The 576,716-nt window shown below is 42.0% G+C and overlaps 9 protein-coding genes, 1 non-coding gene and 2 pseudogenes across 21 annotated transcripts in view; 4 read left to right on the top strand and 8 right to left on the bottom strand.

Annotated features, from left to right (window-relative positions):
* Positions 1-118,593, top strand: part of Taok1 (TAO kinase 1) — a 183,879-nt gene extending 65,286 nt beyond the window's left edge. For all 3 annotated transcript variants that reach the window (XM_045158532.1, XM_045158530.1, XM_045158531.1), the window contains 19 exons: positions 19,947-20,171; positions 31,091-31,162; positions 39,433-39,534; positions 42,927-42,972; positions 45,590-45,686; positions 47,241-47,354; positions 50,552-50,643; positions 55,082-55,175; positions 57,473-57,554; positions 60,904-61,071; positions 62,121-62,324; positions 64,863-64,997; positions 69,624-69,860; positions 75,280-75,408; positions 79,862-80,065; positions 84,369-84,608; positions 99,990-100,202; positions 101,329-101,511; positions 108,979-118,593. In XM_045158532.1, coding sequence (XP_045014467.1) covers positions 20,040-20,171; positions 31,091-31,162; positions 39,433-39,534; positions 42,927-42,972; positions 45,590-45,686; positions 47,241-47,354; positions 50,552-50,643; positions 55,082-55,175; positions 57,473-57,554; positions 60,904-61,071; positions 62,121-62,324; positions 64,863-64,997; positions 69,624-69,860; positions 75,280-75,408; positions 79,862-80,065; positions 84,369-84,608; positions 99,990-100,202; positions 101,329-101,511; positions 108,979-109,440 — 3,006 coding nt within the window. In that variant the 5' untranslated portion in view covers positions 19,947-20,039 and the 3' untranslated portion in view covers positions 109,441-118,593. The remainder of the gene's footprint in view (positions 1-19,946; positions 20,172-31,090; positions 31,163-39,432; positions 39,535-42,926; positions 42,973-45,589; positions 45,687-47,240; positions 47,355-50,551; positions 50,644-55,081; positions 55,176-57,472; positions 57,555-60,903; positions 61,072-62,120; positions 62,325-64,862; positions 64,998-69,623; positions 69,861-75,279; positions 75,409-79,861; positions 80,066-84,368; positions 84,609-99,989; positions 100,203-101,328; positions 101,512-108,978) is intronic.
* Positions 32,275-37,797, bottom strand: LOC105944718 (guanine nucleotide-binding protein-like 3). The gene is given in 4 exon segments (XM_012950974.2): positions 32,275-33,380; positions 33,383-33,783; positions 33,785-33,971; positions 37,788-37,797. Coding segments are annotated over 4 exon segments (1,581 nt in total). The 3' UTR covers positions 32,275-32,397.
* Positions 118,594-122,198: 3,605 nt separating the features above from the next.
* On the top strand, positions 122,199-132,039 carry LOC123463535 (annotated as a pseudogene).
* Positions 132,040-134,679: 2,640 nt separating this feature from the next.
* On the bottom strand, positions 134,680-141,042 carry Abhd15 (abhydrolase domain containing 15). The gene is made up of 2 exons (XM_004667892.2): positions 140,165-141,042; positions 134,680-135,462 (listed from the first exon to the last, which is right to left on the bottom strand). The coding sequence occupies exons 1-2, from the start codon at positions 141,040-141,042 to the stop codon at positions 134,937-134,939; spliced, it is 1,404 nt and encodes a 467-aa protein (XP_004667949.2). The 3' UTR covers positions 134,680-134,936.
* A 1,823-nt stretch (positions 141,043-142,865) lies between these two features.
* Positions 142,866-147,884, top strand: Tp53i13 (tumor protein p53 inducible protein 13). 2 transcript variants are annotated; one of them, XM_004667891.2, is made up of 7 exons: positions 142,866-142,993; positions 143,199-143,270; positions 143,465-143,506; positions 146,312-146,440; positions 146,563-146,760; positions 146,845-147,400; positions 147,471-147,884. In XM_004667891.2, the coding sequence occupies exons 1-7, from the start codon at positions 142,919-142,921 to the stop codon at positions 147,581-147,583; spliced, it is 1,185 nt and encodes a 394-aa protein (XP_004667948.2). In that variant the 5' UTR covers positions 142,866-142,918; the 3' UTR covers positions 147,584-147,884. The 2 variants fall into 2 exon arrangements, with proteins under 2 accessions (XP_004667948.2, XP_045015688.1); XM_045159753.1 differs by lacking the exon at positions 146,312-146,440.
* Positions 147,885-147,969: 85 nt separating this feature from the next.
* Git1 (GIT ArfGAP 1) lies at positions 147,970-165,976 on the bottom strand. 4 transcript variants are annotated; one of them, XM_045158736.1, is made up of 21 exons: positions 165,958-165,976; positions 158,717-158,850; positions 158,177-158,289; positions 157,968-158,073; positions 157,252-157,469; positions 157,073-157,167; positions 156,689-156,731; positions 153,163-153,189; positions 152,945-152,993; positions 152,510-152,582; positions 151,910-152,007; positions 151,390-151,501; positions 151,155-151,288; positions 150,864-151,016; positions 150,509-150,739; positions 150,368-150,421; positions 150,132-150,218; positions 149,970-150,043; positions 149,674-149,856; positions 149,497-149,560; positions 147,970-149,366 (listed from the first exon to the last, which is right to left on the bottom strand). In XM_045158736.1, the coding sequence occupies exons 1-21, from the start codon at positions 165,959-165,961 to the stop codon at positions 149,154-149,156; spliced, it is 2,265 nt and encodes a 754-aa protein (XP_045014671.1). In that variant the 5' UTR covers positions 165,962-165,976; the 3' UTR covers positions 147,970-149,153. The 4 variants fall into 4 exon arrangements, with proteins under 4 accessions (XP_045014671.1, XP_045014669.1, XP_045014672.1 ...); XM_045158734.1 differs by lacking the exon at positions 165,958-165,976 and adding an exon at positions 165,225-165,306; XM_045158737.1 differs by lacking the exon at positions 165,958-165,976 and adding an exon at positions 162,614-162,636.
* A 3,416-nt stretch (positions 165,977-169,392) lies between these two features.
* Positions 169,393-193,696, top strand: Ankrd13b (ankyrin repeat domain 13B). 4 transcript variants are annotated; one of them, XM_045158781.1, is made up of 16 exons: positions 169,393-169,548; positions 184,327-184,462; positions 184,572-184,696; positions 184,791-184,836; positions 185,764-185,907; positions 185,999-186,188; positions 186,266-186,332; positions 187,802-187,883; positions 188,657-188,721; positions 188,894-189,024; positions 189,119-189,276; positions 189,414-189,566; positions 189,681-189,844; positions 189,913-189,989; positions 190,386-190,847; positions 193,651-193,696. In XM_045158781.1, exons 1-16 carry the CDS (start codon positions 169,435-169,437, stop codon positions 193,679-193,681), a joined length of 2,145 nt encoding a protein of 714 aa, XP_045014716.1. In that variant the 5' UTR covers positions 169,393-169,434; the 3' UTR covers positions 193,682-193,696. The 4 variants fall into 4 exon arrangements, with proteins under 4 accessions (XP_045014716.1, XP_045014717.1, XP_045014718.1 ...); XM_045158782.1 differs by lacking the exon at positions 193,651-193,696 and having other exon boundaries at positions 190,386-191,810; XM_045158783.1 differs by lacking the exon at positions 193,651-193,696 and having other exon boundaries at positions 189,681-189,830; positions 190,386-190,734.
* On the bottom strand, positions 192,128-200,507 carry Coro6 (coronin 6). 3 transcript variants are annotated; one of them, XM_045158784.1, is made up of 12 exons: positions 200,444-200,507; positions 199,089-199,288; positions 196,623-196,745; positions 196,067-196,196; positions 195,788-195,969; positions 195,143-195,233; positions 194,265-194,365; positions 193,976-194,080; positions 193,738-193,883; positions 193,363-193,420; positions 193,022-193,255; positions 192,128-192,926 (listed from the first exon to the last, which is right to left on the bottom strand). In XM_045158784.1, exons 2-12 carry the CDS (start codon positions 199,284-199,286, stop codon positions 192,801-192,803), a joined length of 1,494 nt encoding a protein of 497 aa, XP_045014719.1. In that variant the 5' UTR covers positions 199,287-199,288; positions 200,444-200,507; the 3' UTR covers positions 192,128-192,800. The 3 variants fall into 3 exon arrangements, with proteins under 3 accessions (XP_045014719.1, XP_004667938.1, XP_004667940.1); XM_004667881.2 differs by lacking the exon at positions 194,265-194,365 and having other exon boundaries at positions 195,114-195,233; XM_004667883.2 differs by lacking the exon at positions 194,265-194,365 and having other exon boundaries at positions 192,128-192,923; positions 195,114-195,233.
* Positions 200,508-218,091: 17,584 nt separating this feature from the next.
* Positions 218,092-563,519, bottom strand: Ssh2 (slingshot protein phosphatase 2). The gene is made up of 15 exons (XM_004667880.3): positions 563,398-563,519; positions 413,030-413,073; positions 303,129-303,232; positions 298,624-298,688; positions 282,936-283,057; positions 276,155-276,223; positions 275,348-275,413; positions 268,354-268,548; positions 259,952-260,045; positions 259,692-259,820; positions 247,094-247,140; positions 241,825-241,971; positions 238,639-238,839; positions 227,416-228,247; positions 218,092-222,749 (listed from the first exon to the last, which is right to left on the bottom strand). Exons 1-15 carry the CDS (start codon positions 563,458-563,460, stop codon positions 220,686-220,688), a joined length of 4,242 nt encoding a protein of 1,413 aa, XP_004667937.1. The 5' UTR covers positions 563,461-563,519; the 3' UTR covers positions 218,092-220,685.
* Positions 425,669-425,938, bottom strand: LOC123463383 (TP53-regulated inhibitor of apoptosis 1-like). Its single transcript, XM_045158382.1, has one exon. The coding sequence runs from the start codon at positions 425,936-425,938 to the stop codon at positions 425,669-425,671; it is 270 nt and encodes an 89-aa protein (XP_045014317.1).
* Positions 465,983-466,145, bottom strand: LOC123463622. Its single transcript, XR_006639031.1, has one exon. It is a non-coding gene; the product is annotated as a U1 spliceosomal RNA (small nuclear RNA).
* On the bottom strand, positions 531,340-532,050 carry LOC101604699 (annotated as a pseudogene).
* Positions 563,520-576,716: the final 13,197 nt, after the last annotated feature.

Genomic DNA, 576,716 nt, shown 5'->3' with positions numbered 1-576,716 from the left:
TTTTTTAAACTGTAGAAAACAAAAAGAAAAAGCACTGTAGAGACCAGCCATGGGTGGCACACACCTTTAATTCTAGCACTTGGGATGTTGAGGAGGATCTCCATGAGTTCAAAGCCAGCCTGAGCTAGTGTGAATTCTAGGCCATCCTAGTCTAGAGTGAGACCTTGCATCCAAAACAAAACAAAAAAAGTGTTGGAATTGGAAAGATGGACATGGGAGCTTATAACCTCAATACTTGGTAAGTCAGGGCATCATGAATGTTAAGCATTTACCAGTTAAGCCACATACCCACATATCCAGCAAGTTATTTGTGTTTTCTGTCTATTTAAGTGTTAAAAGTTTTAGACTGACATATATATATTAGTTTAAACTATACATACACACACACACACACACACACACGAATATGGGTACACCAGGGCCTCTGGCTTGACATGGGTACCAGGGAAGCAAACCTAGTCCGGCTCACTTTGCAAGCAAGTGCCTTTAACTGCTGAGCCATTTCTCCAGCTCTGTAGAATGTACTATTTTTGTATTTGAATTATTCCTTGGTATATTTTCTATAGTATTTATGCATATATTAGTAGTTCATTTCTTTTTATTGCATAGTAGTAGTTCATTGCTTGCATATACTATAGTTTATCCATTCATCTGTTGATTGATAGATGAATTATTTTCAGTTTTGCTATTATGAAAACCATGGTGAATGTCTATGAACACATACCTTTATGTGAAGGTGTGTGTGTGCATGTGTATTTGTTTGTATGTGTGTTTAGTGTTGCATGTGGAGATTGTCTTCCTCAATCACTTTCAACCTTTTTTGAGACAGGATCTCTCAGTGAACATGGAACTCACTAATTAGCCTAGGCTGGGTAGCCAGCAAATCTCAGGGAGTCTCCTGTCTCTGCCTTCCAAGCATTGGGCTTACATGCATATACTCCATTGCACCTGTCTTTTATGTTGGTGCTAGGCATATGATCTCAGGTTTTCATGCTTCCATGACAAGCACTTTACCATGTTTTGTGGACATATTTATTATTATTTTTATTTTTTGTGGTAGGGTTTCACTTTAGCTCAGACTGACCTGGAATTCATTTGGTAGTCTCAGGGTGGCCTTGAACTCATGGCAGTCCTCCTACCTCTGCCTCCCAAGTGCTGGGATTGCACCACCATGCCTGGCTATTTTTTATTTTTGTTAATAACTTTAATGAAGTTTTTCAAGTCATTGTGATTTTTTTAGTTATTTTCTTCACCACTTTCTTCACTTGTATTTGTAATAAGCTTTTTTGTTTTTATTTTTCAAGGTAGGGTCTCGAGATAGGTTCTTGCTGTAGCCCAGGCTGACCTGGAATTTACTATGTAGTCTAAGACTGGCCCTCAACTCACAGCAGTCCTCCTACCTCTGCCTCCTGAGTGCTAAGATTAAAGGCGTGTGCCACCATGCCCGGCTATAACCCAGGCTGATCTGGAATTCACTATGTAGTCTCAGGATGGCCTCATACTCATGGTGATCTTCCTACCTCTGCCTTCTGTGTGCTATTGGGATTAAAGGTATGCGCCCCCACACCCCGCATGACATTCCTTAAGAAATATGTTTCACTTTTTTTTTTAATTTTAAATTTTTATTTTTTTAAATTTTTATTAACATTTTCCATGATTATAAAAAAAATCCCATGGTAATTCCCTCCCTCCCCTCAACACTTTCCCCTTTGAAATTCCATTCTCCATCATATTACCTCCCCATCACTTATCTTTTGTAGTGATTTGTAATATTATTTTTTTAAATTTATTTTTATTTTTATTTCTTTGTAAGCAGAGAGAGAGTGGGCATGTCAGGGCCTGTAGCCACTGCAAACAAACTCCAGATGCATGTGCCCCTTGTACATCTAGCCTATGTGGGTCCTGGGGAATTGAACCTGCGTCCTTTGGCTTCTCAGGCAAACGCCTTAACTGCTAAGCCATCTCTCCAGCCCGATTCGTAATATTCTTGTGAGAAACTGCTTTTTATTTTTGTAAAGTTTTAATTTAGGAGTAGGAGATTTAAAGATGATGGTGCAGATGATGTACTTGCTAAGTGGGTTTATAATCAGGTGAGAATGTTGACTGGTGAGAGGATGTTGCTGACATTGAAGTTATAGGTTTGAGGTAAGAGGTGTTTCTGCTGATTGCAGTTTATCCCTATGAGTGTCTTGAACTTGTTAATCTTACTTTAAAAAAAATATTTATGTGTGTGCATGCATATGGACATTTCAGGATCTCTATAATTATCATGACAAACACCAGACATGTGTCACTTTTGCATCTGGCTTTACATGGGCACAAGAGAATTGAACCCAGACTACAGGCAAGTGCCTTTAACTACTGAACCATCTTCCTAGCCCTGGTTGTACTTTTTTTTTTTTTTTAATCGAGGTAAGGTTTCACTGTAGCCCAGGCTGGCCTGGAATTCACTATGTAGTTTCAGGGTGGTTTGGAACTCATGACAGTCCTCTTACGTCTGCCTCCCAAGTGCTGGGATTAAAGGAGTGCACCACCATGCCTGGCCCTTAGTCTTACCTTATTTATTTGAGAGAGAGAAAATGGGCATGCCAGGGCTCCTAGGAAATGAACTCTAGATACTTGCGCCACCTTGTGCATCTGGCTTACATGGGTCCTGGGGAGTTGACTCTGTGACTGGTTTTGCAGGCAAACCCCTTAACCACTGAGCCATCTCTCCAGCCCCCTAGTCTTACACTTTGTTTTCTTTCTTTCTTTTTCTTCTTCTTTTTTTTTTTTTTTGGTTTTGCAAAGTAGGGTCTCACCCTAGACCAGGCTGACCTGGAATTTACTATGTAGTCTCAGGGTGACCTTGAACTCACTGCAGTCCTCCTACCTCTGCTTCCCAAGTGCTGGGATTGAAGGCTTGTGCCACCTCACCAGGCAATATTATTATTTTTTAAATATTCTATTTCTTTTATTTAAGAGACAGACTAGGCACACCAGGGCCTCTGACCCCTGCACATGAACTCTAGATGAATGCGCCACCTTGTGCATCTGGCTTACATGGGTAGTGGGGAGTTGAATATGGGTCCTCACTTAGTCTTCTCAGGCAAGCATCTTAACCATGAAACCATCTCCCCAGACCTTGTTTCTTTTTTCTTTCTTTCTTTTTTTTTTTTTTTTTTTTGAGGTACGGTCTCTTACTCTCACCCAGGCTGACCTGGAATTCACTATGTAATCTGAGGGTGGCCTCAAACTCACGGCGATCCTCTTACCTCACGCCCGGCTTCATCCTTGTTTCTTTTTTTCAAGGTAGCTTCTTGTTCTTTCTAGCCCAAGCTAACCTGGAATTCACTGTGTAGCCTCAGGGTGGCCTCAGATTCATAGCAAACCTCCTATCTGTTTTTCCCAAGTGTTGGGATTAAAGGTGTATATCACCATGCTCAACTGTGTAAATTTTATTTATTTGTAAGGGGAGAGAGAGGATAGGAGGGTATACCAGGGCTTTTAGCCACTGCAGACTCTAGATGCAGGTGTCACTCAATAACATCTCTTCCACATCTATTCTGCTTTTATTTTCTTTCTTCTTCTTCTTTTTTTTTTCTGAAGGTAGTGTCTTGCTCTAGCCAAGCTTGACCTGAAACTTAACTATATAGTCTCAGGCTGACCTTGAACTCACAGCAGGCCTCCTAGTTCTGCCTCCCTAGTGCTGGGGTTAAAAGTGTGCACCACCACATTTGGCTGTCCTGATTTCTTTACCACAGGTTATTTTTACAAGTTCTTCTGTTTAGTGGTTTGTTTTTTTTTTGGTTTTTTTTTTGGTTTTTCGGTTTTTCGAGGTAGGGTCTCACTCTGGTCCAGGCTGACCTGGAATTCACTCTCTCATCTCAGGGTGGCCTTGAACTCACGGCAATCCTCCTACCTCTGCCTCCCAAGTGCTGGGATTAAAGGCGTGCGCAACCACGCCCAGCCTGTTTAGTTTTTTAACATTATCTGTGATTGGCCCCTCCATATTTATTTTATCCTTATTTTATATTACTATCTACCACACTTCATATTATCCCCTCTGTGCCTGTATTCATGGTATCCTCTTAGTGTGCTTTTGATCTCATCTCTTACCATGTTCTTCATATCTGATCTGAGTCTTCTTCCATTGTTCCTGGTGCTCCAGTTTGTGCTGTCCTTGTTCCAAGGTCTTTTGGTTTATTTTTTAGTGCTCTAGTTTAGTACTTAATGAGATTTATTCCCTTTTTGTAACTATTTAATTGTCTTAGTTTTTACCAGAAAAATTATCTTACATACTTCCTTTTTAATGCCTACCATAAGTCTTACTAATTGTTGACTAAAAAAAAAATGTTGCCGGGTGTAGTGGCGCACACCTTTAATCCCAGCACTCGGGAGGCAGAGGTAGGAGGATTGCCGTGAGTTCAAGGCCACCCTGAGACTACAGAGTTAATTCCATGTCAGCCTGGATCAGAGTGAGACCCTACCTCAAAAAAAGAAAGAAAAAAAAGTGTTAAAACCGGTGTGGTGGCGCTTTAATCCCAGCACTCGGAGGCAGAGGTAGGATCACCATAAATTCAAGGCCACCTTGAGACTACATAGTGAATTCCAGGTTAGCCTGGGTGAAAGTGAGGCCCTACCTTAAAAAAACAAAACAATAAAACCAAAAAGTACAACAAAAGACCACACACACACACACACACACACACACATCAGATTTGTGTAAATGAGGATATGTCAAGGGTGGAGACTTTTGCTTTATGACCTTTTAAATTTTATTTATTTTCAAGCAAAGAGAGACATAAGAGTGAATGAATGCACCAAGGTCTCTAGCCACTGCAAACGGACTCCAGATGCGTGTGCCACTTTGTGCATCTAGCCCTGATGGGTGGGCACTGGGAAATCCAACTTGGCTTTAAGGCTTTGCAGACAAGCTCCTTCCTTAACCACTGAATCATCTCTTCAGCCCAGTGCTTTATGATCTTATAGAGGAAAAATTGTGATCCTTCTAGGAGCTGAACATAGAGAACTAATGCTTTTTCTTTTTCTAAATTTTTTTTTTTCCTTTTAAAAATTCTTTTTTGAGGGGCTGGAGAGATGGCTCAGCTGCTAAAACACTTGCCTGTAAAACTTAATGACAGGAGCTCAATTCTTCAGAGCCCATGTAAAACTAGATACACAGTGACACATGCATCTGGAGTTCCTTTGCAAGGGCTGTAGGCTGTGGTTTGCCCATTCTCTCTCTCTCTATATCTGCTTGCAACTAAATAAATAAATAAAAACTATCCTTAAAAATTTTTTTTTGAGTGGGGTATGGTGGCACAGCCTTTAATCCCAGCACTGGGGAGGCAGAGGTAGGAGGATTACCATGAGTTCAGGGGCACCCTGTGATTATATAGTGAATTCCAAGTCAGCCTGGACTAAAGTGAGACCCTACCTTGAAAAACAGAACAAAACAACAACAACAAAAAACCCATCATAGCCGGGGTGGTGCACGCCTTTAATCCCAGCACTCGGGAGACAGAGGTTAGGAGGATCACCACAAGTTCAAGGCCACCATGAGACTACATAGTTAATTCCAGGTCAGCCTGGGCCAGAGTGAGACCCTACCTTGGGGGAAAAAAAAAAAACAAACAAAAAACAAAAAAAACATCATTTGATCTCTAGAAATTATAGAACTTCCTCTGTTTTACTTTCAAGGACCACCTGAACTGCCTAACAAAGGTACTTGACCTCCCTGCTTCAGTCCTCCCTCTCTTGGGAAGATACTCTTAACTACTGTTAGAGGAAAGAGGACAATAACTGGTCAGTCTTTAACTGCTTCTAGCTGATTGGGGTTGTAGAAATATGGCAGTTAGGGCTGGAGAGATGGCTTAGTGGTTAAGGCATTTGCCTGGAAAGCCAAAGGATCCCAGTTCGACTCTCCAGGACCCACATAAGCCAGATACACAAGGGGGTACATGCATCTGGAGTTCGTTTGTAGTGGCTGGAGGCCCTGGCACACCCATTCTCCCCCCCCCCCTCTCTGTGTGTGTGTGTGTGTGTGTGTGTGTGTGTGTGTGTGTCTGTCTCTCTTTCTTTTTAGTTTTTGAGGTAGGGTTTAATTCTAGTCCAGGCTGACCTGGACTTTACTATATAGTCTCAAGGTGGCCTCAAACTCACAGTGATCCTCCTACCTCTGCCTCCTGAGTGTTGGGATTAAAGGTATGTGCCACCACACCTGTCTTCTTTCTGCCTCTTTCTCTCAAATAAATAAATAAAATGATTTTTTTTTAAAAGAAATATGGCAGTTAAAGAGTGACTCTTCCTATTGTAAAGAACCCTGAAAGTTTATTGATGAAGTACAGGAAGATAGTCCTGAAAGAAATGTTAGGAAGAAAGAATAAAAGCAAGGAATTAATGGGAAATAGGCACAGAGCAAAGTGGTAGCTCTTATGGTTTCCATTCTTGCAGACTTCTAGATCTTGGAGAGCATTCAAGGGACCCCAGGTGGATGGAGTTAGATTGTCTCAGTACCATCTGATCATGAGCTGACTGAGATCCTCTTCCATAGCTGTTTACGAATGGCACAGTCGTGTCTGACCTGGTCTGAATCTGTTCCTGTATGGCTTGTAAAGCAGATGAGGTATTAGCAAAGTTATCAGGAGTATATACACAACATATAACCTTGATAATAGCGCATATACCACAGTTTGTATAGTAGCCTTTCTCATCATTTGATGAGGGTCAAAGGTTGGGTGCTATTAGGGGCTGACTAGTGTACTTCTGGCCTTGGGACCTTTTTAATAGCAAATAATTTTTATGATTGGAGTATAATGATATCCTGGCACAAGTTAGAGGGATTCATCAATGTTCCAGTATAAGGAAGTCTTTTGACCTATGTAACCTTTGATCAGACTCTATCTATCTATCTATCTATCTATCTATCTATCTATCTATCTATCTTTTAGATTTGAAAATAATCATCCTGACATCTATGGGTTTCGCCCCTTACTGTAGAATTAGAATTATTAGAGGGGGGACAACATGCCTTAAGGCATGTTGTTTATTTCCCCTTTTAGGAAAGCTCTTGCTATGTTACTTAATAGGCCATTCATATTTTATATATATTAATTAATTAAATTAATTAATTAGAGAGAGTGAGAGAATTGGTGCACCAGGGTCTTAGCTACTGAAATTGAACTCCAGATGCTTGAGCCATCTAGTGTGCATGTGCAACTTTGCGCTTGCATCACCTTTGTGCATCTGGCTAATGTGGGATCTGGAGAGAGATTGAACATGGGTCCTTAGCCTACACAGGCAACTGCCTTAACCACTATGCCATCTCTGTAGCCCTCATATAATATTTGAGGCATCCTTCATCTTTGGTTATATATTTCCTCTCTGAGTGTTTAAGGCCAAGCAGGTACCTAAAATTTAATTGAGGATGTACTTTTGGAGGTCACTAATGGCTCTCCAAAGGAGACTCTAATGACCTGGCAGGAGCATCTTGGATTTATGAATTAGGGCTGTGCTGGCCAAGTAGTGTTCCCTTCTTTGGGGAGCCAGGAGGACTGATTTTTCCCTCAGTTGTGACTCTCCTGTTTCAGACTACGCACTAATTTTTTGGCTTCTGGGTCTTAACCTCTTTGATCCAGAAGACAGGTGGCTTACCAGAGGACCAGTGTAAAACACATTATTGGATTTTTTAAAGTTTTTTATTTTGTGTTTTTCGAGGTAGGTTTTTTGCTCTAACCCATGCTGACCTGGAATTCACTTGGTAGTCTCAGGGTGACCTTGAACTCATGGCAATCCTCCTATCTCTGTTTCCCAAATGCTGGGATTAAAGGCATGCACCACCATTCCTAGCTTACATTATTGGATTTTTTTTTTTAAGCTCTGATGATTCCAATTGGCTTTGGATTCTACATAGATTATTAATATACTTAGAAAGGAAGTTACACCAACCTTGAAGGGTGTACATATATAACATATTTGATTAATGAAACATACCCAGTTATTTATTTGAAAGCAGAGAGAAACACACATACCCACAGAGAGAAAGAGAGAGAATGGGCATATTAGGGCCCCTAGCCACTGCAGATGAAGTCCAGATGCATGCATCATGCTGTGCATCTGGCTTTATGTGGGTGCTGGGGAATAGAACCTGGGTCATTAGGGTTTGCCATCTTTTTATATGCTAATATTTTAAGTAACCATGGTAATGTTACCAAAGTATGAAGCTAACATTGATACATTATTATTATTATTATTATTATTTTGGTTTTTCAAGGTAGGGTCTCACTCTAGTCCAGGCTGACCTGGAATTCATTCTGTATTCTCAGAATAGCCTCAAATTCACGGCGATCCTCCTATCTCTGTCTCCCAAGTGCTGGGATTAAAGATGAGTACCACCATGCCCCACTTATTGATATATTATTAATCTCCCTACTTGATCCAGATTTTCTACCAATATCCTTTGTTTAGGATACTGTTTTGCATTTAGTAGATTAAGATTTGCAGTTCCATTTCTGTTATTAACTTTGACCTTAGCCAAACCACTCAACCATTTAGATTTTTGTCCATTATGTAAACATTGATTTAAGATAGGTATGGAGTAACTGACTAGAGGCTTTTTATTTAATACTGCCATGGATTTTTAAGATAGGTATGGAGTAACTGACTAACACTGATTTAAAACATTGATTTAAAAGATACCTGCAGGACTGGAGAGATGGCTCAGTGGTTAAGGTGCTTGCCTGCATAGTCTAAGGACCTAAGTTCAATTCCCCAGTACCAATATAAAGCCAGATGCACAAAGTGGTGCATGCGTCTGGAGTTGGTTTGCAGTGCTGGAGGCCCAGGCATACACATTCTCTCTGTCTCCTCTCTCTTTGCTTGCAAATAAATAAGAGAGTGTGTGTGTGTGTGTGTGTATTTTTTAAATAAAAGATACCTACAGGCTGGGAAGATGGCTTAAGAGACAGATAAAATGTCCTTTTCTGGGTCTCAGTTTGTATGTACCTGTTACATATACATAATGTCCTCCATTATTATTTAAAAAGAAATAGTTTCTAGGAGCTAATTAATAATATGCCAGATTCTTGTTGACAGGGGAAAAATAATTTTTTATCTTGTAAGTTTACTTTGGTATTAAAAGAAAGCTATATGTTGAAGTTTTGAGAACTCTTGGGAGACTTTTTATTTATTTATTAACTTTTTTATTGACAACTTCTTTAATTATAGACAATAAACCATGATAATTGCCTCACCTCACCCACCTTCCCCATCACAAATCCACCCTCCACCATATTCTCTCCCCCTCTCAATTAGTCTCTTTTTAATGTTTATTTTATTTTTTTCTTATTTTAGAGAGAGCAAGAGAGAAAGAAAGAGAGAGAATTGGCACTCCAGGGCTTCAGCCTCTGCAATGGAACTCCAGATGCTTGCGCCACCTAGTGGGCATGTGCGACATGTGCTTGCCTCCCCTTTGTGCGTCTGGCTTACGTGGGATCTGGAGAGTCAAACATGGATCCTTAGGCTTCGCAGGCAAGCGCCTTAACCGCTAAGCCATCTCTCCAGCCCTCTCCTTAATTTTTTAAATATTTTATTTTATTTTATTTTTACTTATTTATTGAAAGAGAGAGAGAGAGAGAGAATGGGCACACCAGGACTACCTGTCACTGCAAACAAACTTCAGAGGCACCCATCTGGCTTATGTGGGTTCTGGGGAGTAGAACCTGAGTCCTTAGGCTTTGCAGGCAATCGCCTTAACCACTAAGCCATCTCTCTAGCCCAGTCTTTCTCTAATTTTGATGTTACCATCTTTTCCTCCTTTTATGGGGATGTTGTGTAGGTAGCGCCAGGTAGAGATCACGGATATCCAGGCAATTTTGTGTCTGGAAGATTGCATTGTAAGCAGCTCTGCTCCTTTGAATCTGACATTCTTTCTGTCACCTGTTCCACAATGGACTCTGCTTGGAAGGTTGGAAGTTGTGCTAGAGATGTCTCAGTGCTAAACACTCCACTGTCACCTTTCTTTTCTTTCATTGGTGCTTGTTTGTTTGTTTGTTTGTTTGTTTGTTTGTTTTCAAGGTAGGGTTTCACTCTAGTCCAGGCTGACCTGGAATTTACTTTGTCTTCTCAGGGTGGTTTCGAACTCATGGTGATCCTCCTACCTCTGCCTCCCCAGTGCTGGGATTAAAGATGTGTGCCACCACACCTGGCATTTTGTTTGTTTGCTTGCTTGCTTGCTTGGTGTTTTTTGAAGTAGGGTCTCACTCTAGCTCAGGCTGACCTGGAATTCACTATGTAGTAGGCTATCCTCTTACCTCTGCCTCCCAAATGCTGGGATTAAAGACATGCGCCACCATGCCTGGCTACTGTCACTTTTGTTGTTGTTGCTTTTCTTTGCTCTGCTCTGCTCTGCTCTGCTCTGCTCTGCTCTGCTCTGCTCTGCTCTGCTCTGCTCTGCTCTGCTCTGCTCTGCTCTGCTCTGCTCTGCTCTGCTCTGCTCTGCTCTGCTCTGCTCTGCTCTTCTCTTCTCTTCTCTTCTCTTCTCTTCTCTTCTCTTCTCTTCTCTTCTCTTCTCTTTTCTTCTTTTCGAGGTAGGGTCTCACTGTAGCCCAGGCTGACCTGGAATTCACTGTGTAGTCTTAGGATAGCCTCGAACTCATGGCGATCATCTTACCTCTGCCTCCTGAGTGCTGGGATTAAAGGCGTGTGCCACCACACCCAACTCCACTGTTACTTTTGAGTCTTTCCAGTGATCACTGCCATCTGAAAAGAGAAACTTCTCTAACCAGAAGTGAGAGTAGCATTAATATATGGGTTCAAACATTAAGAAAAGTGCTTACAGGGCACTTTCGTATATATGCATTTAGCCAGCAGCAGCAGGTGTTACTCCCCTAAAGCTCATAACCTCCCACACATAGGCTTTATTTTTATTTTTTTGACATAGGGTTTCACTCTAATCCAGGCTGACCTGGAATTCACTATGTAGTCTCAGGGTGGCCTCAAACTCACAGTGATCCTCCTACCTCTGCCTCCCCAGTGCTGGGATTAAAAGCCTGGCTGCCTTTTTTTTTTTTTTTTTTTTTTTGGTGAGGAGTTGGTGTGCCAGGGCCTCCAGCCACTGCAGTCGAACTCCAGGTGTATGCGCCACCTTGTGCACATGTGCGACCTTACACACTTGCAGAACTTTATGTGTCTGGCTTATGTGGAACCTGGGGAGTTGAACATGGGTCCTTAGGTTTTGCATTAAGTTAAAGCAAGTGCTTTAACCGCTAAGCCATTTCTCCAGCCCACCATAGGCTTTTGAATAAGTTTTCAGTGCCAGGCCTGTATTCCCTCCTGTGGAACAGGCCTCCAGTCCAATTAGAGAGCTATTGGTTTTCCCCACAATAGACATGCCACTATTGTACCAGTTGGCACATTTGGTCTGGCTGGCCAGTCTTAGGGCTTGCAATGACCACTACTGATTATCACCACTGATGACTTCTCTTTCCCATAGGGTTGCATGCAGCATAGGTTGCTTTAGCTTTCCGTCAGATGGTATACAGGGAGGTTTTCAGCTCAGCTCCATCTTGATTTCTTAGTGACCTGCAGCCCAAGCATGTGGAGTCTTTAGCAATAGGGTCTTACCATCTATTTCTGGTGGGCAACCAAGAGCATTGGCAATGGCCTTTAATGTTTTGGCATCAGGGACCTCCCTGGCCAACAACTCACTAGAAGGTATCCCATCCCTGGCACTGAAATTTTTCTAGTAACAATCTATGGCTTCTAGATGTGCCATTATTCCAAGAAGTCATTATCCTTATGGCTTATTCATAACATCATCTTAAATTTTGATTAAACCTCCCACCCTTCCTTTACTCAATCCCTTCCCTTGACCTCACTTAGGCCTTTCCACCTGTAGTAATCTGTTCATATACTTACATGCACACAATACTCTCTCTTGAAGTGTTCCCCTCTTCTCTTCCTTTTTTAAAAAATATTTGTTTTCATTTTATTTATTTATTTATAAGCAGAGTGAGAGAGATAGACAGATAGACAGACAGACAAGGCACAGCAGGGCCTCCAGCTACTGCAAACGAACTGTAGACACATGTGCCACCTTGTGCATCTGGCTTTATGTGGGTAATGGGGAATTGAACCTGGGACCTTTGGCTTTGGAGGCAAATTCCTTAACTGGTAAGCCATCTCTCCAGCCCTCTTCCCTCCCTTTTATAGCCCCTTTCTAGCTTACTGACCTCTGCTATGATTTGTCCTCTTAACTCATACAAATCTAAACATTTGTGGCTAGGATCCACAAACGAGAGTGAACATACTGCATTTGGCTTTCTGGGCCTGGGTTACCTTACTTAGTATAATCCTTTCCATATCCACCCATTTTCCTGAAAGTTTCATAATTTCATCTTTCTTTACTACTGAATAGAACTCCTTTGTGTAAATGTCCCACATCTTCATTATCTACACATCAGTTGAGGGACATCGAGGCTGGTTCCATTTCCTAGCTATTATGAACAGAGTGACAATAAAGATAGATGAACAACTATCTCTAAGGTAGTGAGATGAGTCCTTAGGAAATATGCCTAGATATAGCTGGATCAAATGGCAAACCTATTTTTAGTTGTCTCAGGAACCTCCTCACTGATTACCATCATGGCTGTACCAGTTTACATTCCCACCAGTAGTGTAGAAGGGTTCCTCTTTTTCTGCATCCTGGCCAGTGTTTATTGTCATTTGCTTTATTGATAATAGCCATTCTGACAAGAGTGAAATGAATCTCATAGTAGTTTTAATTTCATTTTCCTGATGGCTAAAGATGTAGAACATGTTTATAGATGTTTATAGGCCACCTGTATCTCTTCTTTTGAGAACTCTCTATTTAGTTCCATAGCTCATTTTTGGTCTGTGGGTTTTTTTGATTTCTCATTATTTAGTTTTTGAGTTATTTGTATATCTTGGATATTAGTCCTCTGTCAGATATACAGCTGGCAAAGCTTCTCTTCCATTCTGTAGGTTGCCTCTTTGCTCTATTCACGTGTCCTTTGCTGTACAAAAGCGTTTTTATTTAATGAGTTCTCAGGCGGTGATTGGTGATTTTATTTCCTGAGCAATTGGGTTTATATTCGGAAAGTTATTGCCTATGCCAGTATGTTGAAGGGTTTCCCCTACTTTTTCTGTAGCAGTTTCAGAGTTTCAGGTCTGGTGCTAAGGTCTTTGATCCATTTGGACTTGATTCTTGCATGTGGAAATAAGGATCTATTTTCATCCTTCTACATATAGATATCTAGATTTTTATTTTGGTTTTTCAACCTGGAAAATTGAATCTGGATCCTTAGGCTTGCAAGCATGCGCCTTAACTGCTAAGTGATCTCTCCAGCCCAAAGTATCTGCTTTTGTTCTCGTACCATGTTGTTGCTATTACTGTGGGTCTGTAATATATCTTAAAAACAGTGAGGTTTTTTTTTTTTGAGCTAGGGTCTTGCTGTAGCTTAGGCTGACCTGGAATTCACTCTGTAATCTCAGTGTGTCCTCAAACTCAAGACAATCCTCCTACCTCTGCCTCCTAGTGCTGATATTAAAGGCATGTGCCACCATGCCTGGCTGAGCATTTAAAGTTTTTATTTATTAGAGACAGAGAGAGAGAATAGGTGCGCCAGAGCCTATGGCCACTGCAAACAAATTCCAGACTCATGTGCCACCTTGTGCATCTGGCTTATTTAGGACCTGGAGAATTGAATCTGGGTCTTTAGGCTTTGCAGGCAAGCGCCTTAAACTCTAAACCATCTCTCCAGTCCCCCCCCCCCTTTTTTTGAGGTAGGGTCTCACTTTAGCTCAGGCTGATCTGGAATTCACTTTGTAGTCTCAGGGTGGCCTTGAACTCACAGCGATCCTCCTACCTCTGCCTCCTGAATGCTGGGATTAAAAACACATGCTACCACGCCCAGCCTTCTAGCCCTTTTTAAAATTTTCTGTTTGAATCAAGTGATTGGCAAGGTGGCTCAGTGTATAAAGTGCTGGGCACACAAGCATGGAGAGCTGGAGAGCTGAGTATTTTTTTTTTAAGTTAATTAATTAATTTATTTTTTATTAGTTTTCTTTTCAGCAAATACAGGCAGTTTGGTACCATTGATTAGGCTCATCCATGACCTACCCCCTCCCAATGGCCCCTCCTTACTGATGTAAATGGGTCGTGCATTGTGGAGTTAGCCCACAGTTATTGGTACGATAAATGTCTCTGCATATCATGACCCAACATGTGACTCTGACATTCTTTCCGCCCCCTCTTCCGCAAAATTTCCTTGAGCCATGTTGGGTTCATTTTTGGTCTGCTTCAGTACTGAGGTGTTGGGGGCCTCTGAGGCTCTGGCTCTCTGATTTGGTAGGAGTTGATTTTTCTCTGTGTTGGTCTCCTTCCCCTTTGTGCTGGTATCCGGTTCATCAGGAAAACAGCACCCTTGCTTGTTTTGCCAATTTTCCTTAGTTTTAGTTGGGCCCCTTTTGAGGTATGATGGGGCAGCTCTCTCCTTAGGCCCTGCATCTATCTGAAAAAGAGAAGCAGATTGTCCAACGGAAAGTAAGTTAGCACCCGGAAAATTGAGATAACACTTTTTTGATAGAGAGTTTAATAGGGGTAGGCCCTCTTATACCCCATGATTGATGGTAGCTTGATATTGGAGAGTGGGCTTATGTTTGGATATGGTTCTGACTTGTTTTCCAGCTCCAGCTATGGGTCCCGTACAACTGAGGGAATTAGTTAGCCAAATCAAGAGCAGTTGGTTCCCCACCATGGCTGTGTGCCACTATTGCACTTGTGTGGGCATCACACCAGGTTATTTGTTGCTAAGTAGGTTAGACCATGAGTTGCTTGGACAGATAGATATTGGTCATTTCCCCCAGTCGCCCATGTAGCACCTTCTGGCGCTAGACACACCGACTGTCTGGGGACTGACTCTCTCCTGGCTTCCAGCCATGCCGTTCCATTTTATTTGTCAGCTGTGTATGGAGTCTTCAGCAATAGGGTCTTACCACTGACCTTTGGTGGGTTAAGTACTCTGACAGAAGTCTGTCATTCTTTTAGGAAACCTTGTAGGTTTCTCTGATCAAAAGCTCATTGTGGATGGTAGCTCCATGCTGGTAGTGGGAGTTACAGGTCAGTGCCCACTAAGAAAATGAGGAAAAAAATAACTTATATACAAGAGTTGGGGGGGGGAGGGGGAGAGGGAGGGAGGGAAGATGTAGAAGATTTAGGTTAGACTTGATCCTACCCTCTCCAGTGTCTTGTGGTTCAGGTGTTTCCTGTAAGGGTCTAGTGAAGGTCCAGCCATTTGGTCTGCCTTTTAGGAAGTAGAATTTTATGGTACCAATGCCGTTTGGGTCCAGACTAGACACTAGGATGGATGGGGAGGGAGGGGAGGGCATTGAAGGGGTGGGAAACACTAATTTTGTTTATTTATTTGAGAGCAACAGACAGAGGAAGAAAGGGGCAGAGAAAGAGAGGGAGACAGAGACAGAGAGAATGGGCACGCCAGGGCCTCCAGCCTCTGCAAATGAACTCCAGACACATGCGCCCCTTTGTGCATCTGGCTATCAAGGGTCCTGGGGAATCGAGCCTCGAACCGGGGTCCCTAGGCTTCACAGGCAAGCACGTAACTGCTAAGCCATCTCTCCAGCCCTTGTTTTGTTTTTTGAAATGAGAAGTCTCACTCTAACCTAGGCTGACCTACAACTCACTCTGTAGTCCTCGGCTAGCCGTAAACTCACATTGATCTTCCTACCTCTCTGTATCTGAGTGCTGGTAGTAAAGGCTTCTGCCACCACATCTGGCTGCATCTTTTTTTTTGTTGTTGTTGTTAATATTTATTTGAGAGAGCGAAAGAGAGACATAGAAAGAGGCACATAAAGAAAGAATGTGTGTATCTGGGCCTCTTGCCACTGGAAATGAACTCCAGCCATGTGCTACTTTCTGCATCTGGCTTTACTGGGGAACTGAACCTAGGTTCTTAGGCTTTGTGAGCAAGTGCCTTTAAGTGCTGAGCTATCTCTCCAGCCTCCTGTTTTCTTTTATATATATATACATATATATATATATTTATTGATAACTTCATACATGAACATAATGTAGTTTGATCACAATCCCAGTAATTCTTTTGTTTTTCCTTTACATACCCCTTTCTCTGAAGTCCTTTCCAACTAGGCCCTCTTTTTAAAAATTTTTTAATTTATCTTATATATTTTTATTTATTAGAGAGAGAATGGGAACTCTAGGGCCTTCAGCCACTGCAAATGAATAAACTTCAGATGCATGTGCCACATTGTGCATTTGGGTTACCTGGGTCCTGTGGAATTAAGCCTGGGTTTTTGGCTTTGCAGGCAAGTATCTTAACTGTTAAGCCATCTCTGTAGCCCCCTATTCTATTTTTTTTTTCCTTGTTTTTCAAGGTAGGGTCTCACTCTAGCCCAGGCTGGCCTGGAATTCATTCTGTAGTCTCAGGGTGGCCTTGAACTCATGGTGATCCTCGTACCTCTGCCTGCCAAGTGCTGGCATTAAAGGCTTGTGCCACCACGCACGGCCCCTCTTCTATTTTTTAAAAATATTTTTATTTATTTGCGAGGAGATAGAGAATGAGATGTGCATGTGTTTGGTCCCCAGAACTCCAAATACATGTGTTACTTTATGCATCTGGCATTATGTGGGTACTGGGTAATCAACCTCAGGCCAACAGGCTTTTTGTGCAAGCTCCTTTAACCACTAAGCTATCTACCAGACTATCTAACCTTCTTGTAGTTTGACCACTCTTTTAAAAAATTTCTTAAAATGTTTTATTTATTTATTGGGAGAGAGAATGGGCACGCCAGGGCCTCGAGCCACTGCCAGAGAACTACAGATGTATGTGCCCCCTTGTGCATCTGGCTTACGTGGGTACTGGGGCATTGAACCGAGGTCCTTTGGGTTTGCAGGCAAATGCCTTAAATGCTAAGCCATCTCTCCAGCCCCTGGACCACTTTTTTTTAAAAACCCTCTTTCATTATCCATGTAAAATGTTTAGGTGCTCAATTTTGTGCATGTCTTATATGGGTAATGACAGCCACTGTGAAGTCATGAACTAACTCAGTGGCCACTTCATGTACAGAAGCCAGCATTTCCAAAGCACTCTTCTCTATCCTCTGGCTCTTACATTCTTTGTGTTCCTTCTTTCTCAATATTTCCTGAGCCATGCAGCGTATAATACAGATGTCTCATTTAGCAGTAAGCACTCAACCCTCACTTATTCTTAAAAAATATATTTTATTTATATATTTGAAAAACAGAGAAAGAGGCAGATAGCGAGAGAGAGAAATTGGGCACACCAGGGCCTCTAGCCACCGCAAATGATCTCCAGTCGCATATGCTACCTTGTGTATCTGGCTTACATGGGTCCTGGGAATTGAACCTGGGTCCTTAGGCTTTGCAGGCAAGCACCTTAACTGCTACGCCATCTCTCCAGCCCAAGGTTCGTTTTTTAAAAAATATTTTTATTAATAGATTGATTTGAGAGAGAGAGACAGAAAGAGAGAATGGGCACACCAGGGCCTCTTGCCAATGCAGATAAATTCCAGATGCATATATCACTGTGTATCTGGTTTTAAATGGGCACTGGGGAATTGAACCCAAGTTGTTAGTCTCAAGGTAGCCTCAACTTATGGTGATCCTCCTACTTCTGCCTCCTAGAGCTGGGATTAAAAGATGTGTGCCACCATGCCCAGCTTTAGATAAAAAAAAAAAAAAATATATATATATATATATATATATAATTATTTTCCTTTATTTATTTATTTATTTAAGGGGGGGAAGAGGCAGACACACAGAGAGAGAGAAAGAATGGGCACACTAGGCCCTCCTCCAGCCACTGCAAATGAACTCCAGACTCGTGCACCCCCTTATGCATCTGGCTTGTGTGGGTCCTGGGGAATTTAACTGGGATCCTTTGGCTTGGCAGGCAAATGGCTTAACCGCTAAGCCATCCCTCCAGCCCTAGATTAAATACTTTTAACAACTACAAATAGGTCTGGGGAGTTGGCCCCTCAATTAAAAGTACTTGTTTGCAAGCCTGCAGGCTGGAGTTCAACTTTCCAGCATCTAAGCAAAGCCAGATGCAAAATAGCTCATACATCAGTGCAGCTACAGCAGTGGGGAGGTGGAGTTAGGAGAATGTGGAACCTCACAGACTAGCTAGACTGGCAAACGCAAAATGAAGTGGCAAAAATAACTTAGGAGACTGTCACAGGCAGAGTGTGGGGAGAGGACAAACACCCCCAGGTGGTTGTTCGCACACTTCCAAACATGTGCCATGGTGTGCACACGCCCATGCACCCACTCATCATACTGATATACATAAAAGTACAGTCTAATGGTCGTGTGGCTTTTGTGCATGTATATATGACACAATTTTTGTGTCCAGATGTGAATGCCCATGCATATGCTGCAGATTCCAAAGGGAACAATACCCTCCTCTGTCACTCTTTTGCCTTATTTCCTTGAGACAAGGAGTCTGAACTTTTTTTTTCTTTCTTTATATGAGAGTGACAGACAGAGAAAGATGCAGAGAGAGAGAGAGAAAAAATGGGCATGCCAGGGCCTCCAGCCACTGCCAATGAACTCCAGGTGCATGTGCCATCTTGTGTATCTGACTTATGTGGGACCTGGGGAATTGAGATTCAAACTGGGGTCCTTAGGCTTCACAGGCAAGTGCTTAACCACTAAGCCATCTCTCCAGCCCACCCAGCCTTATTTTTTTTTAATTTTTATTTTATTTATTTGAGAGAAAGAGGCAGACAGAAAGAGAGTGGATATGGACATGCCAGGGCTTCCTATCACTGCAAATAAATTCCAGACATATGCACCACTTTGTACATATGGCTTTACATGCATACTGGAAATTGAACCCAGGTCATCAGCTTTCAGGTATGGAAAGCAAACAAGATTTTTTTTTTCCTTTCTTTCTCCCCCCCCCCCCCCCCCCCAGAGGTAGTGTCTCACTCTAGCCCAGGCTGACCTGGAATTCACTATGTAGTCTCAGAGTAGCCTCAAACTCTCGGCAATCCTCCTACCTCTGCCTCCCTAGTGCTGGGATTAAAGGTGTGTGCCACCATGGCTGGCGCAAACGAGTACTTTTAACTGCTGAGCCATCTCACCAGTACATACACACACACACACACACACCATTTTTTTAATTTAAATTTTTAAATTTATTTAAGAGAGAGAAAGATTCAGATAATGAATGGGCATGCCAGGGCCTCTACCCAGTGCAAATGAGCTCCAGGCACATGTGCCACCTTGTGCATCTGGCTTTATGTAGGTACTGGAGAATTGAACTTGGGTCAGCTAGCTTTGTAGGCAAGTGCCTTAACCGCTAAGCCATCTCTCCAGCCCCTGATACGAGTTTTGTTTAAACTGGCTGAACAGTAAAGCCCCAAGGATCCTCTTGTCTCTGCCCTACCCTCAGCATTGGGGTTACAGGTGTTTGTGGTCACATCCAGCTTTTTACATGGTTTTAAGGGAGTAAACTGAGGTCCTCATACTTACACAGCAAGCACTCTTACTCCACTGACCCATCTCCCCTGTGTGCTGCCCCCTTCTTTTTTTACTTTATTTTTTTCCCCCAAGGTAGGGTCTTGCTCTAGCCCATGCTGATCTGGAATTCACTATGTAGTCTCAGGCTAGCCTCGAACTCACAGTGATCCTCCTATCACTGCCACCTTTCCTGGCTTTTTTTTTTTTTAAAGATAAGGTCTCACTATTACTCTGGTTAGCCTGGAGGACTCATGATCACACATGATCAGAAGTGTTGAGATTGCAGACTTGTACTAACTATACCTGGTTTATATGATATAAGTCACACTGTGTTTTCTAGATCTGATTTTGTAGATGATGTCTGTAATGATCATATTCTTGGCAATTTTTAACTTTGCTCACTATTTTTCCTATTTCCCTACAGTAGTTTATGCCAGTGTGGCTTCATTTATACAGATGAACCAAGCATTGGGATAGCAGTATAAAATTAGAATCAGACAGCTGATTGCCCAGCAGGATGCCATCAACTAATAGAGCGGGCAGTCTAAAGGACCCTGAAATTGCAGAGCTCTTCTTCAAAGAAGATCCAGAAAAGCTCTTCACAGACCTCAGAGAAATTGGCCATGGAAGCTTTGGAGCAGTATATTTTGTGAGTATTAAAAGCTTGATGTCAATGATGTCAGAGTGAAAAGTGATAAATAATTTGCTGAGTACTCCGATGTACTCTCAAACCATGTTGCTTACATCAGACATATCCCCATACACCATGCAAATAATCACTTCTACAGAAGAAACCTGCTAGTTCTTTGTTGTTTAACTTAATTCAGTTTCAACATTACCTGGAAATACTGTCTTGAGGGTTTAGCTCCATAACACTGCCTCCAACTAGATAACAGTGGAAAGCCACAGGCTTACTTCTGACCCACCAGCTATAGAACTAGGATCCTACAACCCTTTCCATGGGTTTGATTAATTTGCTAGAGAAGATTAGTGCATTAAGAGAAGCCTATTTATTAACAGGTTTTCTTTTTCTGTTTTAAATTTTATTGACAATTTTTTATGGGGGTGGAGAATTGGCACTCTAGTGCCTCTAGCCACTGCAATTGAATTCCAGATGTGTGTGCCACTGTTGCAGTCCGGTTCGCATTGCTGGTAGAAATCACCCAACCAAGAGTAGCTTCTGGGAAAAAGAGGTTTATTTGGCTTACAGGCTCGAGGGGAAGCTCCACGATGGCAGGGGAAAACGATGGCATGAGCAGAGGGTGGACATCACCCCCTGGCCAACAGAAGATGGACCACAGCAACAGGAGGGTATGCCAAACACTGGCATGGGGAAACTGGCTATAAAGCCCATAAGCCCGCCCCCAACAATACACTCCCTCCAGGAGGCATTAATTCCCAAATATCCATCAGCTGGGGAGCTAGCATTCAGAACACCTAAGTTTATGGGGGACACCTGAATCAAACCACCACAGCCACCTTATGCTATCATCACCTTGTTCAAATGTGTCACCTTGTGTGTCTGACTTACGTGGGTTCTTGGAGTCAAACCTGGGTCCTTGGGCTTTGCAGGCAAGCACATTAACTGCTATGCCATCTCTCCAGCCCAGCAATTTTTCTCTTTGAGGTAGGGTCTCACTCTAGCTGAAGCTGACCTGGAATTCATTATGTAGTCTCAGGCTGGCCTAGAACTCATAGCAATCCTCCTATCTTCTCTGCCTCCTGAGTGCTGGGATTAAAGGTGTGTGCCACCATACTCAGCTTATCTTGCTCTTTCTTTCTTTCTTTCTTTCTTTCTTTCTTTCTTTCTTTCTTTCTCTCTCTCTCTCTCTCTCTCTCTCTCTCTCTCTCTCTCTCTCTCTCTCTTTCTTTCTTTCTTTCTTTCTTTCTTTTTTTTGGTTTTTCAAGGCAGAGTCTCACTCTAGCCCAGGCTGACCTGGAAGTCACTATGGAGTCTCAGGCTGGCACGGGGATCCTCCTACCTCTGCCTTCCAAGTGCTGGGATTAAAGGCGTGCGCCACCACGCCTGGCTTTTATCTTGCTTTTTATTGGTTGTTGGTTATTCTGTAGGCACAGGAATGACTCTGTAAAGCTCTCCTTTTGAAAAGAAGTGCTCATCACTCTACATTAGTAAACAATTGATATTGCAAAAGTTTACTATCTTTTTTTTTTTTTTTTTTTTTTTTTTTGAGCTAGGGTTACACTGTAGCCCAGGCTGACCTGGAATTCACTATGTAGTCTTAGGCTGGCATTGAACTCACAGCTAATGATTCCTCTACCTCTGCCTGTCAAGTGCTAGGATTATAGGTATGCATGCTAAAGACCCTATTCCAATATTTCAAAATGCTTTTTTAAGGTCAACCAGTTGGTCTTTCTTTTTAAAACTTTTTTTAGAAAATATGTTTATTTATTTATTTGGCAGAGAAAGAGAGAGGGAGGGGGGAAGAGAGAGAGGAAAGAGAGAGAGAGGAAATGGGTATGCCAGGGTCTCCAGCCATTGCAAACAAACTCCAGACACATGCCCCCTTGTGCATCTAGCTAAAGTGGGTCCTGGGAAATTGAACCTGGGTCCTTTGGCTTTGCAGGCAAATGCCTTAACCACTAAGCCATTCCTCCAGCCCTAGTCTTTCTGTTTAATCTACCTACTTTGCATATGGCTCTTTTGTTTGTGCACATTAATGAGTCGTGTGCTTTTTCCTTCTTTTTTTGCCAGTTTACTCTGTACAACCTTATCCAACCTTGGAGGGCACATTTCAAGGCTCTTGGTAGATGCCTGAAACTATTAGACCTGTGTCTTTTCTATCTTAACTAAATACTTCTTAAAATTTTTTTGGTTTTTCATAGTAGGGTCTCACTGTAGCTCAGGCTGACCTGGAATTCTCAGGGTGGCCTCAAATTTACAGCAATCCTCCTACCTCTGCCTCCCAAGTGCTGAGATTAAAGGTGTGCATCACCATGCCTGAACACTTATTTACTGTGGCCATAACTTTTGCATTTTATTTTTTTTTAATTTTTTTTTTTTGTTGTTTATTTTTATTCTTCTATTTGAGAGCAACAGAGAGAGAAAGAGGCAGAGAGAGACAGAGAGAGAGAGAATGGGCATGCCAGGGCCTCCAGCCACTGCAAACGAACTCCAGATGCGTGTGCCCCCTTGTGCATCTGGCTAACATGGGTCCTGGGGAATCGAGCCTCAAACCGGGGTCCTTAGGCTTCACAGGCAAGCGCTTAACCGCTAGGCCATCTCTCCAGCCCAACTTTTGCATTTTAAAGTGGAACAGCAAAACTAGCATTAATTTCATTTTACTTTTTTATAATTTTTATGGATAGAAGATTTGTTTTGGGGCTGAGATAGCTTAGTCGTTAAGAGTGCTTTGTGCAAGTATGAGGGCCTAAATTGTCCTGAGAGACAGTACCAGTTTGATCCTCAGGACCCACATAAACTGCTGAGCATAGTCATGCATGTCTGTTATCCCAGTCCTATAGTGGGGCAGAGATGGGAGGATCACTGGAACTCAAAAAAACAAACAAACAAACAAAAAAAACAGCAAGCTCCAGGTGAGTAAGAGAATCCAACTCAAATAAGAACAGGGCACAAGAGCAATGGAAAAGGACCCCTGATGTTCCTCTCTGGCCACCACAAGCAAGCACACGCCACTGTAGGTGAGCTCTTACGGGGTGCCACATGTGCACATGCACATACATACACCACACATAGTCACAAGCCAAAAACAACAACAACAAAAAGATTTGTGGGCTGGAAGGATGGCTTAACAGTTAAGGCGTTTGCCTGCAAAGCCAAAGGTCCCAGGTTCAATTCCCTAGGACTCACATTAGCTAGATGCACAAGGGGGCCCATTCTCTCTCTTTCTCTCCTCCTCCCTCTTTCTCTGTCAAATAAATAACAATAAAACATTTAAAAAATTTTTGTTCTTACTGTAGATCTAGCCATGTCACCATATGGCTTTCAATTAACTTGAGAATTTTGATTATGTCATTTTTTTAAAGATTTTTATTTATTTATTTATTTGAGTGTGACAGAGAGAGAAAGAGGCAGATAGAGAGCAAGAGAGAGAATGGGCACACCAGGGCTTCCAGCCACTACAAACGAACTCCAGATGCGTGCGCCCCCTTGTGCATCAGGCTAACGTGGGTCCTGGGGAATCAAGCCTCGAACTGGGGTCTTTAGGCTTCACAGGCAAGCGCTTAACTGCTAAACCATCTCTCCAGCCCTCATTTTTTAAAAAATATATATTTTAGCCGGGTGTGATGGTGCACACCTTTAATCCCAGCACTCGGGAGGCAGAGGTAGGAGGATCGCTCTGAGTTCAAGGCCACCCTGAGACTCCATAGTGAATTCCAGGTCAACGTGGACTAGAGTGAGACACTACCTCGAAAAACAAAAAAAACAGTGTGTGTGTGTGTGTGTGTGTGTGTGTGTGTGTGTGTGTGTGTGTATACACACACACAATTTATTTGAGAGAGGGGGAGAGAGAATGGGCACGCCAGAGCCTCCAGCCACTGCAAACAAACTCCAGATGCATGCACCCCCTTGTGCATCTGGCTTCCGTGGTTCCTAGAGAGTCAAACCAGGATCCTTTGGCTTTGCAGTCAAATGCCTTAACTGCTAAGCCATCTCTTCAACCCCTTATGTCACATTTTTACTTAAAGGTTTTCCTTCCTTCTTCCTCCTCCCTTTCTCTTTCTTTTTTCTTCATCCTTCTTTCTTCCTCCTTCCTCCTTTTTCCTTCCTCCTCCTTTTCCTCCACCACTTCCTCCCTCCTTCCTTTTTGTTTTAAATTATTTTGTTGTTTATTTTTATTTATTTATTTGAGAGCGACAGAGAGAGAAAGAGGCAGATAACTAGTGAGAGAGAGAATGGGTGCACCAGGGCCTCCAGTCACTGCAAACAAGCTCCAGATGCATGCACTCCCTAATGCATCTGGCTTATGTGGGTACTGGAGAGTGGAGCCTTAAACCAGGGACCTTAGACTTCACAGGCAAGTGCTTAATCACTAAGCCATCTCTCTAGCCCCTTCCTTCTTTTTTTTTTTTTTTTTCCTTTTTTTTCTCCTCTTTTTCGTTTTTTTTTTTCAAGGTAGGGTCTTACTATAGTACAGGCTAACCTGGAACTCATGCTGTTCCAGACTGGTCTTGAACTCACAGCAATCCTCCTGCCTTTGCCTTTGGAGTGCTGGGATTAAAGGTACATGCCACCACACCTAGCTTGATATTCTCCACCCCCTTTCCACCTCTGTCACCTGCCAAGGTAAGGTCTCTCTCTAGCCTAGGATGACCTGGAATTCACTATGTAATTTCAGGCTACACTTGAACTCATGGAGATCTCCTTATCTTTGCCTCACAAGTGCTGTTTTGATTATTCTTTTTAAAAATTGATTTAGGACCCCTTAATTTCATATGAGTTGGAGAACTGGCTTTTACATTTCTGCACAGAATAAAATTTCATTAGATTGTCTCCGTTTTTTGTTGTTGTTGTTTTGTTGTTGTTTTCCGAAGTTGACCTGGATTTTACTATATAGTCTCAGGGTGGCCTCGAACTCACAGTTATCCTCCTACCTCTGCCTGCCAAGTGCTGGGATTAAAAGCATGCGCCACCACTCCCGGCTGTCTCTTCATTTTTATTGTTCAGGGTTTTTTGTTTGTTTGTTTACTTCTATTTCTTTATTTTAAAGTGACAGTCAGAGAAAGAGGCAGAGAGAGAGAGACAGAATGGGCACATTAGGGCCTCCAGCCACTACAAACGAACTCCAGATGCATGCACCACCTTGTGCATCTGGCTTATGTGGGTCCTGAGGAATCAAACCTAGGTCCTTTGGCTTTGCAGACTAACACCTTAACCACTAAGCCATCCCTCCAGCCCTGCAAGCAGTACCTTTAACTAACTGCTGAGCCATATCTCTAGCCCTATTTATTTATTTACTTATTTTTAATATTTATTGATGAGAGACAGGCACCAGGGCCTCTAGCCACTGCAACTGAACACCTGATACATGAATCACTTTGTACATCTGGCTCAATGTGGTATTGGGGAATGGAAATCAAGTCCTTAGGTTTTGCAGGCAAGCACCTTAACCACTGAACCATCTCTCCAGCTCCCTGTTTAGGGTCCCCCCTCCCCGAGATTTGGTCTCATTTTAGCCCAGGAATTCATTATGTAGTCTCAGGGTGGCCTTGAACTCACAGCAAACCTCCTACTTCTGCCTCCTGAGTGCTGGGATTAAAGGTATGTGTCACCACACCCAGTTAAATATATATTTTTTTTTATTAGTTTAGTTTTTTTTTTTTTGTTTTTTTTTTTTAAGGTAGGGTTTCACTCTAGCTCAGGCAGACCTGAAATTCACTGTGTAGTCTCAGGGTGACCTCGAACTCACGGCAATCCTTCTACCTCTGCTTCCCAAGTGCTGGGATCGCGCCACTATACCCGTCTTCAAATTTTTTTTTTTTTCTTGGTTTTTCGAGGTAGGGTCTCACTCTGGTCCAGGCTGACCTGGAATTAACTCTGTAGTTTCAGGGTGGCCTTGAACTCATGGTGATCCTCCTACCTCTGCCTCCCGAGTGCTGGGATTAAAGGCGTGCGCCACTACGCCTGGCATTCAAAATATTTTTTTTAATGTATAGCACATGTATACCCACACAAATATGAACACATATATGAGTACAGTAAAACAAAGTTCTTATAACATATCTCTGAATGTTTAATAATTAGCAGTAGAGATTATAATATATTAAAAGAAATGCTCTAACCTGGCTGTGGTGGCACATGCCTTTAATCCCAGCGCTTAGGAGGCAGAGGTAGAAGGATTGTTGTGAGTGCAAGGCCACCCTGAGACTACATAGTGAGTTCCAGGTCAGTCTAGGCTAGAGTGAGATCCTACCTTGAAAATCAAAAAAAAAAAAAAAAGCTCTAATCATACCAGTCAGCATGACTACCTTGTCAGGGAACTGGTGTCATAGTATGTATTTGAAACCAAATCAGAGAGTTGTATATATAGTAGGATCCTTTTCTGAAGATGCAAGGAAGATAAACATTATCATACTTTCTAGTACCTTAAATAGAACCAACGTGAAATCAGTAGATAGGGCTTGGATAAAGAAATAAAAACACCACAGAGAGCATTGGCTTAAGAAACAAGTAGCTTGCTAACAAATGTGACAGACCACATTTGACCTTTAACAGAGTCATTTGCTTTCTTTGTAAAAGTTGGGGAATTTTGTCAGCTATTGTTCAGTTTTAAAAATGGAATGTAGGGCTGGAGAAATGGCTTAGCAGTTAAGGTGTTTTCCTGCAAAGCCTAAGGGCTCATGTTCATCTCTCCAGATCCCACATAATCCAGATACACAGGTGGCACACATGCCTGGAGTTTCATTGCAGTGGCTGCACATCCTGGTGCACCAGTTCTCTCTCTTACTGATATTAAAAAATAATGGTGGGCTAGAGAGATTGCTTAGTGGTTAAGGCACTTGCCTGTGAAGCCAAGGACCCAGATTTGATTCTTCATGTCCCACATAAGCCAGATGCACATGGTGGCACATGATTCTGGAGTTCATTTGCAGTGTCTAGAGGCCCTAGTGTGCCTTTTCTCTTTCCTCATCTCTAATAAATTAATACAAATAAACTTTAAAGAAAACAATGGAATGTAATACTTACTTATTTCCTACTGTACAAGTATATTAATCTATGTTTGTTGCAGTCAGGTTCACATTATTGGCAGAAAATACCTGACCAAGAACAGCTTGTGGGGGGAAAAAAAAGGGATTTATTTTGGTTTATAGACTTGAGGGGAAGCTCCGTGATGGCAAGGGAAAAAATTGGCATGAGGAGAAGGTGGATCTGTCCAACATTAGGTGAACAACAGCAGTGGGATAGTGTGCCAAACATTGGCAAGGATCAGCTAGTTATAATACCCATAAGCCTGCTGCCAACAATACATTACCTCTAGGAAGCTTCAGTTGTCAAATTGCCACCAGCTGGGGACCTAGCATTCAGAACACACATGTTTATGGGGGACACCTGAATCAAACCACCACACTGTTTGTTTGTTTGTTTGTTTGTTTTTAGAGAGAAAGAATTGGTGTGCCAGGGCCTCTAGCCACTGTAATTGAACTCCAGATATGTGTGCCACCTTGCGCACTTGCATCAGTTTGTGCATCTGACTTAACTGCTAAGCTATCTCTTTAGCTCTTCTATGTTCTTGTATTTTTTATTTTTGTTCATTTTTATCTATTTATGTGAGAGCGACAGACAGAGAGAGAAAGAAGTAGATGAGAGAGAAAATAGGTGCGCTGGGTCCTCTAGCCACTGCAAACAAACTCCAGACATGTGCACCCCCGTATGCATCTGGCTAATGTGGGTCCTAAGGAATTGAGCCTCAAACCAGGTCCTTAGGCTTCATAGGCAAATGCTTAACCCGCTAAGCCATCTCTCCAGCCCCAGAGAGATAGAGAGAATTGGCACATTAGGACCTCAGCCACTGAAATCGAACTCCAGACACTTGTGCCACTTAGTGGGCATGTGCAGCCTTGCACTTTTGCCTCACCTTTGCACATCTGACTTACATGGAACCTGGAGAGTTGAATGTGGGTCCTTAGGCTTTGCAGGCAAGTGTCTTAACTTCTAAGCCATCTCTCCAGCCCTCTATATTCTTTTTTAAAAATATTATTTATTTATTTATTTGCAAGCAGAGAGAGCGAGAGCGAGCAAGAGAGAATGGATGTGCCAGGCCCTCTAGGCACTGTGCACTCCAGATGAGCTCCAGATGCATGCACCACCTTGTGTATCTGGCTTTACGTGGATATTGGGGAATTGAACCTGGGTCCTTTGGCTTTGCAGGCAATCGCCGTAACTGCTGAGGCATCTCTCCAGCCAATTATGTTCTATGTTTTTGTTTTTGTTTTTGAGGTAGTGTCTCACTCTAGTCCAGTCTAACCTGAAATTCACAATGTAATCTCAGGGTGGCCTTGAACTCACAGCGATCCTCCTGCCTCTGCCTCCCGAGTGCTGGGATTAAAGGCATGCACCACCATGCCCGGCTTATATTTTTATTTTTATTTAGTTATTTATTTTAAATTTTTTTTCTCAATTTTTATTAACATTTTCCATGATTATAAAAAGTATCCCATGGTAACACCTTCCCTCCCTCCCCCCCCTTATATTTTAATTTTGAGAGAGCAAGAGGGTGAGAATTGTTATGCCAGGGCCTTAGCCACTGCAAACGAACTCCAAATGCATGTGTCACTTTGTGCATCTGGTTTATTTGGGTTCTGGGGAGTTGAGCCTCTGTCTTTAGACCTTGCAGGCAAACTCCTTAACGGCTAAGCCATCTTCCACCCCTATTTATTTATATTTTGAGAAGATTCTCATGCTGTAGATTACAGCTGTAAGTCACCATGCTTCACTTCATTTGTGAATGCCATATCCATAATATAGTAGAAATAAATAAGACTCAAGAGATTCCTCAGTGGGAGGCAGAGACAGGAGAATTTCACAGATTAGTCTAGTGAAAGCTACCTATCGAGGTTGTCTGGGCTAGAAAAATGGCTCAGGAATAAACGTGCTTGCATGAAAAACCTAATGACCCAAGTTCATTTCCTCAGTACACATGTAAAACCAAGTCCACAAGGTGGCTCCTGCATCTCTAGTTGGTTTGCAGGAGCTGGAGGATCTTAGGATCCATTCTGTTTATCTCTCTTCTCTCTATCTCTGCTTTCAGATAAATAAATTAAAATGTTAAAAAAAAAAAAAAAAGACTGCTTCAAACAATGTGGAAGGCAAGGACCAATGACCAAAATTGTCTTCTGATCTCCTTATGTGTACCGAGGCATGTGCACACATCCACACTCTCTCATACACACCCCAAAGTGTTTAAGCAATTTATTCATCTCCATATCCTTTATGCTATCCCTTCTCCTTCCCCTATACTCTCCTCCCGTCCTCTTCCCACTCCTCTTCAGACATTCTCACTGTATTAGTCTGGCTGGCCTTGCTTGAACTTATTTTGTATTCCAGACTGGCATCAAACACACAGTGCTCTTGCCTTAGCTCTTAAGAGTAGAAATTAACAGATGTGTATTACTTCCACAGTTTGTGGCTTAAAAAGTTTTTGCCCTCTATTTTAAATAGTCTTTTTAAAAAGTTTTTGGGTTTTTTGTTTGTTTGTTTTTGTTTTTGGTTTTCAAGGTAGAGTCTCTGGCTCAGGCTGACCTGGAATTAATTATGTAGGCCCAAGGTGGCCTCGAACTCATGGCAGTCCTACCTTTGCCTCCCAAATGCTGGGATTAAAGGTGTGCACCACCACGCCTGGCTCATTGACATCTTTTGTACATACACACCAGTATACCATAATCATAATCTTCTCATGCCACTCTTTTTCGTCCTTCTCCTCTCCCCCTTTCACTGTACCCCTTCTTTCCAACTAGTCCCTGTTCTATTTTGATGTTATCATTTTTTATTTTAAATATACTTCCATCTAGAATATACAAATGACTCTTAGAACTCAATAATTAAGATGTCTAATTTAGTCTTTAATCCTGGCAGAGGTAGGAAGATCACTGTGAGTACCAGGGCAGCCTAGAACTAGAGTAAGTTGCAGGTCAGCCTGGGTTAGAACAAGATCCTACCTCAAAAAAACAAAAATAAGGGATGGAGAAATGGTTAAGGTGCTTGCCTGAAAAGCCTAAGGTCCCAGGTTCAATTCCCCAGTACCTATGAAAGCCAGATGCACATGGTAGCCCATGCATCTGGAGTTTATTTGCAGTGGCTAGAGGTCCTGGCATGCCCCTTCTCTCTCCCTCCCTCTCTCTCCTTTCTTTCTCTGTCTGTCTCAAATAAATTTTTTAAAAAGATAAAAAATACTTGAAGCCAGGCATGGTGGCGCATGCTTTTAATCCCAGCACACGGGAGGCAGAAGTAGGAGGATCAAGGAGAGTTCGAGGCCAGCCTGAGACTACATAGTGAGTTCCAGGTCAGCCAGAGCTAGAGTGAGACCCTACCTCCAACACCCCCCCCACAAAAAATTGAGATTTACAAATTCATGTTATAGGATACTTATAAACAGTAAAATGGTAACTGTAGCGAAAAAGATGAGCTTATCTGTTACCTCACAGGTACCTTTTATATGTCACAGGAGATGCTAAAACCTACTTATTTATAAGTCACTAATATAATATAATATTTGGTTGTTTGTGGGTAGTTGAGGTATAGTCTTGCTGTTGCCCAGGCTGGCCTGGAATTCACTATGTAGTCTTCAGGGTGGCCTTGAACTCACAGCAATCCTTCTATCTCTGCCTCCCGAGTACTGGGATTAAAGGCATGCACCACCATGCCTCTCACAATGCAGTTTTATTTACTGTACTTTTTGTTCGTCTTACATATTTGATATTTTGTATCCTTTAACTTACATCTTCCCTATTTCTTGTACCACTAAAGTAATTTTATAGTGTGTGTGTGTTTGTGCTTGTGTTTGCAAGCATCTATGTTTTCAAAGAAATGATTCCCCAGATTCATTTTATTGATTATTTATAGTGGTCTTTGTGTGTTTCTTCTTTTTAAAGGCACGAGATGTACGTACCAATGAAGTGGTGGCCATCAAGAAAATGTCTTATAGCGGAAAGCAGTCTACTGAGGTAGGTTAAAGTTTACAATCTTAAATGTGTCTTAGTGAATTTTTTTTTCACCGATAGTACCCATATAACTACTACCCAGAGTGATGAACAAAATGTTAGTGATATACTAAAGGTTGACCAACTGTGTTTTGCTTTTACATTTTTTTTCTTCTTTTTTTTTTTTTTTTTTTTTGTTTGTTTTTTCAAGGTAGGGTCTTACTGTAGCCCAGGCTGACCTGGAATTCACTATGTAGTCTCAGGATGGCCTCGAACTCACTGTGATCTTTCTATCTCTGCCTCCCAAGTGCTAGGATTAATGGTGTGTGCCTCCATGCCTGGCTTGCTTTTACTTTTTTTTTTTCAAGCTAGGGTCTCACTCTAGCCCAGGATGATCTGGAATTCACTATGTATTCTCAGGGTGGTCTTGAACTCACGGCGGTCCTCCTACCTCTGCCTCCCTAGTGTTGGGATTAAAGGTGTGTGCCCACCACACCTGACTTTTCCTTTACTTTTTAAAGCTGTGGTTCTGTGTTTATCTTGGAGGAAATATTGGATATAAGTATTTGACAGTAAATCATTTAAAATGATTAAGAAATTATTTTGTATTTTAAACTTTATTCAACAGATAGTGTGTAGTAATTTGGGAAAGTGAAACTGTGCTGTACTGTATTTTAATTTACTAATATTGTTTATTTATATTTATCCTAGTTAATTATGTTTATAAAATAATTTTTTTTTTTGAGGTGGGGTCTCATGCTAGTCCAGTCTAACCTGGAATTCACTGTTTAGTCTCAGGGTTGCCTCAAACTCACAGCAATCCACCTACTTTTGCCTCCTAAATTCTGGGATTAAAGGCATGAGTCACCTCGCCCAGCTTAAAATGTAATTTTGTAAATCTGGGGTTTCTACTAGTCTTTCAAAAACTGACAATTTGGGGCCAGAGAGATGGCCTAGTAGTTAAGGCTTTTGCCTGTGAAGCCTAACGACCCAGTTTCAATTTCCCCTGTACCTACATAAGCCAGATGCACATGGTGGTGCATGCATCTGGAGTTTGTTTGAAGTGGCTAGAGGCTGGTGTGCCCGTTCTCTCTCAAATAAATAAAATAATTTAAAAAACTAATAATTTTTTTTTCACAGTTTCTATTTTTTCTTTAATGTATACATCATGGTACATATACACAAGGTTTATAGTTTACGTCATTCAAACTGGTACATGATACCCAGAGAACACTTCCAGTCTCTTGAAATGTGAACTTTTAGAAGTCTGTGTTAAAGTCGTAAGCATCATCATCCAGTTTAGGCATTTGATCCAAGACTAAAGATACAGCACATGCTGCACCTGTTGTAGATTCCTCAGGCACTGGCTCCCTTGTCTCCTCTATAGGGACCATGTCTGAGATCTCTGCATCAACTTGTTCACCATCAGCACTTTGTTGGTCACTGATAATGTCATTGTCATCGTCACCCCCCTTTTGTTTGCATGTTCTCTGCCTTGGCAATTCTTCAGGTATATCCTTTTCCTCTATTATTCCATTTGTCATGCCAGAAGATTGGAAAGGGATGCTATTGGCTAAGTGAGGGCTCCTGATGACTTGTATGCTGCACAAATTATTCTTTTCTAGTTCTTCTAGATTAAGGCCCCTCTTCATGTTGGCCGTTACACTCTCATTAACATGTGAAGAAGGAGTCCAGGATGCAGGGGGGCGGCAATAGTAACCTAATGAGGCACCTGTCCATTCAGACCACAGCACTTTAGCAGCAGCTTCAACGTTAGGGCTTCCACCTTTCTGCTGCAGACCTCTTCTCTGAGCAAACTTAGTAAAAAATTCCAGAGAATTCTTATATTCTGGGACATTGTATTTTAGTACCACCTGTCGCTTATCAGCCTGGGACAGGATGGCACTAGCAGCCTCCACTGGCTTGAGTACTTCAATGCTGGCTGGGCTTCGCAGAGCAAGTGCAGCAGCAGAGTTCTGTGGTGAGATGATGATCCCTGGGCTATCAAGGACTGTGATCTGCTTGTCCAAGGGGACAACCTGCATGGTCCTTGTAAGTCCCATGGGTACACCAACACTACATATCCGCTCCTGTTTCAAGCTATTAATGATGCTGCTTTTCCCCACATTTGGGAAACCAATCACTCCAACTTGAATAGCTTTTCCACAGGTCTCCTGAAAACCTTCAAGGAGTTTCCAAAGGGCTTCTTTGCCAAAGCAGAATTTGCCTTTGAATGGTACAGTTTCTTCTTCCTTACCTTGGTCATCTTCCCTTTGTCTCTTAGATGTGTGGAGGCTTTAAACACCACTGCTGGCAATTCTTTATTCAAATAATTTAGCCAATTCTCCAAATTCTCTTTTGGTACCAGATCTGACTTATTCAATACAAGTACCAGCTTCTTAAGTCCACTCTGGACAATAGCCTCTTCTACCTGAGGACATCTGCAACCAAGAGGATCTCTGGCATCCAAAACCTCCAGCACAACATCTGAGGCCTCAATCACCTTTTTAAGCTCCTGACAATGTGTTTTCTTTGGATTCTGCTTGCTTAACTTGGCTTTCTTACTGCTGCGCTCTCCAACTTCTTCCTCAGGCTCCACATTAGACTGCTCATCCACAGGCTGAATTTCAAGTTTTCTTTTCTTTTTCTTTCTGCCTATCAAGTTTCTGCTGCTGTTTTAGTTCTTCAAGCTGCTGTTTCCTTAGCTCAGCTTCCCGAAGAAGAGCCTCTTTAAACGGAGAACTATTCGGAACTCCTGGGTCTTTCCTACACTTCTTGTGACCCCGTTTTTTAGCCTCTTTCCTCAGTTTTCGATGGTGCTCTCGAACTCGGCCTCTTCATGTCGACTGCGGACCCTCGGGTGGCAGAGCAGAGAGCAGCGCTTCCGTAGGAGCCACGTGCGAACTCAAAACTGATAATTTTTAAAATGTTTTATTTATTTTGAAATTGGAAGAAAGAGAAAAAGAGAGGGAGAGAGAGAGAATGGGAGTGCCAGGAACTTCAGCCTGTGGCGAACAAACTCCAGATGCATGTGCCCCCTTCCCCTTGTGTGACATTGCACACTTGTATCACTGTGAGTCTGGCTACGTAGGATCTGGAGATTTGAACAAGAGTTCATAGGCTCCCCTTTCAGCGCCTTAACCACTAAGCCATCTCTCCAGTTCCTGATAAGGTTTTAATTATGGTAAACCGCTTACAATATTTTTAAGTGTATGGTTCAGAAAATTAAGTACATTCACTTTGTTGCAACCATTACCACCATCTTCCAGAACTTTTCATCTTTCTACATGAAAGTAATATGCAATAATTTCCTATTCCAACACCCAGGTCATAGCAATTACACTATACTCTTTTGGTTTGCATGAATTTAACTACGTTAGGCTCTTTATCAGAGTGAAATTATTTAGTACTTGTTCACTTGTTACATAACATAATGCCCTCAAAGTTCATATACATTGGAGCATGTGTTAGAATTTTCTATCTAGGGCTGGAGTCATGGCTTAGCATTTAAGGTGCTGCCTGTGAAGTCTAAGGACCCAGGTTTGATTCTCCAGGACTCTTGTAAGCCAAGTGCACATGGTGGCGCATGCATCTGGAGTTTGTTTGCAGTGTTTAGAGGGCCTGGGGCGCCCATTGTCTTTATCTGCCTCCCCACCCCAATAAATAAATGAATACAAATAAAAATAAAGGGGCTGGAGAGATGCTTTAGCAGTTAAGGCGCTTGTCTTAGAGTAAGGTTCTACTCCCCAGAACTCACATAAGGTAGACACACAAGGTCACGCATGCACACAAGATGGCGTATGCTTCTAGAGTTCTATTGCAGTGGCTAGATGCCCTGGCATGCCAATTCTCTCTCTCTCTCTCTCTCTCTCTCAAATAAATAAATAAAATATAGAATTTTCTTTCTTTGTTTTTTTGTTTTGGTTTTTCAAGGTAGGATCTATCTCTAGGCCAGGCTTACCTAGAATTCATTATGCAGTCTCAGGGTGGCCTTGAACTCATAGTGATCCTCCTACTTGTCCCTCCCTAGTGCTGGGATTAAAGGCGAGTGTTACCACACTGAGCAGAACTTTCTTTTTTTTAAATTTAATTTAGTTTTTTATTTTTAAATTTTTATTTGTTTATTTGCAAGCAGAGATTGAGAGAGAGGTAGGAGAGACAATGGGCACTCTAGGGCCTCTAGCCACTGCAAATGAGCTCCAGATGCATGTGCCCTTTGTGCATCTATCTGGTTTATGTGGGTCCTGGAGAATCGAACCTAGGTCATTGGCTTCACAGGCAAACGCCTTAACTGCTAAGCCATTTCTCCAGACCCATTTTTTGTTTTTTTGAGGTAGGATCTCACTCTGGCAGGCGGACCTGGAATTCACTGTGTAGTCTCAGGATGTCCTCAAACACAGTGATCCTTCTACCTCTTACCTCTGCCTCCTGTGTGCTGGGATTAAAGGCGTGTGCCACCATGCTTGGCTCAGAATTTTACTGTTTTATTTTTAAAGATTTTATTTTTATTTATTTATTAGAGATAGAAGGGGAAAGAGAGTGAGAATGGCATGCCAGGGCCTCTAGCAACTGCAAACAAACTCCAGACACATATGCAACCATGTGCATCTGTCTTACTTGGGACCTGGAGAATCAAACCGAGGTCCTTAGGCTTCACAGGCATGTGCCTTAAACGCTCAGCCATCTCTCCAGCCCAGAATTTTACTTTTTTTAAGACTAAAAAATATTCCATTTTATGTATATGTATTGCATCTATCTTTTTTTTTTTTTGAGGTAGGGTCTTACTCTAGCCCAGGCTGACCTGGGATTTACTATGGAGTCTCAGGGTGGCTACCTCCTGCCTCTGCCTCCCAGTACTGGGATTAAAGCCGTGCATCTATCTTTTTGTTGTTGTGGTGGTGGTGGTTTGTTTTTTGTTTTTCAAGGTAGGCTTTCACTATAGGGCAGGTTGACCTGGAATTTACTATGTAGTCTCAGAGTGGCCTTGAATTCATGATCCTCCTATCTCTGCCTCCAGTGCTAGGATAAAAGGTGTGCACCACCATGTCTGGCTACATCTATCTTTACATATACTTATACTGTACATTTACTGTCAAACCATCTAAGTAATACAGAGAGTTATGTTTCTTTAACCTTTTGGCTGATGTCAGTAATACTATTAGGAGTGTGCAAATACTGCTTTGAGCCCTTGTTTTCAGTTCTTTTGGTTATAGGACCAGAGGTGGAATTGCTGAATTAGTTTAAAAGATTTTGCTTTCCTAGTTTGTTTGAATTGATATCCTATGGTAAATATTGGTTTTGAGACGATCACACTATAGGTATGATACTATTATGGTTATATCCTTATTCTCTCATTTTGATATCTAAAAACTGATATTTTGGGGAGGTTAATTTTATTCAGCATTGCATTAAGGACAAATTTTTAGGACTAGCTTTCACAGGGTAACATATTGATCATGCGTTATTTATTTATTTTGGTTTTCCGAGGTAGGGTCTCACTCTCTAGCTCAGGCTGACCTGGAATTCATTATGTAGTCTCAGGCTGACGTCAAACTCAGTGATCCTCATAGCTCTGCCTCCGTGTGTGGACATGTGCATATACAGGCAGGGGAACAATCTGAGGTGCCACTCTTCAGGAATACTATCTGTCTTCTTTTTAAAAAAAATTTTTCATTTATTTGAGAGTGATAGAGAAAGAGGCATAGAGAGAGAGAGAGACAGAGAGAGAATGGGCATGCCAGGGCTTCCAGCCACTGCAGACGAACTCCAGATGTGTGCGCCCCCTTGTGCATCTGGCTAACGTGGGTCCTGGGGAATTGAGTCTCTAACCGGGTTCCTTAGGCTTCATAGGCAAGCACTTAACCACTAAGCCATCTCTCCAGCCCCCATCTGTCTTCTTCAGGATCATTTATTGGCCTGGAACTTGCCAGTTAGGTAAGTCTGGCTACCCAGTGAGCCTCAAAGACCTCTCTAGCACTAGAGTTTCAAGCATGATCTTTCATGCCTGCTATTTTTTTTTTTGTATTAAATATTTTATTTATTTATAAGGAGAGAGAAAGAATGAGAATGGGCATGCCAGGTTCTCCTGCCACTGCAAATGAACTCCAGACACATGCAGCACTGTGCATCTGGGTTTAGATAGGTACTGGGAATCAAACCCAGGCTTTGTCAGGCTTTGCAAGCAAGTGTGTTAAACACAGAGCCATCTCTCCAGCCTTGCCTTGGCTTGCTCTTCTTTTTTCTTACTTAGAGAGAGAGAGAGAAAGAGATTGATTGATTGATTGATTGATTGAGAATGGGCCCTCAGCCACTGCAAAAACACTCCAGACACATGTGCCACCTTGTGCATTTGGCTTTATGTGGGTACTGGGCAACAAAAATCACCATCTATCAGTATTCACAAACAAGTGCCTTTAACTCCTGAGCTATCTGTCCAGCTCCTTCCTTCCCAGCCTGCCTACAATACCAGCTCCAGGGAGGCAGAGACAGGGGATCCACAGAGCAATCAGGCTAGCAAGATTAGCTGAATTGTTGAGCCTTGGGTTCAAGTGAGACCAGACCCTGCCACAGCGTATAAGATGTGGAGAACAAATGGAGCAGACATCTGACATAATCTCTGGCTTTCACATGCATATGCCTACATGTTTACCTGCATACATGTGCGTAAACATATACATACTTGTCTTCACACCATAAAGGTGTGAAGAAAAGAAAAGGGCTGGATAGATGACTCAATGGTTAAGGTGGTTGCCTGCAAAGCCTAAGGGCCAGGGTTTGATTCCCCAGTACTCATAAAAAGCCAGATGCATATGGTAGCGCATATGTTTGGAGTTTGTTAATAGTAGCTGAGGGCCCTGGCATGTCCATTCTCCTATCTGTCTCTTTCTCTCTCAAATAAATTTTATTTAAAATATATATGCATATGTATATAAGTATATATATATTTTTTTTTTCCTCAGGTAGGGTCTCACTCCAGCCCAGGCTGACCTGGAATTCACTATGTAGTCTCAGGGTAGCCTTGAACTCATAGCATTCCTCCTACCTCTCTGCCTCTTGAGTGCTGTGATTAAAGGTGTGGTGGCTTTATTTAAAATATTTATTTTTTTGACAGAGAGAAGCAGCAGCAGAGAGAGAAAATGTATGGGCATACCAGGGCTTCTAGTTACTGCAAAAAAAAACTCCAGATGCATGTGCCACCTTGTGCATCTGGCCTATATGGGTACTGGGGAATTGACCCTGCCTGGGTCCTTGGGCTTTGCAGGCAAGCTCCTTAGCCTTTAAACCATCTCTCCAGCCCTCAAATAAATTTTTTAAAAATTGAAAAAGGGCTAGGGAGATTGCTCAGTGGTTAAAGACACTTGCTTGCAAAGCACACCAGTCCTTGTTCAGTTCCCAGCACCTGAAGGGCTGGATACAAAAAGTGGCACTTGAATCTGGCATTTTTTTCCTGGCAGTTGTAAACGTGAACATTTTTTTTTCTGTTTTTTTTTTGTTTTGTTTTGTTTTTCTTTTATATTTTTTCTAAACGTGAACATTTTTACACAAATGAATAAATAATGGACTTTTGAAGAAAAATCACTGTATATAGTTGTCAACATAATTTATAGTATAAGACTTTCAGTAAGACTCACTGATCATATTTTTTTTTTGTTTTTGTTTTTGTTTTTCAAGGTAGGGTCTCACTCTGGCTCAGGCTGACCTGGAATTCACTATGTAGTCTCACGGTGGCCTCAAACTCACGGTGATCCTCCTACCTCTGCCTCCTGAGTGCTGGGATTAAAGGCGTGTGCTGCCACGCCCGGCTCATAAATTTTATAAAACTAAAATTTATCTTGTTTTAAATGAAAAAATTAAAAAAATGTTTATTTTTATTTATTTATTTGAGAGTGACAGAGAGAGAAAGAGGCAGATAGATAGAGGATGGGCTCACCAAGGCCTCCAACCACTGCAAACGAACTCCAGATGCATATGCCACCTTGTGCATCTGGCTTATGTGGGTCCTGGGGTTTCATGCCTCGAACGTAGGTACTTAGGCTTCACAGGCAAGCGCTTAACTCTAAGCCATCTCTTCAGCCCTAAAATGAAAAATATTTGTATCTTAAATTATTGTGTTATAAATTCCGAATGTAAGGTTTTTAAAACTTTTTATTTTGACATTCCATATAAAGATCATGAGCAAAGTTGTATGTTCTTGTTAGCCTTTCTTAGCAATTATAATTTCTTTCTTTTACAACTTTCAAGGTAAAACCAGCTGTTCATAATTCTTTTCTTTATTCCTTTCTTTCTCCTTACAGAAATGGCAGGATATTATTAAGGAAGTCAAATTTCTACAAAGAATAAAACATCCCAACAGTATAGAATATAAAGGCTGTTATTTACGTGAACACACAGCATGGGTTAGTATTTGCTCTCTCCTAGTTGTAACTTGTTTCTTTGTTTTTTGTTTTTAAACATAAAAACAGTAAACTATGATCCTAAATCCTCCCTCTACCCCTCCTTTCTCTCAAGTGCCCCTCCGCTTAATGTTGTAGCTTTAGTTGTTTTGGTTTAGCGTGACTTAACCTAGAATATATCCTACCTGCTATAGAAAGGTTTGCACAAACACCTGAAATGTTTGTTTTCCTGGAAGAGGATTATCAGTATTTCCTATAACTCTTAGATAATGACAGTAGAACTTTGCAATTCTATTGAAAATGTTCTCCAGAATTCTTATATGGTCTCAGTAGTACCATTTTAGTCTGTGAAAACGATACTGTTAATTGAAAATGAACATTAACACATTAAACTAGAAAGATCTTAGTTACATTTGGTGCACCCTGGTGAAATTTGAGATAATTATGATTTCTTGTCTGGGTAATACTCAAAATACAGAATTATGACATTATAAAAAATAGCAATGAGGTTTACAATTGTTATTGCAGTAGTGATTCTGTGCTGGTATGTGCAAGATAGGTGTATATATATATTTTTTTTTAATTTTTAAATTTTTATTAACATTTTCCATGATTATAAAAAAATATATCCCATGGTAATTCCCTCCCTCCCCCCTGACACTTTCCCCTTTGAAATTCCATTCTCCATCATATTACCTCCCCATCTCAATCATTGTACTTACATATATACAATATCAATCTATTAAGTACCCTCCTCCCTTCCTTTCTCTTCCCTTTATGTCTCCTTTTTAACTTACTGGGCTCTGCTACTAAGTATTTTCCTTCTCACGCAGAAGCCCAATCATCTGTAGCTAGGATCCACATATGAGAGAGAACATGTGGTGCTTGGCTTTTTGGGCCTGGGTTACCTCACTTAGTATAATCCTTGCCAGGTCCATCCATTTTTCTGCATATTTCATAACTTCATTTTTCTTTAGGTATATTTTTTTATTGACAATTTCCATATAATTATAGACAATAAACTATGGTAATTCTCTCCCCCCCAAGATAAGTGCATTTTTTAAAATTTAATTTTATTTATTTGCAAGCAAAGAGAGATAGAGAACAAGTATACCAGGGCCTGGAGCCACTGCACACAAACTCCAGATGCATGCACCCCCTTGAGCATCTGGTTTTACATGGGTACTGAGGAAGTGAACACAGGTTGTTAGGCTTTGCAGGAAAGTGCCTTAACCCCCAAGCCATCTCTCTAACCCCAATATAGGTATAGGTATGGTTTTGAGAGGAAAAGTTGGATTTATGATGATTCGTTTTTTTTTTTTTTAATTATTCATTTATTTGAGAGTGACAGACATAGAAAGAGGGATAGAGAGAGAATGGGCGCGCCAGGGCCTCCAGCCACTGCAAACGAACTCCAGATGCGTGCACCCCCTTGTGCATCTGGCTAACGTGGGTCCTGGGGAATGGAGCCTCGAACCGGGGTCCTTAGGCTTCACAGGCAAGTGCTTAACCACTAAGCCATCTCCCCAGCCCTCGTTTTGGTTTTTTGAGGTAAGGTCTTGCTCTAGCCCATGTTGACCTGGAATTCAGGCTGGCCTTGAACTCACGGTAATCCTCTTAACTTCTGCCTCCCCACAGAAATGATACTGTGTTTTTGCTTTAAAAGAAGAATTTAGAAGCCGGGCATGGTGGCGCACGCCTTTAATCCCAGCACTCGGGAGGCAGAGATAGGAGGATTGCCATGAGTTGCCACCCTGAGATGACAGAGTTAATTCCAGGTCAGCCTGGACCAGAGTGAGAACCTACCTCGAAAAAAAAAAAAAAAAAAAAGTATTTTGAAGCTTATTTATAGTCTAGGGTACTCAAGAGACTGATAGGAGATCTTTTGAGCACATAAATACCTCCAGTGAGACCTCTGTCTCAATAAGTCTATTTAAAACCTGGAGATTGGCTGGAGAGATGGTGTAGCAGTTAAGACGCTTGCTTGCAATTCCTAGGGACCCATGTTTGACTCTCCAGATCCCTCATAAGCCAAGAAATACAATGAGGCAAGCGTAAGCTTGCACATACCCACTAGGTGGCATAAGCCTCTGGAGCTTGATTTCAGTGGCTGATGCCCTGATGCTCCAGTTCTCTCTTATTCTCTCTGTGGGTGGAAAAAATTTTAAAATCCTGGATGTCAGTGGTACATATCTAGAGTTCTAGCTAACTTCTCAGACTGAAGCAGGAGGATTACTTGAGCCCATCAGAGCAGCCTGGGAAACATAGTAACCATTCTCAAAAATAAATAAATAAATAAACTGTGCATGGTGGTGCACTCTTTTATCCCAGCACTCAAAGGGAGACAGAGGTAGGAAGATCACCGTGAGTTTGAGGCCACCTTGAAACTACATAGTTAATTCCAGGTCAGCCTGAACCAGAGTGAGACCCTACCTGGCGGGGAGAGGAATAAATAAATAGATAAAAAGGGGAGTGGGGTAACCACTTACCTAAGGTTTTGTTTATTTGGTTTGTTGTTGTTGTTACTTCAATTTTTTTAACAGTCTCAGCCAGGCTGATCTTCAACTTAATATATATCCCTGAGGATAAACCTTGATCTCTTGATCCTCTACTTCCAAAGTGTTGGGATTTTAGATATTGGCCATCATGCCCTAGCATATATTTGTCCAAAGAGTACAACTGTCTACCTCTTAACTATTTTATTACTGTAGTTTAATAGTGTAGACTATATATTCCTTTTAAATTATACTTTAATATTGGCTTAGTGGTTAAGGCACTTTCCTGAAAAGCCTAAGGAACCAGATTATATTCCCCCAGGACCCACATAATCTAGATGCATAAAGTGGCACATATGTCTGCAATTCATTTGTAGCAGCTGAAGGCCCTGGCATGCCCATTTTCTTTCTTTCTCTATCTGCCTTTCTCTCCAATAAAGTAAATTTTAAAATTATACTTTAATATATCAATCATATATATAATTACAGATGCAATTACATATAAAAGTATATACAGGTTACAGAAAGGATTACATGCTGCCATTATTAAAAGACAAATGTATTGGTGTAAACATTTTTGTTTGGAGATGGAGTTTTACTGTGTTGCCCAGGCTGTCCTAGAACTTACAGTGTAGCTCAGGATGGCCTTGAACTTAAAATCCTCCTGACTCAGTATCCCTAGTGCTAGGATTATTGGCATGTGCCACCATGCCTGACTCATTGGCATAATTTTATAGTGCATTTAATAAATTGCTAAATATGTAACTTTATTTTGAAAAGTAGATGATGGCTAGAGTTTGTTTTACCTCAAACTGTCTTTATTTCTTAGGTGAGTCATTTCAAATAGAATGCATCTTTATCATGTATTTTAATGCTATTACAACTTTTCTTCCCATTTAGCTTGTAATGGAATATTGTTTGGGATCTGCTTCAGATTTACTAGAAGGTAGGCATCTTTGATTAATTTTTTATTTCATTTATTTCCAAGGGGGGAGAGAGAATGAGAATGGATGTGCCAGGGTTTCTAGTTGCTGCAAATAAACTCCAGGTGCATGTGCCACTTCATGCATCTAGCTTTATGTGGGTGCTGGGGAATTGAACTCTTGTCATTAGGCTTTGCAGGCAAGCACCTTGTCTACAGAGCCACCTCTTCAATTATGTATATTTGTCTTTTTGGAGGTAAGGTCTACTTTTAGGCCAGGCTGACATGCAATTCACTATGTAGTCTCAGGTTGCTCTCAGACTCACAGCTATCTTCTTACCTGTGTCTCCCTAGTACTGGGATTAAAGGTGTGTGCCACCATGGCTGGCACAGAGAGAGAAAGAATGAAAATGGGTGCATCAGGACCTGACACATGTGCCACTTTGTACACCTGGCTTTATATGGGTACTGGGCAATCAAACTTAGGTTTTTGGGGTTTATGGGCAAGTGCCATAATTGCTGAGCCGTCTCTTTGGCCCTAATTTTTTTTAAAATACTATGATAAAATGATAATCCAATTAGACATTATTTAAAGAATATTAATACTAGCTCTGGATTGATGGTTCTGTGGTTAATGTGCTTGTCTACAAAGCTTAACAACCCAGGTTTGATTCCCCAGTACCCACGGAAAGCCAGATGCATATAGTGGCCCATGCATCTGGAATTTGTTTGCAGTGATGATGTCCCTGGTGTGCCTATTCTTTCTCTCACTTCTCTTCTTGCACATAAATAAAATATTAAGATAAGAGTATTAAGCCAGACATAGTGGTGCATGCTTTAAATCCTAGCACTTGGGAGGCAGAATTAGGAGGATTGCTGTGAGTTCAAGGCCACCCAGAGACTACATAGTTAATTCCAGGTCAGCCTGGACCAGAGTGAGACCCTACCTCAAAAAAAAAAAATTGATACTATATAAACAAAACTTTTGAGAAAAGAGTAAAATTCTTAACCTTTTTTAGTTTCTCTGCATTTTAGATGCTATCCTTACCAAATAGACAAGTTTTTTCTTAAACGTGACTTTACAAGCATTTTTCTCGATTCTTTTGTCATTCAGTTTGATCTATTAAAGAAAAGTGAAACTAAAGGAATATTGTGTTATTTTGTTTTAAAATCAAGTAATTGTTTTATATTGTTATGAGGGAAAAATGGCTAAGAATTACACATCAACAACTGTCATAACTGTATATTAGGTGTAAAATTCAGTAGTCATCCTTTTTGGGTTTTGGTTTTTTCTTTGAGGCAAGATCTCACTCTAGCCCAGGCTGATACTGGAACTCACTCTGTAGGGTAGCTGGCCTGGAGCTCACAGCACTCCTCCTATATCAACATCACAGGAAATAAGTCATTGCTTGCCAAATGGTAGGTTTTTATTTTTATTTATTTATTTGAGAGCGACAGACAGAGAGAGAAAGAAGCAGAGAGAGTGCGCACGCGCGCGTGAGAGAGAGATTGGGCACTCCAGGGCCTCCAGCCACCTTGTACCTTGTGCCTCTGGCTTAAGTAGGTCCTGGAGAATTGAGCCTCGAACTGGGGTCCTTAGGCTTCATAGGCAAGCGCTTAACCACTAAGCCATCTCTCCAGCCCAGGTTTTTAAAAATGACTCACATTATCAGCTGTGGTTAAAGGCACTTGCTTGTAAGCCTAAACAATCTGAGTTCAATCCTCCCTAACACCCATGTAAAGCTGGACTTAAAAGTGATGCAGTGCTGGAGAGGTAGTTCAGTGGTCAAAGGCACTTGCTTGCAAAGACTGACAGCCCAGGAAGCCAGATACACTAAGAGGTGCATGTGTCTGGAGTTTGTTTGCAGTGACAGGAGGCCCTGCTGCACCCAAACTCACTCACTCTGTTTATGCTTTTTCTCTTTCTCGAATGAATGAATGGATGGATGGATGGATAAGTGGGTCGGTGGGTGGGTAGATGGATAGATAGATAGGAAGAGAGAAAGAAAGAGAGAGCGAAAAAACTGTGATGCATGGCCAGGCATGGTGTCACACACCTATTAATCCCATCATTCAGGAAGCTGAGGTAGGAGGATTGCTCTGAGTTTGAGACCACCCTGAGACTGCCTAGTGAATTACAGGTAAGCCTGAGCTCGAGAGAGAGGCCCTGCCTAAACAACAACAACAACAACAAAAAAGTGATGTACATGTATGTGTTTCCAACGTGCCTATGACAATGGGAGGCAGAACCAGGAGAATCCTGAAGCTCCTTAACTAGGCCACTATTTGATTTGCAGTGGTAAAAAAGGACACTTGTCTCAGAGAAGATTCAAAGATAGGATGGACTTCTGACCTCCATATGCACACTGTGGTACATGTGTGTCCATACACATAGATAAAAGAAAACCCAAATATCAAATGATTGCTTGATTTGTGTGTGTTGATAAGCCTGTCACTGCAGATGCAAGTACCATTTTTGTGTCTTGCTTTACACGGGTACTGGATGGGATTTGAACTCTGGCCAACAGACTTTGCAAGCAAGTACATTTAATTAATGAGCCATCTCCCCAGCCACCATATATACATGTATGTGTATGTATATATATGTAACAATTGCTTTAAAATACATTTCTTTTTTCAGTTCACAAAAAACCATTACAAGAAATGGAAATAGCAGCAATTACACATGGTGCTCTCCAGGGATTAGCCTACTTACATTCTCATACCATGATCCATAGGTAAGTGCCTTGAAAATCATCATACATTGACAAGCAAGCACTTTGTTTATCAACCCTACATTGTAATGATTTTGAGAGTTTTGTTGATTGTAGTCAAGTAGAATTGTGCAAATTCATCCTTTTTGATTATTCATTTATTAAAAATATAGTTTTTTATAATGACAAGTTGATCTATTCAGGATAATTTTTATCTTGTCTAAATATGCTATTATGCCTTCTAAAGTGTATATACGTCATAGTTTTTTTGGTAAGTTTTTTTTTTGCTTTGTTTTTTGAGGTAGGGTGTCACTCTAGCCCAGGCTGACCTGGAAGTCTTAGGCTGGCCTTGACCTCATTGCAATCCTCCTAACTCTGCCTCCCAAGTGCTGGGATTAAAGGTGTGAGCCACCATGCCTGGCTTCTGGTCACCTTAATATAAACTGTAAACTGCTTATTTTCAGTTAATACCGCATCTGGCTTTCTTTTTCTTTCTTTTTTTTTTTTATGAATTTACAAAAGGTTTTATAACCAAGCAGTATGAACATTTGGGTGTTTAGGTCTTAGCAACAGGCTACTAGATGTGTTCAGAAGGGATCCATTGGTCTTACAACTGAGACCACTGGTAGCACTGGATGTCCTGGAAGCTCTGTGTAATGGGCTATACTGTCCAAGAGTAGATCTCATTCATCTTGATGGTGATGAGTTGAGATAACCTGTATTTCAATTATAGTCCATCAGCTGTTCTGAGCATTTCATACCAACTGTTGGTTTCATAGCTTCAAGTCTTTGTGGAAGCTAAATTCTCTCTTTCAATCTTCTGTTGTTCCTTCTGTCAGTTGAGAGCACTATGGTAAAACTTAGGAGGATGACTAGTTGGTCTTCTGGAAATTGTACTTTTGTTTCCTGGTTTTTCAGCCTGTCTTGACAGTTCTTTCAAAAGTCCCTGATTTTCCCCATCAGTCTGTCTCACCTCTTCTCTTGTAAAAAGAGTAGTTTTTCCTAGGTACTACTGGAGGCTGCTGTGAGTTCATGAGTGCACTGGCTATGTCATGTCCAGAAGACAGTATTCCACAATGCTTTTCTCGATTTTCTGGCTCTTACATTCTTTTTGTCCTTTCTCCAAAGCTTCCCTGATTCTTGGAGGTGGTGATAATAGATGTCCCATTTAGGGCTGTACACCCAACAGTCAGTTATTCTCAGCACTTAGTCCAGTTACGAGTCTTTGTAGTAACCCTCTGCTGAGAGCAGCACTAAAATAGGGACATAAACATAAATATTTAGACAATGTTACTGGCACAACATGTCTGTTTAGGAAAACAGTAGTACTAGCTTCCTGCCTATGACCAATCCTCTTACAGCCTTTTGATTAGGTTTACAGTAGTAGGAATGAATATCTTCTTGTGGTACAGGCCTCTAATGCAGTCAGAAAGCAGTTGGTTACCCATATAGCAGTCATGGCACTATTATACCATTAATTATTTTTATTTCTTCTTGCCTATCTTCTTATTTGATTATCATTTTAAACAGAATTTAATAAAGGAATGTTAAGTAATTTTCTTTGTTCCTTAAACCCAGAGATATCAAAGCAGGAAATATCCTTCTGACAGAACCAGGCCAAGTGAAACTTGCTGACTTTGGATCTGCTTCCATGGCATCCCCTGCCAATTCTTTTGTGGGAACACCATATTGGTAAGAATAGTCTTGTACTGATACTCATTTTTGAAATAATGTGTAATTATATTTTTCCAGGCGTCTTTCCTGAAAACAGAATTTAATTTTGCATAGTTTTACTTGGGTGTTATACTTAGTTTGAAATTTTGCTCTTGCAACTCTTTTTATTTATATTTATTTATTTAGATAGGATCTCACTTTAGGCCAGGCTGACCTGGAACTCACACTGTAGTCCCAGGCTGGCCTTGAACTCACAGCAATTCTTCTACCTCAGTCTCCCAAATGCTGGGATTAAAGGTGTGTTCCACCATGTCCAGTGTTTCATCTCTTTATCCTTGTCACATTTGCTTTCTGTATGTGTTGACTGTGGGAGTGAAAAAACTCACTAACATTCCAGTAGAGGAGATAGACATATTAAGTGATAAATCGTATATTTTCTTTAAATGTTTTTAGTTTTTGAGATAAGATCTCTTGTTGCCATAGCTTGTCTGTACAGCTAAAAATCATCTTATTTAAACTCCTCCTGATTTGACTACTGTGTCTGCTCCTGAGTGAACAGTGAAAATTAATTTTGTGTCATTGTTCTTTAGACTAAGAGCACTTAGACTAGTAGTACTTAAGAGACTCGTTTAGGAAGATTTTTGTTTTGGTTTTTACATTTCATCATGAAAAATATGAAATGTTCCAAAACACAAATAAAAATGATACCACTTACCCAGCTCAACAGCCTTATTAATAACATGGTCAATCCTCCCCTATGTTCTCTTATTTTTTTTTTAATATCCCAAAAATTTTGAAGAAAATTCTAAACATCTACTTTGTGTGTGTGTGTGTGTGTGTGGTTTGCTTGCCTGTGTATATCTGTGTATGTCAGTGTGAATACACTCATGTTCACATGCATGTGGAGGCTAGAGGTTGATGTTAGGTGTCTGCATTTTTTGTTGTTTTTGTTGGTTTGTGTGTACACACACACCACAGTATATGTGTGGAGGTCAGAGGACAACCTCAGTGTATTAGCCCTCTCCTTCCAATAGCTAGCTCCAGGGCCTCTTGCATCCACTGCATTGTGCTATATGTATCTGGCTTTATATGGGCACTAGGAAATTGAACCAGGACCAGCAGGCTTTGTAATCAAGTACCTTTAACTACTGAGCCATTTCCCCTTGGCCCAGGGTCTTATTTTGCCACTGGGAAGGTCAAACTAGCTGGCCTTGGAAACTTTTGGGGATTTTTCTGTCTTCGCATTCTACTTTACATGGGTGCCAAGGATTACAACTCCTTTTTTTTAAAAAAATATTTTTTATTTATTTATTTGAGAGCAACAGACACAGAGAGAAAGACAGATAGAGGGAGAGAGAGGGAATGGGCGCGCCAGGGCTTCCAGCCTCTGCAAACGAACTCCAGATGCGTGCGCCCCCTTGTGCATCTGGCTAACGTGGGACCTGGGGAACCGAGCCTCGAACCGGGGTCCTTAGGCTTCACAGGCAAGCGCTTAACCGCTAAGCCATCTCTCCAGCCCTTTTTTTTTTTTTTTTTTTTTTTTTTTTTTTTTTTGGTTTTTCAAGGTAGGGTCTCACTCTGGCTCAGGCTGACCTGGAATTCACTATGTAGTCTCAGGGTGGCCTCGAACTCACAGCAAACCTCCTACCTCTGCCTCCCAAATGCTGGGATTAAAGGCGTGTGCCACCACGCCCAGCAAGGATTAAAATTCCTGTTACCAGGCTTGTGGAGGAAGTGCCTTTAACCATTGAGTCATCTCCTTGGCCTTACTTTCTACCTTATTTATTGAGATGATCTCTCACTGATCCCAGAGCTCACTGATATGTATCTGTCAGTGAAAGTGGTTTTTTTTTTTTTTTGACTTTTAAAAAATATTTTGTTATTTATTTATTTGAGATATAGATATAGAAATAGGCAGGTGCAGAGAGAGGATGGACATGCCAGGGTCTCTAACCACTGCAAATGAACTCCAGATGTATGCACCCCCTTGTGCATCTGGCTTATGTGGGTCCTGGGGAGTTGAACCTAGATCCTTTGGCTTTTCAGGCAAGTGCCTTAACCGCTAAGCCGTCTCTCCAGCCCACCAGTACGATTTTCTTTTTCTTTAATTTTTATTAACATTTTCCATGGTTATAAAAAAAAATCCCATGGTAATACCCTCCCCCCACACACACTTTCCCCTTTGACATAGTGTAAGTGTTTTTTGCGGTAGGGTCGCACTCCAGCCCAGGCTGACCTGGAATACAATCTATAGTCTCAGGGTGGTCTCGAACTCTTAGTGGATCCTTTTACCAATTCCTCCCAAGTGCTGGGATTAAAGTTATGTGGTATAACACCTGGCCACAACTATTAAACTTTTGATATGTAGCTATTAATCCAAAACCATACATGAAGATAGGAAATATTTTAAGTAAATTGAAAATTTTGAAGAATACTACTGTAGACCAGAAATTTCTTGTGTTGTACCCTAATTGTATCTGTATGCATATATGCACATATATGTGATATTCTTCCTCCCCTGTATAAAAATGAGTTCTCAGGTGTGGTGGCATATACCTTTAATCCCAGCACTTGGGAGGCAGAGGCAGAAGGATCACTGTGAGTTCGAGGGCACCCTGAGACTGCATAGTGAAAGAGTTCTCCAAGAGAATAACACTTAATGATTCCCCTCCTTAGATAGTATTGGTGAACAGTATATATTAATAATAAACTCTGGAAAGTCTTCCAGTAAAAACCACAAAAATTGGGGCTGGGGTGATGGCCCAGCAGTTAAAGATGCTTGCTTATAAAGACTGTCAGTCTGGCTTCACTTACCTAGCCACTCAAGGAAAGCCAGACAGGCATTTGTTTGCAGTGGCAAGTCTCTGGCATGCCCATATACAAACACATGCACACACACGTGCAAATAAATTTTAAATAATTAATTCCTATGTTTACATGTATTAGCCGGAATTCAAACCAGTATTGCTTTTTAAACATATTTATTTATTTATTTGCGAGGGTGAAAGGCAGTTAGAGAAAATGGATGCACTAGGGCCTTCAGCCACTGAAAACGAACACTAGACATATGTGCTACCTTGTGTATCTGGCTTATGTGGGTCCTGAGAAATTAAACTTGGGTTCTTTGGCTTTGCAGGCAAGTGCCTTAACCACTAAGCCATCTCTCCAGCCTTCAAACCAATGTTTCTAATTTTAGTTAACATTATTTATTTTAGGATGGCCCCAGAAGTGATTTTGGCCATGGATGAAGGGCAATATGATGGCAAAGTTGATGTGTGGTCTCTTGGAATAACATGTATTGAGCTAGGTAAGTATTGTTCTTTATTACTACGAAGTAAATTTCATTGTTTGCATAGAAACTGAATTTATTTATTTGTTTTGGTTTCTCAAGGTAGGGTCTCAGTCTAGTCCAGACTGACCTGGAATTCATTACACAGTCTCAGGGTGGCCTCAAACTCATGGTGATCTTCCTATCTCTGCCTCCTGAGTGCTGGGATTAAAGGTATTCACCACTATGCCCAGTAACTTATTAACTATAGGTAACAATAATTTAAAATTTAGAAAAGGGTCTTGTATTACAGGAAATGAAAAAATTGACTATATAATAAATGAAGAAAACTAATCAGTATTCAAACAGCCAGTAGACAATGAAAGTCAGCTAACAGAGCCAGAGTATTACTGTAAACCTATTTATTTATTTATTAAATTCTGTTTAAAATGATAACAATCAAATAAGAAGATAGGCATAAGATCTTGCCACATTCTGCTTTGTGTTTCCTGAATGCAAAAGCAAATTAACTCAAACTACTATGAACCTATTAGGTTATACTTCTATCTGAAATTAATATTTAAATGGAACACACATAGATAGCTCATAAAGCACAAGTTTTCTAATAATGTTTAAGAATCTACCTGGTGAAGCAGAGCATGATTGCACACACCTATCATCCTAGCAAATTTGAGGCCAGCTTAGTCTACATAGTGAGTGTCAGGCCAGTCAGGGTTATATAGTAAGACCCTGTGTGTCTCCCCCTAAAAAAATTCACCAGGTGATGCTTTATCATCCCTCACCCCTCCCAAGGTAGGGTCTCATTCTAGCCCAGGATGACCTGGCACTTGCTCTGTAGTCCCATGCTGGCCTTGAACTCACAATGATCTTTCTACCTCTGCCTCCTGAATGCTAGGATTAAAGACTTGTGCCATCATGCCCAGCTCCATAGAAGGTTTTGAAAGTATTTATGAACTACTTACCCACTACATAGGGTAATTACTTTTTTTTGAGTTAGGTATAGAAATCAGATGTGAGAGCTCAGGCTTGTAAATACTCTGTGGACTGAGGCAGAATGGTCACAAGTTTAATGCTAGCAACTAGAAAAAATTATGAAAAATGATGGGCATATAGCTGAGCCATCTCTAGTCCTAAAATATTTTTTATAAAATATTTTATTTATTTGTTTACAAGCAGAAAGAGAGAGAGAGAAGATAGGATGGACATATCAGAGCCTCCAGCCACTGCAAATAAACTCTAGATGCGTGAGCCCTTTGTGCATCTGGCTTTATGTGGGTACTGGGGAATTGAGCCTGGGTCCTTAGGCTTTGCAGGCAAGCACTTTAACCCATCTGAGCCATCTTTCCAACCCTTAAGAAGTATTTTCATTTATTGTGAGGGGAGTAAGAGTACGTGTGCTTAGGGCCTCTTGCCATTGCAAACAGAACTCCAGACACATGTGCTACTTTGTACATCTGGCTTTACATGTACTAGGGAATTGAACCTGGACCATCAGACTTTGCAAGCAAGCACCTTTTACCACTGAGCCATATTTCCATCCTCAATTTTAAATTTATAACTAATCTTCTTCCCCCATTATTTAGTCTTAAAACCACTAGGTGGGACAGCATAAGTATGTATTTATATCAGTTGAAGAACTGTGTTAACTTGAAGTGGGTTTGAGAATCAGATAAATATAGAAGAGTTCCTATAACATGCTGGTTTCACAAAATGAAAAGTAGATAAAGGCTGTTGTTGCAGGGAGAAGGTCCAGATATCTAGTGGGATGGTGATTAAAGCAATCATGCATAGAGGTGGCTTAGAGTTACTACAGCTCAAGGTGAGGGAGAAAGTGACAACAGTGTGAACTTCCCATTTTGTAGAGTTAATGTTTAAGAAGCAGCGCAGGGAGCCATGGAGTGAGTTTAGATCAGCTGGCCTAGAATAAGACCCTACTACCTCAGGGAAGGGAAAAAAAAAAGAATAAAACAGCTCACTATTTCTACATATAGCATTTTTGGAACATTTGAATGAAACTTGAATAAGATTTGGGGATTAGATGATCATATGAGCATTTAAATGACATGTGTTAGTAAATTAGTGTGTTTTGTTATGGGAAACTGAGGCTCACAGAACTGGCACTGAGTGCAGAATCAGGATGAAAGTTTCTTTTCATGCCAGCATGGGCCCAAGGTAATTTCTTCTCAGTTTATGGAAATACTATTATTGTTTCTAGGGAAATATTTGTTTAATTGTTAAGGGATGGTAGGGGTATCATATCAGCAATTTTTTAACAAGTAGATTTATTTTATATATTTTGCATGTGTGTGTGCATGTGAACATGTGTGCACATTTGTTTGAGAAGCCCAGAATACCAACTGCAGTGTGGTGTCTCATGTACTGTCCACCCTGTTTTGGCACAAGGTCTCTTACCAGCCTGGAAAGTAGGCTAGACTAGCTGGCCAATGAGCCTCAGGGATCCACCTTTTTCTGTCTCTCTAGCACTGGGAGTATAGTGTATGTCACCATAACTGTTTTTGGTTTTGTTTTTGTTTTTTATTTTATTTTATTTTTTTTTATTTTTATTTATTTATTTGACAGCGACAGACACAGAGAGAAAGACAGATAGAGGGAGAGAGAGAGAATGGGCGCGCCAGGGCTTCCAGCCTCCGCAAACGAACTCCAGACGCGTGCGCCCCCTTGTGCATCTGGCTAACGTGGGACCTGGGGAACCGAGCCTCGAACCGGGGTCCTTAGGCTTCACAGGCAAGCGCTTAACCGCTAAGCCATCTCTCCAGCCCTTGTTTTTGTTTTTTAACTCATGGGTTCTAGGGATTGAGCACAGGTCTTTGTGCTTACAAGTCTCAGGCGACCTTAGCTTCCCAATTGATGAGATTACAAGTATAAGCCACCATGTCCTGCTAGAATTTTTTTTTTTTTTTTTTGTGGTAGGATCTCACTGTAGCCCAAGCCAACCTGGAACTTTTTCTGTAGTCCTAGGCTGGCCTTGAACTCATGACAATCCTCCTACCTCTGCCTCCCAAGTCTGCAATTAAAGGCGTACCCCAGACTGGAGGGATGGCTTAGCAGTTAAGGAGTTTTGCCTGTAAAGCCAAAGGACCCAGGTTCAATTGCCCAGGACCCATGTTAGCCAGATGCACAAGGGGGTGCATGTGTCTGGAGTTTGTTTGCAGTGGCTCAAGGCCCTACCATGCCCATTCTCTCTCCCTCTTTCTCTGTCTAATAAATATATTTTTTAAAAAGGTATACCCCATAAATGTGTTTTAAAAATTTGATCAGGTGCCAGGCATGGTGGCTCATGCCTTCAATCCCAGCCCTCATAAATCAAAGCTAGGAATATCACCATGAGTTCATGGCCTGTCTGGGACTACAGAATAAGTTTCAGGTCAGCCTGGGCTAGAGTGAGACCCTACCTCAAAAAAAAAAACAAAACAAAAAGCTGGGTGTGGTGATGCACACCTTTAATCCCAGCACTCAGGAGGCAGAGGTAGGAGGATCTCTGTAAGTTCAAGGTCACCCTGAGACTACAGAGTGAATTCTAGGTCAGCCTGAGCTATAGTGAGACCCTACCACAAAGAAAAATAGATAAGATAGATAGATAGATAGATAGATAGATAGATAGATAGATAGATAGAGAGAGAGAGAGAGAGAGGCTGGAGAGATGGCTCAGCAGCTAAGGCATTTACCCACAAAGTCTAATGACTCAGGTTTGATTCCCCAGTACCCATGTAAAGTCAAATGCACAGTGCTGCATGCATCTGCATCTGGAGTTTGTTTTCTGTGGCTAGAGGCCCTGACATGCCCATTCTCTAGGTCTCTCTTCTCTCTGTTTCTGTATTTCTCTCTGCTTGAAAATAAACGAAATTTTTTTTTTCAATTTATTTATTTGAGAGTGACAGACACAGAGAGAAAGACAGATAGAGGGAGAGAGAGGGAATGGGCGCGCCAGGGCTTCCAGCCTCTGCAAACGAACTCCAGACGCATACGCCCCCCTGTGCATCTGGCTAACGTGGGACCTGGGGAACCGAGCCTCGAACCGGGGTCCTTAGGCTTCACAGGCAAGCGCTTAACCGCTAAGCCATCTCTCCAGCCCAAAAATAAATGAAATATTTTTAAAGATTTATTTATTTAATATTTATTATTATTTTTTATTTCATTATGTATTTATTTATTTGATAGTGACAGAGAAAGAGAGAGAGAGAGAATGGGTGGGTATACCAGGGCCTCCAGCCACTGCAAACGAACTCCAGATACATGTGCCACCTTGTACATCTGGCTTACATGGGTCCTGGGGAATCAATCCTCAAACCATGGTCCTTAGGCTTCATAAGCAAGTGCTTAACCGCTAAACCATCTCTCCAGCCCAATAAAGTATTTTTTTAAAAAAACACAAAAAGTTGATTAACAACAGTATTTTTATATAATCCACACATTTAACTGGAAGTTTCTTTTACAGCGGAAAGAAAGCCTCCTTTATTTAATATGAATGCAATGAGTGCCTTATATCACATAGCCCAAAATGAATCCCCTACACTGCAATCTAATGAATGGTGAGTATTGCTAAGTGATATTGCTTAATATTATGAAAATATAAATTGTAAACTTATCACAGTGATTTAATTTTATGTAGATAAATGTATTACCTAAAGATATATATATATCTTTGGTTTTTCAAGGTAGGGTCTCACTCTGGTCCAGGCTGACCTGGAATTAACTCTGTAGTCCCAGGGTGGCCTTGAACTCATGGCAATCCTCCTACCTCTGCCTCTCTAGTGCTGTGATTAAAGGCATGCACCACCACGCCCGGCCTGAAGATATTTTAATGTAGAGTAGGGGAATAGGCTTAGATTACCCTTTCTTATACTTTTATCCTTTATCATATCTATATTTTCATAGCATATATGTAACTCAATTCATAAGAATAGATATAAAATGATTAATTACAAATGCATAGATTCTTATCACCTATCTTTGAGGAATAGCTTATATTTTATGTGGTATGAGATATACGTAAAATGAAGTTGTAAGAAAAATTGCCAGGTAATTAAGAACTAGGAAGATTCTAATTATAATTATGATGCTATTGCTCTAATCTACCTTCCAGTGTAGTCCTTGATTTGATAAAACTAATTTTATTCATATAAAGAAGTTTATAGAAAAATGATCAATAATTATAGAAGACTAGGAATTTTTGTTTGTTTTTTGAGGTAGGGTGTCACTCTAGCCCAGGCTGACCTGGAATTCACTATGTAGTCTCAGAATGACCTCAAACTCATAGCGATCCTCCTGCCTCTGCCTCCTGAGTGCTGGGATTAAAGGTGTGCGCCACCAGCCCGGTCAAGACTAGGATTTTTATGAGTAGTAAAACATTGTCATATAAACCAGTGTATTAGTTATTTTATTCATTCCTGTGATAAAATATCCTGATTAAAGTCATTCACAGAAAGGAGGATTTGTTTTGGCTTGTAGTGTAAGGGTATAGTCTAAGTATCATGATGGGGAAGGTTTCCTGGTAGAAGCATGAGTTGGCTGATCACATTGTGCTAACAGTCAGGAAGCAACAGAGATGAATGTTGGTGCTCAGCTTTCTTTCTTTTTTTTCTTCAGTCTGGCTCATGGGATAGGTACCACTCATATTTACATAATATGGCTTTTCCTTCCTCAGTTAACCCTTTCTATGAACACCTTCATAACATACACGTAGGTGTGTTTCCTTCTAGATAAGCTGATAGGACTAGCTATTACAACTCTAACCTATCAGCGTGATGACCAAATACATCACTTTTTTTCTTTTCTTTTCTTTTCTTTTCTTTTCTTTTCTTTTCTTTTCTTTTCTTTTCTTTCTTTCTTTCTTTCTTTCTTTTTTTTTTTTTTTGCTTATTATTATTATTATTTTATTTGTTTGAGAGAGAGATGGAATGGGAACACTAGTGGCCTCCAGCCACTGCAAGTGAACTCCAAACACATGTACCCCTTCGTACATCTGTCGTATGTGGGTATGTTGGTCTGGGAGAATTGAACTGGGGTTCTTAGGTTTTGCAGACAAATAAGCCATCCAGCCTTTTTGCTTTTCAAAGTAGAGTCTTACTCTAGCCTAGGCTGACCTAGAATTTAGAATTTATTATGCAATCTCAAGGTGGCCTCCCTCAAACTCTCAGCCATCCTACCTCTCCCTCCCAAGTGCTGGGCTTAAATGTGTTTGCCACCATGCCCAGCTTAATGTTTTAAAGAATATATCTTAATTGGTTTTCTAGATTTCAAGGAAGTCTTACTCTTTTGTTCAGGGTCACTGAATACTCAGGTATAAGAAATGCTGTCTCCATGGGGCTGGAGAGATGGCTTAGCTGTTAAGGCACTTGCCTGCAAAGTCTACTGACTCAGGTTTGATTCCCCAGTGCCCATGTAAAACCAAGTACACAAAGTGGTACATGCATCTGGAGTGCCCTTGCAGAGGCTGAAGGCCCTGTCACAAACAAAGAAAAAGGAAAAAGAAATGCTGTCTCCAGAGAAGATAGGAGTGATGATGTTCTGACACGTGCTACATAGAAAACAATCCAAGGTTATAAATAGACTTGCTCCTTTTGCCTCAGTATAGATAGAAAAAGTTGTGATGTTTAAATATATGGAACACAGTTTTTCTTTTCTAGCATTTGAACCCAGGGCCTTGTGCATGTTAAATACACTCTCTGCAGTAGAACTATATCACATCCAGGGTTATTTACATGATCTCTGCATGGTTAGTTTTGGAAAATGGTAAAGATTTATGCTAGGTATGTGCCTTGATATGTGGATTTTTTAAAAAAGAGGAAATAGCAATATGTTCACTTGATACTTTCCTTTACAATAGGTCTGATTATTTTCGCAACTTTGTAGATTCTTGCCTCCAGAAAATCCCTCAAGATCGTCCTACATCAGAGGAACTTTTAAAGGTCAGTTCTGTAACTCTTATTTTTTTTAACTCTTGAGAAATTATTTTAAAAAATATATTATTCTTTGATTCTAAATCAGGATAATATTAGTTTGTGCTGTCAGTTAAAAAAAAAAAAGAGGGCTGGAGAGATGGCTTAGCGGTTAAAGTACATGGCTGCAAAGCCTAAGGACCCCAGTTTGATTCTCTAGGTCCCATGTTAACCAGATGCACAAGAGGGTGCATGCATCTGGAGTTCATTGCAGTGGCTAGAGGCCCTGGCACACCCATTCTCTCTTTCTCCCTCTCTCTGTCTCAAAATAATAACTAAAATCTAAGAAAAAGAAAGATTTTGGTGTTGGGAGTTAAGCACTGGGCCTCATCTTGTATGGTAAACAAAACAAGTGCTTTACTACTGAGCTACATGCCCAGATCCCTAATTTTTTTTTTTTTTTTTTTTTTTTTGCTGGGCATAGTGGTACATCACCTTAAATCCAAGCTCTCAGGAGGCAGATGTAGAAGGATCATTGTGAGTTCAAGGCCACCCTAAGACTGCAGAGTGAATTTAGTATGAGAGAAAAGAAACTTTAAAAAAATGAGTGTAGGTCTAAGGATATAGTTTAGTTGTAGAATATTTGCTGTATGAAGGAGGCCCTGGAGTCAACCCTCAGCATCCTCCACCTCAAATTTCTCTAAAATAAAATTTGTTTTAAGCGTGATGTTACACACCTACTTTGAAATTGAAGCTAGATGATCACTTGTTCTTAGTTTGAGTCCAGTATAACAAGATCTATCTCCAAACAACAAGCAAAACTTTCTTTTTATGGAACTACATTTTTCTCATTTAGCAATTAAAATATTTTTCGAATTATGTAACTTCTATTTAGCTTTCAACCATCTATTCTTTTATATATATGTATATTTTTATTTATTTGTGAGCAAGAGAAAAATTGGGTGCTAGGGCCTCCAGCCACTACAAAGGAACTCCAGACTCATGCACCCGCCCCCTTGTGCATCTGGCTTACGTTGGTCTTGGAGAATCAAACCAGGATCTTTTGGCTTTGCAAGCAGACGCCTTAATCTCTAAGCCATCTCTCCAGCCCACGATTCTATTCTTTTTTTTTTTAAATTTTTTATTTATTTGAGAGTGACAGACACAGAGAGAAAGACAGGGAGAGAGAGGGAATGGGCATGCCAGGGCTTCTAGCCTCTGCAAACGAACTCCAGACGCGTGTGCCCCCTTGTGCATCTGGCTAACATAGGACCTGGGGAACCGAGCCTTGAACCGGGGTCCTTAGGCTTCACAGGCAAGCGCTTAACCGCTAAGCCATCTCTTCAGCCCCCACGGTTCTATTCTTAAAGAATTACTTCATTTCAGTGTTGATCATCTAATTAATACCAGTAATTATCCTGTTGAATTTAATGCAGTTCCTAAAACCTCTTGAGTAGGCATAAGGAGAGTTTGATTCTAGCTGTTTATCTTAAGTTTAACTGTTTCTGTGTGTGTGTGTGTGTGTGTGTGTGTGTGTGTGTGTGTGTGTGTGTTGTTGTTGTTGTGTATTTGTGGAGGCACACATGTATGGGGGCCAGAGGGTGAAATCAGGTGTCTGCCTTGATTTTTTTCTTCTTCCTTGACCAGTTTTCTTTTTTCCACTTACTCTTCTTTTTAACATGTACAGATGCTTTGAGTTGATTTTTGACCTTGTTTGCTTTGTGTGTGTATGTGTGGTGTATGCATACGCATGTGGACAAATGCACATACCCTATAAACATGAGTTTAGATGCTAGAGGAAGACACCAGGTATTTGTCTCTATTACTTGTCTTGCTTATTTCCTTAAGACATACTTCCTGAAGCTGCTGTTTTTCTGTTAGATTGACTGACCAGGGAGATTCAGCCATTCTATCTCCTCCCATTCCCCTCTCCCCAGCACAGGGGTCATAGGCATGTGCAGTTATTGATTGGCTTTTTATTTGGATGTTGGGACTGAAAAACTCAGGTCCTTATGCTTGTGCAGCAAGTGCTCTTAACCATTGAGTCATGTTCCTATCCCTGATAACTTTGCTTTCTATTTATTTTGTTGAGGCATGGTCCCTCACTTAATCCCAGAGCATCTAGATTTAAGCTAATCTAGCTAGCTCGTTTGTCCTGGGGATTACCTATCTCTGTTTCCCTAACAACCTGAGTTCTATTCTGTAGTACCCACATGGAGCCAGATGCACAAGGTAGCACATGCATCTGGAGTTTGTTTGCAGTTACTGGAGGCCCTGGTGTACCCATTCTCTTTGTTTTGTCTCCCTTCTATCTCTCTGTCTGCTTGCAGATAAGTAAATAACCCTAATTTTTTAAAGGGGCTGGAGAGATGGCTCAGCAGTTACAGTGCTTGTCCACAAAGCCTAATGACTTGGATTTGATTCCTTAGTATCCACTAAAGCCAGATGCACAAAGTGGTACATGTGTCTGGAGTTGGTTTGCAGCTACTGTAGGCCTTGGCACGCCCATTCTCTCTGCTGTCTTTCTCCTCTTTCTGTTTGTAAATAAATTAAAAAATTATAAAATAAAAAGCAGCCAGGTGTGGTGGTGCATGCCTTTAATCCCAGTCCTCGGGAGGCAGAAGTAGGAGGATCACCATGAGTTTGAGGTCAGCCTGAGAATATAGAGTGAATTCCATGTCAGCTTGGGCTAGAGTAAGACCCTACCTTGAAAAAACAAAATAAATAAATTAATTAATTTTAAAAAGCAACATGCAATATCTAAATTTGTATTACTTAATTCACCATCTGTAGATGTATTTTGAAAAAAAACAATGCATGAAATCAGCATTATGGGGGGCTGTGCAAAAACCATTATTTTGGATGTAGGGTCTCATTCTAGCTGAGACTGACCTGAAATTCACTGTGTAGCCTCAGGTTGGCCTCCAACTCACAATGATTCTCCTACCTCTTTCTCTCTGGTGTGCACCACCTTTTTTTGTCATTGTTCTTTTTGTTTTTCAAGGTAGGGTTTCGCTCTAGCCCAGGCTGACCTGGAATTCTCTATGTAGTCTCAGGTGGCCTTTGAACTCACAATGATCCTCCTACCTCTGCTTCCAGAGTGCTGTGACTAAAGGCATGCGCCACCACACCCAGCCATGGAAACCTTTTTGAAGTGTCCAAGTTTATCTATACTCAGAGAATCTATGTGTAAAAAAGATTATTGTGTATCAGAAGTCATATTTAGATAGCAGTACATTGAGTGAAATATATATATATATATATATATATATATATATATATAATCGTTGACTGATAACTGTAGACTATGGGAAAAGTATACAACTGGACTAATTGAAAAAACATTTCATACCTGATTTCTACCGCATACCCACTCCAGCACATGTTTGTTCTTCGGGAGCGCCCTGAAACAGTGTTAATAGACCTTATTCAGAGGACAAAGGATGCGGTAAGAGAGCTGGACAATCTGCAGTATCGAAAAATGAAGAAACTCCTTTTCCAGGAGGCACATAATGGACCTGCAGTAGAAGCACAGGAAGAAGAAGAGGTAAATGACTCAGATATTGAGTTATCTTCATTGATTTCTTTCTTTGTGTAACTTGCCCTGACAAGAACTTACCATTTATATCACTGGTTTCAAGGTAGTATTTTCTTATCAGTAGTTTGTTAAGATTCTGTTTAAGAAAAAAAGACTTTAATTACATTTGATTATATACTCTATACCTAACCCCTTTGTTGTGCCCACTGGTATAGTAAAGGCTGTAAGAAATCTTTTATTTTATTTTATCTTATTTTATTTTTGGTTTTCTGAGGTAGGATATCACTCTAGCTCAGGCTGACTTGGAATTCACTATGTAGTCTCAGGGTAGCCTCAAACTATGAGTGATCCTCCTACCTATGCCTCCCAAGTGCTGAGATTAAAGGCATGCACCACCAAGCCTGGCAAGAAATTTTCCATTAAATAAACCTATTTGTAGCCTGGTGTGGTGGCATATGCCTTTAATCCCAGCACTCAGGAGGCAGAAGTAGGAGTTGGAGGCCACCCTGAAACTCCATAGTGAATTCCAGGTCAGCCTGGACTAGAGTGAAACCTTACCTCAAAAAGAAAGAAAGGAAAGGGAAGAGAAAGGGAGGGAGGAGGGTACTTAATAGGTTGATATTGTAAGTACAGTGATTGTGATGGGGAGGTAATATGATGAAGAATGGAGTTTCAAAGGGGAAAGTGTGGGGGGGGAGAGGGAATTACCATGGGATTTTTTTATAATCATGGAAAATGCTAATAAAAATTAAAAAAAAAAAAAAGGAAGGGAGGGAGAGAGGAAGGAGAGAGAAGAGACCTATTTGTGAGCTGGATGTGGTGGAGCACCGTTTAATCCTCAGCACTCAAAGGTAGGAGGATCATTGTGAGTTTGAGGCCAGCCTGAGACTACATCATGAATTCCAGGTCAGCTTGGGCAAAGTTAGACTCTACCTCAAAAAAAAAAAAGAGAGAAAAAGAAAAAGAAGAAAAACTTGTTTTTGTTAGGCTTTTCTTATATTTTGATCATGAATTTGGAATAGATACTGCAGTTTTCATTTAACAATCTTTTCCCTTAGGAACAAGATCATGGTGTTGGCCGGACAGGAACAGTGAATAGTGTTGGAAGTAATCAGTCTATTCCTAGTATGTCTATCAGCGCCAGCAGCCAAAGCAGTAGTGTTAACAGTCTTCCAGATGCCTCAGATGACAAGAGTGAACTAGACATGATGGAAGGAGACCATACAGTGATGTCTAACAGTTCTGTCATCCACTTAAAACCTGTGAGTATTTGGATTTCAGAGGGGAAAAAAAAAATCTCAACTTATATCAGTAATTTAATTCATCTTTGAAGAATGTGGACTAGGGAAGATGGCTCAACAGGCAAGGGTGCTTGCTGCACAAGCATGAGGGCCCAAGAAAGTTTGAGGCAGGTCTATTTTAAAAAAAAAAAATGGTTTTAATTTTAATTTATTTGTTTAGATGCAGAGAGAGAGAGTGAGAGAAAAAGCATGGATGCACCAGGGTCTCTAACTGCTATTAAACAGGTTCTTGATGCATGTACCACTTTGTGCATGTGGCTTTACATGGGTACTGGGGAATTTAACCCTATTTGTTAGGCTTTCCAGTCAAGTGCCTTAACTGCTGAGCCATCTCTCCAGCCCAGCCCAGTCCAACTTTTTGATTTACTAATATCTACATAAGAAGCTGGGCACATCTGGGCATGGTAATACATACCTTTAATCCCAGCACCCAGGAGGCAGAGATAAGAGGATCACAGAGTTCAAGGCCACCCTGAGACTACATAGTAAATTCCAAGTCAGCCTAGGTTAGAGTCAAACCCTACCTCAAAGTAAATAAATAAATAAAAATTTTAAAAGCTGTGTCTTCAACAGTTAAGGCACTTTGCCTGCAAAGCCCAGGAAACCAGGTTCAGTTCCCCAGAAAGCACAAAAGCCAGAGGCACATGGTGGCTCATGCATCTGGAATTCATTTGCAGTGGCTGTAGGCCCTGGTGCACCCATTCTTTTTCTTTCATAAATAAAAAAAAAAAAAATTTTTAAAGTAAACTACTTAAAAGGAAAAAATAGTTGGGCATGGCCAGGTATGATTGCATAAACATTTTATCCTAGCACTCAGGAGGCCATGGTGGTAGGATCACTATGAGTTCAAGGCCAGCTTGAGACTACATAATGAATTCCAGGTCAACCTGGGCTAGAGTGAAACCCTACCTCGCAAATTAAAGAAAAAACAGGTTACTTCTATAACTAATAGACTGCTTCTTGACTGACTTGCTGTTTGCTTATGAGATATCCACACTGGCCCAGAGCTCATAACTATCCTTTTGAACCTTCCCAGGTGTTGAAATTACAGGTGTGAGCCACCACACCCAGCTTTTCCTTTTCTTATGTTAATGAATACACACACACACACACACACACACACACATACACACAAACACACACACGGATAGACATAGGCTCTTTAATTTTTGCATCTTTTAAATTGTTTATTATGGACAAATGGCAAAAATAGTGTTTTACACCTAGTGTGGTAGTACATGCCTGTAGTCAAAACAAAAAATACAAAATAGTATTAAGATATTTTGCTTCTAAAGCTTAAGAACCTTTGGGCTGTAAAGATGGCTAAGTGGTGAATGACTTAGGCTTGCAAAGCCTGATTGCCTAGATTTGATACCCTGATACCCACATAAAGCCAGATATACGTGGTGTATGTGTCTGGAGTTCTTGTGTAGTGGCAGGAGGCCCTAGCATGTCCATATTCATTCATTCATTTTCTCTTTCTCTCTCTCTTTCTCCCCCCGCCACACACACGTTTATTAACCCAAGTAAATAAAAACTTTTAAAATATATTTATTTATTTATTTTTGGTTTTGAGGTAGGGTCTTGCTCTAGCCCAGGCTGACCTGGAATTCACTACATAGTCTTTAGGGTGGCCTCAAATTCTCGGTGCTCTTCCTACCTCTGCCTCCTGAGTTCTGGAATTAAAGGCATGTGCTGCCACACCTGGCTGTTTTTACATTTTTTTACTGTTTGTTTCTTTGTTTCTTTTTTTATTATTTTTTATCACCTATCAGCTGCTCCCCTGCCTCCCTGTCTCTATCTCCTCTTCTCTCTTCCTTTCACTGGCTCCCCTTCTGTCCTCCCTCTTCTGCTCCACTCTTCCTCCTGCTTCCCTTTTATTCCCTCTTCTCTCCTATCTCCTCTTGTCCTCTTCTGTCTCTACTATTCCTGTATCTCTCCTCCCCATCTCTCTTTTTTTTAATTAATTAATTTATTATTAAAATATTAAAATATTTATATTGTATTTATATTAAAATATTTATTATTAAAATATTAAAATATCCCATGGTAATTCCCTCCCTCCCCCCACTTTTCCCTTTGAAACTCCATTCTCCATCATATCCCCTCCCCCTTCCAATCAGTCTCTCTTTTATTTGGATGCCATCATCTTTTCCTCCTATTATAATGGTCTTGTGTAGGTAGTATCAGGCACTTTGAGGTCATGGACATCCAGGAGGAGCACATTATAAGGAGTCCCACCCTTCCTTTGGCTCTTACATTCTTTTCACCACCTCTTCCACAATGGACCCTGAGCCTTGGAAGGTGTGATAGAGATATTGCAGTGCTGAGCCCTCCTTTGTCACTTCTTCTCGTCACCATGGTGCATTTGTTTTTACTCTTTAATATTACGTGTCTTTGAGATTTATTGATCACATTGTCTTGATTCTTTAATTTCCTTGAAGGCTTAAACTATCCACCTTACATAATATTGTCTCCTTTTTTTTCTTGTTTGCTTAGGAGGAGGAAAATTATAGAGAAGAAGGTGATCCTAGAACAAGAGCATCAGACCCACAGTCTCCACCTCAAGTATCTCGTCACAAATCACACTATCGTAATCGAGAACACTTTGCAACTATACGGACAGCATCACTGGTACATATTTCCATGACCTAAAGAGTAGTGTGTGTGTGTGTATAATTATCATGATTATTATTTATTATTATAATCATTATTTTGGTTTTTCCAGGTAGGGTTTCACTCTATTTCAGGCTGACCTGGAATTCACTATGTATTCTCAGAGAGGCCTCGAACTCCTGAGTGCCGGGATTATAGGCATGCTCCACCACACCTGGCTAGAGTAGTATATTTTTTCAAGTGTTCACTGACTTATTTACTTGAGAGAGAGATTGACAGAGACAGAAAAGAGAGCAAGAAAATGATCCCAGCAGTGCTTTTTTGTGCATTTCTACATGTGGGTACTGAGGAATCTAACCCCAGTTGCCAGGCTTTCCAAGAAAGTGTCTTTTTAACCACTGAGCTATCTTCCCAGCCTGCGTAGTATATTTTTTTTCATGTTGAGTCTTGGCAGTACAGACTTAAATAAAATATTAATTTAAAAAAAATTTTTTTCCAGTTAGGGTCTTGCTGACCTGGAATTTGCTATATAGTCTCAGGCTGGCCTCCAACTCACAGCAGTCCTCCTGCCTCTGCCACCTGAGCGCTGGGACTAAAGACGTGTGCCACCATGCCTGGCTAACTTTTTCTTTTTTGCGGCGGGGAGGGGGTTAAGGTAAGGTCTCACTCTAGTGTTCAGGCTGACCTGGAATTCACTATGTAGTCTCAGGGTGGCCTCAAACTCACAGCGATCCTCCTTCCTCTGCCTCCCAAATACTGGGATTAAAGGCATGTGCCACCATGCCCAGCTGTTTTAGAAATGTATTTTGCAAAACATTTCAACATCTAAATGCCCTACTATGAGAAATCATTCTGAGCAATACTAAACTAATGTTATCTTCAACACATTTATACAAATATTTAAAAAATATTTGTTTATTGCTGGGCATGGTGGCATATGCCTTTAATCCCAGCACCAGGAAGCAGGAGGAAGCCCACTGTGAGTTGAGAGTTGAAAACAGCCTGGGACTAGAGTGAGTTCCAGCTCAGCCTGGGCTAAAGGGAGACCCTATCTTGCAGAAAATGAAAGAAAAAAAATAAAATAAAATAAAACATGAGGAACTGGGAAAATGGCTCAGTGGTTTATAGTATGCTGGCCCAGGTTCAGTTCCCCATTACCCATATAAAAAGTATGGAAGATGTCTGATTTATTAACTAAATAATAAGCCGAATTTGTAAATCTCTTACTATAGAATGAAACTATATGTTTAGTCAGCAACAGTACCCCACCATAAATCAGATTATTCTGCAACAAGTAAATAGCACTTTAGACAAAGCCAGTGGCAAAAAAAAAAAAAAAAAAAGTCTGTTTAATGTTTTAATGTCTCAGTGCTGTCAAGTAATCTTTCTTTCTGTTTTGTTTTATTTTGTTTTTTGAGGTAGAGTCTCACCGCAGTCCAGGCTGACCTGGAATTCACTATGTAGTCTCAGGGTGGCCTTGAACTCAGAGATACTACTATCTCTGCCTCCCGAGTGCTGGGATTAAAGGCATGCACCACCACGCCCAGCTCCAAGTAATTTTTCTATTCTAAATTTTGACTTCCTGACGTTAGTTAAAGATACTTGTAAGTTATGAATTCAATAAAAGACCAGAAAAAGATTCATATTCTTAAAGACAGTCATTTTGTTTAAGTAGAATATTTAGAAGGTTATGTAAATTTTGCTCAAATAAGTTTAACTGCTATAGTCATTATAACTACTTTATACCTTTACCCAATCAACGTTCTTCCTTGATTTTTCTTCTTATAATAAACTACATAGTTGGGCATGGTGGTGCATGCCTTTAATCACAGCGCTCGTGAGGGAGAAGTCGGAGGCAGTATTACCATGAGTTCGAGGCCATCCTGAGACTACATAGTGAATTCCACGTCAGCCTGGGCTAGAACAAGACACTGCCTGGAAAAACCAAAAAAAAATAAATAAATAAAAATAATTACATAGATCTTTCTTAAGTAGTTTGAAAATTTTGTATAATTACACACAGCTATTATCACCTAAAATAAGAGATGTCACTGGGTGTGGTGGTATACGTCTTTAATCCCAGCCCTTGGGAGGCAGAGGTAGGAGGATCATTGAGTTTACGGCCACCCTGAGACTACATAGTGAATTCCAGGTCAGCCTGGGCTAGAATGAAACCCTACTCAAAATAAATAGAGAGAGAGAGATGTCAGGTTTCTCATAAAGTTGTCATATTGTCTTTTTTGTTGTTGTTTTATTTTTTTCAGGGTAGGCTGACCTGGAACTCTCTGTAGGTCCAAGCTGGCCTTGCACTCACAGTGATCCTCCAACCTCAGTCTCCTGAGTGCTGGGATTGAAGGTGTATGCCATCATGCCTGGCCTTGTTTAGTTAAATTAAATTTAGTTACTTATTTATTTTAGGTTTTTCAAGGTAGGGTCTTGCTCTAGCCCACATTGTCTTACTGTGTAGTTTCAGGCTGGCCTGGTGATCCTCCTACCTCTGCCTCCCAAGTGCTGGGATTAAAGATGTGTGCCACCACTGCTGGCTTTATTTTATTTTTCAAAGAAAGGTCTCACTTGTAACCCATGCCTATCTGGAACTCGCTATGTATATATCCTCTTATCACAGTGCTGGGATTAAAGGCATGAACTACCAGCCTGGCATCTCAGAAATTTCTCTTTATGCTTTTTAGTCAGTTCCTCACTCCCATCACCATCATTTTCTGTTGTTTCAAGCTTGTTAACTTTGAATGTTTTGAGATCTCTTCTGCAGAGAATCACACAGAATATACTCTCATGTATCTGGCTAGTGTTTTTATTTTTAAATTTTATTTTTATTTACTTATTAGAGAGAAAAGAGGCAAATATAGAGAGAGAATGGGCACACTAGGGCCTTCAGCCACTGCAAACAAGCTTCAGACACATGTGCAACCTGTGCATCTGACTTATGTGGGTCCTGGGGAATCTCACCTGGGTTCTTTGGCTTCGCAGGCAAGTACCTTAACTGCTAAGCCATCTCTCCATACATTTAAAAATATATTTTCCAAAATTTCTTATTTGAGAGAGAAAATGGGCATGCTAGGGCCTCTAGCCACTGCAAATGAACTCCAGATGTGTGTGCCACCATGTACCTCTGGTTTACAAGGGCACTAGGGTATTGAACTTGGGTCCTTTGGCTTCATAGGCAAGCGCCTTAACCACTAAATCATCTTTGCAGCCCTGGCCAATGTTTTGACATTAGTTAGTGAAGTGCTCAGCGGAGTTCAGTCGTTTTCATTGCTGTAGTTTTCCAATGTATGTATACACTACAATTTTTTCAAATCTGTTCTATTGATGAACATTTGCTTTGTTCCCTTTGGGTATATTACTTAGAAATTATTTTAAACATTCATGACCATATCATTATGAGCATTATCTTTTATTTATTTTTGATAAACTATTAAGAGTAGCTTTGTTGAGTTATATGGTATATATTCATTTAGCTTCCAAGAAAACCCTTCTCAAGAATGGTTTAAATCAGCCAGGCATGGTGGCTTATGCTTGTTATCTATTTGGCTCATTTGCTTTTTTTTTCCCCCTTTGAAATAATGATGCGATATGTTGTCCAGCGTAGAACTCCTGGTCTTAAGAGATCTCCTCTCTCCTACTCCCAGGTAGTTGAGGCTATAGGCATGTTGCATATGGCTGTTTCTAGTTTTCCTTCTATTTCTTGATCTCTTTAGCATATACTTATGGCAATACATGACTGCCTGGATTACTGTTGTGCCCACCATCCAGTTTTATTTTCCTCAAGAGTAGTTTGTCTACTCTGGATCCTTTATATTCTTACAGAAATTTTAAGAGTTGGCTCCTCTATAGCTATTTAAAAACAAAACAAAAAAAAAAAGGCTGGAGGGATGGCATAGTGATTAAGGTGCCTGCAAAACCAAAGGCTCCCAGTTTGATTCCCCAGGACCCACGTAAGCCAAGTGCACAAGGGAGCACATGTCTGGAGTTCATATCCAGTGACTGGAGGCCCTGGCACGCCCATTCACTCTCTTTGCCTCTCTCACTCTCTCAAATAAATAGAAATACTTTTAAAAAAAATAGGCTGCAAATTTAATTGAAAACTGCTAATATTAGAATCTGTTGTGTTAGTTACATACATAGATCATAGTAGTATTCAAAATGCTTTATTATTATTGCCATTGTTAATTTAGATATTAGATACAGGGTATATTTGCTGTATAGCTCTTGCTTGCCTTGCCTACTACTCATTTTGTAGCCTAAGCTGGCCTTCAATTCTTTATACTCCTGTTCTGTCAGCCTCCAAACTGCTGGGATTACAGGTCTACAGCACCACACCCAGCTTTCTAAATGCTTGTGAAAGAAAAATGTTTTGATTTTTTTGGTTTGTTTGGTTTTTCAAGGTAGGGTCTCATTCTGCTCCAGGCTGACCTGGAATGAACTATGTAGTCTCAAGGTGGCCTCGAACTCACAGCAACCCTCCTACCCCTCTGCCTCCCTAGTGCTGGGATTGAAGGCGTATGCCACCATGCCTGGCTTGTTTTGCTTTTTTTTCTTCTCCTCCTCATCATTCATCATTCATCTTCTCTTCTTCCTTCCTCCTCTTATTTTTTTCTTCTTTACCATTGTTTGTATGTCCAGGTTACAAGGCAAATGCAAGAGCATGAACAAGACTCTGAGCTTAGAGAACAGATGTCTGGCTATAAGCGAATGAGGCGGCAACATCAAAAGCAATTGATGACTCTGGAAAATAAACTAAAGGCTGAGATGGATGAACACCGCCTCAGATTAGACAAAGATCTTGAAACTCAGCGTAACAATTTTGCTGCAGAAATGGAAAAACTTATCAAGAAACATCAAGCGGCTATGGAAAAAGAGGTAACTGTGCAATATTACTTATTTATTTTACATCTCAGAAATAACTCATAGCTTTTTTTTTTTTTCTTTTTTCCCCAAGGTAGGGTCTCACTCTGGCCTAGGCTGACCTAGAATTCACTGTGTAGTCTCAGGGTAGCCTCGAACTCATGACGATCTTCCTACCTCTGTCTCCCCAGTGCTGGTATTAAAGGCATGCACCACCATGCCCAGCATCATAGCTTTTTTGTTTGTTTTTCAAGGTAGGGTCTTGGCTCTAGTTTAGGATGACCTGAAATTCACTATGTAGTCCCAGGGTGGCCTTGAACACATGGCGATCCTCCTACCTCTGCCTTCCGAGTGCTGGGATTAAAGGACTTCATCTGGCAACTCATAGCCTTTTGATATCAGGTTATCTTTTTCCAGACATTAAGTAACTTAATTCAGGAATGAGAGAACTACTTACGTAACGTGGATAAGTCTTCCTGTAAGTGATGTTAAGTCAGTCACAAGCAAAGAAGGTTCTTGTGTGTTTTTGCTTTCACTGATTGTGTAAATGAGTGTGTGGATTTTGAGTGTGTGATAAACTGATGTGTATAAATTGATATGTTTTACTATCAAGTACTAGATCTGGGAACTAATATTAATTAATGGGGATCAATCCCTGATACTTGATAGTTTCACAATGAGCCATTTGTCTGTTCTAGGCTTTTGTTATGTTAAGGTTATCTAAGAATTAGTTTTTTGGAAATATTTTTTAATATTTACTTATTTGAGACAGAAAGAGGCAGAGAAAGGGGGAGAGAATGGGTGCACCAGGGCTTCTAGCCACTGCAATTAAATTCCAGATACATGCGCCCCCTTGTTTATCTGACTTATGTGGGAACTGGAGAATTAAACCTGGGTCTTTAAGCTTTGCAGGCAAACATCTAACTAAGTGATCTCTCCAGCCCTTATCTAAGAACTTTGATAAGTCCTTGGCTATACCACCCTGAATGCAGCTGAGGGTCCAATTTCGGAAGCTAGGCAGTGTTGGGCCTGGTTAGTACTTGGATGGGAGAACTTTGATAAATATAACAATAAATAATTTATGCCTCAAAAAGCCATTTGTGATTCTTTTCTCTGTTTTTTATAAACCTTATTTAAATTTATATAGCATTCTTATTTTCATTATTTTGAGATAGAGAGAAAGAGGCAGAGAGAGACACCGAATAGACGTGCCAGGGCCTTAGCTGCTTTAGATGAACTCCATACATGTGTGTCCCCTTGTGTTCAAGTGCAACATTGCACACTCGTGTCACTGCACCTGGCTACATACCTAGGACCTGGGGATTCGAACATGAGTTCTTAGGCTTCACAGGCAAGCACCTTAAGTCATCTCTCCAGCCCTGCATAGCATTTTTATATCAAATAATAGCTGAAGTTTAATAAAGAATAAGATTAAAACTTGACAGTTTCAGCCAGGCATGGTGGTGCACGCCTTTAATCCCAGCACTCAGGAGGGAGAGGTAGGAGGATCACCGTGAGTTTGAGGCCACCCTGAGAAGAATACAAAGTCTAGTCAGGTCAGCCTGGGGTAGAGTGAGACCCTACCTAAAAAAACAAAAAATAAAAATAAAATGAAATAAAACTTGACAGTTTCAGATTAACTCATTTGATTATTTACAAATAAGTATCATTACTATATGATGTAGGTATATCAGCTAGAAATAACCAGTGCATTATTATGTATTCTTTTATTTTGTTTTTTCTTTTTCTTTTTAGAGAGAGAGAATTGTTGCAGGTATTGCAGTTGCACTCCAGGCGCTTGCACCACCTCGTGGGCTTGTGAGACCTTGTGCTTGCCTCACTTGCTATAGCTGGCTTACATGGGTCCTGGGGAATCAAACCTGTTTCCTTTCATTTTGCAGGGAAGCATCTTAACCACTAAGCCATATCTCAAACCCTATTATGTATTCTTAAAACCTTTTCATATGTTTTTGTTGTTCCATCAGTTTCATTTTATTTTGCTAATGATGCTTATCAAGATTGTTGTAAACTCAGTAAATTCACATAGCATCATCAAAATGTGTCCAAGTAGTCTTGATTGAAACATTATTATAAACTACCCTGTTTTCTTCCCTGTCCCCTCACAAAGAAAATCTCAGTTTTGGTTTAGTTTGGTTTCTTGGAGTAAGGTCTTTCTTTAACCCAGGCTGACCTGGAATTCACTATGTAGTCTCAGGCTGGACTCGAACTCATGGTGATCCTTCTCCCTCTGCTTCCCAAAACTGGGATTAAAGGCATGTGCCACCATGCCCAGCAAAAAATTTCTTAGAATAGTAGGGAATTTGGTAATATAAGTTACATTGTAAGTCAATATTTGATTTTGAAATAATTTGATGAAACAGTATACAGATAATCAGAGTCCTGTTAGGTAACAAGAACCTATGAATATGAGCCTGGGAAGAAGTACATACAAACATGTTTAGGAAAATAATTCATTTTTATTTTATTTATTTGTGATTTTTTTTTTTTTTTGCTTTACTTTTTTTATTTGAAAGAGAGAGAGAAAGAAAGAAAGAAAATGGGCACACCAGGGCCTCTAGCCTCTGCAAATGAACTCCAGATACATTCACCATCTTCTACATCTGGCTTACATGGGTCCTGGGGAACCCAAATGTGGTTTCATGTGATGCTGTTGATCAAATCCAAAAGTGCCTTAACCACTAAGCCATCTACTCATTAAACAGGATTTGCAGTGTGATTAAAAATTTGTCTAAGGGCTGGAGAAATGGCTTAGCAGTTAAGGTGCTTGCCTGTGAAGCCTAAAAACCAATATATGACTCTCCAGGTCCCACCTAAGTCAGGTGACACATGTGCCCAAGGTCGCACATGTGTACAAGGGGATGCACAGGCCTGAATTCAATTACAGTGGCTGGAAGCCCTGGTGCACCAATTCTCTCTCTCGTTCTTATTCTCACATTAAAAACAATTGTCTAATTCAGGTTTGGTTACACATGTCTATAATCCCAACACTTGGGAGGCTAAGACAGGATTGTAAGTTGAAGAAGATCTGGGACTGTAGCTCAGTTGGTAGAGTGCTTGCCTAGAATGCACAAAGTTTTGGATTTGATCCCCAGCACCACATGAAACCAGGCATGGTGGCACAGGTGGTAATCCCAGCACTCCAAAGGTAGAGACAAGAAAATCAGAAGTTTAGTGCCATTCTCAACTACATGGCCAACTCAAAGCCAGCCTGAGCTACGTGAGAGCCTATCTCAAAATAAAATAACACTCTGGGCATGGTGGCTCATGCCTTTAATCCCAGCACTTGGGAGGCAGTGGTAGGAGGATTACCGTGAGTTCAAGGCCACCCTGAGACTACATATTGAATTCAGGTCAGCCTGGGCTAGAGTGAGACCCTACCTTGAACCCCTCCCCTACCAAAAAAAAAAAAAAAAAACAGAAAAGTTGAAGCAAACCCAGCTATGGCTACATAGCACATTCACAGCCTGGGTGCACAGCAAGGCTCCCTGTCAAAAAGGCCTAGAGATAATAGCTCAGTGGTAGAGAACTTCCCTCAAACATGCATGGCTCTAGATAAGATTCCCTAGCAGTGACCTTAAAAAAAACAAACAAGATAAAACAAAACAAAACACTGTGTGACCTAGAAAACATCAGGATTGCTGCCCAGCAAAATGTTTATGTTGAGTATTTCTAGGTGCTAAAGTCACAGAGATTTGTTTTTCTTCTGTATTTCTTAAATACTCTATTGTGATGAATTTATATTACATATGTAATCAAAAATACAGCCAGGAAGAGATGGCTTAGTAGTTGAGGCGCTTGCTTGTGAAGCCTAAAGACCCAGGTTCAATTCTCCAGTGTCCACACAAGCCAGATGCACAAGGTGGTGCATGCATCTGGAGTTCATTTGCAGTGGTTGGAAGTCTTGGTGTACCCATTCTCTCTCTCTCTCTCATCTATGTACCTCTTTCTCTCTCTCAAATAAATAAATAAGTACTTTAAAGCTTGTGGCTTTCCCAGTTATTCTGGCCATCTAAAAAAAATATATACAGCCATATTTGGTGGTTTATATCTCTAATCTTAGTATTAGAGAAGCTGAGGCAGGAAGATTAGGTCACAAGTTAGCCTGGGCTTCAGAATGAGCCGTGTGTGTATATGTGTGTGTGTAATATACCTGTGGTAATATATGAATTACAGGTCAGGATTTATTTAGTTTGAAGTTTAATGTAATGATTGTTTAATATATAATATAAATCAGCCTGGATAAAATGTTTTGGTTTAATTGTGCTTGAAGGTAAATGTACATTTGTTTTATTGAATTCTTATTAAATAAGAAAAGAAGGGATGGCTTAGCAGTTAAGGCACTTGCCTGCAAAGCCAAAGGACCCAGGTTCGATTCCCCAGGACCCACGTTAGCCAGATGCACAAGGCTGCGCACACATCTGCAGTTTGTTTGCAGTGGCTGGAGGCCCTGGCATGCCCATTCTCTCTCTTCCTCTTTCTCTGTCAAATAAATTTAAAAAAAAAATTTAATAAGAAGAGAAAAACATTTTGGTCCAGTAAAGAGTGACATTTTCAGGATGAATTTCATCTTACTGGTTCTCTGAAATTAAAATAATAGGGGGATTAATTTGGTTAGGTTTTTGTTGTTATTGTTCTTTCTTTTCTTTTTTTTTTTTTTTTTTTTCGAGGTAGGGTTTCACTAATACAGACTAACCTGGAAGTCACTATGTAGTTTTAAATTTGCCTTGAATTCCCAGTAATCCCCATACCTCTGCCTCCCCAGTGCTGAGATGAAAGGTACATGCCACCACATTCGGCTCTATTGTCCTTTTTTTAAAAAAAAAAAAATTTTTTTGTTTTGTTTTTTCAAGGTAGGGTTTCACTCTACCCCAGGCTTACCTGGAATTCACTATGTAGTTTCAGGTTGGCCTTGAACTCACAGTGATCCTCCTACCTCTGCCTCCCAAGCGTTGGGATTAAAGGCATGTGCCACCACACACAGCTTTGTTCTTTTACTTGATACTTCTATTGAGTTTTTTTTTCCTCAAAAGCTGATCCTAGTAGCTCACTCCTATAATCGCAGCACCCTACCTCTGGGGAAAAAGAAAAAAAAAGTATCCTCACTAGTAGGGAGAAAGGGAGGGAGGGAGGAAGAGAGAGAGAGGGAGGGAGAGAGAGAGAGAGGGAGGGAGGGAGGGAGGGAATGTGTGTGTGTGTGTGTTTGAGGTATGCTCTCACTCTAGCCCATGCTAACCTGGAATTCACTATGTAGTTGCAGGGTGGCCTCAAACTCACTGTGATCCTCTTACCTCTGCCTCCTGAGTGCTGGGATTAAAGGTGTGCACTACCATGCCTGGTTCTTACTGGTGGATCTTAAAGTACTACTTTGAGTCAGTCTACTTAACTAATTTGATTTATTTTAAATTTCATATAGGCTAAAGTGATGGCCAATGAGGAGAAAAAATTCCAGCAACATATTCAGGCCCAACAGAAGAAAGAACTGAATAGCTTTTTGGAGTCCCAGAAAAGAGAATATAAACTTCGAAAAGAGCAGCTTAAAGAGGTACTCCTTTTATAAAAATTTCATGTTAGTGTCTTGCATATTAATAATGGTTAGTGGTTCTCAACTTAAAGAATCATTGGGATAACTTTGTCTTTGGTTGGTTGTGGCTACAAAAATCTATATCCACTTGTGCTGAATATAATAATATAATACTTATATCCTTAAATAATTATATAATAATACAATAATACTGAGTTTCCTATTTGGGTAGGATTTAACTAGAACCATTTCCTTCAGCTACATGTGGTATTGCATACCTTAATCCCCAGCATTGCAGTGCTCAGGAGGATTTTGAGATGGGTCCAAATTGGATTACATAGCAATACCCCGACTCCAAACATAAATAAGCAGAGCTGAGCACGTGGTGCTTGCCTTTAATCCCAGCACTCCGAGGCAGAGGTAGGAGGATCATCATGAATTCCAGGCCACCCTGAGACTCCATAGTGAATTCCAGGTCAGCCTGGGCTAGAGTGAGACCCTACCTTGAAAAAACAACAATAACAACAAAAAAATTCTAATTTATGGACTTTTCATTTTTACATGTTCTCGGAACAAAATAAGCTTATAATAATAGATCCCATCCTTCTTTGTTCGTTTATTTTAAATATATTTTACTTACTTATTTATTTGAGAAAGAGAAAGAGGCAGAGATTAGGAGAGAATGGGCACGCCAGGGCCTCCTGCCACTGCAAATGAATTCCAGATGCATGTGCCCCTAGTGCATTTGCCTTACATAGGTCCTGGAGAATGGAACTGGGATCCTTTGGCTTTGCAGGCAAATGCTTTAACTGCTAAGCTGTCTCTCCAGTCCTCTTTTTCTTTTTCTTTTTTTTTCTTGTAAATAATATATTTTTTTATTGACAGCTTCCATAATTTTAAACAATATCCCATGGTAATTCCCTCCCTCCCCCACTTTCCCCTTTGAAACTCCACTCTCCATCATATACCCTCCCCCTCTCAATCAGTCAGTCTCTCTTTTATTTTGATGTCATCATCTTTTCCTCCTATTATGATGGTCTTGTGTAGGTAGTGTCAGGCACTGTGAGGTCATGGATATCCAGGCTATTTTGTGTCTGGGTGGAACAAGTTGCAAGGAGTCCTACCCTTCCTCTGGCTCTTACATTCTTTCTGCCACTTCTTCTACAATGGAACCTGAACTATGGAAAGTGTGATTGAAGTATTTCAGTGCTGAGCACTCCTCTGTCACTTCTTCTTAGCATCATGATGCCTTCTGAGTCATCCCAAGGTCACTTCCATCTGAAAAGAGAAAGTTCTCTAATGAAAAAGTGAAAGTAGCATTAATATATGGGTATGAACATTAAGAGAAGTGCTTGCTGGGCAGTTTGGTGAACATAGTATAAACTTTTAGCCAGACAGCAGCAGATGTTACACTCCTTGGGCTCATGACTACCCCTGTTACAGGTTTTTAGTATCAGGGGTGTATTCCCTCCCATGGAGCAGGCCTCTAGTCAAATTACAGGGCAATTGGTTTTCCCCACAACAGATGTGCCACTATTGTACCCATTGGCTCATTTGGCCTGGCTGGCCAAATATAAGGTTTGCAGTGTCCACTGTTAAGTATCTTCGCTGGTGATTTCTCTCTCTCCCATTAAACTGCATGCACTGTGGCTTTTCCCAGCTTTCTGTCAGCTGGTCTATATGGAGGAGGTTTTCAGCTCAGCTCCAGCAGGGTTTCTCAGTGGCCTTATAGCCCAAGTATGTGGAGTCTTCAACAATAGGGTCTTGCCATCCATCTGTTCCTGGTGGGAAACCAAGGGCCTCAGCAATGGCCTGTAATGTTTTGGGGGCATCAGGAACCTCTCTGGCCAACGACTCACTGGAAGATATCCCATCCCTGGCACTGAAAATTTTCTAGTAACAATTTGTGGCTCCTGTGTGTTTCATTGTCCAAAAAAGTAGATTTCCATATGACTTATTTATATCCTCTTTAGATCCCATTCTTTTTAATTTATTTTTTGTTATTTTTATTTATTTGAGAGTGACAAAGAAAGAAAGAGGCAGATAGAGAGAGGGAGAGAGAATGGGTGTGTCAGGGCCTCCAGCCATTGCAAACCTACTCCAGATGCATGTGCCCCCTTGTGCATCTGGCTAACGTGGGTCTTGGGGAATCGAGCCTGGAACCGGGGTCCTCAGGCCTCACAGGCAAGCACTTAACCGCTAAGCCATCCCTCTAGGCCCCCACTCTCGAATAACAAGAAAGAAATTTTGTAATCTCCGAATCCTTTTATACCTAGGAAAAATGTTGATGCTCTTTAAGTTAAAAATATTCCATTGTTGGGTTGAAGAGATGGCATAGCAGTTAAGGCACTTGCCTGCAAAGCCAGAGGACCCAGGCTCAATTCCCCAGGACCCACGTAGCCGAGATGCACAAAGTGGTACATGCATCTGGAGTTCATTTGCAGTGGCTGGAAGCCCTGGCACACTCATATTCATATTCTCTCCCTCCCTCTCTCTCTCTCTCTCTCTCTCTCTCTCTCTCTCTCTCTCTGTCAAATAAATAAAAAAATTACCTAAATAAAAAAACTGGGTGTAGTGGTGCATGCTTTTAATACCAGCACTTGGGGCACTTGGGAGGCACAGGTAGAAGGATTGCCGTGAGTTTGAGGCCACCCGGAGACTACATACTGAATTCCAGGTCAGCCTGGGCTGGAGTGAGACCCTACCTCGAAAAACCAAACTAAATAAATTAATAAAACAAATAAATTAAATTAAAAAAAAAAAATATATATATATATGTATGTATGTATGTATGTGTGCATGCACACACACACACACACACACACACACACACATATACAACACTGTTACAGCCAGGCATGGTGGTGCAAACCTTTAATCCCAGCACTTGGGAGGCAGAAGTAGGAGGATTGCCATGAGTCGAAGGCTACCCTGAGACTACATAGTGAATTCCAGGTCAGCCTGGGCTAAAGCAAGACCCTACTTCAAAAAACAAACACACACTTTCCCTCCCTCCCTCCCTCCCTCCCTCTCCCTCCCCCCCTCCCCCCCTCTCTCTCTCACACTGTTAGTTAGCATTCTAAGGTTTGTCCTACTGAATACATTGAGGTTTTTTGTTTGTTTGGTGTTTTTATTGTTGTTGTTTTTTGTTTCTCGAGGTAGGGATTCACTGTAGCCCAGGCTGACCTGGAATTCACTATGTAGTCTCAGGTTAGCCTTGAACTCACAGTAATCCTCCTACCTCTGCCTCCCCAGTGCTAGGATTAAAGGCGTTCACCACCATGCCTGGCTTCTGATGGTTTTAATGCTGAAATATACATAAAATAATTTCATATTGCTCATGGTTTTGTTGGTTTTCTGTTTATTTTCTAGTTTTTTACATTCAGTCCATCCATAATTTAAGCACTTAGCACTGAGAATTATGAAAACCAAAAATGAGGGTGATGCTTAACTATATCTTAGTCTTAATTTTAATTCACAGTATAAACAACTCTTACTAAAATATTTTAAAGATTTTTTTTTTGTTGTTGTTGTTTTTTGAGATAGGGCCTCACTCTAGCCCAGGCTAACCTGGAATTCACTCTGTATTTTCAGGGTGACCTCAGACTCATGGTGATCCTCCTACCTCTGCCTCTCAAATGCTGGGATTAAAGGTGCGTGCCACCATGCCTGGCTAAAAAAAAAAAAATTCCAAGGTAGGGTCTTGCTCTACCCAGGTTGACCTAGAATTCACTTTATAGTCTCAGGTTGTCCTAAAACTAACAGCAGTCTTCCTACTTCTGCCTCCTAAATGCTGGGATTAAAAGCGTGAACCACCATACCTGGCTAAGAAAAATGGTTTTTTATCATCTGGTCATTATGTGCTTTACTATTTTTAAATTTTATTTAACTTTATTTATTTATTTATTTGAGAAAGAGATAAAGAGGCAGAGAGAGGGAGAGAGAGAATGGGCGCACCAGCTCCTCCAGCCACTGCAAATGAATTCCAGATGCATGCACCCCCTTGTGCATCTATCTTTCGTGGGTCCTGAGGAATCAAACCGAGGCCCTTTGGCTTTGCAAGCAAATGCCATAACCACAAAGCCATCTCTCCAGCCCCAGCCCAGGCTGACCTGGAATTCACTATGTCTCAGGGTGGTCTTGAACTCATAGATATCCTCCTACTTCTGCCTCACTAGTGCTGGGATTAAAGCCGTGCACCACCACACCGGTGTGCTTTTTCTATATATACATATTTTTATTTACTTATTTGCAAGCAGAGACAAGAGAGACAGAGAATGGGTGTGCCAGGGTCTCCAGTTGCTATAAATGAACTTCAGATGCATGTGTCACTGTGTATTTGGCTTGACATGGGTACTGGGGAAACAAACCAGGGTTGTGAAGTTTTGCAGGCAAGCACTTTAACCACTGAGCCATCTCTCCAGCCCCACTATGTGCTTTTATGTACTTTGAACCTTGTTTTTTATGTTACCAGGAGTTAAATGAAAACCAGAGCACTCCTAAAAAAGAAAAGCAAGAGTGGCTTTCAAAACAGAAAGAGAATATACAGCATTTCCAGGCAGAAGAAGAAGCTAACCTCCTTAGACGTCAGAGACAATACCTAGAGCTTGAATGCCGTCGCTTCAAAAGAAGAATGTTACTTGGCCGTCATAACTTGGAGCAGGACCTTGTCAGAGAGGTGTGTTCAGATGATGTTAATAAAAATTCTTCTTCCTTCCCTTCAATACTTAGAACCAAATTTAACAATACAATTAAAAAAAATTTATTTTTGACACTGTCACTAGCCCAGGCTGACCTGCAACTCGTTAATATTGCTTAGTGCTATCTTTGAATTCCTATGATCCTCCTGCCTCAGCATCCCAAATAATAAGACAAAATTCTCTGTGATGAATTTTTATTTCTTTACTTATGTTATATTTTTGGTTTTTCAAGATAGGGTCTCACTCTAGCCGAGGCTGACCTTGAATTCACTATGTAGTCTCAGGGTGGCCTACAACTCATGGCAATGCTCCTACCTCTGCCTCCCGAGTGCTGGGATTAAAGGCGTGCACCACCATGCCCAGCTTAAATTTTATTTTTATTTGATACAGAGAGACAGGGGGGTGGGTGGTGAGGGTGTGCCAGAGCCTCTACTCACTGCAAACAAACTCCAGATGCATGTGCCACCTTGTGCAAGTGGCTTACCTAGAGAATTGAACCTGGGACCTTAGGCTTTGCAGCCTAGCGCCATAAAAGCTATCTCTCCAACCCATGGATTTTATTTTAAATATCTTATCTTTGGGCTGGAGAGATGGCTTATCAGTTAAGCGCTTGCCTGTGAAACCTAAGGACCCCGCTTTGAGGTTCGATTCCCCAGAACCCATGTTAGCCAGATGCACAAGGGGACGAATGTGTCTGGAATTCATTTGCAGTGGCTAGAAGCCCTGGTGTGCCCATTTTCTCTGTGACTCTCTCACTCTTGCTCTCAAATAAATATATAAAAATAAACAAAAAGGGCTGGAGCAGCCGGGCATGGTGGAGCACACCTTTAATCCCAGCACTCGAGAGGCAGAGGTAGGAGAATCATCGTGAATTCGAGGCCACCCTCAGACTACAGAGTTAATTCCAGGACAGCCTGAGCTACAGTGAAACCCTACCTCAAAACAACAACAAAAAAGGCTGGAGGGATGGCTTAGCGGTTAAGGTGTTTTGCCTGCAAAGCCAAAGAATCTTGGTTCAATTCTCCAGGGCCCACGTAAGGCAAATGCACAAGGTTGAACATGTTTCTGGGGTTTGTCTGCAGTGGCTGGAGGCCCTGGCATGCCCATTCTCTCTCTGCCTCTTTCTTGTTCTCTCTTTCAAATAAAAAAATAGAAATAAAGTTAAGAAAAATTCCTTTAAAAATAAACAAAAAAATTAAAATATCTTATTTTTATTTATTTATTTATTTATTTGAGAGGGAGAAAGAATGTGTGCACCAGGGCCTTCAGCCACTGCAAGCGAACTCCAGATGCATTTGCCACATTGTGCATCTGGCTTACATGGGCCCTGAGGAATCCAACCTGTGTACTTTGGAAGGTAGCCATGTTCAACACTATACCACCAACACTCCTTAAACCTGGGTGCTTTGGTTTTGTAGGCAAGTGCCTTAACTGCTAAGCCATCTCTCCAGCCCAATAAGGATTTTAAAAATTACATATACTAGTCACACCCTAATTTATTCTTTTCTACTGGTATTTACCTTACCCCAGATAGCCACAGGGCTTGCATTCTCCCTTATGTCTGGATAAATGATACTGCCCCTGAAATGCCTTCTCCCTTTAAATCAGGTGTGTCAAACCTATGGCTTACAGGCCTCATACATCCAACTCATTGCAGATAAAAACATCATATTGCAGTCCCTAAGGGGATTAACACCACCAGCCTTTGAAACACCAAGACCAAATGACTGAGAGAAAATACAGTTAAAAGAGGGGGGAAAAGAGTTCAAGCTGTTCGTGGTGGCGCATGCTCTTAATCCCAGTGTTCTGGAGACAGAGGTAGGAAGATCACAAGGCCAGTTTGGGATTACAGAGTGAGTTCCGGGTCAGCCTAGCCTAGAGTGAGGCCTTACCTCAAAACAACAACAACAAAAAATAGGAAAAGAAATAACTCCACAAATTTTATATACATACATACATACTTACATATTTACATACATACATAGCTGGGCATGGTGGTGCACATCTTTAATCCCGGAACTCAGGAAGCGGAGGTAGAAGGATTACCATGTGTTTGAGGCCACTGTGATATTACAGTGTGAATTCCATCCAGGTCAGCGTGAGTCAGAGTAAGATCCTATCTCAAAAAAAATACTTTAAAAAAATTTTTGTTTTAATATGCTAGGTATGGTGGCACACACCTTTAATCCCAGCACTCAGAAGGCAAAGGTAGGAGGATTGTTATGAGTTTAAGGCCAGCCTGAGATTACATAGTGGATTCTAGGTCAAAGTGAGATTTTACCTTGAAACAATAAAAAGAAGAAGGGCTGGAGAGATGGCTTAGCGTTTATGGCACTTCCCTGCAAAGCCAAAGGACCTAGGTTCGATTCCCCAGGACCCACGTAAGCCAGATACACAAGGGGGTACATATGTCTGGAGTTTGTTTGCAGTGACTAGAATGCCCTGACATGCCCATTTTCTCTCTCTCTCAAATAAATAAAAATGAAGCCTAAAAAAGAAAATGAAGTAGCCGGGCGTGGTGGCGCATGCCTTTAATCCCAGCACTCAGGAGGCAGAGGTAGGAGGATCGCCATGAGTTCGAGGGCCACCCTGAGACTACAGAATTAATTCCAGGTCAGCCTGGACCAGAGTGAGACCGTACCTCAAAAAAACCAAAAAGAAAAGAAAAAGAAAATGAAGTGCCTTTGATCTGCAGTGTGTGCCGTTTTAACTTTTTGGCCTCTAACTCAGGCTATCTTTCTAGCTCTGCCACCCAAATACTGGAGTTAAAGGCATGTGCTACCATGTCCAGCTCCACTTAACATACTTTTATAATTATGGCTTTTAAAAAATATTTTATTTCTTGCCGGGCGTGGTGGCACACGCCTTTAATCCCAGCACTCAGGAGGCAAAGGTAAGAGGATTGCCGTAAGTTCAAGGCCACCCTGAGACACCATAGTGAATTCCAGGTCAGCCTGGGCTAGAGTGAGACCCTACCTCAAAAAAAAAAAAAAAAAAAATTTATTTCTTGGCAAGCAGAGAGAGAAGAGCGACAGAGAGAATGGTCAGCCTGGGCTAATGTGAGACCCTACCTTTTTGGGTTTTTTTGTTTGTTGAGGTAGGGTCTCGCTCTAGCCCAAGCTGACCTGGAATTCACTATGTGGTCTCAGAGTCGCCTTGAACTCATGGCGATCCTCCTACATCTGTCTCTCCAGTGCTGGGATTAAAGGTGTACACACCACAACCATCTTCTTTTTGTTTTTTTCAAGGCAGGAGTCTCACTCTAGTTCAGGTTGATCTGTACCTCACTCTGTAGTCCCAGCTGGCCTCATACTTGCAGCGATCCTCCTACCTCTGCCTCACCAGTGCTGCAAATAAAGGCATGCATCACCATTCCCGGGTTTTAAAAATATTTTTATTTATTTTCAAGCAGAGAGAGGTAAGAGAAAAGAGAAACAAACAGAAAATGTGCACATCAGTGCTTCTAGCTGCTGCTTGAACTCCAAATGCATGTGCCACTTTGTACATCTGGCTTTATGTGGGTACTGGGGAATCAAACCCTTGTTATGCTTTGCAGGCAAGCACCTCAACTATTGAGCCACCTCTCCAGCCCCTCCTTTTGCTTTTTTTTTTTTTTTTTTCCTCACACCAATCTGGAATTCACTATATAGTCTCAGGGTGGCTCTAACTCATGGTGATCCTCCTACTTTCTTTTTTTGCTGGGATTAAAGGTGTGTGCCATTACACCTGACTCCAGGCTGTTCTCTTAACTTTTTTTCAAGTTCATTTTAATATATTTTATTAGACACACACACACACACACACACACACAGAATGGGTGTGCTAGTGTCTCTAGCCACTGCATACAAACTCCAGATGCATGCACTAACATGTGCATCTGGCTTATGTGGGACCTAGAGAATCAGACCTGGGTCCTTAGGCTTTGCAGGCAAGCACTTTAACTGCTGAGCCATCTCTCCAGCCCTGTTCTGATTTTTGATCTGGAAAAAAATTATAAGAGAATTAATATGAAACACTGGCATGTGCTAGATATCATCCTGATAATTTTTTGTTTATGAACTTACTGATTTCTCATTAAGTCCTTGAAATGGGACTGATGGTATAGGCCAGTGGAGAGTACTTTGCATGTACCAGAAGTGGGGATGATAAAACTCCAGTTATTGCTATGCAGCCATTATTGATTGAAAAAGAATAGTTTGTTATGTCCCTTCTTCACTATTATTTTTCTTATAGCTTTTTTCTTGATTTTGTAATAAATCATCACTTTGTCTTTTGCATTAGGAATTAAATAAAAGGCAGACTCAGAAGGACTTAGAGCATGCCATGCTACTTCGACAGCATGAATCCATGCAAGAACTGGAGTTCCGCCACCTCAACACAATTCAAAAGATGCGCTGTGAGTTGATCCGATTGCAGCATCAAACTGAGCTCACAAACCAGCTGGAATACAATAAGCGAAGGGAGCGAGAACTGAGGCGAAAACATGTCATGGAGGTTCGACAACAGCCTAAGAGTTTGAAGGTACCTTTAGTGTAAGCTTCTTGACAAGGGGGAAAACCATTAATGCTTTTTACTTGTTGCATGTTTGGTTGTTTCCTTTGTGAACTCCATATTGCTGAAATCTTTGCTTGTATGTTTCATATCAAAGTATTAAAAAATAGCCCCAGCCAGGTGTAGTGGTGCATGCCTTTAATCCCAGCACTTGGGAGGCAGAGCATCACCAAGAGTTCAAGACCACCCTGAGACTATATAGTCAGCCTGGGCTAGAGTGAGACCCTACCTCAGAACCCCCCACCCTCCCAAAAAAGAAAAAACCCCAAAGAATGGTCAAAGATTTTAACTGGGAAATAACTCAGAATCACTATTACTGTTGTACCCAGTATCTGATTTCTGCAGGTCAACCATTTGGCTTCTCTCTCTCTCTCCTCATTCTAATCAATACTATCTGGGACTCTTACTATAGATCTAATTTATACAAAATTTAAGAATGTAAAAAAGCTTCCTTCTTTTTCTTTGTCCCTTCAGCCACCTGATCTGTTCTTCTTTACCAGTTTTATAAAATTTAACAATTCCAAGAAAGTTTCAAATTGCATAACTTGTAATATCTTCAAATTTTCTATGTTGAGAAAGCTCATGTCACAAAATATTTACCACTAAAAAACTCTTTGCTACTGGAGATGGCATACCTGTAATCCAGTACTAAGAAAATGAAAGCATTTACAGAGTAGTTAGGTTAACTGCAAGTGCTTAGAAACTTGGAATTCATAAGGACTTTTCAGATTTGTTTTCCCAGATACATGTATATTTGACTAGGTTATCTCCCACCAGATGTGTTTTAAAACATGTCTATGAAATTAATTGTGGTTTTAAAACTTAGCCATATCCTGAGGTAAACCAAATTGAAACCTGTTAGTTTTGTCTGGTCATACCATAATCCTGATGCAACTTCATTTCCCTTGGGGTTGATTTAAGTCCTTTCTTTCTAGTAAATGTAAAGAGAAAATAATGTTTCACAATCTTACTTAGAATGCCTCCTTCTAATGACAAATGAGCTCAAGTTTTCCTCTAGTCAAAGAAGGGAAATAACCTTTTCCTCTCATTTTATGTTTATCTATTTTCTGGATTAATTTGAATGAAACACCAGGTTTTATTGTGGGTTTTTTGTTTGTTTGTTTGAAGCGGGGTCTTACTTTAGCCTGGGCTGACCTGAAACTCACTGTGTACTCCATACTGTCCTCAAACCCTCATGGTAATCCTCCTACCTCAGTGTTAGGATTGAAAGCATGTCATACCACATCTGGCTTGAATACTAGAATTTAAACACCAGTTACTTCAATTTTTTAAAATTTATTTGAGCAATGTGGGTGAGGGGGGTCATAACAGGGCCCCTTGCCACTGCAAATGTACTCCAGACACGTGCCATTTTGTGCATCTGGCTTTTTGTGGGTACTAGGAAACTGAATACAGGCCAGAAGACTTTGTAAGAAAGCACCTTTAAACACTGAGCCATCTCCCCAGGCCAAGGTGATAATTTTGTGTCAGGTTTATTTTATTTATTTGAGAGTGACAGAGAAAGAGCCAGAGAGAGAGAGAATAGGTACATCAGGGCCTCCAGCCGTTGCAAAGGAACTCCAGACACATGCACCACTTTGTGCATCTGGCTTAGGTGGTTCCCGGGAAATCTATCCTCGAGCTGGGGTCCTTAGGCTTCACAGGCAAAGCGCTTAACTAAGCCATCTCTCCAGATCCCTTATGTCACTTTATATGAATAGGAATAACTATAACTTACATTCATTTTATTTATCTTGAGTCACGCATTAAGGGTTGTACTTTATTCTTGGGATAAGCATTAATCTTAGTCTAGTGTGTGTTTCTTTGTTTGTGCGAGAATAAGAAGGGATGTGCCAGGACATCAAGCCACTGCAAAGAACTCCAGATGCAAGTGCCACCTTGTGCATCTGGCTTTATGTGGGTATTGGGGAATTGAACCTAGGACCTTTGACTTTGCAGGCAAGTGCCTTAACTGCTAAGCCATCTCTGTACCCCCCTAACTCTAGGTTTGTTTGTTTTTTTTAACGATTTTATTTATTTATTTGAGACAGAGAGAGAGAGATAGAAATAGACAGATAGAGAGAGAATGGGTATGCCAGGGCCTCTAGCCACTGCATACAAACTCCAGATGCGTGCCCCCCTCTTGTGCATCTGGCTTATGTGGGTACTGGGGAATCGAACCTGGGTCCATTGGCTTTCTAGGCAAGCACCTTAACTGCTAAGCCCCCCTTACTCTAGTTTTATTTACAGAATATTTGCTTGTTTCTGTAATCAAACCCACATAGAATGAGGCCTTTCATAGTTAAAACAGTATGTTATTATTCCTGTACAAATGGCACAAAATGTGAGTTTACTTTTTCTAGACCAATATAGCTGTTAATGCCTGTACAATGCCAACTCAATATGATAAAATACGTTTTTGCTTTGTTTCCATTTCTCATATGAGAGACAGAGAGGGAGAGAGAGAATTGGCATACCAGGGCCTTACCCACTGCAGACAAACTCCAGATGTATGTGCCACCTTATACATATATGCCAACTTGTGTGTGTGACTTACATAGATTCTCAGGAGTCAAACCCTGGGTCTTTACACTTCACAGTCAAGCACCTTTACTTTAGCTAACCTATCTCTCCTTTTTTTTTTTTTTTTTTTTTTTTGGTTTTTCAAAGTAGGGTCTCACTCTAGCCCAGGCTGACCTGGAATTCACTGTGTAGTCTCAGGATGGCCTCGAACTCACGGCGATCCCAAGTGCTGGGATTAAAGGCGTGCACCGCGACGCCTGGCTTGTTTCCTTTTTTTTCATACAGGTGGACCACCATGCCCAGCTCACTTTTTTATTTATATGAGAAAAAGAGGCAGAGAAAGAGAGAGAATGGGCATGCCAGTACCTCCAGCCACTGCAACAAGCTCCAGATGCATGCACCCGTTATGCATCTGTCTTATGTGAGTCCTGGAGAATCCAACCAGGATCCTTTGGCTTTGCAGGCAAATGCCTTAACCACTAAGCCATCCCTCCAGCACATTGTTGTCCCACCCTCCCATTGGCAAACAAGGAGGGAGAGGGAGAGAGACAGGTACACAAACACATAGAGGGTGGGAGACAGAAAGAGAGACAGAGAGTGATTATGGATGTACGAGGGCCTCTCACCACTGCAAACAAACTCCAGGTGCATGTGCCCAAGCTGGCAGGGTACGCAAGCAAGTACTTTTAACCACTAAGCCATTTCTTCCCCCCACCCCCACCCCTTTTTTGTTTTTGTTTTTATTTTGAGTCTTCCTATGGAGCCCAGCATAGTTTTGAACTCTTTTATTTTTATTTTTTTTTTTTTTGTTGTTTTGTTTTGTTTTGTTTTTCAAGGTAGGGTCTCACACTCTGGTCCAGGATGACCTGGAATTAACTATGTAGTCTCAGGGTGGCCTCGAACACACGGCGATCCTCCTACCTCTGCCTCCCTAGTGCTGGGATTAAAGGCGTGCGCCACTACGCCCAGCTAGCCTTAAACTCTTGATCTTCCTGAATCCGCATCTGAGGACCTGGGGTTACAGGCTTACACTAGCATGCCTTAATCTTATGATGTAGAAATTTTCCAGGAAGCTTTGTTTTTTTCTCTTTAGGCATTAGTAAGGAATGGCTATCATTTTAAGAAATAGAGACTGTTTTATTTATTTATATATTATTTTACAAAAAAAGGGAGGGAGGAGAGAGAGAAAGGGAGGGAGGGAGGGAGAGAGGGAGAGAATTGGCGTGCCAGGGCCTCTAGCCACTGCAAACGAACTCCAGATGAATGTGCCCGCCCCTGCCCAACCCCCCACCACACTGTTCATCTGGCTAACGTGGGTCTTTGGGGGATTGAACCTGGGCCCTTTGGCTTTCCAGGCAAACACCTTAACTACTAAGCCATCCCTCCAGCCCTGTTTTATATATATTTTTTTTTCATTGTTTTATTAACAACTTGCATGATTATAACAAATATTCCATGGTAATACCTTCCCTCCCCCCACGTTCCCTCAGAAACTCCATTCTCCATCATATCCCCTCTCCCTCTCAATCAGTCTACCTTTTTTTTTCCTTCCAAATAATTTTTATTATTATACAAAATATATCCCACAGTAATACCCTCCATTCCCCCACTTTCCCCTTTGATACCCCATTCTCTCCATCTCAATCAGTCTCTCTTTTACTTTGATGTCATGATCTTTTTCTCCTATTATGATGGTCTTGTGTAGATAGTGTCATGCACTGTGAGGTCATGGATATCCAGGCCATTTTGTGTCCGGGGAGAGCAGGTTGTAAGGAGTCCTACCCTTCCTTTGGCTGTTATATTCTTCTTGCCACCTCTTCCACATTAGACCCTGAGCCTTGGAAGGTGTGATAGAGATACTCAGTGCTGAGCACTCCTGTCACTTCTTTCCAGCACCATGATGCCTTCTGAGTCATCCCAAGGTCACTGCCATCTGAAAAGAGAAGATTCTCTACTAAAAGTGAGAGTAGCATTAATATATGGGTATGAACATTAAGAGAACTTCTTACTAGGCAGTTTGATAAGCATAGTATATACAGTTAGCCAGACAGCAGCAGATGTTACACATCTAGGGCTCATGACTACCCCTGTTTTAAGTTTTCAGTATCAGCGATGTATTCCCTCCCATGGAGCCGGCCTCCAGTCAATTAGAGAGCAGTTGGTTTCCACCATGAAAGATATGCCACTATTTATTTTAATTTTTTTTTTGAGGTAAGGTTTCACTCTGTAGCCCAGACTGACCTGGAGTTCACTATGTAGTTTCAGGGTGGCCTCAAACTCACTCTCCTCTTTCTGCATCCCAAGTGCTGAAATTAATGGCATGTGCCTTTAATGGCCCATTTCTTTTTTAGAGAGGAGATGTGCCACTATTGCACCTGTTGGCTCATTTGGCCTGGCTAGCCAAATAGAAGGCTTGCATTGTCCACTGCTGAGTATCTTCACTTGTGATTTCTTTCTCTCTCATTGAACTGCATGCAGTATGGCTTCTTCCAGCTTTGGCAGTTGGTCTATATAGAGGAGGTTATCAGCTCAGTTCCAGCAGGATTTCTCAGTGGCCTTGCAGCCCAAGTATTTGGAGTCTTCAGCAATAGGTTCTTGCCATCTATTCCTGGTGGGAAACCAAGAGCCTTGACAATGGCCTATAATGTTTTGGGGGCATCAGGGACCTCCCTGGCCAGCAACTCACTGGAAGGTATCCCTTCAGTGGCACTGAAGATTTTCTAGCAACGATCTATGGCTCCTGAGTGTTCCATTGTCCAAAAAAGTAGGTTTCCATATGACTTATTTATATCCTCTTAGACTTTGATTAGCCTTCCCTCCAGTTTCCTTTACTCAACCTCTTCCTCCTAACCTCACTTAGGCCTTTTCGCCCCCTTTAATTAGTCTTCTACTTACATATATACAATACCATCCTATTAAGTCCCCTCCCCCTTACTTTCTCCTCCCTTTATATCTCTTTTCTAGCTTACTGGCCTTTGCTACTGAGTTTTATTCCTACTCACTCAGAAGTCATATGAGAGAGAACATGTGACGCTTGGCTTTCTGGGCCTGGGTTACCTCACTTAGTATAAACCTATCCAGATCCATCCATTTTCCTGCAAATTTCATAACTTCAATTTTCTTTACCGCTGAGTAGAACTCCATTGTATAAATGTGCTACATCTTCATTATCCATTCATCAGTTGAGGGACATCTAGGCTGGTTCCATTTTCCAGCTATTGTGAATTGAGCGGCAATAAACATGGTTGAGCAAGTATCTCTAAGGTAACGATATGAGTCCTTAGGATACATGGCTAGGAGTGCTATAGCGGGGTCATATGGTAGATCTGTTTTTAGCTGTCTTAGGAACCTCCACACTGATGTCCACAATGGCTGGACCAGATTGCATTCCCACCAAAAGTGTAGAAGGGTTTCTCTTTTTCTACATCCTCGCCAGCATTTATGGTCATTTGTTTTCATGATGGTAGCCAATCTGACAGGAGTGAGATATAATCTCACTCTAGTTTTACTCTGCATTTTCCTGATGGCTAGGGATGTACAACATTTTTTTAGATGCTTATATGCCATCTGTATTTCTTCTTTTGAGAACTCTCTATTTAGCTCCATAGCCCATTTTTAATTGGCTTGTTTTCTTATTATTTAATTTTTTGAGTTCTTTCTATGTCCTACATATTAATCCTCTATCAGATGTATAGCTGGCAAAGGTATTTTCCCATTCTGTAGGTTGCCTCTTTTTTTTCACAGTGTACTTTTCCACATAAAATCTTTGTAATTTCATGAGGTCCCAGCGATTAATCTGTGGTTTTATTGCCTGAGCAATGGGGTTATATTCAGAAAGTCTTTGCCAAGACCAATATGTTGACGGGTTTCTCCTACTTTTTCCTCTAGCAGTTTCAGTTGCAAGTCAGATGTTAAGGTCTTTAATCCATTTGAACTTAATTCTTGTGCATGGAGAGAGATAAGAATCTATTTTCATCTTTCTACAGATAAATATCCAGTTTTCCCAATACCATTTGCTGAAGAGGCTGTCTTTTCTACAATGAGTATGTTTGACGTTTTTATTGAATCTCAGGTGGTTATAGCTACCCAGATTTACATCTGGGTCCTCTATTCTGTTCTGTTGACTTTTTGATTCCAAATGAATTTTTGGATTCTTTATTCTTTTTCTGTGAAATGCCGTTGGAATTTTGATGGGGATTGCATTAAATGTGTAGATTGCTTTTGGTAAGATTGCCATTTTCACAATACTGATTCTTCTGATCAGGAACAAGGGATGTTTTTCCATTTCCTAGTGTCTTCTGCAGTTTCTTGCTTCAGTGTTTTAAAGTTTTCATTGTAGAGATCCTTCACTTCCTTGCTTGGGTTTATTCCAAGGTATTTTATTTTTTTGATGTAATTGTAAATGGGAGTGATTCTCTGATTTCATCCTCTGTGTGTTTGTTGCTAACACATAGGAAGACTACTGATATCTGTGTATTTATTTTGTATCCTGCTACATGGCTTTGGGTGTTTTTCACCTTTAACATTTTGCTGGTAGAGTTTATATCCCTGTTATGTGTGTCTCTTGCCTTATTGCTATGGCTGAGACTTCCAGTACTATATTAAATAAAAGTGGGGATAGTAGACACCCTTGTCTTATTCCTGATTTTAGTGGAAAAGCTTCCAGTTTTTATCCATTTAGTAATATGTTGGCTGTAGGTTTGTCATAGGCTTTATTATATTGAGATATGTTCCTTCTCTTTCCAGTCTCTGTAGGACTTTTATCATGAAGGAATGTTGTATTTTGTGAAATGTTTTTTCTGTATCTAATGAGATGATCATGTGATTTTTGTCCTTCAGTTCATTTACATAATGTATTATATTTATAAATTTGCATATGTTCATCCGTCCCTTTATCTCTGGGATAAAGCATTCTTGGTCAGGGTGAATGATCTTTCTGATATATTCTTGTATTCTGTTTGCCAATCTTTTTTTGAGAAGTTTTTCATCTATGTTCATGAAGGAGATTGTTCTGTAATTTTCTTCTTTTGTTCTATCTTTGCCTGGTTTTGGTATTAGGGTGATGCTGGCTTTATAGAAGGAGTTTGGCATGATTCCTTTTTCTATTTTACGGAAAAGTTCAAGAAGCCGTGGTGTTAGTTCTTCCCTAAAAGTCTGGTAAAATTCACCCAGTGATTCCATCGGGGCCTAGACTTTTTTTAGTTGGGAGATTTTTTTTTATAACTGCTTGGATCTCCATACTTGTCATAGGTCTATTGAAGTGGTTAATCTCAGCTTGATTTAATTTAGGTAGGTCATATAAATGAAGGAAATCATCCATTTCTTTCAGATTTTCATGTTTAGTGAAGTGTTTGTTACTATATTATGATCCTATGATTTTTTAAATTTCTGTGGTATCTGTTGTGATGCTGCCTTGTTCATCTCCAATTTTATTCATTTGTGTCTCTTCTCTCTTTCTTTTGGTCAGATTTGCTAAGGGTTTATCAATCTTGTTTGTCCTTTCAAAGAACCAACTCTTTGTTTCATTTCCTTATTTATGTTTTATATTGACCTCTTTATTTCATTAAATTGGTTTGCTGTGTCTTCTTTGATTCCTTTGATTCCCTCTTTTTCATCTTTGAGCATATTTGTAATCATTCTTTTGAATTCTTTCTCAGGCATTTCCTCTAACTCATTCTTACTGTAGGTCATTTCTGATAGATTCATACTTTTCGGTGAATTTATATTGTCTTAATTTTTGGTGGTTTTTGTTATAATATATATATTTTTGCATCTTGGATTAATTTGATGCTTGGATTTTCTAGTTAGCTGCAGTATTATTAGATGTATTATTAGATGTATCAACCAATCTGATGTTATATATCTTCAGGGTAGGGGCTGAAGTTGCTGGTTTTGGCTCTAAAGACTCTGAGTATCTACAAAAGTGACCCTAGGTGTTGGGTTTGCCTGCAATGAAGAGTATTCAAGTATGCTGAGTGGAACAAAATACAGGCAGATTCTAAAATTTAACTAAATAACATACACTTTCAATGAAGAGCAGCACATAGTATTTATGCAAGAGTAGATATTATGACAACCAGATCCTCTAACTGTCCCTTAGGTTATGTGGTGCCCCACACCCTTAATACTGTCAGCAAGGAGGTTAAGAGTTCTGGTCTGATGAGGGTTCCAAGTCAGCTTGTGACCAAGTGAGACCCTTCCCTAATACACAACAGAAAAGGAAACAAAGCCACTATAAATCAAGAAACAACAAATAACAAGCCCAAAATATAACTTATTTAAGAATGGAAAATTCAACCATCCATCAGATTTAACATATAATTTATCCTGATATGGAAGGTGCCATTAGCACTTCCAGTTCAGGCTATCTACCAGGCTTATTTGGTGGGTACTGACCTGGTGTAATCCCTGTTACCTTTTGAGATGATTTTGGTCTCAGTTATGCTGCATTCCTGCTTGGGTACCTCTGGTCGCCCATGCTGGGTGCTGTGATCTCCCTTCCCCTGGTCTCTGGTGCTTGTTGGCACTTGCGTTGGCAGTGGGCGAGGGAGGCTGTGGATGGTGACTCTAGTTCTCCCGCTGGTCCACAAGAGCCTCTACCTTGTGATTTGCTCCTCCATTGTTCACTGTGGTTCTCCACATTTCTCGAGTTTGCAAAGAGCTCCGGTGTGAGTGGAAAATCCCCTCGCCTGGCTTTTTCTGCTACTCAAAGTGAGCCTTGGAGCTATGGCTCCATGGACCTGGTGCTGCTGCTGCTGGAGCCACTTCTGCCTTCCTTTGTGGGATCTCTCTTACTTCTCTGCTGCTATTGGTAATTTCTTTTTTTAAAAAAAATTTTTGTTTATTTTTATTTATTTATTTGAGAGTGACAGGCAGAGAGAGAAAGAAAGAATGGGCACGCCAGGGCCCCCAGCCACTGCAAACTCCAGATGCGTGTGCCCCCTTGTGCATCTGGCTAATGTGGGTCCTGGGGAATCAAGCCTAGAACTGGGGTCCTTAGGCTTCACAGGCAAGCACTTAACCGCTAAGCCATCTCTCCAGCCCTTGTTGGTAATTTCTTATACACCTCACTTTTTAGTAGAAGCGTGTATTTTGCTGTTGTTTTTTTGTTGTTGTTGTTGTTTAGTTTTGTTTGTTTGTTTGTTTGTTTGTTTGTTTTTGGCTTTTTCTCCCTTAGGCTGCTTTGGTGTGGTTCCGATGCTGCCATCCTAACCAGAAGTACCTCCTTTGTGCAATCTCTTCCCCTGACCTCACTTAGGCCTTTTCACCCTCATTAATCTGTTCTTCTACTTACATATATACAATAAATTAGTATTAAGTCCCTCCTTCCTTCCTTTCTATTCCCTTTATTTCCACTTTCTAGCTTACTGACCTCTGCTACTGAGTTTTTTTTTTTATTTTTTTTAAATATTTTATTTATTTATTTGAGAGCGACAGACACAGAGAGAAAGACAGATAGAGGGAGAGAGAGAGAGAATGGGCACACCAGGGCCTCCAGCCTCTGCAAACCAACTCTAGACGCGTGCACCCCCTTGTGCATCTGGCTAACGTGGGACCTGGGGAACTGAGCCTCGAACCGGGGTCCTTAGGCTTCACAGGCGAGCGCTTAATCGCTAAGCCATCTCTCCAGCCCGTGCTACTGAGTTTTATTCCTACTCAAATAGAAGTCCAATCATATGTAGCTAGGATCCACATACAGAGAGAACATGTGCCAACTGGCTTTCTGGGCCTGGGTTACCTCACTTATTATAATACTTTCCAGATCAATCCATTTTCCTGCAAATTTCATAATTGTATTTTTCTTTTCTGTTGAGTAGAGCTTCATTGTATAAATGTAACACGTCTTCATTATCCTCTCATTGGTTGAGGAACATCTAGGCTGGTTCCATTTCCTAGCTATTTCGAATGTTATGGCAATAAACATGGTTGAGCAAGTATCTCTAAGGTATTAAGAAGAGTTCTTACGATGTATGCCTAGGAGTGTGTTACAATCAGGTTTGCATTGCTAGTAGAAATCACCTAATCAAGAGCAGCTTGTGGGGAAAAAAAGTTTTATTTTGGCTTACAGGCTCTAGCAGGAAGCTCCATGATGGCAGGAAAAACGATGGCGTGGACAGGGTGGACATCACCCCCTAGCCAACATAAGATGGACAATAGCAACAGGAGAGTGTGCCAAACACTACCAAGGGAAAACTGGCTATAACACCCATAAGCCCAACCCCAACAATACACTGCCTCCAGGAGGCATTAATTCCCATGTCTCCGTCAGCTGGGAACCTTTTATGGGCGATACCTCAAAACGCCTTAGTTTATATTGGGATACCTGAATCAAACCACCAGAGTGGTATAGCTGGGTCATGTGGTAAATCTATTTTTAGCTATTTCAGGAACCTACACACAGATTTTATGTTGGCCTGTAGTCTACCCTGTCAGATATTAGGATAGAGACCCCTGCTTGTTTTCTAGGCCCATTTGCTGGAAACACTGTTTTCCAACCTTTCACCCTAAGAAAATATCTAATTCTTTGTAGAAAGGTAAGTTTCTTAGAGGCCATAAATTGAAGGATCCTGCTTTTTATCCAATCTGCAAACCTATGTCCTTTGGTTGGGGCATCGAGGCCACTGGTATTAAGAGTTATTATTGAAAGGTGTGTGTTTATTTTTGCCATTTTTCTTGTTTTGTAGTTCTTCTGGTTTTACCTTTGCTTTCTTGTATTAACTAGTATATGAGTATGGCTTGTTTTTCCAGGTCCCTTACATGTGTGCTTTTCTTTCCCTTCAGCATGAAGGAACCTGCCAAGTATTTTCTCTAGAGCTGGTTTTGTCTTCAAATAGTCCTTAAGCCTGCTTTTCTTTTGGAATATCCTTATTTCTCTGTCTATTTGAATGGATAGCTTTGCAGGATAAAGTAGCCGTGGCTGACAGTTGTTATCTTTCAAAACTTGGTATACATCATTCTAAGCCCTCTGGCCTTTAAAGTTTGTGTCAAGTAATCTACTGTGATCCTGATGGGCTTGCCTTTGTAGGTAACTTGATTTTTCTAACTGCTTTCAATATATTTTCCTTGGTTTGCGTGTTTGGTAGTTTAATTATAATATGGCCAGGAGAGGTTCTTTCCAGATTTTGTCTCTTTGGTGTTCTAGAGGCTTCCTATATCTGCATTGGCATCTCTTTCCCTATTTGGGTTAAGTTTTCTTCTATGATTTTGTTTAAAACACCTACTATGCCTTTGGAGTGAAATTCTTCTCCTTCTACTATACCCTGAATTCTTTTTTTTTGTTGTTGTTGTTTGTTTTTGTTTTGTTTTTCGAGGTAGGGTCTCACTCTGGTCCAGGCTGACCTGGAATTAACTGTGTAGTCTCAGGGTGGCCTTGAACTCATGGTGATTCTCCTACCTCTGCCTCCCGAGTGCTGGGATTAAAGGCGTGTGCCACCACGCCTGGCAACCCTGAATTCTTATGTTTGATCTTTTCATAGTGTCTCACATATCTTGAAATTCCTATTCAAACCTTTCTATTAGCTTTTCTTTCTCTTTGTTGGACTGTATTAGATCTTCTACCTGGTCTTCTGGTTTAGACATTTTGTCCTCTTCTGTATCTATTCTACTGGTGAGATTTTCTATAAAGTTTTTTTTTTATTTGACTTACTGCGTTTTTAATTGCTAGTATTTCTCACTAGTTTTTTATTATTTGTTTTCTTATTCATGTCTTGGCCTCCTTATTCATTAAATTGGATTCATATATCATTTTTGATTTCCTATTTGATTATTGATTTATTTATTTGGTTTTTCAAGGTAGTGTCTCACTCTGGTCCAAGCTGCCCTGGAATTAACTATGTAGTCTCAGGTTGGCCTCAAACTCACAGCAGTTCTTCTACCTGTGCCTCCTGATTTCTGGGATTAAAGGCGTGTGCCACCATGCCCAGCTCCTCTTTGATTTTTTTTTTTTGAGCATATTTATAATTATTCTTTTGAATTCTTTCTCAGGCATTTCCTTTAAATTAGTCTCACTTGAGGTCATTTCTGATGGGTTTAAATTTTTGGTAGATTTATATTTCCTTGATTTTTTTGGTGTGTGTTTTGCATCTTAGATTAATTTATTGTTTGGGTTGTCTAATTATCTGCAGTATTATTAGATGTATCAATCAATCTGATGTTACTTATCTTCAGAGTAGGAGCTTAAAGTGCTAGTTGTGTCTCTCTTCTTTTTTGTTGTTTATTTTTATTTATTTGAGAGTGACAGAGAGAGAGAGAGAGAGAATGGGTGTGCCAGGGCCTCCAGCCACTGCAAACGAACTCCAGACGCATGCGCCCCCTTGTGCATCTGGCTAATGTGGGTCCTGGGGAATCGAACTGGGGTCCTTAGGCTTCACAGGCAAGCGCTTAACCACTAAGCCATCTCTCCAGCCCTAGGTGTGTCTCTTAAGACTCACAGAGTAACCATAAAAGTGACCCTCTGTGTTGGGTTTCCCTGATCTGCAAATATTCCAGTAGGCTGGGTAGGAAAAAAAAAAAAAGGGAAATTCTAAAATTTAACTAAATAGTATACACATGCAATGAAAACCAGCACAAAATATTTATGTAAGAGTATGTATTATGAAAAACAGACCCTCTAACAAGTCACATCCTTAAGGATGTGAGTTCTTCTTATATACCCTGAATTCTTATGTTTGATCTTCTCATAATGTCTCAAATATCTTGAAATTCCTATTCATACCTTTCTGTTAGCTTGTCTTTCTCTTTGTTGGACTGTATTTCTGTCAACTGAGAGGCTGAGATTTCTGGTCTGTAGAGGGTTCCAAGGTCAGCTTTTGACAGAGTGAGACCCTGTTCCAACAAACGAGGAGACAAAGGCATTAGAAGTCCAGAAGCAACAAATGATAGGCCCAAAATATAGCTTATTTAGGAATGACAAATCTGGCCACCCATCAGATTTAACATATAATTTACCCTGATACTGAAGGTACAATTAACACTTCTGATGCAAGCCTGTATACCAGATTTATTTGGCATGTACTGACCTGGTGTAATCCCAGTTACCTTTTGGGGTGGCTTTGGACTCAGTTGTCCTGCATGCCCACTTGGGTCCCTCTTTGCTGTGCTGTGGTCTCAGGTAGGCTGTCTGGGTTGGTAGTTCACTGCTCTGATAACTTGTGCCAGGTTAACCTGTGTTTGTATCCCTGGTGCTCCCATTCTCTCTATCTGCCTCTCTTCAATAAATAAATAAATAGAATATTTAAAAATAAAAGACATGGCTGGGTGTGGTGATGCACACCTTTCATCCCAGCATTTGGGAGGCAGTGAGGAAAGGATTGCCTTCAGCTCAAGGCCATCCTGAGAGGCTACACAGAGAGAATTCTAACTCTGACTGGACTACAGCAAGACCCTAATTCAAAAGAATAAACAATAGAGCCAGGCATGGTGGCACAGGCCTTTAATCCCAGCACTCAGGAGGCAGAGGTAGGAGGATTGCTGTGAGTTTGAGGCCACCCTGAGACTCCACACTGAGTTCCAGGTCAGCCTGGGCTAGAGTGAGACCCTACCTCAAAAAACCAAAACAAATAACAAAAAAAAATACATACACACTCTATATTTTGGGGCTGAAGAGATGGCTTAGCAGTTAAAGCATCTGCCTGTGAGGCCTAGGGACGCAGGTTCGATTCCTCAGGGCCCACGTAAGCCAGATGCACAAGGGAGCACATGCATCTGGAGTTAATTTGTAGTAGTCCCTGGAGGCCTGGGCATGTCCATTCTCTCTCTCTTTCTCTCTCTCACATAAATAAATAAAATACACATTTAAAAAAAAATAACTCTGTATTTTGGACTGGAGAGATGGCTGAGCAGTTAAGGTACTTGCCTGCAAAGCCTAATGACCCAGGTTCAATTCCCCAATACCCTCATAAAACAAGATGCACAAAGTGGTGCATATATCTAGAGTTTGTTTACAGTGACAGGAGGCCCTGGCATACACACACACACACACACACAGAGACACATTTTCTTTATCTGTCTCTCTAATTTTTTTCTGTCTCAAATAGTTAATAATAATAATAATAATAAATGCTATAGGCCTGGGAAGGTGGCTCGATGGTTAAAGGTACCTGCTTACAAAGTCTGCTGGTCTGGGTTCATTTCCCCAGCTACATTCATGAAGCTGGATATGCATTTGTTTTCAGTGGCATAGAGACCCTAGCACCCACCCTTATATACACACACATAAATAAAATATAATAAAAATTTAAAAGGCTGAGATGCCATGGTAGAGTGCTTGTTCTAGCATGTATGATATACTAGGTTTATTCTTAGGTCTCCAGGGAAGAAAAACATCATTTAGTAATTGTGTTTATCTGTTCCACAAAAATGGGGGTTTTAATAGACTGTGTAGTTGGAATGGAGATTTGTCATGAAAAGAAAATGAGGTAAAGTGTTTCCGATGCAGAATAAAGTGAGGTTGCTATATTTTCTGCCTCCGATATATGGTAAAATTTTGCCTTACCAGTAAAATGCTGTTATATCTGTTAAACTTAATTCATGAGATGAAATTTAACTTTCTGTCATGAATACACATCAGAGCTATTTTTAATATTTACTCAAGTAACTAAATTTACTAATGAGATAACAATATTAAGGGAAATGCTCTGATAAATTAGTTTCTTGTTTAGAAATGCATAGAATCTAATAGTTTAGCCATTAGCCAAGTATAAAAATATCTGCGCCCTTGCCATTTAACCTTTTGATTTTCTTTCCTTTTTCTTGCTGGCTTTATTTGTAAGGTATACCTAATGCTGTATGTTTAAAACATATGTACATATATAATTTTTTTCTTTCTAGTCTAAAGAGCTCCAAATAAAAAAGCAGTTTCAGGATACCTGCAAAATCCAAACCAGACAGTACAAAGCATTAAGAAATCACCTGCTGGAGACTACGCCAAAGAGTGAACACAAAGCTGTTCTGAAAAGGCTTAAGGAGGAACAGACTCGGAAGTTAGCCATCTTGGCTGAGCAGTATGATCACAGCATTAATGAAATGCTGTCTACACAAGCCGTGAGTTTGCTTTGTTTAGGCAAAACAAATTTACTGCCCCTTTTACTTCCTGAATGAAATCCCAACAATTAAAGGATTATTTGGGGGCAGGGGTGGTGGTGTGTGCCTTTAATCCCAGCACTCAGGAGGGAGAGGTAGGAGATTCGCCATGAGTTCAAGGCTACTGAGACCACATAGTGAATTCCAGGTCAGCCTGTGCTAGAGCGAGACACTACCTTGAAAAAACAAAAAAAGAGATTATTTGGGAATGATAGCTCTCTTGTAGCTAGGGAAATAGTAGTGGTCATCTGTATTCTTTTTGCTTTTAACCTTTCTTCGAAATATCATGTATTTGGATGTTAGATTCTGTAAAGGCTCTCTGCAAATGGATCCCAACAGCTTATCAAGATGAGGTCACTCAGCAGTAGTCAAAAAATATTGCTATATTAGGAATCCCCCGGTATCCTTTTAGCACAAATGTGTAATATTTTACATGCATTTTCTTAAAGGGTCAAATTTAGATTTTAAATTTAGAATTTAGTATTTAGATTTTGCAGGCCAAGAGAAAAAAAATGAGGATATTACTTGGGTATTTAATCTAATTATTTAAAATGTAACCATTTCAAAATGTAAAAATCATTTCTAGGTAGACTAAACAAAGTAGAACAGATTTGCCTGTAGCCTATAGTTTCTTGATCTTTATCCCATAGCTATTTCCACTATGAAGGTTTTGTATAACCTAATCATATTCTAGATTTTTAAGAAAATTATAGTTATACAGGCATCTTCAAAACAGCTTGTGATTGCTTTATTTTTACAATACAGTCATTGGTTATTGTTGTCTTTCTTTGTTTTTTAATGGTTTTTCAAGGGAGGGTCTTGCTCTATCCCAGCCTGACCTGGAATTCACTATGTAGTCTTAGGGTGGCCTTGAACTCACAGCAGTCCTCCTACCTCTGCCTCCCGAATGCTGGGATTAAGGTGTGTACCACCATTCCCGACTTTATTCTTTCTTTTTAAGGGATGTTCACTCCATGCTACAAAAGAGAATAATTGTACATCTTATAAAATTGGAGTCTATCTTCTGTCTTTCTTCCTTTCCATAGTTCATAGTAGGATATATCTGTTTCATTTCTCTTTCTCTCAGTTGCGTTTGGATGAAGCACAGGAAGCAGAGTGCCAGGTTTTGAAGATGCAGCTGCAGCAGGAGCTGGAGCTACTGAATGCATATCAAAGCAAAATCAAGATGCAGGCAGAGGCACAACATGATCGAGAGCTCCGAGAGCTCGAACAGAGGGTCTCCCTTCGTAGAGCACTCTTAGAACAAAAGGTAATAATAGAAGAAAGATAATTGTTGTTGCATGTGCTTTAATTAAAGGCATCATATGTGTGTGTATTGTGTTTGTGTATCTTTGGGGAGAGGTGTTTTTATTGGTAGTTGTGCTTGCAAAAACCACTCTTACTACTGAATGATATCCCTAGTCCTGTACATTAATATTTACAAATTGGGAGGATGGCTCAGTAGATCATGCACTGTTATGCAAACCTGAGTATCTGAGTTTGGATCCCTAGACCCATGTAAAAGCTAAAAGGTGTGACAGGCTTCTGTAATCGCAGCACACTGAGAGTGAGATCAGAGATGAACACATACATTAGTGAACAGCAATGAGAGTAAAAATCACTGCCTAAGAACGAGGTGGAAGCCATGGACTGACACACCTGAATTCTGTCCTGCCTTCCACATGTGAACCCTGACATATACAAGCCTGCATTCACATGTACACACACACACACACGGGGGAGAGGGGAGCAAAAATGTATAATACAGGATTGGAGAAATGGCTCAGCTGTTAAGAGCACTGCCAGGGCCTGAGAGACTGTTCACATTTAATTCCTAGGATTCACATAACGTCTGGGCTTGGCCACATGCATTTGTAATCCTTGCCTTGTGGGGAGCAGAGACCCGAAGATCACTGGAGCTCGAAGGGTAGAGGCAGAGAGGACAAGCTCTGGGTTCAGTAAGAGACTTGCTCAAATAAGAATAGGTAGAGTACATATCAGGTCAGGTCAGTGGGCACTGCAGTACCTCCTTTGATGGGAGTGGTGGGCATGAGGCGGCAGCAGCAGGAGCAGATGGAGCAGCAGGTGGGGGGCCAGTATTCATGGTAACAACAGCCAGTGACAACAGCTGCTGCTGCCAGTAGATGCAGAAAGTACTGGAGGGCACTGCTCAGTGGTCATCCCTAGAAGCTATGCTTGGTCCCACTTGCTGAGGGCTATCCCCTGCTGGTCCTGGTCCTGAGCTGAACCTCAGTCCTCCACGTGAAATCCCTGTGTCTGCCTCGGCCCAAATTAAATGGAAACCACCCTTGGAATCTGAATGTTTTGTAGCTGTTCTACCACATCAGTGTTTTGCAATGAGTGGGAGAAGAGAATAGCCAGATATCCTGTGTTGGAATCTTGGTGAAAGAAAGATGGATCTGTAAGCTTGAATTAAATCCCTTCCTCCCATAAAACTCTGTTTGGTTGGATGTTTGCCCATCATCATGGAACTGTCTACTACAGAAATTTGGTACCAAAGAGTTGGAGTGTGGCCGCATGATGAATCTGACCATGTGGATTTTCACCTTTTGGAACTTGTGTACTTGAGGAATATTGATAGAATTGACGCTTGGGAAGATGCCTTCCAGAGCAGTAAGCGAAATTTTACAGGCTATTCTGGTGAGAGTTTGAAAATGCTAAGTGCAGAGAGAATTGTGTTGGCTTATGAACTTTCAAAAGGGAAGGAAAGACAGCAGAGAGGTTTGTTGGAACTGAGCTACTAGTGTAAAGGCTGGGTACATTCTTCTGTCCAAGTCTTAAGTGTTTGATCAAGGTTGAATTCGAAAGTAATGGACTGCTATGCTTGGTGGAAGATGTAAGATGTTTGTTGTTGTTGTTTTTGTTTTTGTTTTTCGAAGTAGGGTCTCACTCTGGCTCAGGCTGACCTGGAATTCACTATGTAGTCTCAGGGTGGCCTCGAACTCTCAGCGATCCTGCTACCTCTGCCTCCCGAGTGCTGGGATTAAAGGTGTACGCCACCACGCCCAGATTAAGGTTTAAAATTGGAAAAATTCAAGCAAGTTTAAAATTACTGGCACAGAGACAGGTTTTAGGTTATTGAAGCTGCTGTTATCAAGTAGATTACCACCATTAAGGTACTTGAAACAATGGAAAGATGCCTGAGGTGTTGTCCACCCTGGAAAGACTGTAGGAATGCAAACTCTTTTGAAAGGAGATGATTGGAAAGAATTCTAAAACGTAACCTGCTCCTTAAGGTCAAGATTTATTTCGTCCCTGGATTAACAAAATGGCTGTGTGAGCCGGGCGTGGTGGCACATGCCTTCAATCCCAGCATGTGGGTAGCAGAGGTAGGAGGATGGCCGAGAGTTTGAGTCCACCCTGAGACTACATAGTGAATTCCAGGTCAGCCTCAGCCAGAGTGAGACCCTACCTTGTAAAACAAACAAACAAACAAAAAAAGGCCTGTGTGGCTGCACAACTGGTATTGGTTTTGGAAGCATGATAAATGAGTGAGTCATGAAGTCCCCCCTGTAGCTGCTACTGAGATAAGGTGTGTAAAACAGGACACGGTTGCCTCGAACTCACAGCAATCCTCCCACCTTTGCCTCCCAAGTGCTGGGATTAAAGGCATATGCCACCATGCCTGGCTTCCCTCAACTTTTTAAAGTAATATTTTATGCCTGTTCTCTTTAGGTAAGACCCCCACCAACAAATAAATATATAATAATATATAATAAATGTTTATTTTTTAAAATATTTATTTGTGCTGGGCATGATGGTGCATGCCTTTAATCCCAGCACTTGGAATGTAGAGGTAGGAGGATCACTGTGAGTTCAAGGCCACCCTGAAACTACATGGTGAATTCCTGGTCAGCCTGGGCTAGAGTGAGACTCTACCTCAGAAAACCAAAACAGAAAAAAATGTATTTATGTGTACCTGGGTGTGTGTGCCACCACATGCATGTGCAAGTCAGAGGGCAACCGCAAGATGACTGTCCTCCAGCTTCTTTGAGACAAGGTCTCTTGCATCTTCGAAGGAATTTCAGACTGGCTGGTTCTCAAGTTTTAGATTATCCTGGCTCTACCTCTCATTTTCATTGGTGCATTGGGATTACAGATGCACTTTGCATCCAGCTTTATGTGGGTGCTGGGATATTGAACCTGAGCCAGAATATTTTGAAAGCAAATATTAAACCAATGAACCATTTTTCGAGCTTCTCCTTCACCTTTAAAAAGCAGATGACTTGGGCTGGAGAGATGGCTTAGTAATTAAGCGACTTACCTGCAACGCCAAAGGACCCAGGTTCAACCCCCAGGATCATCATAAAGCCAGATGTACAAGGTGGTGCATGTATCTGGAGTTCCTTTGCAGTGGCTCAAGGCTCTGGTATACCTATTCCCTCCCTCCCTTTCTGTTTCTACCTCTTTCTGTCTCTTTCAAATAAATAAAAATAAAATATTTAGCTGTGTGTGGTGGTGCACACCTTTAATTCCAGCACTTGGGAGGCAGAGGTAGGAGGATCGCCATGAGTTTGAAGCCAACCTGAGACTATATAGTGAAATCCAGGTCAGCCTGGGTTGGAGCAAGACTCTACCTCGGGGAGGGGGAGGAGGATACAAATAGATGACTTACTGCAGTCAAATATAAATATTTATTTATTTATTTTGTTTTTTTGAGGCAGGATCTACCTCTGCCTCCCAAGTGCTGGGACTAAAAGTGTGTACCACCATGTCTGGCTTAACTATATATATTTAACATTTAATTTATTTGAGTGAGAGAGAAAGAGAAGGAAGAACAGAGATGCATGGAGAAACTGGCACCTCCTGCCACTGTAGACTCCAACTACATGTGCCACTTTATGCATCTGGCTTTACATGGGTACTGGGGATTTGAACCACGGCTATCAGACTTTACAAACAAGTACCTTTAATCATTGAGCTATCTCCAGCCCCTCAACTGTATTTTTTATTTTTAAATTTAATTTCTGAGAGAAAGAATTGGCACATCAGGGCCTCAGCCACTGCCATTGAACGTCTGACGCTTGTGCCACCGAGTGGGCATGTGTGACCTTTATTTATTTATTAGAAAGAAAGAATGGGCATGTCAGGGCCTCTCGCCATTGCAAGCAAACTGTAGACACTTTCATCCCCTTGTATATCTGGCTTTATGTGTGTACTGGGGAAATCATACATGGGCCCTTTGGCTTTTCTGGCAGGCACCTTAACTGCTAAGTCATCTCCCCAGCCCCTATTTATTTTTATATTTTGATTTATTTATTTATTTATTATTATTATTATTTTTTTTTTTTGGTTTTTCGAGGTAGGGTCTCACTCTGGTCCAGGCTGACCTGGAATTAACTCTGTAGTCTCAGGGTAGCCTTGAACTCATGGCGATCCTCCTACCTCTGCCTCCCAAGTGCTGGGATTAAAGGCGTGCGCCACCACGCCCGGCTATATTTTGATTTATTTTTAATTTTATTATTTTTTTTGAGGGAAAGAGAGAGAATCAGCTGACCGGGGCCTTCAGCCATTGTGCACAAACTCCAGACCCTTGCTGCCACCTTGTGTATCTGGCTTACATGGGTCCTAGGGAATTGAACCTGGGTCCTTTGGCTTTGCAGGCAAACGCCTTAATCACTACGCCATCTCTCTAGACCTATTTTGATTTTTATTTATTTATTTTTTTATTTTTTTTTATTTTTTTTTTATTTTTTTTGTTTTTTCGAGGTAGGGTCTCACTCTGGTCCAGGCTGACCTGGAATTAACTCTGTAGTCTCAGGGTGGCCTTGAACTCACGGCAATCCTCCTACCTCTGCCTCCCAAGTGCTGGTATTAAAGGCGTGCGCCACCACGCCCAGCTATTTTTTTTATTTTTTGAGGTAAGGTTTCACTCTAGCCCAGCCTGACCCGGCATCACTCTGTAGACCTAGGCCTATCTTAAATTCATAGCGATCTTCCTACCTCTGCCTCCTGAGTGCTAGAATTAAAGGCATGCACAACCATGCCTGGCTTATATTTTCTATAATTTTATAGTTAATTCTTTAATCTTATTTATTTGACATTGAGAATGTATAGGCATGCCAGGGCCTCTTGCTATCACAAACATTCCAAACATATGCACCACTTCGTGTGTCTGTCTTTATGTGGACACTGGGGAATCAAACACAAGTCATTAAGCTTTGCAAGCATGTGCCTTCAACCACTGAGCAATCTTTCCAGCCCCTATAAACTATATTTATTTGTAATATCTTTTTTTGAGTTAGAGTCTCACTCTAGCCCAGGCTAATTCATTGTGTAGTCTCAGGGTGGCCTCAAATTCATGGCGATCCTCCTACCTCTGCATCCCAAGTGCTGGGATTAAAGGAATGCACCTCCATGCCAAGCTTTATTTATATCTTTAAGTGCTTTCTTTTAGTATTTCAGTTATTTGAGAAAGAGCGTACTGGTACACCAGGGCTTCTAGCCATTGCAAACAAATACCAGATACATGCACCATCTTGTGTGTCTGACTTCATGTGGGTACTAGGGTCTCAAGCCAGGTCCTTTTGCTTTGCTGGCAAGCGCCTTAACCATCTCTGCAGCCCAAGTTCTGTTTTGTTTTTGTTTTTTATTTATCTATTTGCAAGCAGAGTCAGATAGAGAATGAGTGCACCAGGGCCTCTAGCCGCTGCAAACAAACTCCACATGCATGCACCACTTTGTTCATCTCGCTTTTTTATGTGGGTACTGGGTAATCAAACCTGGGTTATTAGGCTTTGCAAGCAAGCAATTCAACCACTGAGCTATCACTTCAGCCCCTCAAGTTCTTAAAACTGATTATGATAGCCCATCAAGCTATTAAATTCTCGTACATAATCTCATAACTTTAGTTTTTGTTTGCTTTTTATGCAATGGTTAGGAATATATTTTTGTATGCAGCATATGATGGTGATCCATTTTTATGTCCTTCTAGATGGCTTGCTAGTTTGCCTGTTTCATTTGTTTTTTAAAAGAAATCATCTTTATTCCATCAAATTAACTGTTGCTTTCCTTTGTTTTTTAATTGTTTATTTTTTTGTTCATTTTTATTTATTTATTTGAGAGTGACAGAGAGAGAGAGAGAAAGAGGCAGCTAGAGAGACAGAGAGAATGGGCATGCCAGGGCTTTCAGCCATTGCAAACGAACTTCAGATACATGTACCCCCTTGTGCATCTGGCTAACGTGGATCCTGGGGAATCGAGCCTCGAACTGGGTCCTTAAGCTTCACAGGCAAGCGCTTAACCGCTAAGCCATCTCTCCAGCCCTATTGCTTTCCTTTATACTAAATATGTCTTTTTTGTAGTACTGAGGATTGAGCCAGAGACTAGTATATGTGAAGTAAGCTCTCTTCTCCTGAGTTACATCTCCACCCTGAACCACACTAAAACCTACAAACTAGGATCTTTACCCTATTTGCATTTCGCCGATTTGTTTGTGTATTCCTTTGGTATTATTTATTGATTGATTCATTAAGATAGATTAAGAGAAAATGGGTGCACCAGACCTCCAGCCACTGCAAACAAACTTTAGACCCTGTATATCTGGCTTATATGGGTACTAGAGAGTTGAACCTAGGTTCTTAGACTTTGCAGGCAAGTACCTTAACAGCTAAAACCATCTCTCCAGCACTTACTGTTTTTTAAAGTAGAATCTGACTCTAGCCCAAGCTGACCTGGAACTCCTGGAACTCAAGGTGAACCTCCTACCTCTGCCTTCTGAGTGCTGGGATTCAAGGCATGTACCACCATGCCAGGCTTTTTATTTTTTTGGTTTTTCGAGGTAGGGTCTCACTCTAGCTCAGGCTGACCTGGAATTCACTATGTAGTGTCAAGGTGACCTCGAACTCATGATGATCCTCCTACTTCTATCTCCCAAGTGCTGGGATTAAAGGCATGTACACCACACCTGGCCACCTTTTTTTTTTTTTTTTTTTTTTTTAAGATAGGGTCCTAAGTAGTCTAGACTAGACTAGAACTCAATGTAGCCAAAGATGACCTTAAAATCTTGATTCTCCTGCTTCCCAAGTGCTGATATTATAGGAACGTGCCAACATGCCCACCCATCTTTGGCTCTAAGAACTAGATTTCAGGCTGGAGAGATGGCTTTGTAGTTAAGGCACTTTGCCTGCAAAGCCAAAGGACTCAGGTTTGATTCCCCAGGACCCAGGTAAGCCAGATGGACAAAGTAGCATATGCATCTGGAGTTCATTTACAATGGCTAGAGGCCCTGAAGCACATTCTTTCTCTCTCTCTTACACACACACACACACACAGACACACACACACAAATAAATAATAAACTATAAAAAAGAGCTAAATTTTGAACATTTTAGAAATAGTTAATATTTAATATCTATAATATATCTTTTTTACAGTTTTAAATATGTGACCATAAAACAGCTATTTATTTTTTAAATATTTTATTTTTATTTATTTACCTGAGAAACAGAGAATGGACACCAGCTCCAGTTGCTGCAAACTAACTCCAGATGCATGTGCCATCTTGTGCATCTGGCTTATGTGGGTCCTGGGCAATTGAACCTGGGTTCTTTGGCTTTACTAGCAAGTGCCTTAACCATTAAGCCATCTCTCCAGCCCTAGCAGCTACTCCGGGCAGCTATTGATTTTTTTTTTTTTTTTTGAACACTTATTGATTCCTTAATTTATAATTTTTTTAAATAAATTGTTCTTTTGCTTCCTTCTCTTACCTCAACAGATTGAAGAAGAGATGTTGGCTTTGCAAAATGAACGAACAGAAAGAATACGAAGCCTGCTAGAGCGTCAAGCCAGAGAAATTGAAGCTTTTGACTCTGAAAGCATGAGGCTAGGTTTTAGTAACATGGTCCTTTCTAATCTTTCCCCTGAGGCATTCAGCCACAGCTATCCAGGAGCTTCTGGTTGGTCTCACAATCCTACTGGGGGTCCAGGACCTCACTGGGGTCATCCCATGGGTGGCCCACCACAAGCTTGGGGCCATCCAATGCAAGGTGGACCCCAGCCATGGGGTCATCCCTCAGGGCCAATGCAAGGGGTACCTCGAGGTAGCAGTATGGGAGTCCGCAATAGCCCCCAGGCTCTGAGGCGGACAGCTTCCGGGGGACGGACGGAGCAGGGCATGAGCAGAAGCACGAGTGTCACTTCACAAATATCCAATGGGTCACACATGTCTTATACATAACTTAATAATTGAAAGTGGCAATTCTGCTGGAGCTGTCTGCCAAAAGAAACTGCCTACAGACATCATCACAGCAGCCTCCTCACTTGGGTACTACAGTGTGGAAGCTGAGTGCATATGGTATATTTTCATTCATTTTTGTAAAACATTCTGTTTTGTGTTTACTAATTGGGATGTCATAGTATTTGGCTACCGGGTTTTTGTGGTTGGTTTTTTGGTTTGTTTTTGTTTCTTAACTTTTGGGGAAATTTTGAGAAGGGAGTTGTCTCATGCATGTGGCAAAAAGAAATTGGATCAATAGCAGGGTTATTTTCTGAACAGTATAAAAATAAAATGCAGCAAAGTGACTTGAATCATCACTTTAGGGTGTCCCTGTCCTAAGAATGTAAGAATAACTAAATCCTTCCTCCATATTTTGGATTTCATGAGCCACTCACTGTCAGCAGGCAGCATATGCTGAAATATGTTATTACTGAAACATGCACTCACCCCTCACCAGTGTATCTTGATTTTGATTAAATTGGTCTGATTTCTCAGCCTCTTTTGAAGTTAAAAAGAAAAAAATAGAAACCTGCAAACTTTTAAAATTGTATTGACATTTGAAATGTTAGAAAACTATGGAGTCCCTTTTTCTGTGTGCTTCACAAGTTGGTCAGGATTTTCGTCAATTGAGTTTTGCCTTCTTTAGGTCACAGTAAGATGGAGTTGCGTAAGGAGATCACAAGCTCTATGGGGGTTGCATTGACAAGCCTGTTGAGTTTGCAAAGGGGAAAACTAGCAGGGTGAGATGGGCCCCTGAAAGTCTATGCCATAGGTATGTCCAGCAGCAGAGTGAGGAGATAAAGCCTATATATTTTCTTGCTTATACTGTGATATTTCATCCTAGCTAAAGCATTATTTTTGTTCCCTCCCCCATCAAAGACACATAGCCAATACAAATCAAATGCCAGAGGTATTTGAATGATGCCATACTTGTGAGCTGCCATCTATTAGAATACTCATCACACTACATAGACATAATTTGATTATACCTTTTGGCTTATGGGATTTCCTGTTTACAATTAGAATAGTCAGTTATTTAAATATTTAGTTGCCATAGTGAACCAGGAGTCACTGAGCCAATGACTACCAGCTGCTGACTAATCTTCACCACTGTAGATTTTGCTGCATGTGCAGGCCCTCTGTTTTTTGTTGCTGCAGTACTTTACAAACTTCTAGTTCATTGAGACTTAGTGACCATTTGGATTCATGTTAACATCACACCATAGGAAATATCACTTCAAAAAGTCTCAAGCCTTAGTGCTAAAGTACTACTGAAAAGGGAACTAGGAAGTTTGGCAGATGGAAAAACAAAAAGCAAACAAGAAAATGTAAACATGTGTTATTGTGGTCAGAGACCATGAACATTTTGGGGGATGGGAGGGTGTTTTGTTTTGTTTTGTTTTGTTTTGTTTTGTTTTGTTTTGTTTTGTTTTGTTTGTTTTACAATGAAGGATCAACCCAATGTTACAAGTCAGGTGGGGTGTTACTTGGCATTGCTTGTGTGGAAGCTGTGTGAGAAGGGGGTGGGGTTGTGAATATGACTTGAAGGAAGAAAATGTCTTTTTCAGTGACAGATCTGAGTTTTGTGCAAGTTTTGTCCTGCGCCCTTTCCAGTTGTCTTGAAGAGCTCTTGCTGCTAACTCTGGATCCTGCTTTTCATGTATAGGGCTCCAAGATAAGAATTTCCAGGCCTCTCATAATAGTACTGTTCATTGAGAGCAAACTAATGACCAAATTATAATCTATCACTGTTGAATTCTTGGTTGTCTCTCCCCCATTTTAAGTCTTTCTTAGGTATGTCCTTCCATGTTCCATGAATCCTTCCCCTTAGGAGTTTCTGACATTGATTTGAAGGTAACTAGAAATTAATGTTTTCTTTCATGTAAAGCCTTTAAAAAGCAAGATAACAGATCACAGTGAAGATCACACATGCTTGTAGACATACTTTCAAGTAACACTGATATCTTGCCGTCTTAGACATTCTCTGGATCAGTTTTTGGATAAATATATATATTTGTCATTTAACGAAAGGTCTTTTCTTTTAGTCTTCTCTCCAGCTTTTTTGCATTCAAATATACAGTGTTTCAAGCACATTGTGAATTCTACCTGTTTGGAGAAAAATAAGGGACAGTTTTAGAAATTACTAAGATGTCCAAAAATATGACAAAATGTAATACCTTTTAAAAACATTCTTTGTGGTTCTGGCCCCTGTCTACTACTGGAGGGGTGGGATAGGGAGGCAGATCAGGTTTGGATACATGTTTTTTAATCTTACTCTTTTTTTAATTTATTTTATTTCCAGGGATATACATTAATAAAGTCCATTTGTGAGCTTCAGTTAGTGAAATTGAGTCACTAAATCCATTCAGATCATATGTATTCATAAAAGTGTGATTGAAAACTGACTTGAGTATCTGTCCAGTAGGGGTTTGTATGTAATCATAATTGTATGGCACTCATACCTAGATTACACCATCAAGTTAATTTTAATTAAAATATATGTAGTTTGTAAAAATGATTCAAATTAATTGGTTTGAGAGCAATATAACTTCTAAGGAATATCATATGTAACAAAAATCACAGCGTAAAAGCTGGTAGCAGGAAAGTTTGAAAGGTTTTTAGATATCTTAAGGAAAGAGCAAGCTCTTTCTGAATCTGTGGAAATGTCACCATTGGATCAAATTAATACTACCTCCTCTCCAGTTGTTGGTGTTCACTTACTGTATATGCGTTTAAAAAAGTAAAAGTATGGGAAATTTGTGCAGCATATCAGAAGTGTTAAGTGCTGTATCTAGTGTCTGGAGTGTGAGTTTCTTGTGCTTGTCCATTCCTTTTTTGGTTAGCTTTTCAATTTTTTTAAATTTTTATTTATTTTTATTTTTTTCAAGGTAGGGTCTCACTTTAGCCCAGGCTGACCTGCCATTCACTCTGTAGTCCCAGGCTGGCCTTAAACTCAAAGTGGTCCTCCTACCTAGGCCTCCAGAGTGCTGGAATTAAAGGTATGTGCCACCACACCTGGCCCTTGGTTAGCATTTTTAAAAATGTAAAGCCTCATTTATTGAGGCATTTTATTCCTGATTAGATAGATCCTTTTCATTTTTTCCCTCCCCTTTTAATTATTCCTCTACCTAGAGATGGATAGTGCTGTATTTGAAGCCCCACCTACAGGTATAATATGCTTACTATATGTCAAGGACTTAGTGGTAAATTGAATCTCTCACATAGTCATGAGTTTTCAGCTGCTTGGACATCAACTAAACACCATTCACAACACTAACGAAACTGTCCTGGAGATTCCCTTTTACTACCATCAATTTTTCTACACCTGCTTTTCAAAAATTGAAAACTATGGTTTTTTTCTGATCATAAGGCAGAGATTAGTAACTTTTTGCTTCTGTAAATGTCTAGCGTTTTAAGCATTTTTGAAGACATTTGTGTTGGACACTGGAATAATATGATTTATTTTCACCTGTGAAAAATGACTTCATTGTACTTGAAACACCTCCTTTGCATTTCTCTGCTTGTGCCATTCACTAGTGGAAATAAATTGTATTATACCATGATCTACTGGCTTTTAAAAACTGTTACATATGCACATTTTGGTATAGCTTTTATCATTTGTATGTATATATTGTGTATACATATGAGTGTCTATATGTGTGTATAGATGGATGGGTGTAACTCATGCTGTACATTTCCACCAGGGTACTTAAGGTTCTGGTGTTTCTGTTTGGTTTTGTTATTTCAATCCTCAGTTAAGGCAAGATTGCATGTGTTTAAAGTTAATGCTCCAAGTTGATATTTATGAGAAGGTGATTATTAGATAAGTCTTTTAAAATTCCCTTCTTAGCATTTGTGTGAGTGAAGTGAAAGTTAAGTAAAACATGAAACTATAAATTGCAATGCAGTGATACTGTGCTAAGAAAGCAATCAGTTTGTGTTTCTGTGAGTTTGTGTCATGATTCAATAAAAGGTAAATGATGCAGAGAGATATGAACCATGAAAAATAACACTGGTGGTGATTGCTCTGCAGAGATAAAAAGAACCAATGAATCAAATAGTCTCGATGTACTTTCTGTATGTATTTCTCAGTCATGATAGCATTGATCCTCTCCTGTTTGACTCCTTTAATATTTTGCTGAGGATCAAAAAAGCCAAGAGAAAAAGGAAATTACATCTAAAGTATTTAAGTTTCTTCTAAACTATAAAATCAACAGGAAATGGCCACTGGGAGAGAAGAGTGTAGCATTGGTTTGAGAGGCTTTCTCCACCTGGTTGCCTATCTTGCTAGCTCATAGTATGTTCTACACTTTCTATCCCTTGTAGCCTCTGCTATTGAAGCAGAGATTTGGCTGAACACAGCAACCTTAGTTCTTTATCCTACCCTACCCTTCCCTCTCCTCTCACCTCCTTTCCCTTGCCCTCTTCTCTGCTTTCCTCTTTCTTTTGAGACAGGGTCTTGTTATGTGATCCTGGCTGTCTAGTAATCACTACATAATCCAGGCTGTTCTTGAGCTCATGGCAATCCCCTGCCTCAGCCTTGCAAGTGCTGGGATTACAGGTATGTGCCACCACACAGCCACAGCAACAATTTCCTTGAAGATTTTATAGTTTCACATCTTGTACCATGCTCAAAATGTTTAGTGGCCTAACTGAGAAATAATATATTGAAGGTTTGTTAAGTGTCGATCTTCTATGGTGATGGAAGAGGAACTTCTTGTTTCTTTAATGCTTTCTCAAAGTCAAAACTTGGGCTCGTCTTTGAGCTGCTTATCAATATACAGATCATCATTGGAAGGAAACAAATATTTTGACCCCCAACCCCTGCCATATAATATGATAGCATCCCTTCCCCAGCAGCATTGCATTTTCAAAAGCACTCCCTCACTCTTAGTTGTTAAGAACTGGAAATCTCCCATCCTCTTTCCTTAAAAGATGAAGAGTAGGCTGTACACTTAGCATACTTGCCTTTTGTATGCAAGGACTACTGATTGAAGTCTGTTTTGCTGTGTCTGCTTAATGTTGTCTGCACTTTTATGAAGTCACTACAGTAGATCTACGTTGGCAATGACTTTGTAAAATTTTTATTAAACACTGTAGAAAAAGAAAGTGAAACTGAGAACTCCTCCTTTTTTGTACACTTATATTTTCTACTGAATGCCGGTAGCCCCTTTAATGTTGGATTGACTAATTTTTGCCTCCACATATTCAGATTTCCAAAGTTTCACTCATACAAGGTAAAGAATCCATTTGGCAATAGTGTTAGTCTTCAGGTCACAAGAAATATACAAATTGATATGCACCTTATCTATCTGTTGGGGGTTTCTGAAACTTGCACTTCATGTCCACCTCAAAATAGGAATCTTTTAAATAAAAGCAGAGAACTTAAACTCCGAAGCCATGTACTATGTCATCATCTCTGTTAACTGTTTTCTAGCAATCCATACCTTGTGAAGTTTCAGAGATTATGGTGTGTTTGTGTGTGTGTGTGTGTGTGTGTGTGTGAGAGAGAGAGAGAGAGAGAGATTGTATTGGGTTTTTTGTTTTGCTTTGTTTTTAAATATACAAGGGATTCTTTAAATTGAGAAAAAGATTAATCCTTTCCAACAGCAGGATACTCACTGAATATACTAATCTTAACATCTGTAGGTAGTTTGCCTTGGAAAAGTGGAGAGAAGGTAAGACTTCTGAATGGATTAGAAAGGGTATCTTGATACTCAAGAATTCCTCCCCCCTCCCCCAAGTACGGGTATTCAGCCTGCACAGTTTTCTTTCACTCATAGTTTTTAGAAATTGTGAGTGAAAAATCATGTAATTAGCTGTAAATATGTAGCTAACAAATTGACCTAGTTTCTGTATTTTTTTGGTTTTGTACTAAGGTTTATAGGTCTGTGCCAGCTAGAGAGGAGTTGTTGTCATTGCTAGTTGTGGTTCTAGCATCTAACCCTGAAACCATCCGAGGTGAATTTTTAGAATTAATGCTTCGATGTTGTTAAGCAGGGGGAATGAAGTTTAATCCTTGGTCAGGTTTGAAATCTTGAAGCTAAGTGATTTTATTTAATATAATGATTACATGTCCTCAATCATGAGTGAGGTATAGGGAGCCTCCCCCAGTGGCCATGTTTACAGAAGTGTGTTTTGTCTATAAAGTGCAAGTGTATTAATGTTTATGTAAATTACACAGGTGATAACATTATGGTTTGGGACTGTTATGGGCTCTTTAACTGAATTTTCAAATGAAATGAACTATGCTTATTGCTGGCACATTGATCCCATTTCTGGAACATTTTTCCTATTTCCAGAATTACATATGTTCCTTAGACATTACCCCCACTTAACCTCCCTTCCTCTGATATGCCTTGTAGCTAAGATATTAAAGACTGATGAATATAGATGAGGGAAATGCATTTCTTAAAAATCCATGAACCCTCAATTGTATGCTTTCAGTACTTGTGTTACTTGTTTCTATGGCAACTTTGAAGTCAGTGGTTTAGAAATGAGGTACCATTGTTAATGAAAAGTATGTACTCTTTGCTTTTGCATGGCTTGGCTTAGTATCCAAGGTATATTAGGGCCACTTGAAAGCATGAAGACCAGTTATATGGAAACAGGTTTCTCTCAGTGGCACATTTTGCTTTTTCTTAGCCCTCAAATACGTTGCCTCAGCATGAACATTGTTGTTACTATAAATTGCACATGGTCTTTGAGTGAATTATATAACTGAAAAAGATGCAGCTGCCTAATATATTTGCAGTTTTCGGCTGGTCTTTGACCATTTGGGCGCATCTCAAGTAATGGGGTACTAAAACCCTTTTAAACTTTTTTGAGGGGTCATAAACCAGGTATATTTAGTTTGTCAAAACGTTGGCTGAAGCTGGGTTTGGTGGTGCACACCTATAGTCCCAGCACTAGGGAGGCTGAGGTAAGAGAATCACTGTAAGTTCAAGGCCAGCCTGGGGCTACAAAAGAGTTCCTGGTCTGTCTGGGCTATTGTGAGACCCTGCCCTGGGGGAAAAAAAAAGATGGTGGCTGCCCTTTGGGTGTTGCCAGACAACTGTCTTTTGATGCCCATTGTCCTCCCTTGCATTTCATACTCTTATCACCCCTTTTTCCTAACAGCATTTTTGCCTTTGAATTCTACATCAAAATGGGACTTGTGCCTACTTAGATTGCCCTTCAGATGAAATGTATATGTCCCAAAGTAATCTAAGCCAGAGACACAAGGTGGAAAAACATTAAAAAAAAAAAAAAAGGGGGGGCCACTTGGCCAGTAATTAATCTGACAAGGTATTTTACCACATGATCTTGACACTTGATAGATGAGCCTATTAGGAGTCAAAAGTGGTTTCATAGAGTAAAATTCAAGTGAAGAGGATGTGTGGGGTTTCTATTAGGAAATAATTTTGTTCTTGATTTACCTTTTACGATCCTTCTCTGCTAGCTTAGAACAGGTTAATTCTCCAGATTTTTTTTAATTTTTTAGGGAAATTTTTACAAAAACGATGGTCTGATGTAAATAACATTTTAAAGAATAGTGCACATAACTTCCCTAGACTGTTCAACCTGATTATTTGTAAATGCTTAGAGTTTTTTAAATTAACACTTGTGTTGCTAAATCCTATTTATGTAACTCTGAAAGTTTTTAACCCACTTAAAACATTTAAACAATGGATGGGTTACTATAAGCAGTTTAGCTTTGATAACCCCCTTGTTTTAGTATACAAAAAGCCTAATACGCATTAATGAGGTTGGAGAGACTATGAGAAATATGTATAGTGTATATTTTAAAACAGCTTTGCTTGTATTGTGAAGATTTAAAAACAAACTTGAGATTTTTAAAGTTAACTATTAACAGTTTTAACATAAGTTATCCCACTGGGTTTAAAAGCATCTTGAATGTATAATCCTTTTGTAACCCAGGTTGGTTTCTGCTTTTACCAAGTCATCCAAACATTATTTATATTTTTAGTTTTATGTACTTATTCCTTTTGTTTTCCTCAAGCAGCATGATTTTTTTGCACATGTAGAAATTTTTAAAAAGAAGGAAATTAATACACCATTTTCTCTGGATTCTCTTTACTTCTGTCTTTCTTTCTACTAACCTCTTCTTTAAAGGCCATAGCACTCCATTTGCATTATTTGTGCAAATGCCAGGGTTGGTTTTTATTTTTATTTTTGCTATTTACCTAAAGAAAATGCTTCAATTGCTTTTTTTATTTAAAAAAAAGAAAAAGAAAAAAGAAAAAAAGCTGTAACCTTATCATTTCTGAGTAGACCATTGAGAGATGAATGCACACCTGTCATTGCCCAGGACCAGCTTTGGTGGCTAAAGGGAATATTTTAACTAAGCAAGATGTTCTGTTCAAAGTGTGGCATATGTATATCCACAATCTACTTCAGTTATTCCCCACAAGTCAGGGGTCCAGATAAAATGAGGGTTATCAGCTAACTGATATGTTATCATTGAGGTTCATCAATGAATTTGTACATTTCTAGTTCCCTTTGGTGAAGGGAAAAATGATGATTTTGCAAGACCTAGATTCTGGCTTGGTTTCTTGCCTCCTTTTTTTGGCAGCCTTCATCATCTAAAGCCATTGAGCCTATAGGGTTTTCACAATGGGCAAAGGACTTGTGGTCTTTTAAAACTGAGATTGATTTTTTTTTTTTTTTTGGCAAGAGATTATATTGAAAGTGTGGTATTCTACCACTTTACTAATAACTAAGCCAGTTCTCTCAATTTTTGGACCAAACAGACACCCACAATGGAGGCTTATCAAGGGTTGTGGTGGGGAAGAAGCCCTCCCTCACCAGCAGCCCAGCTGGTAAGGGTGACTGTGCAGATGTGCATTTTCCTTTTGGTAGAAATGGTCCACAGCACTAACTGGTAAGGCTTACTGTACAGTATATTGTCAGTATTCTGGTTCAGCATATCTTATAGTTGATATATAACTTGTATTAATTGTATAGATTGTGCATTTAAAGCTGTTACCAAGTTGTCAGAACATAAAGAGCGAAAACAGGTCATATGTAATATTTTGTTTGTAAGTATCCTTTGTATCATAGCAAAGGAAATGTTTAAAAAAATCAACTGTAATAAAGTAATTTTAGTACACAGAGTGTCTTCTTAGTTTTTGTTTTGTTTGTTTGTGTTTTATCAAAGCAGGCTCTCACTCCAGCCTAGGTTGACCTGAAACTCATGGTGATACTCTTAGCCTCCAGAATGCTGGGACTAAAAGGCTTGTACCACCACACCTGGTTTGCTGCTCTTCCCCGCCCCCCCCCCCCCCCCCAGGTAGGTCTTGCTCTGGCCCAGGCTGACCTGGGAATTTACTATGTAGTCTCAGGGTGGCCTTAGTCACAGCGATCCTCCTACCTCTGCTTCCTGAGTGCTGGGATTAAAGGCATGTGCCACCATGCCTGGCTCCTGCTGCTCATTTTTTTAAAAATATTTATTTATTCATTTATTTGGGGAAGAGAGAGTAGGTGTGCCAGGGTCTCCAGCCACTGCAAACAAACTCCAGACACATGTGCCACCTTGTGCATCTGGCTTATGTGGGTTCTGGCGAATTGAACCTGGGTACTTGGGCTTCCCAGGCAAGATCCTAAGTCATCTCTCCAGCACTTGAAATGTATCTTTAAAGGATTAAAATTACTTTAAAAAAACTGAGCAGCAGGGGTTAAGGCACTTGCTTGCAAAGCCAAAGGACTCAAGTTTGATTCCCCAGGACCCGCATAAGCGAGGTGCACAAGATATCAGTTAGTTTGCAGTGGCTGGAGGCCCTGGCACACCCATTCTCTCTATTTTCTATCTCTTTCAATTAAATAAAAATTTTTTAAAAAATACATTTCAAGCCAGGCCAAAAAAAAAAAAATACATTTCAAATATGCACACCTTTAGTCCCAGCCCTCGAGGATTGCAGTGAGCTTGAGACCACCCTGAGGACTACATAGTGAATTCCAGGTCAGCCTGGCCTACAGCCAGACCCTACCCTAAAAAAAAGGCAGACGTGGTGGCACACACCTTTAATCCCAGCACTTGGGAGGCAGGAGTAGGAGGATCACCATGTGTTCAAGGCCACCCTGAGACTTCATAGTGAATTCCAGGTCAGCCTGGGCTAGAGTAAGACCCTACCTTGAACCCCCCCCCCCAAAAAAAAGCATTCACTGACTTGCACAATTAGTGAAACTCAAGCACAGGACTATAGTGCTAGATGTTGAGATTACAAAAATAAGATGGTGCTGGGTTTATGACTTAGCATTTAAGATGCATGCCTGCAAAGCCAAAGAACCCAGGTTCCATTTCTCCGGACCCATATAAACCAGGTGCACAATGTGGCATATGCATCTGGAGTTCCTTTACAGAGGCTGGAGGCCCTGTTGTACCCAATTCTCTACCTCCTTCCCTCCCTTCCTCCCTACCTCTCTTTCCCTCTCCCTCCTTTCTTTCTTCCCCCTTTCTCTCAAATAAATAAATAAAACACTCGGAAAAACAAGATGGGTACAAGTTCATTATGTAATAAAGACATAAACTGTTGTGTCTAGTCTAATTGACTCAACTCTGCCCAGCAAATAAAAGGGCCAACTTTTGTGTGTGTGTGTTTGTGTGTGGGGGGGGGGGAGTTATTTATTTACTTGCAAGCAGAGAAAGACAGAGGTTACTGGTGCACCAGGCACATGAGTATTTTTGTATGTGGCTGTAAGTGGGTACTGGAGAATTGAACCCTAATTGTTAGGCTTATTACGCAAACAAGCACTTTAACCACTGTGCCATCTCTGTAGCCCTACTTTTTTGGAGCGGGGCAGGGGGGTATTTGGTTTTGGTTTTGGGGTTTTTTTTGGTTTTTTTTTTTTTTGGTTCATTTTTTATTTATTTATTTGAGAGCGACAGACATAGAGAGAAAGACACATAGAGGGAAAGAGAGAGAATGGGCGAGCCAGGGCTTCCAGCCACTGCAAACGAACTCCAGACACGTGCGCCCCCTTGTGCATCTGGCTAACGTGAGACCTGGGGAACCAAGCCTCGAACCGGGGTCCTTAGGCTTCACAGGCAAGCGCTTAACCGCTAAGCCATCTCTCCAGCGCTGGTTTTGGTTTTTTGAAGTAGGGTCTCATTCTAGACCTGGCTGACCTGGATTCACTATGTAGTCTCAGGCCTTGAACTCACAACAATCCTCCTAGCTCAGCCTCCTGAGTTCTGGGATTAACGTCATGCACTACCATGCCTGACTAGTTCTTTTGGGGGCAGGGGTGAGATGGGCCTTGATCAGGCGGGCCTTAAACTTGCACTGATCACCTGACTTTCAAGCTGGGCATGGCCATGCACATTGGTAACCCCAGTCTTGCAGGGAGGGGCAGGAGACAGGAGGGAGAAAGGCTGGGGCTCCCTGGTTAACTAGTCTGACAGAAAAGAGCAGCTTCAGGTTCAGTGAGCCTATTCTTACAGAGAAACTCAGGTGAGTGAGAGAGGGAGTCCCCAGACATTCCCTACTAGCCTCCACACAGTAACCATGGAGCACATGCAACTTTACACACACACACACACACACACACACGAAGAAAAACTTTCTCCACTTGGAAACTTTACAGTTTCTACTGTAGGAATATACATAAAAATCACACTAGTCGGCTGGCTTCCATAGTACTTGAGCTATGCCTACATCTCAGTACCACTCAGAACAAGTCTTCCTGTATATGAACTGGCAATTGTTGCTCTGTTTTCAGATACCTGTTCTTGGTGGGTGGGGAGGGGGACAGCTGGGGGCTGTGCAATAAATAACTCTGGGGGCAGATTACTGCATATGGCTTCCCGGAAGTGCACTCCCAACAGCTTTAAAAAGAAATTACTCCCACCTTTTTTGGGGGATGGGGGTTTGAGGCAAGGTCTCTCTCTAGCCTAGCTGATCTGGAATTCATTCTGTAGTCCCAGGCTGACCTCAAACTCTTAGTGATCCTCCTACCTCTGCCTTCTGAGTTCTGGGATTAAAGGTGTGCACCACCATACCAGGCTAAATTTCTTATTTAAAAAAAAATATATACTTTTAAAAAAAATTTATTTACTTTATTTGAGAGAGAGAATGGGGGCACCAGGAAAAGAGGCAAGAGAGGGAGGGAGAGAATGGGCGTACTAGGGCTTCCAGCCACTGCAAATGAACTCCAGATGCATGTGCCAATTTGTGCATCTGGCTTACATGGGTACTGAGGAATCAAACTGAGGTCCTTTGACTTTGCAGACAAGTGCCTTAACTGCTCAGCCATCTCTCAGCTCCCCTCCCCCCAGTTTCTTTTCTAACACCTTTCGTGGAGCCTAACATGGGCGTTATTTACTATCATCTTAGTGACTTGCTAGGAAAATGAAGCAATTGATGGCATAATCAGCACTGGTTTGGGAGGTGTAATTTTGGTACAGCACTTGCCCAACAATTGTGAGACCCTAGATACAATCCCCAGTACTCTTAAAAAAAAAAAAAAAAAAAAAAAGCTGGGCATGGTGGCACACACCTTTAATCCCAGCACTCGAGAGGCAGAGGTAGGAGGATCACTGTGAGTTCAAGGTCACCCTGAAACTGCATAGTGAATTCCAGGTCAGCCTGGACCAAAGTGAGACCCTACCTCAAGGGGAAAAAAAAAAGTGCCAGTTCCTGGACACTGTAGAGCCCTGGTGTGAGGCTCAGACTGGACAGTGGAGCTTGAAGGGACACAGTGGGCCCTGTGCCTCGGACATGAGCCACTGCATCCACAAGACCACCCCTAGCACCACCATGCTGCTCCTACCAAGTGCCGTAGAGGACCAGGCACCACCATCACCCATGTTCTGACATTCGGAACTGGAGGTAAATAATTATCAGGGCTGGAGAGATTGCTTAGAGGTTAAGGCACATGCCTGCAAAGCCTAAGGACCCCAGTTCAATTCTCCAGGTCTCACATAAAGCACATGGTGACACATGTGTCTGGAGTTCATTTGCAGTGGTTAGAGGCCCTGACATGCTCATTTTCACTCTCCCTCTGTCTCAAATAAATTAATTTAAAAAAAAATTAAAAGAATTACCAGAGGAGTCAAAAGATGAAGAATTACAGTTAGAAGAGTTCCCCATGCTGAAAACACTTGATCCCAAAGACTGGAAGAACCAAGATCATTATGCAGTTCTTGGACTTGGTCACGTGAGATACTAAGCAGTACAGAGGCAGATCAAAACAACTCACAAAGCAAAGGTTTTAAAGCATCACTAAGACAAGTGGAAAGCAGTTGGTGAGCCAATCAAATGAGATAATGCCTACTTCCCCCGTATAACTAAAGCCTTAGGAAAAGACATTTAACAGTGTAGATCCTACTTACGATAACTCCATTCCTTCTAAATAAAAATGAAGCAAAGGAAAACATCTATGAAATGTTCTCACCAGTGCTTGAGAGGAATTCTAGGTGGTCAAATGAAAAAATAAACAAATGACCCTAAACTTGGTGATATAAATTCATTTGAAGATGTAGATGCATTTTATTCTTTTTGGTATAATTTTGATTCCTGGAGAGAATTTTCATATTTAGATGAAGAAAAAGAAAAAGCAGAGTGTTGTGATGAGATTGAAAAGCAGAGCAGAGCAATGAGAGCACAGGGGGAAAAAAGAAGAAATGAACAGAATAAGAACATTAGTTAACAATGCTTATGGCTCAAAAATAAGATAGTTAAGAAGAAAAAGCCAAGAAAGAGGCAAAAGCAGAAACAAAATGGAAGGAGCGAGAAGCTAAAGAAAAGCAAAGACAAGCTCAATTAGATGCTGTTCGGTTAGCTAAGGAGAAAGAAGTTAGACAGCAAGCATTATTGGCAAAGAAAGAAAAAGATACTCAGAAAAAGAAGCCATTAAAAAGGAAAGACAAGCCGGGCGTGGTGGCGCACGCCTTTAATCCCAGCACTCGGGAGGCAGAGGTAGGAGGATTGCCATGAGTTCAAGGCCACCCTGAGATGACATAGTTAATTCCAGGTCAGCCTGGACCAGAGTGAGACTCTACCTAGAAAAAACAAAAAAAAAAAAAAAAAGGGAAAGACAGAAATAAATGTGATTTAGAAGGAAATAAGAGAGAAGCTAGAAGCCCCCTAGCTGAGACAGACATACTGCTGGTGTTCATGGAGCCTGGGTCAGCTCTCTCACACTGATATTCCCAACTGCTCACTCTACTGTTGGCCTTGGTTTCAACAGATCCTGAAAACGACCTCGGAAAGGAGTGGATGCTCTGATCCAGGAAGTAGATTGGCTCTATCTTAAGAAATAAGAACTCGGTGCTATGTGTTGGTGGCTCATGCCCTTAATCCCAGCACTAAGGAGAATCACTGTGGGTTCGAGGTCAGTCTGGGATACTGAGTGAGTTTGAGGTCAGCCTGGGCTAGAGTGAGACCCTGCTTCAGAAAAAAAGAGAGGCTGACCGCCAAGTGTGTTGGTGCACGCCTTTAATCCCAGCACTTGGGAGGCAGAGATAAGAGGATAGCCATGTGTTCAAGGCCAGCTTGAAACTACATAGTGAATTCCAGGGCAGCCTGGACTACAGTGAGACCCTACCTCGAAAAATAAACAAAAAGGCTAGAGCTGGGCATGGTGGCACACGCCTTTAATCCTAGTACTGGAGAGACAGAGGAAAGAGGACCCTCCTAAGTTTGAGGCCACCCTGAGACTACATAGTGAGTGAAGTCTAGGTCAGCCTGGGCTAGAATGAGACCCTATCTTGGCAGTGGGAAGAGGGGGGAGAAGGAAAGACAAAAACTTAGAAATGCATGCAAGATATGGAATCACTTTTCAGACAGTGAGGCAGAGTGAGTTAAAATGATGGAAGAAGCCGGTGTGGTGGCACACATCTTTGATCCCAGCACTTGGGGAGGTAGAGATAGGAGGATCTCTGAGAGTTCAAGGCCACCTTGAAACTACATAGTGAATTCAGGTCAGCCTGAGCTAGAGTCAGACCCTACATCGGAAAACGAAAAGAAGAAAAAAATGATGGAAGAAGTGGAAAAACTTTGTGATTGGCTTGATCTAACAAGTATATGGAGCTTGAATGAAATGCTCACATCGAGAAGGAGGACAGACTGTAACTGGAAAAGCAGATAGAAGAAATAAATAAGCAAATTAGTAAAAAGAAGAGGAAGCAGAGGCTCTAATGCAACAAGCGTCTAAGAATGCAGAGAAGTCAACTGGTGGGAGTGGGAGAGGCAGTAAAACTTGGTCAGAAGAGAAGATGACTTGCGATTACTAATTAAAACTGTCTCTTTCCCTTGCCGAAACGAACTCATGATGGGAAGTTTTTGCTAATTACATGAACATATATTCTTTGGTGTCAAGAGAACTGCCAAGAGTCTCCAAAAACTTGACCCTCACCAAAAAGATGACATTAAGCCAGGCATGGTGGCACACACCTTTAATCCCAGCACTCGGGAGGCAGAGGTAGGAGGATCAGTGTGAGTTCGAGGCTTCCCTGAGACTACATAGTGAGTGAGACCCTACCTCGAAAAACAAACAAACAAAAAAAAATGACATTAACAAAAAGGCCTTGATAAATCTAAAAAAGAAGAACATGGAATAGCATCCCAAACTGACAATGGAACACCTCCCGAATGACTTGAAGATCCATGCATGGACTGCATGCCTTGGGCAACAGAAAAATAGAAGCTTTGGAACAAGCTTTGAAAACATACCCAGTAAATACACCTGAAAAGTGTGTGTGTTGGGCGGGGGGGGGGGGGAAAACAGCTGAAAGAGTTCCTGGCAGGACAAAGAAGGACTGCATGAAACAATATAAGGAGCTCCTTGAGATGGTCAAAGCAGAGAAAGCTGCTCAAGAGCAAGTGCTGGGCACAAGTACAGCCAAGGAAGGACAATATTCACTGTGTGTGCATTTTTATAACAAAACTAAAAATGCTGAACAACAACAACAAAAAAAGCCAGGCATGGTGACATACATTTTTAATCCCAGCACTCAGGAGGCACAAGTAGGAGGATCACTGAGTTTGAGGCCATCCTGAGACTACATAGTGAATTCTAGGTCAGCAGTCTGGGCTAGAGTGAGACCCTACTTCAGGGGAAAAAAAAAAAAAAGGCTGGAGAGATGGCTCAGCAGTTTAAAAGTACTTGCTTACAAAGCCTAACAGCCCCGGTTTGATTCCCCAGTGCCCACATAAAGCCAGATGCACAAAATGGCACATGTATCTGAAGTTCGTTTGCAGTGACAAGAGGCCCTGGTGCGCCCATTCTCTCTCCCCTTCTCTCTTCCCACCTCTTTCTGCTTGCAAATAAAAACATAAAAAAAGAAAGAAAGGAAAGGACTTCTGGGTGTGGTGGTGCACTCTTGTATTCCCAGCATGCGGGTGGCTGAGGGAGGAGGATCACTGTGAGTTTAAGGCCAACCTGAGGCTACATTGTGAAGTCCAGGTCAGCCTGGGCTAGAGTGAGACCCTACCTTGAAAAACAAGACAAAACAAAAAAAGAAAACTTAGGACTGGAGAGGTGACTTAGTAGTTAAGGCACTTGCCTACAAAGCCTAATTACCTGAGCAGCCTAGGTTCGATTCCCCACTACTCACGTAAAGCTGGAAGCACAAAGTAGTGCATGCATCTGGAGTTCATTTGTAGTGGCTAGGAGCACTGGCAATCCCATTCTTTCTCTCTCTCTCTCCCTTTCTTCTCTTTCTCTCTCTGTACTTGCAAATGAATGATATTAAAAGAAAAGAAAAAAGAAATTGGGTGTGAAGGCACACACCTTTAATCCCAGCACCCAGGAGGTAGAGGTAGGAGGATGGCTGAGAGTTTGAAGCCATCCTGAGAGTACTAGTGAATTCCAGGTCAGCCTTAAAAAGAAAGTATACAGGCTCAGTAGTAAAGGTGCTTGCCTACAAAGCCCGACAACCCAGATTCAATTCCCCAGTACCCATGTAAAACCAGATGCACAAAGTGGCAAATGCATCTGGAGTTTGTTTGCAGGGTCTGGAGGCCCTGGCATAACCATTCTATCTGTCTTGTCTGCTCCCTTCCTCCCTCTCTCTCTTTGCTTTCAAATACACACACACACACACACACACACACACACAGCACTTGGGATCACTGTGAGTTCAAGGACAGCTTGAGACTACAGAGTGTGTTCCAGGTCAGCCTGGGCTAGAATATGACCCTACCTCAAAAGAAAAAAACAAAAAGTAATCATAGCAGGGTGTGGTGGCGCATGCCTTTAATCCCAGCACTTGGAAGGCAGAGGTAGAAGAATCACCATGTGTGTGAGTCCACCCTGGACTACATAGTGAATTCCAGGTTAGCCTGGGCTAGAGTAAAACTGTTACCCCCCCCCAAAAAAAAAAACAATTTAAATAATTGTATTGATAACTTCCATAATTATAGACAATAAATCATGATAATTCCCTTCCCCCTCACTTTCCCCTTCTTGTGTAGGTAGTACCAGACACTGTGAGATCATGGATATCCAGGCCATTTTGTATCTAGAAGTGCATTGTAAGGCGTCCTTCCTTCAGCTCTTAATTCTTTCTACCCCCTCTTCCACAATGGACCTTGAGCCTTGGGAGGTGTGATAGAGATGTTTCAGTGCTGAGCACTCCTCTGTCACTTCTTAGCACTATGGTGCATTTTGAGTCATCCCAGAGGTCGCTGCCATCTGAAAAGAGAAGCTTCTGTAACCAAGTGAGAATGGCATTAGTATATGGCTATGAACATGAAGAGATGTGCTTTCTGGGAAGTTTGGTGAGCATAATATATACATTTAGCCAGACACCAGCAGGCATTAAACCCCTAGAATTAATGACCTCCCCTATCATAAGTTTTCAGTATCAAGCATGTATTCCCTCCAGTGGAATGGGCCTTCAGTCCAATTAGAGTGGTTGGTTCCCACATAACAAACATGCCACTATTGCACTCATTGGCTCATCTGGCCTGGCTGGCCAAAAGACTTGCAGTGTCCACTGTTATCTCCACTAATGACTTCTCTCTCTCCCACGGAGCTGCATGTAGCATAGCTTTTTCCAGTTTTCTGTCAGCTGGTCTACACAGGGGAGGATTTTAGCTCAGCTCCAGCAACATTTCTCAGTGACCTTGTTTGCAGTGTCTGGAGGTCCTGGCATGACCATTCTCTCTGTCTTGTCTCCTCCCTCTCTGCTTTCAAATATATATATGAACAGCACTTGGGAGGCAGAGTTAGGAGGATTACTGTGGAGTCTTCAGCAATAGAGTCTTACCATCTATTCCTGGTGGGAAACCAAGAGCCTTGGCAATGGTCTATAATGTTATGGGAACATTAGGGACCTCTCTGGCCACAACTCACTAGAAAGTATTCCATCCCTGGCACTGAACATTTTCTAGTAACAATCTATGACTTCTGGGTGCACCATTGTCCAAAAAAGTAGGTTTCCATAGAGCTTATTCATTACCCTCTTAGATTTTGATTAACCCTCCCTCTACCCTTCCTTTATTCAATCTCTTCCACTGACCTCACTTAGGCCTTTTCATCCCCAGTAATCTGTTCTACTTGTATATCTACAATACCATCTCCTCAAGTCCCCCACCCCCTTATAGCCACTGTTCAGTCAGGTTTGCATTGCTGGTAGAATCATCCAGCCAAGAGCAGCTTGTGGGGAAAAGAGGTTAATTTTGGCTTATAGACTCAAGGGGAAGCTCTAAGATGGCAGGGGAAAACGATGGCATGAGCAGAGGCTGGACATCACCCCCTTCCCACATAAGGTGGACAACAGTAACAGGAGAGTGTGCCCAACACTAGCAAGGGGAAACTGGCTATAACACCCATAAGCCCACTCCCAACAATATACTGCCTCTAGGAGGCATTAATTCCCAAATCTCCATCAGCTGGGAACCTAGCATTCAGAACACCTAAGTTTATAGGGGACACCTGAATCAAACTTCCATAGCCCCCATCTAGCTTACTAGCCTCTGCTACTGAGTTTTATCCAATTCACATACAAATTCAATCATTTGTAGCTAGGATCTACATATATAGAGAACATGTGGCACTTGATCTTTTGGGCCTGGTTTACCTCACCAAGTATAATCCTTTCATGGTCCATCCATTTCCCTGAAAATTTCATAGTTCCTTTATTTTTTTTTAACTGCTAAATAGAACACTGTGTAAATGCACCACAACTTCATTATCCACTCATCAGTTGAGGGCCATCTAGGCTGGTTCCATTCTCCAGGTATTGTGACTAGCATTTAGCATGGTTGAGCAAGTATCTCTAGTGAGATGAATCCTTAGGATATATGCCTAGGAGTAGTATAGCTGAGTCATATGGTAAATCAATTTTTAGCTGTCTCAGGAACCTCCACTGATTTCTACAATGGGTGTACCAGTTTACATTCCCACCAACAGTGTAGAAGGGTTCCTCTTTTTCCGTATTCTTGCTGACATTTATTGTCATTTCTTTTTTTTTTTTTTCTGTTTTGGTTTTTTATTTTAAATTTTTTTCTTTCTCAATTTTTATTAACATTTTCCATGATTATAAAAAATATCCCATGGTAATACCCTCCCTCTCCTTAAATTCTTTTTGTTTATTTATTTGAGAGCAACAGAGACAGAAAGAGGCAGAGAAAGAGAGAGAATGGACACACTAAGGCCACCAGCCACTGCCAACGAACTCCAGATGCATGAGTCACCTTGTGCATCTGGCTTATGTGGGTACTGGGGAATTGAACCTGAGTCCTTAGGCTTCACAGGTTTGAGGCTTGATTCCCCAGTACCCACATAAACCAGATACACAAGGTGGCACGTGCATCTGGAGTTCATTGGCAATGGCTGGTGGCCCTGGCGTGCCCATTCTCTTTCCCCCTCTCCTTTTTCTCTCTCAAATAATATATATATATATATATATATATATTTTTTTTTTTTAATGGGACCGGGGGCTAGAGAGATGGCTAAGCGGTTAAGCGCTCCCCTGTGAAGCCTAAGGACCCCAGTTCGAGGCTCGATTCCCCAGGACCCACATTAGCCAGATGCACCAGGGGGCACACACGTCTGGAGTTCAATTGCAGTGGCTGGAAGCCCTGGCTTGCCCATGCTCTCTCTCTCTCTTTCTATCTGCCTCTTTCTCTCTCTGTCTGTCACTCTCAAATACATAATTAAAAATAAACAATTTTTTTTAAAAAAAAATGGGACCGTGCATGGTGGCGCATGCCTTTAATCCCAGCACTTCGTAGGCTCACCATGAGTTTGAAGCCACCCTGAGACTACATGGTGAATTCCAGGTCAGCCTAAGCTAGAGAGACCTTACCTCAAAAAACAAAAAAAGAAAAAAGAAAAAAAGGGGGCTGGAGAGATGGCTTAGTGGCTAAGGTGCTTGCCTGCGAAGCCTAAGGACCCATGTTTGACTCTGCAGGTCCCACATAAGCCAGAAGCACAAGGTGGCACAAGGTTGCACGTGTGCATAAGGTGGCAAACGAGTCTGGAGTTCGATTGCAGTTCTTGGAGGCCCTGGCATGCCAATTCTCTTTCTCTCTCTCTCTCATAAAAAAAAAAAATTGTTTATTTTTTATTTATTTGTGAGGAAAGAGGAGAGAGAGAGACAGAATGGGTATGCCAGGGCCTATTGCCACTACAAAGAAACTCTGGACGCCTGTACCACTTTGTGCATCTGGCTTTACATGGTGTCATACTCAGCTCCATGCAGCTGGGATGAACCTCCAAACCAGACACAGTCTGTGGGAGGAGTGGCATTTATTTCAGACTTACACCGAAGGGAAGTTCCACAACGGTGGAAGAAGCTGCCCTTTACCAAGTGCCCACAGAGAGAGAAACCACCAGCAAGACACCCTGGCGATCTCAGACAGAGCTCCAGCACTCTGCACACTGTAGACTGGAAATCAAATCCACCCCCAGTAATGGCTGAGGGCTGGACCCCAGGATCTGCCCACAATGATACCTCCTCCCTCCGAGTGGCTAGAAATCCAAGTTACAAGCTTTAATAAACTCCTGAGTCTATTGGGGGACAGAAATTCAAACTACCACACATGAGTACTAGAATTAAACCCAGGCCAAAAGATTTGCAAGCAAGCACCTTTAGCCACAGAGCCATTTTACCAGCCCAGAACTTACTTTTTTGTTTAAGGAAGCATGACTTTTCAGAATAGCATTCCCAAGACTCCTTCAGTTGCTTTCACATGATTGGCTGTTTTGGACCCAATCTGGTTGAAAGACCTAGCCACCCAAACCTTCCCTGTTTGCTTGAACAGGAACTAAACTTTTATGGAAAAAAAAAAAAAAGAAAGAAAGAAAGAAAAGAAAAACGTGGGTGTGTTGTCACATACCTTTAATCCCCAGCACTCTGGAGGCAGAGGTAGGTTCAAGGCCAGCCTGAGACTACATAGTGAATTCCGGGTCATCCTGGGCTAGACCCTACCTCAAAAAAACAAAAATAAAAAGCTCTCTCAGCCCTAGTCTTAGGGCGATGATGAGCAGATTTTAAAAAAAGAAAAAATTACTCTGAATCTGGGTGTGGTGGTGCACACCTTTAATCCCAGCAGTCAGGAGGGAGAGGAAGGAGGATTGCCATGAGTTTGAGGCCACCCTGACACTACATAGTGAATTCCAGATCAGCCTGGGCTAGAGTAAGGCCCTACCTACCTCGTAAAACCAAAAATAGGGGAGGGCTGGAGAGATGACTTAGCGGTTAAAGCATCTGCCTGCAAAGCCAAAGGACCTCGGTTTGATTCCCAGGACCCACATAAGCCAGATGCACAAGGTGGTTCATGCATCTGGAGTTCATTTGCAGTGGCTGGAGGGTCTGGCGTGCCCATTCTGTCCCTTTCTCCCCCCCCCCCTTCTGTGTGTGTGTGTGTGTGTGTGTGTGTGTGTGTGTCTGCCTTTCCCTCTCTCATTCTCTCAAATAAGAAAATAATTTTAAAAACTAATTGTTCTTTGAGATTAGCCATAAGAACATCCGGCACTAGGAGTTAGGAAAAATGTTTTAGGGTTAGGTCAGTGTGGCTCAGGACCTACGAAACCTGAACAAAAGTATTCTGGAGAACTTTATGACTAACTTCAAGGCCCAAGCGCAGCTCAGTGGTAACTTGCTTGCCTGGTGTGTGTTAAACTCTGGGTTAACTGCCAGCTCCAAGAGGAGGAGGAGCTGCAGCAAAGTTTATATTGCCCTCCTCCCTAGCAAGCTTTCCTTCCTACAAGGGGAGGGAAAGCAACCACTGTCGCTCCCCAAGCTATTCTCCCAAAGAACCAGGGTCCTGTGGTATCTAGGCTAGGAAAAAGTACCCAGATTGTTGTCATTAGGGACCTCAAAGTCTTAGGGTTGGGAAACCATGGGCTGCTTCCCATTTTGCCCTCAGTTCTGAATGAGCAGAGGGCATATGGGACAGCAGCACCCGAGTTAACTGAAATCCCTACTGTCCCAGATGTGGGGGCAGGGCTGGGTGGCCATATGTCAGTAATTCTCCCTCACCAAGCCTACGCCACAGCCCTGGCTCGCCAGCACCCGGACAGCAGCGCTGGGTTGCAGCTCCTTCTTCTTTCTACTGCTCAGACACGATGAAAGAACATTACAAGAGGAATGTGGACGAGGAGTGAGAAGTGGGGAAGGAGGGAGATCTTTTTCTTTTTTTTTTTTCCTACCACAAAATAGTGTGCTTTAGCCTGGCGTGTTGGCGCATTCCTTCAATCCCAGCACTCGGGAGGCAGAGGTAGGAGGATCACCATGAATTTGAGGCCACCCTGAGACTACAAAGCTAATTCCAGGTCAGCCTGGACTAGAGTGAGACCCTACCTTGAAAAACAACAACAACAACAACAACAATAATAATAAAATAGTGTGCCTTAGACAATCGAATGTTGTCTGTGTTATAGTTTAAATGTTTAGAGTTACTGCAGAGTTTATTTGATCTAATTGAACAAGACTAGAGGTTGGGGAATTTAGCTCAGTGGAAAAACCACTGGCCTAGGTTCAGTCCTCAGTACTGAATAAACAACAACAGCAGCAGCAAAAAAAAAAAAAAAAAAAAAAGACTAAGAGCTGGGCATAGTGACGCATGCCTTTAATCTCAGCACGAGGGAGGCAGAGGTAGGAGGATCGCTGTGAGTTTGAGGCCACCCTGAAACTACACAGTGAATTCCAGGTCAGCCTGGGTTAGAGTGAGACCCTACCTTGAAAAACCAAACAAAGAAAAGACTAGCAGGGACAAGATTTCTCAAACATGAAATCATGGCCCCAGGAACACTTCATATCAAGTCTTAGAATGTTGCTTTTTTATTTTGATAAATAAATGTTTATTTATTTATTTGCATATGTGTCGTGTGTGTGTGTTTGTGTGTGTGTGTGTGTGTGTGTGTGTATACGCCAGTGCCTCAACACTGCAAATGAATGTCAGACACTTGCACCACTGTTTGTGTCTGGCTTAACTGGGTATCTTGCTAAATTGAACCCCAGGCCATCTTTCCAACCCCTGGATGTGGCTTTTGGTATAAACATCTTTTCAAAATTGCTTTGCTGTGTGTGAGTTTAAAAGAAAAGTAAAACTGTGGGGCGTTGTGGCACATGCCTTTAATCCCAGAACTCAGGAGGCAGAGGTAGGAGGATCATCATGAGTTGGAGGCCACCCTCAGACTACAGAGTGAATTCCAGGTCAGCCTGGGCTAGAGTGAGACCCTACCTTAAAAAATACAAAAACAAACAAACAAACAAACAAAAAGTTCATAGCAAAGCTTGGAACCAAGTCTCCTATTGCCAAAAAAAAAAAAAAAAAAAGTTTAATCCAAATCAGGATATGTAAATCTGTCTGTAGAGCATACCTTATTTTACTCTGGTCTTAGGCATTATTCCTCATCAAACCAAACACTCATGTTGTCACTGAATGGTAAGATCCAGAAAACATCTTTTTTTTTTTTTTTAATTTATTTATTTATTTATTTGAGAGCGACAGACACAGAGAGAAAGACAGATAGAGGGAGAGAGAGAGAATGGGCGCGCCAGGGCTTCCAGCCTCTGCAAACGAACTCCAGACGCGTGCGCCCCCTTGTGCATCTGGCTAACGTGGGACCTGGGGAACCGAGCCTCGAACCGGGGTCCTTAGGCTTCACAGGCAAGCGCTTAACCACTAAGCCATCTCTCCAGCCCCAGAAAACATCTTTTCTATCTTTTGAATAATTGATGAGACAAAGCAAAGCAATGTGAAATATTCGTGAACCACTGAGTCAGCTCTGAGTGCTTTAGTTTCCTCCGCTCCCAGATGTCTCTCCTGGCTGTGGAAAGGGAGAGGTTAGTAGCTTAAGAAACGCAAATAATAACCAGACATCCTGTAAGGAGGTTTTGTGCATTTCACTGACTTTGAGGAAGCCCACATCTCAGAGAAACAGCTCTGGCTGGGGATCTATGAAGGAGTCAGCTGGACTGTAGGCAGGCGAGCATCTAGGGTTTCTGAAAGAGAGCATAGCTACCTAAGTCAGGGCCTTGCAAAGTCCTTCCACCCTGGGCAAAAGCTCCTTCTGTTCTGTTCCTAAAACACCCTTGGGGTAGTTTCGGCGAGACTTGGAAGCCCGGCCTGGAGCCCCAGGTCAGCCCCATCCCCAGTGTCAGCTCCTCTGGGAGGCTGATTTTAAATATTTTATTTTTATTTATTTATTTGAGAGAGAGAGCACCAGGGCCTCCAGCCACTGCAAATGAACTCCAGACACATGCACCACCTTGTGCAGCTGGCTTACATGGGCCTGGGGAATTGAACCGAGGCCCGTTGGCTTTGCAGGCAAATGCCTTAACTGCTAAGCATCTATCCAGCCCGGAGGCTGATATTAGTACCTAGGAACCAGCACTCATGCTTTGTCGGCTCTCACCAAGCAGATCTCAAGGCAACTTCCTGCCTCTGCTGCAGCCTTAGACTCAGGAGAACAGCTAAGCTCCTCTGGAAGCCTTCTACCTCAGCTGCCCATGCATTAATTCAGAGCAGAGCCACAACCACAGAGCACAGAGGGAAGTGGGTCTCAGACACAAACATCCTGTCCTTTCTATATCAAGTGGCTTCAGCTCGAGACTCAGAGTCACCAATCTGATTATTTATGTGGGACAGAGCCACCCGTTGAAATTCACATGCTCGTCCTCCCTGGAGTCATAGCTAGAAGGACAGCATTTTTCTCCAGAGACCATGGGCTTAAAAAAAAAAAAAAAGTGCTGCTATTTCTAGGCTTATGACGTTGGTGACAGAAGACAGAGACCACCGGTTGACTAGAACCAACAGGGGTGTATTTCACAGAGACTGGGTGGGAGTCCTGTTCAGGGTACTGAGCACAGGCTTGCCAGGGGTTCATTCTCTTTCCAATAGATCCGTTTGATGAACAGGGAAGGTGCAAGGGATTGGGGGGCTGGGAGAGGGGTGGGCTTCAGGATCAAAGAGCTGGAGGCAGTCCTCAGGGTCCTGGAGACTGCCGTGCCCAGCTTTGCTTGTCCTTGCAGTGCCAGGGCCTTCTCAAGGCAGGCCTCACCGGGTGTAGGATCGCTTCCAGCTGAAGATCTCCTCCAGACTGGAGGAAGGAGAGACCTCTCGCTTCTGCAGGGCTCCCCAGCGACGCCGTCCCCCGAGGAATGAAGTCCGACGCCGGCTCAGCCCTTTCATCCTCTCTTCCATTCTGAAGAACTCGGTCAGGGCCCGGAAGGACTCCAGGACGACCTCGTGGCTCCAAGCTGGCAGGGGCTCCTGGCGCAGGAAGCCGCAGTGGCCCCCCCGGTGGCTGAGCAGCAGGAAGAAGTAAGGGTTGCTGTGGAAGAGCTCGGCGGGCAGGGTGCGTTCCGGGGGTCCACACACTGGGTCGTCAGCGCTGCAGATGCACAGGACCGGCACGGCGGCCTCGTCCACATCCCGCAGAGGGTCGTTGAGGTCCCAGTAGGTATCCCAGCTGATGGGGGAGCTCTTGGTGTGGCAGAAGAGCGTCTCCTCAAACTCCCGCAGGGAGCGGCTCCTGAACAGCTTGTCGGTATCCACTGTGTCCTCCAGGGCCGTCGCATACCTGGGCGGCAGAAGTTAAAGGAAGGGTGCGAGAAGTGGAAGAGACAGCCATACCAGTTGACAGGAGAAGTTGTAGAGCACCCCCCCCCGCCCCCCCGCCCGCCCCCCCCCGCCCCCCCCCCCCCCCGCCAACTCCCACCCCTATCTGGTCAAAGTCCGGCCACAGAGACCTTTTTGGACTTTGTTACACTCTTTAAAATTTACATATTGTGACCATCACTTAAAATCAGGTTTGGGGGCTGGAGAGATGGCTTAGTGGTTAAGGCGCTTGCCTGCAAAGCCAAAGGACCTCGGTTCGATTCCCCAGGACCCATGTAAACCAGATGCACAAGGGCACAAGCATCTGGAGTTCATTTGCAGTGGCTGGATGCCCTGGCACGCCCATTCTGTCTCTCTCTCTCTCTCTCTCTCTCTCTCTGCCTCTTTATCTCTCTCAAGTAAATAAAATATATTTTTTAAAAAATCAGGTTTCACAGCAGGGCATGGTGGCACACATCTTTAATCCCAGCACTAGGGAGGCCAGTGATAGGAGGATCGCTGGAAGTTCGAGGTCAACTTGTGACTACATAGTGAATTCCAGGTCAGCCTGAGCTAGATAGAGCAAGACCCTACCTCAAAACCCACCCCCCCAAAAAAAAAATCAGGTTTCACATAAAATGCATATGGTCTGGCCTTTCTAGGGAAATGGGTGATCTGGTCAATGGTGGCCATTCCTTCTTGGCCTGTCATTTGTGGAATTACCTGCTAGTCCCTGGTGGCAGCATTTGACTTTTGCAGCTGCTAACCTATTGACATAGCTCTCCAAACCCCAGCTTAATTTTTTCAATATTTTTATTTATTTGACAGAGAGAAAGAGGGAGAGAGAGAATGGGTGGGCCAGGACCTCCAGCCACTGCAAATGAACTCCAAACACATGTGCCCCCTTGTATATCTGGCTAACGTGGGCCCTGGGGAATTGAACCTGGGTCCTTTGGCTTTGCAGGCAATTGCCTTAATGGGTAAGGCATCCCTCCAGCACCAAACCCCAACTTCTGATGATCTCTAGAGAACTCATTATGAACTGTCACCTCATGGTTCCTTCCAGAACTCTCTGTCTCAGACCAAACCAGCAGGTGACATCCCACCCATGATTGATCACCTTTTAAAAACTGTTTTTATTTTTATTTATTTATGTGTGAGAGAGAAAGTGGCAGAGAGAGGGACAGAGAGGACAAGAAAGATAGAACCAGGACATCCCAGCAACTGCAAACAAACTCCAGACGCATGCACCACTTTTTTCATTTGGCTTATGTGGGTCCTGGGAATCAAACCTGGATCCTTTGGCTTTGCAGGCAAGCACCTTAACTGCTAAGCCATCTCTCCAGCCCTCAATCACCTTTTTTATTGCATTCCTTGCTTATACATATTTAAATATTTTTAGTTTGTTTTTTTGAGTTAGGGTCTTTTGAGGTAGGTCTCTAGTCCAGGCTGATCTGGAATTCACTCTGTAGTCTCAGGTTGACCTCAAACTCACAGCAATCCTTCTACTTCAGCCTTCCAAATGTTGTGATTAAAGATGTGTGCCACTGTGTCAGGCTTGCTGTTATATTTTTATACTGATATGCACTCCTGGTGACAGATGAATGTGCCCTTGATTAAGTCCACCTGGGGCAGGTGCTTCTAGAGTGCTGGGTGCCAGAAAACAGAGTGTGAAATTAATTTACTGGATGATTTCCCAAACAGAGGCCTGCAAACATTTGCATTTGGGAAGAGGAACATCTTTTTTATTTTCAGCTCCTGGTAGAGGGTCTGGCATAACAAGGAGGCCAGCGTGGTCCCTCATTCCTTTGAGTGGATTAATCTAGCCTCAACCAGTTGAATCTAGATCTGGGTCTCCTCCAAACATTGAAAGCCACTAGCCCTGAGTTTTCAATTCCAGACACTTCCATGGAAAGGGTAGTTCCTAAAGGCACAGGTTTCCCCCTTATTTCCCTCACCCAACCTCCAACTAGTGCCCACTGTAGGCACTGCTGCTGGTTATTCTGGTGGTCATCTCGTAGTGGGCACTATGGCGATTAAACCAGATGGGAGTATCCTGCCTCTTGGCTATCTCAGCTCTGTGGGTTGCCATCGTAGCTCTTCCTGAGGTCATTACTCAGCTCAGGGTTTGATCTTCTCAAAACCGAAGGCTAAATGGGTCAAGGAACGAGAGCTCCAGTGCCTCCATGTATTGAGCACCTGCTCATGCCAGCCCTTCACTTTTTTTTCCCCCCGAGATAGGGTCTCACTCTCACCTAGGTTGACCTGGAATTCACTTCGCATTACCAAGGTGGCCTTGAACTCACAGTGATCCTCCTACGTCTGTCTCCCAGAGTGCTGGGATTAAAGGTAGGAGCCACCACACATAGCTCCACTTTTTTTTTATTTTTGTTTTTTTGAGGTTGGGTCTCGCTCTAGCTCAGGCTGACCTAGAATTAGTCTCAGGGTGGTCTCAAACTTTTGTCAATCCTCCTACCTCAGCCTGTGTCTCCCAAGTACTGGGATTAAAGGTGTGCGCCACCACGCTCAGTTGTTTTTTTTTTTTTTTTTTTTTCGAGGTAGAGTCTCACTCTGTCTATCTTAGGCTGACCTGGAATTCACTATGGAGTCTCAGGTGGCCTTGAACTCACAGCAATCCTCCTACCTCTGCCTCCTGAGTGCTGGGATTAAAGGCATGTGCCACCATGCCTTGCTGTTTTTGTTTTTTTGAGGTAGGGTCTCACGTTAGCCTAGGCTGACCTGGGATTCATTCTGTAGTCTCAGGCTGGCCTTGAACTCACAGCGTTCCTCCTACCTCTGCCTCCTGAGTGCTGGGATTAAAGGTGTGTGCCACCATACTTGGCTACAGAGATAATGGGTGTACCAGGATCTCAGGCTCTGCAAACAGACTCTGATCTCATTTTGTCATCTTCTAGAAACAAACTGGAAATATTATTCAGGTCTTCTCCATGGGAGTCTTGCTTCTCACCCTGGTGGTAAATTATTCTCTTTTGAGATTAAAAACAGTTTAGGTTCAACTTCCTAAGACCCACATAGGCCAGACGCACAAGGTGGTGCATGCGTCTGGAGTTTGTTTATAGTGGCTGAAGGCCCTGGTGCACCCATTCTCTCCATTCTTTCTCCCTCTGTCTCTGTATCTGCCTCTTTCTCTCTCAAATAAATAAATAAATAAATTGTTAAAAATGACAGCCTGACTAGGCATGGTGGCACAAACTCAGCACTCAGGAGGCAGAGGCAGGAGGATCACCATGAGTTTGAGGCCACCCTGAGAATACATAGTGAATTTCAGGTCAGCCTGAGCTAGAGTGAGACCCTTCCTCAAAAAGAGAGCCTGGGGCTGGAGAGATGGCTTAGCGGTTAAGCGCTTGCCTGTGAAGCCTGAGGACCCCAGTTCAAGGCTCGGTTCCCCAGGACCCACGTTAGCCAGATGCACAAGGGGCACATGCGTCTGGAGTTCATTTGCAGTGGCTGGAAGCCCTGGTGCGCCCATTCTCAATCTCTCTCTCTGTCTCTTTCTCTCTCTCTATCACTCTCAAATAAATTAATAAAAAATGAACAAAAAAAATTTAAAAAAGAGAGAGCCTGACCTATAACAGAACCTGTCTCAAAAAGAAAAGGTAAACATAAAAACATACAACACAAAACGTTTGTCAAGCTTAAAGAATTTTAATAAATCAGGGAGCTGGGGAGATGACTTAGTGAAAAGTGCTTGCATGCAAGCATGAGGACCCGAGTTTGCATCCCCAGCACCCCTATAAAAGCTGGAGGAGTGTGGCAGGCACCAGTAATGTCAGCACTGGGAAAGTGGAGACAAGAGGATCTCGGGGCTTGCTGGCCATATAGTCTAACCTCATTGATGGATTACAGGTTCAGTGAGAGACCCTGTGTTTAAAAAAATAATAAGGTGGTCGGGTGTAGTGGCTCATGCCTTTAATTCCAGTTGTGGTAGAAGGATCACTGTGAGTTTGAGGACAGCTACAGAGTGAGTTCCAGGTCAGCCTGGGCTACAATGGGACCCTGCTTAAAAAAAAAAAAAAAAAAGTGGAGAACAACTATGGAAGATGTTTCAACCTCTGATCACTACACACATGTACGTAAACATGTGCACACACATCACATACACAAAAAAGAAAAAAAAAAGATTGTTTTTCTCCCCTGGTACCAAGGACGGGAATGAAATCCCCAACCCTGAAAAACAGAATTTTCAAAAATCAAATGCAGCCACATTCTGATTCCTGTCACCTCTTGGTTCAGAGACGATAAGCAAACATTCTAGACAGATAATCGAGTGCAATTGCTTCCAGAGGCCTATTTGCTGACCTGCTGAGCTATGGACTAAATGGTAAATGTCAGGTGCTGCCTCTGCTGCCCACGAATGAGGTACTCTGGTTGCTAGGACACCTGGGACTGAGAAGAAAGGATGGGGCCCCCGGCAGGAGTCAGCTCTGGCACAATGATGCTAACTGGGGCCATGAAGCTATCTTCTATGCCTATTTCTGAAACCTGCTTTCTGCTTCCGTCTATACTACAGAGTTTGGTGAGCTTTGGAAAATGTGTGAACTTTCCCCAAACTGGCCCACCCTGATTTGTTTCCACACCAGGCAGAACTGTTCCCCAGGCCAGCTCCAGACCTCTCTACTCCTCCACTCCCCTCGCCATGTGCGGGTCTTTAGCCTGTTACCCACCTGCTGAGAGCGATCTTCTGGTGCAGCAGGAACCCACGCTCGTAGGGCCAGGGCAGGCCGGCCTCGAACCACTCCCGGCAGCGCAGCACGGGCGAGATGCAGGCGGCGCCCGTCACGTAGCTGGAGGAGCCGCACTCGCCCAGATAGGACAGCAGCAGCGCCGACCCGGAGCCCTCGCTCACGGCGAACAGCGGGGCCGCTGGGTGTCGGAAGCGGATGTAAGTGACAGCCTCCTTGAGGTCGGACGGGTCCCCGAAAGGCTGCAGCCGGGGGTTGACCAGCGGGCAGCCGTGGTGGCCCCGGCGGTGGAAGATGACCGGGTAGTAGCCGCGCTCCAGGGCGAGCAGGCACAGGCCCAGCACGTTGCGGGTGAGGCGTCCCCACGCGTTGGGAACCACCAGCAGCACGGCCGGAAGACCCCCGGAGTGGGTGACCCGGCGGCCTCTGGCGCAAGGTCCTACCACCCAGTCCAGGGCCACCAGCCCGTCGTCCGCCAGCTGCAGGTACTCCCGGGCTAGCTCGGGCCCAGGCCCGACGGGCAGGACGAAGTGACAAAAGGTCTGCAAGTGGGGACCCGAGAGCCAGGGGCGCGGGCCGGGCTCGAGCACCACGGAGCGTCGCAGGGCGCGCAGCAGGCACTGGGCCAGAGCCGACGGCTTGCAGATGAAGCTGCACCCGCCGGGCAGCGGATCACAGCGGTCACCGAACGGATCTGTGGGGTCCCCGAGGTTCGGCTCCTCTTCCTGCTCCCGGAGCAGGGTCCCCGTTTCGACGGCGCGTCTCCAGGGGCGCCGCAGATGCGGGGCCAGCCGGACCACGAAGAGAAGCAGGGCGATCGCTGCCAGGAGCAGCGCCAGGGCAGCCCCCCACGGTGGCATGGCCAGGCACCAGAGCCCCTCTTCCCCCGCCCCGGCGGGCACCGGCAGCAGGCCGTGGAGCTGTCCCCCTCGGCGAGCTCCGTTGTGCCCGCGGCTCCGCCCGGCGGCCCGCGGCTGCCCAGAGCCCTCCCGCGCGGGCGGGCGGGCGGGCGCGCTCGGGATTGGTCGCGGCCCGGGGGAGACAGCCAGTTCGGGTCGAGCTACCCTCGCCCGCCCCCCACTCCCTCCCCCAGCCCTTTGTACAGCGATTGCGACAAGCAGGAGCCGAGGGTGAAGGGAACCGGGGCCACAACGAGGGAGCCAGGACGTGCCAGCGAACCACAGAGGGGAATGGGGAACTGGGGAGAACAGGAGACAGAGGCTTTGAAGATCGTGGTGACATCAGCGTCCCTTGCTGCTCCAGCCCTTCCACCTAGGAAGTCTGTGATTGGCACTATGTGTATGGGGGGGGGGCAGGGGAGGGGGAACCACGGGGCGCCACGCCCTCGGGCTCGGCTGTTGATAAGTAGCAAAATCGAGTAGGGGGCAACGTGCTGCTCCCGACGCGGGCTCCAGGGGTCCCGCGGGGCAGCTGCGTCTGTAGCCAGAGCCAGCCGGCGTCCTCCCAACTCTGGCTCGGCTGCCCTCCTTGACCTCGGCGTTGGTCTCCGCACTGCTAGGACCCGCCGATGTGCGGAGGGACAGGGAGTGTTGCACTCGGCCACAGAGGGCCAGCACGGCCGTCTGATCCCGGCCAGGGGTTTGCGGCGGGAGGTGGTCACTTCCTTTGCAGGCATCGCAACGCTGTCCCGTAGACAGACTCCCTTCCCCAATCCCGGGCCCACTCCCAGGAAATCTTCATCACCGCTCCCCAGGCATCTCCCAGAATACGTTGAGGGCGAGGACTAGAGGACGCCCAGTCCCCGCGATGGGGTCATGCCAGGAGTACAAATTGTAGTTCCTTTATCAGCTCAACATCTGTTAATGACTGCGCGGTGGCGGCCAAGAGCCCCTGACAAAGTCAGGGCTATGCGAGAGGTGGCTGGAAGAACGCTCGGGTCCTATTGTGAAGTTTTGAACTGGGCATCTCAACTCTTCCTCCTCTTCCATCCTCATCCCCACCTCCTCCTCGTCTCTCGTCAAAATCCCGGAGAGGGCACCAGAGGCAGCGCTAGGTAGCAGAGAGGCCCCCGCGGGGCACTGGAGCGCCTCCATGTCGCACGGGGGCCGGTGTCTCTCGGGTCACCGCCGGGCTAAGAACGGGAGCCATGGAAGGGGGCGGGGAAGATGGGGAATACTCCAGCCTCTGGGGAAGCAGAGGACTGAGAGCTTCGAGGCTCCTTTGGGCTCAAATCCTATTACCGTGAACACAGAGAGAGCCCCCTCTATCAGCTCAGCTCAAATTTTGTGATCTCAGGCCGTCTTCGGGTTGTCCGTCCCACTGACGCATATGAAACCTGGAGGGCATACAAGTCTCCGCCCGGGCTACCTGAACCCTAAGCATCTCTTTTCCCGCCCTTTGCCTCTTCCAAGGCTGCGGCTGCGCTCTGCTGACCCACGCAGACGCGAATCCCACCCACCCCCCCCCGGCGCCCCCTGGCGAGGGAGGTGGTCCGGGCCGGCGGTGGGTGAGAGCGGGCGCTCCGCGGGCTGGGCTCGCGCGCACAACTTTTCCGGCTTGGGCTTGAGGGCGCGTGCGCGCACGCTCGGCTGCTGGGGGCGGGCCCTGGGGCGGGGCGCGCGGCCCGGGCCGGGCGGGGACGGGGGACGGGGGCCGGGGGCCGGGCGGCGCGCGAGCCCGGGCTCTACGCGGGCGCGCGGGCGCGCGGGCGGCGCGGGGGCGTCGGGGCAGGGCGCGCGGCGTCCGATCGCTGGCTGGGCGGCAGGCCCGCCTGAAATGGTGTCTCCTATCCCTCCTCTCCAGTTGTTGCTTCTCCTGGTAGCCCTGGCGGGGCTTCTGGGTCCCCGAGAGGTAAGACGATTCCGTTCCCGGTAAAAACCTTGGCCGGGGATTTTCAAAATCGCTTTGCTAAAAGTTTGTCCTGGAGGGAGTGGCGCGCTGGTGTGGGCTCGGAGGCCCCCTCCATTCACCCGCGGCCCCGGGCTCGGAGGGAAGGAAGACCCGGAGCAGGGCCCTCACGCAGGCCAACGCCCAGCTCGGTGCCTTGGACCCACAGGTGGTGGCTGAACCCGCGGAGGAGGAAGAGGGAACCCGTTGTCCCGAGGGCCTGTGGCCTCTGCCCCCAAAGGTAGGAGCCCTGCAGGGCCGAGGAAGGGAGGGTTGTGAACCGCTTCACTGCACCTTCCGTGGACATCTGGCAGTTTCTTCTGTCCTCAGTCACCAGTGTCTCCATCCGAGCCTGGGGCCTGTTTTTCCCTCTCTGCCTCCCGCCCCACCCCTACACGAAGTCCTCCAGCTGCTCTCTCCTCTCTCCTTGTGTAGGCATTACCAAGAGTGACCTACACGCAGGTGAGACCAGGGCAGGTAAGTGTAAGCACCTGGAGACAGAGTGCTCCTTGTACGTTGTCGTTGCCTTTCTGTCCCTCAGCTCCATCCTTTATCAGTTCCTGCAGAAAGAGGGGAGGTTTCCAGCTGTCCATCCCAGGACAGGTGGTAGGAAGTGAGCCATACTTTTGCAGTTGCTGTGTCAAGAATGGTATTGAATGGTTGTGGAGTTCTGAAGTAGCATGAATCAACAGCCCACACTCTAATGCCCCTGTGTGACTGGAAGGCTTCCTGGTCCTTGGTTTCTTTGAGAGGGAATATTCTGTCCCTTGAGCTATGGGGAGTGAATGACTAGTGTGTTAATAGCACTTTGGAAGGTATCCATCACTCTAGGAGTGTGATTCGTGTTACTAGGTACTGAGCTGGGTTCAGCTTGGATGGCTGTCTCTCTCTCTCTCTTTTGTTTTGTTTGACTGGATCTCATGTAGCCCAGGCTGGTTTTGAACTATGTAGGCAAAGATGACTTTGAACTCCTGATCCTCCTGCCTCTAGCTCCCAAGTGCTGGGATTATAGCTGGTGTGTACCACCATGCCCAGTTGTCTCTTTGTTACCCATGATCCCTCTTTCATTGTCATTTAACTGTTCAGAACCCATCGCTGGGTCTGGGAAGATGCTTAAAGGTGCTTGCTTACAAACCTACTGGCCTGGGGTTCAATTCCCTAGCACCTATATAAAGCTGAAACAAGTGTTGCATGCACCTGACATTCATTTGTAGCGGCAAGAGACCCTGGCATGCTTCCCCGCCCCCAAAAAAAAACATGACCTTAAGCCGGGCGTGGTGGTGCACGCCTTTAATCCCAGCACTCGGGAGGCAGAGGTAGGAGGATCACCGTGAGTTCGAGGCCACCCTTAGACTACATAGTGAATTCCAGGTCAGCCTGGGCTAGAGTGAGACCCTACCTCGAAAAAACAAACAAACAAACAAACAAAAAAAAAAAACATGACCTTCTTCCTCCCTTCCTATGTCAGGACTTAGTTATGTCAGCTTCATTTGATCTCTCCGTTGATTTACCTCAGTCATGATTGTTCATCACGCAAGGGAATTCCCACTGCCATACCGCCTTTGCTTCCATGTTTCTTTCACACCTGGCCTATCCAGACTCAGTATGCAGCTCCCCACAATGCCACTGTCCATTCACTACTGCCTTCATTAGCACAGCGCAGGGAGTCACACTGCCACTCACCCCAAACCCTGTCTGCCTGTGCCTGCCTTTCTTTGTTCCCTCCTCTGAATCTTGTTGTGCTTATAACCTGTCTAACAATTAAGTAAACAAGCTGGGCTTGGTGGCACAACCCTGTAATCCCAGTTAACTTAGTAGGCTGAAGCAGTAAGATCAAAAGTTCAGTGCCTGCTTAGGCTGCAGAGTGAACTCAAAGTCAGCGTGGGCAATGCAGTAAGACCCTGCCTGTAAAGTGAAAGTAAAAAGCAGCCAGGTGTGGTGGCAAAAAAAGAGGATTGTGAATATAGTTCACTGGTAGAGTGCCTGCCTGGGTTCAATCCCCAGGACCACACATACCCCACCAATTTGAACTTCATTAGTTTGCTCTTTTTTTTTTTAAGTTTTTTTTTTTTTAAATTTATTTGCTTATTTGAGAGAGAGAGAAAGAAATACAGAGGAGAAAGAGAATGGGCACGCCAGGGCCTCCAGCCACTGCAAATGAACTCCAGATGCATGTGCCACTATGCACATCTGGTTTATGTGGGTCCTGGGGAATTGGACTGGGGTCCTTAGGCTTCTCAGGCAAACACCTTAACTGCTGAGCCATCTCTCCAGCCCTAGTTTGCTCTTTTCATTTGCACTAGTTGCTTCCTTGAGTTCCTCCCATCCCATCTTTAAAAAAAAAAATTTATCTGCTAGCAGAGAGAATGAGACTGAGTGCACCAGGGCCTCTTGCAGCTTCAAACAGATTCCAGATGCATGTGCCACATGGGTGTATTTGGCATTATGTGGGCACTGGGGAAATCGAACTCTGGCTGCCAGGCTTTTCAAGCAAACAACTTTAACCACTAAGCCATCTTTCAAGCCCCCTCCCCTTTTTGAAAGTGTGTTCTGGGGACTGAATTTAGGTCTTCATGCTTGCAAGTCAAGCACTTCACCAACTGGGCTATCTCCTGAGCTCCACTCATAGTCTTTTGAGACAGAGTCTCATAGCCCAAAGCTGGCCTGATGTTCACTATGTAACCCCAGGCTAACCTTAAAACTTGTGATCCTCTTGCCTCTTCCCCCTAAGGGCTGGTATGCAGAGCTTTCCCTGAGTTTCTCACACATTCCGTGTAGGAGAGGTTAGTTCTGTCTTGGCATCTCCTACATCATCTGGCACAGTGCTAAGCACTTGGTCAACTAATGAAGTGTTTCCATCCTGAGGTTGTGTACCTGCTACTTGTGTGTTACATGTTTAGTTGCTCCAGGGACTGTACAAATTAGATCAACAAATAGAAGACTTGGTCCCTCACTTGGGGATGCTTACAGTCTAGATTTAGAGCCATTATAAGAAATGAGGGCAGAGAAACTTGTGTGGTCTGAGTCTAACAGGGTGACTCAGCCATGCTGTGTTAAAAGACCCTAGCCTCAGCTCTGAGGGGTGGCATTTGATGGGAGAGTAGAAGTGAAGGAAGCGCTCAGAGACAAAGAATGACCTGCCAGTGCCCAGGGCCCTTTGCTCTTCTCGGTTCTGGAAGCGGAAAGGCCAGCTGGTCATCCTGGAAGCCCCTTTACCCTGGCCCCCAGGACACACTGGGGGGTGGGGCAGGGTGTGGCTTGATGTCTCTGCCTTTCCTCCAGGCTGAGTGTGTTGCCTTCCTCTACCACCCCTGTGCTCACTCCTGGCTGAAGCGCCAGCTCTTCCTCCTGGCCCATGTGTGTGTGACTAAGCCCACACTCATCCCTGATTCCAGTCTCACTCAGGACCGGGTAGGTGGTTGGTGAAAAGTGTTGTTGGGTGTTAGCACACAGGTGCAGCCCCGTGTGCTGGGAAAGGAGAACTCAGGGGTTTCACCCTCCATCTTAGCTCTAAGTGTTACCTTCTTTCATAGCCCTTGATGCTGACAGCATGGGGCATATCACTGGAGATGGCAAGGGTAGAGCCAGCCTGGGCTGTCCACTGGCTGAGGAGGCGGAGGTGGTGGAAGCAGAGGAAGAAAGTGATACTTCACTCTGATACTCTTTCTGGATCCTCTCCCTTGGTGTCAGCCTTCAGCCTAGGGACACTCTGCTGGAGAGGATGTATGCAGGTGAGGGGTGCTAGGCTGGTTGGTGGGTGGGTCACCGGGTTAGCTGAACAGGGCACTGGTGAACCCTGTCTCTTCTCCCCTTAGGCCCCGACTCTGGCCTTTGCTGTGCGGAGCTGGAGGCCTCCTGGCACAGAGGCGCCATCCAGAGGACATAGGTGGCCCTTTCTCAGTGGTGCCAAGAGACGCGAGCTGCGGGCTGCCCTTGGTCTCCAGCCCACTCCTTCAGGCCTGAGAGCTCCCTCTGCTTCCACGTGGAGCTTAAAGGCCCAGCAGCCCATAGTGGGAACTCTGGGTGAGGGGGGTAATACCTCAGCTGTGACCCCTGCCTCCTTGCTGCCTGAAGGGCCTGGAAGCAACGCCAGCTCCAGGACCGATGCTCAGCTACACAACGGGCAAGGCAGTCCAGTGGGCTGCGCCTGCCCGGGTCAGGCTTCGCTGGCCCCTCAGGCAGCAGCGCCTCCCCGTGCAGCCCGGGGCCCCACCCCGCGCACCGAAGAAGCCGCCTGGGCGGCTATGTCCCTGACCTTCCTGCTGGTGCTGCTCACCCTGGCCACGCTCTGCACACGCCTGCACCGAAACTTCCGCCGGAGCGAGAGCATCTACTGGGGCCCCGCGTCAGAGAGCCAGGACACAGTGGCCGGTGAGACCCCCGCCCCCAAGCCAGCCCAGCTCCTCCATTCCTTGCCCTTGACCGCTCATCCTGCCCACAGCTGTGCTTAAGCGGAGGCTGCTGTTTCCCTCGCGCCGGGTGAGGCGCTCTCGCCGGAGGCCCCTGCTGCCGCCCACCCGGGACAGCGGTCCAGACTCGGAGAGCTCAGACTGACCGGATTGCGCCCGGCCGCCGCGAGGCTCCTCCCCTGGGGCGGTCGCGACCCCTGCCACGTGGGCTGCGCCTGGGAGCGCCCCCTGGTGGCCGGCGGAGGAGCCACTTCCTTGGTGTCATGGGAGTGGAGCAGCGCGTTGCCACATCTTAGCCCAAGTCCCGTTTCTAATTAAATTATTTTGGTAAAGTTCGCAGCTGAGCGTCTGCTTGCCTTCTAGTCACCCTTTCCTAACGCTGGCAGCTGTCACTTGTTCGTGATTTTCCGGGCTGGTTCTCCGTTAGTAAAGCCTTGAACTCGCTATCCTGCTGCCTTAGTCTCCTGAATAGTTGAGATGAACGTGCGCCATCAGGCTCATCCTCACCCCTACTAAGCACCAAAAGAGGCACATGGTCACTTATTTATTTTTGATACAAATGTACATGACATGTCTTGACAGCCACCCACCATCACACAGGTAGAACCTGGCCCCCTGGGGGCCAGGTGGCTGGGGAGATAGCTGGTGGGTGTTACTGCTACTGCCTCACCAGCCTTCCCAATGGCAGCCAGATCCCCAGGCCTCCAGAGGGTGATCACCACGGGTGCAGGTAGTGATGGTGCTGGCCTCGCAGAGGTTAGGGGAAGGGGCTCTCAGCTCCATGGTCGCCAGCTGAGTTGGGGACCCTGGGGAGCCAGCCCCAGGCTCAGGTGCTTGGTCTTCTGCCTAGCCAGCACACTTCCCACAAGGGAGGGAGGAGATGAAGGGAAGTGGTTTTCCTCTTAAGTTTATAGTATAGGGGTAGGAGTGGGGGTAGTGGCAGGTCCACAGCTGGTGACCCTGGCAGTCCCTCTCCCCTAAGGGGAGAGATGCTGGACTTGCCAATGCTGGTCCCACCACTCTGGTCCCCTTACCCCTCAACGCTCCAAGTGGGCCAGGCCTTCGGAACGGCACTGCCGCCCGCACACTCATTCGCAGGCACGCAGGGACACTCAGTTACCACAAAGTTAAAATTAAGGGGTGGGGGAGGAGAGAGTAAAAGATTTTCCAGTGTTTGCTGCTGGGGACCCTGGCACACAAGTTGAGGGCTGTGCCCTAGGCAAGGGCTGTTTGGCATGAAAGGAGAGCAGCAAGGGGCTGGTGGCTACAGGGCAGGAACATCCACAGAGATAATGTACAAAGGAGGGTGATGCCCCTGCTCAGCCCCCTTAGGGCTAAACTGGCTCATGGGGATGGGGTGCAGGTAGGCAGAGATGCCCCACTTGGAGTGTCCCCATCCCACTCTTTGCTGAGGGTGCCCTGGATGGCAGGGCAAGGGGCTGGGAGGGATGACTCGAGGCCTCTGCAGGCCAGAAGGGAGAGAATGCTATGTACAGGGGAAGGGGCATGGAATGTGAGGGACAGAAGCTCCTGCCACCCCACCTCCCCATCCTTGGGGCTCAAAGGAGTGGGCACCAGGGTGCCTGGCTGCCAGGGGAGAATGGCAGCACTAAGGGCACTTGTGCCAGTGGCTCTGTTGGGGTGGATTAGTGTTTGGAGTGGCCCAGCTCCCATGGTCAATGAGGTCCCAGGGTGTGGGTGTGGGTGGGGAGTGGTCACTGCTTCTTCTCTCGGGTGGTGATGGTGACCAGCTGTTTAGCCGCCTTGGCAATGTCATAGGCGCACTGGATCACCTGCTGAGTCAGCAGCTGGAAGTCCACAGGGGCACCAGGTTCTGGGGGCACTGTCTTCCGGCACTCACTCTGCAGCCGGTAGGCGCTGGCGTTGAGCAGCCGCAGTGAGCTGCGCACGGGCTCCAGGGCTGGCCTCTGCAGGGAGGAGCAAAGGGAGGCTGGGCCCTGGACTTTAAGCCAGATACCTGATTGTGGCCCAGATAGCAGATTCCCTTCAGCTGCCCCACCCAAGGCCTTCCCACTTGCACCTCTATAGGCCCTGTACCTTTGGGAAGAGAGAGGCCATCTCAGTCACAGCCAAATGGATTTTCTCGGAACAGGGCACAAAGCTGTTGGGCAAGGGGAAGAGATAAGGGGCTTCTCAAGGAAGAATCCCACAGACAGGATTCCAACATAGAGACCCCAGAGCACCCAGAAGACAATGGGTCTGTGCCCACCCTACCTGTCATGTTTGAATTCCTGGGCTGCCCGCAACAGCTCCTGAATATTCTTGGTGACCTGCTCTGTCTTCAGGATGACGTCCTCAGTGCTGGGCAGCCCGGGGTCCAGGTCTCCATCCAGGCTTTCTAGCTCAGGGTGGAGCTCATCCTCCTTGCCTAGTTCTAGGAATCGCTTTCCTTCCAGCCTAGGCCGAGGTGGAGAGGAGAGAGAAGCATTTCAGCCACGGCTGCGCCTACAGATGCTTTGGCCTCATGATCTCACCACCTCCTCCCCTCAAGGTGTTGTTAGGTGCCTCACCCAAGCAGTGGGTCTCCACTCTGCGTGTTCTCATAATCACTGTCTGTGCCACTGCCATGGCGGGAAAGCTTGCTCTAGAGGATGTGAGGAAGGGCAATAGGTGACGTTCCTGAACCCACACAGACTACACGCTATGTACCAGGGGTGTGGGGTGGTAGTTACCGTGTGGCGGCTTCCTTCCTGGGAACAAGACAGCAGTGGTGAGGAGGGAGTGAAGGGCACAGAAGAGGCAGACACCCCCTTCCGGATCTGAAAGTCAAAGAAAGGCCAGAGTCAGTCTCCACTTGCACTCGGTCACCAGTGTTTGTTTCAGCACCCAGCAGAGGCTTATACACACACACACACACAGGCTGAGGACCAACTGTGCCGTGAACCCTCCTTCTCCAGGTCCTGCTTACCCGGTAAAGGCCAGCTGGGACATGCACTGAATAGATGGCATCGTCCTCCAGCTCCTGGGGGAGACAGCACAGCAGGCATCATGACAGGCCCTGTAGCAGCCCCATACCCATTTCCCCACCCAAGACCCACAGACAGCTCACAGTGCTGTGGAAAGGCTGGAGCCGAGTGCTGAGCTCATCCCCGGGTGCGCCTGCGAAGGGCTTCAGGACAGAGCCTGGCTCATACATGGAGAAGGCCTGGCGGTCCCTTCGGTGTGTACTTCCACCGGGCCCCATGGCTGTGTGTTCTGCCCGTTCACTGGGGAGCGGGGGTGTGGGTACTGGTCCTGGTGGCTGCCGGAGCTGCAGGTTCTCTGCCTGCAGTTTGTGGATCTGTGAGCAACACAGTGATATCCAACTCAGTCCAGGTGGACACTGCCACCATTAAGAAAGGGTGATCCCAGCTCCCAGAGCCCAGGTCACCTTCTAATCACCCCCGTAAGGTTGCAGCCCTCACCTCCCTCTGCAGCCTCCGGAGCTCATCACTTAAGCTACTGTTGACCTTCATGAGCTGCTGCACTTTGGCCTCAGAGGTAGCCAGGGCCTTCTTCAGCTCCAAGTACTCCTGAAGCGCTACGGCCCCATCAGACAAATCTGAGGAGTCCATGCTCTGCAGAGACAGAAGCTAGTCAGCTCGAGAGGCAGGACTCACCAGTCCACTTAATCCCAGACCCCAGCATTAAAGACACAGCTGGCCTCCACAGGCCAGAAGGGGAACACACAAGTATGTGGGGGACAGTATTCAGACCCTGGCACGGTTGTTCCGAGTGGTGCCGGCACTGATCAAGGGTTCCTGGTCTGTGTCTTCGTCAGACGCCACACTGTCGTAGTCGTGCTGATCATCAAGGTCACTTTGGCTCCGTGCAGACAGCTCGAGGTTGTCTGAAGACACAAGATCTGCCACTCAGGGCTTGTTTAACCACACAAGCCATTTGTTATGGCACCAAGGCCTGGGAGGGTGCTCAGGGCACGCGCCTTCCCACCTGTGGGGCTGCTCAGACTCTTGCCCTGCTGCCTCCGCTTGGCCTCACTGAGAATGTCGATGATCAACGTGGCAAACTCTCGGGCATTAAAACGGGCCAACTTCTGTCGTCCCTGCAAAGCAGAAAGACCCAGGCTAGTACAAGGGACAAGGGGGCCACTCGTGGCTGGCCCGTCAGGTGGAGACAAAGCAGCAAGGCAGTGCCCTGCAACCTGAGCTACACATGGCCAAAGAAGTCCAGCCCAACACGCCTGGCCGGTTGGCAGAATGGTGGCCCCAAGCCAGCAGACAGACAGACTGACTCAAGGAATCTGGGGATCCCTGAAGGTAGGGGAGACTGGAATACCTCCAGTTCTCAAATAGCTTCTTCCCTGCTCCTAAATCCCACAGCCAGCCAGGCCCTGAAAGGAGGCCTACAGGAAGGGTGGAAAGCTGGCATGGGCTCCAGCTCCCCTACGGTTGACGAAGACAGGGCTCCCAGAGGAGGAGGAGACCACCCAGGCTTCTTTCCCAGCCCTCACCTGATTCCGTGTGGCTGAGTATTCGGGGTTAACTGGCAGGAAGGGTACAGCGCTGCGCTCTGTCACCAGGGTGCTGTGGTTTTGGGTAGCCAGCCACACTGTGGGGGAGGGAGAGGAGCAGATGATCCACAGTGGCCAGGTCCCCTAAGTCGGAGGTGCTGAAGCCCGAGCACAGCCCCCCAGCTCCTCCCTATGCCCACTGGGCTAGCGTCTGACAGAGGGGTTGGCCTCCCCTGCACACAAAGCCAGGCAAACCACAGTGAGGCCCACCCGGCAGGAAACAAGGCCCGTCCCAGCAGGCCAGACCCAGAGTTAGGCTGGATATGGCTGTGGCCAGGAAGGAGTGATGCAGGGGGGTGGAGCAAGACTGGGGACACAGCCAAAGTAGGAGGCAGCCAGAGTGGAGCTGAGCCCCAGTGCTGGGTGGGGGAGGCACCAGAGTGGAGCTGAGCCCCAGTGCTGGGTGAGGGGGAGGCAGCTGGCTGCCTGCAGTTTGGCATTGCCCAAGGGCTTCACCTACAGCCCCCAATCCCAATTACCCCTTCTTAGTCCCTAAAGGACCAGGTCCCAGCCCTTCCAAGCAGGCCCCTCCCCACTCACCAGCGTCATTTTCTCTCCGATCCACCTCATCGTACACATCCATGGCAAGTTCCTCAAAAAGTCGGTTGCTGAGCTGGAGGCAAAGATGGGCCCCAGGGCCAGTTAGCTCAACCAGCCCAGTGCCCATTCATAAGACCAGCTCACAGGATGTGTGACATGAAGGTGGCTCATGCCCTGTGCTGTCCAGCCTAACAGCCTGAGAACTGGGAAATGGGTAGGGCTCTGTGTGTCAAGCTAAAAGGAAGAGTACAGACCAGTTCGTTCCCTCAGAGGTCAGAGGAGATGAGGCCCTGGAGACCTAACACTTTGGAGGGCAGAAGCAGAGTCCAAGACAAGGGCACGGGGAAGTGGCAAGGAGGCAGGCAAAGGACAGGAGGGCAGCAGCGCAGGTCGGGGCAACTCTTAAGGATCCCCAGCCTGTCTAGGCAGACTCACCGCTTGCAGCTTCTTCTTGGCAGCTTTGGCCAACTCAGACAGATCCAGGCTGCGGACAGAGGAAGAAGGGGAGGGGCCAAGCATAAGAGATGGCCAGCCTACTGAGGGTAGCCTCCTGATCATGCAGGGAGCCCAGGAAGATGAGACCCCCAAGACCACATACCAAGCCTCCCGCCCTGCCCAAGCCCCACAGCGTGTGGCTGGCAGGCACAGTATACCTCTGAGACATGCACTTGTGCCGAGATCTAGTCCAGGAAGGCAGCAGAGGAAAGAACAGCACAGAGTAGCAATTACCCCGGAGCAGGAGGCACACGACATGCCATCCCTCCACCCCTTCCAGAGTGTGCAAAGGGAAGGGTCTCTTCACCCCGCTCTTCGGCTTGCTTTCTCTCAGACCCATCTGTCCATTGCCAGTCACAAGGGAGTCACTGGAGGTCTCCCCAGAGTCCTAGCCAAGCTTCCAAACTCTGCCATCATTTCCTCTTGTAACTCTTAGGCCATCTTCCTGCTTCTAGTCTTGCCCCTAAGATCCTTTTACCACCCAGTGGCCAGAATAAATTTTTGTTGTTGTTGTTTTTCAAGGTAGGGTCTCACTCTAGCCCAGGCTGCCCTGGAATTCATTATGTAGTTTCAGGATGGCCTCAAACTCATGGTGATCCTCCTACCTCTGCCTCCCAAGTGCTGGGATTAAAGGCATGAACCACCACACTCAATTTACCAGAGTGAATTTTTTTTTAAAATTTTTTAAATTAATTAATTAATTAATTTATTTATTTGAGAGCGACAGACACAGAGAGAAAGACAGGTAGAGGGAGAGAGAGAATGGGCGTGCCAAGGCTTCCAGCCTCTGCAAACGAACTCCAGATGCGTGCGCCCCCTTGTGCATTTGGCTAACGTGGGACCTGGGGAACTGAGCCTCGAACCGGGGTCCTTAGGCTTCACAGGCGAGCGCTTAACCGCTAAGCCATCTCTCCAGCCCAAAAATTTATTTATTTATTTGAGAGCGACAGACACAGAGAGAAAGACAGATAGAGGGAGAGAGAGAGAATGGGCGTGCCAGGGCTTCCGGCCTCTGCAAACGAACTCCAGACGCGTGCGTCCCCTTGTGCATCTGGCTAACGTGGGACCTGGGGAACCGAGCCTCGAACCGGGGTCCTTAGGCTTCACAGGCAAGCACTTAACCGCTAAGCCATCTCTCCAGTCCCAGAGTGAAATTTTGATACCTCTGCCTGCATTCCCTTAAAACATCTTAATAGCATCAGGCAAATTCAGCACAGTTCAAATCATACTTCCATGTAAAAGCTCTCTTTACACTAGTATCAAGATGGAGAGATGGCTCAGCGGTTAAAGTGCTTGCCAGCAAAGTCAAAGGACCCAAGCTCAATTTCCCCAGTACCCATGTACAGATGCACAATGTGGTGCATACATATAGAGCACATATGCACTGTGCTAGAGGTCCTGGTATGTCCATTTTTTGCCTTCCTGTGTCTCTCTCAAATAAATAAATAAGTAAATTAAATATATAAAAATATACTAGCAGCCAGGAGTGGCATGCCTTTAATCCAAGCACTTGGGAGGCAGAGGTACAAGGATTGCTGTGAGTTTGAGGCCAGTCTGAAACTACATAGTGAATTCCAGGTCAGTCTGGGCTAGAGCAAGACCCCACCTTAAAAACCAAAAGCAAAACAAAAACAAAAAACAGGTGGGCGTGGTGGTACACACTCCAGTACTTGGGGAAGCAGAGGTAGAAGGACTGCTGTGAATTCAAGGCCTCCCTGAGACTACATAGTGAATTCCAGCTCAGCCCAGGCTACAGTAAGACCCTACCTCAAAAAATAAGCAAACAAACAAAAAGCCAAATTTGTATGGAGACTGCTAATTGCAGGTCAGACTGGGCTAGAGCAAGACCTACCTTGGAACCCGACCCCCCCCAAAAAAAAACCCAATACTTTCTTTGCATGTATTATCTTAGTTAACACTCTCAAAGTTTCCTAAAAAATGGCTGGGTATCGTTGCGTACACCTTTTATCCCAGCACTTGAGAGGTAGAGGTAGGAAGATTGACATGAGTTTGGGGGCAGCCTGGAGTAGTGAGTTCCGGGTCAGCCTGGGTTAGAGTAAAACCCTGCCTTGAAAAACCAAAGAATCTCCAAGGGCTGGGTGTGATAGCTCATGCTTCAATCCCAGCACTGAGGGAGGCAGAGGTAGGAGGACTGCCTTGAGTTTGAGACTACATAGTGAATTCCAGGTCAGCCTTGGGCTAGAGAGAGACTACTTACCTTGAAAACCAAAACAAAACAAAAATACCCTCATAATAGGAGGAAAAGATGATATCAAGATAAAACAGAGACTAATGGCGAGAGGGTGGGGATATGACAGAAAGTCAATTTGTGAAGAGGGAAGTGGGGAACGAGAGAAAGTTATCATGGTTTATTGTTTGTGAAAGCTGTCAATAAAGTTTTTTAAAAACAAAACACAAGAATTTCCTGGGGCTGGAGAGATGGCTCAGTGGTTAAGGCACTTGGCACTTGCCTGTAAAGCCTAAGGACCCTGGTTTAATTCCCCACTCTGAGACTGCTTAGTGAATTACAGGTCTGCCTGAGCTAGAGTAGAACCCACTTCGAAAAACAAAACAAAACAAAAAAGAATTTCCTAAAAAGTTAAGTACTGGCACCCCCTTCTATAGGTGAGATGACTAAGGCTCAGAGAGGTTAAGTAGTGTGCCTCGAGTATACAGCCAACAACAAGTGGCAGAGCTGTCTCTATGCGCATCATCACACCTGTGCTTAGACCTCCTCTCACAGGATGGTCACAACTCTTGCTGAGGGTCAGTCTCATTGTTCTCTCACATATTCTCTTCACCCTTGTTCCTCATGTCACACACCATGCTCTGGCCATAGAAGCCCCCTCTGTGCCTTTCCTGCTGCAAGCCCTCAGTGGCCCAGTGAACGTGGGTAGGCTGCCTGTCTAGCTAGAGTTCCTCAAGGGACAGCATGGTGTCCCTGAGGCAGCAGCTTACTCTGAGAAGGTGCTGAGATGCCAACCACTGACTATGTCCCCACGTGGGTGTGTTTGCTATGATACTCACATAAACACACTATACAAACAACAGCAGAATCAGAGCCATGGTGGATTCTCAGGGTTTTAGAACAGAAGAGGTCTGGGTTTAGGGATATGATTCTTCCACCTGTTCCACAGGCTGCTGGGGAAGGAGTAAACTCCTTTGATCTGTGCCAGGAGGGATTGCCTTGGCATGAAATTGTAGCCCTCTGAGGGCCACCAGGTGGCGCCAGCAACCGTCCTGTGAACTGATGAATGGCTGGCTAAGGCTGTACCCCACTGCCTTGAGGCATCATAAATCAGAGGCAGAAAAACCCCAATCATATCCCACCTGGGATTCTGGCCCACTTTGGAGGCATAATAGAGGCCTGACGAGAACACTCATTGGCTCCCAGGAACCCACCTTCTCCCTGTAGAGGGAAGCCTTTATCTAAAGACTGTATAGCAGGTCAGGATGCAATGGTCCAACCTCCCAGCTAGGCCTTTCCTTGTGCCCAAGTCCTTCACATACTCCATATCAGGGGTTCAAGTGGGATGGCGTGTGCTGAACTGACATTTCTGACCTGTCTTATGGCCTGCACTAGGAGAGGACTGGGCTATATCTGTGCCTCTGAGGCCTGGGGAGGGGAAGGGCTCTGGGGCTGGGCCTCCTGGCATTCAATAGCTCCTGGGAAGGGGCCCTTACCTGTCAGCCATCTGTGGGATGATGTAATGCCCATTCTTGTGATCTGAACAAAAATAAAAATGCCAAGTCATTGGTGCCAGGTGGCTTCTGCAGCTGGAAGCCCACCTCACTACCACGGGGCAGGACTTGGCACCCAGAAGTGTCAGGAAAGGGAGGAGGGCAGGGCACCCCAAGAGTGTTGGAAGCTGGCTAGATGTCAGGCCCACCCCCCACTTCTTCGCCCCAACATGCTTGCAGCAACTGAGAGCCTGCAGCAATTTCATAGGAGCCAGTTGCCTAGCAACACAGTTCCCCAGCTGGCTTTATCACTATGGCACCTGCTGCTGGGGTGTGTCTGGGTCCCACCTGCCTGGCCCTGCCAGGACTACCCCATGCTTTGCCTACCCGGCTTGCGTCCACAGAGGTAGAAGGCCAATCGGTCTGTGAGCTCGTACTGGCACTCGACTAGCCTTTCTGCCAGTTCATGGTGCCCCGCCTGCCTGTGGGGAGGGGGACACAGCTTAATCCTGCAGCAGCAGCCCAGTCCTACCCACTGAAGCGTCGACTCTTAGGCTGAGCCTCACCTGGCATAGTCGATGGGTGTGCGGCCATTGACATCAGGAGAGCCGGGGTCAGCCCCATATACCACCAGCAATTCAGCCTGCAGTGTCTGTCCTGCCTTGGCAGCCACATGCAGAGGGGTGGTGCCCTTCTCTGGGTGGAAGAAGTTGGCCTGGGCACCCAGGGACAGCAGGCGTAGACATGTCTCCAAGTTGCCTGTCCGCACACTTGAGTGCAATTGCTGCAAGGAGCAGAGTGCAATAAACGTGTATGCATAAGGCAAAACCCAAAGCTGCTCCTGGGACTCCTACAAGCTCTAAGGCCCTGATAAAACTGGGCCATATCAGGCAGGACAGAGGGCTTCCCACTAGCAGTTAATGCCAATTAACAGTAGCTGCTGCCAGTCACCATCTACCATTAGTTATGTGCCCTGCTGCTATTACTTCTCCATTTCACAGGTGGGAGAAATGGGGGTTCTCAATAGCTAAGCAGCTTTCTCAACTGCCAGCTGGAGGATTCTAGTGTTGCGTGCCCACTTTGGAGTTGAGGTGTCTAGGCCACCCACAGCCCGACAGAACAATCTTTCCAGTCCCACTATGCCTATCCCACGGCTTTCCCCTGCTCTAGGCTACCTCTGCGACTTAGACCTCGATGGCGATGAAGGCGAAGCCACAGGATGGAAGTCATGGCTGCGGGAAGAGGGGAGGCCCCCACCCATCTGTTGTGAGACACCTCTCACCTTGCTGAGGTCCTTGGCAGTGACCCCATCATCATCCCGGCAGGGAAGCTTGTGCACAAACGCCAGCATCTGGTACTTGGCCCTGATGAACTCGGACTTGATGGGACTGCATGGGGCACAGAGGCGGCAGTGGGAACAGAGCAGGAGGCTCATCACCCAGCTACCTCCCAGGTCAGTCCTAGAGAACACAGCGCTACAGCCCCACTCACTGCACTTTGTCTTGGGGGTTGGCTTTACGCCGGCCACTTTGCACTTGTGCAGGGTCCAGCAGGGAGTGCTCCCAGATGGAGTTGGCCCCGTTGCTGGCGAGTGTGTGCACCATCTGTGGGGAAGAGATGCCAAGTGAGAGTGCCCACTGTGTGCCAGGCACTGGCGAGTGCCTGCCATAGCTAGAAACAGCACTGAGGATCCCTACTGTGTGACTGGCACTGCTGTCCTCCATCCATCCAGTCAGGCTCTCCAGAGACATGGATTCTGCTTAGCACTCCAGGCTAGCTCACATTGATACATTTGCCAAAATTCAGAGAGGCTAAGCAACTTGTGCAATGCTACTGTCCCAGCTATTAAGTGGCAGTGGTAGGCTTTGAGTTTCCATTCTGTGTGGAGGGAGGGGCTAGTGGAATGTCTCAGGGTCAGGCTCTGCCCCAGGTGGGTACTGTCCCTGGAAGCTGAAGACTTCGGGGCAGGTGTGTGTTGGGATGCCTAATTACAGCACACTGTGGGACACAGCTTAGGCCCCAGCTCCCTACCTGCAGCAGTGTGGGAGGCCAGGCGCTGTGGCGAAGGTGCTTGACAATGGAGATGTGACGTCCCAAGCTCCGGTGCACGCTGCAGCACTCGTCACACACCAGCACACCCCTGCTGATAGATGCCCAGCCAGGGTCTGGGTAGGGGACAGGGGGGTCAGCTGCAGTCAGAGGAAAGTTACTACCTCCTATGCACATTCTCTGGACCAGTACTGCTTAGTGCTTCATGTACATCCTCTCACTGCCCAAGAGCCTAGAATGAAGATGACTGTACAGTCTGTTTGCTCATGAAGGATACCCCCCATCAAGCCCTTTCTTGCACATCCTGACCCCACTGGGAATGCAGGGTGCCCAGGGTCCCTGGGGTGGACCCAGCTTCCTGTCCTGCAGCCATGGCTACCAGTTCACAGACTTTCCCCAGGGAGTAAGGCTGCTCCTAACCATTCTACAGGGAGGCAAGAGTCTTCTATGGGCTATGGCCTTGATGCCATGTGCCACATAGCTCTGGGCGCCATCCTGTTCTGGCTCAGTGCAGCATCTCTCCTGTACCCAGTATTTTGTCAGACCCTGCCTGACAGATAACAGCTCTTCATGGGCTCTTGCCCTGCCCACATACTGGCTGACCCACCCTCCTGCCACCATCACTCTGGGCTGAAGCCCCTCTTAAGGAAAATAGGCAGAGCAAAGGAGCTAACCTTAAACGAGTGCCCACTGGTTATAGCAGAGTGCTTTATCTATGATTCCCCTTACAGCTTCTATCCTGCTGTACACATGAGGATTCAGAGGCTTCAGAGAGGTCAGGCTTGTTCAAGGTCACACAGCAGATGACAGAATTGTTGATATGGACCCAGGCGACTGATGCCAGGGTTCAGATCAGTTCTATACTTGCTGCTGCCCTCTGCCCATTAAGTCCCAGATGGGTACGAGCCCCAGGAGCTCCTCATTTTTAAAAAAAATATTTTAATTAATTAATTTATTTGAGACACACACACACACACACAAATAGAATGGTGCACCTGAGCCTCCAGTCACTGAAAATGAACTCCAGACGCATGCGCCCCCTTGTGAATCTGGCTTATGTGGGTCCTGGGGAATCGAACCTGAGTCCTTTGGCTTTGCAGGCATGTGCCTTAACCGCTAAGCCATCCTTCCAGTCCAATGAGGAGCTACTCCTCATTGCTTGTGCAGAAGTGAACAAGGGAAAGGGGAATGGGGCTAAGACTGAGTAGAAGCTCCTGTGTCCTCCTCAAGCGCTGGGGAGAAGCCACCACCCCAGGCTCCTCTGAGTGGGAGGAGGTGGCTGTATACAACTCAGTGTGGGGAAAGGAAAGGTCACAAGGGAGAAAGCCGCCATTGTGTGCGGTCCAGAGTGGGGGCAGGGAGTCTCTCTCCCAGGACACTCTGCTCTGCCCAGGCCCCCACTCAGGCTCAGGAAGCCCTGTCCTGGGGTGGGTGGAGGGCGGGGGAGGTTAGATCTCTGCTTTCCCTTGTAGGGCTCAGGGTACCCAGCAGTGGGACCCTGAGGGGAGGACAGGTTTGGGATAATGGCAACCTCTCCCAACTAGAAGGTGAGTCTCAGGCCCTTCTACCCAAGGTCTCCCATTAAAAGTTCCCAGCATCATGGGCAGACTCTGAGTCAGGGGCTTGAGTCTGGTCACATGGGGTGTTCCCCACTACAACATGGAAACAGGAAGTAAAAGAGATCAGTCTTTGGATCGAGGCTTCTTTAGGGATTTCAGGAAACAAGGTAATGACATGAACGAGGTCCACCACATATCATCTCCCCAGGGGGCGGATTTCAAGGACTCAAAAGGAAGGGACTAGCTACATATGCCAGTAAGGGTAACCCTGGGCATTTCTGTGCTGGCTTTACCTAAACAACAAGCCCTTCTCCCAGGCATGGAAAAGTCGCTCCCCCCACTCCCAAAGACCACTGGGTCAGGGGGTCTGCCTGCAAGTCACCTCCTGTAGCCCTGGCAGGAAGCGGGAAATGATGCAGCCCAAATTCCTCTTGTTGAAGCGGTGGGGTTTCCTGTAAGCCGGGCGCCGCCCAGGCCAGGATCAGAAATGGGCAGCTCTGAGGCCTCCACCCCAGGTCTGTTGCCCTATGGAGAATTCAGGCCTAGAGAAGCCAGATAGATATTCAAGGCCAGTGGCCCCAAATCAAGGTTTAAGGCTTTGCTTGGCATTTTCTTCCAGCCTGAGATGGATCCTCCTTTCCCTGTGCTGTTACCTGAAACATGAAGGGTGAACAGTGGACATGGTTCTGGTCTGGGTCACGATGGGACCTGCTCAGTTCTAGATGACACAGATGGGAGGTGTGCCCTATTCTAACTACACCCTATGCTCAAATGCCCTTGGCCTACCAAGCAGGAGCTCAAAACTCCACCTAGGCCAGTTCTTAGCAGAAAGGCCAGGATGGGTTCCTGAAAGCCCAACAGCCCCTAAGAAGCTCTGCAGCAAACTTGGGGCAGGAGGACAGGGAATGCACGGGGCGGGGCAGTGGTGGTGTCCTGGCTCCTCCAGCAGGGTACAGGTCTGAATGTGTGGGCAGGCAGCAGTAAAGGCCTTAGGATAACATGACTAATGCCAACCCCAGGAAAGCCTCTACTAAGGTGATTTCACACCACCACTAAAAGCCACCAGTGGGGTCTAAGGCCATTAGGTCTCACAGAAAGGGCAACCTCAGACCTGCCCTTCCTGAGATAAGGGCCAGATCCCCGTAGACAAGAAGGAAAGGCTGACTTTGTTGAAAGTAGCTAAGAAGAATCCATGAGGCCAGAGGCCAGTATGGAAGTTCCCTTTGGGGGCATGGTCTGGGAGTGGGCAAATGGAAGGCCCAGCATGATGGAAATGTTCTACATTCTGAGTGGAGGGGCAGTTACAGAGATTCATGCATAAATGAAAACCTACAGGACAAACACTAAGGGACAAACACTAAGGGGCAGGCAGACTTAAGTTATACTTCAATAAAAGGAAAGCCCACCATTTGCTCTACTCTTACGAGAAGATGAATGAACCTGTAGGTTACCCTGCAATATGTTTTCATCTAGTGACCAGCCCTTGTCACCCATAAGAGAGGTCTTTATACCTATATTGGGGCTGCCAAAGCTTAAAGGCTGATGTCGGGACCATAGGGTAAGAAGTAAGCACTTGAGAGCCAGGCCAGGGAGCTTAGGATGGAGGCCATGTGGGCAGCAGGAGAGATGGCTCATTGGTTTAGGCACTTACCTTCAAAGCATAAAACTCGGGTTCAATTCCCCAGTAACCATGGAAAGCCAGATGCACAGTGACACATGCATCTGAAAATCATTTGCAGCACCCATTTTCTCGCTCTCTCTCTTTTGTTTATTTGTTTGAGGCAGGGTCTCACTCTAGGTCAGGCTGACCTGGAATTCACTCTGTTGTCTCAGGGTAGCCTTGAACTCACAGCAATCCTCTTACCTCTGCCTCCCCAGTGCTGGGATAAAAGGCGTGTGCTACCATGCCGGGCTCATTTCCTCTTTTTAACCATTTTTTTCCCCTCAAAATAAGTTCTCGCTCTAGCATAGGCTGACCTAGAATTCACTATGGAGTCTCAGGGTGGCCTCGAACTAAACTCACAGCGATCCTATTACCTCTGCCTCCCAGTGCTGGGATTAAGGGTGTGCGCCACCACACCTGCTTTTAACCTTTTTGCATTTGTATTTATTTATTAGAAAGACAGAAAAAGAAGCAGATAAGAAAGAGAATATGGGCAGCCATTGCAAATTAACTCCATACATAGTGCATCTGGCTTATGTGGGTCCTGGGGAATTGAACCTGGGTCCTTCGACTTTGCAGGGAAGTACCTTAATTGCTAAGCCAAGTCTCCAGCCCTCCCCACCCCCCAGGTAGGGTTTTGCTCTAGCCCAGGCTGACCTGGAATTCACTCTGTATTCTCAAGGTGGCCTTGAACTCACAGGGATCCTCCTACCTCTGCCTCCTGAATGCTGGGATTAAAGGCGTGTGCCACCATGCCCAGCTCAGCACACCTTTTTGTAAAAAAAAAAAAAAAAGTATTTTATCTATTTACTTGCAAGCAAGCAGAGAGAAATCGAAGACAGACAGAGAAAATGGGGGCACCAGGGCCTCCTGCTACTGAAAACAAACTCCAGGTGCATGCATCATCTTGTGGGTACTGGGGATTTGAACCTGGGGCCTTGAGGCTTTGTAGGCAAGCACCTTAAGTGATGAGCCATCTCTCCACCCCTCTGTCTCTTTCTGCTTGCAAATAAATGAATTGATTAAAAGCACAAGGGAATTAACAATCAACATTCTCCAGAGTACCCTGAACCTTGCTTCCCTTCTGGGACTCCCAAGGCACACAGATGGCACCTAATAAAGTGGCACAAGGGGTCAAGGCATCCATGGCATGTCTAGCTGCTTTGCCACATACCTACACTTGTCCATGATGCATGAGGCTGTCTGGACTCAGGCTGCATCTCACCTCTCACCTCCAGCACTCCTCTCTCCCAAGTTAACCAACTACAGACAGACCATGACACCGCTCCTAGAGCCAAGACAGTCGAGTTCCTACCATGATGACTGGGACGTAGGCATGCATCAGGGGGCTTGACACTGGGTCCACACTACAGTACACACTCATGTGCTCTTGCCCAGGATGCTACAGGCCCAGACTGAGAACTCCACTGAGTGCCAGGACCACGGGGGCAGGGTGGGGGGTGGTCCTGACAAGCATCAGCACACTTTTACTAGGGGAGTGCCTGCCTTGTGCCAGACACCACGCAGGTGCTGGGGTGGGATGATGAGTAAGACTCCCTCAACATTCTGCCCACTGCCTGACCTGTATTCTGGATCAGAGAGAAGAAAAAGAGGTACTAGAGCTAGGCATGCCCCTGACAGATGGGGCCTGGGGCTCGGAACTGGGCTGCCCAACACATCTACCTGACAGGCTCCATGCCTCCTTGTGTCCACTGGGCCTCCAGAGGCTACAGGCAATGCACAAAGGGCAATGGCCTTGCTGATGCTGCCCTACAGGCCTCTGTCCCAGAAGAAGTACAGATTGGGAGACTGGAGGGCCCTCAAAATCCATTTCTATTTCAACTTCTTTGCCTCACAGTTGAGGAAACCGAGTCCCAGAATGAGGAAAGACATTCCTTGGGTCACAGAGTGAGGCAATACTAGAACCCAGGTCTCCATGATTGCGTGCCCCAGAGGTGCAGAACAACCTAGGCCAGACACAACCCTTCCATTCAGACTAGCCTATGGCTGGGAAAGGGAGTATAGTTTCCAGCTAATTAGGGGAAAGGACAGCCATCCTCAGATGGCGCCTGCAAACTATGATATGCCCTGAAGAAATCGCAGGATCACAGCCACCTACAAGGTATCTTGCGCCTTACCCCTGCCAGGTACCAGCTCCCAAATTCTCCAGCCTATATACCATGAGAACTATCAAGCTATCGTGCCTGTTGGGTCTGAAGATCTCAAAGGAGTGATTGACTGCAATTTATAGATCAGCAAACCAGCACTCCTCACTCTCACTATGTCCAAAAGTCCCCTAGGAGTTTACAAGACCCTGAGCCAGCCGAAGGAGACAGCTTCTTCTCTAAAGAAAGGATGGACAAAGACCACAGCTCCTTCCCCCAGGCCAGCTGCTCAGCCCCATCATTTGCTGCGTCCTCTCACATAAGGGACTAGTCTGGTGGGTCACTGATCTCCACTTCCTCAGCAGTCCAGGGGCTTTCACACTAGCTCAGTAATAACTGCTGGGAAGGAGAGGGGAAACTTAAGCCCAGCAAGGCTTGGAAAGCCAAGTGGACAAGGGGGAGTTAGGCACCACTTTCCCTCATTCTGGCCACACGGAGTCTAGGCGTGGCAAAACCAAGCCCACCTTCACATCAGGCCTACCCGGAACAGGAAAAGCTGAGTCCAGCTGTTCCCAGTTACCAGCAGGTCTGGGGATGCTTCCGGGGAAGATGCCCATGCTTGGACTGGAGCTAAGCACCAGGCCCTACAGGAAGCCCCAGCCTAGCTATTGGGGAGGGGGGCAGGGCGTCCGAGTAGCATCCACCCCTTCAGGTGCTCCGAGCAAACTGTATATCCAGGCCCCTTGCCCTCTGCCGCCCCGGTGGGCAGGCTGACCACGCGAGCAGCAGGTGCAAGACGCGGAGGTGGCACTAAGATAACACAAAACCACACTTGTGCCCACTCCCAAAGCCTGCCGGCCTCCGCCACGGCCCTCCAGCCGCTCCAGGCTGGCGCTTCCGTCTGGACACCGAGATGGAGGTGGGGAGGCAGCTCCAGCAATGTCCTCCCTCTCCCGTCCACCGCCTCAGCCGTACAGGGGCCCCAGGCCGACCCTCCCGCCAAGGACGCGGCTCCGCTCGGGGCCGGGACTGGAGGCCGCAGCCCCCTGCCCCGCCCCGCGGCCCCGCACGGCGCTCCCGCCAGGCCCCGGCGCCCGCCCGGCGGCGGCCTAGTGCGCGGTCCCGCCCCCGGCCCCGGCCCCGGCCCGGCGCGGCGCGCTTACCCGGGGCGCTGCAGTCCGCACACACCTCCGCTCGCGGCCCCTTCCGGGACATCCTCAGCGGCGACGCGGCCGCAGCCCTCTGGGCCAGCGTGGGGGGCGCGGGCGGCGGGCCCGGGCGGCGGCCGTGCGGCCCGGACCGGCTCCGGCAAGGCCCCGGCTAGGCTCCGCGCGCCCGGCCAACCGTCCGCCCCCCGAGGGCTGGCCCGGACCCCCGCCGTGCCCGCTCGCGCTCGGGCGCCCTCCGCCCCGCGCGCCCCGCGCCGCCCCGCCGCCGCTGGCCGCTCTCCCCGCCCCCTGCGCGGCTCAGGCCGCTCCTGCAGGAAGCGGCGCAGGCCCTGCCCACAGAGGGAGGGGCAGCCCGCGCCCCCGCCCCGCGCCGCGCCGTGCCGCTGGCCGCGCCTCCCGGAGGAAGGAAGCCGCTAGCGAGCGAGCGAGCGAGCGAGCGCGGGCGGGCGGGCGGGGGCGGGGGCTCTTAAAGGAGCCGCGGCCGTCTCCCGCGACGTCCGAGGGTATGGCCTCGGTTCTCGAGCTCCCTAGGCTCGAAGGCGGTGTGAGTCACCCTCATAGTACTGTTCGCTTCACTTTCAGCGGGGGCCTGGGAGGAGGGTGGTCCGCGGAACGTCCGGCCCAAGGACATAGTTGGAGGTTGGGGGGTGGGAGGGAGGTCCGGGAAAAGAGGAAGCAGCTCCAGGCTCAGGGTTCCTCCCCCTCAAAGAGGCTGGGCCTTGGTTACCCATTTATCTTCGCTTGGGATAAAGTGTGTATCCTGGTCCTCCACGTGTCCACGTCCTCGTCCAGGTGGGTTTGTGGTCACACCCTTGCTGAGTAGACACACTGCCAACAATATGGACGGACCAGGAGAGGTCACACAGTGAGGTCCCCCTACCTGCAGACTAATACACCCTCCATCCTTGCTTCACACCAGAGGGGGGAGAACCTTGCGGGTACTTAAGACCTCGTGAAGAGTGTTCCCTGTGCCTTGTGTGCAGTACTATCAACTTCTGTTTTGTATACATCTACGTTTCTGGCCCACCAAAGGGGTGTGTGGCTAGTGTGCATATAACTTAGAAGGGCCATTTCTGTGAGAGGCACATGAAAGGGAGGCAGGGAGCTGAAGTGCAGGTGGGGATGCACCCCACCCTGAGCTTGTTCCCTTTACACACGTGAGCCCCATGTCCATCCAGCCCCGATCCCTGCAGCAGCAAAAAGCCTGTCGGGGTATTTTGCCTGTGGCGAGGATAGAAATGTCCAAGCCCCGGGGCCAGGTGAGTGGTGACAGTTACGGGGTTTCCCAGGTGTCTGGGATTCCTATGGTTCCTATTCAGCAGTAGGTCCGGGATTGGGGGAGTCCTTAAGAAGGGGTACCTGAGTGGGTTCGGATTTAATCCCAGCGGTGCCAGAGCAGCAGTGACTGGTGGGTGGGCAGGCTTTTTCCCTAGGGTAGACAAGTAATGCTCATGAGTCACACCACCCGAAATACATGCAGAGCTGCTTCCATCGCCTTTCGCTGCAGCCCAGATTGACAAGTTTGTTTGAAATTGCGATCCACGGGATATATTTATAATCGCACCTTAAAAGAAAAAATCTTGCAGGCCTCGCCTCGCCCCACAACCAGCCACTCAGCTCAGCTGTTGGCGCTCCTGCAAAGATAACTTGTGGTTTGTAATGGGAGCCACCACCTGCAAAGGGGTGGTGGTCCCAGGGAGGGGAGGGGACCGAGAGCCCTGAAAGCTCAAACCGGACACCCAGCCCACAAGCGGTGGCCTCCCCTTCACCCCCAATCGACCCCTCGGCTATGGAATTTCATTTATTAAATGTCGAGGCTTGCCGCAGCTTGGCTGTCTTTGTTTCTTCGCAGTGTGGGCGCGTCTTGAGCACGTGGCAGCCAGGGCGCTCAGACCAAAAGGGAAGCGACTTGGCTTAGTGTCTATGGCTGCCTTGCAAAAGAAAGAACCCAGTTGCTCAGAGAACTGTTCCCCCGCCCCCAATCAAAGCTAAACTCCCTCAGCCTCCTTGGGCTCCAGTGTTGTGCTGAGAAAGGATGATTCACGCCTCTCCCCGTTACCCCCCCCCCCCCATCTCCTGGTTGGCTCCGGGACTACTTGGGAGTGGCCCTGGCACGGACACTGTGTCCAAACTTTGTTCTGGAACCCCCAGCCTCATCAACAGCCAAGCTTCTGGGCTTGAAGCTTGAACGGTTTCTGGATTTCCCTGAGGATATGTCACCACCCCCAGGAAACAGGGCAGTTAAGATGGAATCACACGGCAGTCTATAAAAACAATTTAATGAGGAAATGTACAAGCGTTCTCCCGGTCGCTCTAGACGCCCCTCCTTTGCTCTTACCCCCCCCACCTCAACTCCTGCTGCAGTCACGACACTCTGCTGACCCCTGGTGGTGGAGGTGGCTGCCAAGCCGCCAGGCTGGAGTACCGGGCGAGGCCGCCCGCTCCTCCCTCATCCCTTCCCTGCTGGCACCGCAGGGTGTGGAGGAGGCAGAAGACCACACAAAGAAACACGAGAGAAGCGCGGGGAGTTTGCAAGCTTTCACTGGCACTTCCCACATAAACACACATCTTGGATTGTTGTTCTAAGTCAGGTTGGTGTGGAATTCCGTATTCTTGCCTTTTTTTTTTTTTAAAGGTAAATTCGAGAAGGCCATGGGTTTGGTCGTACCACCTGTCTCAGTCCTCCTGGTTAGTAAGGGAGGTGCTGTTCCCCGGCAGTTGCTATCCTTAGCTTACCTTCAGGATGTGTAGTAAATATCCAGTCTCGTTTAAGAGGTGATTGGGCTGAAAAACTAAGAAAATGTAAGCAATTTGCTTAAGGTCAGGCAGTTAGTTGGTAAGGAGGTATTCGAACTGAGGCTTTAACCATACGGTCTCCAAGGACTGGTCCAAGCGTCTAGGTCCTTTCAGCTCTTACATCTGTCACACTGTCTGAGAGATCCCATGGAAGGACCTGTCTGACCTGGTCATGCAGAAGAAGGCAGTCTGGAATCAGTCACTTCCTTTCCTCAGGGGCCCACACCTTCCGCTTTCTCTGTCCAACCTCACCCTGGTCCTTGTTGAGCAGTAAATGGGGTAAGACTTAGCCTCTTCGCCCCACTGGACATTCATTCTCTTTCCAATGTCATGTGTGGGCATGGAGTTTAATTTTATGAGAGCAAACTCTCGAGAAATATTTCAAGTGCCAGACCCCTAGTTTCTTCAGTGACCCTGTATCTTACTTACGGGACACTCAAAAGTCACTCTCTTCTGGGTATCTGGAACCCTTCTGGGGGGGGGGGAGGGCGGTCCTGGGATCCCAGTTCACTTTTGGCCACACCTTTCCTCGCCCCCAACCGTTCAGTCTAGAAAGCCTGCAATCACCCCGCCCCTTTCCCCTGCAAAAGGCAAAATGCCAGCAGGTGGAGCCGCAACCCCAGCTCATCGGGCATCAGGCCGTCGGTCTCTGTTTCGTCCAGGTCTGACTCCCTGTCTACCCTGCCAGGGAATCAGTGGACAGTGCGAGACCCCTCTCCGGTCACCCGAAATCCTGGGTTCCATAAGGCGAACTACAAGCCCCATGATGCCACGGGGCCGAGTGTAACACGCTCTGCCGGGGGCACCCGGGTCCCCTCCTCGTTCTTATTCTCTCTCGCCATCCTCCCCCCCCACCGCCCCCCCTCCGGTCCCCTACATCCCCGCATCCCTCGCGGGCCACTCGGGCTTAGGGCCGGGCTATGCGGCTGCGGGCAGCCGGAGGCGGCGGGCGCGCGTCCCTGCGGCGGCGGCGGCGGCCGCGTCCTCGGGGCCCGCGCCCCGTGCGCCCCCGCGCCCGCTGCGGGAGTCGGCCGCTGGCTGTGCCGCCGAGCGGCGCCTTTGTGCGCGGGGGTGTGGGAGGCGAGGCGCGACTCCGAGTGTCCGCTCCCTCCCTCCCTCCCTCCCTCCCTCGGCGGGCGGGTGGGGGCCTCTCCGCGCCGCCCGCCGCCTCGCGAGGACGCCGGGCGCGCCGTCCCCGCCCCCGCCCGCACCGCCCGCACCGCCCGCCGCCGCCGCCGCCGCCGCCGCCGCCGCCGCCGCCGCCGCTCGCACATGCCCGAGCCGCAGCCTCGCGAGCAGACCGCGCCGGCCGCCCGCCCCGCGGCCCCGGGCTCCGGCTCCGGCTCCGGCCCCGGCGCCGTCCCTCGTCGCGGGCCGGGCGCCCCGGCCCCGGCATGAAGAGCGGGCGATGATCCCCGCCAACGCCTCCAGCAGGAAGGGGCCCGAGGGCAAGTACCCGCTGCACTACCTGGTGTGGCACAACCGCCACCGCGAGCTGGAGAAAGAGGTCCGCGCCGGCCAGGTAGGGAGCGCCGTCGGGGCGCGGCGGGCACCCGGGGAGGGGGCGCGGCACCGGCCGTCCCGCCAACCCCGCGAGTTAGCAGCGCGTCTTTGTTTGCGGCCGCGGCTTTTGTGCTTGTTGACTGGGGAGAGGGTGACGGGAGCGCGCCCTCCCCCACCACTGGCTCCGCTCCCGGCGCGGCGAGCGGCCCACACGTGTCCCCGAGCCCTCCGCGATCGGGGAAGGGGGGGGGAAACATCGTGCCCCTCCCCCGTCGGGGCAGTGCAGGCTGCAGGGAGGGGCCGTGGGCACGGGCCGTGCACCGTGGGCTGGGAGAGTCCGCCCCACTTAGCCGCGACACCGACACCGACACCCCCACGGGAACGTGTGGAGGTGCGAGAGGCCTATGTGGGGAGGAGGAGCCACGGGTCCGGAGCGGGGAGCAGGTTGTGTGGCTCCCTCGGGCATCCCAGCCCCACCCAGTGTCTTCTCACTTCTCTGTTCTGCTCAAAGTGGACAGAACCTCTCCCTACACGTCTCAGAATCCCCCCAGCCCTGAGTCAAGAAGAGGCGTGGAGAAAGACCCAACTGGCCAGCACCAAGGGCCTTGTCCAGGTGCTGAAAGGCGCTCTCCTGCCTTCTGGTGCTGGGGTTTGGCTTTTCAGCACTGAGGGAGCTAGGGGAGCAACGGGAAAGATTTGAGGTTGTGCTGGCCAGGGAGACCCGAGGATCAGAAAGCTTTGGGCTGGGCAGTGACATCAAAGACTGGGAGCTGGGCATGGTGGTGCCTGCCCGTACTCTCAGCATTCAGGCTTGCTGAAAGTTTGAGACCTGCATAGAGAGTTCCAGGCCACAGAGATCCTGTTTCAAGAAAAAAGTAAGTAAGCAAGCAAGCAAGCAAGCAGAGACTGGGGAATGGGTGGTGTCTCCTGGCCATTCTTCAGGACAAAGACAAGTGTAGGCCACAAATAGCCCTCAATTCTGCACTTGCCACCCAGGCCACAGGCAGGCTGTCATGGCATAGACAGCCCACTCTCTAGGGGCTGGGCTGGACTCTGGTTGCCTTATGTTGGTGGAGACCTCCAGATTTGGACAGGGTCTGAGATTGTGGGTTTGTGATCCACTTCCTGAGTCATGGAAGTTCAGTTGGAGGAGCTGTCCATTTCCCAAGGAAGAACATCAGTCTGAGATGACTGGGCCCAGCACATCATCCAGCTCTACATATCATTCCACTATTCATTAATAGTGAGTAATTTGGGTCTGCAAGTCTCTGGGCTGGCCTGGATGTCTACATCCTTTCTACCTCTGCTTACAAAAGAACTCGCCTAGTTGATTTAAAGGATTCATAAAGAGAGGAGGTCAGTCTGCCCTGGAAACAAAGATGAACACAGATTATATCAGTGCCTGCCGAGAAGGAAATCTAGTTCTAGGGGTACAGGTACAGGTGGGGGATGACAGCGTGCAGTGCAGCGTACTTCTTCACTTTCCTCCCTTGAAGAACTTCCAGCCTTTGTTAGAAGTCTAGGTGCCAAATCTCCAGAATGTCTCCACCCCATGCCCTTGCCCAAGGGGTGTGGGTGGTCCTCTTCCTGCAGACTAGAGAGAGAGGGAATGCTCTGGAAGAGATGACGCTTTCACCCAGGACTCCCTGTTGAAGGTCCTCAAGCCACCAGCCATCTTGCTGGGGAGACTGGGCTGGGGCGCACCAGCTGATGGGGGTAGAGGTGTTCTCGGCCTGGTGAGCATGTTCCTGTTGCCCTCATCAGGCTGCCACCGAAGCCAGGTACTATGGTCACCTCATTCTGGCCCTGGTGATTCATGTCATCTTGAAATGGACACCATTTGCATGCCTTTGATCCAGGCCAAGGGAATTTAGGGCACCAGTGAAGTTAACACTTACTCAGCTACAGAGGAGCCCAGGCCAGTCCTCTCCTTTTTGCCCAGGACAACAGGCAGGGGTATGCCAGCCACCCTTGTTGGGAGAGCCCCTGGGCTGTACCCTAACTTCAGGGCTGACCCATAGTGACAGTTGCATCTGCGTGTGCATCACCTTGTCTCTGGTGTATCAAGCTGTTTCTGCAGGGGACAGACGTGGAGGTGAGCGATCTGACATCATGATAACACTCCTGTAGACCCTTAGCATCCCAGCAGGGGGTCCCTGGCCTCTGGAGTTCCTGGCAACAGCCACCACAGAAAAAACTGCCAGGTTTTCCTCAAACACTTGGCAGCTGGGCTTCCCTGGTCTCTGCTTGGATAGCTGCCTCTGCTTCACTCCAAGAAAGCCCTGCAGAGGCCTCCCGTGGGCAGGTCTGGCAGTCCTGTGGCTGGCAGGAGGAGGGCTGCTGAGCAGCCTTCGGAATAGTGCAGCAGTTGGGAGGTGGTAGGCAGAGAGGAGGTGCTGAGGTCTAGGGAAAGGGCTTAGTCACTATCTAGAGGTACCATTGGTATTATTGGGTGGCCCTGCCAAGGTAGGAGGGACAGTGATTTTAGGCAGTGGGCATGGTGGTTCTCTCTTCCCTGGCATGGCCCTGGTTCTGGAGTCATTAGCCATGGCTGTCCCCTTAGGGTGAGGGAGTGGGATTACATGGCCAACTCTCTGTGGGAGGCACTTGTGCAGAGGCGGCTGTGGAACCTGGGCTGTACCTGTGGCAGCAGGGATTCTGAAGAGAGTCTGATTGTGGCCCTGAGAATACTTGCTTCTTTTGGGGGCTGCCTCTGCCATGGTCCTTTTTCCTGCTTTCCCCACTCATCCTTCTGGCCTAGAGGTCTTGTGCTCAGACAGATGTTACCCTGCTAAAGGTACTGGTTATGTCCAGGACCTTGGTTAGTATATGTGACGCTCCCTCCTCCCGCAGTGGGCATCGCCACCGTGGATGAGTTAGGAAGCTCAGCAGAGGGAGCCACAGACCCCAGAAACCAAAAATCAGTGTGTTCTAGGATGAGGGGTAGAGCCCCACGAGGAGGGAGAGCCGACAGCGCTGCCCCCAGTTGCCATAGTCCCTCTTATAGCCAGGGGAAGCACCCTGCCATTCTCCTTGGGACAGCTCAGATGTGCCTAGCCCATGTCAGAGCTCAGGAGCAGTGACCAGATCAGACTGCAGTCATCTCCCCTAGGGCTGGGCAGGGAGTATAGGCAGAGAGGTCAGGGCCTCTTGTGCCCACTCCCAGCCTTTCTCCAGTGGTCAGGCTCTTTTTTTTTTTTTTTTTTTAAATGCATTTGGCTGTGCTTTTAAGGCTTTGCTTGACAAAAGGTTGCTGTTCACATTAAAGGAGTTTGAAAAATACCCTGCTGGTGCACGTGGGTGGGAAGGATGTTTAGTGCTGGCATGCTGGTACTGAACACACATGTTAAGTGAGTGGACTCCTGCAAAGACAGAGGGCAGCTGGACATGTATGTGAGGGTGCAGCTAGGGAACAGAGACTGTGGGGGCATATTTCCTTATGGGACTTGTGCACACACGTACACTGATCAGTGGAGGCAGGGAAGCCTCTTTTCATGGAGCCCCAGCTCTTAAGTCCTAAAGACCCCAGCTTTGACTTGCACTGATCCTTCTGGGACCAGGAACATCTGCTCTCGCTTGTGCGTGGAGGGTTGTGTGTTGGGTTTCATGGAAACCAATTCATTCCAGCAATTAAACAGCTGCAGATCTTTGCTGAGGAGATTAATGAATTTTCCCACCTGGGCCCAAGGTAAGATGACATTTGTACTTCATACCTTGCTCTGGGCAGTTGGAGAAAGCTGCTTTGGGGCCTGGATGGGTGCACTGGGAAGTCTACATGGGCCCCCAGACTCACTGGTGCCCCCAGAGTCCTGTTGTTAGCAATCCCAAGGAGTAGGGATTGGGAGGGTACCTACCTGGCAGGCAGTGCAAGTCTCTAGAGTCAGGAGCTGAGGAACCTGGGTAGGAGGAGGTACAGCATATGGGGCTCTGGGGCTGGGTGGGGTGTCCTGCTAGTTCCCCAGGGCCTTGTTAGCAACAGCAACATCTGGGGTAGGGCTGGGGAAGGCCCTACAGTTCATCTGTAGCCTTGAGGGAAGGCTATCCCCAGCCAGCTCTGGGTCTGTGTATCTCTTCCTGTTCCCACCCCAGGCCTTAGAGCCCCACCTAGGCCAGGGACCTGGTGGGTCCAGCCCACCTCATGACAGGAAATGGCACTCCTTTACTGTGGGGGATAGTGTGTAGGAATGGTACAGGACCCTCACAGCTGCTCCAAGCCACATTGGGTATGAAAAGTGGTAGGCTCACTTAGATTTATTTATTTATTTGCAAGAGAGAGAGAAAGAGGCAGAGAAAAAGAGAGAGAGAGAAAAAAAATGGTCACACCAGGGCCTCTAGCCACTGCGAATGAACTCCAGATACATGCGCCACCTTGTGCATCTGGCTTATTTGGGTATTGGAGAATCAAACCTGGCTCCTTAGACTTTGTAGGCAAGCGCCTTAACCACTGGGCAATCTCTCTAGCCCATCACTTGGATTAAAATATATGTATATATATATATAATTTATTTGAATGAGAGAGAGATAGAGGCAAATAGAGAGGAAAAATTGGGTGTGCTAAGGCTCTAGCCACTCTAGCAAAGAAAATCCATACAGATGCACCACCTCATGCATCTGGCTTTAAGTGGATACTGGTGACTTGATCCTGGGTCCTTAAGCTTTGCAGGCAAGCACCTTAACCACTGAGCCACCTCTCCAGCCCCTCACTTGGATTTTTAGCTTTCAGTCTGTGTAAACTGAGGACATGCCAACACAAGGTCAACAACATGATTTAAGTCTGCCATGATGATTCACACCTATAAACCCAGCACTCAAGAGGCTGAGGCAAGAGGATTGCCACAAACTTGAGGCCAGTCTGGGCCACAGTGAAACCCGATTTTAAAAAAGAAAATCTGGGTGTGGTAGCACACACCTTTCATCCCAGCACTATGGAGACAGAGGTAGGAGGATTGCTGAGAATTTGAGGCCGCCCTGAGACTACATAGTATATTCCAGGTCAGCATGGACTAGAGCGAAATCTTACCTCAAAAAACCAAATTAAAAAAAAAAGAAAGTAAATGAAAAGAAAAGGATGCTAAAGGGCTGGAGAAATGGCTCAGTGGTTAAGGTGATTGCCTGCAAAGCCTAAGGATCCAAGTTGGGTTCCATAGTACCCATATAAAGCCAGATGCACAAGGTGGTGCATACGTGTAGAGTTCGTTTGCAATGGCAGGAGGCCCTTGCATGCCCATTCTCTGTGTCTTCCTCTCTCTTTGCCTCTTGCTCTGTCTCATTCTCTCTCCATTAAATTAATAAAATGTTTTAAAAAAGAAACGGGTGCTGGAGAGATTGTTCAAGGTTAAATGTACTTCCTATAAGCAAAAGGACCTGAGGGGGTCCTGAGACTGTCCAAGATTTTACTATCCAGAACTTCCATAAACAGCTGGATGTGGCCACATGTACTTGCAACCTCAGTCTTGCAGGGATGCAGAGGCCTGGGAATTACCGGAGCTCATGAAAACAACACACTGGCAAGTTTGGGGATCAGTAAGACCCCGCTCAACAAGAATGGGCGGAAGAGTGATGGAGCAGGGCACCAGACCTTCTGCTCAAGCCAGCGCAGGCAAGTGCCTACACCACACACACACCACCTTATACATACAACACAAACATGACGTAAGCCAAATGTGGTAGTACATGCTTGAAATCCCAGCACTGTGGAGGTGGAGGCAGGAGGATCAAAAGTTTAAGGTCATCCCTTGGCTACAGGGAGTTTGTTGTTAGCCTGGACAGAATGAATGAGACATTCTCTCTCTATGTCTGTGTGTGTGTATGTGTGTGGTCTTAAACTTGTGATCCCATTGCTTCAGCCTCTCAACTTCCCAAGTTCTAGTTCCTTGTTTCTTTTGTGTGTGTGTGTGTGTGTCTCACTCTAGCTCAAGCTGACCTGCAACTTACTCTGTAGCTCAGGCTAGCCTTGAACGCATAGTGATTCTCTTACCTCAGCCTCCCAGATGCTGGGATTATATACGTGAGCCATCACACATGCCCTGCTAACCTCATGATTTCTGGGATTACAGGTATATGCCAATATGCCCAGCTATAATGTCTTTTTAAACTTTATTTACTTATTTGCAAGCAAAGAGATGAAGAGAGATAGAGAGAAGGAGAAAGAGGAGAGGGAGAGAAAGGGCACACCAAGGTCTTTTACAACTGCAAACAAACTCCAGATGCATGTGCCACTTTGTGCATCTGACTTTACATGGGTGTTGGAGAACTGAACCTAACTCTCTAGCCCCTAAAGTTTAACCCCCTTTTTTTTTTTTTTTTTTTTTTTTTGAGGTAGGTTCTCACTCTAGCCAAGGCCATCCTGCATTTGCATAGTGAATTTCAGGTCAGCCTGGGCTAGAGCAAGACCCTACCTCAAAATAAATAAATAAATAAAAACAAAACCCAGGCAAGATTCTGCCTGTCAGGGTACAGGTTCTAAGTAAAGAAAAGTCAAAAAATCAACAAGCCTGAGATGTTGGCAGAGAGTCATGGCAGGTTAAGGGGCAATGGATAGGTAAGCAGCAACTGTCACCTCAGATTGATTGTCAAGGCAGACTAATCCAAGGAAATGACATTTGCACAGCAGCCTGATGTGATTGAGAGAACTTTGTAGCTCTCTAGGTGGCTCAGTCTGTGTTGCTATAACAGATGAATGCCTGATGGGCTGCTGGTGTGTGTGTGTGTGTGTGTGTGTGTGTGTGTGTGTGTGTGGCAGCAGCTGTGTGCTAGAGAGATTGCCATACTGGAAGACCTGCCCTGGGTTTGTGTTCCAGCACCTACCAAATGACCAGCATAACTGTGTATTTCATACGAAAAAGACCTATTTGTCTCATGATTCTGGTGGATGGAAGTCCACAGAGCATAGTACCAGCATCTGACCAGAGCCACCTGTCTGTGTCACACTGTAGTGAATAAATAACCGAGCATGTGAGGGGAGGGAGAAAGCACAGAGCCAAGAGGCTGACCTCACTTGGTGGCAATCCATTCTTGGGGGACTAATCCAGTCCTGGGAGACCTGACCTGCTTTTGTGAGGGGCATTAATCTTTGACCTAATCACCTGCCTGTGGGCTCCATCTCTTACAGATCCCTCACCTCTCTTTGCATTGCCACACTGAGAGGGAACAGGCTTATGGGACATGAACTTTTGGGGGACAAATTATAACAAAAAAGAAAGGAAGGAAGGGAGAGACTGAGGGAGGGAGGGAGGGAGAGAGGGAGGGAGGGACAAATCAGGAGCTAAATGATGTGCAGGGAATGTGCAGTCTCGTGGCAGGAGCAGAGGGGAGGTGGTTCAGGGCCAGAGTTCTAGTTTGAACACAATGGGAAGCCACTGTGCTAAAGTCTGTCCAACCCCGAGTTCATTTCACAGGATGACGTTAGCTGGGGCATGTGGAGACGGGAGAAGGGTAGAGAGATCAGTAAGGGGGTGTCAGTGAAAGATAGGTAGCCGTAAGTAGTATGGTAGGTCAAAGGTGGGGAAACTAAGGGCCTCTAGATCTACTTTGAAGACAAAGCCCGTAGGTCCTGTTGAGGGGTTGGATGGATGGGAGGGTGAAGGAAAGAGAAGACATAAAGATAGTAACAAAGGGTTATTTTGGAGGCTATGGTATAACTCAGTGGTAAGCCATGTACTTATAATATAATATGTCCAAGGCCCTACTGGGGTGCCATTCCAAGTACTGCAATATTGTCAAAAGAAAGAAAGGAAAGAAACAGTTTTGTTGCTTTAACCTAAAAATGCATTGAATTGAGGCTCTGTTTACTGTGAAATAAACACCCAGGCAGCTGAGCAGCAATGAAGCAAGCCAGGGAAGGTGAAGAAAGCACTTCTGGCAACAGCCTCAGGAGGCCAGGGCATCTTACTTTGTGAGTTCAGTGATCTTTTTCATATTTTCCCAATCTATAAATTGCTGTTTTTAATCCCAAAGAAGTTCCTTTCACGCCTTGCATCGATAGTTTCCTCTGTATTTGTGGCATCTATTTGTCCATTTGGGTTGATTTCATGGTGTCCACTTGTCTCCAGTGCCAGTCCCCCTTGACTGCTGGGCATGTGTAAGATTAGGGACGTGGAGCTCACTAATGTCCAGTGCTACAGTAGGATGAGTGGACGACAGGCTGACCCCACTTGCTGAGCGACCCCCAAATATTGCTATTTAGAGGACCTTGGGGTCTTCACTTTCTATAAGAAAGAGTCTTCAGTGTTCTGTTCTGGTGGAACAACAAGGAATTGGGGGGAGTGCTCAGGGTCCACAGCAAGGGGCTGGGGACTCACCGGTTCCTACTGTTGAAACTCCTGACCTCATCCTTTGACTGGGGCCAGCATCTCCAAGTCCAGCATAGCCCATCTTGCTGAGCCTGAGATGACCTGGCCTACTGGCCCCAGGGTTCCCTTCCATGGCTGTCTGGGTCTGGCTTCCTCTGTCTGTCCCGGATGTCTGTTGTGATCTGAAGTCACTTTCCGTGTTCTGAAGACAAGTTGAAATTTCTGATCTGCCAGCATCTCTTCTCTTTATTCTCGTGGCTTTTAAATATTTTACTGACGTTCTTATACTTGCAAGTTTAACATTTTTACCATTCTTCATTCCTTTGTATAGATCCAGGGTTCCATCTGGTATCATTTTCTTTATACCTGAAGAATACATTGGAATATTTTCCAGCATTTCTTCTGGCAACAAATTCTCTTAGTTTTTGTTTATCTGTAGAATTCTATTTCCCCTTCATTTTGGAAGAGAATTTTTGTGGATATAGCATTCTATACTGATTATTTTTTTGTTGTGTTGTCTACCTGCCTCCTGCCACCCAACAGCACTTTAAAGATTTCATTATATTGTCTTTAGGATTTCATAGTTTCTAATGAGAAAATGTAGTTTTTCATGTTCATTCTATACACAATTCATTTCTTAGAATTTTTTTTTTTTTTTTTTTTTTTTTTTTCCTGAGGTAGGGTCTCACTCTAGCTCAGGCTGACTTGGAATTCACTATGTAGTCTCAGGGTGGCCTCAAACTCATGATGATTCTCCTACCTCTGCCTCCCAAGTGCTGGGATTAAAGATGTGTGCCACCATGCCCAGCTTTATTTATTTATTTATTTTTGGCTTTTTGAGGGAGGTCTCACTCTAGCCCAGGCTGACTTGGAATTCACTATATAGTCTCAGGGTGGCCTCAAATTCACAGCGATTCTCCTACCTCAGCCTCTCAAGTGTTAGAATTAAAGGTGCCTGGCTAGAATGTTTTTTGCTGCTGTTGTTTTTGAGTTTTGTTGTTATTGTTGTTTTTGAGGCTGGGTCTCACTCCAGCCTAGGCTGACCTGAAATTTAGTGTGTGGTCTCAAGGTGGCCTCAAACTCACAGCTATCCTCCTATTTCTGCCTCCCAAGTGCTGGCATTAAAGATGTGTGCCACCATGCCTGGAAGGTTTTTTAAAATTATTTATTTATTTATTTGAGAGAGAGAGAGAGAGAGAGAAAAAGAGAGGGAGGGAAGAAGGGAGAGAATGAGCACACCAGAGCCTTCAGCCACTGCAAAGGAACTCCAGACACGTGCACCCCCTTGTGCATCTGGTTTACATGAGTCCTGGGGAATCAAACCTGGGTCTTTGGCTTTGTAGGCAAGTGCCTTAACCACAAAGCCATCTCTCCAGCCTCCATCTGGCCTTTTTTTCTGTGCCCTGTGAAGGTCTTATATTGGATTTGGGAGCCACCGAGATAAACTACGGGGCTCTCTTTTGGAGTTTCATAATATAAGCACTTGAGAGGCTGAGGCAGAAGGATCAAAAGTTGAAGACTGGTTGGAAAGATGGCTTAGTGTTTAAGGTGCGTGCCTGCAAAGCCTAACAACCCATGTTTGAATCTCCAGGTACCACGTTGCCAGATGCACAGTGACACAAGCATGCAATGTTGCACATGTGCACAAGGGGGCGCATGTGTCTGGAGTTCGTTCACAGATGCTGAAAGTACCTAGTGCACCCATTTTCTCTCTCTCTCAAAAAAGAAAAAGAAAAGAAAGAAAAAAGAACATATTTTTTTAAAGTTGAAGGCCAACCTAGGCTACGTAGTGGGATTGTCTCAAAAAAAAAAAAAAAAAAAAAGGAAGGGACTGGAGAGATGGCTTAGCTGTTAAGGCACTTGCCTGCAAAGCCACAGGACCCAGGTTTAATTCGGCACATGTGTCTGGAAGTTTGTATGCAGTGGCCGGAGGCCCTGAAGTGCCCATTTTCTCTCTCTCTTTCAAAAATAAAAACAAAATAAAATAAAAAAGGAAGTAAGGAAGGAAGGGAGGAAGGGGGAGAGAGAAAAGAAAAAAGAAGAAAAGGAAAGAAGGGGCTGGAGGGATGGCTTAGTGGTTAAAGTGTTTGCCTGCAAAGTCAAAGGACCCAGGTTCAATACCCCAGGACCCACGTTAGCCAGATGCACAAGGGGGCACATGTGTCTAGAGTTCGTTTGCAGTAGCTGGAGGCCCTGGTGCACCCATTCATTCTCTCTCTTTCTCTCCCCCCCCTTTTCTATCAAATAAATTTTAAAAAATAAAAAAATAAAAAAAAAAGGAAAGAAGTTCAAATCCTGTCTGGGGTTCATTCACAGTGAGACCTTGTCTCAATAAATATGCCTCCTCCAAAAAAAAAAAAAAAAAAACCCTTAATCAAACAAAAGCCTTAAATGTTTAATCTTTTTTATTTTCAGGCATTGTGCTGTTCCTTTAGATGACTTGTTTCTTTTACTTTTCTTTTTTTACTTCTTTTGGTTTTTTGAGGTAGGGGCTCACGCTCTAGCCCAGGCTGACCTGTAGTCTCAGGGCAGCCTCAAACTCACAGCAATCCTCCTACCCCTTCCTCCTGAGTGCTGGGAGTAAAGGCATGCACCGCCATGCCTGGCTTTCATGGATGTCTTATTGATAGTTTTCTTTAAAATTCAAACATAGGGCTGGAGGGATGGCTTATTGGTTAAGGCGTTTGCCTGCAAAGCCAAAGGACCCAGGTTTGATTCCCCAGGACCCATGTTAGCCAGGTGCACAATGGGGCGCATGTGTCTGGAGTTCGTTTGCAGTGGCTGGAGGTCCTGGCACGACCACCGCCTCTCTCTCTCCCTCTCTCTCTGTGAAATAAATAAATAAATAAAAATATTTTAAAATTCAAACATATTGAGCCACCATTTTTACTATTGCTGAATGTTTCTTTAAAAAAAAATTACTTACTTGAGAGAGAAAAAGAGAGTCAGCTAGAGAGAATGGGCATGCTAGGGCCTCCAGCCACTGCAAATGAACTCCAGATGCATGTACCATCTTGTGCATCTGGTTTACGTGGGTCCTGGAGAATCAAACCTGGGTCCTTTGGCTTTGCAGGCAAGCATCTTAAATGGCTAAGCCATCTCTCCAGCCCCTCAATGTTTCTTTTTATATTTATTTATTTTAAAATATATTTATTTGCAAGGAGAGAAAGATGGAGAGAGAATGAGTGTACCAGGGCCTCTAGCAGCTGCAAATGAACTCTAGATGCATGCACCACCTTGTGCATCTGGCTTTAAGTGCATACTGAGGAATTGAACCCAGGTTTTTAGGCTTTGCAGGCAAGCACCTTAACCGTTAAGCCATCTTTCCAGCTCTATATTTATTTGAGAGAGAGAGGAGACACACAGGTAGAATGGGTGATCCAGAGGGCTCCTGCCACATGGTAAATGAACTCCAGACATATGTGCCACTTTGTGCATCTGGTTTTATGTAGGTACTGGGGATTTGAACCAGGCCATCAGGCTTTGCAAGAAGGTGCCTTTAACCATCAAGCCATATAGCCTGCCCCAGTTTCTGAATGTTTCTATTAACTTATTTTTTCTCCTGATTATGGGCCATGTTTTCTTGCATTGTTCATATATAGTAATTTTGGGATTGTTTTTAAAATTTTTTTTGTTTATTTTTATTTATTTGAGAACAACAGAGAGAGAAAAAGGCAGAGAGAGAGAATGGGCATGCAAGGGCCTCCAGCCACTGCAAACAAACTAGATGCATGCACCCCCTTGTGCATCTGGCTAACATGGGTTCTGGGGAATTGAGTCTCGAACCAGGGTCCTTAGGCTTCACAGGCAAGTACTCAACCACTAAGCCATCTCTGCAGCCCATGGGGTTATTTTTTTATTTGCTTGTTTGGTTTTGGTTTTTACAGGTAGGGTCTCGATCTAGCCCAAGATGACCTGGTATTCACTATGTAGCCTCAGGGTAGTCTTGAACTCACAGCAATCCTCCTGCCTCTGCTTCCCGAGTGCTGGGATTAAAGGTATGCACCACCATACCTGGTTGGGGTTATTTATTTATTTTTGGCTTATTGAGGTAGGGTTTCACTCTAGCCCAGAATGACCTGGGATTTACTATGCAGTCTGAAGGTGGCCTCAAACTCAGGATGAACCTTTTACTTCTGCCTCCTGAGTGCTGGGACTAAAGGTGTATGCCACCATGCCTGGATGAGGTTATTTTTGAGACAGTCTTACTATGTAATCCAAGCTGGCCTCAAACTTGCAATCCTCCTGCCCCAGCCCCTTGAGTGCTGGGATTCTAGGTGTTAGGACCATGCCCAGCTCTATAGCTAGTAGCTAGTCCATGCCCAGCTTTATAGCTAATATGTATATGTATGTGTGTGTGTGTGTATATATATATATATATATATATATATATATATATATATATATATATATATATATTTATATATTTTTTGGTTTTTCGAGGTAGGGTCTCACTCTAGCCCACGCTGACCTGGAATTCACTATGGACTCTCAGCGTGGCCTCGAACTCATGGCAATCCTCCTACCTCTGCCTCCCGAGTGCTGGGATTAAAGGTGTGTGCTACCACGCCCAGCTCTAGTAATTTTTAAAAAATATTTTATTTATTTATTTGAAAGGTGGGCAGGGGAATATGGGAGTGACAAGGCTTCCAGCCACTGCAAATGAACTCCAGACACATGCACCACTTTTTGCATTTGGTTTATGTGGGTACTGGGGAATTGAACCTGGGTCCTTAGGCTTCACAGGCAAGCACCTTAGCCACTAAGCCATCTCTCCAGCCCCATATCTAGTAATTTTTTTTTTAATTTTTATTTATTTATTTGAGAGCAACAGACACAGAAAGACAGAGAGAGGGAGAGAGAGAATGGGCGCGCCAGGGCTTCCAGCCTCTGCAAACGAACTCCAGACGCGTGCGCCCCCTTGTGCATCTGGCTAACGTGGGACCTGGGGAACCGAGCCTCGAACCGGGGTCCTTAGGCTTCACAGGCAAGCGCTTAACCGCTACGCCATCTCTCCAGCCCTCTAGTAATTTTTTAATTGGATACTGGACTGTGTAGCTATGTTAAGCATATGAATTTTGTTGTCTTCCTTTAAGAAATATAAGGTTTTGCTTTAGCAGATTAAGTAACTTACTTGGAAATGAGTGTGTGAACGTCTGTGTGCCCTCAGTGGGGTCTGAGAATTTGTTCACTATTCTGTTTTACAGTCTTGTAGAGTTTTACTATGCACATATTAGGTTTAGTACTCAGTGAACGCAGAGGGACTCAGGCAGAGGAGCTCTTTTATTATTATTTTTCCTCAAAAGTCATTCCTTTCTAGGATTCCACCTTGCACCTTCTAGCTGCCTCAGGCTCCCCTCGGCCCTCCTCCCCCATTCCTGTCTGTCTCCACAGCTCAGCTAGCTCATCAAGGTCTGCTGAGGTTCCCTCTCTGAATCATAGTTTGGAATGTTCCTCCAGGCAGAGATACTGGGAAATCATAGAGGTCACCTTGTTTGTTTCTTACCTCAGGGATCCCAGTTGAGACTACCTGTTGCCTAATGTCTGAAAATGATCATTTCATATATATATATTTTTCTTTTGAGGTAGGGTTTCACTCTAGTCAAAAGTGACCTGGAATTCACTATGTAGTCTCAGGGTGGCCTTGAACTCATGGTGATCCTCCTACCTCTGCCTCCCAAGTGCTGGGACTAAAGGTGTGTGCCACCATGCCCAGCTGTTTCATATATTTTGTAGCAATAACTATCTCAGTGTATTTTTCAGTTGTCTCATTCGGGCTGGAAGGGAGCAAAAGTTTTGGGAAGGAGTTATGTGTACATGGTCAGCTCACTAATTTAACTAGAAATTCTAGACATATATTTAAATATATATGTTAAACATAATGCTTCTGTCACACAGTAACAATTGAATGTAATGCAATGTGATGCTGTTCACAAAATAACCAGAGTATCTTTCATTTTATTTACATAATTTTGAGTTTGCTATTTTGAAATGGTCTCACTATGTAGCTCAGACTAGCCATCCACTTGTTTCAAACTCCTGAGTAGTGGGATTACAGGGCGTATGGTGTCTGCCACTATAGCTGCCAGTAGCCATGTGTTTCTGCACTGGCTTGCGAGCCCTTCCTTGGTGCTCATCTCAGTGCTGTGAATGAGTGGCGCTTCCTGAAGGTGTGGTCTGGGACCCCTACACACACTCAGGTGCCTTCTTTGGCAAATGGCCTCTGAGGACCCCCTTCAGTCTCTGGCTTACTCTCTGCAGGCTGCCCATGGGGCCTTGCAAGAGGGAACCCAGTCTGAGGGCCTAGGTGGACAGGGAGGAAGGAAAACCATTGCTGTGCTCTTTCTGCCCGTCTCCATTCGCCAGTGTATCATCTTGCTCTTTCCCAGGGCCTGGTGAGCTGGGCCACGTGACACAGCCAGAGGGCTGCTGCCTGCTTAGGTGCTGCTGGGCCTCAGTTGACAGCTTCACAAGTGACCAGGGCTCTATCTTAACTCCTTCCCCAGGTGGACATAGAGCAGCTGGATCCCCGCGGTCGGACTCCTCTGCACCTGGCCACCACGCTGGGACACCTGGAGTGTGCCCGTGTGCTCCTTGCACACGGTGCCGATGTGGGTAGGGAGAATCGCAGTGGCTGGACAGGTGGGCACCTCTGTTTACCCCGGCCCCGCAGCCAGAAGGCCTCAGCGCCGAGTGCTCACCTGGAGTGGGCTGAAGGGTCTCACCCCCGACGTCGCTTCTCCTCCCCCAGTGCTGCAGGAGGCTGTGAGTACCCGGGATCTGGAGCTAGTGCAGCTGGTGCTGCGGTACCGGGACTACCAGCGCGTGGTGAAGCGGCTGGCGGGCATCCCCGTGCTCCTGGAGAAGCTACGCAAGGTGAGGCCTGCCCTCCGGCCTCCAGCCTCCCCTCTGCCTCGGGGCCTACTCCATTTCTAGTGTGGGCTCAGCTCCTCCCTCTGTCACTCTCCAGGCCCAGGACTTCTACGTGGAGATGAAGTGGGAGTTCACTAGCTGGGGTAAGAGGGCTGAACGGGCCACCTTGACCTGAGACCTGGGAGCCTTGGCTCTCTGTTTCCTTGCCCCAGAGCGCAGTCCCATTGCTCCTCATGAGGCTCCTATTTAGCTCAGTGCCAACTCTCAGCTAGGCCTTTGCAGACTGCCCCAGACACTGTCTCACTTCCACTATTGTTTCTTTCACCCTGTAAAAGATTTGGTTATTTATTTATTTAGTTAGTTTTTTTTTTTTTTTTTGGTTTTTCGAGGCAAGGTTTCACTCTGGCTCAGGCTGACCTGGAATTCACTATGTAGTCTCAGGGTGGCCTCGAACTCACGGCGATCCTCCTACCTCTGCCTCCCGAGTGCTGGGATTAAAGGCGTGTGCCACCACGCCTGGCTTATTTTGGTTTTTCAAGTTAGGGTCTCACTCTGGTCCAGGCTGACCTAGAATTCCCTATGTAGTCTCAGGCTGGTCTCAAATTCATGGCAATCCTCCTACCTCTGTCTCCCGAGTGCTGGGATTAAAGGAGTGTGCCACCACACCTGACTAAGATTTGGTTGTTTTTCCTCTCTGTTACCCCCTTGCTAAAAGGGAAGGCCCAAGAGGTCAGTGTTGTGTGCCCAGTGACCAGAATAGTGCCTGGCACATAGTAGGAATCCAGTAAATACTTTCCTAAAATTTGGATGACAGGTTGTCTGAGCAAATTCACACACTGTGGGTACTAGAGACATAGTGGTGGCTAGACACACCTATGCCTAACCTCAGATTGCTCCCACCTGAGGGCATGTGGCCTACATTTGTGGGAGGCTGAAATACAGGCTGCTTTTCCCTCCAGTTCCCTGGTTCTTTCCTGCCTGTACAACTAAGCCGACTTCTAGGCCCTGAGCTGGCCCAGGCTGCATTAGCCAGGAAGCTCAAGCCCTTTTGGATCTCCATTTCTACTCAGTACCCCTGGTGTCCAAGATCTGCCCTAGTGACACGTACAAAGTGTGGAAGAGTGGCCAGAACCTGAGGGTAGACACCACACTGCTGGGCTTTGACCACATGACCTGGCAACGAGGGAACCGAAGCTTTGTCTTCAGGGGTCAAGGTCAGCCAGGCCAGAGGTGGGTCAGGGTGAGGAGGGTGGCAGATAGCCCCAACCTGCTCTGACCCCCTTGCGGTTGGTTCCGTGGCGACAGATACGAGTGCTGTGGTCATGGAGATTGACCATGACCGCCGGGTGGTGTACACAGAGACCCTGGCACTGGCCGGGCAGGACCGGGAGCTGTTGCTTGCAGCGGCCCAGCCCACCGAGGAGCAGGTGCTGAGCCGGCTCACTGCGCCTGTGGTCACCACGCAACTTGACACCAAGAACATCTCCTTTGAGAGGTGAGCGGGTGTGGCCTGGTAAGCCTGTAGGCAGCCTGATGGGTGCCTGCTTCACCTGGACTACTCTATCTCCCCAGGAACAAGACTGGCATCCTGGGTTGGCGAAGTGAGAAGACGGAGATGGTGAATGGATATGAAGCCAAGGTGAGGCTGTAGCTCTTGGGGCTGGTGCCCAGCAACTGAGCGGGAGTTGGGGGGGGGGCTCCTGACCCACCTAGGTGTGGGCTAGAGAGATGGGCTTAGTGATTAAGGCACTTGCTGCAAAGTCAAAGGCTTGATACCCCAGGACCCACATAGGCCAGATGCACAGTGGTGGTGCATGTGTCTTGAGTTTGTGTTTGCAGTGGCTGGAGATCCTAGTGTGCCCATTCTCTCTCTCTTTCTCTTTCTCATAAATAAATAAAATATGTAAAAAAAAAAAAACTAAGGTGGAGAGCAGCCAGGCATGGTGGCTTATATGCCTATTATCCTTAGCATGAGGACCTCAGTCTGGAGCCTCAGTACCACATAAAAGCCAGGCACAATGGCAGGTGCCTGTAATCCCAGCCTCCCAAGGCCTAGGTAGGAGGATTGCCTTGAGTTCAAGGCCAGCCTCAGCTACAAAATGAATTCCAGTGTCATTATGGGCTAGAGTGAGACCCTGCCTCAAAAATAAAAGAAAGGGCTGGAGGGATTGCTTAGTGGTTAAGGTGTTTGCCTGCAAAGCCAAAGGACCCAGGTTCTATTCCCCAAAACCCGTTAGCCAGATGCACAAGGTGGCACATGCGTCTGGAGTTTGTTTGCAGTGGCTGGAGGCCCTGGCATGCCCATTCTCTCTCTTTCTCTCCCCCTCTATCCTTATTTCTCTCTGTCAAATAAATAAATAAAAATTATTTTAAAAGCAAAAGAAAAAGCCAGGTGTGGTGGTGCATGCCTTTAATCCAAGCACTCAGGAGGCAGAGGTAGGAGGATCACCATGAGTTTGAGGCCACCCTGAGTCTACTTAGTGAATTACAGGTCAGCCTGGGCTAACGCGAGACCCTACCTCAAAAATAAAAAAGAAAAAGTGGAAAGCAATCCAGAAAGACACTTGATGCTGACCTCTGTCCTCCATCTGCACCCACACATACCCACACCCTCACACAAGATATATTTACTTGCTGGGGGACCAGAGCAAAGAGCCCTTCCAAGGCCTGTTACTACAGAGAGTGTTAAAATTGTTTTTATTTATTTGAGAGAGTGTGTGGGTGTGTTAGGACCTTTTGCTGCTGTAACACATGTAGCACCTTGTGCATCTGGCTTGATATACTGGGGAATTGCATCCTGGGCCAACAGGCTTTGCAAACAAGCACTTTTAACCACTGAGCATCTCCTAACCTAAAATTAATTAATGAGAGAAAGAAAAAAAAATGGACATGGGCATGCCAGGGCCTCTTGCCACTGCAAACAAACTCCAGATGCATGTGACACTTTGTGCACCTAGTTTTTTGTGGGTACTGGGGAATTAGGCTAGCAGGATTTGCAAGCAATTGTCTTTAACTGCTGAGCCATCTCCCCAGCCTGTACAGGGAGTTAGTATTCCCTTGATCGTGGGTACCAAAGCTGTCTCCCAGCCCCTTCCCCTTTGTCCTCAGGTATATGGGGCATCCAATGTGGAGCTTATCACCCGGACCCGGACAGAGCATCTTTCAGAACAGCACAAGGGCAAGGTCAAAGGTAATGAGGCCAAGGGAGAAGTGTGGGACTGGAGGAACTGGCTCTCATTTGTGTGCCCCCATTCGTATTCCCCTTGGCAGGGCAGGGCAGGGCAGCCCAGCAAGAGCCAAGATGGCTTATTCAGATAAATAGATTTTGTTTCAAGTTCCAAGCCCTAATGATTAGCAGCGGCTGTCTAGAGCACTGCTAAGAAGATTCCTAGGGCTCATTTGGGTTAGTAGAAATGTGTGCTGTGGTTGATTAGTAATGTTTGCACTGCATTTGGGAGTCCAAAATGTCATGCAAGCCATTTATTGGCTGTTTCTAGTCTCCTGGGACAAAACTTGGGCAGAAAGTCAGGAGACCTACTAGTTTATGTTCTTGTTTATATTATGCCAGATTCACTGGGTATCAGTTAGGTTGTCTCAAGTAGAAACACGTAAGTCCTACCTCACAGGGGACAAAATGAAGTCATTAATATGGAAGTGGCTGAAGGGAGACACATGCATACCCAAAACTGATCACCAAAGGCAAGTATGTTGCTGTCTGGTGTCACCAACCTGGAGAATGGCATTTTGGGAAATGTCTCCTGATCCCTAAGCCTCTTTTCATTCCACCTGGCTTGCAGTGCTCCTTCGCCCTGCCTCTGGCTTCCCCAGTTACCTTCAGATGAGGGTACTTGGGACATGTTGTGGGCAAGCTGCTCCCTCCTCCCTCCTCTCCTGCCACAGACTAGGACCATGTGCCCACATGTGTGGGGTTCCAGTGTCCCCAAGATACTACATTTCTTATAGGCTGTAAGACGCCTCTGCAGTCTTTTCTGGGCATCGCTGAGCAGCACGGGGGCCCCCAGAATGGGGTGAGTGTGTGTCACGGGTCTCTGTGTGGAGGGATGTGGTGTGGCTTGAGGAGGCTTGGGGAGGTGTCCTGCTCAGCATGGCCTTTGCAGACTTCTTTCCTACAATGTCCAAGGCTGTGCCAGCTCTACCCTGGGCACCTGGAGGACTGATGGTTTCTCCCATGTGGTGCAGACTCTGATCACTCAGACCCTGAGCCAAGCCAACCCCACTGCCATCACTGCAGAAGAATACTTCAACCCTAACTTTGAGCTTGGCAACCGGGACATGGGGCGTCCCATGGAACTGACCACCAAGACACAGAAGTGAGGCCTCTGCTCTTGCTGGGGAGGGACAGGTAGGGCTGGGGAGGCTGTGGCTTCCTGCAGTGTCCCTTACCCCTTGGATCTGGGGGGCCAGGTTCAAGGCCAAGCTGTGGCTGTGTGAGGAGCATCCCCTGTCCCTGTGTGAGCAGGTGGCCCCCATCATTGACCTCATGGCTGTCAGCAATGCACTTTTTGCCAAGCTCCGGGACTTCATCACACTGCGCCTGCCCCCTGGCTTCCCTGTCAAGATCGGTGAGACCCTCCCCTGTCCCCTCCCCACCATTTCTCCTCAGCCCTTTTGAGGGGCTGAAGTTTAGAAGAGGTTGGAACAGTGGGCCTGGGGTGTGAGAGGGGTAGATTGCGGTGCCTAATGGTTTCTTCGTCCCCAGAAATCCCCATCTTTCACATCCTCAATGCTCGCATCACCTTTGGGAACCTCAATGGCTGTGACGAGCCAGTGCCATCTGTACGAGGCAGCCCCAGCAGCGAGACCCCTTCCCCAGGCAGTGACTCCTCCAGCGTCAGCAGCTCTAGTTCCACGAGTGAGACTTTCCACTCCCCTCCGAGCCCAGCCTTCCCAGAGCTCAGCTCCATTTCCCTCCCCGCCACCCTGGGGTGCGCCCCGCCCACCTCTGATTCCTGGCCCGCGCCTGCAGCCTCGTGTCGTGGCTGTGAGATTTCCCCAGCGTTGTTCGAGGCCCCACGTGGCTACAGCGTGTTGGGTGGCCAGCGAGAGGCAGTGAACCGTGATGACGACGATGACCTGCTGCAGTTTGCCATTCAGCAGAGCCTGCTTGAAGCGGGCAGTGAGTATGACCAGGTGTGTCCTAGATGCCACTCCGGGCTACGGAATGCAGGTAATCACAGCTAACAGGACCCTCCCTCCAGGTCACAATCTGGGAGGCGCTAACCAACAGCAAACCAGGCACTCACCCCATGTCCTACGAGAGTCGTCGACAGGACAGGTCAGTGCCCACTAGGCCAGAAAGAACAGACACGCCTGTTCCCTCCTCAACCCTCAACACATGATCATGACCCCCTGGCACCCCATCACACTGAGTAGTGACACTGGAATCCCCAAGAACCCATAGTGCCCTCTGTAGGACTCCACAAGGTGTCGTGGCTTCTGCACCCCGCCCCTCCTCCTGGCACAGGGTGGGCGGCCAGCGCTCCAGCCTCAAGAGCAGAGAGCAGGGCTTTAGGCACTAGGCATTCAGACCCTCAGCACACAGGACGCCCGGGCCACCACAGGCTGGGACCAGGATAGCCCAGAGAGACTCATGGCCTCCCCTAGAGGGTGGTGAGCCTGCCCAGCCCAGCCCTGGGGCCTCCACGCTGTCTCCCGCCTCGCTTACGAGCAGGTGTGCCAGGTGTGCGGGCAGCGGGGAGCGCTCGACAAATCCTCCCCGCCCCCAGGAGCGCCCCGCCCACGCCGCAGCGTCAACCGGCACCCCCGGCCCCGGCCCCCGGCCCCCGTCCCAGCCCGGGCTCGCGCCCGCGCCCCAGCGGCCACGTGTTCCGGAGCTACGACGAGCAGCTGCGGCTGGCCATGGAGCTGTCTGCGCAGGAGCAGGAGGAGCGGCGGCGGCGCGCGCGCCTGGAGGAGGAGGAGCTGGAGCGCATCCTGCGGCTCTCCATAACCGAACAGTAGCGCCCCCTGCCGGGGCCCTCGCCCGCCCCTGGCACCACGGGCCCGGGGACCCGAGCGACATCCGAGCCGGCCCGCGCACCTGCCGTGCTGCGGCTGCAATCTGGAGCCATTGCTGCGGGGGTATGGCGGTGCATCGGGCAAGAGACAGGGAGGAGTTTCACACGGGCACCCGGTAATTTTCCAGGCCAGAGCCCTGAAGGCAAGGGCGGTCACCCGAATTTGCTGTTTGGTGACTCCCCTAATCCATTTCTCTGGGCTTTGACATGTCCGAAGGCGGAGCTAGGCGGTACTGAAAAGGAAGTGAACCTTTAGAGGAGCACTGTCCCCATCCGTTGCTCCTCCTGGCTGGTCCTTTCTGCTCACTGACCCCACTCCAGGACACTGCCCCTGAAGCCTTTGCATCTCTGCTCTTCACCCTGGGAGGCAGCTGAGCTCCCTGTGTGCTGTGTCGCTGCTTTGTCCCAGACACAAACCAGCACATCACGAGCCCGGCCCCTCCCCCACCCCGGCATTTCAGCGTCAAGTGCACTTAGCGGGGTGCCCGGCTTTCCCAGACTCCCACCTGTCCTGGGTCTCAGGGTGGTCCCAGCTTCTCCTTAGGCAGCCAGAAGTTGGAGACCCCATCCCTAAGGCACACTTTTTTTTTGTGATCAGGGAGTGTGTTCAATGTGGCACCCTACAAGGCCTGACTCCCTCATGGTGCCTTGGAGGGGGGGGTGGCGTATTGGCCTGGGGGCAAGTACTAAACCCCACACAGAACTGTATACAACAGGGTTGACCAGGGCCCTGGCACCGCTCCCCCACCCCTTCCCACCAGCTGCTGCTAGCCCTTTGTGGTTGTGCACCCCTCTTGGCCCCACTCGGGCTAACACCCTTCATCCGATGGTGCTAAACCCCGGCTCTCCCAGCCCCGCCCCACCCACCCAGAGAAGCACAGGCCCCGCCAGGGGCAGGGGCCCACTGCACACCCTTGTCCCCCGTCTCCTTCCAGGCTCAGCCAGTGAGGCTTAGAAGGGGCACAAAAAGGGGACAGAGAAAAGAGCAACAAAGAGAACTTGTTCCTCCCACTCCCTTCCCTGATGCCAGGGGCACCAAGACTGATTCTGAGGCACAAATAAAAGAAGCTTCAAAGGGAGGCTTTTCTACAACTTTACTGGGGAGGAGCGCCGATGGTGGGTAGGGGTGGGCCCTCTGAACCTGGTTGTCAGGACAGTAAGAGGTTGCCTGGTGGGTGGGCTCTATCTACTAGGTTCCCGGGGTTCCAGACGCCTGGAGCTGGGAATCCCGGGGAGCCCCCTTCTCCCACCATGTGTGTCAGGCACAGACTTGCACTTAGTAAGACAGTTCATTCATTCGTACCTGGGTTTCCACAGAGGCAAGGCCACAACAGTGCTGGGGCAGTGAGTGAGTGTGTGTGCGCGCGCGCGCGCGCGCGCGCGCGCGTGTGTGTGTGTGTGTGTGTGTGTGTGTGTGTGTGTGTGTGTGTTTTGAACCTGCATCCTCATGCCAGTTTTCCTGAGATTTCTCGGTGGGGGGGGTCTGTCTCCAAAGAGGCTGTCCTCTCCTCTGGTGGTGGAAAGAAGAGGGGAAAACCCTAGACTGCTGGGTGTAGCTCAACTGCAGATAGGGGCTGCGCACGGATCTGCAGAACTATGAAGCCGCCCTGTGGTTTTCCACTCAGCGTGGGGAATCGAGCGAACTGATTAGGAGGAACACAGTAATTTTCCAGAGGTTGTGAGGGAAGACCCACTGAATTATCCCTTTGAGGTCAAGGCCCCCCAAGCATACGACAATATTAACCTTTCCCCCTGCTCTGGGAGAGGAATATAAGGAGACACCACCTCACCATACAGCACCATCGCTAAGTCCACATCACGACCGGTTTCTCTGCAGCCCTTTTCCTGCAGAGACTGGCACCAAACACGCAGCCAGAACAGACGAGGGTCTCCCTGAAGCCTCATTCGACCAGGTCTTCCGTGAGGGACAGAGTTTCTTTTCTAGTCCCGCCCAAAAGCCCAACCCAGCGAGGCGAGTGCGAGTCCAGAGCCTCAGACCAGATGCGGGGCAGGCGTGCGCAGTCCCCACGCCCTTCCCTGTCCCTGCCGAGCTGTGGTCGCTGGCAGCGCTAGTCCGTGCCGTCCACCAGCTCGCACAACATGTTCTCCAAAGCCGTGATGCGCTCCTCCTGGGCCTGCACCCGCTCGCGAAGGGCCTTCATCTCCTCCAGGAGCGTCTCCAGGGTGTGCTGCTGCTGGGACGGGGGACACAGAGGAGGATAGGTTGGAGAGGGCGTGGCAGGGGATACCCAGACACCCAGGATGGGGCGGGCCAGACCCTGAAACTTACCGACAAGGGGGCGTCACTAGCCGATTGGCTGCGTCGGGGGCCAGAGGAGGGTGGACGCACATCTAGGATGTTGCGCTTGGTGACCCGGAGCTCGCGATGCTTGGGGGGCACGTAGCCGTCCTTCAGCGAAATGAGCACAGGCTCGGCGTCCTGGCCTGCTATCCATTCATCCGCTTCCAGGGCTGGCTCTGGGCCTGGAGTGTCCGGGTATAGATCGTCCTGGAACAGGTCTGACTGCGGGAGGCGGGGGTGGACAGGAGGACCGGTGTGAACCATGTCACTGGGCCAGCTGCACATCTTTCCACCTCCGAGCGCCGCCCCAACCCCTTTCGGTCTCTCACCTTTCGAGGCACAGTCATGACGATGGGTTCACACTTTCGTTCGTGCAACTTGTAGAACCTATGAGGGGTCAGCATTTAGGATTACCCCCAACCGACTCCCAACCCCTTAAAATTCTCCTGTCTGGGACCAAGGAGCTGAAGGCCAGCACGCCAAGTGAGCGACTACCGTGTACTGCACTTGGCCAAGCCTTAGTTCTGGTTGTGAGTGAGCGAAAGTCCGGCCGGTGAGTGCTAGGATGGGTCTCTGAAAAGACTAATTTGATCTTCCTCCCCTTCTCTTTCCCAAAGCACTACACTGTTGGGAAGCCCCGGTGGTTAAGACCTGATCAGAAGGGGAACAAAGACCAGGGGTGATGGAGGAGCCAAAGCGCTGACCGAGCGATCTCACACTTGCTGACATCCAGTCCCCGCTTGGGCATGAAACCCATGCCCCGCTGCGGCTCCTTGCTGCTGAACGTGTTCAGGTAGTGCACGAAGGGTGGTTCGTCCGTAATTTCAAAGTACCGGATGCTGCTGTCACCCTGCAGAACCAGATAGATCAGAGGTGCACCCCGTCACGGCCATTCACAGCCGTTCTCTTCCTTCCTGGTTCTTCCCGCCCAGCCTGGAGTACCTTGCCGCACAAGTAGACGATGCTGGAGTCGGGGTCGTAGAAGGGCAGTAACACTCCGTTGCTTGTGTCCATCTCCTGCAGGGCCACCGGCTCTTCGAAGTTGTTCTGCCCGGAAAACAGGAGGCGTGACCAGCCCTGCTCATCCTCCTTTGCTGCTTGGGGGGATTCCTTCTGATTCCTGTCCACCCCCCCCCCCCGCCTAAATCCCATGCGTTCCCAGGGTAGCTCTAGGGGAAAGTTACGGGCTCCTCCCCCTAGACATTTCGTTCCCCTTCCTTGGCACAAGTACCCCCTGCGCAGTTGGCATGCAGTCACAGCAAACCACCCCCAGGGACTCGGCATCACCGGGAGGGGACGCCAGCGCGAGCTCCTTCAGGCGACGCAGCAAAACTGTGCAGAGGATGGGGTGTGAAGACAGACAGACAGCAGGAGCTAGGGAGGTGGCAGCGGCCTGCAGCCCTGTCCAGGTGTGCGTGCATGCGTGTGTGTGTGTGTGCGCGTGTGTGTGTGTGCGCGCGCGCGCGTGTGTGTGTAGGGCTCATGGCCCCTCTCCCGTGATGCCAGTCCCGGGGCACACACACACCCAAGCCTCCAGCTGCGTTACCGGGTCCCACAGGCCCAGCTCTCGCTGGCTCATGCGGGTGAATCCCGTGGTGAAGATATGACCCTGGCGTGTGAAGACAGCCCGCATAGGCCTCATCCCCTCGTGGGCTGCAAACCTTTCCTGGGGGTGGGGGAAGTGGAAAGGGAGGACCCATCACCAGCTGCTGTTGCCGCCGCTCTCCTGGGAACCAGCTTGCCCGCTTGGGTGTGGGGTGGAGGCGGGGAAGGGGCAGGGAGAGAAGGGTCCTAAGAGCTTCCGAGAAGGTCACTGGGTGGCCTCGGGTCTAGAGAACCTCCGGGCCAGGAGGGAGAGGGAGGCCCGAGGCCCTCGGCAGCTCTGAAACCTTAAGCGCCCCCAGAGGCCGACGCCTGGAGCGGGTGATGTTTGCCTGCTGGCTGCCCGGGTCGCAGCCCGGCTCTGCTCGGGCCTTTGGGCACCGCTCGGGAGGGCGCTCCAGGCTGACCCGGTAGAGGCGCGATGAGATGAGCGAGTGAGCGAGCGAGGGAGCGAGTGGCCCAGCGTGGCCTGGCCTACCGGGTCCCAGAGTGCGACTTGCCGCTCACTCATCCTGCTGAAGCCGGTGCTGAGCAGCTTCCCGTCTGCAGTGAAGACGGCCCGCAGCGGGCGGGCGCCCTCGTGAGGCCGGGCTCGCTCCTGCTCGCGGGGTTAGTGGGTTAGAGGGGCCCCGCCCGCCCTCTCCCCGAACACAGGACATGCACGCACCCCGCATCCCGGGTTAGGTAGGGCTGGGACCAGCGTGGGAGTTGTCCCATCCCCGCCCAGGGTCAACAGGGGTGGAAAGGGGGCCAGGCCTCAAATCCGTGGTCAGGCCCCAAACCCTGGAAGATGACGCTGGATGGTTGAGAGGAGAGGGTCTCAGAGCTCAGGTTTCATGCGGGTGCTGGGGGGAGGACGGAGTTTCCAGCGTCTCCCTCCTCAGTCTCAAAGCAAGGAGCCCTCAGAGGTTCTGAGATGCAGTGCAGGGGAGGGAACAGGGCAGATAATTGCAGGCTGTGGGGGTGGCTGGGAGGGAGCTTACTCAGGGCCGGGGTTGTGGTTGCAGACTGGGGGGAGTAGACTTAATATCGGGAATAGGGATGACACAGGTACAAGCTGGGACCGGGGGCTCTGAGGATTTGTGGGGACAGGGTGCTAACAGCTGGTCATTCAGCAAGGGCTGTTAGGGAGTGGCCAGGCTAAGCACTCACCGCCACCACTTGGCTCTTTCGGGGGTCAATTATGCGCAGGGTCTTGTCTTTGCAGGTGGTGGCTAGTAGGCTACCATTGCTGTTCCAGCACACGCTGTGGATGACGTCGGGGTGCATTTCATCCAGGCTCAACAGCACCTCTCCGGTGCCCACATTCCAGATGATGATCACATTGTCACCACCTATCCAGAGTGGCCAGGCACAGTCACGTGGTTCCCTACCTTTACCAACCCCCCGACACCCTCATCTAGAGTAGGGGCTCTCCGTAGGTTCCCAGACCTGCACTGAGTAGGACGTTCCTGGCAGTAGGGTGCCAAGAGAGGATGCCCACGCGCTTGGAGTGGCCCTCGAGCGTGATGACAGGTTCTGTGATGTTGCGCACGGGGGTATAGTCTGGAATCTGCCACACCTGGATAGGAGGAAATGGCAATGGGTAGATGAGATAAGGAGCTGGCACTGACCCCATCCCTTTAACCCTACTCGTCAAATACAGGGCCAGATATAGTGGTGCCTGTCTAGGGTAAAATCACCTGGGGACGGGGTGGGGGGAGGGACACTCCCAACACCCCAGAGACCTCCCCATTCACTCTGGCAGGCAGGCAAACTTCAGAGCATTGTCTCCCTGCTCTTTGGGCTCCAAGTTGCCCGTGGCTATAATTAGTACTAAGCGTTGCACTCTGGGAGGGAGTGGGCATGTAGTTAAAAATAGCCTGGGAACTGGGCAGGACCGGGTAGGACGCGGGATTCTGCACCTTTCTTTCACCTCCCACAGTACAGGTGAAGCACCTCCCTGCTCCCTAGCCCAACTGCTTGGCGGCGTCCACCTGGCTCCTACCATGACAGTGGTGTCATCTGAGGCACTAGCAATGACGTTGTCATTGTGTGGGCACCAGTCAATGTCTAGTACAGGGGCAGTGTGCCCAGTGACCAATGGGTAGTTCTTATCCACTCGTCCTGTCTGGAAGGGAGAGAAAGTTAGTGAGAAGGAGGGGGAGTTGTGGGGGGCGGGGAAGGAGAGGGCGAGAGAGAGAGAGAGTGTGAGAGCGAGCGAGCGAGCACGACTCCTCACGTGTGCTGTGGTGTTGGAAATTGCATCCAGCACCACATGTGAACATGATACGTGTTAAACAAGTTCCAGTGTCCGATTATCCCAGCCCCTCCTGTGTGGGTTTTGGAGTGGCACCGAATCTATTCCTCTCTCAATACTGTATCACTAGTGTTCTTTTTGAAAATCTTTTTCTTAGCCTCTAACATCATTCAGTTCACTCCTTGAACTTGGCTGAAGGTACAGCTGAAATCACTTATGCTAGAGAATCTAATACAGAGAGGTGAAATGATTTAACCAAGGGCCCACAGTAAGATACTGGTAGAATACAGGCTTGAACTCATTCCAATGCTCTTCAAAAACACCCACTTAAGCCAGGCATGGTGGTGCACACCTTTGATTCCAGCACAGGAGGCAGAGGTAGGAGGCTCGCTGTGAGTTTAAGGCTACCTGAGACTACATAGTGAATTCCAGGTCAGCCTGGGCTAGAGTGAGACCCTACCTTGGGGTGGAGGGTGGGGGAGACAACAAGCACCAAAACAACTCGCCTACTTACAGGAGGATTTTTTATTTTTTTATTTTTAGAGGTAGGGTCTCTGCCTCTCAAGTGCTGGGATTAAAGGCATGTGACACCACAACTGACCAACTTTTTTCTTTCTTTCTTTCTTTTTTTTTTTTTTTTCCAGATAGGGTCTCACTCTAGCCCAGGATGACCTGGAATTCACTATGTAGTCTCAGGGTGGCCTCGAACTCACAGCAATCCTCCTACCTCTGCTTCCTGAATGCTGGGATTTAAAGGTGTGCTATGTCACCACACCCAGCCTTTTTTTTTTTTTTTTTGATACATAGTCTCATTAGGTAGTATGTAGTCCAGGCTGGCCTTGAACTGTGATCATCCTGCCTCAGCCTCTTCAGTGTTGGGATCACAGCCATGCAACCTCATGCCTGGTGAGGAGGCTGTTCTTGAGCCTGTTCCCTCAGTTGGAATGCCTGAGGAAGTCCCTGGTGGGAGAGGTCAAGGTGAGGTAATGCTGAGTACAGTGTCCCTAGTCATGGGGAGGGGGTGTGGGGGCAGATCTCTGCCTTGTTAGTGGCTTCATCCTATAATAAGCAGCTGGCAATCCTGGTGCCTACTATCCCTAAATCAGGGCTGGGGACCCACCTATTTTTGGTCTCTATGGGCTGTCTGGAGGGGCTATGAGGCCTCTGTAGGGGCTGGCATTGGCCCAGACTAGGCAGTAGGAGAGAGAGGGTGGCTATGTGGCATTGAAATGACAGTCATACTGGGGGAGGAGGTGGCTTTAACTGAAATTTGAGCCCTGAGGATGGTGTCTCTGGATGGTGTCTACATTGTCCAGGGTGAGTCATGGGCTATTGTCAGGTCTCTTTCTGACCCTGCCACTTGTGAGGCCTGCTCTGGCAACATATCATATAGGGGCCAGAATCTAGGTGGATGGAGTTCATGCTTTGGAATGTCCATCCCGGGGGTGGAAAAGACCAAAGTTTTTAGGTTACTCTACAAAGGTGGTGGTCATTGCCTGGCTCCTTTCTCTGGAGTGGAAGAGGGTCCTGACTTTCTGTGTTAAATATTTCTCTCTTAAAAAAAAAAAATCTTTGTATTTATTTATTTGAGATAGGTAGAGAGAGAGAAACTGGCAGATAGAATGGTTGTGCCAAGACCACTAGCCACTGCAAATCAACTCCAGATGCATATGCCACCTTGTGCATCTGGCTTACACAGGTACTGGGGGATCTAACCTGGATCCTTAGGCTTTACAGACAAATGCCTCAACTCCTAAGCCATCTTTCCAGCCCTTTATTCTTTTCTTTTCTCTCACTCTATTCTACTGTCAGAACTAGAATAGTTATCCTGGGCTGGGGGATGAGGGCCTCTAGTCCCCAAACATATGAGAAGGGTGTTATCAAGAGAGACAACATCAGAACCTGGTTAGGTCTTTGGCTCTGCTGCATCCTAACCATGTCCATCACCAACTTCCCTCTTAGTCCTGCAGAGAGCAGCGTGCTACATGGAGAAGTGGACAGCCTACAGAGTGGACTGCCTAGAGAGTGGCTGCTGGGGCACTGTGGTATGGGGTGCAGTGAGGTAGTCTCCCCACTATTCCTTGAGGAGTAGCCAATATACATAGACTTTGCTCCTGACTGAGGACTGGACCACAGTGAGAACAGACCACTATTGGAGACCCCAAAGGCCCCAGCCAGTGCCCCCCCACGTGTGTCCTTGACTTCATCCCTCACCTTGATTAGAGGCAGGACGATGAAGGCACCCCCACCTCCGGCCTCCACAATAATGGCCAGGAATTTGGGGTTTACTGCACAGAAGGAACTGTCCCATGTGACCTTGGAAACCCGGATGTCCTCATAGGTCTGGTCTGCCTTTGCTGCCTGCCCAAACACGTGGCGGAACTTGCTCTGCCGAACCACACGCCGGCTCATGGCTGGGAGGGAGATAGAGGATTTTAGAATCACCTTGGTCCTTAGTCCGGTGAGCTGTGGAAGGGAGGAGTAGGTGAGAAGGGTTATCTGATCAGGAGTTGTCTGCCCCAGAGAAGCAGGGAGATCACCTCTAGGGGATCAAAATATGGGACAGGTCTTTGCCGCCTGTCAAATGATGCTTAATGGTAGGTGTTAGGATTGGGGGCCTGCCCACTCCTTGGAAGCCTAGGCTATGGGACAGTGGAGCCTGATTGATAGGGGTTGAAGCTTCCTGGAAGACAGCATGTTCTGGGGAGGAGACTCAAGGCCAGAGTCTCCTCCTGCTACCAGTGTTGGATGTCTCTTCACAGAAGTGGTTGTGTCTCTGTCTACAGGCACCCCGTCCTGTGCACCTTCTTTTGTCCATTGGATCTAAGCCAGTTATGGGGCTAGGACTGCAGCTCCCAAATTATCACCTATGGCAGAGTTGGGGCTGACGAAGTTTTGTCTTTTTTAAAAAAATTGTCAAGGGAGAACTTCCTCCGGTTAGACAACTTGAGTCTTAATGCTTTCATCGGTTTCTTCCAATGCTTGGGGGAGGGCAGTGCAAGGTGGATCCCGGCTTCTTCTTCACTATGCAATGGCTTCTTCAAGAGGCCCTGACTACAGTCGTCTGACTTGTATGTACCATCCCTGGGACCAGCTTCTCCTATGGGCGCTCTGCAGGGGGGTGGGGGCGATTCTCAGTTAAACTCTCCTGGGGAGTGGGGTCCTTGACCCCCACGGGCAAGAACCCCATTTGCATGGATAAGAAGGGTTGAGGGGTGCTTTTTTTCTGAAGTCAGGGCATTATAGCTCTACTCCTTTCCTAGGGAGGGGACACACCATGCTCTCCCAAAGGCGCGCTGACTCCTGCCCCTCCCCAGCCCGGGCATCCCTATGCCCTTCAAACTGCTTCTGCCGCCCCAGGCCTGCGGCCCGGCCTCCCCGCACCCTCCTTGCGGCCTCCTGCCCCCTCGGGCACTGCGTTCTTGTGAGACGAGGTGTCTGCTCGCGAGCTGCTGTCCGGCCAAATATAGACACCAAGCCGAATCGGGCGGCGGGGGAAGGGGACGCCGACCTCTGCCCCCAGCGCAGACCCCGCCCGCTGCGCCCGCTGCGCCCGCTGGAGGGGGTACCTGGTCCTCTGCGGGGCGCGGGGTGCTCCCGCGAAGACTCGTCTGCGGAGCTGGGCCGGGCCGGGCCGCGGGTGCACGGTGGGCGAGGGCGGCTTCAGGGCACCGCCGGGACGGCCTCCTGCCTGGGGTCCGGGTCGTCCGGCCGCTGCCCGCGGCTCTCCCGGCCCCGCTCCGCCGCAGTCCCAGCTGCCGCTGCCATCAAGCGGAGGGGCGGGGCCCGAGGGAGGGGGCGGGGCCAAGACCCCGACGGCCCCGCCCCTCCCCGCCCCGTCCCGTCCCGCGGCGGGAAAGCCCCGCGGGCCCGACTGCTCGGCTGGCGTCTGCGGCCCGCAGAGCACCGGGAGCGAGGGCGTGTGCTCGCGGGGCGGGGTCGGGGGCGGGGGCGCCCCTTGTTCCCTCGCCGGGGCCGCAGCGCGGGCGTCCGGGCCCAGAGCGCCGCGCCGACCCTCGGAGATCAGGTGCCTGCGCCGCATTCTTGCCGCAGTCATGCTCCGCATGTAGTCAGCCTCGGGCTGTAGGGCTACCCGGCCAGGCCCAGCTCAGAAGAGACCCCAGAAGATGGGATTGGGGTGGGGGTGTGTGGGGGAATCGTTTTAGCCACTGCATAATGGCCTAGGCTGGCCCAGGACATCCGCGAGGCTACAGCACGACGCTGTGAATGTTATTAACAATGATAGCGATCACTGGAGAAGCCAAGCCGCTGGCACTGCGCAAGGAGTTCCACCCACCCTATTATACGATCCCAAGGAGCAGGACAGCAGCTCAGACTCTAGGGAGAACGGAGAAGCACAGGTTCAAGAGGGAAAGGCTGGCACGGGTCTTGGGCCACATTTTAGGGATCAGAGCAGCCCATAGGTTGCTTCTATACAGAAACAGTCCACATTATGGTCAGGCCCTGGTCTAGCAGCTTTACATGTATGAGAACATTCTGGCAAATCTTTGGAGAAGAACACTGTTACTATTGTTTTTAATTTTTTTCTTAATATTTTTTATTTATTTGAGAGCGACAGAGAGAGAAAGAGGGGGGAGAGAGGGGGAAGGGAGGGAGGGAGAGAGAGGGAGGGGATGGGCGCACCAGGGCCTCCAGCAACTGCAAAAGAACTCCAGATGCATGCATCCCCTTGTGTATCTGGCTAACATGGGTCCTGGGGAATCAAGCCTTGAACCAGGGTCCTTAGGCTTCACAGGCAAGCTCTTAACCACTAAGCCATCTCTCCAGCCCTTCACTTAAGTTTTTTTTTAAATATATTTTATTTGTTTATTTGAGAGAGAGGGAGGGCATGCCAGGGCCTCCAGCCACTGCAAATGAACTCCAGATGCATGCGCCCCCTAGAGCATCTGGCTTACGTGGGTCCTGGTGGAATCGAGCGAGGGTCCTTTGGCTTTGCAGGTAAATGCCTTAACCACTAAGCCATCTCTCCAGCCCCCTTTTTCACTTTTTAAAATTTAATTTTTTAATTAACAACTTCCATTATTGTAAACAATAACTCATGGTAATTCCCTCCCTCCCCCCACTTTCCCCTTTGAAAGTCCACTCTCCATCATATCCCCTACCCTTCTCAATCAGTCTCTCTTTTATTTTGATGTCAGCATCTTTTCCTCCTATTATGATGATCTTGTGTAGGTAGTGTCAGGCACTGCAAGGTCATGGATATCCAGGCCATTTTGTGTCTGGAGGAGCACACTGTAGGCTCTTCCTCTGGTTCTTACATTCTCTTCTGCAACCTCCTCCACAATAGACCCTGAGCCCTGGAAGTTGTGTTAGAGATATTTCAGTGCTGAGCACTCCTCTGTCACTTCTTCTCAGCACCATGGTGCCTTCTGAGTCATCCCAAGGTCACTGCCATCTGAAAAGAGAAGCTTATCTAACCAAAAGTGAGAGTAGCATTAAAACATGGGTATGAACATTAAAAGAAGTGTTTACTGAGCAGTTTGGTGAATGTAGCATATACATTTAGCAAGACACCAGCAGATGTTATATCCCTAGGGCTTAGACTCCCAGTGTTGTAGGTTTTCAGTATCAGGGATGTATTCCCTCCCATGAAGCGGACCTCCAGTCCAATTAGAGAGCGGTTGGTTTCCCCCATAATAGACATGCCACTATGGCACCTGTTGGCTCATTTGGCCTGGCTGGCCAAATTTAAAACTTGCAGTGTCCATTGTGCAGTATCTCCACTGGTGATTTATCTCTCCCATTGAACTGCATACATCATAGCTTTTCCCAGCTTTCTGTCAGCTGGTCTATATGGAGGAGGTTTTTAGCTCAGCTCCGGCAGGATTTCTCAGTGACCTTGCGGCCCAAGCATGTGGAATCTTCAGCAACAGGGACTTGCCATCTATTCCTGGTGGGAAACCAAGAGCCTCAGCAATGGCCTGTAAAGTTTTGGGTGCATCAGGGACCTCCTTGGCCAACAACTCACTGGAAGGTATCCCATCCCTGGCACTGAAAATTTTCTACTCACAATCTATGGCTTCTGAGTATTCCTTTGTCCAAAAAAGTAGGTTTCCATATGACTTATTTATATCCTCTTAGATTTTGATGAGCCCTCCCTCCACCTTTCCTTTACTCAATCTCTGCCCCTAACCTCACTTAGGTGTTTTCACCCTCATTAATCTGTTCTACTTATGTAAATATGATACCATCCTATTAAGTCCTCCTCCTTCCCTTTCTATTCCCTTTATATCCCCTTTCTAGCTTACTGACCTCTGCTACTGAGTTTTATTTCTATTCACATAGAAGTCCAATCATTTGTAGCTAGGATCCACATATGAGAGAGAACATATGACATTTGGCTTTCTGGGCCTGGATTACCTCACTAAGTATAATCTTTTCCAGATCTATCCATTTTCCTGCAAATTTCATACTTTTATTTTTCTTTACCACTGAGTAGAACTCCACTGTGTAAATGTGCCCCATCTTCATTAGCCATTCATCAGTTGAGGGACATCTAGGCTGGTTCCATTTCCTAGTTATTGTGAATAGAGCAGCAATAAACATGATTGAGCAAGTATCTCTAAGGTAGTGAGACAAGTCCTTAGGATGTATGCCTTTGAGTGGTATATTGTTGGGTTATATGGTGGATCTATTTTTAGCTGTCTCAGGAACCTCTACACTGACTTCTGCAATGGCTGGACCAGATTGCATTCCCTCCTACAGGGAAGAAGGATTCCTCTTTTTCTGCATCCTCACCAACATTTATGGTCATTTGTTCTCTTTTTTTAAAAAAATTAATTATTTATTTATTTGAAGTGACAGACACAGAGAGAAAGACAGATAGAGGGAGAGAGAGAGAATGGGCACGCCAGGGCCTCCAGCCTCTGCAAACAAACTCCAGACGCGTGCGCCCCCCTTGTGCATCTGGCTAACGTGGGACCTGGGGAACCAAGCCTCGAACAGGGGTCCTTAGGCTTCACAGGCAAGCGCTTAACCGCTAAGCCATCTCTCCAGCCCTCATTTGTTTTCTTGATGCTAGCCAATCTGACAGGAGTGAGATGGAAACTCAACATAGTTTTTTTTTTTTAAATTTTTTATTTTTTTCGAGGCAGGATCTCACTCTAGCTGAAGCTGACCTGGAATTCACTATGTAGTCTCAGAGTGGCCTTGAACTCACGGTGATCCACCTACCTTTGCCTCCCGAGTGTTGGGATTAAAGGCATGCACCACCACGCCTGGCTTTTTCAATGTAGTTTAATTAGCATTTCCCTGATGGCTAGGGATGTAGAACATTTTTTTTTAGATGTTTATATGCCATCTATATTTCTTCTTTTGAGAACTCTCTATTTAGTTCCATAGCCTATTTTATAAAGTGGGTTGTGTCATTATTTAATTTTTTGAGTTCTTTGTATATCCTAGATATTAATCCTCTGTCAGATGTATAGCTGGCAAAGATTTTCTCCCATTCTGTAGGCTGCTTCTTTGCTGTATTCACGGTGTCCTTTGCTGTACAAAAACTGTAGTTTCATGAAGTCCCGGCGGTTGATCTGTGGTTTTATTTCCTAAGGAATTTGGGTTATATTAAGAAAGTCTTTGCCAATACCAATATGTTGAAGGGTTTTCCCTACCTTTTCCTCTAGCAGTTTCAGAGTTTCAGGTCTGATTTTAAGGTCTTTGATCCATTTAACTTAATTCATCCTTCTATAGATACATATCCAGTTTTCCCAGTACCATTTGCTGAAGAAGCTGTCTTTTCTCCAAAAAGTATTTTTGGCATTTTTGTCAAAGACCAGATGGCTATAGCTACCCGGACTTACATCTGGGTCCTGTATTTTGTTCCATTGATCCACATGTCTATTTTATTTATTTTATTTGTTTTTTCAAGGTAGGGTCTCACTCTAGTCCAAGCTGACCTGGAATTCACTATGTAGTCTCAGGGTGGCCTCAAACTCATGGTGATCCTCCTACCTCTGCCTCCTGAGTGCTGGTATTAGTGCCACCACACCTGGCTCTACATGTTTATTTATATGGATGTAACATGCTGTTTTTGTTACTATGGCTTTGTAATATAGGTTAAAGTCAGGTAAGGTAATACCACCAGCCTTATTTTTGTTGCTCAAAATTGCTTTAGACATTGAAGGTTTTTTGGCTTCTAAATTAATTATTATTATTATTATTATTTTGGTTTTTTGAGGTAGGGTCTCACTCTAGCCCAGACTGACCTGGAATTCAATATGTAATCTCAGGGTGGCCTCGAACTCATGGTGATCCACCTACCTCTGCCTCCCAAGTGCTGGGATTAAAGGCGTGCACCACCATGCCTGGCTCACTAAATGAATTTTTAAATTTTCTATTTCCTTGAAGAATGCCATTGGAATTTTGATGGGGATTGCATTAAATGTGTAGATTGCTTTTGGTAAAATTGCCATTTTCACAATATTATTTCTTCCAATCCAAGAACAAAGTCTGTCTTTTCATTTCCTAGTTTCTTCTGCAGTTTCTCACCTGAGTGTTTTCAAGTTTTCATTGTAGAGATCCTTCACTTCCTTGGTTAGGTTTATTCCAAGGTACTTTATTTTTCTTTTTCTGTAATTGTGAATGGGAATGATTCTCTGATTTCATCCTTTGTGTGTTTGTTGTTAGCATATAGGAAGGCTACTGGCTTCTGCATGTTTATTTTGTATCCTGCTACATGGCTATAGGTGTTTATGAGCTCTAACAGTTTGCTGGTAAAGTCTTTAGGGCTTTTTATGCATAGAATCATATCATCTGCAAATAATGAAAACTTGATCACTTCCTTTCCAATCTGTGGCCTCAAACTCATGGTGATCCTCCACCTCTGCCTCCCAAGTGCTGGGATTAAAGGCATGTGCCACTATGCCTGGCAAAATTTTATGTGTGTCTCTTGCCCTATTGCTATGGCTAAGACTTCCAGTACTATATTAAATAAAAGTGGGGACAGTGGAAACCCTTGTTTTGTTCCTGATTTTAGTGGAAAAGCTTCAAGCTTTTCTCCATTTAGTATTATGTTGGCTGTATGTTTGTGTTGCAGTCAGGTTCACATTGCTGGTAGAAATCATCCAATCAAGAGCAGCATGTGGGAAAAAGAGGCTTATTTTGCCTTACAGGCTTGAGGGGAAGCTCCATGATGGCAGGGAAAACGATGTCATGAGCAGAGGGTGGGCATCACCCCCTGGCCAACATAAGGTGGACCATAGCAACAGGAGATTGTGCCAAATACTGGCATGGGGAAACTGGCTATCATACCCATAAGCCCAACCCCAGCAATACACCACCTCCAGGAGGCTTTAATTTCCAATTGTCATCAGCTAGGGAACCTAACATACAGAACACCTACGTTTGTGGGACACACCTGAACCAAACCACCACAGTTTGTCATAAATAGCCTTTATTATGTTGAGATATATTCCTTCTATTCCCAGTCTCTGTAGTACTTTTATCATGAAGAGATATTAGATTTTTCAAATGCTTTTTCTGCATCTAATGAGATGATCATGTGGTTTTTGTCCTTCAGTCCATTTATATAATGTATTACATTTATCGATTTGCATATGTTGAACCATTCCTGAATCTCTGGGATAAAGCCTACTTGGTCCGGGTGAATGACCTTTCTGATATATTCTTGTATTCTGTTTACCAATATTTTGTTGAGAATTTTTGCATCTATGTTCATAAGGAAGATTGGTCTGTACTTTTCTTTCTTTGTTGTCTGGTTTTGGTATCAGGGTGATGCTAGGTTTGTAGAAGGAGTTTGGTAGGATTCCTTCCTTTTCTATTTTATGAAAAAGTTTGAGAAGCATTGGTGTTAGTTCTTCCATGAAGGTCTGATAAAATTCACCAGTGAATCCATCTGGGCCTGGACGTATTTTAGTTGGGAATTTTTTTTTATAACTACTTGGATCTCCATACTTGTTATAGGTCTATTTAAGTGGTTAATCTCATCTTGATTTAATTTAGGTAGGTCATATAAATCAAGGAAATCATCCATTTCTTTCAGATTTTCAAACTTAGTGAGTATATGGTCTTATAGTATGTCTCTGTTGTGATGGTGACTTTTTCATCTCTAATTTTATTAATGTGTCTATTTTCTCTTCCTTTTGGTCAGATTTGCTAAGTGTTTATCATCCTTGTTTATCCTTTCAAAGAAGCAACTCTTTGTTTCATGGATTTTTTTTGTTTCTATTTTATTAATTTCTTCCCTAATCTTTATTATTTCTTCCTGTCTACTGATTTTCAGTTTGCCTATTCTTCTTTTTCCAAGGTCTTAAGGTAAAGCATTAAGTTGTTTACTTGAGACCTTTCTAGTTTCTTTTTTTTTTTAATTTTTTATTTATTTATTTGAGAGCGACAGACACAGAGAGAAAGGCAGATAGAGGAAGAGAGAGAATGGGCGCGCCAGGGCTTCCAGCCTCTGCAAATGAACTCCAGACGCGTGCGCCCCCTTGTGCATCTGGCTAACGTGGGACCTGGGGAACCGAGCCTCGAACCGGGGTCCTTAGGCTTCACAGGCAAGCGCTTAACCACTAAGCCATCTCTCCAGCCCTCTAGTTTCTTAATATAGGCACTTAAAGCTATAAATTTCCCTCTTAGGACTGCCTTCATTGTGTCCCTAGGTTTTTTTTTTTTAATGTTGTGTTCTCGTTATCATTTGATTCTATTAATTTTTTTTATTTCCTTCTTGATTTCCTCATTGACCCATTCATCATTTAGTAGTGTATTGTTTAGTTTACATGATTTTGTGTAGTCTCTATAGCTTTTCTTGCTATTGATTTGTAGTTTGATTCCATTGTGATCAGATAGAGTACAAGGAATTATTTCAGTTTTCCTGTATTTGTTAAGATTTGCTTTGTGTCCTAATATATTGTCTGTTTTAGAGAATGTCCCATGTGTTGCTGAAAAGAATGTATATTCTGCAGCATTTGGATGAAATGTCCTATATATATCTGTTAGGTCCATTTGTTCTATGACCTCATTTAATCCAGATGCCTCTCTGTTTATTTTTTGCTGGGATGACCTGTCAATTGGTGAGAGTAGGGTGTTGAAGTCACCCACTATGAGTGTGTTTGGTGTTATCTGTGACCTTAGTTCTAATAGTGTTTGTTTGATGAATTTGGGAGCCCCCATGTTAGGTGCATATATGTTTAAGATTGTAATATCCTCCTGTTGGAGTGTGCCTTTAATAAATATAAAGTGACCTTCCTTATCTTTCCTAACTAATGTTGGTCTGTAGTCTACCTTGTCAGATATTAGGATATCAACCCCTGCTTGTTTTCTAGGCCCATTTGCTTGAAACACCATTTTCCAACCTTTCACCCTAAGATAATATGTTTTTCACCCTAAGATAATATATAATTCTTTGTAGAAAGGTGAGTTTCTTGGAGGCCACAAATTGAAGGATCCTGCTTTTTAACCCAGTCTGCAAACCTATGTCTTTTGGTTGGGGCATTGAGGCCATTGATATTTTATTTATTTATCACAGTTTTTCGAGGTAGGGTCTCACTCTAGTCAAGGCTGACCTGGAATTCACTATGTAGTCTCAGGGTGGCCTTGAACTCATGGTGATCCTCCTACCTCTGCCTCCTGAGTGCTGGGATTACAGGTGTGCCCCACCATGCCCAGCTGAGGCCATTGATGTTAAGAGTTATTATTGAAAGGTGTGTATTTTTGCCATTGTTCTTGTATTCTATTTCTTCCAGTTTTTTTCTCTTTCTTTCTTTCTTTCTTTCTTTCTTTCTTTCTTTCTTTCTTTCTTTCTTTCTTTCTTTCTTTCTTTCTTTCCTTTTTGGTTTTCTGAGGTAGGGTCTTACTCTAGCTCAGGCTGACCTAGAATTCACTATGTAGTCTCAGGCTGGCCTCGAACTCTCAGCAATCCTCCTACCTCTGTCCCCTGAGTACTGGGATTAAAGGCGTGTACCACCATGCCCAGTCCAGTTTTACCTTGGCTATTTTGTATTAGCTAGTAGTTGAGTATGGTTTGTTTTGCCAGATTCCTTATATGTGTGCTTTTCTGTCTCTTCAGCATTGTTTTGTCTTCAAATATTCCTTTAGCCTGCTTTTGTTGTGGAATGTCCTTATTTCTCCATCAATTTGAATGGATAGCTTTGCAGGATAAAGTAACCTTAGTTAACAGTTGTTATCTTTCAGAACTTAGAAAATATCATTCCAAGTTCTTCTAGGTTTTAAAGTTTGTGTTGAATAATCTGCTGTGATCCTGATATCTTTGTATGTGACTTTTCTCTCTAATGGTTTTCAATGTATTTCCTTTGGTTTGTGTGTTTGGTAGTTTAATTATAATATGGTGAGGAGAGGTTCTTTTTAGGTATTGTCTGCTTGGTGTTCTAAAGGCTTATTGTATCTGCATTGGCATCTTTTTCTCAATTGGGGGAAGTTTTTTTCTATGATTTTGTTAATATGCTTACTATGCCTTTGGAGTGAAATTCTTTTCCTTCTATTATACCCTATGTTCTTATGTTTGATCTTTTTTTGTTTTTTCCAAGGTAGGGTCTCACTCTAGCCCAGGCTGACCTGGAACTCACTCTGTATTCTCAGGGTAGCCTCAAACTCATGAGGATCCTTCTACCTCTGCCTCCCGAGTGCTGGGATTAAAGGCGTGTGCCACCATGCCCAGCTACAGTTGATCTTTTCATAGTGTCACAAATATCTTGAAATTCCCATTCATACCTTCCTATTAGTTTGTCTTTTCTTTGTTGGACTGTATTAGATCTGACACCTGGTCTTCTAGTTTAGATAATCTGTTCTCTCCATCCATTCTACTGATGAGATTTTCTACAGAGTTCTTTATTTCACTGACTGTGTTTTTCATTGCTAGTATTTCTGACTGTTTTTTCTTTGTTAGTTCTATTTCCTTATTCATGTCTTGTATTGACCTCCTTATTTCATTAAATTGGTTTCCTGTGTCTTTTTTCCTTTGATTTCCTCTTTGATTTATTGGGCATATTTATAATCATTCTTTTGAAATATTTCTCAGGCATTTCTTCTTTTTTTGTGGCAAAAAAGAGGTTTATTTTGGCTTACAGGTTTGCGGGTGAAGCTCCATGATGGCAGGGAAAACGATGGCATGAGCAGAGGGTGGACATCACCCCCTATCCAACATAAGATGGACCATAGCAACAGGACAGTGTGCCAAACGCTGGCAAGGGGTTGCTGGTTAAAACACCTATAAGCCCACCCCCAACAATCCTCTACCTCCTGGAAGTGGTAATTCCCAAATCTCCATCAGCTGGGAACCTAGCATTCAGAACACCTAAATTTATGCGGTCAGCTGAACCAAACCACCACATTCTGTCCCTGGCTCCCTTAAACTGATAACTGATAATGCAATGCATTCATCCAACTTTAAAAGTCCCCATAGTTTTTTTTGTTGTTGTTTGTTTGTTTGTTTGGTTTTGGTTTTTTGAGGTAGGGTCTCACTCTAGCCCAGGTTGACCTGGAATTCACTATGTATTTTCAGGGTAGCCTTGAACACATGGTGATCCTTTTACCTCTGCCTCCCAAGTGCTGGGATTAAAGATACACCACCATGCCTGGCTGTCCCCACAGTTTTTTTTTTTTTTTAATCAATTCCAATGATGTTCATATATCCCCATAATCCAAGGTCTTTTAACTGAGTCATAGAACCAAAAAATAACCTCAAAAAACTCATCATGGCACAGAATAAACATTCATACTGAAAAAGATGGCACTGGGCATAGCAAAGAACTAGTCAACCAATACAAGATTTAAAACAACTAGGGCAAACATCAAACTCTGTAGCTCCAAGTCCAGCAACTCTAACCAGTGATAAATCTCCAAGTCTGATAATTCTAACCAGCAACAAGTCTCTGGAATTCCATTTCCGCCCCTCCAGCTAGGCTACTCACAGTCCTGGAAAACTTCATTGGGGCCGGCAGCATTCTTTGGCAGCTGTCTCATGGTCCCGGCTTCTCTGCTGGGTCTCCACTGCAACCCACTGTTCATCATGGCCCCATGGGTCTCCATGTAGGCATCCAGCAAACCTGCTTCACATTGCCCATGGCAGTTTCCAAAACACAAGACTATGTTGAAAACTCAATGACCCTCTCCTTCCTGAATTCTTATACTCTACAATTCCAGTTTGTTAGGGTGCCAATTTGTTAATCCAAGGGGGGAATAAAGCAGATTTTGAAGAACAGGACACTCCTTGAGCACTCAGGCCCCTTCAATAGAGTCTACATTCTTCCTGTTGCCCCAGTTTAGGCCAGCTGGCTCATTCTCAGTAGTGGTTATCTCTCAAACAGTTTGCAGATGAATGGGCAGCAGTTCACCCAAAGATTTTTCTTTCTGTGCCATATCCCTCTGCTCACACCAGTTCATTTCTATGCAAAGCAACCCTGCACAACTTCTCAGGACACGGTCATAACAGCAAGCTTTTCACACAAACTGCCTCTAGACCAGTCCAAGCAAAGCTCTTTCTCACCCTCACAAGTCAAACCTCACAGTCCATAGTTCTTACTGCATTCAGGTCTTTCAACTCTGACCAGAATAGTCCATCAAACTGTACTTACAGCACTGCAAGGCATCTCTTAGGCCAAGGTTTTAAATCCTTCCATATTCCTCTTGAAAATCAGCTCTTAGTACCACTTTACCATTGTAGTCAGGTTTGCATTACTGGTAGAAATCACCTAGCCAATAGCATCTTGTGGGAAAAAGGAGGCTTATTTTGGTTTATAGGCTCAAGGGTGAAGCTCCATGATGGCAGGAAAAACAATGACATGAGCAGAGGGTGGACATCATCCCCTGGCCAACATAAGGTGGACCATAGCAACAGGAGAGTGTGCCCAGGCATTTTTTCTAAATCAGTTTCGAGGTCATTTTTTTAAATTTTTTTTTTTTATTTGTTTATTTGAGAGCGACAGACACAGACAGAAAGACAGAGGGAGAGAGAGAGAATGGGCGCGCCAGGGCCTCCAGCCTCTACAAACGAACTCCAGACGCGTGCGCCCCCTTGTGCATCTGGCTAACGTGGGACCTGGGGAACCGAGCCTTGAACCGGGGTCCTTAGGCTTCACAGGCAAGCGCTTAACCGCTAAGCCATCTCTCCAGCCCAGTTTCAAGGTCATTTTTGATGGATTAATATTTTTTGGTGGATTTATATTGTCTTGATCTTTTGTGTTTCTTTTGTTGTAATGTAGAGATTTTTGCATCTTGGATTCATTTAATGCTTGGATTTGCTAATTATCTGCAGTATTATTAGATGTATCAATCAATCTGATGTTATCTATCTTCAGGGTAGGAGCTTAAGGTGCTAGGTGTGGCTCTTAAGAATCTCACAGTAACCACAAAAGTGACCCTAGGTTTTGGGTTTGCCTGCTATGAGAATATTCTAGTAGGCTTGGTGGAACAAAATACAAGCAAATTCTAAAATTTAGTTAAACAATATACACATTCAATGAAAACCAGCACAGAGTATTTATGCAAGAGTAGGTATTATGACAAACAGATCCTCTAACAAAGTTGCCTCACACCCTTAATCCTGTTAACTGGGAAGCTGAGATTTCTGATCTGTAGAGCGTTATAAAGTCAGCTTGTGACTGAGCGAGATGCTTCCCTAAGGAATGACAGGAGACAAAGGCACTATAAATCAGAAAGCAACAAATGACAAGCCCAAAATATAGCTTATTTAGGAATGGCAAATCCGGCCATCCATAAGATTTAACATATAATTTATCCTGAGATTGAAGGTGCAATTAGCACTTCTGATGCAAGCCTATATACCAGGCTTTTTTGGCTGGTACTGACCTGGTATAATCCCAGTTACCTTTTGGGATGGCTTTGGTCTCAGTTATTATGCGCACCCACTTGGGTCCTTCTTTGCTGTGCTGTGGGGCTCAGGTAGGCTGTCTGGGTCGCTGTTGTGATCACCTGTGCCGGGTGCTGTGTAGGTGAGCTCCTTTCTCCAGGTCTCTGGTGCTTGCTGGCATTTGAGCTGGTGGTGAGGGGAAGGGAGGCTGTGGATGGTGGCTTAAGTTCTCCTATGCTGTCATCTTAACTGGAAGTCCTCTTAATATTTTATTTGATTTTTTTTCTTCTTTTTAACTCCAGACACATGTACCACCTTGTGCATCTGGCTTATGTGGGTACTGGGGAATTGAACCTGGGTCCTTGGGCTTCATAGGCAAGTGCCAGTCTTTTTATTTCACTTTTTCCTTTCCTTTCCTTTCCTTTTTTTTTTTTTTTTGTCAAGTTAGGGTCTCACTTTAGCCTAGGCTGGCCTAGAATTCACTAGTCTCAGGGTGGCCTTGAACTCTCAGTGATCCTCCTACCTCTGCCTCTCAAGTGCTGGGATTAAAGGCGAGTGCCACCACACTCTGCCTCATTTTTAAAAATATTTTATTTATTTGCAGAGAGAGCAGGAGAGAGAATGAGAGAGAGGGGGAAACTACTGGGTGTGGTGGTGCATGCCTTTAATTCTAGTACTTGGGTGGCAGAGAATCACTGTGAGTTTGAGGACACTCTGAGACTACATAGTGAATTCTAGGTCAGACTGGGCTAGAGAGAAACAAAACAAAAACAAAAACAAAAACAAACAACAACAACAAAAAAGAGGAAACAGGGCTGGAGAGATGGTTTAGTGGTTAAGGCATTTGCCTGCAAAGCCAAAGGATCACAGTTTTATTCTCCAGGACCCAGGTAAGCCAGATAGATGTACAAGGGGGTGTATGCGTCTGGAATTCATTTGCAGTGGCTGGAAGCTCTGGTGCGCCCATTCTCTCTCTCTTTCGGCCTCTTCCTCTCTCTGAAATAAATAAATAAATTTTTTTTTTTTAAAAGAGGAAATAGGTTGTTTACCCATCCACTTAACTGGTAATTGGTGGAGCTAAGATTCTTGTCCCATGGTCTGACCACGGGAGTCCATGGTTTCAGCACCAAGCTTTTCTGTCTCTCCTGGCAGGTCAGTGCCATTCTCTCTCAAGTACCAACACTCAGCATTATACTTCGAAGCACACAGAATTGCTTTGACTAATTAGAACACATGTTCTAGTCTTGGCTTAGTCACCCTATTTTTGCAGCTTTTGGGCTGTAAAATGAAGAGGACTGGGTCAAGTTCTTTCTAACTTTACATCACTTTTAGGCAGAGATGAAATTTGACATTGTTTCCTATTCTGGCCACCCAGCCTTCAGTTTTGTCATCTGTGAAATGGGACCTCTCTCTGGGTAGAAGAGCAGGGATTCACAGGTGTTTACTGGGACCTGGTTGGTTCTGCCCAAAAGCTCCAGCCCTATTCTGGTTGCAAGGCTTGGCAGGTGGGTGGGTGGAGCCAAGGCATACGAAGCCAGTCAGAGGAAGAAGCCTATCAGACTTAGTACCTCTACAGAACTGTCAGCAGGACTATTAACTGCAACCCAGGCCTGCCGGAATTTCATTTCATACAGTCATTTTCTGGAAGAGGTGGCCTAACAACCTAGGCATAATTTGGTTCATTTGTTTCAGCAAGAAAGCCAAGATTGAGGGCAGACTGGTTAGGAATCCCAAGCACTCCTACAATTATTTGTGAAGTGACCATGGTGCACTCTCCAGAGACTAGCAGCAGAGACTAGCAGCGTGTCCTTCCCACATGGCTTGTCGGATTCAGAATGGAGCAGGCTCAGTCCTAGCAGTTTTCTCTGAACGCTAAGCAACTTTGGTTGTCAAGTGAGGAACCAGAAATTGAGCTCTCCATAGACAGTAGTGGTCTCTAGTACCATTAAAAATATCTCTGGGGGCTGGAGAGACGGCTTAGCGGTTAAGGGCTTGCCTATGAAGCCTAATGACCCCTGTTTGAGGCTCCATTCCCCAGGACCCACGTTAGCCAGATGCACAAGGGGGCGCACGCGTCTGGAGTTGGTTTTCAGTGGCTGGAGGCCCTGGCGCGCCCATTCTCTCTCTCTCTATCTGCCTCTTTCTCTGTCTGTCGCTCTCAAATAAATAAAAATGAACAACAGCAACAACAAATTATTTAAAAATATCTCTGGGGCTGGAGGGATGGCTTAGTGGTTAGGGCGCTTGCCTGTGAAGCCAAATCTTCAGGTCCCATGTGAGCCAGATGCAGTGACACAAGCGTGCAATGCCGCGAACGTGCACAATGGGACACACGGATCAGGAGTTCATTTGTAGCAGCCAAAGGCCCTGGCACGCCCATTCTCTCTCTCTCAAAATAAATTAAAAAAAAAAAAAAAAAGAAACTTAAGATGCCTTAGCGATTAAGGCACTTGCCTGCAAAGCCAAAGGACCCAGGTTTGATTCCCCAGGACCCATGTAAGCTAGATGCACGAGGAGGTGCAAGCATCTGGAGGCCCTGGTGTACCCACTCTCTTTCTTCTTCCAAATAATAAAAAAAATGACTATTTTTTTTTTTTAAGTCTCTGGATGGGTTTGTGGAGAGCTGGATGTGGGGACCCTTCCTAACTCATGTTTGCCACACCTGCCCTTTGGCTTTATCTCCTGCACCACTGATGCTACTGATTTCTTCCTTAATGGAGGGAGTTAACGTTGTCACTTTTGGGAATTCACATTCTTTTTAGTGAGCTCAGGTGCATTGTGCTGACAGATTGTTACTTGTCTCACTAATGTCCAGAGAAGTCACTCACCCACTGAACCAAGTCTGCTGGGGCAACTCACTGTAGCGTCCCAGACCAGCCGCTCTGCACCACAAGTGCTGGAGGAATTTTGGCCCCTTTGCTTATTAATTTACCTAGTGTTCAGGTGGTAGCTTTGGCAAGTGCCTCTTGGACCAGGCAAGTTCTCTGCTTGGTCACTCTGTTTGGAGCCCCATGGCATGAAGTATTTTTAGCAAACCCATTCCTATCCAGTCTTCTGTGGAAGGTGGGTCACATAAACATTTTTTCCTCTGGAGTTCTTCAGCATATGCTGGGCTGGAGTTAATCAATAATCCCTATTCTGTTACCCAACAAGTTATTTTCCAACTCCTCCTCCTTCAGCACCCTCCTCGATTGCATTTGAAGAAGCACACATTTTTTTCTTCAAAATAAAAATTTATTCAATCTGTAACAAGAACATTGAATCTGCACATTTGCGCACAAGTTCACATTTAAAAACAGCGGAGCACATCAGTAATAATAATAAAAAAAAACTATGATACAAGTGGAACATCTCAACCATCAGGAAGATAAGGAAGGAGATGAGACCACTCTATATTCTGCTTCAAATGCCTTGAAAAGGTCCCAGAGATTCCAGGGAGCACCTGCTTTTAGTTAACAAAATGAGAGCATAAAAGTTTGGGGTAGCCAGGGGGCAAAGGTAACAGTCTGTGGGAGTCTTCTGGACTTGTTTTCTAAATTTAGAACAAGTCCTACAGAGTAGTTAAAAAAAAAAAAAAGGCACCTTTATCTATGCCAAGCAAATCAAAATCCAACAAAACATAAAAACCAAACAATTCCTAGTGAAACATTTCAGGTCAGTTCCCCAGTTTTGAGTTTGGGTCATCAGTTTGAATGAAGCCCTGGGTATCAGCTCTGGGTGTCTATATAGAACACTGCCACCAGCATGGCCATGAGGACCCATATGGCAGCACCAGCCGTCTACCTCTTGGGGGATCTTCAAGCTGGTAAGGGGATGATTCCAGTTTAGATACCCTGTCCTAGATCTCTGGGTTCTCTTTTCATAGCAGAAGCCAGGCCCAGTGACCCTCCAGCTCCAGGCTGGGGAGGTGCAGAAGCATCTTGCAATAGCTCTCCATGGCATCAAGGGACCCCGAGCCCTGGGAGAAAGGTCAGGAGTATGCAGTTTCCTGCTTTGGTGGCAGGCCTTTTCCTAATACGGGTGTCAGGTGAGTTGAGGCAACAAATACACTCATGTCCAATACATGCTTGATCACTTAGTCTGGAAGGGAAAACAAAGTCCATGAAGCCTTTAAGTTGGACTGGTGCTGGAGCAACTAAAATTTCATCTTGTCTACCATCAAAATGTAAAAAAATGAAACAACCATACAAGTCATTCACCATCACGACCATCACTATTAAAATACAACATCACTGAGGAAAGACAATTGATGGATAGGAGTGCAGGTCACAAATGGAAGTCAGCTCCAGGTTTTACCCACTTAACCACAAGGGCTGACATTATGGCATTGCTGTGTGGGAGGACTCACAGGACAGCCATGGCTTGGGTGCCTGAGTGGCCAACAAGATGATGCATCATATTTTAATACTTACAATGTAAACAAAGTATCCACAAATAGTTGTCTGAAAAAGCCCCAAATGGCTTTCATTTAAATGCCCTTAACACAACTTTTTTTTGCATAATGCTTTCTTAGAAAATAAAACCCCCAACACTCACAGAACATCTTAACAAAACATGCCTAGCTCACTTTAGAGCTGAAATCCTCAGCTGATAGGAGAGGACTTCTGTGAGGGGCTGTATCTCAGATACTTCTCAGAGGAAGCAAGAGGGACCTTAGAGGTGGGGTGGTATCCTAGGCTTGCCTTAGAGCTCTTGGAAGTTCTCAAAATGAGAAAGATGAGAAACCAGCTGGGACACAGGTACAGAGCTAGAAACACTAATGAGCTTGACTTGGCTGAGATGATAGGGATGATCCCCACCCCCAGAACATCCTAAGCAGCATCTGAAAAGCAAGCAGGAGGAGCCAGAACACTACCCTACTATAGCACTGTGTATCTACTACAGCATACACTTCTCCTGTTCCTCATAATCAACCAGGCAACCATCCAGATATCCAGATGACAGCTGCAATCTACATGCTCCTGGAGCTTTATCCAAGGCACTGATGTCAACTCTTTCTATGTATGTGCCCATGTTTGTGCACAAATGCCTCCAGAGCTACTAACCAACTCGGGTGGCCTTCAGGAACAAACAAACAAAAAACAAAAAAGTTTAAGCCCTAGTCAAGAGGTCAAGTTTCTTCTTACTCAGCTCTGTTAATCTTAATTAAAACCATGCCTGGGTTCTCCATGAAAGTGAGAGGGAAACAAAGTCATCTGAAATGATCAAAAGTCCCAGAGACTAAAGTCAGCCAAGTCAGCTGCTGCTGATTACGCACCTCCCTCAGCCATATATGTGACTCAACGATACCCAGATGCGGGCTTGAGGGCTGGCAAGACACCCTGGCATGGTGGACTTATGGACTGTGAGTTAGGCAAGTGAATTTAATGACAAAAATGTAGTTAAAAAGAAGGCAGAGCAAGATGGTTTCTTCCATCCTTAAAAAAGAAAAACACAGTTTGAGTTTTTTTTTTCACAGCATGAGAAGGCTTCCTCTCAGCCTTTAGTTTGTTGCATGTGGTGAGAGTGAGCAGGTGGGAAAAGGGAACAGTGCCCAGGGCTAACACTTAATGTGTGGTGCGTGGATGTGCCAGTCTCTTGTTTGGGAGACAGGCTCTCACTCTGTGGAGTAGGCTGGCGTCAAATTCACAGTGATCTTCCTGCCTCAGCCTTCTCAATGCTGGGATTATTGGTGTGAGCCACCACTCCCAGCTTTTTTTTTCTTTTTTGTAATGCTATTCTTTTAACCCCCATGCAAATCTTTTCCCCACAGTACAACTTCTAGTGCTTTCCCCCACACTAGTAGTGGAATTGCTTCAACAAGAGGGTGTTTTAGGTGGATGAGCTCTGGAATCCACCAACTTTCCTTGAAAACCTCTCTCACATGGTATATACACCAAACACAACACTTGTAACACATAAATATTCTGGAATCACAGAGCTGACATTTCAGGAAATGACTGAAGGACAGCATATACATATCGCCACTACACCATATACATTTAGCAGGTGATTTCTGTTCAACCTGTCTCCATTTAACTGCGGTTACCATATGGCAGCTGGACCCACAGCTTCTTGGGAGCACCAGCTAGTGGTCTCAGTCCATTTTTCCTGTGTCCTGGCCCCTGCAAACTCTGGTCTCTGACATCACCTTGACAATCTGTGTATGCATCTGTGGAGGAACTAAAAACTGAAGTCTCTAGTTTTTACCTAGCCAATCCTCAGCAATGCTGACATCGACCAAAGCCAACAGGACACAAACTTGTAGATCTCTTCAGTTTTGTGAGCTGTGGTGGGTGGTTCGCTCCAGGCTAAGTGTACTTTCTGTAAGAAGCTTGAAGAAGCTTGTTTGTGGCAGGTTCTCCTGTGTTACGGATATCCTCAATAGCAGCAAAGCAAAGGCACCCTAAACTGCGTCATTAACAGCCCTTGCCCTTGGCCAAGGCCTCCCCTGCAGCCTCTTGGTCTCTAGTAGGAGCTCCCACTCTGGCAATGCACTCACACTCCCTAGCTGTGCTTCAGACTCTGGCAAACAACATTCTGGGACTCTTGTGTCAAACAGTACACTATGATCTAATGAGAGCCTGTAGAGGCTTCTGAGAGGGAAGTTACTTCTGCAAAATTTGGCAGGAGCTGGTGATTAGAAGTCTCCATTTAAACAATTAAAACCACCACCAATATACTGTGTAGATTCCTATCCACAACTATCAGTTTTATTTCTGGTGTCTTTGTGTATTTTCCAGTTGCAACTCTACTCTTTCTTAAAAACAATAAATCAGAAAGACCCCACAACATCAAAAACAGACCATTAAGAAAGTGACAACATTATGTACAGAAATACTGTGTATAAACTTTGGAGAAATGACAAACTTTCCAGGAAAAGGGGGGCAGGGGCTTATGTCAAGTGTTACAGTGATAATATAGAAAACTTTGCTTTCAATGGAGGTTATACATATGTAACAAGTAAAATATTATCTATAGAATTAAAAAATAGGCAGGATGGGGAAAACAGCAAGAGGAAAATAAATTGGAAAGAAATATGGCCATTAAACTCAGAAGGCCCACAGAATAATTCAAGTAATGGAAGGGTTAAAACCCTACATATGTATTCATTTTACAAGAACACATTGACTTTTGTTTGCTGTTTTTCAAGCTTATTTCCACAGTGTTTTAGCTGGAAGAGTGCTGAGGAGCACATCTGGCAGAGAGGGCTGGGGGACCTGTGTGGCTATACCAGCCCAGCGGTCTCTGGGCTGCATGTCTCCGCCTTCAGCTTCATGTTCTTCTCTTCCTAACACATTTGCTTAAAGACCTCTCAAATGTCATTTGGGATTTCCTTTGTTTCAAAATTTATTTCTTGGTAAAAAATTCTTTGCTTGATAAATTTATAAAACCAGCCATCACCATCCCTTTTGCAATGATATACTTTGAAATACCAGAAGAAATGAATTGCAGACCATCTTTTAAAGCAAAGAAGAACCTGTCTACTTCAGGAACTCCAAAGACCCAGGGCTGAAGATGAAGGCTGAGGGCTGACTTCACCCTGCCCTTCAGCCCACTAGATTTCTGAGACCTGGAGGGAACATTTCTAATTCCCAGCACCATGCCCCCCATCTGTTTGCTTTATTTTAATCAAGCAAGCATGCCTTTTCTCAGAGGGCAAAATGAGGGACAGGTGGCAGTTAATTGAAAAACAGCAACTTGCCTTTGATAAAGGTGTTCTTTGAAAATGTTTTTTTTTTTGAGGTTTGAATTTTCAACATAAAAAAATGATAAAATGGCCTTGCCATCCAAATCAGTCTCTCTTTCTACACACACACACACACACACACACACACACACACACACACACACAACATACACACACAAAACACACACACACTCATAAAAACCCAAACCCTGCATGCGCCAGGAACAGTAAAATGACCAAAATATTATAACATTAACCAATAAAGTGCATGTTCCTTACATATTACACCGGCCCCTTTTACAAACATTTCTTTTAGAAAATCACATGTATAGGCTCAGAATCACATGGTGTTATAGAAGGGGTTGGTTGTCCGTTTTTTATCATTTGCCCTTTTTAGTCTTCGAAGTGGGTGAGTTCTGCCATGCTGCTGACGGGGTGCCACGGCCAACCCTGGAGCAGGGACTGCACACTGCAGCTCCTGGGTCTGTAGTAAAGGAAGGCCTCCTTCAGAGCTAGTCAATTCTAGTCCTGCCCTGGACAGCAAACACTGCTGACTAGAACCAAATTCTTTGGCATATTGCACGAGAGGCCTCTCTACTGGTTTGCTCTGTGCAATACACTCTGTTGTTTTGAGTTGTTCTACAAAATACTTGGTAGGCTCTGGGTTCTGTGGGGCACCTGGGCTTTCTGAGGGCTCCTGGACCTCCATGGCATGCATACCTGAGTCTGTTCTTACGAAGGGCTGAAGCAATTTGAGATGAGGAGATTCTGAGGAGACAGGGTGTCTTTCTAGTAAACAGTCTTTACAGAGGTCCAGGTAACCTAACTTGGCGAGAGAAGCTGAACGCCTCATTTGGGATGGTTTGCTGAGCCCTGCCTGGAAGATCACTCGAGACTCAATTTCTTTAGCACGCTCTTTCACCACTCCAGGGCTGTGGCTGAGACCCCTTGTGTTTTCACCATTCGAGCTATGTGGGGGCTGACAGGGTAATGACTCTTCAATGTTGTCACCTGGTTTACTAATGAAAAGGAGGTCTTCACTACTTAACTGGGAGCCCATGCATGGCACTTTATTGCCACTATACAGGAGGTCTTCCTGGCTTTCCTCCCACCTAGTCTGAAGTGCAGAAGGCTCACTGTCTGTGGTGCTGCTTTGCTCTGTGCAGCCTTCCAGGAGAACCACACTCTGGGGAGACAGGTTATCCAAGTTGGCAGATGCTATGCGGGCTGTGCAACTGATAGACAGTGCTGTTGTCTCCAGGACTGCTGATGGGCCATTGCTCTTGTCTTCAGGGTTACTTAGCATAGAGGTTGGGTCAGTGGGCCTGTCACACTCAAGAGAGGATGAATGAAGCAGAGGTAGCACTTGGGGGTGCAGAGAAATCTGGCTGGGGTCCAGAGTCCTGTTGAGATTTTCATCCAGTGCACAGATCATGGTGACAGACTTCTCCACCTTCACTTTCCTCTGTCCTTGCTCCTCATACTCTTTGCTGGGGACTATTCCACCTCCTGGGCTACTGTGACTGAGTGATGTAACTGAGTGTGTATACTCAATGATTTCTATCCTCTTGGGAAGGAGAAGAGGGATGGCCAGTGTCTCAGGCTCGGGGTATGAAGCCACAGTCCTCTGCTCCTTCAAGTTTCCTTGTGGCTTTGCTCTACGATCTGATCCTGAGCACTCGGGAGGGGCTGGCAAGGGATGGTACTCTAGTAACTCCAGGGCTGGAGCAATGGCATTCTGCTCACAGTGGGCGAGTGAGGCAGCTTCAGACCCACTGCATTTCCCTTTGCCCTTGCTCACCTCTGGCTCCTTCAGGGCAAATGGATGGTCTGGGGTGGCCTCATCACTTGTCCCTTTTGATGATAGGTCTACCATGGAAGAATCATTCTTAGAGTTCTTTCGGGTGGACAATGAGGCACCTGCAGGGGAAGTACCATGGTATTCCTGTTCCTGCCGTAAGCGCTCTTCAAACTCCAGAGTGGCTCGCCTCACAGACCCAGAGCACCACTTGGTACCAGGATGCACCCCTGGACCCCAGTCATGTTCCCCCTCAGCTGGAACCTCTTCGTCCAAGTCTGCTGTGGATGAGTGTGTGGTTAGACAGCCTTCTGCATTGCACTTTCCTGAGTCTTTGGCTAGGTCAGGATGGGTTGGGTAGAAACTCTCATCCTGGTCCAAATGCCCTGGTTTGCTGTCGGGGCCCTGTGCCCTCTCTGAGGGCAGCTCGTGGATGGCGCTCTTCTTTGGTGTATGGCAGGGGTTGGATAGGATGTCTCCTTTAAGCTGAATCTGCCCGACTCCCTGACTAATGGACTCAATTTCAGTGATGATTTCTTTTACTGAAATTGCATTTTCTGAGTGAGACTGCATGAAGATGTCTGGGCTGACCAGTTCTGAGATTACCTATGAAGAGAAAGTACTGAGATTATAATGGCAAATTGTAACTCAACTGAAAATGTATTTTATTTTGCATAGTAATCCTCTGATCCAGAAGACTCTATCTGGCTATGAGAACACAAGTCACAGAGTACTCAGGACCATTAGCTTACTACAGTTTTGTCAAACTATAAGAAAGAAACTGAGCTTCAAGCCTTTACAAGGTGTATTACTGTCTACTAAATTTGGTTCTGTTTACCAGGCAGGATACTAATCCTGGACCTTACTATAAAATGTAGCAGACAGCTCTGAGTACTTTTATAATTCAGATGTATCTAGGACCACAAGCCTCTAGGGTTCTGAACATAGTGAGGTAAATGGAGCCTTTCCCCTTTGTCATATCAGACTTCTAGTCTGATAATAACTTTTCAGGGGGAAGTGTTTCATTCAAAGGCTTACTGGCCACCTCTATGTGTCAGTGTGAGACAGGTGAGATGGTTATGACTGCCATCTGATGTGTGATGGAGATTCATTTTGCTCTCTTTTCCTGTCTTTCTAGCTTTCATCTATATCCTCCCTCTGCTCTTCCTGGAAAATCTTTCTTACTATACAATCTTTAGGTTCCATATAGCCTTTTCTGGGAAAAGGTTACTTGACTTCTTCAGCCCTGTGCCTCAGCAACCTTTGGAACCCTCACGGTCATTTTGCTTTTCTACAAGTTAATAATTCCCAGATGGATATAGAACAAATTTCCCCACTCCAAAAAATGGCCAATGGAAAATCAGCCCTTATTGTAAGAAATATGAATTCCAAGATCTAGAAATGGCACTTCTTACAGTATCATTATGTCTATCAATATAGTTTGTTATCATTTATATGTAAGATTTAAAGTGAAGTACTTCCCTAGGAATTGTTTTGGTCTTTCTCCTTCAAATGAGAATCAGAGCTGATATAAACTATCAAGGTCAGTCTTGCCTTTGGGGGAAATCTGCCAGGACATCAGGCAGAAAGAACCTTGCCAAGCTTGGAGAGGAGCCACAGTGAGCCTGGTGTGTGCATGGGCCATGCAGAGAGTACTCATATGACCAAGGACTCTGTAGGAGGGCTATGTCTATCAATGCTACTGTTCTGATTGGCCCAAAAGAAGAGCTCCAACATTCTGACTTTACAGTAGAAGCAAAAGAGAAGCATTGCCTTTGAGAAAGAGAAGACAGAAGTAGAGGCAAGAGTTGACCTGAGCTGGGCGTGGTGGCGCACACCTTTAATCCCAGCACTTGGGAGGCAGAGGTAGGAGGATCGCCATGAGTTCAAGGCCACCCTGAGACTACAGAGTTAATTCCAGGTCAGCCTGGACCAGAGTGAGATCCTACCTGGAAAAACCAAAAAATAAAATAAAAAATAAATAAATAAAAAATAAGAGTTGACCTGAGATTGTTCAGGAGAAAAATAGTAGATGACATGTGGCTAAAACAGGATGAATGTAAGTAGAAATTATGATGTGCTAAGAATCTAATCAGAGGGCCAAAGGTACAGCTCAGCTGGCAAAGAGCCTGCCTGGCATGTATAAGGCTTGTGTTTAATTCCCACTCCTGGAAAAGAAAACCTAATAAATCTGTTAAAATTACTACGTGAGCTGGGCATGGTGGCACATGCCTTTAAGCCCAGCACTTGGGAGGCAGAAGTGGGAAGATCACTGTGAGTTCAAAGCCACACTGAGACTTATTCCAGGTCAGCCTGGACTAGAGAAAAACCCTATCTTGAAAAGCAAAAAAAAAATTACTAGGTGCACCCAACTGTCTTGTAAAGGCTTAGGGAGGTAGAGATAGGAGGACCAGAAATTCAAAGCCATTCTCAGCTAATAATAAGTTTGAGGGCAGCCTAGGCTACATGAGACTTTGTCTTAAAAAAAAAGTATCAAAATGAAATTAAGCATAAGTCTTGGAACTGAGTGTGGTGGTGCATGACTGTAGTTCCAGCTCTATGCTCATAAGACTAAAGTAGGAGCATCACAAACTCAAGGCCAGCCTGGGCCAGCAAAGCTATCTCAAAACCAACCAACCAACCAACCCCCTATACTATTCATAATAAAACCCCATACTAGCAGGGTGTGGTGGTATATGCCTTTGATCCCAGCAGAGAGGCAGAGGTAGGAGGAGTTTGAGTTTGAGGCCACCCTGAGATTACATGGTGAATTCCAGGTCAGCCTGGACCCTATCTGGAAAAAAAACAAAACAAAAACAAAAACAAACCCCACACTAAAACCGAAACAAAAATTTAAAAATGATATATCATATATTTCCCCATTTCAAATGGCTTGTAAGAAATGATAAGCCACTTAGGAATCTTAGGGTCCAAATTCATGTCCTCAAACCAAACCTTGATTCTTGAGCACTACAGGGCTAGGCATGAACTTAGAAACACTATTATTACTTTTGGTTTTGTTGTAGAGTTTCCCTCAAGCCCAGTCTGACCTGGAAATCATTTTGTAGTCCAGGCTGGTCTAAATCTCACAGTGATCCTCCTATCTAGACCTCTTGAGTGTTGGGTTAAAGGCATGTATGACTATGCCTGGTTTACAAACATTAACAGCAAGAACTCAGCATGGGAATTGGTTGCCACCCCAGGAATTATTTACACATGTTTAGGTTGTAGATTTTCTGATAAAATGTTTCCCAAACAAACCCATCTTCTCAGAGAGACCTAAGTCTCACTTTGGAAGCACCTTAGCACTTCATTATAGGTGAGATTTGATGTGACTAACAGGGGTCCACAGAAAGGACTTCAGCCAGGTCATTTATTTCAGCAAATTCTTCCCTCTGTCACCCCCTCTCAGAAGTACTACTGAGATATCAAAAGTCTGAAAAGATAAAAATCCTTAAAGAGTAACTGATCTAAATGTTACTTAAATCTTAAGTTTTCAAGGAAAATCTCAGCCTGACAGCCTCCTCCTTATTTTACTGCCTTCCTAAATCTTTACCAATATCAAAAATAAAGTCAGGGGCCGGAGAGATGGCTTAGCAGTTAAGGTGCTTGCCTGCAAAGCCTAAGGACATAGGCTTAATCCCCAGAACTCACGTAAGCCAGACGCACAAGGTGATGCAAGTGTGCAAGGTTGGACATGCACAGAAGATGGCATATGTGTCTGGAGTTTGAGTGCAGTGGCTGGAGGTCCTGGTGTGCCAATTCTCACCAGAAAAAAAGAAAAGAAACAACAACAACAACAACACACACACACAATAAAGTCAAGCTAAAAATATACATATTAAAAAAGGGAGAGTTCTGGCATAAGTCCCCTGTGGGGGTGGATAATGCCGCATCCAGAAACCATAGATTGCTACAAGAAAATTTCAGTGTGTGTGTGTGTGTGTGGGGATACCTCCTAGTGAGTTGTTTGGGGTCCTGATGTTTGCAAAACAATACAGGCTTTTGTCAAAGATCTTGGTTTCCCACCAGACTAGATAGTAAGACCATATTGCTGAAGCCACCACATACTTGGGCTATAGGACACTGAAAAATCAAGGTGGAGCTGAGCTGGAAGCCTCCTTCCTCTCTGCTGACTAGGTGTTATGAAGCTGAAAAGAGCTATGCAGGCTGCTGGGGGTGAAAAGTCATCAATAGTCTTAACCAGCAGTAGAACCTGCAAGGTACATGGGTGGCAAGCCAGGCAAAATGTGCCAACTGGTACAATGGTGGCATGTCTTTTATGGAGGAACTTACTGCTCTCTGACTGGAGTTGAGGCTCACTCCACAGGATGGAATTCCTGCCTGGAACTGAAAACCTAACCAAAAGCTTATAGCTGCTAGTGCATGCCTTTAATCCTAGTGCTCAGGAGGCAGAGGTAAGAGGATCACTGAGTTCAAGGCCAATCTGAGACTACATAGTGAATTTCAAAACAGCCTGGACTAGACGGAGACCCTACCTGGAAAAACCAATAAAATAAAATAAAATAAATAATTGGGACTAGTTGGAAAGAAGGGGTTCAGTGGAAGAGGTAGGGGAGGGAAGACAAAAGAGAGTGTGGTAGGACAGGATTATGATCAGGATACATGTATATATGTGTATATATATATATATACATGTATATATGGATGGAGGTTGTCAATAGAATGTTAAAGAGAGGCTGGGAGTTGTGGCGCACACCTTTAATCCCAGCACTGGGGAGGCAGAGATAGGAGGGTTAGCATGAGTTTGAGGATATCCTGAGACTATGTAGTGAATTCCAGGTCAGCCTGGGCTAGAGTGAGACCCTACCTTGAAAAACAAAACAAAACAACAAAAAAATGGCGGGGGGATGCTGAGAAATGGCTTAGCAGTTAAGGCGTTTGCCTGTGAAGCCAAAGGACCCAGGTTCAATTCCCCAGGACCCACATAAGCCAGATGCACAAGTGGCATATGCATCTGGAGTTCGTTTGCAGTGGCTAGAGGCCCTGGTGTGCCCATTCTCTCTCTGTCTTTCTCTCTCTTCTCTCTCTTTCCCCTTGCAAATACATAAATTAATTAAAAAAATGGTAAAGACATCAAGGACATAAAGTTAGAGCTATGGGTGTAGCTCAGTGGCAGAGTGCTTGCCTAGTATGCATCGGCTCTGGGTTTGTACTCTAGCACTTGGTAAAAAAGTGAACATAATAGAATTTCAAATAGTTTGTCTTTGGAGAACATTAAAGAATTATAAAGACAGTGGACAATTTTTACCTTTGACTGTTCCTCATCCATTGAAGATTCTTCAGATGCATGGGGAGTATTACTCAAAGAGCTGCTTCTCTGGTCATCAGCTGTCACTTCTGAAGGGGCTACTTCTACCACTGATAGTCGACAGCTCTCATTCCTTCCTCCACCTAGTTCCTCCATCCTTGAGTGGGAGAAAGAACGAGACCTGGTTTCTTGAGAAAGTTCTACAAACTTCTCTAGGGCACTGAAAAAATCAATGCGATCTGTACTGAAATCTGTGATCTCAGCCTGGCAACTGGGTTGGGGGCTTGGAGACTCAGGGTCAGGGGACATGGGTAGGTCTTTCAGTCGAGATGTCAACTCTTCCATTGGCAATAAGTGGACATTCATGTCTGTTTTCAGTGCATCTGTCTCCAAATCTTCCACTGTTAAGTCTGGGAACTTGGCCATTTCTGGGGCTTGTCCAGGTTGGATTAAAGCTTTAGATGCATGGCAGTTGTCAAGAGGGAATTTTGATTCATTAAGACAACACTCTGATGAGCATCCATTGATGTCATTTAAGTTTAATTCATCTTCAATCTGTCCAGCATGAAATTCCCTGGAGGAAAACTCCAAGCAGATCACTCTTTCTTTGGTACACAGGCCTTTCTGATTCACATCTTGTGGAACCACATGCTCTACAAAGACAGGAGGTATGGATTGGTGATTCTCCATGGTCTTCACCTCCGCAATCTGATCTGCTGAAGTAGTGATTTCCTTCTTGTTGAGTTCTAGCCTGGGTTTACAGATGGGTTCATGGTGGTCTGAGAGGTCACTATCTGAATGAGATCTCCAGAGTTTGTTATGCCTCTGTTTGCTGTGGAGGACATACACAGGAAACACCTTACTTTGGTTTGTAAAAACAATTAACACCCTCCCAGGTAACTACTCCCAGAGAAACCTCAATCTTAACCTGCAAAATGCTTTACCATTGCTTGGTAGAGCAAGGAAATAAATATTTCAAAAGATGCTCAATCAATGGGAAATCATGGGAGTTTTTCTCAGTTACAATAAATTTAAAATATTAACTTAAAAAAAAAAGATGCTCAATCAATAGCAGAAAACAACAAACAAAGCAAAACAGCAATAATAATAAATCAATAAGATCTGATTTTTTGCTTTTGTTTTTAGAGGTAAGGTCTCACTCTAGCCCAGGCTGACCTTGGACTGACTCACTATGTAGTTCCAGACTGGCCTTGAACTCAGTGTTCTTCCTACCTCTGTCTCCCAAGTGCTGGAATTAGAGGCGTGTGCCACCATGCTTGGCAAGATCTGATTTTGTTGTTGTTTTTGTTTTTTCAGGGGTAGAGTCTCACTCTAGCCCAGGCTTACCTGAAACTCACTATGTAGTCTCAGGGTGGCCTTGAACTCATGGTGAGTCTCCTACCTCTGCCTCCCCAGTGCATTAAAGGCGTGTGCCACCATGCCTGGCTTTTAAGATCTGCTTTTTTCTTTTCTTTTCTTTCTTTTTTTTTTTTTTTATAAACCTATCAGACAGGCAGGAACTAAAATAATTGGTAACAGCCACTGTTGCTAATAGGCCAAACAAATGCTAGATTTTATTTTAATGTAGATTTTATTTTAAGAGTTAAACCTGGCAACAGTTCTCCAAGTTTAGCCCATTAATAGGCAATTCTTTCTGTTATAATTTTTCTGGGAAAAATACTGAGTATTCAAATATATATATATACACATATATAAATATACATATATATACATATATAAGTATATTTACTATAACACTGTGATACTAAAACATGAGAGACTAAAAAGAAAAAGAACAGCTGTATGAGCCCCACACGTGAATGTTATTGTTTAACACTGTCAGAAATTTAGTGGATGTCTAATGAGCATGCCAAACAATTATGACCAGAAAAAAAAAATCTAAGTCCCAAACTACATATAAGATACACAAAGAAATACTCTTTTGGAGCCTGATATCAAGTTCTTTTCTAAAATATATTTTTATTTATTTGAGAGAGAGAGAAACAGGCAGAGAGAAAATGGGCACACCAGGGTCTCCAGCCACTACAAATAAACTCCAGATACATGAGCCACCTTGTACATCTGGCTTATGTGGGACCTGAGGAATCGAACCTGGATCCTTAGGCATTGTAGGCAAGCGCCTTAACAGCTAAGCCATCTCTCCAGTCTCATATCAAGTTCTTATAATTGGGATGAAGTTTATGTGATATTAATGGCTGATGCAGAGATGTGGTGAGGGTGGTAATTCTTCTGTAGCCAGTTGGTAAAGTGTTTGCACAGCATGTAGGAAATCCTGGATTCAATCTCTAGCACTGCATAAACTGGGCAAGGGTGATGCAAGCTTTTAATCCTAGCACTTGAGAGGTAGAGGCAGAAGGATCTTAAGTTCAAGGTCATCTTCAACTATATAGTGAGTTCAAGGCCAACCTGGTCTACATGAAACCCTGTCTCAAAAAACAAACAAGCAAACACACACACAAACAAACAAACAAACAAAAAAACCCCAAAACAAAAAAGGTGGGGCTAGTAATTCTGCAATTAATGACTATACAGAATGAAGAAGGTAGTGTTAGGATAAAAATCACCAAGCTGAGATGACACTTGAAAATAGGTGGCTGAACAACTTCTCAACTTCTCCTCTGAAACCCACACATTTATCATTTGGTTATTTCATGAAGAGAAGGTCTGATGTGGGAATGAGATTTATTCCAAACTACACAGTCACAGGGAATGCCCTAGCCAAAGAGAGAAAGCTGCCTGTATGGTTGGTAGGATCACCCGCCTAGGGATTAGATCCCTAAGTGTGGGGGTGAAGGCTGTATGACTTAACAGCAGATGCAGTTACCCAACCTCTGGGTGGAATGGGAAACCAGCCCTAAACAACTTGCACCAGGCTTAGGGCCATACGTGAGCTTTGCAGAGTCATGCGCCTGTACTAATGTGACCCTGTTTCTTCTCAGCTTTGCACCTGCTCTCAGCAACCTCTGTCTGTCTGCTGCTTGGGTGGGGCCTCTCTGTGACTCAAGCCTGCACAGAAGAAGGGTACTTTTCTGGGTAGAGAGCAGTTAGGTGGTTTATGAGGACAAGCTATAATCAATTAGTGGAGTTTTTACCCTTTCTAGCTGCAGAAACTCCAGCCACCCCTAGGAGGAGACAACATACCACACATCTCAACCAAGTGAGTGGCTATGGGAAGGGCAAGCTGACAACTTGGATAAGTGGGAACTGACCTGCACATTATGATTAACCAGGGCAGCTTGTTTCCTTTTAAAGTTTGTTCTTATATCCACGTAATTTTGTTTCCTGAACTGCATATGATTGTTCTCTAATTTCTGTCACCTATCAGGAGGTTGTTCTAGGTCTTCTCACTCACTGTGATAGGACAATTCCTGTGACACATGTGGCTGGAAAGACATCTCAGTGGGTAGCTGTTCTTAGCCACTTAGCAATATGAAAGAGCAGCAGATGTTACCAGTCAACAGGCAAATGAAAAGTTTCCAAGATAGAATCTTTTTTTTTTTTTTTAAGGTAGGGTCTCATTCTGTCCCAGGCTGACCTAGCACTTACTCTGTAGTCCCAGTCTGGTCTAGAGCTCACAGCGATCCTCCTACCTCTGCATCCTGAGTGTTCAGATTAAAGGCATGTACCACCACACCAGGCTCCAAAGCCATTTTTTTTTTTCCAAAGCCATTTTTTAAAAATGCTGGCAAATTACTAATCAGTCGGGAGGGAATGTGAGATGAAAGTTGTGCTAATGAGCACGAGCAGGGAATGTTTCAGAGGAAGTGGCTGATATCAGAGCCTGGTGCCCAACAGGGATTTCCTTCAGTTTCTGAAGTACAGAATCATCAGAAAATATTAGGTCGGGCTTGGGAAGAAGAGAATACAGTGCAATGATTGGTCTGATACAGAGTGGTAGACATCTCTCCATTTACATGGTCACTGCTATTTTACATGTTCCTTCCTGACCTTTCCTTCTTCTTCCCTCTCAGGAGTAAATTCCCACCTGAGTCTTGTGCTTACCATTCGTTCTCTTTCTTTTCCTTTTCTAAGTTTTTTTTTTTTTTAAATTTATTTTATTTACTTGTATGTGTGTGTGGGTGGGGGGGGGGAGAGAATGGATGCGCCAGTGCTTTCAGTTGCTGCAAATGAACTCCAGACGCATGTGCTACCTTGTACATTTGGCCTGTTTGTGTCCTGGGGAATCAAACCTGTGTCCTTTGGCTTTACAGGCATGCACCTTAACTGCTAAGCCATCCTTCCAGCCCCCTACTTTCTTTTCTTTAAAATGTCACCATAAAGCCCAGCATTCTGGAGGCTAAGGTAGGAGGATCACTATGAGTTTGAAGTCTGCCTGGGCTACTGAGTGCCTAGTGAGAGACCCTACCTCAAAACAAAACTAACACCAAAACCAATAAAATAAAATAAATCCACTACATATTATGTTCTGAACAATTGCTTAGTTTTACATTTTGACCTGTGCAGAAATAATACTACAGATTCTTCTAAAACTAAATTTTTGGTTTAAAATGTTTTAAAATATCATCATTATGTGTAAATATTTCATAAAGTATAATGAATGTCATAATTCATAACTAACAGTTTTGGCTCAAACAACACTGTCTTGGACATTTGGCCTATGACTGGTACACAATCCAGTTTCTGCAAGCTGTTATATATGGAGCAGAAAACACGAGTCATAAGCCATGTATACGTCATCATTTTTTTCTTGGTGACACTGGGTTGTTTTCCAATGGAGCTTTGTTGGGAGTATATCCTAATGCTCTGACACTGGTAAGAAGAGATGTACATTACATCATTATCTATTATTTTAAACTGTTAACTTTTAAATCCAACTGACTCAGGAGTATATCCTAATGCTCTGACACTGGTAAGAAGAGATGTACATTACATCATTATCTATTATTTTAAACTGTTAACTTTTAAATCCAACTGACTCCTCCCTCCTGTTCCAGGCAGTCAAACAAGTAAACAAATTGCCAAAGAAGAGTTGGTCTGTGGCCTAGATGATGCAACCAAATTTCAGATCCTTTCTCTCTTGAGTGGTCTCTGACCCAAATTTGGATTCATGTAAACACACAGAAGACTGAGTCATTTCTATAAGAACTTAGCTTTTCCCTTACTACAGGAACAAGAAAGAAATATGACAAGATGTAGAAGACATTCCATTTTCTTTCTTGCTTTTCTTTATTAGAGGAAAATAATGCTGAAAATGCAGGACCAGGAAAATCAGAGTGGTTATGGTTATGTATTAAGAAGTGAAAAACACTGAGGACTGGAGAGATGGCTTAGCAGTTAAAGCACTTGCCTACAAAGCCAAAGGACCAAGGTTCAATTCTCTAGGACCCACGTAAGCAACATGCACAAAGGGGCACATGTCTGGAGCTAGTTTGCAGTGGCTGAAGACCCTGATGACTATTCTCTCTCTCTCTTCCTCTTCTCTCTCTCACTCACTCAAATAAAAATTAAAAAAAAACAAAACAACTGAGCATTATCTTGTGCATAATCCTAGATTTTTTTTTTCATTTAAAGAGAGAGAGAGGGAGAAAGTGGCAGAGAGAAAGACAGAGAGGGAGAGAATGGGTGTGCCAGGATCTTCAGCCTGTTGTGAACAAACTCCACATATGTGCACCCCCTTGGGTATATGTGCGACATTGCATGCTTGGAACCTGTGTGTCTGGCTACGTAGGACCTAGAATATGAGTTCTCAGGCTTCCACCAAACCCGGATTACCCTAACATTCTGATTAAGACTATAATTGAGGGCTGGAGAGATGGGTTAGCACTTAAGGCACTTGCCTGAAAAGCCTCAGGATCCAGGTTCGATTCTCTAGGTCCTATGTAAGCCAGATGCACAAGGTGACGCATGTATCTGGAGTTCATTTGCAGTGACTAGAAGCCCTGGCGTACCCATTCTCTCTCTAATAAATAAATAAAATGAAATAAATAAATATTTAAAAAAGACTGTAATTGAAGCTGGGCATGGTGGTGCACACCTTTAATCCCAGCACTCAGGAGGCAGAGGTAGGAGGATCGCCATGAGTTCGAGGCCACCCTGAGAATAGAGAGCAAATTCCAGGTCAGCCTGGACTAGAGTGAGACCCTACCTTGAAAAACCAAAAAAAGACTAATTTATTCCTAAGTCACTACAAGAATCTGGTTAGCTGGGCATGGTGGTGGCACATACCTTTAATCCTAGCACCTGGGCCTCTTGCAGCTGCAAACAAAAGCTAGGTGCTCATGCCACTTTTTGCAGCTGGCTTATGCAGGCAGCTTGGGAACTGAACCTTAGATATCTTTCACTGATATACCTTCCCAGCCCCCTAGAGAAGGATTTTTCTTTTTCTTTTTTTTTAAAAATTATTTATTTATTTATTTAGAGAGTATGTGAGAGAAAGCAGCAGAGAAGGGGGGGGAGGGAGAGAGAGAGAGGGAAAGAGAGAGAGAGAATGGGTGTGCCAGGGCCTCCAGCCATTGAGGCATGCGCCACCTTGTGCATCTGGCTTATGTGGGTCCTAGGAAATTGAACTGAGGTCCTTTGGCTTTTCAGGCAAATGCCTTAACTGCTAAGCCATCTCTCCAGCCCTTGAGTAGGATTTTTCTAAGGACATTGTTCTCTTGGTTATCTGACAGGGCTTCAAACAGTCACAAGTGTTTGGGAATGTTTTTTTTTTTTTCTTTGTTTTGTTACTTTGATTTTGGGGGCAGAGTCTCACTCTAGCCCAGGCTGACCTGGAACTTAACTTTGGAGTCTGGTCAGGTCTTGAACTCACACCAATTCTCCTACCTCAGCCTCCTGAGTACCAGGATTATATAAATGACCACACCTGCCTTCTTTTTTACAAGACAGGGTTGTATATAGCTCAGGCTGGCCTTGACCTCATGCTGATATTATAGGTGTGAATTACCACATAAGCATGTGAGCACACACAAAAGATATCAAAGTAAAAGAGTAACTAGTTGGTGAGAGGAAGAGGGTTCAGCGGTGGTGGTGGGGGGAAGAGAAGGTAAGGGGAAGTGATTATGATCAAAATACATTATATACAATCTATAAAAATTGTCAATAAATTGGGACTAGAGAGATGGCTTAGCAGTTGAGGTGCTTGTCTGTGAAGCCTAAGAACCAAGGTTCTATTCCCCAGGACCCACATAAGCCAGATGCACAAGGTGGCACATGCGTCTAGAGTTTGCAACAACTAGAGGCCCTGTGCGCTCATTCTCTCTCCTCTCCTTTTGTTCTCATCATCCCTCCCTCCTTCCTTTTTACTCTCTCTGTGCTTGCAAATAAATACATCAATAAGCTGGTGTGGTGGCATATGCCTTTAATCCCAGCACTTGGGAGGCAGAGGTAGGAGGATCGCTGTGAGTTTGAGGCCAGCCTGAGACTACATAGTGAATTCCAGGTCAGCCTGGGCTAGAGTGAGATCCTACCTTGAAAAACAACAACAAAAAATGAAATCAATACGATATTTAAAAAAATTGTCAATAAATTTAAAAAAGTGAGCCAATTTTTTAAACTACCTATAGTAGGTGCTGAGCTGGATCTCTTCTGTTTTCCTTACAATTCTGTTCTTCAGCTTTTCCACCTTGCTGTCTGTACTGGAAGCTCATCAGTAGACCACAACAGGCCCAAGAGATGTGAGGGAAGAGGCTAATGGCAGGGCATTTGCTCCTCTAGCTCCATCTCTGCAGCATCACCTCAGGTTAGCTGTGTCCTTTGACTTAGGGCTATCTTTCTCCACAGGAGTCTTCTTCAGGTTATAGCAAAAGTCCCCTTTCTTTGGGAACCTGAGCTATTATCAACTTTGATGATACAAGTTCCTTGATTCTGTTATACCGCCCCTCCCCTAAGCATACTGCATACATATACATGTTAAAAAATAGTGATCCTAGCCCTAGGGAGGTGAAGAGAAGGATCAGTTCAAGGCCAGCCTAAACTACATAACAAATCTGAGACCCTGCCTCAACAAAACAGAAAAAGAAAGTGATTTTGTTAAAAACAGACAAACAAACAAACAAAAGCCACACTGGTCTGGAAAGATGGCTTAGTGTTTTTTTAAAAAAAGCCAAAGGACCCAGTTCATTTCCCCAGGACTCACATAAGCCATATGCACAAGAATCATGGCACTTGCATCTCGAGTTTCTTTGCAGTGGCTAGTGGCCCTGGTATGTCCGTTCTCTCTTTCTCAAATAAATAAATAAAAATAAAATATTTAAAAAAACACAGTGGACATTTCCTCTTCAACTGTAAGGAGGTAAATGTCTGGATTTTTATTTAAATTTTTTTGTTTACTTTTATTTATTTATTTGAGAGCAACAGGCAGACACAGAGAGAAAAAGGAAGATAGGTAGAGAGACAAGGGACATGCCAGGGCCTCCAGCTACTGCAAACCAACTCCAGAACCATGTGCCACCTTGTGCATCTGGCTTTCTTGGGTCCTGGGGAATCAAGCCTCAAACCAGGGTCCTTGTGCTTCATAGGCAAGCTCTTAACTGCTAAGCCATCTCTCCAGCCCTGGATTTTTATTTTGTAGATGGGGTTAGGTGAGGTTGAAAACTATAATTACTCAAGCTTGTAGAAAGGGGGTGAATAAGAAATGGAAACCAGATATACTGACTAAACTTCTGTGGTTTGTCTCCTCCATGCATCAAGCCCAGGAAGTCAGGATGGAACAGAAGAAAAAAGGAAAAAAGGAAGAGGAAGAATGACTTTCCAGTTTATGCTGCCCTTCATATACTAAAGATTATTCTGAAATGCCTTTCACATCTAAGAAAAGCCACGGATGTGGGGGATGGGTATGTGTGTGGATGACCCAACAGCTTGCACTAGCCTGGGATTCCAGAATAAATAATGAAATTGGCAGGACACATAGTATCCTTCATCTCAGTGGATCACGTGAGGACATATCCTAATATCCAGTGTGTGTGTGCCTGGGAACATATAACATGTATGTCTCGTCATAGCCTTAGATTCCCCCTTCTGTGCCAAAAGAACTGCTGTGTCTTATCTCTTGATTTAACCTAAAAATGCCATCAAAATCCACCCCTCAAGACCCACAAGCTCCTTTAAACAGGAGGCTTGAGTATTTTCTCAGCCTCCTAAGACAAAGTCACAGATAAAATCATGCCAAATGCTGAGTAAATAGGAAGGATTTTTTTTTTTTTTTAAACCATAATGCTATGTTGTGGTCACACTTTCACAATTCTTCTGGGATGGGAGGGTGGCCCCTCTGCCTGGATAGGCTGGAGGCTATTTAACATTCTGTTCTGGGGAAACTCAGCCCAGATTTGAGTGTCAAGACCAAGTCATGAGACTTTTTGGAGTCAAACCCTGGCATCAGCCCCAACTGCTTCTAGACAGCTGTGCCTCCAACCCTGAAAAACACAACCTAGGGTATGCTCACGTGGGAAGTAACAGACCAAACCTATCAATCTGAAAAATTTCACTATGTGGCAGTTCACGATCCTCAAATCACAGATTATCTGACACTTGTTTCCCAGAGCAGCTGAAGGTGGTTCTCACTCACAAAGGGGTGCAATTACGTACTCGTTTTAATAGCCAACTACCAACTTTTGATCAAAAGCAGCTGTCTCTTATTGATATAGGAGGATGGTCAAACCCTAGTACTGGGTGGAGAGGGCAGGCTGAAAAACAGTTTTGTGGGAAAAAAATATCTATTCACATATGTAATAAATTAAAACCTAGGAAACAGGTCAGGCAATTTTGACTTGTTTATAGACACTGAACTTGTGATTTTTTTCCCTTTGTAACTTTTTGCGCTTTTGCAAAGCACACATATAACATTTGATCCAAGGAATAAAAAAACACAAGAAAAGAAAGCTGTTTCTGGGAAGTACATCCATACTTCAGGTGAGTTACACGTATCTGCCCCAAGACTGAAATCACTAGAGAGCTCAGTTAAAACTAGACACTCAAGAAAAACCACACAAAGCAACAGCAGGTACTTTTTTCTCTAAGAATTTTAGCTAGGACTAGCATTACCTTAGGAGTAACCAAGTACGCACTGTGTTAAGGCATCTGTTTCTAGCTATGCAAGATGTGGAGAAGTGTTAATTTAAAGGTTCACCTAGTTAAAAACTGAAACAAGGTTATACTGTTTCTATCCGTTAGTTTACATCAATCAAACATCAACCTGAAATATTAAAATATTAAATACCTAACCTTCCATGATAGTTTTAAATGATTTCCTTTCTCTCCCCCCTCTCTCTCTTTTCCTTTTTCACCTTCCTTCCTTCCTTCCCTCCCTCCCTTCTCTTTCTTCCTTCCTTCCTTTCCCTCCCTTTACCCTTCTCTTTCCCTCCCTTTCTTTCCTTCCTTCCTTCCTTCCTTCCTTCCTTCCTTCCTTCCTTCCTTCCTTCCTTCCTTCCTTCCTTCCTTCCTTCCTTCCTTCCCCTCCCATCTCTCTCTTCTTCCCTCCCTGCCTGCCTTCCTGCTTTCATAGGGTCTCACTGTAGCTCAGGCTGACCTGGCACTCACTCTGTAGTCCCAAGCTGGCCTCAGACTCACAGTTATCTTCTTATCTCTGCCTCCTGAGAGCTGGGATTGAAGGTGTGCACTACCATGCCTAGCTATTATTTATTTATTGGTTTACTTAGTGTGAGCATAGTAAGTATTGTATGAATGTATTATATGTGCATGTATATGCTGATATGGTACCCCAAGTGCATGTCTGTGGAGGCCAGAAGAGAATGTTGGGTGGTCCCCTCCACTGTTCATCTATTTTTCCTTGAGACAGATTCTCTTACTGATTCTGGCTAGCCTCAAACTCCTGATCCTCCTGCCTCCAACTCTTCAGCAATTTCTTACCAGCATGTGTTGCAATCAATTATTACTGATTCTGGAATTTGTTGTTTTTCATAAGCACCCCGAGATGCTCCCCACAGGACTTTGGTTCCAGATGTGTGTAGCTAGCTATGCCAGCTGTTTACATGATATGATGGAGGGGGGAGTGAACTCAGATGGTTTCAGGGCCCCTCAGATCCTCATGCTTGCACAGGAGGTGTACCACTGAGTCATCTCTCCAGTCTTGCTTATGCTTATTTTTTGAAGATTTGATTGAGAAATAAATCCAAGTTAAGAAGTATCACATCCAAACTGGGCAGAGAAGGGGCTGCAGAGGACTATTCACTTTTTTTATGGAGTTTAAAGGAGTGAGAATCCGAGAGTCAGTGAAGGACTTACCTTGCTAGCAAGATCCCCTGGTACTCTTCCAGTTGTCTCATGAAGCTGGGGTTGGGCTTGGTCACTGTTCGTCTTTCCTTCACATAGTCATAGGCTCGATCCAGATTCCAGCCATACTCCTTCATTGCATAGGCTATCACAGTGGAGGCTGAGCGACTCACTCCCATTTTGCAGTGCACAAGACATTTAGATCCATGTTTCCTAGTTTGAGGTCAAAAACAGAAAAAAGGGTACTATTTAAAATATTTTATTTTTATTTATTTACAAGAGAGAGAGAGAGAGAGAGAGTGAGGGATAGAGAGAGAGAGAGAGAGAGAGAGGGAGAGAGGGAGAGAGGGAGGGAGAGAGAGAGAGAGAGACAGAGAGAGAGAGAGAGAGAGAGAGGGAGAGAGGTAGGGGTGGGGGGGAGAATGCCACTGCAAGCAAACTCCAGACATATGCATCACCTTGTGCATCTGGTTTACATGGGATCTGGGGAATTGAACCTGGGTCCTTAGGCTTTGCAGGCAGGTGCCTTAACTGCTAATCCACCTTTCCACCTCAAGAGTGCATTTTGAAGGTAGGGTTTTAGTTTTATTCAAGTCCCTTGTTTCTCCCTTTCATTTTCTTGCTATATCATGCCTCCATCTCAACACACTCATGTACCTCTATGATCAAATATAAGGATAAGCAGCTTTAAGTGTACTTTTAAATAATATTCAACATTAATATTAAGCATTTTAGTTCATTCCAAAAATATTTACCAGGCATTTAGCACATATTAAGATAATATACAAGTGCTGAGATAAAAACGTAAGTAACATACAGCTTTTAGATTCGGTGAGACAGACAATTAAAATTCATTGTTAAGGGCTGGGGAGATAGCTTAGCACTTAAGGCACTTGCCTGCAAAGCCAAAAGACCTGGCTTCAATTTCCCAGTACTCATGTAAAGCCAGATGCATAAGGTGGTACATTTGTCTGGAGTTCGTTTGCAGTGGCTAGAAGTCCTGGTGTTCCCATTCTCTCTATCTGCTTCTATCTCTCTCTCAAATAAATGAAATATTTAAAAAAAAATCAATGTTAAGGTAAGTGCAATGATAGTCACAGAGAATAGAGGCAACATAGAGACTGGAACGTGTTCTGTGTGGTGAAGGCCACTTCCTTCATGAATGGCCTGCAGACATGTCTCATGGCTGGTGGTTCCTTCATGGAGTAGTTCCAGAAGGACTTTTATTATTTTTTGGTTTTTCAAGGTAGGGTTTCACTTTAGTCCAGGCTGACCTGAAATTCACTATAAAGTCTCAGGATGGCCTCAAACTCAGGGGGATTCTCCTACCTTTGCCTCCCAAGTGTTGGGATTAAGGGTGTGCACCACCATACTCAGCCTTATTTATTTATGAATGAGACAGATACAAACGGAAAGAATGGGTGTGCCAGGGCCTCTAGCCAGTGCAAATGTACTCCAGACATATGTGTCACTTTGTGCATCTGGCTTTACGTGGGCATTGGGGAATTGAACCTAGGTCCTTAAGCTTTACAGGCAAGTGCCTTAACTGCTGAGCAATCTCTCTAGCCTCAGAAGGGCTTTAGAAACATATTTTTCATCTACTAGGATCTAAAGAGGGACATGGCCAGCAAATTCACTTATGGTTCCTTTGTGTTCCTAGTGAAGGAATGAATGGGATTGGCAAGAAGTCTTCAGGGAATTAAAGGGTCAATTACATTGAGAAAGACATTCATGAAGGGCAAAAGAAACATTTCATTATTTTAGGGTAACAATAAAGAACTGGGTGGAAGAAGAGTTCCAAAGCTCACTGTTTCTCTTCCCCTCTTCAAAGTAGAGGTCCCAGTCTTTCACTTATCTAGAATAATTTCTGCTAATACAACTTACAAACATCCCCATTGGCAACTTAAAAATTTTACTCTAAGTTTCTTCCATCTCTCATTTCTAATTCTGTTTTTTTTGTTTTTTTTGAGGTAGGGTCTCACTCTAGCCCAGGCTGACCTGGAATTCACTATGGAGTCTCAGGGTGGCCTCGAACTCACGGCAATCCTCCTATCTCTGCCTCCCGAGTGCTGGGATTAAAGGTGTGCACCACCACGCCTGGCTCATTTCTAATTCTTTAGCTGCAGCATAATTCTATTTTCTTTAATTTTGTGCTTAGTGGAAATATGAGGTTAATATAAAGTTATCTTCTTCTAGGGGGCTTCACTTACTTTATTTAAAGTATTAGGCCAAGTCACTAGTCTTTTATCTACAATTATAAAATCTCAGTTTTCTTTTACATGATTTTCTTTAAAAATTTCTTTTTGTTATTTTTATTTATATATTTGAGAGCAACACACAGAGATGCAGAGAGAGAGAGAGAGAGAATGGGCGCGCCAGGGCCTCCAGCCACTGCAGACGAATTCCAGACGCATGAGCCCCCTTGTGCATCTGGCTAACATGGGTCCTGGGGAATCAAGCCTCGAACCGGGGTCCTTAGGCTTCACAGACAAGCGCTTAACCGCTAAACCATCTCTCCAGCCCTTTTTCATGATTTTCTTTAAATACTATCAGTACATTATCTGTCAGACATAGCCATATGTGTAAGAGGAACCAAGGAGCAGATTGTGTGTGTGTGTGTGGGGGGGGGGGAATTGGAAGTTGGCTTACAGGGTAAAGGCACTTGCTGTGCAAGCATTAAGACCTGAGATTTGGAGCTGGAGAGATGGCTTAGCAGGTAAGGCACTTGCTTCCAAAGCCAAAGGACCCAGGTTCAACTCCCCAGGACCCACATAAGCCAGATGCACAAGGGGGCACACAGATTGGGAGTTTGTTGGCAGTAGCTAGAGGCCCTGACATGCCCATTCTCTCTCTCTCTACCTGCCTATTTCTGTATCACTCTCTCAAATTAATAAATAAATAATTTAAAAAAGGCCTGAGACTGATGCCCAGCACCCATACAAAAGCCAGGAATAGCCATGCACACCTCCAACTCCAGTGTGGGTGGGTGGGTGGGTGGGGGGCAAAGCCAGTTTCACTTAAAAGAGAGCAGCTTCAGATTTAGTCAGACACTCTGTCTCAAGAAGATAAAGTGGAAGAGTGATAGAGGAGGACACCTGATGTTCTCCTTCAGCCTCACACGTGTGCACATAAGGCACGTGCATACTCACATGCATACACATACCACACACACAAAGTGTAGATGGGACTATTACTCACTTTGCTTTAGAGATGAATTTGTAAGTGTCATTCCAGTAAGCCAGGAGATCTGTTGCCTCTTCATCATATACCCGGATGTTATGGTACTCAAAGACTCCAGGGAAGAAGTTATCTATCTCTCGAGTGACATTCAAGATATACCGCACCCTGTGAGGAAACCAAGGGAGAAATATGTGTTCTGCTACTCAGGCTAGATGCAATTTCCAGCACTGTATTTGCTGTGTTCAATATCTAAATACCATTTCCAGTTTATGTATGATTACACACTGTTGTCTATGATAGTCTTTTGGAAAGAGGCCTTATATTTATGCCTAAGAATTAAATTGAGACTCAAAATCTAGCAATTTTTCTGTCACTAAAGTTACCAAGAATATAATTTTATTTTCTTTTTTTTCAAGGCAGAGTCTCACTCTAGCCCAGGCTGACCTGAAACTAACATTATAAATAGCCCTAAACTGGCCTTGAACTCAGGGTGATTCCCCTACCTCAGCCACCTCAGTGCTGGAATTAAAGGTTTGTACCACCACATCCAGGCTAACAAAATTTTCTTTAAAAGTTATTTGCATAAAATGGGACAACTGACATGTACCCCAAGGGCAGGGGAGAAAAAGAGTAATTTCCTTTTTATTTTATTAAATGCCAGACAAAATCATTAGATTTTGTTCTACTACTCTCCCTAAACTACACGAAAGGCCAATGAGGCCAGAACTGGGAGGGTCAGAAGAAAGCTGCACTTGAAATTCCCTCAACTCTCTCTGGCTGAATTCCCGGCTGCTATGCCAGAAGAGGCAAGGCATCTAACAGTTCTTCTCTAAAGAGATGCTTGCAGAAAAGGTTTCTTTATCAAAAATTTCTTCTGTTATCTCTCTCTATGTACCACCTCAATAAATGCTTGCGTTTAATTACCAAAAGTTATTTCTCAAGGCTTTGTAGACTTAGAGATTAAGAGTTTCTTCCATCATAAAACAGGGACACATCTCTGTAGAAGCTGCTTCCTTCTCAATCAAATAAGGGCTCCACAAATTCAACCTCTCAAGTCAAAAACATGTCTATAGGAAGAGAACAAGCTCTAACAAACTCTGGTGGTCAGAATTCTTCTGGACATGAATTATTTTATTTATTTTTATTGACAACTTTCATAATTATAGACAATAAACCGTGGTAATTCCCTCCCCCCTTTCCCTTTACAACACTCCACTCAAATGGAATCACTTCTTAAGAATATTTTTATTTATTTAAGAGAGAGAAAGAAGGAGAAAGAGTCAGATAGAGAATGGGTGCTCAGGGCCTCCAACCACTGCAAATGAACTCCCGATGCACGTGCCTCTCTGTGTATCTGGCTTACGTGAGTCCTGGGGAATTGAAGCTGGGTCCTTTGGCTTTGCAGGCAAACACGTTAATGGCTAAGCCATCTCTACAGCCCCTGGCATCACTTTTAACTTTGCATCAAAACCTACAAATAGAAGGCTTTTCTTTCTTTTTTTGAATTTGAGAAGCAAGCACATCGTAGGAATGTAAAATGATGCTACTGCTATGGAAGATAGCAACTTTCCAGAAGGGTAAACACAGTTACCACACAGCAATTCCCCTTAGGAATAAACCTAAGAGAAATAAAAAACATTAGTCCACTTAAAAACTGACATACAAATGGTCATAGCAGCATCATTTATGACAGCAAAAAAGTGGTTGCCAGTTGATGACATCAGTGGCTTCTAGGGATTAGGGAAAAGGACACGGACTTTGGAAGGGGTACATGGTTTCTATTGGGGTTGAAAGAATGTTCTAAATCAATTGTGGTATTGTTAGCACAATTCTGAAGCATTTACTAAAATCTACTTAATTGTACATTTTAAATGAGTTCATTATACTGCACATGAGTTATAATAAAATGTTTAGAAGGCTGAAGGGATGGCTTGGCGGTTAAGGCGTTTGCTTGCAAAGCCAAAGGATTCCAGTTCAATACTCCAGAACCATGTTAGCCAGACACACAAGGGGGCACGTGCCTGGAGTTTGCAGTGGCTGGAGGCCCTGGCATACCCATTCTCCCTCTCTCCCTCTTTCTCTGTCAAATTAAAAAAAAAATGTTTAGAAGAAAAGGCAAACATCATAAAATAGATAAAATCAAACTCCCACCTCCAATCCCACATCTAGACAATGAATTATGGCACTATCTTTCCAAAGACAGACAGAGCTTTCAAATCCTTCACAGCTGACAGCAGCCACTGCTAAGTGGTACTGAAACCCTTCAGCAGTTTATGTGACTTCATGTAGAGTAGTACTTGGGTTAGTTTTTATAGTTAGTAGCCTGGGTGGAAATGACTTTTTGTCACTTGAAAAATACCATAAGTCATTCACAGGGGACAGTACATATGGTTTTTGAGAATACTCCTATGAATTATAATTCTTCACATACTAAGATAAGAATTATTGAATGTGAGAAATAAGATCTAGCCAGGTGTGGTGGTGTGCACCTTCAATCTGAGCACTTAAGAGGCAGTGGTAGGAGGATCACTGAGTTTGAAGCCAGCCAGGGACTACGTAGTGAATTCTAAGTCAGCCTAGGCTAGAGTGAGACCCTACCTGGAAAAAACACAACACAACAAAACAAAACAAAACAAAACAGGAACACAACAACGAAATAAGAGTTAAGGTGCTTGCCTGCGAAGCCAAAGATCCCTGGTTCAATTCCCCAGTACCCACGTAAGCCAGATGCACAAGGGGGTACATGCATCTGGAGTTCGTTTGCAGTGGCTAGAGGTCCTGGTGTGCCCATTCTCTCTGTTTCCTCTCTCTCTCTGCTTGCAAATAAATGAAAGAAAATTTAAAAAAAGAAAAGAAAAGAACGAAATCCAGGTATGGTGTTATATGCCTTTAATCCTAGCACTTGGAAAGGTAGGAGGATCGCCATGAGTTCAAGGCCACCCTAAGACTACATAGTGAATTCTAGGTGAGCCTGGGCTAGAGTGAGATTCTACCTAAAAAAAAAAAAAAAAAAAATCTAAAAAACAGAAAAAAAAAAAACAAAACAGGGGCTAGAGATGCCTTAGTGGTTAAGGCACCTGCCTGTGAAGCCTAAGAACCCAGGTTTGACTCCTCAGAACCCATGTAAACCAGATGCACATGGTGGCACATGTGTCTGGAGTTCGTTTTCAGTGGTTGGAGTCCTGGCATGCCCATTCTCTCTCTCTCTGCCTCTCTTTAATAAATAAATAAATAAAATGTTTTAAAAAGCCCCCCCCCCCAAAAGAAATAAAATCTAAGTAAATGTGTATGCATATACCCATTCTGTTTTTCAAGACAACTAGATACAGTTGCATTTTGTAGTTTAGCCTTATAAAAAAATAAATGATGATATGTTCCACAGTGGGGTGATTATGGTAACAGTGACAGACTATATTTCAAAAAGCCAGAAGAGATTTTGAAACTTTTTACCATAAAGGAAGATAAATGTTTTAGGAGAAATATATACTTAGCTTGATTTAAACACTACATAGTATGGCATACATGAATCTAAATATCACCTGGAACCAGTTACTGTATACAGTTTTTATCCATCAGTTTTAAAAAATATTTATTTTTATTTATTTATTTAGTAGAGACAGACAGAGGGAGAGGGAGAGAGAGAGACACAGAGTGAGAATGGATATGCCAGGGCCTCTAGCCACTGCAAATGAACTCCAGGCATATGAGACAGATGGGTCTCATTCTATCTAGGGTAATATTTGAAGCCAGAGTGTATGTATGTATGTTGTGATTATAATGCACTGGAAAGCATTAATATGTCAATCCCCAGATTTTATACTGAAAATGGTATGTAGGCTTTCCAGGATAATGAAATTTTTAAAGCTTCCCAATTTTGGAAGCTATCAAAAACTCTGCTGGGCTGGAGAGTGGTTAAAAGAACTTTCTTGCTAAGCCTAATGGCCTGGGTTTGATTCCCCAGCACCTATGTGAAGCCAGATGCACCAAGTGGCACATGCGTCTGAAGTTCGTTTGCAGTGGCACAAGGCCCTGGCATGCCCATATTCCTGCTCCCTCTCTAACAAACAAATAAACAAATAACTAGTATTTTAGCTAGGCATGATGGCACATACCTTTGATCCCAGCACTGGGGAAGCAAAGGTAGGAGGATTGCTGCGAGTTTGAGGTCAGCCTGAGACAAAAGAGTCAGTTCCAGGTCAACCTGGGCTACAGTGAGGCCTTGCCTAGAAAAAACAAAAATCAAAACAAAAAACTCTGCCCCACTCCCAAATAAAATATTAAGTAGACATCTATAGATAAAGTAGATTCTAGACTGGGATGCAGTTCAGTGGTGGAACATTTGCTTGGCATGCAAGGCTGTAGGTTCCCAGTAACACATTAAAAAAAAAAAAAAGATAAATTAGTCAACATTGTTTTTCTGGTCTGTCTGAGGTCCTCAGACTTCAGAGGTCCTTTCAAGGATCCTAGCAGGCAAACAATTTAACTAGGTGTAAGCTTTCCCAGGCCAAAGAGGTACCCTAACAACTAGATTGTACTTACCAATAATTTAAAATTCCCAAGTTACATTTGTGTATCTTCAACTAAGCAACTAGATTTTCCTCTTTGGAATTCTTAACTTCATTTTTATCAATTATGAAATTCTGGGGTAGAAGGGGAAGTAGGGAGTATGCATGATAACATCACTACTTCTAAGTCCCATGATGAAGAGTCAGCAAAGCCAACTTCAGGCATGATGGCTCCCTTTCCCTCCAGCATAGTGCATGCTAGAAAGCTCTACCTCTGAGTGTCACCTCTGCCCCTAACCTTGGATTTAATGAACAACAAATGATTGAACATTGCTTTTTAATTTTATTAAATGTATTAATTTGTGAGGGAGAGGGAAAGAGAAAGAACAAGAAAGAATGGGTGTGTCACAGCCTCTAGCCACTGCAAATGAATCCCAGATGCATGCATTACCATGTACGTCTAACTTATGATGGTTCTAGGGAGTCACACCTTGGTTTTTAGGCTTCACAGGGAAGTACCATAACCCCTAAGCCATCTCTCTTGCCCTGCACATTGCTTTTGAGAACCTTTCACTGACAGAATTGATCCTTCTTGGGTGGTAGGAGGCCCAAACAGTTGGGAAAATAGCTGTTTAAAGTTTTATAAAGTTATACCTGATTAGAATCAACTGAAGCAACTCTAAGAATTAAAGTACTCATTCATACTTTTTGATGGGAAAATATTAAGATTAAACAGAGAATTCTGTCTTATGGGAGTGTCAGCAATTGCTCTGTATGCTCACCCTCGGTTCTGTAAGTCCTCTAAGTTGGAGGCATTCCATTCTGAACCCTATGGAGCCAAAAAGATAAGGTTAGGGAGCATTAGCAAATTAACTAACAATACCTGACAAGGAGTACTGTGGGAAATAAGCAGAGCTCCTAAAAATAGGGTCAATAACATCTACTCAATATTCTCTAAATGCCAGGTACCACATCTGGTTTTTCATAAGTGATAAATTTATTTATTTTTGTTGTTTTTGACATAAGTCTCATGTAGCCCAGGTTGGTCTAGAACTTTCTGTGTATACCAGACTGGCTTCAAACTCCTGATCCTCTTGCTTTTGCCTCCTAAATGCTAGGATTATAGGCTTGAATCACTACACCTAGTATTCATATTTAATTTTTAAAAATTTATTTATTTTTATTAGAGAGAGAGAGAGAGAGAGAGATAGAGTGCGAATTGGTACAACAGGGCCTCCAGCCTCTGTAATCAAACTCCAGATGTGTGCACCATCTTGTGTGCATGTGGTATGACCTTGCACACTTATGGCACATTGTGCATATGGCTACTTAGGACTTGGAGAATTGAACATGGGTCCTTAGGCTTCACAGGCAAGCACCTTAACTGCTAAGCAATCTCTCCAGCCTGTATCTTTAATCTTTTTACATGAGAAAAGTAGTTCTCAAAAACTTCACATCAGAGCTGGACGTGGTGGTGCACACCTTTAAGCTCAACACTTGGGAGGCAGAGGTAGGAGGATTGCTATGAGTTCGAAGCCACTCTGAGACTACACAGTGGATTCCAGGTCAGCCTGGGCTAGTGTGAGACCCTACCTCAAAAACAAAAACAAAAACACAAAAAACCCCACAAAATTTAAATCATTTTTGGTTAAGATCACAGAGCAGCTGGGCGTGGTGGTGCACATCTTTAATCCCAACATTCGGGAGGCAGAGACAGAAGGATCTTCAAAGCCATCCTGAGGCTACATAGTGAATTCCAGGTCAGCTTAGGCTATAGCGAGACCCACCTTGGAAACCCCCCCTCAAAAAAAAAAAAAGATCACAGAGCAGGTAAAGTGTCTTTGGACATGATCAACCACTCTAAGTTATTATATAACTTATAATATATCTAACTTATATAACTTATAATATATCTAAGTTAGATATAATAATGTTATTCTCACTCATAATAATTTTATTTTTTTCCTCTCAGCATCATGCATAATACTTTGTACATAATATTTATATACTCATTTTCTAATTATCTCCTGTACTGTAATATTAGCACCTTGAGGGCAGAAATCAGGTCTTCAGTTCTCTATGGAAATCTGCACATTGTGCATAGTGACTGGCACCAAGCAGGTGCTCAGTAAACATTTGCTGAGCAAACAAAGTAGTAGTAAGACAAATTCATACCCACATCTGATTTGAAGGCCCACATTTCTACAGGACTTGCCTCAAAGCAGCTGAAGTTGAGAAGAAAGGATGTGTATGTGTGGTTTACAAGAATGAAGTGACAACTGTTAAATAAAGGAGGAAAAAAGTAGGGCTTGGTAGCTCAGGCCTGTAATCCCAGCACACTGAAAGCTGAGACAAGAGGACTGTTGAGAATTATTGCTGAGAATTCAAGGTTAGCTTGGACTATTACAGTGTGTTCTAGGTCAGTGTGAACTACATTGTCAGCAGGTCTCAAAAAACCAAAAATCGGGCTGAGGAGATGAATCAGTGGATAAACTGCTTGTTGATCAAGCTTAAGTACTTGAGTTCAACTCCCAGATCCCATGTAAGCAGCCAGAAGCTGGTAGGCTTCTGTAATCCCAACATGCTGACAGCAAGATGGGAGGTACAGATAGGAGAATTTTCTAGAAGATCATAGCACAACAAAGAACAATGAGATTAAGAGATAAACTGTCTGAAGACAGGTAGATAGCAAGGACCAACTCCCAAAATTGTGCTCTGACCCCTACAAGCATGCTATGGCACGTGTACACTAGCAGTAATACACAAACATGCACACAGACTCACAAATCCTAGATAAGTAAATAAATAAATAAAGGAAGGATATTTGACATGGAAAAAAATTTAAGATAAGTATTAACAGTAAATGACAGCCTCTACAGATTATCTGGGGGACACTTTACTAGTATTTTGCCACATCTACCTTATCATTATTTCTTCTTTTCTTGAAATATATAATTGCACCCTTCCCCCAGAATCATTTCAAAGCAACTTGAGGATGACACCATACTTGAACATGTATTGTCTAAGAAAGTTTTCATACACATTACCATTATTACAACCAATATATAAAATAATAACACTTAACCTAATGCATTATCTGTGTTTCCACAACTCTTCTCAAAAAGGCTTTTTTTTTTTTTTTTTTTTTTTTTTTTAAACATGGGGTTGTTTCAAGGTAGGGACTCACTCTAGTTCATGCTGGCCTCAAACTCATGGCAACCCTTCTACCTCAGTCTTCAGCCCTCAGAGTTCTGGGATTAAAGGGATACACCACTACACCCATCAGTCTTTTTGTTGTTGTTGTTGTTATTTTATATATTATAGCAAGTTATATATTCTTTTATCCCCTTGCTCCTGCTCTATTTCTCTGGGGTTATGATATTCACTGTGGGGTCATGAAGGCCTCAGTTCAGTTGGTGTGGAGTAGCAGGGGGGACCATGCTTCAGGGTATTCATACCCACCCTGTGGCTCTTTAAATCTTTCTGCCCCTTCTTCCACATTCTGAAGGCTATGTTCAATCTGAGCAAACTAGCCTCCACATCCTAGGCCATGGCAGACCTGTTGGCAGTCTGATTTGAGTTCTCTGTAACCTATGAATTTCTGCTTTGGTGGCTTTTGATTGATCACTGTGTCTGTCACCATCACCTCGGAGCTAGTTGTCAGGCTAGCAGTAAGAGCAGTGTTCATGTTGCCACTTCCTTTGCAATTTTTCCTGGGCACGGGCTGATGTGGTAGAAATGGCATGTCTCCTAGTAGGCAATTGCCAGCCCCCCCCTTTTTTTTGAGGTAGGGTTCCACTCTAGCCCAGGCTAACCTGGAATTCACTCTGTTGTTTCAAGCTGGCCTCAAACTCATAGCAACCCTCCTACCTCTGCTTCTCAAGTGCTGGGATTAAAGATGTGCACCATCACGCCCTGCTGGGATCATAGTTTGAATGTGCCTACCATGCCTCCACTCACTATCTTCTCTCATGCACAACACTCCATACTTGCCTTGCCATGCCCATTCAATTATTCATATGTATTTTTGTCATTTATGATAACATTTTTGTAGACTGCAGGTCTGTTATGTTGAAGACTTCTGTATACTATGGATTTGTCATTTCTTTTTTAAATTTTTATTTATTTATTTGTATGTTTGTACACCACATGCATCAAGGCCTCTTGCTGCTGCAACTGAATGTCTGTGAGGCTTTATGTGGGTGCTAGGGAATTAAACTCAGGAAACAAACTTTGCAAGCAAACACTGTTCACCACTGAGCTATCTCCCCATCTCCTGTCACATGATTTTCTGATGATTACATTCAGTCAAAACTTTTTTTTTTAATGAGAAAGAGAGCGAGGGAGAATTGGCCTTCAGCCACTGCAATTGAACTCCAGATGCATACGCCACCTAGTGTGCATGTGTGACTTCGAGAGTTGAACATGGGTCCTTAGGCTTCACAGGCAAGTGCCTTAACCACTAAGCCATCTCTCTAGCCTGTATCAAAACATTTTTGGCAGAGCTGGGCATGGTGGTGCACACCCTTAATCCTAGCACTCGGGAGGCTGAGGTAAGATTCCTGTGAGTTCAAGGCCAGCCTGAGATTACATAGTGAATTCTATGTCAACTTGGGCTACAGTGAGACCCTACCTCAAAAAACTAAAACAGGGGCTGCAGGGATAGCTGAGTGGTTAAGGCACTTGCCTGCAAAGCCAAAGGACCCAGGTTCAATTCCCCAGGACCAATGTTAGCCAGATGCACAAGGGGGCACATGCATCTATAGTTCATTTTCAGTGGCTGGAGGCCCTAGCGCGCCCATTTTCACTCTCTCTCCCTCTTTGACTTAAATAAATACAAATTAAAAAAAAACTAATACAAAAATATATTAAAAACTAAAATAAACAAATACATTATTGGCAAACTAATTACAAGGGTGATGTTGTGTACTCCCCACTCTACTACATTAAACTAGGAAGCACATGAATGTCAGTTTATCCTATTTGTCATGCTGAATTTGAACTCTATACCTTTGTACCTGCTACATCACTCTATTGGAAAGATTTCTGTACAATTAATTAGTTATCTTTGAAGTTGTGTGAATAACTTTTATCCTCTGGTTTTGGTATCAATTGCTAAATTTTGTCCAAATTAATTACTTTATCAGATCTATAAAATGGTGTTCCTGCTGCATTTTAGATGGCATTCTTCTATGAAAGACAGCTTTATGTAAGTATTTCTCCTACCTTTTGTTGGTTTTTCAGTCACTATGGACTGGACTTTGAAAATTTTTTAAAAATACATTGTTTTCACTTATGAGAGAGAGAGAGAGAGAGAGAGAGGGAGGGAGGGAGGGAGGGAGGGAGGGAGAGAATGGGTGTGCTAGGGCTGCCACCTGCTGCAAACAAACTTCAGATGCATGTGCTACCTGTGCATCTGGCTTATGTGTGTTCTGGGGGGATTGAACCTGAGTCCTTTGGCTTTGCAGGCAAGCGTCTTAACTACTAAGCCATCCCTCCAGCTCTCTTTTTGTATTTAGTATTTTATGATCCACTCACATCATTAATTAATTGCCCTGAATTTGGCCTGTGGGAATTTCACCAAGCTGGATCCTTCTGCTATGCTTAGTGGCACTACTATGTAGCCCCAGCATTTAGGATCATGAGGCAGAAAGATGACAAGTTCAAGTATTACCTGGGCCTCAGAGTGAGTTCAAGGCCAGCCTGGGTAAATTAGTGAAACCCTGTCTCATAATAAAAACAGCTGGATTGGCTGGGTGTGGTGGCACATGCTTTTAATCCCAGCACTCGGGAGGCAGAGGTAGGAGGATCACCAAGAATTCGAGGCCACCCTGAGACTATAGAGTGAATTCTAGGTCAGCCTGAGCTACAGTGAAACCCTACCTCCATAAAAGAAAAAAAAAAAAAAAAAAAAAAAAAAAGCTGGGTTGGGGATGTAGCACAGTAGTAGGTTTGCATTGCCAACTTGTCAAATTTACCCCAGCATCTGAGAAACCCTCCCAAACTAGCTCCTTCTATAACTAGTCTTTGAGTACTTCCCTGTTTTCATTTTCCCCTTGCATGTGTGTAGACATGTTTGTATGTGTAGGCACATGTGCGTGGGCACAGAAGTTATAGGCTAAAACTGGGGATCTTCCTTCTTTGAGACAGGGTCTCTCACTGACCCTATTTCATAGTAATTCAGACTAGTCAGTCTGGGACCCCCAGAAATCCCTTGCCTCCACTTTCCCAGTGTTGGGGTTACAGCAGATATACACCATGATGTCTGGCATTTCACTTGAGCTCCGAAAATCTCAATTTAGGTTCTCGTGCTTGTGCAGCAAGCACTATACCCTTTGAGCAACATCTCTAGCTTACGCCCTGGTTTCTGGAGTGGATAAGTTATTTTGTAACCATGACATAGGCATTTATTAGCGACACTTGTAACTATAAGTGTCAGTGCTTCTAAAGCTTATTTTTCTTCTAGGAGGGTCTTATTGTAGCTCAGGCTGACCTGGAATTCACTATGCATCTCAGGGTGACCTAGAAATCATGGAGATTCTCCTACCTCTGCCTTTGAGTGCTGGGACTAAAGGCATGATCCCATGCCCAGCCCTGATTTTTTTTTTTTGTTATTTTGAAGTAGGGTCTCACTCTACTCACTCTAGCTCAGGCTGACCTGGAATTTACTATGTAGTCTCATGGCAGCCTCAAACTCATAGTGATCCTCCTACCTCTGCCTCCCGAGTGCTGGGATCAAGGGCATGTGCCACCATACCCAGCTCTGATTTTTTTTTTTAATGTTTATTTATTTATTTGAAAGTGACAGACAGAGAAAGAGGCAGAGAGAGAGAGAGTGAGAGAGAATGGGCACGCCAGGGCCTCCAGCCACTGCAAACGAACTCCAGATGCATGCGCTCCCCCTTGTGCTAACATGGGTTCTGGGGAATTGAGCCTTGAACCGGGTCCTTAGGTTTCACAGGCAAGTGCTTAACCACTAAGCCATCTCTCCAGCCCTGATTCTTTTTGTTTTGAGTATGTACAACTTTTGTGTCAAGAAAATCTGTTATAAATCTGTAATCCCAGCACTTGGAAAAATAAGGGAAGATTGTGAGTTTTGATACCAGTAAAGTCTGTATATGTTATCAGTGAGAGAAATAAAAGTAAGCCTGCAGTTTCAGCTTCTACTTCCACACCTTCAGTTTCTATGGATAAGTCTTTCCATGCAATAATGACTTATTTGCTTCTGTTCCATCTTATAATTGTCTAATTAGGGGTCACTTAGGTGTCCTTATTCCACTGGCTTTCTTGGAGTATACCCCTGTAATTGGGTTCATTATTCCCTCCTTCAGTAATGAGATCAGATCACACATATACCTTGTCCCATGCCTGGCACACTATAGAGAATCAACAATTTTTTTTGTATGAGTGATCAAATAAGTAAGTAATGTACTCTGAAAACGGTCAACTGTTACATAAACATTATCTTTTTATATTACAGGTGACCTCAGTCTGACTGTTGAACTAGGAGATCTCAAAGACACTGTGTAGAAGCTCCATTTAAGAAAATGTCAGTAAGTGATCTATACAGATGAGGGACAGAATGACAACTTGCTTTCAAAAAGCATGGAAGGTTCTGAAGGCTATGTTCAATCTGAGCAAACTAGCCTCCACATCCTAGAACTCCAAAGTACTTCATGGAGGCAGACACCAAACAATGAAGGTCAAGCAACTACGTTAGAGCCAGGGAAATGTGACTACTCCACTTCTTAATTTAGAAATCTAAAGCCTCTGCAGAGCTCTGTCCAGTTAGATGGAAATAACCACGATGTGTTAAGAAAGTACATGTTTTAAGATCTACCTGTCCAGACAGAACTCAACACAACAATATGAATTGATACCTATCCAGAGGCAAAGTAAAGGCACTGGTTACTGACTGAGTGAAGCTATATGAAGTAATGTGGGCAGTGGTAAGGGCTGCTTCAGGTTTAATATGAAAGAAATGAAGTCACCTTGGGGTAACTGCATTTCAGTTCTCAATACAGATGCCAGGAATATCAGCTCCCTGGGGTCTTCCAGAGACAATTTTTTTTTTTTTCGAGGTAGGGTCTCACTCTAGCTCAGGCTGACCTGGAACTCACTATGTAGTCTTAGGGTGGTCTTGAACTCAAGGTGATCCTCCTACCTCTGCCTCCCGAGTGCTGGGATTAAAGGTGTACACCACCACACCCAGAGAGACACATTAAAAAAATAATAATATCAGGCTTATAATAACATAATTTCATAGGGGTTTCCACTATGTTTTATGTAATTTTACGTACCATGCTTTTTTTTTTTTTTTAGTTTTTCAAGGTAGGGTATTAATCTAGCCCAGGCTGACCTGGATTTTGCTATGTAGTCTCAGGGTGGCCTTGAACCCAACCATTTTAATTTTAACAAAGTCCTGGTATTAAAGGTATGCACTACCATACCTGGCTAAAGTCTAATTTTTATTTGAAAAGGAAACACTCTTCTAAAAAGGATTTAGGGCTGGAGAGATGCTTAGTGGTTAAAGCACATGCCTGTGAAACCTAAGGACCCAGGTTTGATTCTCCAGGTCCCACATAAGCCAGATGAACATGGTGGCACATGCATCTGGAATTCGTTTGCAGTGGCTAGAGGCCCTGGCGTGCCCATTCTCTCTCCCTCCCTCCCTCTCTGTCTCTAATAAATAAATAATAAAATCTTTTAAAAGTATTTGGTAATGTCGAATCTGGAAAAAATGCTGGGTGTAGTGGCACATGTCTTTAATCCCAGCTCTTGGGAGGAGGCAGAGATTGGAGGATCACCATGAGTTTGAAGCCACCCTGAGACTTCACAGTGAATTTCAGGTTAGTCAGGGCTAGAGTGAGATCCTGCCTGGAAAAACAAACAAACAAACAAACAAACAAACAAACATCTAGAAAAAGACAATCTGCAACAAAACTTCTGCTACTTTTTTTAATGTGTGAGCAAAGCTAATATGTGAGTATTCTGTGTTTCCCTTGTTTAACTAACTAAAAACAGCAACAAAAAGTTACTTGCTTTTCTGTAAAGGTTCTATCTTTACATGAGTTTTCAGGCTTTACAAGCGAGTGCCTTAACCACCAAGCCATCTCTCCAGCCCTATTTGTTTATTTAAAAGGAAGAGAAAGAAACAAACAGTATGCCAGGACCTCTTGCTGATATAAATGGATTCCAGATACATGTGCTACTTTGTGCCTCTGGCTTGACATGGGTACTGGGGAATCGAATCTGGGCCAGAAAGCATGACTAAACCACTGAACCATCTCCCCAGCCCTCTCCTTTTTTGTTTTTGTTTTTTGATGTAGGGTCTCACTCTAGCTCAGGCTGACCTGGAATTCACTATGTAGTCTCAGGGTGGCCTCAAACTCATGGCAATCCTCTTACCTCTGCCCCCCAAGTGCTGGGATTAAAGGTGTGAGCCACCTGCATGGCAGTCTTCTTTTCTTAAAAAGTATTATTTATTTATTTATTTTTGGTTTTTCGAGGAAGGGTCTCACTCTGGCCCAGGCTGACCTGGAATTAACTATGTAGTCTCAGGGTGGCCTTGAACTCACAGCAATCCTCCTACCTCTGCCTCTTGAATGCTGAGATTAAATGTGTGCGCCACCATGCCCGGCTAAAAAAAATTATTATTTTTATTTATTTATTTGAGAGAGAAAGAGAGAAGGAGGAAGGGAAGAAGGGAAGGAGGAAGAGAGAGAGAGAGAGAAAGAGAGAGAGAGAATGTATCTGGAATCCATTTATATGAATGGGTGCACCAGGGTCTTCAGCCAGTGCAAATGAACTCCAGATGCACGTGTTACCTTGTGCATCTGGCTTATGTGGGTCCTGAAGAATCGAACCTGGGTTCTTTGGCTTTGCAAGCAAGTGCCTTAACAGCTAAGCCATCTTTCCAGCTCCCTCTTTTATTTTTCTTGTTTATTTTTTATTTTTTTAAAATTTATTTATTTATTTATTTGAGAGTGACAGACACAGAGAGAAAGACAGATAGAGGGAGAGAGAGAGAGAATGGGCGCGCCAGTGCTTCCAGCTTCTGCGAACGCACTCCAGACGTGTGCGCCCCCTTGTGCATCTGGCTAACGTGGGACCTGGGAACCGAGCCTCGAACCGGGGTCCTTAGGCTTCACAGGCAAGCGCTTAACCGCTAAGCCATCTCTCCAGCCCCCCTCTTTTATTTTTGAGACAAGATCACTTACTGAACCCAGAATTCACTGATTCTGCTAGACTAGCTAGTAAGCAAGCCCCAGGGAATCCTCTTGATTCTCTCTGTGGCAAGTGCTTTACTTACTGAGTCATCTCCCAGCCCTCCACATCCTTTTAAGGTGTTAAAGTTCATTTTCAGGGCTAGGAATGTAGTGTAGTACTAGAGATTGTGCCTAGCAAGTATGAGTCCCTATACTTACCTTTAGCACTGAAAAAATAAACCACTAATCAAACAAGGAGTTGGGGAGATGGCTAGGGGTTAAAGGTACATATTTGCCAAGTCTGCAAGCTTGGGATCAATTCCCCAGCCACCCATTTAAAGGCAGATAGGCATTTGTTTGCAGTGGTAAAAGACCTTGGCCCCCCACAAATAAACAAAGATTTACAAACAAACAAGTTTAATGGTGAAGTATTCTAGTTTGCATATTTGGTCACTTTCTAACATGGGCTCTTGATGGTCATAGGCATTTGCTCTTCATAAAAATCAATAGGGACCTGGGCGTGGTGGTTTACATCTTTAATCCCAGCACTCCAGAGGCCGAGGTAGGATTGCCATGAGTTCAAAGCCACAAGTTCAAGGCCACCCTGAGACAGCAGAGTGAATTCCAGGTCAGCCTGAACTAGAGTGAGACCCTACTTCAAGGAAAAAAAAATCAGTTGGGTTTCATGAAAACAGTTGGGGACAGGGCCCATTTGAATGAGTGACTAAGTTTTCTAAAGGTAACTCAGATTCTTTCCAACAATATAAAAACAGGCTACTTTTTAGCCCTTGTGGAAGTATCCATAAGAGAAAACAAAGTTAGGTGTGGTGGTGCAACACTGGGGGGCAGGGGATCACTGAATTCTAGGCCAGCCTGAGACTACATAGGGGAATTCCAGGTTAGCCTGGCCTACAGCGAAGGCCTACCTCAAAAAAACAAAATAAACAACAACAGCAAAAGACAACAGTCAGGTAGCTGCTTTCCCCATAGGAAGGCCAGTCCAAAAATAGCAACACATGCTGGCTAAAGTACTGGAAAAGATCCCCTGCCAGCTCACAGCTTTGCATGAGTAATTTCATAGCTATGATCCACTATGAATCAAACTAGAGACATACATAGTCTAGAATGTCAACAGATTAACTCAGGGCACAAGCTTTCAATGGCACAAATGCTGACTGCCTGGTGAAATAAACTGAATCTTCAGAATGAGGTGATTCAGGCTAGTCAGTTCCTGTGTGTATTCCTCCTCTCTCTTGTTCCCCAGCTTCTAATCATTTCATAGTTCACAAATGACCACCAGAGAAAGGAAGTGAAATTCAATCCAATTGCTTTAGTTCCTTGTTAACATTTTTCCTTCTAATTACTCTGGACATAGAAAGAAATGTATTGGCTGGGAATCGAACCTGGGCCTCCTGCCTTGTTAATATTTTTAGTCAAAATGGGTAGGAAGTGGAAACAAAAATGTTTTAGGGCTGGAGAGATGGCTCAACAGTTAAGGCATTTGCTTGCAAAACCTAAAGGCCCAGATTCCCCAAGTACCCAAATAAAAGCCAGATACACAAAGTTGTGCATGTGTCTGGAGTTCATTTGCAGTAGCAGGGGACCCTGGTATGCCCATTCTCTCTCTCTCTCATTCTCTCTCTCTCTCTTTCCACTTGCAAATAAATAAAATAATTTTTTAAAAGTTTTATTTAAAAAGATAAGGTTTTAGTACTCTTCCTTGATTTAAATTATCCTTGTTCCCACTATTCTATACAGGTGAATAAGAACCATTTTTTTTCCAAGCCCAGGCTGACTTGGAATTCACCATGTAGCCTCAAGATGGCCTTGAACTCACAGTGATCCACCTACCTCTGCCTCCTGAGTGTTGAAATTAAAGGCATGTGCCACCACAAGAACTTTTTAAAAATTTATTTTATTTGAGAGAGAGAAAGAGAGAGAGAGAGAGAGAGAGAGAGAGAGAGAGAGAGAGAGAGAGAGAATGAATGGGTGTGCCAGGGCATCCAACTGCTGTAAACAAACTTCAGATGCATGCACCCCATTGTGCAGCTGGCTAACGTGGGTCCTGGGGAATTGAACCTGAGTCCTTTGGCTTTGCAGGCAAGTGTCTTAACTGCTAAGCCATCTTTCCAGCCCAAGAACTTTTAACATCAGAAGCTTTCCTAATTTATCTTCTTTGAGATTGCTGGTTTAGTCACTGAATTTTTGCTAATTATGAAAAGTAGTTTTGTTTTTGGAGGGGTACCTAAAAATGCAGCTACAAGGTTGTATGTATTTCAAAGTCCAGGATTGGGATGTAACTTAATGGCCAAGCATACGATTAGCATGTATCAGGCTCTGGAGTTAGATCTTTAGCACCACACCTATGCCTGTAGAAAAAGTACAATACACTTGCAGTTATAAGTAGTTCCTACCTTCTCTGCTCAAATGTATTAGTTCCTAGATATATTTGGCAGCCTTGAAAGGACAAAAGGATTATTTGATTTGAGTATACTGTATTGAAACAATAGCATAAGGGGAGAAAACCCTGATTTGTAAATATCCTTGGTATAAAGATTCCCATCATAACCAATCTAAATCTACCAGATTTTTCTAAATGAGAAATTGGAGATGAACAGTAGCACACTATTGAATAATATTTCTGAGCTGAAGAAATGGCTCAGCAGTTAAAGGCACTTGCTAGAAAGCCTGAAGGCCTGGGTTTGCTTCCCCAATGTCTATGTAAAACCAGATGCACTAAGTGGCACACATGTCTGGAGTTTGTTTGCAGTGGCAAGAGGCCCTGGCATGTTCATTTTCTCTCCCCCTCTCTCACTCTCCTCGCAAATAAATTAAACGATATGATTATTTCCACCAAACAAAAGATATAAATAACCATAAGAGTATAGATAATATCTATAGTATTTAGTAGGAAAATATAAGGAAGTGATGAGGTCTGAGTACTGATTACTTTTATTTGAAGTTACATTTTATTTAAGTATAATAAAACTTAACAAGCCGGGTGTGGTGGTGCACACCTTTCATCTCAGCACTTGGAGGCAGAGGTAGGAAGATCACTGTGAGTTCAAGGCCACCCTGAGACTACATAGTGAATTCCAGACCGACACCCCCCCCCCAAAAAAAAGTAACAATGACCTCCCAGCATATCACTTAAAGTGGTCCTAAAACTTACCAGGAACACATGTTCAAATATTTGTGTAGGACTATCCATCTGACCAAGGATCACTATCATTTCATTATCTATAAATTCTTTGAATTCCCGCAAGTTGCACACCATTTGCATTTCCAACTCTGTTCGTATCTGAAAGAGAGGTGACATACTGTATTAATCTCTGCAGAGTTACTCTACTTTCACCCATGCTCCATTTTCAGCCCCACACCCACTGTCTCTCCACACCTAGCTCAAAGCAGGCAAGACTCAAGGTCTCTTACCTCTTTGGATGTGATATTCTCCAGATCTTTCTGCATCATTATCTCCCTTAATTTGGTTTTAATTAGCCTTTCTGTTCGCTCACGTTCAGTTGGTCTGAGAATAGACAAATGGTGATTTTTCTAAGCAGAATTTGACCAAGTTCTATTACTCACAAATTTATATTGTAGAGTCATAATAAATGAGAAGTATACCTTAATGAAAGTTGATTTTATCTGGGTATGATGGTGCAAACCTGGAATCACAGCACTGGGAAAGCTGTGGCAGGAGGAACACTAATTTTGAGGTTAGCCTGGGCTACACAGTGAGACACTGTCTCAAAAAAACAAAAACCATGGGCTGGAGAGATGGCTTAGCGGTTAAGGCGCTTGCCTGCGAAGCCTAAGGACCAAAGTTCAATTCCCCAGGACCCATGTAAGCCAGATGCACAAGGTGGCACATGCATCTGGACTTGGTTTGCAGTGGCTGGAAGCCCTGGTGTGTCCATTCTCTCTCTCACTTTGCCTCTTTGCCACTCAAATAAATAAAAATAAAACTATTTAAAACAAAACAAAACAAAACAAAAAAACAACAAACCAATCAGACAAAAAAGTTTTATTGTCAAAATATATAGAATGCAAACATGTATATATTATTACTTGAAGAGGTTCTATGTGTCTAAAGGCCCTTAAATACACTCATATTGTAGGTCTATAAAGGAGCAAAGACAAATTGGGTACACTGATTGCAGTTTTTTTTTTTTTTTTTTTTTTTTTTGAGGTAGGGTCTCATTCTAGCCCAAGGCTGTTCTGGAATGCTCTGTAGATCCAGGCTGGCTTTGAACTAACAGCAATCATCCTACCTCTGCCTCCAGAGTGTTGGGATTAAAAATGTGTACCACCATGCCCGGCTTATTGCAGGTTTTTTTTTTTTTTTTATCGAAGTAGGGTTTCACTTTAGCTCAGACTGACCTGGAATTCTCTATGTAGTCTTGGGGTGGCCTTGAACTCATGGCCATCCTCCTGCCTCTGCTTCCCAAGTGCTGGGATTAAAGGCATGCTCCACCACGCCTGGCTTATTTCAGTTTTTAATTGAGGACTAGATCCACACTTTCTTACCAAATTCCTCTGGGGATCATTTACCAAGCTAGAATACCAGACTGGGTAGAGGGTGGATTAATAGTGTGACCCACTACAGAGCTAGACCTTCTGTAGCTCACAATGCCACCCTACATTCATGGCTGTTATTCTAAAAAATAGGGAAAAGATAAGAGTGATCTGGTCTCCTTTAATAAGAAAGGTTTTATCCCAAAATGGGTTGAAGGGACCAGCTACTAAGGGTAGTATCCCTTTTCTTGACAACTCTCAGAACAACTCTATGAGATTGATTCTGCTTTTTTTTTTTTTTTTTGATGGGGGGGTCCTCCTCATGTAGCTCAGGCTGACCTACTATTACTCAAGATCTTCCTGCTTTAGCCTATCAAGTATTGTAATTACAGTACTTGGTAGTGATGTGGTCCCTCATGCTTATTTTTACCCTTATTTAACAAATAAAGGAAACAAACATGTTAAAAAATATGCTGATGATCACACAAACTGGTATGAAAATTAAGACTGCTTAGCATAGTCTAACCTTCAGCCTGCAGACCTGTGTTTCCTTAGTCTTTTAGCTTTCTTTTTCTTTTTTTAAATTTATTTATTTATTTATTTACTTGAGAGCGACAGACACAGAGAGAAAGACAGATAGAGGGAGAGAGAGGGAATGGGCGCGCCAGAGCTTCCAGCCTCTGCAAACGAACTCCAGACGCGTGCGCCCCCTTGTGCATCTGGCTAACGTGGGACCTGGGGAACCAAGCCTCGAACCGGGGTCCTTAGGCTTCACAGGCAAGCACTTAACTGCTAAGCCATCTCTCCATCCCCTTTTAGCTTTCTTTATTGCTCTTTCTTTTTCTTTGAGGTAGGATCTCACTCTGTAGTCCTAGGCTGGCCTTGAACTCACAGTGATCTTTCTTCCTCTGCCTCCCAAGTGCTGAGTTTAAAGGTATGTGCTACCATACCTGGTATCTAGCTCCCTTTAAACTTTAGTACCATATCAAACTAAGTCAACTTACTCCAGGAACCAGAAAGGCTTTGGTCCAAGTAAGTGGGTGCTTTCCTCCAAAGGCATTATTTCTTATTTTGCAGAATTTGAGTGACAAAACAGTACTTTCTGACCCATCTTTTATCCTTCCCAATTGAAGAAAGGTATCTGCTCTGCATTACCTTATATGGAGATGGAAATGGCCTAAGCCTTCAGGCATGCCTTCTGCCCTTGCTGCCGACAGCCTTATCACTGACTGTAAAAATAGCTTTGGTAATCTCCAAAGATGGACCCTCTAACCCCACTTAGGTACTTAGCTTCTCACAAACTCTACAGAATGCAGCTAATACCTGTACCTTTCCCTGTCAATAAGCAAGCTTTTATCTTGACTAAAATTTTTATCCATGCTTCATTTCTCCAAGAAATAGCAGCCTTCCATTACTATAGTCTTCCATTAAAAAAGACATTGGTAAAGACAGATTTTAGCACCTATGTGCATGCATGTGTTAGATTTCCTAGTTTAGCAATTTTCCTCCCAGTCTCTCATACTCTGAGGCAGAGCAGTTTGAGAGCAGACAGATCTAGGCTTAAATTGATAACCTTGCTATTTACTGCTGATGTGACCCTGAACAAGTTCTTTCTCTTCCCTGAGCCTATTCACTTTCCCTCCCTCCCTCTATTTTTTTTTGGAGGTAGGGTCCCTCTCTAGTCCAGGCTAACCTGGAATTCTCAGGTTGGCCTTGAACTCATGGTGATCCTCCTACCTCTGCCTCCCAAATGCTGGGATTAAAGGCATGCACCACCACACTTGGCTCCTGTTTCCTTTTCTATAAAATAATACCTATTTTCTGAGATTCTTTTTTTTTCCCCCGAGGTAGGGCTTCACTCTAGCCCAGGATGACCTAGAATTCACTATGGAGTCTCAGGGTGGCCTTGAACTCACAGCGATCCTCCTACCTCTGCCTCCAAGTGCTGGGATTAAGGGTGTGCGCCACCACGCCTGGATTTTCTGAGATTTTTATGAGGAGGGTTAAATGTCAAAGATGTGTGAAGCACCTGGCATAGTATTAGATGTACACTGAGACACCACATATACGTATATGTTCCCTTTTCCCCCTTTCTTTAGATTTCAAATATAAACTGCTCAGGGCTGGAGAGATGGCTTAGTGGTTAAGCGCTTGCCTGTGAAGCCTAAGGACCCCGGTTTGAGGCTCGGTTCCCCAGGTCCCACGTTAGCCAGATGCACAAGGGGGCACACGCATCTGGAGTTCGTTTGCAGAGGCTGGAAGCCCTGGCGCACCCATTCTCTCTCTCTCCCTCTACTTGTCTTTCTCTCTGTGTCTGTCGCTCTCAAATAAATAAGTAAAAAATTAAAAAAAAAATAAACTGCTCAGAGCATTTGAAATTCATTTTGGTGTACATTTTCCCTGTATTTTCAACCTTCCTTTATGGACTTTTCTAGCCAATTTAGAGAGAAGGAAGGGATGGGAAAAGCATTACAGCATATAAAATTTTCCTTTCACTGGGTGTGGTGGCACATGCCTTTAATCCCAGCATTTGGGAGGCACAGGTAAGAGAATTGCTGTGAGTTCGAGACTAACCTGAAACTATGTAGCAAATTCCAGATCAGCCTGAGCTAGAGTGAGACCCTACCTTGAAAACCCTCTGTGGTCATTTGAATAGATGGCTCCCAATATATTTAGTGTTTTATTAGTATGAAGTTTGCAGATCTTAAGGTGTGGTGGTGCAAAGTGTGCCGAGCTGGAGTTCCTGAAGTGTGCTGTGCTGTGTGGCTTTTGGTTTTTAGGCTTGTGCTTCTCTCTCTGTTTGGTCCTGTGAAAGCAGGCCATTAAAGAACTTCTTCTGCCATTAAAGAATTTCCCTTGGATCTGTAAACTTTGATAAATCCCTTCCTCCTTAACTGTGCCTGGTCTGGAAGTTCACCTCAGTGAACCTGAAGCTGTGTGCTACCATTCCCCCCCAAATTGTTTTCTCTTTCACTTCACTGGTGAAACATTTGGAAAATGTAAAATAGTAACAATAACAAACCTTTAAACCCAGAAAACACAACAAAACAAACTAAAATTCACTTTATCCAGAGGTAATAATTTTTAACACTATGGCTTACAGTTTCCATTTATTCTTTTTCATATATATGTATATATATATATATATATATATATATATATATATATATATATATATATATATATATATATATATATACACACACACACATACACATACATGAAATATATATGTATATATGTATGTATATATGAGAGAGAGAGAAAGAGAGAGAGAGAATGGGTACACCAGGGGCTCCTGCCACTGCAAATGAACTCCAGATGCATGCACTACTTTGGACATCCAGCTTTACATGGGTACTGGGGAATACAACCCCGGCTATGATGCTTTGCAAGCAAGTATCTTTAAATATTGGGCCATCTCTCAGCCCCATTTATTTTTTTTCTATGACAGACATTTATTTATTTAAAATTAAGGTTTGGAGGTGGCAGAAAAGAATGTAAGAGCCAAAGGAAGGATAGGACTCCGTACAATGTGCTCCCTCCAGACATAAAATGGCCTGGATATCCATGACCTCAAAGTGCCTGACACTACCTACACAAGACGATCATAAGAGGAAAAGACCGTGACATCAAAATAAAAGAGAGACTGATTGAGATGGGGAGGGGATATGATGGAGAATGGAATTTCAAAGGGGAAGGGGGGGGAGGGAGGGTATTACCATGGGATACTTTTTATAATCATGGAAAATGTTAATAAAAATTGAGAAAGAAAAACAAATATCAAAAAATAAAATAAAATTAAGGACTGCGGCGCTTAAGAAATTAAGATGTTTCTAATAAATTTAAAAGACTGTCAAGGTAGTTAAGCTAACTTCAAATTTATTTCTATACAATTATTTATTTATTTACTTTTTCTGGTTTTGTTTTGTGTTTTTGAGGTAGGGTTTTGCTCTAGCCCAGGTTGACCTGGAATTCACTATGTAGTCTCAGGCTAGCCTCGAACTCATGGTGATCCTCCTACCTCTGCTTCTTGAGTGCTGGGATTAAAAGCAGGTGCCACCATGACCAGCTTCTGCTCAATTTATTAGACCATTTATTTTTGGTAAGAAATATCAAGCTATTTCCTTTTCAAAATCTTAAAACCTATTTTTATTTATTTATGAGTGAGAGAATGAATGAATGAATATGAGCATGCTAACGCCTCTTGTTTAGCAAATTCCAGATGTATGTGCCTTTTTGTTCATCTGGCTTCATGAGTAATGTGGAATCCAATCTAGACTTCAAGGCTCAGGAAATAGGTATTATTTTATAGCAAGTGCCTTTAGCTGTTGGGCCATCTTTCCAGCCCTATAGAGCTATTTCTTTCTCCTTTGGTGCTATAGGTTCAAAATATTCCTTTAAAAATGATTTATTTAGGGCTGGAGAGATGGCTTAGTGGTTAAGCGCTTGCCTATGAAGCCTAAGAACCCCGGTTCGAGGCTCGGTTCCCCAGGTCCCACATTAGCCAGATGCACAAGGGGGAGCATGCGTCTGGAGTTCGTTTGCAGAGGCTGGAAGCCCTGGCATGCCCATTCTCTCTCTCTCCCTCTATCTGTCTTTCTCTCTGTGTCTGTCGCTCTCAAATAAATAAATAAATAATTTAACAAAAAAGAAAAAAAAAATGATTTATTTAGCCGGGCATGGTGGCATACTCCTTTAACCCCAACACTCAGGAGGCAGAGGTAGGAGAATCGTTGTTGAGTTTGGGGCCACCCTGAGACTACATAGTGAATTCCAGGTCAGCCTGAGCTACAATGAGACCCTACCTCAACAACCTCCCCTCAAAAAAAAACATTATTTATTGGAGAAGAGGGAAAGGAGGAGGCAGAGAGAGAGAAGGGCATACCAGCGTCTCCAAAAACTGCAAACTCCAGACACATCTTCTACCCTGTGCATCTGGCTTATGTGGGTAATGGGGAATCAAACCTGCATCCTTAGGCCTTGCAGGCAAGTGCCTTAACTGGTAAACCATCTCTCCAGCCCATATATCTTCTTAAGATCAGGAAGGAAAAAGATATTTTCTGGATTTTTACTTCTCTTTCATCCTTTTCTTTCTTTCTTTTTCTTTTTCTTCTTTTGTTTTTTGAGGTAGGGTCTCACTCTGGCCCAGGCTGACCTGGAACTCATTATGTAGTCTCAGGGTGGCCTCAAACTCATGGGGATCCTCCTACCTCTGCCTCCCCGAGTGCTGGGATTAAAGGTGTGTGCCACCATGCCCAGCCTTTTTTTTTTTAATGTATAGCCCAGGCTGGTCTCGAACTCCTGATCCTCCAACCTCCATCTCTTCAGTAATTTCCTATTGGAGTGCAACACCATAACCGGCTCCTTTTCTTTTTGTTAAGAAGAGTTTTGCGGGCTGGAGAGATGGTTTAGCGGTTAAGCGCTTGCCTGTGAAGCCTAAGGACCCTGGCTCGAGGCTCGGTTCCCCAGGTCCCACGTTAGCCAGATGCACAAGGGGGCTCACGCGTCTGGAGTTCGTTTGCAGAGGCTGGAGGCCCTGGTGCGCCCATTCTCTCTCTCTCCCTCTACCTGTCTTTCTCTCTGTGTCTGTCTCTCTCAAATTAAAAAAAAAAAAAAAAAAAATTAAAAAAAAAAGAAGAGTTTTGCTATTTGTAATTTAGGTTGGCTTAGAACTTCAAATCCTCCTTGTCCCAGCCTCCAGTAAACTACCATGCCTGTATACAAAGAGTTTTCTCATGAAAGTATGGCTTAGAATATTCTTTTTTTTTTTTTTTCTTTTTGGTTTTTCCAGGGAAGATTTCACTCTAGCCCAACCTGACCTGGAATTCACTATGTAGTCTCATGGTGGCCTTGAACTCATGGCAATCTTCCTACTTCTGCCTCCAGAGTGCTGGGATTGATCATGCCCAGCTGTTTTTTTTTTTTTTTTTTTTTTCCAAGGTAGGGTCTCATTCTAGCCCAGGCTGACCTGGAACTCACTCTGTAGTCCTAGGCTGCCTCAAACTTACATCAGTCCTCTTACCTCTGCCTCCAGAGTGTTAGGATTAAAGGTGTATGCCACCATGCCTGGCTATAATAATGCTTTTTAAATCAATCAATTAATTAACTTATTAATTAATTTTTATTTGAGACAGAGAGAAAGAATGGGCATGCCAGGGCCTCTAGCCACTGCAAATGAACTACAGACACATTCGCCACCTTGCACATCTGGCTTACGTGGAACTTGGAGAATTGAATCTGGGTCCTTAGGCTTCATAGGCAAGTGCCTTAACTAAGCCATCTGTCCAGCCCCGTTTTTTTTTTTTAATTTTTGAGCAAGGTAATATATCCATTTCCCTGAGACTCATCAACTAGCTTGTACAGTGTAAAATCACAAATATCATTGCCCACAAGTTCATATCTTTTTAAAATTACTATGGGATTGGGATCTTATATGGACTAGGGCTACTAAAAAGAAGGATCCAGAACCAATAATACCCTGTGCAAGGATGGGGGAATTCTGATGCTTTTAAAAAATAGATTATTTCACAGTTCTTAGAAATTTTACCTTTTCTAGTAAAAAGTATTTACTAGACTTATATAAATTAAGCCTTTAAAAACCACGAAGTAGGCTGGAAGTGGTGGTGCATGTTTTTAATCTCAGCATTCAAAAGGCCAAGGTAGAGCCTGGTGTGGTGGCACACACCTTTATTCCCAGCACTTGGGAGGCAGAGATAGGAGGATTGCCGTGAGTTCGAGGCCACCCTGAGACTACATAGTGAGTTCCAGGTCAGCCTGGGCTATTGTGAGACCCTACCTTGAAAAACCAAAAAAAAAAAAAAAAAAAAAAAAAAAAAAAATCTAGGGAGAAAAAGAGAGAGAGACACACACACAGTAAGAGAATGGGCGTGCCAGGGCCTCCAAACTCCAGACACATGTGTTGCTTTGTGCATCTGGCTTTATATAGGTACTGGGGGATTGAACCTGGGCCAGAAGGTTTAAATCCAAGTGCCTTTAACTGCTGAGTCAAGCCTTCAACTCCAGGTAGTAGTTTTTAAAAAATTTTGTTTTCAAGGTAGGGTCTCATCGTAGCCCAGGCTGACCTGGAATTCACTATGTAGTTCCAGTATGGCATTTGAAGGCATAGCGATCCTCCCCAGTGGTGGGATTAAAGGTGTGCTCCACCACGCCCAGCTAACAGGTAGTTTTCTTTATGTATGGCACAAGTGTGGTTTAGATGCTATTATTATTGGGTAGGATTGAGTCCCTAAGAGAAGAAATTAGGGAGGAAATGCTACCTAGAACATGGCTTCAACATCCTTGGCATGCTGACTTACATGTCTGTGAAGAGAGCTGGAGAGTCCGGCCGATGAGACTGCACATCCTGCATAGCATTCCATTCGTTGACTGAGGACTGATCTGAGTTGATATGGCTTTCATAATAACTCACCCAGGTGAGAAACAGGCTGCCTGGGTAATAGTTATGCATTCTGGCCACTTCACAAGCTTTGTGTAAACTCTGTAAGGCAGACCTGAAAGATATATTTAGAAATGAGCACTGCACAACTGTCAGTTACTAAAAGGAGAATTTTGGCTGGAGAGATGGGTTAGTAGCTAAGGTGCTTGCCTGTGAAGCCTAAGGACCCAATTCGATTCCCCAGGACCCATGTAAGCCAGATGCACATGGTGGTGCATGTGTCTGGAGTTCATTTGCAGTGGCTGGAGGCCCTGGCACACCCATTCTGTGTATCTGCCCCTTCCTCACTCATAAACAAATAAATACATTAAAAGGAGAATTTCCTCCTCAGAATTCATATTTCTCTGATTTTGATGATAACTATATTATCTCTTTATACTATCTAGACATTTGTTAAAACATAACACATTCTTAAGGTAGGAAGTCAGGGGAGGGAAAGAGAATGTGATAACTCATTAGTGAAAAATAGTTCTAGGAACCTATAGAATTCATGATCCTATCCTTGGAATCATTAAGACAATTAACTATTCAAAAATTTTTTCTTTTGGCAGAGAATATATACCTTCATGACTCTTACAGGTCCCACAAAAGATCATGGAGATATATGACTCTCAGCCAGGAGGATGTCTTTTAATATTCAGGAAGTACCAATCAAATGATGTCTACCATTCTTGCTGCCTTATCTCCTAGTCTATATTATATGAGTGTACCAGGGCCTCTAGCCACTGCAGACAAACTTGACACATGCATCACCTTGTGCATCTGGCTTATGTGGGTATTGGGAATCTAACCTGGGTCCTTAGGCTTTTGTAGGCAAGCACCTTAACTACTAAGCCATCTCCCTAGCCCTCATAGTCTCTTTAAACCATTTATTCATGCACAGCAGTTACTTTCTTAGAACAGCTATGGCTATTGTGAGACCAAATTAAACTTTCTAACTCTGAACTCAGGAATCCAAGAAGGATAAATAAAACTGGAAGTATCTTTTGGCTATCTACTTATGAAAAACTGAAGTCAGAAATGCTAGAAAGTGCTGGGTGTATAGTGGTGCATGCCTTTAATCCTAGCATTCAAGAGGCAGAGGTAGGAGGACTGCTATGAGTTTGAAGCCAGTCTGAGACTACATAGTGGATTCCAGGACAGCCTGGGCTAGTATGAGACTCTACCTCAAAAACAAAAGAAAAACAAAAAGTAAACAGAAATTAAAAAAAAAAAACACAAAAGAAATGCTAGGATGAAGGTAACGCAAGATCAAAGACTTCTCTACATTTTGTTTATTGGTGTATTTCAAGTGCTCAAAAGAAGGCCCCATTCATAGCTGGAACTCAATTAGTATTTGTCAAATGAAATGTCTTATTTGCCACAAATTAATGTCTCTTTACTAAAGAAAAAAGATCGTATAAGAGAATTCTGTGGCATTTATATCTTTTTTCTTCTGTTTGTTTGGTTTTTCGAGGTAGGGTCTCACTCTAGCTCAGCTGACCTGGAATTCACTATGTAGTCTCAGGGTGGCCTTGAACTCACAGCGATCCTCCTACCTCTGCCTCCCGAGTGCTGGGATTAAAGGCATGCGCCACCACGCCCGGCATTTATATCTTTTTTAAAAAATATTTTTATTTATTTATTTGAGAGCAAGAATAAGGTAGAGGGAGGGAGAGAGGGAGGAGGAGAGAGAGAGAAAGAGGGAGAGAATGGGTACACCAGGGCCTCCAGCCACTGCAAACCAATTTCACATGCATGTGCCACCTTGGGCATCTGGCTTACGTGGGTCCTGGGAAACTGAACTGAACTGAGGAACTTTGGCTTTGCAGGCAAGTACCTTAACCACTAAGACATCTCTCCAGCAACCCCCTCCCCCTTTTTTTTTTTGCTTTTTGAGACAAAGTCTTACTCTAGCCCAGGCTGAACTAGAATTCATCACATAGTCTCAAACTGGCCTTGAACTCATAGCGATCCTCCCATCTTTTCCTCCTGTGTGCTGGGACTAAAGGCATGCACCACACCCGGCTTTTTCTTTATAATCCCTTTATATTTATTTTTTTCCTTCATAGCAGAAATGACCCATGCTCACTTTGCCTAGCAGGCATGAGGCCCTGGGTTCAGTCCTCAGCATTACAAACAAACAAATCAAGGCAGAAATATCCTACCTTCCCACTACTCAGAGAGAACAACTAACCTAAAGTTTTAGTGCATATCTTCCCAGCCTTTTTGTTTATGTACAGATTCATAATAAAAAGATATGGCCATATTAGGCACACCACCCATATGTAACTTGTTCTTTTGTTTTATAGGCTATTACCAACATCATTTCATCTCAATAGTCTTCAACTAGACAGAGTCTCATGTATTCCAGGCTGGCCCAGAACTTGCTATATAGCAATGGTGACCTTGAATAACTTTTTTTTAAACAATATTTTATTTGAGAGAGAGAGAGAGAGAGAGAGAGAGAGAGGGAGAGAATGAATATGAATAAGGGCATACCAGGGCCTCCAGCCACTGCAAACTAACTCCAGATGCATGTGCTACCTTGTGCATTTGGCTTACATGGATACCACTAAGCCATCTCTCCAGCCCCTTGAACTTCTGATCTTCCTGCCTCCATCTCCCAAGTGCTAGGTATAGGTATGTGTTACCACACTTAGTTTTTCCCATTCCATTGTTTTCTGACGTGTATGTGTGGTTTATAAGCATATGTGTGTGTAGAGGCTAGAGGCTGACAAAGCTGTCTTCTCAACTGTTCTCCACCATTTTCTTTTATATAGGTTATTTTGGTTGAGCCTAGAGCTCATCAATTTGGCTATTCTTGCTAGCCAGCTTGCCCTGGAGATTCTCCTGTTTTTGCTCATGTGTGTCACCACATCTGGCATTCACATAAGTGCTAGAAATCTAAACTCAAGACTTCATGCTTGTGCAGCAAGCACTTTAACGTTGGAGGCATCTCCTCAGCCCCACTCCTTAGCACTTCTTTTTTAAGCCGGTCGTGTTGGTGCACGCCTTTAGTCCCAGCACTCGGGAGGCAGAGGTAGGAGGATCGCTATGAGTTCGAGGCCTCCCTGAGACTCCATAGTGAATTCCAGGTCAGCCTGGGCTACAGAGAGACCTTACTTCAAAAAAACAAAACAAACAAAAAACCTTCTTTTTTTTCCATTTTGTTTTGTGTTGTTTTTTGAGATAGGGTCTCACCCTAGCCCAGGCTAACCTAGAATTCACTATGTAGTCTCATGGTGGTCTCAAACTCAGGGCAATCCTCCTACCTCTGCCTCCCGAGTGCTGGGATTAAAGGCATGTGCCATCACGCCCAGTTTATTTTTATTTTTATTTTTTTAGTTATATAATTTGTGTTTTTATTTTTTTACCATTGCTCAAAAACAAGCCATTTTTAATTGATAGCAATAACAAACAACAACAAAAAAGTGCTCACTGATTTTTAGCCCTTTGAGACATTAGGGAAGTTTCCACAGCATCTTATTTTATATGGGAAACTGAATGGGTCTTTCCTGGTGAGATGGCAAACTGTAACACTTACAATTAAAAGACAGCTTTGACCTGGAGAGTTTTCTCAGTGGTTAGGGTGCTTGCCTGCAAGGCCTAAGGACCTGAGATCAAGTCCCCAGTACTCACATGAAGCACAGGGTGGTGCATGGGTCTGCAGGTTGTTTGCTGCAATGGAGAGAGGCCTGGTATGCCCATTCTCTTTCATTCTCTCTTTCTCTCTCTCTCTCTCTCTCTCATATTTAAAAGACAGGTTAAGAATCTAAAGTATAATTAATAGAATATAATAGAATATATAATACAATTAGTTACCCCTTTAAAATGAAGTCATTAAGATAAACTGCAGCATGGTAAGAAATCCCAGTAATTTAAGATATGATACAATAATATGCATGATATGACCAAGACCACATTCCAAAATGTGCTTTAAATTTATATTCACCTATTTGGAAGCCAGAAAATTTGAAAAGAAATATGTTAGGATTCAAATTAATAAAGTATCCAATAGAAGAGAGACTAGTTGGAAAGATGATGGGGCTCAGCAGGGGGATTATAGAGGAGGGAAAGGGAGAGTGGTGGGAGAGGGTTATGATCACAGTATATTATCTATATTTATGGAAGTTGCCAAAAAAAATGCTTTAAAAAGTATCCAAAGTAAAGAGGATAACTCTATGGAAATGTGACAGAATGAAATAAATGATCGTAAATTTATAAAATGAATACTTAAAGAGGAAAAGTAGATGTATATATATAAACAATATTAATGCACTGACAATGCTTACTATGAAATACTCAACTAGGACATGAGCAGAGGAGAGGGGAAAATGAGTACAAATAATGATGGAATGAACAAACAAAAGATAGCTAAATTCATAAGTAAAATTAAAAAATGTTATATCCTACTAATTATATACGCCCAGTTTATTTTTAATGGTTGTATACTGCTTAGTGATACAGATGTACTAATAATTTCATTGATTCCTATTTTTCAAAAACTTTAGTTGTTTTCTGTCTTTTGATATTATTAGAACACTGGAAACATTTTTATTTTTTATTTATTTATTTTTTTTAGAACACTGGAAACATTTTTAGAGCTAAAATCTTTGTATTTACTCATGGTTATTATCTCATCTGTCTTAGTAGAATTACTTGGTTAAAAGGCATACTAAGGGCTGGAGAGATGGCTTAGTGGTTAAGGCACTTGCCTGCAAGGCAAAGAACCCAGGTTCAATTCTCCAGGACCCACACAAACCAGATGCACAAGGTAGCACATGTGTCTGGAGTTTGTCTGCAGTGGCTGATGCCCTGGCGTGCCCATCTTCTCTCCTCACTCTCACTCAGATAAATAAAAATAAAATATTTTTTAAAAAGGCAAATTGAGCTGGGCATGCTGGTGCACACCTGTAATCCCAGCACTCAAGAGGCAGAGGTAGGAGGACTACATGAGTTCGAGGCTACCCTGAGACTACATAGTGAATTCTAGGTCAGCCTGAGCTAGTAAGACCCTACCTTGAAACTTCCCCCCCCCAAAAAAAAGGCATGCTAAATGATAAGGAATATTGACAAATACTGTAATCATCCTCCAGAAATGCTATTCCAATCTATCAGTGGTTTAGATGATTATCTGTCCCTTAAATTCTTTTCGACCCTATGTTGAACACAATAAAAATTTTAAGAACCAACTTAGTAAACAGGGCATTGTTTAATTAGGAAAACAGATTTTTCCTCCCTTTTTCAAGACAGGGTTTCATGTAGTTCAAGCTATTCTTGAACTTGTTCTATAATTGAGGTCAGTGCTAGCTTTGAACTGCTGTCCCTCTTGCCTCTATCTTCTGAATTCACCTCAAATACTGCATGAAATAAAATGGTTAATTGTTCAGTGAGTCTTAGCACTCCACACAGCAATTCTATGATCTGTCATTCAGTGGTAGGTTATTTTCTAGAGTCTTTTTCAGGCTCTTTTACTTTTTGTTTTGCTTGCCTTCTATCTATTCTACTCCTCCATGGGACTTCTACTACAAAACAGACAGCAGAATGAAAAGCTAAAATTGAAGTCCTTGACTAAGGGATGGACTCTGAGTTTGAGAGTCTCATCACTCCCTGACTAATTGAGATCCTTTCTAGACAAGTGAACAAGAGTAAGAGTCTACTCTGTCTAAATGGCCAAGATGCTCTCAAGCCAGGCATGTAACTCCTCCACAGCCTCAGTTTTCTCATCTATGATAGGGGCTGACAGCACTGTTTCTGTGGTACTGAGATAATGACTAAACATAAGCTACATAAAGCTTCTAGCGCAATGCTTGGCACACAGTGAATAAGCCAAAAGTATCAGGATGCCAAGCTGATGGTTATTAGCAAGAATGTTTTGTCTAGGCTTTATTTGCATTACACAAATAGCTGCCAGCAGCATAAATGGAAATGTATCTATAATGGAATAGTCACAGCTATCCCTGATTATCTTAGGAAACTGAAAGGGAGTACATTAACAGTAAGCTGTTTAGACTTGGCTCTCACACAAAGTAACTTGGTCAGTGTCTTTGTGAAAGTCAGTTCCAACAGGTTATCTGATCTATTACAACTCTTCCAGTGCCTAAGAGTACCTCTGAATTTCACTTGTTCACCAATGCTTAAAGCCTTCCACTGCCAAAGTTTAAAAACTGCATTTCTAAGCCGGGCATGGTAGCACATGCCTTTAATCCCAGCACTTGGGAGGATCGTTGTGAGTTTGAGGCCACCCTGACACTACAGAGTGAATTCCAGATTAGCCTGGGGCTAGAGTGAGACCTTACCTCGGAAAAAACAAAAACAAAAACACAAAACCTTGCATTTCTAGAGCTGGAGAGATAGCTTAGTGGTTAAGGTGCTTGCTTGCAAAACCAAAGACCAAGGTTCAATTCTCTAGGACCCATGTAAGCCAGCTGCACAAGGTGGTACATGCATCTGGAGTTTGTTTGTAGTGGCTGGAGGCCCAGGTGCACCCATTCTCAATCTCTCTCTCTCTCTCTCTCTCAAATAAATATAATTTAAAACAAACTGCATTTCTAACTATGACCGCCATACAAACATATCACCAAAATCCTATACAAACTGATACAAACAAATCTTACAACATTATCTTAGTGCATTGTACCACTTCAAAACATTCTTTCTTTTTTTTTTTTTCTTGAGCAGGGTCTCACTAAAGCCCAGGGTGACCTTTAATTCAGTTATCCTCCTACCTCAGCCCCTAAGTGCTGGGATTAAAGGCAAGTGGTCATTACACTTGCCATAAAGCATTAACGTACTAAACCTACTAAAATAACTTTTTCTTTTTGTAGAACATCTTAAAAACACTGTTTTATAGATATTAAAAGCCATCTTACCACATTGCCTGTACAGATACAGGCTTGAATATATGAACTCTGTTATCTGTTGAGACGCTGAACCCACTAAAAAACAAAACAGAACAGGATAAATAAAGGTAGGGAACTTCAGGTTGGAGTTTTCAAGACTGCCACAACAGAAAGAAGAAATCATCAGGTATGCCATGTAGAACTTAACTTGAGATAGGATATGAAAACCTTCAACAAATTCTCTAATTTTATCTACCAGGGGAAATGAGTAGCATCTTACATCAGAACAGGGAATTACATACAGGTTCCCAAGTGAAGCTATGATCTAAACTTTTCTGACATTATTTCTACTTGGAAGTCTTATACAGTCTTAGCACACCCAACCCTGGTTTCATAAAATGGAGCAAACATCGTAGTCTTTTGGGGACACATTCTAAAAACACCAGGAGGCAGGGTCACTGGAAGGAACTGGCACAGGAAAGGGGTTATACTGCAGGCTGACAGCTGGCAGAGGCCACAAGAGGTTATTTGAAACAGAACATATCCTCCTCTGGGACAGTATTGCAACAACAGTCCCACATGCTCACATTAAAGAGTGAGCCAACAAACTATTTCTTCTTTGTCTGGATTGTACCATAATTGGCCTAAAAGAAGAGAAGTGAGAAAGCCTGGCAAGGTGTATTTTACAAAACAGCAGCTTAAAAGGACTCAATGAGCTGCTGACGTGTCACTTCAGCTGGGCAAACTGGGCTTCCCATTCAGTAGAGTGAACAAGTCACTAAGATGGAACCCCACCCATTTGCTTTCTGTAGGATAGTGAAAAGGGAAAGCTCTTACCCATCGCCATCCAAATGAATTAGGGTGTCACTCCAGAGAGGCAGGACTAAACCCATGGTACAAATGCTACTGCAAGACAAGAGACAGTCCATAAGTCACTTCCTGTCATTCTGGAAAGCAGTGTTTATTAACTCTTTCAACATAGCGTACAAATGCCTAAACAATAAATCATGGCATAAATGTTAGATTGGAGAAATTTCTATCATATTACTATTAATTCCATGTATGTTCTCAAAAGCAGATTAAAAGAAATGGCCAGTTCCTTAAGTATTTAGCACAGAAAATTTATTGACTGAACTTCTATATTTGTTGCCCTATAAATGGATTCTATCGTTAAAAAAAAAATTCAAGCAATTACTGCTGACTTGCATTTGGTATGTCTTAATGCAGGACACAACCTCTAACTCAATTCCAAAAATTGTTTCTAACACTAAGAGCTGCTGTTGATTGCTATGATTTTCTCAAATCTAAGATTTATTGAATACTAGATTACACACAGCCAACAGTATACAAAGAAAAGAATTTTTTCAACAATTTTATTTACTTATTTGAGATAGAAAGAGAGAGAGAGAGATAGATAGAAACAGGCAGCGGGCTGGAGAGATGGCTTAGTGGTTAAGCACTTGCCTGTGAAGCCTAAGGACCCCGGTTCGAGGCTCGATTCCCCAGGACCCACGTTAGCCATGTGCACAAGGGGGCGCACGTGTCTGGAGTTTGTTTGCAGTGGCTGGAAGCCCTGGCCTGCCCATTCTCTCTCTCTCTCTATCTGCCTCTTTCTCTCTCTGTCACTCTCAAATAAATAAATAAAAATGAAAAAAATTAAAAAAAAAAAAGAAACAGGCAGATAGAGAAAGAGAGAGAGGGAGGGAGGGAAGGAGGGAGGAAAAGAATGGGTATATTAGGGCCTCCAGCCTCTGCAAACGAACTCCAGATGCATGCGCTCCCTTGTGCATCTGGCTTATGTGGATCCTGGGGAACTGAAACTAGGTCCTTTGGCTTTGCAGGCAAGCACCTTAATTGCTAAGCCATCTCTCCAGCCCCAAGAAAAGATAATTTAAAAAATGTAAAGAAGTAATTGTTGCCCAGCTGTTGGTATGCACACCTGTAATCTAACCATCAGGAGGTTGAGGCAGGAGGACTGCTTTTAAATTCCAGGCCAGCTTGGACTACATAATGAGACTGTGTCTCAAAATAAAATGAAACAAAGAATTGTTAATGGCTTGTTTCCAAGTTAAAGATACTCAATAAACAATCCAATTTAACTAAAACAGTGCTAGGCCTGTTGTATGTTTCTTCATTTAATTATTTACAAGGGTGGGGGAGAGAGAGAGAGAGAGAGAGAGAGAAAGAACACACGTGAGCCAGGGTCTCTAGCAACTGCAAATAAGCTCCAGATACATGTGTTACTTTGTGCATCTGGCTTTACGTGGTACTGGGGAACTGAATCCCAGCCAGCAGGCTTTACAGGCAAGTACCATCAACAAATACTGAGCAATCTCCACAGCCCATGTTGTTTAAGATGTTGGCCTCAAACTAAAAACTCTCCTGCCTTAGCTTCCCATTCTCCATTCTGACATTATAGGAATATGCCACCATATGTGGTAAGGAAGCTTTTTGTGGAGTAGATAAGATGAACATAACATGTTTCAAATTGTGGGGTATTTTGGGAGTTTTTTTGTTTTTAATGTTTTAAAAAAGTATTTTCAAAAAATTTACTTATTTATTTGCAAGCAGAGAAATAGAGAAAAAGCGAGAGGGAGGGAGGTGGAAGAGAGGAGTGCACCAGGGCCTCTAGTTACTGTAAATGAACTCCAGGCACATGTACTACCTTGTGCATCTGGTTTTACATGGGTACTGGGGACTCAAACCTAGGTCATTCGATTTTGTAGGCAAGGGCCTTAACTACTGAGCCATCTCTCCAGTCCAGGAGTGTTTTTCTTAAAAATTTTTATTTATTTATTCTTTTAGCTTTTTTTTTTTGGTTTTTCAAGGTAGAGTCTCACTCTAGCCCAGGCTAACTTGGAATTAACTATGTAGTCTCAGAGTGGCCTTGAACTCATGGTGATCCTCCTACCTCTGCCTCCCAAATGCTGTGATTAAAGGCGTGCACCACCATGCCCAGCTTCTTTTTAGCATTTTTTTAAAAGTCTTATTTATTTGAGAGAGAGGCAGATAGAGAAAGGCAGATATGAGAGAGAGAGAGAAAGAGAGAGAGAGGGAGGGAGGGAGGGAGGGAGGGGGCATGCCAGGGCCTCTAGCCATTGGAAACAAACTCCAGAATCATGTGCCACCTTGTGCATCTGGCTTACATGTGTCCTGGGGAAGCAAACCTAGGTCAAAGTGCTAAGCCATCTCGCCATCTCTCCAGTCCAAGGACTGTTATTTATTTATTTTTTTTAATTTAGTGTGTGCTTAAAAGAAGGGTTGGTAAACTAGATATGTGACTATAAGACACAGAAACTCAAAAAGACACTGATTTGTGAACTTGTGACCAGATGCCAAGTTAACCTTCTGACAAGTAACAATGATATGTAGGAAGCAACATCATAATTTTCAGCTACATTTGTCAGTGACTACACCTGGCAGCAGCTTTCACCACACAACAGGAAGGATAGGACAAAATTAGGCATACCTGGTATTTTAATATAGCTTGCTTCAGTACCATGAAATTTTTTTTCTTCACTAAAGTATACTTATTTTAGTAACTACTTATCCTATTTAATAAATATTTCTTCTGGGCTGGAGAGATGGCTTAGTGGTTAAGGCACTCGTCTGCAAAGCCAAAGGACCTGGGTTTGATTCCCCAGGAACAACATAAAGCCAGATGCACAAGGTGGCACATGCATTCAGAGTTCATCTTCAGTGGCTAGAGGTCCTGGTGCATCCATATTCTCTCTCTCCCTTACCCCCTCTAGTAAATAAATATTTTTTAAAAATTAAAAAAAAAGGGCTGGAGGGATGGCTCAGAGGTTAAGGTGCTTGCTTGCAAAGCCAAAGGACCCAGGTTCAATTCCCCAGGACTCACGTAAGCCAGATGCACAAGGTAGTGTATGCATCTGGAGTTTGCAGCAGCTGGAGGCCCTGGCGTGCCCATTCTTTATCTGCCTCTCTCTCTCTCCCCCACTTTGTCTCTGTCAAATAAATAAAAATAAGAATAAAATATATAAAAATAAGAATAAAATATATTTAAAAAATTGCCGGGCGTGGTGGCGCACGCCTTTAATCCCAGCACTCAGGAGGCAGAAGTAGGAGGATTGCCATAAATTTGAGTCCACCCTGAGACTACACAGTGAATTCCAGGTCAGCCTGAGCTAGAATAAGATCCTACCTCGAAAAAAACAAAAACAAACAAACAAAAATTTAAAAATTCTTTGTGCATTTTATGTACTACATACTCCAAGATGTACAAAGATATTAAAAAACAAAATCAAGCCAGTTGTTAGGCGTTGCAGGCCAGCACCTTAACCGCTAAGCCAGCTCTCCAGCCCCATTTTGTTTCTTATAAATAAAATTTTCTTTTGTTTGTGGCATTTGTCAGATATCATTCAGACTGAACTGTTACAACAGACAAGTATGGTTCTTGAGGATAAGTTACTGGGTAACCATTAACATTCTATCTAGTAAAATTTAGAACAAAGTTAACATTTAGGGCCAGACATCTGATGCTCACTCTAGCATCGAATGAATATGCAGTTACAGCTTTTTATCTCTAGGGGAAGACTCAACTAAAGTTTCTACAGATCACCAGTTTCTGCTTTACAGGACTTTTAAGGGAGGGGTCAAAGAAAATATGAGCTAGAGCAGTTCTGTGCAATGACATTTTCTACAACAGTGGAGACATTATGTAATATACTGTCCTATATGGGAGCCACAAGTTACACATGGCTACCAAGTACCTGAAATGTGGCTAGTTAAGACAGAAATTTAAATTTTATTTATTTATTTGCAAGCAGAAAGAGAGCAGGGACATACCAGGACCTCTTGCCACTGCAAATGAACTTCAGATGTATGCAATACTTTGTGTACCTGGCTTTATGTGGGTACTGGGGAATTGAACCTGAATCAACAGGCTTTGCAAGCAAGTGCTTTAATAGCTGAGGCATCTCACCAGTCCGGGAGTGTTTTGTTTATTGTGTAATTAACCAGCACAATTGGGAATATGAAGGTGTTGCAGTCAGCTTCTCATTGCTGGTAAAAAGCACCCCACCAAGAGCAGCTTGTGGAAGGACAGGATTTATTTTGGCTTACAGAATTGAAGGGACGCTCAATGATGGCAGGGAAAAATGATGGCATTGAACAGAGGGTGGATATCACTGCCTAGCCAACATCAGTAGGAGAGTGTGTCATTCACTGGTAAGGGGAAGCTGGCTATAATACTCATAAGCCCACCCCCAACAACACACCTCCTGCAGGAGGCATCAATTCCCAAGTTGCCACCAGCTGGGGACCTAGCAATCAGAGTACGTAAGTTTATGGGGGACACCTGAATCAAACCACCACAAAAGGGTTGGTAACCTGGTAACAAACCTAGACATTATGTGACTATAAGATACAGAAACTCAAAAAGGCAGTGATCTATGAATATGTGACCAGATGCCAAGTTAACCTTTCTTATTTGAATAGCTACAGATAGATAGTGGCAATGCACTAGAAAGTTGGGTACATGAAAGTCCTAATTAGAGGTCATAAAATGCTGATGAATATAGATAAGTCAGGTATTCCATACCTTCTATACTCTTCTCCAACTAAAGAAAGGGTCTCTGTATGTAGTCCTGGCTGGCTGGAACTTGCTATGTAGACCAGGTTAGACTCTATAAATTGCAGCAATCCTCCTAATTCTACCTTCCAGAGCTGGGATTACAGGCTTTTGCCACCAGGCCTCACAAGGTATTTTCTTACAAGAAAATAGTTACTGAAAGGTCTTTTGCTTAGGTAAATCACCAGAAGTTAAAACTGGAAAAGAAACCTGCCTCAAAGTGGCTTACAAACCACAATAAACTCAGAGCATATGATATACCAGGTAATATCCCTGGCTTTGTGATCCTTGTCAACCTACAAGTTACTTTTCAGGTTGACTGTTGTAAACTTCAGGTAAACCTTGTTTTGGGAAACAAGGGGATCCCCCCTGGCCCTTAACATCAGGAGGACAATAAAAATCACTCCATTCTCATATTTTTGGTAGTCAAATTCCCTCAGTCCTGGGTCCTACTACTAGTTATTTCACAGTTCCCATTCTAGCCTAGAACCAGGAAGTCAATGGCTTGAAACATCTGGCAGGATTTCCTGAGGCTTATTATTATCTCAGTGGGTAAAGATCTGCTTAGCAGCCACATTCCACATTCTTCCCAAGGTTTCTTCACAAAAAAAGTGGGGAAATAAAGAAGAAAAGCCTCAAGCTTTAAGGAAGGATACTTCAAAAAAAGGGTAGATTAGGGTCTGTGTGAAATTTTAATCATAGGAAGTGAAGTATGCCTAAACTGAAAGGCACAGGACTTAAATGATTCTGCTTTGAGTTTAAGGAACCTTTCCTCCTCTTTAACTATGAACAAAGAAAAAAGGTGAGACCTAAAATTTGGTAAAAGCAACATTTAAATTGAAGGATACAAATGAGATTGGTGTTCAAGTAGAATCTCTTTGAACTAAGAAGCGCTACCACAGAAGGCATGTGTACTACTAAATCACCAGAGTGGATCATTACTGATTGAAACAGAGTAGACTGCCAAGAAAGCACTACTTTTTCTTTTTGAGATAAAAGTTTAAACCTTTTGCTTTATATCCTTACTACCAAAAGATGGACAGATGAGAAAAAGGAAAAGGATAGCAGCAGATTAGAAATATGGAACAGCAAATATTCACTAACTATGCTTGTCTCTCAAGATTGCAGCTCAGACAACTTTAATGTGTCAAGAACTTTGATTATTTTACTCCCCTTTCTCCTTACTCTCTCCTTGTCTCCTTTTATGTCTTGAATTTAAAGAGGAGAACCACACAAGATGATTTTGTAATAGATAAAAAACTGGAACAAGTTCTTTAAAAAGTAGTTTTTACATTATGCACATATATAAAAATTGTCGGGGCTGGAGAAATGGCTTAGTGGTTAAGCTCTTGCCTGCGAAATCTGAGGACCCTGGTTCAAGGCTCGATTCCCCAGGACCCACGTTAGCCAGATGCACAAGGGGGCGCACGCATCTGGAGTTCGTTTGCAGTGACTGGAGGCCCTGGCGCGCCCATTCTCTCTCTCTCTCTCTGTCTCTCTCTGCCTCTTTCTCTCTCTGTCGCTCTCAAATAAATAAATAAAGATAAGCAAATTTAAAAAAATTGTCAGTAAAAATTTTAAAACGTGGACTGGAGAGATGGCTTAGTGGTTAAGGCATTTGCCTGCAAAGCCAAAAGACCTCGGTTAGATTCCCCAGGACCCACATAAGCCAGATGCACAAGGTGAAGCATGTGTCTGGAGTTTGTTTGCAATGGCTGGAGGCTCTGGCACACCATTATCTCTCTCTCTCTGTCTGCCTCTTTCCCTCTCTTGCTCTCTCAAATAAATAAATAATTTAAAATGTGCCAGGCATGGTGGCACATGCCTTTAATCCCAGCACTCAGGAGGCAGAGGTAGGAGGATTGCCGTGAGTTCAAGGCCACCCTGAAACTACAAGATGAATTCCAAGGGTCAGCCTGGGCTAGAGTGAGACCCTACCTTGAAAAACCAAAATAAATAAATAAATAAAACATTTTTAATGTGGTTTTGACACCCCCTCCACTTCCCACTTTTATGGCCCCATACCTGTCACTGGAAGAAAAATCCATTCCTAGGACAACGCTTTCTTCAGTGTCTTGTCTACCATTAGTTGAAACCACTACCATATAGCGTGTTCGATTCTGGTAAGTACTTTCCAGTCTTACAGCCTGGAGGTTAAAAGAGAAAATTTAAATCATTTAATGCTTTTTCATCAGCATCTTAAACATACTAAGGGAGGCAGTATGGCCAACAGTTGGGAGGCCTAAATTCAAATCTAAACTCATACTAACTAAAAACAGTTGGCAAGTTACTAAATTAACTGTAGGAACATTAAAAAAAAAACCTTACCCATCATGCTATCTTTATAATCTCATGAAATAATGCATGCAAAGTAGTGCTTGATATACAATAAAATTTTGCTATACACTGTAATAAATGTTTCTCTTAACAGGATTTACAATAACAATTGCCAGAAATAAATTCTATAGAATGAAAAAGGGAAAAGGAGGAATAAGAATGTGAGCACTGGTCTCACAGATAAAATCCCCACACACTATTATAATATGATGCAAAATACTAGCATTACCTAAGGGGAGTTTTTGGCAGTGCTACTGAATTTTCTTGTACACTTGCATACTACCAGATTCCCTCTCTTCCTTCTCTTGCTTGTGTATAAGGCAGAGGAGAAGCTCAGCTGTCATTCCTTAGGTGCCATCCACTTTTTCTCACAGTCTTTCATTGGCCTGGAGCTCACCTACTTAGGCTGTCCAGTGAGCCCCAGGGAGCTACTCTTTCTGCTTACTCAGCAGTAGGAATACAAGTGCATTTGTGTTCATATGACTGTAGGTGCATGTGCACATGTGTTTGTGTGTATGTGTGGAGGTCAAAGGTTGATATCTGGTGTTTTCCTTTCTGCTCCCTACTTTCTTTACTGAGACACGGTTCTAAATTGAGCCCAGAGCTTGCTGGTTTGGCTAGTCTAGCAAACTAGCTCACCATGGGGGATTTGTCTGTCTCTATCTTTCCAGTGATGGGATTACAGGCACCTGTTGTTATGCCTAGCATTGAATGTTGGAGATCTGAAATCAGGTCCTCACAGAGTAAGTATTTTAATGGCTGAATCCCCTCCCCAGCCCCTTTCTGTTCTTTATTTTTTAAAAGATTATATTTATTTATTTTGAGAAAGACTGAGGGGGGAGAGAGAGAGAGGTGCAGATGTAGGGAGGGAGGGGGACAGAGACAGAAGGAGAATAAATGGGCATGCCAGGGCCTCTAGCCACTGAAAATGAAATCCAGACACATGTGCCACCTTGTACATCTGGCTTATGTGGGTACTAGGAAATCAAATCTGGGTCCTTAGGTTTCATAGGCAAGCAAGCACCTTAACTGCTAAGCCATTTCTCCAAGCCCCCTTTCTGTTTTCTTGAGACAAAGTTTTGCTATGTGTCTAAGGCTGGTCTTGAATTCCCAGCAACTCCTGCCTTAGCCTCCCAAATTCTAGGATTATAGGCCAGTACTTGGCTTCCTCTTTTCCTTTTCTTTTTAAAAAATATTTTATTATTTATTTATTTATTTGAGAGAAGGAAAGAGGGGGAGGGAGCGAGGGAGAAAGAGAGAGAGAATGGGCACGCCAGGGCTTCCAGCCACTGCAAACGAACTCCAGATGCATGTAGTCAAGGATGGCCTTGAATTCCTGATCCTCCTGCCCCTACCTTCCCAGATTATAGGAATGTACAACCACACCCAGTTTATGCCATGGTGGGGATCAAACCCGAGGTTTCATGCATGACAGGCAAACATTCTATTAACTGAGCTACATTCCTGACCATGTGCCTCTATGCTGATATTGCTAGGAAAAGCTAGGGAAATATAAACAGCAGGAATGACTACATTAAAGCTTATTTCTGCCAGGCATGGAGGCATAACCATTTAATCCCAGCACTTAGGAGGCAGAGGTAGGAGGATCACTGTGAGTTCAAAGCCACCATGAGACTACACAGTGAATTCCAGGTCAGCCTGTGTTAAAGTGAGACCCTACCTCAAAAACCCAAACCAAAAAAATAAACCAAAAAAGCAATAATTTGGGCTGCAGAGATGGCTTAGTGGTTAAGCACTTGCCTGTGAAGCCTTAAGAACCCTGGTTCGAGGCTCGATTCCCCAGGACCCACGTTAGCCAGATGCACAAGGGGGCACATGCATCTGAAGTTCGTTTGCAGCGGCTGGAGGCCCTGGCGCGCCCATTCTCTCTCTCTGCCTTTCTCTGTCTGTAGCTCTCAAATAAATAAATAAAGTAAAAATAAACAAAAAAGCAATAATTTTACTTATGAAAATAAGCAACTTTTTTTTAAAGTTTCATTTATTTGAGAGAACAGAAAGACAGAAACAGAGACAGAGAGAATGAGCACACCAGGGCCTCCAGCCGCTGCAAACGAACTTCAGATGCATGTGCCCCCTTGTGCATCTGGCTAATGTGGGTCCTCAGGAATCGAACCTGGGTTCTTTGGCTTTGCAGACAAATGCCCTAACCACTAAGCCATCCCTCCAGCCCATTTGGGCTACATCCTCAGCCCCCGAACTTCTTATAAACAAGATCTCAGATAAAACTACCTATTTAAACTTAGGCATGCCTTGGCAAGCTCTGAACTAACTGTTCAGTTTCGTAAAAGTGTTAGAAACTCTTTTATCTTCTGTCAGGCCCTAGGAATTTCTGGCAAGGCTCAAATACAAATGGCATGGGAACAATTGAACCATACTTCTGACAATTTGCCTATAGTTCTACACCTACTAGTGGCAACTGATTAGCCTTAGCTAGACTAACCAAATCTGATGAAAAAAAATCTTTATAAATATTATCAATAATGCATGACATGTGGCCAAATTAAAAGTGGGCATACCAAATGGTTTTTGGTGATATTCAGTACAAATATCAGTTGTCTCTCTCTCTCTCTTTTTTCCTCTGAGGTAGGGTCTCCCTCTAGCTCAGGCTGACCTAGAATTCACTATGTAGTCTCAGGGTGGCCTTGGACTCAAGGCGATCCTCCTACCTCTGCCTCTCAAGTGCTGGAATTACATGCTTGGCTTCCGTTGTCTCTTTTTAAAAAGATACTTATTTATTTATTTATTTGAGAGCGAGAGAAACAGAGGATGGGCACACCAGAGTCTCCAGCCACTGCAAAAAACCCAAAAAAAACCTCCAGACGCATGCGCCACTCTATGCATCTGGCTTATGTGGGTGCTGGGGAATCAAACCTGGGTCCTTTGGCTTTGCAGGCAAGTGCCTAAACAGTTAAGCTATTTCTCTAGCCCCCTCAGTTGTCTCTTTTTAAAAGACTTATTTACTTATATTATTAAGAACATTTCAAATGTCTGGCTCTTTCTTGCTTAATCTAATTATAACAGAAGACCCTAAACCTAGTGGGGAAAAAAACCCAGCCACATCACACTGACTTAGGCTTGAATAACAGGCACCTTTAGGTTTGTTCAATTTTATGCTTCTTTTATTTTCTTTTTATTTGTTAGAGAGAAAGAAGGAGACAGAGACAGGCGGGGGGGGGGGACGGACAAAGAAAGAAAATGGACATGCCAGGACCTCTAGCTACTGCAAATGATGCATGTGCATCTTATGATTTGACTTACATGGGTTCTGGGGAGTTGAATCTGGGTCCTTGGGCTTTGCAGGAAAGCACCTTAACCACTAAGCCATATCTCCAGCCAAATTCTTTTATGGAAGAACAGTACCTGAGAGTACTTAGGATTCAATCCCAGGGATCTCACAGAATGTACAGCAGCTAATACATATTTGCTAATAGAAAGTAAAACTTTAATTAGAAGCCAAGATTCAACACTGATGAGAACTCTCTGAAACACCAAGCTTCAAAATTCTAGGTTAAGGAACATATGCCATTCTTCCTCTTCTCAGTTTGAGATTTACTTTGTTAGAAGAAAGATTAGCAGAATCTGAAAACTTATCAAGCAAATCAGGGAAATATAATTAAAAAAAATGACAGTCTGTATATAATACCCACATATTGAAAATGACAGCATTTCCAACACTTTCCCAGTCTCTAGAACTTGGGCATAAATAACTGAAGAGACAGCTCTGGTGCATATGATTAACAAACTAAAGTTCTCAGTGAAAAGCACACTAAAGAAGGCCATAATTGCACAAACAAAATAGTATTTGGGGTTTAAAAACATGGCAACAATCACAACTAAGATAAGTATTCCAAGAAAGCCCATTTATTGCCTAAAATTTGGTATTCTATTAAATTTCAGGTGAATGGGATTCAGTAATCTTAGGGCCAATTCAACCCACTTTCAAAGATCATCGTTCGAAGAATGACCTTAAAATTCTTACTCTCTAATTTAAATGCTTAACATAAGCATAGGCAGCTCATAGAACTTAGCTGGTAGAAGGAAAAGATTTCTTTCCTCGGCATCATCTAAGGAGGAAATAGTCATCCTTAAACATACACCACACCTTTGCCTTTAATTTCTTTTCATCAAGAGTCTTACATCATGCTCCGACATGTAATGTTTATCCTCAGGGAAGCCACACTATAAAGATACAATGTCTAGACAGGCAGCAAGCCCAATCCATCACAGCAAAAGGTTTCAAAAGTATGTAAATATTAAGTTCTAACCCAAAGAACAAAGGAAAGCCAATAGCTAAGATTAAAATAGACTTTAGATGCAAATAAAGAATAGTTTTCAAAAGAAACAGATTAGATTGAGGAAATCTCTAGATTAAAATAAAAGCCTGGGGCTGGAGAGATGGCTTAGCAGTTAAGCGCTTGCCTTTGAAGCCTAAGGACCCCGGTTCGAGGCTCGGTTCTCCAGGTCCCATGTTAGCCAGATGCACAAGGGGCGCAAGCGTCTGGAGTTCGTTTGCTGTGGCTGGAAGCCCTGGCGCGCCCATTCTCTCTCTCTCCCTCTATCTGTCTTTCTCTCTGTGTCTGTCGCTCTCAAATAAATAAATAAAAAATGAACAAAAAGTATTTTTAAAAAAGCCTGTTTAAGTCTATGAAGTTCTGAAATTAAAAAAAAAATCTATAAATGACATTCTGTATAGCCACTAAAGACCACAATTTAAGGGCTGGAGATATGACTCACTGGCTTAACGCTTGTCTAGCAGGCACAGAAGGCCTGGGTCTGATTCCCAGCAGAGTCAACCTCTACCAGTGCATCTCCTCAAAATCCCATGGTTAATTTACCAATGTGGAAAGATAGTTCATGATAAAACTGTGAAAGTAGGTTAAGACAGTATTTACCTTATTTTTACAAAATACAAAACAAAATTAAGCAGCTTTGTGCTAGTTTACTTATCTACTCTCCCACCCCTAAAACCACCAAAATAAGAATGGAAGGGTATTTATTCAAACTGCCAAGAAAGGTCTTCTCAGGTGTGGGCTTTAGTGAATTCATCTTTATTCCGCTTTGGATGCCCTGGCTTAGAAAATAAAACAAAAACCCACACAATACATTCACATTTATTTAGAAAAAAGTAAACACTTTCATTGTAAGAAAAAGCAACATATTATTAAAAATCACGTAGCCTGGTATGGTGACACACACCTTTAATTCAGCATTCGTGAGGCAGAGGTAGAAGGATCACCATGAGTTTGAGGCTACCCTGAGACTAAATAGTGAATTCCACACCAGCTTGAGCTAGAGCGAGACCATACCTCCAAAAAACAAAAAAAAACAAACCCCCCCCCCCCCGCAAACAAAAAAACCCTTATTTTCTAAAATTATTTGGCAAAATTCTCAGGTCTCAGCTGTGGTTAAGAGCATTATTGAATTCACTGAAAATTATTAATCTACCATTCTATTTTTAAATTTATTTATTATTTATTATTTGGGGGAGTTATGGAGGTAGGGTTTCACTGTAGCCCAGGCTGACCTGGAATTCACTATGTAGCCTTAGGGTGGCCTCAAACTCATGGTGATCCTCCCACCTCTGCCTCCTGAATGCGGGGATTAAAGGTGTACGCTACCACACCTGGCTTACCATTCTATTTTTAAAAATCAAATAAGCATCTGATAATGTGCAAGAGTACTATACAACCAATAGCTACTGCCTTCTGAAGTACTGAAATCAATGTTTCATACCTGTGTTTGGAAAGCTGACTTCCTGAAGGAAAAAAAAAATGGTTTTATCCTGTTTTCAAGCATTAAGCAAAATGTGGAGTTTGGTTGGCTTATTAAGAGGAAGAGGAGAAAAAGAAGAAAGGAAGAAAAGAAGGGGAAGGAAAAAGCCAGAAAAAAGGCAGGACATTCAATTAGCTATGAAACTTTTAACCTTATGTACAAGTCCCAAGATAAGGGTTTTAGCATTCCAAATTTAACTCAGAAGAAAAGCCTTTGCTTTGAGTCTACAAATGCCCCTTTCAGTTAGAAAAGTGCTAATTTGTCCAAAGCCATACAATGCATTCACTCATTTTCTTGAAGATGACTCACTCAATAATCTGAAACATAATGACTATGTGTTTCTAATTATTCAAAACAACTGTAAAATGGCTTGTTCATTTGAATTATGAATTAATTCAGAGACATCAGTCACATTTTCTGAATTTATACTTTATAAATGTAATGCATACATGAGACCTTGTCTCAAAAAAATAAAAGTGGGCTGGAGAGATGGCTTAGCAGTTAAGATGTTTGCCTGCAACCCATGTAAGCCAGATGCACAAGGTAGCGCATGCATCTGGAGTTCATTTGCAGTGGTTGGAGACCCTGGTGTGCCCATTCTCTCTATCTGCCTCTTTCTCTATCAAATAAAAATAAAAATATTTAAAGAATAAAAGTAATATAGCTGAAACTGCCTTCCTAACTTTACCCTTCATTCTCTAAGCCTCATATAGTAAATTATTTCAGTATTTAAGGGTTCAAACCAAAGTGGTTATCAGTGAGAAAAGATACAATGAGTGATCATATAGATCTTACTTTAGCTTTAACAAGCCACAAAAACTTCAGAACTGATTAGCAAATATCTCCTGGGCATTCAATATGTGCAAGTGAGTAGAATTACTGGTTTTAGTAGAGTTGTACCTATGGTGTGATTTCTTGGCCAGCAGTATCAGCACCACTTAGAAATTTGTTAAAAATAAAAATGAGGATGGGGGCTTGGTGGTACAGGCCTTTAATCCCAGCAGAGACAGAGGTAGGAGAATGGTTATGAGTTTGTGGTCAGCCGGGGACTACAGAGTGAGTTCCAGGTAAAAGCCTGGAAAAAAAATTTTAATTAAAAAAAAAATTATTTATGTATTAGAGACAGAGGGAGGAGGAGGAGAGAGAGAAAATGGATACTCCAGGGCCTCCAGCCACTGCAAACAAACTCCAGATGCATGCGCCCCCTTGTACAACTGGCTTACATGGGACCTGGGGAATTGGACTGGGGTCCTTAGGCTTTGCAGGCAAATGCCTTAACAGCTAAGTCATCTCTCCAGCCCCCCAATTTCTTTTTAATTCAAAAAAATTCAAGTGATCATTGTATCCAGTGATCCAATGGTGTCCAGTAATTTGTGGTTAAAAAAAAAAACTCTTGGTACATAGAGACATTTCTTCCTACCCATAACTGATGGCTAACCCCACAATGTATGACCCATATACCCCAACAAGGAGGGTCCATGTGGAGGAGGGAGGACAGGGAGGAGGCTAACAATGGTATCAACTTGACTGTATTCACTGAGTATAAAACTAAAAAAAAGAAAAAAAAAAAGCAATTCTTTGGATGGGCTTGGTGGCACATAACTTTAATGCCAGCACTCAGAAGGCAGAGGTAGGAGGATCACTGTGAATTCTGGGCCAGCCTGGGACTATAGAGTAAATTCTAGGTCAGCCTCAGCTACAGTGAGTGGCAAAACTGAAAAACCAAAATAAATAAATAAATAAAAAGGAAAAGGAAAAAGAAAAAGAAAAGCTCCTGGGATGGGGAGATGGCTCAGCAGCTAAAGGCATTTGCTTCCAAAGCCTGTCACCTCATGTTCAATTTGCCCCATTACCCCCACACACATACATACAGACAGACATACAATCATGCAAACAATTTTTGTTTTTTAGATTTTCTTTTCCTCCCTTCCTCCCCTGCCCCCTTCTTTCCTTCCTTCCTTCCTTTTTTTTTTGAGGTAGAGTCTCACTCTAGCCCAAGCTGACCTGGAATTCACAAAAAAAAAAAAATTTTTTTTTTTTCCGAGGTAGGGTTTCACTCTAGTCCAGGTTGACCTGGAATTCGCTATGTAGTCTCAGGGTGGCCTTGAACTCACAGTGATCTTACTTCTGCCTCCTGAGTGCTGGGATTAAAGGCACGTACCACCACGTCAGGCTCACTACAAAATTTAAAAAGCTCTCTAAGTGATTCTGCAGTACTCTATGGTATGAAAAATTAGTGTTTTAGAATATTAATGCTATAAGAGCTGCACTGCCCTACTGTTCATTTTTAAAGAACTGTAAGAGCTAGAGAGATGGCTCAGTGGTTAGATATCCTTACTCTGTAAATGACTCTGGGTAACAAGTATATAAGAAATGCAGACAAGACACACCTGAGACTTCTGGTTAAGATGGCAGCATAGGAACCAGCCAAAGGAGACTAGGGGAGAAAAAGCCCAAAAACAAAAAACAAAGAAAAAAAATCCAGTGAAATACATTCTTCTACTAAAAAATACGGTGTATAAGAAATTATGAAGTATAGCAGAGAAGTAGGAGAAATCCAGAGGCTCTAGAGCCCACAGAAACAGGCAGAAGTGGCTCCAGTGGTGATACCACCAGTTCTGTGGCCACAGCCAAAGCCAGATCAGGGGATTCTCCACTCACACAGGCCTGCTTGCAAACTCAAGCTATGTCAAGGGAAGGCAGCAGGGAAGAATGGAGGAGCAGCTAGTAAGGAAGAGGATCACGTGGACCAGTGGGAGAACTGGAGCCACCAACCAGAGCCTCTCCTCCCCTACCGCCAGTACAAGTGCCAACAAGCACCAAAGAGCTGGGGAAGGAAGCTCACATGCACAGCACACGGCAGCTGGCACAGGTTACCAGAACAGTGATTCAGCGACTCAGCCAACCTACCTGAGCCCACACACAGTGAAGCAAAGAAGGACCCAAGCGGGAGCATAGCATAACTGAGATCAAAACAATCCCAAACGGTAACTGGAATTACACCAGGTCAGTACCCGCAAAATAAGCCTGGTATATAGGCTTGAACCGGAAGTACTAATTGTACCTTCCATGTCAGGATAAGTTATGTGTTAAATCTGATGGATGGTCAGATTTGCCATTCTTTGTTTGTTTGGTTTTTTTTGGCTTTTCAAGGTAGGGTCTCACTCTGGCTCACCTGAAATTCACTCTGTAGTCTCAGGGGGGGCTCGTAGTCTCAGGGGGGGCTCGAACTCTCAGCGATCCTCCTACCTCTGCCTCCCGAGTGCTGGGATTAAAGGCGTGCGCCACCACGCCTGGCTAGATTTGCCATTCTTAAATAAGCTATATTTGGGGCTTGTGATTTGTTGCTCCCTGATTTATAGTGCCTTTGTTTCCTTTTCTGTTGTTCATTAGGGAAAGGACTCACTTGGTCACAAGCTGACTTGGAACCTTCAGCAGACCAGAAATCTTAGCCTCCTAGTTGACAGGGTTAAGGGTGTGGGGAAACACACATCCTAAGGGACTATGACTTTCTTAGAGAATCTGGTTGTCATAATACCTATTCCTGCATAAATACTCTGTGCTGTTTTTCATAGAATGTATACATTGTTTAGTTAAATTTTAGAACCTGCCAATATTTTGCTCCAATAAGCCTACTTGAATACTCTCATAATAGGCAAACCCAACATCTAGGGTCACTTTTGTGGATATTCTAAGAGTCTTAAGAGCCACACCTAGCACCTTAAGTTCCTCCCCTGAAGATATGTAACATCAGAATGATTGATACATCTAATAATATTGCAGCTAGCCGGGCATGGTGGCACACACCTTTAATCCCAGCACCCAGGAGGCAGAGGTAAGTAGGATCACCGTGAGTTTGAGGCCACCCTGAGACTCCATAGTGAATTTCAGGTCAGCCTGGGCTAGAGTGAGACACTACCTCGAAAAATCAACCAACCAACCAAACAAACAAACAAAAAACCCTGCAGCTAATTAGAAAATCCAAGCATTAAATCAACCAAAGATGCAAAAATATGTATATTATAACACAAGAAACACAAAAAAAATCAAGACAATACAAATCCACCAAAAAGTATGAATGCATCAGAAATGACCTCCACTGAGACTGATTTAGAGGAAATGCCGGAGAAAGATTTCAAAGGAATGATTATAAATATGTCCAAAGAAATTAAAGAGGAAATCAAAGGAATCAAAGAAGACACAGTCAGAATTACTAGCAATGAAAAACAGTCAATGAAATAAAATTACAAAACTCTGTAGAGCCGGGTGTGGTGGCGCACGCCTTTAATCCCAGCACTCGGGAGGCAGAGGTAGGAGGATTTCTATGAGTTTGAGGCCACCCTGAGACTACATAGTGAATTCCAGGTCAGTCTGGGCTAGAGTGAGACCCTACCTTGAAAAAAACAAAACAAAACAAAACCAAAACAAACAAACAAAGAAAAACTCTGTAGAAAATCTCACCAGTAGAATGGATGAAGGAGAAGGCAGAATATCTAAACTAGAAGACCAGGTGGTAGATCTAATACAGCCCAACAAAGAGAAAGACAAACTAATAGGAAAAAATGAATGGGAATTTCAAGCTATTTGGGGACTATGAAAAGATCTACATAAGAATTCAGGGTATAGTAGAAGGAGAAGAATTTCACTCCAAAGGCATAGTAGGCGTTTTCAACAAAATCATAGAAGAAGGGCTGGAGAGATGGCTTAGCGGTTAAGCGCTTGCCTGTGAAGCCTAAGGACCCCGGTTCGAGGCTCGGTTCCCCAGGTCCCACGTTAGCCAGATGCACAAGGGGGCGCACGCGTCTGGAGTTCGTTTGCAGAGGCTGGAAGCCCTGGCGCGTCCATTCTCTCTCTCTCCCTCTATCTGTCTTTCTCTCTGTGTCTGTCGCTCTCAAATAAATAAATAATTAAAAAAAAAATCATAGAAGAAAATTTCCCCCAAATTGGGAAAGAGATGACAATGCAGACACAGAAAGCCTTTAGAATACCAAACCGACAAAACCTGGAAAGAACCTCTCCTTGCCATATTATAATTAAATTACCAAAGAGAACATATTGAAAGCAGAGAGAAAAATCAAATCACATACATAGGCAAGCCCATCAGGATCACAGCAAATTACTCAACACAAACTTTAAAAGCAAGAAGGGCTTGGAGTAATGTATTCCAAGTTCTGGAGGATAACAACTGTCAACCAAGGTTACTTTGTCCTACAAAGCTATCCATTCAAATAGACAGAGAAATAAGGACATTTCACAACAAAAGCAGGCTAAAGGAATATTTGAAGACAAAGCCAGCTCTACAGAAAATACTTGAAGGCATCCTTCAAGCTGAAGAGAAAGAAAAGCACACATATAAGGAACCTAGAAAAAACAAACCATACTCAAATACTAGTTAATACAAGAGAGCACAGGTAAAACCAGAAGAACTACAAAACAAATCAAAAAAAGGCAAAAATAAACACACACCTTTCAATAATAACTCTTAATATCAATGGCGTCAATGCCCCAAGCAAAAGACACAGGTTTGCAGACTGGGTTAAAAAGCAGGACTCTTCAATGTTGCCTCCAAGAAACCCACCTTTCTACAAAGGATGGACACTATCTTAGGATGAAAGGTTGGAAAATGGTGTCTCAAGCAAATGGGTCTAGAAAACAAGCAGGGTTTGCTATCCTAATATCTGACAAGTTAGACTTCAGTCCAACATTAGTTAGGAAAGATAAGGAAGGTCACGTTATATTGATCAAATAAAAACAATTTAAACTGACTGTGAAAAGGGGCTGGAGGGATGGCTTATTCAGGCGCTTGCTGGTAAAGACAAAGGACCCAGGTTAAATTCCCTAGAACCCATGTAAAGCCATATACACAAGGTGGCACATGCATCTAGTGTTTGTATGCAGTGGCTAGACGGCCTGGTGTATCCATTCTCTATCTGCCTCTTTAATAAATAAAAATTTAAAAAATATTTTAAAAAATGTTGCCTGTGTGCCTCTGCAAACGAACTCCAGACGCGTGCGCCCCCTTGTGCATCTGGCTAACGTGAGACCTGGGGAACTAAGCCTCGAACCGGGGTCCTTAAGCTTCACAGGCAAGCGCTTAACCGCTAAGCCATCTCTCCAGCCCTGCCTCCTTTTTTACATGGTCACTAATTTATGTTCAGAAACTTACTTTTGACATTAAAAGAAACCCTTTGAGCCTGGGTATGGTAGCACATACCTTTAATCCCAGCACTCAGGAGGCAGAGGTAGGAGGATCACCATGAATTCAAGGCCACTCTAGGCCTAAGGATCCCAGTTTGATTCTCCAGGTCCCATGTAAGTCAGATGCACATGGTGGTGCATGTGTCCGGAGTTCATTTGCAGTGGCTAGAGGCCCTGGCGCACCCATTCTCTCTCCCTCTGTCTTTAATAAATAAAAATAAATCTTTAAAGGGCTGGAAGCCCTGGCGCACCCACTCTCTCTCTCTCTCCCTCTATCTGTCTTTCTCTCTGTGTCTGTCGCTCTCAAATAAATAAATAAAAAATTAAAAAAAGAAACAAACTTTAAAAAAGGAGGCACACAGGCAACATTTGAGACAAAAGATAAAATTTAATCAGTAAGTGAAGTATCACTATATATCAGATTTCAGAAGCTTGATCAACTCTCCATACTCAATCTTACATTATACTCATCCTCTCTCTTCCTGGGCAAAATGTAAGATCCATTATCTGAACTTAATGTGTTAGTGGCTCTAATTAAATTTACATACCATCTTAACCTAGAACAGCTGGTGACACAGGAGAACTAGTGGGTAAAAATACTTTAAATTTTTAGAAAATGTTTTAGATTTGAGAGAAAGAAAGAGAGAGAATGAGCACACCAGGCCCTCTAGCTGCTATAAATAAACTCTGAATACATGCACTGTCTTGTGCATCCGGCTTATGTGGGTCCTGGGGAATTGAACCTGGGTCCTTTAGCTTTGTAGGCAAGCACCTAAACTGCTAAACCACCTCTCCAGCCCAAATTTAAAAAAATAAAAAATAAAAAAAAATTTACAGGGGCTGGAGAGATGGTTTAGCAGTTAAGGCACATGCCTGTGAAGCCTAATGACCCCAGTTCAATTCTCCAGGTCCCACGTAAGCCAGATGCACATGGTGGCACATGCGTCTGGAGTTTGTTTGCAGTGGCTAGAGGTCTTGGTGCAACCATTCTCACTCTCTCTCTTCTTCTCTCTGTCTCAAATAAATTAATAAAAATTAAAATCTAAAAATAAACTTATTAACAGAGGGAGGGAAGGGGAGAAAGATGGAAAGGGAAAGAGATAGAGGGAGGGAGGGAGAGAAACAAAGTAAGAGAAAAAGAGATGAAGGGAGGAAAGGCATTTCATGGCTTCTTGCCCCTAAAAAGAAACTCCAGACACATGTACCACTTTGTATAGCTGGCTTTACATAGTACTGGGGAATTGGACCCAGGCTGGCAGGCTTTGCAAGCAAACACCTTTAACCACTGTGCCATTTCTCCAGCCCTAGAAATACTTTCAAATTTCAGGCTGATTCTATTTTTTCTTACTTTGTGAGTGTATGTAAATGTGTGTGCATGCAGGTAGACATGCCACGGCATGCATGTGGAGGTCAGGACAACCTTTCATGTTGGTTCTCACCTTTCACCTTTCAGGTCATCAGACTTGTAGAGCAAATGATATGCCCACTGAGTCATCTCCTTTGACACCCCTTTTTTTGGGAGGACATGTATCCTAGCTGGCCTGGATCTCATTATGTAGACCAGGTTGGCCTTGAACTTGTGGCAATACTCCTGCCTCAGCCTACCAAATGTTGGAATTATAGGCAAGTGTCATTATGCTAAGCATTCATACCACTTTTATTTTTATGTTTTTGTAAGAAGAAGAAAAGTAACAACAATGTAATAATGATGATAAGGCTTCAAGTGTCCAGAAGAGAAGAGAGTATGTGACAGGGTTACAGTAAACTAGGAATGCATGTGGGATCTTTCTCCATGCCAGTCTAGCCATGTGAGTATAAAATCTTAGCACTGCTAGAAATTTGTGTTCTCAATTCCCAGACTTGGAATTAAAAAATAATTTTTTTGAAAGGGAGAACAAAAAAGAGGAGGGATGGGGAGGAAGAGTGAGAGAGAGAGAGAGAGAATGGGCACCCAGAGCCTTTAGCCACTGCAAACAAATTCCAGATACATGTGCTTCCTTGTGTATCTGGCTTACATGGGTCTTGGGGAACTGAACCTGGATCCTTTGGCTTTGCAGGCAAGTGCCTTAACCGCTAAGCCATCTCTGCAGCCCCCAGATTTGGATTTTTAAATGACATCATCTAGCTTTAAAATTATGGCTAATAAATATTCCTAGACAGTTTGGACATATCCTATGACATTTCAGCTCTGGGACAACTCTGAAGATTTTCTACAGGCAGATACTGCTGTGTTTCCTGCCTTATGTTCTTCGAAGTGGACCTGATGCTAGGTGTGGCCAACTATGGTCACAAAAATTTGAGTATCTAGCCTAAGGGTTGGCAAACCTTTCCTGTTAAGGGCCAGATAAAAATATTTTATGTTTTATGACCCACTTGGTCTCTGTCACAACTATTTGGTTATCTTGTTTTCAGTGTAAAGTCAGCCACAGACAATAAATAAATGAACATGCGTTAAAAAAAAATTCTGGCTAATAAGCCAGGTGTGGTGGCACATGCCTTTAATCTTAGCACTCTGGAGGCAGAGGTAGGAATGGTAGCCATGAGGTCAAGGCCACCCTGAGACTACATAGTGAACATAGTGAATTTCAGGTCAGCCTGGGCTATAGCAAGATCCTACCTTGAAAAACCAAAAAAAAAAAAAAAAAAAAAAGAAAGAAAAAAAAATCTGGCTAACAAAAAAAATATTGTGTAATATTTATATATCTTGTGTAGCCTGTGAGCTGCATTTTGGATCTCTAGTTGAGAGAAGTTAATCTTCCTTTGCATTTGCCTACTTCACTCCTTCCTAAAGTAAAGTAGCATTTTACTTTTTGTTTTCATGTCCATCTGATCTTGTCAACTGTGAGCAGTCAGGAAATGAGGAAAAGGGCCGACAGCCCAAGGTAACTTGTCCTGTAACATATGGTTAGGAAGAATCTAAGCCCATCTCCTGACTCAATCTTTTGTCATTGCTCTTATACCTGTTCCTTCTTATGTGTACTTTTGCTTAAGTTATGTCCTCATCTAGAATAATCTCTTTATGCTAACTCAAATCTTAACATATCTTTTAAGATCTACTCAAGCTTTGCTATCTAACACAAAACCTGCATCTAGGTCAAATTTCCATGTTTTTTTCTCCTTTTTCTGAATGTCAGTTGTTATTATGGACAGTAACTTACAAGCTAGAGCTTTAGAAAGTCTTGAGCCACTGAAGTTATTTGACATCACCTCACACTAGCTTATACCACAACTAAAGTGTAAACTTTATGGATGGATCATGGAGAGATGCTATTATTCTTTCCTATTCCAAACAATTCCCAGTGCTGTGTTCAAATATAAATAACTTTTATGGGTGGCTTAAGACAGTCTTTTTAGGAAGGAAGTTACGATGATACCACTAACTTACCAGCCTGATGTTGTCTTCTGGGCGGAGTAATATGAACATTGCTTGGAGATGCTGTTGAAGATCACCTGGTAAAATTTACAAAGCAAAAGATAATTATTTTCCATTGTAATATCAATACAGGCGATTCTTTCCACCATTGTGACTGGTAAAGGTCTGGTTTACTGAAGAACTCTTAATTAGACAAAGAAATCAAATTATAAGATTACAGCTGGCCATGGTGGAACATGCCTTTAAATTCTCTAATTCTCTTTTTAAATCAAAAAAGAATTAATAGACTGTATCTTTATATACTAACTTTTAGTTTTGGTCACTTTTTTTTTTTTTTTTTGAGTTAGAGTCTCGTTTTAGCCCAAGCTGACCTGGAATTCACTATGTAGTCTCAGGGTAGCCTTGAACTCACAGCGCTCCTCCTACCTCAGCTTCCCAAGCGCCACCATGCCCAGTTTAGGATTTTTTTTCCCTTTTTCTGGCCTGGAACTCATGGCATTTTCCTACCTCTGCCTCCCTAATGTGATTAAAGGTGTGAGCCACCATACCAGGCCACATTATTTGTGCCCATCCATCCTAGGGAAGGTGTGCTTGAGCTCAACCTCAGTTGTTTTGAATTTTTTAAAATTTATGTTATTTCAGAGGGAGGGAAGGAGGGAGGAGGAGAGAGAAAGAGAGAGAAAAAAAATGGGCACGCCAGGGCCTTCAGCCACTGTAAACGAACTCCAGAAGCATGTGTCACTCCAGAAGCATGTGTCACTGTCATGATTTGAATAGAATAGATGGCCCCCAATATATTCAGTTGTTTATTTGTTTGTAGTTTGCATCTTTAGCTACCAGGCTGGAGGCAGTATCACTGTGTGACTCTTAAGGTGTGGTGGTGGGTTTCAGATTTCAGTCTAAAGATATGCAAAGTGTACCTAGCTGGAGTTGCTGAAATATGCTGTGCTGTGTAGCTTTTTTGCTTTTGGCTTGTCCTCTCTCTGCTTGGTCCTGTGAAGGCAGGCCAGCTTCTTCTGCCATTTATGGAACTTCCCCTGGATCTGTAGGCTTCAATAAATATCCCTTCCTTCATAACTGTGCCTGGTCTGGAAGTTCATCTTAGCGAACCTGAATCTGTCTGCTACAGTCACCTTGTGCATCTGGCTTACGTGGGTCCTGGGGAATTGAACCTGGGTCCTTTGGCTAATGCCTTAAACACTAAGCAATCTCTCTAGCCCTCAACCTCAGTTTTATACAATGGTGGAAATAGTGATCTGCTGGAGTGAGAGAAAGAGAGAGGGAGGGAATTGAGAATGAGAATGGGCACACTAGGGCCTCTAGCCACTATAAATGAACTCTAGATGCATGTGCCACCTTGTGCATCTGGCTTTACATGGGTAGTGGAGAATCGAACTTGGTTCCTTATGCTTTGCTGGCAAGTGCCTTAACCACTGAGCAATCTTTCCATTATGCTAGAACATGCAGAATAGTCAAATAATATAGGGAATAACTGTCAGTGGTTTCTTTCTGGGGTAATGAAATGTTCTTAAATTAGATTGTCATGGTGAATGCATGACTAACATCCACTGAATGTGTATTTTAAGTTAGTAAACTGGGTGAATTATATCTCAGCAAATCTGTTAAAAAAATAAAGAACAGCCCTCAGGAGGCAGAGGTAGGAGAATTGCTGTGAATTTGAGGCTAGCCTGCAACTACATAGTGAGTTCCAGGTCAGCCTCAGCTAGAGTAAGACCCTACCTCCAAAACAACAACAAATGAAGGGTCTGGGAGATGATTCAGCAGTTAAGGTACTTGCCTGCAAGAATTTAATTCCTCAGTACCCATGTAAAGCTGGATGTACTAAGTGGCACTTGCATCTGGAGGTCATTTGTAGAGGCTAGAAGCCCTGGTGTGCCCATTCTCTCTCTCCCTGCTTGCAAATATAAATAAACAAACAAACAATCAATCAGGGCTGGAGAGATGGCTTAGAGGCTAAGGCACTTGTCTGTGAAGCCTAAGAATGTGTGTTCAAATCTCCAGGACCCATGTAGCCAGAGCGACATAAGCGTGCAATGTTGCACATGCGCTCAAGGGGGCGGACACATCTGGAGTTCATTCATAGCAGCTTAAAGACCCTGGCGTGCCCATTCTCTTTCTCTAAAAATAAAATAAAATAATATATATAAACAAACAAACAAAAAAGAACAAGTGTGAGGAGACAAAGTATTAGGTACAGACAATGAAATGCTACTAGTTATATGCTACAATTGAATTAAACAGCCAGGCATGGTTGTAACATGCCTGTAATCCCAGTACTTGGGAGTTGGAAACAGAGAGGATTAGGAGTTCAAAGCCAGCCTCAGCTACATATTGAATTTGAGGCCAGACTGGGTTACATGGAATCTGGCTAAAAATAACCCCGAGAAAAGACTGCCAGGATATGTAAATCCTGGATGAGAGCTCTAAATAATAGCCAAAGTTCCTACTCCAGGCACTACTGGTACAAAGATCCAGTTGGCTTATTTAAAAGTCAGATGAAAATCAGAAGTCTTACTCCTACTGTGAGGCTTTTTTCCCCCCTTTTTAAAGACATCCTCCTATCTCTGCCTCCCAAGTGCTGGGATTAAAGTTGTGCACCACTATGCCTGGCCTTGGCTCATACTATTTTATGTAAACTGGGTACACAGATGTTTGGGTTTACTAGCTGTAAAAAGTATTGCTATAAGCAAGGTAGGAATGATTTCCTGCTGTTAAACTCTTGCTTCCAGAACTAATAGAGGCAATTTGCTACTGACATTAATATCCTTTCTGGGTTGGTTAGATGGCTTAAAAGTGCTTGCTGTGCAAGTCTGACAATCAGAGTTTGGATCCCCAGAACTCACATAAAGCTGGATTCAGTATAACATGTGGTGGGAGAACCCCAGAGCTTGAGCCCCAGCTGTTCTGGCATTTGCAGCAGCAAACAAGGTAGAAGGTGAGGACTAATACACCAAGGCTGATCTCTCGCCTTCACAAGTACACGTGGCAGGCATGCACCCCTAAATATACACAGATCACACATACAGATCCTTCCTCCTATATCTTTTTAGATATGTCTCTGAGAGTACCTAAGTTTCAGATTTTAGTTTAACTTTAAAGTCTTTTCATCATATTCCTTTAAGATATTGGCAGACATTCATTCAAAATACAATTTTTTTGTGTGGTTTTTCAAGGTAGGGTCTTGTTCTAGCACAGGCTGACCTGGAATTCACTATGAACTCTCAAGGTGGCCTCTAACTCACAGCAATTCTCCTACTTCTGCCTCCTGAGTGCTGGGATTAAAGGCATGTGCCACCACCACTACTGGCTATAATTATGTTGTTGCTGTGTTTTTGAGGTAGGGTCTCACTGTAACCCAGGCTGACCTGGAAGTCACTATGTAGTCTCAGGTTGGCCTGAACTCACTCACAGTGATTCTCCTACCTCTGCCTCCTGAATGCTGGGATCAAAAGTATGTACCACTACACCTGGCCAATAGCCACTGCAAAGGAACTTCAGATGCATGCACCACTTTGTGTATCTCTCTGGCTTTATTTGGGTACTGGGGAAGTGAACTTGGTCATTAGGCTTTGCAGGCAAGTGCTTTAACTGTTGAGCAATCTCTTCAGCCCAGTTTTTGGGGTATTTTAAATGCAGCTCGGATTATTAAAAATGAAAAAAACTTTAGGCAATTCAAGAAACATGTATAAGAAGGTACCGCTGACATCATAGTCCTTGATTAACAGTTCTCCGTTCTGCTACCATCCTGAGCTGAGCTGAAGTAGCTTATGTGAAGGTGTGGCTTCTGTGAGCTGCATTTCTGCTTATACTACCACTCTGTCCTGGTCTGAATCACAAGCCATTCAGCCTGTGTTAAGTTTGCTAAATACAAGTAGAAATCTGGGTAGCAGCTGAACTAGGAAGTTTAGCAAAAAAAAAAAAAAAAAAAAAAAAGGCCAACCAGGGCCAAGAACTTTAAAGCTACTGACCCCACTTACTATTGCATACCACAAAGCAGGCCCAATTTACCCAGCACCTGGGGGAGGTAGAAGCAGGAGGATTAGATTAACATCATCCTTGGCTACATTATCAAGTTTGAGGCTAGTCTGGGCTACATGAGACCTAGTTTCAAACAACAACAAAAAAACAAAACAAAACAAAAAATCCCAGGAAAATCATCAAGGGATGGGGTGTAGCTCTGGGGTAGTGCTTACCTAACATGCATGAAGCTTTGGATTGAATTATAACAATTGCTGAAAATAAAACAAAACAACCATAATACAAAACAAAACAAAACAAAACAAAACAGGAAAACAAAAACTGTTGGAAAAATTGGGATGAGAGGATCAGTCTTCTTTTAGAACAAAAAAGTCAAGGAAACTAAAGCAAGAATTAAGGTACGTGGGGGGGGGGTGGAGGGAGGGTATTACCATAGGATATTTTTTATGATCATGGAAAATGTTAATAAAAATTGAGAAAAAAAAAAAAAAAGAATTAAGGTACGTGTGCAGATTTACCTGCGTGCTTGTTGCGCCTGTGGCTGATTCTCGGTGTAGATGAGCCATTTCCCCGTGGTAGAAAAAGGGCAGCACCCTTGACAGTTAAAAAGCTCTCGCTGATGCTATAAGGAAAAAATACAAAGAAAATCAGTTACTTAAGGAAGAAAACTAAAAAGAATGAGGGAGACTCAGTTTAGGATTACTCTTCTTTTCCCTATCCTGAAGTTACAACTTTACAGGAGGAAGTAACAACAAAATCAAGAGAGACTGGTTATGTATATAGTCCTGTCTACTGTTCCCTCTGTCCTTCCCTCCTTTCCTTCCTTCATGTATATGTATCTCAGGAAGGCCTTGAACTCACTATGTAGTTGAGGATGACCTTGAAATTCTGATCCTCTTGCCTAATCTTACTGAGTGTTGTTAGATTCAGGCATGCACAATTATGTGGGGTTTATGTGGTGCTGGGGAGGGAAAGGCTTTGTGCATGCCAGGTTAGCATTCTACCAGCTGAGCCACATCCCTAGCCCCTCTAGACAATTTTTCTAAATTAAAGCTTCCAATTGTATGTATATTACATGATAATACTTAAGAGTAAAGGCTCTGAACAATAAACAAAAGAGCCAGGCATGGTGGCACATGCCTTTAATCCCAGCATTTAAGAGGCAGAGGTGGGAGGATCACCATGAGTTCAAGGTCACCCTGAGATTCCAGGTCAGCTTGGACTGGAGTGAAATTCTACCTCAAAAAAAAAAAAAAAAAAAAAGGTGTAAAGGCTTTGGAACCAGATTGCCTGGTTTGAATGCTGGCTCTACTTCCTATTTGTTTGGGGCCTACATTTCCTTATCTGTAAAACAGGGATAATAAAATGAGGTGGTGTTGTGAGAAGTCAGTGAAAATACAACTTTCCAAAATGGTGGTTGGTTCACAGTAATAAGCCCTGAATTAAATATTAGTTACTATTAGTAGATCTGTGTTTATATGGTACCTTGATCAGATATAAAATGCACTCCCCAAGAATAAGCTTTTATTCTTTTATTTAAAAATTTTGTGGTGCTGGGCCCTGGGATCAAACCCAAGACCTTACATATGCCAAACATTTGCTCTATCACTGACTTTAACTCTCAGCTCAGAAATATATCAATACTTAGTTACTAATAAGTAGGTCCAAAGCTTGCAAAAAAAAAAAAAAAATCCCACTTGTTTCTAATACATATATACTGTATATAAGTGTTATCTCAAAACTTCATTTTCACCAAAAAGTAGTTATAAGAACCTGGGAAGAATTGGGGGTAGTTATGAAGAGAGGATGGTTGAGGAGTATAGATAGGTATAGGGTGCATTTGTACACAAAGAATAAGTTCTAATGTTCTATAGTCCATAAGTATGCTAGAAGATTTTGGAGGTTTCTAACATTAAGGAATGATAAATGTGCGCTGGGGAAATGGCTTAGTGGTTAAAGTATTTGCCTGCAAAGCCAAAGGATCTTGGTTCGATTCCCCAGGATCCATGTAAGCCAGATGAATAAGAAGGCACATGAATCTGGAGTTCATTTACAGTGTCTGGAGGCCCTGGACCCCATTCTCTCTATCTGCCTTGTCCTCTCTCTCAAGTAAATAAATAAATAAATAAATAAAATATTAAAAAAAGAAATGCTAAATATAATATGATATGGGTATGACAGTCACTGGATCTGATCAATAAACACTGTATACAGATATTGAAATGCTACATTTTATTCCATAAATATGTACAAATATTATTTGTGAATTATAAACTTTTTAAAATTAAAATTTTGTTCTAACTTGCATCTCTACATACACTGAAGAAGAATAGCACACAGGAAATGTGTTTTACTTCCAGGAGTTAATCTCCAATGTTAACATTATGAATGTTAACAATGAATGCATGTTGTGGCTGATAATATAGCTACAGAGTTATTGTTTAGGATAGATGTTATTTAAAAATAAGACAAATAGATATTCACAGAAAACATATTTAAAGCATTTCATTATCAATGGGATTAACCAGCCTTTCTTTCTTACAGAATTTTCATTATTACAGAACCTGAAAAGAGTAGGAGAACAGAACTTTTAAGTCATCAATGGCAAGTTTAGAAATACATAATGGAGGGATCTAAGGTAGTATCTACTGCTACTCAGGGTTGACAAGTGTTTTATAAACGAAATTCAACATTTCCACTTGAAAATCTAATGGATATCTTAATTTATTTTTGTCTGAGGTTGGGTTTTACTCTAGCCCAGGCTGACCTAGAATTCACTATGTACTCTCAGAGTGGCCTTGAACTCATGGTGATCCTCCTACCTCTGCCTCCCAAGTGCTGGGTGCACCACCACACCTGGCTTAAATTCTTGAGCTAGGAACAGAACATAGGTAGCGTACTTGTCTAGCATGTGCAAGGTCCTGGGTTTAGTCCCTCAGCATTGAAAAAACAGACAAACAAAACAAACAATCAAAACCAATAAACAACTCTCTAAAGTCTTTGTGGCACTGAGCTTCCTCAGGTTGGGCAAGAACTTCTCTAAACTCTTAAGCTCCTTCTCTCAACTGACCCCTAGTCTCATCTACCTAGTTGTGCTGTGGAGCAATTAAATAATAGTTGTCTTTGATTTCTCTTTTCTCTTCTATATTATATGTCTGATCACTTGTCAGTCCTATGGGTGTTACTTTTAAATATATTTTGGTTTTTGGAGGTAGGGTCTCACTCTAGCCGAGGCTGACCTGGAATTCATTATGTAGTCTCAGGGTGGCCTCAAACTCACAGCGATCTTCTTACCTCTGGCTCCCAAGTGCTGGGATTAAAGGCGTGCTCTAGGGCTGGAGAGATGGCTTAGCGGTTAAGCGCTTGCCTGTGAAGCCTACGGACTCCGGTTTGAGGCTCGATTCCCCAGGTCCCACGTTAGCCAGATGCACAAGGGGGCGCACGTATCTGGAGTTCGTTTGCAGAGGCTGGAAGCCCTGGCTCGCCCATTCTCTCTTTCTCCCTCTATCTGTTTTTCTCTCTGTGTCTGTCGCTCTCAAATAAATAAATAATTTTTTTTAAATGCGTGCTTTAAATATATCTTGACCCTGCACACTGATTTCCATCATCACTATGATTACACTATCATATCTCACTTGCATCATTGTTCAAACGGTACTTTTAAAAACATTATTTATTTATTTATTTGACGGAGAAAGGAGGGGAGAGAGAGAGAGAGACAGAGAGAGAGAGAGAGAGAGAGGGAGGGGAATGGGTATGCCAGGGCTTCTAGCTACTATAAACTCCAGACGCTTGTGCCCCTTTGTGCATCTGGCTAATGTGGGTCCTGGGGAATTGCACCTGTGTCCTTTGGCTTTGCAGGCAAATGCCTTAACTAAGCCATCCCTCCAGCCCCAAAAGGTATTTTTTTTAAAGGATTGCTACTGAAAAATTCACCTTTGTTCCAATGCAATCAAGTTTCACTCTCTCTTTATTTTTTATTATTTTAATTTTAGAGAGAGAGAGGCAGAGAGAGAATTGGAGTGCCAGGGCCTCAGCCACTGTAATTGAACGCCAGATGCTTGTGCCACCTAACGGGCATGTGCAACCTTGCTCTTGCCTCACCTTTGTGTGTCTGGTTAATGTGGGATCTAGAGAGTAGAACATGGGTACTTATGCTTCACAGGCAAGCTCCTTAACCACTAAGCCATCTCTCCAGCCTTACTCTATTTTTTTGAGTCAGGGTCTCATGTAGCTGGCTTGCAATTTGGTGTGTGGTCAAGAATGACCTTGAATTCCTGATTTCCTACCTTTTACCTACTAAGTGCTGGGATTATAGAAGCTATGCCATGCCCTGCCCCAAAGTCTTTCTTTTCTCAAATTGCATGTTTTTTTAAAAAAATATTTTATTTTTATTTCTTTATGAAAGAGAGAGAAGGAAAGAGAAAGAGAGAATGGACATGCCAGGGGTCTCTAGCCACTGCAAATGAACTCCAGACGCATGTGCCACCTTGTGCATCTGGCTTACCTGGGTTCTGGGGAACTAAACTGGGTCCTTATGCTTCACAGGCAAGAGCCTTAACTGGTGAGCCATCTCTCCAGTGCCCCCAAGCCTTTTGTTAAATTTCAAATATAGGGGCTAGAGAGATGGTTCAGCAGTTAAGGCACTTGCTTGCAGAGCCTAATAACCTGGGTTGGGTTCCCCAGTACCCACGAAAAGCTAGATGCACAATGTGGTACATGCATCTGGAGTTCATTTACAGTGGCCAGAGGCCCTGGTGTGCCTATTTCTCTCTCAATCTCTATGCTCACAAATAAGTAATATATAAATCTTAAAAATTCCAGATCTGGGTGTGGTGTCACATGCCTATAATCCTGGCACTCGGAAGGCAGAGAAAGGAGCTGTGAGTTTGAGGCTAGCCTGGTGCTAGGCTAGAGTAAGACCCTATCTTGAAAAAACAAAACAAAACAAAAAAAATTCAAACATACACAAAAGTCAGAAGGATAATATAATGAAGCCTCCATATTTTTGTCACATTCCAGTTTTAGTTCATGGCCTTTTTAAAAAAATTATTTTTATTTATTTATTTGAAAGTGACAGAGAGAGAAAGAGGCAGATAGAGACAGAGAGAGAATGGGCACGCCAGGGCCTCCAGCCACTGCAAAAGAACTCCAGACACGTGCGCCCCCTTGTGCATCTGGCTAACGTGGGTCCTGGGGAATTGAACCTTGAACCAGGGTCCTTAGGCTTCACAGGCAAGTGCTTAACCACTAAGCCATCTCTCCAGCCCCTCCCCCCCTTTTTTGAGACAGCCAGTATCTCATCTATATCAGGCTTGCCTTGAATTCCCAATCCTCCTGTTTTACCTCCACCTTCTAAATGCTGAGATTACAGGCATTTTGTTTCTTTACATCCATATCTTCTTCACTTTGTCCCTAAAGTGAAACAAATCTGAGATATTATAACTGCTAAAGGCCTTTTGATAGGTCTTATTGCAACCTCTTCTGCCCCTCTATTAACTGCTCACTAAACAGCAACCTGAGTGCTTTAATATATGTACCGACCACAGTCACTGAAATGCTTTCCTTCAGACTTATTAATGAAAAGAAGCCAGTCTGCAGCTTGGTCTTTGGACCTATATAACACCCTGTTGCAAATCAGTACTCTGGTTTTCTGCTGTCCATCCAGAAGGCTACTCACTCTATCCTTTCAGTTTCTTCAGTATTTTGGGACTTCTCAAGGTCTCTCTGCTTTTTCATTCTCTACTTGGAAGATTTTCTCCCGGACTTTTCAGTATTTAAGCCTCAGCTCTAATGTGACCGTCCTGTTTTCCTTTATCCCAACCATATTCTATCCTGTTGTTTCATTTCTTTCAAGACTTTAATCATAAACAAAATTATGTTTATTCATTTGTATCCTTGATTGCAGTTATCACCAGTAACAGAGTATAAGCTTTATGTGTATAAGGACCTTAGCAGGAACATAGAAAGTGCTCAGAAGATATGTGATAATGGATGAATTCATCCTAATTTTGCTCGCACAATCTCTGTACTACAGCATGGATTATAATTTAGGATGTCTCAAATGTAAAGACAAAACAAAACAACAACAAACAAAACAAGGTGCAAAACTCAAATGTATGTGGCAGACCAGTGGGCTGTAAAATATAAATGTTTATAATGAATTGCCAAATTCAAACTATTTCTATAACGCTGTCAGTTTTGACAATTTTATCCTTTAGTAAAGTGGTATGATGTTGATAACATTTTTGAGGTTTTAATCTGCCAGATAAATAGTAACACATCTCAAACCAAACCAAACCAAACGAAACCAAAAATCCCCTAAGAATCGACAGATGTCACTTTAAAATTTTGTATGCTGGCTGGGAGGGACTGCCTTAGTTTTGTTTTGTTTTCATCTTTAAATAAAGCACTGCTCTCTTGTGGTCTGTTGCACAAGCTCAGTCTCTTGTTTCATCTTGTTTCACTCTTGTTGGTTAGTTTCTCTCACATTAGGAGAACAACCCAAAACAAAATGTCTGAGTGACAGGATGAGTGGGGTACACCACAGACAGGAAATGAAATGAAATCCAACTTCTGCCAACACAGCAACTGTCTGCTTTACTAAATGAAAAAAAAAAAAAAAGGAAAAAGAAAATAGATTAAATATCCTACCTGCTTCATAGGCAAAAGTTACAGCTTTGGGCACTTTGGTTTCCAGTAAACAAAGTGGTTATCTATATGTACAAAACTAATGTATTTATTAAGACCTTAAAATAGCAGAGCATACTTCCTTCTGTGAGACAGAAGGAGTTTCTTTTACAAACAATAGCTCAAGAATTAGCTTCCTGGTTTTAAGAATTCTGTAATACTGTTCTTACTTTTGTTGCTTGTGTTTTAAAGTACATCTAAGTGCATTCTTTGCTTTAAAGCATAGCTGTGCTCTTCAAAATATATGTAGTGCTTTCACAAGATAGTGTGTGGGACAGTGGCCAAGGGCTTTTGGTCAATTCAAAGCTGGACTCTAAAAATTAATGATTAGGCTGGGCATGGAGGTACAAGCTTTAACCCCAGCACTGGGGAGGCAGAGGTAGGAGGATTGCTGTGAGTTCGAGGCCACCCTGAGACTACATAGTGAATTCAGCCTGGGCAATGGTAAGACCCTACCTCAACAAAACAAAACAAAACAAAACAAAACAAAAAAAGATTAGAAGACTAGGAGGGGCTAGGATGTAACTGAGTTGGCAGGGGTGCTTACCTAGCATGAGGCCCTGTGTTCAATCCCCAACCCTGAATAAACATGCCTTTAATCCTGGCACTTAGAGGTGGACGCAAAAGGATCAGAAGTTTAAGGTCATCCTTGGCTACACAGTTTGAGGCCAGCCTGAGTTACATGCTAAATGAAACAGGGAAGAAAGAAATGGCAGGATCAACTAGGACTCACACTCACATATGGTTTAAGGGAGCATTTACACATATATCAATAAACTTTTCTGAAGTAACAAAATGCACAGCAGACCCAGCTGGGCCACAAGACTGCTACTAGGTATGATGTATCCCAGAGGGGGGTGTTAATATATCTGATGACACAATCAATTCTGTCTTCCATCTATGAGTACAAAAGTGATATACTGTTGATCAAATGGGGATCAGGAATAAATGTGTCTGATTATAAAAATCTATCATTCCTTTAAAAAAAAAGAAGGAAAGAAAGGTAAAGCTCTCTATTTGCTACCAAAGATAGAATGAATGCAGAGTATAGTGGTATGGAAATGAGAAAACAAGATTTGTGATCCTTAGTGTTTAAGTGGATCAAATTGGATCTAAAAATTAAATGCTTTGCTTGTATCTCAATAAAATTACAAGTATAGTTAATTTCATGGACTTCAGAATAAGGTAAAAGTTTAGTAAATCTTGCAAGAATAGGAAGATATATGGGCTGGGTGTGGTGGCACATGCCTTTAATTCCAGCACTTGGGGGGCAGAGGTAGAAAGATTTCTGTGAGTTTGAGGCCACCCTGAGACTACATAGTGAATTTCAGGTCAGTCTGGGCAACAGAGAGACCCTACCTCACAAAACAAAACAAAACAAAACAAAACAAAACAAAACAAAACAAAACAAAACAAAACAAACAAACAAAAAAGAATAGGAAGATATGCTTATATAAATACTAGTCTTTTTTTTTTTTTTTTCTTCTTCGAGGTAGGGTTTCGCTGTAGTTCAGGCTGACCTGGAATTCACTATGTAGTCTCAGGGTGGCCTCGAGCACATGGTGATCCTCCTACCTTGGCCTCCCAAGTGCTGGGATTAAAGGCATACTAGTCTTTCTGAAGATTGAATAGATAAGGGGTTGTTTTCTGATTGAAAATCTATTCCAGGGGCTGGAGATATAGCTTAATGGAAGAGTGCATGTCTTGAATGCACAAGGATACAGGTTCAACCCTCACCACTGCAAAAAAAAAAAAAAAAAAAAAAAGTCTTTGCTGGAGAGATGGCTTAGCAGATAAGGTGCTTGCCTGCAAAGCCAAAGGACCCAGGTTCAATTCCCCAGGACTCACGTAAGCCAGATGCTCAAGGTGACACATGCATCTGGAGTTCGTTTGCAGTGGTTGGAGTACTTGGTGCACCCATTCTCTCTCCCTCTCTCTGTCTCAAATAAATAAATAAATAAATAAATATTTAAAAAAATCTGTTGTTTGCAAGGACAGTCAAGAGATGGCATAGTGGTTAAGGTACTTGCCTAGGAAGCCTAAGGACCAATGTTCGATTCCCCAGTACTTACATAAGCCAGATGTACAAGGTGGCTCATGCATCTGGAGTTTGTTTGCAGTGGCTAGAGGCCCTGGTATAATAAAAAATAAAATATTAAAAAAAAGATTTTGAGGCTGAAGAGATGGCTTAGCAGTGAAGGTGCTTGCCTGTGAAGCCTAAAGACCCATGTTTTTTTTAAATTTTATCTTTATTTATTTATTTATTTGGGGGGGCAGACAGAGAGCAAATGAGCACACCACAGCCTCCAGACACTGCAAAGGAATTCCAGATGCATGTGTCACCTTGTGCATCTGGCTTACGTGTGTCCTGGGGAATTGAACCTAAGACCTTTGGCTTTGCAGGTAAATGCCTTAACCACTAAGCCATCTCTCCAGGTCCAGGACCCATGTTTGATTTTTCTAGATCCCACGTAAGCCAGACACATAAAGGTGAGGCAAGCAGGAAGTCACACATGCCCATTAGGTTGTACAAGCATCTGGAGTTCAACTGCAGTGGCTGAGATCCTGGCATGCCAATATTCTCTCTCTCATGCATGCTCTCTCTCTAAAAAAAAGACCAGAAACACAGGACTTCCCAATAGATTCCATGGAGCCATCATATGTGACTGCAGATGCCTATGTTAAATACAAGACCTAAAAGGCCTAAAAGAATTCCTTATGTTAAGAAAAAGATAAACCAGGTGTGGTGGCGCACACCTTTAATCCCAGCACTCGGGAGGCAGAGGTAGGAGGATCGCCACGAGTTCAAGGCCACCCTGAGACTACAGAGTTAATTCCAGGTCAGCCTGGACCAGAGTGAGACCCTACCTCGAAAAACCAAAAAAAAAAAAAAAGAGAATATTTCTCTCTTGACCTAAAAAAGGGGGGGGGGGGTGATAAGTCACTGGCAAGAAAATTGCATTCAGAGGATCACCCCTCTATTGATAGTAGAATGATAGTGATGTGATGACTTCCAGATTTTTGATCAGAACATAATTGAATAATGTCTATCTCTTGCTATAACATAATTTACTCAGCAAAGGGGACATCATCCTTGTTTATACACATGAAATGAGTTAATGGAATGACCTAGACTATACGTCCTCTGAATGCCATGTACTACTAAGTTGTTGTACTTTACTCCATTTGCTCTATGGAAGTGTGACATTTGTTAACTGGAAGTTTCTTCTGAGGCAAAATATATATAGGAAAAGGTCACCTAAGGGAAGAAAATACCCGGCTATTTTGAGGTTAGAATAATCTTTAAGGAATGTGGCCAGGGTGATGACCCATGACCAGCAGGAAGGTTAAGGAAGCAAAACAAAAATAAAGCAACTTACACACCTAGCCAAATTGTTTAATGTTAGTCGGACAGAAATTCTACAGTATTGTGTGTATGTGCAACACACAAATTAAGAAATTGGTAATTTACTATGAGAAAGTGAGTTCTAAAAGGCAGATATAAATTTTTTAAAACTTGTATGTTTGTGTGTGTGGGGGGCTAGGGCACATGTGTCTAGTGTGTGTGAGGAGGTCAGAGACCAAAATATGGGTCAGTCAGTCCTTGCCTTCCACCTTGTTTCAGTCAGGATCTCTCTTTGATTACTACTTTGTTTGCAAACTTCTGGGAAATTCTCCTGCTTCCACTTCACTTCTTACTGGAAGGTGCACTGGCATTACAGAAGCCTGCCACAGTTTCTGACTTTTATGTGGAATCTGGGAATAGGGATGTAGTATTTCAACGTTATTAAAAACTTATTAAATTAAAATGAGGGAAGTATATTTTCATGTTTATAATGTCATGCTCTTATTTTGCTTGGTGTTTCTGTCTGAACCCAAAATTTATAGGTAAATTAACTCTAACATTGGCTCAAACAATATTACTGCATACATAACATTAAGTTGTCTGACAGCTACATTAAACTCAAATATGCATAATCTAACTGTCTTGTTTTTGTCTTAAAAATATTCATGTGGCCAAGCATGATGGCACTTGCCTTTATTTTTAAATTTTTTTGTTCATTTTTATTTATTTGAGAGTAACAGAGAAAGAGGGAGGGAGGGAGGGAGGGAGGGAGGGAGGGAGGGAGGGAGAGAGAGAGAGAGAGAGAGAGGGAGGGAGGGAGGGAGAGAGAGGGAGAGAGAATGGGTGCGCCAGGGCTTCCAGCCACTGCAAACAAACTCCATACGCATGCGCCCCCTTGTGCATCTGCTAACGTGGGTCCTGGAGAATCAAGCCTCGAATCGGGGTCCTTAGGCTTCACAGGCAAGTGCTTAACCACTGAGCCATCTCTCCAGCCCGGCACTTGCCTTTAATCCCAGCACTCGGGAAGCAGAGGTAGGAGGATTGCTGTGAGTTTGAGGCCACTCTGAGACTACATCGTGAATTCTAGGTCAGCATGGGCTAGAGTGAGACCCTATCTCAAAACAAACAAACAAACAAACAAACAAACAGACATTCACGTAATCAGGAATGGTAGTTCACAGCTATAATCCCAGCTTTTGGGAGACTGAGGTGATGATCCCCATGAGTCTGAGGCCAACCTAGGCTACAGAGAAAGTTTAGGTTAGCCAGGAATAAAGTGAGGAACCGTTTCACATACATTTCACACATCTAACACTTACTCTCTTACAAGCTTTTCCTGCTTAGTTGTTTAAATTTCAGATTCAAGGTACAGCTTCTGTCAATTGTATTAAATGGAAAGAAGTTCATGCACCCACTTAGTGTGACCATATCATAACAGAAGGGCATTTCATAACTAGAAAATTCCAATTTTAAGTATCAGGCCAGAGGCTAAGGAATCACAGAGCTATTAATATATGGACAACTACTGAAAAAAGGCTATATTATAAAAAAGCAGGATGGAAAAAGATTTCATGTCTTTTCTTTCTACTCACACAGAAGTCCAATCCTTTCTAACTAGGATCCACATATGAGAGAGAACATGTGATGTTTGGTTTTCCGGGCCTGGGTTACCTCACTTTCCAGATCCATCCATTTTACTGCAAATTTCATAACTTCATTTTTCTTTACTGCTGAGTAGAACTCAAAATAATACAAAACAAAAACTCCATAGGTTCTTAAAGGAAACCTCTAGAAATGACATGAATCTTATGACTATATGATCTACAGGTCTATAATGTTGAAAGGTGCAGGGGAGTGTAAGAGTCAAGTATAGATGTAGGCGCTGTTGAGACAAGAACAGGGAGGAAAACTGAAGGATGGTTCAGTAGCAAAGGCCAGTAAGCTAGAAAGGAGATATAAAGGGAGCAGAAAGGGAGGGAAGCGGGGGGACTTAATAGGATGGTATTGTATTTATGTAAGTAGAAGAACAGATTAATGGGATGAAAAGGCCTAAGTGAGGTCAGGGGAAGAGACTGAGTAAAAGAAAGGTGGAAGGAGGGCTAATAAAAATCTAAGAGGATACAAATAAGTCATATGGAAACTTATTTTTTTGGACAACTGAACAAACAGGAGCCATAGACTGTTACTAGAAAATTTTCCGTGCCAAGGATGGGATACCTTCCAGTGAGTTGTTGGCCAGGGAGGTTCCTGATGCCACCAAAACATTACAGGCCATTGCCGAGGCTCTTGGTTTCCCACCAGGAATAGATGATAAGACCCGATTGCTGAAGATTCCACATACTTGGGCTGCAAGATCACAGAGAAACCCTGCTGGAGCTGAGCTGAAAACCTCCTCCATGTAGATCAGCTGACAGAAAGCTAGAAAAAGCTATGTTGCATGCTGTTCAATGGGAAAGAGAGAAATCACCAGTGGAGATACTCAACAGTAGACTCTGCAAGCCTTATATTTGGCCAGCCAGGCTAAATGAGCCAATGGGTGCAATAGTGGCACATATGTTATGGGGGAAACCAACCTCCCTCTAATTTGACTGAAGGCCCACTCCATGGGAGGGAATACATCCCTAATACTGAAAGCCTACGACAGTGGTAGTCATGAGCCCTAGGGGTGTAATGTCTGCTGCTGTCTGGCTACATGTACATACTATGTTCACCAAACTGCCCAGTAAGCACTTCTCTTAATGTTCATGCCCAAATAGTAATGCTACTCTCACTTTTGGTTAGAGAACCTTCTCTTTTCAGATGGCAGTGACCTTGGGATGACTCAGAAGGAACCATGGTACTGAGAAGAAGTGACAGAGGAGTGCTCAGCACTGAAACATCTCAATCACACCTTCCAAGGCTCAGGGTCCATTGCGGATGAGGGGGCAAGGTGGCTGACAGAATGTAAGGGCTAAAGGAAGGGTAGGACTCCTTACAATGTGCTCCTCCAGACACAAAATGGCCTGGATATCCATGACCTCAAAGTACCTGACACTACCTACACAAGTCCATCGTAATAGGAGGAAAAGATCAAGACATCAAAATGAAAGAGAGACTGATTGAGAGGGGGAGGGGATATGATGGAGAATGGAGTTTCAAAGGGGAAAGTGGGAGGATAGAAGGAATTATCATGGGATATTGTTTACAATCATGGAAGTTGTTAATTAAAAAAATATTTCATGTCTTGATGTTGCAAAAATTTGGAAGCATACATATTTCTAGGCAATGAGAAAAATGTGTTCTTGTAGTTAGACATTCCTATCACAAATAATTCATTATTCAATTGACAATATGGGAATGGCAAACCTTACCTGAAGCCCTTCCCCTGGGGCTTTAACTCCCAGACACATGCCTATGAATACAAGCCAGTGAGTGGCAAGATTATTTCTGTCCTTATCACACTCAAGGAGAGGCTAGACATTAGTAGAGAATTCCTGGCAGAAAAGAGAACAGCCTGGGCCTCCAGTTCTTACTTATTAACTATAGCCACTAGGCCATCTTAGTTCTAGCTAATCTTCCATCCAGATTTGCATAATGTCAAGCACAACTCTCCTCAGTGGCAGCTGTTTTTTATCCTTTGTGGCTTTGTACGGTGAAGCAAGAGTATTCTTTGTTCAAAACTATGAGACAAATTCCAATCAAGGCTGACCTGCCTAGTTTTGTACCTACAGATCATAAATGGAGGGTAAGAACAAAATAAATAAATATTTTTAAAACCTGTACTTGAACAATTGATCAAAAAAAACCCCAAAAGAACAAAAGCAGGATTTTATTGCAACATCTCATGTACTGTTCTTTTTTTTTTTGAGGTAGGGTCTCGCTCTAGCCCAGGTTGACCTGGAATTCACTGTGTAGTCTCAGGGTGGCCTTGAATTCACAGTGATCATCCTATTTTGGCATCCCAAGTGCTGGGATTAAAGCCATGCCACCACACCTGGCCTCTACTCTTCTATTCCTCAGAGTATTCTGAAACAGAGTTCAGGTTGAGTGGAAAAGACAGAAATCTATTTCCATAGGAAAAATACTTACATGTTGTCTATTAAAGTTGCTTCTTTTCTAAAATTTTTAATTTTTATTTATTTATTTGAGAGAGAGAAAGAGAGAATGGGTGCCCCAGGGCCTCCAGCCACTGCAAATGAACTCCAGATGCATGTGCCCCCCTGTGCATCTGGCTAACGTGGGTTCTAGGAAATCAAGCCTTGAACCGGGGTCCTTAGGCTTCATAAGCAAGAGCTCAACTGCTAAGCCATCTCTCCAGTCCTAAAGTTGCTTCTTTTTTAAAATTTAGTTTCTTAGATATTAAACATTATTTTAACCAATATTGAAAGCTAGTTATGAAAAATAAGATGTCAGAAAGACCATGGAGCCTCCAATGGAAAAAGGAAGGGGGAACAAAAATGGGAAAGCCTACACAGGGTAAAGAAGTAGATTATTGCTCAGGCCCTACTTTTTCAGTCTTCTGGGAGATCAAGAACATTTCTTTCTAAATGTCATCTGGCCATATACCCATTTCATCTATTTGCAAGAATTTAAAGCATTTATTTTTTGGTTTGAAATTTTAAAGTGCCAACAACGAACAAGTAAGGCTGGAGGGAGTTTACAGAGGGTACAGAGCAGGGCTTCACATGGCAGGGGATGGATCTAATTCATATAAATCTCCTGTGAAACTAACATGGGTCCAAAGTAATTCTGACTCCAGCATATTCTAAAGAAGAGCATGTATTCTCAGGTTCCTCCAAGTTGCTAACCGCTCTTTCACTTACACAACAAACACTAAATCCAGATCTGCCCACACCACCACTGCTGCCTGTGGTCTCTCTCTGCAGCTGTCCTAGCAAGGATTGCAAACCTTATCTCCAGCAGCCATCCAAAAATAACCCTCCCGGGCAACACAACTACCACCAAACACACCAGTGCCTTGAAAGGAGTTGGTGTCAACATAAAGCTGGCCTCAGACTTTTGATGACTGATAGTGGTAAGAGAGCTTTGTTTCCGAGGCAGGCTTCTAAGGAGAGGAGAATGGAGGCCATTTCCCTTACAGGCTAATTCTAGATTCAAAGACTTTTCTTTTGAATGGAGAAAAAGTTTAAAATCTCTCTGGATCCAAAAGTAAACGACCCGAACATTCTTTCCCAGATTCAAAATGCTGCATCTCTTCATTACTAAGAGATAGGACCAATATTAGTTGGCACTAAATTTAAAAAAAATACAACAAAACAAAACAAAAAGGAAAGTAACTCAGAAAAACTGTTTAGTCTTTGAGAAACCATCTCGTTAGTATGATTTAACAAATGCCTTTCCAGATACTTAAAACACACCTGCAGAAGGAATGCATGTAAGGCTTTCAAGTAGTTGGCCAAAAAGACACATCACTTTCAGCCAGTCCATTTCTTTTTCACCCTTGGCAAAGCAGGTTAAGGTTAACTTCTTGTTCCCTTATCTTGCTCAACCTCCCTTCACTCGGATTCCTACAATCTTAAAGAGAACAGTACCTAACAGCTTTGCCCCAACATGTCTCATCATTCTGAGCTTCAAAAACGGCCACCTGCATATATACATATACACATACATATACATGTATGTATTTGACAGAGAGAAAGAGAGGGAGAGAATGGGCACACCAGGGCCTCCAGCCACTGCAATGAACTCCAGATGCATGCACCCACTTATGCATCTGGCTTATGTGGGCTCTGGGAAATCAAACCGAGATCCTTTGGCTTTGCAGACAAACACCTTAAATACTACGCCATCTCTCCAGCCCAACTTTTATTTTTTTAAACAAATCTCTAATTACCAAGGTCCCTCTGGAAGGCATGGGGTCTTGATGGCATTGGTTTCAGAATCAAATTCCTTTCTCACTACAACCAACCCCCTTTTTGAAACTCCTATGTGCATTTATTTTCTCTTCATACTAAGGAAGACTCCTAGCCCCCTAACTGCTCGTTTTTTCCAGGTTATGAGCCTCTTTTTGGTTTTTCTTTTCTAACCAACCTTATATCCTGTTTTTTCTGCAATTTATTCTCTTTGCTCCTGACTTACCCTATAGCTTGAAATTATAGGATTTGATGAGTTATTTATCTGTCTGAGCAAGTGAGCACCTTGAGAGAAACTGTTCTCTCTAATGTCTAGCACAATGCCTTGTGAATATTCAATAAATATGTATTGTACAAGTGAAAGAAGGGAAGCCTAACTCTGAAGAAATTATAAAGCCAGGCCACTTCATATCACAGGACACTCATGGATCCAATGACAACGATATCAGAGATGACAGCAAGAATACTGAGTTAACTCATGGGGCACTTAGCACCACTTTACAATTCTCCTCCCACTCCTTATTCCAAACCCAATTTCTCCCAATTACTTTTCTTCACCTGCAAACTTACTTGCTCTAATGATAGAGAACAATATGTTCAGCAGTTCAAAAGTTAACCCTTTCACCTGCCCTTGACCCCACTCCCTTATCTAGTTATTTTTTTTTTCTATTGACAACTTCTCCCCAGCCTGAAACATGCTCAAGTCTGGTCTCTCATATTCTTAAAACCCAGAGGGGTTGGAGAGATGGCTTGGTGGATAATAGCACTTGCTGGGAGAGTCTGAGGACCTGAATTCAATCCCTAGTAGTCATGTAAAAAGCTGGGCATGGCTATGCATGCCTATAACCCCAGCAGTGAGAAAGGCAGAGGCAAAAGGATCAGTGGGGTTTCCTAGTCAGCCAGTCTAACTATAAAGACGGGGATCTCTAGGCTCAGTGAGGGAGTATCTCAAAGAAATAAAATGGAAGAGCAACAGAGGACAGCATCTTCCTTTAGCCTCCACAAGTATGTACACGAAGTATGTACATCTGTACAACACACACACACACACACACACAACCTTACCCCACCGTAAGAAAATATCTTAATTCCTGAGTGCTGGGATTAAAGGTTTGTGCCACCATGCTCGGCTCAAAGAGATTTTTTAAAAAAACATTTTATTATTTATTTGCAAGCAAAGAAAGAGAAAAAGAGAGAGACTGAGGAAAAGAGAGAATGTCCCAGTGCCTCTTGCCACTGCAAATGAACACCAGATGCATGCGTCAACTTATGCATCTGGCCCTACATGGGCACCGGGGAACTGAACCTAACTGCTGAGCCATCTCTCCAGTTCCAAAGAGATTTTCAAGTGAAAGTAGTCCAGCGATACTTTAACAGCAATCTTAAAATTACTTTTAAAATTCACTGTGATACACACACACACACACACACACACACACACACACACACACACACAGACATATGTATATTTTTCGAGGTAGGGTTTTTGCTCTAGTCCAGGCTGACCTTAAATTTACTATGTAGTCTCAGGGTGGCCTTGAACTCAGGGCAATCCTACCTCAGCCTCCAAGTGCTGGGATTAAAGGCATGCGCCACCATGCCTGGCTTTTTTTTAAACCAGGGTTTTGCTATGCTCCTGTCTCTGCCTCTGCCTCCTGCCTCCTAAGTGCTAAAGACATTAGCCATCCTGCCTGATGGGCTACAAAAACCAATCTATTCTGCAAAATACTAGTCTATCAAGTTTCCTTATCAAACAATTTTTTCAACTGCTATTCTCCATCTGCCTAGGTAAGAAAATGAAATAATTTTCTAATTACTTTCTTTCTTTTTAAAATGTTTTCATTTATTTATTTCAGAGAAAGGCAGACACAGAAAATGTGTATGGGTACATCAGGGCCTCTTGCCACTACAAACTCCAGACACATGTGCCACTTTGTGCACTTGGCTTTACAAGGGTACTGGGGAATTGAATTCAGGTCATCAGATTTTGAAAGAAAGTGTCTAATTACTGAGCAATCTCTCCAGCCCCCAACAGATTCTCTCTTTTCTTTTTCTTTTTCTTTCTTTGCCTTTTTCAAGGTAGGTCTTGCTCTAGCCCAGGCTCTGTGTAGCGTATATAGAGTGCTGGGATTAAAGGCATATGATACCACACCCAGCTTCCAATAGGTGCTCTCTCTCTTTCTTTAAAAAAAAAATTATTTATTTGACACAGAAAGAAGAAGGAAGGGAGGGAGAGAGAGAATGGGCATGCCAGGACCTCCAGCTACTGCAAATGAACTCCAGATGTGCCCCCTTGTGAATCTGACTTACCGTGGATCCTGGAGAATTGAACCTGGGTCCTTTGACTTTGCAGGCACACGCTTTAACCCCCCAAACCATCCCTCCAGCCCTAATAGGCTCTCTTAAAGGTTCTTTACACAGGTCAAATATGGTGACATGTGCCTATAATCTCAGCACCAGGCTGAGGCAGAAGGTTTAAAAATTTGAACCTAGTGACTCTCAACTCTGTCACAAAAATATATCTCAGAGAGAAATTTATCAAGCCAATGGTAATAGAGAAAGGCATGCCATTTAAAATTTATTGCTGGGCTGGAGAGATGGCTTAGCGGTTAAGCGCTTGCCTGTGAAGCCTAAGGACCCTGACTCGAGGCTCGATTCTCCAGGACCCACGTTAGCCAGATGCACAAGGGGGCGCACGCGTCTGGAGTTCGTTTGCAGTGGCTGGAAGCCCTGGTGTGCCCATTCTCTCTCTCTCTCTCTCTGTCACTCTCAAATAAATAAATAAATAAAAATGAACAAAAAAACTTTAATAAAATTCATTGCTTAGGCTGAGCATGGTGGCACATGCCTTTAAACCCAGCACTCAGAGGCAGAGTTAGGAGGATTGCTGTGAGTTTGAGGCCACCCTGAGAGACTACACAGCCTGGGCTAGAGTGAGACACTACAAAAAAACCAAAAATAAATAAATAAATAAAATAAAATCTACTGCTTGAATTTTTTTCTTTAGTATCACTCTACTGACTGATTTTTAAAGTTTCTGGGCAAAATCCCCCACCCCCCCACCAGGCTAGAGTCTCATTGTAGCCCAAGTTGACCTGGAACTTACTCTGTAGTCCCAGGCTGGCCTCAAACTCACAGATATCCTCTTACATCTGCCTTGTGAATGCTGGGATTAAAGGTGTATACCACCACACCAGGCCTTGAATTCTTGTTTTCACAATTCTAATACATATTTCTAGATTGGCCATTAATGCACACTGATATCCAAGGGTCAGTACTTGAAGAAACTATTAACTTCTAAATATTTATTTATTTATGTTTGTGTGGGGGTGCACATGTGTCATTGTGTGTGTGTGTATATGTAGGTCAGAGGGTCACTTTCAGGTCAGTCCTTGCCTGCCCACCTCACTTGAGCCCAAGTTTCTCTTTCTGGATTCTTGCTCCACTATTGTTTATGCTCTGCTATTCTTTGCTGGGCTTTCTCTGAGCTTCTGGGAGATTCTGCTGTCTTTGTCTCCTATTTTGCTGTCAGCATGCTGGGATAGCAGAAGCCTTCCATGGCTCCCAGCTTTTTAATTTATTTGAGAGAGAGAAAGACACGAGAGAGAGAGAAAGTGGCAGAAAGAGGGGTGGGGGGAGAATGGGTATACCAGGGCTTCTAGCCACTACAATGAACTCCAGACACATGTGCCACCTTTTGCATCGATATTTATTTATTTAGTGGTTTTTCAAGGTAGGGCTTCACTCTAGCTCAGGCTGACCTGGAATTCACTATGCTCAGGGTGGCCTCAAGCTCACGGTGGCTCTCCTACCACTGCCTCCTGAGTGCTGGGATTAAAGGCGTGTACCACCACCCCAGCTTGCATCAGGCTTTATGTGGGTACTGGGAAATTGAACCCATGTCCTTAGGCTTTGCAGGAAAGTGCCTTAACCACTGAGCCATCTTTCCATGCCTCCCCTTTTAAAGATATTTTTATTTATTTATTTGTAAGCGGAGAGATAGAAGAGGGGCAGATAGAATGGTATGCCAGGGCCTATAGCCGCATGCGCCACTTTGTGCATCTAACTTTACATGGGTACTGGGGAATCAAATCCATGTCCTTAGGCTTTGCAGGCAAGTGCCTTAACTGCTGAGTCATCTCTGCAGCTCCTAGTTTAAAATAAAGTGTTGTTTTTTTTTTTGTTTATTTTTGTTAATTTATTTGAGAGTGACAAACAGAGAGAAAGAGGCAGATAGAGAGAGAATGGGCATGCCAGGGCCTCCAACCACTGCAAACGAACTCCAGGCACATGCACCCCCTTGTGCATCTCGCTAACATGGGTCCTGTGGAATAGAGCCTTGAACCAGGGTCCTTAGGCTTCACAGGCAAACACTTAATTGCTAAGCCATCTCTCCAGCCCCCTACTTTTTTTTTTGAAGTAGGGTCTCACTCTAGCCCAGGCTGACCTGGAATTCACTATGTAGTCTCAGGTTGGCCTCGAACTCATAGCACTCCTCCTACCACTGCCTCCTGAGTGCTGGGATTACAGGCCACCATAGCTGGTGCTCCCAGCTTTTTAAGTGGGGTCGGAGGATCACACTTGAACATTCCAGCTTGAGAGGTGAGCATTTTATTCACTAAGTCATCTCCCCAGCCTGGCAGTTAACTTTTTAATGTCAGTGACATGCTGCTTTGGTTGTCACTTTGTTGCATGTTTTGAAGCTAGGGATATTGATGCTTTAGCTTTGTGGTTTTGCTTGTATATGCTTAAAACTTCTACGAAGAATGTCATTGGTATTTTAATAGAAGTTGGACTGGATCTATAGATAGTTTTAGGCAATATGGACACTGATATGAGCCATCTCTCCAGCCCTATTGTAGAGTTTTTTGTATCACCTTGGTTAAATTCTTCCTTAGATTTTTGTTTTATTTTGTTTCTTGTAGCTACTGTAAATAGAATTGCTTTCTTTCTTTTTAACTCCAAAGGACTAAGTTTATAAGGGAGTTTAAAAAGTATTTTTATTTATTTATTTGAGAGGGAGAAAGAGGCGGGGGGGGGGAGGGAAGGGAGGATGGGAGAGCGAATGGCTGCACTAGGGCCTCTAGCCAGTGCAAACAAATTCAGAATGCATGCCACCTTTAAGTGGGTCCTGGGGAATTGAACCTGGGTCCTCTTTTGGCTTTGCAGGCAAATGCCTTACATTCTAAGCCATCTCTCCAGTTTTGTATTGCTTTCTTGATTCTTTTTCAGCTAGTTATTAATGTGTAGAAGTGCAATTGATTTGTTATTTGTTTGTTTGTTTTTAAAAATATTTTATTTTTATTTATTTATTTGAGAGAGAGAGAGAACAGGTGAACCAGGGCCTCTAGTGATTGTAAAGAAACTACAGATGCATATGCTGCCTTATACATCTGACTTACATGGGTCCTGGAGAATTGAACCTGGGTCCTTTGGCTTTGCAGGCAAGTGCCTTAAATACTAAGCCCTCTCTCCAGTCCTTGTTTTGTTTTTTTGAGGTAGGGTCTCATTCTAGCCCAGGCTGACTTGGAATTCACTACGTAGTCTCCGGGTGGCTTCAAACTCACAGCAATCCTCCTACCTCTGCCCCCCAAGTGCTGGGATTAAAGGTGCGTGCCACCATGCCTGGCATGCAACTGATTTTTTTTTTTTCTGCTCACTTTTTAATTCTGGCAAATATAAAGGAACTTATTACATTCCTAATATTAAGTAGAAAATTAACTCAAAAAGACGTCCTAGTATTTGGAAAGGTACTATATTGTGAGAACATATAACTCACAATAATTACATTACTTATATTAATGCAACTTTTCACATGACTTCTTTACTATTATCTAAGGTGGATTGCTTGACTGAGACATTGTCTTATACAAGGTGCATATTCAGAAAATGTGTTCCTATATTCACAGAATATATTAAAGATCTCTAGGTGACGACTCTACATTTCTTTGTTGTTTCTTTGCGTTTATTGCCTCCTAAAATCAGTTCCGGTCTAATTTTTCTAACAACAGCAATTCTCTTTTATGTTAGGTTATTCAACAATATAATATTTAGTATGGAGAGGTGGCTTTTAGGGGTTAAGGCGCTTGCATGAGAAGCCTAAGGACTCATGGTCAACTATCCATATCTCACATAAGCCAGATGCACAAAGGTGAGGCAAGCACAAGGTCACAAATGCCCAACATGTGGCCAAAGCATCTGGAGTTTTAATTGCATTGGCTGAGGCCCTGGTGTGTCAATTTGCGCTCTGTCTTTACCTCTTCCATGAAAAAAAAAAAAAAGACTTTTTTTAAACTTAATTTTCAGTGAAATGACCTAGTTGTTATAAAGTTGTTTTATTTTTTCCACTTGCAGTTCCTTGCCAAAGTGCAACTGATTTTTTTAAAGGTATCTTTATTTATTTATTTGGGAGAGAGAGGGGGTGGGGAGAGAATGGGCGTGCCAGGGCTTCTGACTCCTGAAAATGAAATCCAGATGCATGAACCACCTCATACATCTGGCTTATATGGGTTCTGGGGACTCAAACCTGGGCCCTTAGGCTTTGTAGGCAAGTGCCTTAACTGCTAAGCCATCTCTCCAGTCCCATGATTTTTAATGTTCATCTTATATCTTGCAATTTTTCTGAATTTTCCAGTTCAAACATCTATTTGGTAAAGTCTTTAGGTTCTTCTATATATGAGATGCTGATATCAGAAAATGGGATATTTTGAGCCAGGCATGGCAGTGCAGGCAGGAGAACTGCTATGAGTTCAAGGCCACCCTGAAGCTACATAGTGAATTCCAGGTCAGCCTGGGCTACATCAAGACTTGACTTTGAAAAATCAAAAAAAGGGGGAATAGCCTGACTTTCTATTTCCAGTAAAAATGTCCTGTATTTTTTTTTCTCTTGCCTCATAGCTCAGACTAGGAACAATTAACTTTTGTAAAATAGCAATATCAATGATAATGATGACAGAGAAGAGCAAAGAAAGGAATAGAAAAAAATACCAAGAGACAAAGTCCAAAGGAAAATCAGTGGGCTTTAGTGATACTTAATCCAGTATCATTAACTAGTTTCCTGAGTTGGAATATGAAAAAGCCATGATACACAACACATTATTGTCCACAGAATAACTGTAAGAAATCAGAGTAAAAGAAAACAAAAACAAGGTGCTGATAAGCTGCAATGTCCTTTTGTTAATGCATGACCACAACAGGGAAGTGACTGTATATTGAGATATTTGAACTTCTGCTTAAGAAAACATAGGCAAAAAGCTATGCATATGAAGAATGGAAAGGTAATATGGTCAGAATGGGAATGGCTGTCACAAAGGATGCTCATTTATTTTTTTCAAGGTTTTAAAAATTATTATTATTTTTTAAAATTTTTTCTGTTTTTATTTATTGATTTGAGAGTGACAGACAGACAGAGAATGAGGCTGATAGAGAGGGAGAGAAAGAAAGAGAGAGAGAGAGAGAGAGAGAGAGAGAGAGAAAGAGAATGGGCACGCCATGGCCTCTAGCCACTGCAAGTGAACTCCAGACGCGTGCGCCCCCTTGTGCATCTGGTTAATGTGGGTCCTGGGGAATCGAGCCTTGAACCAGGGTCCTCAGGCTTCACAGGCTAAGCCATTTCTCCAGCCCTTAAAATTACTTTTTATTTTTTATTTTCAAGGTAGGGTCTTTCTCTAGCCCAGGCTGACCTGGAATTCACCATGTAGTCTCAGGCTGGCCTCAAACTCACAATGATCCTCCTCCTCTGCCTTCCAAGTGCTAGGATTAAAGGCATGTGGCACCGCACCTGGACTATTTTTTCAAGATTTTCTAAAATGATGTTTCTTTGTTTTCAATTTTTAAAAAGAAAAAAGAAGAAGGAGGAGGAGGAGAAGAAAAAAAAAAATCAAGCCAGTACAGGAAAACACTACCGTGGGAACAGAGTCAAGCACACAGATGTTTTGCGTAAGCTACATTTTCAGAAACATCTCTTTTTATGCAAGACTTGAAAAAGTGGAGCTGTGGTCAGAAACTTTTCATGGGCGGGGACTGAGAGAAAGTGAGCTGTGAAGAAACTGACTATTACAACCCACAGGGCAGAGAAACACAGTTCCTTAGGTTAACTTCCTCATTTACCAGCTATTGCTCTGCCCTTAATGCTTTGACACCAGCCTTGTCTATTATTCAAACAAAGAGAAGCTCAAGCTGCCCACGTGTCTCCTCCACTCAAGTGACTGAGGGTCTCTAGCAGCAGCACCACTTAGCTCTTGATACAAATATCCCATCCTGTGGGAGAAGAGCTAGGACACAACCCACTGTACAGAACTCTGGGTGGATTCAAGCTGACTTCCCCCTGTTCACTTCTTGTTCCATCTCAGAATAAAAAGCTTGTCATGTGCACAAAAACTCAGGGAAGACAAAGAGAATACAACTATTTGTCTGCTCTACTGCTGTGGATTTGGTGTATATTTGACTTTATATGTTTAGTTGGGTGAATACTCCCAGGTCTCTATGATTGCTTTTGCTTGAAAGCAATAAGGAAGACTGTCATACTAGCTCATATTAGTGTCCAGGACAATGCCACACACACAGTACTTCATAAACATGATCTGAAAATGGAACAGGGGTGCTAAAGACTCCAGTAAGCAAGCACGCAAGCCTGTTTTCTGGTATGCACCTGACAAGTGAGGACATTTGAGCACAGACCGCAGGGGAGGTTGCCTTGCTTGTTCTTGTTGGCAGCTTTCAAGTGAGAAACTTCTTGCAAACTAAAAGGAATTGTCAAGTGACTTGCAAAGTTCTAGCTGATGTTTTGTCCTGAACTTCCTTCTTCAGAGAAATTGGGTGTGTTATGTGGGTTACTGCCCTACATCTATCTTCTGGGCAAGTTCACTACAAAATACTTTAGGAAGTTCTTCTTCAGACATAGTAGCTTCTCCTGGGCCCTATAAAATTTCTTCCTCCCATGACACAAGAGTGTCATCTTTAGGTTTGTGCAAATGTTTTAGGTTAAAGTTAAAACTAATCTAGTCTCCAGTTAATTTCACATAGTTTATAGCTATCTTTTCTCTACCAATCAGTGCAGAGAGTTGCAAAACAGAAACCAAAGTACAATCAACTATCAAGTCTTCAATTCAAACGTAATACAGTAAAATAAAAGGAAGGTATGTAATCTTTTAGTACTTAAACAATCTAGTAGTGGTCTTTAAATGTGGATGGTAGAAACTATATTTTTTAGAACTTTTTTTGTTTTGTTTTGTTTTGTTTTTGTGGAGGTAGGGTTTTCACTGTAGTCCAGGCTGACCTGGAATTCACTATGGAATCTCAGGGTGGCCTCACACTCACAGTGATTCTCTTACCTCTGCCTCCCGAGTGCTGGGATTAAAGGCATGTGCCACCATGCTCGGCTTAGAACCTATTTTTAGGACCTTAAGTTAGCAATTATTTTTTAAGTTATTCATTCGCAAGCAGAGAGAAAGAGAGACAGAAAAACAGAATGAGCACACCAGGGCCTTCAGCTGCTGCAAATGAACACCAGATATCAATCTGGTTTTACGTGGGTACTAGGGAAATCAAACTCTGGTTAGTAGGCTTTTCAGGAAAGTATGTTAACTGCTAAGCCATCTCTCCAGCACTGGGCAGTAATTTCTTAAAGTGCCACAGGCTTAACTTGAAAAACTGGTTAAAAACTACCTTTTTTTTTTTTTTAGTTTTTGGAGGTAGGGTCTCACTCTAGCCCAGGCTGACATGGAATTCACTATGTAGTCTCAGGGTGGCCTGAAACTCTTGGCAATCCTCCCAGCTCTGCCTCCCAAATGCTAGGATTAAAGGCTTGTGCCACCATGCCCAGCTACATTTTTATTTTTACTTATTTTTTAAAATATATTTTATCTATTTGAGAGAGAGAGAAAGGCAGAGAATTAGCACACCAGGGCCTCCAGCCACCAGATGCATATGCCTCCTTGTGCATCTGGCTTACATGGAGAGTGGAGGCTGGATCCTTTGGCATTGCAGGCCAATGCCTTAACTGCTAAGCCATCTCTCAAGTCCCCCCTTTTTATTTATTGGTGAGGAGAGAGAAAGAGAATGAATAGGTATGCTAGGGCCCCTTGTTGCTGTAAATAAACTCCAGATGCATACACCACTTTGCACATTTGGATTTATGTAGGCACAGGAGAACTGAACCTGGGGCCACCATAGACCATTAGGTTTTGCAAACAAGTGCTTTTAACCAGTGGGTCAGCTCCCCAGACCTCAAAACTACTTTCAGAATGAGCCATTAAGGGACTGGGGAGTTGGCTCAGTTGATATGCAAGTACAAGGGCCTGAGTTTGTACTGCCAGCCTCCATGTAAAATGCCAGACATGATGGCATGCACCAGTAACCCCAGCACCAGGAAGGCAGAGACCCAAGAACCCTCAAAGCCTGCTGGTCAGCTAGTCTAGCTAAATCAGTGAGCTCTGGTCTATGACATTGACATCTGGCCTCAACATGCTCCTGCACAAATTGTATCTACATGCATGTATGCATGCCTATTGCATATACATACATACATACGCAAAAAAAAAAAAGAATATGACATTTAAAAAGAATACACCAGTGCTAGAGAGATGGCTCAGTGGTTAAGGGCACTTGCCTGCACAGCCTAATGACCCAAGTTTGAGTTCCCCATACCCATGTAAAGCCAGATGCACAAAGTGGCACATATGTTGGGAGTTCATTTGCAGCAGCTAGAGGCCCCGATGGGCCCAACCTCTCTCTATCTTTCTCTTTGCTTGCAAATAAATATGTAAAAATACTTTAAAAAAATATACTAGGGGCTAGGGAGCTGGCTCTGTAGTTAAACATGCTTGCTTGCAAAGCCTGCAGGCCCAGGTTAGATTCCCTAGTACCCATGTAAAGTTGGATGCACAAAACGGCCTGGTGTACCCATACATTCTCTCTCATAAAAAAGTAAATAAATAGTATTAAAAGCATTCATTATGTAGCAAGGTGCCATTCTAGGCACTGATAATATAGCAAGAAACATAAACAAAGGACCAACAGATTTGTCAGGTAGAGGTAGGAGGCAAAGAAAATATCAGGTTGTGTGGTAAGTGCTCTGAAAAAAGCAATGGCTAAGAGGTTAAAAAGTGACAAGGCACACTGCTGCTTCAGGGTAGGGTGGTCAGGGACGGGCTCTACGATAAAGGTGATGCTAGAGCATAGGGATACTACGTCAAACACATTCACTACACTCTCAGAGAAGATGGAAGGCAGAACTTGTCCTCCTACATAGTAGGTCATCTATGCAATTTGTCCTGAGCCCATCCATGGCAGACTTTAGTCCAGGCAGACATTAGCTTGAAAGGAGGTTGGAAAAGAAAGGATCTTCAGCCAGAAGAAATAGAATTTACAAAGCAGGGAGAGACAGAGATCAACTACAATCCTGTTGTTTGGTTTAAAAAAAAAAAAAAAAAGTGAGGTGGGGCTACATACAGTAAAGATTGGGAGATTTAAGTAGATACATCCTGAAAGTCTTATACTGTTTACCAAGGAATATGGTCTATCCTGAGCATAACAGAGAACCAGAGTTTGCATTTCTAGAAAGACTCCTATAACTACAATGGAGGGAACAGATCAGAAGGTAGGTGAGGTTTAGAAACAAGCAGGCAGAGATTACTTTAGTGCTAGTGTAAGCAAGAGAAGGGTGGACTGAGCTGAGGAAATAAAGAGAAGATATCTGACTTGATCTGTCTATTGTCTGTTTTGGTAAAATAGAAATTTTATTTCATGAAGTAATTCTGATTTGTAAGAAAAACCAGAGAAATGCTTTGATATGTACAAATTTTCCACTCAAAAAAGTCTTTATTTAAACAAAAGTCCTTTTTCTTTACCCTTCCTGGTTCTCTGGATAAACCTTTGGTCCGTAACAAATATCAATGCTTTAAATCTTTCACTCAAAAGGGTCAAAAAAGTCTGTTTCCAAGCCAGACATGGTGGTACATACTTTTATAATCCCAGCACTGAGGCTGAGGTAGGAGGAACACTGTGAATCTGAGGCCAGCCTGAGACTACATAGTGAATTTCAGGTCAGCCTGGGCAAGATCCTATCTGGAGAAACAAAATAACAACAAAGAAGTCTATTTCCATGACTATTAACTCTCATAACACCTTCCTTTACCCAAACTTCTCTGAAGGTTCTTTTTTCATCATCTTTCTTTTTTTTTAAATTATAGTTTGCGGGGCTGGAGAGATGGCTTAGCAGTTAAGGCACTTGCCTGCAAAACCAAAGAACCCAGGTTCGATTCCCCAGGACCCACATAAGCCAGATGCACAAGGGGGTGCACACATCTGGAGTTTGTCTGCAGCGGCTGGAAGCCCTGGTGCACCCATTCTCTTTTTCTCTCCCCCTCCCTCCCCGCCTATTTTTCTCTCTCTCAAATAAAGAAAATGGAAAAATATATATATATAGTTTGCCATCCCTTACACTTGAAACTGAATCTGCCTGCGCCTCACCACTCATCAGTCTGGACAAGCCAGGCCTTATAAGCCATTCTTCCTCACGTCACTTTGTTATCACACATGTCTGTATCATTTCCTGCCAGGCACCAAACTTCCAGCATCAAGGAAGAACAGCTGAGGAGAATGTTTTTACACAAAAGACTTCCCTCCTTCCTATTCCCCATTCAACGGATATGACATTGTGCTGGTGGCTCTGGTTAAATGATAATGCTGCTAAGTTCTGGAACCAACATTTAAAATTTGATAATAAAGAAATGTAACAACCAAAAACAACAACAACAAAAAAAATCAATCAGAAAATTGAAGTCAACTTTAACCAAAAGTCCATCTGTTTCATTAGACTAGGATGCTAGCAAAAAGCTAAGCAGGTAATAGTCAAATTCTAGGACTTTTAGCTAAACTAAATAACCTATGACTAAGAATATCTATAAGAAGATAATTTTTAGAAACTTCATTTCTCTGCCTTTATAATCAAGAGTTCGGTAAAACATAGCTGAGGGACAATTAAGAAAACTTATATAGACCATGAACCACAGGTTATCCATAGAAAGTGGTAGAATACATCTGAGGAGTAAGCTTTGAAACAACTTCTATCTTACCACAGAAAAGATGCTGTGTTATAACAGTGACTAGCTTTGCTTCCTACTACTCTTCTATAAGTGAGATTATAACATGATGCAATGAGTGAAATATGATTTAAAAAATACGGCAAGGTGGCTGTCCTATTCTGAGCATCTCAACACTGGAAATACAACCCCCTCCCCAGTTAAATCTTCCTACAATTAGACTTCCAGTTCTCAGATTACATTTTTATTGACATGGAGACATCATTAAAAATAGATACACACTTGGCCAGGACTCAAACAGTCAGGGCTGTTTTGTTTAATCTTAAAAAAAATTTTTTTTATTTATTTGAAAGTAGAGATAAAGGGAGGGGGATGGAGAGAGAATGGGCACACCAAGGCCTCTTGCTCCTGCAAACGAACTTCAGATGCATGCATCATTTGTGCATCTGGCTTTACATGAGTACTCGGGATTTGAACCTGGGCCTTTGTAGGCTTTGCAATCAAATACTTTTTCTCCAGTCTCTTATTTAATATTTGAGACAGGGTTTTGCTATGTAGCACAGACTGGTCTCAAAGTCAAGATCCTCCTGTCTTAGCCTTCCCAGTGCTAGAACTGTAGTTGTGCATCACCATACCAGGTGTCAGGGCTTTCTAATTACACTTTACCTATGTCAGGGTATCTTTCAGTTTTGTTATTTCAACATTTTCTCAAAAAGAAAATTATTTCTGGGCGTGGTGGATCATGCCTTTAATCCCAGCAGTTGGAAGGCAGAGGTAGGGGGATCGTTATGAGTTTGAGGCCAGCAGGAGACTACATAGTGAATTCCAGGTCAGCCTGGGCTATAGCAAGACCCTATTTTGAAAAACAAACAAACAAACAAAAAATAGTATCTCATGTTTTAGGGAAGCATGTAGATGTAGAGGAAAAAACATGGAACTGACAAGTGACAAGAGTGCTGGATCACCACTGAATTATGTGACATGGAGTGAGATAATCCAAATCTCCATTTCTTCATAAATTCTATTGAACCCTAAAAGAGTGTGATTTTAGGAGCATGTTACTGGGAATCTTAAAAGAACTCTATTAGTTAAAGATGAATCATGATATTTTATAGAATTAAAATAAACCAATATTATGTTTTTCATAGTAGAAGAAATAATCCTTAAAGAAGACCTCTATAGGTAGATTATGTCACAATAGGATGGGCTACTCTGAAAATGTGACTGTTTAGACCCGCAGGGTACTAAACGTTGCTTAGTAGTTAAAAGGTTAATTTGTTCACTGGATCCCTCCTTCTCTGGAAATTTTTTTCTCTACAAATGGAATCCACCTGTTTCTTCTCAGTTGTGGCCAGCTAAAAAACAAGATGATAGGAAGAGAGAAATTCTTTTATACAAATGCTCATAACAAAGAGCTGCTGGGCTAGTTTTATACCCTTAAAAGAAAAAAAAAATGAAAAAAAAAGATTGCTGTGTGAACGAAAGTGGAATCACCATCAATGGTCATATTATTGCTTCACCTATTCTCCACGAAAAATGTCAGTTTACTTCTCTGTGAGTTTCTTCATCTGGTAAATAAACAAGATTGGGCTGGAGAGATGGTTCAATGGTTAAGATGCTTGCCTGCAAAGCCTAATGACCTGGGTTTGATTTCCCAGTACCTATAGAAAGCCAGATGCACAAAGTGGCACATGCATCTGGAGTTCATATGCAGTGGCTGGAGGCCCTAGCATGCCCATTCTTTCCCCTCCCTCCCTGCAAATAAATAAAATTATTTTTAAAAAATAAACAACATTAGTGATATCTACCAAATGCCTCACATGCTTGGGAAATAAAATACTTTTCTTTTTAGTAAACAAAAACTTTCTAAAAAGTAGCAAGTACCAGGATTATAAAACTGCAAGATATTACTTTAAAGTACCTAAGGCACACAAAACCACTGTCTATATGTTATCATATAAAACAAACCTCTAGCTTCTCTCTGCCCCCTACCATTTTTGAGGACAGAGTCTCTGTAATGCCAAGACTGGCCTTAATCTTGTGATCCTCTGTTCTCAGCTAGGTAGCTAGGACTATAGGAGTGTACTACCACACATGGTTTGCCTGGCTTCTTTCTTAAGTGGCCCTTTCCAACATTTTTTTGGGGTCTTGTGCAAAAGATATTTTACCTAAACAAACTTGGGTAATTGGGATGAGCATTTCTATAAGCAGAACTACAGCAATGTTTCAATTTCTTTTAATATAGCTGTAACACTAGTAATGAAGTCCAGTGAGGGTCACTTCACTGTCTCTTAGTATTAGCTAAGTCTACACCTCACTATATTTAAACAAGAGATGCTCAACCTATTAAAGATAGAAGGGGACTTAGTCCCAGGCTTAGGCTTACAGCAGTGGAGCTGGTTATTACCTCAGGGGGAAGCAGACTAATGAGAACAAAACTGTTGATTCATTCTTTGACAACCAACAAAACTACTAATGCCCAATTTTATTTCATCCTGAGTAGATGTATAATCTCTAATATGCAAAGAGCAATCACTCTACCATACATAACTCTGGCATAGTCATGCCTAAAGCAAAGCAGTGAATACCTTTCATGTAACTCATTTGCCAGTACTGCTTGCCACACCTCAGGCAGAGACAAAGAGCTGCCCAGGTCAACAGGGAAAAAATGTTTGGCAGTTTAGACTCCTGGGAACTAGTATAAACAGGTTTTTAACCTGGGAATCACCAATCTTCAGAAACACCAGGGTTGGCTGTGGAGAGTCCTCTATCAGTCTTTGCTGACAGCTTCCTGGATCCAGCATTGGGTCAAAGAAGCCAGTAAAGGCAAAGTTGACCTGGCCTTCTTACATGTCCTTCTCCCTGCCTACTCTGCTTATGGAACTTGATTTCTTTTCTTTTTCTTTTTTTTTTTAACTGTGTTGACCTGAATCAGGTTCATGGCAGCGGTGCAAGTACCAGGTGTCCTAGTGGTCCCCATATGTGGAATTCAAAACAACATCCGAGGAAAATAGCTTGAAAAATAGAGCTGCTCTTAAGGGAAAGTTAAGAATGCCTTAATAACCAGACATGTTTTAAACTTCCCCACTGCTGGTAGGGATTAAATACATTTAAAGAATGCAGTAAACACACTTCTGAAATGTAAGTATAACAAACAGAATTCTGTTTATCTTCATTCAAAGGAAACTGAACGTTGCCACGAGGAGCATTTCCACTGAAGGAAAGATAAGCAGATGTTGGATACTTTCCCAGAGTCCTTCTAGTGACAGTGAAGAGGCTTGTGGAATCTGTTGCATATTTTTGTAGATGAACAGTTAGCAGGGGGGAAAAAGCAACATTTGGGTATTTTTCTTTCATTTTCATTCCAATTTTATATTTTTTATTTATTTATTGAGAGAGAGGCACTGCAAACAAACTCCAGACACATGTGCTACCTTGTGCATCTGGCTCATGTGGGTATGGGGGAATTGAACCAGGGTGCTATGGCTTTGTAGGCAGCCGCTAAGCCATCTCTTCATTCCAATTTTTTTTTTTGAAGTAGGGTCTTGGTCTAGTCCAGGCTGATTTGGAATTCACTATGTAGTCTCAGGGTGGCTTCAAACTCATGGTGATCTTCCTACCTCTGCCTCCTGAGTGATGGAATTAGAGGTGTGTGCCAACCAACACACTTGGCTATTTTACTTTTTAAAATACTTTATAAATGTATTTATTTGAGAGACATACAGAGAAAGAAAGAGAGAAAGAGAGAGAGAGAGAAAGAGAATAGGCATGCCAGAGCATCTAACCACTGCAAACAAATTCCAGACGCATGAGCCACATGGGTACTGGGGAATTGAACTCAGATTCTTAGGATTCGTAGGTAAGTGCCTTAATTGCAAAACCATCTCTCCAGCCCTATTTTAATATTATTACATTGGCATTTAAATAATAGCTTAAAACAATTTTAAATTTTTCAGTATTTACTTCAAAACTAAGAGTTACAGGCTGGACAGATTGTGATGCATGCCTCTAATCCCAGCACTCGTGAGGCAGAGGTAGGAGGATGGATATGAGTTCGGGGACAGACTGAGACTACACAGTGAATTCTAGGTCAGCCTGGGTTAGATAAGACCCTACATAAGCAAACAAACAAGCAAACAAACAAACAAACCCCTTAATGTCACGGGCTGGAGATGAAGTTCAATGATAGACCCCTTGCCTCCTATGCATCAAGAGAAAAACCAACCAACACACAAACATCTTCAGTCCCATTGCATGTCTGCCTACCCAGTGTTGCCACTATGCCTGGCTTACCACCTCATTTATTTTTGTTTTTTAAAATTATTATTATTATTTTGCTTATTTTATTCATTTGAGAGAGAGAGGAGAGAATGGGTATGACAGAGCCTTCAGCCGCTGCAAACGAACTCCAGATATATGTGTCACCTTTGCATCTGGCTTATGTGGGTCTTGTGGAATTGAACCTGGGTCCTTTGGCTTTGCAGACAAGTGCACTAACTACTAAGCCATCCTTCCAACCCTACCACCTCATTTTTTGAGAAAAGGTCTTTCACTGAATCAGGAACTCATCAGTTTGGCTAGACTAGCTAGCCAAAAGCCCCAGGGAAATTTTGTTTCCACCCCTCAACACTGAGACCATAGGCACATATTGCTGTGCCCAGCTTTTACATGGGTGCTGAACTCATGTCTATATGCTTTTGTGGAAAGTACTTAACCTACTAAGATATCAACCCAGGCCCCAAGTATATCCTTTTTTAAATATTTACTTATTTATTTAGTTTTGGTTTTCAAAGTAGGGTCTCGCTCTAGCCCAGGCTGACCTGGAATTCACTATGTAGTCTCAGTGTGGCCTCAAACTCACAGCAATCCTCCTATCTCTGCCTTCCAAGCCTTGGGATTAAAGGTGTGTGCCATCACATCCAGCTCCAAGTAGATCAATTTTAAGAAAGCAAGATTTGGACTGGAGAAATGCCTTAGTGGTTAAAGCATGTGCTTATGAAGCCTAAGGACCCAGGTTCAATTCCCCAGTACACACATAAGCCAGATACACAAGGTGGCACATGCATCTGGAGTACATTTGCAGTGGCTGGAGGCTCTGACACACCCATTTTCTCTCTTTCTCCCCCCTCAAATAAGTAAATAAATTTAAAAAAAGATAAAATAAAGAAAGCAAGATTTTCTGTCACTGTAAGGGCCTGAATAGGCTTACCAGCTGGCTGATCTTAAGAATATCTCCTAACCTCTCTAGGCTTAATTTTCTTATCTATAAAATAAGAGGAAAATACTGTCTCTTGTATACAGCTGTTTGAACCAAATGTTAATATAAACTGTCAAAGTCTTTTATGTATGCATAATATGTATAAAAATATACATATATGTGTATACAATTTCTAGTTAAGTAAATGAATTACATTTCCTACAAACAAAATCCTATTTTTTAAATTTTTTTTGTTTATTTTTATGTATTTATTTGATAGTGAGAGAGAAAGAGGCAGAGAGAGAGAGAGAATGGGCACACCAGGGCCTCCAGCCACTGCAAACGAACTCCAGACGCATGCGCCCCCTTGTGCATCTGGCTAACGTGGGTCCTGGGGAATCGAGCCTCAAACCGGGGTCCTTAGGCTTCACAGGCAAGCGCTTAACCGCTAAGCCATCTCTCCAGCCCACAAAATCCTATTGTTGATTATTCCATTAGCCAAATGGAAGAACATATACTACCCAAGTTTTCACAAAGACTAAGAGAAGAATAAGACACATTCCAGATCTTTATCAAAAGTGTTCCAACATTGGTGGAAAAACAAAAAAAGAGAAAAAAGTATGGTTAAGGATAGAAAGAGGGGGCTGAGGAGATGGCTCAGAGGTCAAAGGTGTTTGCTTGCAAAGCGTGCCAGCCCAGGTTCAAGCCCCTAGTCACTCAGGTTTCAATTCTTAGTCACGCACAAAAGCTGGGCCCAAAAGTGGTACAAGTATCTGGCATTCTGTTTGCACTGAGTGGCACAGTAGTGCAAATATGTGTGCAAATACATAGAAGTTTGTAAAAGAAGAAGAAATTTTAAAGAAAGAATAGAAAGAGGGGCTGGAGAGATGGCTCAGTGATTTAGGAGCTTGCTTTCAAAGCCTAAAGGTGCAGGTTCAATTCCCTAGTACTCATGTAAAGCTAGATGTATCTGGAGGTCATTTGCAGTGGCTATCATTTGCAGTGGCTAGAGACCCTAGTGCACCCCTTCTCTCTCTGTTTGCAAATAAATAAATAAGAATGTTAAAAGCAGGGCATGGTGGTGGACATCTGTAATCTCAGCTCCAAAAAAAGGATGAGGCAGAAGGATCTTGAATTCTAGGCCAGCTTGGGTAACACAGTGAGTTCAAGGTCAGTCTGAGATACCTAGACAGACTCTGTCTTAAGCCAAACAAAGTCAGCTGTGGTGGTGCACACCTTTAATCCTAGCACTCAGGAGGCAGAGGTAGGAGGACTGCCTTGACTTAGAGGCCACCCTGAGACAAAAACAAAAACAAAAATACCCCGCAAATTTCATAAGCTGTGGATCTAGCAGGACCTGGTGCTTGGAATGGCCTATGCTTGGTTTAATGTTCTACTGGTTGCTTGAAATTCTCAATGGTTTGTGAACAAGGGGCCATATATACTTACTTTGCACTAAACCCCACAAATTACATAGCTGCCCTTACAACCTTTCACTAGAGGATAACATGTGGTTGACTACAAACAAAGATTGCTGCTGGGATGGAGAGATGGCTCAGTGGTTAAGGTTCTTGCCTGCAAAGCCTAAGGATCTAAGTTTGATTCTCCATACTCACATAAAGTCAGATACACAAGGTGGTGCATGCATCTGGAGTTCGTTTGCAGTGGCAGAAAGCCCTGGCACACCCATTCTCTCTATCTTCCTTATACTCTCTCTCACTCTTTCAAACAAACAAACAAACAAACAAATAAATATTACAAAGATCATTGCTAACTTAAAAGACAGACACTAAAAATGAGATTTCTTTTTATTTTATTATTTTGTTGTTTTTTCAAGGCTCTGAATTCTTAATTTAGCAAAAATGTAAAAAGTAAAAGCCAGCCAGGCGTGGTGGTACACGCCTTTAATCCCTGCACTCGGGAGGCAGAGGTAGGAGGACTGCTGTGAGTTCAAGGCCACCCTGAAATGACAGAGTTAATTCCAGGTCAGCCTGGACCAGACTGAGACCTTACCTCGAAAAACCAAAAAAAAAAAAAAAAAAAAAAAAAAAAAAAAAAAAAAAAAAAAAAAAAAAGTAAAAGCCAATTTAATTCAAAAGTGTTCATCCTTGGGCTGGAGAGATGGCTTAGCGGTTAAGCACTTGCCTGTGAAGCCTAAGGACCCCGGTTCGAGGCTTGGTTCCCCAGGTCCCACGTTAGCCAGATGCACAAGGGGGCGCACACGTCTGGAGTTCGTTTGCAGAGGCTGGAAGCCCTGGCGCGCCCATTCTCTCTCTCTCCCTCTATCTGTCTTTCTCTCTGTCTCTGTCGCTCTCAAATAAATAAATAATTAAAAAAAAAAGTGTTCATCCTAATAAAAATTGCAAATGCTGGGGCTGGAGGGATGGCTTAGTGGTTAAGGTATTTGCCTACAAAGCCAAAGGACCCAAGTTCGATTCCCCAGTGAGCCAGATGCACAAGAGGGCGATGTGTCTGGAATTTGTTTGTAGTGGCTGGAGGTCCTGGCATGCCAATTCTCATTCTCTCTCTCTCCCTCTTTCTCTGTCAAATAAATAAAAACTAAAATATTTAAAAATTTTAAAAAATTGAAAATGCTATTTCCCACTATTTTGCTCCTAATAACAGGTTAAGAAGTAAATGACATACCCGAAACCCATCTAAGTAACTATATTCTGAACCTCTGGGTTTTGATTTGATGGTTGTTATCTCACTATAACCAAAGCAACATTCCCACAGAAACCATCTCTGCAGTATGAAATTTCCACTACCAGCCAATTCAAGTAAATCACACCCTCTAAGAAAGTTTTCTTTTTTGCTCCAGCTAACTACAGAAACATGTAGTGATTTTTCTTTGCATGAGCTGAAGTTGATGAAATGAGCATTTTCTGATCTACACTTCAGATTTTGATTCCTCCAGGCCAAAGAAAATCTATTTCCTCTTAAAGCTAGGCTGACCCCACATTCTCCACTTTTACCTTTGGTCTTCTAATCAGTCTCCTTTGGTCTCTGACAGCAGTTGCACAGGCCAACCACAGAGGTCCACTCTTTTGAATAAAGGCTTGCTATGTAAAAAGAGATGAGCTGTGGGCCGAGATAGGATCTGAGAGAAGGTGCTAAGCTCACTGTTCCAGCATCGGTACAGAACTGCTGCCACTACAAAAAGTGAAACTTCACCACAAAGCCTCTTCCTGTCTAGTATTTAAACATTCCTTTATTAAGGAGCAGATCCATTTCAGAGACAGACAAGCTACCAAACAGTAAGAAAGCCAGCATATAACTAAGATTTCCTTTCTCTTTTCTGCCTTGCTACTTCCCTTTCCTTTTTTTTCACCCCTGTAAATGTTCCATAGATCCCCATGGACATTAATTAGATCTGGTCATATACAAATTAAGTCTTTAAAGAACACACACACACACACACATCCTTTTCCTTTCTCCAATATTCAATACTTATAGGGTCTCAAAGATGGAAACTACTGTTCAAGAAGTTAAACAGTAGGTTCCCCTAAAAAGTTAATCTCAATTTTGTGAAATATGTTCACTGTTTGCTATAAGTAGGGTCAGATAATTCTAATTTCATAAGGTCACTAGCATACAAAAATTCAGTATCATTAGTCAAATTAGTGCTATGCTCTTAAAAGAGCATCATTAAGTATTTAAATGTGAGTATAACTGCTTTGGGACCCTAACTGAGCAAGTCTATTTGCTTATCTTTTGAATGTAAAACCCTCTAAGTCTAAAATAGTGATGGGTTATTTTTCAGTTTCGAGGTAAGGTCTCAGTCTAGCTCAGGTTGATCTGGAGCTCACGCTTTAGTCCCAGGCTAGCCTCAATATCAGCACAATCCTATTTCTGTCATCTAAGTGCTGGGATTAAAGGAATGTGTCATAATATCTAGCTAGAAATCTAAATTCCTTTCTTTTAAATAAGTTTTATTTATTTATGAGAGAAAGGGGAAGGGAGGGAGAGAATGGGTGTGCCAGGTCCTCTAATCACTGCAGATGAACTCCAGAAGCATGTGCCACTTTGTGTATCTGGCTTATGTAGGTATTGGGAAATTGAACCTGGGTCTTTAGACTTTGCAGGCAAGTGCCTTAACCACTAAGCCATCTCCGCAGCCCCCTAAATTCTTTGTAATATTCTATTTGTTTATCTATTTGCACACATAGAGAGAGAGAGAATATATGGACACACCAGGGCCTCCAGCCACTGCAAATAACTCCAGATGCACGTGCCACTTGATACATCTAGCATTATACGGGTACCAGGGAATCAAACCATAGTCCTTAGGCTTTGCAGGTAAGCACATTAACCGCTAAGCCATCTCCCCAAGGCCCCCCAAATTCTTAATTACTACACAAATGCTTAAAATATTTTGATTAATTTCTTCATTTTAATTATCAATGAACTATTTCATCTTTAAATTAGTTCTACTCAAAAATTTAACAAACAAGGGCTGGAGAGATGGCTCAGTGGTTCAGATGCTTGCCTGAGAAGCGTTCAGGCTAGATTCTCTAGTACCCACATAAGCCAGATGCACATGGTGGTACATGCACATGGAGTTTGCAGTGGCTAGAGGCTCTGGCATGCCCATTATCTCTCCCTCCCATAAACAGATTAAAAAGTAATAATAAAGGAAAGTACTTCAAAAAGAAGAGGGCAAAAGAAGAAAGCAGTTTTCATCACTGCTTAAGTATGAAAGGTTCTGGGCTAGAGAGATGGCTTAGTGGTTATGGTGCCTATCTGCGAAGCTGAAGGTCTCATGTTCGACTCTTTAGGTCCCACATAAGCTAGATGCACAGTGATGAAAGCGTGCAAGGTAGCACATGCGCACAAGGGGGCGCACATCTAGAGTGCGACTGCAGTGGCTGAGGTTCAATTCTCTCTCCCTCCCTTCTTTCTCACATAAAAAAATATGGGGGGGCTGGAGAGATGGCTTAGCGGTTAAGCGCTTGCCTGTGAAGCCTAAGGACCCCGGTTAGAGGCTCGCTTCCCCAGGTCCCACGTTAGCCAGATGCACAAGGGGGCGCACGCGTCTGGAGTTGGTTTGCAGAGGCTGGAAGCCCTGGTGCGCCCATTCTCTCTCTCTCCCTCTATCTGTCTTTCTCTCTGTGTCTGTCGCTCTCAAATAAATAAATAAATAAAATTAAAAAAAAATATGGGGGCTGGGGTTGGAGAGATGGCTTAGCTGTTAAGCGCTTGCCTGTGAAGCCTAAGGGCCCCAGTTTGAGGCCCATTCCCCAAGACCCACAAGGTGGCACATGCATCTGGAGTTTGTTTGCAGTGGCTAGAGGCCCTGGCATGCTCATTCTCTCTATCTGCCTCTCTCTCTGTTGCTCTCAAATAAATAAATAAAAACAAAACAAAAAAATGGAGGGGGAGATGGTTTAGTGGTTAAGGCGTTTATCTGCAAAGCCAAAGGACCCAGATTTGATTCCCCAGGACCCCACTGTAAGCCAGATGCACAAGGTGGTGCATGCATCTGGAGTTTACTGCAAAGTGGCTGGAGGTCCTGGTGCACCCATTCTTTCTCTCTCTTTTTCTCTCTCCATCCCTCTCTCATAAATAAATAAATAAGGCCAGTCTCTTAGGCTGGCCTCAGAAAGGAAGGAAGAGAGGGAGGGAGGGAGGGAGGGAAGAAGGAAGTTAGTTCTGACAGCAAAGATAAGTGCCAATTTTTCTCAGTCTCCAAGTAGCTCAGATGAATTGAAGATGAAATTTTATCTACCTTGATTTTTAATCATTTCAGTAATAAAAAATGAATTATTAAAACCACTGGTTAGGGCTGGAGAGATGGCTCAGTGGTTAAGGTGCTTGCCTATGAAGCTTAAGGATCCAGGTTTGATTGTCTAGGTCCCAGTAAGCTAGATGCACAAGGTGACACATGCATCTGGGGTTCATTTGAAGTGGCTAGAGGCCATGGCGAGCCTATCCTCTCTCTCTGCCTCAAATACATAAATAAAAATAAATATTTGATTAAAAAATGGTGGTTAGAATACAGAATGGTGAATAATCTAGCACTCCGTATTAATAGCCCTTGAGTACCTTTTAGTCTAGTCATCACAGAAATGAGTTTTAGGTATTTCTTTCAGGAACAATGTGAAGACCAGGCACAAGGATGTTTGTTTGTTGTGTTATAAACTGCAAAAGTACTGGACACAATCAAAATGCTCAACAATAGGGCAGAAAATATAAAACAGTACAATAGAAAACCAACAACCAGTGAAAGGATATGAAAGAAATGTATCTGAGGACAATGACAGGATGTTTCCAATATGCTAAATTGAAAAAAAATTAGGTTACAAAACAGTAGATGTAGAAAATCTTCTTTTTCCAAGTATATAAGGAAGATAAGTGAGACTGGAATTATCTTCATCATCATTGTCCAATGATACAGTAGAGCTAACAGGAAAACATTCTCAGGAATCACCCAGTTCATTACCAATGAACATAACAGGTGATCCTTCTCAAGGTTCTCCCTCTAGCCCAGGCTGACCTGGAATTCACTATGTGGTCTCAGAGTGGCCTTGAACTCACAGCAATCCTCCTACCTCTACCTCCCAAGTGCTGGGACTAAAGGCATGCATCACCACTCCCAACCTAGCTAGCACTTTTTAAGTCAGGCCTTAACTGCTAAGCCATCTCTCTGGCCCCCAATTTTCCTTTAACTTTGAAAAAAATACAGAGTTGGAATTCATTCAGTCATAATCACTAAATGGAAATAGATATGTAGTTGATCTTACCTAGCCTCAGTTTATCATTTCCGTGTAGGAGAGTTATTAAAGCACAATCAATGAATTTTTAGAAGCTATCACTCTTTTTTGATCCAATATTGTTAAACTGTCACTGGGCTTGGAGTAACATGGCATTTACGTAGTTCTTGAATTTTATTAACTGGCATATGTAATCACAAGGTCACTATGTATGTAAAAGATCATCATATCCACTAGGATGGTTTCCACAGGTATTTAACTTGGAAACTCAGTAGCCTGCATACTGCTTATACAGAATGATAAAGAGGTAAGCCACTGATTACAACCAGGTCATTAAACTGGTAATCAAGCCAATAAGAACAACGAAAATAGCCATCAGCACATCCTTCCTTTTATAGATCACTCTACCATAAATATTATAAAACCTTGATGCCACATGAGTCACTTTGCTTATCATGTGATGCCGATGAAACGATATCTACAGCTAAGCACCTGGAGGAAGCAGGGAGAGAGTGTGCTTTGGATTACTTGAATCCGCATCTCTCCCCCCCATTCCTCCCTCTTTTAAGAATAAAGCCACTAGCAGGTAGTTTAATGATTTCTGTTGTTCAAGGGGATTTCACACTGTTATCCCAGCCACTAGTACTAACTCAATAACAACAGACTTGCAAATTGGCAGCCTTCCTAAACAAGCTATGCAAATACTGGTTACTGTGCCAACTACCCAGTGGATATTCTATTAACAACTTTGCCCATTTGATATACTCAAAATGCATGACAGCTGTTTTGGAAAGAATGCTCTGTCTATGCAAAAGCTTTTCTGAATTTTCCGCAATTACAACAAATAATTGGTAATAGTCATTAGTTGAAAATCATCTATTTGTAATGTGGCTAACAAAATCTGGCACAACATGCCCCCACATCCAACTATCTTTTACCTCAAGGCAAGATGGCTAGCTGGACTAGGTGAATTGGCAAACTCTGGGTTCAAGTGAGAGAATGCCTTAGTAAACAAAAGTATAAACAATCAAGAAAGATACCTGGCCAGGCTTGGTGGCACACATCTTTAATCCCAGCATGCAGGAGGCAGAAGTAGAAGGATCACTGTGAGTTCGAGGCCACCCTGAGACTACATTGTGAATTCCAGGTCAGCCTGGGCTACAGTAAGACTCTACCTGGAAAAACCAAAAAAAAAAAAAAAAAAAAAAAAAAGAAAAAAAAAGAAAAGAAAAGAAAAAAGTACATAAAATAAATTTTAAAAAATGTAGGCTTCAGCTACCCTACATGTGAATGTAGATTAATAAATATTAAAGCATGGCTGAGAGTCATAGTCCTGTAAAATGAGGAAGCTATTAACTCCAAAATATGCAACAATTTGAACCATAAATGGTCATTATCAGTAAAATAAAATAATTCTTTTATGTCTGAGAACCTAAAGTGCTAGAATTGTTTAACATTGTTTTCTCTTTACTTGAGAATGATCCAAACTTCTGAATTTTGTTGTTTTATGGAACAAAACTAATGTCAAATACCTTGGGTTACTAAGAGTCACAATCCTCTAAAAACAGATTAATGGGCTGAGGGGTGGCTTAGCGGTTAACGTGTTTGCCTGCAAAGCCAAAGGACCCAGGTTAGCCAGATGTACAAGGGGGAACATTCGTCTGGAGTTCGTTAGCAGTGGCTGGAAGCCCTGGCATGCCCATTCTCTCTCTTCCTCTTTCTCTGTCAAATAACTAAATAAATAAAATATTTTTAAAAACCAGATTAACATTTGAAGGCAAATTTGCTAGGCTGGAGAGATGGCTCAGTGGTTAAGGGCTCTTCCTGTGCAAGCATGAGAACCCTGAGGAGCCTGCTTATATTTCACCCTCAGGACCCTAGTCCTGTGGGGAGCAGAGACAGAACTGCAGGAGTTTGTGGGGGCAGAGTAGATAGACAAGTTCTGGTATCAGTAAGAGCTCATTAAAAATGGGAGGAAGAGTGATGGAGGGGACACACTCCTCCACAAAAGAAAAGACCAAGTTGTTAAATTCATAGAACAAGTAAAATGGGGTGGGTCTAAATTTGCTCTCTGGTGTGTAACATTAGTGATCTATTTATAAATATCAGTCACATCCTTTCCAAATCACTGGAACACCTCCAATGGCCTTAATGTTCTTAGCATATTTCTTCAAGTTAAATGAGTGACAGCAACATCCTGCCTCATTAAACAAAGTTAACTAATCCTATTGGAAAACAGTCAGCATAGTGATTTTTTTCTTTTTACTTTCACTTTAAAAACCCAGAAATTGTATGATAAATTCACAAATTGCACAATAGTATCTATACCTCTTTTCTCTAGCCCCCAGATAGTTTAATTAAGTATATTCACATTTACTAGAAAGACACAATAAGAGATTTAGGTTAAGATGATTTGTGAAGTTCTTTATTATTCCCAAGATTCAATTGCTTTTTGAAACACAGACTTTAGTCATCTCGCTTTAGGCAGTGCTTTCTCAGTGTAAGTCTAGAGAAATTGCCCAATTTTAGAGTGAAAGTAGGTGAAAACACCTGTCAAATAGCAGTAATTACAAACTCTCTATCAAAAGAAATCTCAGCTTTACATCATTACATCACCACCTCATCATTCCTGTTCCTCCTCACTGTGCAGACTTACTCTTCAGTTAACTCTTAAGAGGATTCCAAGAAGGCCAAATTTAAGAGCTCTTCTTCACTCAAACCCTCCATTCCACAGTTATTCCTCTACCAACTTCAAACAAATCCAAGTGTGAAAAGCCACTTAAACTTAGCATCAATAATGAAAGCAGAGCCAGGCGTGGTGATGCATGCCTTTAATCCCAGCATTTGGGAGGCAGAGGTAGGAGGATCCCTATTGAGTTCAAGGCCACCCTGTACTACTGAGTGAATACCAGGTCAGCCTGGGCTAAAGCGAGACCCTACCTTGAAAAACCAAAACAAACAAACAAACAAAAACCAAAACCAACAAAGCAAAAATGTTTATATTATATATTTATATAATATATATATATTTATATTATTCTGATCATGGACATGGATCAGAACTTGAAGGCCACAACCCTCAAAAGATTTACTAGATGCAAACTCATTTGATAACTTTTTAAACTTACACTTTTAAAGACTATTCAAGGACAATTACAAAACAGTATTAATTTAAAACTAAGGTAATATCTCATGTCACTTTTTTTTTTTGTTTTTTGAGGTAGGGTCTCACTGTAGCCTAGGTTGACCTGGAATTCCCTATGTAGTCTCAGTGGCCTTGAACTCCCAGTGATCCTCCTACCTCTGCCTCTTGAGTGTTGGGATTAAAGGCATGCGCCACCACGCCTGGCTTTATGTCACTTTTTAAAACACATATGTGTGTGCAGATGCATGCATGCATAATGTATGTGTAGGGAAGCTAGAGGACAACTTTCCTTCTCTACTGCTCACCTGTGGACTTCCTGGAGATGGGGTCTCTTCTTCAACCCAGAGCTACTATTTTACGTCAGAATGGACTGGTGTTATAGATGTGTGTTGCCATGCTCAGCTTTTTACATGGGTTCTGGGGAGTTGAATTTGGGTGGTCTTGTGACCTTCCACTTAAGTAGCAAGCACTCTTAACCACTGAGCCATCTTCTTAGCCCTGTCATACCACTTTGTTTATGTATTTTATTTTTCTGGTTCTGGGGACTAATCCCAGGGTTCGGAGAATGCTAAACACACTGTACTGCTGAGTTATACTTCTAGCCCCTCATGCCTCTTTTTAAAAAATTTTTATTTATTTATTTGCAAGCAGAGAGAAGAGAGAGACAGACAGAGAGAATGGGCATGCCAGGGCCTCTAGCCACAGCAAACAAACTCCAGACAAATGTGCCCCTTGTGTATCTGGCCTACCTGAGTCCTGGAATTGAACTGGGTCCTTTGGCTTTGCAGGCAAATGTCTTAACCATTAAGCCACCTCTCTAGCCCTCATGCCTCTTTTAAACAATATTAATCTCTTTTCCTACCAAATGGGAAAAGCCCCTCTTAATCATAAATGGATGCCTGGTTTCAATTCCTAAATCATCCACTACTCTAATTATGTTTGCCCATTTAATCAGAGACAAGATCTAAGATTATTTTAATGTGTGTGTTGTCTGTGTGCATATGCTTATATATGTATAGGTGCATGCTTGTAGGGGGGCAGCCAGAGGACAACCTCAGGTATCTTTCCTTACAAAAGTCATCCACCTTCTCTCTTTCTGTCTCTTTATGAAAATATTTTTAGGGTTGGGAGTGGTGGTGCATGCCTTTAATCCCAGCACTCGGGAGGCAGAAGTAGGAAGATCACCATGAGTTCGAGGCCACCCTGAAACTACATAGGGAATTCCAGGTCATCCTGGACTAGAGTGAAACCCTACCTCGAAAAACTAAAAAAAAAAAAAATTTAGGGCTGGAGAGATGGCTTAGCGTTGAGGAGCTTGCCTGAGAAGCCTGAGGGCCCAAGTTCAATTCCCCCGTAACCACGTAGGGCCCAATACAAGAGGTGGTGTATGCATCTGGAGTTCGTTTGCAGTGGCTAGAGATCCTGGTGCACCCATTCTCTCTGTCTGTCTCTCTTTTATCTGCCTGCTTGCAAATAAGTAAAAAAATATTTTAAAATTTTATTTATTTGCAAGCAGAGAGAGATGAGAGAAGAGAGACAAAAAGAATGAACACATCAGGGCCTCTGGTTGCTGCAAAAGGACTCCAGATGTGTGCCATCTTGTGCATATGGCTTTATGTGAGTACTGGGGAATACAGCCTAGGTTGTCAGGCTTTTCAGGCAAGTACCTTAACTGCTGAGCTATTTTCTCTAGTCCCTCCTTCCTTCTCTCCACTCCCCCCACTCTTTTTTTTTTTTTTTTTTTGGTTTTTCGAGGTAGGGTCTGACTCTAGCCCAGGCTGACCTGGAATTTGCTATGTGGTCTCAGGGTGGCCTCGAACTCACGGCGATCCTCCCGGAGTGCTGGAATTAAAGGTGTGCGCCACCACACTCGGCTTTTCTTTCTTTCTTTTTTTTTTTTTGAAACAGGGTATCTATTTGCCTGGACCTTGCAAATCAGGCTAACCTGACTGGCCAGTGAGTTCCAGGGATCCTCCTGTCTCCTCTGACATTAAGGGCACCACCACATGTGGCATTTTAAAATATTTTATTTATTTATTTGAGACACATACACATATACACACAAAAGTACGGGCACAAAACAAATGCCAGATGCATGTGCTCCTTTCTGTGTCTGGCTTTTTATGTGGGTACTAGGGAATCAAACCTGGGCCATCAGACTTTATAGGCAAGCAGCTTTAACTGCTGAGCAATCTCTCCAGCCCACACCTGGCATTTTAAAGTGGGTACTCAGTTCCTCATACTTGCAAGTTGAGCACATTCTCAGAGTGAGCTAACTCCCCAGCCTCAATATCTAGATTTAAAAAGCACCATGGGAGCTAGGGAAATGGCTCAGCAGTTAAAGGTACTTGCTTGCAAAGCTTGTCAGCTTGGGCTTGATTCCCTAGTACCCATGTAAAGCAAGATGCACAAAGTGGCACAGGCATAGGAAGTTTGCTTGCAGTAGCAAAAGGCCCCGGTGTGCCCATTCTCATTCATTCACTCACTCTCTGCTCATAAACAAGTCTTAAAAAAAAAAGCTCGGCGGGGCGGGGGGCACTGGAGAGATGGCTTAGCAGTTAAGGCATTTGCTTGCAAAGCCAAAGGACCTCAGTTTGATTCCCTAGGACCCATGTAAGCCAGATGCACAAGGGAACACATGTGTCTGGAGTTCGTCTGCACTGGCTGGAGGCCCTGGCATGCCAATTCTCTCTCTCTCTTCCTCTTTCTCTCTCTCTCAAATAAATAAATAAAAATATGTTTTTTTAAGCAGGGCTGGAGAGATGGCTTAGTTGTTAAGGCACTTGCCTGTATAGCCTAAGGACCCAGGTTCAGTTCCCCAGAACCCATGTACGCCAGATGGACCAGGTGGCACATGCCCATTCTCTCTCTCTAAGAAAAAATTATCATGGATCATAGTTACATTTAGTTACTAGGAACAAAGATATTTAAAAGTTTGAAAGGAAAAAATACTATTAACATGTTAAGCCTTGTTTACAGTCCTGGGGTTTGAATCAAGAGCTTCCCACATATTAGGTAAGGTAAGCACTCTATAACTAAGCTACAACCCAATTCTATTTCATAACATTTTAACACTTTGAGAAATTTTTGGATCAAGGCTTTAAAATATAGTTAATTCTCTTCAAGAACTGTTTCACAGTACAGAGAAAATGAAAGACTACTTAAATCATTCTATAAAGCAGTCACAACCCAGACAATGATAGCACTAAAGATTCTCTCTCTCTCTCTCTCTCTCTCTCTCTCTCTCTCTCTCTATATATATATATATATATATATATATATATATATATTTAGGTTCTTTTTTTTGTTTGTTTTTCGAGGTTGGCCTCAAACTCATAACAATCCTCCAACCTCTGCCTCCCCAGTGCTGGGATTAAAGGCAAGCACCACCATGCCTGGCCAAGGAAAAAAAAAATTTTTTTTAATAGGGGAGATCTAGGGCTGGGAGTCTGAGGCCACCCTGAGACTACATGGGGAATTCCAGGTCAGCCTGGGCCAGAGGGAGACCCTACCTCGAAAAACCAAATAAATAAATAAATACAATTTAAAAAAACTGTTTGAAAGTTTATCTACCTTAGCAACCATAGCAAAGATCCCTAAACACTGCCAAGTCTCAAGTGTGACCTTGCAGCCACTAAGTCAAAGTACCATGTATCTTTCTTATAGTGATTAAGAACACTGGTCTAGACAATGGATATGAATTCTGAGGATAATTTTGTCACTTATTAGTTACGTAGCCTTGAGCCATAATTTAACTTCTTAAGCTTCAACTTCATCATCTCTAAATAGAACAAATCGATCATAGAACTCCTGTGACTACTAAGTGACAAAAACATACACATTAACTCTTAGGAAGTTACAAGTGGTCAGTCAAATGGCAGCTATTAGTTATTGTTACTTCCAGTCAACTCATTTTTGTTACAGGGATTCACAGTTTGCAGAGTGTTAATCAAATACATGATCTTTCATGATCCTATCAAGTAGGAGCCACTGTATCCCCCATTTTACAGTTGAAGGAACTTAAGTCAAATGATTTACCCAAAGACATTAATGAGTAGGAAAAGAACATGGATTACACTAGAAAGTATGGTTTAGAACTGTCCCCTAACCCATCTCACAAAAGCTTAGAAGCTTTGACTTAAGTTTGTGCATGTGGACATAGCTGTTCTGGAAAGCATTTGCCTAGCATGTATAAAGCCATGGTTCAATTTCCAGTAACATCACAAGAAAGATAATTGAATTTTATTCTTTATTATTAAATATATGTGAGACTTATCCCTTTATGAACTTCAAAGATATACTTCTTTTAATTTTTATTTCCTTGAGAGAGAGAGAGAGAAAGAGGCAGAGACAGAGGGAGAGAGAATGGGTATGCCAGGGCCCCTAGCCACTGCAAATGAACTCCAGATGCATGCACCCCCCCTTATGCATCTTGCTTACGTGGGTCCTGGGGAACCGAACTGGGGTCCTTTGGCTTTGCAGGCAAACGCCTTAACTGCTAAACCATCTCTTCAGCTCTCAAGGATATAATTCTATGGCATTAAATGTTGTCACAACACTGTACAACCAACACTACACTATCCTCGGAATTCTTCACCTTCCCTTAACAAAACTTCATACTAATCAAAAACAAATTTCTAGCTGGGCATGGTAGTACACACTTTTAATCCCAGCCCTTGGAGGGAGGGGTAGAAGGATCACTATGAGTTTAAGGCCAGCCTGGGACTACAGAGTAACTTCCAGGTCAGCCTGGGCTAAAGGGAGACCCTATCTTGAAAAAAAAAAAAATCAAACAAACAAATTTCTTATTCCTTATTTCTCTTCACCAGTCTCTAGCAATTACCAATCTACTTCACTACCTTTCTCAATTTGACTATTCAAGGCACTTTATACAAATGGAATTGTACAGTAGTACAGTATTTGCCCTTTTGTTACTAGCTTATTTCATTTAAAATAATAGCTTCCAAGCTCACATATTACATAGCATGTGCCAGAATATCCTTCTTTATAAATGCTGCATAATATTCGACTATATATATATCACATCTCATTCACCCATTTTTAACTTTTAAAATATTGCAAACACTATTATGTTGAGACTGGTCATCCAGCTTCAGATTATTTACTCCTTCCATTTCTTTCACTCCATCCCCTTTAACTTTTTAAAGGGAAAATGCAAATAAGGTAGTTTGTGTAGAATGGGCAGTATGGGGTAGCAAAGCCATTTTTTTTTTTTTTTACCTTTTTCTCTCTTTCTAAGAGCTCCCCCACGAATCAAAATAAAGGATAAGAGGTGAAATTCAAATAACTTAATTCAATTTGGGAGGATAGGACAGGTAATCATTAACCAAAATAGTAAGTTAGATGTAAATGTATCTATAAATCACCTTATATATATATATATATATATTTATTGTTAATAAGGGATCATGAAAAGTTTTTATTGAACATACACAGAGCTCTTCAAGAGGGACTCAGACAGTGATAGCCTGGCTGAAGGCCTGGGCACCTAGGAAATGCGAACAGGGGGCTCCTCTAAAGACAATCTGGAGAGAGTGCCAACACACTGACAAACTAATACTAAGTAACCTCAACACTGGTTTAAGGATGAAACTTGAATTGGTGGAATTCTTTTTACTTTAAGCTTTGTAACAGTGAGATGAGATTTTGTTTTGTTTTGTTTTTCTAGGTAGGGTTTCATCCTAGCCCAGCCTGACCTGAAATTCACTATGTAGTCTCAGGGTGGCCTTGAACTCAGCCATCCTCCTACCACGGCCTCCTAAGTGCTGGGATTAAAGGTGTGCACTACCACAACCGACCAGCCAGTGAGATATTTAATCACAAGCTTCAGCACTCGGTTCTCACAAATTGCTAAGCCACAACCGAAGAGCCTTAAAAAAAAGTAATGATTTAAAGATCGCTTGAATCTTGTACTTCAGTGTTTGGAAGAATTCACGCGGATTTGAGTTGTGGGCATGTGTTAGTAAGGGAACGATAAAAGAAAAGTGCTAAAATACCCAAATCTAACTATCTGAAATAACTCCATATTTCAACCCTCAGAGTAAGCGAAGAATAGGCAGACTTTCTTTGTGTGAACCCTTAAAGAGACTTATGGTCACACACAAACTTAAACACATAAAACCCACCATCTCAAGAGGTTGACCATCAGCATGACCCACAGGGTCCAAGCGTCTCTGGCCGGCGGTTCTGATTCTACTGACCACTTCATTCCATCTCGCATGCAACTTACAACTCGGCTGTCACTCAGTCACCACAGTCTTTTTTGGGCGACCTCACTTTCAGATTCTCCCCAAGTCTACCCTTAACTCTCCCAAAGGACTCTCGGTCCATCCCGAGTCCGGTACTTCTGCCCCCACCCATGGTCCGCGCAGAGCCTAGGAACTCCCAGTCTCCTTCACCCTAGCAGGCAAGTTCGCTCCCGGACGCCGGGAGAGCGGCTGCGGGAAGCAAACTTTCACCGCGTGCCTACGTGCGTTCCACGGACTCACAGCTGGTTGATGGCGTTCTGCGAGATGACCGCGTTGGCGGAGAAGTAGGGGATCATGTCGGGGCTACAGAGGCTGCAGGTGCAGGCGGGGGTGCGCCTTCCTTTCGCCCGCCAAAGTGTTCAGGGTCATGGGGCCGGCTCAAGGCGCACAGCTCCGCATCCTGGCCCCTACGCTGGACGAAGCCGGGCCAGAGTCGCTGGTTCCCGGCGGCCGAACCGGGCCCGCCGGGGTAGCGCAGAGGCAGCCACCTAAGCCCTGGGGCCCGGCGGTGGAGTCTGGGCCGCCGAGCGCAGCCAGCAACCTTCCCGACCCACGTCCGGGGTGGGGCGCCAGGCAGGGCGGGGCGAGAAGGCTGGCCCCGCCCTGGGGCCCGGGCACCCACGCGGTCGGCAGCGCAGCGCAGGGCTTGCAGGGCAAAGGGCGGTCCAGGACCGCGGCCGGCCTGGGGCTAGTGAGTAAGGCGTGTGAAGGCTAGGTTCACCTTTCTGTAATAGGAAACGCTTATCCAAAAAGTTTCTCCTCTTAACCAACTCTATAACTGTATCTCAAACATAGTTTTTGAATGGCCGAAACAAATTGAAAGACCTTACATTCATAAGTGAAATCTTTACCAATGGCTTTCATAGGTCCTTGGTTGAGGAAATTCAGAGATTCGAGTTATGCGCATGTTGTCTATAAACAGTTGAAGTTATGGGGGGGGGGAGGGAAGAGAAGACTACCTTACATTAACGATAACACCTGCTAAACTTTGTAAATAAGTTTAAATTTATAGAGGGCTTTTGCAGTCATTCTCCAAGGATTTACAGCTTTAACTGTACCTATAAAATTACTTATGGAAATTTTTTTTAAAATCCCAATGTCCAAGCTGCTCTTTAAATCAATCAAAGCAGAATCTCAGCTCTGCTGATTCTAACATGCAGCCATGGATATATCTTGACTTTACAAATGTCGAAACCAATGGCCTAGGCAAGTGACCTTTGTGAATGATGTCCGAAGGGAATCCAAGTTTTGACTCCTTATCTTTGGCTTTTACCACTAAAGGGCAGTCTTTAATGCCTTTGCAGGCTTAAGCCTTTATGCTCCTTCCAGCTCAATGAGCAGCACCTTTCACTGGACCAGGAGCAGATCTTTGTAAAATGAGATTTTTCTCTCCCTCCTTGCTAGATGGATGTGTATAGAAGGGGCCGGCACAGTGCAGACACTCAGTGCAAGTTCCCTTCTTGCTCTTCCAGTCTTAGGCTAGAGCAAATAATTTTAGGTATCAGTATTTTTAGCATTTCTCAGTAGCTGACTAAAATGTCTGTATGCGTATTGTATGTATATGTGTGTGTGTGTATATACATATGTATGTATGTATGTATATATGTATGTACATAGCTGCTTTAGGAATCTAAAACCAGAAATTAATAAACTTTAGAAACAATTTCATTAACCAGTTAGAAAAGATGACACTTTCAACTTTTAGCATTAAGAAAAAAATAAATCAGGCTGGAGGGATGGCTTAGCAGTTAAGGCTTTTGTCTGCAAAGCCAAAGGAACCAGGTTCGATTCCCCAGGACCCATGTCAGCCAGATGCACAAGGGGGCACATGTGTCTGGAGTTTATTTGCAGTGCTGAAGCCCTGGTGTGCCCATTCTCTCTCTCTTTCCCCTCTTTCTCTCTGTCAAATAGATAAATAAAAATAAAATATTTTTTTAAAAGAAAAAAATAAATCAGGGCTGGAGAGATGGCTTAGCAGTTAAGGCGCTTGCCTGCAAAGCCAAAGGACCCAGGTTCGATTCCCCAGACCCCATGTAATCCAGATGCACAAGGTGGCACATATCTAGAATTTGTCTGTAGCAGCTGGAGACCCTGTCACACCCATTCTCTCTCTCAACTAAATAAATAGAAATAAATTATTTAAATTAAAAAAATAAATTGGGCTGGAGAGGTGGTTTAGCAGTTAAGGCATTTATTTATTTATTTATTTGGGAGAGAAGGAGGCAGACAGAGAAAATGGGTGTTACAGGGCCTCTAGCCACTGCAGAAGAACTCCAGACACATACGCCACTTTATACATCCAGTTTATGTGGTTCCTTTGGTTTTGCTGGCAAATGTCTTAACCGTTAAGTCATCTCTCCAGTCCTCGTTTGTAAAATATTTATTTAATTTGCAATCAGAAAGAGAGGAAAGGGGGGAGAACATGGGTATGCCACTGAAACCAATTCCAGATGCTTGGGCTACTTCGTACATATGGCTTTCGAGAATACTAGGGAATCAAACCCAGACCTGCATGCAAGCAAGTGCCACTAAGCCATCTTTCATGCCCTCAGACCTATTTCTTCTTCTTCTTCTTTTTTTTTTTTTTTGGTTTTTCGATGTAGGGTTTCACTCTAGTCCAGGGTGACCTGGAATTCACTCTGTAGTCTCAGGGTGGCCTCAAACTCATGGCAATCCTCCTACCTCTGCCTCCCGAGTGCTGGGATTAAAGGCATGTGCCACCATACCCAGCTTTAGACCTATTTCTTATTGGAAACTTTCAAAATCCTAGTAATGAAATAATCAACCTAAACATAAAATTCTATGCTTAAGATAAATAAATATATAAAAAAAGAAAAACCTACTGCCCTCTAATTTGATTGAGGCCCGCTCCATGGGAGGGAATATATACCTGATACTGAAAACCTACAACACGGGTAGTCATGAGCCCTAGGGGTGTAATGTCTGGCTAAATGTATATACTATACTCACCAAACTGCTCAGTAAGCAATTTTCTTAATGTTCATACCCATATATTAATGCTACTCTAGTTAGAGAACCTTCTCTTTTCAGGTGGCAGTGACCTTGGAATGACTCAGAAGGCACCATAGTGCTGAGAAGAAGTGACAGAGGAGTGCTCAGCACTGCAATATCTCTATCACACCTTCCAAGGCTCAGGGTCTTTTGCAGAAGAGGTAGCAGAAAGAATGTAAGAGCCAAAGGAAGGGTAGGACTCCTTACAACATGCTCCCTCCAGACACAAAATGGCCTGGATATCCATGACCTCACAGTGCCTGACACTACCTATGCAAGACCATCTTAATAAGAGGAAAAGATGATGACATCAAAATAAAAGAGAGATTGATTGAGAGGGGGAGGGGATATGACGGAGAATGGAGTTTCAAAGGGGAAAGTGGGGAGAGGGAATTACCATGGGATATTGTTTACAATCATGGAAGTTGTCAATAAAAAGAAAAGCCTAAAATTTTTTCCTGCAAAGCCTAATGACCCAAGTTCAATTCCCTAGTACCCACATAAAGCCAGAAGTACAAAGTGGTGCATGTGTCTGGAGTTCTTTTGCAGCAAGTAGAGGCCCTAGTGCACTAGTTCTCTCTGTCTCCTCATCTCATCTCATCTCATCTCATCTCATCTCATCTCATCTCATCTCATCTCATCTCATCTCGCTCTATTAGTAAATATATATGTGTGTGTGTGTGTGTGTGTGTGTGTGTGTGTGTGTGTGTATATACATACATACATACATACATATATATATTTTTTTTAAAGGAAGAAAATTTTATGACTAGAACCTGAATCACACTTTTTTTTTAGTTGATCCAAAGTACTAAAGGACTTGAGAGTTTGTGAACTCATGCTAGTAGGAATATCTATAGTTTCCTAGAGATCTGGTAATAGGAAGGAACCAAGCAGCAAGTAAAGAGTTAATGTTAGGTATGGATCTTGTAGTTTCATCATCTCTATCTATCTCTGGGAAGGAACTGTTTGAAAGATTTAGTCAAGCTGTGTCAGCAGGCACCCAAATGGCAGTGTAAGAAAAAAATCTGCTGATACACCCCAAAATAAATTGCTTAAAATATCTGGCAAACTTGCCAGTTTGAAACTTCTTCCAGGCTGTAATTTATTACAGTCTCTTGCTGTGATCCAAAAGGCAGCAGGCACTTTAGAATGGCACTGTTAAAGTGCTGTTAAGGTGAGTCCAGTTCCTTTCATGACACAGCAGAGACAGGATTTTACTGAAGTCAGTACTAAATAATGCCCTTTAGGAAAGATGTGGCAGAGAAATCATCTGTAACTGAAGAAGAATTCAGCAAAAAAATGTTACTACTTGATTTAAACTTAATATCTTTTGCATTTAAAAGTGCTAGACATGGGGGTGCACGTGTCTGGAGTTCGTTTTTAGTGGCTGGAAGCCCTGGCGCGCCCATTCTCTCCCTCTCTCTATCTGCCTCTTTCTCTCTCTGTCACTCTCAAGTAAATAAATAAAAATGAACAAAAAAAAAATTAAAATAAAGTGCTAGAGCTAAAGATTTCATAGATAGAAATTCATAAATGTATACACTTGTATTTTATAAAAAGATTTCAATAGTGATGCCCCAGAAATGCACAGGACCTTTGGTTTTCCCTTAAAAGACTTCTGTTGGTAAGGAGACTGTAAACACCCCATCCAGCCCTTTTCAAAAACTTTTCAAAGTTAAGTAAATTTTTTCTTCAAACAGTAATACAAGAAAATGGAAAATTGCTGGAACTTGTCTATTTGTTTATTTATTTGGGAGAGATAGGAAAAGAAAGAGGCAGATAGTGAGAGAGAATGAGTATGCCAGGGCCTCCAGCCAGCCACCCAGACGCATATGCCACCTGGCTTACCTAGGTCCTAGGGAATCAAACCTGACTGCTTTGACTTTGCATGCAAGCACCGTAACTGCTAAGCCATCTTTCCAACCCTCTCTTGATTTTTTTAAAAGAAATTTTTAAAGAAAAAAATTAAATTATCCTACTGTCTTTTTTTTAAGTCCTTTTTTTTTTTTTCAGTCTGCAGTGTTAAAATGTCAATCAATCTAGTTTCAGCTCAATTTAATACTTTACTCTCCCCACCAGGAAGCAAGAACAAGCACTCTATACCTAAGCATCTAGGAACTCAAAAATAATTCCAAGTTAGATTAAGCAGTGTTGCAGTCAGGTTCACAATGTTGGCGGAAAACACTCAAGCATGAGAAGCTTGTGAGAAAAAAAAAAAAGTTTATTTGGCTTACAGGCTCAAGGGGAGCTCCATGATGCCAGGGGAAAATGATGGCATGACCAGAGGGCGTCTGTCACCTCCCTGCCAACATCGGATGGGCAGCAGCAACAGGACAGTGTGTCAAACACTGGCAAGGGGAAGTTGGCTACAACACCCATAAGCCCAGTCCCAAAAATACACTGCCTCCAGGAGGTTTTAATTCCCAATTTTCTAATACCTGGGGACCTAGCATTCAGAACAAATAAGTTTATTGGAGACACCTGAGTCAAACCACTGCATTCCACCCCTGGCCTTCATAAACTAATAATCATATATTATGTAAAATACAATGCATTCAGTCCAACTTTAAAGTCCCCATTTCCAATAATGTTCAAACATTCCCAAAGTCCAAGGTCTTTTAAGTGAGCTGTAATACCCCCCCCAAAACACCAAAAAACAAGCAAACAAAAAAGAACCAAAACCCCCAAAACAAAACAAAACAAAAAAAACCCTACAAAGCCCATGATGGCATAGAATAAACATTCACACTGTAAAAGATGGCACTGGACATAGCAAAGAAATATTCAACTAATTCAAGATTTAAAACAAATAGGGCAAACGTCAAACTTTATAACTCTAAGTCTGATAACTAACCAGTGACAAGTCTCCAAGTCTGGTAATTCTAGCCAATGACAAGTCTCTGGAGTTCCAATGTTGCCCCTCCAGCTAGGCTACTCACAGTCCCACAATACTTCATCCAGTGCCAGCAGTTCTCCTTGGCAGCCATCCCATAGTCCTGGCATCTCTACCGGATCTCCAATGCAACCCACAGTTCATCCTAATGGCTCTATCAAGCCTCCCTACAGGTAATCCAACAAACCTGCTTCACACAGCCCAAACCATTTCCAAAATACAAAACCGTGTCACAAATTCAATGACTCTCTCTTTCCTGCATTTGTTATACCAGGTGGGCTGCCAATTTGTTAATCCAGTGGGGGAATAAAGCAGACTTTGAAGAACAAAATTTCTTCAACATTCAGGCCCCTTCAAAAGACTCTGCATTCTTCCTGTTGTCCCAGTGCAGGTCAGCTGGCCCAATCTCAATGGTTGTACTCTCTCAAGCAATTGCAGCTGAATTGGCAAAAGTTTCAGCCCAAATATTTCATTTCTTTCTGTGCCATATCCCTCTGCTCACACCAGTCCATTTTTACACATTGCAACCATGCACAAGTTCTCAGGACATGGACACAACAGCAAGCCTCTCACACAAACTGCTTCTAGCCTAGTCCCTACAAAGTTTTTTCTCACCCTCATAAGCCAGACCTCATAGCCCATAGTTCTCACTGCATTCATGTCTTTCAACTCTGACCAGAATAGTCCATCAAGCTGTATTTACAGTACTGCAAGACATCTCTTAGGCCAAGATTTCAAATCCTTCTACATTCCTTTCAAAAATCAGCTCCAAAAGGCCAAAAGGCGCAGTCACATTTCTAGCAACATTGACTGTGCTTCTTGGTACCCTTTGCTGTTTCAGTCAGCTTTGCACTGCTGCCAGAAAACACTCGATGAGGAGCAGCTCATGGGAGGAAAGAGTTTATTTTGGCTTACAGACTCAAAGGGGAGCTCCATAATGGCAGGGGAAACAACTGCATGCACAGAGGATGGACATCACTTCCTGGCCAACATAGATGGAATAGGATAGTGTGCCAAACACTGGCAAGAGGAAGCTGGCTATAACACCCATAAGCCCGCCCCAAACAATATACTGCCTCCAGGAGGCTTTAATTCCCAAATTGATATCAGCTGTGGACCTAGTATTCTGAACACCTAAGTTTATTGGGGACACCTGAATCAAACCACCACAACCAGCCTGACATACACTAAGCTAGTTTTCTACTCTACATGAACTCAGAAAGGGCTTTCTGTATTTTTTTTCTTTTTAGTTATACAAGGCAGTATGGAAAAACTGTCCTGTTTCTTACACTCTCACTTGAGTAAGAAGATTTATAATAAAAGCTGGGCATGGTGGCACTAGTGAGGCAGAGGTAGAAGGATCACCATGAGTGGAGGCCACCCTGAGACTCCATAGTGAATTCCAGGTCAGCCTGGGCTAGAGTGAAACCCTACCTCGAAAAAACAAAAAACAAAAAAAACAAATGAAGAAGATTTAAAATAAGTTTTGTCATGGCATTTGCTGATTTACCAACAAGAACATTCTAAAATGTTGGACCTTAACATTGGCTATGATCAAATTAAATTTTTATGGAATTACATATTCATAGCATTACAAATTTTAAAGCAGGGCTGGAGAGATGGCTTAGCAGTTAAGGCATTTGCCTGCAAAGCCATAGGACCCTGGTTTGATTCCTCAGGAACCATGTAAGCCAGATACACAAGGTGGCAGATGTGTCTGGCATTCCTTTGTAGTGGCTGGAAACCCTGGTGCATCCAGTGTCTCTCTCTCTCGCTCCCCCCCTCTTCCTCCCTCACTCTGAAATAAATAAAATATTTTTAAAGTTAAAAAAAATTTAAAGGAATGTTCTGTGAATCCATAAGGTATTTTAATTATCATGCATCCACATTCCTTCCACAGGTCTAATCACTGTAAAGCAGTTTCAGTGGAGACTTACATGCTGACCTAACTGTATTCCAGGAGAGACTGGATAGTACACTGCAATGAACAGAGTGGACATACTCTTGTGCTGTGAAAAACTTTCATTATGGGTAATTATTTGAACTGATGGCAAAGGCTAGAATCCTCTCAGAGAACCTAAGGTCTAACATGGTCTCTAAGTAACTAGGACTTTGGCCAAAGTCACTTAATGTCGTTTGTAAAATGAGATAATAAAACAGGAAATAATCCCAAATTTTATTGTTTTGAGAGTTGGGAACCTTAGAGAAACTATTCTTTTCCAATCTAAAGATTCTGGGGAGCCAGACATAGTGGTATATTCCTATAACTTAGCATTTGGAAGACTAAGGCAGGAGGATCACATGTTTGAAGTTAGTTTGGGTTGTACAGAATGTCTCAAATAAATAAGCAAGCAACCAGATAAACAAATAGATAAAAAGAGCCTGAGACATGAAATGTAAGAAATCTACTTAAATCACTGAGTTCAAATCAATAGAGCCTAGCAATTAAAAAAAACAAAAACCACTCTTCCTTTGGGGTCTGTCAAGGGAGATGGCTCAGGGGTTAAAAGTGCTTGCTTGCAAATCCTGCTGGTTTTGGTTTGATTCTCCATCACCCATGTAAAGCCAGATGCAAAAAATACTGCATGTGTCTGGAGTTCGTTTGCAGTGGCAAGAAGCCCAGGCATACCTATACTCATTCATTTTCTGTTTCTCTGTCTCTCTCTTCTCTTTTTATCTTTCTCCTCTTCTTTTTCTTTTCTCTTCCTTCTCTTTCTTCTAAATAAATAAAAATATCTAGAGGAGGACTTCCGGTTAAGATGGCGGCATAGGAACCACACCAAACCAGCCTAGGAGAGAAAAAGCCAAAAAAAAAAAAAAAAATCCAGCAAAATACACTCTCCTACTAAAAAGTGAGATATATTACCAATGGCAGTAGAGAAGTAGGAGAGACACAGAGCATCTAGAGCCCACATAGGCAGACAGAAGTGGCTCCAGAAACAGTGGCACCAGGTCTGCGAGGCCAGAGCTACAAGGCTTGGTTTGAGTGGCAGGAAAAGCTAGGTGAGGGGATTTTCCACTCACACTGGAGCTCTTCACAAACTCAAGAAACATGAAAGGAGGACTACAGTGACCAAGGGAGGAACAGATGGAGGAGCAGATCACAAGGCAGAGGATCACATGGACCAGCAGGAGAACTAGGGCCACCATCCACAGCATCCCCCGCCCCCCTCCCCACAGCCAGCACAAGTGCAAGCAAGCACCAGAGACCTGGGGAAGGGAGATCACAGCACCTAGCACCGACGACCAGAGCAGCGATCCAGTGACCCAGCTAGCCTACTTGAACCCACAGCGCACTAAAGAGGAACCCAAGAAGGAGTGTAGCATAACTGAGACCAAAATCATCCAAAAAGGTAACTGAGATTATACTAGGTCAGTACCCGCCAAATAAGCCTGGTATATAGGCTTCAATTAGAAGTACTAGTTGCACCTTCCATAGCAGGATAAATTATATGTTAAATCTGATGGATGGTCAGATTTGCCATTCTTAAATAAGCTATATTTTGGGCTTGTTACTTGTTGCTTCCTGAGTTATAGTGGCTTTGTTTCCTCTTCTGTTGTTCATAAGGGAAGGGTTTCACCTGGTCACAAGCTGACTTGGAACCCTCAACAGACCAGAAATATTAAACCTCCTAGTTGACAGGATTAAGGGTGTGGTGCAACACATATCATAAGGGACTGTGACTTTGTTAGAGGATCTGAGTTGTAATAATACTTACTCTTCTATAAATATTCTGTGATGTTTTTCATTGAATGTGTACATTGCTTAGTTACATTTTAGAATCTGCCTGTATTTTGTTCCACTCAGTCTACTTAAATACTCTCATAGCAGGCAAACTCAACAACAAGGGTCACTTTTGTAGATATTCTGAGAGTCTTAAGAGCCACACCTCCTAGCACCTTAAGCTCCTACCCTAAAATATATAACATCAGATTGATTGATACATCTAATAATACTGCAGCTAACTAGAAAATCCAAGCATTAAATTAATCCAAAATATAAAAATATCTACATTATAACATAAGAAACACCAAAAATCAAGACAATATAAATCCACCAAAAAGTATGAATGCATCAGAAATGACCTCCAGTGAGACTGATTTAGGGGAAATGACTGAGAAACATTTCAAAAGTATGATTATAAATATGTTCAAAGAAACCAGGGAGGAAATCAAAGGAATGAAAAAGGAAATCAAAGGAATCAAAGAAGACATAGGAAACCAACTTAATGAAACCAAGTCAATACAAGACATATATAAGGAAATGGAAATAATAAAGAAAAACCAGTCAGAATTACTAGCAATGAAGAACACAGTCAATGAATAAAAAAAAACCTCTGTAGAAAATCTCACCAGTAGAATGGATGAAGGAGAGGACAGAATATTTAAACTAGAAGACCAGGGGGCAGGTATAATACAGTCCAACAAAGAGAATGACAAACTAATAGGAAAAAAAGAGTGGGAATTTCAAGATATTTGGGACACTATGAAAAGATTAAACATAAGAATTCAGGGCATAGTAGAAGGACAAGAATTTCACTCCAAAGGCAGAGTAGGCATTTTCAACAAAATCATAGAAGAAAACTTCCCCCAAATTGGGAAGGAGATGCCAATGCAGATATAGGAATCCTTTAGAACATGAACCAGACAAAACCTGGAGAGAACCTCTCCTCGCCATATTATAATTAAACTACCAAACATACAAAACAAAGAAAATATATTGAAAGAGAGAAAAATCAAGTTACATACAAAGGCAAGCCTATCAGGATCACAGCAGATTACTCAACACAAACTTTAAAGGCCAGAAGGGCTTAGAATGATTTATTCCAAGTTCTGAAAGATAACAACTGTCATCCAAGATTACTTTATCCTGCAAAGCTATCCATTCAAATAAATGGAGAAATAAGGACATTCCACAACAAAAACAGGCTAAAAGAATATTTGAAGACAAAGCCAGCTCTACAGAAAATACTTGAAAGAATCCTCAATGCTGAAGAAAAAGAAAAGCACACATATAAAAACCTGTAAAAAGCAAGCCATACTCAAATACTTGTATTATCTAATACAAGAGAGCAAAGGTAAAACCAGAAGAACTACAAAACAAGAAAAATAAACACACACCTTTCAATAATATCTCTTAATATCAACAGCCTCAATACCCCAACCAAAAGACAGAGGTTTGCAGACTGGGTTACAAAGCAGGATTCTACAATTTGTTGCCTCTAAGAAACCCACCTTTCTACAAAGGATGGATATTATCTTAGGGTGAAAGGTTGGAAAACGATGGCTCAAGCAAATGGGCCTAGAAAACAAGCAGGGGTTGCTATCCTAATATCTGAAAAGGTAGATTTCAGTCCAACATTAGTTAAGAAAGATAAGGAAGGTCACTTGATATTGATTAAGGGCACACTCCAACAGGAGGACATTACAATCTTAAACATATATGCACCTAACATGGGGCTCCAAAATTTGTCAAACAAACACCATTAGAACTAAGGTCACAGATAACACCAAAGACAGTTCTAGTGGGTGACTTCAACACCCCACTCTCATCAACTGACAGGTCATCCTGACCCCCCGCCAAAAAAAAACAAAAACAAAAACATAGAGGCATCTGGACTAAATGAGGTCATAGAAGAAATGGACCTAACAGATATATACAGGACATTTCATCCAAATGCTGCAGAATATACATTCTTTTCAGCAGCACATGGAATATTCTCTAAAATAGACCATATATTAGGACACAAAGCAAATCTTAACAAATACAGGAAAATTGAAATAATTCCTTGCATTCTATCTGACCACATGGAATCAAACTATAAATCAACAGCAAGAAAAGCTATAGAGCATACACAAAATCATAGAAACTAAACAATATACTATTAAATGATGAATGGGTGAATGAAGAAATCAAGAAGGAAATAAAAAAATCCATACAGTGGAATAATAATGAGAACACAACATACCAAAACTTTGGGACACATGAAGGCAGTCCTAAGAAGGAAATTTATACCTTTAAGTGCCTAAAGCCTTGGAAAAAGAAGAACAAGGCAAACCAAAAATCAGTACACAGGAAGAAATAATGAAGATTAGGGCAGAAATTAATGAAATAGAAACCCAAAAGACAATCCAAAGAATCAATGAAACAAAGACTTGGTTCTTTGAAAGGATAAACAAGATTGATAAACCCTTAGCAAACCTGACCAAAACAAAGAGAGAAGAGACACAAATTAATAAAATTAGAGATGAAAAAGGTAACATCACAACAGATACCAGAGATACTATATTTAATATAGTACTGGAAGTCCTAGCCATAGCAATAAGGCAAGAGATGCACATAAAAGGGATACAAATTGGAAAGGAGGAGATCAAGTTATCATTATTTGCAGATGACATGATTTTATATATAAAGGACCCTAAAGACTCTACCAGCAAACTCATAGAGCTGATAAGCACGTACAACCATGTAGCAGGATACAAAATAAACACACAGAAATCAGTAGCCTTCCTATGTGCTAACAAAAAACACACAAAGGAGGAAATCAGAGAATCACTCCCATTCATAATTGCATCAAAGAAAATAAAGTATCTTGGCATAAACCTAACCAAGGAAGTAAAGGATCTCTACAATGAAGACTTTAAAACACTCAAGCAAGGAATTGCAGAAGACACTAGGAAATGGAAAAACATCCCTTGTTCTTGGATTGGAAGAATCAATATTGTGAAAATGGCAATCTTACAAAAAGCAATCTACACATTGAATGTAATCCCCTTCAAAATTCCAGCAGCATTCTTCACGGAAATAGAAAAAAACAATTCAAAAATTCATTTGGAATCACAAAAGACCTCGAATACCTAAAATAATACTGAACAACAAATAAGGCTGGTGGTATCGCCATACCAGATTTTAACCTATACTACAGAGCCATAGTAACAAAACAGCAGGGTACTGGCACAAAAGCAGACATGTAGATCAATGGTACAGAATACAGGACTCAGATGTAAGTCTGGGTAGCTATAGCCACCTGATACTCGATAAAAATGCCAAAAATACTCATTAGAGAAAAGACAGCCTCTTCAGTAAATAGTGCTGGGAAAACTGGATATTTATTTGTAGAAAGATGAAAATAGATTCTTCTTTCCCTCCATGCACAAGAATTAAGTCTAAATGGGTTAAAGACCTTAATATCAGACCTGAAACCTTGAAACTGCTAGAGGAAAAAGTAGGCGAAGCCCTTCAACATGTTGGTCTTGGCAAAGACTTTCTGAATATAACCCAATTGCTCAAGCAATAAAACCACATATTAACCACTGGGACCTCATGAAATTACAAAGATTTTGTACTGCAAAGGACACTGTGAATAAAGCAAAGAGGCAACCTACAGAATGGGAAAAAAATCTTTGCCAGCTATACATCTGATAGAGGATTAATATCTAGGATATACAAAGAATTCAAAAAATTAGATAATAAGAAATCAAACAAGCCAGTTAAAAATGGGCTATGGAACTAAATAGAGTTCAAAAGAAGAAATATGGATGGCATATAAGGATATAAAAAATGTTCTACATCCCTAGTCATCAGGGAAATGCAGATTAAAACTACATTGAGATTCCATCTCACTCCTGTCAGATTGGCTACCATCATGAAAACAAATGACCATAAATGTTGGTGGGGTTGTGGAAAAAAAGGAACCCTTCTACACTGTTGGTGGGAATGCAATCTGGTACAGCCATTGTGGAAATCATTGTGGAGGTTCCTAAAACAGCTAAAGATTGATCTACCATATGACCCAGCTATAGCACTCCTAGGCATATATCCTAAGGACTCATCTCATTCTTAGAAATACTTGCTCAACCATGTTTATTGCCGCTCAATTCACAATAGCTGGAAAATGGAACCAGCCTAGATGTCCTTCAACTGATGAATGGATAATGAAGATATGGCACATTTATACAATGGAGTTCTACTCAGCAGTAAAGAAGAATGAAGTTATGAAAGTTGTAGGAAGATGGATAGATCTGGAAAGGATTATACTAAGTGAGGTAACCCAGGCCCAGAAAGCCATGCATCGCCTGTTCTCTCTCATATGTGGATCCTAGCTACAGATGATTGGGCTTCTGTGTGAGAAGGAAAAAACTCAGAGGCCAGTAAGCTAGAAAAGAGACATAAAGGGAAGAGAAAGGAAGGGAGGGGGTACTTAGTAGGGTGGTATTATATATATGTAAGTAGAACAATAGAGTAATGGGGGTGAAAAGGCCCAACGTCAGGGGAAGAGACTGAGTAAAGGAAAGGTGGAGGGAGGGCTAATCAAAATCAAAGAGGATATAAATAATTCATATGGAATCCTACTTTTTTGGACAATGGAACACTCAGGAGCCATAGATTGTTGCTAGAAAATTTTCAGTGCCTGGGATAGGATACCTTCCAGTCAGTTGTTGGCCAGGGAGGTCCTTGATGCCCCCAAAACATTATAGGCCATTGCTGAGCCCCTTGCTTTCCCACCAGGATAGATGGTAAGACCCTATTGCTGAAGACTCCACATACTTGGGCTGCAAGGCCACTGAGAAATCCTGCTGGAACTGAGCTGATAACCTCCTCCATGTAGATCAGCTGACAGAAAGCTGGCAGAAGCCACTCTCCATGCAGTTCAATGAGAGAAAGAGATATCACCAGTGAAGATACTCAACAGTGGACACTGCAAGCCTTATATTTTGCCAGCCAGGCCAAATGAGCCAATGGGTGCAATAGTAGCATGTCTATCAGGGTTAGGCATATTTATTTTGTATCCTGCTACATAGCTATAGGTATTTATCAGCTCTAACAGTTTGCTGGTAGAGTCTTAGGGTCCTTTATGTATAGAATCATGTCATCTGCAAATGATGAAACTTGCTCTGTTCCATTCCAATTTGTATTCCTTTCATGTGCGTCTCCTGCCTTATTGCTATGGCTAAGACTTCCAGTACTATATTAAATAAAAGTGGGGACAGTGGACACTCTTGTCTTCTTCCTGATTTTAGTGGAAAAGCTTCCAGATTTTCCCCATTTAGTAATATGTTGTCTGTAGGCTTGTCATAAATAGCCCTTATTATATTGAGATATGTTCCTTCTATTCCCAGTCTCTATAAGACTTTTATCATGAGGGATGTTGGATTTTGTCACATGCTTTTTCTGCATCTAATGAGATGATCATGTGATTTTTGTCCTTCAGTCCATTTATATAATGTATTACATTTATTGATTTGTGTATGTTGAGCCATCCTTGCATCTCTGGGATAAAGCCTACTTGGTTGGGGTGAATGATCTTTCTGATATATTCTTGTGTTGTGTTTGCCACTATTTTGTTGAGAATTTTTGCATCTATGTTCATGAGAGAAATTGGTCTATAATTTTCTTTTTGTTCTATCTTTGCCTGGTTTTGGTATCAGGGATATGCTGGCTTCATAGAAGGAGTTTGGTAGGATTCCTTCTTTTTCTGTTTTATGGAAAAGCTTAAGAAGGATTAGTATTAGTTCTTCCCTAAAGGTCTGGTAAAAGTCACCAATTCACCAATGAATCTATCTGGGACTGGACTTTTCTTAGTTGGGACATTTTTGATAACTGCTTGGATCTCCATACTTGTTATAGGTGATTAATCTCATCTTAATTTAATTTAGGTAGGTCATATAAATCAAGGAAATCATCCATTTATTTAAGATTTACATGCTCAGTAGAGTATATGTTTTTTTTTTTTGAGTATATGTTTTTATAGTATGTCCCTATGATTTTTTGAATTCCTCTGGTATCTGTTGTGATGTTGCCTTTTTCATCTCTAATTTTATTAATTTGTGTCTCTTCTCTCTTTGTTTTGGTCAGGTTTGCTAAGGGTTTGTCAATCTTGTTTATCCTTTCAAAGAACCAACTCTTTGTTTCATTGATTCTTTGAATTTTTTTTTTTTTTTTGGTTTCTATTTCATTAATTTCTGCCCTAATCTTTATTACTTCTTCCCATCTACTGATTTCTGGTTTGCCTTGTTCTTCTTTTCCAAGGCTTTAAGGTGAAGAATTAGGTCATTTACTTGTGACCTTTCTAATTTCTTAATATAGGCACTTAAAGCTATAAATTTACCTCTTAGACCTGCCTTCATTGTGTCCCAGAGATTTTGGTATGTTGTGTTCTCATTATCATTTGACTCTATGAATTTTTTGATTTCCTTCTTGTTTTCTTCATTGACCCATTCATCATTTAGTATTGTATTGTTTAGTTTCCATGACCTTGTGTAGGCTCTATAGCTTTTCTTGCTATTGATTTGTAGTTTGATTCCATTGTGGCCAGATAGAATGCAAGGAATTATTTCAATTTTCCTGTATTTGTTAAGATTTGCTTTGTGTCCTAATATATGGTCTATTTTAGAGAATGTTCCATGTGTTGCTGAAAAGAATATGTATTCTGCAGCATTTGGATGAAATGTCCTGTATATATCTTTTAGGTCCATTCCTTCAATGACCTCATTTAGTCCAGATGCCTCTCTGTTTATTTTTTCCTGGGATGACCTATCAATTGATGAGAGTGGGGTGTTAAAGTTACCCACTACAACTGTCTTTGGTGTTATCTGTGACCTTAGTTCTAATGGTGTTTGATTGACAAATTTTGGAGCCCCATGTTAGGTACATATATGTTTAGGATTGTAATGTCCTCCTGTTGGAGTGTGCCCTTAATCAATATCAAGTGATCTTTCTTATCTTTATTAACTAATGTTGGACTGAAGTCTACCTTGTCAGATATTAGGATAGCAACCCCTGCTTGTTTTCTAGGCCCATTTGCTTGAGCCATCGTTTTCCAACCTTTCACCCTAAGATAATATCCATCCTTTGTAGAAAGGTGGGTTTCTTGGAGGCAACAAATTGTAGGATCCTGCTTTTTAACCCAGTCTGAAAACCTCTGTCTTTTGGTTGGGGTATTGAGGCTGTTGATATTAAGAGATATTATTGAAAGGTGTGTGTTTATTTTTCTTGTTTTGTAGTTCTTCTGGTTTTACCTTTGCTCTCTTGTATTAACTAGTATTTGAGTATTGTTTGTTTTTTCCTGGTTCCTTATATGTGTGCTTTTCTTTCTCTTCAGCGTGGAGAATTCTTTTAAGTATTTTCTGTAGAGCTGGTTTTGTCTTAAAATACTCCTTTAGCCTGCTTTTGTCATGGAATGTCCTTATTTCTCCATCTATTTGAATGGATAGCTTTGCAGGATAAAGAAACCTTGGTTGACAGTTGTTGTCTTTCAGAACTTGGAATACATCACTCCACGCCCTTATGGCTTTTAAAGTTTGTGTTGAGTAATCTGCTGTAATCCTGATGGGCTTGCCTTTGTAGGTAATATGATTTTTCTCTCTAATTGCCTTCAATATTTTTCTTTGGTTTGTGTGTTTGGTAGTTTGATTATAATATGGCGAGGAGAGATTCTCTCCAGGTTTTGTCTGATTGGCGTTCTAAAGGATTCCTGGCCGGGCGTGGTGGCGCACACCTTTAATCCCAGCACTTGGGAGGCAGAGGTAGGAGGATCACCGGAGAGTTCGAGGCCACCCTGAGACTACATAGTTAATTCCAGGTCAGCCTGTACCAGAGTGAGACCCTACCTCGAAAAACCAAAAAAAAAAAAAAAAAAAAAAAAAAGGATTCCTGTATCTGTACTGGCACCTCTTTCCCAATTTGGGGAAAGTTTTCTTCTGTGATTTTGTTGAAGAGCCTACTATGCCTTTGGAGTGAAATTCTTGTCCTTCTACTATGCCCTGAATTCTTATGTTTGATCTTTTCATAGTGTCCCGAATATCTTGAAATTCCCATTCTTTTTTTCCTATTAGTTTATCTTTCTCTTTGTTGGACTGTGTATTAGATCTACCACCTGGTCTTCTGGCTTAGATATTTTGACCTCTCCTTCATTCATTCTACTGGTGAGATTTTCTACAGAGTTGTTTTTTTTTTTTAAATTTTTTATTCATTAACTGTGTTCTTCATTGCTATTAGCTCTGACTGGTTTTTCTTTAGTATTTCTATTTCCTTATTTATATCTTGTATTGACCTCTTTATTTCATTAAATTGTTGTCCTGTGTCTTCTTTGATTCCTTTGACTTCCTCTTTCATTCCTTTGATTTCTTCTTTGACTTCTTTGAACATATTTGTAATCATGCTGTGGATCTCTCCTACTTCTGTGCTGCCATTTTAATTTCTTATACACCTCATTTTTTAGTAAAAGTGTGTATTTTGCTGGTTTTTTTTTTTTTTGGCTTTTTCTCCCATAGGCTGCTTTGGCATGGTTCCTATGCTGCCATTTTAACCAGAAGTTCACAGGCCTGATTTTAACCTACATTACAGAGCCATAGTAACAAAAATAGCATGGTACTGGCACCAAAGCAGATACGTAGATCAATGGAACAGAATAGAGGACACAGATGTAAGTCTGGCTAGCTATAGCCACCTGATATTCGTTCAAAATGCCAAAAATACTCACTGGAGAAAAAACAGCCTCTTCAGCAAATAGTGGCAGAAAAACTGGATATATATCTGTAGAAGGATGAAAATAAATTCTCTCCATGCACAAAAATTAAGTCCAAATGTATTAAAGACCTTAATATCAGATCTGAAACTTTGAAACTGCTAGAGGACAAAGTAGGAGAAATCCTTCAACATATTTGTCTTGGCAAAGACTTTCTGAATATAACCCCAACTGCTCAGGCAATAGAACCACATATTAACTACTGGGACCTCATGAAATTACGAAGATTTTATATGGCAAAGAACACTGAATAAAGCAAAGAGGCAACCTACAGAATGGGAAAAAAAATCTTTGCCAGCTATACAACTGATAGAGGATTAATGTCTAGGATATACAAAGAACTGAAAAGATTAAATAATAAGGAATCAAACAACTCGATTAATAATGTGCTATGTAATGAAGATATGGCACATTTATACAATGGAGTTCTACTCAGCAGTAAGGAAAAGTGAATTTATGAAATTTGTAGAAAAATAGATGGATCTGGAAAGGATTCTAATAAGTGAGAAAACCCAGGCCCAGAAAGCCAAGCGTCACATGTTCTCTCTCATATGTGGATCCTAGGTACAGATGATTGGACTTCTGTGTGAGTAGGAAAAGAAACTCAGTAGCAAAGGCCAGTAAGCTAGAAAAGAGATATAAAGGGAAGAGAAAGGAAGGGAGGGGGGTGCTTAATAGGATCATGTTGTATATATATATAAGTCGAAGAATAGATTGATGGGAGTAAAAAGACCCAAGTGAGGTCAGGGTAAGATACTGAGTAAAGGAAAGGTGGAGGGAGGGCTAATCAAAATCCAAGTGGATATAAATAAACCATATGGAAACCTACTTTTTTGGACAATGGAACACTCAGGTGCTGTAGATTATACTGGAAATTTTTCAGTGCCAGGAATGGGATGCCTTCCAGTGAGTTGTTGGCCAGGGAGGTCCCTGATGCCCCCAAAACATTATAGGCCACTGCCGAGCCCCTTGGTTTCCCACCAGGAATAGATGGCAAGATCCTATTGCTGAAGACTCCACATACTTGGGCTGCAATGCCACTGAGAAATCTTGCTGGAACTGAAATGATAACCTCCTTCATGTAGATCAGCTGACAGAAAGCTGGAAGAAGCCATTCTGCATGCAGTTCAATGGGAGAGAGAGAAATTACCAGTGAAGATACTCAACGGTATACTGCAAGCCTTAAATTTTGTCAGCCAGGCCAAATGAGTCAACAGGTGCAATAGTGGCATGTTTCTCATGGTGGAAACCAACTGCCCTCTAATTGGACTGAAGACCCGCTCCATGGGAGGGAATACATCCTTGATACTGAAAACCTACAACAAGGGTGTTCATGAGCTTTAGGGGTATAATGTTGCTGGTATCTGGCTAAATGTATATACTATGCTCACCAAACTACCCAGTAAGCACTTCTCTTAATGATCATACCCATATATTAATGCTACTCTCCCTTTTGGTTAGATAAGCTTCTCTTTTCAGACAGCAGTGACCTTGGGATGACTCAGAAGGCAGCATGATGCTGGGAAGAAGTGACAGAGGACTGCTCAGCACCACAATATTTCTATCACAACTTCCACAGCTCAGGGTCCATTGCAGAAGAGGCAGAAAGAATGTAAGAGCCAAAGGAAAGGTAGAACTCCTTACAATGTGCTCCTCCAGCACAAAATGGCCTGGATATCCATGACCTCACAGTACCTGACACTACCTACACAAGACCATCATAATAGGAGGAAAATATGATGACATCAAAGTAAAAGAAAGACTGATTGAGTGGGGGAGGGCATATGATGGAGAATGGAGTTTCAAAGGAGAATGTGGGGGGAGAGAGGGCATTACCATGGGATATTGTTTACAATCATGGAAGTTGTTAATAAAAAATATTTATTAGAAATATATGTAGAGCTAGGCATGGTGGCATATACCTCTAATCCCAGCACTTAGGATGCAGAGGTAAGAGGATCTCCATGAGTTCAAGGTTACCCTGAGTCTACATGGTGAATTCCAGGTCAGCCTTGGCCAAAGTGAGAAACCAAAAAACAAAAAGTATATATATCTAGAGGAGGGAGCCCCTTAGGGTGTGGTACAGTATGGGGCATAGCAGAGCATGGATACAGCAAGCAAGGGAAGGGCCTGAGGTCTTGGCACTGGGTGTGGTAAGAAGCGAGGGGCATGTCCAAAGCAGACTCAGTGCTAGAGGAGCAGGGAAGGCACAGGAGGTGGAGTAAAGGGCTAGGGTCCCCAGAGAAGGCCTGCATCTGAGTAGAGCCAAGAAGTACCAAAGGGTTCACTAAGTTGAATGCTGGGCTGAGATAGGATTGTCTGGAGCTTGCTGGCTGAGAAGAAAGACCCATTTTGGCAGGAGACAAACTGAAGGAGGTGCTGAAGCCTGGGAGAGGACTCTGATCCCCAGCACTGAAGCTATGGACCTTGGGTCTGAGGATGGGTGTTGAACTGAGGTGACTGACCTAGGCAAGCTGATTCAAATATGGAGGTTCTTTTCTCTCTGCTCAAGGCTTCTTTCACTTAAGCTTTCCTTACCTGGCATCATATCTCAGAGATCCCAATTTCCCTATCTCATCTGTGATTAAAATACCAAAGGTTAGGGCCTGGAGAGATGGCTCAGAGGTTAAAGGCACTTGTTTGTAAAGCCTGATGGTTCGAGCTTGATTTCCCACATAAAACCAGATGCATAAAGTGGTACATACATCTATTCAAAATTCATTGCAGTGGCAGGAGGCTCTGGCACGCCAATTCTCCTTCTCCCTCTCTCTTGCTCTCTTTCTTTCTTCTTGCAAATAAATATAAATAAAAAATAGATATTAAAAATACCGGGCTGGAAAGATGGCCAAAGGTCCATTCAACATGAAGAGTAATAAAAAATTATATTTAAGCCAGGCGTGGTGGTGCACACCTTTAATTCCAGCACTTGGGAGGCAGAGGTAGGAAGACCACCGAGAATTCAAGGCTACCCTGAGACAACATAGTGAATTAATTCCAGGTCAGCCTGAGCTAGAGTGAGACCCTACCTCGAAAAACAAAAACCAAACAAACTATATATATACACTCTTGTTTTAGAATTAATAAACTGGGTTTGAATCCTAGTACCACTATTAGCTATGGATTTTGGAGACTTATAATCAGTAACTCAGTATTATCACTTAATTTATAAAATTATTGTGAGGATTAATTGAAAAAATACATATTTTAGCCAGATGTGGTGGCTCGCACCTATAATCCTAACACTTCAGAGGCTGAGGTAAGAGGTTCACAGTGAGTTTGAGACCAGCATGGGCTGCAGAGAGTTTCAGGTCAGTTTGAGCTAGGGTGAGACCCTGCCTAAAAACAAAACTCTGTGTGTGTGTGTGTGTGTGTGTGTGTGTGTGTGTGTGTGTGTGTGTGTTATGTACAATGTAGTGTATGACATATGTGTGAGGTGGATGTGTGTTTGCAGATGTGGACAACCTGTGCACATGATGAGGAAGCCAGAGAAGCTAACTGTCTCCTTTTCATTCATCTGCTTGTTTCCTTGAGACAAATCTCTTACTCAATCTGGAGAGGCACTATTTTTGTCATGCTTCAACCCCATTTCCTGATAAGTGAGCTCCCACAAGACTGGGGTTACTGACATGTGTAGCAATGCTCAGCTGTTTACATGGGTCCTGGGGAATCCCCATGCTTGTGTAGCAAGCATACTTAAGATAGAGCCATATTCTCAGCTTTCTATACATGTCTTAAAAGAAGTACCTGGCACAAAAACCTCCTCTTTGTTTTGTTTTATTTTTTATTTTATTTTATTTTTTCCAAGGTAGAGCCTTACTCTAGCCTAGGCTGATCTGGCACTCACTCTGAAGTCCCGGGCTGTCCTCAAACACACAGTGATCTCCTACCTCTGCCTCTCAAGTGCTGGGATTAAAGGTGTGTGCGACCATGCCCAGATCCTCTTTGGCCTTAATGTCTGGTACTTGTTTTTTAAATTTTTTGGTTTTTCGAGGTAGGTTCTCACCGTGGTCCATGCTGACCTGGCATTAACTATGTAGTCTCAGGGTGGCCTTCAACTCATGGCAATCCTCCTACCTCTGCTTCCCGAATGCTGGGATTAAAGGCATGCACCACCATGCCTGGCTAATGTCTGACACTTTTAAGGTTAGGTCCACTATGCACCTTTGTTCAATTTAAATGTTGAATTAGAGATGATTTTCTGTGCTCTTTTCCATAAATCTGAAATATGTAAAGTGAACAACATTAAAAAGTGGTAGTGTGGCTTAGCAGTTAAGGCAATTACCTGTGAAGCCTAAGGACCCAGATTCAATTCCCTAGTACTCACTAAGCCAAATACACAAGGTGGCATAGGCATCGATAATTTGTATGCAGTGGCAGGAGGCCTGGCATGCCCATTCTCTTTATCTGCCTCTTTCTAAGAAATAAACAAATAAATATTTTTTAAAGTAGCAATGCTTTTAATATAAGAAGTTCTAGATTCTAGATACTATATAGGTAAACCATAATGTGTGCCAGCCTTAGTTTATTATTTTTTTTTAATCTCAAATGAAGCAGGGTGCAATTGACCTCAGAGGCCTATTAAGTAAGATATGTGGACAAAAGTACTTTGTGAACAAAGTAACACATTTTCTTTACTGTTATTCACAAACTGGACGATCAGTGCCCAGTACCAGACAGATGGTTGTATTTATGACACAGAAGTTGATAAATGAATAAATTGAAACTAAAATACATACAAACTTCTCCCTATGTACATCAATTTCATCTTGGAAGTCTTTACTTTATGAACAATAGTTTGCCAGGTAGTTAATTACATTGATTCACTATTGCAATCTGTACTAATGTGAGATCTGCAATGTTTATTGATTTTTGCATTTCTCAAACAATAGCATTAGCTTATGTAACTATATAAATTACCTAGTCATAAGAAAAAATGATTATACCAATAGAGGACTACTTGTGCTTTTATGTTTTCTCTAAGGGCTCAATCTAGAGAAATAAATAGTAAATTGATCCCTTGAGTGTCAAAGGGGAGAAAAATCAACACTTAAAAAAAAATTACAAAATAAAAAGCTTGTTACCTGCAGTATCGCAAACAACTGTCTCCTGTTTAGCTGTAAAATGCCAGGACTAAACCCTCAAGATAATACCCAAAATACCAGATATGTTGCCCAGACAGCACCAGGAGGTATCTTACTACACTTATTCAAAGGCACTCTTCCTAACATAAAGAACCAAGCTCTGAAAACAATAGCTCTCAAAAGCAATCATGTTTTGTAGACTTGTGGTTAACTGTTTCTTTTTTTTAAAAAGAAACCTGACAATAGTTTTAAACATTTGAGTTGAACAATGTCAATGGGCCTTTATAATCATTTCCATAAAACTTTCCAGCGTAAGAGCAATAGGAAAGGCACTGAAAAGGTCTGCATAGCGACTCTAGGAGAGATCTCTAAAGCACTCATTCCCATGGTCTTAACCACCATATGCTCCTTTAGAAAGAGACGTTGTATTACTGCTTTCTTCAGGTTACAAAAGCCTCACACTCTTACTATTTAGTAAAAAGAAAAGGCATTTATGGGTCACTTTTCACATCCAACATACTTTACAAAACAGTTAACCAGTCCTCATTGTTATCTCTCTGATCTCTTTATGTTTCAAACTGGTTTAAACATGATAAATGACTTTACCCACTCCCACTCCCACTCCCAATTCAGAAAAGTAAAAGTCACTTTTGTCACTCCTATCATCCTACTTCCAAGGCATTATTATTATATGTTTTCAGAAATTTCTCTCACATATGCAAATAACAATGAATTGTAGCTGCCTATTAGGATGTACACATGCACAAACATGGAAATTATATTACATATTTTAGTTTGCTTTTTGTCTTTTTTTTTTTTTTTTTGAGGTAGGGTCTCACTATAGCTAAGGCTGACCTGGAATTCACTATGTATTCTCAGGGTTTCCTTGAATTTATGGCAATCCTCCTACCTCTGCCTCCCAAATGCTGGGATTAAAGGCATGTGCACTACCATGCCCAGCTACTTTTTGTTTTTGTTTTTTTTTCTATAAATCTTAGATATTTTTCAATGGTTATGTAAATCCATCATTATATTAAAGGAATATTGTATTCTATTGTAAGATCATATATAACTTGTTTAAACAATCCTTTAGTGCCAGTGTTTATTATTACATACAATATCACTGAACATTCTTTTATGTATTTATTTTTTTGTTTCTTCAAGGTAGGGTATTGCTCTAGTCCAAGACTAACCTGGAATTCATTATGTAGTCTCAAGTTGGCCTCAAACTCATAGTGATGCTAAAACTTAGAATATAAACAAATAGATGCAATATTTAAACTACTATAAAGATAATACAATTTTAAATTCACAAGATATTTTAAAATATATTCAATGCTAATGTTGTATAAGATAGGTGAATGGGGCTGGAGAGATGGCTTGGTGGTTGAGGTGCATGCCTGTGGAGCCTAAGGATCCCAGTTTGATTCTCCAGGTCCCATGTAAGTCAGATGCACATGGTGGTGCATGTGTCCGGAGTTCATTTGCAGTGGCTAGAGGCCCTGGTGCACCCATTCTCTCTCCCTCTGTCTTTAATAAATAAAAATAAATCTTTAAAGGGCTGGAGAGATGGCTTAGCAGTTAAGCGCTTGCCTGTGAAGCCTAAGGACCCCGGTTCGAGGCTCGGTTCCCCAGGTCCCACGTTAGCCAGATGCAAAAGGGGGCGCACGCATCTGGAGTTCGTTTGCAGAGGCTGGAAGCCCTGGAGCGCCCATTCTCTCTCTCTCCCTCTATCTGTCTTTCTCTCTGTGTCTGTTGCTCTCAAATAAATAAATAAAAAAAAATTAAAAATTAAAAAAAAATCTTTAAAAAAAAGACAGGTGAATGGGGCTGGAGGGATGGCTTAGTGATTAAAATGTTTGCCTGCAAAGCCAAAGGACCCAGGTTCAATTCCCCAGGACCTATGTAAACCACATGTACAAGGTGGCACATGCCATCTGGAGTTCATTTGCAGTGACTGGAGGCCCTGGCAAGTCCATTTTCTCTCTCTCTGTCTCTACCAAATAAAAACAAAAAATATAAAAATTATTTATTAAAAAAAAGAAGATATCTGGGCGTGGTGGCGCACACCTTTAATCCCAGCACTTGGGAGGCAGAGGTAGGAGGATCACCGTGAGTTCAAGGCCACCCTGAGACTACAGAGTTAATCCCAGGTCAGCCTTGACCAGAGTGAGACCCTACCTCAAAAAAACAAAAAACAACAACAAAAAAAAAGAAGATAGGTGATTGAGGGGCTGGAGAGACAGCTCAGTAGTTAAGGCACTTGCCTCCAAAGCCTAACAACCCAGGTTTGATTCTTTAGTACCCATGTAAAACCAGATGCACAAAGTGGTACATGTTCTAGAGTTCATTTGCTGTGACTGGATACCCTAGTGCACCCATTCGTTTTCTGTCTCTCTCTGCTTGTAAATAATTTTTTTTTTTTTTTAGAAAAAATAGGTGAATGAACACAATATTAAGAGTGTCTTAGAATGGGATGAGACAGAAAATTGGAAGTAAAGTTGGGAGTATAAAAAAAAATCATTGTGAGTTTGAGGCCAGCCTGAGATCTCACTACATATAGAATTCCAGGTCAACCTGGACTAGAGGGAGACCCTACCCAGAAAAATAAAAACAAACAAACAAAAAAAAAATAGGGGAGTAGAGGAGCTGATAAGATGACCTTGAAAAAATACTGATAAACTATACTTATTAATTTGATATGTACTGTGTGCTTTATTAAAAATTTACATGCATTATTTCATTTAGGCCTCACAAACAACCTTCCCTGACTACACTATCTCTATAATGCTCAGAGAGATTAAATAATTTGCCTAATCACACATTTCAAACCTAGTTATGCACAACCTGTTTCTTCTTCTTTCTTCGTCCTCCTTTTTCCCTTTTTGTTTTGTTTTGAGACAGGGACTAGATGTGTAACCCAGGCTAGCCTTAGATTCTCTGTAATCCTCCTGCCTTGGCCTCCTGAATGTTAGGATTACAAGTGTATATCACCATACCTAGCAGAATCTGGGTTTTTTTTGTTGTTTGTTTTTGGTTTTTGAAGGATAGGGTCTTACTTTAGCTCAGGCTGACCTGGAATTCACCATGTCATTTCAGGGTGGTCTTGAACTCACAGCAATCCTCCTACCTCTGCCTCCCAAGTACTGTAATTAAAGGTGTGTGCCACCACGCCTGGCTTTTTAAAAAAATTTATTTGAGAGAGATTGAAAGAGAAGGAGAGAATAGGCATGCCATGGCCTCCAACCACTGCAAATGAACTCCAGAAGCATGTACCACTTTGTGCTTCTGGTTTACATGGGTCCTGGGGAATCAAACCTAGGCCCTTAGGTTTCACAGGCAAGCGCCTTAACTGCTAAGTCATTTCTCCAGCCCAGTTTTTCTTAACCAGTGTTCTACTGTTCGTGATGACGGAGGGTCATCACAAAAAGGTTAAACCTTAAAATGTATACTGCCAACAAGAACAACTAATGGAGACTTTAAATATACTTATAGGACAGTACCTGGTGTTTCTCCTTTTCTTGATTAACTTAGACCTTGCTAGTCCTGACAATAACCGGAACCTAACCTAGTACTAAATACATCAGTGAGTTGGTCTCTTGGCTATTATATACCTTCCTCTTGCAAGCAGGCCTTTAGAACTCCATGTTCCATTTACATTCTCAATACACATTTCAAAGCACCTATCCCTAAAGAACTTCTTACTACATAGTTTTAATAAAACATCCATGGGCTGGAGAGATGGCTTAGCAGTTAAGCGCTTGCCTGTGAAGCCTAAGGACCCCGGTTCGAGGCTCAGTTCCCTAGGTCCCACGTTAGTCAGATGCACAAGGGGGCACACGCGTCTGGAGTTCGTTTGCAGAGGCTGGAAGCCCTGGAGCGCCCATTCTCTCTCTCTCCCTCTATCTGTCTTTCTCTCTGTGTCTGTCGCTCTCAAATAAAATAAATAAAAAATAAAAAAAAAATCCTACATAGAGGAAGAATTTAATGTGTTTGTGGATGGTGATGCATCAGTACCTTCTTAATGCTTAATTAAAATAGGCCTAACTATCTGGGTAGTATTATCATTCCTTGATACAGTGGTAGCACATGCCTGTGATGCCAGCACTTAGGAAGCTGAGGCAGGAGAATCAAATGTTTGAGGTCAAAGGCTCTTGGTTGCTCCCAGAACTAGATGGTAAGACCCTACTGCTGAAGACTCCACATACTTGTGCTACAGCTCACTAAGAAATCAAGCCAAAATTGAGCTGGAAACCTCCTTCCTGTTGCTTAGTGATCAGAATGCTAGAAAGAGCTATGTTTCATGCAGCCTTTTAGAAGAGAAAAGTCACCAATGGTGTCAAACAGTGCTGTGGACCCTGAAAGCCTTACAGTTGGCCAGCCAGGCCAAATATGCCAACTGGTGCAATAGTGGCATGTCTGTAATGGGGGAAATCAACTGCTCTCTGATTGGATTGGAGGCTTGTTCCATAGGAAGGAATTCTTGCTTGGTACTGAAAACCTAGTCAAAAGCCTATGGCTGGAGAGGTCATAAGCTCTAGAGGAGTAATAACTACTGTTGTCTGGCTATATGCATATATTATAACCACCAAACTGCCCTCTAAATATATGCTTATGCCCATATATTACTGCTACTCTCACTTTTGGTTAGAGAAGCTTGTCTTTTCAGATGGTGGTAAGCACTAGGATGACTCAAAACATACCATAGTGCTGAGAAGAAGTGACAGTGGAGTGTTCAGCACTAAGTGAGACATCTCTATCATGACCTCCAATGCTCCGGGACCACTGCAAAAGAGGTGGCAGGAAAAATGTAAGAGCCAAAGGAAGGGGAGAACAGTGCTTACAATGTGGTCAATCAGACACAAAGTGGCTTTGATACTCATGAATTCACAGTAGCTATATGTGCATAATAGGAAGAAAAAATGATGACATCAAATCAAAATAGAATAGAGAGGCTGGGCGTAATTATGCACACCTTTAATCTCAGCACTCAGGAAGCAGAGGTAGGAGTTCTCTTAACTTGCTCCACCTCCACTGAATCCTTCTTCTTTCCAATTAGTCTCTCTTCTATTTGTTGTTGTTGTTGTTGTTTGTTTTTGAGGTAGGGTATCGCTCTAGCCCAGGCTGACCTGGAATTCACCATGAAGTCTCAAGGTGTCCTTGAACACACAGTGCTCCTCCTACCTATGCCTCCCAAGTGCTGGGATTAAGGGCATGTGCCACCATGCCCAGCCAACAAATAGATTTTTTAAAAAAAGAGTTTAAGGCCAGCCTGAAGTACATAGTGAAACCCTGTACACACACACACACACACACACACACACACACACACACACACACATATGCACAGTGAACAAGACTAACATCTAGTTGATAAAAAGCCTAGATTCTAGACTCAGATGTATCAAATTCATTTTACATATTGTTGACAGATTAATTGAATTATTTGCTAATCTTGATACCTGTATGCTAGGCACTTTGTAAGACGCTTTGTGTAATGGTTTAAATCAGAAATCCTCCATAAACTCTTGTGATTTGAATGCTTGGTCCCAAGCTGGTGGCAATTTCAGAGGTGGAGCCTTGCTTAAGGAGGTGCATTGTTGGGGGCAGGCTTAGGGGTGTTATAGCCTGCTCTCCCTTGCCAGAGATTGGATCACTCTCCTACTGCTGTTTTCCATCTGCTATGCAGAGGTGATGTCCAGCCTCTGCTCATGCCAGGCTTTTCCCTGCCATTATGAAGCTTACCCTTGAGACTACAAATCAAAATAAGAAATTTCCTTCTGTCACCTGCTTTTGGTTAGGTGCTTTGTTCCCAGCAACAAGAAGGTAACTATAGTGAAAACTGGTACTAAGAGTGGGGATATTACTGTAGGAACCTGACTGTATGGCTTTTGGTCTTTTGAAACTAATTTACAGGAGGAAAATGGAAGGATTTGAAATGTTGGCTTAAGAGATGCCTTTCAGTCTGTAAATAGAGTTTGATGGATCATTCTGATCAAAGTTTGAAAGACCTAAATGCAGAAAGAACTGAGCAGGCTTGGCTTATGAGTGGAAGAAAGGGCTTTGTATGGACTGGGCTAAAAGCAGTTTGTGTGAGAGGCTTACTGTGTTTTACCTGTGTCTTCAGAACTTAAGCAAAGTTGAGGTTAGAAGAATTGGACTAGTATGAGCAGATGGATATGGCACAGAAAAGAATGTAAGTTTTGGGCAGAATATAGCAGCTCACTTCAGCTGCACTTGTTTGAGAGAGATTATCACCATTGAGATTGGACCAGCTGTTCTACATTGGGACAACAGGAAGAATGATGACTCTGTGGAAAGTAGGGAGCCTGCAGGAATGCTGAAGGCATTTTCCTGCTCTTCAAAAAGACTACTCCCTCTTGGATTAACAATTTCATGGCAAAACCCACCTTGTACTAGTAATGAAAGTATAAAAATGCAGAAAAGAGAGGACTATTTTGATTTGCTTTTTTTTTTTTTTTTTTTTTTTTTTAATGATTACTGGGCAATGTTGAGGCAGGGTTGTTGGAGTCCCTGCTTGGAGATCCAAGGGAGCCATGAAGATAAACTGTGGGTTACAGTGCAGACCTCTGGATTTTAGAAATGTAAGAACCATGGACAACCACCAAAGAGAGCTGCTATCTTGGGATGAAGTTTTCCCTGGGCTAAAAAGTGGAAATAAAAGCTGAAAGACTTTATTGTGGGTCCCAGGTAGACACAGAGCTGCAGGATTTGATATCTGCCCTGCTTGCTTTAGATCTTGCATTGGTTCAGTCTTTTCTTATAATGCCTTTTGTTTTTTTGGTTTTTCGAGGTAGGGTCTCGCTCTAGTCCAGCCTGACCTGGAATTCACTATGTAGTCTCAGGGTGCCCTCGAACTCATAGTGATCCTCCTACCTCTGCCTCTTGAGTGCTGGGATTAAAGGCATGTACCACCACATCTGGTATAATGCCATCTTTTGTAGTGTGAATGTTTACTCTGTGCCATTATGTGTTTTGGTTTTATAGACTCATAGTTAAGATACCATGGATTATGGTGATATTTGAACAGTGTTAGGATTGGTAAAAAGAAACAAACAAACAAAAAAACAAACTATGGGGACTTTTAAAATTGGGCTGAATACATTACACTTTACATAATGGGTAGTTATCAGTTTATGAGAACCAGGTACAGAATGTGATGGTTTGAATCAGATGTCATCCATAAACTCAGGTGTTCTGAATACTTGGTCCCCAGCTGGTGGCAATTTGGGAGGTGGAGCCTTATTGGATTACAGAAGATCTGAAGGTTAGAAGGAGCAGGTGTGTTGTTGGGGGTGTGTTAAGGAGTGTTATTGCCTGTTCCCCTTGCCAGAGATTAGTTTACTCTCCTGCTGCTGATTTCTACCTGCTATGGCAGAAGCAATGTCTAGCCTCTACTCATGTCATGCTTTCCCTTGCCATTATGAAGCACCCCATCTAGACTGTAAGCCAAAATAAATACTTTCCTCCCACCAATTGCTTTTGGTCAGGTGCTTTGTCTCAGTAACAGGAAGGTAACTACAATGCTTAGTATCAAAAGGTATATGAGATAAATATTTCTGTAAGAATTACCTACTCAAATTGCTCCCTATTCTCTTTTCAGACCAAGCCTAAACTCCTCCTTCTAACCTTCAGATCTTCTGTAATCCAGTCATTATGGCATAGTAGCCTTTAACTTTACTCCTCCTTCAGTATAATTACTGAACTACTTTTGACCCATTCTCCTGAAACAAATTTAGGTAGGATATCATTATATAGCCTAGGTTGGCCTCAGACTTCAGCATTCTCCTGTTTAATCCTCCTGAGCATTGGGATTAGGCCTGTGCCACTATGCCCAGCTAATTAGGTGGTTTCTCTCTGTCCTTCTATATTCAAGCCTTATTATTCTGTATTTCCTCTCCAGGACTACTTTCATCCAGCCTTCTAGGTTATCCATGTATAATATACATATTTCAAGGCCAAGAACAATTCTCAACTCTTTCAATAATTATAAATCCTTATCAGATTTTTAAAAATTCTATTTATATGCCAGGTGTGGTGGCACACGCTTTTAATTCCAGCACTCGGGAGGCAGAGGTAGGAGGATCACCATGAGTTTGAGGCCACCCTGAGATTACATAGTGAAATCAAGGTCAGCCTGGGCTAGAATGAAACCCTACCTTGAAAAAAACAACAAAAAAATCTATTTATTCATTTATTTTTTTTTGGGGGGGGGGAGAAACAGACAGACAGTGAGAGAGAGAGAATGAGAATGAGTATGGGTTCATCAGGGTCTCTTGCCGTAGCAATCAAACTCCAGATGTGTGCACCATTTTGTGCATCTGGCTTTATGTGGGTATTAGGGAATTGAAACTAGGCTATCAGGTTTTGCAAAGAACTATCTTTAACTACTGAGACATCTCTCCAGTCCAGATTTTTAAAAAATATTTATTTAAGGCTAGAGAGATGCCTTAATGGTTAAGTCGCTTACCTGCAAAGCCAAAGGACCCAAGTTTGATTCCCCAGGACCCACATAACCCAGATGCACAAGGTAGTGCATGCCTCTGGAGTTTGTATGCACTGGCTAGAGGCCCTGACATGCCCATTCCCTCTCTCTCTCTTTCTTTATCTGCCCTTCTGTCTCTCAAATAATAAATAATTTATTTATCTATTTATTTATTTATTTGGGGGAGAGAATGGGTGCACTTGGGCCTCTAGCCACTGCGAATGAACTCTAGACACATGCACCACCTTGTGCATCTGGCTTCTGTGGGTCCTGGGGAATCGAACCTGACTCCTTAGGCTTCTCAGGCAAGTGCCTTAACCACTAAAGCCATCTCTCCAGACCCCCATATTTTTTTTTAAAGAAAGACTCTCAGGGAGGGAGGAGGGAAGACATAAGGTGATGGTATTGTATATATGTAAGTAGATGAACAGAATACATGTTAAGACCCTATTGCTGAAGACTCCACATGCTTGGGCTGCAAGGTCACTGAGAAATCTTGCTGGGGCTAAGCTGAAAACCTCCTCCCTATAGACCAGCTGACAGAAAGCTGGAAAAAACTACACTGCATCCAGCTCTATGGGAGAGACAGAAATCATCAGTGGAGATAAACAACAGTTGACACTGCAAGTCTTATGTTTGGCCAGCCAGGCCAAATGAACCAATGGGTGCAATAGTGGCACATCTATTATGGGGGAAACCAACCACTCCGATTGGACTGGAGGCCTGCTCCATGGGAGGGAATATGTACCTGATACTGAAAACCTATGATGGGGAGGTCATAGGCCCTAGGATTATATAGTTCCTATGTTCATATTTAGTACAATAATCAATTTGTAGTTTACAGAATATTATCAGATGTTTCTAATTTCTTTAGAATTTATAAACTCGGGCTGCAGAGATGGCTTAGTGGTTAAGGCGTTTGCCTGCAAAGCCAAAGGACCTCAGTTCAATTCTCTAGGACCCATGTAAGCCAGATACACAAGGTGGCACATGCGTCTGTAGTTTGTTTGCAGTGGCTGGAAGCTCTGGTGTGCTCATTTTCTTTCTCTCTCTCTCAAATAAATTAATAAATAGAATTTAAAAAAGAATTTAGCCAGGTGTGGTGGCACATGCCTTTAACCCCAGCACTCAGGAGGCACAGGTAAGGAGGATCCCCATGAGTTTGAGGGCACCCTGAGACTACATAGTGAATTGTAGGTCACCCTGGGCCAGAGTGAGACCCTACCTCAAAAAACAAACCAACCAACAAACAAAAAAAGAATTTATTAATTGTATTATTCAGGTCAGCCATGGTTATTCATGCCTGTAATTGCCTGGGCTATACAGTGAGGCTCTTGTCTCAAACAACAACAAAAAAACCCAAAAGATGAAAATGAACAAAAGAAACATTGTTATCTGTTACCTAATCCAACCCTAAAATAGCTGTTCTAATGAAACACCAAACAAAGGGTCAGGAAATTTAGAAACTTATTTCCTATTCTACTCCACATAATATAAATGCCTAGTCATATATAATAGAGCATATATACTATGTATATATAATGGCTTAGCAGTTAAAGCACTTGCCTACAATGCCAAAGGACCCAGGTTCAATTTCCCTGTACCCACATAAGCCAGATACATAAGGTGGCACATGTGTCTGTAGTTTGTTTGCAGTGGCTGGGGGCCCCCTGGGGCACCCATTCTCTCTCTTTCTCTGTCTCTATCTCTCTGCCTCTTTATCTTTCATAAATAAATAAATAAGTAAATGAATAAATGTAAATATTAAGGCAATCATAAAAAAAGAGCAGATCCGGAGCTGTCATTCTCTCATGGTATTTATAAGGTTAGCATAGTGCTAAGGCAAGTCATAAGCACTAAATTTATTCTAGTTTGTTAACTGATCATTTTCATACCACTGTATCTCCCTCCCACCCCCTGAGGTAGGGTCTCACTGTAGTCCAGGCCAACTTGGAACTTACTCTGTAGCCCAAACTGGCCTCAAACTCATAGTGACTCTCCTGCTTCTGCCTCACAAGGGCTGGGATTAAAGGTATGTACTACCATGTCTGGTTGTATCTTTTTAAATAATCTCTATCTAATATTCACACATTAGGCTCTAAGCAAATATTTCCCAAGGAATCAATGCATTAATAACTGAAGTTCTTTCCCCCCTAAGACTCTTTTCCACCTTTCACTGCTTCATTTCTCACTTGCTGTCTCTTGCTCTTTGGATAGATGACTCTTTCACACAGACAGTTCAGTGATGGCCTGGAATATAACCTAACAGATGAAGGCTTTATTTTTATTTTCAGGCCTGCCCTAGACTTTCAGGAGCCAAATGTTCAAATTGCAGTAGGACCGACTGAGCTCTTTCACAGGTAATTTAGTACTATGCAATGTGTTTAGGATGGTCAAATTTCTAGCCCTGGCAGAGTAGCAGCACTATCTCTACGCCTTCATGTATCAGCTTCCCTGGCCATATTTCAGTTGCCATGTCATTTTTCTCCTGAAATCAGGGGAACATGCAAAATCACAAGCTTACACAACTGTACACTTTCAAAATCATATCAAATGTGTCCAAAGAATTTGAGTACAATATTGATCATTGTATATAAATTATGTTCCCTAATCTTTACTAGAAAGGGGTCACTTCCTATCATTCTTTAGCTAGTAAATCAAACAACTGAGAAAAGATATCTTTTGTCAGATTCTATTCATCTTCCTCAGCTAGACAACCAATTGTACAATGGATCTTAAGTAAAGTGCAGAATACTTTGCAAGACAGATGAACACTAACAGCAAATCTTTCTATTCATTCAGAATTGTGAAAATTTTCATAATGCAGCTCTTTGTGCAACAGTTTAATACTCAATATTCGTGTTTTATCTGAATTCCTTAGATTTTAAGAGATGAACCAGTTCATTGAAAGCTTACTCTGAGCTTTTCTGAACCTACTGCCCCCTCTTGACAAGTAATTACACTCTTGAATTTGGTATTTATCTTTACATTGATATTTTTATATTATACACATGATATCTATATATTTTTAAGGTAGGGTCTCACTCTAGCTCAGGCTGACCTGGAACTCACTATAGCTCCAAGCTGGTCTTGAACTCACAGTAATCCTCCTACCTCAGCCTCCCAAGGGCCCAGCATATGGTAATCTTAGTTTAATGTCAAAGTCATTCAGGAAATTATAGCTTATGAAGCCATATATATATATATATATATATATATATATATATATATATATATAATATCATATTATATATATAATTATAGCTTATAAAGCTTAAAATTTATATACTTATAAAGTATAAAAATGAATCCTCTAAAGTTCATTTAGGTTGTTATATAAAATATATCTAGAAAGATAAACAAAAATACTTTTCTTCCATTAGGAAGACCCAAAAGGCACCATAGTGCTGAGAAGTGATAGTGGAATGTTTAGTCCTGAGACATCTCTTATCACACCTTCCAAGGCCCAGAGTCCATTGCAGAAGTGCATGGAAAAAATGTAAGAGCCTAAGGAATGGTAGGACTGCTTACAATGCAATCTTCCAGACACAAAATGGCCTGGATATCCATGACCTCGCAGTGCCTGGCACTACTTACACAAGATCCTCAAACAGAAGGAAAAAATGATAACATCAAAATAAAAAAGTGCCAGGTATGTTAGTGCACACCTTTAATCCCAGTACTTGGGAGGCAGAGGTAGGAGGATCACCATGAGTTCAAGGCCATCCTGAGACTACATAGTGAATTCCAGGTTAGCCTGGGCTAGAGTGAAACCCTGCCTCAGAAAAACTAAAAAATAAAAGAAAGACTAATTGAAAGGGGGATAGGATATGATGGAGAGCAGATTTGTGAAGGGGAAAGTGGGGAATGCAAGGGAATTATCATGGTTTATTGTCTAAAATTATGGAAGCTGTCAATAAGAAAGTTAAGCACTTTTTTTTTTTTGATTTTTCAAGGTAGGGTCTCACTCTAGTCCAGGCAGACCTGGAATTCACTATGGAGTCTCAGGGTAGCCTTGAACTCATGGCAATCCTCCTACCTCTGCCTCCAGAGTGCTGGGAATAAAGGTGTGCGCCACCATGCCCGACTTAAACACTTTTTTAAAAAGATTTATTTTTATTTGTTTGTTTATTAGAAAGACAGAGCGGGGTATCTGGGGGGGGGGGAGAGAAAGAGAGAGAATGGGTACACCAGGGCCTCTAGCTACTGCAAACGAACAACGAACTCCAGATGCATGTGTCACTATGTGTCTCTGGCTTACATGGGGCCTAGAGAATCGAACCTGGGTCCTTAGGCTTAGCAGTCATGTGTCTTAACCATTAAGCCATCTCTCCACTCCCCCCCACAAAAAATAACACTTTTTTTTTTTGTTAAAAACTTTTAGTCCAGGAATGGATAGATGGGTAGATATGTGACAAATTCAGTATAGAAAAATGTCAGTTGTAGATTCCAGGGAGTATACTGGGGGTTTTGTATTTTGTGTATGTGCCCTTGTGACATCCTTGCTATTGCCTGTAGTGGGGTTCACTGGCTAGCTAGTCTAGTCTAGCCAAAACTGGTGATCTCTGAGTTTAGTGAGAGACTGTATCTCAAAGATAAGATGACTAGCACTTAACATCAACCTCCAACCTCCATATGCATGCATACCAATGCAAAAATCCCCCATCTTTAAAAAAAAATTAAAAATCATGACAGGAATCTTACGTTCATGAACTCACAGCAACTTTGAGTACCTGCATAAGACCTGCCCAAGATTGGGCCTTTCAATATTCCAGTAGGGATGGGGAAGGTGCTCAGATGGCCTCAAACTCCCTTGATAAGTTATTGGTAGCTAATGGTTATTGAGGAAAGGGAAGACACTTTCTTCCAGTAAATAACCCCTCACCCATGTTCATGTAAGTAGCTCTAATTAAGCTCACTGAATTATAAAAACAAACAAAAACCCCATGAAAGTTGTAAGAGGGACTAGTTGGGAATTGGAAGGGGATCAGCAAGACTGAGAGGGGGACAAAAGAGAGTAATGGGGATGATTATGGTCAAAATACATTATATACATACACGAAATTGTTGAAGGAAGAAAAAGATAAACAAAAAAACTTTCCAGGGGCTGGGGATATGGCCCAGTTAGTAAAACAGTTGCCATGCAAGCATGAGGTCTGAGTTTGCATCCTCAGCACCCATGGAAAATGGTGGTGACCGCCTATAATCCCATCAATGGGAGGGAGACAGGAGGATCTCAGGGGCTGGTTGCTTAATCTGTTGTGATGGTTTATACTGATTGTCAACTTGACAGGACCTAGAATGAGATGTTAATGATTATCTACATTAGGTTAACTGAGGTAGGAAAGACCCACCTGAATGATGGATGGCACCATTCCATGGGCCAAGTTCCTACATTATCTAAAAAGGCGAGAGCTGGCAGAGCATGAACATTCATTGCTCTCTGCTTCCTGTGCTGCAATGTGATGCTGACTTTCTGCTCCTGCCATGCCTTTCCCACAATGATGAAACTTCCTCTTCAAAAATTGTAAACCCCTTCAACAAGCTGCTTCTGCTCAGGTATTTTGGTCAAGCAATAAGAACATAAGTAATTTGTTTGTCTAGCTCAATCAGTGAACTCTGGGTTCAGTAAGAAAGTCTGTCTCAAGATAAGATGGAAAGTGGGCTGGAGGGATGGCTTAGTGGTTAAGGCATTTACCTGCAAAGCCAAAGGACCCAAGTTCGATTCCTCAGGACCCATGTAAGCCAGATGCACAAGGTGGCACATGTGTTTGGAGTTCATTTGTAGTGGCTGGAGGCTCTGACACACCTATTCTCAATCTCTCTCTCTCTTTCTCTAATAAATAAATAAACTATATATTTTTTTAAAAAGATAAGGTGATGGGGAGGTAATATGATGAAGAATGGAATTTCAAAGGGGAAAGTGAGGGTGGGGAGGGAGGGAATTACCATGGGATATTTTTTTATAATCATGGAAAATGCTAATAAAAATTAAAAAAAAAACAAAAAAAAAAATAAAAAATAAAAGGAGGAAAAGATGATGACATTAAAAAAAAGATAAGGTGGAAAGTGATGGAGGGAAGACCTCTGATGTTGACTTCTGCCTTCCACATGCACACGGACACACTCTTGTATGTGCACCTATACATACATGTACACGTGCACCCATATGTACAGGAATATACATACATACATGCACACACATGTAGTTTGTTTTTAGAAAAACTTTTAAAATCATAGTGAGATGGGGATTATAAATAAATTCATTTGGCAATTCTACTTTGCTACTATTTTCTTTTCCAATAGAAGGAAAAATATCATTTTTGTTTTAGTGGAAGTTAAAATAAATATTTTAACTTATTTGTGGGCAGAGGGGAAGAGAGAGAAATAGTGAGAATATTGTCGTGCCAGGGCCTCTTGATGCTGAAAACAAACTTCAGATATATGTGCTACTTTGTGCACCTGGCTTTATGTTAGTACAGGTAAATTGAACATGGACTGGCAGACTTTGCAAGTAAGCACCTTTAAGTGCTGAGCAATCTCCCTCTTTAGTGGCATTTTATTCACTTACTTACTTACTTATTTATTTTATTACAGTAGGGTCTCACTATAGCCCAGGCTGACCTGGAGCTCACTCTAGTCTCAGGCTGGCCTTAAACTCACAGCTGTCCTCCTACCTCTGCCTCCCAAGTGCTGAAATTAAAGGTGTGCACCACCACACCCAGTTTTGAGAGGCAGTTTAAGGTGGCTATCTTATGTATTATTTGTTTGTAAAGTACTTTACCCTTAAGCAATCTAATTTAATAGCAATTACATTTTTGGGATTGGTATTTTCATAGATAAAGTAACAGATTCAAAAAAATCCAAGCTTGAGTGCTGATTCAATTATAACATACAGGCTTTTAAAAAGAACATTTTTGCTGAGCATGGTGGTGCACACCTATAATCTCAGCACTCAAGAGGTGGTAGAGGATTGCTTCGAGTTTGAGGCCAGCCTGGTCTACATAGAATTCCAGGCTACATAGTGACAGACCCTGCCTCCAAAAATTTTTTTTTCAAGGAGAAGGATTGTATTGGTTTAGGAGATATATTATTACTTCAACATAATTCTAACAATGAAAATCTATTTTGAGGATTTTTCTATGCTGCCCAAACTGAGCACAAAGTCCTGGACTCAGGTAATCCTTTTTCCTAGCCTCCCAAATGATTGGAGCTACAGGTGCTTAGCCTCAACAACAACGAAAAAATGTAAAGGAAAGTTATTTACTGAATAAAATCAGAATAACTATGTCCACACTGGATTTCAAAAACTGAACAAATAAGAAGGCACAAAGTAACTGTCAAAAATTTAGACCTGCTGGTACGTGGTGGCACAATGCCTTTAGTCCCACCACTCAGGAGACCAAAGTTGGAGGATTGCTTGTGAGTTTGGGGCCAGCCTGAGATTGCATAGTGAACTCCAGGTCAGCCTGGGGTAGAGGGAGACCCTACCTTGAAACACTCCCCTCCCCCACAAAAAAAAAAATAAAAGAGGAAGAGAAGTCAAGCTGGGCATGGTGGTACATGCCTTTAATCCTACCACAGAGGTAAGAGGATCCTTGTAAATTTGAGGCCAGCCTGGGGCTACAGACTGATTTCCAGGTTAGTCAAGACTACAGTGAGACCCTCCTGAGAACCCTTCCCCCCACAAAAAAGAGAGAAGTTAAGTCCATGGTTAAGTTCAATGACAGTGCAACACACTATTGTTTTAATTTATCTTGATCTGACAGCATTTATATTATTTTTTTTCTTTTGTGTGTGTGTATCACACACATACATGTGCCCTTGCGGCTCCCCATATGCTTGCCTGTGGCAGGGATTACTCGCCTACAGTGGCTCATGGGTAACCTGTTTCATTGGTCTTCTGCCTGGTCTTGTTTTTGAGCCAGAGTTGCCTTTTACTGATTTCAGAGTTTGTAGGACTCTGAAGATTCTCTCAGTGCTCCACTTCCATGCAGATATTTTACATGGGATCTGGAGATTTGAACTCCAACCATCTCAGTTCCTCTCAGGCCCTTATGCTTATGCAAGAAGTACACTTAACTGCTGTGACAACTCTTCAGCCCATGTGCCAGCATTTTAATTTTTTAAAAAAATATTTTAAGAGTCAGGTATGGTGGCACAAGCCTTTAATCCCAGCACTTGGGAGGCAGAGGTAGGAGGATCGCCATGAATTCAAGGCCACCCTGAGACTACATAGTGAATTCCAGCTCAGCCTGGGCTAAAGTGAGACCCTGCCTTGTAAAACTTAAAAAATTAAAAATAAGGTTTTCTATAAAATAAGCCTTTTATTTCAGAACAGGTAGAACAGACAATTCTCATACAACCCTCACTCAATTTGTGCTATCAACATTTATTATCATTATGCTATATTTATTGTGACAAAGGACCAATTTGAAACACTACCATGGATACTTTATCTTTGTATCTCTCCCTATAAAAATCTTGTTCTTGGGCCCCAACGAAAAGACATAGATTTGCAGACTGGGTTAAAAAGCAGGATCCTACAATTTGTTGTCTCCAAGAAACTCACCTTTCTACAAAGGATAGACATTATCTTAGGGTGAAAGGTTGGAAGATGGTGTTTCAAGCAAATGGGCCTAGAAAACAAGCAGGGGTTGCTATCCTAATATCAGACAGGGTAGACTTTAGTCCGACGTTAGTCAAGAAAGATAAGGAAGGTCACATTATGTTGATTAAGGGCACACTCCAACAGGAGGACATTACAATCCTAAACATATATGCACCTAACATGGGGGCTCCCAAATTCGTCAAACAAACACTATTAGAACTAAGGTCACAGATAACACCAAACACAGTGGTGGTGGGTGACTTTAACACTCCACTCTCATCAATTGACAGGTCATCCCGGGAAAGAATAAACAGAGAGGCATCTGGACTAAATGAGGTCATAGAAGGAATGGACTTAACAGATATATACAGGACATTTCATCCAAAGGCTGCAGAATATACATTCTTTTCAGCAGCACATGGAACATTCTCTAAAATAGACCATATATTAGGACACAAAGCAAATCTTAACAAATTCAGGAAAATTGAAATAATTCCTTGCATTCTATCTGACCACAATGGAATTAAACTACAAATCAGTAGCAAGAAAGGCTATAGAGCATACACAAAATCATGGAAACTAAACAATACACTACTAAATGATGAATGGGTCAATGAAGAAATCAAAAAGGAAATCAAAAAATTTATAGAGTCAAATGATAATGAGAACACAACATACCAAAATCTCTGGGACACAATGAAGGCAGTTCTAAGAGGTAAATTTATAGCCTTGAGTGCCTATATCAAGAAATTAGAAAGGTCGCAAGTAAACAACCTAATGCTTTGCCTTAAAGCCTTGGAAAAAGAAGAACAAGGCAAACCAAAAATCAGTAGACGGGAAGAAATAATAAAGATTAGGGCAGAAATTAATGAAATAGAAACAAAAAGAACAATCCAAAGAATTAATGAAACAAAGAGTTGGTTCTTTGAAAGGATAAACAAGATTGATAAACCCTTAGCAAATCTGACCAAAAGAAAGAGAGAAGAGACACAAATTAATAAAACCAGAGATGAACAAGGTAACATCACAACAGATTCCAGAGAAATTCAAAAAATCATAGGGACATACTATAAAAGCATATACTCCACAAAGTATGAAAATCTGAAAGATATGGATGATTTCCTTGATCTATATGACCTACCTAAATTAAATCAAAATGAGATTAATCACTTAAATAGACCTATAACAAACATGGAGATCCAAACAGTTATCAATAATCTCCCAACTAAAAAAAGCCCAGGCCTGGATGGATTCACTGCTGAATTTTACCAGACTTTTAAGGAAGAGCTAACACCATTGCTTCTTAAGCTTTTCCAGGAAATAGAAAAAGAAGGAGTTCTACCAAACTCCTTCTATGAGGCCAGCATCACCCTGATACCAAAACCAGGCAAAGATAGAACAAAAAAAGAAAATTACAGACCAATCTCCCTCATGAACATAGATGCAAAAATTCTCAACAAAATATTGGCAAACAGAATACAAGAATATATCAAAAAGATCATTCACCCTGACCAAGTAGGCTTTATCCCAGAGATGCAGGGATGGTTCAACATACGCAAATCTATAAATGTAATACATTACATAAACGGGTTGAAGGACAAAAATCACATGATCATCTCATTAGACGCAGAGAAAGCATTTGACAAAATCCAACATCCCTTCATGATAAAAGTCCTACAGAGACTGGGAATAGAAGGAACATATCTCAATATAATAAAGGCTATTTATGACAAGCCTACAGCCAACATATTACTAAATGGGGAAAAACTGGAAGTTTTTCCACTAAAATCAGGAACAAGACAAGGGTGTCCACTGTCCCCACTTTTATTTAATATAGTTTTGGAAGTCTTAGCCATAGCAATAAGGCAAGAGACACACATAAAAGGGATACAAATTGGAAAGGAAGAAATCAAGTTATCATTATTTGCAGATGACATGATTCTATATATAAAGGACCCTAAAGACTCTACTAGCAAGCTGTTAGAGCTGATCAAAACCTACAGCAATGTAGCAGGATACAAAATAAATACACAGAAATCAGTAGCCTTCATATATGCTAACAACAAACACACAGAGGATGAAATCAGAGAATCACTCCCCTTCACAATTGCATCCAAAAAAATGAAGTACCTTGGAATAAACCTAACCAAGGAAGTAAAGGATGTCTACAATGAGAACTTTAAAACACTCAAGCGAGAAATTGCAGAAGACACTAGAAAGTGGAGAAACATCCCTTTTTCCTGGATTGGAAGAATCAATATTGTGAAAATGGCAATCTTACCTAAAGCAATCTACACATTTAATGCAATCCCTATCAAAATTCCAAAGGCTTTCTTCATGGAAATAGAAAAAACAATCCAAAAATTCATTTGGAATCACAAAAGACCTCGAATATCTAAAATAATACTGAGCAACAAAAAAGAGGCTGGTGGTATCACCATACCTGATTTTAACCTATACTACAGAGCCATAGTAACAAAAACAGCATGGTACTGGCACAAAAACAGACATGTAGATCAGTGGAACAGAATAGAGGACCCAGATGTAAGCCCAAGTAGCTATAGCCACCTGATATTCGATAAAAATGCCAAAAATACTCATTGGAGAAGAGACAGCCTCTTCAGCAAATGGTGTTTTGAAAACTGGATATATATCTGCAGAAGGATGAAAATAGATTCTTCTCTCTCGCTATGCACAAGAATTAAGTCCAAATGGATTAAAGACCTTAACATCAGACCTGAAACTCTGAAACTGCTAGAGGAAAAAGTAGGGGAAACCCTTCAACATATTGGTCTTGGCAAAGACTTTCTGAATACAACCCCAGTTGCTCAGGCAATAAAACCACAGATTAACCACTGGGACCTAATGAAATTACAAAGATTTTGCACCGCAAAGGACACAGTGAAAAAAGCAAAGAGGCAACCTACAGAATGGGAAAAAATCTTCGCCAGCTATATATCTGATAGAGGATTAATATCTAGGATATACAAAGAACTCAAAAAGTTAAATAATAAGGAATCAAACAAGCCAATCAAAAAATGGGCTATGGAGCTAAATAGAGAGTTCTCAAAGGAAGAAATACGAATGGCATATAAGCATCTAAAAAATGTTCTACGTCACTAGTCATCAGGGAAATGCAGATTAAAACTACATTGAGATTCCATCTCACTCCTGTCAGATTGGCCACCATCATGAAAACAAATGATCATAAATGTTGGCGGGGATGTGGAAAAAAAGGAACCCTTCTGCACTGCTGGTGGGAATGCAATCTGGTCCAGCCATTGTGGAAAACAGTGTGGAGGTTCCTAAAACAGCTAGAGATTGATCTACCATATGACCCAGCTATAGCACTCCTAGGCATATATCCAAAAGACTCATCACATTTCCTTAGATGTACGTGCTCAACCATGTTTATTGCTGCTCAATTTATAATAGCTGGGAAATGGAACCAGCCTAGATGTCCATCAACAGATGAGTGGATAATGAAGATGTGGCACATTTATACAATGGAGTTCTACTCAGCGGTAAAGAAAAATGAAGTTATGAAATTTGCAGAAAAATGGATGGACCTGGAAAGTATTATACTAAGTGAGGTAACCCAGACCCAGAAAGCCAAGCGCCACATGTTCTCTCTCATATGTGGATCCTAGCTACAGATGACTGGGCTTCTGCGTGAGAATCAAAATACTTAGTAGCAGAGGCCAGTAAGTTAAAAAGGAGACATAAAGGGTAGAGAAAGGAAGGGGGGAGGATACTTAATAGGTTGATATTGTATATATGTAATTACAATGATTGTAATGCGGAGGTAATATGATGGAGAATGGAATTTCAAATGGGAAAGTGTGGGGGTGGGGAGGGAGGGAATTACCATGGGATATATTTTATAATCATGGAAAATGTTAATAAAAATTAAAAAAAAAAAGAAACAGAAAAAAAATAAATGAAAATATTATGACACATGAAAAAAAAAATTCTGTTCTTGGCTTAGCAGTTAAGGATCCAAGTTCAATTCTCCAGGTCCCAAGCAAACCAGATACACAAGGTGGCACATGCATCTGGAGTTTGTTTGCAGTGGCTAGAGGCCCTGGTGCACCCATTTTTTTCTCTCTCTCTAATAAATGGTCAATATATTTTAAAAATTTCTGTTTTTATGCAGTTGAAGCAAGGAGCCCAAAGAGGTTAAAATATTTTTTTTTGAAAGCCTGAAAATAGGTAAGAAGTTACTAACTTCTCAGCACTAGAATTCAGAGACACAGTCATAAGTAGGACAGAGACTCCCTACCCTCACAGTTTTAAGTGATAAGAACAAACAAGGGAATGTGTAATATTAGTGTTGGAAGTGCTGGGAAAGCAAAGCAGTGAAGAGCATGAAGTGAGAGTTTTTCTACTGCAAAAGCAGCTTAAAACTAACCATGTGTTTCAGAGTTTCTAAATTTCATGACCTTTTGTTTGGTGTTTCATTAGAACAGCTGTTTTAGGGTTGGATTAGGTAACAGATAACAGGTCCTTTTTTCTCTCTCCAAATGGATGCTTGGCTGGGAGAAATTCCCAGTGAAAAATTAATACTAGAATAGTCTTCCAGTGATGTTTATTAATATATTTCTCTGCCTTAGAACAGTGGAATCTTTGCTTATTAGATAATAATTGAATGAACAAAGGCAAGCTGATCAGTACCTGTAAGCAAAGTTTTCAAAATGGTATCCAATGGCTCTGATTTTAGGTAATAGCCCAAGTTAAAACTGATTTGAGCTGGGCATGGTGGCACACGCCTTTAATCCCAGCACTTGGGAGGAAGAGGTAGGAGGATCGCCGTGAGTTCAAGGCCCTGAGACTACAATAGTAAATTCCAGGTAAGCCTGAGCTAGAGTGAGACCCTATATTGCAAAACCAAAACAACAAATTACAGATTTGGTATATCAATCCAGAAATGGGAAGCTTTCATTTCTAATTCTATACTAGATTTGTATAAATTCATAATACTTCAAATTAGAACTGAGGTCTCTATTTTTTTCTTCAGTAAATTGTCTTAATATTATATGAAATAAGGCATATTGGCCATAGCACAAGGGTACAGAAAATAGGCTGAGTTTGTTAAAGTAGAATCTAGACAAACAGTACATGTACCCATCACTACATCTTTGCCTTGATATTTGGCGCTTGCTTGTAAAGTCGGCCACCCAGAGTTCAATTTCTTAGTACCCAAGTGAAGCCTGACAGGCATTTGTTTGCAGTGGCAAGGAATCATGGCGTGCATACGCACATGCACACACACACACAAATAAAAATGTGTTTAAAAAAAATTTTTTTTTTCCTTTATTTGAGAGAGAGAAAAAGAACCAGAGAGAAAGAGAGAGACAGAAAGGAGAATGGGTGCACCAGGGCATCCAGCCACTGCAAATGAACCCCAGATACATGTGCCCCCTTCTGCATCTAGCTAATGTGGGTCCTGGGGAATTGAACCTGAGTTCTGAAGCTTTACAGGTAAGTGTCTTAATCACTAAGCCATCTCTCTAGCCCCCAAATTAAATTTTAAACTAGATAATTAAATGTGAATGTGCAGTGATGTGAGAACACTAACCATTTGTTCTTTTGAGTTATTACTGAAGCTTTTCTGGTATGACTATTTTCTTTACATTTAACATATACACACATAGGGGATGTGTACATACATATGCATACATAGTTTTTTTTTTTTTTTTTCAGATAGAGTCTCGCTCTAGCTCAGGCTGACCTGGAATTCGCTATGTAGTCTCAGGGTGGCCTTGAACTCATGGAGATCCTCCTATCTCTCCTCTTGAGTGCTGGGTTTAAAGGTGTGCACCACCACACCCACATGCATAGTTTTTATTACCCTGAAATATATATGTGTTCATTTGCACGTGTTGATGTTTCTTGCTCTGTGTGTGTGTGTGTAGGTACATGTGTGCAGTTTAGAGGACAACTTTGGGGTCTGTTCTTGCCTTCTACCTCATTTGAGGCTGGGTCTCTTGTTCGCTGATCCATTTGTAAGCTTCCAAGAAATTCTCATGTTTCAACTCCCTTCTTACCACAGGCCCTTTGGGATTACAGAAGCCAGACACAGCTTCCACTTTTTATGTGGGGTCTGGGGATCTTAACTTAGTCAGGTATACTGAGTTGCACAGTAAGTGCTTTATCTGCTGAGCTATTTTTCATCCCTAACTTCATTATTTATATGCAACTTTTTTTTTTTTTTTTTGAGGTAGGGCCTCACTCTGTAGCACTGGCTGGCCTGGAACTCACAATCCTTCTATGTCAACCACATGTGTGCTGGATTCATTGCCAATCAAATTAATACTCAACAGATTTATAAAAATCCACATAACTTAGAGCAGAATTAACATAAGATTTATAAAAACATTTATATCAATGAGGAAAGCTATGCTTTGAATATGTCTTTGTTGAGGATGTACAAATTGCCTTTCATCTGTATGTTCTGATTTTTTTCTTTCTTTCTTTTTTAAGAGCAAGAAAGAGAGAGAGACAGAGAGAGAGGAGATATAGAGAATTGGTGTAGCACAGCCTCAGCCACTGAAATCAAACTCCAGATGTTTGCACCACCTAGTGTGCATGTGAAATCTTATGCTTGCCTCATCTTTGTGTGACTGGCTAACATGGGATCTGGAGAGTGGAACATGGGTCCTTAGGCTTTGCAGGCAAGCACCTTAACTGCTAAGCAATCTCTCTAGCCTTTTTTTTTCTTTTTACTGAAAGAAAAAAAAATCAAAACAAACAAAAAAAAAATCTCCTCCCTTGTCCTGGATATATAGAACCCAATTCCTGGGTTTCCTTGGCTATGTTGTTTTGTCTGTAGTATTGGACCTTATCACAAGACAGTGGTCTTGATCTGGAAAGCAAGACAGGCCACTGCTTCGAGATGCTTTCCTGCTTTGTAGTCTGTTGTTCACTTTGCCAGAAGTGATGAGATGGGGACAATAGCAAGTGAATTCTATCAACTGTTTAGCTTTTTGTTTTTCTCTAAACAGATACTATCTTGCTACCTACCTCGCTGTTACCCAGATTAGCCTTGAACTCCAGGCTTCAAGCTTGCCCCAGCCTCTGAAATAAGTGAGACTATAAGTATGTGCCATCACATACACAATTCTTGATTATCTGCCTTTTCTCTGTGCTGAAAGGAACTTTCCTCTGTTATTATATACTGTTATCCTTTGCCATTTTCCTGCCTCCACTAGGAAACAATGAATACTGCATTAAATCTGAAAATATTTATTCTAATACTATACCAGCTACTGTCTCATTGATGGGATAAAATACTTGACTAGAAGCAGCTTATGAAAAGGAAAGGGAATAATCAGGCTTACAGTTCCAGCAGGTAGAGCCTATCATGGTGGAGAAAGCATGGCAGGAGCAGGAAACCTGTGTACACAGAAACATTACCAGGGAGGAAGAGCAGAGAGATCAATACTAGTGCTCCTCTACCTTTCTCCTTTTTTTTTAGTTCCAAATTCTTTTTTAATATATATTTTTTATGAGAGAGAGAGGGATATTGAGAAACAGAGAGAGAATTGGCATGCCAGGGCCTCCAGCTACTGAAATTGAACTCCAGATGCATGCACCATCTTGTGCACATGTGTGACCTTGTGCCAGCATCACTTTGTATATCTGGCTTATGTGGGATCTGGAGAGTTGAACATGGGTCCCTAGGCTTCGCAGGCAAGTGCCTTAACCATTAAGCCATCTCTCCAAGCCTTAAAATATATTTTTAAATATTTTTAGTTATTTGTTTGCAAGCAGAAAGAGATGGAAAGAAGAGAGAGACAGAGAGAATGGATGTGCCAGGGCCTCGAGCCACTGCAAACAAACTCCAGATACATGTGTCACTCTGTACATCTGGCTTTAGGGTGGGTACTGGGGAAATGAACATGGGTCATTAGGCTTTGCAGGCAAGTGCCTTAACCACTGGGAAGTCTCTCCAGCCCCCTATTTTTTTTAAAAAAATAATCTTATTTATTTGAGACAGAGAGACATAAAGTGAGTATGGGTGCACCAAGGCCTCTTGCCACTGTAAATGAACTCCAGACACATGCATCACTTTGTGCATCTGGCTATATGTGGATACTGGGGAATAGAACCTAGGAAGGCAGGCTTTGCAAACAGTGCCTTTAAACATTGAGCCATCTCTTCAGTCTCAGCCTTCTCCTTTTTATTTTTATTTTTCTTTCTCCTTTTTATACAGTCCAGGTCTCCCTGCTTATTGAATGGCACTGCCCAGGATAGGTCTTCTCACCTCAATCTTACTTAGAAAATCTCTCACAGACATTCTCAGATTATAAATTCTGTCAAGTTGGCAACCAGAGATGAACTATCACAAATACCTTTCATTTTTTCAGTGAGTACTGAATTATGGGATGCATACATATTTTGCATTTTGAAAAAAAGGATAAAGACCACAATCCCACAGCTACCCATGTTTTACTTGCTTTCAGGAGAAAGAATTTTGTCTTAGATCTTTTCACTCTGGAAAATATAATTTCTGCAAACATTGGCCCAAGTAATAGGACAGTCTAGGTAAAATGAAAGTATATGATTTGCCCTTCAGTATACAATCCATATGAATCTATTAACCTTAAGTCTTTCTAACTATGGACTTTGTTGAGGACTGCTGAGTTCGAGGCCACCCTGAGAAATTCTAGGTCAGCCTGGACTAGAGTGAAACCCTACCTTGAAAACACCAAAACAAGGGCTGGAGAGATGGCTTAGCGGTTAAGCGCTTGCCTGTGAAGCCTAAGGACCCCGGTTCGAGGCTCGGTTCCCCAGGTCCCACGTTAGCCAGATGCACAAGGGGGCGCACGTGTCTGGAGTTCGTTTGCAGAGGCTGGAAGCCCTGGCGCGCCCATTCTCTCTCTCTCCCTCTCTCTGTGTCTGTCACTCTCAAATAAATAAAAATTAAAAAAAAAAAAGACTGTTATACAGTGATATCTTAAAAAAAAAAAGGAAAGAAAGAAAGAAGGGGAGAGATTAAGATTGATCATGGACATTTGAGGGCTTCCTGTCATTGCAAACAAATTCCAAGTGCATGTGCTACTTTGTGCATCTGGCTTTATGTGGGTATGGGGTAATCAATCCTGGGCTGTCAGGCTTTGCAAGCAAGCACCTTTAACCACTGAGCTATCTTCCCAACCCAGCCCTCTCTTTCTTTCTTTTTTGTTTAATACCATGAAGAATACTAGGGAGACAAAGAAAAATTATTTACTTAGCTTTAAAAGGTATATATAGGATGAGTATGGTGACACACACCTTTAATCCCAGCATTCGAGAGGAAGAGGTAAAAAAGATCACTGTTAGTTCGAGGCCACCCTGAGACTACATAGTGAATTCGAGGTCAACCTCACTTACAGCAAGACCCTACCTCAATATGTATATATATTCTTTATTATGGCTGCAACAACTAGCTGTAACTTTCAAGCCAGATTTAAGAAGTATACCCTTCATAGCCACTAGATATAGAAAAATCAGGTAAATATAAAACAAATGTCTGCAAATATATTCTCCTAAAACAAAAGAACTTGAGTGAAATGAAAATTCTTACTGCTGTCAAGTAGCTAGGAAAAAAAGCCTTAAAAATTGTGTTCTTACCATCTCAGAGGGGCACAGTAGCAGGATGACACCCCCTCGTGGCCACACCCAAACATTTATGAAGAGTAGATTGTTTTCTATTCTAGACAGGAAGAGTAGCCCACATAGTAGGAAGTACCACCAAGCATCTTCAGTGTGATTAGTTATAGCCAGTTTCAATACATGGAAAAGTCTAGTCTTATAAAAATAAAATCAATGGACCTGGGAAATGGCTCAGTGGTTAAAAGCACTCACTTTCAAAGTGTACCATTCCAGGTTTGATTCTCCAGCACCCAAGTAAAAGAGAGATGCAAAAAGTGGCTCAAGCATCTGGTGATAAGAGATGCTGGCACGACAACACACACACACACACACACACACACACACACACACACACACACACACACAAATAAAAAAAATTTATATCTCTCTATATAGATGAGTGTGTGGCATTTCCGATAGGAGACTATATACTTATCCTGTTATAAGAACAATAAAGATTTGGCTTCTCTTTATAATGTTAACATTATCATTTTATTTTTCTTTCTTTTTTTTTTTCTAAAATTTATTTATTTGAGAGCGACAGACACAGAGAGAAAGACAGATAGAGGGAGAGAGAGAGAATGGGCGCGCCAGGGCTTCCAGCCTCTGCAAACGAACTCCAGACGCGTGCGCCCCCTTGTGCATCTGGCTAACGTGGGACCTGGGGAAACAAGCCTTGAACCGGGATCCTTAGGCTTCACAGGCAAGCGCTTAACCGCTAAGCCATCTCTCCAGCCCTCTTACTTTTTTTTTTCTGAGGTAGAGTCTCACTCTAGCCCAGGCTGAGCTGGAATTCACTATGTAATCCCAGGCTGGCCTCAATCTGATGGCAATCTTCCTACTTCTGCCTCCTCAGTGCTGGGATTAAAGGTGTGTGTCACTATGCATGGTATTGCTCTATTTCTTAAAACAAAAGGGTAGTGGATAGTACATCTCTAATGGCTCAGGAAAAAGAAGGTCCTTGTACTACATTTTTAACTTTTCTCTAAGTATGTGATTGTTTGAAAATTAAAAAGATCAAAAAATCAGGAGTTATCTGTTCATGCTTATAATACATTTTCCCTTCTTTTGGGTGCTTGCTTGCATGAATATGTGCATGGGTGTGTGTGTGTGTGCCTTCCATGCCTAAAAGTGGAGGTAAAAGGAAAACATTGCTGTCTTCCTCTATCACTCTTCTGCCTTATTTCCCTGAGACAGTCTCACTGAGCCTAGAGCTCGAATAATCCTCCTATCTCTACCCCCTCTATGTGGCTAAGCCCAGCTTTTTACATAGATGCTAGGGATCAAACTGAATTCTTCATGCTTGCACAAGTGCTCTTACCTGCTTAGCCATCTCTCCAGCTCAATTTTTTTTTTTTTTTTAAGGTAGGGTCTCACTCTAGCCCAGGGTGATCTGTAATCCACTATGTAGTCTCTCAGTCTGGCCTTGAACTCACAGAGATCCTCCTACCTCAGCCTCCTGAGTGCTCAGCAGCTCTAGTTTTCCTTTGTCCTAGCCTTTCTTTTGGAAAAATTAAGTATAATACTCATATTCTCTAGGATTATACTTTTTTGTAGGGGGGGGGTTCGAGGTAGGGTCTCACTTTAGCCCAGGCTGACCTGGAATTCACTATAGAGTCTCAGGGTGGCTTTGAACTCACAGCAATCCTCCTACCTCTGCCTCCCGAGTGCTGGGATTAAAGGCGTGCACCACCACACCTGGCCGATAATACTTTTTTTTTAAATTTTTTTTTTGGTTTTTTGAGGTAGGGTTTCATTCTAGCTCAGGCTGACCTGGAATTCACTATGTAGTCTCAGGGTGGCCTTGAATTCATGGTGATCCTCCTACCTCTGCCTCCTGAGTGCTGGGATTAAAGGCCCATGCAACCATGCCTGGCTAGATAATACAGTTTTTTTAACTGGAACATATATCTAGACAGAAATACATGTACTGTTTTTATAGATGAAAGATAGGCAATGTTTTACATTTATTGTCATGATATTTAAATCCACAGACAGTTATATCTGCACATGAGAGAGCATGATGAGGTACCATAGCAAAGCTCTAGAAGAAAGCTCTAAATTGAATGAATTATTAACAAACTTCCATTATAAAATTATCTTGTATACAAAGACATGGCCTGATTTGATTATTTCTTGGGGGGGGGAGATTAGTGTTGAATATTGAACCCAGGACCTTGCACATATTAGGCTTTACCACTGCACTACATCCATAGGCTCTATAGTGGGCCTTCAAACTGTTTTACTTGGGTGTTGCTCTGTGCTTTACATGTCTGTATTGGTTTGAATAAAAAATGTCTCTTATGGACTCCTGTGTTTAAATACTTGATCCCCAGGTGGTAGCACTGTTCAGGAAATTTATGGAGCCTTTAAGAGGTAGAGCCTTCTTGGAGGAAGTATGTCACCAGGAGCTAGCCTTGAGGTATTATAGTTTAGCCCCACTTGGTGCTCTTGAGCTTTTTCTTTTTTCTTTTTTTGAGCTTTTTCTATTTCCTCCTTGGTGATGTGAAGATGTGAGCAGCTGTCTATTCCTGCCATGCTTTCTTCACCATGATCAACTTCCTCAGGAAACTGTAAGCTTCCTTCCATGAGTTATATCTGTTCAAGTATTTTGTTCCAGCAAGAAGAAAGTAACTGACACAATGCTGAAAAGTCAATTCTTTATTATCTTCTCTTTCTCAGCTATATTCTTTCTGGAAAAAGTATTCTTATTTACTTATTTAGTGTTTATTGAGTGTCAACTACATGCTCATTACCATGAATACCACGATAAATCATAGTCCCTGTCCTCATGCATTCTCAGGTAGGAGCTAACCATTTGTTTAAATTACTGTAGCAGGGACGATGTTGAGTTGGAAGTCAGCCTCAGTGAAGATGAAAGTCTACAGCTTTAGAGATCTTGATTCTTCTTGCTGTCTTGATTTGGTCTTGTGCTGAGAACATCAATGTGAAAATAACCTGTTCTTTGGATTGGGTGATGATCTCTGTTAGCCCTTCCACTGACAACAGAAGCATTCTATACATACGTGCTGGTGAATTATTTCTGGGAACAGGCTGACCTGTGAGTTGGATACAAACATATTTGTACCATTTTGTATACCCTACTCATAAATGTGGCATCCGGAAAACGGTTATCTCAGAGGATACAGTTCTCTTTCAAACTAGATATACTTTACACCAAGGAATATTCACTGTCAATCTCAGACCATCCCTTTGGACTGTTCTGCATCTCAGAAATCAGCATGACTTACAGCAGTTTGTAAAGATGATGAAATAAAATTGGAACCAAGTCCCTTTATAGATAACTTTGAAGCAAGGCCAGAAGAGTTAGGGTTACTAAATTTTCATCAAGATGTCTCCCATTAAAGAAGTGGAAACCATAAATTTTATTATCATAAATTTTGTAACAATATTTTTATTAAAGTTTATGAGCATATAAAAACAAAATAACAAAAACAAAAATAAATAAATTACTGTTGCAGATTCCTGAATCTTTTCCTTTTAACCCTTCATATCTTTTTGTTTGTTTGTCTTTTCAAGGCAGGGTCTTGCTCTAGCCCAGGCTACCCTGGAATTTGCTCTGTAGTTTCAGGCTGGTCTAGAACTCACAGTGATCCTCAAACCTTGGCCTCCTGAGTGCTGGGGCTGGGATTAAAGGCATTTGCCACCCCACCCTGCCCCTTCATATCTTTTGACACTTCTGGACATTTTCCCCTGCTGTTCATATAACACTTAGCATTTTCCTCTAGACTTCAGAAGATGTCTACCCATTCTCCCACCACAGTCCCCACATATTTGGAATGTTCTGCTATCTAGACCCCATTCATTCAAATCCCAACTCTTCTGGAGGTATTCTGAGACACCTTTGGCCCCTATTGCTTTCTCTCCCTTCCCTCTCCCCTATATTGGTTATTTTTGTTGCTGCTGTTGTTGTTTTTTGTTTTTTCAAGGTAGGCTCTCACTGTACCACTGGCTGACCTGGAATTCACTATATAATCTCAGGGTGGCCTCAAACTCACAGTGATCCTCCTACCTCTGCCTCCTGAGTGCTGGGATTAAAGGCATGCGCCATGATGGCTGGCTTCCTCCCCTGTATTGTAGTTTGTTTTCATTGCTATTTTAAGTATCCTGAGAAGTTTTCAAAGTTACAGAATTTTCCCAGCAGATAGTAAGTAGTTCTTTATGAAAAACTTGAAACAGAAAGTGGCCTTAAAATAGTGAAGTATTGGGAGCTGGAAAGATGGCTTAGTGGTTAAGGCACTTGCCTGCAAAGCCAAAGGACCCAGGTTCAATTCCTCAGGACCCACATAAGCCAGATGGACAAAGTGGCACATGTATCTGGAGTTCATTTACAGTGGCTGGGGGCCCTACCATGCCCATTCTTTCTCTCTCTACCTGCCTCTTTCTTTCTCTCATACACAGAAATAAATAATTTTTTTAAAGTGAAAATAATCATTTTTCTACTAGACTTACAAAGAATTTTGTTAACAGACTTTATAAATTGAGTTGAGATGGGGGCAGGTGATATTTCAGTTGGTAGAGTACCTGCCTAGTATGCATGTACGAGACCCTGGATTTGATCCCTGGTATTACATAAAACTGGGTATCATTGTGCATACCTATGTATAACCCTATGGAAATAGAGGAAGGAGGATAAGAAGTTCAAGGTCATCCTCAACTACATAGTGAATTAGAGGACAGCATGGAATACATGTCTTAACAAAAAAAAAGTTGAGGGGAAAAATATAATAATTGTTCTTAGTGGCATAAGCATTCATTTGTCTTTCTTTTAAAGGATAATTTCCCTGGTTCTTTGAATCTCTACTATATAATACTTTTAGTTGCTGGCTCCAAGCCAATTTCTTTAAGGTCACCCGTTTTTCTACTTAAAAAAATGTTTTAAGATTGCAAAGATTTATTTCAGTGGCATATTCCCTTTTCCATTTTTATTTATTATCTTATAATTTATTATGTTGATTGACATGAGATAGATATTTTTAAGTCAGATGGTTGGATATTAGCATTGTAATATGGTTCAGTTTTTAAAAATTTTTTTTGTTTATTTTTATTTCTTATTTGAGAGTGTGCGCGTGCTTGAGAGAGAGAGAGAGAGAGACAGACAGAGAGAGAGAGACACACAGAGAGAATGGGCGCGCCAGGGCTTCCAGCCACTGCAAACAAACTCCAGATGCGTGCGTCCCCTTGTGAATCTGGCTAACATGGGTCCTGGGGAATTGAGCCTTTAACAGGGGTCCTTAGGCTTCACAGGCAAGCACTTAACCGCTAAGCCATCTCTCCAGCCCTGGTTCAGTTTTATAATTATCTTCCTGGTTGCTCCCTGGTCAATAAAGTAGACCATCATATACAAAAGAAAGCTGTGGGTTCATAAATATGCAAAAGGATACTGGCATTCAATTTCATGTACTTGTCTTTTTATTTAAAAGTTAGTGAGATACAACCGCATTTTCTATAATATGCTATTTTTAAAATTTTTATTTATTGTGTGTATGTGTGCATATACACATGGAATGGTGTACATGTGTAGGCTAGAGGACAACTTTCAGGTGGTAGACCTTGCCTTCTTCTTCATTTGAGGCAGGGTCCCTTGCATAAAACTCCGTTCATGAACTGGGAAGTTCTTTACTTCCCTTCTTCCTATAGGCAAGAATTACAGAAGCCTACCACTAAGCCATCTCCCAGCCCACACTGTTATTTTTAAAAGAAAAAAAATTTTTTTTACAATATAGGAAAATGCATTTTCCTAAGATATTCATTATGGACCAGCAATGCATTTAAATACAATGCTTTAAAACATTATGCACAAAGAGCTTACAGATCACATTTAATAACAAAACATCTAGTTGCTTAATACATGCTTTTGCAATTGCAATTTAGCTTTCAAAACCAAACACGTAATTATTAAGTATATCACTTTATAGCAAAGGACATTTAAGTGGATTGCACATATAGCAGACAGACTTGTGTGATAAAAGGAGAAAGAAAATTGTAATTAATCCCAGAACTTAAAAGACAGTATTCAAACACTTCTGTTTAACTGAGGCCTAATTTTATAAAGAGCCGGGTCACTGAGTATTAGATTTTTATAAAAATATAACTATCTGTGTCAGCTGGCACCCCCTGCTTTGATAATTTATGATTGATATCTAGTTTTTTCCTAAACCACTAATGTAGAATGTGTTACATTCTTTTATAAATGAACTGAGACCCTGTAACACTCAAACATATCAAGGTAAAAATTGGTCCTAGAGACCTTATACATGAACTTAGTAACTATTTATTGAAAACCTACCTTTCCTTTGCCTCCAGAGCTCACTACTGCTGCTCAAGCCCTGGCTATGAGTCAGCAAGCCTCTAATTCACATTTCAAGACACGCAGAGATAAGAGATTTTCTCTGTAAGGACAAAGCTTTCTTTGGATTTTCATCAGGGGTATTTTTGAAATGTACACATTCACGTAATATAGTCTCCTCTCTTTGTCTGTCATTAAGTACTTAAGTCTATGTCCCATATTTTGTCTTCCCTTTCAGTTTTCTACAGCCTATTCTTTTAGTTTTATCTAACCTGTAGGCTTTTCCTGCAACTCAGTGCCAGAGCTGTTCCTTGTCACTGCTGTTCTTTGCTTTCCTTGACCCAGTCTGGTCATTTGGGCTTTACCATCTTCCCTCCCCTGGCTTCTTATTCACAAGATGACTAGTACTGACACTTCCTTAAAAGCTAGGTCTTCAGTGAGTTCTACTCATAAGCACTTCCAATCAGTACTTCTTTGCTCAAAGAAACATTGTACACTTCAGATCTCCTCTACAACAACATTCTTTCTGAAAGCTATTCAAAAATATCCTCAAAAAATTGTTTCTTGAGGATTTCTGTCATATAAGTTGGTATTAAAAGAATACATAGCTCAACAAAAGATGTTTCTACTTTTGTTTATTTATTTATTTGAGAGCAAGAGAGAGAAAGAACACAGAGAGAAAGTGAGAGAGAATGGGCACACCAGGGCCTTTAGCCATGGCAAACTCCAGACGCATGCACCACGTTGTGTGTCTGGCTTTACGTGGTTACTGGGGAATTTTACTGGGTCTTTAGGCTTTGAAAGCAAGAGTCTTAATGGTTGAGCCATCTTTCCAGCCCCATGATTATTATTATTATTTTTTAATGCTTATACTCTGAGAAAGACAAAATCTCATCAGACTTTAAAAATCACAAAAAGGAGTGAGTTTGGCATAAATATACTATTTATAAATTACAATAAGATATACCCAACAAAATTTATCATTTTATATGTACAATACAGTGGCATTAAACACCTTCACCTTGTGTACCTATCATCATTATCCATTTCAGAACTTTTTTTTTTTTTTTTGACGTAGGGCCTCACTGTGTTTTTCAAGGCAGGGACTCACTATAGCCCAGACAGACCTGGAATTCAATATGCAGTTTCAGAGTGGTCTCAAACTCATGGTGATTCTCTGCCTCCCAGTGCTGGGACCAAAGGTGTGCACCACCACACCTGGTTTCAGAACTTTTTTCAATGTCCAAGACGCAACTCTCTACCCATTTGACAATAACTTCCCATTGTACCCCCAACATCTAGTAACCATTATTTTACTTTTTCACTCATCTGAATGGAATTGCATAGTATTTATCTTTTTGTGACTATTACTGCACATGTCATAATTTCCTTCTCTTTTCTTAAAACTATGGATGTGAAGGATAGTATATTAACAGAATAAGGCAGGGACAGAAAGGCTAATACTTTATATTCTCGTTTAGTAAAAGCTAAAAATGTTGACCTCACATAGATGAAGAGTATGATAGCAGTTAGTCACTAGAAGTTATCAAGAGTAGTGAGGAGGAAGGGTATTGAATAATGAGTTCCAAAATATAGTTAGATTGAAGAAATAAATCTTAGTGTTCTACAGTGTTAACGGGTGACTATAGTTCACAACAATTTTGTATACTATACATTTGTGTGTGTCTGTGTGTATAAGGTATATTTGGTGTGGTATATATGCGGATGCATGTAGGCCAGATGAGAACTCTGGGTACCCTTCTCTATTGCTTATCTATGTACTTCCATGAGACAGCCATGCTCAGCTTTTTATGTGGGTTCTGGGAAAGAGAATACAAGCAGACTAGGCCCTCCCAGACCCTTTTGCTTGAGTGGCAAACGTTCTTAACTGCTGAGCCATCTCTCTAGCCAAATTCAGTATAGATTTTAGAAAGAAACTGAGGAATTTAAAGGTCCCCAACACAAAGAGATAACAAGTATTTAAGGACAGTGCTAATTACCTTGAATTGCTCATCACACATTACATACATGTATTAAATTATTGTCCATAAATATGTATGGTTATTTTACGTGAATACAAAAATAATTCCAGGCCACCAATAGTGGTGCACCCCTGTAATCCAAATTAGGAAGTAGAGGCAGGAAGATCAGGAGTTCAAGGCTAGACTAGGCTACTTAGAAAACCTTGTCTAAAAAAATAATATCTCTCTCTCTCCTTTCCTCAACTTCCCTATCCCTTCCCCCTCCTCTTCTTCCTATTGTTTTCTTCTTTATAGAACCCTTATTGTGGTAGCTTGAATGGATGGCCCCTAATATACTCAGGATTCTATTCAAGTTTGTAATTTGGATTGTAGCCTGGGGGAGGCTGGAGGAGGTGTCACTGTGGGTGGATCCTAGGGTCCAGCTAAGGTGTGTGGGTGGATTGGAATTCCAGTCTAAAGATATGTAAAGTGCAATGTAAAGTGCAGGAGCTTTTCCTGGAGTTCCAAAAGTGTGCTTGCTTGCTTGTGGTGGCTTGTGGCTTTTCTCTCTCTCTGCTTAGACCTGTAAAAGCCAGCCAGCTTCTTCTGCTATTGAGGAACTTCCCCTGGAGCTGTAAGCTTCAATAAATAGCCCTTTCTCCATAAGTGAGTCTGATTGGAAGTTCATTCCAGTAGCTGACTACTACACTGACTAATACAGATTTTGATACTGAGAGTGAGGTGCTACTATAACAAATTGGGCAATAGGTAGAGACCGTAGAAGAGTTCTAAGGTACATGCAATTGCTATGAAGAGACTGCTTCAGGCAATTCTGGTAAGAACTCAAAAGGAATAAAGTTCTAGAGAGAATATTTCCACCTTAGAAAATACATAAACAAATACAAAACAAAATACATAAACAAATTCTGAACAGAAAAATCGATACAAAGGTTATTCTGGCAAAGCTCTGAACATTTGAGGACAATGGAGACAAGGTTATAAAATGGTAAAGAAGATGTCTTAATTGTGTTTATGCTCTAGAACTTTATAGAAGGCAGAACTTGTGAGTGATGGAAACAGATATTTAGCTAAAGTGGACTTTGTTTTTTGGAGGCAGGGTCTCACTCTAGTCCAGTCTGACCTAGAACTCATTCGGTAGTCCCAGGATAGCCTTGCATTCATAGTGATCTTCTTACCACTTTTTAAATCCTGAGTGCTAGGATTTACAGGTGTCAGCCACCAGACCCAGTAGCAGTTCCATTTAAAAATTTTATATATTTTCATTTATATATTTGAGAGCAATAGACAAAGAGAGAAAGCGAGAGAGACACAGAAAGAGAATGGATGCACCAGGGCCTCCAGAACCTACAAATGAACTCCAGATACATGTGCCACCTTGCATATCTGGCTAATGTGAGTCCTGGGGAATCAAGCCTTGAACCGGGGTCCTTAGGCTTCACAGGCAAGCACTTAATTGCTAAGCCATCTCTCCAGTCCAGCAGTTCCATTTTAAAAAGGTTAATAGAGCTTCTTAGAAAATTGGGACAAACTAATCCAGTAGATTGAAGATATTGAGAAGATAATAACCACATGAATGTCATAAGGATATAATGAACAAACATACCTCCGGGGCTGTGATCGGCATTCCTCCTCCCCACTGTCAGCCTCCTGTACAAAGAGAGGGGGAAAAAAAAGAATTAAAAACTAAAGTCTCAGGCCAGGTGTAGTGGATACCTTAAATCCAAGCACTTGGGAGGCAGAAGTAGGAGGATCACTGTGAGTTCAAGGCCAGCCTGAGACTACATAGTGAATTCCAGGTCAGCCTGGGCTAGAGTGAAACCCTACCTTGAAATACCAAAAAATAAAACAACAACAACAGCAATAACAACAAAACCTAAAGTCTCATGGTATTACATAACCAAGGAATTTGACTAAGCTTTATAAGTACAAATATTCCTTTTCATGTTGCTATACATTTAAACTAAATTTTCTTCATAAGAGATAACTTAGCAATTCAAGAAGCTGATATCACCAGAACTTATTCCTGGAGGAAACTAATTTCATTGACAGCAAAGTGCTACTCATTAAAACAGTTAGCCCTGAAAGCCAACTGAACATATTATGTGTTAGGCTACTTTAAAATGATTATTGGGGACTTCCAGTTAAGATGGCACCATAGGAACCACGCCAAAGCAGCCTAGGGGAGAAAAAGCCAAAGAAAACCCAACAAAATACACACTTTTACTAAAAAGGGAGGTGTATGAGAAATTAAAACGGCAGCAGAAATAGGAGTCTAGAGCATCCAGAGCCCACACAGGCAGGCCGAAGCAGCTCTGGCAGTGGCAGCGGCGCCCCGGCTCCGGCAGTGGAAGCGGCACTGGAAGCTATGGCTCCAGCAGCAATAGCAGCAGCTCTGGCACTGGCAACAACGGCTCCAGCAGCGGCGTCTTCAGCAGCAGCAGTGGGGGATCCAGCAGCGGCAGCTTTGGCAGCAGCAGAGGTGGTTCCAGCAGCGGGGGTGCAGTTGCCAGGCTCGGTTTGCCCCGCAGGGAAAGCCAGTGTCCAGCTCCAGAAAATAGAACAGCAGCCCAGCAACCCAGCCAGCCTCCTTGGCTGAGACCAAAATCATCAAAAGGTAATTGGAATTGCACCAGGGAAGGATATCACTTGGTCACAAGCTGACTTGGAACCCTCAACAGACCAGAAATCTTAACCTCTTTGTTGATAGAGGATCTGGTTGTTATAACACCTACTCTTGCATAAATACTCAGTGCCGTTGTTGATTGAATGTATACAGTGTTAAGTTAAATATTAGAATCTACCTGTATTTTGTTCCACTCAGCCTACTTGAATACTCCCGTAGCAGGCAAACACAACCCCTAGGAACACTTTTCTAGATACTCTGAGAGTGTTAAGAGCCACACCTAACATCTTATTCTCTTACACTGAAGATACATAATATCAGATCAATTGATACAGCTAAGAATACCCAGCAAACTAAAAAATCCGAGCATTAACTTAATCCACGATGCAAAAATATATACATTATAACACAAGAAACACCAAAAATCAAGATAATATAAATCCACCAAAGAGTATTAATGCATCAGAGATGACCTCCAGTGAGAACGAGTTGGAGGAAATGCCTGAGAAAGATTTCAAAAGAATGATTGTAAATATGTTCAAAGAAGTCAAAAAACAAGTCAAAAGAAACAAAGAGGAAATCAAAGGAATCAAAGAAGATGCAGGACACCAATTTAATGAAATAAAGAAGATAATACAAGACATAAATAAGGAAATAGAAATAATAAAGAAAAACCAGTCAGAATTACAGCAATGAAGAACACAATTAATGAAATAAAAAACTTGGTAGAAAATCTCACCAGTAAAATGGATGAAGGAGAGGACAGATTATCTAAGCTAAAAGACCAAGTGACAGATCTAATACAGTTCAACAAGAGAAAGACAAACTAATAGAAAAGTATGAATGGGAATTTCAAGACATTCAGGACACTATGAAAAGATCAAACATAAGAATTCAGGGCACAGTAGAAGGAGAAGAATTTCACTCCAAAGGCATAGTAGGTGTCCTCAACAAAATCATAGAAGAAAACTTCCCCCAAATTGGGAAAGAGGTGCCAATGCAGATACAGGAATCCTTTAGAACACCAGCCAGACAAAACCTGGAAAGAACCTCTCCTCGCTATATTATAATCAAACTACCAAACACACAATCCAAAGAAAAAATATTGAAAGCAGTCAGAGAGAAAAATCAAGTTACCTACAAAGGCAAACCCATCAGGATTACAGGAGATTATTCAACACAAACTTTAAAAGCCAGAAGGGCTTTGGAGTGATATATTCCAAATTCTGAAAGATAACAACTGTCAACTAAGGTTACTTTATCCTGCAAAGCTATCCATTCAAAAATAAGGAGAAATAAGGACATTCCATGACAAAAGCAGGCTAAAGGAGTATTTGAAGACAAAACCAGCTCTACAGAAAATACTTGAAAGAATCCTCCATGCCAAAGAGAAAGAAAAGCACACATATAAGGAACCTGGAAAAAACAAGCAATACTCAAATACTAATTAACACAAGAGAGCAAAGGTAGAACCGGAACCACAAAAAAATGGCAAACATAAATACACACCTTTCAATAATATCACTTAGTATCAATGGCCTCAATGCCCCAACCAAAAGACATAGGTTTACAGACTGGGTTAAAAAGCAGGATCCTACAATTTGTTGTCTCCAAGAAACTCACCTTTCTACAAAGGACGGACATTATCTTAGGCTGAAAGGTTGGAAAACAGTGTTTTAAGCAAATGGGCCTAGAAAACAAGCAGGGGTTGATATCCTAATATCTGACAAGGTAGACTTCAGTCCAATGTTAGTCAAGAAAGATAAGGAAGGTCACTTCATATTGATTAAGGGCACACTCCAACAGGAGGACATTACAATCCTAAACATATATGCACCTAACATGGGGGCTCCCAAATTCATCAAACAAACACTATTAGAACTAAGGTCACAGATAACACGAAACACAGTGGTGGTGGGTGACTTCAACACCCCACTCTCATCAATTGACAGATCATCCCAGGAAAAAATAAATAGAGAGGCATCTGGACTAAATGAGGTCATAGAAGGAATGGACCTAACAGATATATACAGGACATTTCATCCAAATGCTGCAAAATATACATTCTTTTCAGCAGCACATGGAACATTCTCTAAAATAGACCATATATTAGGACACAAAGTAAATCTTAACAAATACAGGAAAATTGAAATAATTCCTTGCATTCTATCTGACCACAATGGAATCAAACTACAAATCAATAGCAAGAAAGGCTATAGAGCATAAAATGATTATTGGGATTGGGGATTGCTTGTAACAAATCCTAGCAAAATGATCTATGACTCTAATCCACAAAGAATCTAAACAGTGAGCACCACTGATACAGACCTGTAATCCCAGCACTGAGGTAGAGGCCGAAGAACCAAAAGTTCAAGGTCATCCTCAGTGAGTTCAAGGCCAACCTGGGCTACATGAAATCTGTCTCTAAAAATAAGTAAAGAAGAAAGGGAGGGAGGGAGAGAAGGAAGGAAAGAAAGGGAGGGCAGAATGACTACCAGCACCCTCACCTTTTGCCCAATAATGGCTACCTCATAGTACTTACAATATGTCAGACACTGTGTACAATACATTATGTATATTCCCTTACCAATTTCTTATAAATTCAAAGTTGTTAGAATCATATTTTTCATTGATTCTCACAAATACATAACAAAGAATAAATGAATTTAATAAAAAATTTTTAGTGACACAAAAAATAATTGTTATAGGGCTGGAGAGGTGGCTTAGCAGTTCCGGCACTTGCCTACAAAGACAAAGGACCCAGGTTAGGTTCCCCGGGACTCATGTAAGTCAGATGTAGAAGGTGATGCATGCATCCGGACTTCACTTGTAGTGGCTGGATGCCCTGGTGTGCCCATTGTCTCTCTTTCTTTTCCTCTTTCTCCCTTTCTCTCTCTCAAATAAATAAATAAAAATATTTTTTAAAACAAAAAATTGTTATAATTTATGGCAACTAAAGTTCAATGACTATTTTACAGATTGAGAAACTAAAATTCACAAAAGGGAAATAAGTTTATTGTCTAAGGCAATCCATATGGTTAAGACAAAATTAAAACCAACAATATGTCCCATGAATTAGCATATATTGTATATACACTTTTACAGTACTTCATAGAGACAGAATATTGACATGAGGGGAAAGTCAGAAAAGATGATAGTACTAACGAAACAGGCTAACATTTTTTCTAAATTTTCTTCCTGATTTTAATATTTGTTCTGCTATCACTTTTGCCCTGTTTGACACACACTGAAGTAGGAGGACAAAAGTAATTTCAAACAATACATACACTGCCTGCCAATGAGCCATCTGCATTTTCTAGTTTATTCCAGTCATCCCATCTACCTCTGTATCATCCTGTCTCCATTCCTGAGTAGCCATGGCCAGTTCTTAACTTTTTTTGTTTATTTTTATTTATTTATTTGATAGTGACAGAGACAGAAAGAGGCAGAGAGAGACAGAGAGAGAGGAGAGTGGGCACGCCAAGGCTTCCAGCCACTGCAAATGAACTCCAGAAGCATGCGCCCCCTTGTGCATTTGGCTAACATGGGTCCTGGGGAATCAAGCCTTGAACCGGGGTCCTTAGGCTTCACAGGCAAGTGCTTAATCACTAAGCCATCTCTCCAGCCAGTTCTTAACTTTTATTACCATGTTATTTTATTTTATTTTAATTTATTTGAGAGAGGAAGAGGGAGAGAGAGAGAGAGAGAGAGAGAGAGAGAGAGAGAGAGAGAGGGAATACCAGGACCTCCAGCCACTGCAAACAAACTCCAGATGCATCCACCACTTTGTGTATCTGGCTTACATGGGTCTTGGGGATTGAACCTGGGTCCTTTGGCTTTGCAGCCATCTCTTTAGCCCTGTTTACTTATTTCTTTCCTTCCTCCCTCTCTCTCCCTCCTTTCCTTCCTTCCTTTTCTTTTTTTTTTTTTAAACATATTTTAAACTCATTTGTGTATGTGTGTGTGGGTACATGTGGAAGTCAGAGGACAACCTCAACAGATTCTCAGACATCACCCACTTTTGACACCATGCTCATTATTTTCTTATGTGGGTTCTAGGGATCAAACTTGGGTCCTCATGGGAAAAAAAATCAGTACTGAGGATCAAACTCAGGGCTTTACACAGGCTGAGTAAGTGCAGACACTGAGCTTTACCACAGCTCTATGCTTTTTAAAAACTAAACACTATTCTAAAAAGACTCATCTACTTACTACACATAGTTTTTAAAAATTTTTTTATTAATTAGTTTTGTATTCTACTACACATAGTTTTAAGTCACTTATTTTACTATTTTTTTTTCCAATTAGGGTCTCACTCTGGCCCAAGCTGACCCCTGGAATTCACTATGTAGTCTCAGGACTGCCATGATATTTGAGACATGAGCAAATGGAAGGTAGAAAGGCACATTTGCTATCTTGGGAATGACAGTAAGCATTCTAGATGGTTGAAAGACAGGCTCCAAAAGATTGTGGGGAACTGGACTCTGAACTTGATCTTCATGTAGGGGTGGTCAAGGAGGCATTTGTCAGTATCTCAGAAAACTGAGTAAAATACTAAGTATGTTGATTTGATGGCAATAAAAGTCTTTAAAGGAGAACATCTTTCAAAAGTCAGAGGGTTAGTCACTGGGCACCATAACCACAGATTTCCAGTAGAGGGCAGACAAATCAAAGCTTACACTATGAGCTGAAGAAGCAATGTATCCACAAAAAATGCTAACAGAAAGTGTATATTATTGCTGTTAAAGATGATTTTCAGCTCCTTCAACCTTGGAATGAGCCTAATTTAGCAGATCAATCTTTCATAGAAATCATTCTGTGATATAAAAATGCTTATAAATTGCAAAATGGAGCAGTGGACTTTAGGGATCTGGCTCTGCTGATTTGTAGGCGTACCTGGAATGCCAACAGTGGCATGCATTACTGGCTGGCTATCTTAACTCAATTTCCTCCACCTATGCCAGGTACATTCTAAACACCACCCAAACAAAGACCTAACAATGTATATATTTGGATCGTGATTTCAACCTTGGTTCCATTTCATTTTGGTCAACTAGAGAACTGCTTGGCAATAAAGGCTCATATCTTTTAAAATCGAGGTGAGGTAAGGCCTCAATAGTCTGAGGAGCTGTCATGTAAGGAAGCTAATAAGAGTCTCAGTATTACTACCTATAACACAATGTAAATATTAACACCTAAATAAAAGGGCTGGGAACTTCAGCAAACTTCTTAAGGGCTAAGGTTAGATTTTGTAAAGTATCATAAATTCTTTTTTTGCTTGGATTTCTTGTTACAGGTTATTAAAGATACAAGAGCAGGGCTAGAGAGATGGCTTAGCAGTTAAGGCACTTGCCTGCAAAGTCTAAGGGCCCAGGTTTGATTCCCCACTACCCATGTAAAGCCAGATGCACAGAGTGGCGTATGCATCTGGAGTTTGTGCAGCCAAATGCTCTACCACATCTGGAGTTTGTATGCAGCAGCTGGAGGCCTTGGCATGGCCATTCTCTCTCTCATGTGTTAAAAAAAAAAAAAAGGTACAAGAGCAATCATATTTAGTCATTTGACTTTCTGTCATTAGCTGGATGTAATTTTCCTTCATGTTTTGTTTGTTTTGAGACAAGGTCTTGCTGTTGTGCAGGCTGGCCTTGAATTCATATGCTCCTGCCTTAGCCTTCTGAGTGCCAAGATCTATGGCCTATATGACCATACTCAGTTTTCCTTCACTTCTGATCAATGCTAGTACCCCAAGAATTTTCTCCTCTGTATAGAAAAATAATACCATTACTTTCAGATATTAGGTTGTTCAACTGCCTGTGAATTTTCCAGTCCTGAAATTCTTACAGTGACTCTAATTATCATATGTTTTAGACTTTGCTATACTGTTCCTTTTTTTCTAGAACACTTTTCACTCTCCTTTTACTTGTCTACTTCTCCTTATCTTTCAGATTGTAGCTTAGGTGTCCCTTTCTCCAGAGGCCTTCCTCATGTTTAAGACTGAGTTCTATGCTCCCTCTTCCTGTGAGCAAGACCAGTTCCGAGTGCAGCAGTTCTTGTACTGCCTATTCACTTTTTGGCCTTCACATTAAAACTGGCAGGTAGAAATTGTGTCATGGATCAGTGATATATATCAGCAGCCAGCCATGCTTAATAAATATTTGTAGAATGGTTAAAATAAAATAAAGGTCAAGTATTTCTGGGAGATTCTTCTGCCATGGTACCCCAATTTCTACAATGCTGTCAATACCGTCTTCAAATATTATTTACTATATATGATTTAAAATATAAATAATAATAATCCTTCATAAAAGAATATACAAAGCCATCCCATATTTTCTTTTCATTTCTTTTATTTTTAAGAAGGCTGTTCTGGAAGGTTATGGAACCATTAGGAGGTGGGGCCTTGAGGTACTATAGCCCATTACCATGTGTTTTCTCTGTTTTCTGTATGCTGCAGTAACTACCACTTCCAGCCATGCCTCCCCTGCCATGATGAAATCTTTGGAACTATAAGCCAAATTAAACCCCTTTCCTTTCATAGGCTGCTTCTAGTTGGGTATTTTGTCACAGCAATGAAAAAATAAGTAATATATTAGTTGTTAGTCCATTTCCCCCCACTGACTTATAATTCTATATCAATCATACACTAAATATACACAGGCCTACTTCTGGACTTCCTACTGTGTTACATGGATCTATTTCTTTCTTGTACTAGTAACATGCTACTTATAATTGTTATAATTGGCCTAAAATAGTTTTAAATCTGATTGTGAAAATCTTTTACTTTTTTAAAGAGAATATTCAATTTTATCCTTATTTTAAAAAATATTTTATTTATTTACTTGAGAGAGAGAAGAGAGAGACAGACAGACAAGGAGAAAGAATGGGTGTGCCAGGGGCTCCAGACACTGCAAACAAACTCCAGGTGTATGTGCCACCTTGTGCATCTGGCTCACCTTAACCGCTAAGCTATCTCTTGAGTTCATTCTTATTCTTCCTAAAGAGTTCTGGAATGTCTTTGTTAGGTTTATGCCACTGTGAATATCTCTTTACAGCTTTCATTGAATTGCAATAAATTTTGGGAATTAACTTGAGGAGAATTGTGTTTTCTTTTTCTTAAATTTATTTCTTTTATTAACAACTTCTATAATTGTAGACAATAACCCATGGCAATCCCCCCCCCCCACTTTCCCCTTTGAAACTCCACTCTCCATCATATCCCCTCCCCCCCTCAATCAGTCTCTCTTTTATTTTGATGTCATCATCTTTTCCTCTTATTATGATGGTTTTTTGTAGATAGTCAGCCACTGTGAGGTCATGGGTATCCAGACTATTTTGTGTCTGGTGGAGTGCATTGTAAGGAGTCCTACCCTTCCTTCGACTCTTACATTTTTTTCTGCCACCTCTTCTGCAATGGACCCTGAGCCTTGGAAGGCATGATAGAGATATTGCAGTGCTGAGCACTCCTCTGTCACTTCTTCTCAGCACCATGGTGCCTTCTGAGTCATCCCAAGGTCACTGCCATCTGAAAAGAGAAGCTTATCTAACCAAAAGGGAGAGTAGCATTAATATATGGGTATGATCATTAAGAGAAGTGCTTACTGGGAAGTTTGGTGAGCATAGTATATACATTTAGCCAGATACCAGCAACGTCACACCCCTAAGGCTCATGACCACCCCTGTTATAGGTTTTCAGTATCAGGGATGTATTCCCTCCCATGAGCGAGCCTCCAGTCCAATTAGAGAGTGGTTGGTTTTCCCCATAACAGACATGCCACTATTGCACCCGTTGGCTCATTTGGCCTGGCTGGCCAAATTTAAGGCTTGCAATGTCCACTGTGGAGTATCTCCACTGGTGGTTTCTCACTCTTCTGTTGAACTGCATGCAGCTTAGCTTTTTCCAGCTTTCTGTCTGCTGTTCTACATGGAGGAGGTTTTCAGCTCAACTCCAGCAGGGTTTCTCAGTGACCTTGCAGCCCAAGCATGTGGAATCTTCAGCAATGGGGTCTTACCATCTATTCCTGGTGGGAAACCAACAGCCTCGGCAATAGCCTGTAATGTTTTGGTGGCATCAGGGGCCTCCCTGGCCAACACTCACTAGAAGGTATCCCATCCCTGGAAATTTTTCTAGTCACAATCTATGGCTTCCATTGTCCAAAAAGGTAGGTTTCCATATGACTTATTTATATCCTCTTAGATTTTGATTAGCCCTCCCTCAATCTCTGACCTCACTTAGTCCTTTTCACCCCCATTAGTCTGTTCTTCTACTTACCTATATACAATACCATTCTATGAAGTCCCCCTTCCCTGCCTTTCTATTCCCTTTCTAGCTTACTGGCCTCTGCTACTGAGTTTTATTCCTATTCACACAGATGTCCAATCATCTGTAGCTAGGATCTACACGTTGAGAGAGAACATATGATGTTTCGCTTTCTGGGCCTGGGTTACCTCACTAAGTACAATCCTTTCCAGATTCATCTATTTTCCTGCAAAATTCATAATTTCATTTTTATTTACCGCTGGGTAGAACTCCATTGTGCAAATGTGCCACATCTTCATTATCCACTCATTAGTTAAGGGCCATCTAGGCTGGTTCCATTTCCTAGCTATTGTGAATAGAGTGGCAATAAACATGGTTGAGCAAGTATCTCTACGGTAGTGAGATGAGTCCTTAGGATACATGCCTAGGAGTGGTATAGCTGGGTCATGGTTAATCAAATCTACTTTTAGCTGCCTCAGGAACACTGGTTCACACTGGTTTCCACAATGGCTGGACCCAGTTGCATTCCCACCAACAGGGAAGAAGGGCTCCTCTTTCTGTGCATCCTTGCCAGCATTTGCAGTCATTTGTTTTCATGATGGTAACCAATCTGACAGGAGTGTGATGGAGTCTCAACGTAGTTTTAATCTGCATTTCCCTGATGCTGGGGATGTAGAACATTTTTAAAATATTTTTTTATGCTATCTGTATTTCTTCTTTTGTTTTTTCTATTTCCGTGAAGAATGCCATTGGAATTTTGATGGGGATTGCATTAAATGTGTAGATTGAAGATTGCCATTTTCATAATATTGATTCTTCCAATCCAAGAACAAGGGATGCCTTTCCATTTCCTAGTGTCTTCTTCAATTTCTAGTTTGAGTGTTTTGAAGTTTTCCATGTAGAGATCCTTCACTTCCTTGGTTAGGTTTATTCCAAGGTACTTTATTAATTTTTAATGTAATTGTGAATGGGAATGATTCTCTGATTTCATCCTCTGTGTGTTTGTTGTTAGCATATAAGAAGGCTCCTAATTTCTGTGTTTATTTTGTATCCTGCTACATGGCTATAGGTGTTTATCAGCTCTAAAAGCTTGGTGGGGGCTGGAGAGATGGCTTAGCGGTTAAGCTCTTGCCTGTGAAGCCTAAGGACCCCGGTTCAAGGCTCAGTTCCAGGTCCCATGTTAGCCAGATGCACAAGGGGGCGCACGCGTCTGGAGTTCGTTTGCAGTGACTGGAAGCCCTGGCGCGCCCATTCTCTCTCTCTTCCTCTATCTGTCTTTCTCTCTGTGTCTGTCGCTCTCAAATAAATAAATAAATAAAAATTAAAAAAAAAAAACCCAGATCTCCTTTATAAAAAAAAAAAAAAAAAAAAAGCTTGGTGGTAGAGTCTTTAGGGTCCTTTATGTATAGAATCATATCATCTGCAAATAATGATAACTTGATCCCTTCCTTTCTAATATGTATCCCTTTTATGTGTCTCTTGCCTTATTGCTATGGCTAAGCCTTCCAGTACTATATTAAATAAAAGTGCAGGCAGTGGAAACCCTTGTCTTGTTCCTGATTTTAGTGGAAACCATTTAGGATTATGTTGCCTATAGGTTTGTCATAAATAGCCTTTATTATGTTGAGATATGTTCCTTCTATCCCCAGTCTCTGTAGGACTTTTATCATGAAGGGATATTAGATTTTGTAAATGCTTTTTCTGCACCTAATGAGATGATCATGTGATTTTTGTCCCTCAGTCCATTTTTATAATGTACTACATTATCAATTTGTGCATTTTGAACCATCCCTGCATCTCTGGGATAAAGCCTACTTGGTCGGGGTGAATGATCTTTCCGATACATTCTTGTATTGTTTGCCAATATTTTGTTGAGAATTTTTGCTTCTATATTCATGAGGGATATTGGTCTGTAATTTTGTGGGTTTTTTTGTTGTTGTTCTATATTTGTCTGCTTTGGGCATCAGGGTGATGCTGGTTTTGTAGAAGTTTGGTAGGATTCCTTCCTTTTCTATTTTATGGAAAAGTTTGAGAAGCAATGGTGTTAGTTCTTCCATGAAGGTCTGGTAAAATTCACCAGTGAATCCATCTGGGCCTGGAATTCTTTTAGTTGGGAGATTTTTTTTATAACTGCTTGGATCTCTATACTTGTTACAGGTTTACTTAACTGGTTAATCTCATCTTGATTTAATTTTAATATGTCATATGAATCAAGGGAATCATTTCTTTCAGATTTTTTTTCTTTCAGATTTTCAAACTTAGGGAGTATATGTTATTATAGTATGTCCCTATGATTTTTTGAATTTCTCTGTGATGCTGTCTTTTCATCTCTAATTTTATTAATGCATCTCTTCTCTCTTTCTTTTGGTCAGATTTTCTAAAGGTTTATCAATCTTGTATATCCTTTCAAAGATTTTTTTTTTTTTTTTTTCTCAACGTATGGTCTCACTCTAGTTCATGCTGACCTGGAATTCACTATATAGTCTAAGGGTGGCCTCAAACTCACAGTGATCCTCCTATCTCTGCCTCCCAACTGCTGGGATTAAAGGTGTGTGCCACTATGTCTGGCTTAAATATTTTTAAGTAAAAACTAATGTTACAATTTATTTCATTTTCATGATTACAGATATGATGTAGGGCACAGTAGACAGATAAAAGCAAGCACCTTTCCCACATCTGCATCTGACCAGAGGCAGCATTTTTCCTTTTGAATGATGTGCAGATTAGCTTGAATTGAAAACTGGTAGTAGCAGGTCTTTGTAATGAAGGTGCTTCTTTATTGGCAACCAAGCATGGTAAGTGTTAGCCATGCTGTGAACTCTGAGTTGGTCATCCAACTCAGGTTAAGGCAGGCACTGTTAAAAGCTTCCTCCCCTTCACTAACACAGGCCACCAGCAATCAACTATTACCACATAAAAATAAAACCGTGCTCCCCATTGATTGGAACCGTAGTGCCTGGGCCCCTTTTAAGAGCATTAGCTCCCTGAGAGGAAAAAGAGGTCCTAACTGACTGCTGTCATGGACAATGACCCCCGTAGAGTGTACCTAAGGTCCTTTGCAGCAAAAATCAAGATCACCTTGGCCAGTTCATCATTACTTACATACAAGGCGTGTTTAAAGCTGATTACAGACCATGTATTGCAACCATAATCCCAAGAAATTGTTCAGTTTTAGCACATTTCTGCAAGTGAGAAATCATCTCAAAACAAGAGTGACAGTTCATCATCTTTTAGAAGAAGGAAAATCCAGAAGGCAGAAACAAAAATCCCAAACTCATCAAATTCCACATCTATCTTCATAGCCTTTGTTGACAAAATCCAGACTCCTTTCTGTTCCTAACGTGAGGTATCCATCTTCAAGGTCAAGAAGAGTTTTCAGGCTTATCTTTGCCACGGCCCCTGAACTCCAGTCCTTCAATAGGAATCTCGTTCTCCTTTATTGCTTTCTGAACACACTGTTGGTAGCGCTTGAAGAGGTCGGTGCATGGGTCCCCAGAGCCGTCCCCTTTTAGGAACTTCTCGGCAAACCAGAGATTGAAACATTGGTCATACTCCCGCTTCATGTCTGTGCAAGCCTCCCCAACGCTGTTCTTGGCGAGGGCGAAGGTGGAGGCGGCGCACTCTGATGTCATCACTCTCAAGCGCGTCGCCTTAAATTTTTTAAATAATAAATTTATATGTATTTATTTGCAAGGGAAGGAGAGAGAGAATGAATATGAATGAATATGGTGTACCAGGGCTTCTTGCCACTACAAATTAACTCCAGATACATGCATCATTTTGCGTATCTGGCTTTATGTGAGTACTAGGGAATCAACTCAACCATCAGGCTTTGCAAGCAAGTGACTTTAACCACTGAGGTATCTTATCTATTCAGCCTCCTAAAATAATGTTTTAAATTGATGAGTTTCATTATGACTTTTTCATATGTATGTGTCTACTTACCACCCTTTTGTCCCCTCCTGCAGGTCCCTTCCATACCTCCTAGAAGTTTCCCCATCTGTTTTCATGTCACACATGGTCTAGTACCTTCTCTTTGGGGAAAAATTACATATTTTTAATATTTATTTTTCCCATTCAGACACATAGACTATCTTATCATTTATTGAAGTTTTTTTTTCTTTTACTCTTGTTAGATTTCAAGAGAACCGCCTCTCCCAATAAAAGTCTGGAATTTTGGAATCCCTACTTACTATTGTGGTCATTGATTAAGTTCTACTACACCAGGGATGAAAGGGGGAATGCTATCCCTCCCCATCCCACCCCCCCCAAAAGTCTCAAAACCTTTTCCCTTCCTCAATGTGATGAAGCCTCTTTCCTTTTATATCTGATGCCATTCTCTCCTGGTGCTAAAACCTTGAGCCCAAGAAACTGTCCTCTATTCTCCAACCTAAACCTGACATTAATAGTGTTGATAGATAGGACCATGGTAGCTTTTTAGAATATATATAGGTAGTCAGGCAAGGACAAATGCCCAAGGAGATGCATGTTGCCTACTATGACAGGACTAGAACTTATTTCTGATCCAGTCTCATCCAAGATGGCTGCAAACATTAACTTCAGTGACAATTTCCTGCTGCTCCTTCAAGATTTCCCAGGCTTAGGACACCTGTGGGTTGGCCCTTCCTGAGTCAGCCTCTTCAGTCCAACCACCAATTAGGTCTCTCCCTTACACACCTGAGTCTGATGATGAGGTTCGTCCTAATTGGATGTTTGATCCATATAAATCTCATAATGCATATATGTGAATCTATCTTGGCACACATGTGTAAGTCTTTTTCAGTTCCCTTTCAGCCTGGCTGGGGAGGGGAAGGATTTCTCTTTGCCTGGTGTTTTCCTGCTTTCTCTGCATATGTGCTTTGTTGTGGGTGCTTTCTTGCTTTGCTACAAGTATGATTTTTCTTTAAGCTCTGAGTGCTTTACTTACTCTCTTTCAGTCTTTGACCTGCTATGTGAAGGGGATTTTTTTTTTTTTGAGGCAAGTCCAACAGAGTGGCCTTTTTTTTTTTTTTTTTTAATATGAGCAAGCAAGAGGGGATAAGAAGTGGTGCGGGGGTGGGGGGGGGAGGAGAAGGGGAAGAAAATTGGTGCTCCAGGGCCTCCAGCCATTGCAATCAAACTTCAGACACATGTACCCCCTTGTGCGCATGCATGACCTTGCACTTGTGTCACTGTGCATCTGGCTTACGTGGGACCTGGAGGGTTGAAGATGAGTTCTTAGGCTTTGCAGGCAAGCTCCTTAACCATTAAGCCATTTTTCCAGCCCCAATTTTTATTTAATTTTTCTCAATTTTTATTAACATTTTCCATGATTATAAAAAGTATCCCATGGTAATACCCTCCTTCCCCCGCCCTACTTTCCCCTTTGAAATTCCATTCTCCATCATATTCCCTCCCCATCTCAATCAGTCTCTCTTTTATTTTGATGTCATGGTCTTTTCCTCCTCTTATGATGGTCTTGTGTAGGTAGTTTCAGGCACTACCAATTTTTTTTTAACATTGTCTAATGACACTATATCATTTCATATGATGAAATAGCAAAATGGTTCCTCTCCCCTGCTACCCTTCCCCCACTCTCTGTCATTGTCTGTTGCAGTCAACTCCTTATTGCTGGCACAAACATCTGACCAAAAGCAGCTTATGGGAGAAAAAGGGGCTTATTTCAGACTTACAAAATCCAGGGGACTACCACCAATGGTGGAAGAAGCTGGTTCCCTTTCATAGATACGAGCAGGGACTCTTCACCAAACAGCCAACACCACTAATATGAGCAAGCACACAATGGCCAGAGCTTAAATTGCTCTCCACATCCTTAGAGCTGGACTCAAGATCCAACTTCAGTTACATGGCTCATCCCCAGAAGGGCTCTGCCCACTGGAAACTGAAGTTGACAGTCTGTATCTATGGCACATACATTCGAACTACCACATTGCCTCTCCTGCATGGGAGTCCTTCTAACCTTCTGAGCATTTTCACTTGTCTCTGCCCAAAGCCCAGTTTCAAACTTCCAAAACCAAAACTTTTCAAAATGGCCTCTAGTCCATTCTTCAGATTCTACTGGTTTCTGTGTTCTCTCTCTCTCTTTTGAGTTTTTGAGGCAGGGTTTTGCTCTAGCCCAGTCTGATGTGGAACTCACTCTGGCCCAGGCGGGCCTCTAACTCATGGTGATCTTCCTATCTCAGCCTCCTGAGTGTTGTGATTAAAGGCATGAGCCATGATGCTTGGCCACTAGTTCCCTCTTAAGTGCTCCTAGAGTTCCACATTTAGGGTTTCCAACATGACTGGCTTTCCCCACAGACATCTGCCTCTCTCTTCATAAGCTAGTCTCCTTCCTCTTTTCCAAGGCTCCTTCCCTTAGGGCTAAGGGCAGGACATGACATGTACATGTACTTTCCTTCTTTGGCCACATCATGGGATAAGTTCAATTTCCCCCTCTCCCTGGGTACCAGACTGCCTCTCCCCCTCCCCCCCATAACCACCATTCCTTCAGAGTCTGAGAGACCTTGGATCATGTATGCTGTTCCTACAGCTGGATACATGATCCCAAGGCCCCCAGACAGTTGCTTTTATAATTGAGTGAAGGCAACACATCAGGCTACTAAGGCTTTAAATCAGAATTAAATTGCTTTTATCATCTGATTTTCTGAAGGGCTTGGTTCACTTCTCTACCAATAGAAAGAAGGGCATAGACACTGTTCCTGGCTAACCTCTGATGAGGCAATATAGGCCTTGAACCTGGACCTTTTCCCCCTGTCTACCAGAGCTTATGCTGGGACAAAAATGCACACACATGAGTCTGCTACATAGAACCCACATTTACCAACTATCATTGCGGTGGCCACATGGACTATCTTCATGTCAGGTGAAGTCCTCAAGCCTGCACATCACCTTTGATGGTGCACACCATCCCCTACCACACTCCAGAGTTTTTTTTGTTTTATTTTTTGTGCTTCCCATTCTCCCTGCATATCTTTTTTTTCTTTTTTTTTTAAAATTATTTATTTATTTATTTGAGAGCGACAGACACAGAGAGAAAGACAGATAGAGGGAGAGAGAGAGAATGGGTGAGCCAGGGCTTCCAGCCTCTGCAAACGAACTCCAGACGCGTGCGCCCCCTTGTGCATCTGGCTAACGTGGGACCTGGGGAACTGAGCCTTGAACCGGGGTCCTTAGGCTTCACAGGCAAGCGCTTAACTGCTAAGCCATCTCTCCAGCCCCTCTCTGCATATCTTGCAGGTATAGGTGTGGGGGCAGGCAAGTTGAAACTGGAAGGGGACGAAGGGGGACAGCATCCCAACATAAAGATAAAGAGCAAATTGTGCAGGCTACTGCACACCCATGGGAAATGATAAGGAGGCAAAAATTAGGGCCATGGCCACAGCTGTCTGTTTCCATCATAGGACACTGCTCCCAGCTGCTTCTCAGTTTCTGTCTCAGCAGGGCACACTGGACCCTCACACATTGCAACCACTCTCCTGACTTCCCATAGGCACACACACACAAAAAAATTGCTTTAAATTCAAATTGTTAATACTTGCTTAGATGCTTAGAATGCTTCGCATGAGTGAGCCAGGTGACAGACTCCTAAGCACTCTGGAAGCTAAAGTAGGGGAATCATAGTGAGTTTAAGGCCAGCCTGGGACTAGAGAGTGAGTTCCTGGTCAACCAGAGCTAGAGTGAGGCCCTGCTTCAAAAGAATAAATAAAAAGAACTATTCCAATGATTACATTAGGCTCTGTCTTAAAGATGTAAGTTTTTTTTTTTTAAAGCAGTTATACCTTTGAAAGTATAGATTTTAGGACTGGAGAGATGACTTAAAGGTTAAAATGTTTGCCTGCAAAGCCAAAGGATCCCGGTTCGATTCTCCAGGACCCACAAAGCCAGATGCACAAGAGGGCATATGCATCTGGAATTCATTTACAGTGGCTAGATGCCCTGGTGTGCCCATTCTCTCTCTCTCTCTCTCTCAAATAAATTATATATATATATATATATATATATATATATATATATATATATATATATATAAATATATAAATTATATATATGTTATATATATATATTACATATATATATAATTTTATTTTATTTTATTTTATTTATTTGACAGAGAGAGAGACTGAGAATGAGTGGGCGCACCAGCCACTGCAAACGAACTCCAGATGCATGTGCCCCCTTGTGCATCTGGCTTTGTGGGTCCTGGAGAATTGAACTGGGATCCTTTGGCTTTGCAGGCAAATGTCTTAACCTGTAAGCCATCCCTCCAGCCCTAAATACATTTTTTTTAGAAAAAGAAAGTATAAGTCAGGCGTGGTGGTGCACGCCTTTAATCCCAGCACTCAGGAGGCAGAGGTAGGGGGATCGCCGTGAGTTCGAGGCCACCCTGAAACTCCATAGTGATTTCCAGGTCAGCCTGGGCTAGAGTGAGACCCTACCTCAAAAAAACCAAAAAAAAAAAAAAAAAAAAGTATAGACTTTAAATTAAGGATTTCCTAGTGCTATGCAGGAAATAATCAGAGCAACAGTTTAACTTTAAATGGAAATTATAAATCTAACTATGTATCTCTTGGTTTTTATAGTTAAGGGAGTATACATTGTCTACATGTGCTTGTATTTGTATATTACTTACAAGATAATGCTGGCTTATAAGTGAGTGCTCATATAAATTAAAATTGTTAAATTAGCTCAATTATCTTTCAATTCATTCTATTACTTGGAGTTTATAAAAAGAATGATAACTCTTTTATTTTTAATGTTCCATGTTCTAGGCTGGCCAACTACTATTATTTTCATGTAGTCTGTTTTTATGTTTTTATGTCCAAAATCCACATAACAAAATCTATGGCTCTCAACTGTTCTGATTTTAGAATATATACACATACATGGATGTATTTTAAACTGCTAAAAAACACTTTTATGATGTATATAAGACAATACCTTATCTCTGTGCTTTTCGCTTAAAAAAATTATTCCTTTATTTGAGAGAACAAGAGAGGCAAACAGGCAGAAAGAGAAAAAGAGAGAGAGAAAGAATGAGCATGCCAGGGCCTCCAGCCACGGCAAACGAACCCCAGACACACGTGCCACCTTATGTATCTGGCTTACGTGGGTCCTGGGGAATCAAAAGAGGTCCTTTGGCTTTGCAGGCAAACAACTTAACCATTAAGCCATCCCTGCAGCCCTGCTTTTGGCTTTTAAAGAAAAATGTTTGTTCATACAGGCAGATGTTTCAAGACCGAACAAAAATGCCAAACTTTAATCTTGCCTTTTAAATTGCCTTACAGATTCAAATGAGAAGTTAATGTTTTTTAAAGATAGTTTCTAAATACTTACTATAATAAGACTTAAATCTTTAACAAATTAATAACATAAGTTTATTAGTAAAGCACAAGACTTGTATGTTTTGTCTGTTTATAATTGTTAAATATTTAAGACACAACATACATGCTTTCTGTCTTTCAAATACAGCTTCCTGGGTTTTCTTTCAGAAAGTGTTCCTGAAATTTTATATAACAACAGGAGTAATAATAATAAAGGGACCAGCAAGTAAGAAAATATTTTTGGTAAGGAAGGTTAAAGGAAAAGGAAATGCTTTTAGATGAAAATAGGATATTTTCCTAAGGTAATGGTGTTCTACATGGATATAGGTTATGAAGATGAAATAAAAGATTAAAGTATGTTGTAAAAAGGTTGTGAAAAACCAGACATAGTAGCACATGCCCTTAATCCCAGCATTCAGGAGACTGAGGTAGGAGAATCAGTTGAGTTCAAGGCTACCCTGAGATTACATAGGGTTTTCCAGGTCAACCTGGGCTAGAACAAGACCCTATCTTGAAAAAGCAAAAAATAGGTTGTAAGAATTAAACTGAAAGAAAGATGATAAAGATGATAACTGCTAAAAACACTTTTATAATGTATTTAAGACAATACCTTAGTTTTAACTTAATTATAATTAAGTTGATTGTAATTATTAAAGGCTATTAAATACCCTGAGATAAAACTAATGCCCAATTCTCTGCTTACAGCAACAAGGTTTTCTTAAATTCTTTTTCTCTCTGAGTGATGTTTACATAAAGGGCTAAAAATAAAGATCTAATGTTTTACTTTTTTACTAAATGATACTTTAAAACCTGTGATTAGATTTTATCCAGTTGTTAAGTTTGTATGTTTTCCCATTAAGTAAAGCCTTCACTTCTTGGATTAAAAAAAAGAAAAAGGAAAAACTTATTTTGAGCCAAGTGTGGTGGTGTATGTCTTTAATCCCAGCACTTGGGAAGCAGAGGTAGGAGGATCAATTTGAGTTTGGGACCAGCCTGGGACAACAGAATGAATGCCAAATCATCATAGGCTAGAGTGAGACCAAAAACATCGCTTTTTTTTTTTTTTTTTTGGTGTGTGTGTGTTTCCCCCAGGTAGGGTCTCATTCTAGCCCAGACTAACCTGAAACTCTGAAACTCACTGTAATTCCAGGCTGGCCTCAAACTCACAATGATCCTCCTACCCCTTTCTCCCAAGTGCTAGGACTAAAGGCATGTACTACCAAGCCTGGCTAAAAAAACTCTAATTTCAATGGCCAAGCAAGTTAAATCTATTTATAAAATTTGTCCTAATTTTGTTTTTTTGAGGTAGGGTCTCACTTTAGTCCAGGCTGACCTGGAATTCACTTTGTAGTCTCAGGGTGGCCTTAAACTCATAGCGATCCTCCTACCTCTGCCCCCAAGTGCTGGGATTAAAGGCGTGTGCCACTACACCCGGTATTGTCCTAAAAATTTTAATTGTGTCTATGATCTCTAATCCTCTAGACTGGTGGTTAAATAAACAATGGACACTAACAAGTTAACATTAACTAAAGGTTTCAGTTTTTTCAACCTGATACACTTTCATCACTTCTAACACTCTCCATTTTAAGGTAAGTATTAAGTAAACTATAAGAAAATTAATTTAAAACTATGAATCATTTTATAAGGGCCTTTTAATATTTTATTTTCATTTATTTGAGAGAAAGAGGCAGAGGGACAAAGACAGACAGAGAGAGAGAGAGAGAGAGAGAGAGAGAGAGAGAGAGAGAATGGGCATGCTAGGGCCTCCAGCCACTGCAAATGAACTCCAGATGCATGTGCCACCTTGTATATTTGGCTTATGTGTGTCCTGGGGAATTAAACTGATGTCTGGCTTTGCAGGCAAGCGCCTTAAGTGCTAAACTATCTCTCCAGAACCTATAAGGGACTTTTGAATCTGTTAACTAAACCATTCAGAATTAGTTAATTTCTTAAATTATTTTATGTTTAAACAATTTTAAACTACCCAAGTTATTTCAAATGTCACCTGATGTAAAATTGGGACTGACTATAGTTTTAATTAAGCTACCAATGAAAATGATATTATGTTTTTATTATATATTATATATTTTTATTGCATTATGTATAACATATATTTTATTATATATTATTATAATATTATATATTATAAAATATTTTTTATTTATTTGTAAGCAGAAAGAGCTAGAGAGAAGATAGAGAATAGGTGTGCCAGGGCCTCCAGCCACTGCAAATGAACTCTATACCCAAGTGCCTCTTTGTGCATCTGGCTGTACTTGGGTACTGGGGAATCAAACCTGGGTCACTAGGCTTTATAGACAAGCACTGTAACTGCTGAGCCATCTTTCTAGCCCGATATTATGTTCTTATGCAACTGCTTGCTGACCCAGACTTCCTATCTTACATAAACCAGGCCTTCATATTTACAAAAAGTTTAATAAACTCTTCTATGTTTTTTTTTTTTTTTTTTTTTTTTTTGGAGGTGGGAGTCTCTCCCTCTAGCCCAGGCTGATCTGGAATTCACTATGTAGTCTCAGGCTGACCTCGAACTCACAGCAATCCTCCTACCTTGGCCTTCTGAGTGGTGGGACAAAAGGCGTGTACCAACACACTTAACTTTCAATACACTCTTCTTGGAGCTGGAGAGATGGCTTAGTGTTTAAGGTGCTTGCCTGCAAAGCCAAAGGACCTCAGTTCAATTCCCCAAGACCCATGTAAGCCAGGTGATGTGCAAGGGGGTGCATGCATCTGGAGTTCGTTTGTAGTAGATGGAGGCCCTGGTGTATCCATTCTCTCTCTCTTTCTCTCATTCTGCCTCTTTCCCTCTCTCAAATAAATAAATTAACTAAATTAAATGAACTCTTCTTAATGCCAGCTTTCCTTTATCTATTGCCTTCATTTTTTAAATAAAAATAATTTTTTTTTTGTTTTTTTGAGGTAGGGTTTCACTTTAGCCTAGGCTGACCTGGAATTTACTATGTAATCTCAGGGTGGCCTTGAACTCATGGCGATCCTCCTACCTCTGCCTACCAAGTGCTGGGATTAAAGATGTGTGTCACCATGCCTGACTTAAATAAAATTTTCAAAGTATTTGATTTGAGATTCAGAGGGAGAAGGAGAAATAATGGGTGTCCCAGGGTTTTCTGCCACTACAAATGAACTCCAGATTAATGTGCTACTTTGTGCCTTCAGATTTACATTAGTACTGGGGAATCAAACCTGGTTCGTTAGGCTTTGAAATTAAGTGCCTTTAACTGCTGAGTCATCTCTCCAGCCCTGCCTTCACTTTTCATGGCCATGCTATGTTGTTTACTACTTTCAACCTTAGAAATAATACTTCTATTATATGTCACATGTAAATAGTACACCAGATACGGAAAACAGAGAAAACTAAGACCTGGATCATAATGGCTCATAGATTAATGTGATCCAGGAGTTTCTTTCCTAACAGCTCTGTTTATTATCTGATTTCACTCTCCTGAAGAGCTGTCTTCCTGCCTATTCAACCTCATTTATAGCAGATCCTAGGAGTAAGCTCCTTAGCAATATGGGGTCTGACAATAGTTGCCAAATGCACAAAAATGTGATGCTTGCCAAAACAGTGCCATAAGCTGAGGCTCCAAAAGAAGCCACACCTTAGAGAATGGAGTTTCAAAGGGGAAAGTCGGGGGAGGTAGGGTATTACCATGGGATATTTTTTATAATCATGGAAGTTGTTAATAAAAATTTGATAAAAAAAAAAAGGAAGCCACACCTGTATTACTGACACTTCAATGACTAACTCTAACAACTGTGACAATTAAAATGCTACAGGTCGAGGGCCAAAATTATCCTGGCCTATCTTAGTTTTTTAACAGCCATGTATTATCTCTCTGTGTGTACCATGTTATATCTCTGTGACAATCTAAGATTCCTATTCTGGGTTATAGTTTTTTTTTAGGCATATTCCTTTTATGCAGACCTATGCATAAGACTTTGTATGCTAGGGCTTCATTGGGCTTTTCTACTTTCCAAGATCATGAGTATGGGCATTTCTTTGGTGATGTCAGTTCTGTCTTTAGCTTGCCCATTTAACTTATACAATTCATCTCAGTAGATCCAATTTCAAAATGGCTTCAAAATTCCTTCTGTGTTTCCTGGCTCATACATATTTTTACCCCTCTAATCAACCCTTTCTTATATCCATAGGCCCCTCTCTAATCCATCTGTTAGCCCAATTGTACGGGTCTGATTCAGGTGCCCCCCATAAACTTAGGTATTCTGAATGCTAGGTTCCCAGCTGGTGGAAATTTGGGAATAACACCTCCTGAAGGCAGTGTATTGTTGGGGGCGAGCTTATGGGTGTTATAGCCAGTTTCCTCATGTCAGTGTTTCACACACTCGCCTGTTGCTATTGTCCACCTTATGTTGGCCAGGGAGTGATGTCCACCCTCTGCTCATGCCATCATTTCCCCTGCCATCATGGAGCTTCCCCCTTGAGCCTGTAAGCCAAAATAAACCTCTTTTTTTCCTACAAGCTGCTCTTGGTTGGGTGATTTTTTTACCAGCAACATGAACCTGACTGCAACACTGATTCATCCAGACAACCATATAGCAATGCCACATGAACATTCTTATCCTCCTGATTCAGTAGTATAGATACTGGCTTCTGAGTCAGACACCTAAAGATAGGGAGGACTGACCCCCATGGCACTTTGGCCCAGCAGAAAGCAGTAGAAACAGAGCATGTTACTCCATCACCCCCAGCCTATCTCCTTTCTACAAAGGTACTCCCTTGGCTTGGGGTCACTGAGAAATCAAGCTGGAGCTGAGCTGAATACCTCTTCCCTGTGGACCAGCTGACAGAAAGCTACAAAAAGTTACACTGCATGCAGCCCTATGGAAGATAGAAGTCATCAATGGTGGCAAACAGCAGTGCACCTTGCAAGCCTTAAGATTGGCAAACCAGGCCAAATGTGCCAACTGGTACAATAGTAGCATGTCTGTTATGGGGAAAATCAACTGCTCTCTAATTGGAAGGAATACATGCCTGGTACTGAAAACCTAGTCAAAAGCCTATGGCTGGGGAGGTCATGAACCCTAGAGGAGTAATGCCTGATGTTGTCTGGCTAAATACATATATTATGTCCACTAAACTGCCCTGTGAGCACTTTTCTTAATGTTTATGCCTATATATTAATGCTACACTCACTTTTGGTTAGAGAAACTTCTTTTCAGATAGCAGTGACCACTGGGATGACTCAAAAGTCACCATAGTGCTGAGAAGAAGTAAAAGTGGAGTATTCAGCACCAAGATATCTCTATCACACCTCCCAAGGCTCAGGGTCTGTTGTGGGAGAGGTGGCAGAAAGAATGTAAGAGCCAAAGAAAGAGTAAGATTGCTTACCATGTAATCTTGAAACAAAATGGCCAGGATATCCAAGACCTCACAGTGCCTGGCACTACCTACACAAACTCTTCATAATAAGAGGAAAAGATGATGGCATCAAAATAAAAGAGAGATTGAAGGGGGAGGAGATATGATAGAGGATAGATTTGAGATTTGAGAAGGTTAAAAATGGGGATGAGGGAGGAAAGTATCATGGTTTATTGTCTATAATTATGGAAGCTGTCAATAAAATACTTTTATTTTTTAAAAATATTTATTTGACAGAAAAAGAGGGAGAGAGAGAGAGAGAGAGAGAAAGAGAGAGAGAAAATGGGCACGCCCAGGCCACTAGCCACTGCGAACGAACCCCAGATGTGTGTGCCCTTGTGCATCTGGCTAACATGGGTCCTGGAGAATCAAACCTGAGTCCTTTGGCTTTGCAGGCAAATGCCTTAAGTGCTAAGCCATTCCTGCAGCCCTTTATGTTATTTTATTTTAGTTTAATTTAGTTTAGTTTTTGGTTTTTCAAGGTAGGATATTGCTTTAGCCAAGGCTGGCCTGGAATTCACTATGTAGTCTCAGGGTGGCTTTGAACTCAAGGTGATCCTCCTACCTCTGCCTCCTGAGTGCTGGGATTAAAGATGTGCACCACCACACCCAGCTTAATAAAGCATTAAAAAGAAAAAAGGACAGGAGGAAAATAAAAGAAAATACAAGAGAACAAAAAGGTACTACTCTGTCTTCTTAAAAGTATGTGTGTATATATGTATGTATGTACACACACACACACACACACACACACACACACACACACACACACAGCTGGAGTATTAGGGGTCAAGAGTGCTGCCTCTTCCCTGCTCCTCCTGCTCCCAAAACCTCTGCTAAGACCAGGTTTGTGGCTCTGGAATCTACCGGTACAGTAATTGGCTAAGCCCTTCTGCCCCAGGATTGAGAGAAGGAATGCTACCTCCCCTCTTTGAAAACCCTTAAAGCCTCCTCTCTCCTCTTACTCAGCATAATGAAGCCTCTTTCCTTTTGCTTAGGATCCTCTTATTCTCTCCTCATGTTAAAATCCTGGGCCAAAAAAACTATCTCTGGTATCTATTCTCAAACCTGAACCTGACAGCCTCAATAGAATATTACAGTTAAAAAACTATAGTTCTGAATATGTTACACATATAACTAAAATTATTATTATTGTACATGTTTCATTTTATACTGTATTTTAAATTTATTTTATTTTATTTCTTGAGAGAGAGAGAAGGGCAGAGATGGGGGAGGGGCAGAGAGGGAAGGGGCATGCCAGGGCATCCAGCCACTGTAAATAAATTCCAGACACATGCACCACTTTGTGTATCTGGCTTATATGGGTTATGGGAAATCAAACCTGGTTTTTTTTTTTTTTTTTTTGCAGGCAAGTGCCTTAACTGCTAAACCATCTCTCCAGCCCCTACACTGTAATTTAAACTAGCAATTACTAGCAAAATGGAAAAGCTGCTCACTTCTGTACAATAACTATGGACATTAACTACTTTATTAAAGTTTAAAAGAGTAAATCTATTTTTACTTGATAAGAATCATTTTCTTGGGCTGGAGAGATTGCTCAGTGGTTAAGACATTTGCTTGCAAAGCCAGAGGATCCCGGTTCGACTCTCCAGGACACAAGTAAGCCAGATGCACAAGGTGTCACATACATCTGGAGTCCATTTACAGTGGCTGGAGGACCAGTCATGCCTATTCTCTCTCTCTCTCTCTCTCTCTCTGCTTCTGTCTCCCTCTCAAATAATAAATAAACAAAAATTTTTAAAAAAATCACTTTCTTAGCTGGGCTTGGTGGCACATGCCTTTAACCCTGCGTAAGCCAGATGCAAAGGTGACACGTGCTCAAGGTCTCACACACACACACACATGTAGCTTTATTGCAGTGGCTGGAGGCCCTGGTACACCAATTCTTTCTGTCTCATAAAATGGAAGTAGTAAAATCTATCTCTAAACCTCATAAAATGAAAGATGGGCTGGTCATTGTGGTGCAAGCCTTTAATCCCAGCATTCATGAGGCAGAGTTAGGAGAATTGCTGTGAGTTTGATACCACCCTGAGACTACATAGTGAATTCTAGGTCAGCCTGAGATAGAGGGAGACCCTACCTCAAAAAACTAAAACTAAAACTAATAATAATAATAATAATAAAAATAACTAAAAAAAAAATAAAAATTTTAAAAAATGTAAGTAGAGCTATCTTGTTTTATATTCCTATAACTACCATATAGTGTGTGTTCTTTATTTTAGTTTTCTAAAACATCTTTATAATATAATTCACATATAATTCACTTCTTAAAAGAGTATATAACTCAAGATTATAGTATCTTTACATAATTTTCTATGTTTCTTCAATATATATTTGTAAATTTAAATTACTTTTATTTTTTATTTTAGAGACAGCAAGAGAAAGAGAGAGAGAGAGAGAGAGAGAGAGAGAGAGAGATTTGAGAACTGGCACACCAGAGCCTCAGCCACTGCAATTGAACTCCAGATACTTATACCACCCAGTGGACATGTGTGACCTTGTGCTTGTCTCACCTTTGTGCATCAGGCTAACATGAGATCTTGAGAGTAGAACATGGGTCCTTAGACTTCACAGGCAAGTGCCTTAACTGCTAAGTCATCTCTCTAGCCCTGTATTTGTAAATTTAAAACCAAAGTATATATATAAAGAATATAGAGATGGGGAGGTAATATGATGGAGAATGGAATTTCAAAGGGGAAAGTGGGGGGGAGGGAGGGAGGGAATTACCATGGAATATTTTTTTTATAATCATGGAAAATGTTAATAAAAATTTTAAAAAAGAATATAGGTAATAATATATACTCCATAACTATAATCTATAATTATGTACAATTACTATGTATTGATTCAAAATAGAAGCATTTTAAAGTATATTCATAGAGAGGGAGGGAAAAAATTAAAAAAGAAATTTAATGTCTAATGACAAACTAAGAAAAAGTGTTTCACCATATATAAAACAATGGCTTAATAGTCTTTTTTCATACTCTTTAAAAATATTTTATTTGGGCTGGAGAGATGGCTTAGCACTTAAGCACTTGACTGTGAAGCCTAAGGACCCCGGTTTGAGGCTCGATACCCCAGGACCCACGTTAGCCAGATGCACAAGGGGGTGCATGTGTCTGGAGTTCATTAGCAGTGGCTGGAAGCCCTGGCACGCCCAACCCCCCCCCGTCACACTCAAATAAATAAATAAAAATGAACAAAAAAATTTTTTAAATATTTTATTTATTTATTTGAGAGTGTGAGAGAGAGACAGATAGAGAAAATGGACCTACTAGGACCTCTAGGCACTGCAAATGAATTTCAGATGCAAGCACCACCTTGTACATCTGACTTATGTGGATACTAGGGAATTGAACTTGGGTCCTTAAGCTTTTCAGGCAAATGCCTTCATCACTGAGTCATCTCTCCAGCCCCAATACTCTTAAAAAAAAAAAAAATGTCCTATGTAGCCCAGATTAGCCTCAAACTAGCTATGTAGTTGAGGATGACCTTGAACTTCTGATCCTTCTGCCTCTACCTCCCCCAAATGCTGGGGTTATAGTTGAGCACCATGGCTTAGTTTATGTGATGCTAGGGATCAAACTTGGGCAATGTGAATGCTAGATGAGCACTCTACCAGCTGAGCTATAGCAGCCCCTGGATTTTATAAAGAAAGAATTCCAGTGAATTAATAAGAAAAATGCAAACATGCCAACAGAAAAAAAAAATTAAGACTATAAGTACATAGCTAAAAACAAATGAAAATATGCTTAAATTTTAAAAATCCAGAGAAAGATGCTGTAACACGTTTTCTTGTAAATTATTCAAGATAAAACAAGAAGCCTCCTCCCTTGTACACAATTTCTTATGTAGAAGAAAATAACTTTAAAAACATCTATTCTCATTGCTGTTAAATATTTCTTCTTAAGAAATAAAAAGCAAGCCGGGAGTGGTGGTGCACGCCTTTAATCCCAGCACTCAGGAGGCAGAGGTAGGAGGATCACCATGAGTTCGAGGCCACCCTGAGACTACATGGTGAATTCCAGGTCAGGGCTGGAGAGATGGCTTAGCGGTTATGTGCTTGCCAGTGAAGCCTAAGGACCCCGGTTCGAGGCTCAGTTCCCCAGGTCCCACGTTAGCCAGATGCACAAGGGGGCGCACGCATCTGGAGTTCGTTTGCAGTGGCTGGAAGCCCTGGCGTGCCCATTCTCTCTCTCTCCCTCTATCGGTCTTTCTCTCTGTCTGTCACTCTCAAAGAAATAAATAAAAAATGAACAAAATATTTTAAAATTGAAAGTGAATTCCAGGTCAGCCTGGGCTAGAGTGAAACCCTACCTCAAAAAAACAACAACAACAAATAAAAATAAAAAGAAATAAAAAGCACTTGGCAACTCCATAAAAATGTGTTTCCTAGAAACAGGAAAATATTAACCAAACCAAACCAATCAATCAACAAACAAAAAACCCTCTCAAACCATTAACTTAAGTGGCACATGAAATGATTTCATTTTATATTTCCTGTCTTTGAGTATAAATCACTTTTTGGAAATCTTTGTCAGGCATTTCATCTAAAACAGTCTCATTGGGGTCATTACTGATGGATTTATATTTAAAAAAAAATAGCTATAAGTTCTAGACCATTTTTTAAAATTATTTATTTATTTGACAGAGAAAAGGAAAGAAAGAGAGAATGGGTGCACCAGGGCCTCCAGCCCCTGCAAATGAACTCCAGACACATGTGCCCCCTTGTGCATCTGGCTAATGTGGGTCCTGGGGAATCAAACTAGGGCCCTTTGGCTTTGCAGGCAAATGCCTTAACCGCTAAGCCATCCCTCCAGCCCTGGATTTATAATTTTTGGTGGGATTATACTGTCTTGATTTTTTGTGTTTCTTATATCTTGAGTTAATTCAATGCTTGGGTTTTCTATCTGCAGTGTTCTTAGCCATGTAAATCTGACTTTATATAACTTCAGGGTAAGAGTTTAGGTGCCAGGTGCAGTCCTCATATTCCAAAAGAAACAGCAGAAGTGACCCTAGGTGTTGAGTTTGCCTGCTATTCAAGTATTCTAGTAGAGCAATTTACTGGCAAATTTTAAAATTCAACTGAGCAATATACACATTAAATCCAAACCAGTACAGAGTATTTACACAGTAGTAGAGATCAAAACAAACAGATAATCTAATAAAGGCAAAGTCCCCAAGGGTGTGTGTTGCCCCACACCCTTAATCCTATCATTTGGGAGGTTGAGATTTCTGGTCTGAAATAGGTTCCAAGTCAGCCTGGGGCTGACTCAGACTCTGTTCCCAATAAAGAAGAAAAAGACAAAGGAAGTGGCAAAGGCAACAATTGTCAACACCAAAATACAGCTTATTTGAGAAGGGTAAAGCCTACCAAGAATATGTAACACATAACCTGCCCTGACATAGAAAGAGAGATTAGCGCTTCCAGTGCAGGCCTGCGTACCTGCCTTTGTGTAAGAAGGGCCCTCTTAACTTTTGAGATGGCCAGGTGTGAATGAGTTCTCCAGAGGTTCATGGCACTGATGGTTGGGGGTGGGAAGCTGTGCAAGATGCCTGGAGTTGTATGGAAACTGCTCAGCTGGTCTCTGCTGTCTTTTCCTTCCAGTTTCTTGACTTTGCCAAGAACACAATTTTCTTATCCTTTATTATCATCATAACTGGGTCAGCATTGACCTCAGGCTAATATGGTCCTAAGATGACTGCCACAGTCAATGCTAATTACATATATAGACAACAGTCATCTGAGGAAAACTGCTATTTCCCTGTATGTCCTTTAAAGTACAAGAAAACTGTCCCCAAAGTTGCCCAGCTCCCCAAGTTTACTTTTCATGTCACTGTCCTGAACTGGTTTAAGTCTAAGGCCACCTGTGACAATGGGATGGGTCTAATAAGATCATGGGCTGGGAATGGGTCAGTATTCCTGGCTACAGGTACAAGAACAAAACAGAGCTACCTTTTAGGAATGGTAGGAGAATTGAACATAGTGTATTCAACAAACCGTGTCTCTAATATAGTTAGTCATATAGTCTACAACTTTGAATTTATGTGTAATAAAGATTTATTGTTTTTGCTTGCTCCACTAATGTCTTTTGCTCAATAATAATACCCTAATTTTTCTGAAGGGAACCATCCTTTCTTATTCTCCTGTCAGAATTAGTGAAAAAGGTATTTTTCCACTAGGGTGGCTAAACTGATTTTTGGGTTGTTTCTTTTTTTTAAATATTTTTTGTTCATTTTTTATTTATTTATTTGAGAGTGACAGACACAGAGAGAAAGACAGATACAGAGAAAGACAGATACAGAGAGAGAGAGAGAGAGAGGGAGAGAGAGAATGGGCGCGCAGGGCTTCCAGCCACTGCAAACAAATTCCAGACATGTACTCCCTCTTGTGCATCTGGCTAACATGGGTCCTGGGGAACTAAGCTTCGAACCGGGGTACTTAGGCATCACAGGCAAGCGCTTAACCGCTAAGCCATCTCTCCAGCCCCTGGGTTGTTTCTTAAACTGATTTTGGGGTTGTTTCTTTTTTTCTTCAAGACAATGTCTTATGTAGCCTACAATGTCCTGGAACTCTATGTATGTATGTTTAAGGATGACCTTGAATGCCTGCTGATCCTCCCCAGTTCTGGGCTTACAAATTTATATGGTGCTGGTGATCAAACCTGGGGCCTTGGCATGCTAGTGCCATTGTCGCTGCTTCATATGGAAGGCAACAAAGAAATAAAAAGAAGATGAAGACAGATTATCCTGGGCTGGGGAGAGGACTGAGTTGATAAAGCGCTTGCTGCATAAGAGTGTCTCCTGAGTTTGGATCCTCAGATCCCACAAAAAGCTGGACACTGTAGCACTAGTGTCTGCAATGCCAGTGCTCTAGTGAAAAGAAAAGCAAAGGCAGGAGAATCCTGGAAGCTTGCAGGCCAGCTAGCCTGGCAAATGCAGCAGTGAACAACATTTAATGACATATCCTGCTTTAAAACAAGGTGGGAAGGTGAGGACTGACACTCTAAGCTGCCTTCTGGCCCCAATATGTACACCACAGGACCCATGCAACCACACTCACACATGAACATGCATGCGAGCACGCGCGCGCGCGCGCACACACACACACACACACACACACACACACACCAGTTATTCTGATGAAATAACTTGGGGCTCTAAATACAATTATACCTTAAATTCTTTCCTTATACTTACAAAATAACCTTTTTGCTTTCCTATTTGGCAAGTTTCTATTGCTATCAACCCAGAGTCCTAACAAATACATTATATAATACTTTCCCACATGTACGATCTAGGAGAGGTAAAAGATAAAAAAAATTCATTTCTGTTTTACAGGTATAGCAATGAAAGTACTCAAAGGTTAAATCACAGATCCCTAGTGTACTCCCCATAAGAATGTTACCCCATATAAATAAATATATATACATATATGCATATATATATACATATGAACACATATAATACGTAAAATATATACATACATCTATACACACATATATAATTTTCCTTAAAATTCCACTGAAAATTTTTTATGCATTGTTTCTGAAGTCTAAGATTGAACAGAGGTAGGGGGAAGAGAGTTTGTTGGGTGTGGTGGGGAGCAGTGCTGAGAACTAAACCTAGGGCCTTCTGCATGCTAGGCAAGCACTCTACCACTGAGCTATATCCCTAGCTTGAAATTATACATTTTGTGTAACGTTAATGAATAGCATTGTCTCTAATACTCTGATATGGCTTAAAGAGGATGTTTGTGCCCACTAAGCCTAAAGCCTGTAGGCTCCAAGCATATTCTCTGATGGTAATCTGCCAAAGGCTCTGTTAATTTCAAGGATTCTATACTGATACCATATGGCTGAAAATCAGGCTTTTTTTTCAACCAGTCTTTGAACTGCTTCCTCTTACTTGTCTAGCTTCTCTATTTGCAGATAATAACACTTGCTTAAAACCACACCCTCACTGTCCTGCCCACATAAGAGGAATTGTCATAGTCAAGGTTAGAGTTCTGACATACTGACTATGTTTTAAGCACCTATCATTATAGACTTTGCCCTGCCACATGAAATGAAACAAGGAAACTATAATTTGATCAGAGGTCATAGTCATAAAGGCAAGTTTAGCTCCTGGATGGCAAACCAAGAAATACTGCTGTTTACCTCTAGCCTACAGTTTATGAATAACTACATAATTAAATATTTTATAATTTTTATTTTATTTTATTTTTTTTATTTATTTGAGAGTGACAGAGAGAGAGAAAAGAGGCAGAGAGACAGAGACAGAATGGGTGTGTCAGGGCTTCCAGCCACTGCAAACGAACTCCAGACACATGGGCCCCCTTGTGCATCTGGCTAATGTGGGTCCTGGGGAATCAAGCCTCGGCCTGGGGTCCTTAGGCTTCACAGGCAAGCGCTTAACCACTAAGCCATCTCTCCAGCCCATAAATTGAATATTTTAATAATCTCATCCTGAAGGCATTAGTTTCTCGTTTATGTTACATGCTGTTATTAGCTATTGTTCTCAATACTGTGATAAAATACCTGACAGAAGCTACTTAAGAGAGTTAAAATTTATTTTGATTCACATTTTCACAAAGATTTCAGTTCACCATGGAGGGGAGGCAGAGAGAATAGCTCTGGCCATAGTGGCTTGTTCATACTGTGGAAGACAAAGTAAAGGACTGGAACCAGAGGTAGGTAAACTGTCAAAGGCCTGCCCTTAGTGATCTTCCATCAACCAAGTCCTACCTACTAAAGATTCCTCCTAAAGCCTTCAAAACAAATTGTAGGGACATTTCAGATTCAAACTATACTACATGTCCATCCTAGGTTGGTGGCAATTCAGCTCCATTTTGTCCTCTCTCTCTCTTTTTTAAAAAAAAATATTTTTATTAATTTTTTATTTTATTTATTTATCCATTTGCAAGCAGAGACAGATAGACAGACAGACAGACAGAGAATGGGTGCACTAGGGCCTCTAGCCACTGCAAATGAACTCCAGATGCACGTGCCCCTTTGTGCATCTGGCTTATATGGGTGCTGAGGAACTGAACCTGGGTCCTATGGCTTTGCAGGCAAGTGCTTTAACCACTAAGCCATCTCTCCAGCACCCATTGATTGTTCACTATGGCAAGGGGAATAGAATCTAATGAATCTTGAACCAGCACTTGGGGCTTAAAGGCCCCTAGAACTGATATAAATCAGTCAGGCCTGGTGGTCCAGATTTGTAATCCCAGCTACTTCGCAGGCTAAAGCAGGAGGATCTCAAGTTTAAGGTCTGCATGGGCTACAGAATGATTTCAAGGCATCCTAGTCAACTTAGTGAGACCCTGAATCAAAGTAAAAGAAGAGGGTTAGGGTTATAGCTCAGTGATAGATTGCTTACCTAGCATGTGTGAGTCCATCATCTCTGTATTGCCAAAAATATACTTCATTTTCCAAAAGTCATATGACTGTAAAGTTTTCAAAGAATCATAATCCTATAGTATATGGGAGGAGAACCAGAAATACTAGAAAATGCAAATGAAATCACTGTCATAATCATAGATAAGAATGCTGTTATATAAAGTACTGTTAGTTGCCAACAATCTTACCTTATTAAAAAAAAAAAAGGTATGGTTCATCCAACTAAATTCAAGGGCAATTCAGAAATGCAATTATGTCTTCAGGTCTCTGCTTCCTACTCTTTTTCTTTTAACCTTACTTTCTTATTATCAGGCTGCCCACACTAACCATACCAAATATATATTATTATCTTAATCAGAGTTGAGAAAAAAATTAGTTTTATTTCCAGTGTCTGTATCATCTTTCAACATGACACTGATTGGCCCTACTTGGATCATATTGCCACGAAGGATTCCTTGATCGACCAGACTCATATGTATCTATGATATGACCATTCGGTGGAAGAAAGGCAAAAGCAGATGACTTTCAGCCACACCAAAACCATATTGAGGTGAACATAGTTCCCCAAAGGAAAAGATATAGATTGGCCTTCATACTACAAAATGCTGCTGCTATTAAGCCAAGTCAGCTATAAAAACATACTGGGGAACACATATCAGTAAATCCTTGTACAACTTTCTTAAATTATTTGCATAAGGCACTTCTAGGCACAAATCCAAGTATTTTACAAGGAAATTCCCTCTTACAGCATAATGCAATGCATAATTTTTTGAGATATTCATAGGAATGACAACATGATTCCTAGGCTTTTTATAAGAAAAGAAGTAATTTCTCAAGATCATAGACAACATGTGCTAGAATTTGTATCCTGGTCTGATTCCTTCACAAGCATCAGATTATTAATTTAGAAGGGCAGTGATTTTTCCTTTTGTTTGTATCTTAAACAACTAGAACAGTATTTAAGTAGGTGATAAAGAAATGAAAACTGGCTGGGCATGGTGGCGCATGCCTTTAATTCCAGCACCTGGGAGGCAGAGGTAGGAGGATCGCCATGAGTTAGTGGCCACCCTGAGACTTCATAGTGAATTCCAGGTCAGCCTGGGCTAGAGTGAGACCCTACCTTGAAAAACCAAAAAAAAAAAAAGAAATGAAAACTGGGCGTTGTGGTGTATGCCTTTAATCCTAGCACTCAGGAGACAGAGGTAGGAGGGTCACCAAGAGTTCCAGGACACCCTGAGACTACATAATGAATTCCAGGTCAGCCTGGGCTACAGTGAGACCCTGCCTTGAAAAACAAAACAACAATCCAAGGATTAAATTCCTTTTCCTATTGTAAGTAACAGTAAACAGCAATAAAATAAAATTGGACTTCCTATTTCTTTTATTTATTTGAGAGAGAAGGAGGGACAGAGAGAGAGAGAGAGAATGGGCATGCTAAGGCCTTCAGCCACTGCAAATGAACTCCAGAAGGATGTGCCACCTTGTGCATCTGGCTTATGTGGGTCCTGGGGAATCAAACCTGGGTTCTATACCTTTGCAGGCAAGCACCTTAACTGCAAAGCCATCTCTCCAGCCCTTAGGTTATTGGGTTTTTTTTGTTGTTTGTTTGTTTTTTTCCTGAGGTAGGGTCTTGCTATAGCCCAGGCTTACCTGGAATTAGTCTCAAGCTGGCCTCAAACTCACAGCAATCCTCCTACTTCAGCCTTTCAAGTGCTAGGATTAAAGGCATGCACCACCATGGCTATCATTTATTTTCTTAAGTTATTTGGTAAATGTAAACACAAAACAAAGGCTCTCTGGGCAGAGTCTAAATCTACTATGAACTTTCAGAATAGACTATCATCCACTCAAATTCCCTAGGACTCTTATACAGAGGCATATTTTAGCCTCTTTTCCTAGTTTCACAAAATGGATCAAAGGCAGAAATGTAAAATTTTAGAAAACAGGTAAAAGATAACCAAGGCACTACAAACAAGTGGTACAGTGAACTTTAAAACAAAAGAGAAAACACATTTTCTATGTATAAACACCTTAGAAATCATTAAATCAGAAGATTTCAGTTTCCAAGCATATTACATCTTGCTGAATGAAGAAATCAATGCTATTTAAACCTCTTGAAAGAACAATCTATTTTGGAAAAGCAGTTTGGGGGAAGACATTATTAACATTTCAAGTATTGACAATTAACCTTGATCAACCTGAAACTTTACTCAGCAGTATAATTATACACATTAATTACCTAGTACTGTGGGAAACAAAGAAACATAGATGTTTCCAAACAACTAACTATTCTGTGCAACTTCGGGCAAAATGACAGACTCCTTTCATTAGTATTTGGGGAAAGCTTCAAAGTGAAACCATATCTAGGGTTAAAGCAAACAGCCTTCTTCAACTTCTATTTCCATCTCCAAGTGATACTTGTAAAATCCAACTACATGCCTGTTTCTGCATCACTGATGAGATGAGATTTCTAAAGTCCAGTAGTGATGGTTAGACCAGTTCACACATGACCTATGGATAGAGTGTTACTATTCTATTCTGCAAAGCCAGGGTGGTTCTCACAAGACCATCTTAACACACAGTAAACTATTATACTTTACCAGTGGCTAGCATTTATAAAGACTTACACTTTCCAGGCCTTATTCTAGTACTTTGCAGTCATTATCTTATTTAATTTTCACAATAACCTCACAAGGCAGATATACCACTTATTATTTCCCTTCTTTGGATAAAGAAATTTAGACTTAGATATATATATACATATCTCCAAAGCCACACACTCTTTTCCAGTATGCCATACTACTTCTCTATTTCTCTTGCAAAACAAACCAAATCCCAGGAATATGAAGTCCTCAACTGTCTATGGCACAATAAATAAGTCCATTTATCATAGTAAAGCTAGTTAGATCTTTTTAAAAGGTAGCCTTGTCACTCCTCAGTTGAAACCTCAATGGCTTCTCATTGTGAGAGAACTAAAGACCAAGAGCTTTAGTATTTCTTGTTATAGTCAGCATCATCTGGCCGTTGCTGACTATCAGTACTGTCTTGAGTTAGTTTTCCCCTTATTGTCCTTCTCTCTAGTCCTTGAATGTGCCTATTTCACAACATGTGAGTTTTCCCCACTCAGCTTTTTCTTAGTTAATTTTGAACTCATTTCAAGCATCACTTAAAATATCAGTTCCCCAAAGAAGTTTTCCCTTTATCTGTAATTTTCATATCTCACCCTCCTAACTGACTTAGATGAATGCTTGTATTCGCTTAGGATGGTGTAGTTTTCACCTTGCAGAAATTATAATTTTAAAAATTTCCAGGTAATTAGCTGCTTAATGCTCACTTTTCTCCACTATTTACAAAGGGAAGAAACATGTTTGTCATATGTACCACCATATCCCCAGCAACCAGCATAGCACTTTGTACTTTGTACACATTAAAAGAACACAAATGAAAGGTATACATAAGAAATAGAAGCTAAGGTAATGTCCTTAAGACATAAAGGTCAGAAGGAAAAAAAAAGAAGAAAAGAAAGTATGAATACAGACAATGAAGGAAGTGCTCAAGCCAGTTTTGTCTCTGCTTTTGGTTTTTATGCTGCAGCTGTTCCAGATTAAACCAGTTTAATTAGTTCAAGGTAGAGCAGTTGAATCAGACCAGTGGAAAACATGACTGGGAAGGAAATGATGCAGTAGTACTTTAAAGTATGACTTAATGAGAGATGGATCCTGATCTACACTCTGACCATATCTTTGCATGGTAGAATTTAAATTACTACTACAGAGCAATATCACATTTGATTAATGCTCTAGGGAATTTTAATTGATATTTACTTGTTAGATGGAGTTCACAACAGTAAGGAGTTCACAACAGGAAGGACAATAAATTCTGAAAGCAAGAATTACATAATGTAGCCTTGGCTAAATCATGAATAATGGTGCACAACTGCAACCCCAGCTACTTGGGAAGATATGGAAAGAGGATAGCAAGTTTGAGGCCATCCTAGGGAACTTGGTGGGGGGAGGGTATTACCATGGGAAATTTTTTATAATCATGGAAAATTTTAATAAAAATTGAGGAAAAAAAAAAGAAAATTAGTTTATAAATCATGCGTGGTGACACATGCCTTTAACCCCAGGACTTGGGAGGAGGATCACTGTAAGTTAGAGGCCATCCTGAGACTACATAGTGAATTCCAGGCCTGGGTTGGAGTGAGACCCTACTTTGAAAAATCAAAAAGAAATTAGCTTATAAATTAGTAGGTTTCAGTATCGCTTTTTCATACATCTTTAGTTTTTGTTTTATTTTAGAGGTAGGGTCTTGCTCTAGTATGCTGATGTAGAATTCACTATGTAGTCTAAGGTTGGCCTTGAACTCATGGTAATCCTCCTACCTCTGCCTGCCTCCCGAGTGCTGGGATTAAAGGAGTGAGCCACCACATCTTTAGTTTTGGTTAACCCTCCCCATCACCTCATACTCTCTTCTCCATTACCCTGCTTAAACTTTTCCCTCCCACTATTCCCTCATCTACATTCATATTATACATGTTCCAAAACTTCAATGTCCCCCTGCCATGGCCCCTTTCTAGCTCCCTGGCCTCTACAGACACTCCAACTTAAACACACAGATTTAGAAATTCAAAGCTAGGATCCATATATGAGAGAACTGGGGCTTAGATGGATGGTAGGGGGATATCTCAAAGGGCATTTGTCTTTCTGAGCCTGTGTTATCTCCCTCAGTATAATATTTTCCAGTTCCACCCATGTTTCTGCAAATTTCATTTTTATTTATAGCTGACTAAAACTCCACTGTGCATATATGTCATTTTCATTATTCATTCATCAGTTGATGGCCATCAAAGCTGACTCTATTTCCTAGATATCATGAATACAGCAGCAGCAGTAAACATGGCTGAACAAGTAAGTCCCTCTGCAGTAGTCCTTAGAATATATGCTCAGGAGTGATATACCTGGGTCATATATGGTAGTTGTATTTGTACTTTCTTGTAAAACTACCATACTGATTATCATAGTGGCTGCAACAGTTTGCACTCCCACCAACAGTGAGTAAGGGTTCCACTTCACCTACACCCACATCAATATTTGTTTTCTTTTTAAATTAAATTTTTATTAATTTATTTGAATGTATGTGGAAGTGTGTGCCTGAGTCTCTTGCTACAAATGAATGCCCATTCAGCTTTATGTGGGTGGCTGGGAAATTGAACCCAGGCCATCAGGCTTTGCAAACAAGCACCTTTAAAAGTAGAGCTCTCAGCCGGGTGTGGTGGCACACGCCTTTAATCCCAGCACTCGGGAGGTAGAGGTAGGAGGACTGCTGTGAGTTCGAAGCCACCCTGAGACCCCATAGTGAATTCTAGGTCAGCCTGGGCTAGAGTGAGACCCTACCTCAAAAAACCAAAACAACAACAACAACAAAAAAAACAGTAGAGCTCTTTTCTCAGCCCCTTGAATGAATTCCTTGATCTAGTCATTTTGACTAGAGTGAGACAGAATATCAAAGTAGTTTTAATTTGCATTTCCCTGATGACTAAAGATGTTGTGCACTTTTATTTTTATTTATTTAGTTAGTTTTTATTCTGAGTAAACTGAGCTTCTAACACCCATAGTTGGGGACTTGGAGGCTTTGATCTTTTAAATTTTTTTATTAATTAGTTTTGTATTCAGCAAATACAGTCAGTTTGGTACCATTATTGGGCTCATCTGTGACCTACCCCCTCTCCATTGGCCCCTCCTTGTTGAGGTATATGGGTCGTGCATTGTGGAGTTAGAAAATATTTATCTCCATCTGCATTTCTTCCTTTTTTTGAGGTAGGGTTTTGCTCTACACAAGCTGACCTAGAATTTACTATGTAGTCTCAGGGTAGACTCGAAGTCACTGCAATCCACCTACCTCTGCCTCCAGAGGAGTGCTGGTCTTAAAGGTGTGTGCTTCCACATCCAGCCACTGTACAATTTCATAGGCCCCCACCCCCTGCCTTTTTTTTTTTTTTTTCAAGGTAGGGTCTTGCTGTAGTCCAGGATGACCTGGAATTCACTGTGTAGTATCAGGGTGGCCTCGAACTCATGGTGATCCTCCTACCTCTGCCTCTTGAGTGCTGGGATTAAAGGCATGTGCCACCATGCCCAGCCCTCTTTTTTTTCTGAGGTAGGGTCTCACTCTGGCTCAGGCTGACCTGGAATTCACTATGTAGTCTCAGGGTGGCCTCAAACTCTCAACGATCCTCCTACCTCTGCTTCCCGTGTGCTGGGACTAAAGGCGTGTGCCACCATGCCCAGCCCAGCAATTTTTAAAAATATTTGTTTTATTTATTTATTTAAGAGACAGAACGAAGCAGAGGGAGAAAGAGACAGAAAGAACGGGTGCACCGAGGCCTCCAGCCACTGCAAATGAACTCCAGATGCATGTGCCACTTTGTGCATCTGGCTTACGTAGGTCCTGAGGAATTGAACAGAGGTCCTTTGGCTTTGTAGGCAAGTGCCTTAACCACTAAGCCATCTCTCCAGCCCTCATAGCCAATTTTTTTTGATAAGCCTATTTATTTTTTTAACATATAGGTTTTTTCATTATTTCTTTATTTGTAAGCAGAGAAAGACAGAGAGAAGAAAGTGTGAGGTAGGGGAGAGAATATGGGTAGCCTTTAGCTACTGCAAACAAACTTCAGATGTATGTGCCACTTTGTACATATGGCTTTACACGGGAACTGGGGAATCAAACCTGTGCTGTTAGACTGCAGGCAAATGCCTTATCTGCTGAGTTATCCCTCCAGCCCAAGTTTAGTTATTTTTTTTTTTAGTTCCTTGTGTATTCTAGATGCCAATTATCTTCTGATGTACAGATTGCAAAGATTTTTTTTTTTTTTTTTTTTGCCAATCTTCAGGTTACCACTTCACTCAGAAAATTGTTTCTTTAGGTATAAAATAGCCTTTTTTTCTATTAACAGTTGCAGAGTATCAGGTGTTGTATTGAGGTCTTTGATCTATTTGGACTTGATTTTTGTGCAGGATGAAAGATAAAGATCTGGCTTCATTCTTCTGCATATACATTATTTATTATCCTATCACAATTTGTTTATAATGTACTCTCTTCCCTAGGTATGTTTTTGGCATCTTTGTCAAAAATCAGGTGGCTCAGATGGGCGTGGTGGCACACGCCTTTAATCCCACCACTTGGGAGGTAGGAGGAGTGCCGTAAGCTCGAGGCCACCCTGAGACTACATGATGACTTCCAGGTCAGACTGACCTACAGTGAGACCCTACCTCGAATTAAAAAAAAATCAGGTGGCTGTAGTTGTGTGGGCCAATAGGTGAGCCCACTATCCCATTAATTCATATGTCTGTTTTGTGACACAGTGCCATGCAGTTTGTATTACTACAGCTTGATAGCAAAATCTTTGTAATTTCATGAGGTCCCAGTGATTAATCTGTGGTTTTATTGCCTGAGCAATTGGGTTGTATTCAGAAAGTCTTTGCCAAGACCAATATGTTGAAGGGTTTCCCCTACTTTTTCCTCTAGCAGTTTCAGAGTTTCAGGTCTGATGTTAAGGTCTTTAATCCATTTGGACTTAATTCTTGTGCATGGCGAGAGAGAAGAATCTATTTTCATCCTTCTGCGATATATATCCAGTTTTCAAAACACCATTTGTGAAGAGGCTGTCTCTTCTCCAATGAGTATTTTTGGCATTTTTATCGAATATCAGGTGGCTATAGCTACTTGGGCTTACATCTGGGTCCTCTATTCTGTTCCACTGATCTACATGTCTGTTTTTGTGTCAGTACCATGCTGTTTTTGTTACTATGGCTCTGTAGTATAGGTTAAAATCTGGTATGGTGATACCACCAGCCTTATTTTTGTTGCTCAGTATCATTTTAGATATTCGAGGTTTTTTGTGATTCCAAATGAATTTTTGGATTGTTTTTTCTATTTCCATGAAGAAAGCCTTTGGAATTTTGATAGGGATTGCATTAATGTGTAGATTGCTTTAGGTAAGATTGCCATTTTCACAATATTGATTCTTCCAATCCAGGAACAAGGGATGTTTCTCCACTTTCTAGTGTCTTCTGCAATTTCTCGCTTGAGTGTTTTAAAGTTCTCATTGTAGAGATTCTTTACTTCCTTGGTTAGGTTTATTCCAAGGTACTTTTTTTTTTTTTTTTGATGCAATTGTGAACGGGAGTGATTCTCTGATTTCATCCTCTGTGTGTTTGTTGTTAGCATAAATGAAGGCTACTGATTTCTGTGTATTTATTTTGTATCCTGCTACATTGCTGTAGGTTTTGATCAGCTCTAAGAGTTTGCTAGTAGAGTCTTTAGGGTCCTTTATGTATAGAATCATGTCATCTGCAAATAATGATAACTTGATCTCTTCCTTTCCAATTTGTATCCCTTTTATGTGTGTCTCTTGCCTTATTGCTATGGCGAAGACTTCCAAAACTATATTAAATAAAAGTGGGGACAGTGGACACCCTTGTCTTGTTCCTGATTTTAGTGGAAAAGCTTCCAGTTTTTCCCCATTTAGTAATATGTTGGCTGTAGGCTTGTCATAAATAGCCTTTATTATATTGAGATATGTTCCTTCTATTTCCAGTCTCTGTAGGACTTTTATCATGAAGGGATGTTGGATTTTGTCAAATGCTTTCTCTGCATCTAATGAGATGATCATGTGATTTTTGTCCTTCAACCCGTTTATGTAATGTATTACATTTATAGATTTGCGTATGTTGAACCATCCCTGCATCTCTGGGATAAAGCCTACTTGGTCAGGGTGAATGATCTTTTTGATATATTCTTGTATTCTGTTTGCCAATATTTTGTTGAGAATTTTTGCATCTATGTTCATGAGGGAGATTGGTCTGTAATTTTGTTTTTTTGTTCTATCTTTGCCTGGTTTTGGTATCAGGGTGATGCTGGCCTCATGAAGGAGTTTGGTAGAACTCCTTCTTTTTCTATTTCCTGGAAAAGCTTAAGAAGCAATGGTGTTAGCTCTTCCTTAAAAGTGTGGTAAAATTCAGCAGTGAATCCATCTGGGCCTGGGCTTTTTTTAGTTGGGAGATTATTGATAACCGTTCGGATCTCCATGTTTGTTATAGGTCTATTTAAGTGATTAATCTCATTTTGATTTAATTTAGGTAGGTCATATAGATCAAGGAAATCATCCATTTCTTTCAGATTTTCATACTTTGTGGAGTATATGCTTTTAAAGTATTTCCTATGATTTTTTGAATTTCTCTGGAATCTGTTGTGATGTTACCTTGTTCATCTCTGATTGTATTAATTTGTGTCTCTTCTCTCTTTCTTTTGGTCAGATTTGCTAAAGGTTTATCAATCTTGTTTGTCCTTTCAAAGAACCAACTCTTTGTTTCATTAATTCTTTGTTCTTTTTGTTTCTATTTCATTAATTTCTGCCCTAATCTTTATTATTTCTTCCTGTCTACTTATTTTTGGTTTGCCTTGTTCTTCTTTTTCCAAGGCTTTAAGGAGAAGCATTAGATCGTTTACTTGCGACCTTTCTAATTTCTTAATATAGGTACTTAAGGCTATAAATTTACCTCGTAGAACTGCCTTCATTGTGTCCCAGAGATTTTGGTATGTTGTGTTCTCATTATCATTTGACTCTATAAATTTTTTGATTTCCTTTTTGATTTCTTCATTGACCCATTCATCATTTAGTAGTGTATTGTTTAGTTTCCATAATTTTGTGTATGCTATATAGCCTTTCTTGCTACTGATTTGTAGTTTAATTCCATTGTGGTCAGATAGAATGCAAGGAATTATTTCAATTTTCCTGAATTTGTTAAGATTTGCTTTGTGTCCTAATATATGGTCTATTTTAGAGAATGTTCCATGTGCTGCTGAAAAGAATGTATATTCTGCAGCCTTTGGATGAAATGTCCTGTATATATCTGTTAAGTCCATTCCTTCTATGACCTCATTTACTCCAGATGCCTCTCTGTTTATTTTTTCCTGGGATGACCTGTCAATTGATGATAGTGGGGTGTTACAGTCACCCACCACCACTGTGTTCGGTGTTATCTGTGACCTTAGTTCTAATAGTGTTTGTTTGACGAATTTGGGAGTCCCCACGTTAGATGCAGATATGTTTAGGACTGTAATGTCCTCCTGTTGGAGTGTGCCCTTAATCAATATAAAGTGACCTTCCTTATCTTTCTTGACTAACGTCGGACTAAAGTCTACCCTGTCCGATATTAGGATGGCATCCCCTGCTTGTTTTCTAGGCCCATTTGCTTGAAACACCATCTTCCAACTTTTCACCCTAAGTTAATGTCCATCCTTTATATAAACGTGAGTTTCTTGGAGACAACAAATTGTAGGATCCTGCTTTTTAACTCAGTCTGCGAATCTACGTCTTTTCGTTGGGGCATTGAGGCTATTGATATTAAGAGATATTATTGAAAGGTGTGTGTTTATGTTTGCCTTTTTTTTTTTTTTTGTGGTTCTGGTTCTACCTGTGTTCTCTTCTGTTAACTAGTATTTGAGTATTGCTTGTTTTTTCTAGGTTCCTTATATGTGTGCTTTTCCTTTTCTTCAGCATGAAGGATTCTATCAAGTATTTTCTGTAGAGCTGGTTTTGTCTTCAAATACTCCTTTAACCTGCTTTTGTCATGGAATGTCCTTATTTCTCCATCTATGTGAATGGATAACTTTGCAGGATAAAGTAACCTTGGTTGACATTGTTATCTTTCAGAACTTGGAATATATCACCCCAAGCCCTTCTGGCTTTAAAAGTTTGTGTTGAATAATCTGCTGTAATCTTGATGGGCTTACTTTTGTAGGTAACTTGATTTTTCTCTCTAACTGCTTTCAATATTTTTTCTTTGGTGTGTGTGTTTGGAAGTTTGATTATAATATGACAAAGAGAGGTTCTTTCCAGGTTTTGTCTGGCTGGGGTTCTAAAGGCTTCCTGTATCTGTATTGGCAACTCTTTCCCAATTTGGGGGAAATTTTCTTCTATGATTTTGTTGAAGACACCTACTATGCCTTTTGAGTGAAATTCTTCTCCTTCTACTATGCCCTGAATTCTTATATTTGATCTTTTCATAGTGTCCCGAATATCTTGAAATTCCCACTCATACTTTTCTATAAGTTTGTGTTTCTCTTTGTTGGCCTGTATAAGATCTGCCACCTGGTCTTCTAGCTTAGATATTCTGTCCTCTCCTTCATCCATTCTACTAGTGAGATTTTCTACAGAGTTTTTAATTTCATTAACTGTGTTCTTCATTGCTAGTAATTCTGACTGGTTTTTCGTTATTATTTCTATTTCCTTATTTATGTCTTGTATTGCCTTCTTCATTTCATGAAATTGGTGTCCTGCATCTTCTTTGATTCCTTTGATTTCCTCTTTTTTTTTTTTTTGTTTTTTTTGAAGTAGGGTCTCACTCTGGTCCAGGCTGACCTGGAATTAACTCTGTAGTCTCAGGGTGGCCTTGAACTCACGGTGATCCTCCTACCTCTGCCTCCCAAGTGCTGGGATTAAAGGCGTGCGCCACCACGCCCAGCTGATTTCCTCTTTAAGTTCCTCTTTGACTCCTTTGATTTGTTCTCTGACTTCTTTGAACATATTTACAATCATTCTTTTGAAATCCTTTTCAGGCATTTCCTCTAACTCGTTCTCACTGGAGGTCATTGCTGATGTATTAATATTTTTAGGTGGATTTATATCATCTTGCTTTTTAGTGTTTCTTGTGTTATAATGTATATATTTTTGCATCTTGGATTAAATTAATGCTTGGATTTTCTAGCTAGCTGGGTATTCTTAGCTGTATCAATTGATTTGATGTTATATATTTTCAGGATAGGAGCTTAAGGTGTTAGGTTTGGATCTTAAGGCTCTCAGAGTATCTACAAAGGTGTTCCTAGGGGTTGAGTTTCCCTGCTATGGGAGTATTCAAGTATGCTGAGTGGAATAAAATACAGGTACATTCTAAAATTTAACTAAACACTGTACACATTCAATCAAAAACAGCAATGAATATTTCTGCAAGAGTAGTTATTACAACAACCAGATCCTCTAGCAACAAAGAGGTTAAGATTTCTGGTCTGCTGAGGGATCCCAGTCAGCTTGTGACCAAGTGAGACCCTTCCCTGGTACAATCAATCCCAGTTAGCTTTTTGGATGATTGTGGTCTCAGTCAAGTTTCTGGCTGGGTCGTTGGGCTGCTGTTCTGATTTCTGGAGCTGGGCACTGGCTTTACCTGTGGGGCAAACCGAGCCTGGCAACTGTGGCCTTGCAGATCGGCACCCCTGCTGTTGGAACTGCCACTGCTGCTCCTGAAGCTGCCACTGTTGGATCTGTCACTGCTGCTGCTAAAGCTGCCGCTGCTGGGTCTGTCACCTCTGCTGGGTCCACCACTGTTGCTGCCACTGCTTTAGCTGCCATTGCTGGATCCTCCGCTGCTGCTGCTGGATCTGCGCCTGCTGCCTCTGAAGCTGCTGCTGCTGCTAGATCTGCCCCTGCTGCTGCTACTGGGTCTGCCAATGCTGGGGCCACTGCTGCTGGTGCCAGAGCCACTCATGTTGCTGCAGGACCCTGCTCCTGCTTGGGTCCCACTGTTTGCTCAAGTTGGCATGGCCGGTCCGGGGACTGCTGCTCTGTTCGCTGGAGCTGGGCTCAGGCAGTGGGGGAGGGGAGGGAGCCACAGCTGCTCTGGTTCTCTCACTGTTCCACGTGTCCTTCTACCTTGTGATCTGCTCCTCCATTGCTGACTGCCGCTCTCCATGCATGTTTCTTGAGTTGCGGAGAGCTCCAGTGTGAGTGGAAGCTCCCCTCACCTGGCTTTTCCTGTGGCTGGAGCCGAGCCTGGTGGCTTTCTGGTACGCTGCCACCGCCGCAGTCGGCGGACCTGCCGGGGCCGCTTTTGCTGGCCTATGCAGGCTCTCAATCTCTTCTACCTCTCCACTGCCATTTCAATTTCCTATACACCTCATTTTTTAGTAAAAGTGTGTATTTTGCTGAGTTTTTTTGGTCTTTTTCCCCCCTAGGCTGCTTTGGTGTGGTACCTAAGCTGCCATCTTAACCAGAAGTCCTAATTTTTTTTTTTTAATTACTGCTTTAATCTCATTGCCTGTTGTGGGCCTGATTAAATTATTGATCTCATCTTGGTTTCATTTTGGTCCATATGCATCTAGAAATCCATTAATATCTTTTATATTATCTAATTTAGTGGGATATAGGTATTTAAAGTAGGTCCTTAGGATTTTCTAAATTTTATTGGTATTTATTGTAATGTTTCCCTTTTTGGTATTACATCTTCATGGCTTTTTAAAACACTTCAATTTTTGTCTCTTATTTTATCTCTCATCAGATCACACTGCTTCTTTCTAGCTTATTATCTTATCCAAACTCAGAGAAAATTTTTAAGAGTTAGATTCCTGGGTCTAAATTGTCAAGACTGTTAGTATCAAGCCAATTTATGATCTTTACCAACATAATCATCAAGTATATGGACATGACATATGATTCCTTTCACACAGAATTTACACTAGGTATCATTCAACTATAAACAATTAAATTCATAATCCAGAGTTAGAAAACCTGCATTACACTTCTATCAAATCTGACCAGCCCCAGAATTGTTTTCTAAGAAGAAGAATAATAAAGTGGGCAGATTCTTTTGAAACAAAGGAAAATTCAGAGGCACTTAAGTGAATTGCACACACCACTCCCTCCAAAGTAACTTAAATAAGCACTGCATTGGAATCAGACCACATCATTTATATTTAAGGTTGTATTTCACTGTCCCTTTCCCAAGAGCAGAATGTCCTTTCTTCCCACATTCATTCAAGCATCCGGAGGTTCTAGCCATCACCTAGCTCCTCTTAGTCAGCTTCTTCTATGAGCTTCTTCTACTTGGCTTCTGGGTCAGGCTGTACAAGTTAAGTTCAAGTCAGGCCAGAAATGAGATGTTTATCTGAAGTGGAACTTCCAGTCTCAGGCCACACATGCTAGAAGGGCATTTTCTCATGCAAATGCATTTAGTTCAGTTACAGCCAATCTATACTCCTTTGGTATGATATCTGTCATCTTCTGAAATTCATAGATTACTTGTAGCCCTTTCTTGCTTTTTTCCTTCTCCTTCCTGCCTCCCAGAATTCTCCTTAAAGAAGCATTTTAGGAGATAGTTCTTCTGAAAGAATTATCATATTTTTATAATTTATTGTTATGTTTTAAGATGCCCATTCTGAAAATCTGATACATTGCCATGATATCAATGTTGATAGGCCCAGAGAGGTGCATCATAGGCTAGAGTGGATTCCACGCACATGTCTGACAAGCTGAATAACATGATGAATATAGCCTTGAGAATCAGATTTGAACTTATCACTTTCTAGATGTGTGACTCTACACTAATCCCTTAACTATTCTGAACTAAAATATTATCATGTTAGACCTTCCTTGAACATACTTTATCTCAATGGCTATTCTGCCTTATATTTTTATAACTTTTTCCTCAATTTTATTTTTCACAATATATCACATTTTATGACTATTTTATTTTTGTTATCTGTCTTCACTAAATGCCTATAAATTCCATAAGCATAAGCTTTGTTTTGTTCATCACTGGATATATGCCTGCCACACACTACACTCAAATAACTGTAGAATATATGAGATCAATTTTATCACTTTTATAACAGGACTACAAACATCAGAAATGCAATACATGTAAAAACATTTTAGTGTAAGATCAGGCATATGGTTAATATTCAACAAATGTTAGTCATTATTTCAGTTACAAATAGTTCTCAACAAGTTATTGCCTTTGTAAAACTCAACTTTTCTAACTGTAAAGTGAGAGGAAGAATTATTACTTCTACCCTATTGCTAAAACATACTGTGAATAAATTATACAAAAGAAAATGGGAGTAATCAGAAGACAGGATCCATTGAGATTAAGTACTTCTTAAATATGTACTCTTACGATACTTGTCTTAATTAGGAACACCCATTGCTATCTCCAGGGTTAGAAGTTCTTGCCTAACAACTGAAATAGTAGATTCACCAGGAATCCACCTGAAGCACTGACAACACAGACACCTGAGAAAGGTTATGCTTAAGTCATAGTGGCAGCAGTTTAGAAATTCATAGAAAGAATGGGGAATTAATTTGACTATAAACAACACAGTCATATATACAATTTCTACTGTTAACTCAGCTTAGCTTCTGAAACATGAAACTTGAATATTATCCTACCTTTTCCTCCCTCTACTTCTACCAATGGTCTTACAGTATTCCAGTTTTAGTCTTGAGATGTTCCCAAGTCTGCAATTTTAGAATTCCTTCCTAGGAATTCCTAAGAACATGATTCCCAACGTTGGCTGCACAATCAACTATACACACAACTCTGTAAAGAAAATAGATGTTGAGCCTGGCCCAAGACATACTGAATGAAAAACTTCCTAAGATGAGACCTAAGTTTCTTTATCCTTTTTACAAGTTTTTTTTTCTTTGTTTGAGAGAAGAATGAATGAATATGGGTGTGCCAGAACCTCTTGTTGTTGCAAACTACAGACACACTATGTGCAACTGGCTTTACATGGGTACTGGAGAGCTGAACTCAGGCCAACAAACTCTGCAAGCAAGCACCTTTAACCATTGAGCCATTGAAGGAGAATAAACAAGAAAGTTTTTTTTAAATTATTATTTTTACAGGCAGTAAGCCAGGAACATAAGTCCAAGGAGATGCCACCTTGCCTGCCCTGGCAGGATTAGAACCCATGTATGACCCAGTTTCATCCAAGATGGCTGTAAGCAACAACTTCTCAGAAACACTTCCTTCTTGAAGTTTTCAAGGTTTAGCACACCTGTGGGTTGGCCCTTGCTAAGTCAGCCTCTTGAGCCCTCCAACCAATCAAGTCCCTCCCTTACACACTTGAGTCTGATAAGGATCATCCTAACTGGATGTCTGACTGATATAAAGGAGTCTAGCTAGCTAGGTTTGTAAAACTCTTCTGCTCCCCCTTCTTTCTTTAGGTCCATCTGGAGACAAATGTCTAAGCCTCTCAGTCTTCTGTCCCCCTTGCCAGCATGGCTCAGAAAGGGAGGAGGATTTCTTTTGTCCATTCACTGTTCACTTTCCTGCATTATTTTAGGGTGTTTTCCTACTTAGTCACATGCATGATCTCTCATTCTCCTGGCCCCAGATGTTCCTGGTCCTTGTTTTGGTACTTTCCTATTTAGCTACATGTATGTTCTCTTTTTAAGAGACATTTTATTTTTATTTATCCATTTTGAGAGATAGAGGTAGAGAAACACAGAGAAAGACAGACAGACAGAGAGAGAGAGAGGGAAAGAGGGAGAGAGAGAGAGGGCACCAGGGCCTCCAGCCATTGCAAACAAACACCAGAAGCTTGAACCCTTGTGCATCTGGCTTACATGGGTCCTGAAGAATCAAAACTGGGTTCTCAGGCTTTGCAGGCAAGCGCCTTAACTGCTAAGCCATCTCTCCAGCCCTATGCTCTCTTTATACTCTGTGTCCTTCACTATCTCTAGGGTCTTCTCTGACCTCCTATGTGAGGTGGATTTTGTGGCCTGGAATCTCTCATGCTTTGCTTTCCACATGTATATGTGTCTGGGCCCAGACTTTTCTCTATGTGAGGGAGATTTTCTCCATCTCCCTTCCCCATACTCAGCCTTGCTGGGAAGGGAGAGAATCTCTCTTTGGCTTGGTCCTTTCTGCTAGCCTTCCCTCTGGATCCTAAATGTCTCTACAATTAATGTCATAATTCACCCTTCTCTGAGTTCAAGTTTTAAATCCTTTGCTAACTGATTTGCATCTTTATAAAATGTAAACCTTTCCTGGACCCCCAAATCCTGTATCACCATCATCAGACTTCTCTATCCTTTTTTAAAAGCACCATAGGTTCTTCTTGTGCAAAGCCAATGTTGAAAATTATTATTGCATTTGTCCCTGATCTCCTATCAGCTGAATATCAATAGTCCATTTAAGGGCAAAGGCAACCCAGTACTAACATTAAGAGCTCAAACTGGGAGTGTCAGGCAAACAGCTCTCACTCTCAGCATGGCCAGGTATCTTAGACAAGTCTGGTTCTTCACTTGTAAACAAGTCTTTGCCTCAAAAAGATTTGGAATTCACACTAAATTGTATAAAAATTTAGTACAATGCCTGTCACACAGAAGGTAAGTATTAAGTTGTCTTGCTTTATCCTGCCATTTCAAAAGACAGAGCTATTTCCTAAGATATAACCTTAAAAAGTCTGTACAATTTTATTAATGAGGAGGGAGAAAAAGCCCTACATATTTTATCAACTCTTATTTTCCTTCTTTCTCACACCAAAATAAGCCACAAGTATGCCTATGCAGGTTTCTGCTCAGATTAAGAAAGCAAGATGACTCACTTAGCGCTTTTATTTGGTTGATTTTACAAATCAGGTCAAGTTCTTGGTTTCTTCCTACAATTATTTCACTGTCACATTCTGCATTCTTACATGCCAGATATCTAAAATATGTGACTCTGATCTTAAAAGAAACTAGATACAAGTCCAGCACAGGAAGACATGGGGTGCTTGAGGTATCATTTTAGACAGTGCTAGCCATGGTATTAACTATGTGCAATTTGTACCTCACTGTGCTAGGAGCTGTGGTGAATATAAAGAAGAGCATTTCTGGCCTTGTTTTGTTGCTTTTTTGAGACAATATCTCACTATATAACTCAGGCAGGTTTTGAACTTAAAAATCCTCATTCCCCAACTTCTCAAGTACTATGACTACAGGCTTGTGCCAGTACATCTGGCTCATATCTGCTATTCTTTTTTGGGGGGGTGCACCAGAGCCTCCAGCCACTGAAAACAAACTCCAGACACATGCACCATCATGTGCATCTGGCTTACGTGGGAAATGGGGAATTAAACCTAGGTCCTTAGACTTCACAGGCAAACACCCTAGCAGCTAAGCCATTTCTCCAACCCTCACATCTGCTCTTTTAGTAAATCATTTTATAAACTTGAACAACATATTTTAGAAGTTGGCACAACTTAGTAATCAACCTAAGGAAGGTAGAGAAAAAAATGACCAAGGTACCTACTTTTTCTTTCTAATTCTTTCCTGAAGTAAGAGTTGAATCATGACAATAAACAATAGGGCCCTCTTTTGACTCTGTTGAAGAAATGGGGACAAAAGAATCCTGCCCCTGTGTCCTACTCAACTCTCTAGTGCTTTACATAAATTATCTCATTTCTTTTCTAAATATTCCAGAGGACAGGTATTTATTCCCATTTTATAGATGGGGAAAGTAAATCTTAGAGAAGTGGAGTCAAGCCAACCAGTAAGTGGTGAAGCTTGGACTATGATCCAAACAGTCTGAACCATGAGCCTGAGCTCTTTAATTGCATGATCCAAAATCCCAATTAGTTGAGCTATGTTTTCTTACAGTTTATTCTAGAATGAATTAAAATATTTCTAACAGCACAAGAAGCTTCCTACCAGTGTAACCATTTCGCTCAGATCCCCTGTAAAGGAAAAAAATATTAAAAACAAAACTGGTTCACAGTGAAATAATTTTTGCTACTCAAAAAACTTTTTCTCCCTTTTCTGACCATAAGCCCTAAGGAACAAGCTTCTACTATGCATTGGAAATCATACAGAAACAAATGAAATAATCCTGAGCTCCAGTGAGACAGCTGTTTACTATTGGCCAAACTCATAATAAAATCATTTCCTGAGGAATAAATTTTTCTTTTTTCACTTTTTCTGTTTGTGTATGTTGGCTAGTAAAAGGCATTTCTACAAAGAAGTGCGAAAAATGAAATAGAAAATAACATGTAACACAAAGAGTAGGAAGAAAGAAGGTGAATATAAATGATCACAAATAGTCGGACTTGTTTGCTGCAGGCCTACATATCATCCCTACCCTCCAGCCAACTGGTTATCTCTAATCTCCACATCCAGAGGTTTACCACAGGCATCTTATTTGTACTTAGAATGACTACAGACTTGCTACAGGAGATTTAATGACCATTATGTCTTTCTCTCCCTAGATACACACACACACACACACACACACATACACACACACATTTTTGGTTTTTTGAGGTAGGGTCTCGCTCTACCCCAGCTGACCTGAAATTCACTATGTAGTCTCATGATAGCCTCAAACTCACAGTGATCTTCTTACCTCAGCCTCCCGATTACTGGGTCTAAAGATGTGTGCCCCTATGCCCAGCTTATACTCTTCTTTCACTTAACTTGAAACCCCTGGGTTTGATCATCCTCTACACTATTCAAATACTTCTTAACACATATTAAAAACAAAACTAAACAAGATGTTTCAGAAGCCTCCTGTAGATTGAAGTCCCTTCCATCTTTATGTTTGAAATGTATCAGAGTGGTAGAAAACTTGTCTAGCAAATGCAAGGCCTTCAGTTTGATCTTTACCAAAGGAGGGTGGCAGGAAAGAAAACAAAAAATGAGTATTGGCTTACCAATTATGGCTAACTTTAATGCTAATAATTATTTAACTTTTATCTTCGTTGTAGGGGAGAGCATGAAGGCAGTCCCCCACACCACAAATTATGCAGTCAAGTTTCCCAGATTTGGGGAAATAGCTGGCGTCAGCACATGTGGCATACAATGGATAAACCTCACCCTAGGAAAACCACCTTTGTGAGCATGGTATCTCCCCTGCCAGGTAAGTATAATAATAATTTAATTTTAAAAAAAACAACTTTCAGGCTGGAGAGATGGCTTAGTGATTGAGTGCTTGTCTGTGAAGCCTAAGGACCCTGGCTCAAGGCTCAATTCCCCAGGATCCACATAAGCCAGATGCACAAGGTGGCACATGCATCTGGAGTTCGTTTGCAGTAGCTGGAAGCCCTGGCATGCCCTTTCTCTCTCTCTCTATCTGCCTCTTTCTCTGGGGCTCTCAAATAAATAAATAATAGATTTGAATAAAAAATTTAAAAAAACTTTCATCTTGGGAGATGGCTCAGCAGTTAAGAGACACTTGCTTGCAAGGTCTGCCAGCCTGGGTTCAGTTTTCCAATACCCACATAAAGCCAGATGCACAAAGTGACCCATATATCTGGAGTTTGATTTTAAATCTTTCATCTTTGACTTACTATTAGGTTAAATATTCCCTCTAAAGTTCATTCTTTCACCACACAAAATAATCCTACGTGAAGAATCCTATAGAAGCTGATCTCTAAAAGGACACACTTATGGTAGGTATACATCCCCTCCAGCTTGAAAACTGTTCTAGGAGAGACTGCATATAATCTAAAAATGTCAAAGAGGTTGTGGATATAGTTCAGTGGTAGAGCATATGCTTTGGAAGTATGAGGTCTTGGGTTTGACCCTCAGTACCATAAACAAACAAACTACCATCTCTTCCTTCCACTAGGCTATTAAAACATAAAAGCTTTCTTGATTCCAAAGAGGAAAATGCATTCCGTACATGAATATAACAAAACAGGCAAAATACTGAGCCAGATAATGAAATAGTATAACCATCTAATGTGCCCCTCTTTATGTATAATTGGGTACGGGGTTACGGTCAGAAGAGCAGGGAAAAGACAGGCATGACAAAAATGTTGTCTTCTTATAAAATAATAAGGAAGAAGTAGGCCTACAATGACAATAAATTTAGGTGTTCCTCCTAGTTGAACCTCTACAAGCGCATTAATTAGAATCCCAGCTTCTCAAGAACATCTCCTTTTAGAAAAGCTGGATAGCAGCAGCTAAGGGAGTTGAGAAGACAAAGAAACCTGCAGGACTTCAGGAGTTTCAGTGGCTGCTGCAGCTACTAGTCTAACTCCAGTCAACTGCTGACATGCCACCCCATACTGGGGCTTGAACCTACTAGGGCCTGGTGAGTGCTAGACAAATGCCCTTGACATTGCTTATCTGGAACCACAGTGAAACTCCTGGAATCAGGGCTAGTATCTTCTATGATCTTTTCCACTCACACCATCACTCTGCTCTAGGGCACGGTCACAGAGGGAGCAACTGGTTGCTTCTAACCATTATCTGATTCCCTGGAGGCTGAGTAGAACAAGAGAAGGGACAGGGACCTCTCAATACTTCTTTTTCTTCTAGTAAAGCCCCAGGAGATCTAAGGCAGCCAGCCTTCCAGCCAGCTTGGCTTGCAACCAAAGTTTTTTCTACTTATCCAGATTTCTTCACTTCTCTCATATACTGCATGTAATGATTTTCTTTTCACTTTTCATGAATATGTATAAAACTAATTTCTTGAATATATATTCTCTAAGCAGAGAATCTTTATTTTATGTCTAAGCCCACAGTTCTTTATCCAGTGATTTTCACATAAGAGTTAATCAATGCTTGGTGAATGACTGCATGGAACTTACCAAAATTCATACTTCTATTATCTCACAATTAAAGGGAAAGTTGCCAGTGATTATCTTCTAATCTATTCCTCAGCTTCCTATCAGTACTTCTACTTCAAATACTTGTTGCTAGTTAGATAGTTACAAAGAGGCTATATCAATTTTATTGAAGAAAATTAAACATGAGGATTATAATCAGTTTGCTCTACAAATAACATGACCTGCTTGTATTAAGCCTTCAGATTACATACCTTTTTTTTGTGTACATGTGCAATAGTGGCACTTCAGCCTAAGACTTTGTACATACTAGGCAAGTGAACCACCACTGATCTGTATCCTCTACAAATCCCTTTTGGTATGAGGAGAATAAAGACAGAAGGGTAGTATGGTAGTTTGAATGTATATTCTCTCATTGACTCAGGTGTTCAAGTTAAACTTGTGATTTGTATCTCCAGCCACTTGGCTGGAGGAGATATCACTGGGGGTGGATCTGAATAAAATCTGAATAAAACTGTTCTCTAAATAACAGAACAGTGTGAGCTCTGATGGAGTACCTGCTGTTTGCTATTATTTTGGTGTTTGCTGGCTGGTGGTGCTTTTTCTCTCTCTGTTTGGATTTGTGAAAGGAAGGCCAACTTCTTCTGCCATTGATGGAACTTCCCCTGGATCTGTAAGCTTGAAACAAATCCTGTTCCTCCCCTAAACTGTGTGTGGCTGGCTATTAATTCCAGCAACATGAAGCTCTCTACTAAAAAAATTGGTACCAGAAGAATGGGGTGTTGCTGTGTGATGAATCTGACCATGTGGATTTTGGTTGTTTTTGGAACTTGTGTACTGGAGGCATGTTGATAGAATTTTTACTTGGGACTGAAAATGCCTTCCAGAGTGGCAAGCCAAGATGTATGGACCATTTTAGTAAAAGTCTGAAAATGCTGAGCACAGAGAGAATTGTGTTGGCTTGTGAACTTTCAAAGGGGAAGGAAAGACAACACAAAACTTTGTTGGAACTGGGCTACTGGCATAAAGGCTAGATGTATTCTTCTACCCAAGTCTTAAAAAAAAAATTTCTTGGGCTGGAGAGATGGCTTAGCAGTTAAGCACTTGCCTTTGAAGCCTAAGGACCCTGGTTCAAGGCTTGATTCCCCAGGACCCACGTTAGCCAGATGCACAAGGGGCACATGCGTCTGGAGTTCGTTTGCAGTAGCTGGAGGCCCTGGCGTGCCCATTCTTCTTCCCTCTCTCTCTCTCTCCATTTGCCTCTTTCTCTCTCTGTCACTCTCAAATAAATAAATCAATAATTTTTTCTTTAACCTTAAAATTTTATCAAGGTTAAATTGGAAAGAAATGGACTGGATGCTAGGTAGAAGATATAGAACTAACTGAAAGATATAAGATTTAAAAATTAGAAATATTCAAGCATTTGAAGTTACTGGCACAGAGAAAGGTTTTAAGTTGCTAAAGCTGCTATTGTTAAACAGATTACCACCATTAATTGCTTTACATTGAAACAATGGAAAGGTAAAATCCACTCAAGGAAGACTGAATGTATAGGAATTCAAATTCTTTTGAAGGGAGATTACTGAAAGGAAGAATTCTAAAAAGTAACCTGTTCTTCAAGGTCATGATTTATTTCCACCCTGGAATAAGAAATGGCTGTGTCACAGCACACCTGGTATTGGTTTTGAAGTTTTTGTTTCTTTTTATTTATTTATTTATTTGAGAGCGATAGAAAGACAGAGAAAGAGGAAGAGAGAGAGAGAACATGAGAGAATGGGTGAACCAGGGCCTCCAGCCACTGCAAATTAACTCCAGATGTGTGCACCCCTTGTGCATCTGGCTAACATGGGTCCTGAGGAATCGAGCCTCAAACCGGAGTCCTTAGGCTTCACAGGTAAGCGCTTAACTGCTAAGCCATCTCTCCAGCCCTGGTATTGGTTTTAGAAGCATGAAAAATATATGGAAGTGGACCATGAAGTGCACACAGTTCCAAAAGCCACTACTGAAATGCCCCATGGGAAGCAGGTCAATATCCCTGTATTGGAGGCCAGTGATGCAATTGTAAGATGGATTGTAGTTTGCAGTGGAGACCTGAGACATTTTGGATAGACCAGGACTGTGCAAAAGATACAATAGAGTTATTGGCTTAGGATGGAAGTTTTCCCTGTCTACTCAGCCCAGCTGGAGGGATGGAAATTGGAAATCTGGAGATAGTCATCACCAGTTATGGATGTCAGACTTGAACTGAAGCAGTGTTTACCAGTTGCTTATTAATTTTACATTGGTCCAGTTTCTCCTTGTTATGCCTGATAGCAATAAAAATGTTTACTCTGTGCCATTATATGTTGGAAATATGTAACTTGTTTTGATTTTATAGGATTCACAGTTAATGAACAGTCTTAAAGTTGGTAGTGATTACAGGGATCTTGTAAGTTGGACTGAATGCAATTTACAATGTGAGATGATTATGAGTTGATGGGGATGTGGTAGTTTGTATGTATGTCCCTCACTGACTCAGGTGTTAAAATTAAACTTGTAACTTGTATTTTCAGCTGCCTGAGTAGAGGAGGTGTCATGACAGAGATGTAAGAAAGCAGCGTGAGCTGTGGTGGGGTCCCTGCTGATTGCTGTTTCTTCTTCTTCTTTTTCTTTTTGATATTTTATTTATTTATTTAAGAAAGGGAGGACAGAATGTCCATGTCACGGCCTCTAGCTACTGCAAATGAACTCCAGATACATGCATTACCTTGTACATCTGGCCTTACATGGGGACTGGGAAGTCGAACTCGGGTCCTTAAGCTTTGTAGGCAAGGGCCTTAACCACTGAGCCATTTATCCAGTCATGCTTGCTGCTTTTTGGTATTTGCTGGCTGGTGGTTGTTTCTCTATTTGCTTGGATTTATGAATGGATACCAGCTTCTTCTGATATTGATGGAACTTCTCCTGGAACTGTAAATTTGAAATAAATCCTGTTCCTCTCCTAAGCTGTTTCTGGTTGGATATTCATCCCAGCAACATGAAATTATCTACTACTGGTAGGATGTGGAAATATTCCAAGTACACAAAACAGGAAGATCTAATACCTTTGAAGAGCCAATCCAATCAAGTTCATGTAACCACCCTTACTGTTCATTTTGCTTTGAATATGTTATTATAAAGCCCAAGATGGCCTGCACCTCAAGAGCTTCCTGTCTTCAACTCCCTAGTTCTGGGATTACAGATATGCACCACCACACCCATCTCACAAAACACCCATAGATATATACAATAATATATAACAACACAGAGTAATTGGTAAATAAATATAGCTAATGATTTCTAAGGAAGAAAAATTATTAAAACTAGAGTCATCCTTTCTCTACATGTATTTTTGTATCAATTCCCATGCACTGATCTCATTAAGACAAAATCAGTCAAAACAGTAAGCCAGTATAAGACCATTAGATTCTACTTTAGACTGAACAGAACAAAACAAACCTTGTAGCATATAATATAAGGAACCTGATATATACTCCACTAATGATTATCAGTGGCAGTAGGTCCACTGACAACTGTTAGCTGAGATGTGATGTCAGTGATTTCCCTGCTTATCCCCAAACACAAAAAAGAATATAACCTTTCCACACTTTGTCTTTCATCTGTAAAATGTTTATAATAAAGCAGTTTATATGGTTTCATAAGTTAATGTTCATGAGCATTAGGGAAATGAGCAACACTTTAGCAAGAAGTGAGTCACAGTAAATGAATTTATGCCATTCCAGATTCTTCATCAAGATGTAATGAAGTACAACCAGGTAAGTCAATATAATTAGTAAAGAAAGCCCTAAAATTGTATCATGAAGATAAAGTTAAGAAGATAGATTATAAATAGGCAGCACTACAGTGGTATACTTGGGAAGCATACTTTAAGAAATACTGTTCCATAAGTGCTCCTATGCACAATAAGCATCCTGACACAGACAGAACTCAAAGTTTGTAGGACCTTGTTTTAGTCACATTGTGTTAAAAGAGTAGTAAAAACTACTAAAAACAGGGCTGGAGAGATGGCTTAGCAGTTAAGGTGTTTGCCTGCAAAGCCAAAGGATCATGGTTCAATTTTCCAGGACCCATGTAAGCTAGATGTACAAGGGGGTGCATGTGTCTGGAGTTCATTTTCAGTGGCTGGAGGTCCTGGTGCAACCATTCTCTCTCTCTCTCTCTCTCTGCCTCCCTCTTTCTTGCTGTCAAATAAATAAATAAAATATATATTTTTTAAAACCTACTAAAAAGAATGTTTAGTAAAAAGTAAAATTATGGGGGAAAATCAACCCAAATCAATCCAAAACATGTTATAATAAAGTTTATATAAATAATATTATGCCAACTATACTGTTTAGAGTTTGTGAAGTAGGATTTACTATGATAGCCAAGATACAGAACAAATCTTCAAATGGGGAAAAGGTTTCCTATGTTTTCAGGCTTTAATATGATACAAGCCCTCCTGAGTCACCCATAAAAATGGGGTTAGACTGTTTTCTAAGAGCAGCCCAGTCTCCTATGGGTATAACAGTCCAAAAATATGCTTATATAAACTTTTTTTCACAGTGCCATTCCAAATTTGCATAAACTTCCTGGCAAAGAATAGCACACCTAATATCACTAAGACTTCAACTTAGAGCCAGTGGGAAGCTATGATGGTTTTTATAGATTGTCAAATGGACAGCACCTAGACTCAACTATGAAGAATTATCTAGATTAGATTAGCCTTGGATCTTGCCTGTAAGAGATTATCTTGACTAGGTTAATTGAGATGGGAACACCCACCTTAACTGTGGGTGGCAGCATTTCACAGGCTAGGTAGGGTTTGAACTGTATAAAAAGCAGAGAGCTGGCTAAGTACCAGCATTCATGGTTCTCCACTTCGTCACTATGGGCTGAATGTGACCAGCTCTGATTCAACCTCCTCTTGCCATGCCCTTTCTCACCATGATAGACTGTAACCTGGAACTGTAAGAGATAAACCCTTCCTCCCATAAGTTTCTTTAAAAAATTGTTGTTTTTGTTATTATTATTATTATTTTAGGTAGGTTCTCACTCTAGCCTAGGTGGACCTAGCACTCACTCTATAGTCACATGCTGGCCTTGAATTCAAAGCAATCCTCCTACCTCTACCTCCCAAGTACTGGGATTTACACCTGGCTTCAGCCGATATGTTTTTGCCGGGTATTCTGTCCCAGCAATGAGCAGGTAACTAATAAAGAAGCAAAGAGAAAAATGTAAGCTAGGGCATCTGGGTTTAAAGCAGAATGAAAAACAGGGACCAGAGTCTTGTGCAAAGAACTATTCCTCTCTATTTCTAATTTTCATTAACATAGCTAGGACTGGCACTTCATTTTTCTAGTCTAGATCCCCCCACACAGATTTCTTTCTTTTGTTTCCCTTTTTTGTTTTGTTTTGCATGTGTATGTATGTGTTATGTATGCATGTTCATATATATGAGGGTACACATGACTCTGTGTGTGTGTGTGTGTGTGTGTGTGTGTGTGTGTGTGCACATGTACAGATAGGGTGGGTTCAATCTCAGGTTCACTATCCACCTGTTTTTGAGACAGGGTCTTTCATTGAGTCGCAGAGCTCAATAATTAGACTAGACTGAGTGGTGAGCAGGCTCTAGAGATCCTCTTGTCTTCATTTCTCCAGTGCTGGGATTATAAGAGTATGCCATCACATGAACTCAGGTCCTTGTGTTTACAAGGTAAGCACTTTACCAAGAGCTGCCTCCTCAGTTACTCTTCCTCTTCCTCCTTTTCCCCCCAATTTTTAAATAGAAATGTATAGTTCATTCATTTCCTTATCCATAGCTCTTCCTTTCCTTCCCTTCCCTCCAAGATACTTCCAGAACCCCTTTAAGATAGAACAATGTATATGAGCAACTAAGCCATTCAATACTCAGGGGAAATTATACCTATGGCTATATTAAGAATTCCCATACTTGGGCTGGAGAGACGGCTTTTGGTTAAGCGCTTGCCTGTGAAGCCTAAGGACCCTGGTTCGAAGCTCGGTTCCCCAGGTCCCACGTTAGCCAGATGCACAAGGGGGCGCACGCGTCTGGAGTTCGTTTGCAGAGGCTGGAAGCCCTGGCGCGCCCATTCTCTCTCTCTCCCTCTGTCTTTCTCTCTGTGTCTGACGCTCTCAAATAAATAAATAAAAAATTAATTAAAAAAAAAAAGAATTCCCATACTTAATGTTACTGCCCAATGCAATACACAAAAATAAACCACTTTAAGCCATACTCTAAGTTCAGCATGACTCCTTGGGTAACTGCACTAAGTCAGGTAGAATAAATAAAATATACATCATCTCATATCTAGCAGTTCTGATTATCAAGTTGATTCTTCACACCAAAGACTACAAACTTATTTGGCTTAAAATTATCACTAGGACATAGGGAATAAAGACCCAGTAGCAATACCAATGCCAGGTAGTTGCCACAAAGGGGGAAAAATGTATGTATGAAGGAAAACAAAATTCAACAAAAGATAATCATATTCCTTATTGAAAGAAACACATTCAAAGTTCCAGGATGCAACTTTTTTTTTCTACTTTGATAGGTATGCTTTGAGTACAGACTGTCATACATATAAATATGCCCTACTGTTTATATATATACTTGTTCTAAGTCATTTACTGGGCTTTACAGGCTACTTGGCTGAGAAGAGCCAAATAGATGACATAAAAGATATGGTATCACTTGAATTAACAGCCAATTTTATCCAAAAAAAAACCCCAAAAGTTGTATGCATATGTGTATAAAAACATATATCTATGTACATTGAAATCACTAAAAATTTCAGATTCTCCATATTCAGAGCAAAGTAACAACAAACAAGAGCTCTGTAATACAAATAAGATCATTCTGGAGATAAGATGAATTGGCCCATAAATATGAGGAAAAATTTCAGCTGAAATCACTGAGCAAATGTTAGTTCATATGTGACAAATTGCAATTCTGACTAGTGGTGGCTGTGTTAGACAGAATGCACCCAGCAAGGTGACTAGGTGACTAGCTAAGTAACTGGAACATTGATTCATGAATGTCTGGCTAGTTGAAGTTTTTCCTTCCTTCTCTTTCTTCCTTCCAACTTTCTTTTTTTTGTTGTTGTTTTTATTATTGTTGCTGTTGTAGGGATGGTGCTGCTACTAACCCTTCATATTCTGAACTTTTCCAAGACTGGGGCTAGGTCTGTATTCCTTTATCCTTGTAACCAAAGATTTATACTTCATGTGATTGTTTAGAGATAAGCTTTAGAAAATAAGATAGGACCTGATTAGGGGTTCAAAACACCAGCCTAGCCTCATTAGATCTCTGCTCACAAATGTTTATAAAGGCCAAAAAGACATGAACTATCCAAGTTCTTTGTCAGCTGTCAAAAATAAATAAATAAAGCCTTATATTCATTCTCCAATCTCTTTTTTAAAATCTGTCTAGAATAGAAAAGGACAATGAGACAAAGAAGTGAAGCAACTGGGGCTGGGGAGATGGCTCAGTAGTTAAAAGCTCTTGCTTGAAGGTTCTGGTTAAGATGGCAGCATAGGAACCACGCCAAAGCAGCCTAGGGGAAAAAAGCAAAAACAAAACAAACAAACAAACAAAAAACCCAGCAAAATACACTCTTCTACTAAAAAGTGAGGTGTATAAGAAATAACCAATGGCAGCAGAGAAGTAGGACGAATCCAGAGCATCCAGAGCCCTCATAGGCAGGCAGAAGTGGCTGCAGCAGTGGCAGCACCATGTCCGCAGGGCCACAGCTGCCAGGCTCAGCTACAGCCACAGGAAAAGCCAGGTGAGGGGAGTTTCCAATCACACCGGAGCTCTTCACAAACTCAAGAAAGGTGAAGGGAGAATGGCAGTGAACAATGGAGGAGCAGATCATGAGGCAGAGGATCACAAAGACCAGCAAGAGACCTAGAGCAACCATCCACAACCGCCCCTTCCGCCACCACCAGTGCAAGTGCCAGAAAGCACCAGAGACCAGCGGGAGATCACAGCACCTGGCACCAGTGACCAGAGCAGCGATCCAAAACCCAGCCAGCCTACTTGAACCCACAGTACACCAAAGAGGGACCCAGGAAGGAGTGCAATATAACTAAGACCAAAATCATCCCCAAAGGTAACTTGGATTACACCAGGTCAGTCCCTGCCAAATAAGCCTGGTATATAGGCCTGAACCAGAAGTGCTAATTGCACCCTCCATATCAGGATAAATTATATGTTAAATATGATGGATGGTCAGATTTGCTATTCTTAAATAAGCTATATTTTGGGCTTGTTATTTTTTGCTTCTTGATTTGTAATGGCTTTGTTTCCTCTTCTGTTTTATATTACGGAAGAGTCTCACTTGGTCACAAGCTGACTTGGAACCCTCTACAGACCAGATATGTTAACCTCCTAGTTGGTATTAAGAGTGTGGGGCACCATACACCCTAAGGGACAGTGACTTTGCTAGAAGATCTGGTTGTCATAATACCTACTCTTGCATAAATACTCTGTGCTGTTTTTCATTGAAAGTGTACATTGTTTAATTACATTTTAGAATTTCCCTGTATTTTGTTCCACTCAAACTACCTGAATACTCTCATAGCAGGCAACACCTAGGGTCACTTTTGTAGATACACTGAGAGTCTTGAGAGCCACACCTAGCACCTTAGGCTCCTACCCTGAAAATATATAATATCAGATTGATTGATACATCTAATAATACCGCAACTAACTAGAAAATCCAAGCATTAAATTAATCCAAGATATAAAAATATATACATTATAACACAAGAAACACCAAAATTCAAGGCAACATAAATCCACCAAAAACTATAAATACATCAGAAATGACCTCCAGTGAGAATAAGTGAGAGGAAATGCCCAAGAAAGATTTCAAAAGAATGGTTATAAATATGTTCAAAGAAGTCAAAGAAGAAATCTGAGGAATGAAAGAGGAAAACAAAAGAATCAAAGAAGACACAAGACACCAATTTAATGAAATAAAGAGGTCAATATAAGACATAAATAAGTAAATAGAAATAATAAAGAAAAACCAGTCAGAATTACTAGCAATGAAGAACACAGTTAATGAAATAAAAAAACTCGTTAGAAAATATCACCAGTAGAATGGATGAAGGAGAGGACAGAATATCTAAGCTAGAAGACCAGGTGGCAGATCTAATACAGTCCAACAAAGAGAAAGACAAACTAATAGAAAAGTAGGAATGGGAATTTCAAGATATTCGGGACACTATGAAAAGATCAAACATAAGAATCCAGGGTATAGTAGGAGAATTTCACGCCAAAGGCATAGTATGCTTTTTCAACAAAATCATAGAAGAAAACTTCCCCCAAGTTGGGAAAGAGGTGCCAATGCAGATACAGGAATCCTTTAGAACACCAACCAGACAAAACCTGGAAAGAACCTCTCCTCGCTATATTATAATCAAACTACCAAACACACAATCCAATGAAAAAATATTGAAATCAGTTAGAGAGAAAAATCAAATTATACCTACAAAGGCAAGCCCATCAGGATTACAGCAGATTATTCAACACAAACTTTAAAAACAAGAAGGGCTTGGAGTGCTGTATTCCAAATTCTGAAAGATAGCAACTGTCAACCAAGGTTACTTTATCCTGCAAAGCTTTCCATTCAAATAGACAGAGAAATAAGGACATTCTATGACAAAAGCAGGCTAACGGAGTATTTGAAGACAAAACCAGCTCTACAGAAAATAGTTGAAAGAATCCTCCATGCTGAAGAGAAAGAAAAGCACACATATAAGGAACTTGGAAAAAAAACAAACAATATTCAAATACTAGTTAACATAAGACAGCAAAGGTAAAACTAAAAGAACTACCAAAAATGTGGCAAAAATAAATACACACCTTTCAATAATATCTCTTAATATGAACAGCCTCAATGCCCCAAACAAAAGACATAGGTTTGCAGATTGGGTTAAGAAGCAGGATCCTTCAATTTGTTGCCTCCAAGAAACTCACCATTCTACAAAGGATGGACACTCTTAGGATAAAAGGTTGGAAATGATGTTTCAAGCAAATGAGCCTAGGAAACAAGCAGGGGTTGCTATCCAAATATCTGACAAGGTAGACTTCAGTCCAACATTGTTAAGAAAGATAAGGAAGGTCACTTTATATTGATTAAGGGCACACTCCAACAGGAGGACATCACAATCCTAAACATATATGCATCTAACATGGGGGCTCCCAAATTCATCAAACAAATGCTATTAGAATTACAACAAACACACAGAGGATGAAATCAGAGAATCACTCCCATTCACAATTGCATCAAAGAAAATAAAATACCTTGGAATAAACCAAACCAAGGAAGTAAAGAATCTCTACAATGAAAACCTTAAAACACTCAAGCGAGAAATTGCAGAAGACAATAGGAAATGGAAAAACATCCCTTGTTCTTGGATCACAAGACTCAATATTGTGAAAATGGCAATCTTACCAAAAGCAATCTATATATTTAATGCAATCTTCATCAAAATTCGAATGACATTCTTCACGAAAATAGAAATAAACAATCCAAAAATACATTTGGACTCACAACAAACCTCTAATATCTAAAACAATACTGAGCAACAAACATAAGGCTGATGGTATCATCATACCTTATTTTAACCTATACAACACAGCCATAGTAACAAAAACAGCATGGTACTGGCACAAAAGCAGACATGTAGATGAATGGAACAGAATAGAGGTCTGGGTAACTATAGACACCTGATATTTGATAAAAATACTCATTGGAGAAAAGACATCCTCTTCAGCAAATAGTGCTGGGAAAACTGGATATGTATCTGTAAAAGGATGAAAATAGATTCTTCTCTCTTTCCATGCACAAGAATTAAGACCAAATGGATTAAAGACCTTAACATCAGACCTGAAACTCTGAAACTGCTAGAGGAAAAAGTAGGGGAAACCCTTTAACATATTGGTCTCAGCAAAGACTTTCTGAATATAACCCCAATTGCTAAGGCAATAAAACCACAGATTAACCACTGGGACTTCATGAAACTACAAAGATTTTGTACAGCAAAGGACACTGTGAGTAAAGCAAAGAGGCAACCTACAGAATCGGAAAAAATCTTTGCCAGCTATACTTCTGATAAAAGATTAATATATAGGTTATACAAAGAACTCAAGAAATTAAATAATAAGAAATCAAACAAGCCAATTAAAAATGGGCTATGGAACGAAATAGAGAGTTCTCAAAAGAAAAAATATGGATGTCATATACGCATCTGAAAAAATGTCCTATATCTCTAGTCATCAGGGAAATGCAAATTAAAACTATGTTGAGATTCCATCTCACTCCTGTCAGATTGGCTACCATCATGAAAACAAATGATCATAAATGCTGGCGAGGATGTGGAAAAAGAGGAACCCTTCTACACTGTTGGTGGGAATGCAATCTGGTCCAGCCATTGTGGAAATCAGTGTGAAGGTTCCTAAGACAGCTAAAAATTGATCTACCATTTATGAGCCAGCTATAGCACTCATAGGCATATATCCTAAGGACTCATCTCATTTCCTTAGAGATACACATGCTCAACCATGTTTATTGCTGTTCAATTCACAATAGCTGGGAAATGGAACCAGCCTAGATGTCCCTTAACTGATGAGTGGATAATAAAGATATGGCACATTTATACAGTGGAGTTCTACTCAGCGGTAAAGAAAAATGAAGTTATGAAATTTGCAGGAAAATGGATGGACCTGGAAAAGATTATACTAAGTCAGGTAACCCAGGCCCAGAAAACCAAGCATCACATGTTCTCTCTCATATGTGGATCCTAGCTACACATAATTGTACTTCTGTGTGAGTAGAAAGAAAACTCAGTAGCAAAGGTCAGTAAACTAGAAAAGAAATATAAAGGGAAGAAAAAGGAAGGGAGAGGGTACTTTATAGGATGGTATTGTATATATGTAAGTAGAAGAACAGATTAATGGGGGTGAAAAGTGAGATCAGGGGAAGAGATTAAGTAAAGGAAAGCTGGAGGGAGGGCTAATTAAAATCTAAGAGGATATAAATAAATCATATGGAATCCTACTTTTGTGGACAATGGAACACTAAGGAGCCGTAGATTATTGCTAGAAAATTTTCAGTGCCAGGGATGGGTTATCTTCCAGTGAATTGTTGGCCAGGGAGGTCCCTGATGCCCTCAAAACATTATAGGCCATTGCCAAGGCCCTTGGTTTCCCACCAGGAATATATGGTAAGACCCTATTGCCAAAGACTCTACATACTTGTACTGCCAGGCCACTGAAAAATCCTGCTGGAACTGAGCTGATAACCTCCTCCATGTAGACCAGCTGTCAGAAAGCTGGAAGAAGCCATTCTTCATGCAGTTCAATGGGAGAGAGAGAGAAATCACCATTGAAGATACTCAATAGTGGACACTGCAAGCCAGATACTTTTCCAGCCAGTCCAAATGAGCCAATGGGTGCAATAGTGGCACATCTGTCATGGTGGAAACCAACTGCCCTCTAATTGAACTGGAGGCCCAACTCCATGAGAGGGAATGCGTCCCTGGTACTGAAAACTTAAAATAGGAGCAGTCATGAGCCCTAGACGTGTAATGTCTGCTGCTGTCTGACTAAATGTATATACTATGCTTATCAAACTGCACAGTAAGCACTTCTCTTAATGTTAATACACTTATATTAATGCTATTCTCACTTTTGGTAAATAATCTTCTCTTTTCAGATGGCAGTGATCTTGGGATGACTCAGAAGGCATCATGGTGCTGGAAAAAAGTTACCGGAGTGCTCAGTACTATAACATCTCTATCACACCTTCCAAGGCTCAGGGTCTAATGCAGAAGAGGTAGTGGAAAGAATGTAAGAGCCAAAGGAAGGGTAGGACTCCTTACAACGTGCTCCCCCCAGGCACAAAATGGCCTGGATATCCACGACCTCACAGTGCCTGACACTACCTATGCAAGACCATCATAAGGGGAGGAAAAGATTATGACATCAAAATAAAAGAGAGGGATTGAAATGGTGTGGGGATATGATGGAGAATGGAGTTTCAAAGGGGAAAGTGGGGAGAGGAAGGGTATTACCATGGGATATTTTTTATAATCATGGAAATTGCTAATAAAAATTTGAAATAAATAAATGATCTTGCTTATAAAGCCTGCTGACATATGTTCAATACCCTAGCACCCGTGTAAGGCCAGATGCAAACTTCTAGTTGCAAAAGACTGTGGCATGCATACACACACACACACACACACACACACACACACAAACACACATATTCTCTCTCTTTTTCTCTCTCAAATAAATAAATAAAAGAAGCATCAAACTGGTAAGACAATGGTGTTCTTCCCTATAACTAACAACACAAAAGAGGGCAGAAAAAGTTCTAATTCTACCATTAGATTCCATTCAAATATTTGCTGTTTAGATACAGCTGATAAAAATTGAGTTATTGTCAAATACAGAGCACTAAGATATACATTTATCTCAGCAAAGATTCTAACACTGGAGCCGGGCGTGGTGGTGCACACCTTTAATCCCAGCACTTGGGAGGCAGAGGTGGGAAGATCACCGTGAATTCAAGGCTACCCTGAGACTACATAGTTAAATCCAGGTCAGCCTGGACCAGAGTGAGACCCTACCTCAAAAAACAAACAAACAAAAAATAAAACAAAACAAAACAAAAGTTCTAACACTGACTGAAACTTAGCCATATGTAAGTAGTACTTTATGGCTATCCTAGTTGATACTTACTTTGATTTTTATCAGCAAGGATGTGTTTTAACCTGCAAAATACCTGAAGGGATTAAAAGTTTTAGAATGTAAGTAAACTTGGATGAAAGAGTGTACTGTTCAGAGTCACTATTTTTGTTAACTGCCTTGTTCCTGGTTTCCTTCTTTCTCTCCTTTTTCCTAATCTCATAACTTTGCCTACTTTTGATTTTACAACCAAATCTTGCTGGCCTTTATCTCTCTCCTTTTAGAAAACAATCAGAAATAATTAAATATTTAAAAAATTTATCCTGCAAATATAAAGTCTCTATTCCTTACTTACTTTTGGAGGGTGTAAAAATTTAAACACTCTCAACCTGGCACTTCTTTCTTTCTTACCTTTCTTTCTTCCTCTCTTCCTTCTTTTTCTTTTTAAAATTAATCTACAAAATACTTGAAGCCTTCTAGGAGTCATACTAAAAAGGCTAAAGGCTTAATAAAATTTTTAAAGGACTTAATAAGGTACCAATCAAAGCTACTTTCAAGTCTCCCAAACTCATTCCATGCCAAATGATATAGGTAATTCAAAGGGCAAGGATGGAGAGATGGCTTACCGGTTAAGGGCTTGCCTGTGAAGCCTAAGGACCATGGTTTGAGGCTCAACTCCCCAGTACCCACATAAGCTGGAGAGATGGCATAGTTTTTAAGGCACTTACCAGCAAAGCCAAAGGATCCAGGTTCAATACACATGTAAAGCCAGATGCACAAGGTGGTACATGCATTTAGATTTTGTTTGCATTGGCTGGAGGCCCTGGTGTGCCCATTCTTTCTCTCTCATAAATAAATAAATTAATTAAAAATATTTACTTGTGACCAACATGTTTATTTCTAAATCATATTCTTTTTAAAAATTTTGTTTATTTTTATTTATTTATTTGAGAGCAATGGACAGAGAGACAAAGAGGGAGGGAGGGAGAGAGAGAGAGAGAATGGGTGCATCAGGGCCTCCAGCCATTGCAAACGAACTCCAGACACTTGCGCCCCCTTGTGCATCTGGCTAACGTGGGTCCTGGGGAATCGAGCCTCAAACCGGGATCCTTAAGCTTCACAGGCAAGTGCTTAACTGCTCAGCCATCTCTCCAGCCCTCTAAATTATACTCTAAGACTCCTAAGAGACAAAAGATATTTCAAGTTCTTAAATTTTTCATTCTTTCTTTTCCTTTCTTCCTTTCTTTCCTCCTTCCTTCCTTCTTTCTCTTGCTTGCTTGCTTTCTTGCTATCTGTCTGTATACCTATTTATCCATCCATCCATCTATATATCATCTATCTATCTAAGAGAGAGAGAGAGAAAGAGAGAGATAAGGAGAGAGAATGGGTGCACCAGGGCCTCTAGCCACTGTAAACCAACTCCAGATGCATGCACCACCTTGGGCATCTGGCTTTATGTATGTATCGAACCTGAATCCTTTGACTTTGGTGGTAAGTGCATTAAAAACTAAGCCATCTCTCCAGCCCTCAAATTCTTTTCCCTGGCCTCTGAGGTATCTGAGCATTACAATTCCTGAGTTGCTCCTGGATTCTTTGACCTATCTTCCTCATAACTATATGACTTATTTTAAAGAATGCAAAAATGAATTAACATTTAAGAACAATGTTAATGTAATTTGACATGTTATCAAATCAAATAAGAAATACTGTAAGATTATTTAAATAAGATACTAAAAGCAGTTATTAAATTAATACCTATTTCTCATTTCAAACATTTTTAGTAAACTGGGACTAAAATATACTTCCTTAATTTACTCACTTGGTGGGGTTTTGTATATTATACCTTTCAGGATAATAAGGCCTTATCTCAACTGGCCTTGCGTGAAATTCTTATTATAGAATCTCCTCTAATTTTTCAATTTTGTTTTTGTTTTTTAGTATTGGGAGATCATACACAGGGCCTTGTATTTGAACACTTTACCACTGAGCTACCCCCCGGCCCCCAAATTCTTTTATTAGCTTAAAGAAAGAAATTCTTCCCATTTTATTTGTTTTTATTTGAGAGAGCATGTGGCAGATAAAGAAAGAGAAACAGAAAGAATAAGCATTCCAGGACCTCTAGCCATTGCAAACGAACTCCAAATGCATAAACCTCCTTGTGCATATGACTTTAGGTGAATACTGGGGAATTGAACCCAGGTCCTTAGACTTTGTAGGCAAGTACCTTAACAACTGAGCCATATCTCCAGCCCCAATTCTTCCCATTTATAGTACAAATATTAATTCCTTTTTTTAAAAGTTTTAGTGCTGGGCTGAAACACAGAGCCTCATGAATGTTAGGTAAACACCCAATTTTTTTTTTTCTTTTATGTCCCTTTGGAATTTTGAAGAGAATAAAGTAACCAATTTTCTTTCATTGGAAGTACCAAGTCCAAATCATAAACTAAACTAAACTGAAGCCACAGCCTGGTTCTGCCACTTACTAGCTATGTCATCCTTCTTTCTTTCTTTCCTTCCTTCCTTCCTTCCTTCCTTCCTTCCTTCCTTCCTTCCTTCCTTCCTTCCTTCCTTTCTTTTTTTAAATTCAAGACTTTATTGTGATGGAGAGAGGGAGGAGCAGGGAAGAGATAAAACAGGGATGGATAGGGTGAGAGAGAGGAAGACAAAAGAGAGAAATGGTAGCGATAGCCATGTAATCTTAAGCACATTCCTTAATTTATTTAAGCTCAATTTTCTCATTGTAAAAATACACAGCAATGATATTTATGAAAATAGAACCGTTGGGAATACAGTATGAAAGACAATATGGCTATAGTTCCTGATGTTGATGCTACTGCTTTTACTTATTTTGTGTTGTTGGGGAATCCAACTCAGGACTTTGGACAAACTAGAACTAGGCAAGTACTCTATAACTGAGCTAAATCCCTAATCCTGCTGCTTCTCATAAAAAAATAGCAATATTAGAATAAACATTATTACAATAATAGTAATAAGTTCTTCCTAACTGAAAAATAATTACATAATTAGGTTAAAATTATTTTCTTGTCTGTCTCCTCTCATTTCTCTAACAGGTCTCACCTTGCTATATATAGTCCAGACTGGCCTCAAACTCATAATCTTCCTGCTTCAGCTTACTAGGTGCCACCAGACCTATCTTAACATTCTCTCTCTCTCTTTTTTCCTGAGGTATAGGGTCTTTCTCTAGCCCAGGCTGACTTTAATTTTACTATGTAGTCTCAAGATGGCCTCAAATTCACAGTGATCTTCCTACCTCTGTCTCCCGAGTGCTGGGATTAAAGGCATGTACTACCACTTCAGCCAACATTCTCTTATAAAGAAACTTTTGTTCTGCTGGGGAGATGACCCATTGGGTGGAACTGTTTTCTATGCAAGGGTGCTGACTTTATAATCCCAACAACCCTATTGGGAGGTGGCAGTCACAGCCAGAAGAATCTCATATTAAGGATATTAAGGATATGGGAGTCAGAGCCAGGAGAATCCCTTGGAAGCTTGGGGACCTGGTGTAAGAAGTAGAAAACAAGGAGAGACCCTACCTCAAACAAGATGAAAGGTAAAGACTGACATTTGAAGTTGGCCTCTGACCTCCACACATACAACTGAGCATGCATGTACCTGCACTCACACCCACACAAACACACATATACACACAAATTAAAATAGAAACTTTTGTGGCCAGGCATGGTGGTGCACACCTTTAATCCCAGCACTCAGGAGGCAAAGGTAGGAGGATCACTGTGAGTTCAAGGCCACCATGAGACTACAGAATGAATTCCAGGTCAGCATGGACTAGAGTGAGACCCTACCTCAAAAACAATATAAAACAAAACAAAAAAAAGCTTTTGCTTTCTAAGGAAATTTTGCTTACATCAAGTTATAAATGCCTCCCACCTCAATAAAAATAAAATCATAGTTGTTATATAGCCCAGAAATACAGATCTAACAATGAATCATTAGCTACCATTGAGTATACCCCCCTACTAAATGCTAAGTTCTTTTCTGGGTGCCAAATAAGTAAACAATAAGTAAACACCAAATGAAAAGGGAAAGATAGAAAACAAGTTATAAAAAAGTTATTTTTTAAAGGATATGCCAAAAAAAAATGAAGATAAGGAAGGGCTCTTTGGAAATACATTCCTTTATCCAAGTATTATTTGCAGAAAAACAGGAGTTAAGATTGTTGGGAATATCAATAAGTTCCAACGCAGACAGCTTCTAAAAAGTTACAGTTATAAAATGTTGCAATCTTTGTATGCAATGCATGGTGCAAGAACTCATGCATCTGTGTGGTTACCTAACAATCTGCAAGCTTCTGTCTTAAGAAATAAAGCCCCTGCTACTGTGAAAGTCTCTTCCTTTTCTCTCTTATTCTTCTCATAGGTTATGTCATTTATGAAGCAGAAAACAGTCTTTCCTTTCTCTGTTCATCTTCCTTTTTGCCTGCCTCCTTTTGTTGTTGTTCTAAGGGAATATGTTACTGCTGTGCTTAAGAAAAATGGGATTTTTGTTTGTGTTTTAGAGACAGGGTCTTGCCACATAGTCATGGTTAGGACCAAACTTGCTATGTACATCAGGCTGGCCTCAAATTTCTGATAATCCTCCTGTCTATGCCCCCCAAGTTCTGGGATTAAAAGTGTATGTCACCATACTTGGCTGAAAACTAGGATTTTGAAAATATCCTATCCGATATCAAGCAATAAAATATATCTTTATTTAAGACTAAGATCTTTCAATCCTTAAACACCAAGACATATACAGACACAGATACAACTAGACTGACAAAGTAATTGCATACTCTAAGGATGGTCCAACGGAAAAAGCTAGCTTTCAAGTCTCTACCTATCCAAGTAACAGAATTCAAAACAATTACTTCAGTATGCGAAACAAGTACTTGCTAACAAAATTCAGACAATAGAGTTTTAAAGTATTCCTCCCATCCTTGTTCTCCCACTTCCTAGTTCTTTAGTCCCAGAAATAATCACTATGCCAGTTTCTTTCAATAGTAGTCTACCCATAAGCATTATATACATATATACCCTTTCTAACATATATATTCAAATGAAAGTAACTGAACTTATTTTTCTTTCCTTGTCTTATTTTTCTTTCTTTCTTTCTTTCTTTATTTTTTTTTTTTTTGTTTTTTCAAGGTAGGGTCTCATTCTAGCCCAGGCTGACCTGGAATTCACTATATAGTCTCAGGGTGACCTCAAACTCAGTGATCTTCCTTGCCTTATTTTTATTTCATTATTTTAAATGTATTTGCTTGTTTACTTATTTGTTTTTGCAGTGCTAAGGATTCAATCTAAGGATTCACCTACGTATGCTAGGCAAGCACACTGTCACTGAGCCACAGCTCTGGTTCTTTGTTTACTTTACTTTGTTTAAAGTTTTTTTTCTTTTCACAATTTTTATTAACATTTTCCATGATTATAAAAAATATCCCATGGTAATTCCCTCCCTCCCCACACTTTCCCCTTTGAAATTCCATTCTCCATCATATTACCTCCCCATCTCAATCATTGTACTTACTTATATACAATATCAACCTATTAAGTACCCTCCTCCCTTCCTTTCTCTTCCCTTTTGTCTCCTTTTTAACTTACTGGCCTCTGCTACTAAGTATTTTCATTCTCACACAGAAGCCCAACCATCTGTAACTAGGATCCACATATGAGAGAGAGCATGTGGCACTTGGCTTTCTGGGCCTAAGTTACCTGACTTAGTATAATCCTTTCCAGGTCCATCCATTTTTCTGCAAATTTCATAACTTCATTCTTCTTTACCGCTGAGTAGAACTCCATTGTATAAATGTGCTACATCTTCATTATCCACTCATCAGTTGAAGGACATCTAGGATGGTTCCATTTCCCAGCTATTATAAATTGAACAGCAATAAACATGGTAGAGCACGTACTTCTAAGGAAATGAGATGAGTCCTTTGGATATATGCCCAGGAGTGCTATAGCAGGGTCATATGGTAGATCAATCTTTAGCTGTTTTAGGAACCTCCACACTGTTTGCCACAATGGCTGGAGCAGATTGCATTCCCACCAGCAGTGTAGAAGGGTTCCTCTTGGGCTGGAGAGATGGCTTAGCAGTTACGCGCTTGCCTGTGAAGCCTAAGGACCCCGGTTCGAGGCTCGGTTCCACAGGTCACACGTTAGCCAGATGCACAAGGGGGCGCACGCGTCTGGAGTTCGTTTGCAGAGGCTGGAAGCCCTGGCTCGCCCATTCTGTCTCTCTATCTGCCTCTTTGTCTCTCTGTCACTTTCAAATAAATGAAAATAAACAAAAAAAAAATTAAAAAAAAAAGAAGGGTTCCTCTTTTTCCACATCACCGCCAACATTTGTGATCATTTGTTTTCATGATGGTGGCCAATCTGACAGGAGTGAGAAGGAATCTCAATGTAGTTTTAATCTGCATTTCCCTGATGACTAGTGACGTAGAACATTTTTTTAGATGCTTATATGCCATTCATATTTCTTCCTTTGAGAATGCTCTATTTAGCTCCATAGCCCATTTTTTGATTGGCTTTGTTTGATTCCTTATTATTTAACTTTTTGAGTTCTTTGTATATCCTAGATATTAATCCTCTATCAGATATATAGCTGGCGAAGATTTTTTCCCATTCTGCAGGTTGCCTCTCTGCTTTTTTTCACTGTGTCCTTTGCAGTGCAAAATCTTTGTAATTTGATGAGGTCCCAGTGATTAATCTGTGGTTTTATTGCCTGAGCAATTGGGGTTGTATTCAGAAAGTCTTTGCCAAGACCAATATGTTGAAGGGTTTCCCCTACTTTTTCCTCTGGCAGTTTCAGAGTTTCAGGTCTGATGTTAAGGTCTATAATCCATTTGGACTTAATTCTTGTGCATGGAGAGAGAGAAGAATCTATTTTCATCCTTCTACAGATATATATCCACTTTTCCCAACACCATTTGCTGAAGAGGCTGTCTCTTCTCCAATGAGTATTTTTGGCATTTTTATCGAATATCAGGTGGCTATAGCTACCTGGACTTACATCTGCATCCTCTATTCTGTTCCACTGATCTATATGTCTGTTTTTGTGCCAGTATCACGCTGTTTTTGTTACTATGGCTCTGTAGTATAGGTTAAAATCAGGTATGGTGATACCACCAGCCTTATTTTTGTTGCTCAGTATTATTTTAGATATTCGAGGTTTTTTTGTGCTTCCAAATGAATTTTTGGATTCTATTTCCACGAAGAATGCCTTTGGAATTTTGATAGGGATTGCATTAAATGTGTAGATTGTTTTTGGTAAGATTGCCATTTTCACAATATTGATTCTTCCAATCCAGGAATAAGGGATGTTTCTCCACTTTCTAGTGTCTTCTGCAATTTCTCCCTTGAGTGTTTTAAAGTTCTCATTGTGGACATCCTTTACTTCCTTGGTTAGGTTTATTCCAAGGTACTTCATTTTTTTGGATGCAATTGTGAAGGGGAGTGATTCTCTGATTTCATCCTCTGTGTGTTTGTTGTTAGCATATAGGAAGTCTACTGATTTCTGTGTATTTACTTTGTATTCTGCTACATGGCTGTAGGTTTTTATCAGCTCTAACAGTTTGCTAGTAGTCTTTAGGGACCTTTATGTATAGAATCATGTCACCTGCAAATAATGATAACTTGATCTCTTCCTTTCCAATTTGTATCCCTTTTATGTGCGTCTCTTGCCTTATTGCTATGGCTAAGACTTCCAAACTATATTAAATAAAAGTGGGGACAGTGGACACCCTTTTCTTGTTCCTGATTTTAGTGGAAAAGCTTCCAGTTTTTCCCCATTTAGTAATATGTTGGCTGTAGGCTTGTCATAAATAGCCCTAGTTATATTGAGATATGTTCCTTCTATTCCCAGTCTCTGTAGGACTTTTATCATGAAGGGATGTTGGATTTTGTCGGATGCTTTCTCTGCGTCTAATGAGATGATCATGTGATTTTTGTCCTTCAACCAGTTTATATAATGTATTACATTTATAGATTTGCGTATGTTGAACCATCCCTGCATCTCTGGGATAAAGCCTACTTGGTCAGGGTGAATGATCTTTTTGATATATTCTTGTATTCTGTTTGCCAATATTTTGTTGAGAATTTTTGCATCATGAGGGAGATTGGTCTGTAATTTTCTTTTTTTGTTCTATCTTTGCCTGGTTTTGGTATCAGGGTGATGCTGGCCTCATAGAAGGAGTTTGGTAGAACTCCTTCTTTTTCTATTTCCTGGAAAAGCTTAAGAAGCAATGGTGTTAGCTCTTCCTTAAAAGTCTGGTAAAATTCAGCAGTGAATCCGTCCGGGCCTGGGCTTTTTTTAGTTGGGAGATTATTGATAACTGTTCGGATCTCCATGTTTGTTATAGGTCTATTTAAGTGATTAATCTCATTTTGATTTAATTTAGGTAGGTCATATAGATCAAGGAAATCATCCATTTCTTTCAGATTTTCATACTTTGTGGAGTATATGCTTTTATAGTATGTCCCTATGATTTTTTGAATTTCTCTGGAATCTGTTGTGATGTTACCTTGTTCATCTCTGATTTTATTAATTTGTGTCTCTTCTCTCTTTCTTTTGGTCAGATTTGCTAAGGGTTTATCAATCTTGTTTATCCTTTCAAAGAACCAACTCTTTGTTTCATTAATTCTTTGGATTGTAGTTTTTGTTTCTATTTCATTAATTTCTGCCCTAATCTTTATTATTTCTTCCCGTCTACTGATTTTTGGTTTGCCTTGTCTTCTTTTTCCAAGGCTTTAAGGCGAAGCATTAGGTCATTTACTTGCGACCTTTCTAATTTCTTAATATAGGTACTTAAGGCTATAAATTTACCTCTTAGAACTGCCTTCATTTTTTCCCAGAGATTTTAGTATATTGTGTTCTCATTATCGTTTGACTCTATAAATTTTTTGATTTCCTTCTTGATTTCTTCATTGACACATTCATCATTTAGTAGTGTATTGTTTAGTTTCCATAATTTTGTGTATGCTATATAGCCTTTCTTGCTACTGATTTGTAGTTTAATTCCATTGTGGTCAGATAGAATGCAAGGAATTATTTCAATTTTCCTGAATTTGTTAAGATTTGCTTTGTGTCCTAATATATGGTCTATTTTAGAGAATGTTCCATGTGCTGCTGAAAAGAATGTATATTCTGCAGCATTTGGATGAAATGTCCTGTATATATCTTTTAGGTCCATTCCTTCTATGACCTCATTTAGTCCAGATGCCTCTCTGTTTATTTTTTCCTGGGATGACCTGTCAATTGATGAGAGTGGGTTGTTAAAGTCACCCACCACCACTGTGTTTGGTGTTATCTGTGACCTTAGTTCTAATAGTGTTTGTTTGATGAATTTGGGAGCCCCCATGTTAGGTACATATATGTTTAGGATTGTAATGTCCTCCTGTTGGAGTGTGCCCTTAATCAATATAAAGTGACCTTCCTTATCTTTCTTGACTAACATTGGACTGAAGTCTACCTTGTCAGATATTAGGATGGCAACCCCTGCTTGTTTTCTAGGCCCATTTGTTTGAAACACTTGTTTAAAGTTTTGAGACAGGTGTCACTATGTTGTCTAGGCTAGCCTTGAATTCACTCTGTAGCCCACATAGGTCTTGAATTTATGCTCCTCCTAACTCATCCTCTTGAGGAGTGGGAAGTAAAAGGCCTGTAAATATCAGGCTAGGCTTTAAAACATTTTTTTTTTTTTTCCGAGGTAGGGTCTCACTCTAGCTCAGCTAACCTAGAATTCACTATGTATTCTCAGGGTGGCCTTGAACTCACAGCAATCCTCCTACCTTTGCCTCCTGAGTGCTGGGATAAAAGGCGTGCATTACAACGCCCAGTTTTGAGGACTTATTATTTTGGGGGAGGGGTTTTCCAGGTAGGGTCTCAGTCTAGTCCAGGCTGACCTGGAATTCACTATGTAGTCTCAGGATGGCCTTCAACTCTCGCCATTCCCCTACCTCTACCTCCCAAGTACTAGGATTAAAGGTGTGTGCCACCATGCCTAGTTAAAACCTTTTAAAATGTGGTAAAATAATACAAGATTTACCATCTCAACCATTCTTAAGTTACAGTTCAGTAGCTTTATATTTTGGGAGATTAACAGCTTTTTCATTTTGCAAAAGTGAAACTTTACACCCTATAAATAATTCATTTCTTCCTTCTCTACACCTGGAAACTTCCATTCACTTTTGCTTCAGTACATTTAACTATTCCAAGTAGTTCCTATAAATGGGATCAGCCTGGGCAACATAAAAGTTCCTATCTCAAAATAAAAAAGTAACAAAAGTGCTAGAGATGTAGCTCAGTGCTAGAGCATGTGTTTAGTATGCCTAAGGACCATGGTTCAAACCCTAGTACGGGGGATGAGGACAGGAATCATACAGAATTTGTGGCTAGCATATTTCACTTAGCACATTGTCTTCAAGGTTCATCCATGTTATATATAACATGAAACAGAATTACCTTTCTTCTTAAGACTGAATAGTAACCCATTATATGTAAATCTATTTTGAGTTTTTCCATTGTTGAATATTTGTTTCACTATTTCTGATTTCTGTTCCATTGTATAGCCATTCCAAAATTAAGTCAATCACTCTCTTATTAATAGATTCAGATTGGCTAGGTATAGTGACACATACCTGTAGTCCCCGCACTGGGAGGCTGAGGCAGGAAGATCATAAATTGAAGGCTGGCCTGAGTTATATTGCAAGACCATATCTCCAAAAGACCCCCCAAAATTCAGGTTAGTTCTAATTATATTTGCTTTCTAACTTGGTGTAACAAATTACCACATCAAGCTGGGGAGATGGCTTAGTGGTTAAGGCATTTGCCTTTATAGTGGCTGAAGACCCTGGCATGCCCATTCTCTCTCTCTCCTTCTCTTTCTCTCAAATAAATAAACTATTTTTTTTATTTTATTTATTTTTTTTAATTTTTATTAACATTTTCCATGATTATAAAATATATCCCATTGTAATTCCCTCCCTCCCCACCTAAAATATTTTTTTAAATTACCACAAACATATGACTTAAGTTTATTACTTTATATCTAGAGGCCAGGAAATCAAAGTATCAGCAAACCTGTCTGTGTTCCTCCTAGGAAGGAACTGGCCTTTTGCCTTTACTAGTATCCCTCTTTACCTTTTTATTCCCCTGGTTTTTCAAGGTAGAGTCTCATTCTAGACTAGGCTGACCTGGAATTCACTATGTAGTCTCAGGCTGGCATTGAACTTATAGTGATACTCCTAGCTCTGCTGCCCAAGTGCTGGATTAAAGGCTCTTCTTCAATTAAAAAAAAAAACAAAAAAAACCTCAGCAACACTTTTATAATAGCCTGAACTACCTTGCAACTTATGGCCTTGAATTCATTACCCTCCTTGCCTCAGCCTCCCAAGTGCTAGGATTATAGGCATATACCACTATACCTGGTCCCTCTTCTACTTTTAACAACCCTTGTGATTGATTACATACTTTTCCAACCTAGTAATACACAATAATCTTCCTGCTTTAAAGCTCTATTATTAACAAACTTCATTCCATCTACAATTTTAATTTCTCTTCTATCAGATAATAAAACTTTCTTAGGTTCACAGGGGATTAAGAAGGGACTTTCTCAGGGTGGAGAGATGGCTTAGCAGTTCAGGTAAGTGCCTGCAGAGCCAAAGGATTCAGGTTCAATTCCCCAAGACCCACGTAAGTCAGATGCACAAGGAGGGGAGGGGTGGGCATGCATCTAGAGTTCATCTGCAATAGCTGGAGGCCCTGGCATGCTCATTCTCTCTCTCTCTCCCTACCTACCTCTTTCTTTCTCTCTCAAATAAATTTTTTTTTTCCTAAAGGGACTTTCTGCTGGGTGTGGTGGCGCACACCTTTAATCTCAGCAGTCGGAAGGCAGAGGTAGGAGGATCAACATGAGTTTGAGGCCACCCTGAGACCACATAGTGAATTCCAGACCAGCCTGGGCTAGAGTGCGATACTACCTCAAGAAAAGAGAGAGAGAAAGAGAGAAGAAAAAGGGAATTTCTTTTAAGAAGCATTATTCTGTCTAGTACAATAATCTTTTCTGAGGGTTTTATCTGGAAAAACAATAATGTTTTAGAACCTGGTTTTTACAGAAATACAGGAAGCACAAAATTAAGTACAATGCAATGGTAAACATATTATATAGAAAGGTTCTTAGCCGGGCGTGGTGGCGCATGCCTTTAATCCCAGCACTCGGGAGGCAGAGGTAGGAGGAATGCCATGAGTTCGAGGCCACCCTGAGACTCCATAGTGAATTCCAGGTCAGCCTGGGCTAGAGTGAGACCCTACCTCGAAAAACCAAAAAAAAAAGGTTCTTAAAATTTTAGTACAGCAGATGGTTTGAAATTGCCTTTTGTCAAGAGACAGTGATTTGAATTTAACTCAAAGAAAGGCCTCTTTGTGATCAATGGTACAGATCTGCAATATGTGGTAATCTCATATTAAGAATACAATCCATGGCTAGTGAGGAGCAAGAATAATTATACCGAGCCAATTTGAAAGTTTAAATTAAGATGAACTGGGTGACTCTTTGAAAAATATACTCTCTAACTCATCTCACTTCACATAATTATTTCTATAAGATTCTTTAACTACCTGAAGACTATGAGCTTCTCATCTTATATATTTAGGGCCTGATACACAACAAGGGATTCATTAACTGTTCACTGAATAAGTAACAGCACTAGAGTTGATACAATTCTTCCTTACTGCTGAAAACAATGCAAGCTGAAAATAAGGTGTATTTGTATACAGGTATATTTAAGAGACCAACTCTCCTAAACACATGATTTTTATCTTTTTTAAAAAATATTTATTTTATTTTATTTATTTGAGAGAGAGGAAGGGAGAGGCAGATAGAGAATGAGCACACCAGGAACTTCAGCTACAGCAAGCAAACTCCAGACACATGCGCCACCTTGTGCATCTGGCTTACGTGGGCCCTGGGGAGTAGAGCCTGGGTCCATTGGCTTTGCAGGCAAGTAGCTTAACCACTAAGCCATCCCTCTAGCCTGATTTTTATCTTTTAACTAGTTATAGTAATAACGGCTATTACCACAAGAGCAAGTTGCATAAAACTTTGCCTCTCTTGGGATCCAGGTAAACATGGAGGCTTGAACCAAAGGAGCATCTTCATTTCTCAGAGCTACTCAACAAGTCTATCAGTGGTTGAAGCAGCCAAAGTACTCAGGTCAGAGCCCTCTCTAATTCTGGTCTGCCCATTTCATCTGGAAATGCATCATTGTTCTCAACTCTGCATCTAATTCAGGGCTGTGTCATAGTAACTTCACCTGTTAAATCCTTCAGATGGAACACATCTTTCAAGCCAAATCTTGCCAATTCTTCAAAGCACCACTTAAACTTCAGAATTTCAGGAAGCTTCAAAACCGAAAACTTTGGGGCTGGAGAAATGTCAATGGTTAAAGACATTTTTTTCTGCAAAGCCTGGCAGCCTGCATTCAATCCACTAGTACCCACATAAAGCCAGATGCACAAAGTAGTGCATGTATGTGGAGTTCCTTTAGTGGCAGGAGGCCCTGGTGCACCCATCTACAAAAATATTAATAAATATTTTTTAATCTGGATGTAGGGCCCAGAAATGTGTTTTTTAAGCAAGGCTTCCATATCTCTATGAAAACAGTTGAGCAAAACAATTCTAAATTCCAATGACTTCCAGATACTAAAGAAATAGTGTCTCCATAATCAAACTGAAGAGAAAAATTTCTTTTCTGTACAGAATAGTTGATTCAGATATAGAAACAGACTTAAATGTTAAAATAGTAAAGTCTATAATTAAAAAAGTGTGAAGTAATCCTTAAGGTTGCTTAAGGTTGATATGGCATCACAATTAAATTATGGTTGCTATGCCAAGAGATAACCACGTTGATTATTTTAATCTCAGAACTTGGAAGAAAGAATTTACAATTTAAACTTAGCCTGAAAATTAAGAAAGCCTAGTAAAAAAGCTTTGCAACCCACTTTCATATTTCATCTCTAAGATGATAAAGTATAAAGGATAAAGAGCACTTGAGATCCAAGTTCTCTTTGGTGGGAAATTTGCAATTAATGTTAAATGTACACTATATAATTCACCACTGCTTTTGAGAATTTCTAACCCTAGTTTAAGGAAAAACCATGGATGATAAGAAGAAATTAAAATTACTCTAAAAGAGTATTCCTTGAAGAGGAATGGGACTTTGCTGGCCTTAGTTCCTACCAGGTATTTCACTGAACTCAAGCAAATTTTGTTTGTTTTTCAGTACAGGGTACATAGGACATAAAAAGTTGAAGCTGAACAGAAAACAGCAAAGAGACCTAGAACAAAATATATTTGAGCCGGATGTGGTGGCACACGCCTTTAGCCCCAGCACTTGGGAAGCAGAGGTAGGAGGATCACCGTGAATTTGAAGCCACTCTGAAACTAAATTTCAGGTCAGCCTGAACTAGAGTGAAACCATACCTTGAAAAACAAACAAACAAACAAACAAACAAACAAAAAAATTGTCAGCTGGGTGTGATGGTACAAGCGTTTTAATCCCAGCACTCGGGAAACAGAGGTAGGAGGATCACCATGAGTTTAAGGCCAGCCTGAGACTACATAGTGAATTACAGGTCAGCCTGAGCTAGAGTGATACCCTACCTCCGAAAACAAACAAACACAATTATCAGAAATTTATGCATATCCTCACAGAAACATTCCTAAATGATGCTTAGATTACTAAATTTTTAATTGATAGCAAAGCTATCAAAACAGTAATAGTATATCTCCAGTGAGATGTAAAAGCAGCCAAAAAATCTTGTATTCAAGACAATATCATAGGGGGGTGCTACTGAAGCAATGCTATGATTCTAAAGTTAGAGTCCCTTAATTTCTCAAGCTTCTCATATAAGAAGGAACAGAAACTACAGTATTTTAGGAATGAAACTCTGGCTAACAGAGTAATAGGGCATCTGAAAAGTCACGGGATAGGTCCAACTTTCTCAAAAGGGAGGCTGTTGGGGTGTTTCATTTTGTTTTTGTTTTTTCAAATATTCCCAACATCTGCTATTGAAATTAACTGTGCACAAATATTTGCAGATGCAGAACAGCTGCCAATCCTAACTGCACTTTTGCCCATTGGTGGGCTGAAAAGCAAATCACTGGAGTGGGGCTGTTTTCCATTTGCGTTTGAGTTGTTTTCAGAGAACTGGAAAATTTATGTTCTGGAACATTGGATTCAGAATGTTAATAACCTACTGAACAGTGGTTGAAGACTGAGGCATTCATACTAGGATTGAAATTGACCTTTAGTCTTTTGAGAGAGAAACATTTGAAAGTATAATCTCTTGTAGCCATTTGTAGGTAATTCCTTTTCATACCAGTATAGCATAAATATGCTGTTGCACCTACAATAGTGCTTTCTGATTCATTTGATTCTGCTGGAATATTCAAAAAATATTTTGTTTGTTTATTTATTCATTTATCTGAGAGAGAGAATGGGCACATCAGGACCTCTGGCCACTATAAACAAATTCCAGACACATGTGCCACTTTGTGCATATGGCTTTACATGGGTACTAGGGAAGTGAACCTGAGTCCTTAGGCCCTGCAGGCAAGTGATTTAACCATTAAGTCATCTCTCCAGCCCCAATTCACTTGATTTTTTTAAAGAAATCAGAAAATATACATCTTCCTTAAAAAATGCAAAATAGGATAATAAAAACTCACCTTTCATATTAAAGGTAATGGAAGAACTGCTTTCAAAGCTAGGTAAAGAGAGTTTAATCTTTTTGTGTTTTTTTTTTTTTTGAGGTAGGGTCTCACTGTAGCCCAGGCTGACCTGGAACTCACTATGGAGTCTCAGGGTGGCCTTGAACTCACAGCGATCCTCCTGCCTCTACCTTCCGAGTGCTGGGATTAAAGGCGTGCGCCACCACACCCGGCAAGACAGTTTATTGACTAAGAATATAAAACAGTACCTTTTTTACTGAAAAGTAATATATGAGGGCTGAAGAGATGGCTCAACAGTTAAGGAGCTTGTCTGCAAAACCTAATGACCTGATTTCAACTCCTCAGTACCCATATAAAGCCAGATGCACAAATGGGAGCATGCATCGCAGCTAGAGGCCCTGATATACCCATTCTCTCTGTCTCTCTCTCTATGTCTCTCTCTGCTTGCAAATAAATAAATAATTTTTTTTAAAAAGTAATGTATCAAGTCTTAAAATATGCACTATCTTCGACCATGTATATTCTAGAACTTAAAGAAATAATCAGAGATGTACATAAAATTTTTGCACAAAATATTCTACATAGGATAATTTATATATATATATATATACATACATACATACATATATATATATATATATATATATATATATATATATATATGGAAAGAAAGAACAAGCATGCAAAAATACAGAGCACCAAATCTCCAAGCACAAGTGGATAAATTGTACAGCATACTGAAATGCATTACTTAGTACAACACAGAAGACTATTATTTAAGCCAGATCTTTTAGTAAGATTGATTGATTTAAACACATGCGCACGCACGCACGCGCACACACACACACACACACACACACACACACACACACACACACACGGAAAAGCGCTGTTGGAAATTAGTGGTATATTAGACATTATGCTCACTTTTTGGTTTTGGATTCAGTTATAGATGGGTAAAATGATTTCTTTTGGATTTTGTACATACTGATTTTAGACTAGACTCTTTCTGAGACAGGGTCTTGCTATGTGTATCCCTCCCAGGTTGGTCTAGAACTCTAGATCCTTCTGCCTCTCAAGTGCTGGAATCATAGGCAGGTGCCACCACACCTGTTCCAGCTTTCATTCTTGAAAATGGAAAGTTTACAGCATTAATAATAGGAATTGGGACTGGAGAGATGGCTTAGCAGTTAAGGCACTTGCCTGCAAAACCTAAGGACCCAAGTTCGACTCCCAGAACAAACGTAAGCCAGACACACAAGGTGATACATGTGCACAGGTGGCACACACATCTGAAGTTCAATTGCAGTGGCTAGACATCCTGGTGTGCCAATTCTCTCTCCCTCTCTCTCTCTCTTGCTTTCTCTCCCATCAAAAAGTAATAATAATAATAATACTAGGAATTGTTTATTGCTAGAAGCCACTGACATTAACACAGGACATTACCATGAACTCTTTGCTTCTACCCAAGAGGTAATAAAATAGTAATGATAATAAAAACATGTATTCTTTTTTAAAGAAAGAGAGACCAAATTTTCCTCTGTATTAGGTACTTTCCTTTTTTAAAAATATTTTTATTTACTTATTTTAGAGAAAGAGGTGGGGCCGGGGGGCGGAGAATGAGCACGCCAAGGCCCCCAGCCACTGCAAACGAACTCCAGATGCATGCGCCCCCTTGTGCATCTGGCTTACGTGGGTCCTGGAGAACTGAACCGGGATCCGTTGGCTTTGCAGGCAAAATGCCTTAACCACTAAGCCATCTCTCCAGCCTAGTTACTTTCCTTTTGCTGTTAAAAAATATCTAATGAACCAGGCGGCACATGTGCCTGGAGCTCGTTTGCAGTGGCTGGAGGCCCTAGTATGCCCATATTCTCTTTCTCTCTCTCTCTCCCCTCTTTCTCTGTCAAAAAAAAAAAAAAACTGACAAGAAATAACTTAAGAGAGATGGGTGGGAGGGGCTAACTTACAGTTCAAGGTGATAAAGTCAATCATGGCAGAAAAGGCAGGGTGGCAGGAGTAGGAAGCAGCTGGTCACATTCAATCCATACACCAGAAGCAGAGGAATAAATATCATTCTCACTTGCTTTCTCCCTCTTTATACAGTCCATAACTCCATTCCATAGAACAGTGCCCCACTGAGATTTAGGGTAGGTCTTCTTACCTCAATTAAACAACCTAGAACTTTTCCAACAACCTACCCTAAATTAGTTTAGAGTACTTTTATTTTCACCTTACTGTATTGTTTTGTTTTGTTTTCTCAGGTAGGGTCTCACTCTAACCCAAGCTGGTCTGGAATTCACTATGTAGTCTCAGGCTGGCCTTAAACTCACAGCATTCCTCCTACTGCTGCCTCCTGAGTGCTGGGATTAAAGGCGTGCACCACCCTGCCTAGATAAAAAGTACTTTTTAGGGCTGGAGAGATGGCTTAGCAGTTAAGGTGCTTGCCAGCAAAACCAGTGAATGCAGGTTTGATTCTCCAGTACCCATATAAAGCCAGATGTACAAGGTGCTTCATGCATCTTCATTTATGGTGGCTAGAGGTCCCATTCTCTCTCTTTTTCTCACTCTATCTGCCTCTCTCTCACACATAAATAAATACATAAATAAAATACTAAAAATAGCCTACTTATAAAAAAAGTCTTTAAAAAATACTTTTTAGACTATCAGAAATGTTCAGATGTTGCTAGAAATCCTCCTTCTATACTCCATACCATATAGGAAACCATTAATTAGCTCCCCTGCCTATGCCCATCTAACTTTATGTAGTTATCACTAAATGTTTTTTAGGAGGGAGAGTGTGTTGCTTTATATTGGTTATCAGCTTGACAGGATCTAGAAGTACTTAGGAAACAAATCTTTGGACAAGATAAATAGAACTGGGTAGGATAGCTTTTTTTTTAATGCGGTCTTTTAATATTTTTATTTTTAACTATTTATTTGACAGAGAAAGAGGGTGAGAGAGAATGGGCATGCCAGGGCCTCCAGCCACTGTAAACAAATTCCAGATGCGTGCACCCTCTTGTGCATCTGGCTTACGTGGGCCCTAGAGAACTAAACTGGATCCTTTGGCTTTGCAGGTAAACATTTAACTGCTAAGCCATCTCTCCAGCCCTCACCCTATTTTTTGAGACAGGGCTTCCAACTAAACCTAGAGTTCACTGGTTTGACTAGACTAGCTAGCCAGCAAGCCCCAACGTTCCTTCTGTTTCTGCCTCTTCAGCACTGGGATTACAGGTATGCCACTGCAGGTGGTTTTTACATGGTGCTAGAGGTCTGAACTTAGGTCCTTATGCTTGTATAGCAAGCATTTTATAGACTAAGTCATCTCCCCAACCCTATATAATTCTTATCATCTCCACATATCACTTCTCATCTGCAAGAGTGTCCTGCTGATCATCTTGTCTCCACTCTTACCTCCCACTATCTGCTCTCCACACAGCAGTAAAGCCAGCCACTGCCTCACTGCCTTCCTCTTAATCTTTTTTTTTTTTTTTTTTGGTTTGAGGCAAGGTCTTGCAATGCAGCAGACACTGACCTCAAACTCAGGATTCCCATGCCTTAGTCTCTCAAGTGCTAGGATTGCAACTGCACACCACCATATTCAGCTCCAAAGCCATATTTTTTCCTTCTTCCTTTGCACAGAGATGACTGAATTCATGCCTTATGCATGCTCAGTATCCCATGACTAAGCTACATCACCAACCCAAGTCATTTTTTGTTTTGTTTTGTTTTTTCGAGGTAGGATCTCATGCTAGCTCAGATTAACCTGAACTCACTAAATAGTCTCAGGGTGGCCTCGAACTCACTGCAATCCTCCTACCTCTGCCTCCTAAGTATTGAAATTAAAGGCATGTGCCATCACACCTGGCCATCTTTTGAAAGTAGAAATACGGTCAGTCACATGTTGAAATCTTTCAGTGATTTTTTTCCCACAGCTCATGAAGAAACAAAATTCCAAATGTTCTAGTATGATCTAACGTGAGCTCGTCCTTGCCTGCTTCTCTGGCTTTTTCATTTCACCCTTATGTGTTATGATCCAGCCACCCCTTCAGCAATTCAAACATGCCATGTTCTTTCTCACCCCAGAACCTTTGAACATTTGTTTAGACTATGATTTTGCTGTTTTCCAATAACTGGCTCCTACTCCTTCTTTAAACCTCACTAAGTATGACTTATTCAATAAAGCCTTTTCTAACATCCAATCCAAGTACTGGTCCTTATTTGTTTCAATCCAGAATTAGTGAGACTTGTAATAACAAATATGTGTATATGTCTGATTCTATCTTTACTACTATATACATAGAGTAAGCTTCATGAGATTAGGAATTATGCTTGCTTTATTCATCATTTCATACTTATTGTCTAGTATGCACAGTATGTGACCCACAGTCTGTACTTAACATATATTTTTGGAATGAATATATCAATAAATGAAGTTTTTTATACATTTAAGGGAATGCATTTAAATTTTATGTATTTATTTATTAGAGAGAGGGAGAGAGAGAAAATAGGCACACCAGGGCCTCTAGCCACTGCAAATGAACTCCAGACACAAGCACCAGCATTTACATCTGACTTACATGGGTTCTGGGGAATTGAACCTGGGACATTAGGCTTCACATGCAAGTGCCTTAACTGCTAAGCCATCTCTCCAGCCTGAACAAAGTTTTTTTTTTAAATATATTTATTTGAGAAAGAGAGAGGAAGAGTATGGGTACACCAGAGCCCCCTGCCACTGCAAATGAACTCTAAGCACATGTACCACTTTGTGCATCTGGCTTTATGTGTACTGGAAAATTGAACTCCAGGCTATCAGACTTTTCAAGCAAGCACCTTTAGCCACTGAGCCAGCTCCCCAACCCCACATGAAGTTCTTAACTGCATAAATCTATGGAAATAAACAGAAAATCAAGAAAATATGGACTGTAAATCTCTAATTCTACCTGATTTAATTTCTTGCAGATTGCTACTATAATAGATAATCATAAAACTAGTAAAAGGCATAGCAAAATATTATGAGATAGTGTCCACCTGTTTCCAATTAAATGCACTGTGCTATGATTATAATTAACAAATTAATAATGCATTATTATGAAACTCAAGATCTCAAATTTTTAATTTTCTGCACTGTATCAATCACAGATGGTAGAGAAACAAACATGGATGGCAGTAGTACATGAACAACAGTATGCATAAAGAGCCTTCTAGCATTCATTCATTTGTCCATTATCCATCTGGGTAGCTGGACATTAAATTTCATTGAGTGCCTATTACATATAGAACACTATTGAACAGTATACAAATGTGAATCAAATGTGGATTCCACTTGTAAACAGCCTTCAGTTTAGTATTGCAAACAAAACAGATTAAAACATAAAAAGAAATTAATTCTCACTCAAGGATTATTGGAGGATTGTGAATAAAAGGTGTTTGACACAATTGGAAGACATGGACATATGAACAAATGAGGGGAGTGTACTTGTGTACCTATCTGTAGGGTGGAGACAATACATTGGATACTGTGAAGAGGCTACATGGAATCTAGGCTTCATTCAGGATTCTGCTATTACCTTATCCCACTTAACTCCTAAATACTGAGATACTTCCCACTTCTATACTGTAAAACAGAGCTAATATTACCCTACACTCTAAGTGGGAATGTGTGAGGAGTAATTAAACCTTACAAAGTAATAATATACCCAGAGGAAGATTCTTTTATTTAATTTTAAAAGGTAGGAAAGAATTTTACACATTATTTTCTCCTTAATAAATCTTGTATGAGTCACTTTATCTAGCCAATCTGATGAATAAAACTATGGTAATTCCTTAAGTCACATAATTCTTTTCCCTTCTCATCTGTGACCCAACATTTCTGAGCTAACAAGAAAGTTTAAGATACAGTTAGTCAGGTGCATGACTATAAATCTCAAAACTGGGGAGGCAGAGGCTGGAGAATCAGGAGTTCAAATGACAGGGACATTACACTGGGCATGGTTGTTCATGTTTATAATCCCTGTCCTTGGGAGGTAGAGGCAGGAGGATCAGAGGTTCTAGATCAGGGCTTTATCCCCTCTTGCCTTCACATGGGCAGGAACTCTATATTATCGCCTCTTAAACTAATGAAGTCTCACTAAACTTTAAAAAAAAGTTCAGGATAATCCTGAGTGATATAGCAAGTTTGAGGCCAGCCTGGGCTACATAAGACCCTATGTCAGAAAAGAAAGTGGGGGGAGGGAAAGAGTGCAACTATCTGTCTGAGGGGTGAAATAGCAAGAGAGATATATAATATGGAGGTAAATTCATTTTCTGCCAATTCTTAACTTAAAGAAAATAATCTCAGAAAAAGGAAGAAACATTAAAAATGGCTGCAGAGAATTAAAGCTGGGAGAGAGAGAGTGATCTACCCAATGTTGCCTGGCTAATTAATGGCAAATTTGGGACTTCCATTCTGGTCCAGTGTTCTTTTTTTTAATTCAGAGGTTACAAACCAAAAACTCACTAGAAGAAACCTGCTTGCAAAACTCTTCTGCATAGCTAACAGTACATTTTTATTATTAATTTGAAATGTTTAGGTAAGGCCACACAAGATGGATTATTACAGGTGACAGTCACTCCTCAAATTTTATATAAGTTCAATTCACATTAGCTTACTGGCTCTGATAGGCCAATGAGTTCTGACTCTTCACAGCATATGACTTTATTTAATAGCAGGTACTGAATTTAAGTAAAGAAAGTTAGTTCTCTACTGTCTCAAATTTAAAATGCCAGGATTTTCCCCACCCCTAACAATAGTATTTCACATTTGAATAATACTTTTATATACATTATTTTTTGTGTGTTGGACATTTATTAAAATGCAGTCAAGCCAGGTGTGGTGGTACACACCTTTAGTCCCAGCATGCAGGAGGCAAAGGTAGGAGGATCACTGTGAGTTCAAGGCCAGCCAAAGACTACTGAATGAGTGCCAGTCAGCCTGGGCTAGAGTGAGACTCTGCCTTGGAAAAAACAAACAAACAAAAAAATGAGGTCGTATATGATTTGCTCTACATTGCAAAGCCAATTAATGACAGAGATAGGACTAGACTCCAAGATTCCTCCTCCAACAGAAGTATTTTTGTTAAGCCATGAGCTCAAAGAGTCAGATGGCATTTATCGCAACAAATTTATAGCTTAATTAATTCTTTTTTAAACTTTTTATTTATTTGAGAGGGATTGAGAAGCAGAGAGAGAGAGAGAATGGATATATCAGGGCCTATAGCCACTGCAAATGAACTCCAGATGCATGCACCACCTTGTGCATCTGGCTTTACGTGGGTGCTAGGGAACTGAACTCTGGTCCTTAGGCTTTGCCTGCAAGCACTTTAACTGCTAAGCCATCTCTCTCCAGCCCTCAAATAGCTCTTTTCATAAAAATATCTACACTAGGGGCTGGGGAGATAGCTTAGCACTTAAGGCACGTGCCTATGAAACCTAATGGCCCAGGTTCAATTCTCCCGAACCCATGTAAGCCAGATGCACAAGGTGATGCATGCTCACAAGGTAACACGTGTACACAAAGTGGTGCAAGCATCTGGAGTTCGACAGCAGTAGCTACAGGCCCTGGCACATCAATTCTCTCTCTCTCTCTCTCATAAAAAATAAAATAAAATGAAATATTTACACCAAACTAGAAATGAATGTACTAAATTCTAAATAATATATTTCTAGTTGTAAGGAAGCTGAAAAAGTAGAGTAGTATTTATGTTATCATTACATATTCCAGCTTGTGCTTAATGTCTTCAAATACAAAATTGTAACAACTACTACAATTGAGATGTAAGAACTACTAAATAACTACTTTTTTAAAAAAGATAAGACTAGGGGCCAGGCATGATGGCATACACCTTTAATCTCAGAATTCGTGAGGCAGAGGTAGGAGGATCGCCATGCGTTTAAGGCCAACCTGAGACTACATAGTGAACTCCAGGTCAGCTTGGGCTAGATCAAGACCCTACTTCAAAAAGCCAAAATAAAAAATAAATATGACTGGAAATCAGAATATGATATACTGCCAACATCTAAACATATATGAAGTACTGAAGGTTTCCCAAACCTCAGTTATAGTAGCTATAAGTTTATTATAAAATAGCCATTATAGAATAGGGAAAATTTCAAATAAGAAAGAAAAATAAAACCCTTATACTAAATAGAATTACAGAATTAGAACCATCTATAGCATATTTTATTAACAGTGTGGTGATTATCCAAAGTACATGCAGGAAATGAAATCAGAATCTCAAAATTCCCTAAAAACTATAAAAGAAACCAAAACTTTAAAGGATTCAAAGAGAAAATTAAGTATCTACATCAAGGAATTAAGTGTTTATTTGGCTACTCCCCCACACCACCTAGGTTGGTGACTGAACTGAGGACACTTGTTTCACTGATCTAAATCACCATCCCCAAATGGCTCTTAAGACTATAGAATGTGGGATGCCTCCCAGTTAAGTTTTTGTTCAGAGAGGCCTATAACAATACAGGCTATATAGTAGCCAATGTTTTTGATTATCCATCAGAACTGGATGGTGAGACCCTAACACTGAAGACACTGTATGCTTTGGTTGTAGGACACTGAAAATTCAAGTAGGAACTGAGTTGGAAGCTTCCTCCCTGTGGTCACAGTGCTAGAAAGTACTATGTAGGCTGCTGTGAGAGAAATAGTCATACCTAGCAGTGGATCTTGTGAGTCACATGATCAACCAGACAGGCAAGATGTGCCTAATGGTTGTAATAGTGGCATGACTATTATGGAGTAACCAACAGTTCTCTGATTGGATTTGAGGCCACTTCACAGGAGAGAATTCATGTCTGGTACTAAAACCCTAGTCAAAAGCCTATGGCTGGGAAGGTCATAGGCCCTAAAGAGGAAGCTAATACTGCTCTTTAGATGCTGTATCCATCAAATTACCCTCAAAATATTCATTTGTTCCCATGATTAGTGTTTCTCTCACTTCAAAAATATATATATATTAACAGAAAGAGGCAGAAAGAGTGACAGTATGGGTGCAAGAGGGCCTTCTGCCACTGCAAATAAACTCCAGATACATGTGCCACTCTGTATATCTACATGGGATACTTGGGAATCAAACCAGGGCCATCAAGATTTTCAAGCCAGTGCCTTTAACCACTGAGTAATCTTTCCAGCCCTATTTCTCTCACTTTTAATCAGAGAACCTTTCCTTTTCTTTTATTTAAGAACTTTTTCTTTTCTCTTCTTTCTGCAGATGGCAGTGACTACTGGGGAAACTCAAAACTCATCAAAGTGCTAAGAAAAAGTAACTGTTAAGTGCTCAGCCCTAAATGAGACATCTTTATCACACCGTCCTAGGGTCAGGGAACACTGTAGAAGAGTTGGTAGAAAGAATGTAAGAGCCAAATGATAGGGAGGAGTGTTTTAAAATATTATCTTCTGGACACAAAGTGACTATTGCATTCATGACCTCACAATGGCTTTTTTTTACTTGCACAAGAACTATGCATTATTGGGCCCATCAACATGTCATCATGGGTGATCAAGGAAGAAAAACAAACGACATCAAAGTAACTGAGGGATTAGTTGGAAAGAAGGGATAGAGGAAAGGGGATTAGGAGGGAGCCAAAAGAAGGTAATGGGAGAGGAGTAAAATCAAAATACATTATGTATATGTATGAAAATTGTCAATAAAAGTTTTAAAAAGATAATCTTAAACAAAAGACTATAGAGGAAGTTTGGTTATAGAAGAGAGATACAGAGGTTATACACAGCTACCAACCTTGCCTGTCACCTGAAGAACTACACAATGCTAATCTTAACTTTTCCAAAAATAAGACTACAACCACAAATATGTGGCAAATGATGTTTGAAGTACACTCACTGCTATTATAAATGAAAATATAAACTAACACAACTTTTCTTGAAAGTGACTGGGTAAGCAAAAACCTCTGTAAATTTCAGTCTTTTTCTAACAAATTCATTTGATTATGTATATTTCTTTTTCCCATAAACATTATCATTGAATGAATCTAACAAACGTGAAATCACTCCGTATTTAAAAGTAGATAGTAGCCTGGAAATTTTTCCCTTTACACAAGCAGGGCAGAATTTTATTCTCACTTAGAACTGTATAAGACATGCTTTAAAAGATTATTTAGTTATGAAAAGAAAGAAAGGAGAGAAAGACAGAATGAGAGAGAGTGAGGAGATGGTGTACCAGTGCCTCCAGCCTTTGCAAACAAACTCAAGATGCATGCACCACTTGTGCATGTGACTTTACATAAGTACTGGGGAATTGAACCCAGGCTGACAGGCTTTGCAAGCAAGTGCTCTTAACCACTGAATCATCACTCCAGCCCAATACAATACAAACTTTTGATTTACTTTTTCATTCTTTGTAGTTCTAGGGTTAGAGTCCAGGACCTTTCACATGCTAGACAAGTGTTCTACTACTGAGTTGTATTCCCAGTCCTTTATTTTAAAGTAAATGTGCTTCACTTTCCAGGCGGGAAATCTACTAACTCATTAGTTATTAAAAAAGTCATTTTTCCCCAAAATGGCCAAGTTATACTCTTATGTCTAGTGTTAACTTGGATTCTGGTATAACAAAAGATACCAGAGGAATCAGGATCATCGTGAGTTCGAGGCCACCCTGAGACTACATAGTTAATTCCAGGTCGGCCTGAGCCAGAGTGAGACTCTACCTCGAAAAACCAAAAACAAAAAAATTAACTTGGGGGTCTAGAGAGATTGCTTAGTGGTTAAGGCACTTGCCTGCAAAGTCTAAGAACCCAGGGTCAACTCCACAGAACCCACATAAGCCAGACACACAAGGTAGCACATGTATTTGGAGTTCATTTGCAATGGATAGAGGCCCTGGAGTGCCTATGCTCTCTCTCTAATAAATAAAACTAATTTAAAAAAATTTTAACTTGGGGCTGGAGAGATAGCTTAGTAGTTAAGCTGTTTGCCTGAGAAGCCTAAGGGCCCAGGTTTGATTCCCCAGTACCCATGTAAGCCAGATGCACAAGGTGGCACATGCATCTAGAGTTTGTTTGCAGTGGCTAGAAGCCTCAGCACACCCATTCTATCTGCCCCTTTTATCTCTCTCTCAAGTACATCTATATCTATGTCTATATCTATATCTATCTATCTATGTGTGCGTGTGTGTGTATGTATGTGTGTGTATATATATATATATATATATGTGTATGTGTATATATATATATATGAAATTTTTATATATATATATATATATATATATATATATATATATATATATATATAAAATTTTAGCTTTGGGCTGGAGAAATGGCTTAGCAGCTAAGGCACTTGCCTGTGAAGCCTGAGGACCCATGTTGGAGCTCTCTCCAGATCCCATGTAAGCCAGATGCACAAAGGTGACACAAACACAAGGTTTCATGTGCATCCTAGCATATGGAGTTTGATTGTAGTGGCCAAGGCCCTAGCATGCCAATCCCCCCTCTCTCTCTCGCTCTCTCTAAAACAATTTAACTTGATGTTAATTTGTAGAATAATAAATTCAGAGTATATAAATTCTGAATGAGGGGTATGTTTTATATTTTTGGACTATATAATTCAAGTATTTCCCAATTCTTTGCTACTTGTCATTTGAATGGGTGCCACCATGTCCTGAACAATTGTAAAAAGGAAGAATATAAAAACAAACATTTTCCTATTATTTCAGACAGTTTGCTAATCTCTATAATAGTCAAAGTCAAAATGATAATTTAGTTATACATTACAGATGTCCAAATATTAGTTATTTATAGAAATTTTATTAGACAGATTGCTAATACAATACACTGGATACATTTTAAGTTTCTCTGGGGAATAAAGGAGTTGTCATCCTGTAAAATAGGATTTAACCATGGCAGGAAATACATATTTAAATCACATGGATGCATTAATTCTTTTCCTGTCTCAAGTTGACTCCATCAGTTCCAAGCTAACTCCTTTTCCCAGATCTCTTTCCCTAGGCCCGATCCATTTACTATCCCCTCTCACTTTTACTTTCTCTTTCTTCCTCTTACCCCAATTACCCAAGCTCATTTCCGTTAGCATACAAACCTTTTCAAATCTACTGCATGCTTTAGAAACCAGACAAATGATCTGACCTTGCATTCCTCCATCTAAGTAAAACTCTTTTTCATCTATTCACAGGAACACTTATAGAAAGGAAAATTCTATATTCGGTGTTTCTACTGGGTCAGTTTCTTCAACATGCTGGATTCCAGAATTTCTGTTTCACCCTTCCACTAAAAGTACTCCAGGTAAAGGCACTGGGGCTCCTAGAACTCCAATTCAGAACACTTGAACTTACTAGATTTCTCAGCTACATGTGACAGAATTGGACCATTCACTACCTAAAACAGTTGGGAAACTACTCTCTATTGGTCTTTCACAAATTGCTTTCCAATTGTTCCTTTTAGTTTCTTTATCACATATTCCTTTTATACCTTACTAGGTTCTATCACTGGTATCTATCTATCTCCATGGGCATTCATTCAGTGATCCTCATGTTTCTCTTTTCTCTCTACCTCACTTTTCAAAAATCCCTCATCAAGCCTCTACCATTTTACTTTTTATATATTTCCCTAGCCTATTTCTTTCATTCTAATCCAACTAAAAGTACCTTTCCTTGGGCCTTTATTTCTAGTGCTTGGTAATTTCAATGATTCACTCTAAACCCTAATTTTGACATAATTTCTCTGTATAAAACCTTTATCTCCTTACTTCTGAAAGCAGTATTTCTTATGTCGGAGTTACTTGAAGACACTTGTAAAAATGCATTTATTTCTGGGCCAATTGGATTATATATACTTCCAGGTGATTCTTGGAACCAACCTAAAGCTTGAGAATGCAGGCTAAAGTTTAAGCCTACATTTTTAGCAAAACATAAGTGATCCTCCTGGATTTGATCCTTCTCTACTTAGTCTGTATGTGGCATTTCCCTCTCTCTTGCTCATATCAAGTGCTCTATTATATAAGACTATTGAATGGTTTCCATGCCTTTGTTGTTCTTCCCCTTTCTTCACTTCACAAAGTTTTTGTTGTTGTTGATTTTTGTATTTATTTTTTTGAGGTAGGGTTTTACTCTAGCCCAGGCTGATCTGGAATTCACTATGTAGTCTCAGAGTAGCCTCAAATTCATGGCGATCCCCCCATCTCTGCCCCCTGAGGGCTGGGATTAAAAGTATGTATGACCACATCTGGCACACCTGACATTTTAATTCTTTTAAAAAAATTTAATATTTTTATTTATTTATTTATTTATATTTATATTTGGAAGAGAGGCAGGGGGCATAGAGATAGAGAGAATGGGCATGCCAGGGCCTTCAGCTGCTACAAATGAACTCCAGAAGCATGCACCACCTTGTGCATCTGGCTTATATGGGTCCTGGGGAATCGAACCTGTGTCCTTTAGCTTTGCAGGCTAGCACCTTAACTTCTAAGCCATCCCTCCAGCCCACAAAGTTTTTTTTTTAAAATTTTTATTAACATTTTCCATGATTATAAAATATATCCCATGGTAATTCCCTCCCTCCCCACCCCCACACTTTCCCCTTTGAAATTCCATTCTCCATCATATTACCTCCCCATTACAATCATTGTAATTACATATATACAATATCAACCTATTAAGTATCCTCCTCCCTTCCTTTCTCCACCCTTTATGTCTCCTTTTCAACTTACTGGCCTCTGCTACTAAGTATTTTCATTCTCACGCAGAAGCCCAGTCATCTGTAGCTAGGATCCACATATGAGAGAGAACATGTGGCGCTTGGCTTTCTGGGCCTAGGTTACCTCACTTAGTATAATACTTTCCAGGTCCATCCATTTTTCTGCAAATTTCATAACTTCATTTTTCTTTACCGCTGGGTAGAACTCCATTGTATAAATGTACCACATCTTCATTATCCACTCATCTGTTGAGGGACATCTAGGCTGGTTCCATTTCCCAGCTATTATAAATTGAGCAGCAATAAACATGGTTGAGCATGTACTTCTAAGGAAATGAGATGAGTCCTTTGGATATATGCCTAGGAGCGCTATAGCTGCAGCCCACAAAGTTTTAATTCTTAAAGACTAATGAAAGAAAGTCCACCAGGAGACTGTCTTATTCTATCAAACAGGCTCTAACTTTCAATTCCCATTAGCCAAAAACTAGGTTTTCTTACTGTGGTATCATACAAAATATATTTCCCCCCTAGTTCCTGGCACAGAAATCCCAAACTCTTGTTGTTTCCTTAGTGATAAGAGTTATAAGAGCATCTTTTGATCTAATGAGGTGACTCTTGGCTGTACCATCTTGGAACACTCCCTCTGCCTCCTCCTCTCCCTCTCTCTCCCGAGGTCTCATCTTCCATTGCCAGCTGCTTTCACCATCAGAAGCACAGTCGCCCACCTTGCCCACTAACAGGCTAAAAAGCCAATAGTTGTGATTTGTACAGCCTCTGCCCATGTGGGAGGTGCAGGCCCCATTCACCCTAACAGGCCAGGGGGTCATATTGGTGTTCTGTGTAAACCCAGCGTAAGTCCTGGTTCCTTTCTCTTACCCTTGTTTTGTTCTTTCTTTCCCTGTCTCCTTAAGAACTCAAAGCCTCTTCAACTTTTGGACAGTATCTTATCTTTTTCTACAACTCTGCCTGGCCATAATATAAGTTGGGCAATGGGTCCAAATGGCCTGAGAATAGTATTTTTGATTTCCAAATTCTCACTGATTTTAAAAACCAATGTACAGGCAAATGGTCTGAAATACCCTATTTTTCACTCTGCATGCACAGCCTTCTCTCTGTGCAACCTGTTCTTCTCACCAGGTCCTTCTAGCCACCTTGCCCCAACAGCTCCTTTGGCTTCTCCAACTCCCTCAGCCTCTCTGGACCCCCTATCTGGTAACAAGTTTTGATTTTAGTCTCCAAAGTTGTAAATAGAATAGAAATTTAAAATGGGAATGCATAACTTCTGAATAAATAAATGAACAAATGAATGTGAGAAGGGGAAATGGTTGTCTAGAGTCTATATGAAAAGTGTACTTAAAATGAATTGTGTGTATGAGTATGTATGTGACTCAGCCCTAAGGCTGCGGAACAATTTCTGTTCTGAGCAATGCCATTTCATTGTGGGAGATGTTCTCCACCAAGCCTGCTATACTAGATGACATAGCGAATTTTTACTGTTGAGTGTCCCCCAGAAGAAACACTAAAATAATTAAGCTCATAAGCAAAAAAAAAAAAAAAAAAAAAACAATTTTTTTTTTTTTTTTTTTTTTGCAAGATTCTCCTACTCTTAAAGAATTGTAAAATGGCAGGATCAGAAACCTGCTTTGTAGCCTCGAGGGAAGTCCGAAACACTCCAAGGAACACAGGAATTAAAAAAAAAAAAAAAGGCTCTTTCTTAGCTTCCCTGCCTTGCAGAGATAGGGGGTGGCAAGCACAGGGAATCTCAAGATCCTGATCCCAACATGATGAATGAAGGCCAACTCACTGTGAACAACTGGGGACTTCTTATAAGAAATTTGTAACTGTTGGGCTGGTGTGGGATGGCTTAGCAGTTAAGGCAATTGCCTGCAAGGCCAAAGGACCCAGGTTCAATTCCCTAGGACCCACGTTAGCCAGATGCACAAGGGGGTGCATGCATCTGTTCGTTTGCAGTGGCTGGAGGCCTTGGCACGCTCATTCTCTCACTCTCTCTCCCTCTTTCTCTGTCAAATAAATATAAAATACTTTTAAAAAATTGAAACTGTTTTATGTTTACTTCATCTTTCTATGCTTCCATGAAACTACTAATAAGACAGTCACCACTAAGCCTTCATTAGAAGCTTAGAATTGTCAGCCTTACCCCCAAACCTGGGGAATAAGAAAGGGCTAGAGACTGAGTTGATTACCAATAGCCAGTAATTTAATTACTCATGTCTATATATGAAACCACCAAAAGAAAAAAAAATAGGGCTGGAATGACAGCTCAGTCAGTAAAGTGCTTGTATTGCAAGCATGAGGATGAGTTTGAGTTCCAAAACATACATACATACATTCATTCATACATACATTTTATATACATATAAATCCAGGTGTGGTGGGTCGATTGTGACCCCAGCATTAGGGAGGCCAAGAAGGCAGATCTCTGGAGTTGGCTTGCTATCTAGTCTAGCCTACTAGACAAGTTGCAGGTTGGGGAGAGACCCTACCTCAAAAAAGACAGCATCTGAGAAATTACATCAAGGCTGTACTCTGGTCCCCATGAACACTTGCCACACATCATGTGAAGCCTTTGTGGTGGTTTGATTCAGGTGTCCCCATAAACTTAGGTGTTCTGAATGCTGGGTTCCCAGATGATGGAGATTCGGGAATTAATGCCTCCTGGAGGGAGTATATTGTTGGGGCAGGCTTATGGGTGTTCCAGCCAATTTCCCCTTGCCAGTGTTTGGCATACTCTCCTGTTGCTATTGTCCACCTTATGTTGGCCAGGGGGTGATGTCCACCCTCTGCTCATGCCATTGTTTTCCCCTGCCATCATGGAGCTTCCCCTTGAGCCTGTAGCCAAAATGAACCTCCTTTTCCCAGAAGCTGCTCTTCGTTGGGTGATTTCTACCAGCAATGCAGAGCCGACTGCAACAGAAAAGTGGTACCGAGGAGTGGGATTGCTGCTAGACACCTAACTGTGTGATTTTGGCCTTTTAGAGTGGTTTTTCAAAAGGATTGTACAAGGATTTGAAACCTTGGCATACAAGATGCCTTGCAGTGCTATAAGTACAGCTTGATTGACTATTCTGGTCAGAATTGAAAGACCAGAATGCAGTAAGAACTATGAACTGTGAAGTCTGGCTTACAAGGGTGATAAAGAGCTTTGCTTGGACTGGGCTAGCAGTTTGTGTGAGGCTTGCTGTTATGCTCGTGTCCTGAGAAGTTGTGCAGGGTTGCTTTGCATAGAAATGAATTGGTATGAGCAGAGGGATATGGCACAGAAAGAAAAATCTTTGGGTGAACTGCTGCCCATTCAGCTGCGATTGAGAGATTACAACCTTTGAAACTGGGCCAGCTGACCTGCATTGGGGCAACAGGAAGAATGTAAACTCTTTTAAAGGGGCCTGAGTGCTCAAGGAGTGTCCTGTTCTTCAAAGCCTGCTTTATTCCCCCATGGATTAACAAGTTGGCACCCTATCTGGTATTGTAGAGTATAAGAAGTGCAGGAAAAGAGAGGGTCACTGAGTTTGCAACACAGTCTTGTGTTTTGGAAACAGCCATGAAAAGGGGGAAGCAGGTTTTCTGGATGCCTGCATGGAGACCCCATGAGGCCTTGAGGATGAACCATGGATTGAAGTGGAGACCAGTGAAGATGCTGGGACCATGAGATGGCTGCTGCAGAAAGCTGCAGGCCCTGATGAAATTTTCCAGGGCTGTGAGTAGCCTAGCTGGAGGGGCAGAATTAGAATTCCAGAGATTTGTTGCTGGTTAGAATTATTAGACTTGGAGATTTGTCCTGGCTAGAGTTGTTCGACTTGGAGCTACAGAGTTTGGTGTTTGCCCTGTTTAAGTCATGTATTGCTTCAGTATTTCTGTGCTATACCCAGTGCCATCTTTTGCAGTGTGAATGTTTATTCTGTGCCATTATGTTTTTTTTTTTTTTTTTGTATTATGGCTCAGTTAAAAGACCTTGGATTATGGGGATGTATGAATGTCATTGGAATTGATTAAAAAAAAACATGGGGACTTTTGAAGTTGGATGAATGCATTGCATTTTACATCATGTATGGTTATCAGTTTATGAGGGCCAGGGGCGGAATGTGGTGGTTTGATTCAGGTGTCCGCCATAAACTTAAGTGTTCTGAATGCTAGGTTCCCAGCTGACAGAGATTTGGGAATTAACACCTCCAGGAGGGAGTGTATTGTTGGGGCGGGCTTGTGAGTGTTATAGCCAGTGATCCCTTGCCAGTGTTTGGCACACTCTCCTGTTGCTATTGCCCACCTTATGTTGGCCAGAGGGTGATGTTCACCCCCTGCTCAAGCCATCATTTTCCCCTGCCATCGTGGAGCTTCCCCTCGAGCCTGTAAGCCAAAATAAACCTCTTTTTCCCAGAAGCTGCTCTTTGTTGGGTGATTTCTACCAGCAATGCAGACCCGACTACAACACCTCCCCCATACAAAAGTGCATAATATGCATACATAAAATAAATTATACAACTTAGCAATATAAATGAAGAGGTTCAAAGAACTTCCAGGTTAGCAACACATGGAGGTACTAGAGGAGAAGTACACTTGAGAATGGTCATTAGAAAGTCCGTGCTTTTCTTCCCATATCTTGTTGTGGTAGTTTAATAGATGCTCCCCAATAGATTCAGGAGTTTTATTAAAGCTTCTTAGATCTCCAACTACCTGGCTGGAGGAGGTGTCACTGGGTAGGTCTTAGGATCCCAGCCCTAAGGTATGGTGGTGGATTTGGAATTCCATTATAAGGATATGCAAAGTGCCTGAGTTCCTCCTGGAATTCTTAAGTGTGCCAGTGTGTGGTGTGGCTTTTGGGCTCTACCCCCCCAACTCTCTTTCTTTCTGTCTGCCTGCTCGGTCCTTTAAGAGGGAGTCAACTTTTTCTGCCATTATGGAACTTCCCCTGCATCTGTAAGCTTTAATAAATATCCTTCTTCCATAACTGAGCCGGGTTTGGAAGTTCATTTCAGTGACCTGAAGCTGTCTGCTACATTTGTCCTCTGCATTTCCTCCATATGGTGGTTCCTGAGTTGCATTCTTTATAATAAATTGAAGGACTGAAGAAATGCTTAGTGGTTATGGCCCTTGCTTGAGAAGCCAAAGGACTCCAGTTTGATTCCCCAGAACCCATGTAAACCAGATGCATAAGGTAGCACATATGTCTGGAGTTTGTTTGCTTTGGCTGGAGGCTCTGGTGCACCCATTCTCTTTCTATCCACCTCTTTCTCTATCTCAAATAAATAAATTAATATGTTTAAAAATAAATAAATAAATTGAAAATAAGTAAAAAGCTTCAATTAATTGAGCCATTCTAGAAAATTATCAAAAATCTGAGGAGTTTATGAGAACCCCTGGCTTTGTAGCCAAGTTGGACAGAAATCTGAGCACTGTGATTTGGATGTTGAATCAACTCCAAATATCTATGTGCTGAAGAGTTGGTTTCCCAGTGTAGGACTACTATAAGGAGGAACCTTTAAGAGGTTTAAAACTAAAATAAGTTTTAAAAAGGGGGTAGAGCCGGGCGTGGTGGTGCATGACTTTAATCCCAGCATTTGGGAGGCAGAGGTAGGAGGATCGCCGTGAGTTCGAGGCCACCCTGAGACTCCATAGTGAATTCCATTCCAGGTCAGCCTGGGCTAAAGTGAGACCTTACCTCGAAAAAAACCAAAAAAAAAAAAAAAAAACAAAGGCGGAGGGTAGGTCTGGAGAAATGGCTTAGCAGTTAAGGAGCTTACTTGTGAAAACCTAAGGACTTGTATTTGACTCTCCAGGTCCCACATAAGCCAGACACAGAAAGTGATGCACGTGTGCAAGGTTGCACATGCACACAAAGGGGCACACACATCTGGAGTTCAGTTGCAGTGGCAAGGCAGCCTATCATGGCAGGAGTAGGTGGAACAAAGTTGCTCAATTCATGGCCAGGAAGCAAAAGAGAGAAGGAAGTCATATCCCCATCAAGGGCACGGCCCCAGGGATTGAGATTTCCCACTTGATCTCACCTCTTAAAGATTTCACTACTTCCTAGTTATCCCACTTGAGGGTTCAACTTTGTACTACATGTACCCTTGGGGGACACTTACCCAAATCATAACAGGGGTTAACTTTGTTTTTTTCTATATGGAAACTTTAGTTGTAGTCCTTTCCATCACCACTGATTTGAAACACCATCTCTAGCATACAGTAGTATATTCCTATATATCTACTATAATTTATTCTACTTTAGTAATGACTTAAAATAGATAGTTCGTTTTTTGTTTTTTATTTTTATTTGAGAGAGAGAGAGGCAAAGAGAGAATAGGTGTGCCAGGGTCTCCAACCACTACTAATTCCAGATGTATGTTTCCACCTATGTGCATCTGGCTTAAGTGGTTCCTGGGGAATTGAACCTGGGTCCTTTGGCTCTACAGGCAAGCACCTTAACCTCTAAGCCATCTCTCCAGCCCAGCTTTTTTTCTTTTTTTGAGACAGAATCTCACTCTAACCTAAACTGATATGGAACTCACTTTGTAGTCCCAGACTAGCCTCAAACTCATGGAGATCCTCCTACCTCTGTCTCCCAAGTGCTGGGGTTAAAGGTGTGTGCCACTACTCCCAGGTGGTTTATAATAAGTGTATATATTTATATTTGTTTTGTTTTTTCTTTGACGGAGAGTCTCGTCCTATCCCAGGCTGACCTGGAATTCGCTATGTAATCTTAGGGTGGCCTTGAAGTCTCAGCAATCCTTCTACCTCTTGAGTGCTGGAATTAAAGGCATGTGCCACCATACCTGGCTTATATTCTAATATCCCCTATCACTCTCTTATTTTAAAAGATCTTGTGGGCTGGAGAGATGGCTTAGTGGTTAAGGCACTTGCCTGCAAAGCCAAAGGACCTCAGTTTGATTCCCCAGGACCCACATAAGCCAGATGCACAAGGTGGCACATGCATTGAGTTCATTTGTAGTGGCTGGAAGCCCTGGTGTGCTCATTCTCTCTGTCTCTGTCCCTCTCTCTCTCTCTCTCTCTGCCTCTTTCCCTCTCTCAAATAAATAAAAATAAATAAGATCTTATTTGCTTCTCATTAACATTACTTTTATAATTAGCCCTTCAAGTTCCAAGAGATCAGCCTGGTAGAATGACTTTATTATTATTTTTCCTGCAGAGCTAAAGACTAAACCCAGGGCCTTGCACATTCTAAGCAAGCTTTCAACCAGAAAATTCTAATTGGAATTGCAGTGCAGATACAAATTAATTTGGGTAGAGGAGCATTTTTATTTATTGTTTTTCTTTTTTTTAATTTTTATTAACATTTTCCATGATTATAAAAAAATATCCCATGGTAATTCCCTCCCTCCCCACCCCCACACTTTCCCCTTTGAAATTCCATTCTCCATCATATTACCTCCCCATTACAATCATTGTACTTACATGTATACAATATCAACCTATTAAGTACCCTCCTACCTTCCTTTCTCTTCCCTTTATGTCTCCTTTTTAACTTACTGGCCTCTGCTACTAAGTATTTTCATTCTCACGCAGAAGCCCAATCATCTGTAGCTAGGATCCACATATGAGAGAGAACATGTGGCGCTTGGCTTTCTGGGCCTGGGTTACCTCACTTAGTATAATACTTTCCAGGTCCATCCATTTTTCTGCAAATTTCATAACTTCATTTTTCTTTACCGCTGAGTAGAACTCCATTGTATAAATGTGCCACATCTTCATTATCCACTCATCAGTTGAGGGACATCTAGGATGGTTCCATTTCCCAGCTATTATAAATTGAGCAGCAATAAACATGGTAGAGCACGTACTTCTAAGGAAATGAGATGAGTCCTTTGGATATATGCCTAGGAGTGCTATAGCTGGGTCATATGGTAGATCAATCTTTAGCTGTTTTAGGAACCTCCACACTGATTTCCACAATGGCTGGACCAGATTGCATACCCACCAGCAGTGTAGAAGGGTTCCTTTTTTCCCACATCCCCGCCAACATTTATGATCATTTGTTTTCATGATGGTGGCTAATCTGACAGGAGTGAGATGGAATCTCAATGTAGTTTTAATCTGCATTTCCCTGATGACTAGTGACGTAGAACATTTTTTTAGATGCTTATATGCCATTCGTATTTCTTCCTTTGAGAACTCTCTATTTAGCTCCATAGCCCATTTTTTGATTGGCTTGTTTGATTCCTTATTATTTAACTTTTTGAGTTCTTTGTATATCCTAGATATTAATCCTCTATCAGATATATAGCTGGCGAAGATTTTTTCCCATTCTGTAGGATGCCTCTTTGCTTTTTTCACTGTGTCCTTTGCAGTGCAAAATCTTTGTAATTTCATGAGGTCCCAGTGATTAATCTGTGGTTTTATTGCCTGAGCAATTGGGGTTGTATTCAGAAAGTCTTTGCTATTTATTGTTTTTCTATTTCTGTGTGTGTGTATGTTCACACCATGGTGCATGTGTGGAAGTCAGAACAGCTTTCTATTTTTCCACCTCACTTGAGGTAGGGCTTCTTGGTATGGATTCTCACTCTGATGCTCTTTGCTGTGCTTTCTGGTAAATTCTCCAATGTCCACCTCTCATTTGCTGTCAGTATGCTGGAAATTACAGAAGCCTGCTCTAGCCTCTGGCATTTTACACTTTACATGATACTTGAGGCTAGAACTCAGGTACCTCGGCTTGAGCTGTGAGTGCTTTATCTATTGAGCCACCTCCCCAGCCCAGAAGCAGCACATTTTCAACATGAACCTGTTCCATCAGGAACATGCTTTAACTACATTTACTCAGGGTTTCTTATATATTCAAAAGGTATCATACTAGGCCACTGAGAAATCCTGCTGTAACTGAGCTGATAACCTCCTCCATGTAGACCAGCTGACAGAAAGCTGGAAGAAGAGAAAGAGAAATCACCAGTGAAGATACTCAACAGTGGACACTGCAAGCCTTATATTTGGCCAACCAGGCCAAATGAGCCAACCAGTGCAATAGTGGCATGTCTGACATGGTGGAAACCAACTGCCCTCTAATTGGACTGGAGGCCTGCTCCATGGGAGGGAATACATCCCTGAATCTGAAAACTTAAAGCAAGGTAGTCATGAGCCCTGGGAGGGGGGGGGTAACGTCTGCTGCTGTCTGGCTAAATGTATATGCTTATCAAACTGCCCAGTAAGTACTTCTCATAATGTTCATACCCTTATATTAATGCTACTCTCACTTTTGGTAGAGAATCTTCTCTTTTCAGATGGCAGTGACCTTGGGATGACTTAGAAGGCACTATGGTGCTGAGAAGAAGTGATAGAGGAGTGCTCAGTACTGTAATATCTCTATCACACCCTCCAAGGCTCAGAGTCTAATGCAGAAGAGGTGGCAGAAAGAATGTAAGAGCCAAAGGAAGGGTAGGACTCCTTACAACATGCTCCCCACAGACACAAAATGGCCTGGATATCCATGACCTCACAGCGCCTGACACTACCTACACAAAACCATCATAAGGGGAGGAAAAGATCATGACATCAAAATTAAAGAGACTGATTGAGATGAGAGGGGATATGAAGGAGAATGGAGTTTCAAAGGGGAAAGCAGGGGGAGGGAGGGTATTACCATGGGATAATCATGGAAGTTAATAAAAATTTGAAAAAGAAAAGGTATCATTATATTTTTTTGTAAGAGTCTAGAAAGATGGCTCAGTGTTAAGGGCTCTGGTTGAGCCAGCATAAGGACCTGAGTATAATCCTCAACACCCATGTAAAAAGCCAGGTGGGACTGCTTATTTCTGTAGCCCAGGTACAGTGGGGCGGGGGGTGGGGGGGAGAAGGATTGTGAGGACTCACTGTTCATCCCATCTAGCTGAAAAACAGAGCGCTAGATTCAGTGAGAGACCCATCCCAAGGAAATAAGGCAGAAGCATGAGGAGAGGAGGACATCTGACATACTTTCTAGCATCTATACACATGCACAGAACATTCACATATGCACACACATGTGCAAACATCTCTGCTTCACACACACCAAAAAGAACAAAGAAAAAACAGGCATTTTTAATCATTTAATCAAATTTTAATTTTTAATGAAGCTTCTCTAAGCTTCATGTACACTTTATGTCAAAATTCTACTAGGCACAATAATGTACTCTGAAATTAAGGGTATACGTTGTAGCAAACTGAAAAGTAAACAAAGAAGCATATGCTGGAAACCACTGCCAGTTTCCCACACCAAAACTAACTGTGGGGCTGGAGAGATGGCTTAGCGGTTAAGCGCTTGCCTGTGAAGCCTAAGGACCCCATTCAAGGCTCGATTCCCCAGGACCCACGTTAGCCAGATGCACAAGGAGGGCACATGTCTGGGGTTCGTTTGCAGTGGCTGGAGGCCCTGGCATACCCAATTCTCTATCTGCCTCTTTCTCTCTCTTTCTGTCGCTCTCAAATAAATAAAAATGAACAAAAATGTTTTTAAATAAAAAAAATAAAACTAGCTGTGGATCCTAAACTGTTCTTCAGTCCTTAACCCCCTTTCTATTCCACCTTTTCACAAAGAATTTTAAAATCAAGTTCCTAAAACTGTAACTTTAGTGATAAATGTATTAATTCATCACAGAATAAGCCTTGAACAGCCTCTGGGAAGGTTATTAATAAAACACCAAGAGTATCTAAAAATGTTTCTACGATACTGCATATAAGTCACATTTCCTAATGTATGTGGCAGGGAAGTAGGAAAGTCTATGGCCCCAGATCTAGACATTAGTTGACTGCATTATCTTTTTTTTGTTTGTTTCTTAAGGTAGGGCCTCACTCTAGCCCAGGCTGACTTGGAATTCACTGCATAGTCTCAGGCTGGCCTTGAACTTGTAGTGATCCTCTCACCTTAGCCTCCCGAATGCTAGGGTTAAAGGCATGTGCCATCATAACTAGCAATTTCATTATCTTTTATCGTGTTCTGTATGCTTGCCAATAGTTACCACAAAATCTACAGAACAAAACCCAAAACCCTAGCAACTTACATTCCATGGTTCTGAAGACACTTTACTAAATGTTTACACTTTAAAAGTTAAAGTACAGGAACTTAGAGCTTCAACTCTTAAAGTTTGGATGGGAAAACTAACTTCAAAGATGATTAAACACAAAGAGGTAAATGATAATAAAACTTGTACTCTCTGGGGCTACCTATTTTACTTAATAAGATTCCTGTGGATGATACTTACTTTTAACAATATAGTATCGTGAGTCAGTAATTAATTAGTATCTTAAAAGTAAGATGCTATCATAAATACACCTAAAAATAATACAAAAGTCTTGAGGCATACATAGAAGCTTTTGAACAGTTTGGATATTGATGTTATGGAATTGTTTATTTTAATTTTTTTACTTATTTCTTTTATGGGAGAGATACATATAGATAGAGACAGCAAGAGAGGAGAGAAAGAATGGGTATGTCAGAGCCTCTAGCCACTGCAAATGAACTCCAGATGCATGCACCATCTTGTGCATCTGGCTTTACATGAGTACTGGGGAATCCAACCTGGGTTCTTAGGCTTTACAGTCAAATACCTTAACCACTAAGCCCTGATTATGGAATTGTTTAATGAGGACTAAAAGAGTTTAAGCAGTATAAATCGGTGTTATTTCCTAACTTGTTTCATAGACTCACCAAAAATGATATAGAACTCAAGATTAGAATTTAAGACCAGAAGGACAAGGCAGGCTCATCCTGGCATGTAGTGTTAAGGCTCCAAAGATAGACTTCCTGGGTTATGATCCTATTCTATCCCTTATTTGTGCTTTAATTTCTTCATATGTAAAATGAGAGTGACAGTAGCATCTATACTTGGAGGACTGTTGTGAGGACTGAGTTGGATCATACTAATAAGGAGCTCAGAGCAGAATCCAGCACAGAATCAGTGTTCAATCAGTGTTTAATCACATTGTGATTAAAGATGCTTGCACCACTGCATCTGGCTTTATGTTTTGGGGGCAGGGGGTCAGATTTACCTAAGTTCTGGGGATTTGAAATCTCCACAGCCCTTAAGAATGATTTTATAGGGCTGGAGAGACAGCTTAGCAGGTAAGACATTTGCCTGTGAAGCAAAAAGACCCAGGTTCGATTCTCCAGGACCCATGTAACCTAGATGCACAGGGGCACATGCGTCTGGAGTTCATTTGCAATGGCTAGAGGCCCTGGCGTGCCCATTTTCTGTCTCTCTCTTCTCCTTCTCCTTCTTTCTCTCTCTCCTTGCAAATTAAATTTAAAAAAAATTAAGAATGATTTTATATGATAAATGTGCTGAGGAATACATTTTATTAACCCTGCCCTTGATTTCTTTTCCAGTTTCACTTGCAGGATCTTCCTTCATTGTTTTCCAGCATGCCCAATTCCTAAGAAGTCCATTCTCATCTCATGCTTGGGTCCCCTTTATTTCTTCTCTTGTCTCATTCTATACCTTCTCTGTAGGGGAATGCATTACTATCCTGATGGCTTCAATGTGGTCCTAGAATCAACAAGTGATTCTACTACTAACTGAAATCTTGAACCTTAGTTTCATAATGTATAAAATGTGAATACTAGAAACTCATGCAGAATAAATGACACGATGCCACAATGTCCCAATTACGTAAAAGGTCAATAAATGATTGTTATAAATTTCTGTCCCTAGCCAAATGCTGATCAGCACATGTATTTATTTACCTTGGGAACTTCCCAAGGTAGATATATCATATAGATCTCAAGCTCAGAATGCTTGCATTCTACCCCTCCACTGAAGTTGGCCCCAGAATTCTCTGTCTTGGCAAATGGCACTTATCAAACAACTGCCTAAACCTGGAACACTAAAGTCATATTCTAGATCTTTCTTCATCAAGCCTCTATCCTACACTCTGTCTTCCAATTTAGGACCTAGATAGCAATCTTTCTAAAATGAAAACTTGATCATATCACTCCTGTGCTTAAATTCTTCAGTATTATCTCCTCATATACCATACATAAGGCTTTTCATGATCTGTCCTCTTCAGTCATATCTTTAACGAGAACCTACTCTGCCATATACTTTCTTTTTTTAAAAAACTTTTTATTTTTTATTTTTTATTTATTTGAGAGAATGGGTGCATTAGGGCCACCAGCTGCTGCAAACGAACTTCAGATGCATGCACCGCCTTGTGCATCTATCTGACTTATGTGGGTCCTGGAGAATCGAACCAGGGTCCTTCAGCTTTGCAGACAAGTGCCTTTACCACTAAGCCATCCCTCCAGCCCATGCCATATACTTTCTACTCCAATCAAATAAAAACTTGTGGGCTGGAGAGATGGCTTAGCGGTTATGGCCCTTGCTTGAAAAGCCAAAGAACTCTAGTTTGATTCCCCAGTACCCACGTAAGCCAGATGAACAAGGTGGCACATGCATATGAAGTTTGTCTGTAGTGACTAGAGGGCCTGGTGTGTCCATTCTCATTCTATCTTCCCCCCTCCTCTTTCTCTCTCTCTCTCAAATAAATAAAGGGGAAAAAACACGTGTATTTCTACAAATGACTATGTCATCATATCTTTACACATTCTGTTCTTCTATCTGTAGTCCATTATTCAATCCCACTTCCACTTACTTTATTGCTGGCTAGTTCCAAAAGGCCTCTTTTTAAAATTTTTCTTTTATTTTTATGTATTTATTTGAGATAGAGAAAGGCAGAGAGAGAGAGAAAATGGGCAAACCAAGGCCTCCAGCCACTGCAAACAAACTCCAGATACATGCGTCACCTTGGGGAATCAAACTGTGGTCCTTTGGCTTTGCAGGCAAGTGCCTTAACCACTAAGCCATCTCTCCAGCCCCAAAAGGTCTTTTTCATGAGTTTCACTACATGCTATACTGTTCAATTCCTGTTATTTCTTTCTGTATTTATGTAATATTCAGTCTACAAAATTAGATATCCATTCTCTCTCTCTCTTTTTTTTTTTTTGGTTTTTCGAGGTAGGGTCTCACTCTGGTCCAGGCTGACCTGGAATTAACTCTGTCATCTCAGGGTGGCCTTGAACTCATGGCAATCCTCCTACCTCTGCCTCCCGAGTGCTGGGATTAAAGGTGTGTGCCACCATGCCCGGCAAGATATCCATTCTCAAACTGCTTAAACCCTGTAATACAAGCAATTCACCCAATATGCCTAGGTAAAAGTATCAAGTCCAGAATTATTTTGGTGCAATGAGGAAGTCATAAAATTAATATATCTTTTTTAGCAACTATTTATTACATATCGATTACATTTCAGACACTGAGGGGTTACAAAAATGAACAAAACAGGTGTCTAGCCTCAGTTTAATAAAGAAGGCTGAGTCTTAAACAAAAGGTAAAAACCTTGGACTGGAGAGATGGCTTAGAAGTTAAGGTGCTTGCCTGCAAAGCCTAAGGACCCAGGCTCAATTTTCTAGGTCCCACATAAGCAAGATGCACAAAGTGGCACATGCATCTGGAGTTCATTCACAGTGTCTAGAGGCCTTGGCATGCCCATTCTGTCTCTCTCTTTTTCTCTGCCTCAAATAAAAATAAATAAATTTTAATAAAGTAAAACCCTTTAATATAATACTACAAAAACATGTATATGCATAAACATTCTATTAGATTACAAGGGAAAAATAGGTGCTTATTTAACAATATATAATTGGAACAAACTTTAAATAAAAAGTATTTTCTACAGTAAAGTGAAAAATTTTTACTTAGAATTTGGATATTAAAAAATCTAATCCACCGGGCATGGTGGCACACACCTTTAATCCCAGAATTTAGGAGGCAGAGGTAAGAGGATCACCATGAGTTCAAGGCTACTGTGAGACTACATAGTGAACTTCAGGTCAGCCTGAGCTAGAGTGAGACCCTATCTTAAAAAAAAAAAAAAAAAAAAAAACTAAACTAAAACTAACCCAATAAATATCAAGATAAGTCATACTTTCTGAACTTTTCGTTGTTTAGGTTTCAAGGACCTTTGCATTGCTTTGATGCAAAACATCAAAGGATCAAGGGGCAGACTTTTGTCTGGCCTGATGGCATACGCCTTTAATCCCAGCACTCAGGAGGCAGACATAGGGTGATCACTATGAGTTTGAGGCCACCCTGAGACTTAAAAGTGAATTCCAGGTCAGCCAGGGCTAGAGCAAGACCCTACCTTGAAAAACAAAACAACAACCCCCGACCCAAAAAAGGCAGGGAGCAGACTTTTTTTTTTTGTTTTGTTTTTTTGAGATAGGGTCTCAGACCTGGAATTCACTACATAGTCTCAGGGAGGCCTTGAACTCATGGCAATCCTCCTACCTCTGCCTCTGGAGTGCTGGGATTAAAGGCATGCACCATCATGCCTGGTGGGAACAGACTTTAAAGGCAGCAGGAGAGATAAATATTAAATGTTTTGGGGATAGGGAGATGGCTCAATGGGTAAAAATGCTTCCTACACAAGCATGAGGGCCTGAGGGGCCTAAAACTGCCTGAATTCAATTCTCTAATTCCTATGGAAACAGTCTGGCATGGCCACATGTATCTGTAACCTCAGTCCTGTGAAGACCATAGACTGGAGAACTGGTGGAGTTTACAAAATTGGCAAACTACAGAATCATTGAGAGACTAGTATTCAAGAAAACAATATGAGGCTGGGGAAATCACTCAGTGGCTAAAGGTGCTTGCTTGCAAAATCTGCCAGTTCAGGTTCAATTCCCCAGTACCCACATTAAGCCAGATGCTAAGTGGCACGAGCATCTCGAGTTCATGTGCAGCGGCAAGAAGGCCTAGTGTGTTCATTCATTTATTCATTTATATGTACACATAGGATGCATACAACTGCACATAAACTTGTACACACACATACACACATATAGAGCATACCTAACATATTGCACATACAAAAAGACTTAAGAAAAATTCAGCAATGTATGCTTACTATATTCACATGGTTTTGTAGACTCTAACCTAGATTTTCAGAGCAGTTCTTCGACCTCTGATTAATAGAAAGTGATTCCCTAAACTGCTACATGAGAGAAAATGAAACTTATCTTACTAATACGTATGTTATGTAGAAGTCGCACTCTGTAGTCCCAGGCTGGCCCTGAACACACAGAGATCTGCCTATCTCTGCCTCCAGTGTTCTGGGATTAAAAGCATGCACCACCACACCTAGCTGAAGTGTCTCTCTCTCTCTCTCTCTTTTTGTTTTTGTGGTTTTTCAGGGTAGGGTCTTTTGCTCTATCACAGGCTGACCTGGAAGTTCACTACATAGTCTCAGGGTGGCCTCGAATTCACAGCAAACCTCCTACCTCTGCCTCCTGAGTGCCTGGATTAAAGGTCTGTGCCACAATGCCCTGCCCTGAAGTCTCTTTTTTATAGCAGCCTAGCTTATTGTTTAACCAGCACAGGCAAAAATAGCGATGAATTCATATCACTTTCTGAGAGAGTTGATACAATGATGTATGAAGATTTAAAAATTACAAAAATTCATATGTAAGATGGTATAAGCATTCATTCATTCAGTTACAAAGTAAAATTAGAAATTAATATAATTGCATAAAAGAAACATTTGTTATGAATATGTCATTACTTTAAAAAAGTAACCCTTTGGCTGGAGAGATTGCTTAGTGGCTAGGACACTTGCCTGCAAAGCCTAAGAACCCTTGTTCAAATCTCCAAATCCCATGTAGCCAGATGCACAGTGATGTGAGCATGCAATGTTGCCCATGTGCACAAGTGAGCACACACATCTGGAGTTTGTTCACAATAGCTGAAGGCCCTGGCATGCCTATTCTCTTTGTCTTGTCTGTCTCTGTCTCTCTCTCTCAAAATAAAATAAACTGGGTGTGGTGGTGCATGCCTTTAATCCCAGCACTTGGGAGGCAGAGGTAAGAGGATTGCCTTGAATTCAAGGACACCCAGAGACTACCTAGTGAATTCTAGGTCAGCCTGGGATACAGTGAAACCCTACCTCAAAAGTAAATAAAATAAAGGGCTGGAGAGATGGCTTAGCAGCTAAGGCGCTTGCATGCAAAGCCAAAGGACCTTGATTTGATTCCCCAGTACCTACATAAACCAGATGCACAAGGTGGCCCATGCATCTGGAGTTCATTTGCAGTGGCCGGAAGCCCTGGCATGCCCATTCTCTCTCCCACCCCATCAAATAAATAAATAAAAATAAAATATTTAATAAATAAATAAATAAAATAAAAAGTAACACTTCTGAATATTGACTTGAAGACTATTTTCTACAATCCCTACATGCCCTTAGTTGCACCATATCCTCATTAGCACCTGTTACACAGTAAAATTACTAGCACTCCTCTCATTCTATTTTACTAGTTTGAAAAAAAGTTGCAACATCAATTCCTTATCCATCACCCACCTAAAAGTGTTCACTACCTCTTCCTATTTTCTTCCCCTCCTATGAGGACTCTCATCTTCATTACGCCAGATACATTAAAGAAAGGGAGGCTGCAGAGGCATCTAATTTTACATGAAGAATATGTCTGGAGAATATCCAAGGTAAAAGTAAATAATTCAATTTAAGCCTATAAAACAATAACCCAATGAAAGTTTCTTTTCTAAGCAATACAATTCATATTTTTAGTTTTTTGTTTATTTTTATTTATTTGAGAGTGACAGAGAGAAAGAGGCAGATAGAGAGAGAAAATGGACATGCCAGGGACTCCAGCCACTGCAAACAAACTCCAGACATGTGTGCCCCCTTGTGCATCTGGCTAATGTGGGTCCTGGGGAATCAAGCCTCGAACCAGGGCCCTCAGGCTTCACAGGCAAACGCCTAACTGCTAAGCCATCTCTCCAGGCCCATATTTTTATTTTTGGTTTCTTGAGGTAGGGTCTCACTCTAGCCCAGGCTGACCTGGAATTCACTATGGAATCTTAGGGTAGCCTCGAACTCATGGCTATCCTCCTACCTCTGCCTCTCGAATGCTGGGATTAAAGGCATGTGCCACCACGCCTGGCTTCATATTTTTATTTTTAAGAGCAATATAAGACACATTTACTTGTGGTAGTTCCTATTCTGGTTATACTTACATGTCCAAAATAGTCCAAATAACACTACTTCCTCTGGAGACAAATACAGGAGACAACAGCATTCAAATCCACTCTCTACTTGGAGATACACATCAATCAAAGTGCGCTGGTGATGATGGGTGGACAAGGTGGTAAAGAGTTCTTACCTCCCACTGCTCCTCTACCTGGCACAAAACAAACTACTGCTTTAAATGAGTGTTCTCTTCAAGGAATCACATTGAGAAATTCCATAATATGCTATTACTTGAAGCATTCTGGAGATTTCTGCTTAGAAACTATTTAAGTTACTAAACTGTTAAATTATTAAACTAGTTAATAATTAATAAAAATTATCTCATTAACTTACACACCCTTTTTTTTTTTTTTTGGCTTTCTGAGGTAGGGTCTCACTGTATCCCAGGCTGACCTGGAATTCACTCTGTAGTCTCAGGGTGGCCTCGAACTCACAGCAGTCCTCCTACCTCTGCCTCCCGAGTGCTGGGATTAAAGGTGTGCGCCACCACGCCGGGCTTATACACCCATTTTAACCTCCTTTCTTTTACTAACGTTATCAATTCTGTGAACAAGGCAACACGGCCAAGAGGTCTTTGTGCTCTTGGGCATCTTTCTGACATAGCCTTTGGAGAGTCTTTGGATGTACTATCTGCCCTAGAGTTATAAAACAACCATTTTCACACAGCCCTGAGGGCAGAAAGTGATTCGTTTAGATATTCCTGTATCCCTAGAGCCTGAAATATAAAAAACAATTAAGATGTTTTATATTGGTTAATTAGTATTCATCTACTAATTATATAAATTATTTTCGATGGTTTATACAAATCAAATTCACCTTCAAAAGATTTTCTGCTCCTGGAGATATTTAAAAGAACTGAATGCAATATCAAAACAAGGACCACAAAGATGCTGAGCAAATATTACATTATCTTCATAAACATATATATTTTTATGAAACATGTTTATTATATATTATGTTTATAATATATACACACTGTCATATTTGTTAAAAATAATTAGTCATGTTACTTTACTGCCTAGAACTCCTTAACTAAAATTTTCCAAATAAAGAAAGAAAACGCTAAGCTCCAGAGCCAAATTGGCTACTCTCAGCAACATCTAGCCTTGAAAGCTTTGTTATCTTTTAAAAAGAAAAAAAAACTTAAGGGCTAAAGAGATGGCTTAGTGGTTAAGGTGTTTGCCTGCGAAGTGTAAGGACCCAGGTTCAACTCCCCAAAACCCATGTAAACCAGTTGCATATGGTGGCCCATGCTTGTTTGCAGTGGCTGAAGGCCCTGGCGAGCACATTTTTTGTCTCTCTCTAATAAATAGCTTTTTTTTTTTTTTTTTTTTTTTTTTCGAGGTAGGATCTCACTCTAGCTCAGGCTGACCTGGAATTCACTATGTAATCTCAGGGTAGCCTCAAACTCAAGGCAATCCAGCTTAAATAGCATTTTTTAAAACAAAGCCAAACTTAATTGAAGATAGGCATAGATGGATTTTCAATTTTTTTTTTCATAGCTGTTCTGTAAACCATCTGGTCCATGGCAGTACTTACCATATAAAGATGCTTATTTGAGCCAGGCGTGGTGGCGTACGCCTTTAATCCCAGCACTTGGGAGGCAGAGGTAGGAGGATTGCCATGAGTTCAAGGCCACCCTGATATTACATAGTGAATTCCAGGTCAGCCTGGACCAGAATGAGACCCTACCTCGAAAAACCAAAAAGAAGAAAAAAAAAAAAAGATGCTTATTTGTTCTTGTCAAGATTGTGTTTTGTTTCAATTTTATATTCACAAACATATATTTAAATCTAGATAGGAGCACTTATGATTGGATGACTAGTGCATGGTAATGCATGGTATATACACTGCTAAAGCTGGTGATAAAAGATCAACTGCTCTGCAGTAACTAACACATACATGTACAAATTGGAATTCTAGTGGATATTTTGGCTTTACTCTTTATTTTTACATTAGCATAGCTGATGAAAGTTACAGGCAGTCAAATACTTTTGTTTTCTATCTTCCAGCTGAACAAAAATACACAATGTATCCTTTTTATTGGGTTAGACACACTTTTTACCTTTCAACAAGAATGCCATAACACTTTTTTGAACAAAATTACCAGGGTACTAATGAAACTATCTTTGGAGGAAACTTAATAAGCATATTTAAAATACAACCTCCACTGGCAAGCTCACAGCCTTCACCTAGAAGGTGGCTGTGTAAATTGTCTCTCAAATTTATGTGCAGTTCAACAACATTCCCTTACTGGAAACACAAGTTTCCACAACAGTTTCCCAAAAAACTGAACTCTCAAAATTCTGTCTCTCCCTTAGCTTGCTTCTCTCCTGATTCCACCCAGGCTTTATCAATGGTTCGCTTCATGTCATCATCTCCATCTTCATAAATTTTCTTTAGGACATTCATTAATCCCTCACTGGGATCTGTTTCATTGTCCTATGACAACTGTTCTTTCTCTTTGCACTCCTTCTCAACTTGAGTCAAGTAGTCCCGCCATGTGTTTTCTGCATTCTTTCTACATAAGATGATACATGTGACAGTTTTGACTTTTTTTGAACTGCTTTCCACACAGATGGGTTTCAAAAGATTGTCCACAATCTTGGAGTAATTCTTCACCAAAAGATCAAATGATCTCTCAGTGAAATGCACTTGCATGTTCTTAGTGGGAACCTGGTGAACTCCAGTGAAGGTAATATAGATTTTCACAAACTTATCTGACTGATCACATCCATAATTACTGATCTTCACTGTATATCCTGTTGTAAAAGGAGCAACCACAGCAGCTGGTTTTTCACTGCCAATGAGTTCTGGTTTCTTCTGTGATTTCTGCTGCATCTTGTTCTTTATTTCTATCTCAACCTTGGATTTTTCAACTGTAAGGGCATCATGTACTCTTTTCCTAGTGTACTTTTCTAACAAGACCTTCACCTCCTCTAGGTCTTTCTGCAACTCCTCCAACACCGAAGCCATGGTCGGGCCGAAGGCCGGAGCTGCAGCCGAGCACTGGAGCACCCAGGAAATGCCGCACCAACACACTAGCCCAGTGCAAAGCCCAGCCACCATGGCCGCAGCACACAGAAGCCCGAGTGCTCCCGACCATGCGCAACTCCGTGGCTCGCCCTTCACCCGCCTAATAAATAATATTTTTAAAGCATTTTATTTTCTATTTACTTATTTGAGGGAGGGGAAAAAGGGGCAGATAGAGAGAGAGTAAATGGGTACACCAGAGCCTACAGCACTACTTTGTGCATCTAGCTTATGTGAGTTCTGGGGAATCGAACCTGGGTCCTTTGGCTTTGCAGGCAAGTGCCTTGACCACTAAGACATCATTACAGCCCAATTTTTAAAAATATATTTTATTTATTTATTTGAGAAGGAGAAAGAGGCAGAGAGAGAGAATGGGCGCACCAGGGCATCCAGCCACTGCAAATGAATTCCAGACGCATGTGCCCCTGTGTGCATCTGGCTAAGGTGGGTAACTAGGATCCTTTGGCTTTGCAGGCAAATGCCTTCTCTCCATCCTCAGCCCAATATTTAAAAAAAAAAAAAAATTCTACTTTTTCTCTCTCAGGTAAAACTACCAATTGGTCTTTTCAAAATGTATTGATTCTGACCAATTAGTCCTTTTCTAATCTCTTTTCTAAGTTTTTCATTAAAAGTGCCTCCAAACCTTAGGTTTAGATGATTTATTATTAAAAACTATTCTCTATCCTACTCTAAAAATAACTTCATTTTCAATATAAATTTTCTTATAAGAAATCACAAAAATTTCTAAGTTTCTATAAACGACAGAATTAATTTATATGTGTCTTTCTAACTACGCTTCTCTCTCTTTTTATTAACAAACAGTATTTCTGGGTTGCAATAATATCTATTTAGCTACAAAAATGCCAAAGTTAGGTTTCTATTCATCTGTTTTTATAACTATAACAAGATTTTAGAAAAAGAAATAAGCCAGGCATGATGGCGCATGTCTTCAATATCAGCACTCGGGAGGCAGAGGTAGGAGTATCAACATGAGTTCAAGGTCACCCTGAGACTGCATAGTGAATTCCAGGTCAGCCTGGGCTAGGGCAAGACCCTTCCTCGAAAAACCAAAAGAAAAAAGAAAGGAAGGAAGGAAGGAAATACTCAATAGCTGAATTTAATTAACTGTAAATGGATAAATTATCCAATCACAGATGCATGGGTCTCAAGTGACGGTAGGAGAAAATAATCACAGGTAAGAAAGATCACTGGATATTTAAAGACAAAAAAGTACAAACTAGGGCTGGAGAAATGGCTTAGCAGTTAAGCGCTTGCCTGTGAAGCCTAAGGACCCTGGTTCAAGGCTTGATTCCCCAGGACCCACGTTAGCCAGATGCACAAGGGGACACACGCATCTGGAGTTCATTTGCAGTGGCTGGAGGCCCTGGCATGCCCATTCTCTCTCTCTCTCTCTCTCTCTCTCTCTATCGCTCTCAAATAAATAAATAAATAAAAATAAACAAAAAAATTTTTTAAGTACAAACTAATTGTAACTTAAATATTATAATATATAATATAATGTCTTAAATTCCCATGGTTGTATAGAAGTGAATTATAATCTTTCTTACTATTAAGGATCTCATAAAACCAAGTACCTATACCCACAGATTCCTAAGAATTCCCATTTATCATATGCAAAGCCTTAGGTTTGAGAACCAAGAAAAAAAATCCAAATCTAAGAGTTAAATTCTATGGGAAAATACCAGTATCTATAATTTCCAGCGCCCATATTGAGCAAAGAAACACCACCTTGTTACTAACCTACTACGTCACTATGTGAGTCACCTTAAAACAAGATTTTCCTCCCTTGTTTAAAAACAAGACAACCTTAGACCAAGCAACAAACGATAAGATACAAGTATAGACATCTTTACTTCCAGTAGAAAATACTTGATAGCACTTGAACAAAAGCACATTGTTGTTCTTATAGTTTTGCTGCCTAACACTGTTATTTTTTTCTTTCAAATTTTAGATCCTCAAGAAATATTTCAAAGGGTACATCCCTGCCCATTGTAACATGCAAAATAAATGTTTGTTTTAAGAAAAGGAAAGCTCTGTCTTCTGAAGGGTAATGCTGTGAATATTTAAGCTCTATTTATGTCTTTCCCTATATGTAAATCATTTTGTTTGAGCACCACAACCTCGGCCATCAAGGAAATGAAGTACCAAAGTATTTTATGGAAGAAATGTAAGCTATTCAGAGAGTAAGGGTACAAAGACGGGATCATTACATACTTAATACTTTTTGTCAGTGTTATAAGATCTTGTTAGAAACACATAGCAACACTATTAAGCAGATCATCTATAACTATGGCTCAACATAGCTTTAGTTGAAAATGATTAACATACTTGATTAATGACTACCAAATGTAATTTATCATGAGGGCTTCCTGACATCTTGTATTCCATTTAATATTACTTTGTCCTTTAAAAACCTTCCCATCATAAATTTGAAAGGAAGCAAATGTTTTGTATTTTAAAATAAAAATATTTTGTGTGAATGATAAACTCCACATTTTAGAAAATGAAAAAAATTAAATTAGCATGTAATTTGTTTGGGATCATGTTAACTTTAGCCAATAAATTTAGAAGCAGTTATGGTGGCTTTCTTTTGAAATGCAACTGAAAATCCTACATCCTTATCTCTAAAATCATGATATTATGCCCATGACCATATACATCTGTTATAAATGTTGACTTATATGGCAGGGAAAGAAATCACTGATTCATGTTTGCAGAGTTGGAAGCCAAGTCCTCAACAACCTTGGCTTCTTCATTCTCAAACATCATATGCTCCATCTGTGGTAAAAATAAATAAATAAATAATAATAATAATAGGCTAAAATACTTTAAAGGGCAGTTTCTTTTCTTTTGTTGTTTTTTTTTTTTGGTATTTTATTTATTTGTTTGAGAGGGACAGAGAAGGAGAGAGAGAGAAAGAATGGGCATTCCAGGGCCTCTAGCCACTGCAAACGAACTCCAGACACATGCACCACCTTGTGGCTTATATGGGTCCTGGGTAATTGAACCTGAGTCCTTTGGCTTTGCAGGCAAACACCTTAACTGCTAAGCCATCTCTCCAGCTCAAAAGGGCCAGTTTCTACATTAAGCAGCTCACCAATAACTATGAAATTGCATCAAATGACCGTTTTATTTATGCTAATTAACTTTATGTGCTGGATAGAGAATAAATAAATATTAGTAAAATTGTTCTAATATATATAATTTTACCTGGCATTGTATTCGGCAAGTACACGCAACAAAGTCAGTTCAAGATGGGAGAAACTGAGTCTCCTCAGAGAGTTTCAGTCAGATAGCTACATGCTGAAAACATGTATATTTGTTTTTCTTGGTGGTTTATGGAACTTTTTCAGAGATTAGAAAAGGAGAGCTCTATCTACCTTTCTGTAGGATGACTATATTTGGTTTTTATTTCATATGCTCACTTTAGAACTTTGCTTAGGTAGGACTCCCTGTATCTTATTTGATCATAAAGACTATGCATTAAGATACAGCTATTAACCCCTGTTTACAAAGGAAGAAACAGATTATGAAACTTACTTGGCAGAAATAAGATTCCAGCTCATGTCTTTCTGATTCAGAGCTTCTGCACTTAACAACTAAGCTATATTGCAATGTTATATATCCATTTTCCAGATGAGAATGGCAGACTTTGAAAGATTAAACAAACTTCTCCAATATTACACTACTAGCAAGTTTCTGTACCAGAATTTCAATCCAAATTTTCTGATTTCAACGTCCTTATCAATAGTAAATGACTGACAAAAGCCAATGAGTAAAATACTGAAATACAAAAATAAAATAAAATAAAATAAAGACTGATATAAAGTCCATGCATGTGACCTACTAGGTAATTTTGCCCCACAAATAGGTTGTTCAAGTTTTAAGATAGAGTTCTTGGGCTGGAGAGATGGCTTAGTGGTTAAGTGTTGGCAGCTATGAACCAAACCTCGGCCATGTTGACAGAAATCACCATATAGCAAGTTAAGTTTCTATTTCCTCATCTAATGATCTTTTACCAGAAATGAAGGAGCCGTTATGCCTGGGTGACAGCCTCTCCTGGTGCTGCCGGTAATTGATGAAGAAACAAAGAAATTGCATTTAACCAGTAACCCTGTGATCTCCGGCCTGATTATTACTCCTTCCCCCTACAACCCTATAAAAACCTGTGTAAAAAACAAACTTCGAGACCTTGACAAATACCTAGCCTGGTCTCCTTCTTGTGTCTGTTTGCCTCCCCCATTCAGGTTAGCTTCTCCCTGAGTCCTTGTTCAACTCCCCACTGGCCGGGGCAGTTAAGGCGTTTGCCTGCGAAGCCTAAGGACCCAGGCCAGGTTCGATTCTCCAGTACCCACATAAACCAGATGCACAAGGTGGTGCACTCATATGAAGTTCATTTGCAGTGGCTAGAGGCTCTGGTATGTCCATTCTCTCTCAAATAAATAAACAAATGTTCAAAAATTTTAAAAAAATATATAAAGTTCTTAAAACTGCATTGGTTGTCATGGTAGACAAAGCCAGACATGACTTTCATTTCTTCCATTCTTCTCCTTTGCTGCCACTCAACATTTTAAAAAGAAAGCCATATGCTTGACTTCCATGCTATCTTGCAGCTAGAGGTAGCCAATGTAAACTAGTTCCTGCCTAAGACAAAAAAATCTGCTAGGAAAGGGAAGTTGACCTCTACAAAACCTTTGCTTTCCCAATCAAAGGTACAGCCACATTGGCCACACTTTTTACCCCTTCCTGCAACAAAAGTAGATGTACTGCCTAGCACTGTATAAACTATCACTTATGTAGAGACAAATACAAAATGGGAATCCAATACACTGTGAGTAGTAGAACAGAAAGATATGAAGAACTTGTTTCTTGGGCTGGTGATATACCTTAGTGGTAGCACGTTTGCCTTGCAATTGTAAGATCATGTTCAAGTCCCAGCACTGAGAAAATAAAGGGGGGAAGAGAAGAAAGATATAAATGCTTTTGATATTGCTGAATTGCTGAGTTAGTACTCCTGGACTATGTATTTTTGGAGTTGTTACTAGATAATCCAAAAATAGTCTTATGGTTTAAACTTGGTCTTCTGTTACTTACACTCAAAAATCTTCCTAGGGGCTGGAGAAATGGCTCAGCAGTTAAAGGTGATTGCTTGCAAAGCCCACCAGCCAAGATGCCTAAAACAAGATGCAAAAAGTGATACAAGCATCTGGCATTAGTTTGCAGCAGCAAGAGACCTTGGTGCACGCACGCGCACACACACACACACACACACGCACACAGAGTCATGCACACGTGAAAATAACTAAATAAATAATTTGTTTAAATATCTCTGGACTAGACTGGGAAGATAGCTTAGCAGTTAAAGGTACTTGCATGCAAAGCCTGTTAGCCCAGGCTTAATTCCCCAGTACCCACATAAAGCCAGATGCACAAAGTAGCACATGCATCTGGAATTCATCTGCATCAACAAGAGGTCCTGGTGAACCCGTATACTGTCTATCTCTCTCAATCTCTGTCTTGTTCTCTCAAATAAATAAAAATATTTTTTAGGGCTGGAGAGATGGCTTAGCGGTTAAGCGCTTGCCTGTGAAGCCTAAGGACCCTGGTTCGAGGCTCGGTTCCCCAGGTCCCACGTTAGCCAGATGCACAAGGGGGCGCACGCATCTGGAGTTCGTTTGCAGAGGCTGGAAGCCCTGGCGCGCCCATTCTCTCTCTCCCTCTATCTGTCTTTCTCTCTGTGTCTGTCACTCTCAAATAAATAAATAAATAAAATTAAAAAAAAAAAAAGGTGTGTGCCAACTTGCCCGGCTATTTTAAAAATATTTTTTAAAATCTCTGGACAACTCAGTTGCCAATACAAAGAAATCAGGAGATTTCATGTCATCTGCATGGCTAGTGCTTCTCAAAATATGAGACTTTTCTAGCAACATAGGTCATATACTATGTTCTAACTGTCAGCCTTTATATAGAGAACTCAAAGTTCCCAATTTACTACTGTCCCCATTTGACTTCACTAATTATTCACTAGGTAAGCCTAGAGTCATGTTTGAGTGTGACTTCCAGTATAATACCTCAAACTAAGTCTAATCTAGAATCTGGGCAGGCATTTGAATAGCTCACAAATCTCTAATAAATTACTACCAAAGATGTGGCACCAGGTTTTACTACAGCAAAAACATCTCCTGAAGATGCCCAAGAGATGAATTATTCTGACCTTTATCTTTGGAGTCAAATTCTGGAAACTACTTTAAAATGAGGAGTTAAAAGTAACTCCTGGGGCTGGAGAGATGGCTTGGCGGTTAAGCGCTTGCCTGTGAAGCCTAAGGACCCTGGTTCGAGGCTCGGTTCCCCAGGTCCCACATTAGCCAGATGCACAAGGGGGCACACGCGTCTGGAGTTCGTTTGCAGAGGCTGGAAGCCCTGGCGCGCCCATTCTCTCCCTCTCCCTCTATCTGTCTTTCTCTCTGTGTCTGTCGCTCTCAAATAAATAAATAAATAATTTAAAAAAAAAAGTAACTCCAATATTCCAATAGTAATCAAAAGTCCAAGAAATTTCTAGATTTCTTACATCTAAATGGTAAGGAAAATGCTGGGGGTATAACTCAGTGACAGAGAGCTTGCCTAGCAAGCACAAAGCCCTGGGTTTGTTTTCTGACACCATATTTAAAAAAAAAATGCTTTATTTATGTATTTGAGACAGAGAGAAGGAGACAGAGAATGAATGAGAATATATGGGCACACCAGGGCTTCTAACCTCTGCAAACAATCTTCAGATGCATATGCTACTTTGTATATCTAGCTTTACATGGATACAGGGGAATCAAACCCAAGTCACTAGGCTTTGTAGGCAAATGCCTTAATTGCTGAACTATCTCTCCAGTCCTGACACCAATTTTTTTTTTTAAGGTGGCAAGGAAATACAAAAGTATAGTATTAGTCAGGCTTGGTGGTACATGTCTTATAATCCCAGATCCTCAGGAGACTGAGACACAAGAATCATATTCTCATGGCCTGTCCGGACTACAAAGCAAGTTCAAGGCTAGCCTAAGAAAATTAGAGAAATCCTATCTTAACTAAAAAAAATAAATAAGTAAAAGCTGGGGAAATAGTTCTGACATAGAGCATCACCAAACAAACATGAGACCCTATGTTCAATCCCCAGAACTGAGGGAGGAGAAACAAGCAAGCAAAGAAACAAAAACATAGCACCCCAGTCCTCTAAACAACAAACTGGTGCTATGGTTTAATAGTCTTAGCAGCAGAGTATGCCTGTATCACTTCTGCACACTTGTACATTCCTGGTCAAGTTTAGGCCTCTAGTACTCAAAGCTATCAAGCTAAAATTTCACAAGACTCTTAAATGCCCTACATGAGGAATGTATATCGGGTTTTTTTGGACATTTCAAGATGGCTATTATTTAGGATAGATTTTTCACTACCAGTAAGAAAGCACATACCTATCCAGCTTCTTATCAGTTCTTTGGATAAATCATATAAATGACAGGCCAAATTATTTTTTAATATATTTCATTTATTTATTTATTTGAGAGAAAGAAAGAGGCAGAGAGAGAGATAATGGGCATCTAGAGACTGGTGCATCTAGCCACTGTAAACAAATTCCAGATGCATGTGCCCCCTCATGCATCTGGCTCATATGGGTCCTGGAGAATTGAACCAGGATCCTTTGGCTTTGTGGCAAACACCTTGATCACTAAGCCATCTCTCCAGCCCCCAAATTATTTTTTTAATCACTGGACTATATCCACTGAACATTACAATGTGAGTTCACATGCACAATGCAAAGTTCACTGTATCTCTTAAAGAATTTTCATAATCAATGGTAGCTACAGATAACCACGGGTACAGTCTCCCCTATTTTCAAATGCACTTCATTATACATTATGTAGTACTTCATTGCCATTGTAGAGGTGGTTGTGTCAACTTTGATCCAAGGTATACTGTGTATATGTGTATGCTCACTCTCAGACCCTGAGTAATACACATTTGACACAATTCAGTACATAACAAAAATTATCATCTAAGAGGATTTAAATAAATCATATGGAATCCTCTGGTTTTGGACAATGGAACACTCAGGAGCCATAGGTCGTTGCTAGAAAATGTTCAGTGCCAAGGATGGGATACCTCCAGTGAGTTGTTCGCCAGGGAAGTCCCTGATGCCCCCAAAACATTATAGTCCATTACCAAGGCCCTTGGTTTCCCACCAGGAATAGATGGTAAGAACCCTATTGCTGAAGACTCCACATACTTGGGCTGCAAAGCCATTGAGAACTCCTGCTGGAACTGAGCTGATAACCTCTTCCATGTAGACCAGCTGACAGAAAGCTGGAATAAGCCATTCTACATGCAGTACAATAGGAGAAAGAGATATCACCAGTGAAAATACTCAACAGTGGACACTGCAAGCCTTATTATTGGCCAGCCAGGCCAAATGAGCCAACAGGTGCAATAGTGGCACATCTATTATGGCGGAAACCAACTGCCCTCCAATTGGACTGGAGGCCTGCTCCATGGGGGGGAATACATTCCTGATAATGAAAACTTAAAACAGGGGTAGACATGAGACGTAGGGGTATAACATTTGCTGATGTCTGGATAAATATATATACTATGCTTATCAAACTGCCCAGTAAGCACGTCTCTTAATATTCATACCCTTATATTAATGCTACTCTCACTTTGGGTAGAGAATCTTGGGACAACTCAGAAGGTATCATAGTGCTGGAAAGAAGTGACTGGAGTACTAAGTAACATCTCGAATCACACCTTCTAAGGCTCAGGGTCTAATGCAGAAGAGGTGGTGGAAAGAATGTAAGAGCCAAAGGAAGGGTAGGACTCCTTACAACATGCTCCCTCCAGACATAAAATGGCCTGGATAGCCATCACCTCATAGAGCCTGACACTATCTACACAAGACCATCATAAGAGGGGGAAAAGATCATGACATCAAAATAAAAGAGAAACTGATTGAGATGGGGAGGGGATATGATGGAGAATGGAATTTCAAAGGGGAAAGTAGAGGGAGTGAGGGTATTACCATGGTATATTTTTATGAACATGGAAAATGTTAATAAAATTGAGAAAAAATTATCATCTATAATAAATATATATTGTATATATTACAAGCCAAATTATCATAACTTTAAAATTTATAATTTAGTATATATTGTTAGAGAAAGTAAGGATTTAATCTATTTATCATTAGTAACCACTGAGCACTCATTATGCAACAGCTCTTTCATGAAAGCCAACAATAATCCTATAAAATAGGTATGAGAATTATCCCCACTCTATAGATAAGGAAATGGAGGCTTAGCAGGATTAATTTGCCCAAGTCACATGTCTAGAAAGTAGAAGAGCTGGGATTCCAGAATTTAAAGCCAATTTAACTATAATGTTAAAATGCAGCCTAATTCTTAGAGAAGTAGTAAAGATATATATAATCATTATGAAATAGGCTAGGAAGGGAAACTGTCTTTTTAGGTCTAGATTTGGCAAGGTAGAAAACTATTATTTTTTGTTTGCTTTTTTTGTTTTTCAAGGTAGGGTTTCATTCTAGCCCAGGCTGACCTGGTATTCACTATGTAGTCTCAGGGTGGCCTTGAATTCACCATGATCCTCCTATCTCTGCCTTCCGAGTGCTGGGATTAAAGGTGTGTGCCACCACGCCCAGCTAGAAAACTATTCTTATAAGCAGTATGCAAGATATATTATTCTTCAACTAATACAACCAATAAAGATTTAGCAGCATTGGATACAAAAAAAAACTTCAAGAGGACTGAAAGGATGGCTTAGCTGATAAGGCACTTGCCTACAAAGCCAAAGGACCCAGGTTCAATTCCCTAGGACCCACGTTAGCCAGATGCACAAGGTGACACATTTGTCTTGAGTTTGTTTGCAGCAGCTGAAAGCCCTGGCATGCCCATTCGTGTTCTCTCTCTTCTCCTCTTTCTATCAAATAAATAAAAATATAATATTTTTTAAAAAGCAACTTCGATGCTGGGCATGATGGCGCATGTCTTTAATCCCAGCACTCAGGAGACAGAGGTAGGTGGATTGCCGTGAGTTTGAGGATTGCCATGAGTTCAAGACCATCCTGAGACTACATACTGAATTACAGGTCAGCCTGGTCTAGAGAGAGACCTTACTTAAAAGGGGGGGGGGGTGCGGGGGAGATGGCTTAGCGGTTAAGCGCTTGCCTGTGAAGCCTAAAGATCCTGGTCCAAGGCTTGATTCCCCAGGACTCATGTTAGCCAGATGCACAAGGGGGCACATGCGTCTGGAATTCGTTTGCAGTGGCTGGAGGCCCTGGCGTGCCCATTCTCTCTCTCTGCCTCTTTCTCTCTCTGTCTGTCTCCCTCAAATAAATAGATAAACCAAAAAAATGTTTTTAATATTTTTTTAAAAACCTCAATAGCTAAATGATGGAGAGGAGTGCTATAACACCATCTTCTGGATATAACACAGCTATTCCTAGATGTTTTTAGTTGCACCTTGCCTAGTTAGACTTCCTTTATGGTCAATACAGTTTTCTTTAAGTTTAGTTTAAAACTGCAGCATCATTATAAAATGCTTAGAATTGAAAAGGTTATAGTTGATATAAACAGATCAAGAATCAAGTCAAGGAGCCAAGTATGATGGTGTACACCTTTAATCCCAGCACTTTGGAGGCAGAGGTAGGAGGATCACCATGACTTCAAGGCCACCCTGAGACTACATAATGAATTCCAGGTAAGCCTGAGCTAAAATGAGACCTTACCTCAAAAAAAAGAAAAAATACATATATATATAAAATCTCAAATCAGGTATGGTGGCTCATACCACTTGGGAGGCTGAAAGAGACCACTGGTTTGAGGCCAACCTGGGCTACAAAGTAATTTTCAGGACAACCTGAGCAAAAGAGTGAGATCCTGCCATAAAATGTGTGTGTGTGTGTGTGTGTGTGTGTGTTTATATAAGCAGGGAGAGGAAGAGGGAAGGAAGAGGAGAGGGAAGATAGGAGGGGGCAAGGAGAGGAGGAAGAAGAGGGGAAGGGGGAGAAAAGGAAAAGGAAGGAAAGAAGAATTAGAAGGAGGAGGAGGAGGAAGAGAAGTAAAAAGTAGAAACAGCAGCAGCAGGAACAACAACAAAATATTATGTTCAAAGAAAGCTGATACAATTTTTTTTCAATGCTCTTCATAGGAAGAAATGGGTTTCTGTTTTTTTCTGACATGATTCAATAGTAAAATCTATAGTGCAACCAAAGTCTGAACCAAAGACCTCTTGTTATGTCATATATGAGTTCATTCAGTTACTATGGAAATGCATCTTCTAAAAGCTGCATTCAATTTCAACTGCCAACTACTTGGAATGGGTGAACTAGACAGATCACTCTTCTCACCTATTGTTTCCTTGAACTGAGATAGATTTAAACACATGAATACATTCAGTGTTTTTGGATTCTCTGTGTTAAAGAATATCTGGCAATTGTTATTCTATTTCACCGCATAATTTGTTGCCTCCAGTCACTAAAAATACCAACACATCCAAGCTGTGATTTGATAATACAAACTAAGGTGACCACATTCAATTATTTAACTGTATATCAAAACATCAAAAACTAATGTGCTTTTAAGAATAACCTGTTAAATTGATAAACTTAGAAGGGAAGGAAATTTTTAAAGATTATAGTTGCATTAGTCATTCCCTATGGTACTCTGCAGTCATTACACAATTATACGCAACATACTTTTCCATGGAGATAAACTGCTATAGAATATCTAGCTTTAAAAAAAAATTAGGGCAGCGGAGATGGCTTAGCCATTAAGGCACTTGATGGCAAACCAAAAGGATCCAGGTTCAATTCCCCAGTACCCATGTAGAGCCAGATGTACAAGGTGGCACATGTGCTCTGCACTTTGTTTACAGTGGCTAGATGTCTTGGTCCATCCTCTCTCTCTTTCTCTCAAACAAATAAATAAATAAAATATTTTTTCAAAAAACTTAAAGCCAGGTAATGCGATGCAAGCCTTTAATCCCAGTACTCAGGAGGCAGAGGTAGGACAATCATCGTGAGTTTGAGGCTACATAGTGAATTACAGGTCAGCTTGGGCTAGAGCAAAACCCTATTTCAAAAACCAAAACCAAACCCCCCAAAATTTAAGACATTATTAAGTAAAAAGTTTTTACAAGATGGAAAGAGACTCCTTTCAAGTAAAATAAATAACTAAAGAAGTTAGAGATACAAAAGTCTGAACAAGCTATTTGAATTACAATGTCATAAAACCAGTATCTTTTCCCACCAAATGAAAAAATTGCTTAAGAACTAAATAGAAGCCTTAAACATTACAAGGAATACATGTATATTCTGTGTCAGGTACAGTACTAAAACATTCTTTTATTTAATGTTTTAATGTTCCTAAGAAAGAAGTACTATTATTACCCAATTTTACAGGCTGACAAAACATGCATATAACAGGTAAGTAGTATGTCTAAGTCTAGTAAATTATAATGTCAGGATTCAGATTCAAGTAGGCCTTACCCTTATAACCACTATGCTAGGCTACCTTATATTATGATAGTATTTTGAAGAGTTAAGAGGAAAACAGGGCTGGAGAGATAACTTGGTTAAGGCATTTGCCTACAAAGCCAAAGGATCCTGGTTCAATTATCCAAGACCCACGTAAGCCATATGCACAAGGGGGTGCATGCATCTGAAGTTCATTTGCAGTAGCAGGAGGCCCTGGTGTGCCTGCTCGCTCTCTCTCTCTCTCTCTCTCTCTGCCTCTTTCTCTCTCTCAAATAAATAAGTAAAATTTTTTTTTTAAAAGAAAAGAAGAAAGAAAAAAAAACAGTAATGGTGGCACACTCCTTTCATCCCAGCACTAGGGAGACAGAGGTAGGAGGATCGCCATGAGTTCAAGGCCACCCTGAGACTATATAGTGAATTCCTGATTATCCTAAGCTAAAGTGAGACCCTAACTTGAAAAAACAAAAAAGAGGGGCTGGAGAGATGGCTTAGCAGTTAAGCGCTTGCCTGTGAAGCCTAAGGACCCCGGTTCGAGGCTCAATTCCCCAGGACCCACGTTAGCCAGATGCACAAGAGGGCGCACGCATCTGGAGTTCGTTTGCAGTGGCTGGAAGCCCTGGCGCGCTCATTCTCTCTCTATCTGTGTCTCTCCCTCTCTCTCTCTGTCACTCTCAAATAAATAAATAAAAATGAAAACTTGCATGTTCTAAAAAATGTTTAAAAAAAAAAAAGAGGAAAACAAAAATATTTGCAGGGCTCCCCGTACCCATATAACCTATATCAGAATGGGCATTTACTAGGATCATGTTCACAAACCCCCAAACCATCATAAAATGGTTAGAGTTGAGAGAGGTACAGTTTGTATAGACAGATCAAGACAAATCATCAACAACAACAATAAAAATATATATATAAAAAGACGACAAATCAAGCTTGGTATGGTGGCCTATGCCTATAATCCCAGCACTTGGGCAATGGAGGTAGGAGGACCGGGAGTTAAAAGACAGCCTCAAGTACATAACAAGTTTGAGGCCAGTCTGGGATAACTAAGAAAACAAAGTCACTTTAAATTTTTTTTTTAATTATTTATTTATTTATTTATTTGAGAGCGACAGATACAGAGAGAAGGACAGATAGAGGGAGAGAGAGAATGGGCGCGCCAGGGCTTCCAGCCTCTGCAAACGAACTCCAGACGCGTGCGCCCCCTTGTGCATCTGGCTAACGTGGGACCTGGGGAACCGAGCCTCGAACCGGGGCCCTTAGGCTTCACAGGCAAGCGCTTAACCGCTAAGCCATCTCTCCAGCCCAAACAAAGTCACTTTAAAGGGAAGCCATGAGATCACATATACAATGTATTCAAAATAAAAGTAGGCTACAGATGTTGAAAATCATCTTTATTTCTCCACTTCTCTTTTCTACTTTGCAATACAGTAAGCATTGTTTTGCATGTAGTTCTTAACATACATAACACCATATCTAGCCCTGATTAAGTTCATGCTTAAGAATGCCACCCTCCTTCCTGATGCTCATTCATTTCCCTTTGTTTACTTGATCAATTCCAACTCTTTTCCTTTTGGGGTGTGTGTGTATGTACTGTAGTATGGTATGGTGTGGTATGGTGTATATGTACAGATAAACAAGTGTGTGCACATGAGAAAAGGCCAGAGGAAAACATCAGGTATCCTCTACTACTCTTCCACATTGTTTCCTTGAGACAGAATCTATGAACCTGAAGTTGCTGGTTTCCAATCAGAGTGGCTTACCAGCAAGCCCTTGCAATTCTCTTGACTATGCCTGCCCCTCACATAACTGGGGATAAAGTGTCCATGACCTGACTTTTTATATGTGTGCTGGGGATGGAACTCAGGCCCTCTCAGGCCCTCATGCTTTCACTGACCATTTCCCTGGCCCCAGTTCCAACTCAAGACATCCCTGCTGGTCTTTCTTTCTATGGGTTATATATTTGTGATTAGTATGCTGTAATTTAATTACTTAACATCAGTCTTTCAAGTTCTCCTCTAAGTTTCCTAAGGCCAGGGATTAACTGGCTACTGGATCACCAGTAGTGGCATAAATGAGTAGCCAGATATCCTCTGACTCAAGTATATTGTAGGACACAAAAATGTACTAGATAGCTTTAAGAATTAAATTAAACAGTTACATAAATATATGCTGGAACACAGTATTACCTCTTCCTATTTGCTTCTAAGTACATCCTCTTCTATTCAATAAATTAAATATTTCTACCCTGATTTTCAGAGTCATCAAACTTTTCAATACATTTTCAGAGATAAGGGCATTTCACCAGAATTTCCCTTATCAAATGGGAAAATGAGGGCCACTGTGATCAGCATCTGTGCTCCTCAGATGGGTAAAAAGTATAGGACAGAGCCGGGCATGGTGGCACACACCTTTAATCCCAGCACTTGGGAGGCAGAGGTAGAAGGATTGCTGTGAGTTTGAGGCCACCCTGAGATCACATGGTGAATTCCAGGTCAGCCTGAGGTAGATTGAGACCCTACCTCGAAAAACCAAAAAATAATAAATAAATAAAAGAAAACAAACTGCAGAGCAGTTTGTAAAAGCATGAGAACCAGAGGAAGACTGACGGGATTGCCCACATAAATAGCACTTTTTAATAAGATTTTAACATTTTCACCCAATTATACATAGCCTCTGGCATATTTCAGGTTGGGTAAAGGTCTTGTCAATAATCATCTTTAATTCCATTGGAAATTGTTTCCCTATTACACCTAGATTGTTTGAATGAATAAATAAATAGATGAAAGCATAAATGTGAAAATTTACAAAAGGCCAGGCACTGTTGTAGTCAGAATGTCAATAGCATTTAATGAAAAGAATTAAATTGTAGCCGGGCATGGTGGTGCACGCCTTTAATCCCAGCACTCGGGAGGCAGAGGTAGGAGGATTGCCTTGGGTTCAAGGCCACCCTGAGACTCCATAGTGAATTCCAGGTCAGCCTGGGCTAGAGTGAGACCCTACCTCAAAAAACCAAAAATAAATAAATTAATAAATAGAAAACAATTAAATTGTAAGCTTTTGGAACCAGGAGAAATATTGTTTTATATATAAATTCTATCCTTTATTTTGAAATAATTTTTTAAATAATCTTTTTAAGACTAATTTTATTTATGTATTCAAATGTGAGCATGTGTGTGCCCACACATGCACATGTACAAACCAGGATCTCTTGACACTGCAAATGAATGTTTGCCCAGCTTTAGGTGAGTGGCTGGGGAATTAAGCCCGGGCTGGCAGGATTTCTAAGCAAACACATTTAACCACTGAGCAATATCCCCAGCCCCTTGAAATAATTTTATTTATAATTTTATGAATGGTGCAATGTTTAAAACAAGGCTGCATCAAGTGTAATTATAAGACTACATGCAATCTAGAATCTGATCCTTCTCACTTAAAACTAAACAGAAAGGTGGGGGATGTACAGATGCTTTCTGAGTACCAAAGGCAGGCTGGTCTTCCCCAGGATTTCCCAGGTACTTCAGTCAAATTGTAAGTTTTAAGCTAGTATATTTTTTAAAATATTTTATTTGTTTACTTATTTGACAGAGAAAGAGGGAGAAAGAGAATGGGCATGCCAGGGCCTCCAGCCACTGCAAATGAACTCCAGATGCATGTGCCCCCTTGTGCATCTGGCTAATGTGGGCCCTAGGGGATCGAACCTGGGTCCTGTTTGCAGGCAAACACCTTAACCACTAAACCATCCCTCCAGCCCTAAGATAGTTTATTTTTATCCACATAATTTATTAAGCACTTAATAGTTGGTAAACTTAGCTCCTGTGGGACTAACAGTGACACTTCAATAATACTGTACCTTAGTGTCAAACACAATTTCCCAGAAGTGGAGTTATATACCATTGAAAAAACAAAGTACTCGTTTCATAAAATTAACTATTTAAAAAAAAATAATGTAATCCCTATTCTGCATCATATAGTAAAATTCAAATGATTAAAACATAAAATAAAACTATGAACAACTTTAAAAAAATATAAGAGAATTTTTTTCTCTGTTAACGGAAAACCAAAGTGAAAATACACATAGAGAGATTTTGGATTGATGTCATTAAAAAGTTTTAAATATATGCTCTTGCATGGATCCACTGTGCTGGTGAAGTCAAGAGTCGGAGCTTAAGCCCGAAATAAAGCTCTTTGCCTTGAAAAGAAAAAAGTTTTAAATATAAATGTCAAAATGAATACAATCAAATAAAATGGCAAATGAAAAACAGGGCCAAACTTTGCAAAACAAGTAGAAATCAACATGGAAAAAAATATATATATGAGGCTGGAGTGGTGGCGTAGCAGTTAAGGCATTTGTCTGCAAAGCCAAAGGACCCATGTTCAATTCCCCAGTACCCACATTAGCCAGATGCACAAGGGATGCATACATCTGGAGTTCGTCTGCAGTGGCTGGAGGCTCTGGTGTGCCCATTCTCTCTCTCTCCCCCTCTTTCTCTGTCAAATAAGTAAATAAGTAAAAATTTTAAATAAGTAAATAAATATATGGAGAAACCTGAGGAAAATATATGGGTAGTATACAATATGAGGAATGTAAAACATATAATGGTAAATGTTATCCGTTTGTTGTAGGGTTGGCTTTTTTAAATTATTTTTTGTTTTGAGCTTTTAGTCTGTTTTTTTGTTGGTGGTGGTGGTGGTGGGTTTTTTTTGTTGTTGTTGTTTTGTTTTTTGAGGTAGGGTCTCGCTCCAGCCCAGGCTGACCTGAAACTTACTATGTAATTTCAGGGTGGCCTCGAACTCAAGGAAATCCTCCTACCTCTACCTTCATTAAAGGTGTGTGCTGTGATGCCTGGCTTTTTTTTTTTTTTTTGAGACTGTGTCTCCCTCTGTTGTCTGGGTTGGTTTTAAACACATGAGCTCAAGTGATGTTCCTTTGGCTGCCTGAGTATCTGGGAATACAGGCACATGCCGCTGAGTCTGGCAAACAGTAAATGTCTAAACCAATGTTTAACCTCTGACAAAAGTGCAAGTAAAATAATAAAATACTAATGGTTAAGAGAAGGTGCTCTGAGATCAGATACTTACCTACAATTTTGGATAATTCATTTTACTTCTCTTCATAAAGCAGAGGTAATAGGAGCTACAGTGGTAGAACATGTGCATAGCTTGTGCAAAGTGCTGGGTTCAATCCTCAGCACCCTCTCCCTCCAAATAGGAATAAAGGAGGAGGATGAGAGGGAAGTGAGGAAGGAATGGAAGAAAAGAAGGAAGAGGGAGAGAGAATGAATAGCAGAACCTACGCTACAAGAGTGATGGTAACATTAAAAAATAACTCAGGTACGATACTTACCACAAGACACCAGGCAATAGTTTAGTGGTAGAGTGTTTGTCTAGCAGGTATAAAGATACTTAGCACATTATCTAGTATACACAAAAAATTCAATTAACAGTAGCTATGATGATAAAGAAAATGAGAGCCGGGCGTGGTGGCATACACCTTTAATCCCAGCACTCAGGAGGCAGAGAGGTAGGAGGATCACAGTAAATTCAAGGCTACCCTGAATTCCAGGTCAGCCTGAGCTAGAGTGAGACCCTCCCTCAAAGAAACAAAAAAAAAAAAAAAAAGAAAGAAAGAAAGAAAAGAAAAAGAGAAAAGGAAAAAGAAAATGGATGACAAAGAGGACACTTCAAGCTGAGGAGAGTACTGTGAAGTAATTCTAAATACTGGTTGTAAACAAAGATTTAGTCAACCTTTCTGGAGGACAATTTGGCAACCTGTTACCTAAAGTCTTAAAAGTGGTCATCTCCTATACGCTTCTGGGGTATCTCCCTATGCTTAAAAACAATGGAAGAAGGTCAGGCGTGGTGGCACGCCTTTAATCCCAGCACTTGGGAGGCAAAGGTAGGAGGATCACCATGAGTTCAAGGTCACTCTGAGACTACAGAGTGAATTTCAGGTCAGCCTGGACTAGAGTGAGACCCTTCTTCGGAAAAAAAAAAAAAAAAACATTGGAAGAACTAAAATGGGAAAAAATATGCTAAATGCATCCTTATTCATTAACCATTTATTGATTCCTATGTCAAATACTTGTGAGCCCCAATGATACAAAAACATGCACATAGAGCCAGTCTTGGCTGAAAGCTTAGTTAGGAAGATAATCAATCCAATACTAAAGTGCAGTAAAGTAGGAACAACCAAGATGGGTAGGTATAGGGTGCTATGGTGTGCACAGAGGGGCACCTACCATGGTCAGGGGTGGAGTCAGGGAAGCTTTCCAGAAGTGACATTTAAGCTGAGACCTGAAGGATGAGTAGGAATTAGTTAGGTAAATGGGAGAAGGAAATGTGCTCCAGGGAAAGCATGTGCCAGAAGCCTAGAGACGAAGGGGAGCAAGGCATGTCAGCTTAACTGTGAGCAGTGCGCAATGCAAGGACTTGGGGAGAAACAAGGCTGAAGAGGTTTAGCAAGGTTGTTCATTCCAGGTCTCACACCCACACTTTTAACTGTAGATTTAAGAGTAATACGAATTGAATTTAAAAAAAAAAACAAATAGTTTGTAACAGATAAAATAAGATGTTAGATGACTAGCATCAGAAAATACATAAATTTAAAAGAATGAACAAATAGTTCACAAAAAAGAAGTACAGGATTGAAATGAGGGTTGCATAACTGTAAGTTTGCTACAAATCATTGAATTGTAAAGTTGTTAAAGCTGGTAAATTTTGGAATTTGTAAATTACACTTAAATAAAATTATCATTTAAGAAGTTAATATGAATGACTACTAAATATCTGTAAAAATATTCAACTTGTTTACTAATAAGCTACAAATTAAACCAACTACTAGAGTTGATACTACTCATTATTCCCCACAACTAGTAATTATTAAAAATGAAATGAGTCCGGCGTGGTGGTTCAGGCCTTTAATCCCAGCACTTGGGAGGCACAGGTAGGAGGATTGATGTGAATTTGAGGCCAGGCTGAGACTACATAGTGAATTCTAGGTCAGCCTGGGCTAGAGTGAGACCCTACCTCAAAAGAAAAAAATGAAATGTGACTACCCAATGTTAATAAGGTCAGGAGAAATGAGTATTCTTACATGACATTGGCTGGAATAGATGTTAATTGTAATAACCTTTCTAGAAAGCCTAAACATGTAATAGTAGTTTTAAAATTGTTTATGCCCTGTAATCCAGTAATTGCTTTTTTTTTGAAATCTTAATAAATGTTCAAAATGTATTCAAAACAAATATTTATGTACAATAATGTTCACTGTAATGTAATGCATAATATAAAAAAGGATGGCAAAAGCTAGATGCCTACAAATAGCAATCAGAATTCATCATAATATAACCTTCTAATATATCCATTTTTGATAGGGCAATATATCTGTGACATATACCAAACATTGAAAAAAAATTTACGGCTTAAGAGATGGCTTAGCAGGTAAGGAACTAGACTGCAATGCCAAAGAACCAGGTTCGATTCTCCAGGACTCACATAAGCCAGATGCACATGGCATGCATCTGGAATTCATTTGCAGTGGCTGGAGGCCCTGGCATGCCCATTCATTCTCTCTTTCTCTCTCTCTCTCTCATTCTCTCTTGCTCTCTCTCAAATAAATAAATAAAAATGAAATACTTTAAAAAATTTTTAATTGTGCAAGATTATTGTGTGTGTATATATACATATATATGTCCATATATATATATATGTATATATATATACTGTTATATATATATAACAGTATTTCAAATACAATTATGGTAATCCCAGCATTCAAGAGGTTAAAGCAGGAAGATCACAAATTTGAGACCAGATGAGGCTACTTAATTCTCTCTCAAGGAAAGAAAAAGATAATATAATGATAGCACATGCCTTTTATTCTATTTTACATACATTTCTGCATTTCTAAATTTATGACAATGCCATGTGCTGTTCCTTTTATGCAAGGTTGTAAAGCTTTTTCAAAAAATTTAAAGTATTGCTTTAAGTATTTATATTTCACAGAAATTATTTCATATTTAACATGGTCAATTTTCTTGGCTAAAGAAGAAAATATGACCATATTTGAATATGCATATGTAACTTTCTTTTATCTTGTATCACCATATATATATATATATATATATATATATATATATATATATATATATATGTAAATGAATTTAACCAATTAATAGAAGTGGGTTCTTTTTTCTTTCTTTTCTTCTTTTCTCTTTTCTTTTCTTTTCTTTTCTTTTCTTTTCTTTTCTTTTCTTTTCTTTTCTTTTCTTTTCTTTGTGTTTCCCAGGCTGACCTTGAACTCACAATACTACTGCTGAGTAGCTGGGATTAGAGGTGCACACCACTATTAAAGTATGCATCTTAAACATTAAAACTTTGATGAAAATTGGATGGGCATCTATCTAAAAATATATCATACTTCATCTTGGTAGCTTAAATCAAGGCCAAATCAGATTAAGCCTTCTGATGATTCAGTCATCATTATGAACATAAAATGGTAGCCCTCAGGAATTACTAGGCCCTAGAGATACATCTGTCCCTATATTAAATAGCAAAATTTGCTAATTCTTTTACGTTTTCTTTTAATTTTTTGTTTTTCTTGAAACACAGTCTCCCTATGTACTCCAGGTTAGCCAATAACTTTACTATTAGCCCAGGCTGACCTCAAATTCATCTTCCTACCAGTCTCTCAAATGCTGGGATTACAGGTGTGCAACACCACACTCACCTTGTTAACTTTGTTGTTTGTTTTTTCAAGGTAGGGTTTTGCTCTAGCCCAATCTGACCTGGAATTCACTATGTACCCTCAGGGTGGCCTTGAACTCAAGGCGATCCTCCTACCGCTGCTTCACAAGTGCTGGGATTAAAGGTGTGTGCCACCACGCCTGGGTAAATTTTTATTAGCTATATACACAGTGTGTATACAGTCATGTTGGTACCATCGTTAGCCTCCTCCCTGTCCTCCCCCCTCCGGGGGGACCCTCCTCATTGGGGAATGTGGGTTGTGCTTTGAGGGGTTAGCCATCAGTTATGGGTAAGAGGCCATGTCTCTGTGCGTAATGACCCAACATGTAGCTCTAACAATCTTTCAGGCCCCTCTTCCATGAATTTCCCTGAGCCATGTTGGGTTCATTTTAGGTTTACTTCAGTGATGAGGTCTTGGGAGTCTCTATGTCTGTGGATATCTGGCTTGGTAGGAGTTGAGTGTTCTGTGTCTATCTCCTTCACCCTTGTGCTGGTACCAGGTTTACCAAGAAAGCAGCACACTTGCTAATTTCCCCAATTTCTCTATGGTTTCAGCTGGGGCCCTGGTGAGGTACAATGGGCTGATTCTCTCCTCCGGTGTATACAATTTTTATCAAACAAATTTTTGCTAGCAAGGATGCAAAGAAAGGGTAATTCTCATACACTGTTGGTGGGAATGTAAATCAGTATAGCCATTATAGTAAAGTACATGGAGTTTAAAAAAAAAAAAAAAACTAGGGCTGGAGAAATCACTTAGTAGTTAAGGCATTTGCCTGAGAAGTCTAAGGACCTGGGTTTGACTCCCAGTCCAGTTCCCACATAAGCAGGATGTACAAAGTGGTGCATGTGTCTGGAGTTTGTTTGCAGTGGCTGGTGGCCTTGGCATACCCATTCCCTCTATATATACATCTGCCTTCAACACCCCCCCATAGATAGATGAAATATTAAAAAAAAAAAAAACAACTAGAAACAGGCTGGGGAGTGGACTTGGTAGATAAACTGCTTTCTGTGCCAGCCTGAGTACCTAAGTTTGGAACCCCAACCCACATAAAAAGCAAATGCTATGGCAGGCATTTGTAACCCCAGCCAATTCTATGAGCAAGAAGGGGAAACAGAAGAACTATCCAGAAGCTGAGAAGCCTGGCTAACCTGGTGAAAAAAGCAGTAGTGAACAACATGAGACTCTACCTCAAAGGAGGTAGAAGGTGAGGACTGACTCCCAAGTTGTCCTCAGACCTGAACATGTGCTATGGAACACTTGCACCCACACTCACACACATGAACACATACACCAAAATAAATAAATAAATAAACTGAGAATCAGAACTGCCAGGTGATCTAGCAAAGCACTACTGGGTATATAACCAAAGGAAATGAAATCAGTATGTTGAAGTAACACCTGCATTGGCATGTTTACTGAAGCACTAGTCACAACAGCCAAGGTACAGAATCAACCTAGGTACTTATCAACAGTTGAATGGATAAAGAAAATATGGTACATATACAATGGAATACTGTTTGGCTATAAAAAGAATAAAATTCTGTCATTTGCAACAATATAGTCAAAACTGAAGAACATTACGTTACGTGAAAACTGTCAGGCATAAGGTGAATGAATGCTAACAAGCTGACTTCATAAAAGTTGTGAGAATAGTGGACACCAGAGCCTGACAAAGGCGTGGGGAAGGAAGGAAGGCAGAGGATAGTTAAAAAGCACAGGGGTAAACTGGGTGTGGTGGCGCATGCCTTTAATCCCAGCCCTCCGGAAGCAGAGGTAGGAGTATGGAGGCCACCCTGAGGCTACATAGTGAATTCCAGGTCAGCCTGGAACAAAGTGAGACCCTACCTCAAAAATCCAAAAAAGAAAAAAAAAAAAAGGAACAGGGGTACACTTGTATAGGAAGAATACCTTTTAATATTCAAGATAGCTAGTAGAGATGATGTGTTTTGTTTTTTTTTTTTGAGGTAGGGTTTTCATTCTTAGCTCAGGCTGATCTGGAATTCACTATGTAGTCTCAGGGTGGCCTTAAATTCACAGCGATCTCCTACCTCTGCTTCCCGAGTGCTAGGATTAAAGGCATGTGCCACCACACCCAGCTCTAGAGATGATTTTGAATGTTTCCAACACTAAGAAATGATAAATGTCAAGGTGACAGATATAAATATTTTGATCTAACCATTACACATTGTACATATGCATTTACATATGTACACATTGTGTTCATCATGTAAATCATCACATTGTCCCCCATAAAAATGTGCAATTATCATCTGTCAACTAGAAATAAATATAGAAAAAAATTAAAAGTGCATTACAAGGGCTGGAGAGATGACTTAGCAGTTAAGCGCTTGCCTGTGAAGCCTAAGGACCCAGGTTCAAGGCTCGATTCCCCAGGACCCACGTTAGCCAGATGCACAAGGGGGCGCAGGCATCTGGAGTTCATTTGCAATGGCTAGAGGCCCTGGTGTGCCCATTCTTTCTCTCTATATATATCTGCCTCTTTCTCTGTCTGTCACTCTCAAATAAATAAAATTGAACAAAGAAAAGTACATTACAAAAAGAAAATTTATATCAGAAAGAAAAGACGGAAGGAAAGTATTTTGTTGTTTTTGGTGCTGGGGTTGAACCCAGGGCTAAACAGGTACACCCCTGGCCAAGAATTCTGAAATCGCCCCTACTGATTAGGAAAAAATTATTTCCTAGAAAGAAAATATACCCCAAAAGTTTTGGCATTTCTGATTCCTCTAACCCCTATATTCAATCAATCCTCACATCTTTTGAGTCTTCCCCACAATTCCTGACAACTATCTACTTCTTTCTATTAACACTTCAAAATCCCACTTCAGGCTATAACAATAAGTATTGTGGTTAAACTCATGACTTCTCTCACTATTCTTTAACTCCTGCAGGCTCATAGCTCCTAGATCAAATATATATGCAGAAAGAGAGAATGAGGGCTGGAGAGAGGGCTTAGCAGTTAAGGCACTTGCCTCCAAAGCCAACGGATCCCGGTTCAATCCTCCAGGACCCATATAAGCCAGATGCACAAGGGATTACATGCATCTGGAGTTCATCTGCAATGGCTGGAGGCCCTGGCATGCCCCATTCTCTCTCTCTCTCTCTCAAATAAATAAATAAAATTTTTAAAGCGAGAGAAAGAATGAGGGAATGGGCAAGCCAGGGCCTCTTTCTGCTGCAAACAAACTCCAGATGCATGTGCCACTTTGTGCATCTGGCTTTACATGGCTACTGGGGAAAAAACCCAGGCCAACAGGCTTTGCAAGCAATGCATTTAAATCACTGAGACATCTCCCCAGCCCCACAGATCAATTTTCTTTTTCTTTTCTTTTTTTCTCAATTTTTATTAACATTTTCCATGATTATAAAAAATATCCCATGGTAATACCCTCCCCCCCACTTTCCTCTTTGAAATTCCCTTCTCCATATCCCCTCCCCATCTCAATCATTCTACTTACATATACACAATACCAACCTATTAAGTACCTTCCTTTCTCTTCCCTTTATATCTCCTTTTTAACTTATTAGCCTATGTTACTGAGTTTTTTCCTTCTCACGCAGAAGCCCAATCATCTGCAGCTAGGATCCACATATGAGGGAGAACATGTGGCACTTGGCTTTCTGGGCCTGAGTTACCTCACTTAGTATAATCTTTTCCAGATCCATCCATTTATCTGCAAATTTTATAACTTCATTTTTCTTTACCGCTGAGTAGAACTCCATTGTATAAATGTGCCACATCTTCATTATCCACTCATCAGTTGAGGGACATCTAGGCTGGTTCCATTTCCCAGCTATTATAAATTGAGCAGCAATAAACATGGTTGAGCATGTATCTCTAAGGAAATGAGATGAGTCCTTAGGATACATGCCTAGGAGTGCTATAGCTGGGTCATATGGTAGATCAATCTTTAGCTACTTTAGGAACCTCCACACTGATTTCCACAATGGCTGGACCAGATTGCATTCCCACCAGCAGTGTAGAAGGGCTCCTCTTTTTCCACATCCCTGCCAGCATTTATGATCATTTGTTTTCATGATGGTAGCCAATCTAAAAGGAGATGTAATCTCAATGTAGTTTTAATCTGCATTTCCCTGATGACAAGTGACGTAGAACATTTTTTTAGATGCTTATATGCCATTCGTATTTCTTCCTTTGAGAACTCTCTATTTACCTCCATAGCCCATTCCCACAGATCAATTTTCTTAAAACACCATTGTGCCCAGGCATGGTGGTGCACGCCTTTAATCCTAGCACTTGGGAGGCAGGGGTAAGAGGACTGCCGTGAGTTCAGGGCTACCCCGAGACTGCTTAGTAAATTCCAGGTTAGCCTGAGCTAGAGTGAAACCCTACCTCCAAAAACACACAAAAAAAGGCAACACAAAAACACCATTGTGATAATACTTGCTGAAATTTTCTAAGAACCTCTATTACTTTCTCCAAGTTCAAACACATAAATTTGGTAGTTCCTAGATAGGGTCTCACTTTTTTATTTAATATTTTATTTATGCATTTACTGGTGGCAGGGGGGAAGATAGAGGGAATGGGCATGCCAGGGCCTCTAAATTGAAAAGAACTCCAAACACATGCACCACCTTGGGCATCTTGTTTATGTGGGTACCAGGGGATTGAACCTGGGTCCTTAGGGGCTTTGCAGGCAAGCCCTTTACCCACTAAGCCATCTCTCCAGCCCTACTTAATTTTCCAATATATATATATATGAGAGAGGAGAGAGAATGAATAGGGGTGCACCAGGGCCTACAACTACTGCAAAAAATAAATAAATAAATAAACTCCAGATACATGTGCCACCTTGTACATCTATGTGTGTGGGTTTTTTTTTTTTTTTTTTTTTTTGTGGTAGGGTCTTGCTCTAGCTCAGGCTAACATGGAATTCCCTGGAATTCACTCTATAGTCCCAGGATAGCCTTGAACTCACTGCGATCCTCCTATCTCTGCCTTCCAAGTGCTAGGATTAAAGGTGTGCACCACCAAGCCCAGCTCTCCACCTTATACATATGGCTTTATGTGGGTACTGGAGAATTGAATCTGGGTCCTTTGGCTTTGCTAGCAAGCACCTTAACCAGTAAGCCATTTCTTCACCCAATAATTTCTTACTTTTATCTCTTACTATTCTTCCAAATAAATCCTTTCTAAAACTAGTCTATTTGATTCCTTAAGATATGCCTTGTACTTTTATGCCTCTAAATACAAATACATACAGCTTTTCTCTACTTGTAATACTCTAGTCTTCCTATCTTATCCCTCAGCCAGTAGAAATTCAAATCACTTTTAAAACCTATCTTGAGAGCTAGAGGAATTGCTTAGTGGTTAATACGCTTGTCTAAGAAGCCTAAGGACCCATGTTTGACTCTCCAGGTCCCACACAAGGTAATGCAAGTGTGCAAGGTGGAATTCAATTATAGTGATTGAAGGCCCTGGTGCACCAATTCTCTTACTCTCACTGTCTCGCATTTTGTGGAAGAGGGGGCGGAAAGAATGTCAGAGTCACATGTTGGGTCATGATTTGCAGAGACATTTAGCATACCAATAACTGGGGACTAACTCCACAATGCACGACCCATTTACATCAACAAGGAGGGTCTAATGGGAGGGGGTAGATCACAGATGAGCCTAAACAATGGTACCAAACTGCCTGTATTTGATGAAAAGAAAACTAATATATCAAATTAAAAAAAAAAAAAAAAGAGACCAAGTCTGTTAGGCTTGCCTAAAAAAAAAAAAAAAAAAAAAGAACTAAGCTGGGCATGGTGGCGCATGCCTTTAAACCCAGCATTCGGGAGGCAGAGGTAGGAGGACTGCCATGAGTTCAAGGCCACCAGAGACTACACAGTGAATTCCAGGTCAGCCTGAACTAGAGTGAGACCTTACCTTGAAGAAAAAAAAAAAAAGAACTAACTTGAGAGCCACCTATGCCATACTTCCCCTTCACCACCATCAGTTCAACATCTCTTCAAAAGTTAGACACATCTAGATTTGAATTGCAATTCCAATCACTAACAGACTGAGTGGCATAGGAACATTCCTTTAAATGTCTCCTTGCCTCAGTTTCTTCATCTATACGGTAGAAATAAAAGCCATTTTCCTCAGGCATGATGCAAGTAGTAAAGTTAATTCATTCATGTATGTAAGTCATTTCATATGGTGCCTGTTGTGGATGAGGATCCAAAAGATGTTAGATATGGTTAATACTCATTACTACTATTAGTTAACTAATATCAATCTAGGTTCAAGCAATAAGTATAGCCATTACAATGTGGTTCTTCATGTACATACAGTATCATTCCTCTCACTTTCCTTTTCTGCCCTCCAACTTCATGTTTGTTCTCCACTGCCCTGCGTACCCAGATTATATGACCAAATAGACAAGGAAACCTTATAGGCCTTAGTATCTAGAGTGGTCATTCACACCTAGTAGGTGATGGTATTAATTACTTTTCTCATTCCTGTGATCAAATGGCAGACAAAAAGCAACTTAAGGGAAAAAGGAGTTATTTTGGCTCTCAGTTTGAGGGCATAGTTCACCATGGAGGGGAAGGCATTGAGGCAGGTGCTTTTGCACATCTGGGTAGATGAGGAAGCAGAGAAAGGGGATACTGGAGCTCTGCTGATTTTCTCCTTTTTCCTGCTTTATTCAGTCCAGGACCCTAACCCATAGTGATTAGTGTCACCTTCATTTAGAATAGATAGTCCTTTCTCAGTTAAACATCTCTGAAAGGGCTTCACAGATACACCCAGAGGTGTGTCTCCTAGGTGATTCTGAATCCAGACAAGCTGACAAGAAAGATTTAACCATCACACTGACTAAAAAGCAGACAATATTAAGATGCCCAATATGCTATAGTGAAAAAGTATCACAGACTGCTTTAAAGTGATTAAAAGATTAGATCCCAACTTCACAAAATAAAATCCCTCCTTACTTAGGCTTCTCTAGTTAGAAGCATTTTGCACTCATGGTCTCCTTTACCCCACACAGCCCAACCTATTCATGTAGCAACAAATATGACAGCAAAATATATGCAGGTTGGACAGCAGCAAATACTGAAGCATAAGGACCACAAGACAGCTCAGCTGAGCACAGCTCTGCATGAAGGCAAATAGGAAGACAATTTAAAGTGAAAGATGACTGCCTGATCAGTCACGCTAGTAATGCTGATTATTATTCATACACACCAGTGCCAGGATTCCTTTGCACACAGAGGCCAAACATAAACAACTGAAATAACAAGGCCAGCAGATATAACCACTGAGTTTACTACACAGCCAATTTAATTACGGATGTTAAAGTGACTATTGAGGGCTGAGGAGATGGCTCAGCAGTTAAGGCATTTGTCTGCAAAGCCTAACAACCCAGGTTAAATTCCCCAATACCCACAGAAAGCCAGATACACAAAGTGGCACATGTATCTGGAGTTTGTCTGCAGTGGCTAAAGGCCCTGGAGTGCCCATTCTCTCTGTCTGTATCTCTTCTATCTCTGCTTGAGAATAAATAAATAAAAATACTTTTTAAAATGTAACTATTGAGGCTGCAGAGATGGCCCAGAGGTTAAAGGGACTTGCTTGCAATTCCCCAATACCTATGGTAAAGAAAAAAAAAAAACCACCATGTATCTGAAGTTCATGTTCAGCAGCAAGAGGTTGTGGTGACCCCTGGCTTACCCACTATTTTGTAAATAAATTTTTAAAAGATGTTACAGTAACTATTAACATTCCCCAAGATTCTAAAATAGTTTTGGCTAATAAAGTCAGATCAACTAAATATGGCCCTGCTGTATACTAATCATTCACTTCACAGAAATTGGTATAATAATGACTTAATAGATATATTATAGCATAAACCATTTGCAACAATACCCAAGGAAATACTATTTCCAGTCTATTTGTATGTATTTACTAACCTTCCATTGCCTTCTCAGCCAAAAGTAGGTCCAAAGTAAACCAAAGGATTTACTAGTGGAGTGAATTAAAACAGTTTGATGTCAATGACTTTTGAAAATCTATGTTAAAGGACTAGTCATTGTGTGTGTGTGTGTGTGTGTGTGTGTGTGTGTGTGTGTGTGTGTGTATACATATATATACATATAAAATTTCCATCACTTTGATATTTGTCCTTAACAGACCCTAAATGTTTATCAGTTCTGCCATACAATTATTTTCAAATCACAGAACCTTAAAGTATTAGAAACCCCTAGAATCCCTCCACCACAAGGATTCCTTTTATTGGCTTCCAGGCAAAAGGTCTTCCAGCATTTACCTAAATATTGCCAGGAATGGTTCTTTACAATGTATTCCATTGCTACAAAATTCTTCCTTACAACTAGTGGAAATCAGCCTCCCTCAACTTCTATCCAAGGATCCCAGTTCTACATTCTGGAACAGCACAAGATAAGTTAACCTCTGAAATAAGATCATTCTTTCAATTAGGGTAGAATTGTCAGTTTGGTCACACAACACACACAAGAGACCTCAGAAAAGAATCCACCACTATATGCAACAAAAGTTTGAAATTCACAAAAATATACGAAAGTATACTGAAATCACAAGGCAGCATGTTTTCATGATATAAAACCTAACACCTCAGTTAACAAATACTGAGAACAACCCAACTTTTTTATATGCAAGCAGAGAGAGACAGAGAGAAAGAGGAGAGAGAGAAGGGGCATGCCAGAGCCTCTAGACACTGCAAACGAACTCCAAACACATATATCACCTTGTGCATCTGGTTTTATGTGGGTACCAGGGAATAAACCCTGGGCTCTTAGGCTTTGCAGGCAAGCACCTTAACTGCTGAGACATCTCTTCAGCTCCAACCCAACTTTTTAAAAATATAATGGACAGTGATAGTGTTTATTGAATATCTGTTTGCAACCTGACACTAGTAAACCACCAACAGAATATTAAAAAATAAAATTCTGTCGGAAGCTCAATGTAATCTTTCCAACTGCCCACATTTAAACTAGTTATTTGTTTTTTAGGACCTATTTTATCCAAGTGGTGCAATATGTTTGTCAACCGATATTTTCAAAAACTATCTGAGAATAGAGTTGTAAAGAAGCAGGAGTGGGGGTGAAGGCAAAGACATGCCCAGCAGAAAAAGGCTGGTTGCCTGGGCACTTTCCTTCTGAAAACATGCTTTACTGGCATAGGCATCTGAAGTAATGAGCCATTCGAAGACGACTCAAGCACAAGAATGATTACGAGCAATGAACATAAGGCATAAATGTCTGTAAGACAGAAATGAATTGGCACTGGTCACTCGGCGGCAGCGGATGTTTCAGGCCCTTGTCAAGAAAGGTGAAAGTTCAAGAAGCAGAGGAGCCCACCTCCATCCTTGGAGGGAAGGAAGAAAGCAAGGAGTAAGTACCGTTCAGCAATCCGGTGAAACCTGAACGGCACAGAGCACAAGAAAAAGGCGCAAGTGGCTACAAGGCGAAGGCACACACTGGGCGAGTCCCAACTGGCCAGTGTGCACAAATTCCGAGCGGGTCCTTGAAATGGTGTGGGTAAAGGGATGTGAATGTGGGTAAAGGGGCAATGCAAGAGTGTCGTCGTCGTCAACCCCGCGTCCAACCCCCCCACCCCCCCCCGCCGCCAATCTCCATCTCTTTGCAGCACAGCAACAGAGGGTAAAAGAAGAGGGGGAGGGTGAAAAGCAAGAATGACTCATTGCTGAAAGGAAGTGCTCAAGCCATGGGAAGGCATGCTTCAGGAGATTCCAGTGTGAACGCAGTGCGAGGTTGGGTGCTCGGGGTGATGGGTGAGGAGGGAGACGGGAGGGCAAAAAAAAGAAAGAAAGAAAACAACGTCTCGTAGTTCCTGCGGCTTGTCTAGTAAGATGAGGGTGGGGGGGCGGTGTTCGCGGCAGCCGAGTGCCAAGGCCTGGGAAGAGCGCGGCGCGTGCGCAGTGGCGTTCGGCGGGACCCGCTGAGGCAAAGCGGAGCCGCAGTGACAGAAGCCAGGAGGCGGCCGCCGGGCGGGACTCACCGAGGCGCAGGGGCTGGAGGTGGTGCTGGGGGTAGGCGACCGCTGGACCGTGACCAAAGCCATCTAGGCGCTGCTGGGTTGTTCCGGACAGGGCATTCTCGTGCAGAGTGTAGGGGAGGAGGTGGGGGGGGGGTAGCGGGAGGGTGACGGGAGCCGGGATGGAGGGGGAAAAAAAAAAAAGGAGGTAGGTACGGGGTAGAGGCGAAGGGCACGGAGAAAGAAAGAGGAGGCTGCGGGAACGGCCTCGGGCTCCACACCCACCACCGGGACTCTCGCGGACTGACGCGCCGAACGGGCGGGCGGGCGGTTCGGCTGCTGCGGGGCACAATGAGCGCGCCCAGTGCGCAGGCGCCACCTGTCAGCAACCGCCTCTCCCCTCGGCGCGCGCCGCCGCCGCCGCGTAACCCTTGAGTTGCCGGAAGCCGGCCGAGTGCGCGCGTGCGCGGTCGGGGTGGGGAGTGCGCGGGGGCGGGGGGGGCGGGATGCCTCGAGCCGCAGCCCCTGACGCGGGCTTCCTTCCCTGAGGGCCGGCCTCGTGCGGCTTGGCCCGGGGCCAGGTGCTGTGGGGAACGGGCGGGGAAGCCTTTCGGGTTGGGGCGGGGATGTATGGGGATGGTCCTAGGCTGGGGGAGTCCGCACTTCTGAAAGACTACCGTGCTCTGAGGTGGTGCGCGCCGCCTAAATCCAGCGTGGAGAAGAGAGAATGAGGTGCAGATCCCCGAGGGAAAGACGCGTCGTCTAGTGGCAAAGGGCTGCGCGGGAGCTTTCCGACGCTTTGGAGGGGCGTTCACGAAAAGGGACGACACCCGGAGACCCGCCTACCCCCAGGAACCCTGCTCTGGGGTGGGATGATGGCATCAGGGGGAGCTTCCCACCCTTCTGTCATGCTTGGTCATCAGAGTTTTTGAAAGAAAGATTTTTTTTTTTTCTTCGATGTAAACCCTGGGACGCCTCAGGCTTCCTTCTTCTGCCACCTAGCTGAAGTCATTCATTGTACCTGAGGAGAGAGACAGGCTGAGTGGACCTGGAGTCTCAGAAAGCTGGGCTGGGTTATGAAGAAGGTACAGCTTTCTCTTGACCACCATTTGCTTCCTGCTGTGAAGAAAATCTACCCAACAGGATCTGCTCCCTGAGCTCTCTGCTTCTAGATGCTATGATTCCACAGACATTAGTGAAAATGTAGATGGAAAATGTTCTAAGGCTGGAGAGATGGCTCAGCAGTTAAGGCGCTTGTCTGCGAAGCCTAAGGACACTGGGTTCGGTTCCCCCAGGACCCACGTAGGCCAGATGCACAAGGGGTCGCACGCGTCTGGAGTTCGTTTGCAGTGGCTGGAGGCCCTGGCGCGCCCATTCATATTCTCTCACTCTTTTTCTTTCTCTCTAATAAAAAAAAAAAGAACTTTCTAAAAATAGTCAACAGAACATAAATCAAGATTATAACGAAAAAAAAAGATTGCACAGTGCAAACACCATTGGTTATTTACACAAAGAGTTGAGTGGATGAGCTGGTAAATAGCACCATGCATATCAAAGATGCAGGAAACACACACTGAGGGGTTGGCGGTTGCTAAAGCCTACCTCCTCCAGTTTGTCACTCAAACACTCTTGGATCTCATTGCTCCTTTTAAACTGACAGGGCTGTCATGAGCTCTTTCTGGTTGCTGTGTAGTTAAGTGCCACAAGAGCGCTCTGTGCTGAGCCTTTGTTCTGTCCCTGGGGCCTTGTGGTTGAAATAATTAGCAGGGAGGTTCCATCAAGAATCGCTGAGGGTCCCTGTACTGTACAATCCTACATAAATTGTATTGCAGAGAAACCAGCTGGTAGGCTTTTGCCCCCTGGTGGTGATCAAAAATGCCTGTGAGACAGAATTAAACATGTATGGTTTCACAGATCAAGTAATCTGTGTTTTTCCCAGAGCTCCCTGGTAAACAGGAAAAGAGAAGGCAAGGTTCAGAATTAAGAACTTTGAACCGATGCTTAAAAACCAAACAGGAAGTTATATGCAAAGCCAAAAAAAAAAAAAATCTATGTAGCTGAAAGCTAAATGACTTCAAATAAATGAAATATTTGTTTTAAATCAACAAGAATGTATTCAAATCAATAGTTAGTAGCCTACTCTTAAATCCATTTGGAAGATGAGATGCTTAATTTTATTAACCTTACAGTGGGAAAGAGCACTCCCATGAGTCAGACCTGGTTTCTAGTTCCAGCTGTGTAAACCTTTCGCAAACTCTTAGAGCTCTAGTTCCTGATGGAACTATATGGAAACTGAAAAGTCCTGCATACGAAAGATAACTTTACATTCTCTGTAGTTCCTTCCCAAGTTCAGGCAGGCTTTGTTGAATATATACTATGTGTAGAAAACAGCTTTAAGCAAAAGGGGAATAAAAAGAACAAAAAAGACAAGATCCATGCCTTTTGTTTCTTTTAAAATTATTTGATTGACAGTGTGAGAGAAAGAGGAAGAGAGGGAGGGAGAATGGGTGCGCTAGGGCTTCTAGCCACTGCAAACGAAGTCCAGACAGACACATGCGCCACCTTGTGTACCTGGCTTTATGTGAGAACTGGGGAATAAATCTAGGGTCGTTAGGCTTTGCAGTCAAGTACCTTGACTGCTGAGCCATCTCTCCTGTCCTGATTCATGCCTTTTCTTAACAGAAAGATAGATCTCAGCTAATGGTAAATATAGACAGTTTTGCATAGTACATCTTGGGTCAAAGTTTGATTAAAAAGTATCCAGATTTGCATTATTGGCATCAGGAAGTTAATTCATTAATTTACAAGGGAATTGTCTCTTCCTGGTATATTGACATTTTAGAAGACTTATATTGTGAAATTATAGCTTGTTTATAGCATGTTTATCATCAGTTGAGAGTATACTGTGTTATGTACTAGGTACTATTTTAAGAACAAAATAAGTGTCTACCTCTCAGGAGCTCATAATCTATGATCAGAGAAAAACACATCAACAAATAATTATACTTTAGTGGCACTATGAATTTAGTCACTTCTGCTAGGCTTCTAGAGATATCTAGAAGTCTAGATAAATATTAAGTTCTATAGAAACAGAGAGGACAGTCTAGATAAATGTACTTTTTATGATACCGACTTTCAGGCTTTTTGAACTAGGCTACATCACATGTATGAAATCTATTTTTTTTTTTTTAGGTAGGATCTCACTCTGGTCCAGGCTGACCTGGAATTAACTCTGTAGTCTCAGGGTGGCCTTGAACTCACGGCGATCCTCCTACCTCTGCCTCCTGAGTGCTGGGATTAAAGGCGTGCGCCACCACTCCCAGCTACATGTATGAAATCTATTTTCACTACACCATTTATAACTTTCTTCTCTGGTGTCCAGATTCCTACTAGGTCTTCGTGGTTATCTAAGAGGCAGTATCTACTAATAGAGTGAAAAGCCCAGGACTCTTTTTCTATACTAGCTAAATGGTGTTTTTTTGAGAAAGTGTCTCATTGTAACCCAGGCTGGTGTCAAACTATATGGCCAAGGCTGGCCTTGAACTCTTTGCCTCCACCTTCCAAGTGCTGGGATTACAGGTATGTACCAACATGCTTGGCAAGTACCTTGACTAAATTAAAAAAAAAAAAAAAAAAGAAGAGGGGGGACTAAAAGCAGGATTCTCAACAGAGCCAAAGAGATAAAAGTCCTAATTCTACTTATAGCACCATCACTTTTCCCACTGTGTACTGGTGGTCTAATTGGAGTGAAGTTATAGAGGAACTTGAAATTGCAGGGCTGGGGAAATGGCTCAGTGGGTACAAGTGCTTGTTATGCAAGCAAAGGGATTTGAAAGGTCCTAAGACAGCTGAGTTCTAACCCCAGCATCCACATATAAAAAATCTGAGTGTGGCCACACACATTTACATAACCCCAATCCTGGGTCAAGAGGAGAAAGGAGAATTGCTGGGCTCACTGATCAACTAGTCAGACTAAAAAAGCTCCAGTTTCAGTGACAATGCAGAAGAGCAGTAGAAAGGACATGTGACATTCTCCTTCAGTAGAGAACATTCTCCATCTGTGCGGTGTGCACATGTCTGCACACATGTGCATAAACTATACATTCACACACCACATCATACATGCATACCAAAAAAAAGTGATAGACTTGAATATTTTATGCACTCACTAAAATTCACGGAGGAACCACAGGTTAAGAATCTTGATCTAGGGCTGAGGACATAACTCAGTTGGTAGAATATTTGCTTAGTGTGCATGGTTTGATCTCATGCACAAAATAAACTGGACATGGTAACACACACCCATAATTATAATTCCAGCAGCACTCCAGAGCTAGAGTCAGGATGATCAGAAGTTCAAAAATCCTCCTCAGCTACTTCGGGATACATCTGATCTTGTGCCTCCCTCCTAAATTGACCTTCAGTTTAAAGAAGTGTTTCTCAACCTTTCCTCCCACACACATACTGACAGCTATAGGGATGAAATTTGTACACCTCATCAGGCTATGTTTATATCAAAAGGATTTTGAGATAACTGAGTAGGACTTGGAGAAAATTTTCTTTATGTCATATCCTTTTGTTCTCTCTCTTTTTATTTTTTTGAGGTAGGGTCTCACTCTGGTCCAGTCTGACCTGGAATTCACTATGTAGTCTCAGAGTGGCCTTGAACTCACGGCGATCCTCCTGCCTCTGCCTCTTGAGTGCTGGGATTAAAGGCATGTGCCATCACGCCCTGATCTTTTTTTTTTTTTTTTTTTATTTTTATTGCAACAGGGTTTCATGTAGGCCAGGCTGGGCAGGTCTTAAAATCCTATCCTCCTGCCTCAGCCTCCTGAATGCTAGGATTATAGGCATATGTCACCATGTCTGAATTAATGCTGTATAGTTTTAATAAAATGATAAAATGAAGCTGGGCATGGTTGTGCACGCCTTTAATCCCAGCACTTGGGAGGCAGAGGTAGGAGGATCACTGTGAGTTCAAGGTCATCCTGAGATTACATAGCAAATTCCAGGTCAGCCTGGACTAGAGTGAAACCCTACCTCGAAAAAAAAAAAAAAAAAAAGATAAAATGAATGTTAGAGATGATATTAAATATTTAATTTGTATGTGTTCAAATAAAATACTTTGATAAATTTGATGAAAAATCAAAGATTCCTTCTGAATATAACAATGTTTTAATATAGGGCTTTATGATTAAAATGACTTCTTTCAGTTCTTATGAAAGACAGTTTAATGGTGATCTTTTCAAATTCTTGGTTGTCATTAATAAAAATTTAGTTTATACATGTACTTAATTAAATATTTTAAAACAAGCCGGGTGTCGTGGCAAATGCCTTTAATCCCAGCACTCAGGAGGCAGAGGTAGGAGGATCACTGAGAGTTCAAGGTCACCCTGAGACTACATAGTTAATTCCAGGTCAGCTTGGACCAGAGTGAGACCCTACCTAGAAAAACAAAACAAAAAACAAACAAACAAAAAAATTTAAACAAGTTGGGCATGGTGGCACATGCCTTTAATCCCAACACTCAGGTGGCAGGAGGTAGGAGGATTGCTGTCAGTTCGAGGCCACCCTGAGAATACAGAGTGAATTCCAGGTCAACCTGGCCTAGAGTGAGACCCTACCTTGAAAAACCAAAAAATAAAATAATTTAAAACAATTTTGCCACATTTCAAAATTTGTAAGTATACATTATGTTTGACTCTTATAGTTTTTACTTTTATCCAGTCAAAATATAACTTATAATAATGTGACTACTCAGGCTGGAGAGATAGCTTAGTAGTTAAGTCATTTGCTTGCAGGGTCTAGGGACCCATGTTCAACTCTCCAGGTCCCACATAAGCTCGACACACATGGTGACACAAGTGCACAAAGTCACACATGTGCAAAAGATGGCACACACATCTAGATCTGATTGCAATGGCCGGAGGCCCTGGTGTACCAATTTTCTCCTCTTCTCTCTCTCTCTCTCTCTCCCTCATAAAAAATAATTACAAAAAAAGTGACTACTCATACCAGGTGTGATGGCGCATGCCTTTAATCCCAGCACTCAGGAGGGCAGAGGTAGGAGGATCGCCATGAGTTCAAGGCCACCCTGAGACTACATAGTGAACTCCAGGTCAGCTTGAGCTAGAGTGAGATCCTACCTCAAAAACAACAACAACAACAACAAAGTGACTACTCAAAATTCATTATCTATTGCTGAAGACTCCACATGCTTGGGTTGTCAAGGTCACTGAGAAATCAAGCGGGGGCTGAGCTGAAGACCTTCTCCCTGTAGACCAGTCAACCAAAAGATGGAAAAAAGCTGCACTTCATGCAGCCCTGTTGAAGACAGAAGTCATCAGCAGTGAAAACAGTAGACACTGGAAGCCTCAAGTTTGGCCACATAGGCCAAATGACTGAACAGGTACAATAGTGGCATGTCTGTTGGGGGAAACCAGTGCTCTCTAATTGGACTGGAGACCCACTCTATGGGAGGGAATACATGCCTGGTACTGAAAACCTAATCAAAAGTCTATGGTAGGAGAGGTCATGAGCCTTAGGGGTGTAAAGCCTGCTCTTGTCTGGATAAATGCATATATTATGCTCAACTGCCCTATAAGCACTATACTTAATGTTCATATTCAAATATTAATGCTGCTTTCACTTTTGGTTAGAGAAGCTTCTCTTTTCAGATTATGGTGACCACTGGGATGACCCCAAAGGCAACATAGTGCTGAGAAGAAGTGATGGAGGAGAGTCCAGCGTTGAGACATTTCTATCACACATTCCAAGGCTCAGGGTCCATTGCAGAAGAGGTGGTGGAAAGAATGTAAGAGCCAAAGGAAGGGTATGACTCTCCTTACAATGCAAATGTCCAGACAAAAGTTGGCCTCAATATCCACAACCTCACAGTGCCTAGCAATAACTTCATAGACCCTCATAACAGGAGGAAAAGACAATGACATCAAAAATAAAAGAGAGGGGCTGGAGAGATGGCTTAGTGGTTAAGGTGCATGCCTGTGAAGCCTAAGAACCCAGGTTCAATTCTCCAGGTCCCATGTAAGCCAGATGCACAAGGTGGCACATGCATCTGGAGTTCGTTTGCAGTGGCTAGAGGCCCTGGCACACCCATTATCACTCTCTCTCTATCTCTGTCTCTCTCTCTCTGACTGTATCTCAAACAAATAAATAAAAATAAATCTTTAAGGGCTGGAGGGGTGGCTTAGTGGTTAAGGCATTTTTCTGAAAAGCTGAAGGACCCAGGTTTGATTCCCTAGGTCCCACATTAGCCAGATGCACAAGGTGGTGCACACATCTGGAGTACGTTTGCAGTGGCTAGAGGCCCTGGCATGCCCATTCTCTCTCTCTCTCTGTTTCTCTCTCCTTCCCTCCCTCTTTCTCTAAAATAAATAAATAAAAATAAATTTAAAATAAATATTTAAAAAAGAAATAAAAGAGAGACTAATGGATAGAGGAGGGGAATATGATAGAAAGTGGAGTTGTGAAGGGGAAAGTGGGGGCGGGGAGTGAATTATCATGGTTTATTGTAAATATGGAAGTTGTCAATAAAAAATTATACGTTAGAAAAAATTCATTATAAATTTTGTGTTGCAAAATAATGACAAATCTCTAATTTGCAGAGTATGACTATGTTACTAAAACAATTATGAAGCTAACTTAGACGTAACTAAAAGTGTACATCAAGCATAAACAAAAGGAAAATTCAATATCTAAAGAGAGGTTTAAAACTGAGCCGATACAGGATTACATGACAGGCTTCCCCACCTTTTCTGGCCACACATGAGGCTGTGAGTCCTGTTCCTTCAGCACCTGGAACACACACTCTTCCAGTACTTCTAAAGCTTGCTGTTAATGATGGACAGCAATGTACACTACATTTGGCAGCCAAAAGTGATGTCTTGGTGGTAGCATACTCTTTAGCTTTGCTCAACAAGTTCTTCATTATACTTGCTACCCAGTGGGACCTAAGGCCATACTAGGACATGTCATTTCACCTACAGGGTGCTCTCTGAGAACCACTATCTAGAGTGATTCCAGCCAAGGGTGACTTACCTAGAAATACCAACCACTTCAGTTTTTCTCAGACACTCCTAGAACTTAATAGATAACTTCATCTTGCAGTATGCCTGAAACATTTGTTAACACACTGTGATAGTTAAGGTGTTGTCAACTTGATCTGTTTAGCAAGCCACAGGTTGCTTCTAGGAAGGATCAACTGAAGGAAGAAGTCTTTCCCCCAGGGTAAGCCCTTCCCCCTGAGTGGGTGGCCCCACTCAGAGGGGGCTTGATATAAGGAAGCTCTGGGTAAAAAGAGTTCCTTCCTTCCTTCCTTCTACTTGGCTGCTGGAGCTGCTTGCTACCTTCCAGCGTGGATTGAAGACCAATGGGGACTGAAGACCAGCATCAACTGAAGACCCAAGTGGATCGAAACCCAGTGGCTCCTCAGGAAGCCTCCAGGCTTTCCGGCACCATCTGCAGTGCTGGGTCGGGACTGCTGAGGCTTCCTGACACAAGGACTGAGCAGTTACCAGGTTCGGTGATTCTTGGGCCTGCAACTGCTATTGGACTACTGTAAGCTGATCCAATAATCCCCTTTTTAAAGTAATTCATTCTAGCAGTTCTGTTCCTCTAGAGAACCCTGACTAATACACATACCAAATAAAGTGTAACTACAGTTTACATGCCAAGGCTTGTTGAAAAAAAGAGAGGAGGGCTTAGCAATTAAGTGCTTGCCTGTGAAGCCTAAGGACCCCGATTCAAGGCTCGATTCCCCAGGACCCATGTAAGCCAGATGCACAAGGTGGAGCATGCATCTGGAGTTCATTTTCAGTGGCTGGAGGCTCTGGCGTGCCCATTTTCTCTCTCTCTCTCTCTCTCTCTCTCTCTCTCTCTCTCTCTCTCTCTCTCTCTCCGTCTTTCTCTCTCTGTTGCTCTCAAATAAATGAATAAAAAAAATTAAAAAGAGAGACAGAAATGAGCAAGAAAGATATATAAAGAAAAAAGACAAATCATGGTTCTATCTTTCACAATCTAACCCCTTTATTTGAAGTGACTTGAACATAGTTACAAATACAAATTAACACAGAAAGAATGGATATATAATAGTCAATAATGATAGAAGTAATATTAAGTCACATGTTGTCACCACACAGTTGTACAGTTTCTTAGTTTTAGTAACATTTTATTCATGTAACTGTCAGCACCCAGAGAATAGATAGAAACATCCTCATGGTAGCATACTTGCTTAGCATGTATGAGCCCCTGTGTTTGATCTCCAGAACTACCAAAAGGAGAAGTGACCGAAAGAAAAAAACTTCAGAGTCTGTCACCATTCCACTCTCCATGTGACTGATCTCATCTGATCCCCAAAGCCAAGCAAGATTGGGCCTGCTAGGAAGTACTTAGAAGGGAGAAAAGAAAAAACTAAAGATCAGCCCCACAGAGCTGAAACTCAAATCTCTAGGGAAAAAGTACAGCTTGCCTCGTGTTAGTGTTCCTGAGTTTACCCATAGGGCCAAGACCTCTGAAGCAGGAGTGCTGGCTGGCTGGTATTTCATCTTTGAGTCAATGAAAAGTACAGAACTACAGAAAAACTGCACACTGCATCAGCTATTGCTGCAAAAACAAATGCTGCTAAATGCCTTAATAGGGTGATGCATACAGGAACCAAGAGGCATTCAGGGGCTGGGGAGATGGCTCAGTAAGTAGGCATGAAAACATGAGTTCGTTCCCCAGTATCCAGGTAAAAAGGCAGGAATGGCAGCGCACACTTATGACCACAGTGCTGAGTGGAGGTGCCGAGATGAGGATTGCTGGGGCTTGCTGGTCAGCCAGTCTAACTAAAAAACCGTGTGAGCTCCAGGTTCACTGAGAGTCCCTGTTTTAGCGAAATACAGCAGAGAAGTGACACAGGAGGACACCTAATGGCTTCTGGCCTCTACACACATGTACATAAGGCATGTGCTTCTGTACACACACACGTCACCTTACCACACATACAGAAAAGAAACAAGAAACCAGTTAGCAGAGCAAAGAGAGATGTTTTTCAATCTCAGTTCCAGCAATAAAGAAGGTGATATTGAAGCTGAGAATAATAACTGCCATTTGACTGATAAAGAAACTGAAACTAGGACAAAATTTATCTCCCAACTTCTTGTTTACATATATCTTATAAGATGACCATTAAAGACCTTGCTTCTCAGATACAGCTAGCATACAGCCAGTGCATCAGTGGAGCACCACAATGCTAATTGGAATGCCAGGATGCCAGTATCTTTGTGGAATATAGTATAGCAGATAAAGAGATATATCCCTAAAACAAAACTGAAATTCAGATTGTTCCTAAATCCAGTGTTTTGGGCATCAACATGTTGTCACAGTGGAAAATTCAACACTATGAAGCTATTTCATATACAAAATGATTGAAACTATTATATAACTTTCAGGCTATGTGTATAGAGTATATATAAAACATAAAAGATTTGGGCCCTATCTCCAAGATTTCTCATTATGTGCATATAAATGTTTTAAAATATGAGAAAAAGAGAAATCAGAAACACTTTTTGTCTTAATCATTTTGGATAAGGGTTATTTGAGATGTGTATTATTGACCTTGCCAAGTAAAAGCAAAACTATTTCTAGGGCTGGAGAGATGGCTTAGTGGTTAAGTTGCTTTCCTATGAAGCCAAAGAACCCAGGTTTGATTCTCCAGGACCCATTTAAGACAGATGCACAAGGTGGCACATGCATCTGGAATTCGTTTACAGCAGCTGAAGGCCATGGGGCACCAGTGTCTCTCTATCTGCCTCTTTCTCTCTCAAATAAACAAAATAAAATATGTGATAAACTGCTAAAAAAAAAACAACAACAAACTTTCTAGCCAGGTGTGGTGGCACACGCCCTTAATCCCAGCACTCGGGAGGCAGAAGTAGAAGGATCTCTGTGAGTTTAAGGCCAGTGTGAGACTACATAGTGAATTCCAGGTCAGCCTGGGTTAGAGTGAGACCCTACCTTGAAAAAAACAAAACAAAACAAATGAACAACAACAACAAAAAAAACACTATTTCTGGTGTTTCTTGTGAATTTACATAGAGAAATAAGCTAGCTCAATACTTATATACCAGGAGATAGATTTATTTGTTCCAATAATATTAACTACTGGGGCTGGAAAGATGACTCAGCAACTAAAGGCACTTGCTTATAGTCTGCCTGCTGAGTTCAATTCCCAAACCACTCACATAATCTGGAGGTAAAAAGTAATGCAAACTAGGTATAGTGGCCCATGTCTTTAATCCCAGCACTCAGGAGGAAGAGGTAGAAGGATCACCATGAGCTCAAGGCCACCCTGAGACTACATAGTGAATTCCAGGTCAGCCTAGCCTAGAGCAAAACTCTACCTCAAAAATAAATAAATAAATAAATAAATTAATTAATTAAATAATGCAAGATTTTGACATTCATTTGCAGCAGCAAGGGCCCTGACATACTCCCCTCCTACACATAGCACATAAACCCACAAATAAGTAAGTGAAAATTAAAAATATATCATTAAAAAAATTAGAAGGGGGCTGGAGAGATGGCTTAATGGTTAAGGCGTTTGCCTGCAAAGCCAAAGAATCCTGGTTCAAATCTCCAGGTCCCAGGTGCATGGCATGCATCTGGAGTTCATTTGCAGTGGCTAGAGGCTCTGGAACACCCATTTTCTCTCTCTCTCTCTCTCAAATAAATAAATAAAATATATATATTTAAAAACATTAAAAAGGGGCTGTTAAGCGCTTGCCTGTGAAGCCTAAGGACCCTGGTTCGAGGCTCGGTTCCCCAGGTCCCACGTTAGCCAGATGCACAAGGGGGCGCATGTGTCTGGAGTTCGTTTGCAGAGGCTGGAAGCCCTGGCGCACCCATTCTCTCTCTCTCCCTCTATCTGTCTTTCTCTCTGTGTCTGTCGCTCTCAAATAAATAAATTAAAAAAAAAAAAACAAACAAACAAACAAAAAAAAACATTAAAAAGGCCAGGCGTGGTGGTGCACACCTTCAATCTCAGCACTTGGGAGGCAGAGGTAGGAGGATCGCCATGAGTTCGAGGCCACCCTGAGACTGCATAGTGAATTCCAGGTCAACCTGGACTAGAGTGAAACCCTACCTCAAAAAACCAAAAAAAAAAAAAAAAAAATTATAAAGAAGCCGGGCATGATGGTATACCCCTTTAATCCCAGCACTTGGGAGGCAGAGGTAGGAGGATCACAGTGAGTTCAAGACCACGCTACATAGTGAATTCCAGGTCAGCCTGGGCTAGAGCAACAAAGAGATACTGCATACGGAAGAGCAGGTGCCAATAGAGATATTAATCTGACTAAATTTATAATAATCCACAATCATTCTGCAACATCTATCTGATTTCTTCAAGGCCAAACAGACAAGTTAAATAGGCATCAGAGACTTCCATCAACCCATTTCTTGCAGGCCTTTATGAATGTCATTAATATCTGCAACCCCTCATTCCCTCACCCCAAGAAAGGACTTTTTAAATTTTTGCTGTCTTGGTTTGTGTGTTTGTGGTAGGGAAAGGTTTCCATGGGCTTCAACTTGGCCTTTCATAGTATAATGGCTCCTGTTTCAGAACCAAAGAGCAAATATGGGGGAATTCTTCCAATTACAAATATCTCTATGCAAAAATCGATTAAGTCATCACATCATGGTTCTTTGGCCCACTGTAATTCAAATGAATTAAATCTCCATCTTTTACCTAGCCACATAATATACATAATGCCCCACTTAAATTGGTGGACTACAGTGGGATTTTGGGTCCCCAAAATTGTCAATTTAGAGCTAGTATTTAGAAATCCCTGAAGAGCCTGGCTATCTCTTTCCTCTTGCACATAGACATTTTAGGAACTGGCTGCTAGCCTCTGTGGAGAAAACTTGAAAGATCTTCAATTTATACTAATGGTGTTGCTGAAGTGAGTGATTGTTCTTCAAAGGGGCACTTCCTTCCCTTCAATTGAAAAACTGGGTGTTGTAGTTTGAATGGATGTCCCCCAGTAGATTGGGAGTTTTGTTCAAGCTTGTAACTTGATGTCACTGTGGACAGATTCTAGGATCCAGACCTAAGGTATGCAAGAGTTCTTGAGCTCTGCCTGGGTTCCTTGTTACTGACTGTCTGGTTTTTGCTCTTGCTTTTGGTGGTGGTGTTTCTCTCATTCACCATTATGGAACTTCCCCTAGATCTGTAAATCTGAAATAAATTCTGCTCCTCCCATAAATTGTATCTGGTTTGGAGGGTTATCCCAGCAGCTTGGCGCTGACTGTGACAGTGGGTAAGACTTTAGAACATTGTGACT

This window comes from Jaculus jaculus, chromosome 9 (assembly GCF_020740685.1).
Source record: "Jaculus jaculus isolate mJacJac1 chromosome 9, mJacJac1.mat.Y.cur, whole genome shotgun sequence".
Lineage (NCBI taxonomy): Eukaryota > Metazoa > Chordata > Mammalia > Rodentia > Dipodidae > Jaculus > Jaculus jaculus.
Note: the sequence above shows the minus strand (reverse complement) of the source record. Positions and strands in the feature narration are given on the sequence as shown.

Excerpts from the sequence above, each read along its gene's own strand:
- Abhd15 (XM_004667892.2), bottom strand. The coding sequence starts at position 141,042 with ATGCCACCGTGGGGGGCTGCCCTGGCGCTGCTCCTGGCAGCGATCGCC. Across the intron at positions 135,463-140,164 it reads CAGAAGATCGCTCTCAGCAG|GTATGCGACGGCCCTGGAGG; the intron begins GTGGGTAACAGG and ends TCTGCCGCCCAG.
- Tp53i13 (XM_004667891.2), top strand. The coding sequence starts at position 142,919 with ATGGTGTCTCCTATCCCTCCTCTCCAGTTGTTGCTTCTCCTGGTAGCC. Across the intron at positions 142,994-143,198 it reads GGCTTCTGGGTCCCCGAGAG|GTGGTGGCTGAACCCGCGGA; the intron begins GTAAGACGATTC and ends TTGGACCCACAG. Across the intron at positions 143,507-146,311 it reads CGCAGGTGAGACCAGGGCAG|GCTGAGTGTGTTGCCTTCCT; the intron begins GTAAGTGTAAGC and ends CCTTTCCTCCAG.
- Git1 (XM_045158734.1), bottom strand. The coding sequence starts at position 165,276 with ATGTCCCGGAAGGGGCCGCGAGCGGAGGTGTGTGCGGACTGCAGCGCC. Across the intron at positions 158,851-165,224 it reads TGCGGACTGCAGCGCCCCGG|ACCCTGGCTGGGCATCTATC; the intron begins GTAAGCGCGCCG and ends TCCCCTACCCAG. Across the intron at positions 149,367-149,496 it reads TGGCCTCTCTCTTCCCAAAG|AGGCCAGCCCTGGAGCCCGT; the intron begins GTACAGGGCCTA and ends TCCTCCCTGCAG.
- Ankrd13b (XM_045158781.1), top strand. The coding sequence starts at position 169,435 with ATGATCCCCGCCAACGCCTCCAGCAGGAAGGGGCCCGAGGGCAAGTAC. Across the intron at positions 186,333-187,801 it reads TGAATGGATATGAAGCCAAG|GTATATGGGGCATCCAATGT; the intron begins GTGAGGCTGTAG and ends CTTTGTCCTCAG. Across the intron at positions 187,884-188,656 it reads GCACAAGGGCAAGGTCAAAG|GCTGTAAGACGCCTCTGCAG; the intron begins GTAATGAGGCCA and ends CATTTCTTATAG.
- Coro6 (XM_045158784.1), bottom strand. The coding sequence starts at position 199,286 with ATGAGCCGGCGTGTGGTTCGGCAGAGCAAGTTCCGCCACGTGTTTGGG. Across the intron at positions 195,970-196,066 it reads GAACGTCCTACTCAGTGCAG|GTGGTGACAATGTGATCATC; the intron begins GTCTGGGAACCT and ends CACTCTGGATAG. Across the intron at positions 193,884-193,975 it reads TCGTCTACTTGTGCGGCAAG|GGTGACAGCAGCATCCGGTA; the intron begins GTACTCCAGGCT and ends CTGGTTCTGCAG.
- LOC123463383 (XM_045158382.1), bottom strand. The coding sequence starts at position 425,938 with ATGACATCAGAGTGCGCCGCCTCCACCTTCGCCCTCGCCAAGAACAGC.
- Ssh2 (XM_004667880.3), bottom strand. The coding sequence starts at position 563,460 with ATGGCTTTGGTCACGGTCCAGCGGTCGCCTACCCCCAGCACCACCTCC. Across the intron at positions 260,046-268,353 it reads CCAGCTCTCTTCACAGACAT|ACCAACTGAACGTGAGCGAA; the intron begins GTAAGTCAGCAT and ends GTCTATTCTCAG. Across the intron at positions 222,750-227,415 it reads TGGATGAGGAACAGTCAAAG|GTAATCTCAGAACTGGTCAG; the intron begins GTAAAAATTGTC and ends TTCTCTTCATAG.